The 566677-nt window shown below is 41.9% G+C and overlaps 45 protein-coding genes, 2 long non-coding RNA genes, 1 other non-coding gene and 1 pseudogene across 88 annotated transcripts; 27 read left to right on the forward strand and 22 right to left on the reverse strand.

The window, feature by feature from the left end:
- Nucleotides 1–212: 212 nt before the first annotated feature.
- Nucleotides 213–7412, forward strand: smarcd1 (SWI/SNF related BAF chromatin remodeling complex subunit D1). Its single transcript, XM_028967539.1, has 13 exons — nt 213–401; nt 1651–1823; nt 1936–1978; nt 2143–2265; nt 3470–3592; nt 3669–3785; nt 3874–3975; nt 4201–4362; nt 5344–5441; nt 5526–5661; nt 6312–6434; nt 6533–6634; nt 6768–7412. Exons 1-13 carry the CDS (start codon nt 213–215, stop codon nt 6819–6821), a joined length of 1545 nt encoding a protein of 514 aa, XP_028823372.1. The 3' UTR covers nt 6822–7412.
- Nucleotides 7413–7691: 279 nt separating this feature from the next.
- gpd1b (glycerol-3-phosphate dehydrogenase 1b) lies at nt 7692–12061 on the forward strand. The gene is made up of 8 exons (XM_028965305.1): nt 7692–7858; nt 8536–8713; nt 8821–8961; nt 9061–9199; nt 9356–9468; nt 9540–9776; nt 10437–10543; nt 11563–12061. The coding sequence occupies exons 1-8, from the start codon at nt 7818–7820 to the stop codon at nt 11657–11659; spliced, it is 1053 nt and encodes a 350-aa protein (XP_028821138.1). The 5' UTR covers nt 7692–7817; the 3' UTR covers nt 11660–12061.
- LOC114772393 (uncharacterized) lies at nt 10365–13667 on the reverse strand. Its single transcript, XR_003743937.1, has 3 exons — nt 12906–13667; nt 12172–12258; nt 10365–11877 (listed from the first exon to the last, which is right to left on the reverse strand). It is a non-coding gene; the product is annotated as an uncharacterized LOC114772393 (long non-coding RNA).
- On the forward strand, nt 13019–22314 carry cers5 (ceramide synthase 5). Of its 2 annotated transcripts, XM_028965291.1 has the most exons (11): nt 13019–13486; nt 15795–15900; nt 16100–16230; nt 16355–16412; nt 16533–16583; nt 16962–17054; nt 18020–18148; nt 18345–18451; nt 20514–20670; nt 21105–21249; nt 21528–21665. In XM_028965291.1, exons 1-10 carry the CDS (start codon nt 13314–13316, stop codon nt 21213–21215), a joined length of 1116 nt encoding a protein of 371 aa, XP_028821124.1. In that variant the 5' UTR covers nt 13019–13313; the 3' UTR covers nt 21216–21249; nt 21528–21665. The 2 variants fall into 2 exon arrangements, with proteins under 2 accessions (XP_028821124.1, XP_028821123.1); XM_028965290.1 differs by lacking the exon at nt 21105–21249 and having other exon boundaries at nt 13030–13486; nt 21528–22314.
- Nucleotides 22315–22453: 139 nt separating this feature from the next.
- Nucleotides 22454–23807, reverse strand: cox14 (cytochrome c oxidase assembly factor COX14). Its single transcript, XM_028965317.1, has 2 exons — nt 23679–23807; nt 22454–22729 (listed from the first exon to the last, which is right to left on the reverse strand). Exon 2 carries the CDS (start codon nt 22718–22720, stop codon nt 22550–22552), a length of 171 nt encoding a protein of 56 aa, XP_028821150.1. The 5' UTR covers nt 22721–22729; nt 23679–23807; the 3' UTR covers nt 22454–22549.
- Nucleotides 23808–28455: 4648 nt separating this feature from the next.
- On the forward strand, nt 28456–30759 carry bcdin3d (BCDIN3 domain containing). Its single transcript, XM_028970023.1, has 2 exons — nt 28456–28678; nt 29420–30759. The coding sequence occupies exons 1-2, from the start codon at nt 28472–28474 to the stop codon at nt 29963–29965; spliced, it is 753 nt and encodes a 250-aa protein (XP_028825856.1). The 5' UTR covers nt 28456–28471; the 3' UTR covers nt 29966–30759.
- Nucleotides 30760–31194: 435 nt separating this feature from the next.
- LOC114769724 (intermediate filament protein ON3) lies at nt 31195–36246 on the reverse strand. The gene is made up of 9 exons (XM_028963008.1): nt 35895–36246; nt 35022–35230; nt 33832–33892; nt 33415–33510; nt 32998–33162; nt 32527–32652; nt 32223–32443; nt 32071–32117; nt 31195–31516 (listed from the first exon to the last, which is right to left on the reverse strand). The coding sequence occupies exons 1-9, from the start codon at nt 36165–36167 to the stop codon at nt 31404–31406; spliced, it is 1311 nt and encodes a 436-aa protein (XP_028818841.1). The 5' UTR covers nt 36168–36246; the 3' UTR covers nt 31195–31403.
- Nucleotides 36247–41753: 5507 nt separating this feature from the next.
- Nucleotides 41754–47351, forward strand: traip (TRAF-interacting protein). Its single transcript, XM_028968383.1, has 16 exons — nt 41754–42045; nt 42257–42360; nt 42456–42513; nt 42602–42688; nt 42950–42989; nt 43076–43203; nt 43425–43519; nt 44361–44474; nt 44577–44664; nt 44773–44862; nt 45358–45446; nt 45526–45684; nt 45795–45834; nt 45923–46036; nt 46322–46372; nt 46899–47351. Exons 2-16 carry the CDS (start codon nt 42263–42265, stop codon nt 47010–47012), a joined length of 1365 nt encoding a protein of 454 aa, XP_028824216.1. The 5' UTR covers nt 41754–42045; nt 42257–42262; the 3' UTR covers nt 47013–47351.
- A 3605-nt stretch (nt 47352–50956) lies between these two features.
- On the reverse strand, nt 50957–54277 carry LOC114780193 (actin-related protein 2/3 complex subunit 4). Its single transcript, XM_028967617.1, has 6 exons — nt 53981–54277; nt 52904–53022; nt 52130–52241; nt 51945–52040; nt 51688–51858; nt 50957–51560 (listed from the first exon to the last, which is right to left on the reverse strand). The coding sequence occupies exons 1-6, from the start codon at nt 53981–53983 to the stop codon at nt 51555–51557; spliced, it is 507 nt and encodes a 168-aa protein (XP_028823450.1). The 5' UTR covers nt 53984–54277; the 3' UTR covers nt 50957–51554.
- A 1695-nt stretch (nt 54278–55972) lies between these two features.
- On the reverse strand, nt 55973–56979 carry h1-10 (H1.10 linker histone). Its single transcript, XM_028970620.1, has one exon. It carries the CDS (start codon nt 56695–56697, stop codon nt 56215–56217), a length of 483 nt encoding a protein of 160 aa, XP_028826453.1. The 5' UTR covers nt 56698–56979; the 3' UTR covers nt 55973–56214.
- ccndbp1 (cyclin D-type binding-protein 1) lies at nt 56064–66131 on the forward strand. Of its 5 annotated transcripts, none has more exons than XM_028970617.1 (12): nt 56064–57096; nt 57788–57946; nt 58149–58208; nt 58474–58553; nt 58628–58709; nt 58808–58904; nt 58975–59048; nt 59129–59205; nt 59344–59597; nt 59691–59751; nt 63507–63553; nt 65812–66131. In XM_028970617.1, exons 2-12 carry the CDS (start codon nt 57859–57861, stop codon nt 65918–65920), a joined length of 1029 nt encoding a protein of 342 aa, XP_028826450.1. In that variant the 5' UTR covers nt 56064–57096; nt 57788–57858; the 3' UTR covers nt 65921–66131. The 5 variants fall into 5 exon arrangements, with proteins under 5 accessions (XP_028826450.1, XP_028826449.1, XP_028826451.1 ...); XM_028970616.1 differs by having other exon boundaries at nt 56064–57036; XM_028970618.1 differs by having other exon boundaries at nt 56064–56795.
- A 2456-nt stretch (nt 66132–68587) lies between these two features.
- ppp4r1l (protein phosphatase 4, regulatory subunit 1-like) lies at nt 68588–87509 on the reverse strand. The gene is made up of 20 exons (XM_028970545.1): nt 87439–87509; nt 82951–82995; nt 82645–82774; nt 81634–81740; nt 81405–81547; nt 81170–81316; nt 80446–80553; nt 80254–80319; nt 79971–80129; nt 79518–79624; nt 78068–78465; nt 72319–72527; nt 72167–72244; nt 71882–72067; nt 71442–71603; nt 71129–71229; nt 70847–70967; nt 70626–70760; nt 70386–70527; nt 68588–70280 (listed from the first exon to the last, which is right to left on the reverse strand). Exons 1-20 carry the CDS (start codon nt 87443–87445, stop codon nt 70132–70134), a joined length of 2700 nt encoding a protein of 899 aa, XP_028826378.1. The 5' UTR covers nt 87446–87509; the 3' UTR covers nt 68588–70131.
- Nucleotides 87510–88053: 544 nt separating this feature from the next.
- On the forward strand, nt 88054–97531 carry rab22a (RAB22A, member RAS oncogene family). The gene is made up of 7 exons (XM_028970218.1): nt 88054–88401; nt 89644–89723; nt 90071–90152; nt 94120–94191; nt 94268–94374; nt 95489–95598; nt 95832–97531. The coding sequence occupies exons 1-7, from the start codon at nt 88366–88368 to the stop codon at nt 95924–95926; spliced, it is 582 nt and encodes a 193-aa protein (XP_028826051.1). The 5' UTR covers nt 88054–88365; the 3' UTR covers nt 95927–97531.
- A 446-nt stretch (nt 97532–97977) lies between these two features.
- On the forward strand, nt 97978–108716 carry vapb (VAMP (vesicle-associated membrane protein)-associated protein B and C). Its single transcript, XM_028970065.1, has 6 exons — nt 97978–98176; nt 99977–100129; nt 101054–101157; nt 101497–101577; nt 101931–102107; nt 107531–108716. The coding sequence occupies exons 1-6, from the start codon at nt 98119–98121 to the stop codon at nt 107696–107698; spliced, it is 741 nt and encodes a 246-aa protein (XP_028825898.1). The 5' UTR covers nt 97978–98118; the 3' UTR covers nt 107699–108716.
- Nucleotides 108717–112174: 3458 nt separating this feature from the next.
- Nucleotides 112175–148701, reverse strand: apcdd1l (adenomatosis polyposis coli down-regulated 1-like). The gene is made up of 5 exons (XM_028960777.1): nt 148651–148701; nt 126274–126579; nt 116511–116694; nt 114983–115508; nt 112175–114521 (listed from the first exon to the last, which is right to left on the reverse strand). Exons 2-5 carry the CDS (start codon nt 126374–126376, stop codon nt 113766–113768), a joined length of 1569 nt encoding a protein of 522 aa, XP_028816610.1. The 5' UTR covers nt 126377–126579; nt 148651–148701; the 3' UTR covers nt 112175–113765.
- Nucleotides 147639–196419, forward strand: LOC114768449 (sodium- and chloride-dependent GABA transporter 2-like). 3 transcript variants are annotated; one of them, XM_028960750.1, is made up of 16 exons: nt 147639–147688; nt 152532–152571; nt 153274–153421; nt 153633–153767; nt 156519–156659; nt 156772–156850; nt 176023–176155; nt 176341–176475; nt 178495–178598; nt 178690–178814; nt 178904–179016; nt 179697–179834; nt 189161–189263; nt 190839–190939; nt 191168–191338; nt 193789–196417. In XM_028960750.1, exons 3-16 carry the CDS (start codon nt 153283–153285, stop codon nt 193864–193866), a joined length of 1695 nt encoding a protein of 564 aa, XP_028816583.1. In that variant the 5' UTR covers nt 147639–147688; nt 152532–152571; nt 153274–153282; the 3' UTR covers nt 193867–196417. The 3 variants fall into 3 exon arrangements, with proteins under 3 accessions (XP_028816583.1, XP_028816596.1, XP_028816589.1); XM_028960763.1 differs by lacking the exon at nt 191168–191338 and having other exon boundaries at nt 193789–196419; XM_028960756.1 differs by lacking the exon at nt 176341–176475.
- A 43-nt stretch (nt 196420–196462) lies between these two features.
- Nucleotides 196463–211322, reverse strand: fkbp5 (FKBP prolyl isomerase 5). Of its 2 annotated transcripts, none has more exons than XM_028960809.1 (11): nt 210997–211322; nt 207501–207622; nt 206003–206147; nt 205226–205368; nt 204820–204934; nt 204516–204672; nt 204163–204253; nt 200180–200263; nt 199765–199950; nt 199236–199475; nt 196463–199057 (listed from the first exon to the last, which is right to left on the reverse strand). In XM_028960809.1, the coding sequence occupies exons 2-11, from the start codon at nt 207603–207605 to the stop codon at nt 198968–198970; spliced, it is 1356 nt and encodes a 451-aa protein (XP_028816642.1). In that variant the 5' UTR covers nt 207606–207622; nt 210997–211322; the 3' UTR covers nt 196463–198967. The 2 variants fall into 2 exon arrangements, with proteins under 2 accessions (XP_028816642.1, XP_028816650.1); XM_028960817.1 differs by lacking the exon at nt 210997–211322 and adding an exon at nt 210845–210988.
- Nucleotides 211323–217888: 6566 nt separating this feature from the next.
- On the forward strand, nt 217889–224455 carry srsf3a (serine and arginine rich splicing factor 3a). Of its 2 annotated transcripts, none has more exons than XM_028960828.1 (7): nt 217889–217955; nt 218361–218418; nt 218829–219039; nt 219322–219456; nt 220665–220703; nt 223888–223974; nt 224054–224455. In XM_028960828.1, the coding sequence occupies exons 2-7, from the start codon at nt 218412–218414 to the stop codon at nt 224079–224081; spliced, it is 507 nt and encodes a 168-aa protein (XP_028816661.1). In that variant the 5' UTR covers nt 217889–217955; nt 218361–218411; the 3' UTR covers nt 224082–224455. The 2 variants fall into 2 exon arrangements, with proteins under 2 accessions (XP_028816661.1, XP_028816670.1); XM_028960837.1 differs by having other exon boundaries at nt 217923–218058.
- Nucleotides 224456–224947: 492 nt separating this feature from the next.
- Nucleotides 224948–258749, forward strand: rab44 (RAB44, member RAS oncogene family). Of its 6 annotated transcripts, none has more exons than XM_028960738.1 (9): nt 224948–225116; nt 231506–232183; nt 256216–256324; nt 256453–256587; nt 256700–256781; nt 256985–257099; nt 257182–257280; nt 257380–257456; nt 257565–258749. In XM_028960738.1, exons 2-9 carry the CDS (start codon nt 231524–231526, stop codon nt 257650–257652), a joined length of 1365 nt encoding a protein of 454 aa, XP_028816571.1. In that variant the 5' UTR covers nt 224948–225116; nt 231506–231523; the 3' UTR covers nt 257653–258749. The 6 variants fall into 6 exon arrangements, with proteins under 6 accessions (XP_028816571.1, XP_028816526.1, XP_028816563.1 ...); XM_028960730.1 differs by lacking the exons at nt 224948–225116; nt 231506–232183 and adding exons at nt 246026–251813; nt 253626–256051; XM_028960702.1 differs by lacking the exons at nt 224948–225116; nt 231506–232183 and adding exons at nt 246028–253625; nt 254274–256051.
- entpd8 (ectonucleoside triphosphate diphosphohydrolase 8) lies at nt 257506–270492 on the reverse strand. Of its 2 annotated transcripts, XM_028960788.1 has the most exons (10): nt 270369–270492; nt 269954–270103; nt 269636–269753; nt 266558–266708; nt 266315–266474; nt 262924–263154; nt 262534–262797; nt 261797–261907; nt 261581–261715; nt 257506–258422 (listed from the first exon to the last, which is right to left on the reverse strand). In XM_028960788.1, the coding sequence occupies exons 2-10, from the start codon at nt 270080–270082 to the stop codon at nt 258231–258233; spliced, it is 1491 nt and encodes a 496-aa protein (XP_028816621.1). In that variant the 5' UTR covers nt 270083–270103; nt 270369–270492; the 3' UTR covers nt 257506–258230. The 2 variants fall into 2 exon arrangements, with proteins under 2 accessions (XP_028816621.1, XP_028816629.1); XM_028960796.1 differs by lacking the exon at nt 269954–270103 and having other exon boundaries at nt 270369–270475.
- A 4585-nt stretch (nt 270493–275077) lies between these two features.
- trub2 (TruB pseudouridine (psi) synthase family member 2) lies at nt 275078–277358 on the forward strand. Its single transcript, XM_028969905.1, has 8 exons — nt 275078–275259; nt 275477–275608; nt 275980–276054; nt 276124–276185; nt 276264–276345; nt 276441–276513; nt 276590–276726; nt 276847–277358. The coding sequence occupies exons 1-8, from the start codon at nt 275145–275147 to the stop codon at nt 277191–277193; spliced, it is 1023 nt and encodes a 340-aa protein (XP_028825738.1). The 5' UTR covers nt 275078–275144; the 3' UTR covers nt 277194–277358.
- Nucleotides 277359–277870: 512 nt separating this feature from the next.
- Nucleotides 277871–279376, forward strand: hdhd3 (haloacid dehalogenase-like hydrolase domain containing 3). Its single transcript, XM_028970004.1, has 2 exons — nt 277871–278399; nt 278814–279376. The coding sequence occupies exons 1-2, from the start codon at nt 278055–278057 to the stop codon at nt 279207–279209; spliced, it is 741 nt and encodes a 246-aa protein (XP_028825837.1). The 5' UTR covers nt 277871–278054; the 3' UTR covers nt 279210–279376.
- A 4470-nt stretch (nt 279377–283846) lies between these two features.
- tgfa (transforming growth factor, alpha) lies at nt 283847–291179 on the reverse strand. 3 transcript variants are annotated; one of them, XM_028970092.1, is made up of 7 exons: nt 290865–291179; nt 288283–288435; nt 285943–286054; nt 285458–285607; nt 285271–285380; nt 284076–284096; nt 283877–283943 (listed from the first exon to the last, which is right to left on the reverse strand). In XM_028970092.1, exons 1-7 carry the CDS (start codon nt 290902–290904, stop codon nt 283936–283938), a joined length of 594 nt encoding a protein of 197 aa, XP_028825925.1. In that variant the 5' UTR covers nt 290905–291179; the 3' UTR covers nt 283877–283935. The 3 variants fall into 3 exon arrangements, with proteins under 3 accessions (XP_028825927.1, XP_028825925.1, XP_028825926.1); XM_028970093.1 differs by having other exon boundaries at nt 283878–283943; nt 285229–285380; XM_028970094.1 differs by lacking the exon at nt 284076–284096 and having other exon boundaries at nt 283847–283943.
- A 1496-nt stretch (nt 291180–292675) lies between these two features.
- On the forward strand, nt 292676–298336 carry slc2a11a (solute carrier family 2 member 11a). 4 transcript variants are annotated; one of them, XM_028960467.1, is made up of 12 exons: nt 292676–292908; nt 293245–293343; nt 293437–293597; nt 294141–294265; nt 294377–294506; nt 294762–294910; nt 295230–295417; nt 295828–295938; nt 296898–296999; nt 297151–297226; nt 297374–297501; nt 297684–298336. In XM_028960467.1, the coding sequence occupies exons 1-12, from the start codon at nt 292885–292887 to the stop codon at nt 297900–297902; spliced, it is 1512 nt and encodes a 503-aa protein (XP_028816300.1). In that variant the 5' UTR covers nt 292676–292884; the 3' UTR covers nt 297903–298336. The 4 variants fall into 4 exon arrangements, with proteins under 4 accessions (XP_028816300.1, XP_028816307.1, XP_028816315.1 ...); XM_028960474.1 differs by having other exon boundaries at nt 295861–295938; XM_028960482.1 differs by having other exon boundaries at nt 293250–293343.
- On the reverse strand, nt 298101–308603 carry patz1 (POZ/BTB and AT hook containing zinc finger 1). 3 transcript variants are annotated; one of them, XM_028960441.1, is made up of 6 exons: nt 307306–308603; nt 306549–306612; nt 306292–306463; nt 304620–304778; nt 302302–302520; nt 298101–300504 (listed from the first exon to the last, which is right to left on the reverse strand). In XM_028960441.1, the coding sequence occupies exons 1-6, from the start codon at nt 308412–308414 to the stop codon at nt 300008–300010; spliced, it is 2220 nt and encodes a 739-aa protein (XP_028816274.1). In that variant the 5' UTR covers nt 308415–308603; the 3' UTR covers nt 298101–300007. The 3 variants fall into 3 exon arrangements, with proteins under 3 accessions (XP_028816274.1, XP_028816280.1, XP_028816288.1); XM_028960447.1 differs by lacking the exon at nt 302302–302520 and having other exon boundaries at nt 307306–308600; XM_028960455.1 differs by lacking the exons at nt 302302–302520; nt 304620–304778 and having other exon boundaries at nt 307306–308598.
- A 369-nt stretch (nt 308604–308972) lies between these two features.
- Nucleotides 308973–320268, reverse strand: eif4enif1 (eukaryotic translation initiation factor 4E nuclear import factor 1). Of its 3 annotated transcripts, none has more exons than XM_028960419.1 (19): nt 320153–320268; nt 319294–319440; nt 319110–319183; nt 318905–319029; nt 318078–318349; nt 317692–317890; nt 317379–317539; nt 316634–316772; nt 315785–315961; nt 315183–315430; nt 314770–314841; nt 314470–314644; nt 313587–313672; nt 313368–313501; nt 311522–311597; nt 311143–311263; nt 310384–310734; nt 310028–310198; nt 308973–309910 (listed from the first exon to the last, which is right to left on the reverse strand). In XM_028960419.1, exons 2-19 carry the CDS (start codon nt 319393–319395, stop codon nt 309735–309737), a joined length of 2859 nt encoding a protein of 952 aa, XP_028816252.1. In that variant the 5' UTR covers nt 319396–319440; nt 320153–320268; the 3' UTR covers nt 308973–309734. The 3 variants fall into 3 exon arrangements, with proteins under 3 accessions (XP_028816252.1, XP_028816260.1, XP_028816244.1); XM_028960427.1 differs by having other exon boundaries at nt 314770–314838; nt 320027–320250; XM_028960411.1 differs by having other exon boundaries at nt 320027–320250.
- A 192-nt stretch (nt 320269–320460) lies between these two features.
- Nucleotides 320461–339362, forward strand: sfi1 (SFI1 centrin binding protein). The gene is made up of 32 exons (XM_028966975.1): nt 320461–320522; nt 321092–321233; nt 321316–321387; nt 321473–321583; nt 321690–321784; nt 321869–321986; nt 322346–322448; nt 322669–322825; nt 322924–323085; nt 324112–324182; nt 324258–324350; nt 325612–325709; nt 325873–325939; nt 326074–326204; nt 326288–326369; nt 326533–326711; nt 329314–329389; nt 329476–329571; nt 329650–329726; nt 329963–330065; nt 330966–331062; nt 331624–331784; nt 332806–332880; nt 332954–333028; nt 333125–333301; nt 334572–334801; nt 334980–335063; nt 337080–337311; nt 337395–337440; nt 338023–338161; nt 338458–338563; nt 339085–339362. Exons 1-32 carry the CDS (start codon nt 320474–320476, stop codon nt 339241–339243), a joined length of 3663 nt encoding a protein of 1220 aa, XP_028822808.1. The 5' UTR covers nt 320461–320473; the 3' UTR covers nt 339244–339362.
- LOC114785002 (U5 spliceosomal RNA) lies at nt 323121–323233 on the forward strand. Its single transcript, XR_003748987.1, has one exon. It is a non-coding gene; the product is annotated as a U5 spliceosomal RNA (small nuclear RNA).
- Nucleotides 339363–339492: 130 nt separating the features above from the next.
- sxph (saxiphilin) lies at nt 339493–347464 on the forward strand. The gene is made up of 17 exons (XM_028966977.1): nt 339493–339839; nt 340037–340200; nt 340346–340445; nt 340632–340814; nt 340930–341092; nt 342831–342895; nt 343002–343159; nt 343269–343455; nt 343589–343737; nt 343849–343939; nt 344516–344563; nt 344643–344825; nt 345216–345363; nt 345463–345545; nt 345642–345826; nt 346155–346341; nt 346716–347464. Exons 1-17 carry the CDS (start codon nt 339788–339790, stop codon nt 346757–346759), a joined length of 2190 nt encoding a protein of 729 aa, XP_028822810.1. The 5' UTR covers nt 339493–339787; the 3' UTR covers nt 346760–347464.
- Nucleotides 347465–347659: 195 nt separating this feature from the next.
- sirt4 (sirtuin 4) lies at nt 347660–349445 on the forward strand. The gene is made up of 4 exons (XM_028970597.1): nt 347660–347787; nt 348206–348690; nt 348821–349115; nt 349195–349445. Exons 2-4 carry the CDS (start codon nt 348206–348208, stop codon nt 349345–349347), a joined length of 933 nt encoding a protein of 310 aa, XP_028826430.1. The 5' UTR covers nt 347660–347787; the 3' UTR covers nt 349348–349445.
- Nucleotides 349446–350029: 584 nt separating this feature from the next.
- Nucleotides 350030–351034, reverse strand: c2h1orf74 (chromosome 2 C1orf74 homolog). Its single transcript, XM_028970598.1, has one exon. The coding sequence runs from the start codon at nt 350945–350947 to the stop codon at nt 350147–350149; it is 801 nt and encodes a 266-aa protein (XP_028826431.1). The 5' UTR covers nt 350948–351034; the 3' UTR covers nt 350030–350146.
- Nucleotides 351035–352412: 1378 nt separating this feature from the next.
- Nucleotides 352413–353326, reverse strand: tomm6 (translocase of outer mitochondrial membrane 6 homolog (yeast)). Its single transcript, XM_028970602.1, has 3 exons — nt 353095–353326; nt 352905–353007; nt 352413–352637 (listed from the first exon to the last, which is right to left on the reverse strand). Exons 1-2 carry the CDS (start codon nt 353193–353195, stop codon nt 352911–352913), a joined length of 198 nt encoding a protein of 65 aa, XP_028826435.1. The 5' UTR covers nt 353196–353326; the 3' UTR covers nt 352413–352637; nt 352905–352910.
- Nucleotides 353256–354603, forward strand: uqcc2 (ubiquinol-cytochrome c reductase complex assembly factor 2). Of its 3 annotated transcripts, none has more exons than XM_028970601.1 (5): nt 353256–353417; nt 353521–353747; nt 353964–354038; nt 354113–354182; nt 354257–354603. In XM_028970601.1, the coding sequence occupies exons 2-5, from the start codon at nt 353610–353612 to the stop codon at nt 354352–354354; spliced, it is 381 nt and encodes a 126-aa protein (XP_028826434.1). In that variant the 5' UTR covers nt 353256–353417; nt 353521–353609; the 3' UTR covers nt 354355–354603. The 3 variants fall into 3 exon arrangements, with proteins under 3 accessions (XP_028826434.1, XP_028826432.1, XP_028826433.1); XM_028970600.1 differs by having other exon boundaries at nt 353408–353453; XM_028970599.1 differs by having other exon boundaries at nt 353256–353747.
- Nucleotides 354604–354646: 43 nt separating this feature from the next.
- On the reverse strand, nt 354647–356814 carry tspo (translocator protein). Its single transcript, XM_028967761.1, has 4 exons — nt 356603–356814; nt 355634–355807; nt 355411–355549; nt 354647–355308 (listed from the first exon to the last, which is right to left on the reverse strand). The coding sequence occupies exons 2-4, from the start codon at nt 355804–355806 to the stop codon at nt 355135–355137; spliced, it is 486 nt and encodes a 161-aa protein (XP_028823594.1). The 5' UTR covers nt 355807; nt 356603–356814; the 3' UTR covers nt 354647–355134.
- Nucleotides 356815–362506: 5692 nt separating this feature from the next.
- On the forward strand, nt 362507–372937 carry frs3 (fibroblast growth factor receptor substrate 3). Its single transcript, XM_028970792.1, has 7 exons — nt 362507–362935; nt 363848–363971; nt 364129–364217; nt 364495–364681; nt 365133–365294; nt 366271–366386; nt 366472–372937. The coding sequence occupies exons 3-7, from the start codon at nt 364152–364154 to the stop codon at nt 367885–367887; spliced, it is 1947 nt and encodes a 648-aa protein (XP_028826625.1). The 5' UTR covers nt 362507–362935; nt 363848–363971; nt 364129–364151; the 3' UTR covers nt 367888–372937.
- A 16718-nt stretch (nt 372938–389655) lies between these two features.
- slc6a11a (solute carrier family 6 member 11a) lies at nt 389656–406491 on the forward strand. 6 transcript variants are annotated; one of them, XM_028958580.1, is made up of 15 exons: nt 389656–391396; nt 391498–391632; nt 392408–392548; nt 392818–392877; nt 393206–393224; nt 394459–394591; nt 394689–394823; nt 395084–395187; nt 397082–397206; nt 398736–398848; nt 398944–399081; nt 399204–399306; nt 401123–401223; nt 401311–401336; nt 402230–406491. In XM_028958580.1, the coding sequence occupies exons 1-15, from the start codon at nt 391243–391245 to the stop codon at nt 402279–402281; spliced, it is 1539 nt and encodes a 512-aa protein (XP_028814413.1). In that variant the 5' UTR covers nt 389656–391242; the 3' UTR covers nt 402282–406491. The 6 variants fall into 6 exon arrangements, with proteins under 6 accessions (XP_028814413.1, XP_028814421.1, XP_028814432.1 ...); XM_028958563.1 differs by having other exon boundaries at nt 389657–391396; nt 401311–401478; nt 402227–406491; XM_028958572.1 differs by having other exon boundaries at nt 391294–391396; nt 391578–391632; nt 401311–401478; nt 402227–406491.
- A 251-nt stretch (nt 406492–406742) lies between these two features.
- Nucleotides 406743–408380, reverse strand: ppil1 (peptidylprolyl isomerase (cyclophilin)-like 1). Its single transcript, XM_028969748.1, has 4 exons — nt 408202–408380; nt 407778–407932; nt 407545–407613; nt 406743–407053 (listed from the first exon to the last, which is right to left on the reverse strand). Exons 1-4 carry the CDS (start codon nt 408255–408257, stop codon nt 406833–406835), a joined length of 501 nt encoding a protein of 166 aa, XP_028825581.1. The 5' UTR covers nt 408258–408380; the 3' UTR covers nt 406743–406832.
- A 5705-nt stretch (nt 408381–414085) lies between these two features.
- Nucleotides 414086–415824, forward strand: LOC114784781 (uncharacterized). The gene is made up of 3 exons (XR_003748928.1): nt 414086–414342; nt 414423–414474; nt 414886–415824. It is a non-coding gene; the product is annotated as an uncharacterized LOC114784781 (long non-coding RNA).
- A 712-nt stretch (nt 415825–416536) lies between these two features.
- eno1b (enolase 1b, (alpha)) lies at nt 416537–423321 on the forward strand. 3 transcript variants are annotated; one of them, XM_028970444.1, is made up of 12 exons: nt 416537–416687; nt 417218–417306; nt 417769–417864; nt 418367–418425; nt 418578–418647; nt 418851–418984; nt 419075–419297; nt 419427–419624; nt 421727–421928; nt 422070–422178; nt 422272–422330; nt 422459–423321. In XM_028970444.1, exons 2-12 carry the CDS (start codon nt 417222–417224, stop codon nt 422523–422525), a joined length of 1302 nt encoding a protein of 433 aa, XP_028826277.1. In that variant the 5' UTR covers nt 416537–416687; nt 417218–417221; the 3' UTR covers nt 422526–423321. The 3 variants fall into 3 exon arrangements, with proteins under 3 accessions (XP_028826277.1, XP_028826278.1, XP_028826279.1); XM_028970445.1 differs by lacking the exon at nt 416537–416687 and adding an exon at nt 417087–417135; XM_028970446.1 differs by lacking the exons at nt 416537–416687; nt 417218–417306 and having other exon boundaries at nt 417791–417926.
- A 1447-nt stretch (nt 423322–424768) lies between these two features.
- Nucleotides 424769–433403, forward strand: rereb (arginine-glutamic acid dipeptide (RE) repeats b). The gene is made up of 17 exons (XM_028970441.1): nt 424769–424968; nt 425879–425927; nt 426111–426235; nt 426320–426419; nt 426669–426767; nt 426858–426938; nt 427053–427206; nt 427338–427430; nt 427820–428016; nt 428214–428390; nt 428741–428851; nt 429264–430423; nt 430794–430980; nt 431064–431790; nt 432074–432208; nt 432320–432497; nt 432608–433403. Exons 1-17 carry the CDS (start codon nt 424943–424945, stop codon nt 432639–432641), a joined length of 3633 nt encoding a protein of 1210 aa, XP_028826274.1. The 5' UTR covers nt 424769–424942; the 3' UTR covers nt 432642–433403.
- Nucleotides 433404–434023: 620 nt separating this feature from the next.
- On the reverse strand, nt 434024–440565 carry perm1b (PPARGC1 and ESRR induced regulator, muscle 1b). Of its 2 annotated transcripts, XM_028970443.1 has the most exons (6): nt 440536–440565; nt 438946–439034; nt 436495–438336; nt 435913–436302; nt 435600–435716; nt 434024–435521 (listed from the first exon to the last, which is right to left on the reverse strand). In XM_028970443.1, exons 3-6 carry the CDS (start codon nt 438302–438304, stop codon nt 435436–435438), a joined length of 2403 nt encoding a protein of 800 aa, XP_028826276.1. In that variant the 5' UTR covers nt 438305–438336; nt 438946–439034; nt 440536–440565; the 3' UTR covers nt 434024–435435. The 2 variants fall into 2 exon arrangements, with proteins under 2 accessions (XP_028826276.1, XP_028826275.1); XM_028970442.1 differs by having other exon boundaries at nt 435913–438336.
- A 4276-nt stretch (nt 440566–444841) lies between these two features.
- Nucleotides 444842–457792, reverse strand: c2h1orf159 (chromosome 2 C1orf159 homolog). Of its 3 annotated transcripts, none has more exons than XM_028970877.1 (9): nt 457745–457792; nt 457003–457082; nt 456194–456278; nt 455527–455622; nt 454962–454994; nt 446116–446250; nt 446009–446034; nt 445881–445911; nt 444842–445655 (listed from the first exon to the last, which is right to left on the reverse strand). In XM_028970877.1, the coding sequence occupies exons 2-9, from the start codon at nt 457072–457074 to the stop codon at nt 445558–445560; spliced, it is 576 nt and encodes a 191-aa protein (XP_028826710.1). In that variant the 5' UTR covers nt 457075–457082; nt 457745–457792; the 3' UTR covers nt 444842–445557. The 3 variants fall into 3 exon arrangements, with proteins under 3 accessions (XP_028826710.1, XP_028826708.1, XP_028826709.1); XM_028970875.1 differs by having other exon boundaries at nt 457699–457792; XM_028970876.1 differs by having other exon boundaries at nt 457654–457790.
- Nucleotides 457793–460735: 2943 nt separating this feature from the next.
- ccdc36 (coiled-coil domain containing 36) lies at nt 460736–464263 on the forward strand. Its single transcript, XM_028970387.1, has 8 exons — nt 460736–460833; nt 461089–461159; nt 461251–461395; nt 461592–461746; nt 462096–462144; nt 462229–462316; nt 462624–462739; nt 462831–464263. The coding sequence occupies exons 2-8, from the start codon at nt 461104–461106 to the stop codon at nt 463809–463811; spliced, it is 1590 nt and encodes a 529-aa protein (XP_028826220.1). The 5' UTR covers nt 460736–460833; nt 461089–461103; the 3' UTR covers nt 463812–464263.
- On the reverse strand, nt 462776–468202 carry kbtbd12 (kelch repeat and BTB (POZ) domain containing 12). Of its 2 annotated transcripts, none has more exons than XM_028970386.1 (6): nt 468084–468202; nt 466649–467777; nt 466237–466507; nt 465980–466130; nt 465404–465601; nt 462776–465260 (listed from the first exon to the last, which is right to left on the reverse strand). In XM_028970386.1, exons 2-6 carry the CDS (start codon nt 467725–467727, stop codon nt 465091–465093), a joined length of 1869 nt encoding a protein of 622 aa, XP_028826219.1. In that variant the 5' UTR covers nt 467728–467777; nt 468084–468202; the 3' UTR covers nt 462776–465090. The 2 variants fall into 2 exon arrangements, with proteins under 2 accessions (XP_028826219.1, XP_028826218.1); XM_028970385.1 differs by having other exon boundaries at nt 466649–467831; nt 468084–468198.
- Nucleotides 468203–469368: 1166 nt separating this feature from the next.
- slc26a6l1 (solute carrier family 26 member 6, like 1) lies at nt 469369–476799 on the forward strand. Of its 2 annotated transcripts, none has more exons than XM_028964872.1 (19): nt 469369–469675; nt 469888–470027; nt 470265–470375; nt 470674–470849; nt 470964–471128; nt 471237–471389; nt 472489–472571; nt 472699–472846; nt 472923–473036; nt 473125–473202; nt 473272–473367; nt 473485–473591; nt 474342–474411; nt 474531–474623; nt 474704–474814; nt 474995–475396; nt 475479–475533; nt 475735–475883; nt 476017–476799. In XM_028964872.1, exons 1-19 carry the CDS (start codon nt 469536–469538, stop codon nt 476038–476040), a joined length of 2415 nt encoding a protein of 804 aa, XP_028820705.1. In that variant the 5' UTR covers nt 469369–469535; the 3' UTR covers nt 476041–476799. The 2 variants fall into 2 exon arrangements, with proteins under 2 accessions (XP_028820705.1, XP_028820706.1); XM_028964873.1 differs by having other exon boundaries at nt 470674–470810; nt 471060–471128.
- A 1811-nt stretch (nt 476800–478610) lies between these two features.
- On the reverse strand, nt 478611–491337 carry p4htmb (prolyl 4-hydroxylase, transmembrane b). Of its 3 annotated transcripts, XM_028970421.1 has the most exons (10): nt 491190–491337; nt 490391–490694; nt 490241–490322; nt 489859–490049; nt 488396–488492; nt 487768–487930; nt 483762–483947; nt 483550–483640; nt 483342–483465; nt 478611–480198 (listed from the first exon to the last, which is right to left on the reverse strand). In XM_028970421.1, the coding sequence occupies exons 1-10, from the start codon at nt 491279–491281 to the stop codon at nt 479990–479992; spliced, it is 1539 nt and encodes a 512-aa protein (XP_028826254.1). In that variant the 5' UTR covers nt 491282–491337; the 3' UTR covers nt 478611–479989. The 3 variants fall into 3 exon arrangements, with proteins under 3 accessions (XP_028826254.1, XP_028826253.1, XP_028826255.1); XM_028970420.1 differs by having other exon boundaries at nt 483342–483640; XM_028970422.1 differs by lacking the exon at nt 490391–490694 and having other exon boundaries at nt 483342–483640; nt 491190–491334.
- Nucleotides 491338–495998: 4661 nt separating this feature from the next.
- Nucleotides 495999–510311, reverse strand: LOC114768595 (myosin heavy chain, fast skeletal muscle-like). The gene is made up of 39 exons (XM_028960956.1): nt 510098–510311; nt 509275–509418; nt 509031–509187; nt 508911–508938; nt 508720–508831; nt 508559–508651; nt 508389–508452; nt 508145–508243; nt 507715–507818; nt 507462–507600; nt 506642–506760; nt 506296–506445; nt 506045–506215; nt 505674–505958; nt 505426–505512; nt 505165–505252; nt 504976–505093; nt 504737–504860; nt 504489–504625; nt 504125–504380; nt 503800–504042; nt 503549–503725; nt 503330–503475; nt 503160–503250; nt 502689–503078; nt 502490–502616; nt 502287–502405; nt 502007–502203; nt 501734–501917; nt 500322–500487; nt 500120–500244; nt 499706–500014; nt 499428–499631; nt 499221–499346; nt 498850–499020; nt 498673–498777; nt 498517–498612; nt 497551–497682; nt 495999–496280 (listed from the first exon to the last, which is right to left on the reverse strand). Exons 1-39 carry the CDS (start codon nt 510296–510298, stop codon nt 495999–496001), a joined length of 6066 nt encoding a protein of 2021 aa, XP_028816789.1. The 5' UTR covers nt 510299–510311.
- Nucleotides 510312–513303: 2992 nt separating this feature from the next.
- LOC114784337 (myosin heavy chain, fast skeletal muscle-like) lies at nt 513304–525778 on the reverse strand. The gene is made up of 41 exons (XM_028969650.1): nt 525716–525778; nt 525322–525369; nt 524941–525164; nt 524430–524573; nt 524197–524353; nt 524065–524092; nt 523875–523986; nt 523689–523781; nt 523480–523543; nt 523297–523395; nt 523119–523222; nt 522873–523011; nt 522589–522707; nt 522356–522505; nt 522106–522276; nt 521709–522015; nt 521547–521620; nt 521328–521415; nt 521119–521236; nt 520808–520931; nt 520569–520705; nt 520220–520475; nt 519893–520135; nt 519632–519808; nt 519337–519482; nt 519137–519227; nt 518658–519047; nt 518454–518580; nt 518146–518264; nt 517866–518062; nt 517592–517775; nt 517329–517494; nt 517126–517250; nt 516729–517037; nt 516431–516634; nt 516213–516338; nt 515959–516129; nt 515097–515201; nt 514927–515022; nt 513518–513649; nt 513304–513432 (listed from the first exon to the last, which is right to left on the reverse strand). Exons 3-41 carry the CDS (start codon nt 525142–525144, stop codon nt 513412–513414), a joined length of 5817 nt encoding a protein of 1938 aa, XP_028825483.1. The 5' UTR covers nt 525145–525164; nt 525322–525369; nt 525716–525778; the 3' UTR covers nt 513304–513411.
- Nucleotides 525779–559655: 33877 nt separating this feature from the next.
- The window catches only part of LOC114768604 (myosin heavy chain, fast skeletal muscle-like), a 10415-nt pseudogene continuing 3393 nt past the window's right edge, over nt 559656–566677 (forward strand).

Consider the following 566677-nt stretch of genomic DNA (forward strand, 5'->3'; position numbering starts at 1 on the left):
AAGATTTATACTACTTAGCCTACACATTTTAATGGTTTATTGGTATACTAAAGTTAAATGTATGTCAGCGTCTATCAAAAAATGTATTTCTGAATAAGGAGGTCACGTGACATATAATACCGCTCACAACATCCACGTGACCACCGCACCGTTTCTCGCGATAGTTCCTCTCCGCTGCCGCTGCTGCTGAGTCGCGTCCTGCCGAGAAGAAAATGGCGGCTCGTGGTGGTTTTCCAGCCGTGGCGACTGGAGGCGGTGGTGTTGGAGGAATGGGACCCGGGCCTCCACTTGCTGGTGGAGCACCGGGGATGGGACCTGGAACCCCCACGGGAAGAATGGGACCATCACCGGGGGCGCAGAACCACCTCTACCGCTCCCCGATGCCCGGGCCGGGGTACCCGGTAAGAACAAAGAAGCCGAGAGCTGTAGCTTTAACTGCGGAATCGCTGTTTTCCCGGGCTCCCGCTCACCGTTTGCGGTGGGTCTGCAGCTCACGGCTGCTTCATCTTTGCTGAATTAAAACCGTATGTAACTCTGGAGCAGTTCGGCTGCTAGCTTCGCTGAATGGACGCCATCCTCTCCGCCGCCGAGGCCCGCTGGACTCCCGCTGACGTCCCCTGTAACCCGGTTCAGATACCCAGCAAAACCGATCACGTCGCCGTACCACTTACGCTTTCTGCGTCGGAAACACGATGCAGACTTCGGTGTGGATTTGCTTCGATTAAATCTTTTTCATTTGGCCAATAATTTCGTCCACTTCGTTTGTAACCAGTGAAACGTATGCATGCATATTAATCGAAATTACGCACATCGTGTTATTTGCTGGATGTTGTTGAACTATAATCGGCGACATCGGCTTTTTGGAAGCAGAATATACATGAGCAACACCTGGAGTCTTAATTCAAATAATGCTTTGCACTCAAACTAAGTATATGGAAGATATTATTAAATGGTTCATTTGTAAGAGGTTTGCTAGTGCCTGCTTGGTTTTTGACATTTTCCTCTGGTGTCAACTTCTTTTATTTTTGTAAGTCTGTTGCTGATCACAGGGCAAGCATTAGACCTGCAAAATTACACCAGTACTACCAATAATAATATGTTGAAGGAAGACCTTATGAAATCTAACTCTTCTAGCTGTCCCCACATTTACAATAGATTTCTTGATTTTTTTTTTTCCATAGTTCATCCTGGCTTTCTGCAAATTGGTGTTGTATTAAAGTTCAAGCCCTTTTGCTGTCTTTCTTTAATGATCTTAATCCTGGCACAGTTCAAACCCTACTGGAATCTCTCCCTACACGACCAAAGCACCAAATGTGATGCTTGGGTGTCAACATCATGAACAGGAACTGTAAACCATGGCTTTAATTGATTCATACATTTCCAACCTGAAGGCCCATTTTCATCAAGGAGTTCTAGTATTTTGGACAACAGTTGGCATTTTTGGTCTTAGCAAAATCATGTCAATGCCAGGAATTTGTGTAATGCCACCAGTAGTGTGTATAGCAGTCTCTGTCTGTCCTGTCCCTGTGTCAGACATTGCTTACTGATTTTCAAACATTCATTTTTAGCCTAATCAAGGTCAGGTTGGAGATATGAGTTATGGGGGCTTGTTCTGTGGTTTAACTCTTTCCAATTCTCCATCTACTATAGAGGCCAGGAATGCCCCCCTCAAATCGAATGACTCCTCAAGGCCCTTCCATGGGACCTCCGGGCTATGGCACCAGCCCAGCTTCGCGCCCTGGCATGCCAGTAATGGACCCATCCCGCAAGAGACCTGCCCCCCAGCCCATCCAGCAGGTCCAGCAGCCCAACCGCAACCAGCAGTAAATCCATACGTTTATTTCACTGGGAGACCATAACTCCAGTCTGAATGCAGCTTGCATGCAATGGAACCTGAATGATTGTTTACTTTTTTTTCTCCCCCCTTTCTTTCAGTACCAAGAAAAAGAAGATGGCCGACAAGATCTTGCCACAGAGGGTGAGTGTGTGTTTTGTTTTTTTTTTTGTTGTTTTTTTCCCGCTGGATTAAAATGAGTCCTGGACCTACAGGGATACTATCAGATCTTTATTTGGATGACTGTTACTGGTCAGTACTGATATCTGAAGGTGCAGATTGACTTACGTTTCTTTCGTGGTTCACAGATCAGAGAACTGGTTCCAGAATCACAGGCCTACATGGACCTGCTGGCATTTGAACGGAAACTTGACCAGACCATAATGCGCAAGAGGTTGGACATCCAGGAGGCCCTGAAAAGACCAATCAAGGTGAGGTCACTCAAGATCCAGGAAAAGGGCAGGGGAAATCATCTCAGATCCCTCACACCCTGGTCACAGACTTTTTGACCTGCTGCCTTCTGGCAGACGTTACAGAAGCCTGCAGACCAGGACCACCCGACACAGGAATAGTTTCTTCCCCCTCGCCATCTCCCTCCTAAACAGCTGAAACTGTCTCACTGCGAATCACCTAACATTGCACACTGAACTTTATGTACTCTGTGTTTAAGGGTTGTAGTAGCCTAGTGGGTAACACACCCACCTATGAACCAGAAGACCCAGGTTCAAATCCCACTTACTACCATTGTGTCCCTGAGCAAGACACTTAACTCTGAGTCTCTCCAGGGTGACTGTCCCTGTAACTACTGATTGTAAGTCGCTCTGGATAAGGGCGTCTGATAAATGCTGTAAAGGTTATAAGATTTAGATTTATTGTACTGCACATTATAAATCTATAAACTCTTGTAGACGTATATACATTCATATATATATATATATATATATATATACACACACACACACATATTCTACAACTTGTACAAATAACACTTACACACATCCTTACACTTTGTTGTTGTTTTGTTCTACTCTACTTGAGAGACACCGCCTACCAGAATCAAGTTCCTTGTACAAACATGCTTTTGCACATACATCGTTTGTGAGACTGTTCAGAAATGCAATCCTTCTGATGTCTTAGTGTACTCCATTTTATTTACAGGCATTTACCAGACGCCCTTATCCAGAGTGACTTGCAGTCAGTAGTTACGGGGACAGTCCCCCCTGGAGACACTCAGGGTTAAGTGTCTTGCTCAGGGACACGCTGGTAGTAAGTGGGGTTTGAACCTGGGTCTTCTGGTTCATAGATGTGTGGTGTTACCCACTAGACTACTACCACCCCTCCACCATCTCTTAGCCGTGTTGGGCGCCATCGTTTATTGTAGGTGTGTTAGGAAATATCCACAAAGCAATATATCGCAATATTTTATGTGGTGATATTGTATTGATACAAGGACCTCGAATATCGATATTTTTGTATACAAGTTGGCTACCTTCTGATTATGGGGCCACTTCCTTAACCGCTAGACCACCACTGCCACATACAATACTGTACAGTATCACAATATATCATGATATAATTGTATGGTAACCAGCGTATCTTGATTTATTTATTTTTTCTCTCCCTTTAACACTGCAGCAAAAGAGGAAGCTTCGCATCTTTATATCCAACACATTTAACCCTGCCAAGCCTGATGCTGAGGATGGGGAGGGAACTGTTGCATCATGGGAGCTTCGTGTGGAAGGGCGGCTGCTGGAAGATGTGCGTTTAGGTCTGTTTGCTGGATTGATGAGTGTGTGTGGCTGTGGCTGCTGACCATTTCTTCCACTATGTGCAGACTGCTGTGTCCAAATATGAAGCCACAAAACAGAAGAGGAAGTTCTCCTCATTCTTCAAATCACTGGTCATTGAATTGGACAAAGACCTCTATGGGCCTGATAACCATTTGGTGGAGGTAGGGCTCTGATGCGCCCCAACCCTGCTAACCACATCACCTACAAATGGTTTTGTCAGAAATTAGCTAATGGCCTCCTCTTCCTCAGTGGCACAGGACTGCTACCACCCAAGAGACTGATGGGTTCCAGGTGAAGCGTCCAGGTGATGTGGGTGTGCGCTGCACTGTTCTACTCATGCTGGATTACCAGGTGAGACAATACTATCAAGTCAACACAAATTATTACACATGTTTACTGCAAGCTTATGTAACATTTGAAAAATGGCATACATTCAACATATTTCTTAGGTTGTTTTTAATATTTATGGGAACAGGAAAGGCAGAGAAGAAAAGCAGTTCAATAAATATTTAGTGGACTACATAAACCTAAAACCCTATAAACACACTGTTGCACGGTTTTGTCTTTCATTGCCAGCCTCCCCAGTTTAAACTGGACCCACGACTGGCCCGCCTGCTGGGCATTCACACGCAGACCAGACCCGTCATCATCCAGGCACTGTGGCAGTACGTTAAAACTCACAAACTGCAGGACCCCCATGAGCGCGAGTTCATCAACTGTGATAAATACCTCCATCAGGTAAAACACACCCACACTTGCAAAGTCATGAAATTGGTCTGTCATTTAGGATTAAGTATATGTTCAATGTGATCCTTTTTAGATTTTGTCCACACCACAATGGGCACGCACATAGTTTTATTGGGGATTTAAATGTGTGATTAATGTACTGTACACTTATAAATAGAAAAACATTTTCAATTCCCCCTGGTCTGAGGGAAATTTATAGCTTGAGATTTGTGCCAGTAGAAACTTAATTTGAATCTGAATTGCACAAAATGAGTTTGAATGTTTTAATTTTAATCAAATTTTCCAATGAAATTTGAATTCCCTAAAAAAATTCACTTCTCATAATTTAAGTTTGAGATAATATGGTTCCTTGAGATTCCCACAGAGCTCATTTGCACATTTTACAACCTCTCTGCAGGTTGCAGTAAAGTGGAACTTTGAAGGGTACCTCAGTGGCATCTTAACTGCTCGGGATTTGAACCTGCAACCCTTTTGATTAGCACATTTGAGCTATCATAGAGAAGCAGATGAATGTTTTTTTGTTTTGTTTTTTTTTCCTTCTTCTTTCTCTTCCTCCTCCCACAAAATTACTAAAACGTGGCACCAAAGCAAATGTGGTAGTCATGCACTTGCACAAATGTGAGCAGCTAAAGTAACTTGTATGCACTCAAAGCATTTTAGGCACATTCTGGACATATGTTTTTATAAATGAAATTTAAAACCGGAGGAGCCCCGATGTAAATCTTAAGGACTTTTATGACCTTACACCTGCAAACAAGACCCTTACTTTGAAATGCGCAAATTGCAGAATTTTGATTGGCTTTTGGACTGTAGCGCAGTCATGTTGCAGCATGGCTGATTTAAAACAGAGATTGTGAGTTGTTGCTCACTGTTATCACTGTTGCTGATCAAATACTTTAGATAGAATCTGTACATCCTAACACATGCACACAAACTTGCAACTGTAACCATACATTTTTGTTTTGTGTACAGATCTTTGAGACATCCCGCATGAAGTTCTCTGAGATTCCACAGCGATTGCATGCTTTGCTCATGCCTCCTGAACCAATCATCATCAACCACATCATCAGGTAACATGGAGGTCTAATAAACTGCTGTGTGTTTCTGTGATTAACCCCACTCTGATCCTGCATTTTGTGTGTGTCTGAGTTCAGTGTGGATCCCAATGACCAGAAGAAAACTGCATGTTATGACATTGATGTGGAGGTCGATGACACTCTGAAAACTCAGATGAATTCCTTCCTGCTGTCTACAGCTAGTCAGCAGGAAATAGCAGGTCTTGACAATAAGGTGAGCTTACTAGACCCATGTCTGCCACGCCTGCCACAAACCCCACCCCATTATGTATTCAAGCCAGAAAAATGTAGAGTGGTCTGTTTGGCATATGGCACCATTTAACAATGTTTATAAGTGTTAAAAGGGTCTATATGAAAGACTGTGATTCTGTATTATTTCTGTAACCTTTGGTTTCAGACAGTCACATATGCCATTTTTCATTCAGTCTCTGTGCTGTGTGACTAGATTTGTGCTGCTGTGCCCCTACACATGACTGCATGGCTATGTCTGAAACTCATCTTCTACTGGTGGCATCTGTGGCAAAATAAAGCGTATAAAGTACCTCCTTGTAAACGCGGTTCAAACTTTCAAAACGTTTCTCAAATAAAATTTCACTCGTTACTACCCACCTTTGGGTTGGACACTAATGGATGTTTCTGCATGGGTGTGCTGAAATTTCTAGCTGCTCTCTGTTTCTGTGGTAACGGGGCCATGGCCGTATGCTGCCCGGACTTTTAATTGCGGATTCTTTTCAGTGTCTCCCATAGGTCTGAATGCAGTTTTGTACGTCTGAAATTACTAGCATCCATTGAAGCCAAGAAGGCAGTAGAGTAGGCATCCAGCATTTCCATCAGACCACTAACTGTCCCTCCCCAACACTGCAGATCCATGAGACTATTGAGACCATCAACCAACTAAAGACTCAGAGGGAGTTCATGCTGAGCTTTGCACGAGACCCACAGGGCTTTATCAATGACTGGCTGCAGTCACAGTGCAGAGACCTCAAGGTGAGACCCACAAACTCCTTCCTCCACACTCCTTGTAGGCGTTTCAAATCATAACTGAACAAATGTCAATGGGAATATGCTATTTATTGTCTTTGTAGACAATGACTGATGTAGTGGGGAATCCAGAAGAGGAGAGGCGGGCCGAATTCTATTTCCAGCCATGGGCCCAGGAGGCTGTGTGCAGATACTTCTACTCCAAGGTAACAACTCAGCTGCTTTTTCACCAATCAGTGATTAATTACGTTTTAATTGAACGCACTGTTAGGATGTTTTGTGTCTGTGCACTTCTCTACATCCCTCTCACTGCTGATTTATGAATTCTGCTTTCTGCAGGTCCAGCAGAGACGGCAGGAATTGGAGCAGGCACTGGGCATCAGAAACACATAATGTGTTGAACACTAATCATGTGCATCACACTGAAGGGCTGAATAGCTTCAGAGCGCCTCACTGCTGCTTCAATCCCAGTGTCAGCTCCTGATGTTTCTCAGCAGGCTTCATGCAGCACCTGAGAAGACACTCCACCCACACTACGGTTGACCTGAGCGCTTTCATTTACAGCTGTAGCATTTCGAGTTCAGATTTCTTTTAGAGAATTCCTCCCTTCCCTCCCCATTTTATTCTAAATGCAGGCATGAGTGAGGACACACTGAGAGGGGGGTCAGGTGGTGCACAGCTCCATCAAGTCCCTCACAATATTAACTCTATTTACAGTAGTATGTTAGGAATAGAAGAATATAAAGGAAGTAGAAACTAAGTACCTCGCTTTTTATATTGTTGTACATACTAACAAGTAGCTTGGCATTTTTTGAATGCTGTGATCCTCATGGCTTAGGTTTCTGTTTGTGCTCAGGTAGGTAGTTCTTCACCTGAAGGCTTCTCTCACAGTCCATGTGGAAGCTACAGTGAAAACGGTCTTGTGGTGAACACTGCAGTCACAATTTTTTTTTTTTTCTTGGACCAAATTTGTTATTTTCTGTGTTTAACATGAAGTTCTAATAAATACTTACTGACAAACTTTGTTCTCTCAGTTGATTTTTCTTTTGAAAGTGCTGGACTGGTCAGTGGTGTTTACGTGTAGCTATTATTAGAATAATCTCTCCACTGTTTTACGAAATGAATCACTGTAAATGTGCACTGTGTAAAGCAGCATTTCCAGGCCTTAAAGGAACGTTTTAATGAGCCGTCCCGCGTCATTTGTAATGTAATGATGGGGCTTTCTGGAGGTCGTGCTTTTACTCGTGTGTCCGCTGGAGGCGCCACACCGCCCACCCTGACGGGGGTGTGTGTGTGTGTGCGTGTGCGTGTGCTCTCAGTCGGGACCCCGTCTCAGGGAATAAATCCAGAGGAGTCCGCAACCAGCAGAGCTACAGAGGGTCGTGCGCCATGGCCACCAGAAAAGTCTGCATCATAGGCTCCGGGAACTGGTAGGCACCGTTACGCCTTGCTGCGTTGACAGGACGAGCGGTCCTGGCCCTAAAACCCGCGATTCGGTTCTGGAATATGTGACCGATGACCTTTGGGTTGACGCACGCGCGTGTAAAAATAGTCGCCAGGTTTGCCTGCATCGCTCGTTTCGGGGCTATTTTAACGCGGGGTGCAGCAGAACATACTAATTACAATTAAATAGGAACACACGGAGTCTGTTTATGCCTAATGAGACCCATGGCTGGAAATGCGCGCTTTTTTACGCGCACTCACCTGAGTCGAGTTTTTTTTTTTTTTTTTACCCACGTGGAATCGGATTGGTTCTGTGTATTAGTGTGATCAGATGCAAAGGGATGCTCTGCTGGAGATTTGTGGCACTTTGCTAAGACTAACACAATGAACACAAAGGTTTTAAGCAAAATACCAATAAAAAGAAACTGCACTGATGTTGTGATGCTCAACGTAAATTGTTAAAACGTAAGCTTCTGTCCTTCTCTTCTAGTCATGTGATCAACAGCATATGTGAGGCAGATCGTCAGTGAGAATTTTAAATTGAACACTGTCCTCTGTATGTGCATTAACCAGACTTGCATGTTAACTGATTATGCTTTTGGCAGAATAGTTTTCTATTTGCTACACCCCCCAAGATGAGACTCTCTGCCTTTCCTTTTTAAAGGGGCTCAGCCATCGCCAAGATTGTGGGCTCCAATGCAGCAAATGTCCCCACGTTTGAAAAGACAGTGAACATGTGGGTGTTTGAGGAGATGGTGAATGGTCGCAAGCTCACAGAGATCATCAACACAGAACACGAAAATGTCAAGTACCTGCCTGGCCATAAGCTACCTCCCAATGTGGTGAGAGCATGTTTAGCACATTTACCACAATTTCAGCATAAATCATATGAGAGAGATAAAACCACTGACATATACAGACAGAGGCACGTGTTGCATATCTCCCTCAGGTTGCTGTTCCTGACTTGGTGGACGCAGTAAAGGAGGCAGACATCCTTATCTTCGTCATCCCCCATCAGTTTATTGGCAAAGTGTGTGACACCATCAAGGGCCACATTAAAGCAGATGCAGTAGGGATGTCCCTCATCAAGGTGTGTGTGTTTGGAATACCGTTTAATCTATATATATATATAAATGTTGATATATTAAAAGTATGTAGTGATTGTCATATTATATTTGCGTTTGTGTAGGGTGTAGATGAAGGTCCAGATGGACTAAAACTAATCTCTGATGTTATTCGTGAGAAGCTGGGAATAATCATGACTGTATTGATGGGTGCAAACTTGGCCAATGAGGTGGCAGAGGAGAAATTTTGTGAGACGACCATTGGTGAGGACACAAATGGAAACACTCTAATTGATCTAATGGAATAATCTAATGGAATTAATGAAATAATGTTAAAAAACTGAAAACCAGAGACAGACGTGACACACCAGCTTTACTTCCATTGGCAGATCCCACCAGCCTCCATTTCTGTCCTTGTAGGCTGCAAAAGCAAGGAGCTTGGGCCTGTGTTGAAAGAGTTGATGCAGACCGCCAACTTCCGGGTCACCGTAGTGGAGGAGGCAGATGTGGTTGAGATCTGTGGAGCACTGAAGGTGACCTGTTTGTATTATTGTATGTAACACATACTTCTTGACATAATCCCTGTGTTCTTCTCCACCTGCAGAACATAGTTGCTGTGGGAGCAGGATTTTGCGATGGTCTTGGATACGGCGACAACACGAAAGCTGCGGTTATCCGCCTTGGTCTGATGGAAATGATTGCTTTTGCTCGGATCTTCTGTACTGCTGGCTCCGTCTCCCCAACAACTTTCCTAGAAAGCTGTGGTGTTGCTGACCTCATCACAACATGTTATGGTGGCCGCAACCGCAAGATTGGAGAAGCTTTTGCCAAAACCGGGAAGGTGGGATTTAGTCAGTGGTGTGGCTACAAAAACTATTGTAACACATGAGCACTGCAAAATAACAACAGGCTGTTAAAGCCCTGGCTCGGACCTTGTGTGTATGTGTGGAGTTTGTATGCTCTCCCCATGTTGGTGCAGGTTTCTGCTGGGTTTCCTTCCAGCATCCGGAGATATGCACACTAGGTGGATTGGTGACTCTGAATTGTCCGTAGGTGTGAATGTGTAAGTGAATGGTATGTGTGTTTGTGTCCTGCATTGGGCTGGTGTCCCCACCCCATTTTATGTTCTCCGGCAGCTGCAACCCTGAGAAGGACTAAGCATTTATGTAATGTGAGTAAATGAGAGAGAGGTTACAGGTCACATTAATCATGGGGAAAGTTTTGAAATTATTTATTGTGAAACCTTCCATTTTAATAGGGGTGTATATACTTTATATATCTATTGAATGCAGAAGTCGAACATCTGTATCATGGGATGTTTCGTGTTGCCTGTACTTGGCAATACACAGTGCAAGACGGTGTCTGAAATTAGTGTTTTAATGAATGCTTGCTGGTAGTACAACAATTAGCTTCAGTCTTTATGGACCAGTCGCTTTAAATAACTGAAGTGCTTTATTTAAAAATTTCCTAATTTTCGAATATATGAATAATTAATCTGCAGTCAATCGAGCAACTGGAGAAGGAGCTTCTCAATGGGCAGAAGCTGCAAGGCCCAGCCACAGCCTCCGAGGTCAACCACATCCTCAAGTACAAAAGCCTAACGGACAAGTGAGTAGCAAAGTAGCGCGGTGGTTAATTTACTGCCCCCAATGCTTTAGATTGTACAATTCTGTGGTTGACAACAAACATGCCAAACCAAAGTGCAATAATAATGTATTTACAGTGCTATAAGTGATACCAAAACACAAATCAATGAGTGAAATATACAACACAACAGAACCATCAAACAAACATATACAAATTGTGTACAATGAGCCAACCACCATCAGGGTGAGCCCTGGCATAAAGCTGTGCAGATGAACACAGGGTAACCAACACACACACATATTCACACAGAGACAACAGAGGTCAAATATAGGAAAGAGAGCAAAACAGAAGGGAAACAACCAACACAACACTACACATAATCTCCAACACTATCTCTCTCATCCTCCAACACAAGCTCTAGGTCAGTGTCTTCCAGACTAAGGTTACTTCCTGCAGGCAAATCACAATGCAGTGGACAGTCAGCATATTAGTATCTCCTCCCATCTGGCCTAATGGAGCACACATACACAGAAGTGTCTAAGGACATAACAAAGAGCTAACATTTATTTATGTTGCATAAATGTAAAGATACAACAAATGACAAGTGGTTTGCAAAAAAAAAAGCAAATAATCAATATGGTACAACTTCAGACAGCGATATGTCCCATAATCCATAGCCACTGTGAATACACAAACCCCCAGTATCTTTCTTTTGGCCTTGGAGCAAACCAGAGAAGTTGGTCAGCACTGTACTATCTGGAAGCACTGTGCACCTATCAGATCCCCCCTTCAAAATGAAGCTCTTACGCTACTGAAGAGATCTGTGTATCAAAATATAAAAATCTGGGGATTTGCACAATGTTCCCTGAAAACACAGGTTTGTTTTAAAAAAAAAACAAAAAAACTCATATTTTATTTATGTACATTGACATTTTGTTTCTTACTAATTTTATAATTACTGTTTACTAAATAGTAAACATACTATTTTATTATTATTTGTTCTAATATAACGTTTTAATAATACCAAGTTTGTTTTACAGGTTCCCTCTCTTCACAGCTGTGCATCAGATCTGTTTCGAAGCCCACCCAGTGCAGGAGTTCATCAGCTGCCTGCAGAACCACCCTGAACATATGTAGCACTCCATCCACCAGGGGAGCCACTCAGTTATGAATTAACACACTATCAATGTGCCTATTTAACTAAGCATTATTTGCACGGGGTGGGTTTTTGTGTGTGCTACTGTTTAGAAAATGCTTGAATCTCTCAATTTTCAGCTGTCATTCGACCTCATTTGTTTCAGTGTGGGGTTATGGCCTTACTTAACAGTGAAGAGGAACTTGTAGTCCACTGCATCCTACAGATGAAAAAGAGAGACACTTACTGTTGATCTTAGAGAAGCAGGATAGGAGAAAAAGTGCCTTAAACAATACATGCGTGAGCAGGTACAATTACCCTACCATCTTTACAGATTGTAGCATGGCTAGCTTGTCATTTTAAAATAAAGGATTTAAATCCATGCTGCTGAAGTGGTAAAGGTCCTTGTGTGTTGTATCGTTTGTGTTACATACTGTAAAGGACTTGATTGGGCATTTAATCAAAGATCAGTTTCTGTCCTGCTTATGACCTTTACAAGCTACAAGCTCCTCACCTTTAACGTTTAAGTGTGATGAACTCTGACCTTATGGAGATTGTTGCTGCTCTCACACTCTCCCCCTGGATCTTAGCTTCAGGGGCTCTAGAGATGCAGTGAAACCAACAGGGTTTGTCAAATAAAGTTGTGTGGATTTGTTATAATCAGCCAAAAGTGCCTAATAGTAGAGCATTTTCCAAAATTATTGAATATTAGTTGGAAGTAGTTTTATAACGAACTGACATGAACTTTAATCAAAACAAATGTATTTCAAATTAGCATAACATTTCATTTGTTGTAATATAAGTACAAATTAATATTCAACACTATTTTATATGGATTAACACATTTTTTTTACATTCTTGAGAATAGAGGCATTTTTTCATTTTATTTCTTATTTTAATTTTAGTTTTAAAATTTACTGAGAAAATACTTATTCCAAGTCTTAGTTCTTTTTTAACTATTTAAATTATGTTTTGTAAATATAATGACAAGAACTTCGGATACAATAATAAAAAAAACAGCGTTTACTGAAAGTAGTTTTTTTTACACCTTTGTCATCAGAAAGAACTCCATTTTAAAAGACTGCATTTCTTTTAAAAGATGTATTTCTTATATGTTTGAATGTTATATATTTGAGGTGTTTTCAAGTCCAGGGAAACATATGGGATTAAAACTCAGATAAATAGATATTCTATATAAACACTATATATATGACATTGTGTATTGAATCCCAACCCCACTTATTCTACCTGTAAATCCATACGCACGTACAGGAAGTGACGATCTATCCGCGTGTCTGTTGCACGATATCGCCGCGTGATGGCGCCACATTCCATTCATTTGAAGTTCATGGTGAAGCTTCATCTTTTTATCGACATGTTCCCTCACGGTGTTTTGCAGTAAAACAGCAGCACACTGCGTGTTGCGGAGCTGCTCTCTCCGGCCTCGGTTGCCCCGGAACTCCCGCCGCTCTTCTCGAGCCCCGCCTTGGGGAGGTGCCGCCGGTCGTTTACTTCCTTGTCGCTCGGCTCCATCACGGGCGTGGAAACAGCGCGACTCGTCCGCTCCGCGCAGAGGGGCGGCGATTCCCCCCGTGTCCTCCTCACTTCCCCGCGGTCGGTTGTCCTCTTCCTCCTCGCCGCTCGCTTCTTCCTAATATGGCTGCTCTCTCAGCCTGGTTCTGGAACGAGCGGTTCTGGCTTCCTCACAACGTGACCTGGGCGGACTTGGCGGACCCGGCGCCCGGAGTGGAGTACCCCAAGGCCGGCCACTTGCTGTCCGCGCTGCCGCTGGCGCTCGGGATCTTCGCTGTCAGGATCGTGTTTGAGAGGTAAAGGCGCGCTGCCCTCCACAGCCAGGAAGTCGCGTTGCCCTGCCTCTTCCAGGTGTCTATCTATCTGTCTGACTGTGTGTGTGTGTGTGTGTGTGTGAGAGAGAGAGAGCGAGAGACCAGATTTACAGGTGAGGTCTGCATCTGTTTATTTCTGAAAATGACTGGAGTGTCAGCGCAGTGGGTAATTGAATCCCAGCCTGGCCAATGAGAGATCACTCCTCGTGACCAAGTTATAATCCAGCATTGTTGATGGCCTTTATGGCCTTGTGTTGTGAGAATTGCTTGTGGGCACCTCTGAACTGCTCACACTGGTCACACCTCGTACCCCCAAATCGGCTAGAGAGGATGGGTGCGTGCAGGAGGACAGGGACGAGCTGCGCCCTGCAGGTCTGCCTTATCGGCAGTTGTCCTTTCGCTGGATGTCAGTCCTTCCTGTGTGCATTTACCCTCATGTAGTGGCCTGTGTGTGGCAGTGTCGAATTTCTGAATGTGAGTATATCATGTCGGACACCCAACGACATCTTTACTTCGCCGTAATGCCCGTGGCTTTACTGTGTGGTATAGCTGTATAGTTGATGTGTGCCAGGCTGTTCTGTAGGTCCGGGCCTGGATGCCGCATGCAGCTCTGCTCCTCCTATTTTCCTCCTGAGGTTTTCCTGCCGCGTTCTGCAGTGCACACAACCAGAGGAACTTGTTTCTGAGTCAGTGTTCCTCTGATGCTGCCTGCATCTGGTTGCACCAGTTCTGTCTGTTGAAATGTTGGCAAGTTGAAGAAGAATGGCTCTGGAATGTGACTGGGCAAACTGGAGTGGGCTGATCATGCCTGTGGAGAAGATCTTCTAGACATTCAGGTGAGCGAGAGGATCCATATTTAGAACCTGTTCTGCCAAACAAGATGTGCAGGGTTCTCCTCCATGTTTGGCGGTGGGCGTGGCCAGTGTATCAGATTGTTGATTGGTGATGGGAGAAGCTATAGGCCATGTTTCAGAATCACAGAGCAGGATGATTACTGATGCCTACAGGTTCAGTGTGTGTCTTCAGACTCACTGGATCATTCATTTATTTATTAGCAACAAGTTACAACTTGTGTTGCCACACACATTCAGGGAAGTGACATAAGGCCCTTTTTTTTAAAGAATGTGTGTGTGTGTGTGTGTGTGGTGGGATTCGTGACAGCATTGTCACTGTGAGGCAAGATGATAACAGATGGACCCAGCTGACTAGGGAGAAGACTAGGATTGTTGTGTGTTCTGGCAGCGTTTTGAATATGTTGAAGTTTGCTCACATTTTGTTAGCATACAAATGCTATGCATTTTAATAATCTATGGATGTTATAGAGGTGTATGGAGCAGACTGAACTATAGGACCCTTAAATTACTAAAAGGTACTGCATAGGGGGCAGTGGGTAAAATATAATAAAAGGAATCAGTTCCACATGTTCTTGGGGGATAAAACATCATAGTACATATTCAGATGACAGCTGCCCATGTCACCTTTAAAAAAAACAGACAAGATTTAGTTTTAAGTCGACAAACATGGACTTGACTTTGGATTTGTCCCCATTGAAGGTCCCTTCGATGGCTAATTTATGAACAAGCCTACTGACCGGCAGTCTGTGACCATCAGATCATGAGAAATGATACATTTAATGTTTTTACGCACTGAAATGCTGAAGGAAAAGAATGTGACTTTGTTTCTCTCACTGCATGCACATACCTGCTCACACCTTCAGGGCAACATTGGAATCACTCTTTACAGCTGTCCAGAACTTTCCACAAATAACATCTGATAAACTAGTAGCATGACACGTGCACCGTGCACATTAGTGGTGGGAAAAGAAATGAGGGGAAAACACAGAGCAGAAGAAGTGGAGATCCCGACAGACCAAAATGGCTGTGAAGACAGCAGAGCTGGGTTTGCTTCTGAAAGAGATGAGTCTTGTGATCAGTCACATGCTCAGTGTTTTAAAGCTCCAGTGCTTAAATTCCCCTAGTTGGGAATTTCGAACTTTTGTTTTGCCACACATGCTCTGTGTTCCAACCACAGCGTTACGGTTAGAAAAGTGGAAGAAATGCAGTGGAATAACCTTCATCCATCCACACCCTCTCTCCAGCATTTTAACCCCTCACTTCTAATGAAGCTCCATATTCGTAGCAGAGCGGCTCATCTGAAGGGTTGCGGTTCCACCAGCATGCCAGATTCCTCACCTCACCACTGTAGACTAGTCAAGGCCTCACTTTCTGCTCACTTTCCGTGAGTATATGTACCGGCAGCATTGTCACCGTTGTTTGTTTTTTCTTATCAGGTATGTAGCAGGACCATGTGCCTCTGCGCTGCAGATCCAGGCGGAGGTGGGGAGGCGGGCGCAGCCCAGCGCTGTGCTGGAGAAAGTGTTTACATCCATCACAAAGGTAGACAGCTGGCCAAAAAGCACACACCATGGTACTGACCTGTCCAATCATATCATCAGGCTCACTTCCCCACCCAGACCGCGCTGTCCTGCTCTGGACGTCTCCGTGGTCTTTCATTCAAGGGCCAGTACTGTGTTTCTCTGTGCCTCTTCCATTCAGAGCTCCTGTCTCTAGAACGTTCCTCTGCTCTCATGTGCAGTGTCCAGATGCGCGACAGCTGGACGGCCTGTCCAAACAGCTGGACTGGGAGGTGCGGAAGGTCCAGCGGTGGTTCAGACACCGGCGGAACCAGGATAAACCCAGCACACGCACCAAGTTCTGCGAGAGCATGTGAGTCATGGTGTCCTGACCGACACACACACACACACACACACATATACAAAGACAGTGGATGAGATTTTAATTTGATTGTGAGGTGTGTGTGTGTGACCTCTCCTGTTGGCTTGGTTTGCAGGTGGAGGTTCACATTTTATCTCTGTGTGTTTACCTATGGCCTGGCCTTTCTGTGGCAGGTGAGAGGAGGCTGAGGGTGGAGGAGGGGAACTCCATTCACATTTATACACCTCTATAACTTTATTGTGTATGTGTGTGTGTGTGTGTGTGTGTGTGTGTGTACACTCACGCTTATGTAGTCTCCCTGGATGTGGGACACCCGTCAGTGCTGGTACAACTATCCATATCAGGTAAGAGATCTCACCGAATCCTGCAGGCTCGAGCTGGGTGGTGCCACTGATGAAACAGCAGTTTAAAGTAGGGTTTAGAAGAATGCAGAAATTTTACTTATGAATTGCAGTTATCGTGTCATATTGTGTCACCATCTGCACATGCCCAGTGAGAAAATGATCACAAATGAAAGTGACTATTGTAACAATGAGTGTACAGCCAATAAGCCGGTGTGGATTAGCCCACGAGTACGGTGATTAAATTATGTAAGTCTTTGTTGATGCTGTGGCTTTGTGTAAAATACTGTGTCTGTGTGTGTGTGTGTGTGTGTGTGAGAGAGAAAGAGAGACAGAGAGCACAGATCTGGTTCTGTCTCATGTTTGTCTTTAACTCGGCAGGTGCTCAGCCCTGGCCTCTATTGTTACTATGTGACTGAACTGGCTTTCTACTGGTCCCTAATGTTCTCCCAGTTCATTGACATCAAGCGGAAGGTGAGTGTGTGTGTGTGTGTGTGTGTGTGTGTATATTATATTACACACACTGTCGTCCCAAAGTCTAGTATCATTTAGAAATGTCCTCGTAAAAATAAAAGATGGGATAAAAAAAAAAAAAAAAACATTGCCCGAGTTTGAAATAATGATTTTATTGATTTTATTGCTTCTGTAATTGGTGAAAGTGTTTTCCGTTCTAAGATAAGATAATTGATAACATGTATGCAGACATTCCATAATTAACAGACATGATCAGAGTCACGTACAACATGAGCAATGTTGGTTTTATGTCTTTCAATGAACCTTTAATAAACTATAATAATATAAACTATAACAAGGACATTCTTAAAGGACCATAAACCTTTGAAGAGTAGTATGCATTTTTTTTTTCTTCTTCTTTTGTTCCACTTGCAAACATATCAGCTGAACATGATCACAAAAATCTGAAATTTCAAGCTCCTAAGCTAAACAAGCTAGATCACAGGAATGTGAGACTTCATTTTGCCAAAAAACTTCGAGTTTTGAGATCTATTGTATTCTAGACAGCATAGCCTGTACATCAGTAGCGACTGCTGCTCAGCTCTTTAATCCTCATTTTTAATATCTGAGTATGTCTTTTAAAAGGATATTCTTCTAGAGAAATAACAGAATTTTCTGTGGTTCTACTTCACTAACATGCACCAAGGACCATAGACAGTGGTCCAATATCAATGAAATATTTGTGGTTGGCGTATTTGCTACTGAAATAGGGTGTGACTGGAAGGAGACTGGATGTATTTGTGAATTTAAAGTACATCTTAAAAATGGGTTTTAAATATTCAGGGTGAATTATTTAATATTGCATAGTCACTCATCTAAAAGCAGTGGTGGCATCTCAGTTCCCTGTATTGCGCATAATCTTTACCCATATTTTGTCTATAACTCATGTTGAGTAGATGACTTTTTTTTTTTTTTTTTGACCTCAGGACTTCCTGATCATGTTCATCCACCACCTTGCCACCATTGGCCTTATCAGTTTCTCTTACGTCAACAACATGGTGCGCGTGGGCAGCCTGGTTCTGTGCGTTCACGATGCCTCCGACTTTCTTCTGGAGGTAAGGGGCCATGAACACTTGCACACATATAGCACACAATCATATTCGCATTCTCTTGCATCACATGTGTACTGTGTAAGCATGCATAAACAACCATGGGAGTAATTACATTCACAGAGAGTGGCATAAAATTGTGACCTTGCACTGCATCATGGGACTCAACATAGCATGGAATTTCTTTTTCTCCACTTCCCAGGCTGCAAAGCTGGCCAACTATGCCAAATACCAGCGCCTCTGTGACTTCCTGTTTGTGGTGTTTGGGATGATCTTTTTCACTACAAGACTCATCATTTACCCTTACTGGTTTGTACTTGTGTGTGTAGTATGTGCGTGTGTGTACGTGTTTGCCTGCATGTGTAGACATGCCTTTGGTGTTTCACTAGGGAAGTTATCCAGCTATTTATTTCAGCCTTGACTGTTCTAGTTAGATGGTGTTGCGGTTAGACTTGTTGTTGCAGGCAAATTTATGTTCTTCTTATTTTACCATTTTCTTTGTTAGGGCAGCATGATTGGTTTGTAATAGTTATTTATTAAAACCAGTCACCAGGCCACTAATGAAATTGCATGGCTGTGATGTCTGAGATTACAATTTGGTCTATCACACACAGGAGTTTGTATGTGTGTGTGTGTGTGTGTGTGTGTGTGTTCCTCGCTCACTCACTCACTCACTCACTCACACAATGTCCATCACCCGGTGTCTGTAATCTGCTGGGACTGCACTGGGGGTGATCTGTTACCTGCAGCAACTGAATCCTACACCTCAGGGGGTGTTACTGCTGACAGCAACCACAAACACACACAATGTGATACTTACATCACATTTAGAGCTGCTGGGCATTGGATGTTATTCCTTAATACCAAATGGATATTATTTTAAATGACTTGACATTAGTAATAAAAACAACAACAACAACAATAATAATAATAAACTCCAAGTACAGCTTACTGATTAGAGTGAGGACATTCCAGACAAGCTGTTATTACTTACAGTAGGTCTTTTTCATACAATGCTACAATACTGTAGCCATCTAACTCTAACTTCAGCTGATATGAACTTATTCAGAAAGATGTTCAAGGTCCTGCTGTTCCTCATTTTTAATTCCAGTCTATGTCGCTTTTCTTTTTATCAGTCCCTAGAGAACTGTCCAATCATGTGAAAGAAAATAACTCCAATTCCAAAAATTGGCTGTTAATAAAAGAAAGCATGTGCTCCAATTAAAACACAGCCTAGGGTCACCTAGCTAGAAATCTGAGCTGGCTGTGCAATTCCCAGTTTACATACGACATATGACATTATTGCAATCCCTCCCAGAACCCATTGAGAAAGCACTGGGATCTAAATGCTCTGAAAGCCTCACAACTAGTTTTGCAGAGGTTCAGTTTATGTTTACATGGAATATAATGATCATAGAATAAAATAGCTGTCTCTTTTTTCCATTTTGCTGAATGAGACCCCCCCCCCCCCCCCCCCCCCCATTACTGGGTGAGCACATCACTTGCTCACACTATCCACTTAGTGTACATGCAGAGATGCATGTACCTGGAGCAGGTCAATGCCAACCTTGGGAACTGCACATGCAAACTCCCCGCACACAGTGGATCACCTATGTTCTAAGTAAATATATTCTTAAGGTGCTATTATACCAGAGGTTCTCAAACGTTTTCCATTCAAATAAAAAAATCTTCACAGAGGACCAGATAATATCTAAAAACACAGTTTAATAGAGTTTGGGGTCAGGAATTAGGGGTTCAGTGTCCCTACAATTAATCCACTTTTTTTTTCTTTTACTTCAATAAACTGAAGTAAAAGAAGTGCAGCAACCTTCTTTAAAAAGGAATTCCATGGGTGCAGCACTCATCACTCAACCCAGCCTGGCCTTGCCTTTAAATACAATGTTACTTTGCATAGGTACATCATACAATAATATTTTGTGAATCAAGCAGGTTAACAAATGCCCATAAACTATCTCAAGCTACCAAACAATTATCTTTTTCATTCCAAATGGTCACAAAGTACCTCAAGCTGTCCAAAGATTGTGCATTGTCTACCAAGCAGTTGGTACAGTTGTGACCAGGCTACATCGGTCAAGGGCATCCTAAGCCTTCCCCATTATCTTATCTAAGGTCCATCCCCAATAAAATGTCCTTGTAGGTTTAAGTCTACAGGCTCTTTTGAGTTTACTGGACACCTATATTGTGTGCTGTGACCTCATTGCGATGGATGCGCTCCAAAGCATCACCAAGTTTGCAGGGAGTTCACCATAGAAGACCATCGCAAAATACAAACAATAAATCTCATCTATGCACCAGATTGTCAATATTGAGTGCGTTCCAATGCAGTACGTGTTTCTGTTCGATCTGTCAGGGTCCTCAACACGACTCTGTTTGAGAGCTGGGAGATCATTGGTCCCTACCCATCCTGGTGGCTTTTTAACATCCTGCTGCTGGTCCTGCAGCTGCTGCACATCATCTGGTCCTACCTCATCGCTCGCATCGCCTTCAAAGCACTGATCAGGGGGAAGGTGGGTCCGCATGCTTACACTTTCGAATACTTTTCACCACATGAAACTAAAGACTAATGAGTGACCTTTTTATACGTGCTGTAGAGGTTACAATTTTCAACACTTCACTTGTGTGTATTATCACACATTTTACATCATATCATAAAAACACGATGTGGAAGAAACCTAGAAAACTGGATTTTTTTTTCAGTGTTATGAAAAATATGTCTACAAAATCAGTAATTGATTATCTGCTCAACCCGTCCCTGCCCGACAATGAATCATTTTGTGGTGTCCATGCTTCAGAATTTTTAGTTCTGTGCTGTGTGTATGTAAGACCTTTGTAGATAAGAGTGTGATACGGCTGCTTTTGATGCCTCTCTGCTCAGTCAAGACTCTTCCTTTTTTCACACTGCTCTGTTTCTCCTTCTTTTCCTGTTCTCTTCTCTCAGCAGAAATCCCTCATGTCTTCCCTTCTCCTTCCTGATGGACAGAAGATCCTATCTTTTCAACCCTCTCTCTATTGGCCAAAAGTTGTGCTTCTCTCCTCTCTCTTGCTCTTCTAACAGAACATCTTTCTCTCCATGTCTCTCCTGGGCAGTAAGTCTGTCTGCTGTCCTCATGCTGATCTTTCTCCGAACCCCACAGCCAAACCGCGCCCAGTGACCAAATTGAAATGGCAAAGCAGTCAGAAGTGTTAAAGTTATGAAGTTCTGGAAGTTCAGAGATGAAATTCCTTTTATAAAAACGCATATTTCTGTAGAAACACCTAGACTTTAAGGATGCAGTTTAGGGCCCAGAGTGTGGACCTTAATCACAGTTTTGTCTCTTTTTAGATTATATTGAGATTTCACACCCTTCTAATTCTTTTTAATCAGGTGTCAAAGGATGATCGCAGTGATGTTGAAAGCAGCTCGGAAGACGAGTCTGACACAAGTCGGGACCACAGCTGGACAGCCAATCAGAGTCAAGTGCCCTTGCAAAAGGGTGAGAATGGCACCAATGGCCATTTCAATGCCAACACCAAAGCCTGGGCACAGAACTACAACAGCTGATTCCACCCAGATGGACATTTCTTCCAAAGCACCTTTAACATGACCACCATATCACTTCCTGACCAAAATTCTCTCGGGATATGAGAACTCCCATTTCCCAAATCTCAACCAGACTAGCTACATTCTGAGACTACAATAATAATGATCAGTGATTATAATGATAATAATGATGGACAAATGGGAAAACCAAAAAATGGAGGGCTTTTAAATTCAGCTCCATTCCTACCCCCACCATGCTGTTGTTCTGAATCTGACCTGTAGATACATGCTGGTTCCATTTTGCAGGTTTGGATTCATTTCCGCTCCTTGAGGCCTCAGCTGCTGAGTTTACAGTCAAGCACAGCTGATTTCCAGGGAATGAAGCATATGTGGTGGTCTTTCCTGTAGATTTAGAAGCCCTCGCTAATAATAATGTGATTCACAATCAGCTCCTGGCTGCCTGCTGACCAGTCGGCCACCCAGTTGCTGTCCATGGGAACCTGCAGAGTTGTTCCTGTTTGCTGCAGTCTCCTGCCTTCCACTTTCACTGTGTTTGTATGTGTGTGTGTGTGTATTTGACAGTCTTTTTTATATTATTATTATTATTATTATTAAATATATAAATATTTCAGTCTTTCCATTGAGAGTTTTTGTTCCCAATTTGCTACAATGTGCTTGTTCATTAAAGTCTGATTCTGTTATCCCCACAGTGTAGTTAAGCACCAGGTCTCATTGAAGTTGAATACAAATAAATCAGTACATCACATCACTGCAGTACGATGGAGGCTTCATTTAATCGCCAGTGGTGTTGATGGGTCACCAGCACACTACAGAGTCCATCATACATAAAAAGACAAAGAGAGAGTTCAGTCCTCCGGGTTCTTCTGCTCCTCTGCAGCAAGCTGCAGCTGCTTCTGCCGCTCCATGTAGCGCTGCGCCCGCACGACACACAGGTACCCCGCGTAGAGCGTCAGCACCATCATGGAGCCCGAGAACAGCCGGTATCCCACATCTGCCAGCCGCTTCCCGGACACCATCCCTGTACGCTGTGGACAGAGAGAGAGGTGCTGAGCAGGGATTCCTCACTTTTTCTAGTTTTAATAAATTTGCCAAAACCTTCAGTACCTTCTTTTGTGTTCTCATTATGGGGTGTTGTGTGTAGAATTCTGAGGATTTTGTTTTATTTGCTCAGTGATGTGCTGTATATTCCTCTACAGAAGTAGTGAGTATCAGAAACTACTGTTTCCAATGCAGTTCTGTGAACTGTTACAAGATGCTGCGGTTTTATTAATCTCTATATGAACATTATATATCTGAGATTTTTCTTGGCAGAAACGCTACCGTGGAGCGTCTGAAATATTGTTATAACACGTTGTAAGAGTTTAAAACACGTGACATTGCTATTGAACGTCGGATTTCACCCCTCATAAATTTCTGCTTATGGCACAACGCTGTCACCTTTTATAATCACTTCATCTAATTTACGTGACCTTAGGTTACCTTAGTTATGTACTATTACATTGCACTATTACTACTGTTCTGTTCTTTTTAAAAACTGTACTGTATATCGGTATTTCCTCTTATTGCATTGAGCAAGGTTTTAGGACAAAATAATTTCTCTCGATAAATAAAGTTTATTCTTAGCTTGTAATAAGAAATGTACGTGGATATATAAATACCAACCAATTCACTTAACAAATATCGTTTATTAACAAGCATCCGGCCAGAAATGGCGGAAATGTACATTTGCGCTGCCAAGTTTGATATTAACCCTTTTGAATGTTTTTGGTGCATTATGCTCAAATTTAAAATAATGTTCTAATTAGGTCACCACGTGTCCTGCTGTTAGTATTAAACCGCTTTCCGACGCTATAAAACAGACAGAAATCTGAGTGCATGTGGCCTTCACCACAGGTCTGGTCTCAGAAAAAGCAACGGTGGCACCTACAGCAAAACCTGGCGACATTAAATCCAGATATTTAACCTTTATTTTACCTTTATAAAGAGAGGAACCCGAGCTCCGAGGCACTTCACTTCCCTCAATGTCAATTGTTGTCAACGCTGAGAAACTACGCATGTGCAATGCGCCAGGAGAAAGGCGCCGCTGTACGGGTAACAGAGAGGGACAAACCACCGCCTGTCTAAAACTCGGATTTAACAAGGCGAATATTGTATAATTACTACATATATGATAATGTTTCAGACGGCAAAAAGTTATTTAACCCAAACTGATGCAGTGAGTGGATATAAATAATAAATGTGTAGTTTGTAGCAGCAGTATGAGCTAGATGGAGGGGCTGTGATGCTGGATGTGATGTGATGAATCTAGCTGCTGGAGCCAGATGTTCCACTGGACAAGGACCGCTTTGCTGGTGTTGACATTAGGGTGTCTGGATATGTTGCACAGATCTATGGTAAGGAGGTTCTTCAAAGGTCTGTGACCTGGTGATAGTTGTTGTAAATTGTTCATTGTAACCATTCTCTTATTATTAAAGTAAAAGTGAAGTTATTGTCATTGTGAAAAACAGCACAGCACATGGTGCACACAACAAAATGTGTCCTCTGCTTTTAACCCATCACCCTTAGCAAGCAGTGGGCAGCCATGACAGGCACCCGGGGAGCAGTGTGTGGGGACGGTGCTTTGCTCAGTGGCACCTTGGCAGATCGGGATTCAAACTGGCAACTTTATGGGGCTGTATCCTTAACCACAAGGCCACCACTGCCCCAAGTAAAGTGAAGAATGATAACAAGCTGATAAACTACATGCATCTGATCATTAAACAAGGCTAATATTGGATCTAAATGTAAGTATGTTCTAGCATTATTGGGATAAAATTTAACTTGCTGAGGTGGATTTGGATCAGTAGTGTAATGTTCTGGTGACTCTAATACACTAGTACACTAATTTGTAATTCCATGTCTTTCCAACTATTGTAAGAGCTGAATTAGAGCTGTTATCGGCCCTAAAAAGTTAGGCCCAACCTGGCTCGACAGCACAAATCTGCATCTAGATTTTATTTAGGTGAATATCTAAGTAGACAATCTTTCCAGAAGGCAGTGGTGGCCTAGCGGTTAAGGAAGCAGCCCCGTAATCCGAAGGTTGCCGGTTCAAATCCCGATCTGCCAAGGTGCCACTGAGTCATGCCGCTGGTTGTGGCTGCCCACTGCTCACTCAGGGTGATTGGTTAAATGCAGAGGACAAATTTCACCGTGTGCACCATGTGTTGTGCTGCTGTGTATCACAAGTGACAATCACTTAACTTTAAGTGCAAACAGATATTTAGCATGATCAGACTTTCCATTTGAAATGACTGAAATAGCAAGAACTATTGAGATAAAAACTGAATAAAGTTATTTCTTGTACCACTTGAGGATTTGTCTCTCTGATTAATGTTGAAATCTTCAGGATCCGATATCTGCAGCGCCTGCGCCTCTGCAAAATCAAAGTTCAAGTTCAGTTTTTTTTTTATAGGGCACCTTTAAACAACTAGTTGACCAAGGTGCTGTACAAATAAACTGATAAAGTTTACAGGGAGTGCAGAATTATTAGGCAAATTAGTATTTTGTCCACATCATCCTCTTCATGCATGTTGTCTTACTCCAAGCTGTATAGGCTCGAAAGCCTACTACCAATTAAGCATATTAGGTGATGTGCATCTCTGTAATGAGAAGGGGTGTGGTCTAATGACATCAACACCCTATATCAGGTGTGCATAATTATTAGGCAACTTCCTTTCCTTTGGCAAAATGGGTCAAAAGAAGGACTTGACAGGCTCAGAAAAGTCAAAAATAGTGAGATATCTTGCAGAGGGATGCAGCACTCTTAAAATTGCAAAGCTTCTGATGCGTGATCATCGAACAATCAAGCGTTTCATTCAAAATAGTCAACAGGGTCGCAAGAAGCGTGTGGAAAAACCAAGGCGCAAAATAACTGCCCATGAACTGAGAAAAGTCAAGCGTGCAGCTGCCAAGATGCCACTTGCCACCAGTTTGGCCATATTTCAGAGCTGCAACATCATTGGAGTGCCCAAAAGCACAAGGTGTGCAATACTCAGAGACATTGCCAAGGTAAGAAAGGCTGAAAGATGACCACCACTGAACAAGACACACAAGCTGAAACGTCAAGACTGGGCCAAGAAATATCTCAAGACTGATTTTATGGACTGATGAAATGAGAGTGAGTCTTGATGGGCCAGATGGATGGGTCCGTGGCTGTATTGGTAAAGGGCAGAGAGCTCCAGTCCGACTCAGATGCCAGCAAGGTGGAGGTGGAGTAATGGTTTGGGCTGGTATCATCAAGGATGAGCTTGTGGGGCCTTTTCGGGTTGAGGATAGTCAAGCTCAACTCCCAGTCCTACTGCCAGTTTCTGGAAGACACCTTCAAGCAGTGGTACAGGAAGAAGTCTGCATCCTTCAAGAAAAACATGATTTTCATGAAGGACAATGCTCCATCACACGCGTCCAAGTACTCCACAGCATGGCTGGCAAGAAAGGGTATAAAAGAAGAAAAACTAATGACATGGCCTCCTTGTTCACCTGATCTGAACCCCATTGAGAACCTGTGGTCCATCATCAAATGTGAGATTTACAAGGAGGGAAAACAGTACACCTCTCTGAACAGTATCTGGGAGGCTGTGGTTGCTTCTGCACGCAATGTTGATGGTGAACAGATCAAAACACTGACAGAATCCGTGGATGGCAGGCTTTTGAGTGTCCTTGCAAAGAAAGGTGGTTATATTGGTTGCTGATTTGTTTGTTTGGTTTTTGAATGTCAGAAATTGTGAATGTGGAGATGTTATATTGGTTTCACTGGTAAAAAAAAAAAAATAATTGAAATGGGTATATATTTGTTTTTTGTTGCCTAATAATTATGCACAGTAATAGTCACCTGCACACACAGATATCCCCCTAAAATAGCTAAAAATAAAAACAAACAAAAACTACTTCCAAAAACATTCAGCTTTGATATTAATGAGTTTTTTGGGTTCATTGAGAACATGGTTGTTCAATAATAAAATTATTCCTCAAAAATACAACTTGCCTAATAATTCTGCACTCCCTGTAAGATCGACGGCTAAGAACGAATACAAGTCATCACAAAACATTTAGAACATTTAGAAGTTCCAAAACTTCTAATAAACATCGTTTTAATTAAAATTTAATGAAAATGTGAGTTTTAAAAACCTCCAGGGTCTGCGTAGGCACTGCGACCCAAAAGGCTCTCTCCGCGAGTCTAGTCCCGGTGGTGATGGTCGGTGAATCTAGCCTCGCCTCCCGTGTTCACGTTGAATCTAGCCGCAATTTATTGGAGGTTTACGCTTTCCTCTGAAAGTCCAATTCTCTTTAAGGGAAACCCTGTGTTCTGGGTCGTATTTCCATATCGGACCTTGAAAAAAACGACTGTGAAAGACAATATTGAATGTAATGATGGACTACAGCAATAGTTTCCAGAACCAAACCAATCAGCTGTCATTATCTGTTCATACATAATATGGATTTTTTTTACTGTGGCATTTATGAATAACTAATTTTATTCGTCTCTACATATGTCAACTTTGACTACCTTATTTGAGATAAACCAAACCAAACCAAACCACTACAGGTCCACATTTTTGTATGAATGTATGAATAGATTCACTTTGAATACAGCACTATCACCATTTGTCTCAGAAATGTCAAATTTAACAGAGCAACACGACCTTAAATGATAACCAAACTACTACAGGTCCACTCAGCAGCTCTCATACTTTGGGCAAATCTCACATAGTTTTTACTGTGGCATCAATGAATGAATTAATTTTGACACCACATTTCAACTTTATATTAGTTACTTCCAGAACCAAACTACTACATAGTCACTCATAAGCTCTTATACTTTCTTCATACTTAATATGGATTTTTTTACTGAGACATTTAGGAAGAAATACATTTTTAAATGAATACTTTCAGCATCTGTCAACTTTGACACAGCAATACGACTTTAAATGAGATAGTTCCAGATCCACGCCAATACTTGTCCATTTATCAGCTCTCACACTTTGTTCTTACATAATCTTGAGACTTTTAACTCTGCATTTTATAATAAATGAATTTTGAAAACAGCACTTTCAGCATTCGTCTCTACATATGTTTAATTTGATACTGCATTTTACCTTTATATTAAATATTTCCAGAACAAAACCACTACAGATCCACTCATCAGCTCTCATACTTGGTTCAAACCTAATATGGTCACTTTGTACTGTGGCATTTATGAGAAATTTAATTTTGAAAATAGCAATTTCAGAGTTCATCTCTACACATGTCAAATTTGACATTGCATTTCTACTTTATATGAGATAGGTCTAGAACCAAACTACTGCAGATCCACAATGAAATACTGAGCTGAACACAAGGTTTCTTTTAAAGCGCATTGGGCTTTGAGAGGATACCGTAAATCTCCTTTAACTTGTACGCGACTTTTTAAGCACGGCTAGATTCTCACTGTCACTGTTAAAATAAACCTACCATTAATATGATACTTTTCATTTCTTTGTCATTGGACAAACTTACAAAATCAGCGAGGGGTCAAATAATTCTATATATAATCTCTGGGATGTGCTGGAGACTGTTTCATCATCTCTTGGTGAGAAACGAATATTATAAAAAAAATATTATAGCGTAGTATAAACTCACTGTACTGACGTAAATGTATAAAGCATTTTGAACTTTGGTTGCCTTTTGCGCGGTAGGAACGCTACTTTTCTGCTCAGTTTTGCTCGTCGGACGTACATCAGTGTTGAAACGGTATGGCGTCGCCCACGTTGGATGGGGAGACGGAGCTCAGCGACGAAAACAAGGAGCCGGGAGCAGCGCCGTATGGAAACTTTATCAACTATTACACGTTTAACCCTCCAGAGAACCGCCTGAATCTGATTCCTTCCTCGCTGCTCCACGATCTCGGCTACGACGGCCGGGAAACTCTGCTAATGCTGGATGTAGGATGCAATTCCGGGGTGAGATTTTATTTCCTAAAGTAAACGTTTAAGGACAGGCTGACTTCAAATGGAATACACGGGTTTGGTGTACATTTAGTTAACAAGGCAATACTGAATACACAATATTTCCTGAGCTCTCCTATTAAATGTTCTTTATTGTATTTGGGGTGGCAGTAGCCTAGTGGATCACACGCACACACCAGAATGAATCCGCTTTGCTACTTCAGGGGGACTGTACCTGGCTGTAAGGGCATCTGATAAATGCTGCAAATGTCAGGGTTCCTATGGTCATTAAAACCTGACTGACACATGAATGTATAATGAAGTACATGGTTTCCATAAGACAACTACACCGTTTAAAACTACAGTATCTTTTCTCACTTTACGTAGTGAATGATGATGCTTGGTACTGCATGCGTTGCTTTCAAATCATGTCTGAAAGCAATGCATGCAGCATGTCTCATTTTAAAAGTCATGTTGATTACAGCTGATGATCTCTGCCGGAACCCATTTTAATCGGGCTCAGGCAAACACTGTCTTTATGTTACGCTTTTCAGGGTTGTCATACGTTCAGTTTAACAATATTTTGGTAAATTTTACTTTTTTCAATTTATTTATTTATTTGTTTATTTTTCTTCGCATTTGCACAGAAATTTCAGAGAACGTATGGTTCTCTTTTTTTGCGTTAGAGTAATTGAAAAGCCATGTAAATTATTTTCTAAAATGTGTGAGAACCCTGAAATGTAAATGTGTCTCCAGGACCTCAGTGTGGCCTTGTACAAACATCTGCTGACAAGTGGATATGAAGGAGCTCTTCACCTGCTGGGCTTTGATCGGGATGAGGCTCTCGTGCTGAGAGCCCAGACGTCCAACCCTGATGCGAGACACATTTCATTCATCCCCCTGGATATCACCCAGGAGCAGGCCAGTCGCTCCCAGCTGAAGGAATACTTGGACCAGTTCGGTCATCCCCGTTTCCACCTGTGTGTATGTCTTGCAGTGACCATGTGGGTACACCTGAACCATGGGGATTCTGGCCTGACAGACCTCCTCTCGCTCCTGGCCTCTATGAGTGACCATCTGCTCCTGGAGGCTCAGCCATGGAAGTGCTACCGGTCAGCTGCACGGCGGCTGCGGAAACTTGGACGCTCAGGTTTTGATCATTTCAAGACTCTGGAGATTCAAGGCAACATGACTGAGCACATTAGGAGGTACCTAGAGGAAAAGTGTGGTATGGAGCTGTGGCAGAGCTTTGGAAGCACAGCCTGGGACAGACAACTATTACTGTTTAAAAAAGACAAATGAGGAAGTGGACACCGGGATGTTGAAGTCAAATGTAGGAAACAAAATAAAGTGTGTGTGTGAGTGATAATGCTGTTCTGTATTATCAAATAATAAGGACTTAAAGCAGAGTGAAATATGAATGTGTGCCATTTTGGCACTAAACCTAACTAAATATGGAAGTTAATTGCACTATGTTTTTCTGATAATGAGTCGGAAATATTCCAGGACTGCTTTCTGCATTGTCTGCAGTAATAAATATAAGGTAAACATTGTATCTTTTTATTTTAAATATTTCTGTTTGTCAAAATTGTTATTTTTCAATGGTCAGATGGCAAGGTGGTACTAGTCACACGCATCCCCGGTGGCTGGGTTCTAATTTATCTCTGTATTACAACCTCTGCTTAGCAACCCTCCCCCTTCATAAGAGTACCTGTAGGTGTGACGTCTAGAAAGGACCATGTACCATGACAATAAAACATCACATACAACATTCTAATTACGCCCTTACCAACACAGGTGTGTTCAGAGAACAACTGCAGCAGAGACCAGTGACAACCTTGAGCTTTGACCACCAAAACCAAAATAATGTCTTTGCGGGCTAGTCTACAGTCCCAAGCAGTACTGGAACCTTTGCTCTCTGCTGGAGAGTACAATGTTTTTGCTGGAGTCAAGAGTTAAGACAGCCCAACAATTTTACACTGAAGAGTTCTGTCTTCTTGTGTAGAGAAGAGATTTGTTCAGAAAATGCAACCTGGTTATCAGTAATTGTATAATAAATACAAAAGGAGAGTAATAAAGAGTGAATGCTACATTAATGAATCTTTCAAATTTTTCAAATGAATGTTGCAACCACCTACAGAAACCTGCTTTCACTGGCACCCTTGAATCCTGCATTACAACAAGAGAAAGAAGAATGCATGTCTCTCTGGGCCACATTTGAAGGAGTATTGTGCCACTAAACTACACTACCAATGATTCATTGTACATCTTCCACAGATTTGTTTCCTGCAACAAGTATATCTCCATTTCACCAAAGCTTGTAGTCTTTTCAAAGTGGGAAAATGAGTTGACCTCAACTTTTCAACAACTGCTGCTATTATACTTCTATATTGCATCCCTTTCATTTCAAACTTCAACTTTATGGGCTCAAGGTACTTTCATCAGTGTGCATGATGATGTGTCATATTTGATGGTGTCTGACAAATTAACCAAAAGGAAATGAAATTACAAAACAGGAAAAATCAAACAGATCTTTCATATACATTTATTTTGATCAGCATGCATGACCTAATTTCCATTACTACTATACTACATTACTTTAACTTATCATTTTGTCCAATATTTTCTAAAAAAAAAAAAAAAAAAAAAACGTCATTATTAGAGATTTGAAAAATCACTCTGGCTGTGTTTCTAGTGATCATTGGTGATCTGAGCCTCAGGGAAAGGTGAGTGACAGGGCTCAGTAGAAGTGCTCCCTGTGGGAGATGGACTTCATGTTGTCACGTGTCTCCACTGTCTTAATCAACACTTTTGGAGTGCTGGCTAAGGCACTGGCGTTGACCACTTTGGTGCCTGAATGAAACAGGAAATTAGGATTTGCACTTTCCTAAATCAACAGAGTGCAAAATAAGTGTTGAACATGTCACCGATTTTGTAAGTAGCAATATTTCTGATGTTGCTGTTAACATGAAATTCTTATCATAGGATAGTAACAATCATCCAATCCACACATGCAAAGAAATTAAACCCTAGATATCCACAAATTAAGTAATGTGTAATAAAATGGAATTACACAAGTGAGAAGGAAGATGCTAAAAGGCATGGAAAGTCATGACACCAGCTGAAAACCAAAGCTTCCCTCACAGCAGCAGTGTTATGATCATTGATCTTTACCAACCATCTGTCAGATGGTACCATGTGACATTTCCTACATGATTGGATATCTGTCTATCAGTATTGTTCATTGTTTTGTTGCTGTACAGTATGTTCTGTAGCCACTCAAATTGATCATTCACTCAAGGAAATGTTGGTGTGTCATCCTGTGAGTACTAAGACATTTTTAATCTGTGAAAATAGGGTGCAATACGCCACCTTAAATGACCGGTGTATGGTTCTGTCATACTCACAGTAGGTAGGAACGGTGTGAATATTCACAATGGAGCTCTGACCAATTCTGAAAGTGGGTATAAGGCAAAACGCATCAGAGAAAGTTTGCAAGACAGTGAGGTCATCATGAATGAAATTTTAGGTCCTTCATTAAGAAGTACCTTGAAATTACCTGCTCTCTTCCCCTTCCAGAAGCTTCCTGTAGGTAGCAATCTCGATGTCCAGTGCCAGCTTGACATTCATCAGCTCCTGGTACTCTCTCAGCTGCCGAGCCATATCTTGTTTGGCCTTCTGCAGTGCAGACTCCAGGTCTCTCTGACGGGCCTTGGCATCCTTAATGGCCAATTCTCCACGGCCCTCTGCCTCCGCAATTTGGTTCCCTAGAGTGGTGCGCTGGCCATGACAGAGCAAGTGTTTGAATAACAAGTGCTGGATTTTTAACAAGCCTGCTGTAGGTCTGATGGCTCAGTGTTTACCTGTCCTTTCACCAGTTCAATTTCACTCTGGAGACGGCTGATCATGCGGTTCAGCTCGGCCAGCTCACCTTTGGTGTTACGCAGCTCATCTCCATATTGTGAGGCTTGACTGGAAAACTGGTCAAACTGGATATAGTGGGAAGAAGAGTCATTTTAGTACCTGACTGTTCTAATCAGAAAATTCAGATTTTTGTATATTATGATTTTCACATATGCAGATGCTCGCCTATAACGAAATTAGTTGTGATGTCAGATCTATTGACATGCAAAATGTCTTAGATATCTTTAATATCTTTAAATATTTCTAAAAGATATGTATGTGAAAATATATTATTTAGTGAACAATGATGAAATATTTTTCAAATACAGAAGCATTTAGGCAGTAATTACTGAAAAAATTATAGAATTTACCTATTTTTTAATACATGTATCACATCCCTGCCTTTGTTTCTTGTAATTGAACATTCATACCTTGGTTTTGTACCAGGCCTCTGCTTCCTCACGGCTCTTTGATGCAACTAGTTCGTACTGGGTCTTCACTTCGGCCACTATCTGCTCCATGTTGAGCTGGCGGGAATTGTCCATCTGCACAATGACTGACGTATCCATAATGTTGGCCTGAAGTTCGCGCAACTCCTGAAATGTTAATGGTGGGTCATTACTGATACATAATAATTTGATTCTACCTGCTGTTGTGCAAGTATAATGACAATTTTTCATTTGTTTAACCCAGCAAATCCCAGAATCTTTGTTTTATGGAAATGTATTAGTTCCTCTTCATGCCTGTTATCTCAGTTTAGTTGTATACTCAAAGAAAGTGCAATCACTGCATGTGACTCTTAATGCATTTGAATTGTCATATACCCCAAATTGTCATTTGACCCCCACCTCTTCGTAAATAATGCGCAGAAAGTTGATCTCGTCAGACAGCCCGCCCACTTTATCCTCCATGTCAGCCTTCACCATGTATGCTGCATCTAAGTCCTGAAAGAGGAAACAAAGCATGAGGCCTTAGGGCTCATACACAGAGTGCCTTCCCTGCTCCATAACACCATCTTGTAAAATAAAACCCTCAACAGTATGATGACATGGGTCTTTGTGCATGGTGACATGATCAGGCCAATCACTGCTTTACTATGGGAGCTGGTGCTCTATTATCATCCTCAGCCTGAGGCAAGTTTTGGGAAATGTAATCACTTACATGCCTATGGTCTCCTGTCACACTGCCTCATCTGCACATCTTTCTATGGCAGCTTCCGCAGCCTTTATTGTTCTGAAAGGTAAGGGAGACCCTCCAATTCTTACCTTTTTCATGATCACAAAGTCATTTTCGAAGTTGTTTCTCCTGGTAATCTCATCCTCATACCTGGTGAAGAACAAAAAAGTTGAAAAAAAAAACCCAAAAAGCTCATTAACTATTATTTATAAAATCATTCAACTTTAAAGGTATCATCAGAAGTACATACAGGAAAAATCAATAACATTATGGCAGGGGCAGTTGATTACATTTACATTTACAGCATTTATCAGACGCCCTTATCCAGAGCGACTTACAGTCAGTAGTTACAGGGACAGTCCCCCTGGAGCAACTTAGGGTTAAGTGTCTTGCTCAGGTACACAATGGTAGTAAGTGGGATTTGAACCCGGGTCTTCTGGTTCACAGGGGAGTGTGTTACCCACTAGGCTACTACCACCCGGTAATGTATTGATAATGTATTTACACTGGATTATACAGTGGGTTTAAAGTTTAACAACAACAATTTATTTTTGTATAGCCCAATATCATAAGCACTATGTCTCAATTGGCTTTACAGCATCTACAGACAACACTCCTCAAACTTGGACCCTCTCTGGACACAAGATAGAAGTCCATGGAAGATTCACATGGAAAAAAAAAAAGAAGAAACCTTGGAAAGGAGTAAGTCAGAGAGTAGCAACCCCTGCAATTGGTACCCCTGTAGTGTTACTGTTAACACTGGGTTAACAAGAGTCATGAGTATAAGAAGTCCATTAGGGGCAGTAACTGAACATTTTGAGTTTGCTAAAGACCAAATAATGATGCCTAAACATATTTGTCATGGCATCTTTAAAACTGCTGCTATTGTGTGATGATACAGTCCTGGAGTGGTTAGAACCAAAAGTAGTGCAAGGAAGTCATGGGTGGTGGCCAAGGCTCAGTGGTATGCAGGATCTAAAATGCCTACAATGGGCACGTGAGAAACAGATCTGAACCACAGAACAATGGATGTTCTTGATGTTCTTGCCTTGGTTAGACATGCACTGGTGATGTCCTATGGGCATGTTCTGCTGGTAAACGTTGTGTCCTGTATGCATATGAGTCATACCACCTGCCTAAACATTTTTGCTGACCAGAGTTGGAGTTTTGCTAACCCAGTGACAGAAATGGTACTCCACGATTCATTGTGTTATGACTGATTGGTGTATGTGTGGTTATCAAACTGGTGTAGAAATAATACTATCTTACTAGACCGTACTTGTGTTTGAAGTCTTCCACCAGTCCCTGCATGTTTCGCAGCTCACTATCTAGTTTGCTTCGGTCACCGTTGACCACCTCCAGCTGGTGTCGCAAGTTGGAAACAAAGGAATCAAACATGGGCTCGATGTTGGAGGGGCTGGCCGTCTGACCCTGCAACAGCTCCCATTTGGTCTCCAGCATCTTATTCTGCTGCTCTAGGTAACGCACCTATGGATGAGCAGAGAGAGTTTAGCTGTTGTACCAACAAAAATAATAAAAATAAAAGCAAATCAACAGAAAATGTCTATTGCCACTCATTAATTCCTCCTTTAATTTGGACAATTTAGTTTGTCGTAGGAATAACACTGGTGCTGAATTTTGAGATCCTTTCTCCATGTCATTTCAGTCTATATATGTCAATCATCTTTAGATTACTGTACTGTGATAAGTACTCCACTATGATGAAGCTTGGAAATTTATTGTCGTTTTTTCTGGTTGCCTAGTGATGTTTATATATATATATATAGACTTTATCCAACTGTCCTCTCCTAGGACTCACTTTATTCACCTGCATTTTGGGAACTAGGTGGGAGAACTTTAACAAAGTCCCCTGTGTGCTGTATCTGTGAGATCCTGTTTCACACTGGGATTCGGGGCTTTGTGCCGCTCTCACACAAAGCTTCCCTTGATGCATTTGGGGTGGGTGCGGTCATGGATGACCTGCTTTTTTTGTGAGCTACAGATTCAAGTCAGAGAAATGGGACCTGCAGCAGCACTGCTCATGTTGCGGCTTGTTAGACATATAGATGACTTCAGTGCAGCCTGTGTAACCCCAGTATTAAAGAGTACATGAGAAAAACATGTGGTTCTAACGGATGATTAAAGTTTTTACCTTGTCGATGAAGGAGGCGAAGCGGTTGTTGAGTGATTTGATCTGCTCTTTCTCCTGGGTGCGCACCACCTGGATGCTGGGGTCAATCGCCAGGTTGAGGGGGGCCAGCAGGCTCTTGTTGACAGTCACTGAGGCAATGGAGGACCCCACATAGCTGGAAGTTCCAGAAAGAGACAGTGAGGATGTTCCCAATGAGCCAGCGCTGAAGCCCCCAACCTTCCCACTGCTGCTGCGGACAGAGCTGGTGCTGAAACGCTTGGTTCTCATGCTCATGGTGCAGCTGGAGGTCCTACTGAGATGGTGGTGTGTGGTTGAAGGCCTCTGAGGGTCAGAATGCACTTCTTCATGTGGATGCGGCAATATTTAAATCCTCTGTGAGAGGAGGGGTGGAGGCATGGGGAGGTGACAAAACCAGTTTGATGAGCCCCCCCCAACAACTAACACCGCCCACCCCAGTGCATACACACACACACTCGCAACCATGTGTGCCATTTTCTGTGTTGTTGATAGCTGTGGGATGTCTCAGGAATGCTTTCACGACAGCCCAGTTGTCTGCAGGGGGTGTCTGAAGTGGCGCGCTGGAGAGGATGTCCTTCCCAGAAACTGGGTAACTTGTGGTGTTCAATAAACCTTTCATGGAGGTTAAAACATTTTACCTGCGAGTTTTATCTTCTACTCTAATGAACAGGTTCCACAAGCATCAGGCCTTTTATGTGGTTTGAAAAACGTTGATACTGATGACATCCTCCACGCCTTGTCTTTAGCCTTTAATTCCAAACTGGCACAACAACTGATTAATTGGTACCATGCCCACATTTCTGGCTTCTTTTGGAGTACAAGGCATGTTTTAGGAAAAAACGATAGATGACAGTTGATTTCTATCAAATAATAGCCTATTTTTTTATGTATAAGAGTCGCACTGTCTATTGGTTACATCTTTTTGCTTGTTTAAATTCATTCCAATTAAAAATGCAACTGCGGAGAGTGGTGAGAGTAGTCTGCAGAGGAACTGGCCAAACAATGTTGCTTCTCGATGGATGATAGAGGACATAACTCATCCATGCCACAGTCTATTCTCTCTCCTGCTTTTAGGCAGAATATATCACTGCCTGCAGTCAGGATCCAGAACACTTTTTACCTTACTGCCATTAAAGGATACCTCAGCCCACTGTTATTTAAAGTGAAAGTAACGTGATTGTCATTGTGAAACACTGCAGAACAGCACCACAAAATGTGTCCTCTGTTTCTAACCCATCACCTTTGGTGAGCAGTGGGCAGCCATGACAGGTGCCCGGGGAGCAGTGTGTCTGGATGGTACTTTCCTCAATGGCACCTCAGTGGCACCTTGGTGGATCGGCAACCTTCTGATTACAGGGCCAGAAGTCAAAATTAGGACCACTGACCTCATTTCTATGAATTGCAGAATAGCACAGCATAACAAACAAACCATTTCCTTCATATTATACCCTCTAATGCATTTACATTATCAGACTTTAAACTGATGTTGCTTTTACTGAAAGGTGAAAAATGTTCTGCTGTGTGTTGGCAGATATTTGTATAGATAAATGGAATGTGACCTCACAGGCGGTGGGTGTAAAAAGCCAGAGGTGTGGCATTACACATACCTTCAGAGCATACTTTATAGAACACTATTGTCCCTTAATAATTGTGTCCCTTTGTGTTATTGTACAAGTTGTTAAATTCCTTGTTAACCCAGCCACTGTGGATGCAGATGACAGTGTAATTCTTGGTGCCGGTCCCAAGCCCAAATGCAGAGGGTTGCGTCAGGATAGGCATCCGGCATGAAACATCTTTCTGGGTCAATTGTGTGGACAACCAGACTGATTCATCTGCTGTGGCTTCCCCTAACAGGAGAATTTGAAGCAAGATGACAAAAAGTGTTCTTTATGTCTTTATAGACAGCAGTGAGAACCCCTTCATAGGTGTAAAGGTGTGCTGCAGAACTCATCTACAAAATTTTGTTGTCCTCATAAACCACAGTCCTACCTCATTATAAATGCTGCGCATTAGGACATAAAATAGACATGGACCTGGGACTAGCCATGGATTACATTTACATTTACATTTACAGCATTTATCAGACGCCCTTATCCAGAGTGACTTACAATCAGTAGTTTCAGGGGACAGTCCCCCTGGAGCAACTTTAGGTTTAAGTGTCTTGCTCAGGGACACAATGGTAGTAAGCGGGACTTGAACCTGGGTCTTCTGGTTCATAGGCAAGTGTGTTACCCCTAGGCTACTACCACCCCCCACTACCACCATTACGGAGGTGTTTGTTTTTCAGACTGAATTAGGTTTTATCTGCTGGGTCATTCTTTGTTCCGGGTTTTGTGCCAGCTTTGTTTCTGATGAGCAAGTGGAAGTTCTATTCAATGCAGTTCCTGATGTGCTTCAGCTTCTTTTTGGACATGTAAGCACCATCAGCATTAAAGGCACCTAACATCATGATGTTCTGAGAGGCTGATGCAGGCCACTGTATTATATAAATCCCAGCAGCATAGTGAACACAACACCTAGGCTTTAAAAACTTTACCACAGTAAGTAGCCATGCCTGCACTCTGTGCCACAGGTTCCTGGTGTTAAGTTCACAATGCTTATCCAGGCTTACTGCACCATCTGCTCTGATTCCTTTGATCACTCAAGAGATGTGGCCTTCATCCACTGCGGCCATACCTTTCACTATGAATGGTGAGTGAGTCTCTGTCCATCCTACCTGGGATGAATGTGTGTGAGCTCAGCACCAGGCAGACTAACTTTAGTACTAAAATCTTTCTTGTGTTTAGTCTGCTGCAGTGGTTTCAGACAGCCCCAAACAAGACTTGCCCACAGTGCAGGAAGCAGGTAGGTGCTGCAGACAGACCGCGTCCATTCTCATAACCCAACAAACATCTTCGTTGTGTGTGTGTGTGTGTGTGTGTGTGTGTGTGTGTGGCTCAGGTGAGCACCAGACACATCATCAACAGGTTTTTCTTTGACATCGGAGGAGAACATGACAGTGTCTCAGCTGACCCTGAGAGTCTGCAGGTAAAACGATCGAAAAATCCAGCTTTGTTTCCGATGAGTAAGTGGAAGTTCCAATGCAGTTCCTGATGTGCTTCAGCTTCTTTTTGGACATGTAAGCACCATCAGAATTAAAGTCACCTAACATCATGATGTTCTGACAGGCTGACGCAGGCCTCTGTGTTATATAAATGCCAGCAGCATAGTGAAAATACTGCTCTGACACCACACCTAGGCTTTAAAAGCTTTACCACAGTAAGTAGCCTTGGGCAACGAAGGCCACAAAATTATCAGACTGTTTTCTTTGTAAATGATTTCTTGCAGTGTTTGTTTTGTGGCATGGTGTTATATTACATTTTAATTGTCATTCCTCTTACAGACATTTAATGACAAACTCGCATACTATGATGACAGTTGTGCTATGGAGGAGAAACTAGATGCACAGTCTAGACCTTATTTTACCTTCCTCATCCAATAAGAACCAATAGTGACACAGGTATCACAATTTCCAAATTCATTAGCCTAGTACTAGATTAAAATATTATTTAAATCTTTATTTCATTCAAGAGTCAGCAGACACATTCACATAATGCTCTACATACATACAATCAAATATTTATTTTTTTGTTGTTGTTGTAAGCCAAAATGAGTTGATTAAGCAATAGCCCTGATACAATGATGATTAAATTTTGGGGTCTCCACATAAATTTTGGTCCCATAACCCTTGGGATCAAAACAGTCATGACAGTGAACACCAGGCAGAAAATGACATTCCGACATGGCTTAGTTTTGAGCAGATTATGTAGTTTTCAATAATCTCAAAGTAATGCAGTTTAAACAGCTTTTTTTGTATGGCCCTACACTGAGCCCCTGTGATGTCCTCGCATGCAGCATCCATTGCATGGAGCAGTGACCTCTGGTCTTGAGCCCTCTCCACCTCCAATTTGAAAAAACTCCCCAATCAGATTGAGGAAAAGTGAGTTGTAGTAGCTCCATGAGAATCCTTTGATGGGAAGTGAACAAGGCCCTGATGAGCAGGCCAAGGTGGAAAGTCACATTGTCCCACATGATCATGTAGAATGGTAGGTGAGGCCCTTCAAGACCTCTCATTTTCTGGATCCAAGAAAATTAGGGGCTTTTGAGTGATGTATGGGCCTAAACTGGGGAAATGTGTTTTGTGGCCACACAATTCTCAGATATTACAGCACTATAATAATTCCAATAGATTTTCTTCATCATTTTTAGTGTCATACATTCAGGTGTTACATCACATTCAGGTATGATATTACAGTATTGTAGGCCTACACACACACTGAATGAATAGTTTATACATGTCTCACTTTACATTATGCACAGTATTGTATACTAAAATGTATTCTATATGATAATTCCCTCATTGACTGAGCACAAACCTGTTTTCCCTACAAAAGGATGTTGGAGGAGACTGTAGAGCGAGGCCCATTAGGCTGCACTCGACAACTTGCCTCTGCCATTGTGAGGCAATGGTTGACAACTTGGCCTATAGTTGTGGACATGGTGTCTTTCTGCTCCTCTGCCTTTTCCCCCATTACAGCAACACACATTCTCACTCCTCCTCCTCTTCTTCTTCCTCCTCCTCTTCCTTGAGCAGGCAGTTGCCATGTTCATTTGCTTGGCCATGTTCATACTGCAAATGATACTATATATACTGTTTGGTTGGTCATTTGTGATGTGAGAAACTCATCCTTCGTTAATCAAGTTCTAATTTCACCCAACTGTCAATTACTGTCATGTATTAACTGTTCCAAAAAAATCATATATGGTGTTCACGGTATTATGTTCTTGACTAATTTTGAAAATTGAATAGATAAATAAAATCATGCTGACGTTGTTTGGAGAGAACAGACATTAAACTGAGAATCAACTAATCAGTTTAGATCAGCAAGATCTATTTATTTGAAAATGTGTTAATGTGGGCTCATTGTGCTCACTGTAGGCTACTTGTACATAACCATTTGCATAATTATAATGTTTAGACCTTTATTATCAAAAGTAACATCTTAAAATATTGATACATTTCTTAAATGCCTGAAGTTATGAATTCTTATTTGAAATGAGGGTGTTTTGTGGTCCAGGGCAAAGGCACTGTAACTTGGATAGAACACGGATTGGACAGCAGGGGAAGCAGTTTGAGGGAATTCTGTGATGATCCCAGCAAGGAATGTTGTCTGAAAATATATTTGTAAAATTAAGCAAGAGTATTTCCTGTTTTTTATCTTTAACAGGTATAGCAGCTTGCTGTGTGTTCCTTTAGTATACACAACAGAATGTCCTGCAATACATCCTTATCTGCTGGTCAGATTATCTCTCATTATCATAAGAATCTCACAGACATAAAGTATACATTCTTAATTAAAGCAGATACATTTTCTGAGTTATGTCTCATGAAATTATAAGTAATTAATAACATTTCTTGTTGTCCTGTGTGTTGACCTCATGCTTGGCAGTGTTATATCGCTCTGGATAAGGGTGTCTGCTAAATGCATGAAAGAGTTACATGAAGCTGTAAAGCATTTGCTGTTTATATGAAAATGCATAATGTTATGTATATGTACAGTAAAGGTAAAAGGTTTGGACACATTTTCTCATTCAATTTTATTTTCATGGCCATTTACATTGGTAGAGTCTCACTGAAGGCAACAAAACTATGAATGAACACGTGGAGTTATGTACTTAATAAAAAAGTAAGAGACCTGGCCTCCACAGTCACAGTCGGATTCTGACGACTGTGAAAGCTGTTTTTTGCCCTTTTGGCCACCAGATGTCAGTCGTGTAAGCGTCGAACAACGGACCATTTTCACACTTAAAAATGGCGCTTACGTTTTTCTGAAAGCTTTATTTTCACTACTGGGGAAACTACCAGCGTTATACATGCAAATACGAAAAAACCAAACTCTCACAAAAACATCTGCAACCGTGAAGTTCGCGAGCCGATTGTTGGTCGCGACCTGATGACGTATTAAGAACAGCGTCTTTATTTAAATTTAACGCGGTGTCTCCGTAGTACACTGGCGCTCATGAGGTTGGTTTTTATAAAAAAAAAAACATGTTTGAACCAATAAGAGACCAAACGCGTTAAAACACACACAAGGTGAGTTATACACGGCGTTTGCTCACTTGGCTTTACTAGGTTTTCTTTAAACGTGAAAATGCAGAGTGGCATATATGACATAACAGTTAGCATTAGCTGCACTGTTATCTTCTATAACAGATAGCATTAGCCTACCGCTGTGAGAAATACCTTTTTTTACTTTTTATTTTCTTTTTGCCTGCACTCTGTGCCACATGTTCCTGGTGTTAAGTTCACGATGCCTATCCGGGCTTACTGCACCATCTGCTCCGATTTCTTTGATCACTCAAGAGATGTGGCCGCCATCCACTGCGGCCATACGTTTCACTACGAATGGTGAGTGAGTCTCGGTCCATCCTACCTGGGATGAATGTGTGTGATCTCAGCACCAGGCAGACTAACTTTAGCACTAAAATCTTTCTTGTGTTTAGTCTGCTGCAGTGGTTTCAGACAGCCCCAAACAAGACTTGCCCACAGTGCAGGAAGCAGGTAGGTGCTGCAGACAGACCGCGTCCATTCTCATAACCCAACAAACATCTTCGTTGTGTGTGTGTGTGTGTGTGTGTGTGGGACTCAGGTGAGCACCAGACACATCATCAACAGGTTGTTCTTTGACATTGGAGGAGAACATGACGGCGCCGCAGCTGACCCTGAGAGTCTGCAGGTAAAAAAAAAAAAAAAAATCCAATTGTGTGGAGTTATCAAATCAGCATACAGGGAGTGCAGAACAATGATAACCAGGATTTTAATGCAGTGTTTAATATATGTTAAGCACATATTAAATCACCCATTTGGTTTGGTCATTAATGAGTGACATTTTAGAATTGACAGTTAAATCTAATGTTTATAATGTCTCTGATTGAATAGCTCCACAATCATAATGACTTACTATTCAGTAAATGGTCTATGTGCTTCCATCTTTCAGAATGAAGTAGACCGTTTGAAAGCTGTCATTAGTTCCAAAGGTGAGAATCTTTCACTAGACGCTCTCTGCAAATCTGTTGCAGAAGCAGTTCATTAAGTTTTGTGTGTGTGTGTTTGTCTGTATCAGACAGAGATTGTCGCGACAAGCAGAAGGTGTTGGACGGCCTGAAGGAGACAGTGGAGAGGCAGAGACAGGAGCTGGAATGTGCGAGGAGAGAAATTGGGGAAAAAGAGAAACTCTGTGCTGCTATGCGGGTAAATTTAGCTTCTTAATTAACACACTTCATTAAGTAAGTAAGTAAGTAAGTATCAGACTGATAAATGTGAATTTCTATATTCCTGGAAAAATATTACCCATCCTTGTATGTGCGTACATAGGGTTCATCTGAGGAAATCTTAATCATATATTCTTCTTGTCATCTGTGTGTAAAGTCTGTTTCATATGCCTAATATATGTATACAAATGTGTTTGTTAGAAACAGATGAAGTTTCTGGAGCACCAACATAATGAGGTAAAAGTGGCAAAAGAGGAGGCCCAGCGACTCAGAGTTAAAATGAAGACTTATGAGAGGTAAACACACACAGACACTGTGATGGACATAACTCTAGGTGAGGCCTCTACAGTAAACCTGTGGAAACAGGTGACCCTTACTTGACCTTGTCTGTAAAAGACCTCCCCAGTCTCAAATCTCTGGAAGAGGTATCCCTCAAGAATTTCTCTATTTTGTGCCATCTATTTATCCTTCAATTCGGTTCACACAAGCCACAGCGTTGTGTTTGATTGCCAAAAAGTTCTATTTTAGTCTCATCTGACCACAACACTTTCTTTCAGATGTTTGGGCAGTCTCCAGCATGGTTCGAATGGTCTGCCTTATTTTTTGAAGCCCTGAAATGTATGGCTTATAGTGGACCTAAAGACAGTTTTCCAATATCTGCAGTAGAGCCGCCCTTTAGCCCTTTTGGGTTCTACTTTGATTATTGTCCTCCTTTCCTGGGCTGAGGGGGTCGTCCACTTGTACTTCTGACTGTGACATGTCCACAAACCTGCTTTTCTGTTAATGCAGTTGTGTGTATGAATGTGAGGTAAGTAAAATGCGATGTAGTAGAAATCTTGTAGCTTGTTTCCTTCAGGTTGTATTTGGGCGAAAATGTCATGCAATTGCTCGTTAACAATCCCAAGACAATCCCTCCCACCTACCAAATTTGGCATAGGTAAGCCTTAGACTGTCCAAAATAAAAGGCCGCTCTGATTATCGCTGCAAAGGAGAAGTACTCACTACCACAGATTTAGACAGATTTGTGAACAGTGGAGCGTTCTGCTCATGAGGAATGAGAGCAAAAACAAAAGCATCAATGTTTTTGTTCAGTGTATTTTAAGCAGGGTAGTGATGGTTCTACTATGTCCCCTGCAGTTTAGATGTGGTGCTCCAGGGTCAGAGGGCGGAGGTCGAGGCTATGATCAGTGACATGGGAGTGGGGCAGTCGGCTGTGGAACAGCTGTCTATCTACTGTATCTCGCTGAAGAAGTAAGACATTCACATGCACACACATCATATTTTATGCTAAATTTGATTTAGATAACGTGCAAATTAAGCATGGAAGCTGATGTTGAGGTTTTCTGTATTTAGGGAGTATGAGAATCTGAAGGGCAACCTACGATCTTCTAGTGAGCTGTGTGACAAACTCCGCAGAGAGCTGCTTACTTCAAACAGCAAGGTAGGTGTAGTCAGTCCTCACTGCTGTAGTGGAAAAGAAATTGTTCTTTTTGTAGTCTATTGTGCAGATTTTTTAGTTCTCGATCATGACTATGTGTTTGTTTTGTAGTTGCAGAAGGCCACACTGGAGATGAATCGTACTAAAGAGGACATTAAGGCCATGCAGATCGACCTGACCAATGCTGACAAAGAGATCATTGTATGGGCAAACAGTGAAATAAACCAGACATCAGCCAAAATGAACCTTTTTAAGATTGATGCACAATTAATATCAAGCAAAAACAGTCATCAGACAGAAGTCACTTCAAATTCACAATCCTGCTAAATTCTGAACTGCAGTATGTAAATAATAAAATTTGGTCATGTTTCTGTTCAAGCTCCAGCTCAACACCCAACCAATAACTATAAATTGCTCAATATGTCAGTTTTTCCACTCTTCAGTTTTCCCTTCATTTTTTTCCCAATGACAAAAATCTTTGAACGTTGTCAGTGTGTGTCTGAATTAATCCTGGTAATTCAACAGTTGGCAAACTTTAATTTCTATATTTATATACATTCTTTTTTTTGGGTATGCTTTCTTTAATAGTTCTTTTTGCTGCTAGCATTACACACATCACAATCCACAATTCAGAACACTATTTCAGTTTACATATCAGCAGATGCGTAATAAATGTTTCTTTTTATGTGTGTACAGAGTTTAAAGAAGAATGTGGAGGTGCTCCAGAAGACCTTGACCACTCCCACCCGCACCAATGAGGCCATTAGTCGGCTGCTGTTTGAGAGGTCAGCCTACATCTGATCTTTGCCTTGCTCTGATGTCACACTACTGATGTCATCTTGGTGATCCTCTTTCTTGTTATAGTCCTGCTCCTCTGGAATTGAAGCCCCGCCTCCATCAACCTCCTAACTGTCAGGAGATCGACCTGAATCTTACATTTGATGTGCCCACCCCTGAACCTGCAGAACGTAACAAGTCACACACATCAGCTCCTAGCAAAAAGATCCGCCTGGATCCAGCAGGGTGAGGTGGATTCTAAGGTTTATGTACAACATACACACTTTACATAGTTTCATTACATTAGCATTGGTGTGTGTAATATGAAGTTGTTTCTGATATTTTTTACATTCCAGGTCCTCATCTGCTCGTTCTGAGAATACATTTGGAAGCAAGGTGTGCCTCCTCAGCCTCATGTCATTCATAGTTCTGTTTCTAATGATTCATTTTCAAGATTTCTTCTATTGTATGTTTATCTATCCAGAACACCCATGGGAAAGAGGAGGCAGGTGACATGGAGCCATTCCTCCACAATTCTCTCTTGTTTCGGAAGAAAACTTTTGGAAGCATGCTTGAACCTCACAGCAAACCTGGAGTAGTGAGTACAGTGAAAAGTGAAAGTGATACTCATTGTACTACACAGCAAGCACAGTGCACAGAATAAAATGTGTCCTCTACATTTAACCCATGTCCCTTATTGAGCAATGGGCAGCCATGAGAGGTGCCCGGGGAGCAGTGCGCGGAGACTGTATCCCCATTCCTTAGTGGCACCTTGGCAGTTTGGTTATGAGTCTGTTTCTTTACCCACTAGGCCACCACTGCCAATTGTACAGTGTGCACTTATACTGGTAAACTCAGAGAATCCTCTCACTGTGTGTTCTAGGTGAGGACTGGTTATGATGGACTTGGAGGACGGACCAAATTCATCCAACCTGTATCCTAATGAGTCTGCAGAACATTTTAACACTTAAGACTGCTGGGTGTATACTGTCATAATAGTGATTTCATTTTTTTTTTCCAGCATTAATCCAAACAAATGTCCTCCAGGTTCGGGCATAATTATTTGTGCATGGCTTAAATCAGATTTTAATGTAACTTTAATGTCTCTTATATGTCCCTTCATAGTGGTAAAAAATAGCAGTAATATCAACACTGTCATTCATTTGAAGTTATTTACACTATATTAATACTGAAGGTTCTAGCTCTGAAATTTTTAGGTTAGAATGGACTGGTTTTAGCATAATTGTACTTGGTGAGATTAAGTATCACTAGTCTTTATTAATAAGTTGTTTCATATATTACATGCCCCAAACAAGTGTATCAGTACACACAAGAGCATGAACAGTTGAAGAGCGCATATATATAAACTCGGTTACATTCATTGACTTCACATTTAGATTAAAAAAAAAAAAAAGTCTACCCACATATGTGAACACATTTCCCATAACTCCCTGCTGCAGTCTCCACTTGCAGAACTGCGTCCTCTGACTATGAAAGCAAAAAGGAAGAAGGTTTCCCGTCCACCAATGAGAAAACTCCCTGACCGTCACACTCTCGACAACTTTCTGGAGTGAGAATTTAAAGGTCTGTCTTGACATGTTTGCAGCAGTGCAGAATACCATCAGCTTTCTATCATGAGATGTCTCTGCTGGATATTGTATTTGTATGTGTGTGTGATTTTGAGTGATCTGACATTATGAGCTGAACCAGTATCATTTTTATTTAATGTAGCATAAGCTACTTCTATGGTAATGTATTAAATGGATACTGTATTTATTTCTATTTTACAAAATTGTTTTTCATGTTCTTTTTTTCTCATGCCCTGCTTTTCCTGTCATGTATGTAGCAATATGATTATTGAAATAAACAACAGTTGTTTTGTAAGGTGTAAAAAGTAAAAGTAATTTAATTTATCTGCAGTTTTTTTTTTGTATAATCAGTATAGTCAAAATGAACATTCTGCCCAAATCTCTTTTTCAATGTCTCTGACCTACCCTGGGACTTTTCCAAAAGATACTAATTTCTTAGGTTTTCAATTTACTTTTATCGTTCAAAAAGTTCCAACTCACCTGAGTTAAGACTGCTTGGGAGTCTGAACAGGAACTGGATTTAGATGATTGGTGGGATGGTGCTCTTAACAATTCATAACACTTTGTTACATGATGTGCTTGTCTCACACTAATACAATTTAAGGTAATATTTGGGGTCCATTACTCTAAATCCTGACATTGCAGAGAGCGGGTATAAATGCCATGACTCTCCTTCTAAATTAATGTTCCTCTCGTCCATTAATTTCCAGTCTTTGGAAGAATTATTTGAGTGTTTTATCTAAGGTTCTCTCTAAAATTATATCAATTTCATATTGCCATATTTGGGATCATAGAACAATACTTTTGGTACACCTCAAAGCAGCTGGAAATCCTGACTTTTTATTTTTCTTTACTTGTGAGACACCACCTTTTCTATTGGAAATCCATAAGCTCCTTGAACAACTTTCTAAAGCTCGATAAAGTTTACAGGGAGTGCAGAATTATAAGGCAAATGAGTATTTTGTCCACATCATCCTCTTCATGCATGTTGTCTTACTCCAAGCTGTATAGGCTCGAAAGCCTAATACCAATTAAGCATATTAGGTGATGTGCATCTCTGTAATGAGAAGGGGTGTGGTCTAATGACATCAGCACCCTATATCAGGTGTGCATAATTATTAAGCAACTTCCTTTCCTTTGGCAAAATGGGTCAAAAGAAGGACTTGACAGGCTCAGAAAAGTAAAAAATAGTGAGATATCTTGCAGAGGGATGCAGCACTCTTAAAATTGCAAAGCTTCTGAAGCGTGATCATCGAACAATCAAGCGTTTCATTCAAAATAGGGTCGCAAGAAGCGTGTGGAAAAACCAAGGCGCAAAATAACTGCCCATGAACTGAGAAAAGTCAAGCGTGCAGCTGCCAAGATGCCACTTGCCACCAGTTTGGCCATATTTCAGAGCTGCAACATCACTGGAGTGCCCAAAAGCACAAGGTGTGCAATACTCAGAGACATGGCCAAGGTAAGAAAGGCTGAAAGATGACCACCACTGAACAAGACACACAAGCTGAAACTTCAAGACTGGGCCAAGAAAAATCTCAAGACTGATTTTATGGACTGATGAAATGAGAGTGAGTCTTGATGTGCCAGATGGATGGGCCCGTGGCTGGATTGGTAAAGGGCAGAGAGCTCCAGTCCGACTCAGACGCCAGAAAGGTGGACGTGGAGTACTGGTTTGGGCTGGTATCATCAAAGATGAGCTTGTGGGGCCTTTTCGGGTTGAGGATGGAGTCAAGCTCAACTCCCAGTCCTACTGCCAGTTTCTGGAAGACACCTTCTTCAAGCAGTGGTACAGGAAGAAGTCTGCATCCTTCAAGAAAAACATGATTTTCATGCAGGACAATGCTCCATCACACGCGTCCAAGTACTCCACAGCATGGCTGGCAAGAAAGGGTATAAAAGAAGAAAAACTAATGACATGGCCTCCTTGTTCACCTGATCTGAACCCCATTGAGAACCTGTGGTCCATCATCAAATGTGAGATTTACAAGTAGGGAAAACAGTACACCTCTGAACAGTGTCTGGGAGGCTGTGGTTGCTGCTGCACGCAATGTTGATGGTGAACAGATCAAAACACTGACAGAATCCATGGATGGCAGGCTTTTGAGTGTCCTTGCAAAGAAAGGTGGCTATATTGGTCACTGATTTGTTTGGTTGGTTTTTGAATGTCAGAAATGTATATTTGTGAATGTGGAGAGGTTATATTGGTTTCACTGGTAAAAATAAATAATTGAAATGGGTACATATTTGTTTTTTGTTGCCTAATAATTATGCACAGTAATAGTCACCTGCACACACAGATATCCCCCTAAAATAGCTACTAAAAACTACTTCCAAGAACATTCAGCTTTGATATTAATGAGTATTTTTTGGGTTCATTGAGAACATGGTTGTTGTTCAATTATAAAATTATTCCTCAAAAATACAACTTGCCTAATAATTCTGCACTCCCTGTAATGTTCGTTGAGCGGTAACTCTGTATATGTTTTTTAACAAGTTGCAATTCTTCATTACTTTCTTCAGTTATCTTTCTTCTGTGTCAACATACTGTATTCAGTACAGTATTACAATATACATACTGTACATCAGTATTATTAGTAGTATTGTTAATTATTAATAAATTCTCTGCTAAAAAATTAAGGGAACACAAAACTAAGACATCCTAAATCTGAATGAATGAAATATTGTTATTAAATTTTTTGTTCTTAACATAGTTGAATGTGCTGACAACAAAATCACACAGACATAATCAATCAATGGAGAATAATCAAATTTATTAACCCATGGAGGTCTGGATTTGGAGTCACACTCAAAATTGTCCTGTGTTGTTCCCCTCTTACAGCCTCTTCCACGTCTTCTGATGTACTGGCCTGTCTCCTGGTAGCGGCTCTATGCTCTGGACACTACGCTGACAGACATACCAAATCTTCTTACCACAGCTCGCATTGATGTACCATCATGGATGAGCTGCACTACTTAAGGCATTTGTGTGGGTTGTAGATTCCGTCTCCTGCTACCACTAGTGTTAAAGCACCGCCAGCATTCAAAAGTGTGAGATGATGTAAGTGTAGGAGAACCTTTTTCTTTTAACAGTCTGATTAAGACCCTTCACATTCCAGATTATAATATTAATCTCTCTGTTACCTGGGACTATATTGAAGTTTACCTTTAAGTGCTTCAAATCCATCAATGTTAATTAAGTTTGAATAATCCGTAAAATCCAACAAATGCACAAAAAAGATATAAAGTACATCACAGTTTAAAACTAGTTCGGAGTAAAAATGGCATACACAAATGTTCAACGCAGAAATTACCTGTTAGGTAAGGGCATGTTCTTCTACTTTCCAGATTGGGTCTGGTGCAGTTGGCGCAAGTTGTTCAGGGACTAATAATTTTCTTTTACATTTATGAATGGTATTATGTTTATATTTGTAATGGAAGTATTGCATTTTGGGACTGTGGCAGTCAAATCTAAAGTCACAGAGTATTTTATGTACCCGGTGGTTCCAGTGTTCAAAGTCAGTAGGTAAAGCGTCATGCAACCAAGTTATATAAAAGACTGTTATGAGTTTTAATTCTGCTAGTATTAATACAGGGCCAATCTACATACCTATAATTTCAAGCAATTGGCTCCAGGGGTCACTCCATATGCATTGTGAACACAGACTTGAATAACTGATTCACACTGATTCAGCCATAACATTATAGACTTCAAATATTGGGACAATCTACAACAAAACCAGTCCGGGCATGGACTCCACTGGACCTCTGAATCTGTGGTACCTGCCAAAAAACCTTCCTTAGCAGAGGTCTATCAGAAGTATGGAATATTACTGGTCAGACATGTTAGGGTTGATCTAGGTTAAGATACTGCTGTGAGTTTGGGATTTCACATGTGAACATGTCAGATGGGGCTGATGAGCGAAATCTGGTTTGGGAGATTAATTTTTTTAATTCAGTCATTAACCTGAACAGTCAAAACACAAATTCAGTGTCAAGTGCAGAGAATGGCACTCTTGCACACATTCTACAGCAAGTTCTATAATGCTGCATGCACTGATGACAAACATACTAATGGTAAAAGCTTTAAACTGCTATTACAACATCCATCAGTCAGATATGATATGCATTGTACCAGGGATTTTTGTAATAAAAACATGTAGATGCATATATTATATTTTATACATGTATATAAACAATTTAATTCATTTAAATTACTAGGAAAATGAATTTGTTTTCATGCTCTCATAGATGATTACTTGTTTGTAAGGAACCATCCTCATTTTCTTATTATAAAAACAGAAATAAATCTGAATTATTTATTCACTATGTACACTATTATTGATGAGAGCTGGAAAAATTGTCTCATAAGAGAGTCAGTCATAGATCTACAATGTACACAATATATCTGGGTTGCTTTAATAAGCTTCAATACTGCAGATCTTGAATCTTCTCCATTCTGATTGGTTAGCTTGGTCCTCCAGCCTGCTGAACAAGGTAACATAGTTGGGGCAGAAGCACCATGTTCTTTTAAAACTGAAAGACACAAAATATAAAAAAATACTGATTATTACACATCATAATAGGACAACAATAGGACCATTTTCAGCCATTAATGTAGGTCCTTAAAGTGACACAACAGTGCTGAGGGTGAAGGACTGACATTTTTGAGGAACTCCTCAGCAACAATGCGTGCCCTGGCATTGACTGACAGCTTCATCTCACTGATTTCCTTATCAATCTCCTCCATGAAGTGGATTACAAAGTCCACCAACTTGTGCTTATACATCTGCTCTGTGTGGAAGTTTGTGATGAGAAAGCTGATGTCATAGCCCTGTGAAGAGGGGCAGGGTTACAGGGTCACTAATTATTTCAAAACAACTCCAACCACACACTCTTTGAATCCTCCCCCCCTCCCACCTCAACAGGCTTCCTCCTCAGGATGAAGAAGTTCTCTGCTCTCATCATCATGAAGCGCATGAACTTGTGACAAAGGATCTTCTCAATCTCATCAGCCTAAAAATAAATAAACAGTAAAATGTGTGTGTGTGTGTGTGAGAACAGGACAGAGCCTGGACAGTGTGTGAGTGTTTCAGAGTATGTACCTGCTTGACAGCAATGCTGACTCGTACAGAGTTGATAGATCCTTCAATCAGAACCTTCTCCTTTTCATTCCTACTGATGATCACAGGCTGTAGCAACAGTTCCTTACTGCTCCTGTACACAACACACAAGGGATTGATGTCAATGCAAACGGCATATACATGCATTCAAATTAGTTATAAATACGTTTCAGTATTAGTTACATTTACATTTAAGGCATTTGGCAGATGCCCTTATCCAGAGCGACTTACAACGTGCTTCCATGTTACAATCAATGAAGTGATCAATTCTGGTTCACTAGGACCCCCAACTTTGAATACAATCTTTTTATTCACTCTGTTGTAGTTTCTATACATAAGTAAGACAATAAGAAGGTTACAAGTTAATCTAAATAGTCTCTAAAGAGGAAGGTCTTGAGCTGCCGTTTGAAAGTACTCAGTGAGTGAGCTGTTCTGACCTCAAGGGGAAGTTCATTCCACCACCGAGGGGCCAAGACAGAGAAGAGTCTAGATGAATGTCTTCCTTTTATGTTCAGATATGGAGGGACCAAGCTAGCAGTACTGGAGGTTCCGAGAATACGAGGTGCAGTGCGGGGTGTAATAAGGGCTGTGAGGTAGGATGGTCCTACTCCATGTTTGGTTCTGTAGGCCAGCATCAGTATTTTGAATCTGATGCGTTCAGCTATTGGGAGCCAGTGGAGGGAACATAGAAGATGGGAGAATTTTGGAAGGTTGAAGATCAGTCATTTATCTTCACACACACAGACACAGACTCACCGGACTTCCACCTCAGGTTTGTTGTGGCGCTCCACCACCTGAGAGGAGAAGTTCTCCAAACACAGAGCAGCCTGCAGAGTGGCACGCACTGCATTCAGGTACGGGCGGAGCGTTGCAGTCTGGACAGACAATTCAACAATTGATCTGATTGATCAGTCTGGTAAATCAACATGCAATATCTATTTCAGTTTTAAGCAACCGACAGAATATTTGAAACATTTGATTTAAAATAATAAAAATATTAATTATTGAATTCTTCTAAAACAAACATTTCCTGTTTTACCTCAGTTAAAATTGTTAGTAGCCATAGCGTTAGAGCTGTAACTCTTTATTTCACCAACGCCGGGAACACACTGCTGCTCCTCAAATTTGTTGAGTGAGGTAAAGTAAAGTCATACTTATACTGCACAGTGGTTTTAGAGCAGCAGTTTCGGGACAAGCTATGTTCGTTGTGAAGCTCTACATGTTGTGTATGTAGATGCTGTGTACAATCTGTGTGGATCACGCCACATTAATAATTCAGCCAAACCAACATAACTCAGAACTGAATTGTGGACTCAATTTGTATACAGAAATATCGATAATTGACGTCACTGATTCAGTATCACCACGTAAATATTACGATTTATTTCTGGATGGAAATTTTCTAACACCCTAGTTTCGAATAATTTTTTGTTCATTGAAACCGGTAGCCAGCCCGTGCCAATATTAAATGAATAAATGAATGAATGAATGGATTCCGCCCATCTGTAGCTGAAGCTCGGCTCTCTGTCGCGCACACGTCCCGACCTGTAGGACATTCCTGGAACAGGGGCGTCACGCCAGCTACTCAGCTGCCTTTATACCGGTTTTACGGTCTAGTGCTTCAACATAAACCAGAACTTCTTTCGCCTTCACACCAATTCCAGGACCACATCCGCACGTTTACTGGCACACCTGCTAATTTACCACATCGGCGTGCTCGATCCCGGAATACTTCCAACGCGGCTGTAGCAGTGACGGGCCACTGGCTCATAAAGTACACGCCGCACGGCGCGGAAATAAATAATACCGATTAAACGTAGTCGTGCATCTTACCATCTCTCTCTCTCTCCGCTGCCGGACAGACACAAGGCGGAAGCGAAACAGCAGAAACGGGGGAACTTCCGTGAGCAGCGAGCCTCTTTAGGAAGGTACCACTGTAGCGGTTCCCGGGGGGGGGAGGTTGGGTCGGACTCGCCGAGATACTTCAACGACATAAATTCCAATGTACGTTTAAAAAACGCTTTCAAACGACACGACAGCGAGCGAGCGTGCTGCACGCGCATACGTGCGCGACACTTTTCACACGCGATGACATCCCGCGACAATGATCGCGCAGATTCTTCCTTATAAGGTCATTTGAGACAAAACGCGGCCGTTTGCGAAGGGCCGACCAAACCATTCCGTTCGCGCGCTTCTGATTGGTCCCACCACCCCACGGCCCGCCCCTGTGGTTCTTTTCTAAGAGAAGCTAAGACAAAATAAAATAACATAAGATGATCCTTTAGTAGTCCTATTTACATTGTCACGGCAGGAAGTGGACAGTATAAGATAAGAGCAGCAAAAAACAACACAGACACTGTATAATATAAAAGTTCACTGTACAGATAAATAGTCCTAAAATAGAAAAAATAAAACTGTGAATGTGAGTTGTATAATATTATCGCAGAAATATTATAATAGTAATGTGTTCAGCATATCTGCAGTCCCGGTTCGATTCCTGGTCAGGCATGGGTTGTGAAATATTCCCTTTTTGGGGCAGAGGTGGCTTAGCAGTTAAGGAAGCAGCCCCGTAATCAGAAGGTTGCCGAATCCCGATCCGCCAAGGTGCCACTGAGCAAAGCACCGTCCCCACGCACTGCTCCCCGGGCGCCTGTTGTGGCTGCCCACTGCTCACCAAGGGTGATGGTTAAAAGCAGAGGACACATTTTGTTGTGTGCACCATGTGCTGTGCTGCAGTGTTTCACAATGACATCACTTCGCTTTCACTAAATTACACTGTCTCAAGAAACTGCACTTTAGAATCTTTAGAATAATCTAAAGAACTAAAAATAAAACACAGGTTGCCTTATCTACTTATTTTCATGCATTTCTCTCCTTAACATAAATACTAAGTGTTATTAAAATGAGTTGAACATGGACCACATAACCTTTTGAGAATATTGTTATTGCCTATGCTCTAATTCTAATAAACAAAGTAAAAAAAAAAAAAGAACATGGACCACATTACTTAATGTAATGCATGACAATGTACGACTTCTGGTTCCAATCACTTTCTTTTTAAATGTATTATTGCCTTTTCACGGAAAATTAGTTTTTACATTTAATCTTTTAAAAGCAGTGACAGTCTGTTTCCAGTCTGCAGAAGTTGCCCCAGTTGACACGCTCTGGTCCGATGATGTTGTCCGATTCAAGCTGACAGTCCTGTAGAGCCACCAAATATCTAAACACGTCTAGATATGAAAGTTGATTTATTAGCGCTGTCTGTCTCATTGTTGTCTACATGTCTACATTTCTCTTGCTCTTCCTGTGTCCCCTTTTTGCACTTTATGTAGCCAAGTTAGTCTTTGTCGGACTTTATGTCAGTATGCAACTTTGTTTATATGTTACATAGCACCAGGTTTCAGAGAAATGTTGTTGTAGTTCCAGAGAAAGGGTGGTAGTAGCCTAGTGGGTAATGAAATTAGAAGACCCAGGTTCAAATCCCACTTACTACCATTGTGTCCCTGAGCAAGACACTTAACCCCAAATTGCTCCAGGGGGACTGTCCCTGTAACCACTGATTGTAAGTCGCTCTGGATAAAGGCGTCTCATAAATGCTGTAAATGTCGTTTCACTATGTACTGTCTAACACGTGTATAGCTGAAATGACAATAGAGCTCAACTTCAACATGATTCGCGCCCAGTCGACCAATGGCAGCGAGCTTGAGTCCATTTTGATGATCTGACATCCTGGCCAAGACCGCGGACCCGTCCCAAAACAAACAAGTCTCTGGGATTAAGTTTCGTTTAAAATCACCTCTGAGGTCATTAACACATGCGAAACAGTTGTCTGACACAGACTAAAAAGAGTTTTAATGGCACACTGGGTATAATATACGCACTCTGTAATATACACACGCCGTGCAGACGGACCGTTTTCACGATGCGAGCAGAGTTCATGAGTTCATTTCAAAGCGGAACATGCTCGCTTTTGCTCTTCGTTCTTTTACAACAATTAATTAGCAGGATGTTCCATACAGACATAAGAAGTCGCCACAACGTGGACGAAACGAAGTGAATCCAGGTGCTCAGCTGGACCTCCTGCTCTTGGCTTTTTTGGTGCCTGCTGCTGCTGCGGGCTTCTTGGCCACCTTCTTCCTCGGACTGAGCTTGGCGGCCGCCGCCTCGCTGCTGCCCTTCTTCTTCTTCTTCTTCTTGGCCTCGAACTTGCTCCTGTTGAGCTTGAAGGATCCGTTGGCGCCCATGCCCCTCACCTGCACCAGCGTGTCGTTGAGCAGCAGTGCGCGGATGGAGTAGCGCAGGTACATGCGACCGTTCTGCTGGTCGAACCAGCTCACTTTCTTGGCTTCGTTGTAGATCTTGACGAGCGACGAGCCGCTTTTCTCCGCCAGCTTGCGGATGGCATCGATCACCAGCTGGCTGTACTTGCCCGGCTGCCCCTTCTTCCCCTTCTTCTTCTTCTTCTTCTTCTTGGCCCCGGACGCCTGCGGCGCGGCTGCGGGGCCTGAAGGCGCCATTCCCGGGACAGTTTCTGGAACGGGGGTCGCCATGGTCGGTCGGTGCGCGCGCACAGCTGCTGCTGCAGCGGCGCCGGGGACGAGCCTGCAGTTATTCGCGCGACGCGGACGTGATTGAGAACAACAACACGGCAAGTCCAGGCCAGCGCGAAGCTGCGTTTGTTGGTCTCACTTTCAGGTCGTTTTGATCACCTCTGTACCGCCATCGGCCCACCAAAAGCGTCGCTTTCTCCCCTGGCGCAGCCGAAGCAGGCGGACGGAGAGGGAGGCCGGGGAAGAGAGCTGGTTCCCCGCGCAGCCCTGCTCCCGGTTCCGGCTCTGAAATTTCGGACCCTGCACTGCATCTGGCCACACGGCGAACGGGCCGCGCAAGTGAGAAATTCGTGAATGAAAATCGTTCTGGATAAAGGGTGTCTGATGAATGCAGTAAATGTAAATGTTCTGTATAAAACAGCAAGTAACAACCACTAATAATTTTCAAAAACATCCTCGCATTATTGAAAGACATTCTTCGTCACCAGGACCTCGCTGCACATGTAACCAAACATGCTTCAAGTGCCATCGAGTCTTATTTATGAGTCTTATTTAGTTCTAAAAACTGGCACAATTCTTGAAATAACTCACTCTTAAGTTTCTCCCTTGATCTGAGTGCACAACAAGAGGAAAGTCATACTGGCACACCAATTCCTCCACCTATACTTTTGATGCGGTCACCACTTGCTGATTGACCAGGGGAAAAGTCTTGGTCCACATTGAAAAGTGGTCACCGATAACCGTATTTTTTTGGATTGGATTCATAAGGACATGCTGTCACTGCTCCGACAGACACACTCATCTCATTCTGTGATGCACAATCTCTGCAGCCCTGGTATATAGGCAGGGATGCGTCAGAAATGATCCCGCCGAATTTCAAACTCTTATCTGCTGAAACCTGCTGTGGTAGCTCCGCCCTCGCCGGAAGCTCCGCCCATCAAAAATGGACCACGTGCTTTTCTACAGCCCGGTACAATCCTCTGAGCAGCGCTTCACTACAGAGGGCTTTACGACACTGACGCGTGACTCAAAGCTTCGGAGAAGGTCGTAAAAATTACTATTATATTCCCTCTCCTCTTTACCTCAATAGCAACGTCACTGCAGTTTGGACTCCCGACCGGCAGGCGACGCGGAGTCCGTCACCAGCGAAGAGGCAACAGCATGAGCAGCGACAACATCCACGCGGATCTCCTGGTTCCTTTACGGAACGTTTTTAACGCGGTGAAGTGCATCCGTGACCGCGTCAGAGGTACCGTGTGCCTACTCGGTCCTGCGTTCTTGATCTACATGTACATAAAGTACTCATCTGCTGATATTACACATTACTTGCTCCCAACGTTCCAGAGAGTTCCAGAGATGTCACATTTGAATCCGCGCGTTCATAACTTCTGATGTTTGGCATTTGGTAGAAGGTCACGTGGCGCTGTCTCATTTCTGTTTCTCTCCTGCAGATGGAGAGTCTGGCGAAGCGGGCGGGGAATTTAACTTGTCCAATTTCTGGGAGACTCTGAGTTGAGTGATGTGTCAGTATTATTCAAACAGAAGGATAGGTAAAGGGTTGACTGTTTCGCCTCTGTCGTTTTTACATGCATTTTTTTGTGTGTGATGTGTATGGAATCAATTTGAAGTAAAAATCTCTACGTACTAAAAGTAAAATTTTGGCAGAAAAACAAAGATCAAATCCAGGAATTAAAAATTTCAGGTAGGCAGTTCAGCAGCAGACAGACAGGCCCCTTCTTTGTGTCTTCCTTTAAAATGCAACTTCTCTCCCCCAAGTTGAGACCGTGAAGGCCACGTCCCAGGAGGCCACCAAGCTGAGCCTTGCCTTCTCCAAATCACCTCTGCCCTCTGCTGAGGTGAACTAGCTCCTTCCTTCACTGCTGATGGATGTGAGTGTGAGCAGCGTGACCGACACTCTCTCTTCTCTTAGGATGCTGAGAAACTGGCGGAGTCCATGCAGAAGGCGGTCCTGGTGATGTCCACAGTCTTCTACTGGCTGCCCAAGAGCCAAGGTTAGAGATGCTGAGGAGCATTACTTCTCTGGCTCATTTCTCATCCTGTGTGTTTTGGTTTTAGAAACAGCCTCAGTATTATTCAAATCTGTCTGCAGGTTTAACTCTCCGCCGAGCTGTTCGAGATGCAACAGGTGATGTGCTGGATGGTGTGGTCCAGCTTCTTGATGTCATCCTCAGCTCTCCTCTACAGAGGTACTGCACATACGGGATGCTCTGCTTTATGATTGAACTCAGTTGTGTCTTCAGCCTGCTCTGTCTGTAGTTTGTCTCAGGAACAGCTAAACTCGACGGGTGGAGTTTGGGCGTCATGTGACCATTTTGAACAGCTACCCCGAGGTGAGGAAGAGCACCAGTGCTAAAGCTTGAGGGACCATGTTGACATTTGGTAACTGTGATCATGCTGGTGTGTAACACAGATAACCAGGCTGCTGTTCTGGCACAGCTGACGTCATACACGGCAGTGGTGAAGGATGCCATTGAGGAGATGGAACAGGTGATGTGACAGAGCATCCTGGTTAAACTGAACACCATCAGCACCCGTCTGCACCCTCCTGTCCCCAAGCTCTGATTAACATCTATACACATTATTCAACGTTGTGTTTTACAGCTCTATGACCCTTGAACTTTCTAGGCTCAGGCTGAGATTCAGGACCCCTTTGCTGACATTCTGGATGAAGATGACATTGCCGCCCGTGGAAACCAAGATACGTACTGGAGTGAAGCAGACCGGCAGCTGATGGCACCGTGCCTGGGCCTGATGAAGGCATCGGGGGCGTGTCTGAGGAAAATGTCTTATGCCGTGAGGACCAGTGGTCGAGTTGACACTCCTGAAAACACTGCACAACTTGACGATCTTGCTGATGCCGCTAGAGACATCAGCCCTAGGTGTGTATCTAAGGTTGGAAGGAAGTAACTCAGCAGGAAGTATGCACTGACTCACATGACTGATTCTGAGTTTGTTTGTGTGTGTCCCTCCAGTGTTGATGACCTGGCCCTTACTCTCTACCCCCCCATGGACCACTCAGCAGTGGAACTCAATGTGAGCTTTCAGGTTATAAACTCAAATACACATGCCCTGTCAGGGTGCAGCCAGCAGCGCATCAGTGCAGGTCATCTGAACATCTGATATCTGATAACTTAATATTATACAGGGGTGATTCCAAGGAATCGGTACATTTTACGTCGCAGAGAGGTAATGTAAAAAAGAGCGTGTGGTGGGTGAGAGAACTGAGTGTAGAAAAACTCTTTCTCCCTCCTCACAAAAGCACTGTATTCAACCACTCCAACTTGATGTTACCTGGCAGAAAGAGGCATGGCACAATAGAGGTTTAAAATGAACAGTTTCTAATTTATTAACACCGGTAAATAATTATTGTAGTTACATGTGAATATTGAATGTAAAAAGGTACCAAGGTTACAGAGAAAACAAAAATGAGAAGAAAGAGTAAAGGGGGAGAGAGAAAGAGGCAGAGCCATTGGAAATAATGAGATGATAGAGCAGGCTCGAAAAGCAGAAGATCCGGTTTCGATGGAAAGACAGCTGGGAAAGAAAAGAAAAAGTCTCCTCCCCACATGTGAGCAGACCTTACCCCTGGCCTACAGGAAGTTGTCACTGGCCTACAGGAAGTTGTCACAGACCAATCAGAACCTGTTGTTTCTGATGTCACGCCCCCCGGTGCCTCCCATCTGGGGAAGACAAAGAGAATGGGCGGTCCTGAAGGCATGAAAAACAAAGGTGTTGAATCTTCATGCACAACAATTGGCACAGGAATGTCACATTTATTCTTGTAGACAGCCGCTATGCAAAACAAAAGCATTGTCCTGCGCCAGCCGCTATGCAAAACAAAAGCATGGTCCTGTGACGCCCAATCTTACAGTAATCTGCCATAAAATCAATATAATACCAGATACATTAATAATTTGAAAAGTCGACATTAGCATGTTTTCTACAATCAGTACTTCCTCAACATAAATTAAATATTATTGTCCATAGTTTGCATTTATGCTGAAAGTTAATTAACATATTTAACATTTATGCTTTGTGGAGAGTATGTAGTGCATTGTGATTTTGTGTGCATTTACAGCATTTATCAGATGCCCTTATCCAGAGGGTAAGTTAGAGGGACAGTCCTCCTGAAGCAACTTAGGGTTAAGTGTCTTGCTCAGGGACACAATGGTAGTTGGATTTGGGGATTTGAACCTGGGTCTTCTGGTTCATAGGCAAGTGTGTTACCCACTGGGCTACTACCACCCATGTACGTACAGTGGGTACAGAAAGTATGCAGACCCCCCATACATTGTGCCTGTTTTATTGCAGCCATTTGCTAAAATCATTAAAAGCATACTGACAAAAAAAACAATTGTTGACATTTTTGCAGATTTATTAACAAAGAAAAGACCCTTTTAGTAGAAACACCCTTTTGATCTAATACAGCCATGAGTCTTTTTGGGAAAGATGCAACACAACTTTTTGTTTTTTCCCACCTGAATTTGGGGATCCTCTGCCATTCCTCCATGAAGATAGTCTCCAGTTCTGGCAGGTTGGATGGTAAATGTTGGTAGACAGCCATTTTACGTCTCTCCAGATATGTTTAATTGGGCTAAAGTCAGGGCTCTGGCCACTCCATTATTTTAGCTGTGTGCTTAGGGTCATTTTCTTGTTGGAAGGTAAACCTTTGGCCCAGTCTGAGGTCCTGTGTACTCTGGAGAAGGTTCATCCAGGATATCCCTGTACTTGGCTGCATTAATCTCTCCCTTGATGGCAACCAGTCGTCCTGTCCCTTCAGCTGCAAAGCACCCCCACAGTGATCACCATGCTTCACTATTGGGACTGTATTGGACAGAAGATGGGCGGTGCCTGGTTTTCTCCACACAAACCGCTTAGAATTAAAGCCAAAAAGTTTATCTTGGTCTCATCAGACCACAGAACTTTATTTCTCACCATTTATTTCTCAGCCCTTGGATGCACAGTGATCTTTGAGTTTTTCTTTATCTCTCTTTATTAAGGCTCTTCTCCCCAATAGCTCAGGTTGCCCAGACTCAAGTTCTGGTCACCCCAAACATCTTCCATTGGCCACAATTGTGTCAGTGAGCTCTTCAGGCAGTTCCTTTGACCTCATGATTTTCGTTTGCTTTTACATGCATTGTGAGCTGTTCGGTCTTATATAGACAGGTGTGTGGCTTTCCTAATCATGTCCAATTTGACTAATCAAACACAGCTGGACTCAAATGAAGGTGTGGAACCATCTCAAGGATGATCAGAAGAAATGGACAGAACCTGAGTTAAATATATGAATGTCACAACAAAGGGTCTGAAAACTTAGGACCATGTGATATTTCAGTTTTTCTTTGTTAATAAATGTTGTGTGTTGGGTGTTGTGTGTACATTAATAAGGAATGAACTTAAATGATTTTAGCAAATGGCTGCAACATATCAAAGAGTGAAAATTTAAAAGTTTTTTTTTTTTTTTTTAGAAATGATATAGTGAGGTCATTCGTTGAAAAATAAGGGCAATAATTCGCACCTTTTTAAGGAAGGACTGCAGTAAATGTTTTGCATGCTGGTTCTAGTGCATTTTTCTCTGAGATTCTGAGGAAAATGGGTTGTTCCAGACATTTTTAATCCAATGTACCTTGATTAAAAAGTTGATTGGAGAGGGCAAACATAAAGAAGTGCAGTGCTAAATTTATCTCAGCTAAAATGATCGCAATTGCATTAAAATGGTAACTAAACCTGAAAGATGTGAAAGAAAGTGAAAAACTACCATTTGAATGGATCGAAGAATTGCCAAAACCAACAATCAGCTCCAGGAAAACCAAAGAAGGTCTATAGTTACCTGTGAGTACTATTACAATTGGAATACATCTTTGTGAAGCCAAGCTATTGGCAAGAAGTCTCCACAAGTCCCACTGTTGAAAAATGTGCTTAGAAATTTCAGTTTGCCAAAGCACACACTTTGAAGACAATTAAGAATGGTGGCACAAGCATCATGATATAGAGATGTTTCTCATACTATGGTATCAAGCCTATTTGTCGCATACCAGGGATCATGGATCAATTTGAATACATCAGAAAACTTGAAGAGATCATGCTGCCTTATGCTGAAGTGAAAATGCCCTAGAAATGGGTGTTCCAACAAGACAACAATCCCAAACAAAATATTGGTTCCAGACCAACAAGATTGATGTTATGGAGTGGCTAGCCCAATCCCTGGACCATAATCTAATATAAAACTTTTGGGGTGACATCAAACCTGATCTGAGGCAAAACCAATAAATAAAGAAGAACTGTGGAATGCAGTCCAATCATCCTGGGCTTAAATACCTGCTCACAGGTGCCAGAAGTTGGATGACTCCATACAACATATGTTCAACGGTTCTCAGAAACAGTGGTTATACAACTAAATATTAGTTCAGTGATTTCAAAGGAAAGCAAAATCGGAAAACATTTTATATAGTTTTTATATATAGTTTATATAGTGAATGAGTTTTTAAAGGAGAGACACTTAAAAAAAAAACAGTCTAATAACAATGAACAGTAACCTTTCTTCAATTTTATTTAAAGGAGTAACACATTTTATTTTTTCATGTTTTGATTTGGAATGGAATGTAGTGTTCCAAATGCATTTGTGTGTATGGAGATAAAAGCTATTATAAGAATTTTGAGCTTTATTCACTTGTTTTAAACACAATAATATTATTTTGAACACAACTGTATATATGTGTCTATAGAAATATATTTGAGTGCATACTTTTGATAAATATGTACTAACATTAGTCTTTTGATCATTTCAGGCTTGCAAACTGTCTTCTGTTTTGCAGAAAGTTCTTGACCTGGTCAGGTGAGTGTTTTGTTGATGACCATCAGTGTGTTTAATTTGGCACTGAATGCCTCCATCGTGTTCATAGACTTCACAACCCAGATAAACCCCTGCAATGAACAGAGGGACAGTGTGCATGATACAGATGGTATCAGGGTGGTAGTAGCCTAGTGGGTAACACACTCGCCTATGAACCAGAAGACCCAGGTTCAAATCCTGCTTACTACCATTGTGTCCCTGAGAAAGACACTTAACCCTAAGTTGCTCCAGGGAGACTGTCCCCTGAAACTACTGATTGTAAATAAGGGTGTCTGATAAATGCCGTAAATGTAAATGTAATCCAGCATGGACCATAAAAACAACATTCATTAGCATAGATGCATCCTTCATGGGTCATTTCCCCAATATTTAAAACAATTGATTTGTCCCAGATCATTAGTTCCTCCCTTGTTGGGCTGGCCACCAATATTCTTAGTCTGACTGATGGAGGTTGCCATCTTACTGCTTACTGCTCATGCGTACAAATACGAAATCTGACCTAAAAGAATTTAGATTTTAAAAAAAATAAGAAATACTTGCAAATCTGATTGACTTGAATTCTGCTTGTGAATGCTTATTAGTCATTTTTAAGTAGACTGCTGCAATAGCATTCCAAGCTCACCATTCTCTTATCTTAGGGTTCTTTACAATTTGTAGGACTTGTTTGGCCCTGTTCAGCCTTCAGAAAGTTGTAGGCCTGTGTGAAGTGTCAGAAGCTTAAAAATATACAAAAGTACCCAATTCTTTTAGGAATTTGAGCTCACCTCTTCAGTGAACTGGCTGTACCTTTCCAGCACAAACATCTTCATCAGTGGGGTAAATGCAGCGAACAGCTGCTCCCTCATTTCCAGCACTTGCTGGATTCTGTCATCGGCCCACATATGATGTTCCAGCCCTGCGACACACACACTCCTTGTCATCGCAGGCTTGAAGACAATCTGGGCCCAAATTAAATAAATTGTATGATATTTTGGCATGTTTTTATTATTCCTGTCATATTGAATTAATTAATTATGTTTTAATTTCCTATTTTATTGATTCATGACATTATTTAATTGTATAATCTTGATACAATGCTGCAATGTTTCTTTTAACTGGACAAGATAAACATGAGCGCATTTCCCCATTTTAACTTCACTCCACTGGCTTCCCATACGTTTTAAAATAATTTTGTTTGCTTTGAAAGCCCTCAATGGTCTTGCCCGACCCTGCCTGTCTGAGGTACCACACCCTTATACACCTTTTCAGGGCAGCTGATCAACTTCTCTGGACTGTACCTAAAAGTGTAAACTCAGAGGGGACCAGGATTTACAACTCCAAACTTTGGAATGACCTGCCTCTGCACATTCAGAGGGTCAGTGGTGGCCTAGTGTTTAAGAAGCGGCCCTGTAATTAGAGGGTTGCTTGAACTGCCAAGGTTCCATTGAGCAAAGAACTGTCCCCACACACTGCTCCCTGGGTGCCTGTCATGTCTGCCTACTGCTCAGTAAGGGTGCTGGACACATTTTGTTGTGTCCCCGTGTGCTGTCCTGCAGTGTATCACAATGACAATCACTTTTTCACCTTCAGGGTTCCTACGGTCATTTAAAACCTGGAATTTGAAAAGAGAATATTCCAGGCTTTGATAAGTTTTGAAATTTGAAATAAACATATAAAGTTATGGAAATCTGACAGATACATGAATGTATAAGATGAAGTACATTGTTCCCGTAACATTTTTCCTACGTTTACTACTACAATGTTTGAAACTAGAGCAGGTCTATAGTATCTTTACTCGCTTTACGTCATGTGATATGGCGTGTATTGCTTCCATATTCCAGCACCTCCACAGCAGCATGTCTCATTTTAAAAGTCATGTTAATTACAGCTGATGATCTCTGCCCGAACATGGTGGGGCCCATTTTAATTGGACTCGGGCATTTAGTGTTTTCATAAGATTAGTTTTTCTGGGAAATTAGACTTTTTGTGATATTTCACATTAGCACAGAAATTTCAGAGAACAAATGGTAATTTGTAAATACCTTCTTAATACCCATGTTGGTCTTTCCCATGCTATGAGATGTTGCCATTGTTGTACTCTATTTTTTATTATTTATTTTAACTTTTCTTAGTCGTTATATGTCTTGATCTATTTTTAGTATTCTGTACAGACCTGTGGGGTTGTGAAAGTGCTCTATAAGTTAAGTTGGATTGAATCAGAGCAGTGAAAATAACATCACTCTGTCGTCTTCTTCTCCCAGGGCAACTCATGTCAGTTCAGAGACAGATGTCAGCTGGGTGCAGTTTCTACAGGGTGCGGTAGAGCACAACCTGGGGAAGGTCAAGACAGCTCTGAATGGCTCTGGATGAAGCCCCTCACATGTAATCGGACACAAGGGACTTTGTTCAGTGTGTGAGAGGAAAAGGAAAAGACATCTGTGAGAATATTTATGCATTGTATATGGCTATGAATTGATGTGTGTGTGTGTGGATACAGTGTATGTAGTTTGAGATGATTTCTGCTGGAGATGGTGCTCCACAAGACCAGATCTTCTTCTGAAAATGTTCGTTTGTGGAAAAAAAAAAAAAAAAAAAAAAGTCAATAAAAATCTACTCTACTACAGCAGTGGTCGTCTCTGTCTTTATAGACTAAAATCCATCTGATTTACCATTTCAGCCTCCGTCTGGTCCCCTACCAGTTGGTCTTCCTTTCCTGCTGAAAAAATCAATATGATGGGCTGAAGACGGTTGGATAAGTGATTAAGATGGAGGTGTTTATCTTAAGACCAGCTAAAAAAATTGCTAGCATTATGTGGGTGTATGTGTTGTTTTTAAAGCAGGCTAAGTATAATCCAGATGCAATGGGCCAGTGGTTGGCCTAGCAGGTAAGGAAACTGACCTGTAATTGTACGGTTATCATCTGTAATTGAACCTACAGGCCTGATTTATTGCAGAGCAGTGAACAGCGAAGTATGAGACATTAGCACAGGCCTGGCTAAAATTGGTTAAGAGATCACAGGACAAGCTTAACACTTGGAATGGACTGTTGTCTTATTTCATTGGTCAACATGCTGCTGAGGCTACTATAGACAAATGGTTAATCCCAACTTGTGACACTAGTTGAACTAAAGAGTACGCACGATATCCATAACTTTCAACCATAACCTCCACTTTGAACCTCTTAATCCACATTGGGGGTGTGGGTGTTTGAGTCAATCCTGTTGTCAGGCACAAGGCAGGGACAAGCCATCCACTCGCACTTACGATCAATGGAATCTGATTTGAAAAAAAAATAACTTTCCTAATATCAAGCAAAAATATAACATTGAAATGTAAAATAAGAGGCTGGAATCTTGACAATATACGTTTTTTGCTTACATCTCACTATTTTTCATTTTTCGCTGCTCGTTTATACATTTTCACTGCTGACTTTTCAGTCACTCCGCCCCGTTTTACGTTTACGCTGCCTGAGGATTTGGTTGGACTTTTGGCACAATTCTCTTGTGTGGGCGGGGCTTCGCCTTATTAGCCAGAAGTTATTTGAGTTTAATGTGAACCAAGGCACATTTCCAAAACCTAAGAAGTATAGTATGATCATAGTGAGTGTGATGTAAATTTGGTTGCCTTACAATTGATGTGTAACACTTTATTTTTCCATTTATTAGAAAGTAATTAAAATTAATCAAATTTCCCAAAACTAAGTGTATATTGGTTGCGTTACACTGCAAAGCAATTGAATATTTTCTTGTAAACAAAAAACAAAACATTCTCCAAAATACAAGGTATAGTATGATCATAATGCCATATTTGTTAAGTGATTTTATTTGCAGTGGGCTGTGTATGAGTTAAGTTTTATCTTTATTGCGGATTTACTCGGTTCTCTTCATACAGGTTTATTGAACCGCAAAAGCAAATACGCCAGTTTCTTGCAAACTTTACCTAAGTAAACAAATTCACCCATGAGAGGCTGAGTCTAAATAACACAATATTTTGTGTAAAAGATTCATCTTAAGGTTTATTTTTCCAATGGTCCTTAGTAAAGTGATTTTACCATGGTCTTCACCATGTCTACCACAGTCACCAGTGCACCTTGTACATGACCAATTGCCTGCATAAATGTATTTTAATTTAGACAATGTATTATTTCACAAATTGTGAATTGCCACATTGTTACAAATTTCACTGTGTGCACCGTGTGCTGTGCATTACATGTGTCTGTAACAACTGTTCATTTTATAGGCTCACCTTGAGATTATTTACCATTAATACCAGTTCCCCTAGCCTGTCTATGGTCCTACAGTGGCTAGAAATGGCGGTATGTATAACGAGTGCTTTGGCAATTCTGCTTCACCGTTCAAAGCACGGCAGCTCAGACGGTCGGATTTGGAATGACATGGTTACCTCCCCTTTCTCTTGCTTTGTCAGCCCGGAGAATTTCCCACCCCTCCCCTAAAAAAGGGAATGCCACTGACCATCATGGATCCCAATGCTTGTAATTGGATGTGAAAATGAGAACAAATGTGTTTTTCTTTAGTTCCATCACATGAAATACTGTAGAACCAGCTGGTAATTTTTTTTCCACCTGGAAAAACGGCAACATGACTTCCTGGTTGCGCCAAACATTGTGGTTGGTGAATATGTTGATGACGTCATTCCCGCAAATGCCCCCTCAACTTCTATATGCCGCTCTCCTCCTTATTATAATTTTAAGCAACACACAGAAACCGTGCATCCTGGGGAAATCTTGTTGTGTGACTGGCTCAAAGTGACTGTAATTCAGCACCACGGCTGAATTTCAGAAAGAGACTTTAGATTTAGTAATAGGTGACTACTAAGACCTACATAAAACAAAACATTTCATAATCATTACACATTAAGGGACAAAAAGAGAAAAAGACAAAAGAAAGTATTCTGCTGAGAAATTGACCATTTGTCCAACATAAAATGTTTTGGTTGCTCATTCTAGAGGTTCATGGTAGTATGACGACAGGCCAACAGTACAAAAATACTCTAAATAATATTCCAAAATAATGTCAGTGATTCTTAAATGCATTTATGTTTCAATTTACATGATCATTTTCATTACAGAATTCTAAAAATGACAATACATAAAACAATACATAATCTTTTAAAAGGGAGACATTGAAAATTACAAAGGTTGCAAATAGCAAAGTTTGGATATAAAATCTATAAACAAGATACATAATTCCAAAAAAAGTAAATGCATATATATATATATATTAACAATTCTACCACATTAGAAAAACTAGGATAGACAAATCAGGACAACACAAAGTCCACTTCCTGTCTCCAGTCCCACAACATAGCTACATCATGTCAATAACACAAAGAGGCACAAGGTGTGTAATCAGACATGCCACAAAGTGTCCAGACATCGGTCTCCTGCTTATGTCCCATCATGCATCTCACTGGATGATGTCCTTCACGCACCCACATGATTCACCCACCGGGAATCAGACTGAAGAACAGGCCTGCTTGACAGTAGTCTACAAGCACCACATATGGACAGTCCCACATCTAAAGCTGTGCTGGTTTGGTGTAATGTGCTGAAAGCCAAAGGAACGGCAGGATCAGCTTGTGATCCTGTGACTGGGAAGAGTCAAATTGCTTTTGCACTAATCACAAGTCGAATTATCAAATTAAAACCAGTAAATGTATAAAAAAAAAATAAAAAGAGCCTTGCTGGCTGCTTCCAAAATTTTCAATGGTATGCAAACAGAAGTACTGACCTTGGCTCCAAATTAACACACAGCCATGCACAGGACCACTCCTACTCCCTCTTTTCCATTGTAATAGAGTGGCAGAGCACAGTTACTCAGGATGAGACTCACAATAAATTATCTAATTTCCTGGATGAGATCAGAGCCTCGCCCCTACACTGCTGTCTGTTGTGCTTAGTGGTGCAGCCACCTCCAGCCCTGCTAAAGCCCTTTGAGTTCATCAGCACCAGGATGATTGTGAAAACATCATGAAACAGGACCGTTGAACATGCTGACATGGCAGCTGCTACAATTTCGAGAGACAGGAAAAGATAAAGTGGCTCACAGAGCTCTCAACACCATGGAAATGCAGCCACTGAACCGCATTACATACCCATACGCAAACACACACACACAGGAGAAAAAGCAGTCAGTTGTATAGTCCAAAATACAAAAGGAGGAGAATGTGGACCACAATTCATCAGTGATCCTGAATGTAACCTGAAGAAGAAAAGAGGGTGGTGCAAACAGTGAGGCCACGCCCACTAGGATGCTGACATCAAAGTCCCCCTGAGTTTGAGACAGCTTTACATGTGAAAGGAACAGTTCATCACAAGATGTATAGCTTTGTGCATCAAGTCTGTTTCTCTATGAGAGCACAGAGTTGAGCAGTAGGGAGAGAACTGAGTGCTGGAGCTCGATGCCGCCTCCTGCTGGCCCAATCATGTACTGGTCCCACAGTCAGGCTGAAGAGACGTGCGTGTATCAGCATGATACTGTGCGATGCTGAATGCTGTTTGTGTATGTTTGTGAATGTGAACAGTGGTTTTGTGTTATTTATGCGTGTTTGTGTGTCTGAGGTTAAATGACAGAAGTTGAGTTTATGGTGTTATGCTGTGCATTGTCCAGTGTAGCAAAGAATCGAACATCTCTGTCCTTATCTGCCTGCAGTGACAACATAGCCTCATCCAGAGCATCCAAATAGGCCCCACCAGGACTCTTGAAGTAGGCTGAAACACATAATACAGAGCAGTTGAGATGGGCTACAGAGGGGTGTCATCAAATGCCTCTGCAGAAAAAAAAAAAAAAAAAACATTCAGATGCTGCTGCTTTACCATTTTCCACTACACTCTGCCGAAGTGCTTTGGCAACAAGAACGCGCACATTAGCAACAGGGTCAGAAGTCAAGCTGAGCAGGCTGGGAAGTAAGTGCTGAGCAAACTGATCCATTGGCATAGACCGGTCCTCTACGATGGCCTGCAACAGATGTGTGATTAGTGTGACATGATGTGACCATGACAGAAATATTGATGTCTGACTGGAACAGCTGTGTGACAGCTGCAGGAAATCCTTACCTGACAGACGAAGGCAAAGGCTTGGCGCCCCACCCACTTAGGGCAATGGCAGAATCGTAACACAAGCTCGTTAGCAAAGTTAAGCCCCAGATCATCAGCCCCAGAAGAGTAGAGCTTTTGTAGGATCTCCACCACCTACCACAGACACACACAGAGTAAGAACTTCTACACAGACACACATACACTCTCTCTGAGTGCAACAGGGTGTCCTGAAATCCTACCAATTTGTAGGAGATCCAGCGGACTTCTGAGACCTTATCAGAACAGAGAGACAATGCAATCTGTCTGAGGTAGTCATAAACGTCATTATGGCTGTACAGGTCGATGATCAAAATCAGCTGCCTAAAGAAAGACCAAGTATGGATGTGTGATCAGTACTTTTAAAGACAGACATAAATACACCAATTACACCCTATTATTACTGTGAGAAGGTGTATTACACATGCATCTGTGTGTGTGTGTGTGTGTGTGTGTGTGTGTTTGAAAAAGAGAGAGAGACTCACTCTGCCAGCTCGTAGCGGAAGCGCCAGTTCCTGCTGTTGTCGGTCACTAAAAACTCCTGCAGCTGGTATAGATACTCCCTCCTCTTCTCCAAATGGAGCAGCTGATGAGAAAATGTTTACTCACCACATGAGCCTCTTTCTGCTTTTTTAATCAATAGGCCGGTCTGGGAATATATTATGCCGTATGACCCATGATTAGCCTACGACAATGTCCTACTATAGATTGAACACAGTAAGCAACTGAGATTTTGCTAAGTAAAATAATTTGACATCCAGCTTCCTGTGCATAGGGCAATGTTGCGGACTTGCTCACCTTGAGAAAGTCATACAGGTGTTTCAGGACGCCAATTCGCACCTCATCCAAGTCCTTCAAGAAGCCATTGAAGATGGGAACCAGGTCAGCAGCAGTCAGCTGGTCACCCAAAATCACTGCCAACTCATGGATGGAGAAGGCCAGAGTCCGTCGCACCTTCCACTAAATCCCATGCACACACAAACACATTTAACATACATGCTAGAAGCAATGGACATATGATTTGACAACACACACTAGAATAACACTACACTAAACACCATATTAACAACATTAGAAGATGCTCTGTACAATGTCAATAACATTATCAGCTAATCCTTTTGCTATGTATATCTTGTATATCTTCATTCATGCCGTCCTCTTGTACTAACCCTTCAACTCATTTAAACGGAAAGTGGATGTACCAGGTTAGTGCTGGTTCTGAGCAGGAGCAACAGTACCTGCACATCGCTAGCCAGGGTCTCGTAAGTGTCTTTGAGGCAGTGCCAGTTTTGGCGGCCGAGTGTGAGCGCCACCCCTGGTAAGCTGAATGCACAGTGCTTGGCGATCTCTGTGTCGACTGTCTGTGCTCGAGCAGGATCAGTCATTGAGAGGTACTGATCCAGCAACTGCTGAGGAATCACGTTCTGAAAAAACAAAGTGGCAGAGGAATTAACACAAGCAAACACAATGTATGATGCAGCTAAATCTGGCTTGGAATGTAAATCTTGGAATGCTAAACTAACCTGCACTTTGGACTTCTCCTCCTCCAGGTTTGAGACACACACTTGCTCCTGCTCAACAGCCTCGATCAGTTTTGACTCCTAAAGACACAACAGGAATATATTTACATGTACACCAAATATTTGATCAGAAATTGCTGGGAGAGTACTCTTACCATGCTGTGTGTGTCAGACTCATCTACTACAGCAATTGTAGCAGGGATGTGTGCTCCACCCACACTGAGGGTCTGGGAGGTGGAAGACTCTGTGCTGGCCTCCTGTGGGCTTAAGTTACTCTCTGACAGGCTGTCTTCCTGCTCTGCCACATCTGATTGGCTCTCCAGCTGAGCAGCCTTCAGTGCAGCAGATAGAACCTGTACTTGTGCTGCAAACATACACAGACAAAAAAGAAAGATAGTCATTGAAATTCTCTGTATGGTTAACTATATTGCCATAGTGCAGAATATTATTGCATTCATGTAATGGGACAGCATATATCACTCATTCATGGGCATCAAGACAAATCATTCAACATGTAATTCCAAATATTTGAACAGTATTTGGCAGCCACGGATGGTACAAGTTATCCCACTTAAAAAGATGAGAGAGGTCTGTAATTTAAGTAATAGGTACACTTCAACGGTGAGAAAAAAATAAACAGGAAATCTCACTGTACGATTTTTAAAGAGTAACTTCTTTAAGAAGCTCTTCTATCATTCACCTGTATTAATGGATCCTGTTTGAACCTGTTTGGCGCCTTTCATGGCTGCCCACTGCTCCCTTAGGGGATGGGCTAAATGCAGAGACCACATTTCACTGTGTGCACTGGGTGCTGTGCTGTCACATGTGACAACTAATCACTTTCACCTCATTATCTGTATAAAAGACACACCGTCAACTAGTCAGTCTCTGGATCCAGGACCTGATAACTAGACTGGGATGAGCCAATCTACAATAGGCAAGCAGCTTGGTGAGAAGAGATCAACTGTTGGAGCAATTACTAGAAAATACTAGATCATTGACAATCTTGCTTGACATGGGGCTAGAGATGCTAGAGATCACCTTGTGGGGTACAAATCATCTTGAGAACAGTGAGAAAATAGCCCACAATTACACAGGGAAGAGTTGCAACCATACCCATTGTGAAACATGGGGATGTAATCACAACTGTCATGAGATTTTGGGCAAAAACCTCCTTCCATCAGTGAGACCACTGAAGATGAAACGTGGCTGGATCTTCCAGCATGATCTTGTTGTTGTGTCCAAGAATGTTACTGAAATGTGTTATAATTGTTTCGTGGATGCTGTTATATTACAAACATAATTTAATTATTTGTACATATATATATATAATTTGTATTAAATAAAGATTATAATACAATCCACATACAATTTCTGTAGATAATGTAATTTTTGTATGAAATAACATATGTTATTGTGTACCACTGAAAATCATTTATAAACCATTATGAACAAATATTTTAACTGCAACAACCAAAACAGGTTGTTTTCTGGTCCAGGGCTAGTATAGAAGTTAAGCAAATGCAGACTGAACAATCTATAACAAATTCTTATTTCATTTAGATATAAATAATTTATTTACAAAAAAAAAAAAACTAGTTTTGCTTACGAAAGCTAAATCAAAGTCTCAAGAATGGGTGATTTATAGTCATTGGGAAAAAAGTATGATTGCTTACTTGCGTTTTATGTATCAGGACAAAAATCATATGGTTCTAAAAATATAAATATAGGTTATATCTAGTGGTGGGCCGTTATCGGCGTTAACGTGAGACTCTTATCGGGCGATAAAAAAAATATTGCCGTTAATCTATTCACAAAGTTGGGTTGGGAGCTGGGTCTATACTACGCAAGCTATTGTTCCAGAGGTAAATGGTTACACTAGATTTTTAAGTATATTTCTTCTTTCTTGTGTCTTATTTTCTTATTTTCTAAAGACTTTTATTTTGTTTTTGAGACAAAAACAAAATTTGGACACAAAATTGGACATATGGCGTGAGTTGTGAGGTGCGTGGGGTTTGTGTGCAAAAAGTTATTTCTTTCATTTTAATTTATGTATATATTTTGCATGTGTGTTATTTTGTTAATATTTTTTTTATGTTCTTTTAATACTGTATATTGTAGAGAGAGGTGCAGAAAGACGCGATGTGTGACGCGATGTTCTGACGCGACCTTGCTTTTTGTACAGGAATGCAGTATTGTAAATTGTGAATGCTTTATGTTAATGTTCAGTTCTCTTGGACACATGGCGTGAGTTGTGAGAGAGAGGTGCAGAAAGACGCGATGTGTGACGCGATGTTCTGACGCTACCTTGCTTTTTGTACAGAATACACTTTGCACAGAAAATCTCTTGGGTGTCAGCTCATCATTTGTGGTTCAAGAAACGAAATCAAAAAGTTACACAACGCAGAAAAAGAACCGCTACACTATAATGACTTTCACCTTGATACTTTAGCACAGATGTATACCTAGCCGAATTGCACTGTAGGGGGCGAGAACGAGTCTTCGAACTGTGAAATTACCACATCAAACGTGACGTGGTAACATGGATGCAGCTATTTAACTGAACAAACAGTTGGTAAACACAAGTACATCTTATTGAACATAATTTATTTTCATCACCAATTATCATAGTAGAACAGCTTTCTCAAGCAGTTTGTGATGCATTTTGGAAACAGGAGATGAGCCCCTGGTCTAATGCGCCACCTGGCTTGAGAAATCCGTTCTCAAAGACTTACTTTTAGTCATTATTTGGATAGCACACATATTCTGAATGCCTTCGGCAGCATTCAAATGAGCCATTTTAATCTAGATTAATTTAGATTACTCTAGATTAATTCCAAGATTACAATGAGATTAATCTAGATTAAGAAAATTAATCTATGCCCACCTCTAGTTATATCTAACTTCAGGTTTACAAAAACACGCAAAAGACGCCACCATATATTATTAGACAAAAACAAAGTCAGACTGTGAGGAAAAAAACTACACCCTGATTCAATATCTAATAGAACCACCTTTATCAGCAATAAATTGAAATAGTAATTTTTTTGTATGATTGTATCAGTCTCTCACATCATGGAATTTTCTGCTTCAGTTAATTGAGGATAGTTAGCAGCTCCCTACTATTGATGATTTCATGGCTGTCTCAATGACTGCAAAGTGCCGAGTGTCAGGACTAGAAAATTAGCAGAAATCATCACCCTTCCACCACTGTGCTTGACTGTTGGTAATGAGGCGTTTGTGCTGATATGATGAGTTTAGTTTTTGCTTAACATTGCACTATGCATTATGGCTTTGTCTGTTCAAGACATTGTTCAACACAAACCTGTATTTACTGATTGTAAATCGCTCAGGATATGGGTGTCAGATTTACATTTATGGTATATCTCAAAGACGCATAAGTGATGGACGGGGTGGGGCTTGCTGTGTGGTAGGTCTTGTGCTTACCTGCTTGCCATCAAGCTTTGCCTGATGCACTGAACACAAGAGGAGGGTTACAAAACACTTGTTGTTTGGTCCTTTTTTTAGTTATTAGATTTTAATGGTCTCTACTAACTCCAAAAATATTTTAACAAGACATATGAATACCTTAACATTAATAACATTAGATGCAATTCTAAACAGGTAAACTTACTTATAAGCAATATTAACAGTTAATTGTATACTGATTATGGCAGTACTATATTCATTGCACTTTTACACACTGCTGCACTGAACATTTAAGGAGATCTGCTATAACATTATTATACTGTTATATTATAAATAGATATTTAATAAAATCAGTCTAAAAGCAACATTCAGTTAACAAATAGGGGCGGGGCATAAGATAAGAAACAGTGGGACAGCTGTCACTGCAAAATCTAATAATTTAGGGGCAGTGGTGGCCAAGCGGTCAAGGAAGCGGCCCCGTAATCAGAAGGTTGCCGGTTCGAATCCCGATCCGCCAAGGTGCTACTGAGGTGCCACTGAGCAAAGCACCGTCCCCACACACTGCTCCCCGGGCGCTTGTCATGGCTGCCCACTCTCACTCAGGGTGATGGGTTAAATGCAGAGGACAAATTTCACTGTGTGCACTGTGTGCTGTGCTGCTGTGTATCACATGTGACAATCACTTCACTTTAATTTAAACTTTAATAATAATAATAACAACAGTGGGACAGTTGTCACTGCATAGTAATTAATAATTCAAAATTATAAAAAAAAAAAAAAAAAAAAAAAAAAAAACCTTTTAAGGCCAGTTTCATCAATTTCTCTTGGTAGACACTCTGAGGGACATATTCTCTTCTAAAATGCTTTATAAATGCATATTATGTTATGTATTAATATATCCTTAATATATACTCAAATGTGATTATTTGATTAATTTTATAGTCATATATTAATTTTCCTTCCAAATTTCTGTTCTTTTTTAGCCTGTGTCAGATTTAATTGTCTCATATTACCTGTAATGCTTCCATCCACTGCATGATATATTTTCAGTTTGTTATTTGTGAGTCTTTTGTGGTGGTTTTTGGTATGGGTGACATGGGTTGTTACCCAGGGCAGCATCATGTAGGGCAGATCATTAAAAAGAAAATCCATGCCAATGATAAATTCTGCAGATTTTTGTGGAAATAAATGGGCAACATTCAGACATTAGATGAACAAACCCAGTATAAGCCTAAATTTTCAGTAGCATCTCTTCTTGTAGGTCTGTTCAATAAGCCATCCCTGCTTTTAACTAGTAACTTACCTGACCACCTATTGCTTCCATAGCATACTGAGATGAAGATACTAACGCTATACCAAGAAAGGTCAGTAGGTAGCAATTATGGTACTCCAAAGTAAACCAGGAATTGATTAGTAGCCATTGACTAAAGGACATTACAACACAAAGTTTATTCAAAACAATTTGCTATTAAATAAATAATAGAACGTAAATACAAAAAATAGCTTACTTTAGCGTCTGAGACAGACGTTTTTTTAAATTCTGGTGATATAGCTCACATGCAAGACTGACAGATATGCAGGTTTAAATAAGCCAAGCGATAAGTCATTGATGGTGGAATATCTGCTGTGGCTGTTGCCACTGGCGAATGTAAGGCTAACCCGGCCCAGCTTTTAAAAACCTGGCCTTCTTCGTGCACTATGAGTGCTATACTAAGAGGCTAATTTAATATAAGAGAGTTTAAAATATAAATCTTACCTCCGATGCAGCAAGTACGCATTTGCAACATTGCCATTAGAATGGGAGAAAGACCCCAGTTTTACTAGGTGGTTAAACCTTGTTAAGAGCACTGCAAGGTACAAACGGTATTCTGGGCTGTTCAGTTTACATTTACATTTACAGCATTTATCAGACGCCCTTATCCAGAGCGACTTACAATCAGTAGTTACAGGGACAGTCTCCCTGGAGCAATTTAGGGTTAAGTGTCTTGCTCAGGGACACACTAGTAGTAAGTGGGATTCGAACCCGGGTCTCCTGGTTCATAGGCGAGTGTGTTACCCACTAGGCTACTACCACCAAATGCAGTAAAATGCAGTAAATGATATCACAGAGTGAAAATACCTCTTTAGTTTAAGTTGCATTACTAACTATAATATACACAGTCTATAATAATATGTGTGATTTTCTGAGCGACGTCAGAATTGAAATTGTGTGTGTACAATCATTTTTCTCCAATTACCATTATTTTAAGCTGCTGGTACAATACTTCAAAATGTCAGATCTGGCAACACAGCTGACTGCTCATTTACCACGAAAGCCCAACCCGAGCAACCTAAGTTTAGATTTAAATCATTTTAGAACCTGGTAAGGACCAAGTGCTTATTTTATATACACACACACATACACACACACACACACACACACACACACACACACACACACACACACACACACACAAACTCAAACACACAGCCTACCCTGCACATCGGGATCATCCATGTGTAGCTGCAGACAGTCTAACACCTTCTGTATCTGGGAGCTGGTGGCTGGACCCTCAGCATCCAAAGTGAGCAGCTCCCCCTCTGGCCTCTCCACCTGCAGCAGCTCCAGCTCCAGACTGATGTCTGGTAGAGGTGGCCTCCAGTAGAGGAAGGAGTTGAAGGTGTCCAGCGACTCTTGCTCAGGCTCTGATGGGGGTGGGCTAGTCTGATAGGGGTCTACAGGGGTCTTTGTTGGAGTCATGTTCTGAGCTGGATTGTTGACATCCTCATGGCTTAGAGACTTGTGGCTTGGGTTCTGGTTCTGTTCTGTGGAGGTTGGGCTCATGTGCTCACTGCTTTGTGTGACAGAGGATTGTAGGTATAAAGACTGGCCCCTGAAGTGGCGAGAGATACAGGAAAGTCTCAAAAGACATTCTACACATTTAACATTCAAATACAGAGATCCAGCCAGATGCTTCATGTTCTTTATTTCTTATTAATGTTTCTTTGTATCTGTGCTCAGTTGTCTTGCTCTTGCTCAGGGACTTTATGTGCTTCATCTCAATGATTTGTGTACACTGTGAATAGTACTTTGCACATAAATCAATATGGAGATTTTGTCTCCAAACAAAATATTTTAGATGTGCTGAATGCTTTATTTACTGTGAATGAGATGCATGTTATGCTTGGTTATTTTCAGGAAGATTATCTCGCTGAATTAAGTGGCATACACAAAGGGTCATGTGTGGCAGAAATTTACACAAACAACTGTAAATCAGTCTGCGTTTCCTGTGCCACTTGTGTTTGTGGCAAATCTCAATGAGCTTCCTGCCATGCAGAGCAGTGGCAACAAATCATTGTTTATCAATGGAAACTCTTCAGCAGGCTTTACCTGACTATAATAATAATAATAATAATAAAGTGAAGTGATTGTCACATGTGATACACAGCAGCACAGCACACGGTGCACACAGTGAAATTTGTCCTCTGCATTTAACCCATCACCCTGAGTGAGCAGTGGGCAGCCATGACCAGCGCCCGGGGAGCAGTGTGTGGGGACGGTGCTTTGCTCAGTGGCACCTCGGGATTCGAACCGGCAACCTTCTGATTACGGGGTCGCTTCCTTAACCGCTAGGCCACCACTGACTAGCTTGCTTATAAAGAGTTTAATGTTTTTTTAAGCATGCAACAAGAAGCGACAGAGCCACAATTCAGTTTCACAGCTCATAACATAACACTGTTGACGCCGCCACAGTGTAAGCGTTGCCTGAGTTGCCAAGCAAGGTAAAGCTAGAAAAGAGCAGATTGACCAAAAACAGAGGTGAAGGAAGCAAAGCTGATGCTGGAGTTCTCCTATGAAGCTGATGGCATTGCTGACAAAAGACTGAAGCAGACGAACATATAATTCATTAAGTCGATAGGAAACTGCCTTCATATCGGAATTTACCTGATCTCCCTGAGTGACCCGTCCTCTCTAAAGTGCAGGCCTATGGAAGCAGGGTTGGCGAAGGTGGAGATGAATCGACCTAGACTCTGGAATGCAGCCTGCCGCACCTGAGCCACACACACAGGTACATATTTACACCAAACATTACTTATGCCTACACAGATGTAATTGTGTATATGTGTCAGCAAGTGCAGATATATTTAAAATAAACCATTCACTCAATCATATAATACATATAAAAAAAAAAAAAAAAAAAAAAAAAAACACTTTCACTTTCACCAGTTAAAGCAAGTATGCCACAGCCATGCGGACTGGTCTAGCTGGTTTAAGAGTTCCAAAGCTTTTCTTGAAAAAGAATGAGTGCAATAATGAAGCCATGCTGCCTGGTCTTTCTTTAGACTCATGATGTGTAAGTGTGTGTTTGTGCATTTGTGTGTGTACACATTCTTTTACCCAGCGCGACTGATCACTGATAAGGCTGATGAAAAGAGGGGAGAGCTTGGAGCGTCGGACCTCAGGGGATGTACAGTTGGACACAGTCATGAAGCACTCAGCACAGGCCTTACGAATGCCCCACAGGCTGTCTGAACACAGCTCAAAGAACTTTGGCATCTGGCAAAACAACACATGAATCAAAACCTGACTAACACAGAACCAAAAGAGAAGTCACTGAGCAGAAGATATGTGTGCGCTCACACAAACACAAAATGAGCGGTCACTGGTCATGTGTTCTCACCAACAGTTTCTCTGTGGCCTCCAGGCCCACTATAGCGCAAAACTCCCCAAAGTTGGCAGCACAGACCTGTAGAGGGAACAGCAGGCAAAAAGTGATACAGGTGATCACTTCTGCCCAAATCACACGACTGCAGTCCTTTAGCTCCATTCTGCTCATCATGGAACTCCAGGGAAAAGGTCAGAGGTCAGTTACCTTACGAACTTGAAAGAGCCGGGTGTCACAGCACAGCTCACAGAACCGCAGCAACAGGAGGTGCTCCACTGTGTCTTTACTCAACATGGTCACCAGCTTACACATGATCTGCGGACACACATGGCATACAAAACCTTAACCACAACACATCACAACACTAACAATAACCCCAGCCTAAGCTACCTGCCACTTTGACAGTCCTGTGGTCGAGTCTGACATTGGAGTCTGTTAACTACACTGATACAGAATGGAATTAACAAAGCAAATATTTTTCAGAGGATTACATTAGTAAAACTTCTGTCACTTTAAGAGAATTTAGAACATATAGTTGACACTTTTCAAGAGAAATGTTTGTTCTTGCATAATTTCGTAACAGATGTTTAATAACAAAAGTTTAAAGAATTTAGTTTTGTTTATTTTAAGATTGTTCATTCAGTATGTATTATTTGTATACTTTAGAAACTAGAGCACAAATACGACGCTATTTCACAATATAGTATCATTAATACAGAAAAAAGCAAATAATTGTGATAACAATACCCAGCACTAGTTTTAAGTGGGTCAAATATAACCACCTGATGTTTTAATTTATGTATCCAAAGTTGACAATTAATATAATTGTGGTGCATTTAAAGACATGGACACAGAATGGTTGATTAAAGCTAATCAAATGTTACTCTGTCCAACACACATAGAAAACACACACACACACACACACACTCACCGCTACAGCTTCAATCTTATAGTCGTCATCACTGCTGGGCTCAGTCAGGTCCAGAAGAATAGGACACACTCTACCCTCCATGTCAGACTTACTGACCAGACCCTGCTCCATCAGAACCAGTAGCGCTGCCTGACTTGTCTTACGCACCTGAGCAGCACACACAGACAAGCACACTTATACAGGAATGAGGAGAAAGAGACAGACAAACAGACACACACATTACAGGATAAAGTACCTGGTTGTTGGGATCTGTGAGGTAGCGCACCACAATGGGCACAAGGTATCTGGAAAATGATGCTGGAAAGTTGGGTCGGTTCTCATGTAGAAACAGGGCAATGTTCGGCACCTGCTCCATAAGTTCAGCCCGTACTGTGGGCTCTTATAAGACAAAGACACACAGCCACTGTCATTACCACATGGCAACGAAATATCATCAACTTGTGTGCTGTAGCACACAAACATACCTCCATCCTCAGACATCCTTGCCACTGTTTCCATGACACTAATGAAGTCATTCTCGTTGTCGCTGAACTCACGCAGAACATCTAAAAGCCCACGGGCCACAATCTGCCTGCAGATTACAAGGAACAGAGGCATACTTGGACTGAGACTCTTGATGTGCTGGAGTCTCCGTGATTGCAGTGATTACAAATTCTCAATCGGCTATGTGAACCATGAAAGTTGTATGGCTGGTATACAGATGACTGTTTTAGTGGCTACTAGTTCATTAACTTGCTGGTCGTAGACCTTTATAAGATACAACATTACTAAAAACAAAGGACTAAATATAGATATATTTTGACTTAACTATTAATTGATACAATGGGCCCATTTTTGCTATACAGCAGACAAGCACAAAGGTGTACAGTCCTTTGTCAACATGTATGGGAAGGCGGGGCTCAGCGCATTGCTGTGTGTGCACAAGTGAATTCATAATCTAATCAGAATGTGAAAAAATGGATTATCAGTAAATAGAGAAAGGAAAAAATAAAACAAGTAATAAAAAGATTAGATTACAAAGATTAATATAAAATTTGAAATACAAAAACTACATGTTATATATCATTTTAATACTGGGAAGAACACAGGGTAGCAAGATTACGGCCAAAATGATAATCACAATAATAATTTTTTATCAATAATGTTATTACAATTATTCATTATGTTATTACACTTTCTATTTTAAACAAACAATAAGTAAACAAGGCTTTCAGTTCAAAATTAAACTTAAAAAAAAAAAAAAAAACAATTTAAAATTCTAAAATAACATTTACCTAAGACCTAGGGTTAACAAAAAATAAAAAGCAATTTTGGAGTACAATGATTGTACAAACAACTGAAGAAAAAAAGAAAAGGCACATACTACAAAGAACAGAAATACCATCCTGTGAACAGTTTTGGCTTAAGAGATAATCAAAGACAAGTCACTATGAATTCATTCACATTTTGAAACAGTTCAGGTAGCTGCATCTAACCTGTTGAAGACGTTCTCACTGAAGGCATACTTCTCTAGCCGCCCCAGCGGCGTCAAGTCATCCTGTCCTGCATCCAGGAACGCTGTGATTCTGATCCCATCGCAATCTGAACCATAGTCATCAAATCCAACTGCACCAAGTAAAATACCAAGGTGATCCATAAAAGAGACACAATTGACACTGGTAACATCTGATATAAATGGTCAACATTTATCATGTAAACCAGACAAAGCACAGCCAGCAGGAGGGACAAAAGGTGAGAAAAGATAAATCACTAAATGTCATCATTCAAGTCCAGATACTTACAGTCATCTAAATCATCATGACCATCTTCAAAGTATAAAGACAGACCTGAAAAGAGAAATCAGGCCATATTAAATACATTTTTAGAAACTCAATCTCTTCTCTCTGTGCCCCCTTGACTATTTGCTCATTTAAATGTTTTAAGCCTTCAATTTTGCAGGGAAAACACATATTCTCTTATAGTGATTTAATTTCCAAGTGATTTCATTTTTATATATTTTTTTTTCCTGCTCGTATTTTGTTTAGTGTCAGGCACACAAAAATGTATGGTATAACAAGGCACGAAGGAAGTGTTTAATGATGTTGTATTAGAAAAAAGATTGTACTAATCAGCAAACCTTGATATTATTTTGAGTATGAATAAAATCCCATTATAAAGTTGTCCATCACAATTTCTGTGGCTAATATAATTTGTGTTTGTAATAAACATATAATGGTAATTTACAATGCAAAGAATACCCATTATGTGTACCGGTAAATCTTTATTATGGGCATTTAATGAATGACTTATTCATGAATAAAAACCAACATATTTCTGTTGAAAATGTATTTATATATGTACAATAAGAACTATATATAATATTACTATCAAATATTGCCTGGACCAATAAATATCCTTAACCCATAAAAATAATTGAATATACGGTTTCATTAATTCATGCAAGTGGGCTTTAATAACCACAACAGAGAGAGTTCATAGCTGAACAAGTTTCAATAGGATGGTAGAAGCCTTGTGGGTAGCACACTCACCAATGAACAGTCACAGGTTCACATTTGCGAAAAGATGTAAATGTTTCAACTGTATCTACATAATAGCGAGTTGGGGGTCACAGGGCCCCTGAGATTATGCACTTAAACTACAACCAGGAGTACTTGTTATATATTTACATGTTAGATTAGTGAACTAGAGGTGTGAACCTTCACTGGTCTCACGATTTGATTAGGATTATCTAGGGCCCTATGAAATCAGTTTTTTTTTTCCTAAATTCAATTCTCTCCATTTTAATTTTTCTAAATTCCATGTTTTCTGTTATAAACATATTTACTCAACTAAAAACAGTGTGATTATGGAGTGGGTGGGGGAAAAAGATAATATGCAATCTGACAAACCCCATTTAATCACTGGGGTATTACTCTTTGATTTTGTAAACAATTTACATGTAAATAATATATGCATTTCATGCAAAGAACTATTTTACACATGTGTTGTCACATATGTTTTTACAAAAGAGTTGTTTTTCAGATTAATAAAAAATATTTTGGGTATTGGTCCGCTCTAAACCGCATGCACGGAACTGAGCGGGCAAGTGGTCCAGATTCAGCACTGACAGCCTCTTCTCCATTGCTGACAGCACGCTTACATTGCGTTAGTGTGCAAAAGTCCCGCCCCAACCAGAAACACGTGTAGTGGGTTGCAGCGGCCAGAAACATGAATTATACACAATTCCGTGTCTTATAGTGGATTCAGTTATATATTTTGGATTCCCAGTTTTCTGCATCCCATAAGTTTTCTACATTACTTCTCGTTCACCCAAATGAAAGCTTTGATTTGTGGTAGTAGCCAAGTGGGTAACACACTCACCTATGGACCAGAAGACCCAGGTTCAAATCCCACTCACTACTATTGCGTACCTGCGCAAGACACTTAACCCTAAATTGATTAACTACGAAAAATAAGTTGTTTTTCTAAACTTCCAGTAAGACGATAATGTTGTGTTGTAGAACTCTGGACACTCCATTCCTCCACTCCTGCTTTGTGTGAGTGTTTCGAAGTGGCCAAAACACTGACCAAACAGAAGCCTGCTTCAAATCTATTGGTTAAGCAAAAATGTCACAGCGCTCAGAGGTAAAAGTTAAAAAAAAAATTCTACTTTGACCATGATGTGCGCACAAGGCTGCCAAGTGGTGCGAAACTCCTACCTGGAATGGAGCTGTAATCAGATCAGGCAGCCAGGGGGAGGATCCAAGATGGTGGAGTGAGTATCTACATTAAATTTTATTTTTACAATTACCTCACTTTAATGGGAGCTCAAGGTGAAAATTTGCTCAGTACAAAAGGTGAATTTGAAGTTGACTTGTCTTCCTGATAAGGACGACAAGGACACCAGAGAGTCTGTGGATAGACTGAGAGAAACAGTTGACACTGTTCATTGGCTGGGAAGAAAGGGAATCACTGCCTCTTCCAGTTTGGCAAGTAAATGATCCGAGATCACGTCTGGAGATTGCACAAGTTAGTCAAGAGAAGCACATCTGGCTCATGAGGCCAAAGGCCTCGCCGAGACCTACGATCTGACAAATCAGAATTGTTGATGCCACCAATGGGGCTCGGGAAAACCCTGAAAACCCCCCAAAAAACGTTAAAACGCAAAAAAAAAAAAAAGGCCACCACACTAAGACCTTGTAATGCACAGAACACCTCTCCGCACAATATGACATATTGGTTGCTTCGATGGGGCCTACAGATCGCTCAGAATCCAGGACGGTTGAGTGCACACACACGACTTTCATGTCAAGTTGTGTGTTTAGTATTCTACTCTGAAATGCAACTTGTGAAGACCTACGTTTTGACATATGTCGCGATCTGACGTACAGCTCACAAAATTTTGAAAAAAAAAAAAAGTCATTGGAGGGGGGGGGAAACGTTATTTATTTATTATAGTCTCTTTTTTTGTCCATTAATGTAGGATTTACTGAAGCAAGCACACCCGCAAGGTATATATAAAAAAAATTGTGTGAAGTGTGCTATTACTTTTATAAGCAATCGGAGTGGGCGTGGCGGAGCTATTAATGCTGACACAGGGTCGACTCAAATCAAATTTTAGCATTGGTAGCATTTTTAAATATCCCACAGTTTGATTCGTTTCACATTTTTACATGGATAACTTACATCCATTTGTCTATTGATAAATAGTAATTATTTTAGGTAAATATTACATACACTGTTGCAAGTGTAGAAGTCTTTTTCCAGGTTTATTAATGACTTTAAACAGTAATAACTTTCTCTTTCAAAACTGAAATCCTGTAAAAAGGCTGTATGTTTTTATTGTTCTGATCTGTATTTGCTGTGCCTTATAGCCTGTGTGCCTTACATTGCATTGTTTCTTTTACTTTTGACTTTTTTGTCTTATACTTTGTATTATTGATTCTTATCCTCTACAAGTGTTTGTATTGTGTATGTTAATTAGAAAAAAAAAAAAAGAAGAAAAAGAACAGAAAGCCAGTCACTACCAGCACTACTTTTTAACAAGAATTTTTATGCAGCCACCAGAAATCATCATCTGCAATGCACTGATGAAAATTGTTCATCTGCATCACATCTGCATCACGCTGCATCAATTATACGATTAATTTCAACACCCCTAGAGTGCACGCAACCACCCACAGTGGAGTGCTGTGGTGTGTCACTATTGAAGTTTGTGTCTTTGCTAGTGAAAAACATTTACAGACAATGAAATGCATCTGATTATATAAGGTGGACTCACTTGGGAGTTGGTTACAACTTTTTTTTTTTACTCAATTGTTCAACAAGGAGGTTCAAACTCTGTGGCTAGAACAATATCTTGGAAAGGAATTTTACTTTCTAAACCTAAAACACCCACCTGTTCTTCAGGCTGAGACACATATGTGAATATTGATTGTTTCTTCAATACATTCATTACTTTACTTTTATCCGAAGCGAAGTCATTAGTCTATTCAAGCATGTGATCAGTTGACAGAAAACCATGTTATTTAGAAAAAAGGAAAGAAAATCCTCAAATAGCAAGTTCGATTTCACCTGAGGACCACAGGGGGCCTTGAATCAGGCTTGTTCCTGCTACGGGAGGCGGCGTTTCAGTCATGCCGACACTCCCTGCGCATGTTAGGTCCGCACGGGTCGAGTAAAGGAAACAGCTGAAGCAAGCATAGGCCAGCCGGCAGCACCACAAGTCACTTTACTGTAGATTAACAACCCAGGCACGACAAAACGTCTTTATATATACCAGCATAGGTACGGAATAAAATAAAAGCCACCTAATCCAAAGAGAGAAGACTGAGGTTTCCACTGATTATAATAATAAAAATAATAATAATACGCCAGAAAGGAAAACGTTCGGAAATAAAAAAAAAAAGCCAGTAAGCCTGATCTCTGTGTCGCATTGGAACCGGGGCATGTTTTGGCAGCTTCGTTAAGCCGGAGTTCAGGTTAGTTCATGCCGCTAGACACCGATAGAGATGGGGAGATTTCAGAACACGGAGATAGTAGCTCCATAGCTCGTCAGCCCGACACACAATTACGAACAACAACAACACCCTAAGCGCACAGCTCATGGTCCTGTTAGCTTTAGCATTGCTGCCTTCAGCGAGACATCTTAGCACGGGCGTGGAAAGGTGTCACACACCGGATATAGTTATCAGAAGTACACTGCAGAATAAATGTCTGTATGTACTACAGAACAAAAACCTATATAGACAGTTTGATACGCTGAAACGAGCGAGAAGCCAGTCACTTACCTGCCATTTTGGCTGCGCTGCTAATCGGCCACACTGCGCTGTCATTCAGAGCGCTGTGAAACTGGCGACGATGGGACACAATGGTGATTTAAAGGCGTCAAAATAAAAGTCCCGGCGCAGCAGGCCTGTTTTAATGACGTTCTGGCATTTTTAACAAAATGTTTGATTGATGCCAGTATCTGTTGCTGTGTTACATCATTTAGATTTAGATCTCAGTTGTGGTTCAGCTCCAATCAATTCTCAATAATATAGAATAATTATACATGACATCATTCTAAAAATATAAAAAAGGGACATTTAGCATAGTCAGTGTGTAATTATGTGGTCTATTCTGAAACAATTATGTCCTTAAATAACAAATGCTTAAAATTTGCTTGTAAAGTGAAACAACCTCCTATCTGTTTTGCTGTATAATATAGGAGAGAGGGAACACTGGAACATTGAATCTGGGAAGGGGTAGATGTAGGTGTTGCTGAGAAAACTGCACGGAAATGGTTTATTTCGGTCTTTTTGTGTAAAGTTACAGTCCACAGTAAACTGGCGCTTTAAATCTCATGTACTGTTAATGAACATCGCAGAGAAGGGGCTCCGCCCTGTTCTTGCCAACTGGAGACCGTCGTGTCACGTGACCCTCCGTGGTTCAAAATGGCGACGCTGCCCTCAGCTGGGTGCACTTAGCGTCGTTTCACGATTGACATTTTGCCGCACGAAAATGATGTAATATTTTCATTTAGCGAACAGCTCTGTTCTCATCTGCTAACGGATTTTTTCAAAGGACGTGTTGAGTAGACGAGTCTGCCGCTCGCATGTTAATGTTTTGGGCTTAGTTAGCTGTCTGGCTAACCCTATCCTGGATGTGTTTTAATTGATCAGGCTTGTGAAAGTTTGTGTGATGTTAATGATTGCCAGCCAGTTGCTGATATCGCTATGACGCTGAGAGAGCTGAAAGTTTGCCTTCTCGGGGTAAGCTATGAACTTGATGATATGACTGCACTGTCCCGTGTTTTGATCGTAGATCAAGTTTACGTGGATTTCTTTAGCCTGTAGCCATGCTGTAGTTCTGACCACTGCTGTGTTAAGATAGTGTTCAATTACTCTTTTATATTATTAACAGTTTGAAAAAGGTCTATGCCTTGTACTTTATTTTCATCCAGTACATATTTTTATGAATGTCTGACTAAATAGGTTCTGCTGGATTTTCTAAAAATGCTTTACTGGTAGAGGGGTGCACTACTATCACTTATTTTGCTCTACACACTGTCATGACTTTAAATACAGTTCCCTTTGTTATACATACGTTTGTGGATCAACTTGTTGCTTTCTGCATATCTCTAATTTCTATAAAACACATTCTCGCTTCTGACAAAGCTGGATTTTTGAATGAATCACCTTCTCACATAAAATGTATTTTTTCCACCTAGTCTGGTTTTATTCTGTAACAGGATAGTCGGATGGACTCTTTGAGAGGGTGCTTCACATTGAATTTATCTGAATTTGTGTCTCTAAATGATCTGTGTTTACCGCGTCCAAACGATTTTCAATGTGAAACAATGTTATTGAGATAGGATCACAAAATGTTTTCCATTTATTTTTTGAGAAAAAACTAATTGGGAAAAAAAGCAACAAATCAGTTTTCCCATTTTCGCTTTGATGTTTGTAAATGGAAATTGTACCTCAACTGTATTTTCCATTTATTCCTTATGTTTTGATCTGAATGATATATAAATTATATATAAAATATATTAATATTTTACTCATTGGACAGTGATGATGTGTTTTTGTGTTTAACCAGATCTACACCCAGGTAGGCGTTGATGACATGCATATTTATTAAAAATAAAAAACATTGTGTTTTTAATTTCAGACCTAAAACATTTTTAATTTCCATGCAAAAGTAGTATTTGTCATCTTACAGTGTTAACCACAAGCGTGAAAAGTTGTGGCAGAAGGTAATATGGAAAATTTGACCATCTATAATGCATGGGCATTGTGTTTAGTTTTTGTCTTTCACTAGTTTGCCCTTTAAAAAGACACAATGTGGTAAAAATGATAAAAATGGTGTACCACTGCCAGATCACCATTTGTGCAATGAAACAGTAAATGGAAAACAACCTGTGATTTGATTTCATCATTTATTTTTTGGCTGGATGCATTAATAACCAAAAAATTTTCAAGTATTTCTTACATGGTTTATTGGTTTTGCAGGACACTGGGGTTGGGAAATCCAGTATTGTGTGGCGTTTTGTTGAGGACAGCTTTGATCCAAACATCAATCCTACAATTGGGTATGTGAGCTCAGGCTGATACTGACTTCTGTTTGGGTCACCTTGGAAAAAACAATATATTGGACTGTATAATTATTTCACTTGTCAAAATATGTAAATAACATATGAAGTGTTAGGGCCTTTTTTTGAGTTGCCTCATCAGAAAACCATGTCCTTTTAATCATTCGTCCAAGGTGGACCAATCTGAAAAATGCAACAAAAAAACAAAATGTGACTGGTGGTCTGGGCTATATTTTATTATGTAATATTGAGTTTGACTATCTTCTGCTGTTCTGAGTGCAGCTGAGAGTAATGGTGTAATGTGTGTTGTAGAGTAGTAACAGCTGTTCAATGTAATGCACTACCAGGGCATCCTTCATGACCAAGACTGTGCAGTACCAGAATGAGCTGCACAAGTTCCTCATCTGGGACACAGCAGGACAGGAGCGGGTAAGTGGACATCTTCACAATTTTATATTGCAGCCAGAAACCCTTGAGGGTGACATGAATTATTTATATATATTTATTATAGTCTCTTTTTCATTCATTAATGTGGGATATACTGAAGCAAGCACCTGCAAGGTATATATAAAAAATTGTGTGACGTGTGCTATTACTTTTATAAGCAATCGGAGTGGGCGTGGCTGAGCTATTAACACTCAAACAGGGTCAATTTAAATCAAATTTTAGCATTGGTAGCATTTTTAATATCCCACAGTTAGACCACTACCATTGTTTCCCTGAGCAAGACACTAAACCCTGACTGTCTTTCTTTGTGGGTACTAATTGTAAGTAATTCTAGATAAGGGCATATGCACAATGCCCTTATCTAGAAGCACATGAAAGGAATAGATTTTTCTTTAATGAAAAACTAATCACCATTTGATCATGTACGTATTTTTATACAGCAGGTAAAATTAGGGCTGAACGTGTCACAAGTAAGGTATTGAACAAACTTACTGAAATGTATTTAATACTTTGTATATATAGGTCTTTGTTGGGGCTGCACGATTTGGGGAAAAAGACATATTGCGATATCAATATTGTGATTTGCGATGTGATAAAGGACACTTGATTGTATATCAATGAAAAGTTGCATAATAATAGTGAAATGTTTAATTTGTAAGTGAAACATACAAACTACTTATAACAACCTGAAATGCCCAGTGCTTTCAAAATACAATATTCTACAAAATTAAATAATCAGAAAAACTCTTTTACATTACTGTCGAACGACAAACCCTGGTAAGGCTAAACAACTGTTTTGATTATATTTGGCCACGTTGTTTGGAGGCTGACTTGAACACAGGAATGCATAGCTTCGCTATCTTAGCCTAGCTTAGCTAAGGTTAAAACTTATAAAACGGGATTTTATAATGGCCAAATATATACAAAACAATTGTCCAGCCTTACGTATGAAATGTAATCCCCCGGGATCTGGTTTGGAGCGTACAGCGGTTTGTACAGCCCCAAGCAGCACAAGAGTGAGGCATTTTTATGCACGTCTCTCCATAGACATGTATATGCTTCACGCCACAGCAGAGCCTATCGCAATATGGCGGCGACGTTGACGTACGATGCAGCGCGTCATGCGCCGTCTAACCATATGTCTCAGAATCGAAAGTCATGTGACCAAACACGTCACATCCGACTGAGATGTGAGACGTGAGATGTGAGACTTCAGTCAGCTCGCAAACTTTGAGAGAATGAGAGAATGGATCGGCAACATATCCGATCCAATCCACGTACTAATCATTTAAATCGCAGCTTTTTGCGTTCATGTAATCGCACAGACTGACATCGCGATTACGATTGCGATTAGATTAATTGTGCAGCACTAGTCTTTGTTGGCAAGGACCGCTTCAAGGCTACTCCTGTGTGGGGAAAAACTAGACCCAGGAATTTTTCTCTAAAATTCAGGTTTGGTTTTATTCTAGGTATTTTTAGACCTTTTCTCTGAAATGTACTTGGCTGTGTGTTTGGATCATTGTCTTGCTGAAACATCCCCCCCTCATTTCATCTTCATCCTGGTAGATGGCAGCAGATTATCAAGAATGTCTTTGTGCATTCTTCTATTTATCCTCTCATCCTCTCATCAATTATATGAAGTTTACCAGTGCAGGCTGAAAAACAGCCCTACACCTGTTCCCATCTCTAAAATTTACAGTTGGTATGGTGTTTTTACTCAGGATTTTACATGTTTCAGCTTTGACTGACAACAGCCTCTCTTGGGTGAGTTGATTTTTCTGCGGAGTGCTTATTTAGGGGAAATTCCACAACAATGTCTGCTCCAGTGGTGAAAGGGAAGTCCACTGTTTGTCCCTGTCCTCAGGGCTGTGGCTTCTGTATTCATGATAGGGATCGCCATGAGGCATGCCTGGCCTGCCTCTGAATAGTCCACGCTAGCCTGGCACGGACGCCAGCTTGGACGGGCGATGCTGGAGCGGGGACAAGCCGTGATTGAGTTCAATGACCCTCTGCTCTCAAACTCTACTGGACCTTTCCAGGCTGAGGAGACAGGAGCGGCTGATCCGGAGGGGCATCTGGACTGGGCCAAGCACATGGAAATGTGCAATGTGGAGGCTTTTTCCCCATCTCGCCACCTTCTGCTTCGGCCTCGAACTGGACTTTGACGAGCTTGAGTCTATTGACGAGTAGGACATTTAGCCAACCCCTGGAGGTGCAGGTGTTCATCAGGTTGGTAAGGAGACATCCTTCCTTGCTCTTTTTCCGGTGGCTGCTAAACTGTAGGTGGAGTGGCCTTTCCCACCACCTGCATGAAAGCCAACAAGTTTTTTTTTATTTATTTATCCCAAGCATGAGAGAGAAAAGGCAGGAACCAATCTGCAGAGAGGTAGCTTGGCAGTCAAGAAGCAGGGAGAGAAAAGTCCCGAAAGCTGGGGGAGAAGAGCCCCCTATGGAGGTGTTTTTTTTTTTTTTTTTTTTTTTTTTTTTTTTCCTTTGATGTATCTGTCTTGTCTTTCTCGTCATGACACCTCGAGCAAATGGCTGGCCTATTTTTGCTTGGAACCTGCGACCTCTTGCCATGGACCTCTTACAGATGGCCGCTTGATCCCCTGCGTCACTTGATCCAGGTTCTATGGGGATCACAATTTGTCCATGATTGGGCATCTGATTGTGGTGACCTTTATGATCTTCAGGCGTCAGAAATCACACTTGCAGGGAACCTGCCTTCTTGACCGAGATCAAACACAGCAGCATACAGAGAATATCCAACTTGATCAAAGGCTTTAAACAGTTGTTGGGGTTTATTGTCTGGAGTCTGATGAAGTCAGAGGATTATAGATTTGCATACAGATTGTAGATGTAGTAAAACAGTATTCATTGTATATTAGAGCCAAATTAGAAAAACATACGACCATAATGATCTGATTATTGCAACACAAAGACATAAATATAGAGAGGAGAGCTTAAAGTGATATCAGGGAATTTAAATCTCTGCGAATTTGCATATACTAATCAACAACAGTGGCCGAATAATAAATAAAATGTAATTAAAACAAACTTTCCACCCTGTGGATTTGTACCGACTTAAATGGTTTTTCAAAACAGATAAAAAAAATATTCCATCTTTTAACCACTAAAGGTTACTATGTAGAAAAAAAGTTTCACACAATTGTAAATTTTTGCTGTTATAGATTGTCACAAACACTCACACAGTTAAATGTGTGGAAACACAAACAGCCTGTGAACCTATGGAGTTTCTCACAAACAGCTTACATAGCCTATGTGTTTCAATCACAATAACCTGCAACCTGGACCCTCTGTAGAGGATAACAGACATACCATTTACACCTATGATTATAAATTCCACTGTTATTGCACTGTTGAGGTGTTAAGAGAGAAAACAGTTTGACATAAATGTACATTTTGCTGTTATCCTAAAATCAGGCATGTGTAATTTCCAAGGTGAAGAGGAAGTCTTTGTCCCTGTCCCCAGAGCGGTGCTTTTTCATCCATTAGAAGGCTTGCCATGGGGTCTGCCTGGTCTGGCTCAGCGTTTTCTTGGCAGAGTTCTTTAGAAAGCTCAGGCTGGGCAGAATGGTGCATGACTTGTTGAGTGTGTGCTTGGGTGAGCTGTGGTGGCACACAATGACCCTTGAGTAGGAGGGAGGGGAAGCTGCTCCGAAGGGAAGTCTGGAATGGACACATGGAGACGTGTGCGAGAGAATCTTTAAGCACCTGCAGCCTTGGATGGACTAGCCTTGATTGTTCATCTTATTGACCATGTATCTACAGTATGTTGGTCTTATTTAATTTTGTTCCCATTTCATGGCAAAAGCTCATTATTACAGGGCAGGAAATGGAACATCTTTAAGAACTGGCATCAGATATTTTCATTTTCCCAGCCTTTTATTTCAACATTTGACCTTGGGTTCTTCCCCCATCCTCCCAGTTTCGGGCGTTGGCTCCCATGTACTACAGAGGATCAGCGGCTGCAATCATTGTGTATGACATCACTAAAGAGGTAAACTTTTTTTTTTTATGCATTCACACACTCTGTGAATGCATAAATCTTTATAATTATTCTCTCCATCCTCCAGGAATCCTTCCAGACACTGAAAAACTGGGTGAAGGAGCTTCGGCAGCACGGCCCTCCCAACATTGTTGTGGCCATTGCTGGGAACAAGTGTGACCTGTCTGATGCAAGGTGACCTCTGATTACATCTGACCCGAATGCTTACTGTCACCCCCTTGCATGTTGCCAAAGACTTTCAATGTTCTGGGGGTTAGTGTGCCTATGCCAGAATATGGCTGTTAAATTTTGCATGTATAAAATGTTTTTAAACCTCAAAAGATATTTAATCAGATGGTGAACATTGGACTAGGCCACACATTGGTCTGGCAGCCAGTGCTGTGGACTCACACCACCAAGGTTGTGTGTGTGTGTGTGTGTGTGCGTGCGCATCCAGGTTCTCCAGTTTCCTCCCAGTGTTCAAAAGCATGCAGACTAGGTGAAATGGTATGTGAATGCAATAGAGTGGATAGATATACTGCCAGATGTAAGATCTAGTCAATGGTTGAGATGAGTATTCTTTGGTGCAAATAGTGGTGTTTTTATCAATGAAATTTATGAGGAACCTTTTTGATGTGATTAAGAGACAAGACATAAGTGGTGGCCATGACTAATGAAATATATCATGCAATATTGTTGACTAATAAAAACCAGATTAAGTATGGTTTACGAGATAAAAACTAGACTAAAAATTCCATCTGCATCCTTTTGTTATATCTCTGTTTCTGTTTCCTGTATCTCCCATATGGAGGCATAGTAACGCCTCACTATGAAAGAAGCACATCCCCATTTGAATCATAGAGCCTGTCACTTACCAGCCAATCAAAAAAGAAATGGCAGCTTTGTATCTGGGTACAGTGCAACACAATCACATTGAAAAAGCATCCTGGAATTCTACCCGTTATTCTGCTAGTTTTAAAAAATATTGTTGACCAATACATAGGCACTCCGAGCATTACTTCAAAAATATTAAATCCCATAATTCCTAGGGGGCTAGGAATTATGGGACTGTAGAGTTCACCAGTTTTCCTTTTGGTAAATCCTGATCACTGTGGACCAGGAACATCCCACAAGAACAGTAGTTTGAGAAATGCTACAAACAAACCATCTACTCATCATAATTTTGTCCTTGGCATGAGCAGAGTTTTGTTTTTTTTGTCTCAAATTTTACTTTGCTGAATAAAACTGACCACACATCAGATGACTGAGCTGCAATATCATCTGACCTGTCTTTCTGTGGTTCTTTCAGAGAGGTGACAGAGAAAGATGCCAAAGACTATGCTGATTCCATTCATGCCATCTTTGTGGAAACAAGTGCCAAAAATGCAATTAACATTAATGAAGTCTTCATAGAGATCAGTGAGTAGAGTTGTGTTCAATATAAAGTTGTAGGTAGCACCAATCTGCTTTTACTAAAGTAGAATTTAGATCTGAAGATGTTTTATTCCAGGCAAATCACCAGCCATATTAATAATCCTGTACTGAGCGTTATTTGAGTGCTGGCCTGGATAATTTAGGACAAAATGCAATAACTTCTCAGTTTCAATTGTTTTATGACCAGTGTTATTTATGTGTTTGTGTTTGTGATGCAGGTCAGAGGATCCCTGTTTTGGATGCTGGGGGTTCTTCAGTAAAAGGATTTAAGATTCGTCGGCAGCCATCTGAAACACAGCGCACCTGCTGCTGATGCACACACATGCACTGAGTACTCACAGTACCTAACCGTTAAAGCAGTGATTCACTTTATATACACACATGCTGGGAACTGGAGTCACATTTTCACTCCTGCAGCAATAATGCTCATCAGTACTACTCCAGGAGCACAGCCCTCACCCATGCCCTCCAGCATGTTATGACGTTAGCATTTTGCTTACTGCGAAATTGCTTACTGTCTGTAACAAAGTTATAAATTAGCCTGGTCACCATTTTTTAAAATATATTTTACCGTTTTCACGTTTTTTGAACTGGCAGCATCTCTGAGCCTCTGGAGCCCCTGTTGTCATAAAGCTTCAGATCTTATGAAGGAGGAAAAGACTGTTACACATGAAATGGGCTTGCCTGTGAATGACTGCAGACCATGGGAAATGGGCAGAAGCCTGCTTATGGAGATTCCAAAGGTAGAGGAAGGTCTGCTGTATTCTTGGCCTGCTTTTTAATTTGTTGCCAAAAATCATAAAAGTGATTCTTCACATTGTGTCCACTGCCAACAATTATTCCACTTTTTTAAAGGTCACTTGAGAAGAGATGTCAATACACATTTGATCGTAATTTTTGAATCTCAAAAAGCTGATTCCTGCATCAAAACCACCCCCAGTTCTTTTGATTGTTTCCTGCTCCCTTCTCTGTAACTGGCCCACACTTCTTAAAGTTTATTCTGCTTTTTAATGCCATATTTACCTTTTAACACACTAGATATATTTTGAAATGGGTGATAATGAAATGTCTGGGTGTACAGACTTTCTGTCATCTATATGCAGCAAGACTGCTCTGTGCTGTTCATGGAGAACCTGTTTCCCAAAACTGGCGAGTCAGTTAGGTTAGGACTAATAACCCCAAGTAGGGGTCCAGTAATATTTGTTTTCAAATTTCTGTTAATGGAGCTAACATCTCTTTATTTAGATAGCTCTCCAAAACCATCCTAGCAGTAGAATAATTACTGTGTGTGAACAAAGTCGTGAATTGTCTGTGGAGAACAGTGCAATTACATTGGAGGAAAGGGAAGATTCTTAGGTACTTTAAATCAGCACTTTGAACTCATGCATGATCCAATATGATGTAGGGTCAGGCCTTCCCCCATTCACAGCAAACTGTATGTCATTATAACCAATCACATTATAAGTAATCACCATTGTCAATGCAGTGAAACGGGGGATGCAGAACACAGCAGCCGCCAGTAATAAGCTCTACCTAGCTGTCTGAAATCTGATTTCTCAGTGATTTTAGTGGATTGCAAGTTAAGTTTAACAACATGGTGAAAAATAATCGTCTTGGGCTGGACCTAAGACACATGCAGAGACAGGTCTGTGTACTTTTCCCTTTGTAGACAGCAGAAAAGGATCTGTATGTATGAAGATAGATGCAGTGTTGTATATTTAACCTTTTACATTTACGTTTCATTATGTATAAAATGCAGTAATTTAACCGTGAATCCTGTGCTTTTTTTTCTGTCCGGTTTTATATCTTTTCCCATGAAGGCGGCTCTTGGTTTAAAGCTTGAAATTCATTTGTTTTTGTTTGTGCAGAAAGGTTAAAGCCAAGTTGTTTGCCAATAAAGACAATGGTTTAAACTGTCTGCAGTTTGCTGTGTTTGTGCCTCTGTTCAGCTTGAGCAGTAACTGAGCACCATGTTTTGGCTTGGTCGCCCCAGTGACCGTCAACTTCTGGTTATATATATATATTCATGTGCGGGTGAATATGACACTACCGGAATGTGCGGTGGGCTAGGGCACTGTGTGATGCTCTTTAAATTGTGCTGACCACTCAGTGTTTTAAAACGTCCCCTGTTTTCTCAGCTGGGAGCAGACTACACCCGGTTGCGCCAATAAGGGAACTTAGTCCTCCTGAAGCACTATGATACATGAACTTTATTGTGTTTCTCACATGAAAATGATCCCTTCGACCCGTTACCCATATGACAGGTGTCGGGCTTATTGGCCAACTACCTGTGTACAGGTACTAACCCTGCAGCAAGCTGATTGGACAGCGTTTCGGTTGTTCGCCACACCCCCCCAGCCCTCAGTCTGGCACGTGACGTCACGCCGCGCTGCGCTCCTCCGCTGCGTCCAGCTGCAGCAGAACAGCGGCTTGCAGCTCGAGTGGCCCGGCTAGCGGATAATCGCGCCCAGTCCTCCGTACGACAGTCCAGGCGTCATCGGCGCCATGGCCAGACAGGAGCAGGTTCTGCTGCTGGAGCCGCAGCACGAGCTGAAATTTCGAGGTAGGCTCCGGGGCGGGATTCGGGGAGGAGAGCCCGGCCTCGAGCGGGAGTAGGGAGAGGGAGAGGGAGAGGGAGAGGGAGGACGTTTTTGGCCTTCCTTCCGACAGGCAGACCCGGCTGTTGTTAGCCGCTAAGTTCCGTAACAGGACCAGCAGGCTGTCACCCAACCTGATGGCCGCCAACATCGGCTTTGTTCAGGCTTCGGCCTAAATCCCTGGGCCCCTCACTGGGGCGGCGTGGAGCTCGGCCTCTGTCGTTAGCTTCTTCGCTAACGAGCTGCAAAGAGCAGCGTAACAGCAACAAAGTCAAATGTCTGTCGCGCCAACATGTCTGCTGATGTCCGTCACGTGGATGAAACGCGCAGAACACGTCTGACGTTTCGCAATGTAATGCCAGACACACTGCAGTAGCTTCTTGAGAAGGTGGCGGTTGTTGGGGTGATGACCAGTTATCCCTGTATAGCAGGCAGATGGTGCAGCCACACCCACTTTAAGTGGTGGAGGAAATATACACAGTCCAGTCATGTACACTCCCACCATGAATGAAAGTTGCGAAAAAGTGAAAGTGATGCACAGCACACCCTCAGCACATAAAGAATTTTGTCCTCTGCATTTAACCTGTCAGCCTTAGTGCGCAGCAGGCAGCCATGAAAGGCGCTTGCTGAGCAGTGTGGGGGGGACGATACCTTGCCCAAGGGGATCTCCGTAGCACTTCGCATTTCAGGATATAAACCCACAACCTTGCAGTTACGAGTCCGCTTCCTTACCCACTAGGCCAACTACTGCCCTGGTTCCCTAGGAGTTTTGGGTGATGTTGTATTTTACTCTTTAATAATACAGCATATTCCCTCAGCCATGCCACGTTCAGCCTGCTGATGATCTAACTGCAGAATGGCGTGAACAGGTTTCAGCAGACACTACACTTCCCTGTAGTCGAGCGGTTACGGTGCTCATCTCTGATGCTTATCTTTGGCACAGGCAACCTGGGTCTGAGTTTGACACGTGCTCTCTTCATTCATGACCTGAAGCAGGATCATGCACTCAGAGGCAGAAGGCAGTTCCCTATTTCAGCAGGATAACGTAACCTGGCACATTGCAGAAATTGTTTGAGAATGGTTTGAGGTTTTGACTTGATTTCCAAATTCTCAGCTTCACCCTCTCAGAGGTGAAGCTCTCTCCAACTTACAGGAATGAAAGGTCTCCTGACATGATAATACTGTATCTGAAGTCTCTTTCCAAAATTCAGCCGTGGTGCAGAATTACAGCCACTTTTAGCCACTCAGACAATGTCTGTAGCAGGACGAGGAGGAGAGCAGTCTATAGAAGTTGGAGGGGAACCAACCACAATGTTTGGCTCAAACAAGAAGTCGTATCTGCGTTTTTCCAGAATAAACTAATTCCAGATCCGACCGTCTGAGCTGCCGCTCTCTGAACAGTGAAGCAGAATGGCCAAAGCATATATCGGCATGTCTAGCTACTGCAGGACCATAGACAGGCTAGGCAAACTCATATTAATGTTAAATAATAATTTTCAGAGGTCCTTTTAAAGGACACATTTCTGATTGCTTGGTGCCAGAAACAACAGCAGATTCCTTCCGGGATCTGGTGGAGTCCATGAACAAGAGACTCAGCAGATGAACCAAACTACGAACCTCAGCAAATGTTTTGATTTCTGTCTGCCGAGTCCAAGAGAGAGACTGGATATTTGACTGCATCTTGGGGATTCAGTGAAGTGCTTCTACATGAATTTGTAATCTGTAAAACCACAACTGTTCTGGCTTGACAATTGCCCGCCTTGCAGGTCCCTTCACAGATGTGGTCACTGCGACCTTGAAACTAGCTAACCCCACAGACAGGAATGTGTGCTTTAAAGTGAAGACGACCGCTCCAAGGCGGTACTGTGTTCGACCCAATAGTGGCGTCATTGATGCAGGAACCTCAATCAACATCTCAGGTGAGCAAATCGGTGGACTTGCATTAAAAAGCATAGACACATATTGTTACTTAGTTGGGAAAGTATTTGTGAAGGAAATTACCTTGTCTATTGTAGCCACTTATCCATCTACGATGCACTTACAATTGATTGCTATTTATATAGCATGTAAGAGGAAAAAAAAAAACTGTTACCCAGGTGACAGGTGTTGGGCTTATTATTGCCCGACCCAAGAATTTATAAAAAATAAAAAATGATACATGGGCATAGAAATACTTCTGTATGCAGTAACATAAATTTCCATTATGTCAGATACTCATTGCAGCCCAGAAAGTGAAGTGCTTGTTATTATTAAGCACTTGCAGCACAGCAAATGATGCACACAAGGAAATATGTATTTTCCTTTTAACCCAGCATGTGAGGACGGTTATTTGCTCAGTGGCACATTGGCAGGTTGGGATTCGAAACCAGGAACCTTCCGATTACGGGGTCTGATCCTGTGACTGCTTTTATTTCTTTTTGGGGACTTTGTACTAAATCTTCATTCCTTGATTTGTGAAAATCAAAATTTGTGAAACTTTATCAGCAAACAATAAATAAGCACACAGTACTGTGGATGGTTTTTGGTCACTCTGCATGGGGTTGTATTAAATTCAAAATTTTTGTGATATTGCAGTTTGTTTTCTCAAATATTCTAAAATACAGAAATGTGAAGTAAATATAACTTGCTTTTAACTGTATTTGGGAGCAATTTGTACTCATGACAATGCTCATTGTCCCCTCAGACATGCACACACATTACTCTTAGGTGCACACAGTTTTGTGTAGTTAGTGGAAAAAGTGAAATGTTGTTAGCTGCATTATTAATAAATTACAAAATCTGATCCATTATGCCAGGGTCACATGACTATTGTCATTGCTCTTCTCTCTTCCCCATCCCCCCAGTAATGCTGCAGCCATTTGACTACGACCCCAATGAGAAGAGCAAACACAAGTTCATGGTGCAATCACTGCTTGCCCCACCTGACATGACTGATATGGAGGGAGTGGTGAGTGATCAGCAGCCAATCAGAGCTCAGTTCACATAAACATGTACAACCCAAATTTTGAAAAGTTGGGATGTTCTATAAATTTCAATAAAATGGAAACTAAAAGACATTCAAACAAGATGACCAATTCTTTATTCAAAACATAAGATTGATAACATCAGGAAAAGACTACCATTTGTTTCATTAACATTTACGGAGTGTCAAACTTTTCAGAAATTGGCATTGTATACGGAAGGTGCAGAACCAGGGTGAAACTATCAGATCTCTACAGCATGTGTGTGGGGTCAGAGATCGTCTTCTCCCCGTCTCTCAATTTTTCTTTTTGTCTGTCCCACGCAGTGGAAGGAGGCAAAGCCGGATGAGCTGATGGACTCGAAGCTCCGGTGTGTGTTTGAGATGCCAGTAGAGAATGAGAAAACGGTGAGTTCCTCCTCTCTATCTCATATAGATATATATGAAAAATAAATGCAAGACAAGAATGTAAACGACAGAATTTAGCATGGAAACACAAAAACACAGCAACGTCATTTGTCTCCAGTTATTCTGGAAATGTTCATTTCATATTCATTTACATGCCTGAGCAGCTGATTTTTCTATTTTGTGAGTTTAGTTCACAGTTCATTCACAAAATACAGATAACAGGAATGCTGAGCGATTATGATTTTTTTTTATGTTGAAGACTGGTCATCATGGGGAGTAGAGGAGGGAAAGTGTATCTGAATGTAAGATTAAAACTAATTTTGAATTAAAGGCTGAAATATCTGTTTGTGTAGCATGATGTGGACAACAGTAAGATGGTGACGTCTGCCATGAAGTCAGATGTGTCATCCTTGTCCATGAAGTCAGTGGCATCGACTCTGGATGATGGAGAGGTGAAGCGCATTATGGAAGAGAGTAAGCGGCTGCAGATGGAGGTCCAGAGACTACGGGAGGAAAACAGACAGATCCGGGTAAATTGAGCTGACTTCATTTACTTCATGACCAAACATTGAGTAACTTAAAATCAGAAGCCACCTGATCACACATAATTCCATTCACATGAAGCACAGTTCTTTAGAAAAGAGTAATAAGGATCATTTTAACTAAAAGTGTCATTTGATCAAAGTTAACTTGCTTATTTTGAATCAGATGCATTCTGGGTGTCCATAATTTAGACCTTGTGCACACGAGAATGCTTTTGTTCTGAAAAAAAAACTTGTCCACACAGGAGCTTTATCTGAAATGTTGTCAACCATACAGAGATGCAGAGAATGGCCGAAATGCATTTTTAACCCCAACCTCTCAACTGTTAAGTGGCACAGTACCTCCCCGGTCTCAACCAAAGTGCTCTCCTTGTTTCGTGTCTAGTTCTCCTCCATGGTGTGTTAAACATCTGAAATACTTTGTTCTTCGGCCATGTCTTTTCACTAGAAATGTGCACCGACCTGGCACTTTCTGGAGTTATTGTTTCAAGGGACACACCTGTGAGAGCTCCTTTACTAAAAAAGTGGCACATCAGAGCTTGACTTTTGCCCATGAACATTCGAAAGGTACAGATGAGTTTTGGAAGTCTGCGCTTTAGTCTGAGACTATACTGGAACTGTGTGGGCACATGGATGTAGCTTATGTCTGGCAAAGAAAAGGGAGAGGCTTTCAACCCTAGGAACACAGTTCCCACAGTAACAAGTGATGGGCGCATCATATTGTGGTGCTGTTTTGCAGCCTCGGGCACAGGGAGCCTTGTTCGGGTGCATGGAATCATGAAAAAAGAAAATTGTTTACATTTTGACGGAGAATATGCAAAAATCTGTATAAAGATCATTGCTGGGTCTTCCAACAAGAAAATGAACCAAAGCATACATTGAAATAAGTCCCTCAGTTTCTCCAAGATAGCAAAACAACATCCTAGAGTGGCCTGCACAGAGCCCAGAGCTCAATCCTATTGAGAATGAATGTGAATGCGCAGGCTCAGAAACCATGCAATTTGGACCAGCTAGAACCATTCAGGTGTGGCTCAGAAATGGAGAATTATTGTTTTAACTTGGTGTATCAATAAAATTCTAGTTCTTGTTAATGGTCAGTTTCATGGAGAAATCAAGAGTGTTGGTTAATTTCATAATGGGCCTAATGATTTTGGTCTCAACTGTATGTATGACTCATTGGGCTTATAGGTCAGTTGGAGTTTGGGCTAATATGCCCCCATTTTCACAAATATGCCACGGATACTCAAAAAAACATTCAACCTGGAACTCATTTTAGAAAATAGCTGTTCTGGGTTGAAATTTCTCTGGATGGGGCCTTAGTCTTTGCACAAATCCAGAATTATGGGAGATAAGGAGGAAGTGGAAGGTGGAAGGGTTGGGCAAGTTTGAGCAAAGTGGTAATCTGTGTTATCAATCATCAGATAATTCAGATCCAGAATCAATCATATTTTAAGAGAAATAAATCTATAAATGCATTTAGAATAAATTCATTTTTTAACATTATATTAGTGCGTCACTATATCATTCATTACCAGACAGCAAGCATTGTTTTAAATGCATTTCATGAATTGTATTGATGAACAACCAAGATGGCGGTGCAACAGAAGCTCACAGGCCTCTCCAGTTCCACAATGGTGCTTTTTTGTACTTTTCTGTATTTCAGCAGCAGAAAAAACACCTGGACATGTGTGGAAAACAATGTCTGTGTCTACAATCTGAAAAAACTCCTCCAACTTAGTCATCCTAATAACCTACAGGATGACTTAGGAAAATAACTGCGCCTGCTCAGACTGCTGCAGATAGAAGGCCTCCAGGCCCCAGTGTTGCATGATGCTGGTGTCCGACAGAAATGGAAGCGCGGGAAATGGGCAGGGGCCCATGCTAGTCTATGGGCTAATCCAAGCCGGCAGACTCCCCCGTCCATCCTATTATTTAACAACTGTTCCCTGGACAATAATCTGGACACGTCAAACTTCACCGTACTACCCAGCGAGAATCTAAAGACTGCTGCATCTTTGTTTTAACTGAGAAATGGCTTAGCGACAGAATTCCGGACACATCATTAAGCTAGACGGCTTACTGCGTTTCTTACTGACAGAAATGCAGCGCTGTGCGGAAAGACACATATGTGTTTATGTATTTACATTAACACTGAATGGTGCCAGAACTCTATGCTAGTCTCTAGCTACTGTTCATTGCTGGTGGAGTTTGTGACTAAGATACAGACCCTTTTATTTTCCATGGGAATTCACCTCCGTGTTTGTGAAGGGAGTGTACATTCTACCCAGCACTAATGCAGAGGAGGCGCTCTGAGTGCTGTACAGAAGTATTAGTGATCTGCAGAATGTACACCCTGACGGACTGTTCATTGTCGCCGGACATTTCAACCATGCAAATCTCGAGTCCATTCTCCCTAAAGTCCATCAATATGTGGACTCTATAGGTGAGAACCCTGGACAGCAAGAGCTATCTCTCTTCTTCAAGACTGTTTTGAGTGCACTGACTGGCAAATGGTCAGGGAGGCTGCAACAAATGGCAACAACACCATCAACTTGGAGGAGTGTGTGACATCGGTCAACAGCTACATCAGTAAAGGCACTGATGACATTTATAGTCTTCAAGTCCATCACCTCTGGATCGAACCAGAAACTGTTTTATGACTGCAGAGGTACGTGAACTGCTTAAAGCTTGAGACTCTGCGTTCAGAAAGGGTCTCGAGCCATTAGAGCAGCAAGGCATTCAGGCTGAGAATGTTCAGACCAGCTAGCAGATGCTCTTATCTGACATCTTTAACATCTGAATGAGCTCCACCATTGTTCCAACATGTCTTAAGGCCACCACCATTGTGTCTTCAGTGTCATGTCTTAATGACTACCGTCCTGTTGCACTTACACCCATCATGATGAAGTGCTTCTAGAGGCTGGTCATGAAACATATGCCATCTATCCTGGACCTACAGCAATTTGATTATTGATCGAATGCTCCATGGATTATTCAATCGCCACCACCCTGCATCTGACCCTCACCCACCTAGAAAATAAGGACACATATTCAGGAATGCTGTTCATAGACTTCAGGAATTCAGGTCTGGATTGGGAACAGCATCTCCAGCTGTTCACCCTGCTGACCCATGACTGTGCAACGATGCATAGCTCCAACCACATCAACTCCGTTGATGACACAACGGTGGTGGGTCTCATCAGCAAGAACGACGAGTTGACTCTCTCCTGGGATCCCAACAACAGCGAAGCAGTCTCTACTTCCTGCAAAGGCTGAGGAAAGCCCATGTCCCACCACCCATCCTCACCACCTTCTATAGAGGGACCATTGAGAGTTTTCTGACCACTTTCTGGTTTGGGAACTGCATGTTCCTGCACGGGCCGCCATGTCAAGCATTTGGGCCCTCACTGCCAGACTATGCAATAGCCATAAGACAAGGCCATAAGACATTGGAACACAAAGGGACATTCTTCTTTGGACTGACACACACACACACACACACACACACACACACACAGCAGTATGCAAAAAAAACAAACAACTCACATTTATTGTTCATTTCACTGGTTGCACTTAATGTAGCTCAGTTTGTCTGTCACAGATTTGCACTTTGTCAGTATATAACTTTGTTAAATTGTTTAAATGTTACATGTAGCACCAGGACCCAGAAAAACATTGCTTCATTTCACTATGTACTGTCTAACATGCATGTAGCTGAAATGACAAACTTAATTTACATTGATCAACCAGGACTTGATGTCCTTTTTTTTAAATAATGTCTTTCATAGCAGTCTTAACCTGAAGATATTTCAGAAATATGTTATAAACATCAAAATAGCATTAAATGTGTGTAATGTTTTGTTTTAGAAATTAATTTTATGCATTTGTCATCATTGTATTTACAATACCTTGATTTGTACATAGAGGGTTCCTACAGTCATTGAAACCTAGAAAAGTAATGGTATTTGAAAAGAGAATTTTCCAGGCCTTGAATAGTTTTGGAATATGAAATAAACCTATAAAGTTATGGAAAAGTCATTGAAATCTGATAAACATGAATGTATAACATGAAGTACATGGTTCCCGTGTACTGCATTTATCCCGTAAGACTACTTTTTTGTATGTTTACAACTACAACATTTAAAAATGTTTCATTTAAAAATGTTGTAGGGTGTAGTAGCCTAGTGGGTAGTGGTATGTAAGGTGGTAGTAGCCTAGTGGGTAACACACTTGCCTATGAACCATAAGAACCAGGTTCAAATCCCACTTACTACCATTGTGTCCCTGAGCATGACACTTAACCCTAAATTGCTCCAGGGGGACTGTCCCTGTAACTACTGATTGTAAGTCGCTCTGGATAAGGGCGTCTGATAAATGCTGTAAATGTAAATGTAAAAAATAAAGCAGTGTCTAGTATCTTCGGATCACATGGTACTGTGTGGTATGTGCGTTTTCCATTTTCCAGCACCTCTGCGGCGGCTTGTCTCCTTTTAAATTACAGCTGAAGATATATGCCAGAACATGATGGAGCCCATTTTACTCAGGCCCGGACTTGCGTGAATTTAAGTTTTTTTTTCAGGGTTGTCATAAGTTTAGATTTCTAGTAAGAACCCTGTATATAAATTTTTGTATTATTGTTTTTTATTATGGCTCACACCCTGTTTTTTGAGGTACCTTTGGGTTTGAAAGAAAAGCATAAGGATCCCTCTCACTTGCATAACACTCTTTCAGAAGTAGTCTTTCAAAGTTGATTTAAGGCAGGGATGGGCAAACTACGGCCCGTGGGCCACATCCGGCCCACTGAAGATTGGTATAGCATTTTTTAAATAGTCATGATTATGACTGCTCTCATTTGAATTTGTCTTGTACTGCCTGCCGTTCCACCAGGTGGTGCATTAGGTGCGGATGGAGCTGAAAATATTTGCCAAAACCCAACAGGTTTTTAACCCATCACCCGTTGTAAGCATGTTTTTACACTAACATGTGCAGTAAATGAGCGGTCAGGTGACAGTGGCAGTGGTGACCTAGCGGTTAAGGTAGCGGACCCGTAATCATAACCGCCCACCTACACTAAACTGTGTTTAACCTCCATGTAAAGCACATCTCAACATGCCAAAAGTGAAGGCTGATAAATAACACTGTTCCCATTAAAAGTGAAGGTAAATATTAACACTAATGCCTTTTTTATGTTTATGTCTGATATGTTTGTATCTGATGCTGGCCTGGCCCATCTCACAAATTTTAAAAGTCAATGTGCTCCAATGTGCCCACCCATGATTTAAGGGATGGTGGCCTGGTTGTCATGTCCCGGTTATGCAGGATCCTGCAGAACTATTTGAATTGGGAGGAAAACAGGAAATACAACATGGCCAGCTTTTCTCAGCATGGTTCTTTTTCTGTTTCTCATTCAGGAAGATGACAGCCTGCGGATGAGGAGGAGTGTGCCGATGTCATCTCAGCACATTGCCTCGTCTTCTTCAGCAGCAATGGTGAAAGAGGAAGGCCTCAGTGCTCGCATGGTGGCACTCATTGTGCTGTTTTTTGTTGTGGGTGTCATAGTGGGGAAACTGGTTTTGTAAGAGGCAAATTGTGGAGGCCGCGGCATGCATCGACATGCATCAACACGGGAGAGACAGAGACGGTGTTGGAAATTGTTGTGAGAACAGCCAATCCTGAGTAGTTTTCAGTCACATAAATGAAGGAGCATCTCCACCTGTTTCCTTTTTCAGAGCAGACATCCTGGACAAGAGCAGAGAAACAACCACGTTTTACTTTTTTTTTTTTTTTTTTTTTTTTTTAAGGGTAAAAGCCATGATGTATGTGCTGAATTTACACTTCCACTCATTTCTTCATCCTTTTGATCTTCAGGCCTTCGCTTGTTGCATGCACCATCACATGGTCTGGGTGTTTACATTTAGTGTCTTTCTTCACAAGAACGTTCCCTCACTGTATGTAGTTGTTTCTCTCTCTCCTGGAGCATGTTGTCCATCCCCTCCCATTTGAGTGCAAATTTTTATTTTTTTTTTCCATCTTACTGACTTGTTTCTGTGCTATATCAAAACTGCTGTGTCCACCTACTGAGGCTCTTGATAGGTTGACTGTGATGTGGCATGAGTCACTGTTGAAGTTATTATGAATGGTGCATCTCTGTTGAGTTGCGTGGTTGATGCTGGTAGACAATGGTGTTAGCATGACACAGTAGTGGTGCATTGGCAAGACACTGAGTTATCATAATAGCATACGGTTCAGTTGAGTTCAGATGGTGTGTAGCATGGCACACAAGATATGTTTTGGAGCATCCTTGAACCTCTAGAAGGGACCATCTTTCTGTTCAGCACAATGACCATGGCTCTGAGATGGTTTGTTCTTTTTTGGGTTTGTATCTTTCCCAACTTTTCTGTATGTGTGATTGATGCTCTCCAGCCTCTTTGCTAAGGCCTCAGTTCCTCTTCATGGCAACAGCAGATGGGAAATTGTTTTGTATGTAAATAAAAACATATAACAAGATGAATATTCCTAGTCTTGTAGTCTATTAGTATATATAAGATCCCTGTCGAACCATGTAGCATCTTAATAAATTCAACCAATGATACAGAAGTTGTTGTTTTTATTTGGGAGCAAGTTGGCAGTGGGTCGTGATGGGACTGTAGAGGAAAATGTACTGAATTCAGACTGATGAGTGCTATTAACAATAGCATCTTTAAGAAAAAGTGATTTTTTTGTCATTGTGATGCACTGCAAGAAATGAAAGGTGCCCAAGGAGCAGTGTGTGGGGACTTTACCTTGCTCAAGAGGACCTCAGTGGCACCTTGGTGGATCTAGTCCGGTTCCTTACACACTAGGTCACCAGTACCTTGTTATTACAGATATATTAATTCCAATACCTTACTTAAAGGTTTCCTGAGCTGGACTCTTTCTATTCTCTATGATTGTACTGCATATACCACCCACCAAATATAATGGTTTTGTGTGAGAGTAGCTAAAAACAACAATAAGAATTCAATAAAATTATGTAAATAAAATATTTGATTCATAATGTGGTCACAGAAAGGAACCACACTGTAGCCCATGCAATAAATTGTAAACACTAAACCGTTCTTTCAACTATTATAAGCTGTAACTGAATATCACTTAAACACAAATTTTGATGTGCATGCTGTCTTTGTATCCCCTGTGACCTGAAAGTAGGTAAATACTTTTTAGACCTTCAAACACTATCCAAAGAGGCCATCATTGTGTTAGGGCTTTATTTTTCCAAACTGTGTTAGGAACAAGGGACATACTATCACAAAACTTTTTATAGCAGAATGCAATATATTTCAAAATAATAAGCTGTCTACCAAAATTCCAATACCAAAATGTACAGTTATTTCACAATTTCATTTTTATATTATATACCAGGCATCTACTTACCTAATTATGTTATATTTATCATTTTGAATCTGTAGTTCCATAATTTCATGCTTTTTTAGAGTAAATAAACTCCCATCTGCCAATGTCAACAGTATCTAAAAAAATCACACTGAATCCACTAAACTCTACATGAGTTATCTAACCAGTTATGTCTTTATTCAGTCTTTTTCTCTGCTGTGTCTCATAGCAGACCTTGTTTAGTGGCTGTGTCTGACGTCTTCCACAATGTTGTCAGGCCGAAGAGTAGCTCTGAATTGTTTCCTTACCCAGGAATTAGCAAGACAAACCCAGCAAGATATTTGTGGTTTGGAAGATCTATTTTGCTGAAGGCAACATTTCCCCTTTCATTTCAGCAGTTTTTCCACAGCCTCAGAGGATCCCTTTCACAGAGAAAAAAACACCACTGCCAACCGCAGACATTTTCTCAAGATGTGCTGAGCTTTCATGCAGGTCTGTCACTGCCATGGTAACCAGGAAAGTAATAATACACCAGTTCTCTTTCTTCGTCTCTGATCAATCACTGGTGTGATCATGAGTTTTTTTTGGAACAGTCAAAAATTTTCAAGCCCTATATAATAAAAGTTTTTTAATCGTGTGCTTGTTATTATGGCATAATGTTGAGTTTCAAAGGAAATTGTATAATGATCCCCAATTGGCTTCGGCTGGAATCCATATATAAAAACATTTATTAAAAAGCTCATAAAGGTGTTCACAGTATATAAAGATTCCCCCAAGAAGGGGCATAAATTAAAACTTACACCACAGCTGCAACACTACTAAGCCAAGGGAGGGCAACAGACTCCAAATGCCCTATTTTCACTGTGAAAATCCAAGCTAATCTAAAGCAGGAACATTTAAGAGACATAACAGCGCAAAATGCTACGGACTTTTTGTACAAATTACCCCTAATTTACTCTACACTGAAAAATAATATGTCTGCTGTTTGCAGCATCCAGGGAATAAACTGTAAAAAATACTTATACATTCACCTGATGCTTGGTGCCTTGAACCAAAAAATAGAGGCCTAAGACACACTCCACTCTTGACCATGAAGAACATTAAGGGTCAACTAGAATATGACTAGGCCTGTTATTTGGAGTGATGACATGAAACTGGTCCAGTTTGGATACATGGACCTTCAAATACTGGTGGTTTCATCCTCACATCAATGACCCACATCTGTGCGTGCATGTGGAAATGTGTTATCTCATCTAGACTATTGTCTCACACTTTGAGAGACTCTCCCAGCCCATCTTTTCAAAGACAAATCTGGCAGTAGGGGAACACGAGTGTCCTGCTGGAACGTATGCGGCTTGTTACGCAATGGACAGTTGGGAGAGGTGGAGGGTCATGTGCCTGGAAGCGCTTTCCTTGAAGGCCATAGAGGATTTCTACCTATTCAGAACCATGATAACATGTCTTGTGCCGATTGGATAAAGCATTGTCCTGGTTTATCAGAGATAAAAATAAAAAACGTTGACAGACACTCAATTGATGATTGATGGAGTGGTCAGACCTTTTGGCTCTCAGACTGTGACTATTGATCGAAAATTGGACAACTACACAGTGACTATTGATTGCAAATTGGATACCATCTCAGAAACAGGCCAATTCTGCAGTTTTCTGCTCCAGGAACTATTGATCTTGATACAGTATGTAACTGGCATATGTAATATGTTACGAATTTCCAGAAATTCCAGGCCATTTTGGAGAGGGATGTGATCCTGTCAAGAAAACACTGGAACTTCCAGCAAGATAAGGACCACAATGACTTGATATTGTCAAGTCATTCAAGTTTTGTTGAGAAATGGATCCTGTAATATTCTTGAGTCACTTTCCCCAATTGAGTGGCAATCCCCAGATTTAAATTCCACTGAGAATATTTGGAAATAAAATGGCAGTTACAGTGCGAAAGAAGTCAAAAACGTTTGCTGTTGGTGTTGTGAGAAAAGTGGTAAGGCAAGTAGATATCCAGTGCCAATTTCAGGAAAATGACCATAACGGAACTGACACCTATTGCTGGCTCTATCCTGGAAAGTGGTCCCTCTCTGACTCACTCCATCCCAAGGTTTCTTCTTCTGCACAAGCACATCACAAACACATCATAAGTGGCAATACCTTTAAAAAATAAACAAACAAACAAATAAATAAAAAAAAATGTGTTTTTGTTATTTTGCACACTTTTTTGTATATTTTGTATATCTGTACATAACTGATTTTACTACCTGTGTCTTGTCTTGTCACTGTTTTTTTGTTGCAGTGTAGAGTCCTGTCACTAAAACAAATCCCTTGTATGTGTAAACATACCTGGCAATAAAGCTGATTAGCATTCTGATTATGACAACAGTAATAATTTTGTGATGTCTGAAGCTGGGTCTGACTCTAATGGTCATGTATCCACACAGTCTTGAATTATGCTGTTTCTTCACATGTAAAAGCACAAGAAATAAAATAAACCTGTTTCAATTAAATATTAAACAAAATAACAAAATCAATTTAATGATTCATTAGTGAAACAAAATGCAGAAGAAGATTAAATGGAATTACAAAATACACAAATACAGAATACAGAAAAAATACAGAAATCATAACCTATATACATGAATACAGGCAGCATCATGTGATTTTTTTTTTGTGCACGGTTTTCTATTGCCCATTGCACGGAGGAAGGGCGGTCTCCATTTGCAAGGTGCATCTGCTGCTTGCCATGGAGTGAGGAGAGGCGGCAGCGGCTGCTAAGTGGCTGGAGCGGACTGTGAATTTTTTTTCCAATTAATGCAGGCATGTTTGGTGATATGACCTCACAGCCCAAATTGGAAACACTACATTTACGGCAGGCAAAGCAAAAGGACAATGGAATATTCAAGCCATAGTCGAGAATGTTACCAACTCGTGCAAATACATCTGAGTGCCTTTTCTCGCTTGGTATAATTAATTCAAATGGGCTGGGAAGGGCTATCCATATCTAAGTCAGGCAGTATATTGTGTTGATGGCAGAGTTTTGGAGTATCCAGCATGGGCGCAGAGCTCAGGGTATCCACAGATCCTTAAAAAGTCTTAAAAAGTCTTACAAAACTCTTAAATTGTATTTAAATTGTAATTAAGGCCTTAAATATCATTTAAAATGACTAGTAGCCTAATTTCTTTAGATACTTCCAAATCAGACATTTTGTTCATAACATTTCCCTGGGTTCCTTGCCATCACTCCTTCCACTCTTACTGACAAAATCCTTAGAATCTCAAAGCTTCAGTTTTATATAACATGCTTCTTACCTCAACTTCTGACGCTCAGCGTGGTGCATGGTGTATTATATTGATAATGGTACTGACCCAAGTTGTGATAGGTGCCACTCCAGCTAGTCTTGGCCATATGTTCTGGTCCTCTCCACCCTTTCATTGTTTTGGAAGGGTGTGTTAGACACTCTCTTGGCTATTCCTTTTGTTAACATGTGTTTTTCCCCCCTATTGCCCTGTTTGGAGTTCTTCTTACTGGTCATCCTCTACCACCTAACTTCACTAATCTTGTAGCCTTTCTCACATTGTTGGCAAGACGTGCTATCTTATTATTCTGGAAGAAACCCTGCCCCCTTCTCACTCCCAATACGAGATACGAGACGTTCTTTATTTTATGATTTAACAGTCTCTTTGTGGGACTATTGCTTTGACTAAATTGCAGTCACCCTCTTCAGTACACCCTTTCTTCAGTACAGGTAATACAGGTAGTCTGGTGACATTGACAAAGAGTAAAAAAAAGAAAACTTTGGAAGGAAAATTAATATATCAAACAATAATATTTTACTTAATATACAGTTAATATTGTATTTTAGATGAAAGTGGCCTTAAAAAGCTCTTAAAATTCTTAAACCTGCAGAAACCCTGAGAGGTGGAGGATTGTGTAGTACTTATCTACAGGTCTCAATGTGGGTACACAACATGCTATAAAATATGTGGCAATGTAAACTGTGAGTAGCACGTTCCTATCTAGGGGAGGAGGCATTAACATCCTCAGTTCACGGGCCAGTTGGAAAGCTCCAGAAGTTTCATTGACCAGACAACATTTTGCAGGGTAGGCATGGCTTGTCTCTGAGGGGGCAGTGCCATTTCACCAGGTCTCTGCAATGCGCTATATTGGCTTTCAGAGTGTGTTAGCCGATTCAATTTGTCCTGTTTTTTTTGTCTTTGTGGTGAATGGTGTTAGTTTGTGAAAAGACTGTGATTGTATCACAGACTGTATCAGCAGAGTCTCAGCAGGTCCAATACTGCGGTGAGGATGAGGAGTAGAATGTACATGTGCCCATTGTCTTTTTGGGAACTGCTGACTGGTACGTGTGTGAATCTGTGGGAGTGGCGTGGGCAAGATGTGCTGCACTGCACCAGAGGGGGCTGGAAGGATGTTGGCCTCATGTGAGGCCTGTCCGGGTTGGATCCATCTGTGGGTCGCTCTCCAGTATACAGTAAAGGCCGTCGTTGGTGATCCAGCTCCATCCTGACGATCTCATACTCCTTATGTGGGAGCCGAATCCCTAATATTGTGCAGCCGCCTGTTGACGTCACCTCTTGTTCAATGCCAACCTCCCAGAATCCCTTGCTTCCACAGCTTCCATGCTTTGAGGCATTGAGTGCTGCCACCATCTCCTGATTATATGCACTTACACTCACCTCCGTCACTTTAAAAACCAGCTTGGTGGCCCCACCTACTTTTGCAGATGGCCCACCCCCAGCATAGTGGCCGGATGCACGCACTGTGAAGGTTGCCTGGCGACAGAAAGGGTCAGAATAGTGACGATAGACCCCCTCCCAGGACCGGCTGTCCTCATGAAATGCAAAGTCCCGTGTGAGGAAGAGGACAGATGGGCGTGTCTCACAACGTAGACTTAGCCAGCGGCCTCCCAGGTTGAGAGGAAGAGCAGTGCGAGGAGGCAGTATGGGGGGGCGCTGCTCTGAGGAGCGGTACACCAGAGCACACACAGGGCAAGGGTGAACATGGTGCTGCAAGAGGAGAAATGAGGAGCACATGAGATGGCAGGACATTTATGGAACCTGGTTTTGTGTAACAGCATGTTACTGTTGAACAGTGTGAGAGAACTACAGAATGAAAGGTACACTCTTCATTTAATCAGGTTCCGTATGACCATCTTTAATGTTAATGGAATATTGCCTAGATTCATGTTCATTGCACTCTTGTATACCGTATGTCTTGGAACATTTTTTACAGTCTTTATACACAATTTTATATACTTTTCTATATCCCATATTTTGAGTGCACTATCCTGTATGCTTCTATTGTACAGTGTTAAAATCCAGTTTTGCCTTTCTTGATAAATGTATAAAGTTACTTTATACATCAACAGCTGTGCAGTGCTACAGTGAAGAATGTCTGTTGTTCAGTATTAATGTCTTAATTGTGTGTTAGCATGCATTAAGTAAAGTGTCAGCATGAAGCCCATTACCATGGCATTTTGCAGTGAGGTCTGGTAACCACTAGGTCGGTGCTGGGTCCTTTGGCTCCAGTCAGTGTGAATGTCGCCCAGCAGCAGCTCTTCAATTGGCCTGGTGCTGACTGACTGCTTTGTCTCCACCCTCACCAGCTCTAGCTCCAACATTGAGAAACCTAGAGCACCTAAGCAGTCCTGCCCTTTCCGGATATTGAACAGCTCGTACATGTGGCCTGGTGTGAGCCGGTCATGCCCCAGTCCCTGGCAGAGGGATGACAGATGCTTTGAGGTGTGATTTAGGGCAAGTGTGGAATGTACCACAATGCCCACTTTGAGCAGGTGGTGGTTTGCCTCAGTGGAGCCACGGTAGATCCAGGAAGCTTGTTTCAGGCGCAGCCTACCCAGAATAAGCAACGAATAGGATGGGTGGCTGCAGGCTGAGTCGTGGTAGTAGTGCTGCAGGGCCTTAAACTTGTATCCAGGACTCCCAGAGAATGTGTAAGAGCGCACAAGGAACTCAGGACCTGGACGGACCTCACACCTGGAAAACAGTAGGCTTTGTTAGTTTTCAAGTGTGTGTGATTTAGAGGCACTGCCTCATTTTTAAATTAAAGCAGTAATGTCTACGTTAAGCATTTCAATTGAACATTAACATTTACTCTGTGATGTTACCATGTAGCCCATAACGTAATATATTTGCAGAGAATCAGCCTGTTCTGAAAGTGGCCTGATCAGCAAGATTTTATTCTATGGTGGGGGCTTCATGGAGGGCTATCTTTAATAAAATAATCATTTGACCTGGAGCTGCACATTTTCATTTTTGAAGACATGTTCCTCAGGGAAGGTTCATTGTCATTAAAACGAAAACTGTAATATATGGCCAACCACCCTCCTCCCATCCTCACAGGAGGACCATTGGATGTTCTCTGTTGTTACATCACTGTCTGTTATGGGAACTGCACTGTCGCTGAGCAGAAGGCCCAGCAGCGGATTGTGAGGACAGCAAAAGACTGTTAAACTCACACAATGCTCCATTTACAGCCCAACATAATGTTTGACATTTGCACAATTTCAACTGGTGTTTACCTCATACTAAATCTGCTCATTTTACATTTTTGACATTTTACACATGTTTGTCTTGTCTCGTCTGTGTCTTATTTAAAATATCTTGAATATACCTGAACCTGTAACAGTAATTTCCATAGCCCATTGTACAATGTTGACTGTAGTGTACAGACAACTATAGTGTCTGTAGTGTACAGACAACTAAATATAAATGCACCATGGGGGGTATTCCTGTGAAATGGTATTTCAAGACAAACTGCGTTTATTTGTATTGTATTGATATGTATCGACATACACCTCACATGAATTTTGACTATAATCAGACCTTTTCCATTCACAATGATGGTATATACCAGATTTCAGGTGTGATGATCTTCTGAACACAGATCACATATAATCAGTGATTGCATAATTTTTTTTATTTATAAATGAAATTCATGCTTTGTCTGATCATTGCTGCTCATCTGCATGTTCGTGCCTGGTAGAGACCCATGTGCCCTCCAGTCTGGGTCGTGTTGATGTTGTAATGTTTGCAGCATCCTGTAGGTGGCGAAGTTGAACCTTGCACTGTGGCTCCTCCATCAGGCAAAGTGTGTGGTTAGAGGCTGGGTCGGCAGAGGCAGTGGGCACCTCCCACAGTTTCCCCCCGGACACACACGCAGCTGCAAGCAGAGAAAACATCAAATATTGACATACCTGCTGTCTCCGCAAAACCCCCTCTGCTCACAAAGTTCCTGCTCTGATGTATTGGTGCTTTTATGGCCAGCCCTTCAAATGACAGCGTTAAAAGCCAAAAACAAGCTCCCTGACACCAGAGAAGTGATCAAAGCATTCAGATATATAGCAAGAGGCACCCTCTGTAATGTGGAAGTTCAGGAACACCAGACAAGGCCTGATTAGTGCTGCTGAGTTGTAAATCCTGTTAGACCTCAGTTTATGTGTTTTATACGCAGTTTTTGTGTTTGTATGTGGCTGGTTTGGCTGAAAAGTGGGGAGCATTTAATTTGTTTAACAATGATTTTATTCGTTTCAAGTAATACTGTTGTTTTGTGTCTGATACTGACTTGGGCGAAGCATGGAGGACCACCTGTGAGACCAGCTGTGGGATTCCCTAACACACACACACACACACACACCCAAGACACCCATTACACGACTGTTGCAGAGCATGTCATGGTGTGCACTCTTTGGGTGTGTGATCCTCTGCTTGCTAAAATCATTCTGAATGAGTTCCACATGGAGTGTGCGATGCCATGCCACCCACCCAGCCAATGAGTGACCAGCATTTGACCTCTAATCGCAGAAAGTGCAGAGGACCACAGCTGTTTCCATCTTCATTCTGTTGGGCAGTTGGAGCTTTTCAGATGAGCTCTGCTATATTCTCTATACCAACCTCCCATCTCTATAAAATAGTCACTCCTCAATAGGCAGTGGTTTGGTAAGGAAACAGACCTGTAATCAGAAGGTTGCCAGTTCTAATCCAGAACCGCCATGGTGCTCCTCAGGTACAACTGAGCAAAGCACCGTCCTCACACACCGCTCCCCAGGTGCCTATCAGGGCTGCCCACTACTCCCTCAGGTGATGGGTTAAATGCAGAGACCACATTTCCCATCTGTTTTCCCATCTGTTTCTGGCTCTGCGCTAGCCGTGACACTTTTTTCACAGGTGGGATGGTGTTAAACAAGGTCTCATCAAGATGTCTCTACAAGGGGTGGGACAAATCATACTTTCCACAGTGCTGCTGCATGAAAGTTTGTGAACCCCTTGAGCAGTTTAGATATTTTCTTATTTTATCATTACATTTTTACATTTTACATTTCATTACATTTCTACATTACATTACATTTACAGCATTTATCAGACGCCCTTGTCCAGAGCAACTTACAATCAGTAGATACAGGGACAGTCCCCCACTGAACGTAGGGTCAAGTGTCTTGCTTAGGGACACAATGGTAGTCAGTGGGATTTGAACCTGGGTCTTCTGGTTCATAGGTGAGTGTGTTACACACTAGGCTACTACCACCCCACATCATCATCAGTTTGTTTGTATGAAATGTCAGATATATGTTTATCAATTGCATATACTTAAATTCATGCAATTAGTGTATGTGCAAAAGTAAGTGAACTCCCAGCTGCATTGGTTAAGTGAAGCCAACAGACTCAGGAAAATTACATTTGGATGCTTAATTAATCATTTAAGCAGACCAATGAAATTAGGTTTGGCCAGCACTTATTAAAGGAGAAAGTAAACCAACCAAACCACTGTGGTCTCATACAAAATTAACAATGCCAATCAGTCTGGGGAGGGCTATACAATTACAGCTGCATCCATCCACTGTAAGACAGATAATTTACAAATGGAGGGCCTTCAGCATGACAGCAACTTTTCCTAGAAGTAGACACCCATCAAAAATATCACAAAGGAGTACCAGAAAATTAATAAATCAGGTAAAGGCCAACCCACACACCACCACTAGAGAGTTGTAGACTTAGTGCTCTACAAATGTCTACAATCAGATGAAAATAACATTCATGGGAGGGTTGCTAGAAGGAAGACTGTGCTCTCAAAAAATAAAACAAAGCTGCCTGTTTTAACTTTGCCAGAGAACACTTGAACAAACCAGAAGCCTTCAGGAAGTCCATTTGAACAGACAAGTCCAAAATAGAATTCTTAGGTAACAATCAAAACTGACTTGTCTTCATAAGCCAACACAGCATATGAAGAAAATAACCTCATCCCAACAGTGTAAAAAGTATGGTGGTGGAATTGTGAAGGTCTGGGCCTGCTTTTCTGCTTCTGGACCTGGATGACTCCATATGAATATGAATAACCAGGGATTCTTGACCAGAATTGCCTGCCAGGGAGTTGAAGCTGGGATGAAAATGGATTATGCAACAAGACAATGACCCAAAAAATTCCAGCAAAACTACAAAGGAATGGATTCAGATCTGAAGCCATCTGGTTTGCCCAAAGTCTGGACTTCAACTCAATTGAAATGTTGTGGAAAGACCTGAACATGCCAGATGTCCCTCCAATGTCTCTCAACTGGCTGAGTTCTACAAGGAACACCTGGCAAAAATGCCCATAAACAGATGTGAGAGATGTGTGTTGAATTAAATAATACAAATATATCTTTTATGTGTGTCAATTATTTGGAAGGTGTGCTTTACAAATAGACATTTGGATGTATGTGTAATAAGGTTATTATACAAAAACATTTTAAGCATCTGGAAAGTATTCACAGTGCATTCACAGGGCTCCCGGGGAGCAGCGTATGGGGACGGTGCTTTGCTCAGTGGCACCTTGGTGGACCGGGAACCATAGACACCAGAGATAGCTATACAGGTTATTAACTAATGAAACCAGGGCATGGCCTCCCATTTTGCTCTTTGTTAGCTTTATGCCAGTGGTTCCCAAACTTTTTCTGCAGGCCCCCCTTTTCTGGATAGGAACATTATTGTGCTCCCCCAACCCCCATTTCCATTATATGTTGAAATTTATATCAGCCTTTGAATTTCAAACACTGTTTCAATACTAAAAGAAAATCAATGCTTCTGTTTTGCCTCTACAATTTTGCAGTAAATAACTTCAATGTATAATTCCGAATTTTAATACATTCACATAAAAAAAAATTGAAGCACAAATTTTTTAAATATATTATTCAGCTTGCTCAAATTCAACTTATGAAAATCAGGCTCAGGCTCATGATGCTCCACTGTACCATTAAAAGTTATCGTTTTTTTTAAGTCTTCATCAGTAGCTCATTGGAAAAGAATGGTGGAAAGTATACTACATCATGTTCCCAGCAAGTTGCAATCACCCATAAAACATTTTTTCTATATCAGGGATGAACCTCGGAACCCATGACCCTGAAGTACCCCTGGCCAAACATCATTAATAGCGATAAATAGGGTCACATTTGCTGTAAGCCTTTTTTCTGATTCCTTTTGCCTCAAGCTGACCTTCTCAAGCTGATGTTTCCAACCGTACCCCTGACTCCCGATTCTGATTTCTGATCGTACGCCCGATTCCTGATCTCAGCCTGCAACACCCCATAGGCCTGGATAGGTATTGAGATCCTTCTCTCCCATGGCCCCGATTATTTATTTCTACACTTAAAAAAGTTGTGAAGCATTTTTTAAGTTCTCTTTTTTTCAGTGTTGAGAGGAGTGTATTTTTGTTTACATGAGTGTATTCACAAATTATGACATGGGCAGGTAAGATGATGCATGGATGAGCTGACAAATTACATTGTGATAGGGAAGTGTTCAGATGAGTTGAACCATCTCATCAACAGAAGAGAGAAAATCATATGATAAACTCAATATGAAGTTGTACCATTAGCTCTTGCTTCATGAGGAGCCTGGAATTCCGCAGGGTGTGTGTCTGTGTGTGTGTCCTCCACTGCCAGCCACAGAGAGCGTATTGATTTATAGAGACTGGCCATTTCTGCGCAAACCCCAGACATCTGTCTGTGTGTTTATGTGATTATGGTTTGGCAGCTTCTCTCATTTTGCCTCTCTCTTTTTCATTACAGTTCTGGAGTTATACCTTGACTCCAGTTAGCAGAACTTGTGCAGGTAGCTGATTATCTGGAGATGTACACATAATTGTTTTGGTACCAAATATATTTTTTAAGCATTTTGAACATTTTGCACACATTCATATTCAAAGCTCACACATATGGAGATGAAATTGAATGTTCACACCTAATTTCTCCGTAATGTATCATATTCTCACTCTTTCTTTCATCATTTCCAATTAAACTGTGAACGCTCTTTTGCTATCCACAAGTGAAACTACTTCTGTGATTTTTAAAGACTAAAGATATTATTTAAGGCACTGAATTCATTCTTTAAATGACTGAGATTAAGTCTGGAAAAGTACACATAGAAAATAAGTGGTCTATGAACCACCATGTTGTAGCTGGTGGCTAATGGACATTCCAGGTTCATGATGATCTTATCTTTCATTCCCATTGGTATTTCATAAACACAAGTCACTCAAAATCACATTGTATGATGTTTCAAAATGTCCAATCTCAGACCAGATGAACAAACTCAGTATAAGCCCACAGTGGGTACAGAAAGTATTCAGACCACCTTAATTTTTTCACTCTTTGTTATAGTGCAGTCATTTGATACAATCATTTAACTTCATTTTATTCCTCATTAATGTACACACAGCACCCAATATTGACAGAAAAACACAGAATTGTTGACATTTTTGCAGATTTATTAACAAACTATCATATCACATGAACCAGGCTGAACCCTGTCTCCGCACGTCCCCTCTGATGCTTCTTGCGTTGCTCCCTGCCCCCCGCAGGGAGGTGGTCCCGGTCTCTCCAGCAACTGTTTACTGTACCACTGGGTGGTGCCTTCTGGGCACGTGCAGCCCCTCTCGCTGCATATCCCTGATGCCTGTGTGGGGGCTTCGCCGGACCATCTGCTCAGCCCCTTCTGCATCCGTTGGGATAAGCAGACCTGCCTGTCCCAGCTGGATCCTCATGCCATCCTGGAGGCTCTGTGGCGCTCCACCCCTCTGGTGGCGGACCCATGCACCTCCGCCCCTCTGGTGGCATCCATGCACCAATGCCTGGCCCGCCCTGCTTACCGGCTACTGGAGGACCCAGCACCGTCCCACACCATGGGGTCTTCCTGTACTGCATCCTGGTTGGTTCTGGGTGTGGTGGTGGGGCAGGATTCGATCCATGGCTTCGGCTCCGTCCAATTGAACTCCGCCCTCAGCAGCTCCAGGAAGTCCCGATAACCCATTCTGTCTGTCTTTCCTCATTGTCACAAGGCTGTGCGAGTATGATGGTGATCTTCTCTGCGTCTTACAGAGAGGGAAGAGCAGCAAAGTTCACACCACAGGATGTTAAAAGGGACTGGCATGTACCAGCAAACGGGGGCGCTGGTGTTGCGCTGCAGTTCAGCTGGGGAACGTCCAGGCAGAGGGTAGGCGTGTCCACGAACAGAGTTGGAGAGGCAGAGTTGCTCCAGCTTACCCCCGTGTCGCCATCTTCCTCTTCGCTGTCTGTCTCTCCCTTGCTGTCTTCGCACCATCAAAAGTCACTTGGGTCCCCACAGACCTCTCGACGACCTCTTGTTGTCGTCCATCATCCCACTGGAAGTCACATGGGTCGTCCACCCTGCACACACCCTTGAGCCAGGGTATGATCAGCTTCCATGGGCAGAACTCTGGCCACTCCTGCTGGAGCCGGCCCATCTCCCCACTAGAGGAACGCTTCCTCATTGGGGTTCTCCTCTGCTTCTGTTGTCACTTCCAGGTTTTTTTGGATTATACCACGGCCCTCCTCGCCACGGCTCGACCCCCCTATCACCGGGAAGAAACTGCTCAACCCGTACTTGGGGGTCTTATCCCGGCACATCTCGCTGTGTCCTGGCGCGTCTCGCCGTGGAACTCCCCAACACCATGGCCGATACTCCAGTGCTCCCCGACGGGCACCCATGCTCATCAGGACTGGCTGAGTTCTTCTCTGTGGTTCTCCTCTGCCTCTTCGCACTTGCACTTCAGTTGGAAGCTGCGACATTCTGTGCAGAGGTGGGACATCCTGGGATTTTATTGATAATAATAATAATTATTTATTAATAATAACACAACAAAAGAAAAATGGCATGAGGGCCGAAAACAGGGGAAAAAGGGAAGAACAAAAACAAACCTGCAGGCGTGTGGTGATTGCCAGAACTGAAAACAACACTATGCCTACGTTGCACGGTCCACATTGTGTTCGGCCAAACTGAGCTATCGGGGGAGAAGAGATTTGGTGACTGAGGTAAAGAGCTCCAGAGATGCAGTCGGGAGATGGGAGAAAGTTGTAGAAAGTCAACCCTCCACCAGTTGGGGCTTTATGGTAGAGTGGCCTGATGGAAGCCTCTCCTCATTGACACATTTTTGCAGCTGTAGGGACAGGACAACTGGTTGCAATCAAGGAAAAGATGAACGTGACCAAGTGCAGGGATGAAAAAAACAACTCTAGAGTGCTCAGGACCTGTTGAAGGTTTACCTTCCAACAACACAATGATCCTAAGCACACAGCTAAAATAATGAAGGAGTGGCTTCACAACAAATCTGTGACTGTTCTTGAATGGCCCAGCCAGATCTTTGACTTAAACTCAATGGAGCATCTCTGGAGAGACCTAAAAATGGCTGTCCACCAACATTTACCATCCAGTCTGCTAGAACTGGAGAGGAGAGAATGCCGGAGGATTCCCCCCAAATTCATGTGTGAAAAACTTGTTGCATCTTTCCCAAAAATATTTAATAAAGGCTGTAATAGATCAAAAAGGCTGTAATAGATCAAAAAAGAGCTTCTTCTAAATACTGCACAAAGTTCTGAAATTCTGTCAATATAGGGTGCTGTGTGTACATTAATGAGGAAAAAAAAACTTTAAATAATTTTAGCAAATGACTGCAATATAACAAAGAGGGAATAATTTAAGGGGGTCTGAATACTTTTCGCACCCACAATGTATTTATAGTAGTATCTGTGTGCAGAGCACATGAACATGAATATTGCAAAATATGCCAGGGTATCTGCAGGTTTAAGGAAGCCAAATTTAAGACTTTTTAATACACCTTGTCACGGCCAATACACCTCCAGCCCACCAGAGAGTGCCAGACCAGTTGGGGAGACGGCAACCCGGAAACAGAAGTGAGAGTGGGCAGCGCCAAGTATAAAAGCCAGGTGACACTGAGGAGACACTGCCCGCTCTTTGACTAATTTATTCCCAGAGATGCCAGCCTTATTTCCCAACGCCCAACTGATTGTAATCCAGGACCACGACCTTTGCCTGTCCCTGACCTAGAACTTTGCCTGCCCCTCTTGTGACGACAATCTTAGTTAAATTTTATCATATGCGAATGCAATATGATATTGCATTCGCAATACCCATGGGTCATAACACAGAGTCATGCGTTGTGGCCCCGGCACAACGCATATTAAGCGCATCGCGCCTGATGCTGCATATGCCATCTTCTCTGCGTCCATCAGATGCCGCTCCTGCACTGCCGGAGACGCTGTCCGCTCACCTGTTCAATCCACGGCGCTGAAAGAAACTGCTCGTGTGCTGAGAGAGGAGATCACAACTCTGTTGCACAAGGGCACGATTCGTGTGACCCCAGAGCACCAAAGCTCAGAGAGCTTTTTCAGCCAATACTTTGTGGTTCCAAGAAAGGGCGATGGTATTCGGCACGTTCTGGATCTAAGAACACGGAACATGTACCTCCGGTGTTACACATTCAGAATGTTAACACAAAAAACCCTGTTATGTTGTGTTCACCTTCACAACTGGTTCACAACGATCGATTTAAAGGACTTGTATTTGTATATGTATCCCCCACACAGGAAAATCCTGACATTTGCATTTGAAAGTGTGACATACAAATTTCAGGTATTCCATTCGGGCTGGCTCTAGGGTTTTCACGAAATGTGTGGAAGCAGCGATATCTCCACTGAGGGACAGGGTAATGTGTCTGATGGTGTACATAGACAATTTGCTGATATGTGGCAACTTGCGATCGTGAGTCATGTCTCAAACAGCGCTGCTTATCTGATAGCACCACGTTGACCAGGTCACCCATAGTTGATGAAGATAACTCAGCTGCTTTATGCGCTGCCCTGGTGTCTCAGGCAAGGGGGACTTTTAATACTCTGCCGGAAGTCTGGACTTTGTGGACCAGGCCCGTGAGAAGTTTAATCTGACCTAGGCTGGCACTCGACTTAACATGATCGGCACTATTCAGGGCACTGTCCACTAGGTCACTGTATGACCTGAAGTGAAGAGTGTTTGAGAAGTGGTGTGTCAGACATCAGCTTGTGTTCAATCAGTGTTCTGCTTCTGCAGTGCAGGAGCTACAGGAGCTACTGGAGCAGGGAGGGGCTACTATCTAGTAATATATTTACTAATGCCTGCCACATAGGTGTGGGGGTGGTGTCAGTGGAGTCAGACGTCTGCGCCCGATCACCAGGCTACTTGTGCCCCCCTGGAGGTTGTCACTGGTGTTGAGCCTCTGGCAGAGGTAGAGCAGAGAGCATTGTCCTATTAGACAGCCCTGCTTCTTGCACTATTTACAGCCAATCTGGTGAGTGAGCTGCCCTCTATGTGCACCCAGCCTGCATGCAGTTTTCTGAAGGTGACACCAATGTGACTTTGCGCCCCAATACGGCGTTCGTCGCGAAAGCCTTGAATTATTTCAGCTGCCAAGCCGGAAGGTGTGATTTAATTTGGCTTCAGCAAATAGCTGCAAATTGCCCAACTCCATATCCATTCCGACCTGATCTGTTATTCTGATGTCACAACAACAGATGTGCAGGGTGCTTTAAGTAAGCAGCAACATTGTACGTGGTTAATGACAGATTGAAGGCTTGTTTCATTTGATTTAGAAAAACATTAATGTAGGAACACATTTGCACTTTTCCCTTCTCACCAGACTATTTCTGATTCAGTAATGTCAGAGGAATGACACAAGGAGTGCAGAATTTAGCTGTCTAGCTCCAAGGCCCACCTCTTCCCTATTTTTGATTGGCTTAGTGGCAAGTGGGCCTATTGTTGGTGTGGTTGTGAGTGAAAGCTGCACTCTGAGCTGCGCCTGTAGTGTCAGATCACTGAGAGATTTATTTATTTATTTTGCAGCCACGTCTGTCTTGTACTAGTCTACTGCCTCACTGCTCATAATGCCAGAAAAAAATTAAGCTAATGACCTCTGAAGGCTGAGGTAATGATGGCAGGCAGTAATTTATGCCATTACAATTCCACTACTGCAGGCCCCTATAGAGCAGTGCTATTGTTTCACCCCCACTCATACAGACACACACACACACACACACACACACACACACACACACACACATGCACACAACTGACCCTTTCAGGGCCTCACTCCCCACACACACTCTCAGATGGTAAAGAAAAGCACAGGCTGTAAACTCAGAAATGTGTGTGGAGCTGAGCGTGAGAAAATGCATTTGATCAGCTGTGAGACTGCTGCTCAGTACACTGCACTGCATCTCAGAACTTACATGCAGATCCAGGATCAGACCAGAGACCACAGCAGTCTGTGAGATGAAACTCAAAACCAATACCAACACATACACACAACCTTAGGGCAAAGTTAAGGTTTATAGTCAGTAAAGTAGTCTAATCCATTTTGTTATGTACATTAACACCAGGTCCTTATTAAATAAAATATCTAATGTGTGTTAGTTTCACTCACCTTGCCACAGACTTATTGCCCAGAGACCTTGAAACAGGTGAAGGAATGTTCTGTGGGGCATGATGAATCTCTCTCTCTTACACACACACACACACACACACATACACACACACACACACACTCCCACCAAATGTCACATTAAGGCTGGAAAATCTTCCTCAGTTGTGAGCAGCTCCTCTGTAAATGATCAGAAGATATATCTACTCCTTCCTCTGCATCCACACAGAACTGGTGGGAGCAAAAACTGCTCCTCCCCACCGTGTCTTCATGGGTGTTTTTCTGTCTGGTTATGCTCTGTGAGCTCTGCTTTAAAGAAAGAGCAGGGAGGGAGGGGAGGAGGGAGGGCAAGACGAAGAGAAAGACAGAATGAGGAGGACAAAGGGGAGGGGAAGATGGAGAAATGGGTGAGAGAGGAGGGGGCTCAGAAATTTCCTAAAGTTAACTCTATGGAGCGCACTCAGTGCAAGGTGCAACATGGAAACCACACACACATACACACACAACAACCGTTGCTATATATGACCAGCCCCCTATATGAATTTGGTGAACGAACATGTGCAGACAGTGCCCCCCATAGGACTAATACCATCTACACGGACAATATTATACAGTTTTTTTTTCAATTGTTTACACAGAAATGAAAACATTTCACACATTTAGCAAAACTCTACTTCAAGGAGCAAAACACCTCTGCAGATCAGCACAATTTTACACAAAATGTCTGCTTCCCACTTTTTGCAAAACACTACAAACAGTGATTTTCAAAAGACTACACACACTGAAACACAAACAGGAACTGGTTACTTGCTTCCCAGTGACCACACATATGAACAAATTGGATTACGTGTGGAAACGCACGTATTCTTAATTGAAGACACAGTAGTCAGGCGTGCTATATAAGGACTGCAGGTGAGTCCTCCTGTATTTTACGAAAATGGAAAGACTTAGGTGAAGAAGAGTGAGAATGAGAGGAGGAACGCAAAGAGGAGGGGAAGGAGGTAGAGGCAGAGACACAGATAGATCAAGAGGTGGCGAGGGACCTGAAGAGGCGATAGCTCCTGAAATACATAGAAAAAAAAGAGGATAAATAGCTTGATAAATCTGTGCAACTCTTATTGACCACATTATCAACCATGGACTCACACTGAGGGAAGCTGGACTAAATACAGAAATACACAAGTGACACTCCGACACTACATCAAGAAAACATACTGATCTAATACTTGCATTTCTTGAAAGATCACTCAACATCATGACAGCATTACACCAAGAGAACGAGATGCAATACAATGTCCTTTAGGACAATGTATCCTTCCACAGATCTGCTCTGGTCATTTACACCCTCCATTTTTTCCTTAACCCAATAGATCAGTTTTATTTGAAGATACACAACCTTCAGCCCTAGCACCATGTGCCCCCCATTCAGGCCATGGAGCAAAGCCTGTGACGTTTTCTACGCAGCTTCTGTGCAGGGGTGGATTCGTCACACATGTCGATTCAGGCTAATGAAAACGTGATGTGGATGAAATCTTATGTCCCGATCCAGCCGGACTTGGGTGTTCTGCAAATTGGGGGTGGTCATTTGGTTAGTGTGAGGTGTTTGGAAGAAGGAGTCCTGTTGTCAAAATTGTGTGTAAACGATTACAAATCTGTAATATAGACACAACAGCATACATTACTTGGAGATGTGAAAGAAACCTTTTATCAGACTGTGATTAATTCCAACACACAGCTGTCATGAAAAGATCTATCTTTCTATCCTTTTCACACCTCCAACCCCAAAACACTCTGACACACACATTTTACATACTAAAACATACTTCAGCTCACACACTCACAAACAAACTTCCCCACAATGTATAAGTATGTGTGTGTTTGTGTGTGTGTTTTGATTTAGCTGCAGATATGTCTGAGGTGTATGAATGTGCGATGATTAGAGCAGAGCTCTTATCAGTTTGGAAAGATTACAGTTGACCACCCACACATATACAGCCCCCCCAAATACACTCACAACATTTACAGCACAGCTTTCCAAACCAAATGAATTTTTCTGCAGTCTTTTGTACTTTTAGCTCTGTGTTTTATGAGTGAGAGACTGCCACACCCCCACCCTAATACAACACTCTCTAGCTCCACCCATTTTCACTGAGGTTCAATTTTCAACTTATATGAAATAGTTAAAACTGTATTTATTATGTCTTTGACTGGTAAATAATATTTAAAGACATTTTATGTCGTTAAATGTCATTGGATTAAACTATACAACACCATAAAATGTAATATGTAGTATTAGAGTACTGTGAAATAAGATTGATTATGTTGCTTTTGGTGTGCCTTCGGTCAATCCACTAAATGCTTGCCCTACCTAGAGACACCGGCACTCCCATAAAAATTTTGAAACTTGAATATAGCCAGTGTTGGGAAGGTTACTTTTAAAATGTATTCCATTACAGAATACATGCCAGATGTTTCTTTAGGTTGGATGTGGAGAGCAGCTTGGTTGCTGGGAAACAGAGTTTGCATTGCATGGTCAGATTTGGCCCATCCCTTTCTTTTTTAAATGTGAAGTGGTGTCGGAATTTCCAAGTAAGAAATGCATTCCTGCCCGGCCACTGCTGGTTCCGTTTGCTGGCTCCGGGTCCACCAACGTTAACAGGACACTTACATTATAGCCTCTTATTGCGTGTTTTGGTTTGGGTTTCCGGTGCTCTGACGATTTATGCAGCTTTGTCAAAAAGTGCTACCGTATAGGGTTCCATTTCAATTTCCAATACCAGTACAACTTTAACAGTATTATGATATGTTTATTTATGTTTTTTGATGACAAACGAGTATAAGCACTGTATGAGAATGGGGGGCATGGTTTGATAGGGTGTAGCATCCTTTGACAGATGAATATCCCATATAATGCTCCCAGTTCAAAATCACTTTAAATGGCACCAATACCATACCAATTTCAGGGGTAGCAAGAATTTATGGGTGCTGAATCAGAGCGCAAACTTGAGGGAATGCGCATGCGCAGATCCGCTACGTAGCACAACTCGATAGGCAGCATTTTGCAACAGAACACCTGTGTTATGCGTGGTCCATGCAGCGTGGAATTACCAAAATTAGAGAGTAGATAGAGAGGGGATAGCCTAACGTATGAAACAGGAAAATCCATTGTGTGTAATCCATTTATTTCAACAAAGTAACTGTATTCTGATTATCACTCATTTAAATGGTAACTGTAACAAAATACAGTTACTCATATTTTGTATTCTAAATACGTAACGCCGGTACATGTATTCTGTTACTCCCCAACACTGAATGTAGCTCAGCTGGGAGTTCCTTGAGGACCTCTGCTCTCTCTCTGCTCTAGCTATATGGGACCACCACTTTTGTGGCAGTGGTGGCCTAGCGGTTAAGGAAGCAGCCAAAATCTTTCAAGTTCCCATGAGGGGCACACTCAGCAGCTTTCATAGAACTTTCACAGTTTCATCAAATGGTCGTCAAACCCATTCTATAACCAGTAGTGTTACCACAATGGTGAGTTTTGTATTAAAATATAATAGATGAGGTTTAATCAGGTGAACAAAAACTGAAAATGTGGTGTATTATAACTGAAAATGAGATGTATTTTCACATATTTTCTGCCTGAGAAGATGAAGCCAGTGCCGGAACACTACAAGGCCAGGCCAGTGATACAAGATGCTGAAGGGCTTACATTCTAATACTTTTTCCCCAGGGAGGTGTAATCCTAGACAATTAACCTGACATCTCTTGGACCTTTTCCTCTATGTCAACAGGTGTGAGAACTGGACAAACGGAATTTTCTGCCATATGTGTATGTGTTATACAACACACACAGTTTATTGTAGATTACAGAAGTCTTGTGGAAATGGCGAAACTGGATCAGTACTGTGATTGCATGGCACCTTGGCACTGGATCAGTACTGTGATTGCATGGCACCTTGTCCTATTCAGTGTGCATTGATTCAACTTTAGATGAAGGATTCATGAGAGAGGCAATGAGGAGGGGAGCACAGATGAGGAATGAGTGATAATATATAGAGTCTTGAAAGCACTGTTATCATGCTCATTCCACAGATGGCTACAAGTTGTAGTCATGGTTACCAACACGTTTAGCAGATCAAAGCAATTCACTCTAACCCCCTTTCCAATGGACCTGTAGATGACTGGGAAGTGACTAGATGTGTTCCAGCGGGATTTTTTTTATAGTCTTTGCAATTCAGTTTGGTTTTGTGTAGTATCCTTTTTTTTGCTTTGATTATTATTCTACATACTTTGACTCAGTTAAACACATTTACAAAGTTAAAATTAAGCTAGTGTTAACATTCCAAATTTTGTGATACAAGAGATGACAGTACTACAAACAAAACCAGGGACAATGCCCAGTATTACAGTGTAAACAGGCAGAAAACTGTACTGCTTCTTGCCACAAGGCTTGGCAGGAGTTACACATCAGGGAGGAGCTTTTATATATAGTGGTGTTGTGGTGGTGCAGTTGTAATGCATTAGTCCAGGGGTGTGGTTTTCAGTAGATTGGCAATTCTGAACATTTTCATGATCTGTCCATATGAATAAAGGGCTAATGCACTTTTCTACGATACGATAACATTTCCAGACTACATTAATAATCTGCGTAAATTCAATGATGTGCCAAAACCCTTCACATATTGTCTAAACACTCTCATAAAAACATGAGACCGGGAGCAACACGGAGATCAGGTAACATGACTCCCATAAATTGGAAAGATGGCCATTGCCAGCCACTCAGCCATTGACTGCCATTTGTCAACTCAGCTCTTTTCTCCTCAAACTAACTAGGCTTTATCCTGTTCATCTCATCACCTCTCATCCTGTCCCTTCCCCATTTCAACATAGAACGCGAACGTCAACATCCGTGGTGTTGTGGCTCACACCGGCTCTCGTTCGCAGATTAAACCAGAGGAAACTTAACTGCCTCATTGCGTCCAATCACACCGGGGTTCCTTGTTTCATCCAACACGAGCTTAGGTCTTTTTCTACCATGCTAGTACTGTGACACACTCCTTATTGTCTTACGGTCTTTACTTTGTTTACTGCCTTAGAGACAACAGCCAGTGATATGGGAAATAAGGCATGCAGGAATAAATTTACACTCAGAATTTAGTGACCATTCAAAATAAAGGTCTCCCTTGTAGGTTAATAATTAATTGCTGCAGAGCTACCCTGTGCTGATGGCTTCAGAGAGATCATAAAAACAGCAGTGCATCTGTGTGTGTGTGTGTGTGTGTGTGTGTGAAAGAGACTGAAAGAGACCCCCCCCCAACACGAATACTTAGGACCATGTGGGGCAGTGGTGGCCTAGCGGTTAAGGAAGCAGCCCTGTAATCAGAAGGTTGAATCCCGACCCTCCAAGGTCGCCAAGGCCACTGAGATGCTACTGTAACCACACACTGCTCTGCGGGCGCCTGTCATGGCTGCCCACAGCTCACTTACGGTGATGGGTTAAAAGCAGAGGACACATTTTGTTGTGTGCACCTTGTGCTGTGTATCACAATGATAATCACTTATCTTTCTCTTCACTTTGTTAATGTACAAATATGTCAACAATTCTGTGTTTTTCTGTCAATATGGGGTGCTGTGTGTACATTAATGAGAAAAAAAGATCTTAAATTATTTTAACAAAATGAACAAAGAGTGAAAAAATGGTATGAATACTTTCTGTACCCACTGTACATTCAATCAACACAATGAAACATACTAAAATTAATCCATTAAAAGTACCATCCCACCAAGGGCCTAAACAACAATTAATCAGAACAGACCATGTTGTTACCCAACATTCAATCAGCATAAAAAGACTCCAAGGAACAGGGAGAAGGACTACTCTTACCATGCCAAAGACAAAAGAAATCATTATGGAGATAGTAGAGGCTCATGCTAAGTGGGGAAGGCTAGATACAGTAATACAACTTGAATGTTATATGGATCTAACGTTATATACATCTAACATTGAAAACACACCATACCTGTACAACAGAAAACTGTGCATAGCTGAAAGAAGATGCCTCCCTCTCTCAAAAGAATGGACCAAAATCCCTCAGGAGACCTGAACTACTGTAAGAGATTGGTATCAATTGTATAGGATATACTGTTGATTATTAACTAGCCAGGGAGCTAATAATTTTGTCTCTTCATGTTCTTGGTGTATCAATAACATATTCTAATTAAACATACTGGATGTTGTTATTTTTGTTCTTATATAACACTTGTTCTTAAAGGAGGAATCAAGAGTGTTGACTAATTTCATAATGGGGCTAATAATTTTGACCTCAACTGTATGTTTTTTACATGTTCCCCCCTTTGATGATGCACTGGCACTAGTGTTGTCAAAATTAGTACATGCTTACAAATTAACTTTGAACAGAGACAGCATGTACCAATAATAAAGTGAAAGTATTTAGAAGAATGTTGTGGTCTACGGTGTCTTAGCTGCACTAAGATCTAAAAAAACTAATAGAGAAATCCAGTCCTGATAAGCTGCCAGAAAGAAGATTTTATTATGTTCAATAATATTTACACCTAAAGAGGCTTAGTATCTTAGCAGGTGCTAGATCAAAGAAAGCTTTGGGTGGCTTAGCTGATGGGGTCAGGGAGACCAATTTGGATTAATTGGAGGGGAAGAATCAAGACACGCACTTGAATGTGCAGTTAAATCATCATACAGATCACGAAAGTAATTAGCCAAAATGTTTTCAAGTATAAAATGTTCTTCCTTATCTGAAATACTTGTTGTCAAAGGATTAAATATAGTCTTAGATGTTTGGGAAAAACATAAATGAAAAAAGAAAAAAATGTGTATGTGTGATTTAAACATGCTACAAAAACTTTTTCTCATGTCCACTGTTGAATTTGTGTCTAACACCTCTGTGGTTTGGGATTGATGGGTTGTGAAAAAACAACACCATTGGTTGCCCCAAATGCAACCCCCCACCCCCCCCCCCACCCCCATCTCTCTAAAAACACAAGGGCTTCCCTCCATTCCTTCCTCTCGCTATCCCTCACCACAGGAATCTGGCACCCTTCCCCCTTCTACACATGCCTACTTTACTGCAGAGAGAAACTCAGCTGTATGTTTCCAACCGATGTCATAATATATGGTCCAAGACAAAAACTCCATCTACCCTGATCCCCTAACAGCTCTGCAGGACTCTAAGTGACATTGAAGTAATTTATTTGAGTGTCAGCCTGTAAAGGTTAAAGTGAAAAGAGTGCTTTTGCCTTCAGAAATGTGTCAGATGATCTTCAGACTTTCACTTACAGAAACTTAAGAGCCAGTTCTGTGATTGTCTACACTGATGACGGTCATCCCATTACTGACAAGCAGATATGCCTTGTTGTCACGGCCAACGTACCACCTCCAGTCACCCAGAGGGAGCAAGATCAGCCGGGGAGACAGCGATCCGGAAGCAGAAGTGAGAGCAGGCAGCACCCAGTGTAAAAGTCCGGTGGCCAGGGGGGGGGGGGCGGTGCCCGCTCTTTGTGGAATTAAATTCCCAGAAACACTAGCCTTCTTTATAAACGCCTGATTGATCCTACCTCTTGACTATGACCTTCGTCTGCCCTCGACATTGGGGGGGGTCGACCTTGACCCTCTTTTTTTCCACACCTTTTGCTTTGACGATACGTATATATGCTACTCCACCTTCTTGCCAGCCATAGCCAAGCAGCGGTGTCCACCTGTGCCACCCAAGACACCCTCCCATCCAACCCATGCTCCCGGACCATCCTCAAGCCAGCTGTTCTCCTCTTCCTCCTCTGCCCCGCTCCACCCCAGCCTCATCCCCACTCCACACTATGTCTTTACTTCATTGCGAAGCCTTGTGAACTGCCATTCTTGTGGGCTTTAGATAGTTGTTTGTAGCAGGGTCTTGTTCCTGTGTTAAAATGCCTTTTGGGTGCTACTTCTCTGTTTTTCACAGGTACAGTGGTACAGTAAGAACTTTATGTGTCTTTGCTGTCTGCTACATATTGTATAAATGATCCGGGAATATAACCTGACACACAAAGGCAACGTAATTGTCCACATTAATGCAGCAGCCTCTGTCTGCTGCCAAAAGTTCATTTTAACAGGGCCCTAACCATGGACGCCTAATCAGTGGCACCTGTCCATGACTAGAGCCCTGCTTTCAAGTTGAGTGGTGCAGGCTGTGGCCCCACATCCATTCATGAGTAGAAGCATCTGGGTGAAATTCAAAATGTATTAACTCACTGTAAATAATTACAGTTTGTACGTGTCATGGTCACGGCTAGTTCGTTTGGCCACCAGAGGGCACCAAAACGACCCTGAAGCCAGCAAACTGGAAAGAACCCCTGACCAAAAAAAACAAACACAATAAAATGGCAATTCAAAGAACAACACACTGCTAACTCATATGCTGCCTGCCTCATATTTGTAAGCTTTATTTTCCTGACTTACCATGCTTCATGATGACTGCCTGTTTGTTTCACTATGATTCATCATCAAACTGTGAGTCCTCCATGCCAGCTACTTGTGTGCCCAACGGTACCGTTCGTGAATGAGCTTACCACCAACCAGCGCAGCGGAACATCTGACTAGGTCAGATGCTCTCGGGCGGGCATTCACTTCAACAACAATTGCTACAACAACAAAAACTACAGCAACAACAACAACAGACCGATATGCAGCAACATCAGAACCAGGTGCTGCTACAGCTGGGTGCGGCCGTCTTCACGCTCACTGCCCAGGTACAAACCATAAAAGCTGCACCCATCCCTGTACCCACGCTATACAAAAACCATGCGCCGTCACATCACACATCCTGTCTTCACTTGTGCTTCCACCAAATAGGGCACAAAAACACCAGTTGTATTGATGAAAAAATGCAAAGCAATGTAATAACAAGCGGATCTGCACCGGCGACCTGCCCTTGTTCACCTCCTGACAAAAAGCCCACACCTCACCACTCCTCCCCAGCAAATTTTTTTATTAAAAAGTAGCCTACTGTCATTCCGCGAGTTCAGGGACGCACTCCCAGACATGCTTGGAGTTGTGGGACAAGTCGTCGCACAGGGAATGGGTGCTGGAGGAGCTTGGGAGCATGACCGGAAGCGCTTGGCCTGAGGGAGGGAGCCAGAAAGTGAGTGGAAATGGGAGTGGGAAAGTGGAGCGTCGGGAAGGGAGGCAAGGGGAGTTGAGGAGGCTGTGCTGACCCGGGCAGGGTAAAACAGGAAGACGGCTGGGGGCAGTGGTGGCCTTGAAGTTAAGGAAGCGGCCCTGTAATCAGAAGGTTGCCGGTTTGAATCAATCTGCCAAGGTACCACTGAGGTGCCACTGAGCAAAGCACCTTCCCCACACACTGCTCCCCGGGCACCTGTCATGGCTGCCCACTGCTCCCTCAGGGTGATGGGTTAAATGTAGAGGACATGGTGGGCATGGGGGGCATCTTGGGTGACAGGCTGTTGCTTGGCTCTGGGTGGCAGGAAGTTGTCCCTGAGCAAGACAGTTGACCCTAAGTTGCTCCAGGGGGATTGACCCTGTAACTACTGATTGTAAGTCTCTCTGGATAAAGTCATTTGATAAATGCTGTAAATGTATATGTAAATGTTGGTTGTGACAGCTACATACTAAGCAGCGACCACACAGTTTTAGTCAGACTGAACATATTGGCCAGAACTAAAAGAGACTCTACACTACAGGGGAAACGTCACCATGGTTTTGGATCCTGAAGTCTAGCCCACTGAGAGCACGACATGGTGGTAGTGAGGAGTACATTCGAGGAGTGCCAGGGTGTGCCCGGGTCCCGGGGTGAAGCAATCTGCAGCCTCTGGGATGATGAGTGGGTGACCATGTTCGTAAAAACATTTGAGCTGAGCTCCAGAATGCCGTGGTTTGCTAACTGACTGTCCACACCACAGTATGGTAGGCTGATAAGATGGTTGCACACTAGGAATTACGGGATATGTGGACTTACCAGATGCCACTGATTTTTAACCCAGGTGCAGATGTTTGTGTCGATGAGCAACTGGTGCCATACTGATTAAGATTTAAGATTAAGGGAGATACGGAATGAAAATATGGGCAACCTGTTCAGTAATTTTTTTACACTTTTGGTGTCACGTAATGCTCTGCATCTGCGTGATGTGAAAGGGAAGGTGGTGACAGGTGATTCCGGGTGCATTTAATCAACGCTGCCCTGAGGTCAGTGCTCAGTCATTCAATTGAATTCAATTCAACTCAGTTTAAACTCGACTCTATGCTTCTCTCCTCAAATTATATTTTTACATGACTGTCAACACCAATGGACATTGCAGTGTTATGCTGACTCGCGTTCGTAGAATAAAAGCAATACTCACCAACTCATTTACATTTTACATTTACATTTACAGCATTTATCAGACGCCCTTATCCAGAGCGACTTACAATCAGTATGTCAGGATTGCCTGCAGCTGGGCTCCACACCGGAATGCAATCCTGACGCCCCATAAATGCCGGAAGTTTTCGCCCGTTCGGGGTCGCTGGCATTTTCGTGAACTTCAGTTGGTAACACTGCTTATAATTTGAGTTCTGGCAATCGCCACACGCCTACGGGTTAGTTTTAGTTCTTGATTTATGTTAAACTGTTTTCGGCCACCGCGCCATTGTTTCTTTGTATTTGTTTGTTTATGAATAATAATAAAACCCCCTTCCCAGTATGTCAGACCTCTGCGCTTCCTTCCCCCCGTAAGTCCGTAGTCGTGACAGAATGCCAGCGACCCCCCCAAAAGCGCAGAGGTAAAAAACAGAGAAGAAGAAACGGCGCGAAGGACGCAGCCCGGCGCGGCGAACGCGGACACCAGGGGAGAGACGCGCCGCCCGTTCTGGTGGAGCGTTTTCTCCCCGAGAAGCCGTGGTACGCGGCGCCGCGTGATGACGTCATCCCCGGGAAACTCCGCGAAACCCGGAAGCGACAACGTCGGCGGGTGAGTGGGCGGAGCGAGGACGTTGGCGTCGGCAGCAGCGAGGAAGTGACGTGGGCAGCGAGCGCAGAAGATGCGACCCCCACGATCTTCGCCATGTCGAGCCAAGAACTCTGCGCTCTGCTGGCAAGGCTCCCCGTGGACTGGGACGACACGGACGACGACGAGAGCACGGGAGACGAGAGTTGGGCTCCGCCCATCGCGCCAGTCTGCGATCGTCGCAAGGTCCGTGGGGACCCACGTCACTTCCAGGGGGGTGAGAAGCGACAACAACGGCGGCATCCCTCCAGCGAGGGGATGGGCAGCCTCCAGCCCGAATGGCCAGAGTACTGTCCCTGGGAGTTGATCGCACCCTGGGTCCAGGATGTCCGCAGGGTGGACGACCCTCGGAGTCACAGGTGGGAGGACACGGATGACGAAAGCGACAATGACGTGGATTTTCGTTGGGCAGTCGGGGCCGGGATGGCTCCACCCAGCGCGCGCGTCCGAGATTGTCGCGACATCCGTGAAGATCCACGTGACTTCCGAGGGTATGAGGTCGACACGGACCAACACGAGGATGACGGCGATTGGGCAGTCGGTGCCGGGATGGCTCCGCCCATCGTGCCCGTCCGTTGCGAGGTCCGTGGAAACCCACGTCAGTCCCAGAGGTGCGACAACTGTGAGGAGGAGGACAGCGATGCGGGCGTAAGCTGGTGGAACAGGGCGACAGGAGGTCGCCAACCAGCAACTGCACTGTCGGAACTGCCTCACAGGGAAGATGCCCTCCCAGTTCCAGTCGCCGACCCGCCTTCCCTCTGCTCGGACGTTCCCCAGCTGAACGGCAGCGCATCACCAGCGCCCCCGCATGCTGGAGAAGACGTCCACCACCCCCCACGCCACACGCCCACCACCATCTCCAGCGACGCTGCCTGGCAGCAGGGAGAGACCGACAGGAGTTTTCGGGACTTCCAACAGAGACTGAGGGCGGAGTTTGATCGGCCAGAGCCTGAGCCAGGGATCGAACTCTGCCCCTCCACCACATCCAGCGCCAGTCAGGATCCGGGGCAAGAAGACCAAGCACTGGCGGGCGACGAGAAGGTCGCGCCTCCCGAGATTCTGGCTGTGCCCCCTGAGGAGGTCCCGGAGAGCTCAGAGAGGGAATCAGACGACCCTCTCTTCTGTCTGTCTCTGTCTGTGTGTGTGTGCGTGGCATATGTCCGTATGTCGCCCCCACTTCCCCTCTTTGTGTCCACCAGATGGCGACCCAGCCGCGGAGCCGAACCCCAGGGAGGAGGTTCCTGACCCGAATGTGCTGGTCCAAGGCGAGGTGGACAAGCCCCAAGGTACCCCGAAGTCCAGCCGGGGGGGGTGCTCCCCCAAAGAATTTTTTGGGGGGGTGCAGTTCGGGTTGGGGACTCCTCCTGAGGGGAGGGGAGGTGGGGGAAGCGATGGAGCTGGGTCCTCCGGTAGCCAGTGAGGAGGGCGGGCCAGGCATGGGCCTGCGTCTGCCTCCAGAGGGGTGGAGCGCCATAGAGCCCCCGGGTAGGCATGAGGACCCAGCTGGGACAGGCAGGAAGAGGGCCTGCTTGTCCCAACGGACGCAGAAGGGGCTAGCCGGATGGTCTGGCAATGCCCCCCCCTTGGCACCAGGGCCGTGCAGCGAGAGGGGCTGCATAGTCCCAGAAGGCACCAGCCTGGGGTGCCTGGAACAGTCGCCGGAGGCTCTGGGACAATCTCCCTGCGCGGTGCAGGGGGTGACACTAGACGTGTCAGAGGGGACGTGTGGAGACAGGGCCCACACGTACCCAGATGGATCGGCCCTGATTATTGTGTGCAGGTACGGGAGTCCGGGGGCCGCCATGCGGGACCACGCCGGGGAGCCAGGCCGAGGGTCCGGGGCCGCCATGCGGGACCACGCCGGGGAGCCAGGCCGAGGGTCCGGGGCAGTCATGCGGGACCACGCCGGGGAGCCAGGCCGAGGGTCCGGGGCCGCCATGCGGGACCACGCCGGGGAGGCCAGGCCGAGGGTCCGGGGCCGCCAAGCGGGACCCACGCCGGGGAGCCAGAGCCGAGGGTCCGGGGCCGCCAAGCGGGACCACGCCGGGGAGCCAGGCGAGGGTCCGGGGCCCGCCAAGCGGGACCACGCCGGGGAGCCAGGCCGAGGGTCCGGGGCCGCCAAGCGGGACCACGCCGGGGAGCCAGCCCGAGGCACCGGGGCCGCCACGCCTGACCACGCCGGGGAGCCAGCCCGAGGCACCGGGGCCGCCACGCCTGACCACGCCGGGGAGCCAGCCCGAGGCACCGGGGCCGCCACGCCTGACCACGCCGGGGAGCCAGCCCGAGGGACCGGGGCCGCCACGCCTGACCACGCCGGGGAGCCAGCCCGAGGGGACCGGGGCCGCCACGCCTGACCACGCCGGGGAGCCAGCCCGAGGGACCGGGGCCGCCACGCCTGACCACGCCGGGGAGCCAGCCCGAAGGACCGGGTCCTCCAAGGGGAGGATACAGCAGGGCAGGAGCCCTGTGGTTGCCGCCGTCCGCCCCGCCGCCTCCACTGATGGTACTGTTGGGCTCCGAGGACGTAGCCCTTGGAGGGGGGGCTCTGTCAGGATTGCCTGCAGCTGGGCTCCACACCGGAATGCAATCCTGACGCCCCATAAATGCCGGAAGTTTTCGCCCGTTCGGGGTCGCTGGCATTTTCGTGAACTTCAGTTGGTAACACTGCTTATAATTTGAGTTCTGGCAATCGCCACACGCCTACGGGTTAGTTTTAGTTCTTGATTTATGTTAAACTGTTTTCGGCCACCGCGCCATTGTTTCTTTGTATTTGTTTGTTTATGAATAATAATAAAACCCCCTTCCCAGTATGTCAGACCTCTGCGCTTCCTTCCCCCGTAAGTCCGTAGTCGTGACACAGTAGTTACAGGGACAGTGTCCCTGGAGCAACTCAGGGTTAAGTGTCTTGCTCAGGGACACAATGGTAGTAAGTGGGATTCGAACCCGGGTCTTCTGGTTCATAGGCGAGTGTGTTACCCACTAGGCTACTACCACCACACCACAACTCCTTTGCGCTCTCCTGCAATTGGGTTCACCCGTATTTCTAACTTTCTCATTTCTGCTTTTCTGCTGAAGGTCCTGTATCCTGCATCAAATACTGAGGCCTCAAAATCACCATTAAAAAATGCGCTCCCTTACCACTCATCAACACTGCCTTGGATGCCCTCTCTTGTGCAACGGTTTTTACCAAACTTGACCTAACATCAACCAATCTCAAAGAGGGCATTTGGGACATTTTTTTAAGTGAAGTGATTGTCATTGTGAAACACTGCAGCACAGCACACAACAACATGTGTCCTCTGCTTTTAACCCATCACCCTTAGTGAGCAGTGGGCAGCTATGACAGGCACCTGGGGAGCAGTGTGTGGGGACGGTGCTTTGTTCAGTGGCACCTCAGTGGCATCTTGGCAGATCAGGAATCGAACCTGCAACATTCTGGGATGATGAGTGTATATACTTGGATGACATCTTAATTTACTCACCTACAATCCCATGTCCAACATGTAATTGCTGTACTGAAGAGGTTGCTGGCCCATTGATTGTACTGCAAGTTGGAAAAGTGTGCATTCCACCGGCACTCTACCACATTCCTCAGTTTTACCATCTCCTCCAGGGATGTGACCATGGATCCCAAGAATTTTTACAGACTACTCATCTGGGGCTACAGTACAATTGCAGCACCTCTCATGATGCTTATCAAATCAGCCCTTCTGACTCACACCAGCAGCCTTCTCAACCCTATGCTATTGCTTTACCTCAGCTCCCATCCCTCGTCAACTAGATCCCAGCTAACCATTCATCGTGGAGGTTGACACATTGGTCTTGGGTGCTGTCGTGATCCTGTCACAGCACACCTCCCATGCTGCTATTTTTCCAGGAAATTCTGTCCAATGCAGCAGTGTTACGAGGTAGGAGAGTGTAAGATGTTGGCGGTCAAATGGGCCCTAGAGGAGTGGCGGCACCGGTAGCAAGGCATTCAGAATCAAAGGTTTGTTTTATAAAATATGACAAAAAACAAAGAGTCATATAAGTAAATGGTGTCAGGTAATCTTTTGCATATATCAGGCTGCAGCAGTCAGTGCAGAAAAAGTCCAGTTTGCTTGAAGTTTATTGAAAATATATAATTGTTTTGTTTTTGACGGTGTTACGTCATGGTCTAGGTCTAGGAAACGCCATAAATGTTTTACCGAGGTCATTTTAATAAATCAAAAACAGTACAAGACAAGCCTTGAAACAAGACTACAGATGGGACAAGAGGAAAGAGCAGATGGAGGAGACGAACAACCTGATTGCAAAACAGCGCCAAGGGATAGGGTGAATCACCTCTGTTTGAGCAGGATACAGCTAATGCCACCACACTTACGGCACATAAAACCAACACAAAACTATGCAGTTCAGGAAACAGGATGAGGAAACAAGACAACAACAAAGATCAGGTTTACTTAATTTAACATGGAGCTGAGTCGCAGAGTGAATGAAATTCAATGACTGAGCAAAGCAGAGCTATCACCACCGGTTTAAATGGATCTGTGAACCAGGTATTGAATTCCACAGCCCTGATGGCGGGAGTCCAGAGTCCTCTCCAACGTGTAGGCAGGTCTCCTGTTGATGATCCTGGTTGGCGGCAGGGCCACGGCAGGCAGCTGATATAAAATACGGGATGGACTCAGATGGGCCGGTGTTGTCAATTGTGTTGGCCTGTGGTGCGATGAGTGGTGGACCGGATGGCAACCAGGTCTGAGGAGGTTGGGCTTTCAGAGGTTATGACCAAATGGTGGCCGGTGCAATGGGATAATCTTGTGGCTGCCAACCTGTGCTGATTCCTGGTGAGCTCCATGAGGACTGGGGGTAGTATCTGGTTGCCCCTAGAACCTGGCAATTAATTGGAGGCCTTTGTCAGACAAGAGGTCCACCGTGGGTCTGAAGCGAAGCATGTGGGCGGTCTGGGCAGCTGCTGATAAGCCAGGAAGAGACAAAGTAGGGCGCTTTGAAGAACCGGTCTACAAGAACCATGATGGTGGTCATGCCCTGAGAACATGGCAGACCTATGATGAAGTCCACGGAGTGATGTCATGTCCCCATTGCATGATGCATGGGCAGAGTGGTGGAGAGACATAAGTGCTCTTAGTGTTGGAGGAGAAGAAGGGATGTAGAAAAGAGAGATATCAAATCAGGTGAAAAGCCTGTGGCCAAGGGGGGTTGGTATGGCAGGTTTTTATGGTCGATCAACGCCGGTTGGGCTCGCCCCTCCAGCCAATGGTGACATTCCTCCAATGCCAGTTTAATCACGAAGAGCTTCCTGTTGCCCACGTCATATTTTTGGTCTACCTGGTTGAGGCGCCAGGAAAAGAAGGCACAGGGGTGGAGTTTTCATCATGCCGTTTCTGCTAAGATAGGATGGACACTACACTGAGACTGGAGGCATCAACTTTGACTGTTAAGGGCAGTTGGGGGTCTGGATGAAGCCAGATCGGGGCTGTGGTGAATAATTGCTTGACGGTGTCAAAGGCCTGCTGGACCTTGGGATTCTAGTGAAGGTGTGTCATTGTGCGAAGTCATAGGCTCTGCGATGCGACTGCAATTGTGAATAAAAAAGCAGTAGAAGTTCGCAAACGCAAGGAACTGATGGAGGTGACCAAATGTGGTGGAATTTATTAAATAATGCCCGAAAACGGTGTAAAAGGGGAAAACACAAACAAGCCCGCAGGCATGTGGCGATAGTCAGAACTCGAAACAGAACAGTTGCAAGGTCAAGTTCACAGTGTAACAGTGTAACTGAAATGATAATGAAATATGTGTATCAATATGTGAATGTCCATGATTGTGGAATAAACAGAAACTACTGGCGGAGAAGCAAAGCAATGCTGTAGCCTGATAGTCTGCTTCCAAACCTGGGACTGGTTACACCACCAGTCTTTTTTATACAGTGCTGTGGGTTAGGTATGATTGACTGATTTCCCGGAATGTGTAAGATCGAATGATTGGACAGTTAGGAAATTATATTTACCATCTCTGCAAAAAATGTGAAAATTGTGTATAATAAAATCAATAAATATGATTATTGATATCTTTAATATCAGGTATAGAATGTCCTTTTAACTAAAGTTGTTGGTTATATGGGGAAGTTTCTAATCATATGGCAACAAGCTGGAATTATGTATGATTAAAGAACTTCTTGATCCTAGAGCATGTAAGAGAAAATCTGTGAAACATAAAGAGTTCTAACTATCCTGCCTCTGGAGTACCTTTTGTAAGACGGTGCAAAGACAGTGCAGGTTAATGAGTTCTGCTATTTGTCAAATTAAATTTCATTCATATAGTCACTGTTTGTCTACAACAACAACAACAACATTTATTTCTTATATAGTCCAAAATCACATACAGTATGTCTCAATGGACTTTGACAGGCCCTACAGTTGACACCCCCTACACTTGACCCTTCTGCACACAAGGAAAAACTCCACACAAAAAACAAACTCTAGGAGAGAGAAGAAAAGAAAGGAAGAAACCTTGGAAAGGAGTGATACAGAGAGGGACCCCCTTCTAGGGTAGAGTGAGCCTGCAAGTGGTTTGACTGCAGGGTTTGTGATTGTTTGTCCAATAAGATAAAAAGTTGTAGAGTCCTACAGTTGTAGAGGTGGAGAGGTCCAAAGTGTAGTCAAGTGTCATTGTGTAAATTACATGTCCATTATGATGCTGCTGGTCCATTTAAAAATCCCTGAAGCTGTAGTTGTAACGGTGGTGGTGGCTGTGGTGACCCTCTGGTTTGTTTCATGCTAAGTCCTCGTTTAGCAGTTGCCAGGAACCAGGATTTATCTGCTGGTCTCTTCACTGGAGTCTGCCAGTAGTCTGTGCGCTTGATTCAGTGTCTCGGAGAGAACAAACAGAAGAAGCGGCAGACGATGGCATTGTACGACTGATATGTGGTTATAGTGGTATATATATATGGCCTGGTACCCTAACTAGGCCTATTTAAGGTGAGTTTAACACTGTCTGTGTTTAACACAGTGTGTCACTGTCACACTGTCACAGGGTGACTTGTGTGAAGTGGACTTAATTATTGACTGTGTCTGGGATTTTAACAGAAGGTCAGAGAAAACAGATGTGTTTTCAGTTTAGATTTGAACACTGAGACTGTATCTGAGTCCCGAACACTGACCGGCAAGCTGTTCCACAACTGCAGAGCTCTATATGAGAAGGATCTGCTCCCAGCTGTGACCTTCTGTACTTTGGGTACCAGTAGTGGCCAAATCAATGTAAATGTGCACTTTTTTTCTTTTCTCTTTTACTTTCTTCAGCGATTCATCTTCATTTTTTCTGACCCAGTTGATATATATGTGGATTCCTACACTCTGGAGTAATTTCAGGAACATTATGATTTAGAATAAAAAATTATACTCATAGATCAATCAGTTGCAGAGATATTCTTAATTTTGGGTGTGTCCATTCAAAAAAAGCGGCCCATTGTCATGTCTGCGAGCTGAGAAGGAAGCGCATTGTCATGTCCGCAAGGGAGAAGGAAGCGCAGAGTCGGGACATAATGGGAAACGTTTATTAACAATTAACAATGGCCGACAACAAGGGAAACAAAAGGGGAAAACACAAACAAACCCACAGGAGTGTGGCGATTGCCAGAACTGAAAAACTATACACATAAGTAAATCGGTCCGCAAAGAATGTCGCAGCCCCGACCGGCTGCTCCACAGTGCCTTTTAAACACTGTCCTGATTGGGCCCAGGTGAATCCCCAGACCATCCGACCAGCCCCTTCTGCGTCCATTGGGACAAGTAGAGAAGGAGACAGAAGGGACAGAAGGAGCTGCCAACCCAAACTGCAACCCCCCCAAAAAAACTTTGTGAGAGCACCCCCACTGGCTGGACTTAGGGGTATTTTGGGGCTGATCGGACTCCGCCCTCAGTCTCACCAGGACGTCCTGATAACCCATCTTATCTGTCTCTCCCTGCTGCCAAAGGGCCGCATCCCAGCCCCATGCTTACCCAGTGAGACACGTGAGGATGGTGGTGATCTTGTCCACGTCTGAGAGTGACGGAAGAGCAGCAAAGTACATGCACCTTCTGTTCCAGAGAATGGTCCAGGCACCATGAATATGTCGCACCTTGTTCTTGGTGCGTTGCTCGAGATGGTTGTGGGCGTGTGAGGTGGAGGGTAAAGGACGTCCTCTACAGCAGGTGGGGGCACAGTTGCTGCGCTGCCTTTCAGCTGGGGAATGTCCAGGCATAGGGAAGGCGTGTCCGCAACTGGAGCTGGAGAGGCAGATTCCCCGCAATGCAGTCCCAGCAGCGCAGTTGCTGGCTGGCAACTTCCCATTGCCCTCTTCCACCAGCTTACCCCCGCATCGCTGTCGATCTCCTCACTGTCCGTCTCTCCCTCGTCTTCATCTCACCCCCGGAAGTCACGGGGGTCGTCATGGACCTCGCGACAATCGCGGACGAGCACAATGGGCGGAACAACAATTTTCAGCAACATTGATGCCAAACACACTGCCTGGGCAATGAAGGAGTTCTGGAGTGGCCTAGCCACTCTCCAGACCTCAATGCAATAGAGAATTTGTGCCCAGAGATCATCCCAAAACATCACAGCTCTTGATATGATCTGCATGGAAGAATGGGCAAAAATACCTACTGCTGTGTGTGCAGACCTGGTGAAGGTCTAAAAGAACTAGCACAGAGATAAGGTCTTGGACAGAAGATAGGAGAAGGCAATTTAATACTTTCAGTAGAGCAGTTTCTGTACTATGGTTTATTCTAAATCATAGATTGTAATATGTCATTTGTGTTGAAAAAAAAAGTTGTGCTACCACCTTTTTGATGTTATTGGACAGCTCTTTAAGTAATTTAACAGGTGCTGGGTCAAGGATACAAGTTGATGATTTAGCCAAAGAGACCAAGTAAACAAGTTTGGGGAAGTGGGGAAAAGAAATTAAACATAGTTACTGGTTGACCAATTAAGTTCTCCTTGATTAACACTTTCACATGAACATTTCACTACTCCTCCAGTATGAAACACCAGAGAACAACATTTCTGACAATAAACTTAACTCTATAAAGAGTTAAATGGAGCACTCTAAAGTGATTTCCAGCACATGAAACACTTAAACATGGAGTGACTACTAAGTGACTATCCTGGGCTTTCCCTTTTTGCCTTTTCCCTGTGGCGCTCTGCCCCTCTGGAGGCGGACCCAGGCTTATGCCTGGCCCGCCCTCCTTACTGGCTACCAGAGGACCTAGCTCTTTCGCTTCCCCATCCACCCTCTCCCCAGAAGGCGCCCCCAACCCGAACTGCACCCCTCCAAATAAAACTCTGGGGGAGCACCCCCCTGGCTGGATTTAGGGGTATTTTGGGGCTCATCCACCTCATCCTGGACCAATGCATTTGAGTCAGGAACTTCCTGGGGTTCTGCTCTGCTGCTTGGTCACCATCTGGTGGACATAAAGAGGGGAATTGGGGGCGATACATGGACACAAGAGACACGCACGCACACACACAGACAGAGACTGACAAAAGAGAGGGTGGTCTGGTAATTTTACTACTCCTCCAGTATGAAACACCAGAGAACAACATTTCTGACAGTAAACTTGAACAACACAACAAATCTCATTGTGCTTTGTGATATAAAGGGTTAAATGGAGAGCTGTAAAGTGATTTCCAGCACATAAAACACTCAAACATGGAGTGACTACTAACTGACTACCCTGGGCTTTCCCTTTGCACACTTCTTGTCCACCCTTACATCCCGTCCATCCTTTCACCCATCTATCAATCTATCACCCATGATTACACTCTCGCTAATGCCACCAACATGATAATAAAATATGCCAATGATACTACCCAGATGGGCCTTATAACTGGTGCGGATGCAGCAGCTGTCAGACACTTAAAGCCAAAATGACACATTAACCAAAAGTTGGTCACAATCATAAGGAGCTACAAGGCTCTTCCTGCCGCTCTCTACATTAACAGAGACTCTTTGGCTCACACCTTTAAATTCCCTGGAACACATATATCAAAGGACCTGTCCTGGACAGCAAATACAAAAACACAAATGAGGAAGCAGCATCTGCACTTCCTGATACATCTGCAGACATACAGGATGCAAAAGGAACTTTGAGACTTTTGAGACTTTTTACCTTTCAACTCTTGAGAGCATTGGCATCCTCTGTCACCAATATAGTATGGTGGCAGTGGACAGGAAGAACATAACAAATAAAGTGCAATGCATCCATTCTGTAATAGATGATTATAACATGACTATAGGATTAAGAAATTAGTTAATGTGTGACCTAAGTGCTGACATAAGTGAGTACAGTTTAAAGTTGAAGCTTGCCTCTCAGTTATAAGTTAAAATTTGCCTAAGCGCTACATCAACAGAGGCAGCAGTGAAGGTCAGGTAAGTGAATATGTGTGACAGGTGGAAAGTTATTTGTTTATTGTTCAGAGTTGCAAATATGGCTGCTTTAGAGAAATTATGGTTTACACCACAAATTATGGTGATCACGGGGCAATGGTGGTCTAGTGGGTAAAGAAACGGACCTGTAATCAGAAGGTTGCCGGTTCAAATTCCGAACCTCCAAGGTGCCACTGAACAAAGAACCGTCCCCACATACTGCTCCCTGGGCGCCTGTCATGGCTGTCCAATGCTCACCAAGAGTATTTCACAATGACAATCACTTCACTTTCAGAAAGGGTCTGAAAATGCTAGTTGGGGATTGATTGCTTTAGCCCCCACTCACTTATCCAGTAGTGGATGTGCTTCAATGTTCCAGCAAAATAAATCAATGTCATTCCTGTGATTTATTTTTCATTTAATCAGCGAGGTTCCTATGGTCATTAAAAACCTGGAAAACTCATTGAATTTGAAGAGAATTTTCCAGGCCTTGAAAAGTTTTGGAATACAAAATAAACATATAAAGTTATGGAAAAGTCATTGAAATCTGACTGACACATGAATGTATAAGATGAAAAACTTGGTTCCCATAAGACTGGGCGAGAAACATTGCTTCACATGGTGAGCCACGTCACGTGGTACAGTGAGCGTTGTTTTCATATTCCAGCACCTCTGCAGCCCAGTATCTCTTCTTGAAAGTCATGTAAATTACAGCTGATGATCTCTGCCGAAACCCATTTTACTTGGGTTTGGGCTTTAGCTTGCATGAACTTGGAGTAAGAAACACTGTCATTTAAGTTAAGCTTTTCAGGATAGTCATAGATTTTAGTTTAAAAACATTTAATAATACATTTTTGCACACAAATTTCAGAGAATGTATGGTCATGAAAATTGAGTAATTGAAAAGTCATGGAAATTCTTTTCTAAAAATATGTAAGAACTCTGAATCAGGAATTTGTACATACTGGCTATTGCTCCCCAATAAGTTTTTGTCACGGCCAACGTACCACCTCCATCCCACCAGAGGGAGCTAGACTAGCCGGGGTGACAACGACCTGGAAGTGAAAGTGAGAGCTTTGTTGAATTTATTCCCAGAGATTCTAGCCTTCTTTACCTAACTTATAACCATGACCCTTGCCTGTCCCTGACCTATGGCTTTGCCTGCCCCTTTTGCTACGATGATCACCTGACAGATTCTACCTTGTGACCACGACCTTTGCCTGTCCTTGACCTTGAGTTTGCCTGCCCCTCGAGGAGTGTCCGCTCCTCGTATGACAACTTGTCCCCTCGCAAGCATGTCTGCAAATGTGTCCCCGAACTCACATGGTGACAGTAAGAGCGGGCCATCTCCTGACGTAGCAGACATGCAGACCATTCAGGAGACACTGGGCCAACTGATCGCGGTCCTGCAGTGGCAGCACGTCTCACTCCAGAATCACCATGACACGCAGCGCCAGCAGCAGCGTGCACTTCTCCAGATTAGCTCTACGCTCACTGATCTTTTGGCACAAGTCCACTCGCTGCAGTACCAGCCCAGCTGTCCTGGTCCTTCAGTTTCCACTCCTGCCGGGGCAGCCGCGGCTCCCACGGTAGCTCCACGCATTTCCGCCCTGGTGGGACTCGCGCCGTCACTGCTTTACAACAGTGATTCCAATAAGTGTTGCGGATTTATCACGCAGTACCGCCAGTTTCTTCGACTCCAAGCTGCCCACCTCCCCGATGAAGGAATGGTGGTTGCCTATATATTATCCGGCTGATGGGGCACGAGTTGGAGTGGGTCACTCCACTGGTGGAGCAGCGCGACAAATTGTCTGTCTCACCGCTTCTGGACCTTGTTTCAGGGCGAGACGGGTGACAGCAGCGACTCCTGGCCGCTTCTACCAAGCCTCCAGGAGCGATGAAAGACAAGATGGTGAACGGCAGGGACAACCCTGGCAGCATAATTGGCATACCAAGCCCCCGCCCATCCTGTGGCTAGACCCACCCCCCTCGTATCCACGAGCCAGCAGGTGAGTAGCCCACCCCACACTCAGAACGAAACACAGAACAGGGCTAGCATTACGTGGAACCCCCCCCCCCCCCCCCCCCCCCCCCCCCCCCCCCCCCGCTTTCACACATTGCAGTGGTGAGACTCGGCCACGCCCCTCGACCCATGTCATGCTCTTTTCCCAAGCCCAAACCCTCGGTCCAAGCCTGCAGCTAACCACGCCCATGTTCAAGCTGAAGACAATACTGACCACGCCCTGCAGAAACATACCCCTGTTCAATCCGGCCCAACGGTAAGACATCTTGACCCAGATGCCCTCATATGCCATGCCTCAATCTCCACACAACGCCACCCCCTCCTTACTGGGGGTCCCAGTTTGCTACCATGACCTTGCTTCGGTCCTCGATAAGGACAAGGCAGGGGAGCTGACCCCCCCATGGGCCCTATGACTTGTTGATCGACATGCTCCCCGGCGCCTTACCACCGCGAGGCCGTCTGTACTCACTTTCACTTCCAGAGCGAAAAGCGATGGACGAGTACATCACGGTATCCCTGGCTAGTGGCATAATCCATCCTTCCACCTCTCCAGCCGCCACCCCATTCTTTTTTTGTGGGGAAGAAGGACGAGTCTAGGGGTGGGAGCAGTCCTGTCACAACGCAATCTTCAAGACAATAAATTGCACCTGGCCACGGACGGTCAGGCATACGTCGCCGTCTGCTCTACCTGCGCCTCACACAAGACAGACACTCAAAGACCACAAAGCCTCACCCCCTGTTGCCCATTGTACAATGTCTCCATAGATTTCATCACGGGACTGCTACGATTCAGGGGTATGACCACCATCATGGTACTCATTGACCGTTTTTCTAAGATGACCGCTTTTCTTAGATGGTTCGTTGCCCTTCCGGTACTCCCTACAGCTGCCCAAACCGCCGACGTCGTCCTCCAGGATGTGGTGCGGCAGTTTGGACCCCCAGTGGGCCTCTTCTGGCATCTGGCATCACTTCTGAGGACAACTGGGGGTGTTGGTCAGTCTGTCGTCAGGGTACCACACCCAATCCAATGGCCAGACCGAGAGGATCTAGGTGGAGACATACCTCTGATGCTACTGCTTGGCCCAACCCACCTCCTGGTCCTAACACCTCCTCTTGGCGGAGTTTGCGTGGAAGCAACATTGTTTCTCGGCCACAGAGTGTTTCCCCATCGAGTTGGTCACTGGCCTCAGACCCACCTGGTTCCCCATGTCCATAGTCGTGGAACCAGTGCTGGCGGTCAACAGCCGACTCCGCCAACTCCACAAGTCCACCGGGTCCTTAACCACACTGTCGACCATATTGTCCTGCCCCCGTAAGCTTGCAAATGTCTGCAAATGCGTCCCTGAACTCGCAAGGTGACAGTTTTGTATTTTTGTGTAAGAGCACTCTGAATATACATGCAATGTTTGTACCCCATGCAACTGCACACAATAAGATTTTTTCTTCTTCTTATACACATGTAGTAACACGGTGTGCAATGCATTTCATGCAGAAAGTTTAAATGATTTATCAGTACATTTATACTGTTCTCACAGGCATGGGGAGTGTAAATTGGATAAAAAGTCATAACAAAACATAATAATATACATTGAAATTTCATAAAAACAAAGATCCACCCCCACCCGCCAAGTCACTCCACACAACACAAAACAGAAAAATACGGTGAATACGTAGTAAAAATATGTTAAGAAGCCAGAGAAGAAATGACACTGTACTTTTCTGTATTTGTTTTTTTCTACTATCACATTCACATAACATTATGCACCACAGCCTCTGTCGCCACCTATTGGCAAACATATGAACACAACATATTCCTTCCTTAAGAATTACACTCTCACAAGCTATCTAATAAAGCATTTCACTACACTCTTAAAAATAACTATAACTGTATAAGTGCATAACATCAATCAATAGGTATAATCAAAATTATTGTAAAACACACACGCACACACAGAAACATTTTCCAGAAGACGCAAATAAAAATTGCAGTAAGAACAATAAAAAACTTAACATCCTTGCATCATGGATCAGCAACAATGAACATTTGTACAAGTACATAGTAGGAAGATTGGAGTTGAACAGTGCTAAGGCAGTGTTTCATTGTAACTAAAAAAAAAACTGTGCATCCTCAGACCAACAGAACTCAGTTACTTTGTGAATGCACTTACATAATTATGCTACCTCTGTGGCGAAGTTTGGAATGAACTTGCTGTACCAAGATAACAGTCCTCAGAATAATCTTAAATTTCTTGCATCAGCTGGAGCTTGTAACGCAGCAACGATGTGATCTCCATCAAGCTGAAATCTCTGAGCAGTCACAGTATGTCCCAGGAAACACAGGCTGTATCTGTTAAAGTGAAACTTTGACACATTCGTTTGTAAAATTTCATCCCTGAAGTGTTGTAGCACAGCTTTCAGTGTAACATCATGGTCAGTTTGAATACAACCCCATAAGATCACATCATTCAAATAATTAGCAACATTTAGAAATCATTGCAAGCATTTTCTGGGAGGCAGATGGAGCAGAAGCAAGACCATATGGAACATGACAGAACCTGAACAGTCCTTCGTGGGGGGGTAATCTGGTCAAGTCACAGCTGTCCTCATGGAGTTGCAACTGGAAGTAAGCGCACAAGGATTTTACAAGGATTTACTGGACAACCACAATCGGAGAAACCAATGTTGAAGCATTTATCCTCTCAATCACACCTGTCAAGCAGGTGCTGTATTTCCACACTTACAGCATTTCTGACAGACTGGGGTAAACGGGGCATTTTCTGGTGTACAGGGTGTCACATCAGGCAATATTTTGTTTTTATGCAGGAACCCTGATGTGCAGCCAAGAGCAGTCGAGACAAGCGAAGTAAGTCACTAACTTAACTGTACGTGGCAGCTGTTCTCCTTTAAACTGCTTCTCCTGCAGGAGAATGGACACTGAGGAATATGTCAGAATGAACACTGAGGAATCCACACCCAAGCCACTTGTACCGATCAGGGAAATCCGAGACCAGGGTGCTCCTGAGGTCAGGGACACTGTCTGCGCACAAGATGCAGGGACCAAGGGATGTTCAACATTCACTAAAGAGACAGTGACAGTCACTCACTATGGCAGAGTAATTAAACCCCTAGACTAAACTGGACTCGTGATTACAGACTGAAAATAGAAAAAAAAACAGATGTGTTATGTGTTTTACAATATTTTTATATAAATAGTAACCTGGGTTGCATTTAGCAAAACCTATAGTGGAAGTTGTATTATGCATGAGCTTGCCTGTTAATAAAAGAATACCTAAGGTGAACTTGCACAGAATCGTGGTATTATTATAAATATAATGTCTAAGGAATACCCATATACATTACACTGGGAGTTTTGAAAACCACACCGACTTTTTGTGGCAAGCGTGGCGCATTAAACAAATTCTTTAAGCCTTGGATGCGGCGTTCTGTTAATTTTGCATGCAGTGTTTGCATCCTGCATAATTTTGCAACTAACTAAATGATTTACACATACAGCACAGTTAAAAATCTGTACAAGCTTAAGGTGCAGCTAAATTTAAACTTCCAGGACTAAAGCATGGTTCCTGCAGCTCCCAGTGCCCAGGGAAGGGGCCAGTGGTCCAGCAAATTAGAGTTTCTCCTGGCTGTGGCAGGTCAGATCATTGGCCTAGGAAATGTTTGGAGGTTTCCTTACCTGTGCTACAAGAATGGAGGAGGTAAGAATTGACTTGTCAATTCGAGTTATTTTTTTTATTTGGAATCCAAAACCCTTTTAAATTTGTTATAATCCAAGGCAGTATGCATAAATTGTTCAATTTTAGAATTAAATTTATATAACCATCATCATAAATGATCAATTTCTCAGTAGATCATCACTGGTTTCTGGCTTTTCCAACTTGATCTCTTTTTGCTTTGCCAATGCATAAGGGGTGTTTTTCATCCCATATGCGGTGTTCCTCTTCACATGCGGCATTCCACTTTTTCTGCTGGAGACCTCACTGGGCCAGTACACCAGTCAAGGATCCATCACCTGCTGGAGGAAAATCTGTCCTCTGTTTGAAGGTACATTCAGACTCGCTATCTGAACTCATATGTGAACAAAAACAGGTTGTTTGGCCTCCCAGGTTTTTATTGTTAAATGTTTCAAAAATAAGAAATAATAAGAATAAGAAATATGAACATTACATATTATTTACTAATTCTCATTTTATACAAATTCAAACCAATAAATATTGACCCTAACCCTAACTCTTCAATTACAATCCACAAACACTGCATGAATGGTGTTGATGAAATAGTCCCAAGTACATCATAATTAAATGTGAGGACATAGAAACGGCTGGTATTTAATGCCAATTCTGCAGCCCTCATCCAACTTCATACTAAACTTCTTAAAGAAACATAGCTTCAAACAGCTGTTATGGCAGCTTGTGCAGAAAGGTGTTTAATGTCCTCTACTCTGTTGTTGTCCGTGTTTTTTTGCTGACAACAAGCTGGAAAGCAATAAATCATGAGTGGAGCAGTGAGAATTTCCAGTCCTTTAGGATGGGCTTTGGATTGTGAGCAATAACAGCTCTAAACTGTGTTTTTTTTTTTAAGTGTAAAAAGCTATCTAATTAGCTAAACAGTGCTGCACTGTGTTTACATGTGCACAAAGCCTTATTTTGCAAAAAAGATAAATAAATATTTCCAAACCAATGTGTGAGGAAATTATTTTACTGAAAATTGTAAAAATGTTACATGAACAGTCATAATACAAATTACTCACATAAACAGTCATGGCCAAAAGTTTTGAGAATGACACAAATACTGGTTTTCACAAAGTTTGTTACTTCAGTGTTTTAGATCTTTTGTCAGTTGTTTCTGTGGTGTATTTCTGTGGTGTAATTACAAGCACTTTATAAGTTTCAAAGGCTTATATTGACAATTACAAGTTTATAGAAAGAGCCAATATTTGCAGTGTTGGACCTTGGACCTGGCATGCTGTCAATCAACAGCTAGGCCAAATCCTGACTGATGACATCCAATTCATTCATAAATCAGTGCTTGGAGTATGTCAGAAATTGAGGGTTTTTGTTTGTCCACCTGCCTCTTGAGGATTGACCAAGGTCTCAACTGGATTAAGGCCCAGGGAGATTCTAGGCCATGGAACCAAAATTTCAATGTTTTGTTCCCTGAGTCACTTGGGCTTTATGTCACGGTGCTCCATCATGATGGAAAAGGCAGTGTTTTTCACCAAACTGTTGACTGGGAGAAGCTGCTGTTGGAGAATGTTTTGGTACCATTCTGTATTCATGGCTGTGTTCTTATGCTTTCTGATTATGGGACCGCTTCCTTAACTGCTAGGCCACCACTGCCCTACATGAATGGTCTCAGGATGCTTTACTGTTGGCACGAGACAGGACTGATGGTAGTGCTCACCTTTTCTTCTCCGGACAGTCATTTTTCAGTCATGCCCCAAACAATCGGACAGGGACTTCTTCAGAGAAAATGACTTTTTGCAGAATATCAGTCTGTCTTTGATGTTTTTCTTGGAGAGAAGTGGTTTCTTTGCTGCCCTTCTTCACACCAGGCCATGAGGGATTAACTGGGCGTGCAGATCACACCTGCTTGTTGCCATTCCTGAGCAAACTCTGGTGGCATCATCTTCAGGGGATGGTCCTGGTGCTTGTTGGACTTTCTTGGCCAACCTGAAGCCTTCTTCACAACAATTCAACCTCTCTCCTTGAAGTTTTTAATGTTCAAGCATCACCCTTTAAAGCACCCAGTCTGCTATTCTAACTCAGTCAGCGGGACAGAATGATCTCCAGCATTGTGCTCTTCAACACTCCGATTTCACCTGGTCCTTTTTTGGAAGGGCTGATATGTAGTGGAAATGGGTTTTATGGGATTAAGTTCATTCTCATGGCAAAGAGGGACTTTGCAATTCATCTGATCACTCTTCATAACATTCTGGAGTATATGCAAAGCAGCAAACTTATTTATGTTATTCTCAAAACTTTTGGCCAAGACTGTACAAAAATGCAGCGCTAGTCCTCAGTCTTTTTGTCTTTTCAGCTGTTGCTCCTCCTTCCAGTCCTCCACAGTCTTTCAAAGTGTGGCACACCTGCGACGCAAGTTTGACCAGTGTCCATCCTCTTTGGTTGTTCAAACTTGCTGCAGGTGTACAATAATGGTTTTCCCAGGAAGCGGGTTCTGAATCTGGTCTGGTCTGGAAGAGGCTGAAAATAAACAAATAGAGACACAATAAACATAACATAATATAAAATAATTAAATCCAATTATGTTTTAGACCAACAATCCTAGAAATGCAGTCTTAGAGGTCATCAGCCTCCCTGACCCTGCCTGCATTTCCACATGATTCTTACTGGTGTTTACTGCAGCAGTTGCTGGGCAAATGGAAAATGGCAGGGAAAATCATCACAGATCCCTCTGCACAATGAATTTAAAGTATTTTTGAAGCATTTTAAAACACGTAAAACAGTGGGTCCGTAACTCTGTCATAGATATGTGCTACCGAAAATGTTTCCATTAATGCATGAGTTAAAAAAAATTCATGCATTTGTGCCGTCTTCAGTTCGTGACGTTGTCGTCCGACTGGCTGACACAAAATTGGAACATATCCGGGGCAGCACTTTGCACACTAAACTGTGTTTTAGTGCAGCGATTGGCCAGACACTAGATGTTTTTTTCTGATTACGATTTTATTTGTTTTGGGACCAAATTAGTTAGACCGTGTGTTTATCAAACTTAATATCACAGAGATGGTGTTCCTCTAGATGTTTTAATTGTTGCCCAATGTATTCCCTGCAGGAATGGGTTATGGACATCAGATGGTTGTTTTGTATTCCAGTATATATTACATCATCATTTTGGCCTGGGCCTTTTTCTACCTTTTCTCATCTTTCTGCTCTGAGCTTCCTTGGGCCAGCTGTGCAAACAACTGGAACACAGGTAGTTACACATTTTATAACTAATTCATGAATTTGTTTTTATACAAATTATTAAACTAAGTAAATCATTTTGGATGAAAAAAAAAACTGAATGGAACGGTTTTCATTAACAGAGACCTGTGTGGACATGAAGACTGGTCTGAACCTGACTTTTCATGAAAACTCTTCATCACCAGTGACAGAGTTCTGGGAGTGAGTTGATTGATGTTTACAGTGTAGATAGAGCTCTGCCACTTCCCACTTAACTTCTGTTTTTGTTTCTTCGGGATTTCGACTTTCTTATACCACAATTTTTAAAACTGTCTGTGGAAAAACCTCCAGAGGTTCGAACAAAAGTGAGCAACCAGAGAGCTGCTCTGAACATTTTCATTACCCCACCAGCTATACAAAGCACACATGAACCATTAACCTGGGCCATGCTATCAGAAACTCATAGAGTCTGAGCATTAGCCTGATGGAACTGCTGCAGACTTGGAATCAATCAGTGATCGACTGTGAATGCCAGAAAGCTCCTGATAACACTGGCTAATAACATTCATCCCCAAGACACAAGGATGCACCAGATGTATCTTTCACTATTTGGATTAGCATTACCTTACCACCTAATTCTACATCCAATCCTAGAACATGAGTGACAGAAAATAAATAATTTAATAATGGGTGATCCATCTCAATGTTAATTTTAAAAAGTTTCATGGGATTTTTTTACATGACTTTTTTTAAATAGTCCTATGTGTTTTATGCTCAATTATCTGTACAGCACTTTGTGGCCAACACTGTATGTTAAAGTGCTTTTAAATAAATAAAGTTTGTATGGTATGGTGGTAAAAGAAGTCCAGTTTAAACTGTAAAGAGAAGACTGCCTATTAAAGGAGTTTGGTCTTTTACCGAACTACTGGGGTGCCTGACACAAGACGTGGCCTGGCTGACGTGCTTGATTTAACAATGCTATACTCTGTTGGTTCCGTTATATGCTACACAATTAAATGAACCTCGATGTCTAATACAAAAATGTCCATTTATTCCAAAACACTTTGCAGATATCACCAGTTAACAGTTGGAGTTGGAGGTACAGCAAACAGTCCTGTAAGAGTTGGCGTAGCATTTGTACCAAACCCTGTTTATCAGGATAAACTTCAAGTACCCTCGCTAATGGCCACGAACCTCGAGGAGCTGAGGCATCCATGATAACAAACTCCTCCTCTTCTCATTCCACCTTTGCCTCTCTTGGAGTAAAGGCAGATATTCTCGTATCCATCTCTTCCAGAACAAGTCAGAGAGATATTGATCTCCATCTCTTTCTTACATTGATGTCATGAGGCTCAAACACTCCAGGTGGCAAAGCTGGTTTTCCTTTCAACAAAAGAAGATGATTAGGTGTAAGTGCTTCCAAATCATTGGGATCGTCTGACAACTTGGTAAGTGGTCGATCGTTCAATATTGCTTCTGCCTCACAGAACACTGTATGCAAACCATCATCATCCAGCGTCTGCTGACGTAGAACCGAACTAAGGACCCTTCGTATCATACGAATCATCCTCTCCCACACACCACCATGATGGGAACCCATTGGTGGGTTAAAATGCCAATGTATTCCAACTTGAGCAAGAACTCCTTCAATCTGCTGATTGTTCACTGCAGCAAGAGCTTCCTTCGGTTCTCTATTTGCGCCAACAAAGTTTGCACCATTATCAGATACCAGGTGAGTCACTTGACCTCTTCTGCTGATGAAGCACCGCAGAGCGTTGATACAGGCATCCGTCTCTAGAAAAGCTGCAACTTCTAGATGTACAGCTCTGCTAGCTAAACAGGTAAATATGATGCCATACCTTTTACATATTCCTCTTCCTTTCCGCACTTCTACAGGACTGAAATAATCCACTCCTGTTTTGGTAAAAGGTGGTAGATCAGGCTGGATTCTTGCTTCTGGAAGATCAGCCATTCTTTGCTCCAGAAGACGTCCATTGTATTGCCTACAGAAGCTGCAACCAGCAATCATTCTCCTCACTGCTGCATTTGCCTTGGTAATCCAGAATTTCTTTCTAACTGACGACAATGTGTGAGTTTGTCCTGCATGACCCAGACTTTGATGAGCTTGTTTGAGTATAAGTGTTGAGAAATGTTGTTCCTTAGAGAGAATAATGGGATGTTTAAGTTCTTCAGGCATCGCTCCTCTGCTCAGTCTGCCTCCAACCCTCAATAGGCCATCAACCAGAACTGGGTTCAACCTGTATATCGGACTCTGGCGACTCACTGCGTCCCTCTTAGAGGACAGTGCCTCAATCTCCTTCTTGAAATGCTGCTGCTGACAATAGCGAATCACTGCAGCCTCGGCATGCAACAGATCATCCACAATCAATGTTTTACACGGTGTCACCCTGAACCTTTCCACAGGACTCTTTGGTGTCTTTCTCCAGTGAACTTTCTCCAGCAACATGGTTTTAAGATGGAGAAACCACGCTACTGCTCTTTTGAGCCTTCTCCAGTCAGAAAAGTACCTGATGAGTTGGTCAGTAGGCTTGACTAAGAGGCTTGACTTTGTAGAGACCTCTCTTCTCACCTCTTGGTCATCAATCCTTAAAGAATAGTCCAGTACAGCATTGGGCCAGTCCTCCATCAAGTTCCAAAGAAAAGTGGGACCTCTACACCACCTAGAAGTTTGCTATCTTCAAACCTCTCGAAGCGTCATCTGGATTATCCTTGGAGCAAACATGCCTTCATTGCCAAGGCTTTGATGCCCCTTGGATGGTTGATATTCTATTAACTACAAATGTGTGAAATCTTTTATCCTCATTCTTGATGTATTTTAACACTGAAGTACTGTCTGTCCAAAAAATAGAATCATCCAATCTTAAATTCAGCTCCATCTTCAGCATTGAGTCTACCTTCACAACCAAGACTGCCGCAGTCAGTTCCAGTCGTGGAATGGTTATAGCCTTCAGCGGTGTAACTCTAGCCTTGCCAAGCAGAAAGGCTACATGGATGTGCCCTTGTCGATTCTCCATCCTCAAGTATGTCACATATCCATAGCCAATTTCACTGGCATCCGCAAAGTGATGTAATTGGGCCTGCACCACTTCACAGAAGTCCACGGGCTTGACACATCTGGGTAAGTCAAAGTCAGCTTTATTGTCAATTCAATGTACAGGACATGCAGAGAATTGAAATTACGTTACTCTCAGACCCATACAAGTAACATTAAATACAAAACAGTAACATTGAATACAAAGGTATAAATACAATAAAAAAAAAACACAATATACAATTTTAAAAACACCATATACAAATAAGGGCACATGGTGGAGAGTGCAAAACCATGTAGTGCAACAGAGGTAAGTTTAAAGTGACAAAGTGACAAGTGAGGTAGTTGGCAGACCAAAGCTGCACAGAGTGACTGGTGGTCAGTTTGTGTGTGTTAGGGTTCAGAAAGTTTGTGGAGCAGAAGAGGGGAGTGAGGGGAGTGGGGGCAGAGCTGGGAGGGAGTTGAGTTTCCTGACAGCCTGATGGGTGAAGCTGTCCTTCAGTCTGCTGGTCCTGGCCTGGAGACTCCGCAGTCTCCTCCCTGATGGCAGCAGGCTGAAGAAGGTTTGCATTGGGTGGGTGGGATCAGCTGCTATGCCGAGGGCTTTCTTGGTGAGGCGTGTGCTGTAGATGTCTTGGAGGGAGGGGAGAGGGACACCGATGATTCTCTCAGCTGCTCTGAGTTTTTTGGCAGGACGCATTGCAGGCTCCAAACCACACAGCTGTGAGCTGTTGTGGGATTATAGTGTTAAATGCTGAGCTGAAGTCTATGAACAGCATTCGGACATATGAGTCTTTTTTTGTCCAGATGTGTGAGTGCTGAGTGGAGTGCAGTGGAGATGGCATCATCGGTTGAGCGGTTGGGCCGATATGCAAACTGGAAGGGGTCCAGTGAGGGGGGAAGGGCAGACTTAATGTGCTTCATGACTAGCCGTTCAAAGCACTTCATGAGGATGGGGGTAAGTGCAATTGTACGGTAGTCATTAAAGCAGGAAGGAGATGAGTTTTTTGGCACCGGAATGATTGTGGTTTCTTTGAAGCAGGTGGGGACGACAGCCTGGGAGAGTGAGATGTTAAAGATGTCTGTGAAGACATCAGTGAGTTCCACTGCACAGTCCTTCAGTACATGACCAGGAATGTTGTCAGGGCCCGGAGCTTTGCGAGCGTTGATCCTGCTGAGGGATCTCCTCACACTGTCCGGGGACAGAGTCAACACCTGGTCACCAGGAGGGGGTGTGGTCTTCTGTGCTGTGGTGCTGTTTTTCCCTTCAAAGCGAGCGAAAAAGGTGTTCAGCTCGTTCAGCAGGGAGATGGTGCTATCACAGGTCTGTGGAGGGGGCTTGTAATCCGTGTTGGTTTGTATGCCCCGCCACAGGCTCTGTGTGTCCCTGCTGTCTTTGAAGCGACGAGATATTCCTCTGGAGTACTGTCTCTTAGCCTCTCTGATGCCACGGGAAAGGTTGGTCCTGGCTGTCTTCAGGCTCGCCTCGTCTCCAACTCTGAAGGCAGCGTTCCGAGCTTTCAGCAGCCTGTAGACCTCCCCTGTCATCCATGGCTTTTGGTTGGCATGGACAGTGATGGTTTTGGTGACTGTTACATCCTCAGTGCATTTGTTAATGTAGGCTGTAACAGTCTCTGTGTACTCCTGGAGGTCAATGGTGTTGTTGTAAGTGGCAGCCTGTTTGAACATATTCCAGTCTGTGGTGTTAAAGCAGTCCTGTAACACCTCTGAAGACCCTTCTGGCCACACTTTTATCTGCTTACGAACCGGTTTGTTGACTTTTACCAGCGGTCTGTAAGAGGGCATTAGCATGACAGAGATGTGATCAGAGGCGCCGAGGTGGGGGAGGGGAAAAGCTTTGTAGGCTCCTCTCTGGGTGGTGTAAACAAGATCCAGTGTGTTATTTCCCCGTGTTGGAAAGTCAATGTGTTGCTGTATTTTTGGAAACACGCTCTTTAAGTCTGCATGATTGAAATCCCCCGCCGCAATGAGAAAAGCATCAGGGTGGGCTGTTTGCTGCTCACTGATGTGCTGGTATAGTTCATGTAGTGCCTCGCTCCTGTTGTTGTTGGAGGTGGGAGGGATGTGGTATAGGGTGGTAGTAGCCTAGTGGGTAACACACTCGCCTATGAACCAGAAGACCCGGGTTCGAATTACCATTGTGTCCCTGAGCAAGACACTTAACCCTAAATTGCTCCAGGGAGACTGTCCCTGTAATACTGATTGTAAGTCGCTCTGGATAAGGGCGTCTGATAAATGCTGTAAATGTAAATGTAAATGGATGTACACCACACACAGAAGTACAGCTGCATATTCCCTCGGTAGGTAGAACAGTCGGCACTTAATAACCATAGCGTCACTGATATAAACACAAAGTCCGCCACCGCGGGTCTTACCCCCCGTGACGACGACCCTGTCGGCACGATAGCATGTCAGCTGGTCGAGCTGAATGGCGCGGTCCGGGACACTGTCGCTGAGCCATGTTTCCGTGAACACAAAAACACAACAGTCCTTTACGTTCCTTTGGGATGAACGTAGTAGTCGGATGTAGTCCAGTTTGTTTTCCAATGAGCGAACGTTGGCCAGAACGATGGAAGGGATAGCAGGTTTGTGTGGGCTAGCCGTTAGCCTAGCTCAGATACCTCCGCGCTTACCCCTCTTCTGCTTCCTCTCACACCACTTGAGGCGCCTCCATTGTGGGCGAGGTGCAGGAGTGGGGGTCGGTGATTGAGTAGGCCTCCGGAGCAGACCCAGTCCATTCAGCTCTTCAGTGTCCACAGAGTTCAACTTAAAAACTTTGTTTCTTCCGACGTCGAGCAAAAATGTTCGGCTATACGAGCGCTTGAGGGCAGATAAACGCGACGAAGACGTACAAAAACACTGCGACTTACAGGACGAAAAACACGAAAACGCTGTTTGGTCGGGAGAGAGAGAAGCCGCTGCGTGTGCACGCGCCGCCATCTTGCAAAGGAAGCTTGTTTAAATCTTCCAACCATGGTTTCCATAGGTTTAAGATGTCAGATGGCAAGGAATCGTCCCATGCACAACCTCTTCTACATAATTCCTGCTGCATCACCTTTGCAGGCAGTGTCACAGGTGCCAGTAAACCTAGAGGATCATACACTGAGCAGATGGTTGATAGCATGCCCCGTCTGGTAAGTGTCCTTTGGTTTACCTCAATCTGGAATCTGAAAGAGTCAGTTTCTATGCAACATAGGGACCCCAAAGCTGTTTCCAGTGGAAGGTTATCTCGATCCAGATCAAGTTCCTTTAAATCCTTAGCCCTTTGCTCCATTGCAATGGCCTGTAAGACAGTGCGGCTGTTGCTTATCCACTTTTGCAATGCAAAACCTCCCTTCTTGCACAATCCTGTTAGATCGTTAATCATCTGGATAGAATCCCCTTCAGTGGCTAAGCTTTTCAAAACATCGTCCATGTAAAAGTTTTCCTTGATTGCTTGACATAAACCGGCCGCAAACTCAGACTGATGATCATCAGCACTTTTCCTCAGTGCATAGCTTGCGCAACTTGGAGAAGACACAGCTCCAAACAAGTGTACGGTCATCCGGTATTCTACCAGTTCTTGAGTGATATCTCCGTTGGGCTACCACAAAAAATGGAGAAAATCACGATCCTCTTCGGCAACTTTTACCTGGTGAAACATGGCTTGTATGTCACCCATGAATGCAACAGGTTCCTTCCTAAAGTGAAGCAAGACCCCAAGCAATGAACTGGTAAAATTAGGACCCTGAAGTAACTCTTTATTTAGGGATGTGCCCTGAAACGTTGCTCCACAATCAAACACAACCCGAAGGGTTCCTTTCCTTGGGTGGCGAACTGCATGGTGAGGAATGTACCACACTTTGCCAGACTCACCTTGGAGCTTCCGCTGGGTCACAGACTCTGCATAGGTGTTAGCAATAAGATTATTCACATATGCTGCATACTCTTGCCGCAAGGTTTCATTATGCAAGAATCTTCTTCTTAATCCGTGCATCCTCTGCTTCACTACTGCCAGGTTATTGGGCAGAGAAACATCCTCCTTCCTGAAAGGTAACTTTAAACAGTATCTTCCATCCTGCAAGGCTGCTGAATTCTCCATTATCTCCATAAATCTGAGGTCATCTTGAGACATTTCCTTTTCCTCTGTAGCATTCTCAATGAAGTCCTGATTATATTGACTGGTGAGCATGTCTTCAAGCCTCTGCAGAGAGATGCGGTTCACTGTGACAGACGATAACGTTGCCTCACTGTTTCCACTCAGTGGGCCATTGACCACCCATCTCAACACTGTTCTAATTGCATATGGACCATTATGGCAACTATTGATGACCTCCCATGGTTCTAATACCTTGGGTGCGTTAGTTCCTATTAACAGGTCAACATTTGCCTTCACACTTGGGATGTGCACCTTTGACAGACATGGCCACTTACTCAGATCTTCAGATGTCATCATGTTATTCACAGTGAATGGCATTTCTTTCTGCGTAAATACAGGTAAGGAATAGAATTTATTACTGTCCAGACCAGATACCTCTAAGCTGGATAACAAATATGCTGGAACAAACCTTTCTTGTCCCATTGTTCGCAACAGGAAACTAGTTCTTTTGCCTGTTATTTTCAGCTTCTGCATCAGATGTTCCGAACAGAACGTAGCTGAGCTCCCAAGATCCAGAAAAGCATAAGTTGCAATGACACGGTCTCCCTTTGCAGACTTCACCTTCACAGAAAGGATAGATAAGCCACATTTGTCATTACCGGCCCCTGTATGTCCACACGTTTGTAAAGATGACTGCTGCTGATCAGTTGAGGCTCTTAACTGTTCCGGTTGTCTTTTAATATGTAGTACAGTAGGATGAAACCGTTCACAATTTTACATGTTAAACGCTTTTCACAATGCGTAGACACGCGAAACAAATTCCCCTTTGTTTCAAGAAAAGAATCTTCTCTTTGTGCTTCTTTACTTCAAATTGCCTGCATTCCTCCAGAAAGTGGCAATGCTTGCAACAAAGATATTTCTCTTTCACCACATCCTCCTTATCCAACAGTTCCTCCTTTTCACCTTTAGACACATCTTTAGAGGTTACAGTAGTAGCCACAATGTTAGCCCTTGCATAACTCCTAGGCTGTGGTTTAGACCCTGATGTAGGCCTTGACACAGAAACTCCCAGACGTGCATCCTGTATGTTGCCAAAGAGAGGATCAGAAAGGATTTGAACATGGCGCTCCATAAGCTGTACCAAATCACTGATGTGGGCTCTGTCTTGAGTCCTCATCATGATATCATGAGCAGTAGATATCCATTGCTCTCTCATTTTAAATGGAAGTTTTGAAGTAATCGTTCTTATATTTACAGGCATGTCCAATTCCTGTAGGTATTGAAGTTCCCCCATCGCATTAAAACAACCTCGTAAAAACAATGAGTAGGCTTGCAGTGCTTCCACATCTTCAGGCTTAATTGTTGTCCATGCCAAAGCCTTCTTCATGTAAGCTGTAGCAACTTTATATGGATTGCCAAAGTGCTCCTGCAAAAGACCCTTCGCCACAGTGTAGCCATGTTCAGGTGTCATATGTTGACAGCTACGCACCAACTCATGTGGCTGTCCTCTGGTGAACTGTTCCAAATAATATAGACAATCTTCATCTTTAGCTTTGCTTTCCACACCCTGTTCAAATGCTTTAATGAATGGTCTAAATAGAAGAGGGTCCCCGTCAAACAGTGGAATTTCCCTGGCTGGCAATGACGACTTATGGTGTTGTTTGTACCATGGCTAATGTGATATCGGTTTGTCTTTGCATTATAGCCAGTAGCTCTGGTGATTGAGCATTATTAGCAAGATCTATTAAAGGTCTTTGCCTTCCTGGCTCTTGCCTGAGTTCCAAGTTCTGCTGCTTGTAAGCTGATCCACAGATTTCCTGCAGTACATCAGAAGGAATGCAGTGATAAGTAGCATTATCCAGGCACCACATTTCTGTTCTTCTTTTGCGCACATCTTGTAACAATGGGTTGTTAGATGGTAAAGATTCTTTTGCAGAAGCATGGTGTGTTAACCTTGACCCAGGTTGGAATTCCTTTACTTTAGGGTTCAAGAGATTTGATGGAACCATTTTTCCTTTTTCCTTTTCCACATAGGAATTCATACTATCACGGGATGTTGTAGAACAACCATTTTGCTCAAAAGCTTGTAGCACAGCCAACTGCCTCTAGGTCAAGCTGCTCCCTTCTTCTTCTTAACTGCTGTTCCTGTTACTCCAGAGCATGTTTTTCCTTTAAAGCTGTAGCCTTAGCTACAAGTGCAGCTCTCTCAGCCTCAGCCTTGATTCTAGCCGAAGATGTACTGGATCTACTACTGCTAACACTTTTATGTGACCATTTGTTACCGATATTAGACACACTTTCATCATCCACATTTACACTTTTAAACCCCATATTTGATTCCTGACCATTTACATTTTGATCAACATCCAACATTTCAGGTGAACCCATAAACACATCAACTTTTTTCTTTTCAGAACACATGGAAAAAAAGACTCTTTGTTTCAGAAATAACCTCATTAATAGATATTAATTTCACATTAAACCAAGTTTCATGTTTATCCCTTTCTTCTACAGGCAATAAACATAACTCATGACTCATGAATACGCTTTGCATCATTACATGTTTCTATTAGGTCCTTCAGTGCAATTTGTAACAGTGATTTATCATTCCTTAAACCTAGCATAGATTTTTTAATAACGCTGGCTTTGTCCAACTTAAGCTTTCTGTCCGTTTGCAAAGTAACCTCTTTATCTGCAAGAGCTTCAGCACGTTTAGACTGCTGGTGTTGAACACCGCTAACCACACAGTTTGTACCAGAGTTTCTCATTACAGTCTGTCCACAAGCGTACGTGTCGCGCATCTCCATGATAAACAGTCGACAGCTCAAAGTGACGTCAGTCACGCAAAGTTCACCGATTACAGTCAGTTCACTGGCTTTACCTTGAGCTTGCTTTTCATCCCCAGGTTTGTATTCACACAATTGAAATGTCAATCAAATTATAACGCTACTAAAAACTTTTTCCGTTGGGTGCCATGCAGCTCCTTCTTACGCTGATTTCGGTATCCAAACAAAAAGGCTCCTCGTATTCCAATAATCCCACATATTTCCAAACGATAATCCACAAGAAAAGATGGCTCTCGGCTGGTCCTAATTCCATCCAGGCAAGATTCCGAAGCTTGCTTTCTAAAATCCGACTTGGTGCTGCGGCGTCAGCGTCGGCGGATTCAGCGTTGGCAGCGGAGCCGGGTTTTTTATTAAAGGAGTTTGGTCTTTTACCGAACTACTGAGGTGCCTGACACGAGACGTGGCCTGGCTGATGCGCTTGATGTAACAATGCTATACTCTGTTGGTTCCATTATATGCTACACAATTAAATGAACCTCAATGTCTAATACAAAAATGTCCATTTATTCCAAAGCACTTTGCAGATATCACCAGTTAGCAATCGGAGTTGGAGGTACAGCAAACAGTTTTGTAAGAGTTGGCGTAGCATTCGTGCAAGCGGTCAAAAAACCCTTTGCCCTTCCGGGTCAAACACCTACCAACAACATAGTTTGTGCTACCTTTATACCTGAATACCTGCATGCGCCACCCTGTGTACCCCCTAGGATATTACAACGATTAACCTTGCAACATTTGGTGGCTACACTGACATTTCTATGATGTCACTCACTCTCACTCACTCACTTTCCATAACTGCTTAATCCTGTTACTCAGGATCATGGCTGCTGGGGGCCTACCTGGGACACTGGGTTCATTGTAGAGAAAACCAGAGTTCACACGAATGTGCATATGGAATTTTTTAAAGTTTAAAGAAAATCCTCAAACACTGACTTTTCACTTGTATTCCACTGCATATAGACACATTGAAGCAACATCTTTTTCAGGTCTTCTTTGTATGTCCACTGTTGATCCTTTGAAGTAGTGTTGTGCAGTTAGTGAACGATTCATTCAAAATAATTAATCTTTTAAAAGGAACGTAATAAAATAACTTTCTCTACATGGCCATAAACATTCAAGGTTGCGAGTTCGGATCCCAGCTGTGGAGTTTACATTATCTCCTTGTGTTTGGCATGGGTTTGCCCAGGTTTTCCAAAGGAATGCACACAAACCATAGATGTGAGTGAATGGTGGGTGTGTGTACACCCTGTGTGTGTCCCCGGCCAATCAGGAAACATAATAACACAGGATGAAAATGAAACTCTGGATTGGCTCTGGATTAGCCCCTTTTGACCCCCCTGCTGTACTCTCTGTACACCTATGACTGGGCCCAACCCGAACCGGATACATGGGCTCATCCAACTGTGGACCCACCACCCACCGGAGGAACATGAAGGGTCCGGTGCAATGTTGATTAGGTGGCAGACCAAGGTGGGAGCTTTGGAGGTCCGATCCCCAGACAAGGAAACTGGCTATTAGTACATGAAAAGTCACCTCTCTGATGGGAAAGGAACTGGAGCTTGTGGAAGAGGTTGAGCGGTACCGGCTAGATATAGTCGGACTCACCTCGACACATAGCATTGGCTCTGGAACCCAAGTCCTTGAGAGAGGTTGGACACTTTCCTTTCCTGGAGTTGCTCCGGGTGAGAGGACATTGGGGCCAGTTCCGACTATCCACATGTGTTTTGTGGATTTGGAGAAGGCTTATGACCGTGTCCCCATGGGCATCCTATGGGGGGGCGCTCCAGGAGTATGGGGTTGTAAGGGCCATTCAGTCCCTGTACAAGAGGAGCGTGAGTTTGGTCTGCATAGCCGGCAGTAAGTCGGACCTGTTCCCAGTGAGGGTTGGAGTCCGCTAGGGCTGCTCTTTGTCAACGGTTCTGTTCATAACCTATATGGATAGAATTTCTACGTGCAGCTGTGGTGTGGAGGGTGTCGAGTTTGGTGGCAGGAGAATCTCGTCTCTGCTTTTTGAAGATGATGTGGTCCTCCTAGCTTCATCAGGCTCCTACTTTCAGCTCTTGCTGGGTAGGTTTGCAGCCAAGTGTGAAGTGGCTGGGATGAGGATCAGCACCTCCAAATCTGAGACCATAGTATATATCTGGTCAGGGAATGCCTTGGGGTCCTCCTGGAGGAGCTGGTGGGGGTGGCTGGGGAGAGGGCTGTCTGGAATTCCCTACTTGGGATGCTGCCCCGCGACCAGGATAAGCAGAGGAAGATGACGACGACTGTCGTGGTGGGCCTGATCTCTGACAAATGACGAGGCAGCCTACCGACAGGTTGGAAATCTGGAGAATTGGTGCCAGAGCAACAATCTCCACCTGTTTGTCAGAAAGACAAAGGAGTTAATAGTGGACTTTAGTACCAAGCAGGAGAGGACCTACCACACCCTTGTCATCAACAGGAGCCCAGTGGAGAGAGTGGAGCGCTTCCGATACCTCAGTGTTAACATCACGCAGGACCTGTCATGATCCTCTCACATCAACAGCGTGGTGAAAAAGGCCCGGCAGAATCTACCACCTCAGACACCTGAGAGACTTTAGACTGCCCTCCAAGGAACTTCTACTTCTGCACCATAGAGAGCATCCTGACGGGAAACATCTCAACCTGGCTCGGGAACAGCACCATGCACCGCTGGCTGTCCCGCGCTGATGACTTCAGACCAGGATGTCAGGCCAGGGCTAAAGCACGTGGCCTGACATCCATGGGGGACCGGCACTCCATCCACTGTTCCCAGGCACTCTGCCTCTCTGCTCCCGCTAAATTGCCCAGATCCTGACACTTTGCTAAATTGCCACTGCATTGACTCACTTACAGTAGCACACAACAGTAATAAGTAATGTATAAAATCCACAGTTTTCTGATGATTTACAAGGGAGCAGTACATGTTCAGTGTGAATCCTTCATTGAATGTACTGTGGGGTATACGTTTTATTTATAGTCGTCTTCCTGAAACACACAAATACACCATACAATCAAATATACAACACAGCAAAAATACCATGGTCAGTGGGTTGAGGTTCCTCGGGAGCTGCCATCCGGAGGCTGCGATGGAACGTGCAGCCCCTGCCACCACATGTCCCTTCTGCTGCTGTTAGCAGTCCTCCTGTATTGTGGAAGATGGTAACGGTCACTGACAACTCCACTGGCACATCAAGTGCTGTTGGTGGATGTGTGAGGGAGGTATCGGTGGATGCCTATGGATAGGCACTCAAGCAGATGTGGGTGGCCTTCATATTATATCAGACAAAGAAGAGCTGTAAAGGGTTCAAAGGGGGCTGAAAGGACTAATCGGGAATGGAAACGACAGATAGAGGATGAAGAAGGGGAAGCAGCTTCAGCACAAAAATGTGAGCCAATATGGCCTTAGAATTGGGTCACAAGGAACAAAACTGTTGGTGGGGGATATGAGGTGGCCAAATGAACTGAATAACTTCAACAGGTTTGATTAATCCAGGATGCAGTCTTCAACGTCAGATGCAGACTCCCCCCACCCCTATTGCTGTTCCACCTCAGAAAGCTCAACAACTTCAAACCTCATCCACACATCCTGCTCACTGCTCCCCACCCCCAAACACAGCATCCAGGAGGAAACTGAGGAGGATTAAATAATGAGTCTGCGTACAGAGTGGAGATCATCTGAGACTATTGAGAGCACTATGAGACTTGTGTACTTTGAGAGCACTGTAAGACTCATGTTCTTTGTTTCTACAGTGCTTTCAACACCATGCTTCCCACAATCCTGAGAGACAAGCTGGAGTACAAACAGGAGTGAATCATCACCTCACAACATGTGAAGTAAAGTGATTGTCATTGTGAAACACTGCAGCACAGCACATGGTGGACACAACAAAATGTGTCCTCTGCTATTAATTCATCACCCTTGGTGAGTAGTGGGAATCCATGACAGGCGCCCAGGGAGCAGTGTGTGGGGACGGTACTTTGCTCAGTGGCACCTTTGCGGATCAGGATTCTGACTTGTTCCTGGCCGCTTCCTGAATCACTTGGCCATCACTGCCCCTGTTGTGGGGCATGGATCCTGGACTACCTCACCAACCGACCACAGTTTGTAAGAAATTTGCATATACACTGCAGACATTATTCACAACTTCACCAACTGCTTCCTACAGATGTTATCTGATGACTCTGCAATAGTTTACCTCATTACTGTCACATGATTCCATCCATGTGACTGGGAGCAACACAGAAACAAGGTAACGTGACTCCTGTAAATTGGCAAGATGGCCACTGCCAGCCTCTTAGTCATTGATTGACATGCGTCAATGAGACTCAGCTCCACTCTACTCTCCAAGAAGTAAGACCGTTCCTGCCCTTATCGCATCCTCTCTCCTGAACTCCTTCCTCGCTTTTTGTCCCGTCCTATATCATACCCTAACGCGAATGACAACATCCGTGTGGTGTTGCGGCTTACGCTGGTTTGCGTTTGCATATTAAGTCGGAGGGAACTTACTTGCCTCCTTGCGGGACTTCTCCCCCCGCGGCTCCTGAACCCAGTCTGGCACTCCCATAGCGCTGGAACGGGACCAAGTGGAGCGTTGAGGCACTCCTAACCACTCAGTACCCCAGTTCCCGATCGCAGATTGCGCTGCTCCTCTCTGTGCTGACTGGTCCGGCCACTGAGTGGCCGGCTACGCGGCTCATTGCACCCAATTCCACATCGCTGACTTATCTCGCGTTCATGGAAAAGTTAAAAAACACATTCTGCCATCCAGACAGTGTGGAATACATCGCGTCACAGTTATATTATCTGTGCCAGGGTTCCTCGTTCGTCAGTCAATTCACCGTACTTCAAATCCTTGGTCATCCCCTTTGTACTGTGCAATGCACCCGCCGTCTTTCAGCAGTTCATTAACGACGCTCTCCCGGACCGCTGGGACGGTGGGTGTATGCTTACCTGGATGATGTTCTCATCTACTCACCCACCTTGGAATCCCACATCCAACATGTGAGACCAGTCTTCGTCGCACCAACATCCAGATCCTTCACTTCCGTTTTTGATGGAGGTGGACGCGTCAGAGGTGGGTCCAGAAATCAAAAAGCTGACGCACCGTCCCAACAGCACGCTCCAGATTCCCTATCTTCTGACCCCGAGCCCATTCTCCCACCTCATCGCATCCTGGGTCCTCTCCGGTGGTCCCTGGAGACTAAGGTCTGGGCTGCCCAGACGTCCGACCCTGGTCCGGCCAAAATCCCACAAGGGTGCCTGTACGTGCCCAACACCTGCCGGTATTATTGGGGCTACTCCTCTGTACTCTCAGGCCATCCAGGACGTCAACGGACCCTCTCCTTCATTCACCGGGCGTTTTGGTGGCCTTTGTTATGGCGGGATGTACAGGCCTACATTGACACCTGCGACATCTGTGCCCGGGCATCCTTTTCCCATTCCTCATCGTCCCTGGACCCACCTCGCCTTGGACTTCATCACCGGTCTCCCTGAAGCCAACGGAATGTCCACCATCCTGACCATAGTGGATCGCTTCTCCAAGTCTGTCCACTTGGTCGCCCTGCCTGGCCTACCATCCTCTGCCACAACTGCTGACCTCGTGCTTCAACCCGTCGTCCGCCTCCATGGGTCCCCCCTGATCGGGGACCCCAGTTTGTCTCAGCTGAGTGGAAGGCTTTCTGCCGCCTCATTGGTTCCACCTGCATTCGCTCCTCTGGCTACCACCCTCAGACCAACGGCCAGGTGGAGAGAACCAACCAACAGCCGGGATGATACCTGCGGTGCTTTGCATCAGAACATCAACACACCTGGCCCGGTGTTCTCCTTTGGGCGGAGCTGGCCGATAACCTGCAGGTCTCCTCCGCTACCGGACATAGTCCGTTCGAAATCTGTTATGGTTTTCAACCCGCCATCTTTGCCCACCAGGTGCCCGCAGGTGGGGTCCCTTTGGCCCGTCAGATGATTCGTGGCTGCCGAAACGCCTGGAGAACTGCCCTCAGTCGGCCCTCCTCAGCACCACCCGCAGGACGTCAACCCAGCATGACCACCGGCACCCGCGCCGACTGCGCTTTCTAGTGGGACAGAGAGTGTGGCCTTCCACCCAGGACCTTTGTCTCAGAACTGAGTCGCACAAACTGTCCCCTCTTTACATCGGGCCATTTCGGATCCTCAGCCAGATCAACCCCCTCGCCTACCATCTCCAGCTCTCTCCTACTATCCGTGTCCATCCGGTATTCCATGTCAGCAAGCAGAAGCCATTCATCCGATCATCGGTTCATCCGCCGGCTCCAGCATGTATCGTCGTCGGGGGACCGGCTTACACGGTTGAGCGCATGATTGACTCTCGGCACAGGGGTTGGGGGATCCAGTATTTGGTGCACTGGACCAGCAACGGATGGGAGGAGCGATCTTGGATCCTGAGTCGTTTCATCCTGGGCCCTTCCCTTTTGACTGAGTACTGGCAGCGTACCGCATCCATTCCGGGGCCATCGGGGGTCGACGCTGGAGGGGGGGTACTGTCACATGATTCCATCCATGTGACTGGGAGCAACACGGAAACAAGGTAACGTGACTCCTATAAATTGGTAAGATGGACACTGCCAGGCGCTCATGCGTCAACGAGATTCGGCTCCATTCTACTCTCCAAAGTAAGACCGTTCCTGCCCATATCGCATCCTCTCTCCTAAACTCCTTCTTCTCGTCCTGTCCCGTCCTATATCGTACCCTAACGCGAAAGACAACACCCGTGTGTTGTTGTGGCTTCCGCTGGTTCTCATTCGCATATTAAGTTGGAGGAAACTTACCTGCCTTCTTGTGTCCCACCGCACCGAGATTCCTCGTCTCCTCCTATGCGTGCTCACGTTCTGGTTCTGTGGACCATGACTATTACAAATGGGGTCAAGAAGGACTACACCCACAACTTTTTTCACTATACATTTTTACAGTGGAGGCCATCAGCTTTGTCTCATGTGTTAAACAATGTTTACACTTGTGCAAAATCTGCTGACATGACATTGTATTTTGCTTCTGTGTCAACTTTGAGTTCCATGAGCATTCCATTCAAATTTACATTATAGAATGTCAGTTTTCTGTAGGTTTTTGGAATCAACCACATGTTCCTGGTGTAACACTCACTCCTTCCACAAGGAATTGTTCCTTGTCACTGCTAGGGGTCCATACCATTTCCACATTATTCACAGATCTCTGGCACTGTGTTTGTGAGAATTTGCAGAATTTCTTGAAATGGTTCCACTTTTTGCACTAATTTCTTAGTCTTCTCTTGATTCTGCCCTCCCCCACATGTATAGCAGGTGCACATACAGTTGGTTGCAAAAGTATTCGGGTCCCTTGAACTTTTCCTCATTTTGTCACATTACAGCCACAAACATGAATCTATTTTATTGGAATTCCACATGAAAGACCAATACAAAGTGGTGTACACTTGAGAAGTGGAACAAAAATCATACATGATTCCAAAGATTTTTTACAAATTAATAACTGAAAAGTGTGGTGTGCATATTTAGTTAGCCCCCTGAGTCAATACTTTGTAGAATCACCTTTTGCTGCAATTACAGCTCTACCAGCTTTGCACATCTAGAGACTGAAATTCTTGAGCATTTTTATTAGCAAAACAGCTCCAGCTCGATCAGATTAGAGGGACTGTATTTGTGAACAGCGGTTTTCAGATCCTGCCACAGATTCTCGATTGGATTTAGATCTGGACTTTGACTGGGCCATTCTAACACATGGATATGTTTTGTTTTAAACCATTCCATTGTTGCCCTGACTTTATGTTTAGGGTCATTGTCTTCCTGGAAGGTGAACCTCCCCCCGTCTCAAGCCTTTTGCAGACTCCAAGAGGTTTTCTTCCAAGACTGCCCTGTATTTGTCTCCATCCATCTTCCCATCAACTCTGACCAGCTTCCCTGTCCCTGCTGAAGATAAGCACCCCCAGAGCATGATGCTGCCACCACCAGATTTGACATTGGGGATGGTGTGTTCAGAGTGATGTGCAGTGTTAGTTTTCCGCCACACATAGCGTTTTGCATTTTGGCCAAAAAGTTAAATTTTGGTCTCATCTGACCAGAGCACCTTCTTCCACATGTTTGCTGTGTCCTCCACATGGCTTGTGGCAAAATGCAAATGGACTTCTTATGGTTTTCTTTTAACAATGGCTTTCCTCTTGCCACTCTTCCATAAAGGCCAACTTTGTGCAGTGCACGACTAATAGTTGTCCCCCACCTGATCTGTAGATCTCTGCAGCTCGTTCAAACTCACCATGGGCCTCTTGGCTGCATTTCTGATCAGTCCTTGTTCAGCCTGTGAGTTTAGTTCTACTTCTTCCATTTCTTAATGATTGCTTGAACAGTGCTCCGTGGGCTGTTCAAGGCTTGGGAAATCTTTTTGTAGCCTAATGTCTCAATAACTTTATCCCTGACCTGTTGGTGTTGTTGCTCCCAATATAATATTCTCTTAAATAAACTCTGAGGCCATCACAGAGCAGCTGCATTTGTACTGACATTAGATTATACAAAGTTGCACTCTATTTAGTCATTAGCACTCATCAGGCAATTTCTATGGGCAACTGACTACACTCAGACCAAAGTAGGCTGAATAATTACGCACACCCATCTTTTCAGTTATTTATTTATAAAAAATGTTTTGAATCATGTATGATTTTCATTCCACTTTTCAAGTGTACACCACTTTGTATTGGTCTTTCACATGGAATTCCAATAAAATAGATTCATATTTGTGGCATGAATGTGACAAAATGTGGAAAAGTTCAAGGGGGCCGAATACTTTTGCAACCCACTGACTCAATGAAAATATCATATTCCTGCTTGAATACTCCACAGTTTTCAGCAATGTTGCCTTCAAACATCAGCGGTTCTACCAAAAAAAAAACTGCCTCACCCAACTTCTGTGAAAGCAATCCAGTTCCCATATGTGGAAGCTTCTGTGGCCTTCATTATCACCCATATGATAGAATGAGCATTTTGAGATTCATGGTCACAAGTGCAGCGTGGGAGAGCAGTCAATAATTTGTGCTGCTTTGCCACCCTGTTTGTGTGTCTTTGGATATGTCTGTGACACTCAACTCGTGTCACTTGATATTGTGTAGTTTATCTTGCCTTCTTTTTTCAATTGCCTATCTTTTAAAACTTATGGCCATTAGCACCATGAGATTTATTGAGAACAAAAATAATTGAGAGGAAGAAAAATTGTGAGCACCATCCAGGACAGATTTAACAACAGAGAAGGGTTCATTGTTAAAAGGGACTAAATAGTATTGCAATTTCTTGGAGAAGTATGCCAAGGTAGCAATAGTCCAAAGTAAATGTAAAAAGTAAATAGAATTTCTATTTACACAGATGTGGTTTGTGTGCTTCTCAGGAGACGGGTTCTGAATATCACCTACAGTGTTGAAAACCTGGGCAGTGTGAGATGGGAACTTTTGTTTTGTCTTCTTCTTGCCTGGGTCATCTGTTACTTCTGCGTGTGGAAAGGAGTGAAGTCCACTGGCAAGGTGAGGAAAACATAGTGACTATTACTTTTAATTTTCTTATATCTCTTTGTAAGCTGTTTGCTACACCTAAGAAGACATAGCCTGGGATTTAGATTCCATGTACATGGATTTAGGGTCTACATTTATGCGCAATATAAATTAATAAAATGAATTTAGAAGGACGGGAGATCTGTTTTTTTTGTCAGGTGGTCTATTACACAGCTACCTTCCCTTATGTGATGTTGCTGGTGCTGCTGCTCCGTGGAATCACTTTGCCTGGAGCAGTTGATGGAATTAAATTTTACCTCTACCCAGATCCAGCACGCCTTGCTGACCCGCAGGTAGACAAACTAACAATGAAGTATTCTTTTTTACAAGTAGACATAGGACATTGATCAAAACTTTTGTTGCCAGTGGTTTAAACTTTAATGTCTGTCTGTTGAGTTAATTTGAGGGGACAGCAAATGTACACTGTTATATAAGCTAACTACATTATATCAAAGTCTCATAACTCCAGGGTTGTCCCAAGGAGAGATCTAATAAAATTTTACCAATAAGGGGTGTACTTACTTTTATGAGACCCTGTATTTTGCTGTAGGTAACTCACTGTTGTGAGTACACAACAGTGCACTCACAACAGTCCACGAAAATGTTGTCCCTTCAGAAGGGGTGGAAATGTCTGGCTTTTAAGCGCTGTCAGGATTGGCCACCGGTGATGAGCCCAGCTGCAGTCAATCCTGACACATCAAGAACAAGGAATCTTAGAAGTTATAGAATGCATATTTATGCATGATGAGACAGAAGGTTTAAAGGAACTGTAGTGTGTGGTTATGAATCAGTATGTGAATTGATTCATAAGCACAGGACTTTTAGTAAATTATTAATAATTCCATGTTTGACAACAATGAAGTCTTATGGTAAGTTATTATGATAAAATATTATAAAATCTCATAATGACCCATGAACAAAAAGTATGTCCCCATAGGACATCCATAAATATTATAAATCAGATTAAATTAGAGCAAGTCTGATCTTTATCAGTGTAGGGACCCTTGTTTTTAATATGAAAATTCAATGGACTCAGGAGAAATGCCTTTTAAAATTTGTATTATATAAACAGTTATACATACATCATTAAAGAGAAAAGAAGAATATAATTCAGACTAGCTATCTTGATAGACGTTAGGGTTCGGAATTTTAGTAGGTTGGTTGTCTCCTAGTGCAGGGGTTCTCAACCTTTCTCAACCTTTTGCAAGCTGCCCCATTGTGATACTCATTATAAGAAGGTGATATAACACTTATATATAACATTCTCACAATTCACTCATTCCACATTCATTTGTTCTAAAATGGTGATTACATAGACATCAAACAAGACATGCATATTCATTTGTATCATGGAGTACTACATTCCTGTTAATAACAGAAAACCTGAAGTTATTGTGTGTCAGGTATTGTGTGTGAAATATGATTATAGTCCCAATAAGTGATGCCACTCCAAAAGGTGAAGCAGTACCATAGATTAAGGAAAAGGGGTTTTTCCTTTGTTCCCAAGGACTTTTGGCAAGAAGACTGCATGCCCTTTGCTCTAGTTTCTCTGGTCATCCTGGGATCATTTAGGGGATATACAGGTTTTATGGCCTGGTTGGCAGGTGGCAGGCCAGGGTTCTCTAGGTGTTACGACTCTTTTTGTTTGACTTTGTTTTGATCCAGAAGAGGTTGTTGCCTTGGTCTGGTGTGTTGTCATCTTTGGGGGAATACATTAATGGAATTTGGAATGTACTTCCAACTCTGATTCCCTACAGAAGCATACAATATTAGTGTTTCTGCTAGCCTACAACGTACTAGCATGGTTTCTTCAAAAACTGTGACAAGAATACCTGGACAAAATAAAGCATTCATGTGGCCTAACGGTTAAGGAAGCAGACTCATGATGGTGGTACATCACCCTTTCAACACTCTCCGCCTTGAAATCAACAAATCTTTAAAAAAAATCCTCCCTATGGCTCAACTCACTTAACTCACCACTGACAAAGGTTAACTAGAACTTCCAGCCAAATGCTGGAATAGTTGCCATTATCTGAGACCAGTTTCAAGGGGAATCTATGCCTGCAAAGCACTGGTGTCAGTCCAATTACAGATAGTATTGTGTGAATTATGACACATATTTCCAAACAGGAGTTCTATCAGTGTTAGTGGTGCTAGTGTCACCAGAGAAAGTGCAAATTCTGTGTGCATTCAGACAATGGTTCAGCGAATGGCCAACCATTCAGCATTCACGTAGTAATGGTGTTCTGCATTATTTATGTGCTATATAATTTTAGATCTGTTTGTTTTGCCTTTTTTCTATATATGAACAGGTGTGGATGGATGCTGGAACACAAATCTTTTACTCATATGCAATTTGTCTTGGGTGCCTGACCGCTCTAGGCAGCTATAACAAGTACAACAATGACTGCTATAAGTAAGTGTCTTCATGCCTCTTCTCTGAGCCCATGTTATGCCTAGTGGTATTTATGTGATTGTAATTTACCTGTGATAATTTTTTTTTCTAGAGATTGTATTTATCTGTGCCTGTTGAACAGCGGTACCAGTTTTGTAGCAGGTTTTGCCATTTTCTCTGTGCTTGGCTTCATGGCCTATGAACAGGGAATCAATATCTCAATGGTGGCTGAATCAGGTCAGGTCAAAAAGATCTCTTTTTAGCATGCTACTTGACTCACTTCATTTCATAGTCTAATAATATGAGAATTATGTAATTTTCAACAGGTCCTGGCTTGGCATTCATTGCTTACCCACGGGCAGTAGCCATGATGCCATTTCCTCAACTGTGGGCTGTATGTTTCTTCATCATGATAATTTTCCTGGGGCTGGACACTGAGGTATATGTTCCATGATGTTTTTTACATCTGGCCTCACATGGCTAGGTATTGTGAATCTCTGTATTGGTTTGTGTTGGATGTTTGGAATTTTGTTTGTAGTTGAAAAAGAGCTTTGGGGAATGTTTACATTTACGGCATTTATCAGACGCCTGAGCGACTTACAATCAGTAGTTACAGGGACAGTCTCCCCTGGAGCAACTTAGGGTTAGGTGTCTTGCTCAGGGACACAATGGTAGTAAGTGGGATTTGAACCTGGGTCTTCTGGTTCATATGCGAGTGTGTTACCCACTAGGCTACTACCACCCTTTTGTTACATCTGTTACAAATGTTACGTCCTGGTCTAGGTCAGAAACATAAACAATCAGGGAAGAGGGAGGGAAATGCCACAAACATATCATTTAATAAATCGAAAGTAGTACAATTCAAGCCTTGACACAAAGACAACAGAGCAGTCAAGCCACGAAGAAGCACAGGGTAGATGACAACTGTGAACAGGACATCTATCTGGCGTATCCCCCCCCTTCTCCCCTCTTCTCAGCAGACACATGCCATCTTTAACAGCCTCACTCCAACAGCAGTACTCCTCCTACAAAAAGGAAAACACAAACACCACGAGATGTAACAGGGGAAAATTGTTTAAATTGGTTAAAATAGTCCTTTTGTCTGTTCCTTTCTTTCAGTTTGTTGGCTTAGAAGCAATCATGACATCCATATCTGACATGTACCCATCATTTTACCATTCTGGCCACCGTCATAAATTCTGTCTCCTCCTCCTCAGTGCAGGCTGCTTCTTGATTGGTACAGTGATGGTCACTGAGGTAAGCAGCTACACAAGATCCACTTCACTATAATCCCAGAATAAGAAGATAAATAGGGTTTGTCTCATACAGACTTGCTTTATCAAAAATGGACACACCAATACTGTTAGTGTATAAAAAGTAGAGGTGGGCATAGATTAATTTTCTTAATCTAGATTAATCTCACTGTAATCTTGGAAGTAATCTAGATTAATGAAGAGTAAGCAAAATTAATCTAGATTAATCTAGTGTGAGAAATTTATCTAGATTAATTTTGGATTAATCTTCATTAATCTAGATTAATCTTCATTAATCTATATTAAAATGGCTCATTTGAATTCTGCCGAAGGCATTCAGAATATGTGTGCTACCCAAATAATGACTAAAAGTAAGTCTTTGAGAACGGGTTTCTCAAGCCAGGTGGCGCATTAGACCAGGGGCTCATCTGTTTCCAAAATGAATCACAAACTGCTTGAGAAAGCTGCTCTACTATGATAATTGGTGTTGAAAATAAATTATGTTCAGTAAGATGTACTTGTGTTTACCAACTGTTTATTCAGTTAAATAGCTGCATCCATGTTACCACGTCACAATTGATGTGGTAATTTCACAGTTCGAAGACTCGTTCTCGCCCCCTACACTGCAATTCGGCTAGGTATACATCCGCGCTAAAATATCAAGGTGCAAGTCATCATAGTGTAGCAGTTCTTCTTCTGCGTTGTGTAACTTTTTGATTTTGTTTCTTGAACCACAAATGATGAGCTGACACACAAGAAATTTTCTGTGCAAAGTGTATTCTGTACAAAGAGCAAGGTCGCGTCAGAACATCGCGTCACACATCGCGTCTTCCTGCACCTCTCTCTCACAACTCACGCCATGTGTCCAAGAGAACTGAACATTAACATAAAGCATTCACAATTTACAATACTGCATTCCTGTACAAAAAGCAAGGTCGCGTCAGAAAATCGCGTCACACATCGCGTCTTTCTGCACCTCTCTCTACAATATACAGTATTAAAAGAACATAAAAAATATTCACAAAATAACAGACATGCAAAATATTTCTAATATGTACATACATTAAAATGAAAAATAACTTTTTGCACACAAACCCCATGCACCTCTCACAGCTCACACCATGTGTCCAAGAGACCTGAACCGGGTCTCAAAAACAAAATAAAAGAAAATAAGAAAATAAAAGACACAAGAAAGAAGAAATATACTTATAAATCTAGTGTAACCATTTAACTCCGGCACAATAGCTTGCGTAGTATAGACCCAGCTCCCAACCCAACTTTGTGAATAGATTAACGGCAATATTTTTATCACCCGATAAGAGTCTCACGTTAACGCAGCATGTTTTAATCGCCCGATAAGTCTCACGTTAGCGCAGCACTTTAACGCCGATAACGGCCCACCACTAATGAAAAGCTGCATGAGGAAATCAATTTGTGAAAATAGGAAGGCTGTGCAAATGATAGGCGATTTGAGTTGTGTTGAGAGTCAGATATCCTATTCTCAGCAGTTGGGGGTTCTCTGATTTGAAACGGTCGATATTCCATCACAAACCAGACCAAGACCCATGCTATGCATCTACTGTTTCAGTTGCTTGCACTCATCAAGCCTCTTTTTGTGTGTGTGTGTGTGTGTGTGTCTGCAGGTTTGGGTTGATAATTTGGGTCTGTCAGTATGACAGACCCAAATTATTTACTTTTTTTCTGGGAACACGTTTTTGGAATTTGCACTGGAACGGTTGAGCGTACACACGCGACTTTCATGTCAGGTTGTGGCGCTTTTCGTTCTGCACGGATTGAGACTTTACTTGATGGGATCTATGTGTAATGTTTATTATTCTAGTCTGAAATTGAACTTTTTAAAATCTTTTGTGGCAAGCTAGACATACACATTATTTGATGTTGCCTAGTAGATCTTGCCAAGACTAACATTTGGACATATGGCATATCACGCACAATAAAAAAAATTAGGCCCTTTTTCGGCAATTAATGCAGATCATGCATGCACACTGGCAAGCTATATATCAAAAATTAGTACTGTGATCCAATATGTGACATCTTGGCCATGCCCTGTTAGCATTTTTGACGTGCTAATTTTTAAACATGGTCCAAACTACACCAAATTTTATGTGATGCATCTTGGCCAGGCCCTGTTAGCATTTTTGACATTAGCATGCTATCATTAGCATGCTAACACGTAAATTTTTCAACAGGCTACAAACATCACCAAATATCATGTGACTGCCTGCTCCATCAGCCACTTTATTATGACCGCCTGCTCCTACAGCTGACACTGCTCCAGAGGCCAACACCCACTACTGTGACCAAGGCCCATCAAAATTTGCTCTGGAAATTCTTACTATTATTTTATTCTTTTATTCATATGTGCATGCATTATGACAATGTCAATGTTTTTGGTTGATCGCAGCCAAAACCACAGAGGTGCCATTGAACAAAGTACTCTCTCCGGAAACTGCTCCTCAGGCTCTTTCATGGTTGCCAACTGCCCACTAAGGGTGATTGGTTAAATGCCGAGGTATCAGGAACTGGAACAAGGAAAGGACACACAAAGGACACACAAGGCAGTAGAAGCATCAGAGGTGGAAGAAAGATTTGGCAATATCCGTTCACAGCCTTTAAAAAGGGCATTCAGAATGCAGCATCAAAAACAAGGAAAGGTCAAAAAGGGTTTAGTCAATAGAAAACACTTGGTTTAAAAGGTGATCGTCGGTGTGGAACAAACCAACAAAGGATGGCCAGTGTTCAATAAGGCCGCCAGGTTTTTATGCCTTCTGTTAACCCTGTCTCATTCCACTTCCAGGTCATCTTCCTCTTGGTCGTCCTTTCTTCCCCTGTTAGTCTTATATGGGGACATGTCTAAGTCTAGTAATTAATTAATTCAGCAACATCCTGTCTTGTACCAAAGAAAGCCTGCATACAAACTCAAGTTTTTGTACTAATTTGAACTAATAATGTGAACTAATGTAACTAATTAGCCCTTGTAAAAATAGTAATTATATACTTAATATTTTAACTTACAAATATTAATCTATTGATAATTCTTGATTAATAAATACAAAAAAATATATTTGTACATTTTTACATATTTTATTAATTGATATCTTTCCTGATAATGGGCTGGTAGTAGTTTAGAAAATAACACACTAATAATCAATGAATCACGATAAAGACATGGATGATTTTGAATCTATGCAGTGCAGAATTAATAGATTATTTCATAAAAAAGTTGCTTGGTGATTTTCTGACAGCGGCATAAAAAGTATTACCAGTAGAAACTGGCTGCCTGATCTGTGTAGTCGTAGGCTAAATTTTTGAGAAAGACACAAATACTGGTTTTCACAAAGTTTGCTGCTTTTGTTTTTAATATGGCAATTTGCTTATACTCCAGAATGTTATGAAGAGTGATCAGATGAATTGCAAAGTCCCTCCTGCTTAGATCATTTCGGTGATCCTCTCGTTAACACAAGTGAGTGTCTCAAAGCACAAGGCTGGAGCTCATTCTTTCATGCTGATTGACTTAGAATTGTAGACTAAATGCATTGTATTAAAAGGGCTGCTACTAAGATTGCACCTAAAGAAACCATTTATCTGATCATCAGAAGGACAGAGGTTCCAGTGTTGTGAAAAAGGCTTCAGGGCGTTCAAGAAAGTTCAGCAAGTGTCAGGACCGTCTCCTAAAGATAATTCAGCTGGGATCAGGGTGCCACCAGTGCAGATCTTGCTCAGGAATGGCAGCAGGCAGGTGTGAGTGCATCTACACGCACAGTGAGGCAAAGACATTTAAAGGATGGCCTGGTGTCAAGAAGAGCAGCAAAGAAGCCACTACTTTCCGATTGTTTGAATGCATCAATAATCCAGGCACCAGTGAAGGTTCACACCTCTACACCGCACCATAACAATACTGTATTGTCAATATAGACTGGGAGATATTTGGAAAGGGGACAGACCTAGAGGGCCATATGTGGCAGAAACAAGCAGGAGCAAAGGAAAAGTTGTAGAATGACTATGCCACACAAAGGGACACTTGAGAAAAACCTTTTTACCACAAGGAAGACAAAATGACCAGGCAGGAGACGTATTTCCAATAATGGAAATAGTAAGAAGAAATAAAAAGAACACAAGAGGGGATACGACACAATATGTAAGGGTAAAGGGTAAATGTCACAATACGGTGAATAAACAAAGTGAAATGTGTCCTCTGCTTTTAACTCATCACCCTTGGTGAGCAGTGGGCAGCCATGACAGGCGCCAGGGGAGCAGTGTGTGGAGACGGTCCTTTGCTCAGTGGCACCTTAGCAGATTCTAATTACAAAAGAAAGCAAAGGAATAATCACAACAAAATAACCAGAACAATGAAAAGAAAACAAAACAATGTCATTAAGAGGAGAAATGAAACAAAACAAACACAAAATAAAGACAAAACAGTGCCTGTGGCCACAGAAGTGGCACTGTGGAAGCTAACATAACTTCCTCACACCCTGGGAGAAACTAAGTAGGCCTTGCCTCCACTACCCAGTTGGGCCCTCGATCCCACGTCTGAAGCACACATTCACTCTATGAAGGTGCTGTTTGGCCTACAAAAAAAAACGTAGGAAGGAAAATAATAACATCTACTACAGTACAAAACAAAATCACTAGCCTTCATACCTCCTTAAGAGCAGATAGACAACCCAGTCACAATTGATGGGATCCTATTCCTAAAAATGGCCAATCCCAAAGACTAAAACCAGATGAGCTGCTCCTCTAACAATCAGCTATATACATAAAAAAAAAACATACATGGCAAGGTGGTAGGTGGTAGTAGCATAGTGGGTAACACACTCGCCTATGAACCAGAATCCCACTTACTGCCATTGTGTCCCTGAGCAAGACACTTAACCCTAAGTTGCTCCAGGGGGACTGTCCCTGTAACTACTGATTGTAAGTCGCTCTGGATAAGGGCGTCTGATAAATGCCATAAATGTAAATGTAAGGATCCCACAATTTCCTACCTCCAAGCCGCTGATGACGGACATCCAGTCAAACACTACTGGGATCCTGGCTGAAACAAAGCATGCTCGTGCGCTCTACATGCCTCAACAGCAACTGCTTTAGCCGGGACGTGTGTTTAGTCATACGCCAAGCCAACCTTCTGGTAGAGGCAGGGATGTGCATCAAATGAAGCCACCTGTCTGAAGTCAGAACAGAGTGAGATGCCTGAATGATTATCACCCAGTGGCTCTAACCTCCCATCACCAAATGTTTTGAAAGCTTAATTCTATCACACATTGCATCAGATTGCATAAATGGCAAACAGGTCCATGCAATAACAGGTCAACAGTTACATCTATGCTGTTTGTAGATAAACTGGTTAAGAACCTGAGCCTCAGCCACTCACTGTGTACATAGATACTGGACTTCCTCAGCAACAAATGTCAGGATAGGAGTGCATCCTCCATCCTCTATTCGTGTTTCACACATGACTGTTCCCTTATGCACACCAGCAGAATCACTATTAAATGAGCTCACAACACAATCGATCAGCCTACAGAGAAATAGGTCTGGCACTTGAAGTGACAGCAATAACATGGATAAGAACATAGATAAGGCCAAAATCAAAGGGATGATCATGGACTTCAGTAGGTCAAAGTGCTCAGAGAACTATTTATTTAGGAAGAGGAAGTAAAGAGGGTGGAGAGCTTCCTTCCACATGCTAAGCTCACCTAGTCTACCAACATAGCACACCAGGTAGGGAAGGCACACCAGAGATTACACTTTCTCAGGAAAATATGCCAGGTCCACCTCCCCCAAACCCTGCTGACCTATTGCTGTAGTGTGGTACAACTGCTGCCTCCTCCAAAGAGGTAAAACAAACACCAGTTGTAGTGACAAAAAGGTGCTGATTTATTTACAGTGAGGGAAGTGCTGAAAAAATACTGAAAAAAAACAAAAACGGCCATCATAGGCATCAAAATATATACATATTTACAAAAGATACAGATTAACAGCCATCTTACACATCAACAAAATAAATACAGCAAACACTTACCCCCTACATCAAACACACTTTTCCCTGTCCCAAGCTGGCCTATAAAGGCAAAAACATTATCATGTATGCTCTACATCTGCCAAATAGACATCTGACTTTTTCTTTTTAATAAAGTGCCACATAGGCTGCCTGAACCATGAATAATTTTACAGGATTTGTTTGAATGTCAGAACTTGTTCTCTACACTACACTGACTCAGACACACACCCACACCCACTCTCTCTCACTCCCTTTGTTCACTTTGCAATGCAATGAAAAGAAATGTGAGCATGTTCACAAGCTCCTGGCTCAGGCTTGCTCTTTGAGGCTATGTTGCCTGCAGCAGAAAACAGACGCTCACATGGTGTTGATGTGGCAGGGATGCAGAGGTAAGAAGCAAAGTTATTGTCAATGTGAAAAACTGCAGCACATGGTGACACAACGAAATGTGTCCTCTGCTTTTAACCCATCACCCTGAGTGAGCAGTGGGCAGCCATGACAGGCGCCCGGGGAGCAGTGTGTGGGGACGCTGCTTTGCCTCGTGATTACGAGTTCACTTCCTTTACCAGCTAGGCCCCCACTGCCCCACTTGCCTAGCCTGGACAACATGGGATATCTTTCATGGTTACCCTTTCACCACAGTAATGGGTTTTCTTCCTTGGGAAGGCCCTTTTCTCCAATGTGAGACGTATGATAAAAAATTATTGAAGAATGTCTCAGCTTTAACTGGACTGTTAACATGCATTTTCAAACAGCCATGCAGTTCATTGTGCGCTGCCAAATAATATGGAGACAGCAGTGAAATACGATCTACAGGCACCTTACCTCACCTCACTTCACCGGTCCTCTCCAGCTCGCCGTACTGTTGTCACGTGGTCTGACGAGCACGCTGTTTTGTCGTGGGAGTACGGAAAGTCAAATGGGCGATAAATCATCGGCATTTTAACATGTGGTTTTAGGCTAAAAACTCACATTTTTATGACAAAAGCGCTGCTTTGAACGTGTTTATTACGCTTGTACCCTGACACTGGCAGCGGCGCTTTTTTCATAAGAACGCGTGTTTTAGTGTAAAAGGCAAATGAAGGCAAATTATGGCAAATTGAAGGAAATTGAAGGCAAATTACGGCATGTATGGCCTTGTATCTTTCCTCTGCCTCCGCCCTGTCTATCAGACACTAAACACTGCGAGAGAGACAGTTTGTTCGCTGTGCTACGTGTGCTACGTGTTCAACTAAAGTTCTTTTTTTAATGTAACACTCCCACTAAACTTGTTTTTACAATGACTAAAATTTTGAGAACCCACCACCAGATTCACCTATGTATCATACAAGGGAGGAGTTTAAGTGGAAGTTACAAAGCACATTTAATTTTGTCTAGGGTTATGATCTCGCACAGTGTGTCGAAGAGGCTCAGGCTAGCATGTTGGAATGCGCTATAGCTGTATGCAATTCACCTCCCTTGCACTCATTTATATTTCACTTCCCATGTAACTTTATATCTTTGGTCCAGGCTCCTATACCATAATTTAGAAGTGAAACTCACAGAAATCCACCACACATGTTCACACAGTCTAGGTCCCTTTTACGTTGGCGCGCTTGGTGGAGCTCAAACTAGTGGACAATGTGTGTGTTGAGTAGAGCTGTAATACTCGGATCCTTTTTAGGATTCGGCTCCCTCAGTTTAGTCACTCACTAAACTGATCCGGGTGTGTGAGTCACTTGAGTCAGTATTGGCGCTAACCTGCTCTCTAAGCGGTTCAGATTCGGTTACATGAGCCCGGTTGTAGAGGAAGTTAACCCGCGCTAACCCGCTCTCTGATCCGGGTGCTTGAGTCACTCGAGTCAGTATTAGGCTGTAAAGGAAGGTAACCGGTGGATTCACTCGTGACTCTGGTCTGTGCTACAGGAGCGCTAACCCGTCTGTGAGCGATTCAGATTCGCCTGCAGGGCTGTTTTCGGCTCTGACAAACTTTGCGGGACGTTTGTAGGTTTGTAGGATAGACCTCAGTTTTAAGTGTGGTCGTGCAAAGAAACTGGAAGTTATGAAACTTTTATGGTAGTAATTGATGTTTTAATGATTATAAGATGTATTTATGTGATGGAGTTTACAATTTAGACATGGTGTAGTTAGGATTCGAAGGATTCGGTTCAATGGAGACCTCAGATTTGTGACTCATGAGTCATTTAAAGGATCCGGGTGATTAACCCGGGTGAGTCATGAATCGCACAGCTCTAGTACTCACAACTTCCTCCAGTACTGTCCGCTGCACTTCTGCCGTCTGCAGAATAAACGTTTCGTCGGTGCAGTTCTTAATGTACCCGTAACGCTCCTCGCGTGGTCCAAGTCCTCCGCAGCACCGAGCCGTCCCGCGTCGCGCTGGTTTCCTTGTCTCTGCCACGTGCAGAGTTGCAACCGAAGTCCGTGCACTTCTGTCCTGTATAGCAATTGCTATTTTCCAGAAAGTCAGCAAACCTCAGCCGTGCACTATGCACCCTCATGCATGAAAATATTTTGACTCCAGAACTAGTACATTTACAGCATTTATCAGACGCCCTTATCCAGAGCGACTTAAAATCAGTATTTACAGGGACAGTCTCCCTGGAGCAACTTAGGGTTAAGTGTCTTGCTCAGGGACACGATGGCAGTAAGTGGGATTCGAACCCGGGTCTTCTGGTTCATAGACAAGTGTGTTACCCACTAGGCTCTCTTAACTCAAAGCATGTAACTCTAATTAAATCGCGGGGGAAAACTAAGAAAACCGGCGCCACCACGTTGTCTCCTCTCCAACTCTTCCTGTCACATGCTCTATCCCACTCTATGACAGGACAGCACAAAATAAACGCTGCATACCATTGTACAGTTTAAACAAGATATAACATATTATATTGAACATATAATGAAACGAAAATACACTTGCTGTATTAAAAAAAAAATAAAACAATTAATATCAGTGCACCTGAGAGGGTGCTACATTAATAATCAAATGTCTCCTCGTCGCGTGACACAACGAATCAATTAAGAAATTAATTGCCGACTCTTTTAGTAATAGATTTTCATCGATTTAATTGATTCGTTGATGCAGAGTTTACTGTGCATTTATTGTATTGTATAGACATTGCTATATTGTATTGTATAGAAATTGTACTGTATTGTACATTTGTACAGTCTGTTTTCTGTAATATTTACAAATAATTGTTTTAATTTTTTTTTATGTCCTTAATTATTATGTTGCAAAGAGGAAGATCAACCAAATTGTTTTTCAATGTCCCTGCAACAGTGACAATAAACGCTTTTTTTTTTGTCAGGGTGGGCTTTATATCTTCCAGCTGTTTGATTATTATGCCTGTAGTGGAATGACCCTTCTCCTGTTTGCTACTGTGCAGTCCATATGCATCGGATGGGTCTATGGTAAGAAACCATATTTTCTTCTCTCAAAGATATTTTATTGACTTTGAACAAGAGAAAAACAACAACAGCAAAAAAAGAAAAAATACACCCCATAATAATAATTAAAAAGAACAAGACTACAATATTGTTTCTGGAACTATACTGGGTAATACTAATAGTCGGATTTTGAGACTGAAGGCTTGTAAAATACTCTAGGAAGGGCCCCCACACCTTGTAAAATTATTTGTTGGTATCACTAATTGAGTAGTGTATCTTTTCGAGGCTTAGACAGGACATAGGGTTCCTCATCCATTGGTCCCATAATCACTGATGCCAAAAAGCGCAATCAACGGATTAGGTTGTATACGCTGTTTGAGGACTGAAGAAAGGGCTTGAAATATCTCCCTCCAATATTTTTCAAGGCTAGGACACAACCAATACATATGGATAAGCGAAGCATCCTCACTTCTACATTTATCAAAGCAGGGATCCACATTTGTGTAGATACGAGATAGTTTGACTTTGGACATATGAACTCTGTGCACACCTTAAATGACATGTTAAAATCCAGTTCCCAAGTAGTTTTGATTCTATTAATAGAGGGACATTTCAGTTTGTCATAAATAAAGGATATTAACCTTTACGTGTTTGGTTGCAAGGTAAGAAATATATCAGCTCTATTTATAACTGATGTCTCAGGGAAATTATGAATTTGAGATTGAAGAAAGTGTCTAATCTGCATAAAGAGGGTTGAAAGAGATGATTTGATATAATTGGACTCAAAAGAGAGAAACCATTTAAATCAAAGTGATTTCTCTTTTGAGACCATACCCAGTATGCCAAACAACTGGATTATCAATTCACTTGTTTCGCGCTACAGGAAGTTCCAAGAAGTGCCAAAAGGGAAAATTCTTTAGCTGAATTCAATTCCAATGACACCCAGGATGGACAATTGTCTTTGTTTTGGGTATAGAACCAAAATGTAATACAGCGTATATTAGCTGTCCAATAGTAATAACGGAAATTAGGCAAAGCCAGAACTCCATAATTCCTAGATTTCTGAAGATGAGCTTTATTCAAACAAGGATGTCTTCCTCTCCATAGATAAGATGATTTATCTGAATCTAAAGAATCAAAAAAAGATTTAGGGTTAAAGGTAGGGATTGACTGAAACAAATAAAAATTTTTTAGGTAGGACGTTCATTTGCAAGAATAGAATTATAAGGGCAGAGATATAATAGTTTTGTCCATGAAATAAATTTTGATCCAAAATTACATTTTTCTAAAGTTGCAAATAAATATTTCCATTCCACACAATCAAATGCCTTTTTGCATCTAGACAGAGGATACATTCAGGAGTATAGTATAAGAAAGGTAAATAGGTGTTAGAAAATTAGTGGTATTACTCAGCTGCTCTAAGGTCTACTTTCTACTTTCCTGTTCTGTCAAAATGACATGTCACAATAATAACAACATAAGTTAGAAAAAAGCCAATATTGGAAAGTAAAATAATTCTAATAATTCTAATAAACACTAATATAGAATTACTTATCAGAATTTTCAAGATTATATTTTAAACACTGATTGTCTTTACAGGTGCGGACCATCTATATGACAATATAGAGGACATGATTGGTTATCGGCCACTATTTCTGATCAAGTACTGCTGGAAATATGTTACACCTCTAATTTGTGCTGTACGTATTTGGGTTTGTCACCCACCCCAATCTATCCATCCATCCACCCACACATCCATCTCTCTGTCCATCCACCCACTCACCAATCTTTGCACCCACCCATTCATCTGCTATCAAGGTGGATAGTTAGTATATAGCCAGTAAAGGAATAATACTTATTGGATATGTGAGAACAAGAAAAGTCATGAAAGAGAACACATTTTTACACAAATTATTTTTTCCATCTAGGCCACCTTTGTTTTCTCTCTTATCAAATACACCCCACTGAAGTTCAACAACACTTTTGAATATCCTTGGTGGGGCTATGCCATTGGATGGTGGTTCACACTGTCCTCTACACTGCTGGTACCCATATGGATGGTCTATGCTGTGAGCTCCACACCTGGTACTCTACAGGAGGTATAGATGATACTGTTATCACAATATTTTGATCACGGCTGTCAGTAAAAAGACTAAGATTTGGTTAGCCACTATTATTCTTTTTGTATTTTTTTTAAATATTACACATTTTTTTCCATGGAATAACAAGGACCCTAAACATTATGAACAGTAGTGTGTGTGTTTGTATTTATGACTATACCTGTTGCTACATTATTTACATTGCAAATGGATAAAGGTAAACATACACAATATCAATACTGTGTAAATGCAGTGAGGTGAGTAAATGCAATGTTTGGCAGTCTATTAGAGGGTAGAACGAGGGGGAATTGGAAATGATGGACACCGAAGGATAGGGAGAAAGGAACACAGTTTAATAGGAATTGGCACAAACAAAGCCACCACGCATTGCGCTGAACACAGTTTCCTCTGGTTCTGCCGAATATAGGCTTGCCAGTGTTGCCTGCTTGCCAACGGTGGGTAGTAATGAGTTTCATTTACACTGTTACGTTTCCTTGAGTAGCTTTTTGAAGAGTAAAGCCATCAATATACATGATGTGAGCTACATATGCATGTCTGTACACAGTTTATGCTGATATACTTGCATCTGTTCTGTGCATCAAAATTCATAGTGTGTACTCCTTACCAGCGGGATTCAGTGTCGAGACTGCAAACCAAATAAATGAACCTGTATCTTAAAATAATCATTTGTTGATCTCGCAACACTGTCCGTATAAACATGGTATTGGTATTGCATCCAAATCCATATCCGTATACCTTCTGTTAATGTTTGAGTACATGCACAAAAAACGACGGCAAGGACACAGGATACACGTGGCTCTACATATGTACATACCTATGTAGCTAGCAAGTATTTTTCTGTCTGAAGCATACGCAACATCGCCATCAGACTTACAATAATGAATGATTAAAGCCTGTAGCTAGCATTAACATTTTCTGAGCAACTTTAGAATGGAAGTTGTATGTGTACTATAATTTGTCTCAAAAAAGTTTGTAAACATTTTCAAGATTCAACATTGGTTTGTTGTCAGTACAACAGTTTGCACAGTATACCGTGTATTGAAATAATGTTTCACACAGACCCCCCCATAGTGCAATCATGAAAGAAAGAAAAATATATATGTATATACCCACTAAACTAAACTATACTAACTAAGACTAGAACTGTAAAGATCTCTAGAAAGGAAAAGTAAAACATCATGTAGGATGCTTGTAAGTGGATATGTTTTATATTTCAAACAGGACACAAGACAAACGTGCAAAATAAGCAGAAATGTGCTAAATGAATTAAGATGTGCAAATGGGTCAATATATTATCAGGTGCATAAGGCTGGAAGTGTATTGTTGTTTTTTCTGTTTTTTGGCAATGGCAGTGCATAGAGAGCTCTGACTGTTTGTGGGAAGAAACTATTGCAATGTCTGGCAGCAGGAGGGAGAACAGGGCATGTAAGGGGTGGTGAGAGCCCTTCTTGTAGAGCTGGGAGATGGGTGGAATTGGAGCCCCGATGGAGCACTCTACTGTCTTCACTATCCGCTGCAGGGCCTTCTGCTCAGCGACAGTGCAGTTCCCGTACCAGACAGTGATATAGCAGCAGAAAACACTCTCAATGGTCCCCCAGTACAACGATGTGAGGATGGGAGGAGGGAATTTGGACATTTTCAGCTTTCTGAGAAAGTGCAGACCTTGCTGGGCTTTCTTGGTGGCAGTGGTGGTGTTGAGGCTCCAGGAGAGGTCATGTGTCATGTGTACACCCAGGAACTTCACGCTGCTGACGATCTCAACAGCAGATCCATTGATGTGTAGTGGGATTGGTGACATTGAGAGTCAGGTTGTTGCTCCGGCACCAATCCACCAGATGTTTATCTTAATCCAAAACAAACAGAGGGAGACACAGGGGACGGGGACCCTCGGGCTGTGTTTGTGTGCTATCCTGATCCCTGGCTCTACCTGGTTATATCAAAGCCCCAGTCACGGTCATCTACTCAGAAAGATCATGTCTGCTCTTAAATAATAATGTTTTACATGTAATAGTAAATAATTCTGTGGACGCCCTCTTTCTTTGTATATGGATTCCACTTCCGCATTCATGTAAACATTGGTATTTTCCCTACATGGTATAAATGCCCTTGTGGCTTTGAATAAGTGAAATATTCCTCTTTTTGTAGCAGAATAGCAGTTTGAAGCACTTGGTCTTATAGATGTACCTTTTCCAGTTAACCACCTAAGGATGATGAGTCCGTGTCACGTGGTACTGTCTGTCTTTAAACATTTTCATCTGGTCACTGATCTGCACTCAATTTGCAATTGACACAAAGTTACTCTGGTTTTTGAGCACCTCTGCAGACATGTGGCACCATTTGAAAACAATGCAAATGCATATGCCAAAGATGCATCATCTGATTTGGTTGTGTGTTTGATTACTCACAATTGTTTTGCATCTATTTTTCAGAGGCTTCAGTTCCTCTGCACAGCATCAGCAGATCTACCTGAGTATCAGGCAAGTCACCATCGGCTGAATAACCCATGAATATGTACCCATGACTGAGAGAACAGGCTGGAACAGTCTCAGAGTCACTGCTCCACTTAAACCTGTGCCATATTCTTCACAATAAGCCTATCTAGACAGAGACCATTGTAAAATGTAGCAAAGTAATAACATATCACTATCTAATCACCAGTATTGTCGTTTAAGAAATGGAAACAAGGTTGTCCAGTGGCTTGATTGAGTGGTATTGAGATATCTTTAACAAAATGTTTAATTATTTTCTTACAATGGGATGGTTGAAATATGTTATTCTTTCTGTGATGTGAGGTTCTATTATGAATAAAAATTGGTATATGAAATCTGGAAAACTTTTTAGAGTAATATTTTTGCCATGCAAATGCACATGTTCTAAGATGTTGTTATCATGTACACTGAAATCAAATGATGCCAAAATAATAGATATGTATAGAATCTAGTTCAATGTGTGGAACTCTGCTCCACACATTAGAACATAGGATGCTCCCGACCCTCTTTAGTTACAAGAAGCCAAAGTTAAATTATTGCACACATTTAAATAATAGTTCACTTCACAACAGTTCTCAAAGAGATATGTTGACAAAAACAGTTCACAAATTCATGTTATATGCTATATTTCACTTAATTCTTCATTATATACCAGACCCGCTGTGATTGCCTTCATGATTTCTAAGACATTAATTAATTACAATAAATAACTAAATAAATAAATTTGGTTAAAACACAAACTAAATTTAGCAAATAGTATACCCCTAGTATTTTAGTCTCTTAAATAACTTTTATACATTAAAATATTATATGTAATTCTATTTTATTTAACACCCACTTTCACCAACACCTGCTCCATGTAGCTCATCACCTCCACCTGCACCTGATTATCACAGTTCACCACAAAAGGACTCAGATCTGCACTTGCTAGTGTCAATCCTCATGCCATGTATGTATTCATGCTCCCCTTTTGGTCTACTTTTCCATAGATGTGTGCAGTAGGGATTTTTGATAGGGTGACATGGTTGCCCAGGGTGGCATTGTGGTGGGGGCAGCATCATGGGCGTCATCAAAACTTGCAGAGTGCTAATAATCTGTTTCACATACGGGAATGATACAAGTGGAAAAGTGCCTTCAGTACTACTTTGGGCCATTAGGAGTGTCAGGCGATGCACATCATAAAGTTTGCTGGTGGGTCTCATCAGCAAGAAGGGTGAGTCAGCATACAGAGAGGAGGTGACAGACTGGTGTAAGGTCTAAAATGTTTCTGAGCATGGACAAAACAAAAGAGATTATTGACTTCAGAATAGAATGGAGGGACCGCTCGCCACTGAATCGATCGATGGATCTTGTGTGGAGATTTCCAAGAACAGTTCCTTGGTCTCTAGATGAGAACCTCACCTGTGCTCTTGTAAGCTTGCAGGTTATTGTGTCTGTGAAACTGTTTTTCTTAAATAGTAACTTTTAGTGGTTACAAGGTGGAATTCTCTAATCATATGGCAACAAGCGGGCCTTTTTATTTGTTTTGAAGAATTCTGTAATCTTATAGCACATATGCAGGAATTTTATGAACCAAAAAGAGTTCAAACTATCTTGCCCCAGGTGCAATCGACCTGTCAGTCAATGCAAATTTGCATGGTGGAAAATTATTTTATTGATTATATTTTATTTTATTTGTTGATTAGACTCAATAAGTCAATGCAAATTTGCAGTCGATGCAAATGTGAGTTATGAATTCTCTGATATCACTTTAAGCTCTTCTTCCTATATTTACATGTCTTTGCGTTACAATATTTGATCATTGTTGACATTTGTTTTTCTGATTTGGTTTTAATGTACAATGGACACTGTTTTTCTACATGTACAATCTGTATGCAAATCTATAATCCTATGACTTAATCAAACTCCAGACAATGAGCCCTATCAAATGTCTAAGGCCTTTGATCAAGTTGGATATCCTCTGTATGCTGCATTGTTTGATATCTGTTAAGAAGGCTGATTTCCCTGCAAGTGTGATTTCAGATGCCTGAAGATCGTAAAGGACAAAGATCCACCACCATCGGCTACATTTGAATTCCCAACTGACCAGAAAGGAGCAGGACAAACAAGCAGATGCCAGAACTATTGACAAATTAAGTGTCGTAGGGGATCAAACCATCTGTAAGAAGGATGTCCCAGGTCCATGGCATTCTGTGCTTTTGTCTTGCATAGAGGCATGAAAAGCCAGCCATTTGCTTGAGGTTCCACGAAGAGAAGAAAACAAGACAGAGACATCAAAGGAAAGATCCTAATTGGTCTATGGGAACTTTTTGGGAGCAAATGTATAAAAGAATTTTCTCTTGTCGGCTCTTGACTTTTCCTTTTCCATCGGGGGGTTTCTGTTTCTGAGTGTTGCTGGCTCTCCCTGTTTTCTCAAGGTCCAAGCAGCAGTTCTACATCTTGGCTCCTGGCTTTTCTCTCTCTTCCTCTATCCCTTTCTCCTTTCTGTTATTTTGTTTTTCTGTAACATTGGTACATTTTTTACAATATTTACATGTAACTGCAAAAGTAATCTACTGGTCTTAATAAAATAGAAACTGTTCACGCTATTGTGCCATCTTTCTTTCATGCCAGGTAACATCAGATGAGTAAGTTTTTAATACAGTGCTTTGCGGTTTATTTCTTTACACTCTAAACACCAGCTCAACAGCCAAAAAAAACCCAGCAGTGTCTCATCTTCCTGTAAAGGCTAAGGAAAAGCCATCTCCAACCACCCATCCTCACCACCTTCTACAGAGGGACTACTGAGAACCTTCTGACTAGCTGCATCACTGTCACTGGGTTGCTGTGTCCGCTTGCCTGTCTTGCACTCTTTGTTTCAGGTTATGGAGCTCCTGTTCCAGCATGTGTTCAGGTATATCCAGTAGGATATCCTGCTAGAAGAATACATTTCTAATTCAGATTTGTACCTAGATCTTCATCTAACGCATGACAAAACTACACTGCAAAGAAACTTTAGAAAAGTAATGTCTCATGGTTATAATGTCTCATGTTTTGTTCTTCAAAATACAAAATTGGATGTTCATGAGAAAGAAACATGCCACACGTCTAACTCACCATGTCTGTGTAATGGATGTGTGTGCCAACCATTTAATCTGATGCAAACACTCAGATCAATGCAAAAGGAATTGTTTAATTTAAAAATATCAGTTCACAGTGCATCTGGAAAGTATTCACATTTTGTTATGTTGCAGCCTTATTCCAAAATGTATCCAATTCTTTTACCTCCAAATTCTACACACAATACCCCATAATGACATAGTGGGGAGTCTGAAACATTTTCAAATTTACTAAAAGTAAAAACATAAATAAAACACGTATGTACGTAAGTATTGAAGCATTTGCCACGATACTCAAAAGTGACCTCAGGTGTTTATTCTTTCCAATGATCATCCTTCTGATGTTTCTACAGCTTGATTGGTGTAAATTCAGTTGATAGTGACATGATCTGATACAAACATGAGTTTTTTTGTATATAAGGCCCCATAGTTGACAATGCATGTCAGAGAACAAACCAAGCCATCAACTCCAAGGAATTGTCAGTAGACTGAGACTGGATTGTATTGAGGTACAGATCTTACAGATAGAAATATCATTGAAGGTCCCTACAAGCACAGTGACCTCAATCATCCTTTACTGAAAAAAGTAACCATCAGGAGTAGGGAAGTGACCAACAATCTGACTGTGGTCCAACATTGTGAAAGGAGGATCTTCCAGAAGTACAGCCATTTCTTCAGCATTCCACCAATCAGGCATGTATTGCAGAGTGACCAGAGAAAAGCCACTCCTCATTTAAAGGCACATGAGAGTCCATCTGGAGTTTAGCCATATGGCACCTGAAGGACTCTTGGGAAACTGATGAGACTGAATGCCAAGGGTCATATCTGGTGGAAAGTAGGCACCACTTATTACCTGGCCAATACCTACTTTCTGTGGGGAGGTTTTTAGGAAGCAGGTACTGGGAGACTCCGGTCTGGAGACTCAGTACACAGCCAAGATAAAGGAGTGTGAATGTTCTTGAGTGGCCTAGTCAGAGCCCAGACCTAACATTGAAAATGGGAGAAACTTCCCAAAAACAGGTGTGCTAAGCTTGTAGAATAATTCTCAAAAATATTAATTAAACAAAGTATTAAGCAAAGGCTGTTATGATTATTATTATTATTTTACTGAATTTGCAAAAGGTTGAAGCAAACCTCTTCCACTTTGTAAAGATGGGGTATTGTGTGAAAAATGTAACAAATGACAAAAAAACTGTGAATACTTTCTGGATTCACTATGTACCATCTCAACCAGCTAGGTCACTCAAAATAATTTCACAAGATGTAAACAATCATCACCTAAGTGGTACATCCACAGGTTTGTTCATTTCATGCACTTAATTGAAACAGTGCTCAAAGGAATCTGCCCAGCATGTGTTTTTAAATGTTCATGACTAGAGATCCAGTCAGGTCTGTCAGACAGGTCCTGATCCAACAGAGAACTGTGTGGTCCACAATATTTTCTCAATTCTTCATCACCTATAAGAATAAGGACATCTGACTTCAGTCATTTGAAGTCTGCTTGTCCTCTACGGTCAGCCGTGATGTACTGTGCCATTTATTCCCACAGGGAAGATTGCATCAGTTAGCAGATGGGAAAGAACTTACAACAACTGAAACAGTGTCACAGGGAGGGCTTGTCACCACATCCACACTGTGTATTTTTATATAGTGTGCATGACCACAGAGTTCACTGCCAAACGGAACACTTGTGCTTTAAAAAAAGAAGGCAAAAACAAAATTTGTTACAAATATCGAAATTATCAATAAACAATAGAACATAACTTAAAATTATGGAGGAATTTAGAAGTGTCTAAATGAAAATCGGGATGAGCACAAAACTGTGAAACTGGTATTGGTGGTCATGTGCACCTTTTTTTTTAATGGAATGCCTTCAGCAGGTACCACTGCCCCAACCCCAGGTCCTGCTTTGAGATGGAATAATGAGATCTTATTTTTGGGTAGTCCCATCCCTGGCTTCATCCACCAGTTTTTCTGAGAGGTGCTCTGCTGTCTTCACAGACGTGGTACACAAATTGCCCTCAGGAGTACTCCTGACTCCTGTGAAGCTTCGGCTTGATGTAATGATCAAACCCATCTTCGTTCAGGTTTCTTCTTTTCAATCGGTCTACCTGCACCGCGAAAACAGAGAGATGTGGGAAAGCCAAAGAAGCAGTTGAGCTAAAGCTTGACAGTCAATGCATGAAAGTATATAATACTGTAATCTCAGTTATAAAGAAGTATAAACTAGTGGATTACTGTGGTGTGAGATGTATTTTTAATCATTATGTACAAATTGTTATCACTGACCTTGGCATCATGCTCAGCAAACCGCTGGAACATGTTTGCATAGGTCTTCTTGTCCATCTCGTGATGCTCACGGATCTTTTGCTGGCAGATGTATATTCGGCCCAGAGCAGCGCGGTTGGAGGGGTTGACATCCAGCACACGTCGAAAGTCACTCATGGCCAGGGCAAACTCATTTCGTTGGAGTTGTGCTTCTGCCCGTCGAAACAGAGCTTTCTCATTGTCTGCATCCAACTCTATTACCTACAGACAATCAAACAAGTACAAATCACTGCCCAATTAACGTTTAGCTGTTCCATAGAGAAATCAGGCAGATGGCACTAATCATCCCTGCACCACAGGCTTTATTGGTTCAAAACTACAAAAGAATCAAGTAAAAACATCATTTCAGCTTCTCATAAATTTCTATATTTGAACACCAACACCATATTTACATGGTCTTAATCTGCAGCATTCTGCTCCTGCTCCACCACACTTAACACTATACATCAACAGACATGTTTTTACATTGGGTTAAATGCCCAGGGCATACCTTATTGCAGTTGTCTACTACATGTGAGAACTCCCGCATACGCAGATAGCAGAGAGCCAGGTTGAGCTGGGCTACCATAAGGTGATGCTGGATGGTCTGCTGCTGGTCCTTCCCAACACCACACTCCATCTCCAGCCAGGAAACAATGCGCTGGTACTGAATCACTGCCTGATGGTACCGGTTTGCCTGTCAGCAGCAACACACACACATGGATCTGTCATTCAACACCCTGGTGTGATCATTACACCACTTTACAAACATGCACTTTGAGAGCGCGTTTTTGTGATGTTTCTGGAGACGCATTGCTCAATTGCTGTTCATTACTTTTAGAAGGCATATATACCACAGAAAACACCCTCAGAATTAGGTACAATGCAGATAACATTTATTATAAATTAAATAAGTGATTACTCACCTTGAAAAACTGTGTGCCTTTATGCTTGACCACCAGGGATTGTTCAAGTTTCTCATTCAGGTCCATTTCCCAAGACTCTTTGGCCTAAGTGAGTAAGTAAATAAAGCATAAATCTGTACTGCTTGTTATTTCTTCTGCAATTCCTCCTGTTCCAGTATGCCGACACGGCCCTAGTCTCTCTCACTCACACCCGCACACACTTTCTATGCCAACTTAACCCCAATTGACCAGGACTGGGACACTGGGCACAGGGAGCCAGCCGACTGCACGGCACACACTTACACACGCAGACCTACCGACAAATTCATTAAAACTCATGACCTTGTGAGTGGAGCGGTACCACGTCCTAGACCCTATTCTAAAGTCCCCAAATCTTACATCTTAGGGAGGGAACCTCTTAATGACATGCCAGTGCTACAGACTACACGTACAGTCATATGAAGAAGTTTGGGAATCACTTTTTTTGTCCATTTTAATACAAACTTTTAATACATAAACTGCCAGTAGTATTATGCAACATAACACAATTAAGACTTTCTATAGCCTTTGATGAGTGTCTGGAGTCTTTTTTCCATGCAGTTCAGTTACATTTGATGGCTACCGGGATAGCCTGCTTCAAGTCTTCCCTCTGCATGAATGCCTTAGTAGATTTGGAACTGTTCTGTGTCATTGTCTTGTTGGTATATAGGGTAGGGCAATATTGTCCCATTGTATTCACACTTCTCTCAACTCTCAACATGGTACTGTCTCGCATGAATATTCTTGCTTGCTTGCTTGCTCTAGTTTCCAGGATATTTTCTTCAATTTGCGGCCATCCCAGAAATTACAGGAGACTTTGGATGACAGCCGTGTGTCACCATTTAAAAGTAAATACACACACAAAATATGCAAATTCTGCCATTTTTATCGTGATCATGACTGATTCTTTAACATATGTTGATATGTTGATATTGTGTTGAATTCATCCAACCCTCAACTTGAACAAGAACCCCAGTCAATGAACTGGCCACACAGCACCACAGAATAATATGACAGTAGGTATCAGATGTTTTCTTGGAATGTGGTGTTCTACTTCAACCAATGCAAAGGGCCTTTTGTTATGACCAAATAACTACATTTGATACACTTTGTTCCAAAATGAATCTGGCTTATCTAAATGTATCACCTTACAATACAAATGTTCTTTGTGCAAATTGTGCTGAATTGTAGAAGAATGTACAGATGCACCAAATATTCATGCATGTCTTTGGAGGTGATCTGTGGGTTGTTTATCACCTTTCTCACATTCTTCTACCTAGGTACCACTTCTGTATTTTTTTGGCCTGACAGACCTGGGATTAACCGCAACTGAGCCTGTGGCTCCATTTCCTGATCACATTCATAGTTGAAATGTTGACATTGTCGACAAAGATTTATCACTAAAATTATCACTGACTAATCTGATTGTTCACATGTTTCACCAGACGTAGTGTGTGTTGGACTGGATGCTGATGGGGCATAAAGAGAGGCAGAGCATTTATCACCAATAACTATTTATTATTTGAGCAGGAAGGAGCACTCACACTGACCACAGCAACTCCTGCATTATACTATGAAAAGTGTGCAGCTGTGCAATCATCATTCAATGCCTTGTTTTTTTTATTATAATTTTTCTTATTTAACTTGCTACAATCATGACAGACAAGACAAGGGGACAGGGAAAGAGGAAATGGAAAAGAGAAGTTGGGGAGTATGTCAACATATAAAGAAAAGGAAAGAAAAAAACGGGTGGTGGGTAGGTGTGAAGGTTGAACTTGGGAGAAAAAGGAGGATAGAGAACAAACACAGACAATCTGCTTCGATACCTGCTTAAACAAACAAAAAAAACAGCAGTCACTCAGTTCCCCCTCCTTCCAATCATCCCCTCCCCTTTGTGATTCTAACAATGTAATGAATGATACTGCCCCCACAGCATCACCATATCCTAATACACTATTATTTTTACATTTCCAAGCATATACAGGCAGAAACTGGGGAGAAAACGATGAATGAAAGGGTCTGTAGGCAGCTCAACTGCAGAGCTTTTCTCTGCAGTTGCCAAACGGCTGAATAGGGAAAATGAACCTGCCCAATGCAGGTTCTTCAGAAATTAGTTGGTGAATTATAGTGATGCTTTCCCAAAAAGTATGCTGTCCCCCATTTACACTTACATTGCATATTTTATGGTATTTACCAGACTGCCCTATCCAGAGTGACTTACAATCAGTAGTTACAGGGTCTGTCCTCCTGGACTCAGGGTTAAGTATCTTGCTCAGGGACCCAATGGTACTAAGTAGGGTTTAAACCTGTGACTTTGTGGTCTTTTGGATCATACGCAAGTGTGTTACCCTCTAGGCTAGTACCACCCTACTATCATCACCAATATTATTCTTTTTTATTCTTTTATTTATTTGTCACTGTGATTGAAATAGCCTTATGTTGTGAATTGACTGAAAAAGGGCCGGCTCTACGCCGGGGCAATAGGGGGCAGTACCCCCTAAATATCTGGCCCCATTAAATCAAACTTTTTGAAGTTGAGAAAAAACTGAATATGGATAAGATTTACTATAGTAGCTGAAAAATCCTCTAGAAAAGGCACAAATTAGATGATTGTTTCACATTTTGTTCACTCCTTCCCTCTGCTCTGTGCGCAGAGATCCCCCCTCCCCCTCACCCAGCTAAACATCCAATCACTGTCAGTATGCACAGTTCAGGCTCATTTTCTATGATTTTAGTCGGGCTCAAGTCAGGTCGAGCTCACATGGTAAATGAGTGGTCAGCAAACACAACCTTCCGGTCTATAGTACCTATCATTTCCTTATGATTCACTGCTTGAAAATTTGTTCCGGTGATTGGTAAAAGTGTTTTTCATGTTGTAAATAAGATTAATTAAATCATAGTCCTCTTGCTCAAATGCTCATAGCGTGCACAAAGAAAGCTGTCAGGTCAGGTCGGCCTGATTCTGTCGGGATTGGGCCAGATTGGGTCCGATTACAGCTTTAGTAGGCAGCAGCAGGAGGCTTTGCTGCTGCCATCAAAATCATCAAAATCCCCGCAACTCGTGAGATAATTAACAACTAAAAATATATCTATATATCTACAGTCAGTGGGGTACTAGTATACTGTGGTGTGTGGGGTACTGTGGGTGACCGGCTGAAGACGCCTGGACTGTGATGGTGGGTGGGGGAAAACACATGGCAGCACACTAATGGTGTGCCAGGAAACCAGGATTTTATTTTTCCTCGATGTGCAAAACAAATACTTAAACAAAGGAGCAAAATAACCCAAAAGGACCAAAACTAATCATAAACAAAAACTGTAGCAAGCAAACAAAATAACAACTAAAATGACAATCACTACACAAGGTTACCGGTGTATAATGTTGACAGCATGACAGGGCAGTACACCTCTTTCCCCCTCTCTTACTGAACCAAACTGAGTCTCCCCTTTTTATCACTCCAGATTACAGGAACACCAAACCCCAAACAAGGTTCACTAAACCAGCAGGCACATAAATCACCTTGCCTGCAATAATCAAATATAACAAAGAAAACCCCCCATATCAACTCCCTTTTTACCCATTAACAGCTCAACCAATGTTCACGTTCGTTTAAATAGGAAAGGTGCGGGGAAGGCAAGGTATGAGATAAGGGTTCACGGATAAGCGGAGAAAGGATCATTTTTACTGGGAGTTGATATGAGCAAAGTTGTTTGTGATGCCACAATGACTGAGCGCTGAGTAGGCCATAGCAGATTAAATGCAGAGTGCGTTTCACCTGTCACCTGACCGGAGTCATGTGACAGAATTCCCAGATGGACTTAATAATATATATAATAATAATAATATAATGTGCTGAATTTCCACCTAACACACCCACACACGATTAATGAATCGTCATATCATCTAGCTTAACAGCTAACACATGAACTGAAATAAGCATTTCATAATTTGCCAAAATGAGTACCTTTACAAAGTCTTTGAGTGTTACTTCATACTCCAGATCTGAATTTGGTCTGATGTTGTACTCTGGTTTCCCCTCTTTTCCAAACCCATACCTGTTAAAATAGAGAAAATAATAAAAACAAAGGAAAGAAATGTTAAATAAAAACAACAAATTTAATAAACTAAAATGATAATGGCTCTTACATTATATTTACACCATTTGGTAGACGCGCTCATCCAGAGTGACTTACTGTTCCTTATTGCTTTAAGATGTCTATCACTGTAATCCCTCATTTTGTTCACTAGGACCTGATCTTCAAATCCCATTAGTTTAATAACTCAGAACCCAACCATATTATACAGAGCTGTACTTACTTAGAATTTAGGTAAAGCAGACAACACTCTCCTTTCTGCATCTTCTCCATGGCTCTGTCCACACCCAGAGGGACATTCGCATCCTCGGACTCACCCACTACAAAGTGCACATCCCGTGACTCAAAAATCCGCCCTCCACAGCGACCTTCCAAGAAAACTAGGAAAAGTGGACTCACATTAGCTACCCTGCTTTTAGCATTTCTCATTTGCACTCATTTGATGAGGGAAAAAGAGTAGTTTTTAATTCTTTCTGGAATGATGAGTAATCAAACTCCTTCCACTCTCGCATAACACAGAGTATTACCATGCACTGTTGCCCCGTCATTGGGGTTATTGTAACCTTCGCCTTTGACTTTTATTCGCCTCACAATGCCACCGTCTTCAGTCAGCTCTTCCCCAGTAAAGTCCAGCAGTTCCATCTTTAGAAAAACAGACATATTTTTCTAGCAATCCCACAAACAGAACATGCATCTTATGAATGTCAAGATAGCTTGATAATTTTTAAATCAATTTATTATAACTAATCTTCTCTGGGATGTTCTTTGAAACCTATTTTTGCATGAACAATACACTTTAGATGCTTTATATACTTTGGTAAAAATTTTATTAAAGGTTTACATGTCTCCCTATTAATAATGTTACTTGTGAGTAAATTCAAAGCAGGTAAAATATAACCATAGCGCCAGATGCACTTAGTGAAAGGTGCCTACCTCGAAAACAAGACAGCAGTTTGGGGGGATTTTTGGGGGGCTTCCTGATGTCCCATAGGCATATTCAGGTTTACAAAGAATGGTGCAGACCTCTCCTTTCAACATGGTGGCCACTCCAATGTCCCAGGCCTTGATTACCTGACCTAAGAGAACAGAGTTGCCATCACTGAATGTGAAGATATTGGATAATTGAATACAGTAACACACTTAATACACTATGTTTATGACTTAAGTGTTCAGACCGAATATTAATATACCCTTGTGTATACAGTACTTGTGCAAAGGTTTTATGCAGGTGTGGAAACGTGAAAAGTGAAAGCAATGCACACAAAGAAATGTGTCCTCTGCATTTAACCCATCACCTTGGTGAACAGTGGGCAGCCATGACAGGCAGTTTGTGGGGACGGTGCTTTGCTCAGGTTCAGGACTTGAACCAATAACCAGATTTCAAAATCAAAAGGTTGGGCAGTGGTGGCCTAGTGGTTAAGAAAGCAGCTTGCCAATCTGCCAAGGTGCCACTGAACAAAGCACCATACCCACACACTGTTCCCCGGGCGCCTGTCATGGCTGCCCACTGCTCACTAAGGCTAATGGTTAAAAGCAGAGGACACATTTCATTGTGTCACCGTGTGCTGTGCTGCAGTGTTTCGCCATGACAATCACTTCACTTCAGACTTTACAGGTTTATTAATGGTAATGGTTTATTTTCATCAATTACTGAAAATTAAGACAAATCAAGATGGATGCCATTTTAGCTAAAGAAAATAATTCTGGTACCTTTGCCCAAGTTAAATGTGAAAGGCTCCTTGCGATCAAGACTTGAGTCAAACTTCTTCCCGGTCAGAAGTTTGCCAGTATAGTGGACAAACACTTTGTCCCCAGTCATAGGTCTCTCTCCATCCCTTCCCTGTCGTTTCACAAGCTGCATTAAAAAAAGATCACATGCCTTATTATTACTCAATTAAGCTCAACTGAATCCCCATTTTGAATGGAGTTCCTCATTCTTATTGAATTGCAAATTATTCTCAACTAATATGACAAATTCTATGACCTGCACAACCAGCACATCAGAAATGTAATTATGTAAATAATATTGTGCTTTATTTAAATAAAAGTCTTGCTTTCAATACATGTGCTAATATGGTCAAACCTTTTAGATATGCTCAACTGACAATGCCTTTTGTGCAGGTACAGATTTGAGACTGTACCTGCACAGAGACACATTGTTAGTAAGTTATGTTTCAGCCACTAGGCTAATACCACCCCCTTCACATTCATCATCTGCAGATTGTAACTTACTTTTTAGGCCATTGGGTCTTGTGTTCCTGCTTGTGAATATATATTCTTCCCAGTGTCAAACATTATGGTAACATTCAGAGAAATTCAGTTATAATCTATCTGTATATGATCTCTATGTGATGTGTGTAATAAATTATGTCAATACTGAGTGCATGTAGTGCCAGTCCGACCCATGTGTCACATCAGCGAGCTGATGAGGTAAGTAAGTGCAGAGACGGGACATTCTGGGAATGGGATTTTACTAAACAGAAACAAAACCATGGCACGATGGCCGAAAATGATGGAAACAAAAAGGGGAGAACTGAAACTACCCCGCAGGCGTGTGCCGATTGCCAAAACTCAAAACACTCTAAACACAAACATTTGCAGGGTCCACTAAAGAAGGTCAAGTTCACGAAACAGAGTTCACGAAAACGCCGCCGCTACCACAGGGCTTTTTAAAAGCTGTTCTGATTGTGAACATGTGATGTCTCCAGGTGCCGTCACTCCTGACAGAGGGAGACATGGACCACGACTGGAAGGGGGGCTCTGTCAGGATTAGCGTCAGCTGGAGACATCACCTGGGGCCAATCAGGACAGCTTTTAAAAGCCCTGTGGTTCTGCCCATCAGTAGCGGCGGCATTTTTGTGAACTCTTTTTGGACCTTGCAACTGTTCGGTTTGGATGTGTTTTGAATTCTGGCAATCACCACATGCCTGCGGGTTAGTTTTTGTTCTCCCCGTTATTTCCCTGTGTTTCTTTATTGCTTAAATAAATCATTGTTTGCCATAATGTTCGGCCTCTGCGCTTACTTACCTCATCAGCTCGCCGACATGACACCATGATCCTATATTTTAAACAATTACGTCATCCAAGCAAAATACAATGTGACCCACGGAAAACACAACAGTTTAAACACACTGCAGTTTAAAATAGAAACAGCGATTTAAAAAGCAATATAGCAATTTGAACATCCTTTAGGAAAAAAAGTTTGTACCTTACACACTCCTCTGTCTTTGTTTGGAGTGATGTCAATGCCATGCTTGGCAAACACTGCTGTTATTGACTGTCCATCTATGGCCAGATCCTTGCGAGAGTTCATGTTTGTTTTGCCTCTTTCTGTGCACAAAAGGAGAGAGTGCAGTTTTGCAACCATGCATACTACAGACACCTTTAAAAGTAGAAGCATAACCAAAAACTACAGATTTGATATTTTCCTTCTTTTTTTATGAAGCTTTATTTATTTATCCAAGTGGCTATTGGTCGAAAACAGTTGGCAGCTCAGTATAGGCTGCTTGTAAAACTTTTTTTTGCAGAATTGTTCTAAAAGTATTAAAAAAAAACATATTTATGTATGTATGTGTACACACACACACACACACACACACACACACACACACACACACACACACATATATATATATATTCAGCTGAACTAAATTTTTAAAAAATCTGGAATGGTCTAAATGTCTGTACAAACGTCCAACCTTTGGAAATATATATGATATGTTTATATATGATATCATTCTATATTTTTCAGTCACAGTATTAAGAATGCTCAGTTTATTTTGTTCTTTTGAAAGTAAACTTAGTCCAATTATTTAAAGGGTAGTCAACATTTTATAGAAACAAAAACAGCACAGGCAAATTGGTAGAAGGAAACTAGTTCAATAGTTGCAGCTTGATTTTTTCAACAAATTCCAAAATATAAAACATTAGAGTTTCATCTTTGCATTGTGATGAAGTTGGATTGTCATTTTAGATGGACTCCTCCCACATTTATGCTAATTAACTGTTGTATACCACTTCAAAACAAACCTTAAATCTAATAAAGATAATAAATTTCTCCTTTTGCATCTTTTGGGTACCCAAAATATTCCCTCACAGGAGACTTCAGGTAGGTGTGGAGTAGTCCCATTGTTGGTTGCCTCTCATTGGCCATCTGCCATGATCCGTTTGGGGTATTTTGTGTGTGTTTCACTGTCACAGAGTGACGCTCAGAGTATGCAAGTGGCCTTCTGCCAGCATGATTAAATCTTGGCTGCTTGTTACTGTTTGGGTGTGACGTCCAGGTTTTTTGGGTTTGGAGCTGAATGGTATATAGGGTATACCATCACTGGGTTTTTTTTAAGGTTTTTGTATAGGTGTTTTTCTTACTTTTGTTTGTGTAATTTAGCATATGCTTGTAAATATTTTGGGGTGTGTAATTTTGTGTTTTTGTTTTCTATGGATTTGTAATGAATGTTTGACTTGTATATTGTTTTTTGGGGGTGTTGGTTTAGTCCAGGAGGAGGGCTACAGGGCTACACCCTGTATTAGGCCTAGGGGGGAAGAGAAGGAGAGAGAGGGAGAGAGAGAAAGGAAGGGGAGAAGGGGAAAATAATTTTAAAAATAAAGGAAGAGCACTTTTTGATATATTTTGGGCCTTTTTGGGCCTTATGGTTCCAAAAAATGTTTGATTTTTTTGCGATGATGGAGAAGTCTTTATGGTAGATTAACCACAACCTTTCAAACTGTGGTTCATCATAAAAACGGTTAATTCCTGCAACCCTACCCTGCACTGCATGCTCATCCTGTGGAAAACACAATCCAAACTTGAAAGCATTTAAATGCATTTTTAAGTACATTAACAGAATAGAGATTGCCTTTAGACAAGTTACACTCTCCAATGACTCAAGGTAAGTTTTTAATGACAAAAAACATTGATCAAATATTACCTAAATTTTGTTATCCTATTGTTCTCTGAGCAGCAACACAATATTGTTCTCCATTTGTAGACGTTGTTGGGAAGATAAATAACTGTTAATTTGTTTCACTACTTGATAAAAAATTTTGTACAATACTCTATACATTTTATATATTTTCTATAATAAGATATCTTATAGCACACACTTATAGAAATGAGAATTCATGAATTCAACAGCACCACCACCATGACGTCCACCAACACACAGAGCTAGAAAATTCCTTTTTTTTTTACGTGACTAATCTGCCCTTCACATTTCTGCATGTTTTGGGTTTATCAGAGGTTACGTTTGTACATTTATTTAAAATTATTCCATTGAGGAACATAACAAATAAAAGAACATAACAAATAAAAATAATGAATATTAAAAGTGTACTGGAATGAGAAATCCCAAGGTGCCCTGTGTATGACAGTTGAAACCTGAGGAGATTTGTCTAATTTGTAATACTTTTATTAAATAATTTCATATGCAGCCTTCAAGGACCAGCTGTCTGACTGTTCTCGTGTTGTGGAACATCATCCTTCTTTGACTCAGGAGTCTAATGACTCAAATCAAAATGTTCTCCCCTCACTCTATACATCCAATATGATGAATTTAGGATGGATTTAGGAAATCAAGTTCATGTTTACGTGTGTGTGTGTTTCTGGCCACTGCTAATAATTATGCGCTCAACTCAATCTGAATATGTTTGCAGTTCCACGTAAAGTGAAGAGTTGGTGGATTTGTGTGTGACTATGAGCGCACAGGAGTGTGTGTTACTGTGCGCCAAGCCTTCTGAGTGTGTGCAGGGGAACAGTATGTTCTCTCTATTCACTGTTCCTGGCACAATCGGGTGGTGTCCACCAGCTCAGCATCAACCTCCACAGTAACAATTTCCTATTATTTCAAAGCACCTCCACATTTAGACATCATGCGGACAATCTGCTGATTCAGTTGCAATCGGTTCAAATTCAGCTTGCAATGGAACAGCTTCAGCATAATGATAGCTGTATTAACAGTCATGAGTGAGAGAGATTTTCCATAAATATTAGTTTTACCGACGTCATGAGATGAAGGAACAAAGGATGCAGAGTGCGGTCTGTTTGGCCCCACACAGACGGGCCATGATTCAAGCTTCTCGGTAGCAACTGAAAGCGACAATGCTTATCTACACAGGCTCAGATTGATCAGAACACGGTCTGATCAGAGACACTGTCAAAATTCTGTTGGTCGATGAAACACCTTGACATGGTTGAGTAATGATAATGGCCGGTATTTCCAAAAAGGGTTACTACAAACCAATGAAATGATGTGATCAGATTTCTGTACAATTTTCACCCTAATATATTTGGACTCATAATCTAGTTCCCTTGTATTTGACTACTGATACCCTAAAAAAAACAACGTATAAGCCTTACGTGTTCAGATGCATATATTTGGTAAGAGGGCAGCAGAAATGAAGTGGCCTGACATAACCCGGCCTATGGAGGAGTGAGAGCGTGAAAAACTATTTACCTCCTTAAAAACGCGGCGTAAAGCACACAAACGTGTCCATACCGCAGATAAAAAAAAGAAATAATAACTTCATGACAAATATGTATCATTCAAATCTTGCCTTGTCTTTGTCATCTTTGTCCCTTTAAAAGACAGTCGTGTTCTAATTTCTACCTTGCGTTGGTTCCGTCGGACGTCGCCTTAGAACTCGCTGGAATAGCTGCCAATAAAGTGGAATGAAATGTTCTTAAAGAGAAGAGGAAGGGAACTTACGGCGCGCTCGTCGCTCGGTTCTCTCGTGCCCGGTGACCTGCGCTCATGCGCAGCCTGTACTCCGCGTTCAAACCCGCCCTCTCCCCCTCGCCACAAGGTACTTCATGTTCCACCGGCAGCGTGTAGGACCGGAGCCCCGCGACGGGAACCGCGCTCCGGACCGGACCGCACCGCACCGGACCGCCACGGGGTGAACGAGCCGCCGGGAGCGCGCGCGCGCGTGAGCGCCGCGTAAAACGGAGAGTGGGTCCAGGAAAGTATCCACGTGGTAACACAATGTTCCGGCTGTGCTGTAGCGCGCTGATGAGAACACAGTGTCCTCGCAGACACCCTGACCCGTAACCCGTTACGCGCCGGGCGGCTGGCGGCGCGGCGCGGCACGGAACACTCTGTACCGCCTGATATCCTATACCGCGCACAGCTCAGCTTTATTGTCTCGGCCATCTGGCCGCCAAATATAAAAATGGACGTCGGTTTGAAGTTGAATATAGTGAGCGGTAGAACAATGTTCGGTGTTCTTCAGGAAGGGAAGCGCGTTTACTTTCTTTTTGTAATGAGCCCGCCATATACCATTTATACACGCACACGATTCGGCGATTCTTATTTATATCTTATTTATATGTTATCGCTGAACTAAAACGTGTCCTGGTCATTGTTTTCATGAACCTAATTTAAAAGCCAAGTTCATTCATTCAGCAGATATTTCCTTTCAAACCATTAATCTATGATTCCTGCTTTTTTTTTTCTTCTTCAAACCTACATATTCATGACGCTGGAGTCATCATTTCCAATCAATACTCGGGCACAATGCCTCATGAATGCTTCTAATCAGATTTGTTCGAATGACAGAGGAACTACATTCTAGGGCTGGAAATAATGTTTGTCTATTAGAATATCCATGAAGCCCCTTCTGGCTGATCAGGAACAGTGATGCCATTTTGTAACCACCATGCAAACCTGTACCCAGTGTAAGGGAGGCAGTGTAAAGTAGATCACTGTGGTGTGGTGAAAATCCCTCACTGACTTCATTTCAAGTGGAAGGTGGCCTGAAAAGAACCGACTGATCAGACAGATAAACATGGTAACAGATCAGATGACTTACCCTGCATTAAACTAGTGTTTAATGTTCTAAAATGTGCCTAGCGCGTAACAAATGTCTTAATATTATGCTGAATATTTATTTTTATACCAAAGTCTGAATTAATGATTGATTCAATTTTGTAGGCGTTCATCTAAACCGTGTACATCACATATTTATTATGCATATTACTATTTAATTTACACCAATCAGCCAAAACATTAAAACCAACTGTCTAAAATTTTGTAAGGCCTCCCCCTGCTGCTAGACCAGCCGTGACCTGTTGAAACGTAGACATCTAAAGGCATCCAGTGTCAAGCCATTTGAATCAGTTGTGAGGTAGTGCCTCCATGTGCCTTTCCACATCAAGAATATGAATGTTAACTTAAAACCTTGAACTCTGAGCCCAAAACACAGCCTTCCCATGATGCATTGTTATGTCATGTCAAAATGCACACTGTGTTCAAATGATTTAAAAGAGAAATGTAAGTCATCAGGACACCTTCAGTTACTAATGCTGTCACTTGTGTCAGATTTATGGATCCAGATGTCATGTGCCCATTGTTGCCAGCTGGCTGTACTACCATGACTCTTCACTGGCAGTGGACAATGAGTCTTGTGCACCCATCACTGACCGTGTTTAAGGTTCTCAAGTTGTATTTCCTAGAATGACTTTTATAGACAAGCCCATGTTGTCTTTGTACTGTCAAGTCAAATCAACCATATTAATTCAGTATTCAGAAACAACAGGTCTGTTTCACTTGGTCTGTGGTTTTTTTCTCTAGTAATTATGACCTGACTGAACCTGATCTGATCCAGAAAATCATTACAAACTTTTTGTCAGGTCTCAGAATTACTCAGAAAAACATTGAAAAATGCAGTTAGTTTTGAAAAAATATGTATAATTATTGTTAATAAAATGAAGCATTTCCCTGGGACACTGGGTGCAGGGCAGGGTAGCAGCTCAACACTAGTCTCTGAAACACTTACTCTTACGGTCAATATGAACCAGAGGAGCACAACGTCACAAGTTTAAACCTCACTTACTACTAAGAGCCTTAAGCCTGAGTTGCTCCAGTGGGGCTGGCCCTGGTTGTAAGTCGCTTTCGATAAGGGCGTTTCCTAAGTGCTGTAAATGTAAATGTAGAGTCACCAGTCCACCTAGTGTGCATGCCTTTGGATGGCATGAGGAAACCTCATGTGAATGCTACATATGTTTACTACACCTTGGGGAAGGTCTATGTATGTGTTGATATTTATCTTTGACTATTTAAACTACTTAAAATTCTAGCCTATATAGGTACATTATAATTCTTATTTGTTACATAAAGGAACTGAAATGCAACTAAATTATTTTAACATCTTATTTTATTGTTATGTTTGTTTTAATCGGCATAAAATACCTTTGAACATGTTTTTATTTGTGGCCATTGGAATATTAATGTTCTCTAACATAATATCCACAAACATATGTTATATTACCATACATCCTTATCATTCTATCATTGTAGAATAACCTGCAAGTGGATCATGTCAGACATGCACAGTTATAAGAGGCCTGCTGAAAAGTATTCCACCAGGAGATCAGGAATCACCCGATTTGTGATATGATTTATGTTAGGATTGATTTTGACCCAAACAACCAAGCCACATTACAGCATTGAAAGTGCTGCCAAACTTCAAAATAACCTTATATCTTTTGTTTTAAACATCATTAATCAAGTATTCTACTTTAAATGTACAGTACTGTACTGCGTGTTGTGTATTTTAGTATTTTAGTGTGTATTTTACTATAAAAAATGACAAAAAACAGAAACTGTTCTCAGTATATAGACCACTATAAATATGCACCATTATGCATAAAATATGCATTACATTATGGCCATCTTATGTAGTATTGAGTGTGACCAGGTTTTGCGGTCCACTAGATCTCTGAAGGTATACTGTGATATCTGGATGTAGTAAGTTCTGTAAGTGCTGAGGTAGCAGATCCAGATGCTGAACTGGATTTCAAGCAGGAGAATTTAAAGGCCAAGTCAGCACATCAAACTCATAGTTGTGTTCCTTAACTCGTTCATTTTTTTAAGTATGGAAGGGTAAATTTGACTTAGTAATGTTTCCACTTGCTATCATCTCACTGAAGTGCACATCTTATGTATTCAAGTCAAGTCAAGTCAAGTCAGCTTTATTGTCAATTCTGCCACATGTACAGGACATGCAGAGAATTGAAATTACGTTACTCTCTGACCCATACAAGTAACATTAAATACAAAAACAGTAACAGTAACATTGAATACAAAGTATAAATACAATAAAAAAAAAAAAATAAACACAATAGACAATTTTAAAAACACCATATACAAATAAGGGCACATGGTGGAGAGTGCAAAACCAATAGTGCAACAGAGGTAAGTTTAAAGTGACGAAGTGACAAGTGAGGTAGTTGGCAGACCAGAGCTGCACAGAGTGACTGGTGCATGGTCAGTTTGTGTGTGTTAGAGTTCAGAACGTTTGTGGAGCTGAAGAGGGGAGTGGGGGCAGTGGGGGCATTCAAATACAGTTGCATACATATGGGTAGAAATCTCATGGTTATTCTGGGTTTTTGGTGCACAGGTTTTAGACTTTCAAAACTCAAAAATGGTTAAATGAAAACCTACCTGTATACATCGACTGAAAGTTAAATTTGGTTGAATATACCTTGACCATGTGGTTTTAGTAGCCTGCTTTTTTTAACCTTGGAAGAACTGAAAGTGAAAGTGATTGTTTTTGTCATTGTGATACACAGCAAAATTTCCTCTGCACCCAGGACAGTACCTTGCTAATCAAATGCAGTTGTTTCCAAATTATCCTTCTTTGCTTTCTTAGACGTCCCATGTTTCACTAATTGATAGAGTGCAATCAAACAAACCCAATCAATTAACTAGTCCAGCTTGCTTTTTAAGCCATGTACTGTCGTGGCAAGGGTCTGGGGGCACACGTGCAGGTGCATAGCCTGGAGGGGAGACTGGAAGTGGGGAAGACACAAAGTGTCGGCCTTTGAAATACCAGAAGGACATAGCAGGTGAGGGAGAACGGGGCCAGGCGAGAGTTTACATTGGCATTTGGGCTGTCAGAGGATGAGGCAAGAAATATCCAAAAGAATGGTCAAAGAAAATTAATTTCGAGCTGCACAGAGGGCAAAACCTAAAATGAGTGGGCGACCAAGATGACCACCAGCGTTTGGATGTCCCCTCGAGCATCTGCGTGCTTCCTAGGGTGCTGGTGGTGAGATATGTAGCTAATGTTGTCTACTTCTGACAACTGCAGAAAAATGGCATTATATGTAATAACTCATTCAAATTTGATTTAAGGTTTTTATATTTAGGCACAAAATAATATCTGAAAACAAGTCACTTATATGACAATACATTTTATTATTACAACTACAACCAGAGGGTTTTTATGCATAACATACGTGTTTAATATGAAGGTCCTAATTCTATACCTAATACCTAATTCTATTTAATTAGAGTGCAATCCAATAAGACATTAAAGCCATGCCTTTTTACAGTGATCGATTGAATAAAATAAAATATGTTTGTTATTACTGCACTTTGAGAAGTAATGTGTGTATGAATGTAATCTGTATCTAGTAGAACTGTTGGTTGTTCTGATGTCTTAAAATGTGTGATGATCCCATTTATCCCAGTAACTCTGGCAGCAGTGGCATAAAGTGGTCTATCTACCATATTAGTTCTGACATAACTCTGCCTGTGTCAGCCAGTCCACTTTCCCATCCAGCCCCTGATAGGGCAAAAGTTCAGCACAGAAAGGATTAGGCTAAAGCTGATTCTGCATTGCGTAACTCACATCTAGTACATGAACAAAGAGCATTATCCTGTTCGGCCTTATTTTCGTCCCACTGGGCAAATGTGTGTTGCCCTCTTGTCTTATTCTGAGTTTGTTTCATGTATCAGTGTTCTCATTTGACTAAAGAAATATGTATTAGTCTGCATTCTGTATCTCTTTCAGTATATGTGATGTTTTTGGCTGTCTGCTACCACGCAGAACAGTGTTTTTTTTTTTTCAGATTAGCACAGCACATGCTGTTCTTGTTCACTTCCTGATGACTGAGCAACCTAACATGAACCCACCCCTCCCCCGTCTCTTTCCACATACATTAACATATGTACTAATTCATACTGTTTGTAATTATGTACACAAGACTCTAGCATGGATACATGATGCAGTTTCCTTAGTAAAACATGTACATTAACTAAGTTTCATTTCGGAATTTTATTTAGCAGTTGGGTTCTCCAAAAAAAAAGAATGTGAAGTAGTCACAGACAATCCCTACATAAGATGGGCAATGAAGGAATTTTAGCTAAATATGTATTTAGTATATGTGGCATCCAAACCTTCTGTGCCATCCAAACACACACTCATCAAATGTAATAAACCAAAAAAAATATTTAGATCATTTGCAAAGGAAAATCTTTATTACCAGTTTATTATGTGGGTTTTTTTTATCGCAATAAAATACCTTTGAACATGTTTTTATTTGTGGTCATTGGAATATTAATGTTTTCTTAAATAATTCCCACAAACATATTTTATATGGTGCCATACCATGCATCCTTATCATTCTATCATTGTAGAATAACCTGCAAGTGGAATATTTTGGACATGCACAGTTATAAGAGGCCTGCTGAAAAGTATTCCACCAGGAGATCAAGAATCACCCAATTTGTGATATGATTTATGTAAGGATTGATTTTGTCCAAAACAACCAAGCCACATTACAGCATTGAAAGTTCTGCCAAACTTCACATTAACCTTATATCTTTGCTTTTAAATATTTGTTCCTGTGCTCTAAAAACATAATGAATCGAGTATTATACTTTAAATGTACAGTACTGTACTGTAACCATAAATCTACTTTTAATATTCATTTTACTCAATTATAACTTATCAAATTTCCACCTAGTGAATTCTTTAGAAATAAATAAAAATTGAATTTAGTTGTGAGCAGTGGCCAGCCTTGACAGGTGCCGTGGGGGACGGTTCTTTGCTCAGTGGAACCTTGGGGTTTCAAGACACGAACCGTCAACCTTGCGATTACGGGCCTGTTTCCTTACCCACTAGGCCACCTCTGCCTCAAAAGACCCTTCATCAAACAAAGCCTATATGTGGGCAAACTTTTCCATTAGAAGATGAGCTGCATACATTCAACAGATTTTCTAATATGAGATACAGACACAATCTCCTCCATCGCAGTATCTGAACTGGAGCACTAGAGGGCAGTGTAGTAGTGCTGTTCTGAGAGCTCACATTTACATTTACGGCATTTATCAGACGACTTACAATCAGTAGTTTATCCAGAGCGACTTACAATCAGTAGTTTCAGGGGACAGTCCCCCTGGAGCAACTTAGGGTTAAGTGTCTTGCTCAGGGACACAATGGTAGTAAGTGGGATTTGAACCTGGGTCTTCTGGTTCATAGGCGACTGTGTTACCCACTAGGCTACTACCACCCCACCCCAGCTTCCTGACCAAAAAAAAATCGATGCCGTTAACGCTGAGGATGGAGATGCCAGGCCTAGTACTGTGTTAATGGATGTGGCGAGAGAGGAGTAGAAGTAGAAGAAAGTTTGTAAAATAATAAAACAATATCAGACTACACTACTCATGTCAGATACATATACATTTCAATTGATGCTTCACACTCCCTATAGGTAGTAATAAATTAGTCTTTATAGTATTTTCCCTATCCAAAAATATTCTAAAACGTTTGAGGTAAATTTCTATCAAGGTCTGGCAACATGCGCCCGGCGCCTCGTGAACTGCAGGCGCATGCGCAGTAAGGCACACCTATAGCGTCGCTGTCAGTACCGGACTGCACGGTGAGGTGGTGTTGTGTATTCTGAGCAACTGGGTGCGGTTCTGTGGCGTCCATGTACAGTAATATTCTCGGAAAAATAACCTACACTGTAGCTGAGATGGCAGGTTAGCAGCGTTAGTTAGTTAGCTTTGGTCTGGATGTGTGTGCTGCTAACACGATTGTGACATGTTTAAATCATACTTCATGTAATTCATCGTAATCTGTTTTTTTTTTTTTTTTCATCAGATGGGCGTCTTTTTTAATCTTTTTTTTATCTTTTGAATCAGATATATGGTCTGCAGACTCTTACCAACAGTGGCAGCGGTTTTACTGACACTTCCTGCGAAAAGCACAGTGTCAATCAGTAAATAAATACAAGCAATGAAAGTGGAACATTTTTATTTGTATATGCTGTTTATGTGTGCAGGTGGGAGGTTGCGGTGTCAGTAGTGCACATTTGTGTGTACCCTAGAGCATCATGGGAGGTGAGTGTGTGTATGGGCTGAAGCCAGGGCCTTTAATGCAGGGTTGCCAACTTTGCTTAGTTTGCTGGAGTGCGAGACATAATGTCTACTCAGGCCCATACTCATGTGCGTTTTTAGTCGTTTGTAACCTCACTAGTCACCCCGAAACTAGCCAGCTCTTGAAAGAGATCCAAGATTTTAGCATCAGTCTCAGCAGATACATGAGACTTAGCAACTTTTATTATTATTATTATTATTATGTGCATTTTATTAACAACACTGCACATCACCTGTTTGTGTTGTGTTGGCATTTATATTGTTATTTTGGAAGCAGCTTAAGATTGTTTTGGCTTATCCTTTTCCCCAATTTTTCTGGAAATGTTAAACCTGTTCATTATGTGTGATTTTTCTTTTGTTCTTGTTTGTTCTAGATCCCACCGTGCACAGAGATTGTCCACTGGACTGCAAAGTCTATGTTGGCAATCTTGGAAACAGTGGGAATAAAACTGAGCTGGAAAGGGCATTTGGTTATTATGGCCCCCTACGCAGTGTCTGGGTGGCCCGAAACCCCCCTGGCTTTGCCTTTGTGGAGTTTGAGGACCCCAGAGATGCCACCGATGCTGTGAGGGAGCTGGATGGGAGGTGAAAATAATTTCACTATATAAAGTTATAGTTACAGTATATATAGTTATGCATTCAATTGATCTTAAGTTCATTAAATGGAAGATATTATTTTAGACTAATATCATTCCTCATATCATTTATTTCGTCACTTGTCCCTGCATGCAGCACATGTGGAGGTTTGCTCCTTTTCACCTTTTTTGTGAACGCTGTCACCGTATCCCAAAATCACAATGGAGATGTAAAGATTAAAAATGAGCTTTCGTGGGCTTGGCCTGAATTGCAGTGGGCACTTTTTTTTAGGACACTGTGTGGTTGCCGTGTAAGAGTTGAGATGTCCAATGGGGAGAAACGCTCCAGGAACAGAGGACCGCCGCCATCTTGGGGCCGGCGTCCACGGGATGACTACAGGCGCCGTAGTCCACCCCCCCGAAAACGGTAACATCTTTTGTCTTTATGTTTCTTGTCACTTCTGGGTCCATAGACTGGGCTAACATACCTGAAACAAATTAGCCAGCCAGTTCTGACCTGATATGGAACATCTTTTGAAAGTGAACTATTGGCCAGAATCAAAGTGTCCAGAAAAACTTCAGTTACTTCATCAAATTGATTGAAGTTTCCGGTTGTAACAAATTTGTCAGCGTATTTTCTGGAATGCCCCATATCATGGCCTTATCACACATTCACTGCAGTATAATCCATGATTATAGTCATTACTATTCATCGCCTGGTGTTAAGTGCAGCAGACATGGGTGTGAGATTCATCTTGTATTTGTTGTTTTCTTATTTTTTGTTTTGAATCTGTATATATTAATGAAAATACCCCCCCTTACAGAGACATCATCATGCCTCTTCACCCTCAACTAGTCTCCCATCATGTGACTGCTGACCGCTGTGTCCCGAAATCAGCTCACATGACCCAAGCATGGCCTATCGCCATCGTCTCCTGAGCATCCCTCTTCCTCCTCTTCCTTCTCCAACGTTAACCTGCAAACGGGGCGCCCTCAAATTCACAGCAGCCTCAGCCAATCAGCGTTGTAGCTTCCCCAAAATGTCTTCACAGCCTGCAGCCCTCAGCTTACCAGTCAGGCAACTTATACAGGCCTGCCCACTCATCCCAGTCAACAAAATTAACAGTAGCAGCGCTCTGACATTTCTGCCACAAATTCTACCCATCTGATGGTCAGAGCAGGCTTCTTGCATCATATCCACTATAGGTTGTTGAAAATCCCAAAACTCGTAAGTTCTGTTTTTTTTTTATTTTGATCCCATATTTTTAATCAATTTAAAACAGGTCTAACTATTTTGTGTGAAGTACTAGTTGTTTAACCAAAAGAATATTCCCCTCTAATGGAATGTCATGTTAGATTGACAGAATTGAATAATACTGGGTCTGCCCACAGTCTGGTAGTTTGTTGCACTCCTCTTTGAAACCGAACCTGTTCACAGGATTTACTGAACCTGATCACAGAAGTACTGCTTCAGGCGATGGTCTGAGGTGTAGGTGACAGGACAGATGTAGATGACATTTCTCTCTGGCAACAATAAAATGGATGTCCTGCCTCCCTCAGGTAGCAGAGAACTGAGGATTGCTTACAATGTCTGTAACATTTTCTATTTGTTTTTCAACATTACCATCACTGTAGCTCGCCAAAGAGGAGGAGTTTCAGTCGCAGCCGTAGTAGGTAAGCGACACCACCACCAGGTGTCTTGTTGAAACTTCACATAAGTTGTGGCTTTTACAGTAAATCTGGAAAGTATTCACAGTAAATCACTTTCACATTTTGTTCATGTTGTTGTATTACAGCCTTATTCCAAAATGGATTGTATGGAGTTTTTCTACACAATTCTACACACAACACCCCATAAAATGTATATGCTGTATTGTGCAGTATTCACAGCCTTTGCTTTTGTCAATGCACCTTTGGCAGCAATTACAGCCTCAAGTCTTTTTGAATATGATGCCACAAGCTTGCCACACCTATTCCAGCGTCATCAGGTTGGATGGGAACTGTTGGAGCACAGGCAGGGGCCGCTTCCTTAACCGCTAGGCCAACACTGCCCCACGAACCATCAGGTTCTTGGTCACCTGCCTGACTAAAGCCCTCCTCCCCCCCGATAGGTGGTTGGCCAGCTATCGGGGGGAACACTGCCCCAAGAACCATCAGGTTCTTGGTCACCTGCCTGACTAAAACCCTCCTCCCCCCGTAGGTAGGTAGGTAGGTAGGTAGGTGGCCGGCTAGCTATAAAAAAAATGTAAAAATTAAAAAAAGAATCCTGGTGGTTTTGAACATCTTCCACTTACAGATGGATCAAAGCAGCAGAAATATTTTCTGTAACCATCCAAAGATTTGTGCATTTATATTTACAGCATTTATCAGACGCCCTTATCCAGAGCGACTTACAATCAGTAGTTACAGGGACAGACCCCCTGGAGCAATTTAGGGTCAAGTGTCTTGCTCTGGGACACAATGGTAGTAAGTAGGATTTGAACCTGGGTCTTGTTACCCACTAGGCTACTTTCAGTGGTCTACGGACAACATTTATTTCTTATATAGCCACCCTTCTGCACACAAGGAAAAACTCCACACAAAAACAATTGGGAAGGAGTGATACAGAGAGGGACACCCTTCCAGGGTAGAGTGAGCCTGCAAATGGTGTCAGTGCAGGGTTTGGGCTTGTCCAATAAGAGAAAAAGGCCAACAGTTGTAGAGGTGGAGAAGTCTAAAATGTAGTCCAGTGTCATGGTGTACATTTCGTGTCCATGATGATGCTACTGGTCCATTTGAAAATCCCGAAGCTTTAGTTGTTATGGTGGTGGGGGCTGTGGTGACCCTCTGTAGTCCTCATTTGGCACTTGCCAGGAACCAGGATTTATCTGCTGGTCCCTTCACTGGAGTCTGTGCGCTGTGCCAGTAGTCTGTTCACTTTATTCAGTGTCTCGGAGAGAACAAACAGTGTATGGGACTTTAACAGAAGGCCAGAGAAAACAGTTGTGCTTTCAGTTTAGATTTAAACACTGAGACTGTGTCTGAGTCCCGGACGCTGTTCCACAACTTTATGAGAAGGATCTGCTTCCAGCTGTGACCTTCTGTACTTTGGGTACCAGTAGTGACCCCGCACACGTTGATTGCAGGGGACGTGGAGGGTCTTAAATCACTAAAAGTTCACTCAGGTACAGCAGGACGAGACCATTTAGAGCTTTATTGGTAAAAAGTAGGATTTTATAGTCAATCCTAAAGGTGATGGGTAGCCAGTGCAGTGATTGTAAGATGTGGGGGGATGTGGTCAAATTTCCTAGTTCTAGTTAGAACTCTGGCTGCAGCATTCTGAACTAGCTGGAGTTTACTCATGCTCCTACTAGAGCATCCTGACAGTAGTGCATTGCAGTAATCTAACCTTGATGTGATAAAGGCATGGACCAGCTTTTCTGCATTGTGCATTGTGTTGATATTTCTTATTTTTGCAATATTTCTAAGGTGAAAGAATGCTATCCTAGTATCAATGAGGATGCCTAGATCCTTTACTTCAGTACTTGGTGAGATAGAAAGGCTGTGATGTAGAAAGGTTATGATGTAGTCAGCCATCTTATTTCTGGCTTCTTGATACCCAAGTACAAGAACTTCTTTCTTATCCGGGTTTAACAGAAGAAAGTTGGTGAGCATCCACTGTCTAATGTCCTTCAGACAATTCTCCATTCTGTTCAGTTGCTGCCTCTCATCTGGCATTGCTGATAAATACAATTGGGTATCATCAGCGTAGCAATGAAAGCTAATACCGTGTTTGTGAATGACGTCACCTAAAGGTAAGATGTATAAGGAAAATAGCAATGGACCTAGGACAGAACCTTGTGGAACACCAAACTCTACTTTACTATATGAAGACAAATCACCATTCATTTCCACAAACTGATACCGATCGGTCAGATATGATCTGAACCATACAAGGGTTAGGATTCCCTTAATCCTAACAACATTCTCTAACCTGTCAAGGAGAATAGTGTGATCAATAGTGTCAAACGCTGCACTCAGGTCAGATTAATTTATCTGACATTGTTTTAGCCAGTTCAAGCATCTCTATAAAATTATCTATAATTATTTCCGACTGCCGTAGCCGGATGTCGTTAGTGCTGACATGAATCAATATACTGGAATATCTAAGGCAATTTTTTGCCAGTGCTTTTACATTTGCGTGCATGTCGGGCACTCTGGCTCCAGGAAAACACAAGATTTTATTTGCTGGTGCCGCTATCCTCATGTTTCTTACTATGGAGTCCCCTATGACTAGAGCCGGTGGTTTGTGGGACTCAGCGGATGCCTCGCTGAGGGGGTACAAGCGGTTCTGAACGTGAACCAGTGAGTGGCAGCCTGTCGGTGAGGGAAACAACTCATTTGACTTCATGCTTGGTTTGTGCTCTGACATGAACAGTCTAGTGTGGGACCTTATATAGACAGGTGTGTTCCTTTCCAAATTAGGTTAGTAAACACATTGTCATTATGAGGTGTTATGTGTGAATTCTTCTGAGGGAATAAATGATTTTAATCAATTTTGGAAAAAGGCTGTAACATAAACTATTAAAAGGTGACTCAAGAATTTTTAAATATACAAATATAGTATACTGAAGTATCAAAAATGATGACCACAAAGACTGCTACTTCTGTTTAAGAAGTCCACATCCAAGTGGATGTGGACTAAAAAATCTTATTTACCTGCTTAAGCTGTTATACATGATTTTGTATTTCTCAGCATCAGAATGGATCATAGCCTATTTTATCCTTTACAAATAAGCTCAGTCATTTATAATGCAGGTATGACCTGAGCAGAAAAATGTCTTCAGAAAAGTATGACTCATCACCCTTGCATTTGCAGATCTCCTTCCAAAGATAGGAAGAGAGAGAGATCGATCTCCAAGGACAGGAACCGCAAAACTTCAAGATCCTTCTCCAGGTCCAAGAGGTAAGAGTAAGAATAAGATTTTGTAATAAGAATTCGATTTGAGATTACCTTTTATATCCCATGTTGCTGTTGTTTTCAGTCGTTCCAGGTCCAATGAGGGGAAATGAGAAGGTTGCAGGATGAAGACAAAGTGAATGTTCTTTTCATCAGAGTCCTGTTTTGTGTGTATATTAGTAAATGAGAGAGACTGAACGATTGTGTGTGTGTGTGTGTAATGCCTTAATAGATATTCTTTCAACTTGGTATAATTTCAGCTGAATGACAGGCTTCAGTAGTATCATTATGGTTTATGTCCATCTTCTAAACAATAAACATCACCTATCAGCCAACAAGGTGCCAAGCATAATTTTAAACCTGGACACTGGGAGTTTCTTTGTCCACCTCCTTTGTCATTTAGGTTTTTTGCATCTGCTACTATAAGCTTACTATAATTCTGTCTGTGACTTTATTTCCTTAATAAATGTTTTTCTTGGACTGTAAATGTGTTTGATATATTAAAAACAAAACTCAGCACCAAATTCTTGAGAGAGGATTGAGCCTTGTCCAGTTTATGCAACAGACTGGTGTTGCCAGCAGGGTGGAAGGCTCCATTGTGCCACTGCAAAAGCTCCACATCCTACTGTTCAGACTGATGTGTGGTCTGTTTACAGTGATTGTCAAACCTGTTTTTTTTTTTTATTACAACATTTTGAGCTGCCAGCCTGGCAAAAACATTTTAAGGCTATTAACAGTCACCTGAGCTTCATTACGGGCGGCTGAAAACCCCATTCTCACAGTTGCACTCATTGAAACACATGGCTTTAGACAACAGCACTTGCTGCAATCTGCCGAAACTCTGAATGCCACGGAAGTCCTTTGCAACAGAGGAGCTGCGAGAGATGATCTAGCGGTACTGTAAAATTCAACATCCTCTAATGTTGCTGCTGCAGTAAACAGGAACAGTTTTTTTCTGACTTCACGCTTACTCACAGTTTCCGTGCAAGCAAGTAAGAGCTGTTAACAGCACAGGAAACACAAAACCAAGATGATGGTTTCTAGCCGCTCAGGGCTTAATAGATGCACATGACTGATGAGCCTGTCAGTTTGGGGACAAGGCTTTGTTAAGACACTGGGAGAAGGTTTGAAGCTTGTTGTGACTTAAGGTAAGGTACTGTATCAATGTGTGTCAAGGTTTATGTAGGGCTGTGTTGTGCTGCTTGCCTTATTTATTGTCCACTGCATCTACTATTTTCTTCGAAATAAAAAAGCATCTTTGATCAAGTACTATGACAGATACTATTTTCCTTATATTCCACATATATACATTTATGATCAGTGCAGATTATAAATTGAATTTAATGTGTGGGCTGTATTAACAGAAAATGCTTGTTGCTGTTCAAAGTTTATACACTGGTTGGAGGAAGCAGCAAATGCCTCATAACTGAATGCAGATTTTTTAACAGTTTTTTATAGTTTATTGCTGCTTAATCACAAGAGGAAGTGAGTGTATTCAGTGGTTATGGTTTTGTTTCATTTAATTCTAAATATGAAAAGTACTCATGTATTCCCACATAAACAAAGTCCTGCATTTATACAAGAATTAATTTATAATGCAGAATGACTTCTGTGAAGGCTTTTCATAAGGTTTAGCAGTTCTTTACCATTCTTCCAGAAGAGCATTTGTGGGGCCAGACAATGTTGGATAAGAAGGCTTGACTCAGGCTTATATGCTCTACTTCATACCAAAGGTGTTCTGTTGGATTGGCTCTGTACAGGCCATTCAAGTTCCTTCACACCAAACTTGAACATCCATGTCTTTATGGACATTAGAGCGCTGGTGCACAGGCCTGTTTGAACAGGAAAGGTTTATTCCCAAACTGTTTCCACAAAGTTGTGAGCATAAAATTGTTCAAAATATCTTAGTATGGTGAGGCATTCAATGTTTTTTCCTGGAACTAAGGTCAACCCCTGAAAACCAACCATACACCATACAACCTGTAAACCAAGCTTTACATTTGGCACAATGCATTTAGACACGTACAGTTTTCCAGGTCTCCACCAAATCCAGGCATAGAAACCCATTTCATTAAGCTCTCTACACACTCTTCTGAAGGCCATTTAAAGTTATGAGTTATTGCCTTTGCACATTGCATGCACTGACCTTGCTCTGTTGTTTTAAGTGACCTACCAATTCATTGCTGTTGCTGGCATCTTATCACAGCACCATGCTGAAAGTGACCCATTCTATCACAAATGCTTTTGGAAATATAATGTGTATTTAACATTCCAACCTCTTTTGATAAAGAATTGAACAGAAATTCTATAATTTTCTATTAACTATAGATTTCAGACAGATTCCTTCATTAAATCATCTTCACATTTTGATAGAAAGGTTATTGACTGCAGGCTGATTGGTGCACTGAATCCACTCTAAAGTAGCCTTGTTTCCGCAAGTATGGTTCATGGTTCTACTTCTTAAGAGCTGTATTTGGTCTCACCACAGTAATTGTACAAATTTGCTGCCATCATCAATCTTTTGTCAGTCCAAAGCACATCTTTCTAGAAAATTTGGGTATTTGGTAGTGTAGTTTTCAGATAATTAAGTCTTAAAGTATTAAGTAAGCATTAGAGAGTGATTTAGATCTTGATATGATGAGACCACACACTTCAAAAATTCAGCACTTAATATAGAACACATAATTTTATGGATTTTGAGGTATAATATGTGTATATGTGTGATTACATGCATCTTTGTTTTATTGGGATGTGACACTAAACTTTGTTTTATTGGGATGGGCCACTGGGCCGCAGGTGCTGGTGCAACTGATTAATGGGTCCTGATCACTTCAAGCTGGTGCCAATTAAGCATGAGTGATAAGGACCCATTCAAAGAGTGCATGCAGCAACAAGGAAGTGCTGCAGCATTAATAAAAAATTAATAAATTAATAAAAAAAATATTAAATTACTACTCAGCTACCAAAATAATACCTTTGTGGAAACCCTAAACCAGAGTTTTTTAACAGGGAGATCACAACTTCCTCCAACTTACTACCTGTTTTATGTTGTACTACCCCTATTTCTGCTTTAACCACTAGCCTTCAGTTTAGTCTGCCTTTTTTGGATATTGTTGTTTGTTGTTTTGGGTGCTGCCACTCTTTCTATGACTAAAAATGACTAATGCTTAATGTAAAGAATTTCCTAATACAAGTGAAGAGCAGAATGTACACATTGCAGGGTGCTTATCCTGTCTTTGTGGTGCTCTCTTTTGTTTTAGGACTTTTTACCACATAATTTTTGCTATTTTTTCTTTAATCTTTAAACAGGATTTGTAATGAGGATTTTGTACTTAGAAACCACATAGGAAATGACGACAGAATAGATTTAATAGAGTGCAATGGCTAAATCAAAATCCAGCTTTTCAAAATCAGGATAATCAGATCTCTATGCATACTTGTACATTCTGTAAACCTCAGATGTTGGCCAATAACTTGGTGCAGCACAGTTATGTGTGTCTGATCAGTGGCTGACATCTGTAAATGGTGTAAAATCATTTATACAGAGCAACTTAAAATAGTTACTACCACCCTAGTGGGTGGCACACTTGCTCATGAACCAGAAGACCATAAAGTCAAATGTTCAAACCCCACTGTTTGTAAGTCCTTCTAGATATAAAAGTCTGATATATGACACTCATCTAATTAACCCAGGCGTCTCAAACTGAAATAAACTGGGGGCCGCAGGAGACAGAGTCTGAGTGAGGTTGGGTCAGGTATACCACAATAAAAAAGCTTTGAATCTTCAATCTAAAAAAATTTAATCTTCTCGTGAGACTTTGTTAGTAACGTTATTACTAACAATTCTTTCATTTCAATAGGTTCTTCTGAACATAAACTGTCCTGAATATGAATGAAATACTGAAGAACATGAACTGTTCTTCTGAACATGGCTTCTCTTACTTCTAACTTCTTTGGGTCATTTCTGTTTTTCTCTCTCAACAACTGCATGGAGGATAATGAACTGCTTGGTAGCAATCCCAATCCTTATTTGTGCTTGCTGTTCATGTCTTTTATTATTGCATGAATACCATGACATTTATTTCTGGTAGAAAGTTCCAGAATAGTGAGCGGAAGACTAGGCGACTGCTACCGGATTGTTCCTTTTCCGATGGGACAGTGAGACACAATTATGTATTTTTTATACAAAAACCATGGTATAAAGTTCATTAGTGGCATTATTTTTAATTATGGAATTAGTGGTACATCCTAGCCAACAGCAATGTTCTGTTGACTTTTTAACCAAGGTGGGTACGCTCCAGGTTGAAACCTGACACTGAAATGGGATGGCGGATGGGAGCTATAGCTGAGTGGCCCTATTGGAGGTCCACTCCCCTTGGTGACATTGTTAATGGAACATCGGTGTTGGTCATTAATCTGATCATTTATTTGCAGATTCATCATTATAATGATGAATCAGCCTATTCAACTGATGAAAAAAATATGCTGAATCCAACATGATTTCATCCAACTGTAAGTCAATCATGCTTTTTTTCAAACACAGTAAGAAGTAGTAATTCTATGATGGTGTTACATGGGTGCTCCATTGTTGTGAAATTTTTGTCTGCTTGCACAAAAAAGGAACTAATGCAGTATCATTAGCAAGTGTCATTTGGGAAAAACAAGTGATTTTTACTCTCTTTTCAGTATTTTTTTCATCGAAAACTAATTTAAAAATCATATAAAACTCGGCAACTATATTAACATTAAACTTTTATATTGTCCGGCAGTCCACAAAATATCATCCTGCAGGCCGTGATTTTGAGACGCCTGAATTAACCCATTTGCAGAGGGTGCATATGCCTGTGCATATGCCTATATTTACCATTAATCTTAATGATGCTGCACCATCATCCCAGTCCTTAAGAAACCCAAAAGAATAACAGAATTGAAAGGCATGATGCTGTGATGGCTGTGGTCATGAAATCCTTTGAATGTCTGATGTTGGCCCATTTGAAGAATATTAAATGCCTGTTGGAGCCCCAGCAGTTAGGTTGGTATATGATGCAGTAAACAGCAAACTGTCAGTGGATCACCAGCTTCTTGGCATGTAGGGAACAGCAGCTGAGGGTGGGGGAGATCGTTTCTGATGGACTGTCAGCACGGATGCTCCTCAGGAATATGTGCGCCCCTCAATGCTTTTCACACAAAAACAGAACCTCCATGGACCCATAGTCATTGGACTCACAGTCATTGGACTCATTCAAAATGGTAACAAGTCTGTGTTTTGAGTGGCTGGTACTTTGTACAGTTAGAACAAGGGGAGGGCTTTCCTCAGCCTCTGCAGGAAGTAGAGATGCTGCTGGGGTTTTTTGGCTGTTGAGCTGGTGTTGAGAGGCCAGGAGAGGATCTCCTCTAGGTGAACAGAGTAGAGCTTCTTGACGATCTCTACACAAGTGCCATTGCTGTTCATTGGAGAGTGGTCCCTCCATTCTCTTCTGTAGTCAGCAATCATCAAATTCATACAACAAAAGAGACAGGACATGAAGGAAAATCAAAACACAACATACCATAACATAACATACAAGAACCAACAGGGACATGAGAGAACAACTGAAAGATAAAGGACTCACACTCCTGTCAACCTGCTTCACCTAGCTTATCCAGGTAAGCTGAGGCATGACATATTCCCAATGGGCTCAACCCCCAAAATGCCGCCCAAAACGGGGCGGTGGAGAATGCTCTAGTGAGCATGGGTGGTGGGAGATGGATGGTGGATGGTGGGAGCTCTTGGTGACGTAAAGTCACAGACAAACCAGGACAATGTGGACCCAGGCACTCAGGCAGCTCCACTTGGTGCGTCATGGATGGAGGGAGGCCTGGGCACCCAGGCTGTTCCCCTTCAGCAATGGAGACGGGCCCGGCCTCTCTGCACACTCCCTCCCGGGAGGTGGATCCTGGCAATCAGTGTGCTCCTGTTGTCTCTAACCTGGAGGTGTGTTGGAAGCCAGAATGCCTCCTCATCGGTGTAGTTATCGTCTTGTGCATCCTCCCAATGCTGCACCCACGGGAGTTATCACTCCCACTCCACGTGGCTCCCTCGCCGCTGCATGATCCACTTCCATGGATGGCACTCTGATAGGGGAAGTGAGGTGCCACTGAGCAAAGCTCCGTCCCCACACACTGCTCCCCGGGCGCCTGTCATGGCTGCCCACTGCTCACTCAGGGTGATGGGTTAAATGCAGAGGACAAATTTCACTGTGTGCACCATGTGCTGTGCTGCTGTGTATCACATGTGACAATCAATTCACTTCACTCACTGATCTGTGCCAGAGTCCACTCTTATTACGACCAGGGGAACACTCACCCCTGGATCTCGATGCCTACACTGATTCTGTTGGTGGCACATTTTTCTGTAGGTCGGTTCTTCTGTCATGGTACAAAAGGAGCAGGCACCAGTTCACGACATCAGGGACAGAAGGGGGTTTTAATAAATTAAAACAAAAAATGTCATGATGACCAGTAACATAGTGACAGGACATAAAGGTAAATCAAAACGCAATGTAACAGTGCCTTAGCAACATACAAGATGTTCAGTGGAGAGGGGTCCCTCCTTTCCCTTCTGAAGTCATCAAGCATCATTTGTTTTGTCCACGAGGGTCCATGAGGGTAAATCAAAATGCAACATATAAGAGAACAATTAAAAGATTAAGAGTCACACTCCTATCAGCCTGCTTCACCTGGCTAGGTAAGCTGAGGCTTGACATTCAGCATCTCAGTTGTATCTGGACAAAGATAGGAAAAGGTTTACAGGGTCTTCTCTAAATTTGACTATGTGAAACTAAAACACAATGTTCAATGTCATACAAATGTGTTTATCTCTGCACCACATTGCTTCGACAAATAATAGCATGTCTTTGAATTCCATGATTACATGTCTAAGCTATTTTTATTCATAACTGTGTTCTTCTGAAGGTATGTTGTGGCACCAAATTTTCAGTTGCAGATCTTGTGAGTTGTGAGGTGATTACTCCATGGATTTGACTTGTTTTTTTATACAATTACACCATATAGAAACCGTTCAGTAATTTGAATTGACTAAATAAAAAAACTTGCGTTTGCTGGGACAAGAACCCAGCCACTGGGAACTCATGTGACATTTCTTGGTGTCTGTCCCAAGCCTGGGTAAATGGGGAGGGTTATGTCAGGAAGAGCATCCAGTATAGAACTGGTTAATCTTTGTGGCAACCTCTAACAGGAGCATCTAATGATGATGATGAGAATGAGGATGATGATGATGTAATTTCTGTGCACCACAGATTTCCTTGTTGAAAGAATTGCATTGCTGACCATTTTCTCAACAGGTAAAGAGAAAGCGAGAGATTAGAAACTACTTCCTAGTCAAAGATCCAGCGTAAAAGATACAAGGAAGAATATGGCTTTAAATTGTGATGTTTGCATAAAAAAAATTATGTTTGCATAAAGATATGAATTAAGCAATTTCCTCCAGAATCAATAAAGTTTTCTGATTTCTGATTTATTGTGTTCCATGTTTTAGGGTTGACTGTCAAAAGTCATGTCTGGCACGAAGAAAAAAAAAAGGATTGGTTCCACTCGTCGACCTCAGCTGGGCCAACATGATGAGACAGAACAGAAGGAGAGTGAAGAAACGCTTCCATATGAGAAGATATCAGAAGGTCTATCTGATGTCAACTTAAAGGTCGTTGAACAAACCCTGAATGATCAAGTTCAAATGGAGAGTCAACAAGATCTTGAAATTCATGCACAAACAAAAGACAAAACCACAATAAAAAAAAAGAGAATGGGCTCAACTCGCAGGAATCATCAAGAAATTCTATCTGAGAAGAGCACACAAGGCATGCAAAGGATAATGGAAGAAGGTGATACCATAACAACTCAGTATGAATCACTGAAAGGAGAAATCCCACACAAAAGCTGCAGAGAGCTACAATTGTCTGACGGTGTTTGCATTGAATCTACATACGCCCAGACTAAAGAAATGGGAATTTCCTCTGAGTTGTGTGACATTCAGTCTGAGAAGGGCACAACTGACATACCACATCTTCAAAATGACACCCCTATCAGAAAATCTGACTTAAAAGAGGGGGCATGTGAAGATCAAGAAAATGCAGAGTTTGTCACTTCAGAGCATGGACATGCACAACAATTGTTTCTTCCAGAAGCTGATAAATTCAACTCTGAAGACGTTACAGAGGTGAGTTTCGGAGTCGAAAGATTCCATGAAAACTGGCTCTCCTAAATGTCACCAACACACACTTTCCAGCAATAGAGTCATTGACAGTGATATGAAAAGCATCACCAAGGTTAATGATAAATTATCAAACCCACTTCAGTTTGACCTTTAACACTGGCAGTTTGTGCACTGAAGGCACTGAATCCACGCCCTTTTCTCAACTGTTCTTAAAAAATGCATGTTCCATTCAACAATACAGGTACTTTGAAACTGCTATTTGTTATGTTATCATAAACGTAAAAGGCTTGTACTGATAAGACAGCAACATGTAGACATAACAGAAAGTACAGATGGACATAAAAAAATGTATGTTGAATTAATTGAATTAATTTACCTTGCTTTTCCAATAGTTTGTAAGAGACTGTACATATCGAACAACAACTCAGATCAAATGTATGTAAAAAAAAAGTACTGTATGTTGTTTTCACAGGAGATGCATTATTGTACAATTAATTGTAAGGGTTTCAGTTACAAGCACTTTTTTCTAATGACAATCAGCACTTCAGAAAGAAAAGGGACATGCCACATGTACAGTGAGGGTAAACCATGTTCTTTAACTGATGCTCTCCTAATTTCCCTCCTAATTTCTGAAGAACAACCCCATGGCCATGTCAGAAGGGTCAAAATACTGGGCTGAAATTGAAATATCAGAGATTGTGATTTTTTTATGTAGGTATATGTAGGCAACCTTAGATTTTTTTCAACACAGAGTACAGAGTACAAAAGTGAGTGACAATCAAACCAGGACAAAAGATTTTCACATGAAATATCCCAACAAAATCTATATGAAAAACTTTCTCAGACTGTAAACAATAATTTTTGGGTGGCAAGGTAATCAAAACATCAATCTCTAACACATTTTGAATTTCCTCAATGCCATTGTAATGTTTACTGCACGATATGAAATTTGAATCAGCATGGAATCCCAAAAACTGAAGGATGATGAAAACGATACCACAAGCTAAAAGTGACAAAAAGGAGATCAATATCAAGTACACTGCAGGAAAAAAGCAATGTCTAGTAAACCTTATCAATGAAAGGCATTGGTGTGATCATAATGATGTGATTGGCTTGATCTTGGCAAGTGAAATAGTAAGATTGCAAAAGAAAACATTGGAAAATCCATAAAGCCAAAAATGAAATCACAGAGCAGGAGCAAATTACACTGGTTCACAGGTGAACCTGAATGGAAAAGCAAGACTAAGGTAAAATAATGTTGAAGCTGCAATGGACAGGACAACTGTACAGTCTAAAACAAACAATAATATGGAATAATGCGATGAAGTAAAAAATGATGTTGGTACTGTTTTACAGGTGGAGAATACAATACATGTATCACCAGATAATTATGAACAACAGATCTCCCCTGAACTACAAGAGAAAATCTGTCTTTTTGGTGAAATTTCTTCCAGCTACAAACATGAAAAACCTGTAAAAACATCTGCCAGTCTGGATCTCATTGAATACTCAAAAGCAGAGTACATCAGAGGAGGAAGAGTTCAATCTGAACAAAATGAAATGTCTATCAATGTGGAATATCAAGAGTATGAAAGAAATTCTCAATCATGTGATCCTAGGGAGAGTAAAAAGTTGAAATCATTCTCTACAACCTTGATTGATGAATGGCAGGGAAGTAAGGAAACAGCAAGACAAGAGGAAGTCATTCTTTTATCCTCCAAACCCAAAAAGAGACCACTGCACAATCCGAACACTGAAGATAATGGTGCAACTGAGAATATGACTTCAGGTTTTCAAGTACAATCAAACTATTATCCAGTGGTCACTATTATAGAAAAAACTAGACACAGCATGGACTCGCCTGTAGCTGTATTATTAACTGATGTAGTGCACACTGAATCACTAAATAAAGAAACACATCCTGAACAAAATGAACAATCAAAGACCACGGTCAAGCCTGAAAATGTTGAGGAAGTACCTAAAACCACAGAGCCAAAGAGCAAGATCAGGACAACTCATAATTCCACTAAAGAAAAAGAAACAGAGAAAAAGAAAATGAAATCTAGGAAACTGAGCAAAGCTGTAGACCACACTGAAGAAATCAAGTCATCGACGGGAATTACAGAACAATCTACAGAGATAAATATACAGGAGAGCATTGCAGAGAAGAGAGATGAAAAAGACAGACATATACCCTCAAACTATACCAAACCTCTTCTGTCTTCTGGACACACCAATGTCATCCTGCCTTTTGGGACTACCAATCAAATGTATTCCAGTTTGGAAGTGGTTGATGCTTCACAAACAGAGCCTGTGAAAGTGTTAGGTGAAGTACTTCATGCTGAATATTCAGAAAAAGATTCATTTCAGAGTATCAGTATCCAAAAAACCCAGAAAGAGATTGTTCCAATTGTGAAGACGCCCGATGCTGCTGTACCAACAGTGGATGTAGAGAAAATACAAAAAGAAACACATCCTGAACTGAAGGAACGGATGATGGTCAAGTCTCAAATCCTAGAAGAACTGGACTGTGAAGTATCGAAGACCCCAAAGTCAAAGAGAAAGATTGGATCATCATATAATTCTTCTGGAGAAAAAGAAACAGCGAAAACAAAAGTAAAATCGAAGAATATTAACAAAATGAAAGAGCACGAACAATCAATGACTTCAGAAGTAAAATTGTGTGAAGAATTCAGGTTAATCCCAATGGTGCATAGTGATGGTGCAGACTTAAACATAAAGAATGTGGAAGGCGTACAATCACAGAATACAGAAACAAATTTATCACGTGAACTACATGAGACAATCATTCCATCTGATAAAAAGACATCCAACTATACCCCTAAAACAACAACTGAAAGGTCTATCAGTATGGACATCACTGATGCCTTGAAAAATACAGACAGCAGAATGGCAGTAAATCCTGACGATGATGGAATCCAAAATCCTACTGAGCAAAATGAAATGGTGATCGATGCAGAATATCGAAATCAAAACGATGAAAAAAACTGTCAATCATGTGATGATACCGAAAATCAAAAACTGCAATCAATGTTTACAACCTTGATGGAACCTGAAGATGAATGGCAAGAAAATAAAGAAAAAACAGCCAGAAAGGAGGAAGTAAATCTTGTATCCATGCCTAGTGACAATGAATTAATTAGTAAAGGGGAAAAAACGTCTTTGTTATCCACAATGATGGGTATTAAGGAAAGCACTAAAGAAGTCTTTGATCATGGCGCACAAAACAACGACAGAAATTCTCAACAAGAGAAATCACTGCACCATCCCAACACTGAAGATGTTGGTGGAACTGAGAAAATCCATCAACAACAGGACATTCCATTTCAAAATCAGAAGGTTTTCTTGGAGAATACACTCTTAAAGGTCGAAACAGTGACTTCAGGTTCTGAAATGCAGTCAAACTCTTATCCAGTGGTCACTAACAACTCCAACATGATCACTGAGAATCAAACTGAGGTTATTCACAGTATGGACACTCCCGAAATGGTATCTAATATGTCTGGACAGATGAAAATGCATTCTGAGCAAGGGGACCAATCACATAATGACGTCAAGTCTCAAAACCCACAGGAACAGGAAAGTGAACTTGGTAAAATCACAAAGCCAAAAAGAAAGAGTAGGCTTCCTCGAAACTCTGCAGGAGAAAAAGAAATACCAAAAAAAAAAGTGAAGTCTAAGAAAATTTGCAAGATTAAAGAGCAGGATCAGTCCATGAGTGCAGAAGTCAAATCATCTGAAGACACTAAAGTAAGCCCAAATGTGGAGGAAATTAGAGAGCAGCAAAGAATCACAGTAATAAAATGTGACAACACTGAAATAGAGAAGAAGGACAATGAAAGACACTTGTCAGGTGATGAACAAGAACAAAAAGCAAATGTGGAGTCTTTTGATAAAGAGGTGACAAGACATGTTGGTGCAGACTTAAGAATGGAGAATGTGGAGGTGGTACAATCACAGAATACTGCAACAAATGCATCACCTGAACTACATGAGACAATCGTTCCATCTGATAAGAAGACGTCCAACTACACACATGAAAAACAAACCGAAAGGTCTATCAGTATGGACATCACTGATGCCTTGAAAAATACAGACAGCAGAATGGCAGTAAATCCTGACGATGATGGAATCCAAAATCCTACTGAGCAAAATGAAATGGTGATCGATGAAGAATATCAAAATCAAACAGATGAAAAAAACTGTCAATCATGTGATGATACCGAGATTCAAAAACTGCGATCAGTATTTACAACCTTGATGGAACCTGAAGATGAATGGCAAGAAAATGAAGAAAAAACAGAAAGACAAGAGGAAGTAAATCTTGTATCCACGCCTAGTGACAATGAATTAATTAGTAAAGAGGAAAAAACGTCTTTGTTATCCACAATGATGGGTATTAAGGAAAGCACTAAAGAAGACTTTGATCATGGCGCACAAAACAACGACAGAAGTTCTCAACAAGAGAAATCACTGCACCATCCCAACACTGAAGATGTTGGTGGAACTGAGAAAATCCATCAACAACAGGATATTCCATTTCAAAATCAGAAGGTTTTCTTGGAGAATACACTCTTAAAGGTCGAAACAGTGACTTCAGGTTCTGAAATGCAGTCAAACTCTTATCCAGTGGTCACTAACAACTCCAACATGATCACTGAGAATCAAACTGAGGTTATTCACAGTATGGACACTCCCGAAATGGTTTCTAATATGTCTGGACAGATGAAAATGCATTCTGAACAAGGGGAACAATCACATAACGACGTCAAGTCTCAAAACCCACAGGAACAGGAAAGTGAACTTGGTAAAATTACAAAGCCAAAAAGAAAGAGTAGGCTTCCTCGAAATTCTGCAGGAGAAAAAGAAATACCAAAAAAAAAAGTGAAGTCTAAGAAAATTTGCAAGATTAAAGAGCAGGATCAGTCCATGAGTGCAGAAGTCAAATCATCTGAAGACACTAAAGTAAGCCCAAATGTGGAGGAAATTAGAGAGCAGCAAAGAATCACAGTAATAAAATGTGACAACACTGAAATAGAGAAGAAGGACAATGAAAGACACTTGTCAGGTGATGAAAGAGAACAACAAATACATTTGGAGTCTTTTGATAAAGAGGTGACAAGACATGTTGGTGCAGACTTAAGAATGGAAAATGTGGAGGTGGTACAATCACAGAATACTGCAACAAATGCATCACCTGAACAACATGAGACAATCGTTCCATCTGACAAGAAGACTTCCAATTACACACATGAAAAACAATCCGAAAGGTCTATCAGTATGGACATCACTGATGCCTTGAAAAATACAGACAGCAGAATGGCAGTAAATCCTGACGATGATGGAATCCAAAATCCTACTGAGCAAAATGAAATGGTGATCGATGAAGAATATCAAAATCAAACAGATGAAAAAAACTGTCAATCATGTGATGATACCGAGATTCAAAAACTGCGATCAGTATTTACAACCTTGATGGAACCTGAAGATGAATGGCAAGAAAATGAAGAAAAAGCAGAAAGACAAGAGGAAGTAAATCTTGTATCCACGCCTACTGACAATGAATTAATTAGTAAAGAGGAAAAAACGTCTTTGTTATCCACAATGATGGGTATTAAGGAAAGCACTAAAGAAGTCTTTGATCATGGCGCACAAAACAACGACAGAAATTCTCATCAAGAGAAATCACTGCACCATCCCAACACTGAAGATGTTGGTGGAACTGAGAAAATCCATCAACAACAGGATATTCCATTTCAAAATCAGAAGGTTTTCATGGAGAATACACTCTTAAAGGTCGAAATAGTGACTTCAGGTTCTGAAATGCAATCAAACTCTTATCCAGTGGTCACTAACAACTCCAACATGATCACTGAGAATCAAACTGAGGTTATTCACAGTATGGACACTCCCGAAATGGTATCTAATATATCTGGACAGATGAAAATGCATTCTGAGCAAGGGGAACAATCACATAACGACGTCAAGTCTCAAAACCCACAGGAACAGGAAAGTGAACTTGGTAAAATCACAAAGCCAAAAAGAAAGTGTAGGCTTCCTCGAAATTCTACAGGAGAAAAAGAAATACCAAAAAAAAAAGTGAAGTCTAAGAAAATTTGCAAGATTAAAGAGCAGGATCAGTCCATGAGTGCAGAAGTCAAATCATCTGAAGACACTAAAGTAAGCCCAAATGTGGAGGAAATTAGAGAGCAGCAAAGAATCACAGTAATAAAATGTGACAACACTGAAATAGAGAAGAAGGACAATGAAAGACACTTGTCAGGTGATGAAAGAGAACAACAAATACATTTGGAGTCTTTTAATAAAGAGGTGACAAGACATGTTGGTGCAGACTTAAGAATGGAGAATGTGGAGGTGGTACAATCACAGAATACTGCAACAAATGCATCACCTGAACTACATGAGACAATCGTTCCATCTGACAAGAAGACGTCCAACTACACACATGAAAAACAATCCGAAAGGTCTGTCAGTATGGACATCACTGATGCCTTGAAAAATACAGACAGCAGAATGGCAGTAAATCCTGACGATGATGGAATCCAAAATCCTACTGAGCAAAATGAAATGTTGATCGATGCGGAATGTCAAAATCAAAACGATGAAAAAAACTGTCAATCATGCGATGATACCGAGAATCAAAAACTGCGATCAGTGCTTACAACCTTGATGGAACCTGAAGATGAATGGCAAAAAAATGAAGAAAAAGCAGAAAGACAAGAGGAAGTAAATCTTGTATCCACGCCTACTGACAATGAATTAATTAGTAAAGAGGAAAAAACGTCTTTGTTATCCACACAAATGGGTATTAAGGAAAGCACTAGAGAAGTCTTTGATCATGGCGCACAAAACAACGACAGAAGTTCTCAACAAGAGAAATCACTGCACCATTACAACACTGAAGATGTTGGGGGAACTCAGAAAATACATCAACAACAGGATATTCCATTTCAAAATCAGAAGGTTTTCATGGAGAATACACTCTTAAAGGTCGAAACAGTGACTTCAGGTTCTGAAATGCAGTCAAACTCTTATCCAGTGGTCACTAACAACTCCAACATGATCACTGAGAATCAAACTGAGGTTATTCACAGTATGGACACTCCTGAAATGGTTTCTAATATGTCTGGACAGATGAAAATGCATTCTGAACAAGGGGAACAATCACATAACGACGTCAAGTCTCAAAACCCACAGGAACAGGAAAGTGAACTTGGTAAAATCACAAAGCCAAAAAGAAAGAGTAGGCTTCCTCGAAATTCTGCAGGAGAAAAAGAAATACCAAAAAAAAAAGTGAAGTCTAAGAAAATTTGCAAGATTAAAGAGCAGGATCAGTCCATGAGTGCAGAAGTCAAATCATCTGAAGACACTAAAGTAAGCCCAAATGTGGAGGAAATTAGAGAGCAGCAAAGAATCACAGTAATAAAATGTGACAACACTGAAATAGAGAAGAAGGACAATGAAAGACACTTGTCAGGTGATGAACAAGAACAAAAAACAAATGTGGAGTCTTTTGATAAAGAGGTGACAAGACATGTTGGTGCAGACTTAAGAATGGAAAATGTGGAGGAGGTACAATCACAGAATACTGCAACAAATGCATCACCTGAACTACATGAGACAATCGTTCCATCTGATAAGAAGACGTCCAACTACACACATGAAAAACAAACCGAAAGGTCTATCAGTATGGACATCACTGATGCCTTGAAAAATACAGACAGCAGAATGGCAGTAAGTCCTGAAGATGATGGAATCCAAAATCCTACTGAGCAAAATGAAATGGTGATCGATGCGGAATGTCAAAATCAAAACGATGAAAAAAACTGTCAATCATGCGATGATACCGAGAATCAAAAACTGCGATCAGTGCTTACAACCTTGATGGAACCTGAAGATGAATGGCAAAAAAATGAAGAAAAAGCAGAAAGACAAGAGGAAGTAAATCTTGTATCCACGCCTAGTGACAATGAATTAATTAGTAAAGAGGAAAAAACGTCTTTGTTATCCACACAAATGGGTATTAAGGAAAGCACTAAAGAAGTCTTTGATCATGGCACACAAAACAACGACAGAAGTTCTCAACAAGAGAAATCACTGCACCATTACAACACTGAAGATGTTGGGGGAACTCAGAAAATACATCAACAACAGGATATTCCATTTCAAAATCAGAAGGTTTTCATGGAGAATACACTCTTAAAGGTCGAAACAGTGACTTCAGGTTCTGAAATGCAGTCAAACTCTTATCCAGTGGTCACTAACATCTCCAACATGATCACTGAGAATCAAACTGAGGTTATTCACAGTATGGACACTCCCAAAATGGTTTCTAATATGTCTGGACAGATGAAAATGCATTCTGAACAAGGGGAACAATCAAATTACGATGTCAAGTCTCAAAACCCACAGGAACAGGAAAGTGAACTTGGCAAAATCACAAAGCCAAAAAGAAAGAGTAGGCTTCCTCGAAATTCTGCAGGAGAAAAAGAAATACCAAAAAAAAAAGTGAAGTCTAAGAAAATTTGCAAGATTAAAGAGCAGGATCAGTCCATGAGTGCAGAAGTCAAATCATCTGAAGACATTAAAGTAAGCCCAAATGTGGAGGAAATTAGAGAGCAGCAAAGAATCACAGTAATAAAATGTGACAACACTGAAATAGAGAAGAAGGACAATGAAAGACACTTGTCAGGTGATGAAAGAGAACAACAAATACATTTGGAGTCTTTTGATAAAGAGGTGACAAGACATGTTGGTGCAGACTTAAGAATGGAAAATGTGGAGGTGGTACAATCACAGAATACTGCAACAAATGCATCACCTGAACAACATGAGACAATCGTTCCATCTGACAAGAAGACTTCCAATTACACACATGAAAAACAATCCGAAAGGTCTATCAGTATGGACATCACTGATGCCTTGAAAAATACAGACAGCAGAATGGCAGTAAATCCTGACGATGATGGAATCCAAAATCCTACTGAGCAAAATGAAATGGTGATCGATGAAGAATATCAAAATCAAACAGATGAAAAAAACTGTCAATCATGTGATGATACCGAGATTCAAAAACTGCGATCAGTATTTACAACCTTGATGGAACCTGAAGATGAATGGCAAGAAAATGAAGAAAAAGCAGAAAGACAAGAGGAAGTAAATCTTGTATCCACGCCTACTGACAATGAATTAATTAGTAAAGAGGAAAAAACGTCTTTGTTATCCACAATGATGGGTATTAAGGAAAGCACTAAAGAAGTCTTTGATCATGGCGCACAAAACAACGACAGAAATTCTCATCAAGAGAAATCACTGCACCATCCCAACACTGAAGATGTTGGTGGAACTGAGAAAATCCATCAACAACAGGATATTCCATTTCAAAATCAGAAGGTTTTCATGGAGAATACACTCTTAAAGGTCGAAATAGTGACTTCAGGTTCTGAAATGCAATCAAACTCTTATCCAGTGGTCACTAACAACTCCAACATGATCACTGAGAATCAAACTGAGGTTATTCACAGTATGGACACTCCTGAAATGGTTTCTAATATGTCTGGACAGATGAAAATGCATTCTGAGCAAGGGGAACAATCACATAATGACGTCAAGTCTCAAAACCCACAGGAACAGGAAAGTGAACTTGGTAAAATCACAAAGCCAAAAAGAAAGAGTAGGCTTCCTCGAAATTCTGCAGGAGAAAAAGAAATACCAAAAAAAAAAGTGAAGTCTAAGAAAATTTGCAAGATTAAAGAGCAGGATCAGTCCATGAGTGCAGAAGTCAAATCATCTGAAGACACTAAAGTAAGCCCAAATGTGGAGGAAATTAGAGAGCAGCAAAGAATCACAGTAATAAAATGTGACAACACTGAAATAGAGAAGAAGGACAATGAAAGACACTTGTCAGGTGATGAACAAGAACAAAAAGCAAATGTGGAGTCTTTTGATAAAGAGGTGACAAGACATGTTGGTGCAGACTTAAGAATGGAAAATGTGGAGGTGGTACAATCACAGAATACTGCAACAAATGCATCACCTGAACTACATGAGACAATCGTTCCATCTGATAAGAAGACGTCCAACTACACACATGAAAAACAAACCGAAAGGTCTGTCAGTATGGACATCACTGATGCCTTGAAAAATACAGACAGCAGAATGGCAGTAAGTCCTGAAGATGATGGAATCCAAAATCCTACTGAGCAAAATGAAATGTTGATCGATGCGGAATGTCAAAATCAAAAAGATGAAAAAAACTGTCAATCATGTGATGATACCGAGATTCAAAAACTGCGATCAGTATTTACAACCTTGATGGAACCTGAAGATGAATGGCAAGAAAATGAAGAAAAAACAGAAAGACAAGAGGAAGTAAATCTTGTATCCACGCCTACTGACAATGAATTAATTAGTAAAGAGAAAAAAACGTCTTTGTTATCCACAATGATGGGTATTAAGGAAAGCACTAAAGAAGTCTTTGATCATGGCGCACAAAACAACGACAGAAGTTCTCAACAAGAGAAATCACTGCACCATCCCAACACTGAAGATGTTGGTGGAACTGAGAAAATACATCAACAACAGGATATTCCATTTCAAAACCAGAAGGTTTTAATGGAGAATACACTCTTGAAGGTCGAAACAGTGACTTCATTCTCTGTGGTTGCTACCATCTCCAACACAATTACTGAAAAAAATATTTATACTGATACTAGCATCAACTCTCCTGAAACATTAATAACAGTTGATTTAGAATCACAACAAAAAACTGAACAAAAGGAATGGTCAAAGACCACAGTGAAGTCTGAAAACATTGAGGAACAGGACAGTCAAATATCTAAGACCACAAAGCCAAAGAGAAAGATGAAGATGACTCATAAGTCTACTGTAGATAACGAAACAGAGAAAAAGAAAAGAAAATCTAGAAACCTGAGCAAAACTTTAGACAAACACCCATGCAAGATTACCGCAGTGGGATTATGTGAAGAGTCTGCAGACATGCAGGAAAGCATTACAGAGAGGAACAAAAACACAACAGAGGATGAACCAGGTCAGAAAACAAATATAGAGAGTTTTGATGAAAAATTATTAAAGTTATTCAGTACTTCTTTAGAGCCGGAGAGTTTTAATAATTTATGTTCAAACTACACCAAACCTTTTTTGTCCCCTGGAATTCCAGCCCAAATCTGTCTGCCTATTGCAATTTCCAATCAAATCAGTGTAAAACACAATGACACATCTTATAAAACGGATGCTGGTGACTTCTCAGAAACAGAGTCCATCAAAATATCTAGAGCTGCATTTGATTATTTTTGGAGTCCTGATGAAGATGAAACCAAAATAAGAACAATCACTCAACAGAATGAAAAATCTGTCAGCTGTGAGAACATTTTTCTGGAGGAAAATGTGGATTTTAAAGAAGGATTAGCTAGTTCAGCATCTATATTAGTTCCTTATAACACAAATTCTGTCCCCAAAATACAAAGCAATCATGAGGTCAATGTGAAGAGTGGTGTTAGGACAAAAGAAAAAATTTCCATGGATAATGAGGCAGAAGGTTCGGAAAAAGTTGAGACTATCCAGGAAAGTCAACTTCTTTGGTCATTAATACAACAGAGAAAGATTGAAATTTATGGACAAACCAAAACAGAAAACTGGGTTGGGAAGTTGGAAGACAAAAGCAGCATTATAGACCATGTGACACTTACGACTGAAGAAGAGTCTTCCCAGGTGACAGTTGAGAACTTACATCAGATTGAAGAGATAATACATGATAATAGAGAACAATATGTGGAGAATTTGATCACAAAAAATACCGTTATGAAGTCATTTGGAAGACATGAGCAGGAAGATATGAGTGTGTTCCATATGGAGCAAACAAACAATGTACCTGTAGATGATACAGAAACTGAGAATAATCTTCAACAGACAAACAGGTCAGCACAAAGCGAGGAAGATTTTAATGAGATTTCAGCCACTGAAGCTGAATTTCACAATATCCTAAAACAACATTTTGAAGAGAGCAACATTTCAGAGCAGGGCCTACCAATGCATCAAGAATTGAAGTCTTCTGGTAAGAACACAGAAGATGTTATAGGGTGGAGTGGGATTGGGGAGACAATCTACATGCAAGAAAACAACACAGTGGAAGATATTGACAATGCTGGTAAAAACAGACAACCGCAACCAGAAAGAAATGCCCAGTCAAAGGATAAACAAGAATTGGTCCCCAATCTGAACATATCAGATGTTTTGAAAACAAAACAGACGAATAGACCTCAAGTTGTTTTTGATTTAAGAGAATGTGAAGAAGATGAATCCCCAAATGAAAAATCATTCAAGATGCAATGCAAAAATATTGAGAATGACTCAAGTAAAACAAGCCAGAGAGCAAAGCTGCTATCGCCACACAGGACTGTGAATGACAGGCAAGAAAATGAAGCATCAGAACATAGGACAGAAGGTAAAGATCAGAGGGAAACAGGGCAAGATTCTACTGCTGTCCAGATAGAAAGTGCACACTTTTCTGAGCATGCTCAAAATGACGACAGAAGAACACAAGAGGAAAGGTATTTGAATAACCATAGTAAACACAATATTGGCATGACAATGTATGAACAGAACAATATTCTGGAGGAAATAGAGAATGTGCCATTACATTTAGAACATGTGATTTCAATTTCAATCAATAATCTGAGAGATACCTCATGGAGCATGGAGACCATGGATTTACTTGATGATGAACATAATGAGTCATCAGAGAAACCTGAAATGTTGAGTATCATCATGAAAACAGCCAACAAGCAAGAAATGATTTTAGAGAACATTCACAGCAAATCTGGTACAGACAGACGTGTTGAAAGTAAATCAGACAGTGGATACATACCAGTGGATGAAAATGAGCCAGTAGATGTTGGGCCCCTTAAAAAAACTGAAAAAATAAATAATGAAAAAATAAATCATGAAATCTCTGAAAACCAAATTGATATTTTTCAAAATCTGTGCGTTTGTGCTGCCTTGCAAAAATCTGAAGGTGAAATATCAGCCAGTATGGAATTGAAATGTCCAGATAATAATAAGCAAAGCATATCAAGGACTCTTGATGAACATAAACAAGACAGGCCTGAACATACAGAGGAACCAGGACATGTGATAGAAATTAGAGATCTTATAAATACAGAAAAAACATTTTCTCTGTCATCTTGCATTAATGTTACAGGTAGTATAAAACGGGTCTTGAGTGAACAGCAGAGTGATGAGAAAATAAAACTGCATCATCCAAATAATGAAACTGAGACAGATTATGAACAAATAAATATGCCGTCACAAACAGAAAAAATGTTAGTTGAGAATGAAAGGCCAGAACAGATGATTTCTACTTCTGAAGCTTATGGAGGAAACAAAACAGAAGAAAATGAAGGAGATCCAGATCCATTTAATACTGTATACAACGAAACTGATGAAATTCATGAAATATCAATCAGCAAAGAATCTACTGTTGCAGACAGGGAAATACAACCACTCCTTCACCAAAAGAAAACCTCAATTATGATAGATCTCCCACAAGAACAGGACAAAATAGTAGACATAAGCAGCTGCAAAGAAAATGAAATTGAAGTAACAGAAGGGCACTTTAAGATGACAGAAAAGTTATTTACCCAAAAGCAGATAGAGACAGAAAGTGAAGCAATAATGCTAAAGGATCAAGAACTAATTTGTCGAAATACTCAACAAGTTTATTTGTCATTACAGGTGGAGATGATATCTGCAGCAAATGTTTCGCTAGACACAACAAGAGAACATATTTCTTCCGCCTCTATAGCTTGGAAGTGCCCACAAGTCACTTCCAGTGCTTTCAGAGGGGAACAAATGTGTTCTGTTATACAGACAGAGCAGACTTTGATTCCACACTTGGAGAAAGAGAATGAAGTTTTTTGCTATCAAAGTCAAAACCCCTCCCTAAATTCAGAATCACAGAAACACCAAGATGTCCAAAATTCTAAAATAACAGGAACAAAGTTAATGTCGGGAACTACTCAAAAATATCTTAGATCTCAGTCATATGATGAAAAGTCAGAAGATTCTCATGAAGAAATTCAGATGAAATCCGAGCAATCAGACAAACACCCATCTCAAGAAAAAAACTGTGATTCAATAAATGAGCCAAGTGAAGAACAGCACAATCAAATATTTGCAGAGAATCCTCATTTTGAGATTGAGTCTTCCACTCTTCTGAGTCCTACAGCATTTGATTCAGATGTTCCGCCAGAGATTAAGACTGCACCTGGATCTTTTGGCTCTGAAAACAAAACTTTCAAGGAAAGTAGTGAAAACAGTTCAAACAAAAAACATGAAAATAAGCTGCCCATAGAGACCAAACCTGGTCCTGAAGAGTCATCAAAAGATATGTTCATTACCAAGCAAGAATCAACAGCATCTGCAATACAAGAACAACCCATATCAGCAGGCTGCAAAGTGAACAAGCATCTCATATGTGACAGTGCCACCCCATTTACCACCGCAGACAGTTCAGTAGAAACTATCATTGGTGATAAACCAGACCCATCCCAAAATCCTTACATCAATGATGCAATAACTAAGGAAAATGAACCACAACAGAATCAAATATTTGAAGAGAATCTACAATTTGGGGTAGACTCTTCCACTTTTCCTACAGCATTTCTCTCAGATGTTGCATCAGAAATGACAACTTTACATAGAAATTTGGGCTTGGACAATGAATTCTTCAAGGCAGGAAATGAAAAACAATTAAAAACTATTCGTGAAAATGTGATCGCCGAAGTGAATGCATCTGGTCCTGTAGTGTCATCAGAAGATCAGTTATTTACAGAGCAAGAAGTTTTAACTATTGCAGTACATGAACATCCAATATCAGCAGACCTGATGGGAAGTGACCATGTCTTATCTGACAGTACTAGCCTATTTTCTGCAACAGGCAATGCAATTGAAACCATTACATCAGCTGTTGGACTTGAATCACAGGACCACATAGTCAAAGAGCATGGAAACAGAGAAATGATGATATCAATCTGTGATCCTAATAAAACACAGGATAATGACAAACATCCGAAAGAAAGGCACCTAATGAAAAATATTGATGATGTTACATTATTGAATGAGCAACATGACAAAGAAACCAACTCTGCCCTCAAAAAGAAGAAGATTGGCTCTACTCGCAGAAGCCAGGGTCGAGGTCACAGAAGAGAAGCAGAAGTGACAAACTCAGATTGGGATACTGAGGACACATTGGTAGAACATGAAGAGGATGCTACAAAAAACAAAATGAATGTAGAGGTTGTAGTAGACACACAAACTTGTGAATCTCTGGAACCCCTTCATAAACAAGACCAATCAATAGTCATGGATGAAGAAGACCTTAACTCAGTTCAGATCAGTAAGAATGATAATCAGTCTGGTGAAGATATACAGAAAGAAACTCAAGACACAGACAAAAACAATAAGTGTTTCACAGATTCAGTAGAAGCAAATAAATTAGAGCAAAATCAGATTTTTGCAGAGAATCCCCACTTTGGGATTGAAAATGAGTTTTCCAAGGCACATGAAGAAAACCAATCCAACATAATCTGTGAAAATGTGCATCCCACAGAGACATCGGATCAGTTATTTAAAGACCAAGAGAATGCAGTGGCTGCCATGTTAGAAGAACCTATGTCAGCAGATACATCAGGAAGTGAACATTTGTTATATGCCAATGCTACACCAATTACAACAGACAATGCAGCAGATACCATTATCTCGACTGATAAACTATCTGCATCACAAAATTGTCCCTCATCACAGGACCACACTGACAAAGAGCATGGAATAAGTGGAATGATGCTATCAATCTGTGATACTAATAGGACAAAAGATAATGACAAACATCTAGAAGATGAACATGAAGTAGAAGCTGTGTCCACTGAAAGAACAACAGAACTTCAGGCAACAGATGAGGGAGCCTCTGAACATTTTGTAGAACCTGATGTTGATGTGAAAAAATGTGAAGAGATTGGTTCCATTGCTGTATTCACCAATCAGGTGAACATATCTTCAGCTATTCCAGATGTTGATGTCATCATGATTGAAAAGTACACTGAAGATGAGAACCCCAATGCCAAGAACTCAGAATGTCATCTAATGAAACATAGACCTGTGTATGAGGTACATTCAGTCAGTGATGTGGATGACCATGTTGCACATTCTGGTGAATCAGATTTTAGTGAGATGAAAAATATTGATGATGATGTTACATTGTTGAATGAGCAACGTCACAAAGAATCCAACTCTGCCCTCAAAAAGAAGAAGATTGGCTCAACTCGCAGAAGCCTGGGTCGAGGTCACAGAAGAGAAGCAGAAGTGACAAACTCAGATCAAGATACTGAGGACACATTGGTAGAACATGAAGAGGATGCTACTGAAAACAAAATGACTGTAGAGGTTGTGGTAGACTCACAAACTTGTGAATCTCTGGAACCCCTTCATAAACAAGACCAATCAATAGTCATGGATGAAGAAGATCTTAACTCAGTTCAGACCAGTGAGAATGATAATCAGTCTGGTGAAGATGCACAGAAAGAAACTCAAGACACAGACAAAAACAATAAGTGTTTCACAGATTCAGCAGATGCAAATAAATCAGAGCAAAATCAGATTTTTGCAGATAATCCCCACTTTGGGGTTCTTTCTTCTTATGGGATTGAAAATGAGATTTCCAAAGCACATGAAGAAAACCAATCCAACATGATCTGTGAAAATGTGCATCCCACAGAGACAGCAGATCAGTTATTTAAAGTGCAAGATGTTACATTTTCTGCAATGTTAGAAGAACCTATGTCAGCAGAAACATCAGGAAGTGAATATGTGTTATATGACAGTGCTACACCAATTACAACAGACAATGCAGCAGAAACCATTATCTCAACTGATAAACTTCCTGCATCACAAAATTGTCCCTCATCACAGGACCACACTGACAAAGAGCATGGAATAAGTGGAATGATGCTATCAATCTGTGATCCTAATAGAGCACAAAGTAATGACAAACATCTAGAAGATGAACATGAAGTAGAAGCTGTGTCCACTGAAAGAACAACAGAACTTCAGGCAACAGATGAGGGAGCCTCTGAACATTTTGTAGAACCTGATGTTGATATGAAAAAAGATAACATCTTTGATGATCTTAAGATTTTGAATGAACAACCTCACAAAGAAACAGATCCTGGTGTTAAAAACAAGAAGATTGGCTCTACTCGCAGAAGCCTGGGTCGAGGTCACAGAAGAGAAGCAGATGTGACAAATTCTGAAGGAGATACTGATGACACATTGGTAGAACATGGGGGAGATGCTAATGAAAACAAAATGACTGCACATGAAGAAAACCAATCCAACATAATATGTGAAAATGTGCATCCCACAGAGACATTGGATCAGTTATGTAAAGACCAAGAGAATGCAGTGGCTGCCATGTTAGAAGAACCTATGTCAGCAGATACATCAGGAAGTGAACATTTGTTATATGCCAATGCTACACCAATTACAACAGACAATTCAGCAGAAACCATTATCTCAACTGATAAACTTCCTGCATCACAAAATTGTCCCTCATCACAGGACCACACTGACAAAGAGCATGGAATAAGTGGAATGGTGCTATCAATCTGTGATCCTAATAGAGCACAAGATAATGACGAAAATCTAGAAGATAAACATGAAGGAGAAGCTGTGTCCATTGAAAGAACAACAGAACTTCAGGCAACAGATGCAGCAGCCTCTGAACATTTTGTAGAACCTGATGTTGATGTGAAAAAAGGTGAAGAGATTGGTTCTATTGCTGTATTCACCAATCAGGTGAACATATCTTCAGCTATTCCAGATGTTGATGTCATCATGATTGAGAAATACACTGAAGATGAGAACCCTAATGCCAAGAACTCAGAATGGCACCTACTGGAACAAAACAGACTTGTGTATGAGGTACATTCAGTCAGTGATGTGGATGACCATGCTGCACATTCTGGTGTATCAGATTTTAGTGAGATGAAAAATATTGATGATGATTTTACATTGTTGAATGAGCAACGTCACAAAGAATCCAACTCTGCCCTCAAAAAGAAGAAGATTGGCTCAACTCGCAGAAGCCTGGGTCGAGGTCACAGAAGAGAAGCAGAAGTGACAAACTCAGATCAAGATACTGAGGACACATTGGTAGAACATGAAGAGGATGCTACTGAAAACAAAATGACTGTAGAGGTTGTGGTAGACTCACAAACTTGTGAATCTCTGGAACCCCTTCATAAACAAGACCAATCAATAGTCATGGATGAAGAAGACCTTCACTCAGTTCAGATCAGTAAGAATGATAATCAGTCTGGTGAAGATGCACAGAAAGAAACTCAAGACACAGACAAAAACAATAAGTGTTTCACAGATTCAGTAGAAGCAAATAAATCAGAGCAAAATCAGATTTTTGCAGAGAATCCCCACTTTGGGATTGAAAATGAGTTTTCCAAGGCACATGAAGAAAACCAATCCAACATAATCTGTGAAAATGTGCATCCCACAGAGACATCGGATCAGTTATTTAAAGACCAAGAGAATGCAGTGGCTGCCATGTTAGAAGAACCTATGTCAGCAGATACATCAGGAAGTGAACATTTGTTATATGCCAATGCTACACCAATTACAACAGACAATGCAGCAGATACCATTATCTCGACTGATAAACTATCTGCATCACAAAATTGTCCCTCATCACAGGACCACACTGACAAAGAGCATGGAATAAGTGGAATGATGCTATCAATCTGTGATACTAATAGGACAAAAGATAATGACAAACATCTAGAAGATGAACATGAAGTAGAAGCTGTGTCCACTGAAAGAACAACAGAACTTCAGGCAACAGATGAGGGAGCCTCTGAACATTTTGTAGAACCTGATGTTGATATGAAAAAAGATAACATCTTTGATGATCTTAAGATTTTGAATGAACAACCTCACAAAGAAACAGATCCTGGTGTTAAAAACAAGAAGATTGGCTCTACTCGCAGAAGCCTGGGTCGAGGTCACAGAAGAGAAGCAGATGTGACAAATTCTGAAGGAGATACTGATGACACATTGGTAGAACATGGGGGAGATGCTAATGAAAACAAAATGACTGCACATGAAGAAAACCAATCCAACATAATATGTGAAAATGTGCATCCCACAGAGACATCGGATCAGTTATTTAAAGACCAAGAGAATGCAGTGGCTGCCATGTTAGAAGAACCTATGTCAGCAGATACATCAGGAAGTGAACATTTGTTATATGCCAATGCTACACCAATTACAACAGACAATGCAGCAGATACCATTATCTCGACTGATAAACTATCTGCATCACAAAATTGTCCCTCATCACAGGACCACACTGACAAAGAGCATGGAATAAGTGGAATGATGCTATCAATCTGTGATACTAATAGGACAAAAGATAATGACAAACATCTAGAAGATGAACATGAAGTAGAAGCTGTGTCCACTGAAAGAACAACAGAACTTCAGGCAACAGATGAGGGAGCCTCTGAACATTTTGTAGAACCTGATATTGATGTGAAAAAATGTGAAGAGAATGGTTCCATTGCTGTATTCACCAATCAGGTGAACATATCTTCAGCTATTCCAGATGTTGAAGTCATCATGATTGAAAAGTACACTGAAGATGAGAACCCCAATGCCAAGAACTCAGAATGGCACCTACTGAAACAAAACAGACTTGTGTATGAGGTACATTCAATCAGTGATGTGGATGACCATGCTGCACATTCTGGTGTATCAGATTTTAGTGAGATGAAAAATATTGATGATGATGTTACATTGTTGAATGAGCAACGTCACAAAGAATCCAACTCTGCCCTCAAAAAGAAGAAGATTGGCTCAACTCGCAGAAGCCTGGGTCGAGGTCACAGAAGAGAAGCAGAAGTGACAAACTCAGATCAAGATACTGAGGACACATTGGTAGAACATGAAGAGGATGCTACTGAAAACAAAATGACTGTAGAGGTTGTGGTAGACTCACAAACTTGTGAATCTCTGGAACCCCTTCATAAACAAGACCAATCAATAGTCATGGATGAAGAAGATCTTAACTCAGTTCAGACCAGTGAGAATGATAATCAGTCTGGTGAAGATGCACAGAAAGAAACTCAAGACACAGACAAAAACAATAAGTGTTTCACAGATTCAGCAGATGCAAATAAATCAGAGCAAAATCAGATTTTTGCAGATAATCCCCACTTTGGGGTTCTTTCTTCTTATGGGATTGAAAATGAGATTTCCAAAGCACATGAAGAAAACCAATCCAACATGATCTGTGAAAATGTGCATCCCACAGAGACAGCAGATCAGTTATTTAAAGTGCAAGATGTTACATTTTCTGCAATGTTAGAAGAACCTATGTCAGCAGATACATCAGGAAGTGAATATGTGTTATATGACAGTGCTACACCAATTACAACAGACAATGCAGCAGAAACCATTATCTCAACTGATAAACTTCCTGCATCACAAAATTGTCCCTCATCACAGGACCACACTGACAAAGAGCATGGAATAAGTGGAATGATGCTATCAATCTGTGATCCTAATAGAGCACAAAGTAATGACAAACATCTAGAAGATGAACATGAAGTAGAAGCTGTGTCCACTGAAAGAACAACAGAACTTCAGGCAACAGATGAGGGAGCCTCTGAACATTTTGTAGAACGTGATGTTGATGAGAAAAAAGATAACATCTTTGATGGTCTTAAGATTTTGAATGAACAACCTCACAAAGAAACAGATCCTGGTGTTAAAAAGAAGAAGATTGGCTCTACTCGCAGAAGCCTGGGTCGAGGTCACAGAAGAGAAGCAGATGTGACAAATTCTGAAGGAGATACTGATGACACATTGGTAGAACATGGGGGAGATGCTAATGAAAACAAAATGACTGCACATGAAGAAAACCAATCCAACATAATATGTGAAAATGTGCATCCCACAGAGACATCGGATCAGTTATTTAAAGACCAAGAGAATGCAGTGGCTGCCATGTTAGAAGAACCTATGTCAGCAGATACATCAGGAAGTGAACATTTGTTATATGCCAATGCTACACCAATTACAACAGACAATGCAGCAGATACCATTATCTCGACTGATAAACTATCTGCATCACAAAATTGTCCCTCATCACAGGACCACACTGACAAAGAGCATGGAATAAGTGGAATGATGCTATCAATCTGTGATACTAATAGGACAAAAGATAATGACAAACATCTAGAAGATGAACATGAAGTAGAAGCTGTGTCCACTGAAAGAACAACAGAACTTCAGGCAACAGATGAGGGAGCCTCTGAACATTTTGTAGAACCTGATGTTGATATGAAAAAAGATAACATCTTTGATGATCTTAAGATTTTGAATGAACAACCTCACAAAGAAACAGATCCTGGTGTTAAAAACAAGAAGATTGGCTCTACTCGCAGAAGCCTGGGTCGAGGTCACAGAAGAGAAGCAGATGTGACAAATTCTGAAGGAGATACTGATGACACATTGGTAGAACATGGGGGAGATGCTAATGAAAACAAAATGACTGCACATGAAGAAAACCAATCCAACATAATATGTGAAAATGTGCATCCCACAGAGACATCGGATCAGTTATTTAAAGACCAAGAGAATGCAGTGGCTGCCATGTTAGAAGAACCTATGTCAGCAGATACATCAGGAAGTGAACATTTGTTATATGCCAATGCTACACCAATTACAACAGACAATGCAGCAGATACCATTATCTCGACTGATAAACTATCTGCATCACAAAATTGTCCCTCATCACAGGACCACACTGACAAAGAGCATGGAATAAGTGGAATGATGCTATCAATCTGTGATACTAATAGGACAAAAGATAATGACAAACATCTAGAAGATGAACATGAAGTAGAAGCTGTGTCCACTGAAAGAACAACAGAACTTCAGGCAACAGATGAGGGAGCCTCTGAACATTTTGTAGAACCTGATATTGATGTGAAAAAATGTGAAGAGAATGGTTCCATTGCTGTATTCACCAATCAGGTGAACATATCTTCAGCTATTCCAGATGTTGAAGTCATCATGATTGAAAAGTACACTGAAGATGAGAACCCCAATGCCAAGAACTCAGAATGGCACCTACTGAAACAAAACAGACTTGTGTATGAGGTACATTCAATCAGTGATGTGGATGACCATGCTGCACATTCTGGTGTATCAGATTTTAGTGAGATGAAAAATATTGATGATGATGTTACATTGTTGAATGAGCAACGTCACAAAGAATCCAACTCTGCCCTCAAAAAGAAGAAGATTGGCTCAACTCGCAGAAGCCTGGGTCGAGGTCACAGAAGAGAAGCAGAAGTGACAAACTCAGATCAAGATACTGAGGACACATTGGTAGAACATGAAGAGGATGCTACTGAAAACAAAATGACTGTAGAGGTTGTGGTAGACTCACAAACTTGTGAATCTCTGGAACCCCTTCATAAACAAGACCAATCAATAGTCATGGATGAAGAAGATCTTAACTCAGTTCAGACCAGTGAGAATGATAATCAGTCTGGTGAAGATGCACAGAAAGAAACTCAAGACACAGACAAAAACAATAAGTGTTTCACAGATTCAGCAGATGCAAATAAATCAGAGCAAAATCAGATTTTTGCAGATAATCCCCACTTTGGGGTTCTTTCTTCTTATGGGATTGAAAATGAGATTTCCAAAGCACATGAAGAAAACCAATCCAACATGATCTGTGAAAATGTGCATCCCACAGAGACAGCAGATCAGTTATTTAAAGTGCAAGATGTTACATTTTCTGCAATGTTAGAAGAACCTATGTCAGCAGATACATCAGGAAGTGAATATGTGTTATATGACAGTGCTACACCAATTACAACAGACAATGCAGCAGAAACCATTATCTCAACTGATAAACTTCCTGCATCACAAAATTGTCCCTCATCACAGGACCACACTGACAAAGAGCATGGAATAAGTGGAATGATGCTATCAATCTGTGATCCTAATAGAGCACAAGATAATGACGAAAATCTAGAAGATGAACATGAAGTAAAAGCTGTGTCCACCAAGAAAAGAACAGATGCAGGAGGCTCTGAACATTTTGCAGAAGCTGAAGTTGATGTGAAAAAAGGTGAAATCTTTTTGAATGAACAATGTCACAAAGAAACAAATACTGACTTTAAAAAGAAGAAAATGGGCTCTTCTCGCAGAAGCCTGGGTCGAGGTCACAGAGGAGAAGCAGAAAAATCACAGAGGAATAGTGCCATTAAATTGGTCGAATATCAGCACGATGCTCCAGTAAATAAAATGGCTGAAGAAGATACTATTGAGAGGCAAGTGTCTAAATCACTGGAACTCTTAAATAAATCCCAGGCAACAGCATCAATGTTTCCAAAGGAGCCAGACCTGGACTTGACTGCGAATGATCAATGTTCTGGAAATGTTTCAGAAAAACTTCATGATATGCTCAAATATCCATCAAACTTGCCTGAGCAGCAAATTAAGACCATAAAGCTTTGTGAGGAAATTGGTATGCTGAGTGAAAGTCATAGTTTTACTACAATTGAGAAACAAATTCCTCTGTCTGGAATGAGAAAGATCGTCTGTTTTCGTGGTGGCCAGATTTACACAGAGAAAACCTCCATGGATGAAAATGAACATGCGGCAGAAAAACGTCCTGAGAATGAGGCTGTTTCACAAAACCCATGTGGACCTTTAACAGGAAAGGTGTGTATTAGTATTATGGACAAAGTGTCTGCATTCAAATCCGATTGCTGTTGATTTTAACATTTTTATCTCTGTTAAAACACTGCAGAATTATTCCAATCAGGAAACATTTGATGTACTTCACAATTGCAGTCACTGTAAATCTGCAATTTTTGTCTTTTTAGTTCTCTGCTCTGGAGGGTGCTGGAAACCAACCCCCTACTGCTGAACAGGGGCTGCCTCTCACAGTCCCTCTTGGGCAACATGGAGAAAAGAAAGAAGCAGAATCCCAGAGTAAGTCATTTTAAAACAAACTATTTTGAGTTCAACAAGGAGCATCAAATCAGGAAAAACACAGTTTCACCACAACACTGCTTTCTGTCGAACAATCCAAATCTTGTCTGTGATCCTATTTTTTTCAGGTGGCTATCTCAGTTTGACAGAGGAGCCAGTTCAGTTTAATGTTGTGATGGTTGGGAACAGCAGTGTTGGTAAAACCTCTTTTATAAGACAATTTCAAAGTGGACACTTCTGTGAGGATCTTTCGGCCACCATTGGTGAGGTTCAGCATTTACTAGACTGCATACTTTATACTGTAAGGTATTTATATATAAATGGCCATTAAACTACACTTATCTGCATATCAATGTACGCTTTGTTTTTTGACAGGCATTGATACCTGTACCCAGACCATGGTAGTCGATAACAAATTAGTCAAACTTCAGATATGGGACACTGCCGGGCAGGAGAGGTGAGACTTCATTTGAGAAAAACAGTGTTGACATTAGTATTATGATTTTTAATGTCACGTTTTATTAATGTGCATCACTGTAAATTATATGGTACCGTGCACAGGCAGTATATAGAATGTCTATAAAGTGTCTTGGGTTTGCAGTCTTGTCTTATAGATTTGAGTGTTTATTGTTGATTTTGTTGTTTTTCTGTCTTCCTCAGGTATCATAGCATCACAAAGCAGGTATTACACAAAGCTGAAGGGCTTATTCTGATGTATGACATCACATCAGATGAGTCCTTTTATGCTGTTCGCAAATGGATTTCCTGCATTGAGGTAATCATACTTTTTTAAATGTCTCAAAATCTAGAATCAACTAAATGTGCAAGCAAATGCTAAATGTGTAAACTTTCCACAGGATGGGGCTCCCACTGGTGTTGTGATGATGCTCCTTGGAAATAAGAATGACCTCTCACAAAGGAAAGTTCTTCCAACTCATGGCCAGCAGATTGCACAGGTACACTGTTGACAAGTTATGGCAGAAATGATATAAATCATATGAAACAGATGAAGGACCCTATTTGTACTTTTTATGTTGTTGTTGTTGTTGCACTAGGAGTTCAACATCAGTTTCATGGAGTGCAGTGCTGCAACTGGAAACAACGTCAGACAGTCTTTAGAAGATTTAGCACGGTGAGACACGTTAGCAAACAGAGTTTTAAAGGACGATTTGCCCACAGTATTCTTTTATGGTCTTTATTCTTGCCTGGTATGTGATCATGAAGCATTATGTTCATCCAGGTTGCTGATACCAAATGTGAAAGAGAATAAGAAGCAGCATGTAACGCTGCATCAGGAGCCCCAGCCCAAGAAGTCTGGATGCTGTTGATGCTCAAAATCCCATCACTCACTGTCTTGTTCAAAAACATGACATCAAAAATGAAAATGAATATGATTGTTTTGATTGAATACATTACTTACACATTTCTTAAATTTTCATTTATTAATCTAAGCACAAACAGATCGATAACTTTTGATAAGTGAATATAAGTGAATATGAAGCATATTATATTATGATTTCGAATATATATAAACACACACACACACACACATTTCTGTTTTGCCAATTTTTGCAATATTAACAAAAGGTTTGAAAAAAGCATTATAGCCATATTGGATTTGAATCAGACTGTCTGATGTGTCATATATGAGGTGTGTAACATTTGAATGTATTAAGAGCTTATTTTATGATTTGGAGTAATTTTACAGGAATAGGGCTCACACTTTAATTGCTTTTTTACATCTTTTTCTCTGCATCTCACTTCATACCTCTCCACTAAATTAAATCCAGGACAATTATTTGCTGATTCTAGCCTTCATTTGTCACCAAATACTTAACACAACAAAAGACAGTACATTTGTGCAGTACATTAATCCATAAATATTAAACACAGTCTGCAAGTTGCGTTAAGACAAGTCTAATGTTAAAACAACTGAGAGGAGCACAATGGTAAGAAATAGAACAAATGCAATGAAAAACACCTCTGCCACCCACTGACCACGCTGCAACCCTGTCACTGTGATGGGGCTTTCTGAAGGGATCAGATTGGTCAAGTTCAGCATGTAGCCCAGTGTCCAGCCAATATCAGTGTCTGCAACCTGAAATGAAATGGACATCAGACCAATATGAAACACAGATAGACAGATTACATTTTGACATGCAAAGGCTTGCATGTTATATGAAAAAACATCTTTTGATGGCGCTCCCTTATTGTGAATATACAGACTAATGGTCAGGCACACTTAGTATAGAGTACAAGGCTTATATATTTTTGTAGAACCAGAACCAAAATTTAATTAATTGTTATCACACTTTAATGATACTGAATTTTAATTAGTGATAAACACATTGTGATGAACACATTGTGTTCACTGTGATTGATTTATAATCCTTTATTGCTTTAAAATAAATGAACACAACACAGCTATTTTGTGTTTACTTCCTGTGTGGGGTCTGGCTTTGCTCAATAATTACAGCTTTTTGAATAATAAAAGTCTTTTTGAATATAATGCTACAAGCTTGGCACAACTATCTTTGGCCAGTTTCTCCCATTCTCTTTGCAGCACCTCTCAAGCTCCATCAGGTTGGATGGGAAGCGTTGGTGCACAGCCATTTTAAGATCTCTCCATAGATGTTCAATCGGATTCAAGTCCGGGCTCTGTCTGGGCCACTAAAGGACATTCACAGAGTCCTAAAGCCACTCATTTGATATCTTGGCTGTGTGATTAGGGTCATTGTCCTACTGATAAATGAACTGTTGCCCCAGTCTGATTTTAAGAGTGCTGTGGAGCAGGTACATCTCTGTACATGTCTGTACATTTCTGCAGTCACCTTCCCTCTATCCTGACTAGTCTCTCAGTTCCAACTGCTGAAAAACATCCCCACAGCGTGATGCTGCCACCAACATGCTTCACTGTAGGGATGGTGTTGGCCTTGTGCCTAGTTTCCTCCAAGCATGATGCCTGCCATTCATACCAAAGAATTCAATCTTTGTCTCATCAGACCTGAGAATTTTTCTTTTGTCATGTTCTGAGAGTTCTTCAGGTACCTTTTGGCAAACTCCAGGTGGGCTTTACCATACAGGCCTGAATGGTGGATTGCTGTAGAGATGGCTGTCTCTCTAGAAGGTTCTGCTTGGTCCAAAAAGGACCTCTGGAGCTTTAACAGAGTTAAAATCGGGTACTTGGTCACCTCCCTGACTTCTTCCACAATCAGTTTATGTGGTCAGCCAGCTCTAGGAAGAGTCCTGGTAGTTTTCAATTTCTTCCACTTTTGGATGATGGAGGCCATTGTGCTCATTGGAATCTTTTAAACAGCAGACATTTTACAGGTCATGATGGCTCCTGATCCATTGGAATCAGCTGATACCCATCAGGACCAGTTACATGGCACGACTGTGAGCACCCAATTGCCTGTGGGCATCACAGTACGATCTTCTATGCCCCAGCCCCTCAGGAACTTGCACACAGAAAGCAGGGCAATGCTGTTTGGGCATGTGCAGCCCCTGATACTGCACATCCCTGATGACGCATTCTGCACCCCTTGCTGCATCTGGCACGGAGGCGTTCCTGGGCCGCCTGGAGATTTTTTACTGGAGGGGTAGGTTGCCTTCTGGGCACATGCAGCCCCTGGCACAGTGTGTCATCTGAGCATGTGCAGGCCCTGCCCCTGCATGTCTCTGCTGGATGCTCCAGCACTCCTCCCTGAATCGCACACGGAGGTGGTCCCGGATCGCTATGGGGTTGATACCCATACCACAGTGTTGACGTGTCATGGTGCATGCAGTCACTGCCACTGCATGCCTTTTCTACTGCCTCCAGCACTCCTCCTTGCCTCTTGCAGGACCGGACCACTCGGACCTGCTCTTGCATGCCCCTACTGTCGGTGATGGGACTTCGGGGAACTCTCTCTGCTCATCTCTTTTTGTGTCCGTTGGTCTGAGCAGGGCCTCTTCCTGTCCATCCAGGCCAGACCCTCTTACCCCCTGGGAACTTTGTAGCACTCAGCCCTCCCTGGAGGCTACCGGAGGATCCAGACGCATTGCTTCCCTGTCAACCCGCCTTCAGGAGGTGCCCCTAACCTGCATAGCATCCCCACAAAAAACTATGGGGGCGTGCCATTTGTGCTCTAACCTGAGCTGTCTACTGTGGGACGCTGTGTTCATTTCCAAATGTCCAATCAGCTGTTGTTTCCACAGGTGGGCTCAGATTGACCTGCAGAAACATCTCAAGGATGATCAGGGGAAACAGGATGCACCTGAGCTCAATTTTGAGCTTCATGGCAAAGGCTGTGAATACTTATGTACATGTGCTTTCTCAGTTTTTTTATTTTGAATAAATTTGCCTACACCTCAAGTAAACTTTTTTCACATTGTCATTATGTAGTATTTTGTGTAGAATTCTGAGAAAAAAAGAATTTAATCCATTTTGGAATAAGGCTGTAACATAAAATGTTGAAAAGCGCTCTGAACAGTTTCTGAATGTATTGTAATTTTTAACTTAAGGGAGAGGGGAACACATCTGAGCACATCTTTTTTTCAGCTACTAAACAGTAGAAATCATATGACAAGATAAAAAAATTTAATGCACACAATAACTTAACATACATCATCTTTTTTTAAGTGAAGTGCTTGTCATTGTGATACACAGCAATTACAGCACATGGTGCACTCAAAGAAATTTGTACTCTGCTTTGAACCCATCACCCTTGGTGAGCAGTGGGCAGCTATGAACTCTCTGTTTCCTTACCCGATAGGCCAACCACAGCCCCATCAAAATCTGCCATCAGGTGGAAAGTTTTTAAATAAAAGATTGCTCCACCCATCTTTTTGGATAACCAAATTAATTTGCACCAAATGTTATTTGAGTTTAATTTACTGTGAGAGTCTGCAGGGAGGGTCATTAAAAACAAAGATCATCTTACTTTTACTCCACATTATAAAAAAATGCATTTTAGCAAGCTTTTATCTTTAGAACTAAAGAAGACCCAGGTTCAAATCCCGCTTACTACCATTGTGTCCCTGAGCAAGACACTTAACCCTAAAATTGCTCCAGGGGGACTGTCCCTGTAACTACTGATTGTAAGTAGATCTGGATAAGGGTGTTTGATAAATGCCTTAAATGTAAATGTAAATGATTAGTTCAATGCTAAATGAAATGTAATTGATTGACTGCTATAATTTTAATACACCATACATATATTTAAAACACATATGCTGATCAATAACTAACATACACAGAGAGAATAATCCACCCACCTGTTTTTGAAAGAAGATTTTATCCCAGCTCTGGTTGAATTTATAACCCTGAAGAAGTACATTCATGATATACTGTGCTGAAGCACAGTACTCTCTGAGGTATTTTTCTGGTGTCTTAGGATACTCTGTCAAGAGCTATCAAAAAATAATTAGTATCTCATATTGATTTTTTATATTATAGCGTACAGTTTAAATAGGTTCATTGTATTGACTCACAGTTTTCCAGGTTTTGTTACAGAAGGACTCTATACTTAATGTGACTTTTGGTAGTGGAGCTTGAGGTGCCAGTCCCAGAAAATCAAAAGTGTAAAAATATGCAGAAAAGGCCTGTATAAGAAATTGGGAAAAACTAATAAACATTAATATTCACAACAGTAGACAGGATCCAAACATCATCAAAAAAGTATTCTGTCGTACTGAAAAGATGGGAAGATATACCAAGAAACTTCATTTAACCATACACAGCAAACTAGTACAGGACAACATATCCCATCTTTTAGCTGGATGGATGGATGGATGAATGGATGAATGTTTAAATCATCAGTAATCAGCTTCTTAAAATTCCTGCCAATAGAGTGGTGCTTATTGGGGAAAAGCCACAATGTTTGCTCCTTGTGTGCAGAAACATTGTTTCTACCTTGTATATGAGGTTTGTCATATAACTAAATTTAAGGGGTACTGATTTATGTCTGCTGTGTCCACAGTCACAGGTTGTTGATTATGTTCATAAATTTGCACACCGTATAAAATGTCCCTTATCTTTCTATATTTCATGTTGCCTGTTTTGCAATTTTGCAACCATCAAAATCGCATTTTTTAAGGGATTATAAAGAATGGAACCAATATACCAGAGAACTAACTATTATAAAGAACATCTGCTGCCTTGTGTTATTTAAATTCAAATGACAATGAGCTGAATAAAAAATGAAGTTATTTTTACAGCTTGTACTTACAAAAAATATTCCATTGACAGGAGGCTGATAAACACCATTGAAACCACAGTCAGGACTGAGAGAGCAGGTTGATACATTAATAATGTTCAACATAAGATTAGAGCACTGATTTGGTTCTCCAGTACCAACAAATGTGAGATTGGTGGATGGGTCAAAGCCTGTCGGTTTATTCACACAAGGTGAGTTATACAGGTCTCCCATGGTCAAAGTCTGGTTGTAGCCCAAATGGTAGCAAGGATGGTTTATTGTTCCAGGTCTACCAGCCTGAAAGAGTCACAAATCATTCAGTGTAACAGTGCTTCTCCTTTGACAGTGCAATGCACCAAATAAAAAGAATGTGGCAATAGTGAGTTACTTTACACACCAGTTTCAACAAACGTTTCTACTTACTTGGACCAAATATGCTTGGGCAATCTTCAGGGCCTGGTCTTTACCATAGCACAAATAGCTGTGACTGTACAGGTCATACTTCTTCCCATAAAGCTGCAGTATTTCAGCTGTCCCTGGGTCTCGTATGGGGCCACTGGGTGTGAAGGAGATTTGAGTGGAGGCACCTCCGAGGTCCATTGAACCAATTACCCTGCTGTCTTTAGGAAGCACCCATCTGCCCTCAAAGGAGTGCTACCATCCAGAAAAGCACACTGTGATCAGGCTCTTATTTGTAATAAGACTTGAATCCTTAAACTCAGGACCTTCCAAATGGGTTAGGGTTAAGGTTAATAATTGCATACATTTTTGAATCCATGGAAATAACCTGACACCTTTACTCCTTTGTAATGCTTTGCTAGGTCCACAGCAATGAGTTGCTGTTTGTGGGTCTTTCTGTCTGAAATATGTATTCCATTGGATTGCAATAAGGTGACTAAGCCACTGAAAAACATCCCATTGTTTGTTTTATATAAATTTCTGTCATCAGTCATTTGTACTGTAAAGCGCCACCCAGGATGGCTGTAGCCTAGTGGCTATTCTTTTGGCTGCTTCTGTCCTCTGTCACCTCGTCAATAAACACTAGGGACACAATACCATGGGCAACCATACATGCCCATGCCATCAAACTGTCTCCACCATTTCTCACAGATGGTGGGACCTTTTGTCCCTTTAAAAGGACAATGGTAAATATTAAAGAACTATAATTTGAAATTTTATTTAAATATTCTGAGACGTTTTTGTTCTTTATACTGTGCTTGAGAGATACCATGAACCAGAATCAAATTCCTTGTATGTGTTCATTCACATACTTGGTCAATAATTTGTATTCTGTTTCTATATTAATGTCCATATACATTATATAATTCTAATTTGAATATGTTTCATTAAAAGGTTAAATAACCTTTTAACTAGTAGCACCATTTCTGTGAAAAAAGGATTTCCACAGAATTATTGCTGTCCCCATTCCTGTACAGGCCTGTTAAATAGGCTTTAGGAGCATTCCAGGTCACCCTGTAGCCCTGCCTGGCCTTTTGGTGCAGCATTATAAGAGAAACATATACAGAAAACAGTATTGCGAAATGGCCTTTGGCTAAATTAATTTAGCCAAATTATGTTAATCATTCTTTATACAGGGAGTGCAGAATTATTAGGCAAGTTGTATTTTTGAGGAATCATTTTATTATTGAACAACAACCATGTTCTCAATGAACCTAAAAAAACTCATTAATATCAAAGCTGAATGTTTTTGGAAGTAGTTTTTAGTTTGTTTTTATTTTTAGCTATTTTAGGTGAATATCTGTGTGTGCAGGTGACTATTACTGTGCATAATTATTAGGCAACTTAACAAAAAACAAATATATACCCATTTCAAGTATTTATTTTTACCAGTGAAACCATCTCCACATTCACAAATATACATTTCTGACATTTAAAAACAAAAAAAAAAAATCAGCGACCAGTATAGCCACCTTTCTTTACAAGGACACTTAAAAGCCTGCCATCCATGGATTCTGTCAGTGTTTTGATCTGTTCACCATCAACATTGCGTGCAGCAGCAACCACAGCCTCCCAGACACTGTTCAGAGAGGTGTACTGTTTTCCCTCCTTGTAAATCTCACATTTGATGATGGACCACAGGTTCTCAATGGGGTTCAGATCAGGTGAACAAGGAGGCAATGTCATTTGTTTTTCTTCTTTTATACCCTTTCTTCCCAGCCACGCTGTGGAGTACTTGGACACGTGTGATGGAGCATTGTCCTGCATGAAAATCATGTTTTTCTTGAAGGATGCAGACTTCTTCCTGTACCACTGCTTGAAGAAGGTGTCTTCCAGAAACTGGCGAAAAGGCCCCACAAGCTCATCTTTGATGATACCAGCCCAAACCAGTACTCCACCTCCACCTTGCTGGCGTCTGAGTCGGACTGGAGCTCTCTGCCCTTTACCAATCCAGCCACGGGCCCATCCATCTGGCCCATCAAGACTCACTCTCATTTCATCAGTCCATAAAACCATAGAAAAATCAATCTTGAGATATTTCTTGGCCCAGTCTTGACGTTTCAGCTTGTGTGTCTTGTTCAGTGGTGGATGTCTTTCAGCCTTTCTTACCTTGGCCATGTCTCTGAGTATTGCACACCTTGTGCTTTTGGGCACTCCAGTGATGTTGCAGCTCTGAAATATGGCCAAACTGGTGGCAAGTGGCATCTTGGCAGTTCATGGGCAGTTATTTTGCACCTTGGTTTTTCCACATGCTTCTTGCGACCCTGTTGACTATTTTGAATGAAACACTTGATTGTTCGATGATCACGCTTCAGAAGCTTTGCAATTTTAAGAGTGCTGCATCCCTCTGCAAGATAGCTCACTATTTTTTACTTTTCTGAGCCTGTCAAGTCCTTCTTTTGACCCATTTTGCCAAAGGAAAGGAAGCTGCCTAATAATTATGCACACCTGATATAGGGTGTTGATGTCATTAGACCACATGTCATTAGACCATTACAGAGATGCACATGGTAGTAGGCTTTCGAGCCTATACAGCTTGGAGTAAGACAACATGCATGAAGAGGATGATGTGGACAAAATACTCATTTGCCTAATAATTCTGCACTCCTTGTACGTTCACCTTATTCTCTGTATGATTGCATGTTCCAAACCATACCATGCTGATATGGTATGAACACTTGTTTATGCTGTTTATGCTGTAAAGAGAAGAGTGGTGGTAAGCATGGACACAGTTTAATAAAATTAGACAGACACAAATCACAAGCAAAGTTGGTTATACTATTTACATTGGAATAACGTTGATTATTATTTACAGTTATAAAGGTTATAATGGTCACCCATGGTCACCCAAGTCTGGTTGTAGACTAAATGATGGCAAGGATGTTTTTTTGTTCCAGATCTATCAGCCTGAAAGACTCACAAATCATTCAGTGCTTCTCATTTAGTGTGGAGTGCTTCTCAGGAAGGCATTACCCTGAGACATAGCTGTGGAACTACTGAAAGTAATGGAAAAGCGCAGGAGGACTTCAGGTTGGAGAAGAACCTGTGGGTATAATGTCCTCTGAGGACCAGTTTTTTACAACTGTCAAGAAAGAGACCTGCTAATGAGAAGCTGTGACCTGTAATTAGTGAGTGGTGTAGACTTTCCATTTTTTGCCATAAACAAATCAAAAATAATGAGCGTGGAGGGACTTAACGACTGTTGACCATCATGTGTAGTTTCAGAAATGATCAGTTATAACACATTTTCTTAAAGAAGTATTAACAAATTAGAACTTGTGAGGGATTTCATGGGAAATTTAAAAAGCATTGCCTCTTGTGATTTTCAAATATTTGTTATATTTAATATACGTACCTTAATTAACGTCTCCATTAGGTAGTTAATGGTGATCCATCCATATGCCCCCTCTTCCTTACCAGACAATATTCGTGCTCCCTGAAAATTGAAGGGATAAGCTTGTATTGCCTTTCTGACTTCCTCCAGGATCTGGTCTGATGCAGCCTGGTCCTGCAGTCTGAACAACAAAACTGTTAATTATTCACATTTTGGGAACATATGTATAACAGTGTTCTCAGCATCCAGCCAGGAAGTGTTTACTTCAGTAGTCGCATGCCAGCTGTGGCTCCCAGGTACACTGGGCTGGTCCCATGCTGCTTTGCTGGTATGGTTGCCTTGGCAACATCCAGGCATTTCCTGAGGCTCTGACCTGCAGCTAGTGGGTTTTGCTTATAGCTTGAAATTCCACCTCCTGAGGGGAGAAAATTATATGGAATAGGATGTTTTCAGCTGCAGTGTCCTTTAAGGTTGGTAAATTGCTCAAGCAATTGAGTTTCAACATTTGGACCAGTGTGGAAAATTCATGTTCACTTCTATAGACTATGATCTATATTCAGGACTAATAAAATGTCAGGTACAGGCATGATTGTGAATCTCAATGTATAAATGGAAAGGTAAAAATAGCTTCTGACTGGCTGTGACCTCTGAACCCTCTGATGTCATAAAATCTGTTATCAACCTGTAATGCATATATATGACATAAATAATTTAGAAAAAAAAAATGTGACAGTTGCACCATTCACTGCCTCATCCACAGATTCAAATTAGCCCAACACAAACATTCCTCTGGGCTCATATTCTTCAGTGATTTCACAAAAATAAAACCTGAGACCAAGAGCACACACCTTTAGTAATTGTGAATCTGTCACAGCTTTGTGTTTTAACTGCTACAACATGGTTGGGGGTTGATGGTTAGTGTCTTACGAACTCTTGTACTACACTGTTGTCCTTATTGACTGCTTTTAATTGACAAAGAAAACGTAATAATATAACAATATGTAAGTATTAACTAAAATATATATTTATTAATAAATACATTTATGTAATTCTTTTTTTAAATATAACATAATGTCTAGATGCTGCATAAAAAATCCTTACATCCTGTTCATCCTTACAGTACATCTGGAAAGCATTAATCCCTTTTTCCACATTTTGTTATGTTACAGCCTTGTTCTAAAATTGATTAAATATTTTTTCCACATAATTCTACACTGAACAAGAATTAAAAATAAAATTGTTGGACATATTTTGGAATAGCACGCACTGGTCTATATAAGGTCCCTGTCTCTGAGGTTGAGTAGGAACGGAAGCACAGAAGCAGGATGTTTGGAAAGGTAAGAATGTTTATTTAACAGAAATCAAACTGGAGCAATGGCCAAAAAGGGAACACAAAAGAAAGTTAAACAAACCCTAAGGTGTGTGTAGGTGAGACAGGAACAAAAACACTGCTTAGGCAACCACAGGGCTGTGGCACTGCAGGCATCGCTGGTCCTCAATGGCTCTGGAAGACCTGACCCCTCCATCAACCTGCACACAGGATACAGGGCTTTGCTGGAGGTATGAAGGTTTTGCGTGACCCCCTCCTGGCTCAGCCCAGTCTGCGTTCATTGGGATGAGAATGCCCTCTTCCTTCTCATCCCGTCCGCCATCTTCCTCTACCTCATTGTCATCCTCACTCTGTCCATTACACACCTGGAAGTGTGTGTGTGAAGGGCAGTGATGCAGGGCTTTACTTTACTTTACTTGGCAGACGCTTTTATCCAAAGTGACTTGTGCTCAGCCCATGCACAGTGGGGAGCACATTCCCTGCGTCATTCCACCCCTACTCATCATTGTCATCGCTGACATCATCACCAGCATCGTCCCAGTCCATGTGGGTGTCGTGGAGGATCTCGCTTGTGCACAGTGGGGGGCGCAAACTCTACGCTATCCGCCCACGAAACCTCCTCGCTGCTGACGATGTCTTCCTCCAGACAACATCTCTGCAGCAATCCACCAATCAGGCTTGTATGGCCAGACAGAAGCCAATCCTTAGTAAAATGCACATGAAATAAAATTCTCTGGTCTGATGAGACAAATAATTAACTCTTTGGTGTGATTGCCAGGCATCACGTTTGGAAGAAACCAGGCAGTGCCAGTGTGCCAGTTTGGGGATGTTTCAGCTGCAGGAACTGGGATAGAGGGAAAGCTGACTGCAGCAATTTAAAGAGACATCCTGGATGAAAACCTTCTCCAGAGCACTCTTGACTGGGGTGAGGATCATCTTTCAGCAGGACAACAGTCCTAAGCACACAGTCAAGATATCAAAGGAGCGGCTTCAGGACAACTCTGTGAATGTCATTGAGTGGTCCAGCCACTCTCTCTAGAGAGGTCTTAAAATGGTTGTGCAACGATGCTTCCCATCCAACCTGATGGGGCTTGAGAGGTGCTGCAAAGCAGAATGAGCCAAACTGGCCAAGGATAGGTGTGCCAAGGTTGTGGCATCATAGTCAAAAAGACTTGAGGTTGTAATTTCTGCCAAAGGTGCATCGACAAAGTATTGAGCAAAGACTGTGAATAGTTATGTACATGTGATTTCTCAGCTTTTTTATTTCTAATAAATTATTATGTCAAAACCTCAAGTAAACTTTTTCACATTGTCATTATGGGGTAGTGTGTGTAGAATTCTGAGGAGAAAATGCATTCAATCCATTGTGGAATAAGGCTGTAACATAACAAAATGTGTTAAAATTTCGATGCACTGAATAATCTAATAAATACCACTCCAAAATCACAAAAGTGGTAACTGAGTTTTATAAAAGAGGTAAATATTTATGTCTGTTTTTTCTGTTATATTATATTAAACAGAAACATCCAAAACATCCTTAATCAGTCCTGGTGGGGCTCCATGTTGAGCAGAAAGGGTTATTTCATTATGATTACAGCAGAGTCCATCTGTGTAATGTGTGTCAGCCAAAAGACCTGAGGCTTCATTCATCTACCTGAAGGCCCTTGTTCAGTTTTCCAAGGACTGCCATGGATCTTTGAAATTTATTTTCTGTCATCTTCTTTGTCATGTCCACACAAATACCATGCTTTGATTGTTGGTGCTTCATACTTCCTACTTATATACTTCATATATATTTTAATGCTGTTGGAGTTTTGGTGTCTATGTGTGTGCACAGCCCATAAAACTATCCTACTCTGAAACAACATTGTTTCCAAAGTTCTTTAACTGTAGGACTGTGTCTACCAACGTACTAAAATCTATTCATTTTTTTGTCTGGTTAATCATCACATAAAATCCGTAATGTTTATTAGAGCATTAAAACAAACAAATGTTAGAAAAATTACACCAACCCTCTACATCACAGAGCAGGGCCTGAGACACAATCGCGGTGTTGTTTTCTTTATTCCCTGGCCATTTGTATATGAACAGAGCTGTGTGTGATGAACCAGCATCAAACACCATCCCGTACTGCATCAGAAAACAGACAATTCAATCAGTTACTTTACATGACCTTCATTTCTAAAATTCTAATCTTGGGATATACAACTGCATTGTCTTGATGTAAATAAATATTTCTTTGTTAAGTTTCTCTGTAGGACCAAACTGAATCAGCGCAATAGAAGAAATATGTACAAAAACTTTAAAATGTCGTCCTTATTCCAATTCACCTGTGTGTTCAGAGGCAGTTCCAATGTATGGTGTTGACTCAAAGTCAGAATTAAAGCAATAATGCTCATGCATCCTATGGCTGATATAGCAATCCCTAATCCGACCCTTTTCACTCGCGCTTTCCCCATTCCAGCTCTGTCGTTTTATACCTGAGGACACACACAGACATGCAAACAAGTGTTGGGCAAACATTGGGGGGGGGATGTCATGAAATTCTGCTCACTATTTGCTCAAAGTTCTCTTTGTCTTGAGCATAGACCTTTGTGGAACATAGAGTGGCTTTAACCAAGTTTACAAGCCACAACTGTAAAGAGCGAGCCTAGAAGCAATCCATGTTCCGTCAACAATTAACCAAGAGCAAAGCGAGCAAATTCAACACATACAGACACACAAGAAAATCTTTCAAAAACATACCTGCGTCTGAACGCTCTGTGCGGTGTATTCAGCTACCCCCACTCACTTTGTCCCGGTGTTAGTCAGACATCTCAAAGGGCTAACCTCCGTGGTAAAATGGCTTTGCCTTTTATCTACCGGAGATATGCCTCTATTCCTGGGATCTACCCTCAATAACAAGAGCATGCATGGGTGCGCGCGCACACACATAGACACACACACACACACACACACACACACATACACTTTCTTTTTCAATAGTACAAAATACCAACAACAATACATTTAGAAATAGTTACAGAGCAAAACTGAAAAGACGTCATAAAAGCAGATGCAGCAGCTTGTTATTGTTCAACTAAAAGATAAGATAAGTGGGACTAATTGAATATTGAACTATTGAAATATTTTTAATGAACTCAAAAATTTGTAATGGAAAAAGTCACCTCATATAATAAACATTACGATGACTACGGACCTTATTTCTTTTAAGACAAGTTCTACTTCACTAGTTCTCAGATCACTACCATTTCTGGATGTTACCAGAATATTTTATTGAAAATGTTTTCACAACCTATTTTTTAAATGGATAGGCCAATAAACTAAATCTTCATACTAAATTAAAAAGGTTAGTCTTTTGGGCTGAGATAGTTCTGATTTACAATCATGGTCCCATGATTACTGTTATAAATAATGTAAAGAAGAGGGTGTCATTTTCCACCAAGATGACACTAGAGAATAGAAGACCCAGCTTCTCACAAGCCGAGTCCCCGCTGTTATGGGCAAAAAGCCCCATACTATTCATTCATGCAAATGAGCTTTATATCTCCACATCTCTTTTAAGTGTTTACGACTGAATTCTGTTTTTACTCATCAAAGGCTTCAAACTTCAGCATAACAAAACAAAGATTCATTTCTAATCTGTTAAATCACAATGCGTTTTGGCCCCCGTGCATCGTGGGAGCACAACACCTGAGTCCGGGCTGTTCTGCTTTCCTTAAAACCTGTGTCCAGATTAGGCTCACACAAAGAATTAGCTCCCATAGTGCTGCACCTTGCAGACAAAGCCCACAGCTCTGGTTCACTGTCACGGTTAATTATGAATTTACCTTGAATGTGTGAGGTGCCAGATCAGATCTCTTGTGAATGCTGGGAGGCATGTACAACACCTTCATGCTAATTGCTATTTATCACGCAACTTTACAGCAGAAGCAACAGTGCGGAATGTAAAACATGTTCCACTGCAGTGCCCTCCACCTTTTTCGGAAGTTTAAAGAAAATCCCACTTTTGGAGAAGGAACCTCACCTCACAGTGACAAAATGCAAACATGCAGCCTTGAATTTCTGACTCAGCTCAACAACATCTCATGGTTGAACCATCTTGTGGTTTTTGATTATCTCTATTCAAGATTCAAGATTGGTTTATTGTCAGTATACCGTGTATTGACACAATGTTTCACACAGACCCCATTCACTGTAACTTAAAACTTTTTTAAGTTACAGTAACAGTAGATAGGTGGTCAGAAATAGAGGCACACATTTGTAATTTGTAATTATATAGAATAGAATTAGAATATGGGCACTGGTGGCCTAGCGGTTAAAGAAGTGGCCCTGTAATCAGAAGGTTGCCGGTTCGTATCCCCATCCGCTAAGGTGCCACTGAGGTGCCACTGAGCAAAGCATCGTCCCCACATGCTGCTCCCTGGGCGCCTGTCATGGCTGCCCACTTCTCACTCAGGGTGATGGGTTAAATGCAGAGGACAACTTTCACTGTGTGCACCGTGTGCTGTGCAGCTGTGTATCACAAGTGACAATCAATTCACTTTCTCACTTCTCACAAGCTACAGTGAAAAAATGGAACCATTTGTGGAACCACCTTCACTGAAATAGCTGGGACGACGTCTTCATTCACCAGGCATCTGGAGAGAAAGAGCCACAAAATGTAATATTACTAACTACAAGATCGCTGACTAGCTCTGCATTTCTTAAGTCCCATGAAATGGAAAAAATGATCCTGTGCACACAAGTTATTGTGTACCACGGTCTGTAAAAAATTCTAAAGCTTCTATAAAATAGCAACCAAAAACTCTTGGGTCACTGCTTGTTTTGCTGAAATTCAGACAAATAATTTTCCAAATGAATAAATAATTCATATCAATCAATGTGCCGAATATAATTAGGTCCCTTTGAGAAGTACAGTCTCCTGTGAAGTTTACGTTTACACCTGCATGCTGACCCCTCAGATCCAACTTAAGTATTATGATTCTAACTTCCATTTTCTCTGCACTATGTGAACATCCATCTATAACCATGCCGTTCCTCGGACCTTGTAATTGTTCCTGGATGGAATCAATAACACGACTGAAGTCTGTGTAGTTCTTCCGTCGGCTGAGCCTGTTACCTTTCAGTATGAACAGAAAATTAGTCTGGCTGATTAGAATCTATTTGCAATAACTTCATGGTCTCCACACACTACCCTTTGTTAAGTGACTAGCTGAAGATCATTGAACTAGCACTGCAACATTAAGTTTAGCCAGTGTTCACTTTTTTCAGTGTATGTGTTACTGCTGCAAAGATAATGACTTCCTGAACATTTTTATGAATGAAGGAATTTTTCATTCAATTTCAAAACCTACACTACATTAGCTGGGAGAACAGATTTTATATTACACATTGTCCCTGGGCTAATCGCACCAAAAAAAGTGAACAGACGCTAAACTTGTATGGATGCACTGAAAAAAGTAAACTGTAGCTGTTGTTTGTTTATTGTGGTTTTTTTTTTACCAAACAAATTCATGCTTATGAGCAAATTTTTACTTTACTATAATGCTACTGAGAGAGATTTATTATTTTGTTTAATTCACATTACGAAAATGCTAAAATGCTAGGTACATTTTTTAGCCAGTGTTCACTTTTATCAGTTTTTTTGTCTGGTTAATCATCACATAAATCGTAAAATGTGCAGCCCTACAAACAAGTCAAATGGTCACGACCACACAGCAGATTAAGCTTTGGACTTAGCAGGAAAATACCTACTAACCTACACCTACTAATACCTACTAATACCTACTAACTCAGTAAGCCCTGTCCCATGAGGTCATGTGTGGGGACTGATGGAGACTACTACAACTACAACATGTATTTCTTATATAGCCCAAAATCACATACAGTATGTCTCACACTTGATCCTTCTGTACACAAAGAAAAACATTAGGAGAGAGAATAGACAGGTAGAAAACTTGGGAAGGAGTGGCACAGAGAGGGACCCCCTTTCCAGAGTAGAGTGAGCCTGCAATTGGTGTCAGTGCAGGGTTTGTGATGATTTGTCCAAGTAAAAAAAATAGTCCAACAGGTGTAGTGGTAGGTAAGTCAAAATTGTAGAGCATCTGTCCATGTTTGGAGGTACTGGACGGTGCAGAGTGGTTGTTTAGTCCAGTATTATAGTCTATACGGGTCCAGGGCCTTACAATAGTGGTGGCTGTGGTGACCCTCTGAGTTTTCTCGTCAGCAGTTCATTGCCAGGGACCAGGATCCCTCTGGTGGTCTCATCATGACTGAGAACATGTCATTTTAAGGGTGTAGAGCTTTTTTGTTCATGTGTGACCTCCTCTTAGCCTGCTGTAAATGACAGAAACAAATGGTTACATTCGTTTGAGAAATAGTGTGTGGAGAGGTGTCGTACTCCTTTATACACATCTGCAATGCAGAGATCAGTTAGCTCTAACGTCTTAACCAGACACATCCAACGTTGTGGAAAAAGCACATCTAAATCCCAACAGTGTCAGTTTCTAGTTCATCCTGAACAATTCTCCTCAGTGTCACTGGACAGTCCTCCCCAAGGGACATATGAGGTAAGAGCAGGCCAGGTTTCAAGGAAACAAGTCACAGCAGGTTGACAGGTTAGCCACCGTGTGGACAAATCTCATGCCACTCTATAGCAACAGGAGCAAAAGGGAATGATATTCCTCTCTTCGAAAATCTGACACTGAGAGTTGTGTATATTTTTACAACAGTGGTCTCAATATCCATGTTTCTTTATGTTTGCAAGCATGATGTCCAATGTGGGCATTCATGGTAATCGTCATGGTAGCTTTGGTTCTGCTCAAGTGCATCTTCTTAGCAGTATATGAATCTTGAAATAAAGTTCCATTTAACTTGACTGTTATTACTAAAACCATGTTTGATGGTGTGGCAAAGGCTACCTCACTTGCGAAAACCTTGCTTCCGAACCAATCCGTAGATGTGGCAAAGAATTAACTGATTTCACTTAAATACCAGGTTCACCGATCATTTTGTCCACATACTCTACATTTTTCACCGCTCACCACTAGTGTACGAGCCAGTGCACACGCACATCAAAAAATGGCCGATGAGGCTATGGCTGGAATAAGCGACTGAAGCTGAAAAAATTATTTTTTGAATAAAAAAGGTGCACAATAATTATGCAAACCTTGATATAGTGGATTGATATTAATTGGCCAAATGACTAAATGAACATAGAACCATTCAAACCTTTGTAGAGTAATTATCTTACTAATATGTTACAAGTCTTCACTTCATCGTGAATTGATTTTAAAATGAGAAATCACAAATTGTACTGGTTTAGATTAATTTTTCGTTTCCATTCCAGTGGTCCGGGAGTGGGGCCAGGCAGCGGTGCAATGTCACCTCCGCCGCTGCAGAGGGCAATAAAGAGCATTTTACTCCCTTCCCTGCCGCTTCTTCTGCTCAACGACGCTCACGTCGGCTCTTTTCCCGAAACGTTGCAATGGCATGGTGATGTTTGTGTAAATTGTGACAATGGTTACACCCCGGCGACTGCTCCGCAGTCTGGAGGGGCTGTTTGCTGTCTACAAACCGGCTGGAGTTCACTGGAAACTGGTTCGGGACACGGTGGAAGCCAGTTTATTAAAAGGTAGGAGACACAAATAAAAAGTCAAAACGCTTCACTTTCATTCATGTATTTTATCTTTCGTTGTTATTTGCATATTTCATTACTCAAAATCAAAGTTAATTGCAGACATACATTAGACCGAAACATCCTAAACATTCTGTAGGTGACAGTGTTATTTGTAGGTGACAGTGATGATGATGAGGATGATTTTTACTGATGGTTCTTGCACATTTCTCAGGTGTAAATTTGGCACCTCCTGCTCCCCCAAAGCTTGCAGTCCAGTTCCAGCTGTTGCCCAGAAGGTCAGAGGTCACTGCGGATGTCACGTTGGCTGCGACCCTGTTACCAGTTCTGGCGGGGACCCCGATGGGTGTGTTCACAACCACTAGCATTGTGTTTGATACTAGTCCTCTACCGGGAGTGGTAGTAGCCTAATGGTTTAGAAGATCACCTATGAACCAGAAGACCAGAAAGTCCCAGGTTGAAACCCCACTTACTACCATTGTGTCCCTGAGCAAGACACGTAACCCTGACTGCTCCAGATTGTAAATCATTCTGGTTAACAGTGTCTGATAAATACAGGAACAGTGTCTTTTGGTCTCCCAATTGTCCTCTGCAGTATGGAATATTTTTCATAAATTATAGATCTAAAATATTTTTGCTGAAAAAAGACTGATTACTGACCACTGTGTATGATTCTCAAATTTAGTAAATATGACCTGTTTATCTTCCTTTCATTAGTAAGAGGACCCCAGTTTCAGAGTCTTCAGGTTGGAGTGGGGCATCGCCTGGATGTGTCCTCTTCCGGAGTCCTTGGTAATCCAAAATCTCCATCTTAATCTATAGATCCTGTTTGTCATATCAGTGGATATCTCTGTTTCACAGTTCTAGGAGTTGGGCAGGGGAATAAGGCCCTCACTGATCTCTACAGGACACATGTTACCCGGGTTAGTTATGGCCATGAATTTCTAGCATTTTAACAAAATTGCTGACCGAATTTGATCATTTTTTTTCCTCTTTGTTAGTGCTACACCATTGATGGGGAATTTGGGATGGCAACAGATGATTTTTCTCCTAATGGGCGCATCCTTGAAAAAACAACATATGGTAATGTTTGACTTTGTCAATTGTCAGTGTATACTAAACTTGTAGTGTTTCGCCTCATGCCTCAACATTTTCCTTTTTTTCCTCCTTCTTTCCAGAGCACATCACTCAGGACAAATTAGAGAGGGTCTTGGCCATTATTCAGGGAGCCAATCAGAAAGCCCTGATATCGTAAGTTATGCTTAGCCTAATGGTATGTGCCTGATGATTGTGTGATTCGGACTGAAATTTGTTGTCTGCCGTGCAGCTACTCTAATGTGGACCTACAATCTCAAGAGGCATATGAGCTGGCAGTTCGTGGGATGCTGCACCCACAGGGGAAATCTCCACCCATTGTGACAGGCCTGCGTTGTATTAACTTCACACCACCGCACTTCACACTGGGTAAGAACACTACTGGGTGTTGTGTGTTTGAAGAAAACTCTCCCAGATTCCAGGGACTCTATTTTATTTATTACTAACTATCTTACCTAGCAAAAGCTAATCCCTTTATATTTTTTATAGAGGTGCAATGTTTGAATGAGACACAGCGTTACCTCCGCAAGCTTCTACATGAAGTGGGGCTTGAGCTGCGCAGCTCAGCAATTTGCACCAAAGTTCGTCGCACCAGAGATGGGCCGTTTACTCTCCAGGATGCCCTGCTCCACAAGGACTGGACCCCTGATAGCATCGCCAGGGCAGTCAAACACACCCGCCCCATAACAAAGGCTGTCCAGAAGGCTGCAGGATTGTCCAGACCTGTAATGCGCTCTACTGTAGAACTCAAACAAGACAAACAATCCTCAGATTCAACAGAGCCTCAAACTGCCACAGCTGCCACCTCAGGACACTTCCTTCCTCACAGAGCCTGAGAAAACAGCTCCAGTGGCTCCTCTACCACTTCATATTCCTGAATATGCCATTCATATTACAACTGTCTGCACAAGAATTGTTATTGTAAAATAAACATGAAAGAACACATAAACAAATGTATGATTAAATATTATTATTAAAATATGATTAAAGATTCAGAATAACTTCCTTATCTGATATTTAATATGTCAAGTTTTAATCTTGGCCCATTACAAATAGTGAGACGTTCTGTATTCCTATTTTTTCCCCATTCACTCGACCTAGCAGTAAAGGAAGCAGAGTCACATCTAAAAGGTTTTGGGTTCAAATCCCAAATTGTCAAGGTGCCACTGATCAAGGCCGGATGCCCGTCATGGCTGCACACTGCTCATTAAGGGTGATTAAATGCATTTAAATGTGTGCACCGTTTGCTGTGCTGCAGTGCATCACAATGACAAAAACTCACTATTCTGTTTAAAAATATGAGGTCCATTTGTGTGATGTTTCTAGAATAAGCATTACGAGAACTTATCTCGCTGCAGTTTTACCATTATTGGCAGTAGATATCCCATGGTACCATACTGTTTTTCTCGGTTTTATGGTTGTTATTTATATTCCTCAAATGTGAAACGTTATGGAACTGGGACTTGCTAACCGGAACCGCCGTTCCCGCACGGAATGTTTTGATGAGAGCACCGTCTCCAGGTTGTGACAATAATATGTGCCTCACGTGACTGGGTGTAAAGTATTCTTTCAATGACTGCCGTGTCCTCTGTTTAAAATCATTTTCGATGCAGATTTTCACGTCGTGACGCGAGCATGTAACTGGTTATATCCGTTTAATATTGGTCTCGGGGACACGCATCTGGGGCGAGTAGAGAATGAGTAGAGCAGCGACGGGTGAGCCTGTGCGCTGGGTGCTGTGGGACGTGAAGGACACGCTGCTGAAGGTGCGGCTCTCCGTCGGGGAGCAGTACTGCAGCGAGGCGCGTCGGGCCGGCCTCGCCCTGCACCCCGCGCAGCTCCACGCCGCCTTCCGGCAGGCCTACCGCCAGCAGGCCGCCCTGCACCCCAACTACGGCGTCGCGCAGGGCCTGGGCGGGGAGCGGTGGTGGGTGGCGGTGGTGCGTAGCACGTTCGCCCGGTGCGGGGTGCACGACGCGTCTGTGCTGGATCATTTGGCCACTCGTTTGTACCACAACTTCAAACGGCCTGAGAACTGGGAGGTGAGGACTTAACTGCATTCTCAGGCTTCCGTATTTTAACCATGGCGTCGAGCTACCATCATGTTTCACTTATGATCGCGCTTATAGTTGTATTTTTATATTGCCTGGCCCTGTCACCTTATAAAAATCTTACTCGCCATGTGCTGATAAGATGAAGTTCCTAAAAACACTATCAGTGTGTCGTGATTGTCCAGTTTTGGTTTGATCTCTGCTTCTATGTTGTTCTACCAAACAAGTAACACATTTAACATGTTTCCATTCATGTTTGTGTAAATGGTTTGAAGTGTAGGTTCATGTCTTTTCATTTATTAAGTTTATGTTTGGGTTCTATAACTTTTTAAAACTTGATTGACCTGTTTTGTTGGTCTTAGTTTGAGACCTGTGACCTGTCTGATCTTGTACCCCTTCTTACAGGTGTTTTCAGACACTCAACTGGCCCTCAGGAACTGTGCGTCAATGGGTCTACAGCTAGGTGTGGTGTCAAACTTTGACAACCGCCTGAACGGGATCTTGCAAGGCTGTGGCCTGCTACCCCACTTCAGCTTTCTGCTGACCTCAGAAGGGGCTGGAGTGGCAAAGCCAGATCCAGGCATTTTCAGGCAAGCACTGCAGATGTGTGGTGTCCCCGCCTCCAGCGTCGCCCACGTTGGGGACCACTTCGTAAACGACTACCTTGCTGCCCGATCCCTGGGCATACGTGGCTATCTGCTGGATAGACATGGCGTGGGTGCTGGCTCAGATATTCCTTCTCAGCACAGACTATGCAGCTTGGATGAATTACCAGCTCGCCTACATCAGGAAACGTACTAGTTCAAGATCAAGCCCATTCGTAAATTAAGGGAGTTCTTACTGACATTGGGGCAGTGGTGGCCTAGTGGTTAAGGAAGTGGCCCTGTAATCAGAAGGTTGCCGGTTTGAATCCCGAACCACCAAGGTGCCACTGAGCAAAGCACCCTCCCCTCACCACACACTGCTCCCCAGGCACCTGACATGGCTGCCCACTGCTCACCAAGAGTGATTAGTTCAAAGCAGAGGACACATTTTGCTCTGTGTGCTGTGCTGCGCTGCAGTGTTTCACAATGACAATCACTTCAGTTTCACTTTTATTGTCTGTATGTTTGGGGTCCTTGCCAGGCTACAGAAGAAATTGTTAGTGAATCATGCACTTACCTGTGATTGAATTGCATGAGTATCTGCCTGTATTTCTCAGACTTGAGGACATCACTACTCCTGCCTAATTCTCCAGCTTCGTTTGCAGAACCATACCCCAAGATGTGCATGGAACCTGCACCTTGCTTCTCTGCAGCGTGCAGACCCTCATTATTGTTCCACTCTCCAGGCCTTCAGTAAACCTGCTGCCATTCTTATGGACCCCAGTTCCTATATTTTTGGCCACTTTTTTTTCCCATGTCAGAAGTATGTCTTTTTGGCTGCAACTCTGGCCAGAAGTTGTCCTTGTGGAAGACATCTCTGTAAATAATATTTATTATTTAGGCAAAGGGTAGGAACACCACAATGTTTTGGTTTTCCTTTTGCATTTTCTAAATTAAACAATTATAAAGAAACACCATAAATTTGTTTTATTTATGATTTAATGAATAAAACATTGAGAAATTCAAACTAATCTTCAATTAATCGTAATTGAAACGTTGCAGTATCTTCACAAACCACCAGAGGGAAACAGCTCACAGTTCAGGAAATGCAGTGTACCATCTCATAAAGTACCTCTAGATACAAATTGTACATTTACATTTGTCACTTCAGCAAAAGCCTCAAACATAATAATGAAGTGTCATTATAAATGTATATATTAAAATGATGAAGCGTGAGGCGGGTTTAGGAGGATGTCAAGATGAAATACACCAACGTTCTGCTATTCATTCATAAATTGAATACAGCATTCATATCCAATTTATTTACTAATCAGTTCACTTTCATGTTTTTTATTTTTCTTGCAATTTTATTTTATGTTGGTGATTGAACTAAGATTTGAGGAAAGTGGAGTTAATTGACGACTGAAGTCGAGTAAATTTTATTGTTTATTATAGTTTAAACTGACACTTATATAATTACTAGCATTTTGGAACCGGTGTGAATGTGGTACGCAGTATTATGGCTACTGAGGGCTGGAAGCATGGGTCTGCTACGTTGATGGGGGCTGATTGCTTAACCCTAATACCCAAATACTCTTATTCCTTACCATCTGCTTCAGGACTGATACAGAGAAGGCCTGGGCTGAGATCAAAAAGAAGAAATGAGTTTGTGGCCAAGGGATAGACAGTGATTGAGGAGAATTGAGAACAATAATGGCAATAGAGAGAAACTCCCAGGAGACTACCCTGGCCATCTTCACGTTTGTTTGTGAGAGTTGTGTGCAAACCTAGCATCATCTCATGTGATTAGAACAGTCTCTTTGTTTCATTCACTGCTTCTTGCAGTTTCTTTCCAAGCCCTTTCTGTATCTTCAGGCAGAGTCTCCCAGCAGAGCTCCTTAAAGTGGAGAGCTTTAGCAGCTCAGCCAGTCGGCACTAAACGGCTCCCAACCAATCCAATTTCAGCATAATTAGGATTGGGGATAGGGAAACTCCGCTGTGTCCATGAGAGCTGTGTCCACGAGATGAATCACAATACAATATACAAAATCCCACAGTCAAAGCAAGAACACATTCTGAGAAGTTCAGTGAAACAACCCTAAAGTACTTTTCCAAGCTAAAAGACAAAAAAGCCACAGGCACATCTGTTGTCTCTAATGCTTCTCCTCACCATGAATGTGAGGGAGCACAGAGAGACAGATAAAAGAAAAGTGAAATAAAAAGGAACAACTTTCCTATTGCTAAAAAAAAAAAAAAAAAAAAAAAAGCACTCTGGTGCAAGAGCTCTTTGTTTTGTGGTGCCTGAGGTTTTTCACATTTCACCCAAATGGAAGAGAGAAAGAACAAAATGGAGAAATAATTAGGTGCAATGGAAGCAACATATCAGAAAGGTATAAATGAGGTCAGGAGGAAAATAAGAATTTAATAAAAACTAAAAAAAAGTGAAGTGATTGTTAGTGGATAAGGATTTGAACTAGCAATCATCTGATTTCGAGGCCTCTTCCTTAACCACTAGGCCACTACAGTGTCATAGATCAAGCAAATCATAAATAATTGCCAACAATAATTGGTTTGGCTTATTTGACTTACCAGCTATTCCACCAAATACCACAAAAATAAAGAAATACTATTTACAGTATGCATCTTTAATTGAATGCATGAACATTATACTGCAGGACACATGGCATATTATCATTGAAACGCCTTACAAATAATTAATGTGAAACAGGCCACTGAGAACTGAGGCACTAATGACTCAATGATGTCATCCAGCTGATGTTCTGTTCCATTAACTGAGGTAATGACACATAAAAGATTAGATTCCTTAGAAACACAAGTTATGATGACATTAAACACCCAACAGCTCAAAATGCCTGTTTCGACATAATAATCCTTGTAACTTTAATAATTCATATTTTGAATTGCATTACCTTAATAAATTAAGCAACTCTATAGGTACACACATTACCTACCAGCAACTCACTTTGCCCTGCTCTTAGTCTGAGGCTCTTTATTTACATTTATAGAAATGCATTCATTGCAACTTCATGCAGAAATATTTTTAAATAAACAAGAACAATACAAATAAATTAATGAAAACATTTGACCATGAACAATATTTTTCATCTCCATATACATGAGGTATTTCAGTTCATATTCATTATGTGGTACAAGCAATAATTCTTTTGCAGACCTCATTGAAGCGTTTAGCTAGATATCCAACAACTACTGACATTTCTTCCCTTCATACATTAGGTCATGTAATGAATCTTCCACAGTGTAACAAAAGAGTTGCAAACACATCTGACAATAAGATCTGATACATAAATCACTCCAACAGACACCATAAAACTGAGGAGGCTTGCATTAAATCAGATAAAACTGGTGCTAAACAGTTACATTAAACAAGTCTAAAAAGGTCCTTAATAAACCTTAAAATAGCTTGTGCTGTATTCACCACATCTGTGAGCCACACATGCATTTTAGCGTGTTCATGATTAAGTGTACGACACTTCCCAAGTGGTCAATTGTGACACCCTACAGGAGGACAGGGGGAAACTTAGTTGGTCCATGCAGAAGAGCTAGCACACACTGTAAAATGTAAATGTAAAGTGAATCGACTACTCTGTATAGAAGTGTATCTAGTGAACAGAGCTTCAGACAAATAGAGAATGGCAGTAACCACTTTCATGAAATGCTGACAATCAAAATAGTTTCAAGCATTCTAAGGCAGCTGAGGTAGACCAGTTATTCTGTTATTTAATATTACGTATACTTTTAACTGCCAACTGAGTGAGGGCAAACCCAAACATTGTATTTCTTGATGTACATTTGGTTCAAAATTTGAACTAGATTGCATGTTTTGAGGGCAAATATGGCAAGTTACCATTTCACAGTCAGAATATAAATTTTAAAAAAGGCCAAATGTAACATTTATATGGCGATAAAAAAGAAAAGAAAAATCCATTTTTATATAGATGCTAGCTACCTAGAAATAAATAAATAAATACATTTCTCATTTAGATTGTGGTTTTTTTGCCAAATACAAATCCTCACCACCCGTGAAATATTTTTGTGCTCTTTCGTGAAATTTAAATATGCAGAGGCTCTAAAGCTCTGTGGTCAATTTAGAGTATAGTAACTGTAGCAATTATACACAGTAAATGGAAGAAATGTATATAAAATAATTATGAGGATATTTCTAAGCCAGTGCATGAACATTTCATCTGGATAAAGTAAAAAAAAAAAAAAAAAAAAAAAACAATAATCATAATAAAGGTCAGTCACATAAAGAAGTACTGGTATTCTCACAACTAAGAAAATATCTCATTCAAAAAGTTGTTCAACCTGTCATGCTATATCAGGTACAACTCCAGTATGTGGTGGTCCAATCCCAGACAACATTTTTTGTCTAGCAGTAAGCAATTAAAATGTAAAAAATTGCATGTTGCTCCATAGGATGCCCCATAAACCCATATTACACTCAGCTGGGAAAGGACTATGATGCCGTGCAAAGGCAAAAATTAGGATTCTGGATATAGCTTCAAGTACAAACATCTCACTCTTGTTAAGTGCTAAAGCACTGGTAAGCTCTAAAAATCATAGGCCATTCAATGCAGTCCACAATTCATCACGTCTTGAACTTCAATCATTTAGTCATTTTGCACCAGAATTTCCATGTTGTCCTTCACAGTTGTCACTTTGCAGTGCTACAGGACAGTCATCGTGTCATGGGCATTCACACTAAGCAAGTGAAGTGTGGGAAAGTCTCCAGTGGATCAGAATCTGTTTCACATTTTCTTTCAATGGTTTAAAAAAAAAAAAAAAAAAAAAAAAAAAAAAAAAAAAAAAAACCTTCAGTACCTCCACTTAGATCCCAAACAATGGCAGGGTATAGTAGGATAGGATAAATGGAGAGTACAGCCAAATCAAAGCTTCACTCTTCAAACCACTGCAAAAATGAAAAAAAAAAAAATACAATGCTGTATTAATGCAAAGTCATTGAAAAATACATACCAATTGAAAGCTAACTATGAACCGAACTAGCTAAGATAGTAAACTGCAGATCACTGCATTATTGTACCTTGAGCATAAGGAACATGGCCTGGGAGACAAGCAAAAGCAAAAAATAAAAATTAAAAGGCTTCATTCATCAACAAATACTAACTTCCACAGAATCACATCCGTCGCCACACACCAATCAGCCATAACTAATCTGGCCACTGACTGAAGTGAATAATAGTGATTATTTGGTTACAATGCAATTCATTTAAAGTCAGACGGTTGTGAAAGCATTACAGTTACACTTCATTTGAATCACTTTTCAAACCAACCCAACATTTAAATTAAAGCATTTTCAAGCTCCTGCAGTTTAATTCAATAAAGTACACCACACCCATAGTCTGAACAGCCGTGGGAACAGACTGAGTCGGACTGGGATAACTTGCCCAAGATTCCAATACCTAATGATGGAGCAATTACCTATAGGTTTCAATTTCATCTGGCAAATAATACCTAATTTAGCCAAATATTATATATCTTACATTAGTTTTAAATTCATCATATATATATATATATATATAGAAAATTAGTCCCTGACCTTGGTCCTGTGTCTCAGTGTCTTACATTAGTTTTAAATTCACCATATATTTCCCCAGAGTTCAACTTCAACTGCATGTTTGCCAAGGACGCACGCAGATTAAGCCAGATGGACAATCAGTGAATGGGAATGCTTCAGCAGGAAGGGCACAGAATGCCATTTAAAACTCTGCACCCCTCTTCCCCCTCCCATTCACCACAGTCACAAACCCCCCCTACTGACTAGTATAATTAGTCTCCCTATGACAAATACAATGTTGAAACATAAGCAAATCACACACACCACTTAGAAACATCCCACTGACCTCTAGACATTCTGTTCTGTAATACATATTCAGTGAGAATATGAGAATTCTATTTTTATTAAAAAGCAATAGAAAAAACTGCCAACACACACACATGCACACATCTGGGGGGAAAAAAAGCCATGTACATTACAGCGATCTTGGAACTGCCGTACGGAATAGCGTACAAATCAAGGTGGGAGAAATCAAATAAAAGCTCTTGTTGAGCTCTTACTACAGCTATGGGGATTAAATAAAAATGTACCAATTCGAGCCACAATTCATTCAACAAAGGGAAGGAAAAAAAAAAAAAAAAAAAAAAAAAAAAAAAACACACTGCAGCAATATATTTACCATGCTGCTGGCCATATCACAAAAGGTGAGATGTTAAAGTACCAGTTTCAGTATGACAGCAAGAGGTCCTGCCTTTCAGCACGTTGCTGGGCTTCTCAAACCAACACGGCAGCAGCCGACCTCGCTCACATTCGCCACGCCTCCACCAGCAACTACACAGCAGAGGAAGAGAAAATATCAGAGCTCTGTAAAGACGTATGTGGTAAGAGGAAGCGGGGAAGATACTGACTGGAAGAGCATGATCAGCAGCATTAGCAGCATGCTGCCAACCACACAGAGAACCAGCAGGGTGGCTGCAGTGTGCTGGACATGATTGGTGGCGACCACAGCCAGCAAGTCTGCATGTTCACATCGCATCCCAACAAAGCCTGGGTGACACCTGGAGAGATAAAAGCACAGGAGAGAGCTTTGATCCAATCTGTTTCATCTTTAACAGCAATCAGCACTTCTCAATCTCAACAAGTCAGCAGCTTTTTCAGTAATTCCAATTAATATGCCTGATCCAATCATGACAAATCTGTGAGTGCTGGCATAATATTTGAATAGAATCATTTACCAAGTGTCCTCAAAGCAGACATTTAAATGGTTTACTTATGTTTGAGCTAAAAATAATTACTCAGCTACATTTCTCTCAACTGGAACTGTGACTAAGTAAGAGTATTGAGTAAAATGTTAATATAAAATAAGTCAAGAGGTCAAAGAATTTCCACTCACACACACGCAGGAGTTTCCTCCAGGATCAGGAAGCGGCAAGTGCCATGAAAACAGAACTGACTGTGAGAGTCTGGACAGTCGTCAAAATGGGAGTGGACAGCAGCTATAAATTCTGCAAGAGAAAAGGGGACATGCTCTCTAAACTCTTCAAGTTTCTTTGCATAGACCAAACCTTCAACAACCTGACTGTTCACAATGGAGATACAATATTGACGCACTGCACTCTGAAATTATGATTCAGGCAGAGATTCTACTTCTCAACTCATCTAAACTAAGATTTTTCAAGTGTTCCTTTATCTCAATAATACATTGTATCTACTTTCAAATATAAATTATTTAAACTTTATCAAGTGGTCTGGTCACAATGTCACCTTTCAGCTGGTGCATTAACTGGGATGCAGGTAACCAGTCAGTTGATTTATTCCTGCCATGTGGTGGTGAGGCTTGCTGGAAACTGGCATGATTGTAATGAAACCTTTACAGGTAGATTTATCCTGATTGAGAGTTATAGTAAAAATGATTAATATACACCTTAAGACAAATTAAAATGTCATTGAATAGCCATATATACACTCATTAGGATTAAGCTGTACATATTTTGAAAATTCAAAATATATTTTCCCTATTCAGGGATGTAATGACATACATTTTTTTTTTTTAAATCTGAATATTTACTTTGAATGCAAACGTGCTAAACGTACACAATTTTGCCACCGGGGTTAATATGATTCTGCCCATCTGCTGGCGTATAAAGAACATCTCAGTCATGGCAAATTGATTTCATCTTTTAAAAATGTATCACCTTCAAACCAGTCACTGAGGCACTAATACATAAAAATGGTGCGTAAATCCAGCTGCTATTCATTTAAATTCAGGCATGACAAAATGCCCTCATTGAACTGGTAGTAACATCAGGTTGGTCCCACCCCTGTTTCTTCTACAACATGATCACTTCTTATGTCTGCATTGCCTGTGCTCTGTCGCGGTCTACAGATCCGGTGGGTGACCTAATTGCTTCGATCAGTTGCTGCAACCTGCCACGCTACCAAGCCCGTTGCTCTCGCTTTCCTCTCAAGGTGACAGACGACTGGCGCTTGGGAGGCTTTAGACCACATTACTTTGTTTTGCGATTACCCAAACAAGTTTTTAGAACCACACAGCAACTTATTCCTTGTTTTATAATGTGTGGAAATGCTTTTACTTTTACGAACAGTGCTGTGAGTTCAACTGTATTGTCTATATCTTCACCAAAGATTTAAAATCATCTCCGGTTATACTCATTTAAGACCACATTTTATCTGCTGAGATCCTTCCACATTTTAACAATGCATTGGACAATTCTTAATTTTATTAAATTACAGTGATCTTAATGGTTTTATTTGCTGAATACAGGCCAATAATGTGTTTTTTTTTTTTAAATACACATTTAAGATGAAATACATGATCATTAATCGCTGTTTAATTAAATCTATTAAAAACCAGCTGGTGACCATTTTCATGCAGTGAGTGGTTTTGGCCCAATGCAACGGCAAACTGGCATCAGGAGCATATGCTCGTTTACAGACGTTTTGATTTAATATTTTAATTACAGACTACAGTATAATGTAGCCATGGACTAACTAGATAACGTTCAGATGAACCTGAAATATAGAGCCAGTGGTTCCTGGTTTGCTTGAACAGAGAGTCAGAGTGTCATGGGATAGAGGAAAATTCTCACCATGTCCCTATTGTAACATAAAAATGTTTCCTCAAAAACCACACTCCTGCCAAAAGCAGATCCAACTAAACCGCAGTGAACTCAATATTTTATATCACTCAGTCTATGGCTTACTTACAAACCCGTACCCATGTGGACAGAATGCCATTTCCTGGGATGGACTTCGGAAGAGAGGAAGAACTGCAGAGACTAGAGTGGGAATGACAAGATGAAGCAGAAATGCCATTACAGGCTTTGAATTCCAGCATTTCTGTATTGTTCCCATTTTTTTTTTCAGATCTTGTGAAAGCCCCCTGTTTTCCCCAGGGCAGATCTCCTAGCATCCTCTCTTTCCTCTCAACACTATTCTGTCACAGTACTATTCAGTACTAAATCAGGACTTATTTTCTCCAAGAATGCCTGAATGCCTCCCTTCACTGACCCGAGTCCATATTCTATTCAAAAAACGCTCGTGTTGCACTGATTCAATCTACGATTGCATGCTACCTTGCGTACGTGTTCCAAAAACACAATGGTCTGTGCTTGTTACTATGGATGCACACCGGCACACAGAGAACACTGGTCAGGCAGACCACATCTTCCCAGCATGGAAATAAAAAAATAAAAAAATAAATAAGCCATACTTCTCCTGGGGGTATGTTTGGTGGTGGACTGGATACTGGTGGTTGTAGCAGATGCGGTCATTGTTGCTGTTGCAGTCGGTGTGGTGCTAGTGAACGTGCTGCTGGCAGCAGCAGTAGAATTCTCTGGCACCTGACCACAGGTAAAGAAGGAACCTATAAAAACAATTGTATGCCGGTAAACAAATAAGTAACATTTATAAGATGCATCTTTTGCTTTTCACTGCAACTCTGCACCACCCACAGCACACCACGCACCTTAATTATACATGTCTTTACACTTAACAGTCTACTGACACCACACAAGATTTACTGGACTGACTTATACCATACAAGTTCCTCCATGTTTACATTTGTATAAGGTATGTACGATGTCTGCTCTGTCTGGTGGTAGTAGCCTAGTGGGTAACACACTCGCCGATGAACCAGAAGACCCAGGTTCAAATCCCACTTACTACCATTGTGTCCCTGAGCATAACCCTAAGTTGCTCCGGGGGGGACTGACCCAGTCACTACTGATTGTAAGGCGCTCTGGATAAGGGCGTCTGATAAATGCTGTAAATGTAAATGTATACCTCGGAATTAGGCTGATCAAGGCGGGTTTTGTATTGACAGTGAATTGGTGTGAACCAGTTTAAACTGCTATCTATCCATTCAGAACCCATACAATAGTAGCACCTAAATTCTGGGCTGGACTAATGAAAAATGTTGAAAACATTTTTTTGGTATTGTTAGTTTATTTTTTTATTCCTACCCATTCCTGATCAACAATGAGCATATTACTGGCATCCATTGTTCACGTGGGCGTAACCTAGCTGTGTTTAAAATTCTATATGTTCTGGTCATCATGGCAGAGTTTCGCAGATTTAATGTAAGTGTAATATTGTACAATCATGCACAATTTGTGCCATATCACATACACTTACTACCCATAACTGCTGAATCCAGCAATACCTTCCATTAAATTATCCCAAGCAATCTACTTTCATTTTCAAATACAAGCACAAATACAAAAAAGTACAAGTTCCTGTAAATATGTGTACAGGTTGCAGACTATGTTTGACTGTCTTTTATGCAAAGTACAACATATCCTAGACAAAAAAAAAAAAAAAGCTGTGCCTGCATGACCATATAAAGACCAATCAGGGTGCCCATGATGACCCATGTCCACCACCACCAAATGCACCTTCATACAAGTATCAGAACTGGACAACCAAGAAAACAGAATAAGGTGGACAGCTCTGATAAATCTTCTTTTACATAAAATAGGTGGCATGTGCATCTTTTACCAGGGAAAACATCGGGATGCACTATGGGCACATTAGAGGTTCTGCGCGGTCCTTGGTGACATGTAGACACCTACATAAACATTATTGCTGACCAAGCACATTTTACATAAGTTTTGTACCACTTTGTGCAAGGTGATGACAGTAAAAGTCTATGAAACATTCCTGATCACTTTTTTATTATTACTGGCAAGACCATGATATAAGCAGGATTATCCGCTCCAAGGTGGTGTGTGTGTGTGTGTGTTGTCTTGGAAGTGCTTTTCCAGAATTCTTGTCAGTGGCTCACAAAACGTGCCAAGATCATTATTTATGCAAATCTTTGTGCCATACAAAAGCAAAACACTGATGAAGGGGAAAAAAAAAAAACTAAAAAAAAAAAAAAAAACACCATAATGTTTTATAAATAGCAAAACAAACTCTGAACAGCAAAAATACATATATTTTTACATATAAATTTACACTAAAGACCATGGACCGGATTAACCTGTGACTATTAATTCCTGCGCTACACAGGCTAAGGACGATTTGTCATTAATCTGTGCTAATCTTAGAGACTACACAGCCAAACCAGAGATAAAATTAGCCTCAGATGACAAAGATATTCAAACCAGCAAAGCAAAAAGATCACAACACGCAATAATAATTCATTATTCTACACAGTTAAAAGCACATACAAATTTTAGAAACATATTTTGGCTATTGTTCACCCTTCATTTCCAGCCCCACTGCACACTAATGTTGCATTTGTTTTTAAATAAAAAAAATAAAAAAAAAATTAAGATCATATGAAACGAATCAAATCAGTAGGGCCAATTAACCCCCCCCCCCCCCCCTTCATTCTTATTTATCTGCACGGACCCTCATGTCAGACATGCTTCATATTTCTCTGAAAGCGGACTACACATCCGCAAAAACATGCCAAAAAAATATCCGCACCAAAATGAAAACGGGCCATTGTGGATTTTTAAACAGTACAATTCATAAAACTTAGACTAAACCGCATAGAAGCTGCTTTTCTTTTTAGGGAGCACATCCCAGCAGAGTTGGATAAACGGTTGCACCAATAATAAACGTATTAATGAGGTTTAAGAAGCCGGTAAACCACGGCGGATGAGCATTTTCAGAACATGTGGAACATGAACAGGGGAACCCTGGGCGCGCGTCCTGGTCATGTGGTCGAGAATCCGCGAAACGACACGAAAACTAAACACTTCCGAATGACCTGCGCATGAAAACCAATCAGGCAGTCCGCGCTACCGACCAGACTTCACTTGGGATAAAAAAAAAAAAACTCACCAGCGAGGAGGAAAATCGTGTCCCATAAAACCAGATTCATCGTCGGGACGGGACGGGACGGGACGTGCCCAGCCTTGCGCGTTCGTCAGAATGTGCGAGGTGTCCCTTTCACGTCCGCCTGCCGGAGTTCGCTCCTCCAACTTCAGCGCCGCGCTTCAGCCGGGACTGCGCGCCAGTGCGCGGCGACCTGGGCGAGATCATGTTGTGATGTCTCACTGCAGGACACTTCCATGCAGGACACTTCCATGCTGCGTCCCGCACCTTTCGTCCTCGGCGGTGAGCGCGCGCGCGCGCGCGCACGCGCGTGCGACGGAAGCGGAGCTGCGCACATGCTTGAAGAACATGAAAGGATTCACATCACTATGATTACGGTTAATCCGTCTGTAGAGACTCGTGTTTCGTATTCTCGGGGGAAATTCCACGTTTTATTTGACGTGATTGATACGTTTCACCTGTTTTCAGTTAGATCATGCACGACCAATCAATACAGCAAGAAGTGAATCGCTTCTTCACCCACGCTGTCCTCCTGACATGGCCATCACGTGGGAACTGCTGTTCTGACATGCTGTCAGCCAGCTCAACCTGCATATGTTCTCACAGTCTGGTCCTCCTGGCTTTCTGATTTACTCACTGCTTTATTCTGATGTTTGCAGCTGACATGATCCCTGTCAAAATGTGGGCAGTGTGTCACCAAGCAGGTGACATCAAACAGATTGATGTCAAGCGTGAGAATCCATGTGTCTGATTTGACTGGCTTGTCTAAAACCACCTGCAATAAAACAGATCAACGTATTTAAAACATTCAGGTGAAGTCCCAAGCCCAGATAAAGGGGTGCGCCAGGAAGCACATGTTGGTTGTGTGGACAACCAGACCAGCCGACCCACTCTGGGAGCAGCCGAAGGAAGTAGGTGAACAGTTTTGAAACATTGTCACAGTGCATTTTTATTACACAAATGTATTATACTTTTGCCATGGGTTTTGTTTACATGTTTTACATCACTTAGAATGAACAATCAATGCAATAAGATCATGTTTGATTGATAGGAATAGTTCACATGAAGCAGCACAGGCGTCTGGTCAGGAATATTGTTAAGACTTGTGTGATATTTGGATGGTTTGGAGACTTACATTGGTGAGTCAGGCTTTTGTTGCCATCTGCTGGCTTCACAGTGATACGTGATTACCAGCCACTTGCCATCCCTTTCCATGCGCATTGGCAAATACTGTAAGTACGGAGGTATGCATGATGCCATTTGGGTATGAATATGAATAACAGCTTGGAGCCAGTAGTGGGGTTGTATTTCTTGAAGTTGTGTTCCATGACATGCACTTCGCTTTTGGGTTTATTGTTTTCATTTTGATATATTATATACATTTAAACCCACTTTTTAAAGTATTTTGTGAACTTTTGTGAATTTTTCTGTGAGACTAGGTTGGAAACAGACTGAATCCATGAATCCCATGAATCAATAAAAAGACTCAAGCAATGAAATAACCACTTTTTGGAATATTGTACAATATAAACTACAATACAAATTGTGGAATTATTAACTACAAGTCATTGCTACATGAGACTGTGAGATTATTGTTGCCTAATGGCTTACAGCTTATGTAATACTGTACATGCCAAGGTCTGCAATAACTTTATACAAGGAGAGGCAAAACTTTCATCTATCCAGCCATACAAAAATATATGAAATACTCTGGTCTAGCTGGTCACCAGCAATGCTGCTTTATGCTGTGTAAATTCCATAAATAAGGCAGCATAACATCTAGGTATATGAACAGTTTATCTGGAGACAGTCTAAAGTTGAACTGTAACCAGATGAACTGTGCTGTGATCTTCATGCTGTATCCAAGACCCGAGACAAACAGTGACCTATTAAAGGTGCATGCTGAGAATCTGGGAAAGACCAGAGCTGCAGGACTTACCGCCAAGTTTATGGCACTTTCCCAAAGTCAGGAACGATCCTGTGAAGGAGTCTATGAAAAACGAATCATCTGCTGAGTCATTCAGGCATGAGTGGTGAGCAAGGAAAAAAGGTACTTGCACTTGTCTTATATTCAATTAATGCAGTGCATTTCATGAAGTACAGTTCATTGTAAAATATGTTAGATGTTGATTACGTAGGTCACAAGAAATGAATTAGAAAGATAATCCTGCTTAAAATGTTTAAATACTTTAACTGTTTTTTCTTTCCTTTTTTTTTTTATTAAGACATAAAATTGTATTAAGACCTAGTACTAGTATCTAGTAAAAATGTGATTTTACATTATACAACAGTAAATTATGTTTTTGTAATTGACTTTGTTTGAAGTTATTTGATAAAAGTCTATTTAATTCAGTGTTTTCTGTGTGTGTAACTTTTTAACTGGCAGGGCAGCTTGCGCACACTGGCTTTAATGGTGCCTTCAGCTGCTATAGGAGGCACTCTACAGTATGGCTATAATCTTTCTATAATGAACGCACCTACAACCGTAAGACTTCGTTTTCTCTTTTCATAGCTATAAGAGAGTTGTTGTGCTTTTCTCTTTTTGTTGCCAAACCTTGAATCCTGTGTACGCTTGCAGTATGTTCAGAACTTCATCAACGAGACCTTTACAGATCGCTGGGGTGTGCGGCTCAATGTGTATCAGGTCACCCTTGTCTGGTCTTTCATCGTGTCCATTTTCTCCCTCGGGGGTCTGACAGGGGCCTTGATTGCTGGACCAATGTCCATACGCTTTGGCAGGTGGGAAATATTTGACATCTTTAATCTGTGCTGTTCCCACTAGTGGTGGCACTAGTTATAAGAGTGTTTATATTTAATCAGGGTGTGGGTAGACTTGTTTGGGGAGGGAATTCTAACGGCAAGGGAATGGTTCGAAAAAGCCATTTGAAGTAGCCTGAAGTAGATTTGGGTTCGGGTTTGATTTCTACATCCTGCTGTCACTATAACAAACTTGACTAGGGTGTGACTAGCGTGTGCTACTCACGTTCACAAATAGGTCACTATTTTCAAACTGGCACTAAGTGGGCTTATGGCCTAAACATGGGGCATGTTCTCTAGTGTAAGGTAAGCACTTTACATAATTTACATATGTAGATCACCCAGAGCATGATGAGGCTTCTGTAAATACAGATTAAAATTGCACCTTTCACCTCTTTTCTGTGTTATTTATAGAAATATACAATTTATTCAAGAACATTTGCTTGAGAACTGAGAATGGTCACATCATTTGAGGTGTTTGTGGTTTTTTTCCTGTCCTACATGCATGCTGTCTCTTTCTGAAAGGAAGAAGACATTGCTGCTGAACAATGTGTTTCTAATGCTGAGTTCGCTCTTAGCTCTAACAAGCAGGGCAGCGAGGTCATTTGAGATGATCCTTCTTTCCCGGGTTCTGGTGGGAATCAATGCTGGTATGTGTTCATCATGTACTTTACATGCATCAGACACTGAGCTACAGATCTGTAAAAAAAAAAAACAACAAACAACAACAAGGTGCAATTAAAATTTCTGTTTGCTTTCAGGGATCAGTATGAATGTCCAGCCCATGTACTTTGGCGAGTGTGCACCAAAGCATCTCCGAGGGATGCTGTCTTTGTCCTCTGCCATTTTCACCTCATTTGGAGTTGTGCTTGGTCAGGTTGTTGGCCTCAGGTAGAAGCAAAACACACAAAAATGGAACAGGATGTTGGTTCAAAAGTCAAAGTGGACAATTTTGAATTTAAGCTTTAACACAAAAATTGTGTTTTGTGCAACATCCATCTGATGCAAAGGCTTGGGGTTATTTATCGACCTGGTATCTAATCTCAGGAAAAAGAAGATTTGACCCATTTATCCTGTTTGTGAACTGAATAGGTTGGCTGTCTTCTGTAAGGATGGATGTGACTGGTGGGTCTTGTATTTCTCTAGGGAGATCTTGGGCAGTGAGTCATGTTGGGAGTACCTGCTGGCCAGTAATGGCATCCCAGGCTTCATCCAGCTCCTCACCCTCCCCTGGTTCCCTGAGAGCCCTCGCTACCTGCTTATTGACCGAGGTGACAAGGAAGCCTGCTTCAAAGGTAACTGCAGTTTTTCCCAGAGTCTGAGATGAGAGAGAAATGAAGTAGACGTCCTCATACATACCAGGTCACCAAGATCTCCTGTTTGTCAGTAATGCACATCTGTGTGATTCCATCATGTCTGTGATGAGCTCATGTTCCATACAGGTCTGTCCCAGTTCAACGAAGTGCATTTTAATCATTTAAAAGTCAGTTCTCATATTTACTAGTACATTTCCTATCATATGTTGTCTTGCATCATTCATCCACTTGTATGTGCACAGCTACACACACCTGACCAGGACATTCAGATCATTCATGAATCTGCCGTGTGATGTAGCTCTCTGGCGTCTCCGAGGCTGTGAGGTATCTCAAAGCGAGGTCGACGAGATCCTGCAGGAGAAGGCTCAGTCTGAGGGCATTCGACCCCGGCAGCCATGGGAGCTCTTCAGAGATCGCAGTGTACGCTGGCAGCTCCTTTCCATTATTGTCATCAGTAGTGCCATGCAGCTCTGCGGCAATGATTCAGTAAGACGTCTCTACAAATTCACTTTAGTAGAATGTATTAATGTTATATGAGGGAGGCTGAATGTTTACATGCTCAAACACATTTTCTAGAAAACACAATACTTTTTATGGCTCTTACAGTGGAGCTTAAGAAATATGTTGAATAGCCCAATATGAGCTAACAGTTAACAGTTAATTTGGTGGTGAAATTAGTAAAATGTTTTATCAATACAATGATAATCGAGTCTTATCATAGTCTGCTCTTCAAACGTATTTGTTGTAATATTGAATGGACAAAGGATATTTAATTTACTTAGGGTCTATTCAACTTTTCAGAAAATCTGATAAGTCATATTTTTAAAGAAATCTGGGTTCGCTGGGTTCTTGTGCAGTATTAATTATTACATGCTGTCTGTTGTCTCATTTCGCAGATTTACTTTTATGCATACTACGTGTTTCATCAGGCAGGTATTCCTGCAGATATGATCCAGTATATTACAATTGGCACAGGCTCTTGTGAATTCCTTGCCTGCATAGTGTCTGTGAGTATTTTATTGTAAATCAAAATTTGAAGATTATTGTGATATTGTATTATAAGGGCAGTGGTGGCCTAGCGTGTAGGTTACCGGTTGAAATCCCGAGCCACTGATTTGCACCTTAATTTGTCACTCAGACCATATTTATATATTCTGCCGCCCCATCAGAGCTGTTATTTAGTTTATTCAATTAGAGTAGCATTTCAAAATCTGAGTTCTCTTGGGGTGAGTAAACCATTATTTCCAATATGTAGTATTTCATTATTTGCATATGTTGACTTTAAGTTTATAAGTAAGTTGTGGGGAGTTTGCATGATATGATATATGATACTATGAACTATGATATAGACAATTGTGGACAAGAGGCTCTGATGGGGAGATATTCTTTTCTGACTGTTAAATAGAAAAATGTAATTCAGATTTTCATCAATAATTCTGTCAGGTATCTTTATCTATTTAGTTTCTGCATTTAGGCCAATTCAGACGATGAGCACAAAAACACTGTGAACTGCGCCATATGATGTGTGCATTTAAATATTTGAAGTGAAAGTGAAATTGCCATTGTGATACACTGCAGCACAGCACATAGTGATACAACAAAACGCATCCTCTGCTTTTGACCATCACCCTTAGTGAGCAGTGGGCAACCATGACAGGCACCCGGAGAGCAGTGTGTGACAGTGCTTTGCCCAGTGGAACCTTGGCAGATCGGGATTCAAACCAGCAACCCTCTGATTAAGGGTCCGCTTCCTTAAACACTAGGCCACCACTGCCACCTGGTCATGTCTGATTTTCCATCTGAAAATCAGATGTCCAGATACAGCAGGTACATTGTGGACACAGACCAAGCTCTTTTTATAATCGGTTCCAGTCAGCAATGTGGTTTTTGGTTATTTTGGTTACCACATTAGTAGTCAATACATGTATGCTTTCATCAGATTTGTGTGTGTGTGTGTGAGATTTAGACATTACTGATAGAGCGCATGGGCAGAAAAGTGTTGTTGATGGGAGGCTACATCCTGATGACTGTCTGGGCAGTGGTCTTTACTGTAGCTCTTTGTTTGGAGGTAAGCTGCAGATTTGAACAGTTTTTTCAGAATGATTTCTGATGTAACCTCTTGGTATCTTGCCGTTTCAGATTTGTGCAAAGATTAAAGTAGACATTATTTGACGTAGAAGTTGCTGTGTTGCATCTGATTTGTTTGCCTCTATTTTTAGCACAAAGTGGCGTGGATGCCTTACCTGAGCATGGCCTGCCTCTTTACCTACATCCTGAGCTTTGGCATGGGGCCAGGTGGGCTTGTGTAGTTCTTTGGTTGCTAGCGTTAATTTATGATAAAAAAAAAAAAAAATGGCTATTTAAATGCTGGAAGCTTCTCAGCCCATCTTGTTATTTGGTAGCTGGAGCCATTGATGGCCTTAATCTCCTTTGTCTCCTCAGCGGGGGTAACTGGAGTTTTACCTACAGAGATCTTTACCCAGGCAGCGCGACCAGCCGCCTACATGATCGCCGGGTTCCTCATGTGGTTCTGTCTCTTCATACTTGGCATGATCTTCCCTTTCCTTGTGGTGAATATAAATCACTACAAAGCACAGGATAATGCTACATACTTCTCACAGCTATGGCAGGAAGAACATAAAATACACATAATACAAATGATGTGACCACAGGAATCACTGTGTTTAGCATTTACTTAAGATCAGCCTTTATCGCCATATTCACATGTTGTCCTGTGTCCTTTTTCATGCAGAGCAGTCTGGGTCAGTTCTGCTTCGTCCCTTTCAGCATTGTTTGCCTGCTCACAGCTCTCTACGTTGGACTAAATCTGCCTGAGACCAAAGGCAAGACTCTGACCGTCATTGCCAGCGAGTTTGACAGGATGAACTTTAAGAAAGCAGGGAGTGCAGAAACACAACCCACCCGGGCGCTGTACCAGTTAGGGGAAGTTTGCCAGACAACCTCCTTCTAGCCACAAGAGGGGGTCAGAACACCTCCAATTTCACAGTGGACGGCAAATTAACAAAGGAATATAGGAATCTCATCATATGTATAAATGACTAACGGTGGCTTAGTAAATGATCTTTTAATGATCTTGCAAATATGCATCTACCTTTAGAATAGTTTTTTTCCCAGTCCTTCTACACTCACACATCAAAACCATATCAAATTCAAGTGTCTGAAATTCATTTATTTTATTTTATCTCTGCAGCAAATGGACAGAGACACCAGACTCAAAAACAGTGTACAAAAACCAAACATCTATAGAAAAGTATGCTTATATTGAAATGTTCCAAAAAATCAACAAAAACTGGGACAGAAAGAATGACCTTTAAGGGACCAAAGATAAAATTAGAAACAGACATATACAAATGTACATCCTCATAAAAAAAGTGTCAATGCAAATCTTTCTGGGTTTTCTGTGGTCTACCCTTAAAAAGAACAGGTCCATTTCACTCACGGCTTGTTCACAATCACTGCTGTAAAGGCACTTTGCAAGACAGAAAGAATAAGACATAAAGCAAATTTTTAAATAAAAAAGGTAACAATAAAAAAAATTCCAGTGGATCACTCGTGCCAACCCTCCACCAGACACACTAAACTTAAAAAGGACCAACTGATTCTCTGATCCTCCAACTAAATGCTGAGCATGAGGGTCACTGAGGGTCATTGTTGATTGAAGCCCCTGCAGGAGGTTACTATGAGACAGGAAGTGCATATTCAGTGTGTGAGTGCTGGAACAGACCAGTGAAACGAAACAGCAACTTAGCTGACGATACAGCGGTACCTCAAAATACACACACCCAAATCTACACAAACGCTCAGCTGCATGCTTGTCCAAGCAGCACATCTACAGCAGAGTCGTGTGCAGAGAACCATACGCAGGGTGGTTTAAAACCGTAATATCTCAATCAAGGCTGAAGGAAAAAAAAAATCATATATACAATATCCTCAATTTACAAAGGTGGACTCAATAATTACACACATTTCATTTATACGTTATTTTCAGATGACATCATGACGATGAAAGCATAAATTAAGAGGGAATGTACTGAATAATATAGTAAACAATTATTTCAAAAAATTCATAACAACAATAATAAAGCCTTTTGGCTTTAATACATTCTGAAGATAAAAGCATACATTACCAGAGACCTTTCACTTGCTTGCTCGCTCTTTCTCTCTCTCACACACACACAGACACAAAAAAAATCACAATCACACACTTCCTAACACAGGTCTCCTCTGTGGCATAATTTAGAGAAAAACGGAACCTGTAAATGCAAACTGGGAAATCAATAATTTAATAAAATAGAATCTACTTCTCATTTAAGTCTTATTTAAACCTGAATTGGTCCCTGTTTGTCAATAACTGATGTCATAAGAAGAAAAAGGAGAGGGACACACGCAAAAAAAAAAAAAAAAAACCCACATAATCTGGCCTTTTACAAAATGCCATTGTATTGAAGTGAAATACCCAAGACTGCCTTCTTTAAAGGCGTCAGTCCAATGTGTGGTTTACATGAAGGACAATTCGCTAAGACGACAATTTGATGGACAGATCCTCCAGAAAATTATCACTACCAAACGTCCTCTCTGCTCCCACCCGTGCAGCTAGGCAGTGAATGGCCCATTCAAGCATAAGCAAAAAGTGCATCAATGGTGTCTGCTTTTGGGACCAGTAGAAGAGTTGTGAAGACAGGCTCAAAACTCACCACAGCCAAAGCAGACAAACAGAACAATCAAAGCAATAAAGAACATAGAACCTGCATGGATTTTGCTGTGCTGCAGAGGTCAGAGTTTTATTGTATACAATAGGCTTATTAAGCGTGAATTTTACCTGCTCACAGGGATTTTGGTAAACCCGTTTAGCTGCTTTACATATGGAAAATATAAGAATGTGCGCATATATACACACACACACACACACATACACACACATAATGCATATTGTCTGCTCTGAAATGATACAAAATATTGGTAATGGATGGACACCCAGACTGAAAAATGTACAGGAGTTGTGGGTCGTGCAGAGATGGCACTGAGGCTCTGTGTGTGACCTCTGCCGTCTACTGGTCACTTTTCGCCAAGCCCAATACCACTGCTGCCTACTTCAGAGTCCACCAATGAGGATGCAAATGCTGATTGCACAATCTGGAAGCCAAAAGACTCCAGCAGGGACATGTTCTGTTGTGGGGAGAAGGGAGAGCTGAGGGAGGCAGCCATGTCCCCCACGCCAGGCCCACCAGACACGCCCGTGCCCTTGTGTGCACTGCCTCCATGCATTCGCTGGTAGTGCTTGTTGAGGTAAGACTTGGTACGGAAGGCCTGTCCACAGTCACTGCAGGGATACTTCTTGTCCGGGTCCACTTTGTGTTTGGGGGGGCTGACCGCCACAGAGGATACATCTGTGGAAGTGCGGCTCACCCCGTTGCAAATGAAAGCAGTGGATAACTCCTCCCCCTCCACCTTGTGGGGCGACTTCAGTTCTGTGCCATTGGAGAGTTCACCAAAGGATGTGTCTGAGCCCTCAGAATCCTGGTGGGGGCACTTCCCAGAATTCTCCTGCCCCTCTGAGGTGAACATAGCATGAGACGATGGGTGGTTTGCAGGATGTTCATGAGGAGGAATGAAAAGGGGAGACAGAGAGAGAGAGAGAGACCAAGAACCTCAAATTAGAAAAGCGACAAACACAGTGAAAATTCTACAGTATGCTGGAAGACACTTTATGGAGTACATGTACCCAACTGTGCGGACTCTTTTAGTGTACATCACACACATCATTGATTATTACACTGGGGGGAAAAAGCCTTCGACTGTGTGATACCTGAAAAAAACTGCCTCAATTCTGTCAGTCATTAATGACCCTCATTAACTATTCCCTCCAGGATTTAGCAACAATTAACAAAACTCTGTAAATTCAGTTAAACCTAATGAGTACATATGCTTTTATCTATCTAAATGTTCACATTTACATGCATACTGTCACTGGTCAGGCACAGTCCATCAGAATAAACTGAACTGCCCTGTACACACACACACACACACACACACACACACACACACACACACACACACACACACACACACACACACACACACACACACACACACAGGTCAGGCAGCTACCTGTGACAAGTGTCTCACAAATTGTCTTCCAACCAAAAAGATCTAAACCATCTAAAGACAGTGCAGCTTTACTTAGGGATGCACAAAAAAGAAATTTAACCAAAAATGAAGGCCACAAGCAGAAACCAAAACTCCATGAGAAACAACTCTCCATGACAACAAACTCTCTGAATCCCACAGCAAGGTTGCATTAGTGAGAAGCAAGTGTTGTGATTTGTACTTGCTTCTTAATATCAGTCTTTTGACCAAAAAACAAAAATGCCCTGTAGGGGCATCAGTTTTTGAATTTTACAGACCAATATCCTGGAGGGATTTATTAACAGGTTCAGAAGGCAGGTATCCAAATGACACTAAACTAATTTAATAATTTAAATGCTGACAATCAGCATGTATGAGCTGGTGTGGTACATGTCTACAGCAGAGATAGGTAACCTGTTTACAAGAGAAATTAGGAATGCTGAAGTTGAAAAGTGGGGGTCACACCTTAAAAAAAAACAAAAACAAAAAAAAAACATCCAGACAACTAGCAAGCAGCACAAAGCCAAATCTGTCCGTAGGACGGTTTGATGGTATGTTCAAATGAGATGGCATTGTATATCTCCTGTATTGTCCTGTATTCTCCTCATATTCTGTATTGTGTCTGAGTTATGCAGACTAGTTTACATTCATGTGCAATGATGCTGAATAAAAAAACTGCTCTGCCAATCAAGCAACAAAAAAATAGTACACACTGTTCAGGTCAGTTTCTTAGAATCGCACCCCCTGAGGATTTGTGCCACCAGGATTTGTCCAACGCAATATCCGAACTTTAAATGCTTAACAAGCCTTGTGACCCTACAACCCTTTAAATGCGCTGCCATGTTAATTGTCCACTGGTATGTCAGATTTAAAAAGAAAAAAAAAGAAAAAGGTTTAGGATTCATCCATCTTGCTTGCTCTTTTAGTCATTTATACAATACTGCACTTATATCATAGTTTATCACGGGTTGCATTTCTCTTTAATGCAATTCAATCAATTTAACAGAATGCTCAGGCAGAATGGTGTCATAAAATTCCAGAAAGTGTTCATTGATGTTGCTTGGAGAAATGTTATAAACAGGTAGAAAGGTTCGAAATGCCATTGTCTAAGTCCTTGGTTCAACGAATTCCAGCCAATTGACAAATTCTACACAGATCCTGCTAAATGACACTTTGATGGGCCTCCTATGGCCATGTTCACTCTTCCACGGGCCGGTACTGACCTGCCAGAGGCCCATGGAGCCCGAGGAAGCCAGGACCCCCAGTTGTGCGGCACTCCCAGAAATAGGGGGTGCCGCCAGGTTTGCCCAGAAATAACTCTGGCTGCAGGCTCAAGGTGGCTGGGCCAGGCTGGGGGATCACTGGGGGTCTGGCAAGCCCATGAAAACGCCCTCCCTCTTGCTCAGGAAAGGGGACCAGCAGCCGGTGACTGGTGCAGAGGTCTACAGGGCCATCATTCCAGTTGAAGTGAAAGGGGGAAAAACAGAGAGGCCAAGGGGGCGAAAATCATACACCCAAATGCATGTGGATCAATCTACACACCACAAATGGTATAACTGTACTAAAGCATAAATTGTGCCTTACAGGCGGGCTCTACACTAATCTACAGTGTACACTAGGGGTGTTGAAATTAATCGTATGGACGACGTGGACGATTCTGCATCGATGCACTCTAGAAGATACACGATTACATCATAATGACGTTGCTTGGTGATTTTCTGGCAGCGATATAAAGATTCTCGTTATAAAGTTGTGGCAGTAGTGACTGTGTCGGTCTGATCTGAGTACAGTGCCGCTACATGTAAGAGTTTCACACTGCCTTGTTCTCGCACATCGGTCTTTTGTTAAACTTTGACCGCTGCGCGGCATGAGTTTTCTTTCTGCAGCTTCGAAACGCATGCACGAAGCGTTCTTATCTTCCTCGGAGTGTCCAGAGATCTATAACACAACGTCTCACTGGGAGTTAAGAAAAACATGCATACTTTTTACGCTGAGCCCTGCAGCACATGCAGAGCATTCGGTCTGAAAATGGCTTTAGATTTTCTCCAATGAGTAGAAAAACTGTCCAGGCTCACCTGACGCCACAGACGTCTGAACCAGCTCTTTTTCTGGCGTTTGTGGTGTCAGGGGAGTGCGGACTGAACACAGACCATTTTTCTGCTCATTGTAGCAAATCAAAGTGTCCATACAGGTGTACTGGACCTTAACTCTTGTGTTTGAAAACATCATGTGACCATGTAGAACATTTATGGGATGCATCGTGATGTATCGATATCGAAGCAGTGATAATCGTAATCGAATCAAATCGTGAGACCAGTGAAGGTTCACACCTCTAGTGTACACAAGAATGAATAATGAGCTCTAAGTATATGGTCTAATAATCTCTCAGACCAACCAGACCAGTAATGCTGTTGGTGAGATTTGCTTGTTAGCAAGCACATAGTATTTACTAATTCCTCATTTTACTTTAGACCTCATCAGAATAGAAACATAGTTATAGCAATCCATAGCTACAAACAAGCGAAACACTAGTGTGATCCTATCTGACAAAAAGGATTACAGCTTCTGATTTAAAATCCAAGTGCAGATGAGTTACTGTGGCAAAGAAATGGCAAGGGAAAATGGGTGGCAAATCTTGAGTTTGCACCAATTATAAAGGATTCACAGTCATGTGTCAGAGTACATCATTCTTCATAACAGGACTTTCACTAATCTGCCCACTATAGTAAGTTGAAATCCTGTCCAGGATTTCAGTAAATAGCCACTTGACTTCATCACAGTAACACTTAGTGCACTGAATGCTGCCCAGCTGAATGCAGACCATGCTAAACAGCAGGCTGCTGCCATGACAATAAGATGTTTGGAAAAAAAAAAGTTGCATTCCCAGGAATTACTGTGATAAACACGACACACAATGGCGAGATACATTTCAAACATGCAGCCACAGCACAGCGTTGTCCAGCATGGGATGGAGACGTGAAGATTTGAAGCAGTATGAATGTTGCCATGCCAAACACTAACAAAACTTCCATCCTGCTAACAGAACCATAAAGTATCTCCAGAGTCGATGTTGGGTGCATAAAAGGGCAGACATGCATGCAATGCACAGACACGCCCCGTTCAAACCAACCTCCTATTCTGCCCAAGCTGTCATGACCAAGCCATAATGCATAGTGTCATCGCAGCCTAATCAGGTCCAACCTGGACATGAAATACTACATATTATAAAGTCACGGTTTAAGTGACAGTACATGTGACTGGGGTGGAAGGCGTAAGCAGATTTCAAAAACTGATTTCAGAGTTATCTGTTTTTAGACTATAATTAGGGTAAAAAAAAAAAATAAAAAAAAAATAAAAAAAAAACAGATGAGAACCGGTCACACAGCAGTGTTCTAGCTGGGAGGTGTTATTAGCATGTGTGCACTGACTAAACCTGCAAGCGACATTAGCACAGCAGGGTGACACACAGAGAGAGTGACAGGAAGAGAGTGAGCGAGCGAGCGAGCGACACTGATGCGGAGGGGGGTATGGGCCCGCTTGCCTTCCACTGCGCATTGGCGTCCCATAGGGTAGGGGGCGCCGTTGTGCGTCTGCGGCTCCCCGTGGGGGTCAGGGAAGGCGTGCGTTGCCGGAGCAGAGAGCAGGGATGAGCCGTGGTGCGTTTTTATGTGCACCTTTAGGTAGGAGGCAGTGGAGAAACCTGAGGCCAGGAGAAGAACACAGGACAACACAGAGGCACAGTTGCATTTATACTGCCCCCTACAGGGCACCAAAGCTCATTTTCAGCATCCCACCGAAACTTTCTTCCAAATCACCTCCACCCACACTATGTGGCCAACAATAAATTGATAATACTACGTCTTGAAAACATATTATACATGACATCCCATGGATTAGTTATGCATCGTTTACCCTAAGAGAAACACAATTAAACCAGATACTAAGTGGAACAGAAAATTCAGAAAAGACTACGAGTGAGTTTTACAGTAATTTCAGCTCCTGAATAACAGAAGGTAAACTTAATCCTCACTTACAGCCAGTGATAAAAAATAAAAAAAACACACTGACAACTACAGAAATAGAGAAAGACAACTTCAGCTCAAACAAAACAACTTTTAACCTCTTAGGAAATTAACAGGTATCACAGGTCCATCAGTGCACACTTCACAAAAGTATGTAAACCGCCTATGAATGTTGAAGATCAGTTTTCCTCAGGAAATGTTTAATCTGATAAATTAAAATAAGAGATAATTTGATACTGACATTGTTTTTCACAGCGAACACAGTTCATCCATTCAACCTCTGACCATGTAATAAAATAGATTGTTTAATTCTATGTGAGTGAAAATGAATAATGTAGGTTTGTGAGAGACAGGTTGTTTTTTTTGGGTTGGTCATTTAAAAATGCTCAGTTTGAGTAATTTTTATTAGGAGTCTTTGGACAGGGAAGGGCTTTATAGTGAAATAATGGTGTCTTTATTTGGCAGTGTGTGCAAATTTTCAAATGACACAGCTGAACGTTCATATTTATATTTTACTATTTATATAGCAGGGCTGACATGCTCAGTCCACACTTATTCACTCACTTATTATCAAGTCCTGAGCAAGACACTTCACTCAGAGTTGATCCAGCAGGTTGTCCCTGTAACTACCAACTGTGCGTCAGATGATGTGCATATCACATTCAGTCTCTCACGAGGATCTCAGGGTTTTCACGGCACTAAGTAGGGTTTCAATCTGTGACCTTGTAAGGAAATAAATAAACAGCATTTATCAGACTCCCTTATCCAGAGCGACTTACAATCAGTAGTTACAGGGACAGTCCCCCTGGAGACACTCGGGGGTTAATTGTTTGCTCAGGTACAATGGTATTAAGCGTGATTTGAACCTGTGATTTAGTAGTCTTCTGCTTCATAGCGGGCGTGATACTCACTATTCTACCCCCCTATTCAGTTTTACTGCCATGACTAACTCTCTCTTTGTGCACATACAAATTTGTACTACTTTGATACGTACAGGATTAGGGCTGATATTGTATTTCTTCTCTACTCTACATGTATCTTGGTTGTAGATTCCACAGCATGCTGTCCAAATTTCCAAACGGCCAATGAAGAAATGAATTCAGATAAATCTGATGCATCTAATTCACCTAGTTCTCTCACACACACACACACACACACACACACACACACACACACACTGCAGAATCTTACCTTTGTTGCATATGCTACAGTAATTGTGAGGTCCCTCGCTGTGTTTCTTGAGGTGATCAGTCATGTACGCCGCTCGCAGGAACTTGCCACACACCTGACATGGGATCTTATCCTCGTGACAGGCAAGGTGCGACCTCAAGCGATCCCGCGTTGCGAAGGAGGCGTTACAAATCTGAACAGCAGCGAGAGGGGAGGAATGAGCCCAGCATGCGATCTAAAGACCCGGCGTAATGGCAGCTTCAGCGAAGCCCACTCACCTGGCACTTATGGGGTCGTTCGGTGGTGTGGACCTGCTTGATGTGTCCATTCAGATGATCTGGTCTAGGAGATTTGTCAAAGTTTATCAAATGACACGGTTTTGAAATAGGAATCTTTTAAAATGTATTTTCAGCTGCAGTCATGACATACCACCATTATTTATAAATAATAGTAATTTTATTTTAAAAAATTATATAATTATGTTAAAAAGGGGAAAAAAAGCTACAGCACTGAAACTAGAGCTGGAACCTGACATTAGTCCCAGAACTAATGGTATGAAAAGCTGACTGTACTGTAGACCGGCGTATCTAAATCGCAGCGTGTGGTACACAAAAATAATTGCAGCCTATGAGACAGCGCAGGACTTCAAAAAAAGAGCAAAGTATGAAGCGTGCTGAACTTTCAGAAAGAGTGGGGGATGTGATATTCTGTCACAGAAAAAAATAAAAAAAATTAAGAATAAAGGGCGAATGACCGATAATCATGCGAAAGATGAAGACAGGTCACACGCCGGCCCTGGCTTTTTATTTCGGAATTACCTCGTTATATTGCAACGTAATGAAATGTGTCCTCTGCGTTTCACCATCACCCTTGGTGAGCAGTGGGCAGCCATGACAGGCGCCCGGGGACCAGTGTGTGGGGACGGTGCTTTGCTCAGTGGCACCTTGGCGGTGCTGGACTCGAACCGGCAACCTTCTGATTACTGGGCCGCTTCCACCGCTGCCCGTGTAGCGCATTAAAAGGCGTGAGACTCACCGGGAGAATCCCTTCCCGCAGCTCTGGCACACGTACGGCTTCCCCACGGAGCCGTCGTGGGAGCGGACGTGGTAGGACATGCGGTCCTTGCGCTTGAAGCGGAGGCCGCACACCTGGCAGGCGTAGGGCTTCTCGCCGGAGTGCGACAGCTTGTGCCGGTTCAGGTGGTACACGTCGCGAAACACCTTGCCGCAAATGTCGCAGCCGACGTGGCGCCGGATCCGCTCGCGTTTGCGGCCGCCGTCCACCGCGCCGTCCGCGGGGACGCCGTTCTCCAGCAGCCCGGAAGGAGAGGCCATCGCCGGCGTGTCGTGCTGGGCCTCGTGGTTCCTCAACCGGACGGCTTCCGTGAAGATTTTGCCGCATATTCCACACGGGAACACGCCCGTCTCCTTCGACGCGTGGCCGCTGTGAAACAGCACGGGCTCCATGGCGGCGGGCTTCTTGGGTCGCCCTCTGCCCCGCTTTGATCCGGGCGAGCCCGCGCCAGGAAACGGGCTGCCCGTGACGTCGGGCGCGACCGCCTGAGACGCGTCCGCGTCCGCGTCGTGCGCCTGCCCGCTGCCGGGAAACACGGCGCCGTTAGCCAGCGTCCCGCCGGGGCCGTCGGAGGGAGCCGCGTACGAGAGGTCCGAGGCGGTCGCGGCCCGGGGAAAACTGACGTCGCCCGCTCGGGACGGCGGGACGAGGATCTGCACGTTGGACTGCTTGATCACCTCTTGGCAGATCTCGATGACGGAGCGCATCAGCAGGAACTTGGCGGCGGTCATCAGCTCCGGGAAACACTCCAGCCGCACCACGATCCTGGAGGTGTAGGCAAAGTCCAAAATGTCCTTAAAAACTTTGGCGCTGATCGTGTGCATCTCCAGCTCCTTGGACTCGCTGTCGGTTTCCGCCTGGCAGCTGAAGACCGACTCGAAGTACTCGCTGCACGCCGCCAACACCGCCTTGTGGGCCGGGAAGCTCTCGTCGCCGACGCGCAGGATCACGTCGCAGAACCTGCCTCCATCTTTCCTCTGCGCGTCGAGGTTGTGCAGCATCTCGGCGCTGTGCTGCCGCACCTGGTACGTATAACTCGAGCTCCACGGCTGCTCCGCGATCCGCTCCATGACGCCGCGGCACAAAGGCGCAGAAGAGACGCGCTTACATCCGGGGTTTCACCCCTAAACAAACCAGAAACGACGATCAGCGACGACCACCCCTCCCCGTCTTTCTTCCATCGACCATGTTAGCGGGGGAAAATGGCAGCCCCCCAGCTTCCTGTGAACTTTGACCTGTGTTAGAAAGGGAGGGCCGTCCTCCTTTGATTCCCTTTCCTTCTTGGTGGTTGGGAATGAATGAGACGCGCTATTCAGACTCGGGCGAGAAAGAAGAAGCGGAAAAAAAAAAAAAAAAAAAAAAAAAAAATCCCCACGAGAGCGGTGCGTTTGTGGCGGCGGCGGCAGGTCCCCGCCGCGGGCAGTCAGTCCAGTCTCCTCGCGGGGGGGAGGGATCCAGGCGAACGTCAAATGCTCGGGAGGGCAAATGATTGTGTGCGACCGACCCCTGAACTTCACGTTCCAAAACGGTGACGGCTTTAAAAGTGTTACAGCTAGTGTTCCATTGAATCGATATTTTTTTATTTGCAATTAACCCCCCCCCCCAACCCAAAAAATAAAATAGCAAAACACTTTTGTGAATAACTTTATTTATTTATTGACTTAGTGCCTTCACTTAACAGCACATTACCATATACTGAACCCCTACCACCCTAAAAACAAATAAACGTGATTAAGCAACAATTCAGTTCAGTTTCTATGGACACAGGAAACTGGTGTAGGGTAGTAAAGAGTGAGGGGGGGGGAAGGGAGAAAAAAAAAAAAAAAAAAGGCACCACCAGTGTACTTGCTAAGGAAGTTCCAGGTTTCATCCAAGGATCACCACCTTTACACCAGTGATTACAGAGGAATGTCTTCTCCTTTCCAGAAAGCTCCCAGCAGCCATACCCTTAATCCCAGAAAAGAGGAGGAAAACTGGGGAAGGAGGAGGACCAGGCTGGAAAAGTGACAGGAACATAAATGATCTTGTCTTCCCAATCCAAGATAAGCATTTATAGGGCAAGTAGCAGGGGAAGGGCTAACCAAAAGTGAAAAAAAAAAAAAAAATTCTCAGCAGTATGTACAATTTGGGCCTATACATTATTTACTTTGTTTTTTCATAACCACAGAATCCAAAAAGGAAGATAACTAGATTACCCAAAAAAAAAAAAAAAAAAAAAAATCCCTCCCTTTCTTAAACTGGTGTGGAGTTGGGCGTGGCACAGGGACCACAATCAAGATTGAGGATTGCAGACTGCACTTTGAAGCCAGTTGGTCTTCAAAAGTAAAATGTTCACCCTTCAGAAAGTAAGGTCGGCTTGGGTGCCACCTCATCTGAAACAGCTTCAAATCTCATTGTGTGCACTCCAGCTCATCCACACTAATGACTTTTGATGGCATGGAAGGGAGGGGCTGCTGCAGAACATCTGAGCCAAACCACTTGGCCAGGCCCAGAGGGGGGCTACCCCCAGTCCTCTGTGACTGACTGGTCCGGTTCAGGCCGTGACCCTGGGGAGCCGGATGCAGAGCTGAAGAGTGAGGGAAAGATATTAGACCTATATTTTGTACAATATAATAAATGATTACAATTTGTAATTGAGCCAATTTCTTCTTTTTTTTAACATATCGTAAGGAAGTCTACTTACTGGGCCTCTGCTGCTGGAGCTGTTGATGCATGACTGCCAGCTGGACGTGAGGCCCAGCCCTTGATGGCAGGAGGGGGTGACCAGAAGGGCTTAGTGGATACAGGGGTTGACCCAATAGGGCAGGAGGCAAACCCTGGATCTGTGACAGGTCTACAGTTGGTGGATACACACCTAAAGCAGGGAGAGAAAGTGGACCTGTGTTGACTACAGAAGAAACTTTACACTGCAAATATAATATTATTTCCTGAGTCAAAATGAAATCTAGTAAAGCATGTGTCCATATAAACCAGATTGACAGTCAGCATGACACTAGGACATGCATGTTGTGATCAGTATGCTGAAAGAACCTGCAATACCTGCTTGTAGTAATGTGGGGCCAAGCTGCTGGGGCCGGATGCCCTGGGCAAGCATCCTCTGTACTACGCTGGGGTGGAGCTGGGGAGGGGATGGCCGTACCATGGGCACATGTGACATTAGTGGCACTGGGTAGATTGGACAAGAGTAGGTGGAGGACGAGCCAGGTGACCCCATGGTTGGATTGTGATGGCCGGAGGACGTGACACCAGGCCGTGTCTGCTCGCAGTCCTTGGCTTGGCGGGAGTGATGGGAAGGGGCACAGGAGACTGGGGTGGAGCATGCCTTGGCAGCCCCAGGCTGAGGTGCTTCACCCTCCACTCCATCTAGACAGGAATTGGGAGAGGTGCTATCTGTGGGAGAACATGCACAGGAGATGATCATAGTTAAAACACATGGTGTAGAGCAGGAGTCACAAACTCTTATCCTAGAGAGCAGTAGTCCTGCACAGCTTAGATCTTCCCATGTGCTAAATTATTTTATTCTTTTAAAAAGTGCAGGACAAGTGCTCTCCAGGACCAGGGTTTGTGATCCCTGGTGTCAAGACAAAAGCTATGATAGGAAATAAATGGCAAAATCAAACTGAGGTGCTTAAAGTGCTTAATCTAATTTGTCCCTTTACAAAAAGTTATGAGCCACTTGCATGTCGGTCTACTTAAAAATAGCCATAGCAGCTTCCTATAATTTGATACCATCTTTGGATTTGTGAGCTATGGTAGAAACAAAATTTGTCCTGTAGCTGGATAGGAGCAAATTCCTACCTGCTTGTGAGTTTGCAGTGTCGTCTTTGTTCACTGACTGGCTGACTGATTCTTCTCGTGACCTCTCCTTTGACTCGTACATCTTGCGAATCACTGATGTAGGTGTGAAAGATGGAGAGAGCTGAGGAGAGAGAGGGAGAGAAAAATGCTACAAATCAGTTGGCAAAGCCATTTTTTCAAACAACTTCCAAGTCACAACAAATATACAGTACGCAGCTCTCAATATGGTATTATTGAAGCAAACACCTAAACACGCAAACCTTTGTTAATTAGCAACCAACATTTTTATGACAAGTGATGCTAGATCTACCCAGTAAATATTGCTTCAAGGATCAATCAGGCAAACGTGATTCAACGAGGAAAAACGTGTCAGACTCACCATACTAGTTACTCCAGTGCTAGGGGAGGTCCTGCCAGGAGGCTGTGGACCTGGAGACCGGTTCATCCTTGGCTGTCTGCAAAACAAAGACTTGTGTTGAAGCTCAAGGCAAAAACATCTGTGTACAGTTAAGCCCAATGTCATAGCCCTGGCAAACTGCGACTTCAATAAAACCAACCAAGAAGTTATTTTCTGACTTGAAATTATACAGGTATCTCCCAAAAGGAAATGAGAATTTCCCAGTTTCAGTTACATTTTGGAGAATTAAAATAAAATTTCATTCCCTACTCAGTAAAATCAATGGCAAGGCATACATTAGTCTAAAATGCCAGTGTAAACGTAATTTGTTCCCATTATAAGAAGCATTTAATTGCTGTAAGAGTCAGAGGTGTAAACCTTAACTTGTATAACAATTCGATTATCAATGCCTTGCACTTAATTTCAAATACAAGAGTTAAGGTCTCGTTCCACCACACAGACTATTTGATTTGCTACAATGAACAGAATTTGATTTGCTATATACTCCACAAACGACAGAAAAAAACCCATGGTTCAGACATCTGAGGAGTCAGGTGAGCAGACTGAACACTGACTCATTGGAGCAAAACTAAAGCAGCTTTCAGAACCAGCGAGTTGAAATCTCTGGACAGCATTTGCACCCTTCCCGCTTTGTGTTTCGAAGGGCAGACCAAACTCTTAGCCCACCTTGATTCTATTGGTCACACAAATCACAATGCCATGCAGTGCATAACCCAGATCAGGCAGCCATATACACTACCGGTACTACAACTTCATAGTGATGCATCGATAAGATTACCACTAACACACAGATTTTCACTGGAACAGCGGATGATACAAATATTAATGTCTCATGCTTGTTTGCATGTTTGTTCTAGTTTAAGATATTTTATGCATTAACTGCGGTAATCAGGGAGACTTCCAGGAGACCTGGGATATCTGGCAGTTGTGTCTCCATTTAGAAAACATACAAAACATGCTAATTTTTGCCATTTTATCGATAGTGAAAAACAATCACCATTGAGCTGAAATTAGTGATCGATCACCCAGCCCTAGTTGAAATCTTTGCCAAGTGAGGGTTCTCTCCCCCAATCAGACCACAAAAATGGAAGCCCAGAAGTATTGTCCCGATAAATTTTATTTAAAAAAAGGCCAAGCATGCATTCGTGTGCCTTCTTTGGAAAAGTGGGGTCCTGCTTTGTCTGAACCAGTGGAATCTAGCATTATGCAGTGTCCATTGGGCCATCTACCTTTAGATTTAAGAACTAGCATTGCCCAGATTCTTCAGAATGGCCTTAGTGGTGACCTCCGGATTCTTCTTTAACCACCTCTCGCAGCACCAAACTTGCCAGAGCAGGGGTTACTTTTGACTTCCTACCACGTTCCACAACATTTCGAGAGTTGTGTGCCCCTGCAGGTTCTCACTGAGCTCTTTTGTTTTTGCAATCACTTGCTCAGTGCACAGAGCTGCTCTTTTTCACCTGTTATTTAATTGGGAACTGCTGTTTGTCAACTCAGTTATCAGGATTCTTTAGACCAGCAAGGACAATTTGGAAATGTGTCAGACCTTGAATTTTCCAAGGAGGTGGACTGACAAGTGTATTAATAACTGAGGATGTGCTATTTTACATATATTTCACTGAAGTCTATAGCACATTGTAGTATTGTAATTATGTCCTTTCCTAAATCAGAAGAAACGTGTTAATCACTAGCTAGTAAAACTAACCTTGCCATATTGTAAGCTAATACTCTGATCAACTGGGGGAGAGGAGGGGGAGGAGGGGAGAGAGAAAGAAAAGGAAAAAAAAAAAAAAAAAAAAAAAGATACCTGGTCCGGTAGGTTTTATCGTGACCTTTGTTGTATCCATGCTGGTAGGGGTGCCGTCCATGGAGGGCAAGGTCCTGCTGATAAACCAGTGCTTCCAGGTCAGCTGCATCCAGCCCCATTGGAATCCCCCTGATCTGTAAACAAGCATGAGAATCAGACACAGATCTGCCAAATAAATCAGTCCAGGAGGGAATAATATTAAGCAGGTACAACACAGACCTGTTGGGGACCATGTACAGGACTGAGGGCACGATGCAGGTCGGGCATTCGATCTCCTAATAGAGACTGTGAGCCAACAGGGTACCCTGAAGAATCACATAAGAAATAAAGCAACGGTCTTGTTGTCTGTGCCAATGTGAGGAAACAAGCTAAAAGAAACAGTAGGGTTGTCAAAATGATTCACATGTTTACCTATACTAAAATCAGTATAGAGTTCAATATCAATTAGCACTGTACCACTAATACTTTAATACTTAAATTCCAGTACACTGAATTTGCTAGCAGATTAAAGCCATTTAAACAGGCACTGCAGAGGGCAGCCACCCCCCACTACCTGAAGGACCCAATGTTTACATTTGGGACACAAAGCTGGCTAGAAAATGTAAAAGGTAAAAGCACTGTCTGGAAGTATTTCTATTCCAGCAATCTTAATTTTTGTCAGGCTGGGAGGTTTTAAATCACCACAGGATGAGGAGATGAATCAGAGTATAGTGATAGTTCAGCTAGTTGAAATGCTTTACTTCTCTGCTCTGTCGGGCTTGGGCCAGATTGGGCCTTACTTTTCAGCTCTAGTAGCTTAACACGCATTAATTTCTCACTTCTGCGGAATTAGATTTTTTTATTTATCGTTTTGTTTTGGCCCAAATACCTTTCATTAAAATTCATTGCACACAACTCCCTGGGTGGAGGTCATGGATGCCCACTGCTCACTAAAGGGTGATTAGTTAAAAAGCAGAGGGTATTTTGTGTGCAGTGTGCTATGCTGCAGCACTTGCCAATCACTTCACATTCATATAAAAATAAAACGTACCGGTGTTCATTTTTCCTCCCCCTGTAGTATCGCCCAGCCATAGTCTAGTGTTTGAACAGACTCATCTCATACCAGCATTTGACTGCATGTAGAAGTCCTGCATCGGTGGTCTCTGAGAAAAGAGGGGAGGTGATTGCCCTCTGTGGTGCAGAAGTCGAGGAGCCTGGGCTGAGTGGGATTCGGTGGAACCCAGAAGGCTTGCCAGAAGGTTTTGGGAGCCTACATGTGGGGCACCTTGGATCAGTTCCTGCACAAACCAAATTGAGAAGGGGAGAGAGGATTTATTAAAATAAATAAATAATAAAAACAAATTATATTGTAATTTGAAAAAATGGTTGAACACAAGAGCACACGGGAAAGAATTAGCCTCACCCTGAAGATGTTGCTCTGTGGGACTGCAGGTAGCGGAGCCTCGGGTACACTTATCACAGCAGGGTCACCCTGCTTGTACAGAGATGAGGATTGAATAAAAATGAATGGACAGAAAGACAACCACAATAGTTTTTGTAATTACAATGTCAACCATGACTGCATTAACAAAAAAAGACATGCCAAAAGAAATGAAGTGCAAAAAAAGTACAAATTTATGCCCATCACATATATAGATACACACACAATTTATATAGTTAAGGGGAACGGGCTGATTGGAGCATACAAAGTGGATTCACTGAAGCTCACAGCAGTGGTCAAAGCAGTTACAAACCCATGCAGATACAGAGGGTACTGCGTAGGATGCCATGCACAGAGTAGGTGGGCATGCAGTCAGACGGAGGTGGAACACTTACATTGGGCTGGGTGGGCAAAGTGCCACTTGCCTTCATGCTGTTGACAAACTTATTGAAGGCAGACATGTCCCCATCACGGGGGCAGCTTGAGCTGCCAGAGGTACCAGTTAGTGCTTGCTCCAGCTGCTCCGCCATAAAAGGTGTTCCACAGCCACCCCGTGTTGGTGGAAGCTGCTGCACAGACTCAACCTTCAGTTCCTTCAGCCCCACTTCCACTTCTTCCAGGGACAACACCACCCCTGAGCTGGCTGTGAAGTGAGAGAGGGGGGAGGGAGGAAAAATTAATTCAATAAAAAAAAAAAAAAATTATTGGCAGCAGGCAAACATGCAACATCTTACCCACACCCAGAAGTCATTCTTTTATAATGTATACCTTTATTTAAATAGTCACGCATTTAACGCATTATCAGCACTGTTTTTCAATTAAATGGGCAATCATTGAGATTGTGTGAGACCTCAGATTTACTATAGAAAATGTTTTCTTAAATATGATAGCTGCACAACCTATTACATTAGGTTAAATTATTCAAAACCCATGTCACAGAGACACCTCCTCTGATCCCCAAAAAAAAAAAAAAGAAGCTTGCAATAGTGCCACTCACAACTTTCTTTAAGGCGTGCCTTGTTGACAGACAGGCTGGAGAGAAGGGGTTTCAGGTCTATCTTAGCTTTATGGAGCAGCTCCAGGATGTCTACTTTCTCCTTCTGCTCTACTGCAGTGATTGGTGTAAAGTATGAAACAGGACCCTGACCAGGGGAGCTGCAGTGAAGGTCCAACCCTATGGGAGAAGGGACAGCAGTTTGTAAAATATTGTTTGTTGACCATTTTTGGAAAGGGAATATCTATACAGGGTTATATGGGTCAATTTCTCAAGTCCCATAAACTCAAACCAAATAAATCCATACACAAAAAAAAAAAAAAAAAAAAAAAAAAAAAAAAAATTTCACTGGGGTAGGTAAAGAAACAAGGTGAGCTTGAAACCATAAATATACTAGAAGTATGAATTTTACCTTGTTTATCTATGAACCACAATTAAAACTGTCCACAGCATTTTTCCCCAAATAAAGTGAACCAAAATGTATGAGTAAAGAATTTGTTGAAAACAGACTATACTGCTGGGGGATAAAATTCACTCTGATATCTTTACAATGATCTGGAACAGTGGCTCATATGAATGCATAATTTGTGGAGAAACAATTTGGTCAATGCAATCTTTAGCCTGCATCCTACTGCATAAGTTATAAGTAATCAGCCATATGAGCAACATCTTGCCCCCTGACGTATGCAACATAAGGCAACCAACTTGACCCTGCACTTGGACTGTTGTGGGTGAAAATCAAAACAAAAAGCTGCTATACAACATTCAGACAATGTAGAGTAAACAATATTTCTAAAGATGTTTCTTAGGACTAGGAGCCAGTCATTTCGTATCAAAGAATATTTTTCATACCTGCAAGCTTCTCAAGCTCTTCATGGGGTGTGGAGCGCAGGCTGCTGGAACGGGAGCCAGAAGGACTGTGGTTAGTGGAGAACCAGCGGCTGAAACGACTAGTCGACCCAGGCCCTTCTCCCAACACGTCCTCAATCATCTGCAAGAAGAAAAAAAAAAAAAGCTGGTAAGAAGCAGGACATCCCAAGCAGGAAGAAAAGACAAGTCCCAAAATTAGAGTGAGCAGGGGGACACTTACGTGGGATAAAGCACCAGCCGCCTGATACTCTGAAGAGCTGGGGCTTTATTTGGCAGTTTGTTTTGGCATGTGGTGGACCATGGTAAAATTAAAGTAACACTAAAATAGTGCTGCTGTGTGTCCACAGACAAGCAAATCTAGGTGAAATTTTCAAGGGGCCAAAGAATCTACACAGCCAATGCCAAAGTACTGATCAACTCCAGTCAGTACAACAGCAATAACACCAGGATGGGCATAAATTTGTACAAACAAGCACACAATGGAACAGATCAATCCACAGCACTCATCCCATTTCACTCAAGAATGTGCTCATAAGAGAAGTGTGAGGCTTTCAGCCTTCCCCCTTCCTGAAGGCCTTGTTTCAAATAACACATAACTGAAGATCATTCCTTTAGATTGAGAGGTAGGCTGAAAGACCCTCAAGAATGGATACACCACAAACTGCTTTCCACTAGTGCACCGTGAACCACATTACCCACAATGCATGCAGTGCTCCCCAGGACTTACTGAGGCCAGGCCTGGCATGGTCTTCTCCAGGTTAAAGAACTCATTGAAGTCAAAATCTCCTGCGTTCTGGTCTGGAAGAACCTCTGTATGTGGGACTTCCTGGTCAGCACCTGATTCTGGCATTCCTTCAGCCTCCTCCAACAGGCCCCCATTACACTCCACTGTAGGGGCACAAACATGAACCTAAACACCCTTCCAAGGCAAACAAGCACTCAAAAGAAGCAACGTCACCACAGCATCGATAGCTGTAGTTCTGGTTTAAGAATATCTAAATGACCATACCCAAAATCACATTTGAAAAGCTCATACATGCCTTCTTTGACCGATTCAGTTCGTTTTCTTAAACGCTTAGTTTTGCGTCTGTCCTCCTCAAGGATCTTGTCATCAAATCCGATGAGTTCTATGGTCTCTGACTGGCTGGTGGGACCCCCAGAAAACCACTCTGGTTCCTCTTCTGCATACGAATCATTCCTTCTCCTCTCGCTGAACACTCTTTTATCCCCAAAATCTCGCTGACGGCCACAAAAACAAATATGTGGAATGTGAAATCCCAGATAGCAGGAAACCAAACATGTTTCATTTTCCCCACTCTTAACAGATCAAACAAGATAGGACAAATGATTACTTGTGTTCTAAATATTTTTAACAGGCAATCAGGAATATTATACAATTTCTCATTTTTTTAGCCAGTGAACACACCCTGAATCTTTTATCTTTGAAGTCTCGATCACGCTCTCGATCTTTCTCAACCCTGATATCACGCTCAAAACCACGTGCTGCAATTATCCGTCCACTCCCAATGCGGCGGGTGCCCACTAGGCGTAAGCTCTCATTCTCCTTGTTCTCCAAGGGGCTGATAGGTCGGCGGTTGACCGCAGGTGCAGCACTGCCTTGACAGCCCCCACCAAAACTCCGCCGCTGGGGGCTCAGGACCACCTCAATATCATCCTCCTTTAGCCGTTCCCTAGGATCTGTGGGTCAAGGACAGATTGTCAGACCACCAACTGCATGCACTTAATGACCAATCATAAGAAGTGCTCTGATATCACTTTCAGGGACTTCAGAGTAGTGAAAGGGTGTTGGATGCTCATAAATCCCTTTAAAGCAGGGCTGCAGTTGTATGTACTTTCATTCAGAGAATTAGTGGAGGACCGGGACCAGGAAGTGGGAATTAACAGTAAATACAATATACATTGAAATAAGTGGGGACTGACGCCACCAACACAACGGTCAGTGGTGGATAAGAATGTGTGTTTCTTCATTAAAGAATGTGCAACTGATTGAACTTGCGCAAAACCCAGAGTGCAGTTTGCAGTTTTAATAAGTGATCTAGATATTGTGATAAAGCTGAAAATGACTTGGGAGAATGTAGTATGTAACAGTATTGACAATTAACTATTTAAATAAATTTGTTTAATGAACACGGCAATACAATTTGGTTAAGCCTTCTATGTACCATTATCCCTGTAAAGCAGTGTAACGGACCATTCATTACCACTGAAATGACTTGAAATTAATATCTTTACCAGCAATTCTGCGTTTCAGGGGAACCCGGTCTTCTGAATAATCTTTCCTGTAACTCTCCACTGGGGAGTCTCTCTCTGAGGGGTAAAGTGAGGCATGCCACTTTTCAGGGTCCCATACACCATCACTGCACCAAAGAAAACAAATGGAAACCATTTAATACATTTTAGTGGATTGTATAACATTAGGTGTTCTGAAAAGCATTACCTGTCATATTTCTCCAACAGGCACTCTGGTCTTTCATTTGAACATGGTAATTCCTTAATTTGAAGAAGCTCCTCCTGTTCAGCAAAGCCATGACACGAGAGATGGGTTGAGATGTGATACATGCGCACCTTGTCCACTTTAAATTACACCTATTCTAATGGGAAAACGAGCAGTCTGTCAGTACCTTGGTGTATCTGTAAGGAGATGGTCCTGTAACTGGCTCCTTCAGCACCTCAGGAGGAGATCCACAACTCTCCTGCTCCTCCATGCAGGCATCCTTCTCCATGACTGCTTGAGGAGAGCAAAGTTAGCTTCTAAATAAGATCGAAACCTGAAAAATAAACAAAAACATGAAATTCACTTTGAGATCTGTAAATTTCACAAATAGGTAGTCTGGTGTCGGGCAGGAATTAGTCCCACAACCGCGAAAAGCAGGTCAACAGTTCAGTAGCAATTTATCGTGAAGCTAATCGGCGTACCATCCAATCACCAGCGTGTTTACTAGCATACCCGAAAGACTATAGACGAGCCGTAGGGACGCGATTAATGTAACACAGCACGTCTATAGTGTATAGATCTAAATATAAATTAAACTCACTGCACTGGCTGAGTGCGTAGACTGCGATACACCACCAAAAGAACGAATTCGCCGACCGCCACACTAGCAGAAGTAGCGGGTAACAACCTGTTAAAATAAAAACACCTGGTAACTAGCAGCCCATATGCTAGCAGTAGCCGGGAAAGAGCGCCTCGGTCAAGCAGGGGCCACCGAGGTTTTCTTTACGTCTCGATAAGGCATTAGGAGTCGCCACACTGTTCAAAAAGAGCTGGTTTCAGAAACGCCTTTAAAAAATGAGCCGAAGACAGCCTTGATATCGGAGTCCCGCTAACGTTAGCCGGTTAGCATCAGCACTTACCGCGCTGCTTCTCTAAGTTACATTGAACGAGACGCGGAACCGGCTGAGCGGCGATGGAATGAATATTTCGGTTCTTGCTTCTGAGCGTTTGAAAACCCCAAGGAAGTCCCAGTGAAATCCGAATACCTAGTGTTAGCTGACTACGCGCTCCGTTTTCGTCTCTTTGCCAGTCACACAGCGGCGATTTTCGTCGGATCACTCACTGCTGCTGGCAGAAGGCCCTCTCCGGGGTTATATAGACGTCCGATGTGCCTATTCAAAATGCATTCAATTAAATGCTCAAATAGCGTTACACGCCATGTTTAAATATGTCGTAAATTACACTTGGATGCAAGATTGGTATTCGTCAGGAAGTCATATACTTTGAGTGAGTTGTTCGTCTTAACTGTTGAAATAATTTTGAAATATACAATTCAGGCAATCTATACGGACAACAATACACCACAGATGCGTTTGAACTCTGGGGGACAAAAATGTTTAGAAAAGTTTCATAAAAGTGAGTCAAAGAACACCTCAACACAGTTAACGATTAATATAATTGTTGTTTTGACGGGGATTTGTAATCATTAAACCTTTACAACGAAAGAATCGGTTGAACGCTATTTTGAGTTGATATTTCAATAGTTCAGATCACATTTTTGTCCATCCTGTCATAGCGCTACTGTAACACGTGAAATATTTTATATACATTCTATAATTCCGCCGTTTTCGCTTTAGCAACATTGACTAGCAAAGCATAGAACATTGTAGTTTTAAATACTATTTAGTAATTCACAATTCAGTTGTGATCTCAACGACGGAATCTGATCATTACATTAGACTACTGTATATCGAGTATGCGACAGTAAAGTCAATCAATTAAAACTTAATGAAAAAGAAATTCGGGAAGATGCGCTTTGTGTTGGTGCCACCTGCGCATGCGCGACTGTGGCGGCGGCAGTTGCGTATCTAACACAACTGAGCCATGCGCGAGCTTTAGGATCGCGGTAGCGTGTAATAATACGACGTTGTTGAAACCGGAGCTTACGTGACTGACCGTTTATCATCCTAAACTCCGTGTTTAAGACGACTCATCTCAGGTCCATTCAGAGATGACAGGAACTCGAACATCAAAGTATCCCTCACGAGGGAGATCCAGACAGACCCGCACCTATAGGGTGGGTTACACGTGGAACATGGGTGGGAGACTGAAAGAACTGCGCATAAGGTGAGCGGTGCTGTGGTGCACGGGTTTGTGCTGATGTAACTATTATAGTATGTTGTTTTGTAACCTGTACCTCTTTTTCTAGACACCTTGCAAGGAAATACCTCCGTCTTTGGATGCAAAAGACATTTGGGAGGATATCTCCATCCAAAGCCAGGTTTGCTCTCTTTGACAACATTGTCCATGTTTATTAGAAGTAACTGAATTACAGTAGTCTGGAGAACATGCCATTTGTGCCTCAGAACTTACTGGCGTAAGGTGCTCCTTCAGAGGACTCTTGAACACTGGAAGAGTGAATGGTGGCAGGCAAGAAGAGAATGGAGTCTGTCAATACGAGCAGATTGTCATTACAGGTTTGATTATCCAACATTCTTTGTGTAATACATGCGTTGACATTCTGAAGCTTTTATTAACTGCAACCACAACTTGTAATTCTTGTTGCCATTTACGGGCTTGTAGGTACTTCCTGTACAACATGGTTTTCCAAAGATGGTGCAGATTTGTAGTGTTGCAGAAGGAAGAGAAAAGGAAGCTTCAGATTGCTGAGAGTTTTGGTATGGACTCCTGCCTCTTTATCCTTAGTGCGCTAAACATCTCCTAGTTTTCTAAGTTGCAGAAACTGAAGCACTTGTTTGCAGCACACAGGCGCAGCCTTCTTTGTGTGTGGGTTTGCTGGGAGGTGTACGTGGAAGTGGGGCGGATGAAGCGCAGGATGCAGCAGACGGCACTGCTGTGCAGCACACGCAGCTCCATGCGGTAAGCCTTTGTCCATACCAATGCATGTAAGACAGGTAAGACTATACTCAGTCCTCTCTTCACACAGGCAGCTATTTCAGAGTCTTGGGCTGATCCCGCACAATTGGCAACCTGGCAACATTTTTATGCCGGATGCTCGTTCTGATGCAACCCTCCCCATTTACTTGGGCTTGGGACCAGCACCAAAAAACAGACTGTCAAATGCTTCCCCGGTGGCTGGCCTGGCAGAGAAAAAATAATAAAGAAAAAAATAAAACAGTGACATCTTGTACCACAAAAAGTGGTTTGTGATTATGCTGTCCTGGCCATCTTTGTGTGTGTGTGTGTGTGTGTGTGTGTGTGTGTGTGTGTATTTTCAGGTGTGTGTGGAGCAGGTGGAGGCTGGCCCTGCAGAAGAGGAGTAAAGAGCAGAACCAGGAGGATGAAGCTCGTCAGCACTGGGCCTACACCCTGCAGAGCAGAGTATGCCCTTTGCCTCTGTGTGTCTTTCAGCCACCACGTTTTAGACCTTACACACCGTGGCTGTATGATCATTCCAGATTTAAATGCAGTATCCCTCTTCTCTTTTTTTTTTATATAGCATTTTTATTCATGATAGATGGTTAATACTGTTAATCGTTTAGTTAATGTACCTTTGTTGTCTAGTGGATGGTAGTGTTGATCTTTGTGAAACCGCTTTCAGACCTGGATGAAGTGGAGATGGATTTATGCCCATGCTAAGGAGCAGAAGTATAAAGAGTCTAGGTTTCACCTGCAGTACTGTCAGCGTGTGAGCAAAAAAGCCTTTGACCATTGGCTCATTTACACACACCACTGTGCAGAAAAGAGTGAGGCAAAAGGTAAAATTCATCTCATAGAGCTAAATCTAGGGACGCCTCAAATCGTCCACAGTTAAGGCTTTAATACATGTCTGCTCTTACACTTTTTTTTCTTAAAGTTGTAGGTTTCCATGTGTGGTATCATACTGTGCTCCAGAGGCATTGGAACAGATGGAGGGCTGAGTTACGGCACAGACAAACTGAGAAGGAATTGGTACTTGCAGCTGATCAGCAGGCAAGACATGGCACCCAGCACTGGGCACTAACGCAGTGGAAGAAATGTATCTTTTCATAAAGGTCATACTATTATGCATTGTTGCTTGGGCTTCTCTTCATCACATACAAATCTTTCGCCTTTTACTAAAGATTTCCGTGGAGAGGGGCGTCAACAAACTCACAATAATTTTGGGGTCTCTGTTTTGACAGAGCTACTTTTGGGGTAGTGGTTAAGGAAGCGGCCCCATAATCAGAAGGTTGCTGGTTCGAATCCCGATCCGCCAAGGTGCCACTGAGGTGCCACTGCACAAAGTATTGTCCCAACACACTGCTCCCCGGGCGCCTGTCATGGCTGCCCACTGCTCACTAAGGGTGATGGGTTAAAAGCAGAGGACACATTTTGTTGTGTGCACCGTGTGCTGTGCTGTGTATCACAATGACAATCACTTCACTTTTTTTAATATGTGGCATTTGGGCAAGTCACCTGCTGCCACTCAGCACTAATCTGACACCTCACACAGTGCAATGCCAACAGTGTTGCTCAATACCTAATTGTTTCTGCAAAAAATCGTCCACACACGATTCAATCTCCAAACATTTTTCTCTTCAGGAACAGAGCAGGAAGGAAGTTTAATAACGATCACAATTTTTTAAAATGTATTGCATAGTTAGTTTATGCAAAAAGTTTTTCAAAATAAGCAGGTAAATGGATGTTCATCTTTCATATTAAATCTAAAAATATTTTCATATTGACCTGCCTTTGGTCATATCTTAAGCCAGAAAATGTTGACAAGCTGTTTTTATGAATAATGAATAATCGTGATTAATAATCATGATTACAATATTGATAATCGGTGCAGCCCTATTATTAAGATGGTTATGTATCCTCAAATGAATGTATTTTTTTATTCAAATGTACATTATTATTATAACTTTCATTGAGGTTTTGGACTTTCACTAACAAATAAGTAATCTTAGCTTTATGTTTGAGGCAAGATGAAGTCATCTATATAACTCAAAATGTGCAGATTCTCTGATTAGGAATTGGTAAATAACTGTTGATTATTGATTAATCCTGAGCTAATGTTCAGATCTCAGTTTGTGCTCTAAAAAAGCTGAAAGGCAACAGGCTTCTGCAGAGCACCACCATCGCCATCTGCTGGTCAGTAAGAACTCTTACAATTTGCCTGTTGTATAGAGACCATGACTTTGACATTAAGCCCCATGTCAAACCCAGAGAAGAGGACTGGGAGGACTGGCTCTGAATGTCATGCATAAAAAATCATACCAACTCAACATAAACATGGCTCTGCAGCATCACCACCATATGGTAAGATGATTATTCATCGAATTACATTTACTGGACAATTATGTTATCAGACACATTTACAGCATTTATCAGATGCCCATATCCAGAGCGGTTTATAATCAGTAGTTAGAAGGACAGTTCCCCTGGAGGCATGTGAGTTACCTACTAGGCCCCTCCTGCTGGTCCATGGTGTGCATATGTTTGCGGCTACAGGAAAAGAAAGGGTGTGTTCAGGGTGTGAAGTGTCCAGATTCAATGACTGTGGTGTATAACTGTATTAGCAGAGGAAATTCTCTCTCCGAACATCTCAAGCATGTTCAGCGCCCCATTTACTCAACCTCACACAAACACAGAGGCACATCATCATCTTGGATGTGTCCATGGCGTCATCTACAGACTTCAGGAATTTGTACTCCATGGAGTGTATTCATTGTTTATAGGAAGAAGAGCAGTAATTGAGGACCAACGATGGACTGGCAGATTGGAGGGAATGTGTTAGGCTGTTGGAAAGTTGGAGCAGTGGAGTTCTGGAAAAACGGTGTTTGACTCTGAACATCAGTCCTTTAGTCAATTTGTTCCTGTGCTGAAGGTTTCCAGGCTGAAGGTGGAGCATTTGAAGCAGGAGCTGATCTGTTGAAGATCTGGGAGAAGACTATAGCCAGCTGGTCACAGGTTTATTTTCTGGAAGAGCCCTCTCACTTGCTCTTTGTGTAGAACGAGGGACAAGCCAAAAAGTCGATACTGGATGCCATGAGCTCCAGTCTCATTTGCTCATGGGAGCATTGGTCCAACACTTCCAGAAATCATTGTCTGTGAACAAGGTTAACTGTACCATCCACAAATGCAGGTTAAACATCTAACATGCAAATAAATTAGTGTAAGTGTTTTTTTTTTTATTTTAGAAATGTGTACAACTGTCAGACAAATGTTAAAAGTTATAGAATAGTTGTAGATCTAGAATATTTCAGCAAGATAATGCGACAACTGCTTTTCTGGCTTTATAGTAAAAGAGTCTGGGTGCTGATATTAAAAGAAAAGAGGCTGTCTCTTTACAATCTCAGTTAAAAACATTTAACATGTAAATATTTCAATATGAGATTTTCAAATAATTTCAATCTGTTTTTATTCATATACCACCCTAACGTTTTTCAGAATTGGGGTTGTACAAAGAACAATTTAAAACTATTGAATGTTTATTTCACACCTTCACGTCAACACAGGGTTAAGCATCTGATCTTTTGGGTTGTACTGTGATGTTTCCTCTTCCTGATGTTGTTTTCAGGTCACTTCAAGGCATTTCAGGCTGTGGCTGCTGCGCCTAGAAAATGCAGAAGCAAATAGGCTGTGGCCTCTGACCTCTGTTGCCATGAGTTACCGCAGGTAACCAGAGCACAGTGCAGTATTGCTGCTTCAGTAGTCAGGTTTCATCATTCTGAATTTATGAGTTTCATAATGATTTACTCTCTGTGTGCTCTTTTTATGAGGAAGGGGTGTTCTTTGAGTTGTCTTTCGTACCTTTCATTTATTTTTGTTGTTCCAACAGGACCTATGTGACCAGGACCTGCCTGAGATTGTGGCGAGAACATCTAACAGAGCGCAGCCATTTAAAGGTACTCAAATACACAGTCAAACATGTTTAAAAGCACCAGACCAGGAAATCTGAGGCCAGTATTTCATTTGATATACACACATATGCATATGTGTCTGTGTGTGTGTGTGTGTGTGTGTGTGTTGGGGATGGCAGGTTCTGGAGCTGTCTGCTGTTCGATGGTTTGCCCAGCGCATCTTGCCTTGGTGTCTGAGGACCTGGATTGAGTTCACAGCTCTGAGGAGACTAAAGAGAGAGAGGAGAGAGAGGGCTGTGATATTCCATCAGTCAGTTCTACACACACACAGAGCGAGTTACAAAATATGTTGCACTAATTTTTCATTCTGTAGCCTGACATACATTTGTTTAGTCAGCAGGTTTTCTCTCTGGTGTTCTATACTTGGTGGACACGTAAGGAGGAACACAAACAACAAAGACTGTCAGAACAAATGGTAATACCAACATACACCTTCACATAGCATGCACCGTGCATATACATTATACAATCATACCAACATTCTCTGCTCCATATATTAATATCTATATTTGGTAAAATCACACATGCTCAGATAATACCATAAGCACACAACACACTAATGTTCCTGTTGGCTGTAGGCAGTGCTACATGCACAGCATATCTGTTTATCACGAGCATGGCTACAGTGGAGCAGGAGAGTTCAGGTGGAGCAGGAGGAGCGACTGAAACTGGGTGCGGCCAACAGGCTACACACCCACACCCTACTGCACAGCATTCTGAGCCATTGGAGGAGCAACATCAGAACCATAAAGGACGGGTATGCTGATGCCACCTCCACTAACAGTGTATTCACAACATGTAACAGACATTCCAACATGTAACATTTAACTATTTACATATAAGCCACACATTTCTTCCCCATAGCACCTGTAGCGCATGCAAAACATGCCGGTCCAGTTAGCTTGGCCAGCCTCTGCTGTGACATTGCCCCCCTCTAGTTAGCTAAACAATGTCACATGCAGCCTGAAGGCCAGCATGATCGCCAGGGCACGTTTTTCCCCATGTCACAGTTTTTCATCGCTGTCATCTCCACTCGAGGCATGTGCCCTTGTCCCTGGTGAGCTGCTATGTTTTTTTATTTACTCTAATGCCTGCCCCCACAGACTAACTGATTCACAGTTCTGAACTCACTTTCCCCATGTAGTGGTGGGGCAGTAGGGGCTTAGCGGTAAGGAAACAGACCTGTAATCAGAAAGTTGCTGGTTTGAATCCCAAACCGCCAAGGTGCCACTGAGCAAAGTATTGTCCCCACATACTGCTCCCCGGGTGCCTTTCATGGCTGCCCACTGCTCACCAAGGACACATTTTGCTGTGTGCACCATGTGCTGTACTGCGTTTCACAACCACTTTCACTTTCAGCTGCTGGCCCCCTGGGGCAGTACAACAGTGAAATTGCAGTCCGTCATGGAGCTCCCGAGAGTCTTACTAGGAGCACAGTACCTTGGATTCTACATTGAGTGCTGGCACCTCCCCCCAGTCTTAATTTGGCTGTGTGCAGACCCATCTGCACATTTGCTACACCACAGGGTCTTGCTTTTGACTCTCTTGTAGCTGTGGCCAGACCAGTGTCTCAAGGTCTGCACCACTGTTTGCTACATCTTTTGCAGTGACACCCTTGACACTCCACTTGAACCCAGAAACATCACTGTGCGGCTTTGCAGGGAGGGTGTGAGAGTGCAACTGCACTGCAGTGTAGCCTTCCTGGCTGGTGCTGGATGTCAAAGTCATATTCCTGGAGGGCTTCTATCCACCATTCCAGTTGTCCCTCAGGGCAGTGGAATCCCAGGAGCCACATGAGTGAAGTGGTGGAATGAGAGTTGTGGGGTTGAGAATGAGCCCGGCACGTTGAATTGCCTGAAAAAACTCTTAATAGGTTTCTTCAAAAGTAGACAACACACATGCCCATACAGTCCACACATTTGCTCCAACAAGTGTTTGAAGGTCACAGTAAATTCCAACAGCACCTGTCCAGTGGTGAACGCTGTTTTGGGTTGGGCCTCCAGGGCTAGCTCCACCGGCCAATATTTACTCCACAGGTGAAGAGAGCTCAACCAACATGACCCAGCCACAAGTCTCATTTATGTGAGTGAGCAGGTACGGGTCTTTGTTTGTCACATTGTTTAGACGTTGATAGTCAACACAGAAACACCAGTAGTTGAACTAGCTAGTGGGTCCCAGCCCGATCTGAACCCTGCCAGACTTTTCCAGGGGGGCCAATTGAACAAGCCTTCCTTATTCTCAGGGGAGCAGGGGCATCAGAGACAGGAGAGTTCACACTAGGCACCTGCGAGAAGGATATCATGTTTTCTGCAGAGGGACGGGGGAAAAAAAGCCAGAGAGAGGCATATAAGTAAAGAGAAGCGAGAGAGGGAGAAAGGCTGAACATGGCTTTATTAAACTCAAACTTAAATTAATTTAAACAGGCACAAGGGCCAAAAACCGAACTAAAGGATATACTCTGTTATGGGTCTCAACTGAGACAAAACAGTGTAGCACACCACTACACAAGACTTTACAGGCAATGTCTGTTCATGCTGCTTGATAAATTGTAGTGGACAATTGTAAACAAACTCCTTCCCAACACCTCCCTCCCTAGTAAAGGCATCTGCTACAAGAAAAAGCGATGAGCCCTTCACAATACACATTTAACCACAATCTACTTTCACCATGATAAAACTAAATGTGTTTAAGAATTTAATGTAATAGAAGAAACAAGCTCCTCTATAGCAATAATAATGGTCAGCCAAGGGGACAATGTTATAACAGTGTGTAAAATAATCTAAATAGAAATAAAATGAATGAATTCCACTTAAACGTCAAATTGTGTAAACATCAATAACATGGATATTAAATAAAAATCTTCTTGGTTAATATGTATATTTTAAAGTAAATATATCAAATAATTATAAATAAAAAACGATGTACTGAGTACTAGGGGTTGGAAGAAATTGTGACCTGTAGCCAACATAAATTGTAAACTTTGTATAATGGACCCTGCCAATCACCAGATTCTCCCTTCATTTGAGTTTGAATTATATTCTGATTACAGGATGTGTATATTTATGTGCTCCTTCTCTAGGTCCACAACCTGCTGGCCATCATCTGCAGATCAGCCACTGTGGATGACATCTGGTCTAATCGTTAGTATAGATGTCTTGAACTCGGTAGCTAGGAAGAAATTATACTGAGATATTGCAATATTCTTGATAATAGTAGACAGGCTTCATTCATGAGACTATAGAGGGTAGATGGTAAATAGCAACAAAAAGAAACATATTACATCACAAGGACACATTGCACTCCATAATTCTAACCCACCAAATTAGAATGTATGTGTGTGTTTGTATATATGTGTACAGGCAGAGAATGGAGGTGCAGGCTGTTAATTATGACCGTCTGTGCTCCATGAGACAGACTCTGAACAAATGGCGTGAGGTAAAAGTTTCCTCAAATACCATAGCTAGAAATACTGGGTTGTTAGCAGCTGGATGCTAATGGTAGCTGTTGCGTTACTGTGTCAGTATGTCACTCAGAGAAAAGAAAAGACGTTGAAGATGGAACACATGAGACACCTTTACCACTGTAGACTACTCCGACGCTCACTGCATGCCTGGAAGGTAGGAGGACTGCTCTTAAACCCAGTGAGCAACAGTACAAGACACCTGAAATGGCCCTTATGATCTGTCATTTTACAGGAGCTCCGTCTGCAATCACAAAAAGTTCAGGGGATTGTTGAGGGACTCTACAGCGATCATCAACTGCAGACACTCCGGTACCCAAGTCTTAACCATTCAATATTTAAAATTAAATCATTGTATGCTATTTATCATGAATCATTCCTGCACACTGATTACAACACAGTGGATGGGTTTACCAATAATTTTTTGCATTGTTGATTTTGTTGCTCATTTTTGGGGACTAAGTAAACCCCTAAAAACGTCACTGAAACAGAAATGGTGTAAGTGACGCTGAGTAACAACACACAGAGAGTATTGTGTGTGTGTGCAGGAGGCTTTTCAGCATGTGGAGACATAATGCATCCTTGATGTCAGAGGAGAGGAGAGCAGACGAGAGGGCAGAAGGTCACTATAAACTGCATCTTCAGTCTAAGGTACAGCTAAGGTCTCAGCCACACAACATGTACTTGAGATGCATGAGAGGATGCATGACTACCAATCATTGTCTGGCCACGCCCCTAAGAAACAAGTATGTTTTCCCTTTATATGTAATTCATGTGACTACAATCCATAATCAAGAATCCAGCTCTCACTCAAACTGTCATCTGTGGCTTCTGTCTATTTTATGTGCCTCTACTGGCAATTGTGGCAATTTTTTTCCAAACCAAGAGAATTTTTTTTTTTCTACAGGACCATAAACCTCCAGAAAATATTCTGTTGCCTCATGAAAGTCTGATATTAAAGCAAATATTTGCTCTTTCTTACCTATCACCTTTTTGCACACAAATACACACATGCAGAATGCATGTGACTCAAAATAAGTTGCATTGTTTAGTACCAATTTGAAAATAGGCCCCCTGCATGTTTCATTAATAATTGGTTTAAAGATTTTCTTGGCAGGTTTGGGTGTTTTTTGGTCAGAAGGGGTGGTTCCCCCCAGTATGCTACAGCAACATTTTCTGTTTTAAGGCTTCGTTGCTTACTACTGATTTGTGAAATGAATATTCTCACCAAACAATTATTATTTTTTTTCTTAGTCCACTCTACTTTCTGTGTTGGGAATCTGTTCCTAAATTTTCCACAGTTAACTTTGAAGCTATACTTGACATTATTAATACAGTTACATTATTCTTAATTATTACATATGTCACTTTTTTAAATTGTCTGTTGTACAGCAACTAGTTAAAGTTCATGCATTCATTTTTAATTTCTGTAATTTCTGCCAGTTAATCTGTCTGTGTTTTATAAAGCACAATTTTCTAATAATTATCCTCTGCGGTATTTGCAAACTCTTCTCCCATCTTGCATTTGTGTTGTTGGCTATGTTTTTTCAGGTCATTTTGGCATGGCACCGGGTAACAGTTGTGAGGCAGGCCCGGCACTGGCAGGGTGAAAATACACTGAGGAAGGCAAAAAGTCACCTGCAGAGAGGTAAAGCAAAATGTATCGAAGAGATAATGCAGTCTGACCAATGAGACACAAATGTGAACTTTTTTCAAACATTAACAGAACATAATAGAAACAGACCCTGCAGTCTTTCAACATTTGACACTCTTATTCTAATTGACATTTTTTCTGTGGATAGTTTATTTTAGAAGCAACATGCAGATTTCATATTTCCTTTTATTTACTGTAGTATTGAGCCTGGCAGAGAACATATAACTTATTTTTAGGAAATTTGGTCTACATGAACAGAGAGTGCAGGGTAACAGCTTGGCAGTTGATCGAATTGATTTGCTGATGCTTGAGGAGCAGAGTGGCAACAAATTGCTGTGTTTCATTCATGACTACAAAGTTTGCTTATATCAGCATAAACCTGACTCATTGACTGGTTTTTGCATTGGTAATTTACATAAACGCTTCTGATTGGCAAGAAAATATTTCTTCCTGACAAATGGAGAAATCATTGTCTCTCTTTTGCCTTTTAAGGTTTGTTTTAAGTTCACTGTTCTTCTTTCTGCATCCCAAACTACACCCCACCCTCCCTGCCAGTTTGTCTTCAGGCAGATTTTCAGAAGTGGAGGGAGCAAGCCAGGGAGGCGAAGGAGGAAGGTCTGAATGTGGAGAAGGCAAGACTGCATCATCGCTGTGTTAACCTACAGAGAGCAGTCCGAGCCTGGAGATCACACATGCGCAAGCGCAAACACCACCAGGTGCACACAGCATCACATTCATCACAGGAGGCAATATTTTATTCACTGCAGATAATGCAACACTTGCTCAAACTATGAAATTATAAATGAGCTCATTTTGTGATCTCTGCTGCAGGTCCGAAAAAAGTAGGCATGGGGCAACTAATGGCTGAAAAAGCAGGCACATTTAAAAAAGATTCAGCTGGGAAAACATCTAGCAGAGTAATTAAGTTAATTGATATGATTAACTATAAAAGAAATGAAAGGCATGAGTCTCTCAGTAAAAAGAGGCAGAGGCTCTACAATCTGTAAAAGAATAAATAGATTGTAGAATATTTAAAAAATAAACAAAAGATTCAGAGAAACAGGATAAGATGACACTGGCTGATTGTGACAAAATGTGCCCAGGAATACTTCCAGAAGCCACTGTCTGTAAACACAATCCAGCATGCCACATGCACATGCCATCTAAAGCTATATCATGCAAAAAGGAAGCCAAATTTGAACATGGATCAGAAGAATCATCATGTCCTCTGTGCCAAGACAAAGTGGGAAAGTAGTCCATGGTCAGAAGAGGGGGGTGGGGCCATAGGTGCGTACAGTATTGGGCAGCTTGCATGATGCTGAAAAAAAGAAAGTTAAAGTGAGCGTTTTTGCAATTGTGATACACTGCAGCACAGCACACTGTGCACCACTGCCCCCAAAAAAGGTATATAAAGGTTTAAGAGCCACATATGCTCTCCTCTTAAACAGCTGGAAACCTATTTCAGGCAAGAATAGGACCCGATTCCAATAGCAAATCCTCAGCGACTCAACCTCTATTCGCCAAAGTTTTCAAACAGAGATGCTGCAGCATGGTAAACATGCCCCTGTCCCTACTATTTCAAGACCTGTAGCAAGCATCAAATTTGAAATGAGCTGATTTTGTGCATGAAATTGCAAAAGATTTAACGTTTGTTATGTTATCTATAGTTTGTCTGTTAATTTTGTTCAAATTCAAAGAATATCCCAACTTTTGTGCCTATATGTTTTTTTTTTTAAGGTAATGAAAGAAAAGGCCAGACTGCTGCTGAGCCAGAGGACATGCCAGCGTTTTTTTATCTTCTGGCAGACCCAGGTGATCTGAGAACGTCAATAACATGACAGAATTTAAATAAATCACAAACACAAACACACAGTGCGTTCTGCAGATGGAGAACCGAAGAAGAGAGGGGGATATGACAGAGCGAGCTCTTTGGCACTGGTCACTCAATCTGCAAGCAAAGGTATCGTCTACTTAATGAGTGTCCTAGCATTTCCTGGTACTGGTCTGCTCGCAGACTGTAGAAATAATCAGTCGGTGTGCATGTGTGTGTGTGAAGGTTCTGCATGCCTGGAGGCTGTGGATCTTGGACAGTCAGAGGAAACAGACCCGCCTGGCTACAGCCACAAAGTTCTACAGAGGGCAGCTCCTTCGGGACGGAGCCACATATCTGCTCATTTACTCTGAGCACATGGACCGCTTCAGAGCCAGTTTTGCACAGCACAGACAGGAACAGGTATGTGTATGTTTGGGTTCCTTCCTGAATCAGGAATTCAGAAATTTTTATTCTCTTCAAAATCCCTTTTACTCGTTAAAGCTGTGCATTTTAAACATGTATGGGGGAACAAAATTCACATTGGACATAACTGCTCCATAAATTCAACTAGGGTAGAAGGGATTCCTCAGGTCAGGCTGTGGAACCTTTTCTTAGTTGTTTATATATTCTATTCCAAATATTAATGAACCTAATGCACTTAATGTAGATTGGGGGATAAAAATATAATACATCTAACACATAAATTAAGTGCTCAGTGTCCGCAAAATACAAATGTATTCTGACAAATGGACTTAAACACATCAAATTTAAGCTCTTGGTTGCTGGAAACACACCACCATTGGTTACAACATTTACATTAATCAATTAGTCCAGCAACAACTGTTTCCTGTGGAGTTGTATGGAGGGTTATCGATAATGACATCAGGTCAACATTTAGTCCCTTTGCGATTTTGTCAGTCCTGCTGAATTGAAATATTTTGTCATGTCGTGGACATAAAATAGTTACTATCCTACATGTTTTTCACTTACATTTGTACTAGATCCAAGAGAGAAGTGAGCAGGGACCAGAGACAGGGCGGAGAAGTTGAGTGAGGGAGCAAATCATGCAATGTGATCTATCTGTCTAGACCTTGGATGGGCATTATTAAGAAGAAAAAAAATCGCTAAATTTACGGTACCAGCGTGGAACCAGAATGTGAGCGTGTGTAGGGAGAAACGAGAAACCCCCTTGCGATTGGACGCAAGGAGGCAGGTACGTTTCCTCTGGTTTAATATGTGAACGAGAGCCGGCGTGAACAACAACACCACACAGATTTGGGGAAGCGACAGGATGAGAGGGAAGAGTTGAGAGGTGAGGAGATGAACAGGATAAATCTTACGAGTTGAGATGGAGAAGGAGAAGGAGCCGAGTTGAGTTGATGAATGCCAATCAATGTCGGAGCAACTTATGGGAATCACGTTACCTCATATCTGTGTTGCTCCCGGTCACATGGATGGAATCATGTGACAAGAACAAAACCAACAAAATCTGTTTTTCAATAGCAAAAATCACCACAAAAAAATCATGAAATATAGGGGGGACTGAATATTACAATTCAAACATGAAACTGACACTTGAGGTAGAATGGACTGATTCTGCTAAAAGCTTTCAAATGCTTAAAATAATTTGTGGTTAAGTGCATATTAGATCTTGGCCAGGTTTTTCATACCTTACTGTATGTTTCTACAGAGCTGCCAGCAAATTCAGGCTGTGGTGAGGCGGTGTGCTCTGCACTGGAAGCAGATTGCACTCTCCAGGTCAGATGGCAGGGGTACTGGCAAAATAGGACACAGACAAAAAAGTGTTTCCTTCTCCCTGCCAGAAGAAAACTTCCAAATCCCCACCCAGACTTCCACAGTCCAGGAAATCAGAAGTCGTCCCACTGAGTGTGGATTCAGCAACCCAGTCACCAGTCAGCTGTGAGTTACTGTTAATATTCCTTTCTCTCTTATTTTTACAAAAATCCACATACACACAACTCTTGTCAGGTAATACACATGAACAGAATTTTATGCAGAAATGGAAGAGTTGACCTTTGGCCATTATTTGTAAATACACTTCATACATAAAATATTCATACTATATCTACTACTGTAGGTTGCAAATGCGCACATCCAGGCTTCAACCACGGCGCCAGAAAGACCTTCTGACATCTCCAATCACAGAAGAACAACAGAGCAGGTAGTCAAATTTATATTTTTTGGGTGAAATATATACAGCATAATATCGCGCATTATACATGCTGATAATATATCGCTTCAGGGACACCAAATATTGATATTTTTGTATACTTATTTAGCACATTGGGTGGTGCTGTTGGGTACTTAGTGAGATCAGTGTGAGCCTACAACCTCCACTCCTGTAGATGGCACTCTACGGCTGGGTACTGGAAATACCACTTGGCATTTTCGTGCAGAGTGAAATCGCAGAGCATGACAGAATAAAAGACTGTCATTATGACGGCCCCTTCAACATGTAAAAAATAAATCCTTAGTATGAAACGCAATTTGCAATCTGTGTCGCACTTCTATAAATTATTCAGGCAACACTGCCGATTTACGAGCAGGTGCAATCCAGATACAGCATAGCAGAAACTGCAACCTATCAACACAAAATGACAAGGTACGCTGGGGACGGCAAACTCCCATTCAACTCGTCTCACGCTCAAAAAATGACTGAATCAGTTGTGCATTTTATTTGTCAGTATTTTCCTTAGATAACTATCATCCTATCATCCAGGGTACCTTGGTGGAACATTTACAACATCCCATTTGTTATTAAATCACACATATAAACTCAGACTTGCCAAAACCTCGGTTTTCATTCTCTGAAACAAATTTTATATTTGTTAAGAATGCTTATTGTTTCCAGTGAAAAGGTTAATAAGGTCTAGCAAACTCTTGTAAAACAAGTTTTAGAGTACATGAGAAAAATGTAGTGCTTCAAAATGTGTGCTATAAATGTGTCATTACCCATTCTCCCAAATTGTTACTGAAGAGTTATCCACAAATCCTGCAGTCTTAATACAAATCAAAAATGTTGTTTTTTTGTTACTCATCTGATCTTTTTCTTTAAGTAATATCCACTTAAAGTACTACAAAACAAGACCACACAAATTATTCCAAAGAGAATTAAGATACTGCCTTCCTGTACCTCAAACATTCCTGTAGACTGGACCTCCTTTATCAGAATCCTTTAACACACAAAAATGGTGGAACACTTATTAATGAAAAATTCTCTTGTTGGTCCACCATAACCATCTTCCATTTCACTAAACAAATTCAACAGGTTGGCAAATTTTCCAGCCGTAGACTTAAAGGTCCCCTGCTATGAAAATGTTTGCTGTTCAGAGAGTGGCAGCTCAGATGGTCAGATCTGGAATGTCTCCCCTTATGTAATCATAAGGGGAAGGGTTACCTCGCCTTACCTCAACCTCATTGTTTGACTGGCTGAAAGTGACTGTAATTCTGTAACACAGCTGAATTTTGGTAAGAGAACAATAGAATTAGACCACTAAGACCTATATAAAAGCAAAAAAAATCATAATAGGGGACCTTTAACTCAATGCACATCATTCAAGCAACCACAATCAAACAAATGTTTACCCTCAGTTTCTTTATCAAAAATGGGAGGGGTGATCTTTCTTGTGAGATATTGTAATTTGTTTTATATGTTTGTAAACTGTTTCACAATATTTGAACTTAACTGATTTCTGCAGGTTTTAGTTCAGAAGCTCTCAAACTGTCAGAATCTGAAAAAAGATCTTTGATACAGATTTTTATCAGTATAGGAAAATATATCCTCATTTTTTTCCCCTTTACCCTAACACACATTATTAAGATATGCACAATGTAATATAAAAAAGACTTTCAAGGTTCCCAAGCCACTTGCACAGCCTCATTGTCACATGACAATATACATTGTTATATTGAAGAAGACCATTAGCATTACTCATGGCCATATGCCTGAAAATGAGAATCAACACTGATTAACAAATAAATACATTTTTTGATATTTCATATATTTTGTTAGTACAGCACTTTGGTCAACTGTTGTTGTTTTAAAATGTGCTTTAAAAATAACTTTGACTTGACTTCTCTAGAAACTTAAATGTGCATAAAAACAGAGTACTCAGCCTCTCATATATGCATCACATTTTATAAACAGGTTTTATAAAAAATGTTTTCTCCACCCCAGGAACCACTGGCCTTCCTCGACCTCTGATTTCACATCACTGTGCCAGTCTGACCCACAGCCTCTGACTCCAATGAAGCTCTCTGCCAAGCCTCTTATGCCTACCCCTGGATCTTCATTTCCTCCTTTAATCACTCTAAACGCTACGCCAGGTCCCAACCCACCACTGGGACACAAAGCTGATGAAGACATACTTCTTCCACCATCCTTGTTCATGACCCGCACACACACCTTGGTATGTTCAATTTATAGTAACTCATTTAACATGAAAAGTAAAATATAATGTGAACCCTCTGCATGGTTATTTTATTCCATCAGCAGGGCATCTCAAATCAGACAGGCCTCCGCCTTCCTACTCATCCAGGTACAAACCACACATTTCTCACATTTGAACTGACTTATGTTTCATTTCAGAGAATCCGAGTCAAAAATGACATACTGATAGAGACAACAGTACCTACAACTGAAAAATCCCTTTCAGTGATGCTTCTGTGCGTGCATCTTTAATTGGGTTATTTACTTATTTGATTACAGCCTTCAGTCTTCATGGCTATCAGTCTGTCAACATGGCACATATTAACTTGAGAATATTTGCCCACTGTAAGCATCTCCTGTGCAAGATAAACAGAATCAAATGAAATGGAGGTTATAGGTCATATTAAATGTGTGAATATTTAGGAAATTATTTATTGCGATCTAGTGTTTTATATCACCAAAATCTTGCATTTTAACACTCATAACTACAGTATACCAACCACAATTTTTCCAAAAACAGCAGCTCGAACAATTTATTTTAAATATCTTAAGATTTGTACAAATAGATTTTTTCATGATCTGCATCATTTATTTTGCATAGTTGTATAGTCTGCTATGAATATGAAATCTGAATAAAACCTCAGTTCTGATTTGTTACAAGTCTAGTTCTGATTAGCTACATTGTGAGCAGGTGTGCATGAAAGGTTGCCAGAAAAGGATGAGGATGATGAGGGAGCTGAGGAAGACAAACTATCTGCAGCCTTTATCAAGGAGCTGCTCAGCATCCGTTTGGACATGCAGCACTACCAGGAAGACAGGAACAAGCTGCAGTACGTAAAATCAAATAGCTTTTTACTTTGACATCATTTTTCACTAAAAAATGCATTACTGTACATTTGTCCACATTGTCAGCCCAGTATTTAATTAGGTTAAGGTCCTGCTGTTGAGGTCCTCCACCTTTGTTGCATTTGTGTTTACTTAACAGTGGTCCTAAAAAAGTGGCCCAACGTCACATTGTGACTTTCATCCAAGCTGTTGTGGTACAGTATGGTGGAATGGGGATATGATAATGAGAGGATGATTGTGTAATGAGTCTGTGTCCCTGTGTTCGGATGTGTTTGCATAGAGCCTGGCGAAGACTGAAAGGAGTGCTAAAGAACTGGCTCCTTACCACTGGAAGTAAGACAGGAGAGACCGAGGAAATCAACAGCATCAGACAAGAGATGCAGGAGGTGAGTCTCCAATCAACCCCAGTACATTCAGAACCAGAGCCTCCTTCTGCCTTTTCCCAAAATCCCATACTGTATGTCTTATCCTCTGGCCTCTGATTTCACACGCATTCTTCTGTGGACAGCAGCATGAAAATTGTAAAAGGTCACAGTGGATTAAAAAGTAATTGTAATTAATATTTGGCTAAAAATCAGTACTGCAGAGTTCACAATTTAGATTTTATGTATAAGGCTTTTTGAAACATTCCTAATTTTATCGACATTGAGGCAACCCCCCCTTTTTTTTTATTCAGTGACATTAATGATGCAAATGGAATTATATCTAAAACTAAACTAAAACTCATTTTACATTACAATAAAATATTGTGTTAATTTCTGTGTATTTACTTGGAATGCTTGTCATGATGACCCCCACCAGAGATATACTGTATGTCTTTATGTATTTGGTACCAGTTGTGCACACATCTTGATGAGTTTAAATATGACCTTATGTTCCTCATAACCCTCTTCCTGTTTCTGCTCAGCTGGAGATGAGCATCCACAAGCTCTCTGTATGTTTGGCAGTTCGGAAGCCAGTCATGTTTCAGCATGCTGCCCGGATCCACAGTATACAGACCCATCTTCAGCACATCCACAAAGGGCACAAAGAACCAGCGTATAATATCTGCACTTTGAAAAACTGACTGTTTAAAGGATGTTCTTGCAGACAATATTCTGAAGGAATGTGGAATTTCTTTATAACCTGAAAAAAAGTGTCCTGCTATTCATATTTGAAGTTGTGAAATAAACTCCTTTGTATAAATGTTTCAGTTTAATCACTCTTTGGAATGTTGGATCACCCAGAGAATATGAATCAACAATTTTGAGTACAATCTGTTATTAGAGAGACCTACCAAATACTAAGAATGTTTACATTGGTCACATATTGGCAAATTACATTTGTTTTTGTATTTGACAGATTACGTCAAATGCTGTGAGAGAGAGGGAATCTGAAGGAATTATATATCAGCACAGAGGCCAGATTTGGAATTGTCAACATGACAAATAAGGCTTGCAGTAATATCTTCCACATGTGCACAGACTCAGGGCGGAGCACCCTCCAGTCTGAAGCCCAGACTGTCTCTGGTCCACGTGTTATTCTCATTCTTCGCTACAGATTGTGTTTCATGCAGAGAAAGAGGAAATTGTTCTCAAGGCTGGAGCAGACGTTATCTGTCAGACTTGAACATGAAGACAAGTGGTATTTTAATCCTCTTCGTGTGCTTTACTCTCATCTGTGGTGAGTGCTTTTCAAACCATACCTCTGTCAAGTGTAGTTAGAGATATTTCTGTCAGCATGTTACTATTCTGAGGAATAAAGATGGTACATTTATACTGTCTTGTATTAGCTGTTGCTTTCTGCCATTTCAGTTATGTAGAATTTAGGCAGCATGCACATCTGTCCAGAAGCTGAGGAGTCTGTGTGTGCATGTTTAGGTAAGAAGATGCGCTGGTGCACTATGTCTGATAGTGAACAGCGGAAATGTGCAGATCTTGCGAAGGCACTTGTGGCCGTGCTGCCTGCCTCTGCCGTATCCGCTTTCGCTCGGCTCTCCTGTGTACGAGCCCATAGCACTGCTGACTGCATCAGCAAGATCAGGGTGGGTGCTCACATGCTGTACACACACTGTTACAACCGGTCATCACCACACGTCTGCCTCAGGCTGAAAGAGTCCTGCTCGGGATAAGCAGTCTGGTGTGGCTGATCACTGATCATGCTTAGAAAATTGCTTCTCTGCATTCCAGGCCAACCGTGCTGACCTGGTGGCTCTGGATGCTGGGGAGATTTACACAGCAGTCAAGCTTTTTGGCCTCACTGCAATAGCCAAGGAAACCTACAGTGATGGTACTTACAAGAATGCTTGCAATGCATCTGTAATGTGCTTGTTTTGGAGATGGAGAGGATGCAAACCTGTGATTTCTTATTCCTTCTGCAGTATAAAAAGGGAGCATCTCACAAAATCTGAAATCAAACTAGGTGTCCATTAACTGACTTCGGTTTAGTCCTGATGTGGTGATTACTGGTCCTCAGGGAGCTGTGTCCTGGCGGTTGCTGTGGTGAAGAATACTTCAGCGGGGATGGACTTGCGCTCCCTGAGGGGCCACCAGAGCTGTCACAGTGGCATGCGCTGGACTGCTGGCTGGAGTCTTCCAATTGGACACTTGCTCTCACGCAACTACCTGCAGTGGGCAGAGGAGCAGCCCCTCAGTCAGGGTAGGAGCTTGTGTGTTCCACAGGGCCTACAAACAAAAAAAGTCAACTTTTGACTGATTTCTGGTATACAGTTTGTTATGAGAGCTTCTGAAGGTTCTTGCCCTTGTTCTTCTAGCGGTGAGTGATTTCTTCAGTGCCAGCTGTGTGCCTGGGGCAGGTTCTCAGACTCCAAGCTTATGCTCTCTTTGTCGGGGTGAAAGATCATATGTGCGTCATCAGAACGCCTACTGTGAGACCTCTCAGAGTGAGCCCTTCTACCACAACCAGGGGGCTCTCAGGTCAGCATCTGTCAGGATTGGATGTTGGAACTAAGTGACACCATATGAATGCTGGAAGTAGCTCCACTCAGAGGCTGTATGTATAAAACTTTCCAGAAATGCATCAAGAATGATCCTACATGTGAAAAAAATTGCTTTGTCCAAAGATGCTTTAAATAAGAAATAAGTCTGACCCCAATTCTTAAGAGCTAACAGTAAATATACACTACTCACAATAAGTTTAGGATATTGTGAGAGACTTAGTGGATGTCATCCACTAACATATGGTTTTTGTTTCACTTCAGACATTTTTGGGATAGGGAGGCAATTGTATTGGGGTGATAGACACACCTCATTTTGTGTTGTCCATGTAATGGTCTCATTGTGTACAGGTGTGCCTTATATTTTTTGGGTTATACCCATTCTTTGGGTATAATATCTGGTATTGTCAGTAAGTCATTACAAGTTCGTCATTCAAACAGCCATGAACACACAAAGTCACTTAATGGATGAGCAGCGTCACCTAGCCATGATGACCACAATGATGAGCTAAGGACCTATGCACTCATCGTTATATAACATGCATAGTTGTATGCACTCATAACATTGTTATGCAACTGCCACACAGCTGCAGGCCCATTTACGAGATGCGAGTGGTGCTAGGGTTTCCAGACAAACCATTCGCAACTGACTCCACTGCTTTGGCTTGAATGCCAGGCGATTGTTGCAGGCGACTCCACTGGGTTTGCTTTGGTGGAGGAGGTGCAACAGACTGGGCAGGCATCACCAGTCAGCACAAAAAAGATTTGGTTATTGTACATGGCTCAGTCACTGCATGTTCTTACCTCAGAGACATCATACAATCCATCATCATCCCCCAATTCCGCCAGCACTGCCCCAACTTTCTATTCATGGATGATAATGCTTCACCACATCTTGGCAGAATTGTCACAGCTTGACTTCAGGTAGTTGGAGTGCCTCATATGGTATGGTCATTAATGTCCCCTGACCTGAACCCCATAGAGCACGACTGGGACCAGTTGAAGCAGCGACTGAAGGACCGTACCCCCCTGGCAGAACTGCGTGTAGTGCTTGTGGAAGAGTGGATAATAAATATTAAACTAATGAAAATTGTTTTTTCACTCATGTAAATAACAGTATCCCTTAATTATTGTGAGTAGTGTATCATAAGTATTATGAAAAAGGGACTACAAATAAATTTCCCCTTCAACTGTGTCAGGCATCAGGGTGTAATAGATTACATTCATATTAATATTTACAATAAATTAAATTCTAGTGACATTTCAGTCTGAGAGGTTTTCAGCATACCAGGCCCCAGTTTTAGTTCTCAGTATTATCTTGTCTGCAGGATCCATTACAGTGATAATGTGCCATGTCAGACTGCAAAATGCTTCAAGATTGGTTAATGTGTTTGAGGTAGTGACATGGCCTCCAAATCTCAGTCTAATTTAGCATCTGTGGGATGTCCAATCCATGGATTTAACAGCACAATTTACCGAATTTAAAAAATCTGCTACTTGGTACAAGACACCACAGAATAACTTCCAAGGTCTATGCCTGGATGGGTCATGGCTGTTTCGGAGACAAATCTCTGGTGTTACTGTTATTGCTGATTGGTGTATAATGAATTATAGTTAATTTCATTAGGTATTATGGTAATTAACATAATAAAGACTTTGAATACTTTGAAAACTGTTTAGGGTACACCTCTAAAGGTGCTGTGGTTTCTCTCTGCCAGGTGCCTGTATATGGAAGCTGGGGACGTGGCATTTGTGGACCACAAAGCCCTTGAGAGTCTTCCAGGTTTCTCTTATATTGTAACTACAGATGTCTGTGTAATTAATTGCCATGGTCCGGTTATAAAATAATACTATACTTGTTCTCTGTGCATCTTTTTTTGTCAACTCAGACCATGAGAAAGGAGAATACATGCTGCTCTGCACTGATGGCTCACAAGCTCCTCTTAGTGAATATAGGAAGTGCAACTTGGGGCGGGGCCCTGGAGGGGGCGTGGTCACTCGCACAAACCACCGCAAGATTGCTCGCAAGTTCCTGTCTGCCGCCCAGGTTTGGGCAACCACCTGTGGAAGGAGGCGTGTAAAGCCTAGGGTTGAATGTTTAAACTTGATGTGGCCTGTTTCGGTGTATATTTATATTGCATGTGTTTTTATGTAAGATGGCATTTGGACTGCGTGGACGGTGGCGGCAGCGGTTCCAGCTGTTCGATTCCAGATCGTATAGTTCCAGTGATCTACTGTTCAGGGATGTGACAGAGAAGCTGGTCATCCTTCCTGATGACCATGATGTCAGTCATGTACTCGGCCTTGACTACGTGGCACTGCTGAAAGGCCTTGGACATGAAGGTAGAACATAAGTGAAGATCTGATTGAGCCAGATTCAAAGCATCAAACCAACTATGGTTACTCTACTGATGCATTTCTGCCCGCTGTTTTATGTGCATGTTTTTTTTCTGCGTATGTGTCATTCTGCATGTAGGTAGCTCTTTAGAGGATAGTGTGGTGCGGTGGTGTTGCATCAGTCACGCTGAGCAGAAGAAGTGTGAGGCATGGGCTCTGAGCATCAAGTCTGACCCTCTGGTGTGTGTGAGAGCTTCGTCCATGAGTGACTGCATCCGGAAGATCAAGGTGCATTCATCATTCTACTCAATGTTCTGTTCTGTCTGCATGGTTCATACTTGTTGAATTTGTGTCCGGTGGCAATATCATATGGATCTGTGAAATCTGTTCTGTCAACAGAAGGACGAGGTAGATGCTGCATCTTTAGATGCAACTCATGCTTTCATCGCTGGGAAGTGTGGGCTTGTTCCTGTGGCGACGGAGCATTATGGTAGAAACATCTCGTTCCTAAATTTCAATTCCTAAAAAAAGTATTTTAGCAATTAAGAATCTATTTGATACTTACTGCTAAAGCAAATCACTGCTGAGCAAAAAGAACACTAATGCTCATCTCATTTTGGCACAAAACATCTTGACAATTCACAAAACTTTGGGGATAATACTCTGTGAACTGACAATACGAAACTTGGAGCAGGACAATGATCCAAAACACACCAGCAAATCGACCTCTTATTGGCTGAAAAAGCAGATTGAAGACTTTGGATTGTCCTAGTCAAAGTTACAAAATTTACACAGTTCAGGCTCGGAAACCCTCCAATGTGGCTGAACTACAACAATTCTTCAAAAATGAGTGGGCCAAAATTCCTCCACAATGCTGTAAAAGACAAGTTATCACAAACAATTTCACATTTTTCTTGTTTGTTTTAATAATAAAAATAATTTACTGAACTGCATTTTGTGTTTACCTGTGCTGTCTTTGACTAATATTATATTATTTGATGATCAGAGACATTTAATTGTGGCAACCACTTTTCCGTACAGCTGTATATTGGTCTTTTTTTTGCAGGGGAAAAATGTCACCCTGTTCATGGAACAGTACATTCTGATACAGGAGGTGAGATCTAGGTGAAGTTCACTAACTAACTTTGGCCAGTTTACCTTTCATTTATTGCACCATCTTGTTGCTTTTGTAGATTGGCCATCTGTGTTTGGGGTAGCGGTGGTGCGTCGCTCCAGCAAGAACGTGTTCCTTGGGAACCTTGGGGGGCGACGCTCTTGCCACGGTCACATGTACAGTCCTGCTGGCTGGCTGCTGCCTATCAGACATTCCCTCAGCCAAGAGTACCAAGGCAATTCCAGCTGCAACCCAAACAAAGGTAACTGCAGCGGAGAACATCCTCAGTGTCAACAGGATGTCAGATGTAATCTTAAGTTTTAATACACTGATGCTGTCCCATGCATCTTTTCCATCCATCTTTGATGTCAGTAGCAAACTTCAGATGTTTTTGCATCCTGTGCTACTGCAACAGACACCAATCATAAACAAAAATGGTCTACCTAATAATCAAATTAACTATCTGCAACTCTCTTGGTAATCATTTTCTCTTCTAAATCAATGGGAGGGCAAATAAAAGATTTAAATCTGCACTAGCCTTACAAACTTACTGTATTTACATCTCAGCACAACTAACAGGAGGAGTTCACTGCTCATCCTGCTGGCGCAATGTCTTGGGATGATTACAGGACATTTTTACTCTTTTCCTCAGCTTACTCTGAGGTCTTTTGGAAAGGCTGTCTCCCTGGCTCTCAGGGTAGCCTGTGCAAAGTCTGCATTGGTGGAACAGAGGAGGCTGCATCCAAACGCTGTAGTGATAACCACAATGAGCGTTACTATGGAAACATGGGGGCTTTGAGGTGAGAGTGTCTTGGAAATGGTTCTCGATGAATGACAGGACATTTCCATACTGTTCTCCTTAATGTTGGATTATTCCTGTGCCCTGTTCATTATTGCAGGTGCCTTGTTGGAGATCACAGTGGGAAGAGTTATGGAGACGTGGCCTTCCTGGAGCACCATAACCTAGAAAACAACATCCTACGTGAGGATCACACACACACACACACACACACACACACACACACACACACATTCCTCTCTGTTGAGTCAATGTTATGCCTGTGTTTTCACTGGATAGAGCTGAATTTCACTGGCTGGGCAGCAGGCTGGCGGGCCTCAGATTTGGAGCTGCTCTGTGAAGGGGGTAATCGGGAACCATTGTCTGAATGGAAGAACTGCAACCTTGGAGCAGTGCCTCCCAATGTTGTCATGACCAGACCAGTGCTTACTGCCCGCATCTATGATTTCCTGATGAAGTCTCAGGTTAAAGGACCTTTCTCTGTCATGTTCTGATGCCAACTGTCAAAGATACACCAGCTTCACATTTCTGTTTGCAATTTACACGTGTGAAATGTGGACCTTGTTTTCATTATAGCGACATGAAAAATGCCCATCCCTTGTCTCTTAGCGCACTCTAGCTTCGACATAGATGTACTGTATAGTTGATAACTCCAGTTAATCCATCTGAAGGGATGCATTTGACAATTATCTGGACTAGAGATGTCTTAATTGAGCATTATTTATTTGTCTAATTGTTTTGTAAAATAAGTATTATTGTTATTACAATTAAATGGAATGGAATTCTTCTCAGGAAACCCTTGCTGCTTACCCAGTCTCAGAATTCAGACTGTTTGATTCCAAAGAGTACGGAGAGAGTGATCTGCTCTTCAAAGATGCCACACAATGTCTACTCCACAGTAGTCACCTGGACTACCGCACCATTTTGGGAGAGGAGTTCTATGCACAAGCAGAGGCCATATTTAACTGCACACACTCAGGTGGGAGCTTCTTACAAAAAAATAATTTATTCATTCATTTTGGTTTGAATAATATGATAATATATCAATTCAAGGTTGGAAGAAATACTTGGTAAAATGTCTGAACACTGAAAACATTGCCATAAGTGTGTTCGATAGTGTATCCTGTAACAGTACATAAAACTGTTTTCAGAAAACTTTTAGAATTCATATAGAATACCATATTAATTGTGTTAATTTATTTACTTTTTGAAGTATTTCTGAGTGTTAAATTTGTAGGAAAAGGAAGAGAAGACGTGAATATACATAACAAGGAAAGAAGGCACTGTGGACTGAATGCAAAAGATTTCAATTTTATATTCACCCTCCCTTCCCCTACCTTTCTTTTTATACAGATATTGTGGAGTTTTGTAACCAGGATGTGTGCAGCATATTCTGAACATATTTTTGAGCACCTGTCCAGCACCTGCTCCATGTTCATTTTCTAAAGAACAGTAGAAATTTTGTAGCATTTTTTCTATACTGCTGATCATACATGGATGGTTCCCGTTACTAGAGGTCCCCTGAAATTGCTCTTTCAACCATTGCCTAATTAGTGAAAGAGATTAGTTGTCAATTGTGACAACTAATAACAGCACCCAGTAAACACAACGAAAGCAGTGGGCAGCCATGAAAGATGTCCAGGGAGCAGTGTGTGGGGACTGTGCTTTGCTCAGTGGGACCTCAGTGGCACTTTGGCGGTTGGGGATTCAAACCGGCAACCTTCTGACTACGGGTCCACTTCCTTATATGCCAGAGCAACCACGGGTGATTAATAACAACCTACCAGCACTGTTTTTGCAGCTGTACTGATGACTGTAATGACGCATATAAATACCATGGTATAAATGGTATAAAAACCATGAACCATCCAATATAAAATTCATAGAGTTCTTTGTAGCTTTTACATGCTTTTACTCTCCATGTATTCTATATTGTTTTCTTCAGCCTTCCCAAACTGTTTGCGTTTAAAGCCATTACTCTCCATGTATTTTACATTGTACTTCTTGTTTATATCTGTATGTCCTTTTATGTTTGTACAACACTTTGGTGCAGTGAAACTGCTGTTAAAGTTCTTTAGAAATAAATTTGACTTAAAAACTTATTTGAGATACATTGTATGATTTACTTTATTATGTCACGTAGTAAATGCTGTGCATTAAACATCCAACTTGTTCACTACGTAGTGTAATGCTTAGGAAACAGTACATGATTCGCACACAGCCCTGGACTATGTGTCGGCCAAAATGAGATCGAAGGACTACATCTCCCAGCATGCACTGCCTTGTGTAACTGGAAATCTGCGTTTCCGGTTCAGAATAGCGTGTAAACATTTAGGGCAAATGTTAACAAAAGCAATGGCGTAACCTGCTCTATGCACGGTGTTTAAGTATAGTGCTTTAGATTGAGAGTGGAATCGGTAATGTGGTAAGTTATTTTTTGAACCGCGCGTCTTAACCGGTGACATACAGTGTCGCGCTTACGGCTCTGTCTTCTGTAGCATACAGAGATGATTAATGAATGACTGTCGTCTCATTAACACCACGACCGTACAGCAGTTGTAGGCTGAATAGGTTTTTGACCCTTAAAGTCGTTATTGTCACAGAAAACCTGGAGATAACAGACCGTATATGTGGAACACGTGAAACAGAACAGTCCAAAATTACTAAGTAGGTAAAAGACCATGTAACTATGGTAAAATATAACTGGCAAAATATATTATAGTAAATTAAAATGATATTGATAAATTTGGCATCACTTGAATGAGTTGCCTTTCAGCAAGTTCACTATAAACATCTGTAAAATATATAATATGTGAGCATCTACCACTTCTACCATTTTACAGATGTTGTTGTTGTGGAGGAGGTCCCTTTTTCTGAAGACCTGCGCAGCCTCTTCGTATTCCATGCCAGCAGGTGTCGTGAGCTTCGTCCCGGCCAGTGCCTCCATTGACAGCAGTGCATTGGAGGGCCTACAGGCCTTCGTGGCACGTGCAAAACGTCTGTTTGTCATCACCGGCGCAGGTCTCTCCACTGAGTCAGGCATCCCAGACTACCGTTCTGAAGGAGTGGGGCTGTACGCACGCACTAACCGGCGCCCGATGCAGCACACAGAGTTTGTGCGGAACGCAAGATCGCGGCAGCGCTACTGGGCCCGGAATTATTTGGGTTGGCCACAGTTCTCTATGCATAAACCAAACTCTGCCCACCTTGTGCTGCGAGACTGGGAGGAGCAGGGGAAAATCCACTGGCTGGTGACTCAGAATGTGGATGCACTGCACACAAAAGCTGGCCAGCAGCGCCTGACTGAGCTCCACGGCTGCTCACACAGGTGGGACTGGTGGCATTCCAACATTCCTATACCTAACTACATAGTGTGGACCTTATTTCACGTTTATTCGTTTTATTGTAGCCCATGGTGAATCAGTTAGAACTTTTTTTTTTTTTTTTTTTTGCATCAGGGTGGTATGTTTGGGCTGTGGGGCTCTGACACTCAGAGCAGAGCTCCAGAAGCACTTTGCGAAGTTGAATCCTGGGTGGGAAGTGCAGGCCGGGGCTGTAGCCCCTGATGGTGATGTCTTCCTGGAGGATGATCAAGTGCTTCACTTCAGAGTGCCCCCCTGCCAAGCCTGCGGCGGCATCCTCAAACCTGAGGTGACGTTTTTTGGTGACACCGTGCAGCGGGGCATTGTGCAGCTTGTTCTCGACCGACTGGCAGAATCTGATGCTGTTCTGGTGGCTGGTTCTTCCTTACAAGTAAGGGCAATGCCTGGTCGTCGCAGGCAAGGAAAGCGCAGCAGTGAAATCCTGTTACATTCTTCTTTGTCTCCCCTAGGTCTACTCAGGATATCGCTTTCTGCTTGCAGCTAGTGAGCGGCGGATACCTGTGGCCATCGTAAACATCGGGCCCACCAGAGCAGACCACCTGGCAGAGGTGCGAGTGAGTGGCCGCTGTGGGGAGGTGATACCGGCTATTCAGCCCTGCTGAGCGTTTACCTCTAACCTTTTTGGGAATGATTCTTTATGGCCTTTCAGTTATGCTCTCAGTCAGAGAACCAGTGTAACTCAATAAAGGACCATATTGCACTCAGGAGTACACAAAAGGCGATTTTGTGACTAGTCATTTCTCCCTGAGTACTGTTTACTACTAAACCTCTTTTCACTAATGGGAGACAGGGATAAATTATATCTAACTACATTTGTAGTAGCTTTTCTAATGATTACCTCCCTGGTAAAGTGAACGTGATTGTCATTGTGAAACACCGCAGCACAGCATGTGGTGACATAACAAAACCCATCACCCTTGGTGAGCAGTGGGCAGCCATGACAGGTGCCCGGGGAGCAGTGTGTGGGGATGGTGCTTTGCTCAGTGGCACCTTGGGGGTTTGTGATTCGAACAGGCAACCTTCTGATTACGGGGCCTTAACTGCTAGGCCACCACTGCCGCAATTGCGGGCTAATGTTTGAAGTGAAGAGACCTACAGATCAGCTCGCTGGCCATTCTCCACACATTGTCATCAGCTATCCACAGCCTTGGCCACATCATTTAAATGAATAGCTGGCATTATCTACACAAAGTGTACAGGGAAGCAGGGCAGGGATCTGTTCAGTGTGGATAACATGAAAATATTATGTAGGATGAATAATGTGCTTGATGAAATGAGAAAGGGTCAACTGAACAGTCATTTTATATTAAATGAAATATGAAAAAATAGCAGTTGTGTTGGTTTATAATATACATAGAGTTTTAGGGGTAAAAATTCTAATCCACAGAAATGTATAGTGATTCAGAGTGCAACAGAGGGCAGGACGACTGTGGTCCTGGATATTCTGAGATCGGTAAAGGCCGTCTGGAGACTGAAGCGCTCCTGTAAACGCTGCATCCAACTGTCCACTGTGCCTTCTGCACCAGACCAGAGGACCTGAGGAATAGTGAACGAGAACAGGCAACATGGACGACTGCCATCACCGGTCTGCCATACACTCCAAACCTTGATCAACGACAGGGGCGTCATGCTGAGACAGTTGTCAAATCCCTGCTCCTGGTCAAACCAGTAGGTGGCAGGGTAGCCCAAAAGAACCCCAAAAAGCGTGCAGAGGTTCCAGCGTCCATACAGCTCTGCCCCCATCTTGGTTTCACATGCTGGCGCGTCGGCCAACATCCTGAAATAAGCCAGCACGTCGTGAACAATGTCCTGGGTGCCGCCACGGAGGAGATCGAACAGGGCAGGCTGTTCTCGGGACGGACATACATCCACGACCAGCAGGCTCCTCTGCTGAAGCACGCCCTCCAGATACGTGGGCATTAGGCGGGCGTTTACAACCAAGGTGTTGCTGCCGATCGCAACGGTGCGCAGCGCCGCAGACACCAGGCCCGAGTCCCGTAAAGCCTCCACGTACCGCTGGACCTGAGCGGGGCCGGCGCCGTTCGAGTCGTACAGCAGAGCAGCTTTCAGGCCCGAGTCCACCGCCACGAGCTGGGCGGCGAGGTCCAGACACGCGGAGGCCGGCAGCAGCTTCTTCTTCTTCTTCTCCCCGCAGCACAGCCACCGCCTCGCGGCTTCAATAAACGAGGCGGGCCGCGCCATCCCGTCTTCCGGTGCGCGTTTCTGACTCACCGCCGAACTGCTCACGTGCTCCACGCGAGTCACGTGACCACTTAATCAGCCCCTCCCCTTCAAGTGACGTATCATAAACGCCGTCACGTAAAGCAACGTTCTATAGCGAAACGTGTGACATTCTTGTCAGAATGAAAAATACATTATTCATAATCACAGTCGCCATATTTTACAACGTCGTCATAAACGACGTCACGGGACATTCGTTTACATTGGGCTTCCATTACAAATACATATCCGATATCTTGAATGAACATTCTGCTCATCTGCCATAGCATTCGTTCTAGGCAATTTGACTAGTAAAATGGTCTTTTAGATATAATAATCACACAAATATTATAATTGCTAGCAATAACTTGGATACCTGCTCACAATTACGTGAATGGAATGGTGAATGCTTGAGCCCTACGGAAATGTGTCAAATTAAATGGATTTACTCATTAAATCTAACAAAAAGAGATTACATTCCATCATGTCCAACACGGAAGCAAGATGGTTTCATTGTAGCTGCTTGCATGTTGTTCTGCTAGTATGAGACATAACCAGTGCTTCCTTCCCATGCAATTATGCATCGGAATAATACTCAGCAAGGACTTCACACAGCTGGTCAAGTGAAAGTGAAGTGTTTGTCATTGTGCAACACAGCAAAATGTGTCCTCTGCATTTAATTAATTGATTGGATTTGTGCAACAATACTGCACACAATAAAATTGAACCCATCACCACCCATGAAAGGCACCCCCCGGTGAGTGCTCAAGGTGAGCACCTCAGTGGCACCTTTCAAGATTCAACCCCACAACCTTCCAGTTATGAGTCTGCATATTTAGCCACTAGGCCACCACTTCCCCTCAAAAAGGCTCAATTACAGATCCTCAGCAACTGCATTGCAAACAGCACATTGCATGGTGAGGCAGCACTATTGCTATGGACTGGAGATGCCTGAAGAAAAAAACTGTTGCCCTCTGCCATCTACCACCACAGAGTCCAGAGGAGAAACGCCTCAATCCTCAAAAGCCCAATACATCCTCAGGGCGGAGGTACAGAAGTGTGAAATCTAGAACCTTCCAAAGAACCTCAAGAAGTCCTCCTTTCCCACTGTGGTTGTATGACCAATGGACACCACCTACCCCCTAGTGTGATTCTTGCATATTCAGCTACTCTGCACATTTTTAACTTATTATTTCTGTTATATTTAAAGGTTCAGCATTGTGTGGACCACAACATAAGAAATTTTCTGCACAGAGGAATGCTCATTTCTAACATATGACAAACGATGTCAATCTTAAAATTAACCAGTCAGTTTCATAATTCACCTAACAAGTCATTCAAAATTACTTATACAGATCTAAAAATCACCTAATTCAAAATCAAAACAAACCAAAGGGAGCACATGAAAGGAAAGAACAAATACGCATCAAATGATAAAGACTGGTTGTCAAATTTGAGCAAATGTATTACAGTTTTATAAATGATATATCAGTTGTAACTTAGATAAAGCAGTATTTTAGTTTGCGATTAAACTGTCATTTGATACCTATCTGAATAAACATTTCAAAACACATAAGAACAGGACATGTTTTAATAGACAAAGACCAATGCAGCTTTCAATCAAGCGATTTCCGCTGGACCATTTCTAGACGCTCTTCATTTCAATCAGTATCTGATGTGGGGAAAAACAGGAAAAGTAAGGTCAAACACACAAACTGCTACATAACATTTTCTATGATCTGCCAAAAATCACACAAGAAGCACTATTTCAGTCTAGATACTATTGGAAAATTGCACAAATAAAATAATTAAAAAGAGAAATGGGATTTTCATAATATTCCTTCCTTCACGCCATGATGAAACTTTTGCCAAGAAGGTAAAAAGCCTAATTACATCGACAGTCAGATGAAATCACGTGTAGAAGAAAAGATTACGGCACCTGATATTACGTTGCCGCTTGAGGAGACATCAGGTCAAAATCGGACAAGTTCCGGGCCACCCACACACCAGCAGCAAACAAGCCCACGTTGACCAGCAGATTCCTGTTAAAAAACGCGCGTCGTATGATTTGCGTGGGGTGACAAAATACAAGACGGAGCACATCCACGACCTTCTCCCACAGCTCTCACCTTCTGAAGTCATTCCTGTCTGCGGCGAAGCGGAACGCCGAGCTGATCCACTCGGAAACACCGGACGGGCCCGACGAGGCTTTCTTAGCAGCACCGCTCATTGTGGACGTTAATTATCATTAAATCCTAACGTGGACGCTTATGAACGTAGAACGTTCAACAACGAAAAAGGATTTAGTGGCGACAACAACGCTACGGCAAGCACGTGGGTCCAGACCAGGTTCCGCGTACGGAAGCCCGTTTAAACCAATGTGTTCGAAAACGCGAAATTACGTTCTGTGTGAGCATGCGCAGATTAGAGCCACTTGTCCGAACGCTCTCTTGTAATATACGTACTGTCGTTGGTTGTATTTTAAACTGTACGTACTGTACGTAAAATAAACTGTACGTGATTATCTGAATTTATGTTTTTTTCGTCTAAAACAGATGGGTATTTAACAAAACACTGCGTAGAGCGTTCGGAGTGCGCAGCGCCGGTAAAAGGCCGTGCGTGAACGCGCCCAAGGTGACTGAAGATGTCTGCCACGCGGTACCGCAGGTTCCTGAAGCTCTGCGAGGAGTGGCCCAGAGACGACAGCAAAAAGGGCCGCGATCTAGGGACGTTCTTGCGACAGCGGGTGGCTCAGGCGTTCCGCGAGGGAGAAAACACACAGGTCGGTCCCCGCGGCGTCGGGTATAGCTAGGATGGTTATTTATAGTAACAGGGGTAGTTTAGTGGGTTTAAGGTGTTTATTCGACCTTCCTGCTGGAGCTCCGTGTAGAGTTTTAATGCAATGCCAAGTGAGTGACCTGACGGCCATTCACTTCTTTAAAGGACGCACATGGTGATTAATTGCATTGACGTGTGTGTGTGTGTGTGTGGGGGGCAGATCTCAGATCCAGAGAAATGTGATCAGATGTACGAGAGTTTGGCTCGGATCAACAGTAACACATACAGAGAAAAGGTGAGCTTCAAATCTACTGGTGATGTTCTTTTTATGCGAATCAGATCCTTATAAATGAAAATATGTCCCTACAGTTCCCACGAGCCAAAGACACAAGTTTCACCGGAGTAACAGCGGAGGAGTGCCGTGTGTTGTTATCAACAGGTAAGTGGGGCCGGTGTCTAAAACGTTTATTTCACGTTGTGCAGATGTTGGATGGGCGTCTTCCTGCTCCACAGGAAACATGCAGCAGATGGATGAACAGAGGAAGGGCTTGTGGAAGAGTTTGGTCCAGCGCTTCTCCTCTAAACCTGCTGAAGACGGCCCAGAAAAGTAGCCGCCGCCCTTCCTTTTGCTGGTGTTTTTTTTTCCTCTACTGTAGGTTTTCACATTAAAGTATTTGCACAAAACCCAGTTTTCCACATTTGGTTCTAGTTGAATCTGATACGAGAGCGTGAGTTGGCAGGGAGAGAACACTCTCCTGCGATGCGAAACGTGTCCATGAAAGATAAAAAAACGACAATACGCAACGCCCATGGTCAAGCAGGTCCACCCCGGCTTAGAAATAAAATTATCTTGAAGACTATTATATTTAACTGTTTGCATTGCATGACCAAAAAGACCAAACATGTTATATCCATTACTGAATTTTATTTAGAAGTAGTACAAAAAAGTATAAATATTTATTGATTATCAACAAATGCCCACAACAGCCGTACGAGTAGATGGCTAAATTTGATCAAGCAAACAAGATTTATAAAATGAGAATGAAGGCATCTTCATGTAGTTTCAGATTGTGTCAAGTTATGAGTCTCTTATCGTGTGTTTTAAGAAACAAACACAATTTCATTGCAAAATGAACCGTGCATAGTCATAACTTTTATCCGGGTGACCATTTCTCTCCAAACTGCACACACTTACCATCTGCTATGGGATATTAGCATCTGCTTTAAAGCTAGTGTGAACGTCTAGTTGCCAGCTGCCATAATATATCTGTGATTCTTGGAAAAGGCATTTCTGATTAACAGAAAAGGCTCAGCACTTTATACCTCAGATACAAAAAAAAATTGCGTACAATTTGAGCATTTACTCTGTATTCTTGGTAAGTTCAGGTCCTTTACTCTTCCTTCTTCTCGGAGTTGTCCCTCCAAATGCAGTAGTTGAGGCTCGTGGCTAGGCACAGCCAGGCCATGTATGGTGCCATCATGAGTGCTGCCGTACGACTGATGGGGTACCAGGACGCCACGGTGGCACCCACTGTTCCTGTGAGCATCACAATCTCGATCAGGGCCTGGGCAGGAGAGCAAACGGTCAGTCAGGGTGCAATATAAAACTCTCATCGCACATATAGTAACCACTCCTGCATCTAGCTTCTGAATGAAGGTCTGCTTACCAGTTTAATCTTGTGTGCACCAAAGAAGATGGGTGTCCAAGCCCAGTTTAAGGCCAACTGAAGGCCATAAAGTCCCAAAGGCACTAAGGCGTCCTCAGTGAAGCCGCCAAGCTCTTTCCAAATCAAGTATGAACCATACCTACCACAAAAAAAACAGAAACTTTGAAGAAAACCATCAGAACCGTCAAGACAGGTGCAGGACTCAGTAAACTTTGGCACCCACCCCATCCCTGTGTAGAGACAAGTCCACACGACTGGGAACGCCGCGTTAGGTGGACGCCAGGACGGCTTATTGAGGGTAGGGTACCAGGTCTTCACCTCTCTGCGGGTGATGTACCCGCCATACAGCCCCCCCAGGTGGGGCAGGGCAGTGAGACCCAGCATCGGCATCCACATCCTGAATAAACAGATTACACACACCAAACCCACCCATCTATCAGCAGGCGCATCGGCAAACGTGCACAAATTCATCACAGTTCATTTTACTGTGGAGTTCCTACCGAAGAGGGAGACCTTTACCGATGTTCGCTGTTAGTCTCGGACTGTAGACTTAATCCAAGAATGGGAAACTGAGCCAGAAAGTCTACATTCTTACAAATAAATCCAGCAATTCCCTCTCTCAAAATAATTATTGCAATAATTCAATCATTCTGCTCACATGACATAATTCATGAAACGATACATTATACGGTTCTGTGCAAACGTTATAGGAAGTAGTGAAAGTTTAATGAATGATCTACAAAGACTGCAGAACAGCCTCTTTCTCTGCACACATCATGTTGTCTGCAATAAAAATATTTGATCGATGTTTGTCGCGTTAAAAAACGCCTGCAGTTTAGATAAACAGTGGTTTGTGTTAGTGCCCAACACCGATCTGTATACGTGACGTAAACTGTCTCCACGTGACAGAATGACTTTACACAACGTCGCGTTACACAATGTCGCGTTACACAATTCGCTTGCATTTTTATTTTATATATTCATCTTAATAAAAAATGGCGTGTAGCGCGTGTACAGCGTAATGATGGATTTGAAAATAAATTTCTCTCTGAACTTAACTAAACTTCACATAACACAGACCAGCAGTTTCCGTCACAGCCCAGACCAGGATTATAAGCTGTACAGTTTATAAACCTGTTTTAATGCATAATGACGTTTATTTCTCAAGAGAAGAATTCGCAGCGACGCTCACCTTGCTGCTTGCAGGACCAGCTACGGACGAGTCTCAGAAAAGCTGTCGCTCGGGCGCAGTTTTATAAGAGCAGCGACGTGACGTCGCCCTCATGCTGCGGAGGCTGATAACAGCGACACGGACGCGCTACCTGCCGCTGCTGCCCGACTCCAGACGCGTCTCCCCACAAACAGTCGACTGTCCTTCTCCGGCACACGTCGCAGAAGCTGCTGGAGGCGGCGTGTTCGCGACTGTCCTGCTCCTGCACTCGCAGCAGAAGCTGCTGGAGGCGGCGTGTTCGCGACTGTCCTTCTCCGGCACACGCAGCAGAAGCTGCTGGATGTGGCGTGTTCGCGACTGTCCTTCTCCGGCACACGCAGCAGAAGCTGCTGGAGGCGGCGTGTTCGCGACTGTCCTGCTCCGGCACACGCAGCAGAAGCTGCTGGAGGCGGCGTGTTCGCGACTGTCCTGCTCCGGCACACGCAGCAGAAGCTGCTGGAGGCGGCGTGTTCGCGACTGTCCTGCTCCTGCACTCGCAGCAGAAGCTGCTGGAGGCGGCGTGTTCGCGACTGTCCTTCTCCGGCACACGTCGCAGAAGCTGCTGGAGGCGGCGTGTTCGCGACTGTCCTGCTCCTGCACTCGCAGCAGAAGCTGCTGGAGGCGGCGTGTTCGCGACTGTCCTTCTCCGGCACACGCAGCAGAAGCTGCTGGATGTGGCGTGTTCGCGACTGTCCTTCTCCGGCACACGCAGCAGAAGCTGCTGGAGGCGGCGTGTTCGCGACTGTCCTGCTCCGGCACACGCAGCAGAAGCTGCTGGAGGCGGCGTGTTCGCGACTGTCCTGCTCCGGCACACGCAGCAGAAGCTGCTGGAGGCGGCGTGTTCGCGACTGTCCTGCTCCTGCACTCGCAGCAGAAGCTGCTGGAGGCGGCGTGTTCGCGACTGTCCTTCTCCGGCACACGTCGCAGAAGCTGCTGGAGGCGGCGTGTTCGCGACTGTCCTTCTCCGGCACACGCAGCAGAAGCTGCTGGAGGCGGCGTGTTCGCGACTGTCCTGCTCCTGCACTCGCAGCAGAAGCTGCTGGAGGCGGCGTGTTCGCGACTGTCCTTCTCCGGCACACGTCGCAGAAGCTGCTGGAGGCGGCGTGTTCGCGACTGTCCTTCTCCGGCACACGTCGCAGAAGCTGCTGGAGGCGGCGTGTTCGCGACTGTCCTTCTCCGGCACACGTCGCAGAAGCTGCTGGAGGCGGCGTGTTCGCGACTGTCCTGCTCCGGCACTCGCAGCAGAAGCTGCTGGAGGCGGCGTGTTCGCGACTGTCCTTCTCCGGCACACGCAGCAGAAGCTGCTGGAGGCGGCGTGTTCGCGACTGTCCTTCTCCGGCACACGTCGCAGAAGCTGCTGGAGGCGGCGTGTTCGCGACTGTCCTGCTCCGGCACTCGCAGCAGAAGCTGCTGGAGGCGGCGTGTTCGCGACTGTCCTTCTCCGGCACACGCAGCAGAAGCTGCTGGAGGCGGCGTGTTCGCGACTGTCCTGCTCCGGCACTCGCAGCAGAAGCTGCTGGAGGCGGCGTGTTCGCGACTGTCCTTCTCCGGCACACGCAGCAGAAGCTGCTGGAGGCGGCGTGTTCGCGACTGTCCTTCTCCGGCACACGCAGCAGAAGCTGCTGGAGGCGGCGTGTTCGCGACTGTCCTGCTCCGGCACACGCGGACGCTGCTGGCCGTGTTCGCGACGAGAGATTCTGCCTCAACCTCCTCCTCACAGAAGGCTTAATAGACCCCGTTATCCTATAAACACGTACTTTCTTTAGAAATATATTAATGTATACTACCATTCAAAAGTTTAGAAGTGTCCTTCATCAGATGAGAAACAATTGTTTGGTTAAAAAGACATCAAACCGTCCAAAACTCCAGTTGTTGATGTTGTAAAGGACTCTGGTATCTAAACATGGCTGTTAATGAAGGGATATCTGCATATAAGCAACAATGATTCTTGAGTTGAAAGGGAAGGCGGAGCTCATTAAACCATTTGTGATTAGAAAACCCCTTCAAATTAATTTAGTACAGCTGAGAACAGGTGCACTGATCAAAGAAGCAATAAAACTTCACAGTTCAAGATTCAAGAGAGATTTGTTGTCAGTACAACAGTATACACAGTACATACAACATACAAGTATTGTACATTACACACCTAACCTGGCCTCAACAGTCACCAGACCTGAACCCAATTGAGATGGTTTGGTGTGAGGTGGACTGCAGAGTGAAGGTAAAGAGGCCAACAAGTGCTAAACACCTCTGCGAACTCCTTCAAGACTGTTGGGAAACCATTTCAGGTGACGACCTCTTGAAGCTCATCGAGAGAATGGCAAGAGTGTGCAAAGCAGTAATCAGAGTAAAGGGTGGTTGTGTTGAAGAAACTAGAATACAAAACATGTTTTCAGTTATTTCACCTTTTTTTGTTAAGAACATAACTCCACATGTGTTCATTCATAGTTTTGATGCCTTCAGTGAGAATCTACCATTGTAGATGGTCATGAAAATAAAGAAAACACATTGAATGAGAAGGTGTCCAAACGTTTGGTCTATACTGTATATGTTGGACATTTCAAACAGGACACACAAGACAAAGATGTGCAAAATGAGCAGAAATGTGCAAAATGAGCAGAATAATATAAGGTGCTGAATATGTATTGATTGTTGGGTTTAACATTGTTTTGGTGATGGCAGTGAGTTGAGAGCTCTGACTTCCAGATGGCAGGAGGGAGAACATGGCATGTAAGGGATGGTGCGAGTCCATCACACTGTTGCGAGTTCGACGGATAAGGTGCTTGTGGGTTTGACTACATTATTATTTAATCACAGTCTTCAGAAAAAACTACACTGTAACATTGTTTCTGAAAAAAACACACACATTAAAAAGCACACATCCTCAGAAGACCAGAAATGTAACCAGATAAACTCAGATAAACCCCACATTTGACCAGCACTGACCAACCATGTTGCATTCTCTCAGTACATGCACAGGATCACATTCAGGGGTCCTTCAGTAACAATCAAAATCTGACAAGTGTCCAGGGGGGCGCTGCAACGTGCCCCTAGCAGAGTTGGCAACCAACAGTGTCTTCGGTCGACACAGCCTCAAAAAACTGTCCATTCTGATTCGAATCCAAAGATGTTGTCCCAGATGAGTCAGGAACTTGAGACACAGGAGGGCCTGAGATTTGGGGATTTGGGGTTGTTATGGAACCTCAACTGGTATAAATTCATGACAAAAATAGCTTCATCAACGAACCTATTTGACATGATGAAGACGAGACGTAAAAGCTGGTCATGGGACGATACCTATAATGAAATACATCACATAATGATATACAAGACTAAATATGGTTTACAATAATAAAAAAATACTAGAATGTTTCTTCATTTTCATTGACAAAAACAAGACACATTAAAATATCGCTGTTCCTGGTTCCTGTATCTCCCATCCATTTGCAAAGATGATGTCACTTCTGCAATACACAATCACAATATGCATTAATTAGATTTCAGGATACTTGTGAGCAGATGGCTGGTGGATAATAATGAAGCGGCCTTTTTTTACAAGACAGAACGTGTGGTTGAAAACCATAGAACAAATTATAGCATCTTACGTGTCTGGAATAGATGTAGAATATTCTTCAGTCTTCAATTATTCTTCAGGTAACAATAATATAGTAATAAGGTAACCTTGTTTTAATTATGAAATATGTTTTAGTAAAAGAAAATGTTGCGTTTATCTGTTCTACTAGGTACTTGTACTATATTGACTGGATTAAATAGAATTGCATTTGTCACTGACTAAAAATAGACTTAAATGTCATCAGTTCACATTGAGTAAAACCAGACTAAAATATTCATGGTTTCAGCAAATGTTTACCTAAAATGCTCAGACTTTTTGTCAATTAAAACGTCACTGGACTTAAATGAGTCTGGACATGATTAAGACCAATATGACTAAAATGACAGCTTGACTCAAAGACTAGACCAAATCTAAAAAAAAGTACATGCCAAAACCAACTATAAGTATAAGGCTTCTGTCTGTCATAATGTACCTGGTACCTGTAGTACCTAACTACCCAGGGATGGATTATGGGTTGTGTGGGCCCCTGGGCAGGGTTGTGACCCTGGTCACTGTGCAACTGCTCAGATACTACATGAAGCAGCACATAATCCTCGAAAAGGCACTGCGCCCCTGTTTGTGCAGTCTGATTAGGTACACCATACAAATTAACAAATTTGGTGAATGAGTCCTCAACAACAAGCACATATCTACTTCCTTTTGCAGTGACTGGCAGCTCCACAATGTCATGTTACCTCATACCCCACCCATAGGCCCTGTCGTGTCTGGCACACCTTGCACTGTAGGACTTGTATGTAGGCCTTCCGGTACAAGAACACAGGGCTCTATGATTTGAATGAGCCTGTCTCCTGTAACGGACCAACAGGACAGTCCATTGTGCATCACCAAATGGTGTAACTTTGTCCAAAGCTTCCTAAAGGTACGAGATACTATTCGCAACCATGATCTTGGTGGTCTTCAGTTGCGGAGTGCTGGTACAGTCATGCGAAAATCAGCACTAATCAGGGAAACTCTTCACCCTGAATATAGTAACATCGGGAGTAAAGTACGCTTTATTTCATTTCACCCCATCTCCTGGGTGTCTCGCCTCATAGGCCACAGGGCACAGGGCTTACTGAACTGTGTGCAGTTCTCATCATATGGGAAAGATCCTCTGGATGGTGAAGGACCCCTACTGAGTTCCTGGGATATCTGTAACTGGCACCCCATTTTTGTAGACTACAATTACTACAATATTGCAGTAAATGGGGATTGTAAATTTACTCTAAATTGTACAACTTGTAAACAGCAGTTTTGAACACTTAAAGGAATGTTGCACTTTATGCTACAATTAAAGAATTGTGATCTTGTCTTTCAGTTGACATATACCTTAGACACTTCAAGCTGTAAGCTAATGATGGTTATATCTGGCTAATTATGCTGGCACAATAAGCAGCACATTTTGCATCCAATGTACACATTATCTGATTAGTTGGCGAAAAAAACAGTGGCTGGTCGACTTGTTGCAGACTTTGTTGCAGCCCTACCTGTGAATTTGTGGTCACTGACTAGGCTACCATCACCCCTTTCAAGGGGTGATCAGTCAGTGAGATTGTATGTGCTGTGATTCTGAAATAATGAGGCTAAAGCCAGGAATAAAGTAACAATAACAGGAAACATAAAGAACATAGTTCAAACCACTGATCAAACACCAAACCAAACACCAAATCGGACTCTAGAATGGCCGCTAGGGCAAAAATGTGTCACTAGGCGAAACACCGCTCTCACGTTGGCTTATGTCCTTGAGTCATACATCAAAATTGAACTTGATAAGCTTTTGAAAACCACTGCATTTCAGCACAAGACCCCCACAACTCCAGTACAGATGGACAAAATGTGGAATGAGTAATAAGTTGAGCTGTAAATGATGAAGTAATGAATTTAGAACAGGGACACAATCAGACGGGGGCCTAAATGGCAGATCAGTCAGAATGGAAATCAGTCAATTAGCAAATCAATGACAACATGAGAATTTTGAGAATTTATGGTTAACAATATACGATATTAATACTATATTAATTCTACATTCTGTATGATAATTATTAGTAAACAATGTTGCAAAAAATGGCTTCTTGTTTTGTTACATACACTCACACACAAAACCTTTTTTAATGAAATAAGGCCACATTCAGAGCAGACAAATGTTTGACAATTTAAAAGAATAAATCGCTGGGACATTTAGCTTCATGCCAGCGAGAAACAGCCGTGGAGAACAAATCCCCCCTTTTCTTTCTGTCTCCAGCAACAGGGAGCAGGCAGGAACTGTCCGGAGATGATCGTGGTTGGATGCAGATGCGCTCGCCTCTGCCTTCCGCCCATGGCTCTAGGTGCTCGGGTACGTCATCGGCGCACGGTGCAACCTCACCCTCACCCCACATGTCTCGGTCCTCCAGCGGTTCTACCTTCTTGTCGCCACTCCAGCCCTCGTCGACTGACTGTGAACTCTAACCTCGGTGGTCGGAAAAGTCAAAGACAGGCCCGTGCTGCAGCGAGGGGGCGTTTAGGGGAGGGAAGCACAATAGCTGACATTATTTTGATTTTCCACGCTATGGATTTGGTGCGGGACGCGTGAATCGGCCGCGCTCGTCTCCTCCTCCTCCTCCTCCTCATCATCATCATCCTCCTCCTGCACCGACGGCGGCCGCGCGCCGGGACTCGCAGGCATCCTCCGTCTCGCGTTGCGAATATTGGCCAAAAAACATGTGAGTAGCAGCCGCAGCCGCAGCTAAACGCCTGTGCAATAATGGTGCGGTGTCGGCTGCGTCGGACGCACGCACGCACGCACGCACGCGCGCACGCCCGCTTATTCGATACCCGACACCGAACGCGACAGTCTGTAACGCACTTATGATGTATTTATGCCGCCGCACATCCCCCGGGACCGGCAGGCTCTGTCAGCATCCCCCGCTGCGGCTGCGTGCCCGTCGCTCGTCTTGGAACCGGGTGGCGGGCATTGTTTGAATGAACGCTGCTCCCAGCTCGAGCCTTCCCGAATGGAACCTGTGGGTTGAAGTGGGTCTGATGCGCGACGATGACACCTAGACATCCAACCTTCTTAGTGTGGAGCCAGGAGGACTTTAACCTACCAATGTGACATTTCTTCCATACTCCCTTCATAGTGTAGAATGAATAGAGAACATGGCTACTCTTCTGTAGCAAGAAACTCTAAATAATGGAAGGAATGGCTGCATGGGAAGATGCGTTCATCTAAAACAGTACTGTAGTAGAAATGAACAGCACTTAGTTTCACAAATCATGGTACAAATCATGTCAGGGTGCCCAGGCTACTTTTTTCAGTGTTGTCCCATCAAAAAATGCTGTATTATAGCAGAGCCACCACTGTGGTCCCAGCCTAGGAAGTTATCCATGGGATCGGTCAAGCTATGGAATTGGATTAATACGATGTCTGTCTGTCTGCAATTCTTTCGCTAAATAACATGTGAGTCTAAAAGTAACTACCTTTCAGACTAAAAATGAACAAAATCAATTTAACTTTCTTTAATAATTAGTCTTCCAGCCTTGATTAAGCAGAGCTCTCCCTGAAGATAGGCCAGTGCTGCCATGGGGACCCACACTGGTGAAATCAAATCTGAAACGTGTCTCTCATCTGTCAGGAGAGAGGGAATGCCTCATCTCAGGGACACACATTTCCTGCTGGAGGGTTCTTTGTTCACCATGACACCCAGTAGAGGATTCTGGGATTGACGCAAGCCTCATTCCCACTGATGGCCTGGGGTGGTAAGTCAGGTTTGACTTTCCTTGTCTAGACCGAATCCGCAGTTAGCATGTAGCAGTGCGTAACTGGACGAAGCAGGCGAAGATTTCGTGGACTGTCACCAGGCATCATGGTGTATGGTCTGCTGATGCTTGACTTGCGTTCCCTTTGCCTCGACAGGTTTCAGCTGACCTGCTGAAGCCATGGGTAGCTGCTGGAGCTGTCTGTACAGAGACTCCATTCAAAACAACCACCCCAACAAGTTCAAGGTGCGAACTTTTTTACATTTATATTCATGCCATTTATCCAGAACGATTTATAAAACCAGGGGACAGTCCCTCTGGAGACACTCGGGGTTAAGTGCTCAAGGACACAATGTAGTCAGTGCGGTTTAAACTGAGGACTTTTTGGTCTTCTGGTTTACCAGACTACTACCTTTTTATTTAAAATAAGTGTGGTTTTCTTATGGTTCATGATTAAGCATTGCCTTTTGATAATTACTGCGTTTGTGAGTATTTGTGCACATGAGTGTTTACCTACCTGCAGGTGACTAACGTAGACGATGAAGGGAATGAGTTGGGTTCGGGTATCATGGAGCTCACACAGACTGAGCTCATCTTGCACACACGCAAACGAGATGCCATCCGGTGGCCCTACCTCTGCCTGCGTCGCTACGGCTACGACTCCAACCTCTTCTCGTTCGAGAGTGGCCGCCGCTGCCAGACTGGACAGGGTGAACAACCATTTCTCTACCGAGTGATTGATATATTTATGTTCCTGGCCAGAGAGTATTGTTTGAACTATGAAATATGAAAAAAAAAACACTGACCCTGAAGAAACACACTCAGTCACCTTTGTGGCGTAACTCCCCCCTCTGGTGAAATTGAGGAGTGCAGTTCACATTTTCACCTGTGCAGCACTCTTTACAGGCAAAAATATTTTCTTCAAAAAATATACTCAAATCGTACTATATATTTATATGGGCACGGTTAGAGAGTCATTTTGAAATAATTGGGTTCATGAATAGTCTGTAAACGTTACTATCAAAAATGTACTTTTTAACATGTTTACTTATATATGACCTGCTTACTTACCATGCATTCATGGGATAGATGGATGCAGGGTTATATATGCACTGTCAAGAGGTGCTCAGTGGTAATATTCTTTGTCTGATTCTCCTTCAGGGATCTTCGCTTTCAAATGCTCCCGTGCTGAGGAGATCTTCAACCTTCTGCAGGAGCTCATGCAGTGCAACAGCATCAATGTGGTGGAGGAACCCATGATCATGACCCACCCAGCACATCCACCTGAGATGGAACTGACCCGCAACCCTCAGACACCCAACAGTGAGAATTTGAATATTTTTGTCCACAGTATGGTCTCCATCTGTGGGTATTGAAGTAGATAATACACCAAATATGTAGTTTTTTTATTTGTACCCTTCTGTTGGGGGTGTACTATGTAATATCCTGAAGTGAACCTAAACCCCTGAAGATGACAAATTGGTCAGAAATAGAATGCACATAGAATGCTATTATTATTATTTAGAAGTTGCGATTAAAGATTCAGATACAATGAAAGTGCAAACAGTACAATAAAGTGTAGAGTGTGATAAGCGGTTAGATGTAATACACATTATAATATTATATTAACACAAGATGTATGGTTTAATGTTCATACCATTATTTAACATGTAAATAATGCAGTACTTAGCATGTTTTTTTGCTTTTCTATAGGTCTTAGTGGTCATCTAATACTGTATCTGAAGTCTCTTTTCAAAATGAGACTTCATTTGGTGCAGAATTACAGCCACTTTGATCCAGTCCCACAATGAGATTTCCCCAGGACATGCCATTTAGTTTTCTGTAGCTTTAAATGTAATTCTGTAGCTTTAAATGATAATTAGGAGGAGAGAGGCAGGGTGAGGAAGAGAGTGGCCTATAGAAATTGAGGGGGCAATCGTGGAATTGGCATCACCAACACCAAAGTATGGTGCAGAGAGGAAGTCATGTCAGCGTTGTTTTAACCTTTCCCTTATGACAAATTCCAGATCTGGCCGGTTGAGCTGCCGCTCTCTGAATGGCCAAAGCACTCTTTACACCTATCGCCATTTCTAGCCACTGCTTGACAATAGACATATGGTATAGCTTAGACAAACTTGTATGCATTTCTCTGCTTTACCTACTTGTCATCTGCCAATTTGTAAAAAAGATTTTCCATTGACAGGGACAGCAGTGAAATAAAGAGATTTGCTTTGCTTGTTTGCATGTTTTCTTAAACCACCAGTGTGTAATTGAGGCATCTCTCATCTGACCCCTACAGCTCCAGGATTCCCAATGCAGGGCTTTCCTAATGGATACCCGGTCTACTCAATGAGTGCTGAGTCCTCCCAACCCTCAATCAGTGACGGCCATGGCCTCATGGCCTTGGATGATCAGGTAGTTGGCAGGGTCTAAATAAACAAATTTCATCAGCCTCTGTGTGCTCTAGGTGGGACTTAACGCAGTTGTTTTCTTCCCCTAGGCTCACACCTATGTGAATACTGTAAGCGTGGAGGGGGATCTCCCTGGGCGACACTGTGTGCACTCGTTGCCAGAGGTGCGGCCCAGTACCTTCTCTGAAAGTGCACGGGGTGGCCAGGGCCCTGGTCCTTCTGGACTCCACTGCTGTGGGCCCATTGAAGACCCACACAAGGACCCTCAGGTGTTCATGCAGCCTGGGACCCAGGAGGTGAAATTCATGCTGGGACCCACACCAGTGCAGCGCCACCTTTTGGAACAACGTGAGCATCATCCTCACCCCGCCCATGTGCTGCACGTGGCAGATGGTAGCTCGGAGACGGAAGGCGAGGGGCCCGCTCTGCACATGTGCAACACGCACCCCTATCATCACTACCATCATGTGATGCACCGGCATCAGGAGGGCTGTCAAGTTGGCAGCCAGCTAACGTATGAGAACATCAATGGGCTTCGTGGGGCTGGGGGGCGGCGGATGCGACTGAGCCCCAGTAGCGTGTCCCATTCTCTGGGCTCCAGTAGCAGCAGCAGCACCACGACTGGTGAGGTCCACCCACACTCACTGCCACTTGCACCACACCCTCAACCTTCATCTTCTTCTTCCGTATTGCCCCATCCACTGCCCACCCAGGCCTACCCATGTGAGAGGGGTGGGCACCGCAGAACTGCACTTCTTAACTACGAGAATCTGCCATCGCTTCCTCCTGTGTGGGAGTACCGCGCCCTGCAGCGTCATGAGGATGAAGAGGAACAGGAAGAGGAAGATGAGGAAGATGAGGATGAAGAAGAGTATGAGGAGGAAGAGGAGGAGGATTATGATGACTATGAGTTTTCTGAAGGTCCTGGCACTCCTAATGGCTACCATCATCAGGAGGGGGGTGCCAGTGGTGGGAGTGGCGGGAGGGGCATCCATCGCGATGCCCTGCAGAACTATGTCAACACAGAGCAGGTACAGCCGCCCCGCTTGCACCACACCTGCCCCCCTCACCCGGCCCCTCACACACAGCGGCCCTGTCAAGCTGACCGTGGGGGGCGTGTCTTCAGCTTCGACTTCCGCCGCAGATCCGGAGGCGGCGGAGCGGGTGGACGAGGGAGCGCGAGGACCTGTGAGCACGCTCACATTCCCCCGCCATCTCGGCAGCTCAACTACATCCAGGTGGACTTGGAAGGGGAGCCTCCGGTGTGCCAGGGCCACGGGGGTGGCCCCGGGGCGATGGCCTCAATGCCACAGCGCCCGCTGCCGCTAAAGCGTGGCATGACGCCGGCGTCCACGCCGGCTCCGGTCCCTGCAAGGCGGAGCGAGTTTTACGCAGTCATTGACTTGAAGAAGACGGCTGCTATGTCGAACCTGCAGAAAGCCCTGCCCCGGGATGATGGCACATCGCGAAAGACTCGCCACAACAGCACGGATCTGCCTCTGTAGGACTCGGGACAAGAGAGGGCAAGCAGAGAAAAGGGTAAAGAGCTCCAATGCCATTGGTTTCATGCTTTACACTAGAGGAATTACTTTATTTGATATCATTGTTGTTGTTTTTTTTAGTTACATATTTATTTATTTAAATAATCAGCACTTGTTCACCTTCCATGCAAGATGACAAGGTAAGATTCTATGTAGCATGAGTCTGAAATAAGATGTAAAGATATTCACAAAAATTGAAATATGTATCACAGATTGAATTTTGAAGGGTGATTATAGCTGAGGGTGCTGTGCCATTAGCCTGTGATTTAAGGTGAAATGTCACCTGCGATGCTTCAGTGTGCGAGCACACAGCCGATCATTGTGTCGTATGCTCACTTCTATGCATTTCTTAGTTTGTCTTTTTATTTATAGCAAATAAGCTAATGCTAAAGGATCATTTCTTTCTTTCTATCATATATATACATAACAAACTAAATTCTGTCACCATAATTAGGCCTTACATTTACCACAGTTTATAAATTTGGTGATCAGATTGGTTCCACCATACTTTGCTTTATAGTTGGTAAGGTATTCAGCAACATTGTGGAATATTCTTCTATTTCCTATATTTTTATACATAAAAAAAATCTAAAATGATCTTGCCCTGTGTTAAGAGCTAATAATTTTTTTTAATTGAACAATGCTTTAAAGGTGCAATGTGTACAGATTTTCCATAAAGTATACCTTAGATTCTCAACAGAGTTGTTATCATGCTTATCACCTTTAGTGGCTGTCTGTAGGCCTCAAAAGGAGATGAGAGTTGCTATTGGGTCTGGTCTGCTTGCAGTCCTGCCATAGAAGATAGGAACATAAAACACAGTCTCCCGTTCTTGGGAGGTTGCATGTTACACTTACATTAATACCATTTGGCAGACGCCCTTATACAGAGCGACTTACATTCCGCTGGGAAGTACAGACTCCCGAGGACAGGAGAATGCAGTATGACAAAAAAAATTGTGTTAAGGCCATGTTTTCCATTTCTTGTGTGAAATGCATTTTGGAATATGTCAGAACACAAATACCCAGAACACATCTGTTAGGAAGAGTTAATTGACAGTTTATTCTTCAACTAAAACTAAAATAAATATTAAGGAATTAAGTAGAAAAATCCACAGGGTACCTGTGAGGAAAATGCAGGCACAAGGAAAGTTAAAGGAATAATAAAGGAAGAACAGATTATGTAATTTTAAGACTATGATTTAATTTTGTTTTGCGCTTGCAATGAGCAAAGTGCTCTTGCAAAGTGTGGAGTAGATTTTTTTGGTTGTTTGTTACCAGGAGTGCAATGTGTATTAGGAGTCTACAGACAGAGGATTATTTCTGGTGAAAAATAATAGACAGGCTTCTGGTGAATTAAAAGAATTAGCATTTTGATGAACTTGCAAAATTTGACACGCTGCACCTTTAAGTGTGTATGTCAATATGTTTAATCTCTTTTCCTTCTGTGAAGTTTAGAGTTTTGCAGCAGATGAGTTCCACGTTCCTCATTCACTATGTATCATTCCATTCTATGGCACCTTTATATGGAATACCATATAAATAGATGGAAATGCTCAAGATTTAAGTGTAAAGGTAGTCAACGTCCTGGTAACATTTCATCAAGCACTTGCCTAATTTCCTGAGCACTTTCTTAATCAAATACTATTGATAATGTACATATATTAACGTGGCAATAATTAATAATGATTGATTATTATTGGCTCACAAAATTTCAATCTTTAATTACAATAATATAAAAGGAATTTAGTAACAATCATATAAATGTGGCTATAACTGAAGCCTAAAGTATGTTGACATTTTTATGTCTGTAATTGTGGTTCTTCATCAGAAATAAGAAGTCAGAAAATGAAATGCTCCTTTAATACAAACTCTCCTAACTCTTTTATTTGCTGTAGGCTCTGTATGTTGGGGGCCATGTTATATCCTCTTGTCTGACAAGTTCTTAAAAAATGCCAAAATGCCAGAGTGATATGTGTAGAAATATTCACCCTCAGGAACCCACATCTGTTAGCGGTTTGCACACTATCCTCTTGAATTGTAATGAAATTTCTTAACCTTTGATCAGTTCACTACCTGCTTTTAAATTACGTTCTCATGTAACAGGAACAGTTATTTTCAGCTATTATCAAGTCATTTATGTTTTGTAAACATGGGTAGACTTTTTCAAGATCATCATGGCTGAAAATGAAAGCAGCTTTCAAAACACATCACCAATGAAAGTTTATTCAAATGCTTTAGCTGCATCTACAATAAACTTAAATTCAGTTCCAAGTAAATGCTGCCATATTATGCCAGTATGAAAATCTTTTTAAGTTGCAGTAAAATAAACCTCCAGTCTCCTGCACTAATGGCCACTGACACATGGAGTCAGTCTCAGCAGTGATTCTCCAGCCTCCCTGAGGAAATGTAGCAGACCAGTGGTGTGAATGGAAACACAGGCCGCTAATGGCTCTCACAAAATTAGAATATATTTAGAACTTATCACTGCATTCTCAAGTGCTCAGGACATGTCCATGAAGACGTCAGACAGGTTACTAACCTGATGTTCCCAGATATATTGTAGTTCATGCCATTTGCAGGTAGTCTCTTTTCTGAATTATTCATTTTCTAATAATTCCTTTTGCTAGTTTGGTATTATGAGAATGGCTATAAAGTCTGGAAGCTCTTTAATCATCGTGTTTTATGTACATTATGTAATTCATGTGTGCCTGTTAATGAAATGTCATTTCATAAGCCTACAACAGGCTAATCAGATTTATTTATCTATGTATTTATTTTTTTAATAATTACCTCTTACAACCTTTTGCTCTAATGTGACCATAATCCAGAGAATTTAGAGACCAAAGTATGACCAGCTTTACTGCTGGACAGGCGAGACTTATTGTTATCATCATTAGAGCTGGACTGGAAAAGTATTACAGCAGATTCTGTAAACTCTTTCTGATTAAAGGTTTCATTTATCATGAGGGCTATTAATTAAATTCACACAAAAAAATGCAGTTCGGATTGGTTAATATTTACTGACACTGGTCATCTTGTAGTGGAAATATGATCTTGCTTGGATTAACATGGTGGCCATACTGAATAGCACTGACTGATAATGGCAGCTGAATGTGTAGAATTGGCACATTATGTTGGGTCTATATGGTCTTGTAGTTCATCAACAAAAAGAAAACCTCATTATGGTACAAACAATTTTATTATCACAGAGAATATATACAGCATATGTGCCATAAGTATAATTGCAAATGTATTCTTGCCTTCCACAAATACTTGAGTCCATTTGAGGCATTTCAAATTATACTTTTTACTTGCTCCATCCCTATAATTCATGTATACATATATATATTAAACATATATACACATTTTTAGATAGGCATATTCATTTTTACACATCTATTTTTATGGTACAGTACATTTTAAAAGAATGTTTACATATTGCAATAATGGCTAAATGGAGCTGCATCACATGGGAGCAGGTTGTCGTAGCGATGTGGATGTTACGTGGTGAAACCACTTTCGATTGTGTGACTGTCTATGAATCACTACAGGTTCAATGTTTCCACTCAGGCTGGTGTATATATGTTTGGTTTATGTGTGCTAAGAGAGAAGTAAATAGGCATTTGATTTCCTTTGTTCCTTCATACACACACACTATGTGCGCTTATACAGTAGGTTACTGAATCGTGCCATAAAGTGATTGTTGCCAAATGTTGGACAGTTATGTTGTAAGTGAATATGTTAGGGTTTGTATAATCTGAAATATATGTTTACATTTGGCCATTGGTGATTCCTTTATTTTTGCTTTATGGGGTATGTGGAAATAAGGACCCTATCAGTTGATTATGAATTGATCCATCTCCATTGTTCTTTTCAGTCAGAAGGTTCAATTTGACCTTTTCTGTTCTGACACGTACAGTTCTTACTGAGTGTTTCATTGCAACCAGCACCACAGAACAAGACTCTTACAGACTTTTAAACCTCCCTATCATCACAGCTGATTTGATTCCGAAATTCAATATGGAACTTTTTCTTTAATCAGGACTTCTGCATCAGTACTTTGTATTCGGAGAACCTCTGGCACATCTCTGACATCTCAGCAATCACTGGACTGAGAGCAGAGCAAAGTGAACTCGGACTGAGAGACGTCTGTCTTTTACAGCTGGTTCTACTGTATAAATGATCCAAGCAGATGAGAGAGAGAGACTACAACATGCAGACACCTCTCCTTTCTATATCAAAACAAGAAGAAGTGTTAACGTTGATGTTTTACAGTTTGTATGGAGTATTTACATTTCTTGTACGTATGTATTTCCGTGTATGTACATACATACATACATACATGTGGGTCCGCAGTGACCAGTCTGCTTCTCGTATGTTTATTAAGAGTGGTGAAGTTGTTGAACTGGGGCTTAGGTGAAGAGATCTTGCTCACTGTCACTCCTTACCTGAAGCTTTGTCACAATGCCACAGTACAGAGGAGACGTTCCTTTCCCGCATTCTGACACCACACAGGCATGCCATCAGGTGAATGTCCTTTTCAGTTATTTTTGAAAAAGTAAGGCTTGTACAATAAAAACGAATGTGATTCAATGTAATGTCTACATTAAAAATGTTAAGAATATATAATTTTGATGACTATTTTTAATCCAAAGTGGATTTTTACACAGTACCTTTTTTCCCTTAGAGGAAAATTTCAAATACTGCCAGTACTTCTTCTCTCATGTGGAGCTTTTGGATGGAGTAATTTTAATGAACAAAAACATGACTTCATCATGATGCCATATAAAAATAAAACAAAGGGTGTATATGAATTGAAATGCTCTAGCAGCTCTCCTGTAAAAAATGTGATATTTGTGTCTGAAGTACAGAAGAGTGGACAGTCCAGATCCTGCTGGACTGCTGTACATAATTGGCCTTTATTGTTGTCTTGTCTGTGTTTATCTGCTTTTTAACATTTTTTGAAAATGTGTTGTAGTGTCCAAAAAAGTTAAATAAAATTTCATTGTAATTATATCTTCTGTAGTTACAATCACTAGATTAGAATAAAATCATGTCAGTATTCATACTGAACATAACTGAAGCTGGTGCCAGTTCAGATTTCTGCGTGTCACTCTGTTTTTTGCACAGCATATATGACTATAAAACAATAATTTGTGTTTATTTTACCTTAATTGTTTGTGTAATGAAAATCATGTGTCTGTTAAAAGATTGAGCAAAGCTTCGAAATGGCAGACACATCAGTGAATTATCCAGAAAAGTATATAAAATCACTACCCTCACCTCAATATTAGTGACCAAACATTAAAACAGCAAGGATGGTTAACAGAGAAACAGGGTTTTATTAACCAGAATCCTCGAAATAAAATGGCTGCATGGTGGTTTGTGTCCTGACCTGATGTGTCGTGAGTTGGAATCCAGGTTCCAGCCTTGTGTGTGTTGAGATCCTCTGAATTCTTCGGCTTCCTCCTGCCATGGATTGGTGAATCTGAGTGTGTGTGAAGGGTGTGTGTGCCCTATGCTGGCAGCTGCAACCCTGGTTATGGAAAGTGAGTAAGTGAGAGTGACAAACCAATAGGTTAAATAAGAATAAGCAACCAGCTGACAGATGATCTGAACCAAAAAGAATGAGACTTAAACTGATGAACAATGCATAACTAAACTCAATCCAAAAAAACGTTCCAGTACAGCCCAGGAGAACACACATACATACAAACGGGTACATACAGCTTCCGTTTCTATTATCGGTATTTGCATTTACTTTACTTGCAGTTTCTCTTTGCCATGTAAATGAACACAACAGCCACAAAAGGACCGGCTGAGATCATTTCAGTGATCCTCTTGTGAACACAAGTGAGAGTGTTGAGGAGCACAAGGCTGGAGATCATTCTGTCATGCTGATTGAGTAAGAATAGCAGACTGGATGCCTTAAAAGGAGGGTGATGCTTGAAATCATTCTTCCTCTGTTTTTCCTCATTAGATTAGATTCAACTTTATTGTCATTACACATGTACAAGTATAAAGCAACAAAATGCACTTTAGGTTTAACCAGAAGTGCAATAAGCAGCAAGTGCAGGATAAAGGTCAAATAAGTTATGTGTATACATAAGATGATATGTACAGGAAGAGACTGGATAATATTTACAAATGGATAAATATGAACATATCAAAAAAAGTGTATAATCAGAATTCTATGGGGGGTCAGAGGAGTCCAGCAGGGAGACAGCTCTGGGAAAAAAAGCAGTTCCTAAGTCTGCTGGTTCTTGTCCATGGTAACCTAAAGGGGATGCTACCTGCAAGGAAACACGTTGTCACGTCCATGCGGGCATGACGCGGCGGGTGCACAGAGAGCAGGACGAAGAGTGACGAGGAATGAAGGACGCTATCACCTGACATCACGAAACCGGGGTTTAATAGTGCATCACAGGACAGTGGAGACATCCGAGACATTGACAGTGGTGAACACGGAACATAACGTTAAAGACCTGACGGCGAACAGGGCAGATTTATACAATTTACACAGGTGAGAACGATTAGGGAACATTACACAGGACATCAATGAAACTCTGGTCCGGAGAAACCCCTTTTCGGACCGGATCGTGACAGAATCCCCCCTCTTATGGCACGACCCCTGGCGGGCCAGACGAAGCAGTCCATGAACGAGGGAGGAAAGTCCAAACACAGAGTCTTAAATGGTCCGAGTGGACAAGAGCAATCGAATGGGATCGATTCGAGTGAACCAGGATAGAAAAGATGAGATGAGCAGAGATGGATAAATTAATGAATGAGTGGTCCGGTATTCACGATGGACGAGCAGCGGTTCTCCAGCGCAGACGGCTTCGGGCCAGTGTGGTACCGGCACCTCGTCCGCCGTACGTATGCGTTCGCCGCTCCCTGTCAGTCTCCGGCTCGCCCTGTTGAATGGCCACTCCTCACCTTCAACGCCGCCAGACACCTGACTGAGAGGCAGGGGTCGGGATCCTGCTGAACAAGAAGCCAGGGAAGGCCAGGGACAAGGAAGCTGGCGGCGTCCTCCCGGCGAGTCGCGGCTCCTCCGATCTCAGTGGGGCTGCATCAGGTGCCGTCCAAATGTACGTCAGGTCTTTCTGTCACGTCCATGCGGGCATGACGCGGCGGGTGCACAGAGAGCAGGGCGAGGAATGACGAGGAATGAAGGACGCAATCACCTGACATCACGAAACAGGGGTTTAATAGTGAAGCACAGGACAGGGGAGACATCCGAGACATTGACAGTGGTGAACACGGAACATAACGTTAAAGACCTGACAGCGAACAGAAATGAACAGGGCAGCTTTATACAATTTACACAGGTGAGAACGATTATGGAACATTACACAGGACAACAATGAAACAATGAGTAACCTCTTTTCGGACCGGATCGTGACACACGTCATGAATGATGGCAATTCTCCATTTTGGTAAACAGCAGAATTTATGGTTCAATTTATCACAGCAAGTCTTCCAGGTCCTGAAGAAGCAAAAGCAGAACATCACACTAACACCACAATTTTTAACTGTTGGTATTCTTTTTCTTACATGCAGGGTTACTTTTACACCAGATGTAATGGTATACACACCTTCCAAAAGGTGTCTCAGCAATCCACAAAGTACTTTCCTAAAAGTCTTGGGTATCATCAAGATGTTAGTAGGCAAAACCGAGACGATGTTTTTTTTGCTCAGGAATGGCGTTGGTCTTGGCACTGAGGCAGGTAAGACCTGAAGTTCTTTGTTCCATATTTTGCCATTTGTGTATAATGGCTCACATTGTGACCCCTGAGACCCAAAGCTTTACAAATGGCTTTATAACCTTTTCCAGACTGATAGGTCTCAATTACTTTCTTTCTCATTGCTTTGAATCTGGCATGATTTCTAGCTTTTGGGGATCTTTTGGTCTACATCACTTTGTCAGGCAGGTCTTATTTAAGTGATTTCTTGATTGAGAACAAGTGGAATGTAGGTTTGGATTTTTCCCTTAATAAGAAATCTTTTACTTCCACATGATGGCAGCAATGTGCTAGTGAAGAAGACACACGCACAAGCACACACACACACACACACACACACACACACACACACACACACACACACACGCCATGACACAGGAATCTGAATTCTTTATAAATGTACATCATAGAATTTGAATACATGATGTTGAAAGAGATGCATTAGACAACAGCTGGATTTGACAGATCAGAAATTTCAGAATTATTAAATTGACAGGTATCATGAGGAGGAATCAAGAAAAGGCTGCTAGTGCCCCTCAAACACAACCTTTATAGGTACCGATGCCATCATAAGAGTGTTGATATTGCTTATCTTGTGATGTTTCTTATCTTTGATCATCTCCATTGAACATAGTTCCATTGTTGCTGAGTGAATGAATGACTGGCTTTGCCTTCCTCCTGTCATGCCTGTGCACAACCTCCATGCAGTGGATAATGAGCATTTGTTGAGGGTAAGGTATCATTTGGGAACATGGCAGATCAACAAGGGTCTGCAGCTCTCAGTGGGTCTGTAGTTACATCCTGCACAACATCAGAGGCATACAGGAGCTTCATTATCTGATGACTGTAGTCTCTGAGATAACAAAATATCAAAGCATCACCTCCATCAGACTGTTCAGGAGTGTTATCCATCTGGTTGAGAAGGGGGTTGGCTTCTGGTCACTTAGGAAAGACTTATGTGGTTGTTAACACATATCAATTGCAGGCTAGGTTCTGGGAATGGGCCCAGTATATCCATTACCCCTCTCTATATATGTTTGAGGGACATTCTCAAATGCCTCAGTGGCCCTTTCTTGGCAGTGCAGGTGTCACGGCATCTGCTTGATCATTCTACATCACTCCTACTCCCATCTCAGTAATACTTCTGTGACTGCTGCTGCCAGGTCCTGGTAATGCAAAAATGGCATGTCAGTGTAGATTGAAGCTCTGGTTATTTAAAGTTGTCACGGGTGGCCTGGACATGGCATGAAGGAGGACGCATTCACACGATTTCACGTGACAGGGGTTTAATACAAACTTCACAAGACAGGGGAACATCAACACGCACAATGACCCGACGGCGAACAGATACGAACAGGATAGCTTTATACAATTATATTAATATACACCAGGTGAACACGATCAGTGAACATTACACAGGACGAACATGAAACTCCGGTCTGAACTACGGATCCGGAGTCACCCTGTCAGGATTGACTGCAGCTATGCTCAACACCAGTGGCCAATCCTGACAGCACTTAAATGCCGGATGTTTCCGCCCCTTCCAGGTCTCCGGCATTTTCGTGAACTTGACATTGTAACCGTGTGTTAGTATTTTCAGTTACTTTACTTTACTTTATTTGGCAGACGCTTTTATCCAAAGCGACTTACAATGGGAAGACACCAGCAATTCTCGTTCGATTTCTATAGAATATCAAGTATACAAACTAAGAGCCCTGATAAGGCTTAGACTTGTCATTGAAGAGCATGCTCGGAGAGTGTTGGGTGCTAGACTAAGAAAAATTATAATGTATTTATACATTTTGTATTTGTTTGTTCAATGTGTATGCATGTGTATGTGTTAAATTTGTCTGTAATATTTTTGGAATAAGAGGGTTTTCACCTTCTTCTTAAAAGTGGTGATAGTCTCGGCTAGTCGTGTGGAGGAGGGCAGGTTGTTCCACCAGCCAGGGACAACAACGGAGAACAGACATGATTGGAATCGGAGACCCCGTGAAGAAGGAATTTTTAGTCTCCTTTCGTTTGCCGATCTGAGAGAGCGTGTAGGAGTGTATCTAGGTAGTAGTGTGTTGATGTAGGAGGGCGCAGTTCCATTTACAGCCCTGTAGGCAAGCATCAAGGATTTGAACTCAATGCGAGCAGCTACCGGGAGCCAGTGGAGGGAGGTAAGAAGAGGTGTAACATGGGTGTATTTTGGCTGATTGAAAATGAGACGGGCTGCCATATTTTGGATCATCTGGAGTGGTTTTATGGTGACTGCAGAGGTTCCAGCCAGGAGAGAGTTACAGTAGTCGAGTTTGGAGATGACCATTGCCTGGACAAGGAGCTGCGTAGCCTGTTGTGAGAGAAAAGGCCGAATCTTGCGAATGTTGTAGAGAGTGAACCTGCAGGATCTGGAGATCGCAGCAACATGATGGTTCAAACTCAGTTCTGGCAATCGCCACACGCCTGCGGGTTTGTTTACGTTTATTCCCGTTTATTTCCCGTTTTGGCCACCGCGCCATTGTTTATTTGTATTTGTTTGTTTATTTAATAATAATAAAACCCTTCCCAGCATGTCAGACCTCTGCGCTTCCTTCCCCCGTAAGCCCGAAGTCGTGACAGAATGCCGGAGACCTCCCCAAAAGCGCAGAGGTGGAAAGCAGAGGAGAAAAAGCGCCGCGAAGGACGCAGCCCGGCGAACGTGGACGCCAGGGGAGAGATGCGACACCCGTTCTGGTGGAGCGTTTTCTCCCCGAGAAGCCGTGGTACGTGGCGCCGCGTGATGATGACCTTCGGAGTCACCGGTGGGAGGACACGGATGACGAGAGCGACAATGATGTGGATTTTCGTTGGGCAGTCGGGGCCGGGATGGCTCTGCCCAGCGCCTGCGTCCGAGATTGTCGCGACATCCGTGAAGACCCACGTGACCTCAGAGGGTACGAGGTCGACACGAACTACGACGAGGATGACGCCAATTGGGCAGTCGGTGCCGGGATGGCTCCGCCCATCGTGCCCGTCCATGATCGTCGCGAGGTCCGTGGAGACCCACGTCAGTCCCAGAGGTGCGACAACAGTGAGGAGGAGGACAGTGATGCGGGGGTAAGCTGGTGGAACAGGGCGACAGGAGGTCACCAGCCAGCAACTGCACTGCCGGAACTGCCTCACAGGGAAGATGCCCTTCCAGCTCCAGTCGCCAACCCGCCTTCCCTCTGCCCGGACGTTCCCCAGCTGAACGGCAGTGCATCACCAGCACCCCCGCATGCTGGAGAAGACGTCCACCACCCCCCACGCCACACGCCCACCACCATCTCCAGCGATGTGCCCAGCCCCGTGTGGGACAGCCCAATGGTCCCAGGACCCTTCAGTGGGGCAGCAGACAGGGATGAGATCACCACCATCCTCACGTGTCTGACTGGGTCAGCATGGGGCTGGAGCACAGCCCTCTGGCAGCAGGAAGAGACCGACAGGAGTTTTTGGGACTTCCAGCAGAGACTGAGGGCGGAGTTTGATCGGCCAGAGCCTGAGCCAGGATCAAACTCTGCCCCTCCACCACATCCAGCGCCAGTCAGGATCCGGGGCAAGAAGACCAAGCACTGGCGGGCGACGAGAAGGTCGCGCCTCCCGAGATCCTGGCTGTGCCCCCTGAGGAGGTCCCGGAGTGCTCAGAGAGGGAACCAGACGACCCTCTCTTCTGTCTGTCTCTGTCTGTGTGTGTGTGCGTGGTATATGTGTCCGTATGTTTCCCCCACTTCCCCTCTTTGTGTCCACCATATGGCGACCCAGCAGCGGAGCCGAACCCCAGGGAGGGAGTTCCCAACCTGACTGCACCGGTCCAAGGCGAGGTGGACTAGCCCCAAGGCACCCCTAAGTCCAGCCGGGGGGGGGTTTTTTGGGGGGGTGCAGTTCGGGTTGGGGGCTCCTCCTGAGGGGAGGGGAGGTGGGGAAGCGATTGAGCTGGGTCCTCCGGTAGCCGGTGAGGAGGGCGGGCCAGGCATGGGCCTGCGTCCGCCTCCAGAGGGGTGGAGCGGCATAGAGCCCCCGGGTAGGCATGAGGACCCAGCTGGGACAGGCAGGAAGAGGGCCTATTCCCATTTATTTCCCTTTTTGGCCACCGCGCCATTGTTTATTTGTATTTGTTTGTTTATTTAATAATAATAAAACCCTTCCCAGCATGTCAGACCTCTGCGCTTCCTTCCCCCGTAAGCCCGAAGTCGTGACACACCCCTGCCGGTCCGGATCATGACAAAAGTATTGAAGGCACTGTAGGAATGAATGATCAGTCCACAGAAGTTTTTATATAAAATTTATATCAGGTGAATGACAAGGATTATAATGAAGACAATAGAACAAACTGTATCCATATAAAATTTGACTTTATGACAGAAGTATTCCTTAAAGTATGTGAACATTTGAAACTGTTGTTGTGCTTGACCTTGGAGAATCTTAGTTTATCCAAGCCATTTCCATGAGGTCTGCATTTGACAAATTCTTTGAAATAACAATAATGTTAACATTACTGTATCAAGTACAGTGCAAAGTTATTTCATTTGATTTTTAGTAAAAGTTATGTCCACAAACTGCTTTATGAGGATGGTGACTGACCTCCCACCAGATCACATGATTTCTCAAATCCCTCTCTTCTCTTGCCACCTTGATTATTTTCAAGAGGATTTATTAGTTTTATTGCTTTACCTGCTCATGAATATAATGTGGGCATGTGGGGGGCTACATACTGATTTGTTTTCACATTGTGTTATTTGGAATATTTGAATATTGTTTTTTTTATTGTGTACTTATAATAGCCCATGCAGAATTTTAGTCAGGTTTGACTGCAGCTGGGCTCATCACCTGTGGCCAATCCTGATGGCACATAAAAGCCAGAGATTTCATTGTGAAACCCTGCAGCACAGTGAAATGTGTCCTCTGTTTTTGACCCATCACCTTGGTGAGCAGAGGGCAGCCATGAAAGGGATTACCCGCTAGGCCAACCACTGCTCCCTAATATTAATATAATTTTACAATTCACTAAAAAATCCATCAAGCTCAGTGGTCAGTAGAGACAGCTGCACAGAAAGACCACTAGGAGCATGGAATGAACATATTTGGTTTTGGATTAAACTAAAAAATAAACCCTATGTCATAATGTATCCCAAATAGACACTAGCATGAGTAAAATAAGGATTAATAGAGATAAAGGAGAACATACTTACTCCATATTGGACATTACATGTATAACTGAAGCTGATGCTTCAACTTTCAACTTTGCTAACATTTACATTTACAGAATTTATCAGACGCCCTTATCCAGAGCGATTTACAGTCAGCAGTTTTTTTTTGCCCAGGGGCCCACACGACCCATAATCCATCCCTGATTCAACCCATCACAAAACCAAACTCATCTGGTCAGAAAGGCAAAGGATTCTTATTTTTGAATAACATCCTGTATCTTAAGTTTGCTACATTAAGCTAGGATTTAAATGGATATAGGATACCCCTCAAGGAAAACATGTTGGTGTCTGAGAAGAACAGAACATATTCAAACATGTCAACTGAAATAAATTAGTAGTTATTTTGGAAATTGAATTGATTAAAATGTAAATTTTTCACACAGGACTATTAGATACTGCACTGTTAAAGGAAAATGCTTGTATGGCATTAAGAAAACATTATGAATAAAATGTATTAATTCAGCAAAGCATTAATTAGCATTGTATAAGCTTAACATTAAGTTGCAGTTTTTACAATGTGCCTCAATTTTTTTACTCTGCATAAATGCGGTATTGAAGAGGTGGTGGATGGTACAAGGTGCCATTAGATATTTTTAATTCTGTAAATTAAAAATTCTGTCTAGTAATCTCTAGCACTGACACAAGGGAACAATGTGCAGAGGTTTAAAAGTGTCTGGAGATAAATCTATTAAATGATTCTAAATGACACACACGCACCTGAGCACCTCCTCCTGAAGTCTATTCAATTAATCATCATTAGTCAGACCCACTTCACGTGAAGCACTGAGCACTACCATATCCCTCACACCACAAAGTGCCAGCACTCCCATCAGTGAGTGTCCGATCTTGCTAAACAGTGCAAATCATGTCAAAAGGTCAAACTCCCCAATGTTATTCTGTTGTTTGTGTTTTTAATAAACTGACTATTGCTGCACTTGTGTCCATTGCTTTGATCTTTTCCCATGGCATTGCACAATCTAAATGAATACAAATAAATGTAATTTCATTAAAATAATAACAAATAAATTAGATAATGAAACAAATAGTGAAATTTAATTAAATAAATAGGCAGCAGCCTGTCATGCTCTAGGCTATATTGTCTCCAATTAGGAGATGTGCTTAAGACATAATATATAGTAATAGAGTGTGTGTGTGTGTGTGTGTGTGTGTGTGTGTGTGTGTGTGTGTGTGTCTATATATATAATATATATATTAAGGACTTTAAAGTAGGGCCCTTCCTCTGCTCTGTTTAATGTGTGCAATTTCAAGGTATTATCAGTTGTTTCTCATTTATTTTCATTATAACAGAAGTCTGTTATTGTTTTTTGTGAAGTTCTGGGGCAATACTGAACTGAGGTACTTGTCTCAACAGGCCATGACTTCAGCCCATGTCTATTAGATGTATGAATACATTCACCTTGAGTGAACACAAGTTCAAAGTAATAAGTAACATAAGATTACAAGCACTAAGATAAATATCTATTAACAATTTTGTTTTTATTGATAGTTATTATTATTTAATATTTAAAATGACCTTATAATCACCTTATAATAAACCTAGAAAATATTCAAAAACTGGATGAAATATGAAGGTTTTGTTGATTGCAGCGGTTCTGTTCTCCAACCTTTTCTTGTTTGGTGAAATCTGATCATCTAATCACCTTCATGTTAAAGATGGTGTGTTGGTGTTACAATTCCACATCCAAATCCAGTGTATGTAGTTTAGATTTCAGTTACTTTTCACACAGTGGGTCAAATTTCAATTATGCTGTAGGGAAAGAAAACTTTAAATATGAAGTGACAATGATGCACATGCAGCCAGGTTAGGCATGGAACTGAAACCATTCTCACAGGGCATAATTCACTCTGCTCAATTCAGCTGGCTAATGATGCATGAAAATCTAATATATGGAGGTAGAAATGAATTTGTCCTTTGGCAGAATGGACAGGGTTGGCTGCATTATAAGCAATAAAGCCCTAAACAACTATTTTTGGTTCACAACTCAATCTTTTGATCTTGTATTGAAAAAAAAAGTAACTATGAAGTCAGTTAACATGGCTGACTACTGTGTCACATTTACAGTCTACTGTGAGAAGACATGGTTCAGGTTTCACTGAACAGTCCAACACATCTGAAATTCCCATTCTAATTATAGAAATCCAGAACATGGTAGTTAGCAGCGTGGTCTCACACCGCCAAAGTTAGGAGTTTGAATCCTGGGTGCAGACGCAGGAGGACGAGGTGGCAAGGCTGGAGAATATGGCAAGGATATTTGCCTTTGCTTTGAGCGCAGAGAACCAGCAGTAGGTGAGTGTGGTAGAGGTGAAGGACATGTGGCGGCACAGAGCTTGGTGAGGAGTGGCTCTATAGTGGGAGAAAAAGCCCACAATGAGATCAATGAGATTGATCTCATTGTGGAGAGGAGCAGACAAGGAGAAGCGAGGTCCAGAAACGGGTGGTTGTAAACATGAGTCAGGAGCAAGAATAACAAGGTAAGAAGGCTGGTAGGAGCAAGGGATAAGCCAACGATGAGCAGTCAGCGTCTAAGCGTCTGGTTTCATGGCCATCCTCCGTGGACTGATGTGAAAGTAATTTGCTCTTCGCTAGCTAATAAAGTAATAAAGTGAAGTGATTGTCACATTGTCACATGATTCCATCATGTGACCGGGAGTAACACGGAAACGAGGTAACGTGACGCCTATATATTAGGCTGGAGAGCAGCTGCCAATTGCTCAGTCATTGAATTACGCACGCCATTCGACTCGGCCCCGAAAACCTTCAACCCAGTAAGACCGTACCTGTCCTCTCTGTTCTCCTGATCCACGAACTGCTCCTCACCGCTCCTCACCGCTCTCTTGTTGATTTTCGAGCTGCAGCCTAGCCGCTACCCCAGCGCCCGGTCCCGCATCGCCTTATTACTAACCCGGCTCGGTGGTTCCGCAGCAGAGTGGGCGGCTGCCCGAATTAGTTCCCCCAGTTCTGCATCTCTCTCATATGCCGAATTCGTGGAGGAATTAAAAATCACCTTCTGTCATCCGGACGGTGTGGAAGACGTCGCGTCGCAGCTGTACCATCTGCGCCAGGGTTCCTCATCGGTCAGCCAGTTTACCGCCAGATTCCGGACCCTGGCTGCAAAGACTCCGCTGGGCGACCACGCCCTCCGGATGATGTACTATGAGGGACTGGCCCCAGATGGTCAGCCGGGAGATGCCAGCAACGTATGAGGCCCTCATACAACTCGCGATGCGGATTGATCGCCAACTGCTGGCACTCCCGAAAACTGCGGCCCCCACTCCGACCCTGCATCAGACCCCTCGACCGCCTCTATCACCACCTCAGCCCACCGTCACTCCTCCAGACCATAGGGGGGAACCCATGCAGCTGGGACGGACAACCCTCACGCCTGAAGAGAAGCAACGGCGTTTTCGGGAGGGTTTGTGTGCATACTGCGCTTCCCCCTCACACATCCGCCTGACCTGCCCTATTCGTCCGGGGAGACGGGACACCCAGCAGATCAGCACGGCGCGGCCATCTAGGCCCCTTCCTCCACATCTGATGCCACCGACCTCCCGACTCACTCTCCCGGCCGTCCTGGAATGTAATCAGCGAATCATCTCCACCACAGCCTTTGTGGATTCCGGGGTGGCTGGAAATTTCATAGACCACTCCTTCATCCGACAACATCACATTCCCCTGGAACTCCTCCCAAGTCCTCTCACAATCACCTCCGTGGATGGTCATCCTATCTCCGCAGGACCCATCATTCACCGCACGGTCCCTCTTCATCTCCGGCTCGACTCGCATGTGGAGAAGATCCAGTTTTTAGTGACCAATATTATCACCTCACCATTCCTCCTCGGGTTCCCCTGGCTGTCCCTCCATGAACCCCACCTTTCCTGGTCATCGGGCGTGGTGTTGGAGTGGGGAGCGCACTGCCATCGCCATTGCCTTCTGCCACAGCCCTCCCTGTCTGCCTCCTCGAACCCAGAACCGACCCGTCTTGTCCTAGACCATGTCCCCTCCTGCTATCACGACCTAGTCACCGTCTTCAGTCCAGCCAAAGCTGCCCAGCTGCCTCCCCACCGACCAGGCGACATGGCCATTGACCTGCTGCCAGGAACCACCCCCCCCGAAAGGACATCTCTACTCCCTCTCGAAGGCAGAGCAATTGGCCATGGAGCGGTTTGTGGCAGAGGTGCTTCAAAACGGCACCATCCGCCCATCGACTTCCCCGGCCGCGGCAGGGTTCTTCTTTGTGACAAAGAAGGATGGTGGCCTGCGACCGTGTGTGGACTATCGTGGACTCAATAAAATCACAGTCAAAAATCGAACACCTTTACCTCTAACCAACACCGCCCTTGACGCCCTCTCGGGAGCCAAATACTTCACGAAGTTGGATCTCAGGTCGGCCTACAATCTGATTCGTATCCGAGAGGGCGACGAGTGGAAAACCGCATTCATCACCCCCACTGGTCATTTTGAATCCCTTGTCATTCCATTCGGTCTATGCAACGCACCCGCCGTCTTCCAGCAGTTCATCAATGATACTCTCAAGGACATGCTGGGACGGTGGGTGTATGCCTACCTGGACGACGTACTCATTTACTCACCCACTCTGGAATCCCATATTCAACACGTGAGAGCAGTACTAAAGAGATTGCTCGCCCACCGACTGTACTGTAAGCTGGAGAAATGCACCTTCCACCAGCGCTCCACCACATTCCTGGGTTTCACCATCTTGTCCCAGGGTGTGGCCATGGAGCCCAAGAAGCTGGAAGCAGTGGCGTCGTGGCCCCTACCCATGACGCTGAAGCAACTGCAACGGTTTCTTGGGTTTGCAAATTTCTATCGTCGCTTCATCCGTGGCTACAGTACGGTCGCAGCACCCCTCACTGCTCTCACCAAACCTTCACCAGGTCCGTTTCGCCTAACCCCGGAGGCCATTCAAGCGTTTAAATCTTTGTGTCGTCATTTCACCACCGCCCCCATTCTTCAACACCCAGATCCTACCCTTCCGTTTGTTGTAGAAGTGGACGCGTCAGAGGTGGGTGCTGGCGCCGTCCTCTCTCAACGCGGTCCGGACCGGAAATTGCACCCGTGTTGCTTCTTCTCGTGGAAGTTCACCCCTGCACAGCGGCGATACGGGGTGGGGGACCGTGAGCTGCTGGCAGTCAGGTGGGCCCTCGAGGAGTGGCGGCACTGGCTACAAGGCAGTGACACCCCCTTTCTGGTCTGGACCGATCACCAAAACCTCATATCAATTAAAGCTACCAAACAACTGAATCCCCGCCAGGCGAGGTGGGCATTATTTTTCGAGCAATTCAACTTTCAACTCTCCTACCGTCCTGGGTCCAAAAATCAAAAAGCCGATGCTCTTTCCCGTCAACACGCCCCAGACTCACCATCCTCTGACCCCGAACCCGTTCTTCCTCCTTATCGCATCCTAGGCCCTCTCCGGTGGTCCCTCGAGACGAAGGTCCGGGCAGCCCAGGCATCCGACCCTGGCCCAGACAACACCCCACCCGGGTGCCTGTACGTCCCAAATACCTGCCGGCCCGATGTACTGCATTGGGGCCATTCCTCCGTCCTCTCAGGCCATCCAGGACGCCAACGGACCCTCTCCTTCATTCGCCGAGCATTCTGGTGGCCTTCAGTACGACGGGACGTACAGGCCTACGTGGATGCCTGTGATGTCTGTGCCCGGGCCAAGACTCCCAACACTCCGGCTGCTGGGCCCCTGCGTCCCCTTCCCATTCCTCATCGCCCCTGGACCCACCTCGCCTTGGACTTCATCACCGGCCTCCCTGAAGCTAGTGGTATGACCACCATCCTGACCATAGTGGATCGTTTCTCCAAAGCGGTCCACTTGGTCGCCCTGCCCGGCCTACCGTCCTCTGCCACAACCGCTGACCTCGTGCTTCAACACGTGGTCCGCCTCCATGGGTTCCCCCAGGACATCGTCTCTGATCGGGGACCCCAATTCGTCTCAGCTGTATGGAAGGCGTTTTGTCGCCTTATTGGATCAACCTGCAGCCTCTCCTCTGGCTACCATCCCCAGACCAACGGTCAGGTGGAGAGGGCCAACCAACAGCTGGGACGATACCTGCGGTGCTTTGCGTCAGAACACCAACGCACTTGGCCCGGGTTTCTCCTGTGGGCGGAGCTGGCCCACAACCTGCAAATCCACCGGCCATAGTCCCTTTGAGATCTGCCATGGATATCAGCCCCCCATCTTCACGCACCAGGTGCCTGCAGGTGGGGTCCCCTCGGCCCGTCAGATGATCCGCGGTTGCCAAAAGGCCTGGAAATCTGCGCGGTCGGCCCTCCTCATCGCCTCCCGAAGGATGTCCACCCAGCACGATCGCCGGCACCCTCGTCGACTGCACTTCCGAGTGGGACAAAGGGTGTGGCTGTCCACCAAAGACCTACGTCTCAGGACTGAGTCACACAAACTGTCCCCTCGATACATCGGACCATTCCGGATCCTCAGTCGGATCAATCCCCTCACATACCGTCTCCAACTCCCTCCTGCCATCCGTGTCCATCCAGTCTTCCATGTCAGCAAACTCAAACCCTTTGTCCGATCCTCGCTTCATCCTCCTGCTCCGGATCCGCCACCGCCACGCATCGTCGACGGGGGACCCGCCTACACTGTGGAGCGCATTATTGCCTCTCGCCGCAGAGGTCGGGGGGTCCAGTACCTTGTGCATTCGACCGGCTATGGACCAGAAGAACGGTCTTGGATCCCGAGTCGTTTCATCCTGGACCCTTCTCTGGTGGCTGAGTACCGGCAGCGTACCGCCGCCGCTCCGGGGCCGTCGGGGGTCGGGAGTAACACGGAGTAACACGGAAATGAGGTAACGTGACTCCTATATATTAGGCTGGAGAGCAGCTGCCAATTGCTCCCTGTCCTGCCCTGTCCTGCCCTGTCTTGTGTCTTAATACGCGAACGACAACATCAGTGTGGTGTTGCGGCTCGCGCCGTCCACGTTCCCACGTTCGAACTTACCTGCCTCCCTGCGTCCCGCCGCACTGAGGTTTCTCGTCTCCTCCTACACGTTCTGGTCCCGGTTCGCGTTACACACATGTGATACACAGCAGCACAGCACACGGTGCACACAGTGAAATTTGTCCTCTGCATTCAACCCATCACCCTGAGTGAGCAGTGGGCAGCCATGACCGGCGCCCGGGGAGCAGTGTGTGGGGACGGTGCTTTGCTCAGTGGCACCTCAGTGGTACCTTGGCGGATCGGGATTCGAACCGGCAACCTTCTGATTACGGGGCCGCTTCCTTAACCGCTAGGCCACCACTGCCTTGCTGCCTTGATGAACAGCCGGCTCCGGAGGTGGTACGTGTTACGTAGGTCTAACTTGGTGAAGATGTTTGCCAAAGCACACTGTGAGATTTTTAGAAAGCTGGATTTAAAGTCAAGGGAGGCGTGGGTCATGCCCACCAGTGGATTTGACATCAAAGGATGGGACATTCTCAGCAACGGGGACAGCGTGGTGGTTCGGCAACATTCAGGTCAGAGAGGAGCAGACAAAAGGAGAATTCGAGTAGTGAGGTTTAGAAACAAGAGTCAGGAAAAAGGATAGCAAGGTAAGAAGGCTAGCAGCAGCGAGGGATAAATCAACGATGATCAATCTTCCGCCTCCCCTGGGAGCTCGGTGGGGCGGTAGGTGTGGGTCTGTGAGTAAATGCTGTGCGTATTTGAATGTGTCCCCTATGGTGGGCTGGCACCCCATCCTGGGTGAGTCCACACTGCAATCAGTGTACCGGGATGGGCTCTGGCAGCCATGGCCCTGCTATGGAAAATTACATTTTAAATTAGATTAGATAACTTTATTGTCATTACACATGTACAAGCACAGGGCAACGAATTATAGAGGAGTTCAGCAAGGAGACAGCCCTGGGAAAAAAGCTGTTCCTAAGTCTGCTGGTTCTTGTCCGAAGGCAGGAGAGAAAACCATCTGTGGGCAGGGTGGGAGAAGTCCTTAAGAATACTGCGAGCTTGATGCAGACAGTGCTTCCTCTGGATGTCCTCAATGGATGGAAGTGGAGTCCCTGTGATGCGCTGGGCAGTTTTCACCACCCGCTGCATCGCCTTACGCTCAGCAACAGTGCAGCTCCCATACCACACTGTGAGACAGCTGGTTTGGATGCTCTCGACTGTAGAGAGGTAGAAGTTCACCAGGATGGTAGTGGATAGCTGGTTCTTCTTTAATGTTCTCAAAAAGAGGCACTGGTGAGCCTTGTCGTCTGCAAACTTGATAACAGAGTTATCATACACAGGTCAGCAGTCGTGGGTTTAGAGGCTTAGCACACAGCCCTGCGGTACACCAGTGCTGAGCGTGACGGTAGTGGAGCAGATGTGGCCTGACTTTACATGCTGTGGTCTGTTGGTCAGAAAGTCCATAATCCAGGTGCAAAGTGAGGTATTAATGTCCAGGGCTCTAAGTTTAGAGATTAATTTAGAGGGGATGACAGTGTTAAATGCTGAGCTGAAATCAACAAACAGCATCCGTGCATATGTGTTTTGCTTGTCCAGGTGTGTGAGCACATAGTGTAGTGCTATGTAGACTGCATCCTCTGTGCTACTGTTGCTACGGTATTCAAACTGGTGTTGGTCCATAGTTGGTGGGAGAAAGTCCCTCAGATGTGCCAGGACTAACCGTTCAAAGCACTTCATGATTATGGGTGTGAGTGCTACAGGGCGGTAGTCATTCAGTCATGTTGGGCTAGAGTGTTTCGGCACTGGCACAATGGAGGTGGATTTGAGGCATGTTGGAACAGCTGCTTGGGCGAGGGACATGTTAAAAATGCCTGTGAATACGCCAGCGAGCTGCTCTGCACATGCTCTAAGTACGTGCCCCGGGATGCCGTCTGCTCCAGCAGCCCTGCGTGCGTTGATCCGGCTCAGTGCAGTGCAAACATCTGAGGAGGTGAATGTGATGGGTGAGTGGTCAGTTGAGGAGGAGATCATGAGGAGCAGGTTGCCTGTTGTCTCTTTCAAAGCGAGCATAAAAGTCGTTAAGCTCATTCAAAAAGAGGATATTTGTGGTTGTGGGGGTTGAGTTGCTAGGTTTATAGAATGCCCTGCCACATGCGTCGAGGATCAGCTTTGGAGAAGTACTCCTTTAGCTTTAGTTTGTAGCAGTGCTTGGCCTTTTTGATGCCCCTCTTCAGATTTGCCATGGAAATGCTGTAGGCCTGTGCATCACCCAATCTGAAGGCATTGTTGCATGCCTTCAGCAGGAAACACACCTCCTTGTTCATCCAAGGCTTCTGATTTGGGTATGTGATGATCTGTTCCTGAGTAGTAACAGTGTATATGGTGGAGTTAATGTAATCCAGAACAGAGGAGGTGTAGCTGTCTATGTCTGTGTGAAAGCCGCAGGAGGCCTGTGAAGCAAACATACTCCAGTCTGTGTGTTGGAAACTTTCCTGGTGACCCCTGAACAGAATTGCACTGAAAACACTGCCCATAAAACAAAATCTACAATACTGTCGTAAAATGAATCATTCCAGCTTGACATATACATATATATTGTATAACATTATACACGTTTTAATAACCACTTAAACAGCATAACCATTTAAAGTGCAACCTCCAATTTTTCAGAATTTCAGGCATCCTGTAAATACACATGCTTTGGGTTACTTACATACACTGACAAGAAAAAGTATGTGAGCCATTTTGATCCTCACGGTTTCTTACATTAATTTGGAAAATGAGATCTGGTTTTAGACTAAGACAAGGGTATTGACAAAAATCTTTTCTCATTTTATTTTTACATTTTTATATATAAAGTGCTTTTAATGTCCCCAAAATAGTTACACAAAAACAAATTTGATCGTTCACATCTTAACTGAGAATTTCCATAAACCATTCACATGGCTTAGATCAGATCACATTTCATAGATTTCATAGAAAACTATGAAATTCAAAATCACACCAACTTACATTCAAATTTAACTGTAGTACAATATTTGGATGCTACGTTCTGTTCAAGCTGGCTTTGACTTTGGTTATTCAACAGCATCTTATAACATGGGTTACATCACAGAGACATGTTTTAACAGAATCATGTGAAAAATAAGTTGAATAACTCTTTTCAGCAAATATTTGTGATGGGTAAGGTCCTACATAAGTCAGAATGAAGAGCCAAGTATGCCTTAATTAAATCCAGATTCTTTTTAAAATACCTATAAGCCATAAGTAATAGAGTTGTTGAAAGTTGGCATCTTCCAGTCCTCCTTTAGGCTAAAGCATCTGACAACCAATGACTGCATCTCCCTATAAAAGCTGAAGTATCTCCATCAGGAAGTCTGTCAGACTTGGCTTGGCTGTGCTTCTGGCAGCATGTTCGATTCATCACAAAGCACTGCAATCGAGTCTGCACAGCAGAGGGAACGGTGGGCCAGCAAAGCAGAGTTTATTTTAACTGTAGCTGGTGCAATCGTTGGACTCGGAAATGTATGGCGATTTCCTTACCTGTGCTACAAGAATGGTGGAGGTGAGTGTTTGTTCAGTTGTTCAGAATAATGCTTTACCACAAGATCACACATATTGCAGTCTTGATTCAAAGTTGTATGGGTTCAACACTCTTGTCCTCAGGTGCATTTTTTGTGCCATATATCTTGTACTTGGTCACATGTGGAATTCCTCTTTTTGCTCTGGAAACCTCACTTGGCCAGTACACCAGTCAGGGTGGCATCACCTGTTGGAGGAAAATATGTCCTCTATTTGAGGGTGAGTTTGCTATTTATACACATGACATTTTTACTGCACAAATGCAAGAGGTGTTAATGAAATAAAAAATCTACAAGCATCAACCACCACTATTCTTCTGTCTGTTTTTTAACACAATACAATTTTGTGTGCTGCATAATGCAACCATCGAGGTTTTGAGTATTTCACATCTGAGTAAGATCATTCATAAAAAGAAGAAACAATTGAGATTATCAGAATGAATATGTTTGTCTTAAATTTGTGTGCACTAGAAAGGGGTGTTGCATCATTGTCTGGTCATGCTCTGTACTGTGTATTGGAGCCATGTTGTAATGCCACTGGGGTTGAAGGAGCATGCACAGATTAATGGTTTTAGGGGAAGTCAGGGTTTTTAATAAATACACTGGCGAGCATAAAGCAGCACTACAGCTTACAAAATAAGGTTTCATAGTGCGGTCAAATTCATGGTTTTAGGGGAAGTGAGGGTTTTTAATAAATACACTGGCAAGCATACAGCAGCACTACAGCTAACGAAATAAGGTTTCACAGTGAGTGCAAAGACCAACATGTCATGAGGAAAAACCCATTTAAAGGGTCCAAATCAGACCAAAATTGTCCACACCTGTGAGTCATCAAGACCATGCACACATGGTGGCACCGTGGAGAGATGAGATATGATGTGGAAATAAAAGTGATTTGATAATCCTTGCAGAAGCATTAATATTCTTTATTGTTGTAATAGGGTCCAACATATGATGATAATAATGATAATGCACAATAACTTTCTTTCTGATAGGTTTGGGGTATGCCAGTCAGGTCATCATTTGGTATGGTGCCATCACATATATTGTGATCTTGGCATGGGCTTGTTTTTACTTTTTCTCCTCATTTAGCTATGATTTGCCCTGGGCAAGCTGCAAAAACAGCTGGAACACAGGTATGAAAACATCCTTATATTTTGCATTTCAAAAAACAAAATAAAAATGAATTAATGTGTCATCAGTCTATTAATATTAAACTAATGATATTGCAATTTGATGTTTACAAGAGGAAAGTCACCCGTCTCTCATTAATACAACTCACTTATAAAAAATAATCAGGTAGTTTAATAAGTTTTAAATAATTTTCTTTCAAGGCATTTAAACTCACATGCGCTTATGATTCAATTATTGTACATGTTGAATTTTTATGATATCTTTGTTTCAGGGGATTGCACAGTTTTTGATGGTACATTAAACAGGTCATCCTCACTTAATGCTACCTCATCAGTGATTGTCAGGATTGCCTGCAGCTGGCCTCCACACCTGACTTTAATCCTGATGCCCCATAAATGCCGGAAGTTTCCGCCCGTTCGGGGTCGCTGGCATTTTCGTGGACTCTCTGCACGAACTTGACCTGGTTTAGTTTCATGTGTTTTTGAGTTCTGGCAATCGCCACACGCCTACGGGTTAGTTTATGTTCTTTATTTAAGTTAAATTCGTTTTCGGCCACCGCGCCAGTCTTTATTTGTATTTCTTTGTTTATTGTTAATAAAACCCCGTTCCCAACATGTCAGACCTCTGCGCTTCCTTCCCCCGTAAGTCCGTAGTCGTGACAGTGATGGAATTTTGGCAGTAAGTTTTCTAATTTTTACATTTTTAATTTTACCCTGCTCCTAATATATAAAGATACATTAATTATATATAAAGACAGACAAGCCAAAATATACTCCATCATGGGAGAAATTAGCCTAGTGGATAAGACACTCGCTTGTGAACCAAAAAACCACAAAGTCACAGGTTCAAAATCCACTTACTACCATTGTGTCCCTGAGCAAGCCACTTTACCATAGAGGTACAGTCGGAGTGACAGTTGTGTTCAAGGTGGAGGTGGGTTTTACATAATGGATCAACTCTGAGCCCTCTCATGGTTGATATGGCGATGGACAGGTTGACAGATGACATCAGACAGAAGTCCTCGTGGACTATGATGTTTGCTGATGACATTGCGATCTGTATCGAGAGTAGGGTGCAAGTGGAAGAGACCTGGAGAGGTGGAGATATTCTGAAAGCAGGATTTCAGATACTTGGGTTGAATAGTCCAGAGGAATGGGTGACAAGGATAGAGATTAAGAATTTGTGCATTAGAAGAACAATCAGGACTGAGTGTTTTGAAGACAAAGTCTGAGAGGCTGCATTGCATTGGTTTGGATTGAGTTTGTTGGGAGAAGGATGCTGAAGATGGAGCGAAGAGGCAAGAGGAAAGAAGAAAGATTGCAATTGTGATACACATTTTTTATCCCATCATCCTTAGTGGGCAGCCATGAAAGGTGCCAGGGGAGCAGTGACCTTGCTCAAGTGGCACATTGACAGTTCAAGACAGTTCAAGGAAGTCTGTTCCCTTACCGTTTGGCCACCACTGTCCACAGGCCTACTAAGAGGTTTCTAGATGTGGTGCTTTAGTGGTACCCATGCTCCTTGCCATGGAGGTTAAGTCCCTATATTAAGTCCCTATTTGTAGTACTGTGTGTCCTCTGAATTTCTATGTGCATGGTCAACACTGCTATTCTCACACACTTGACCATTCTGTAATTGGACCAGGAGTTTTTAAATTCCTTCCAGACCCATCTGAGCAGAAAAAAAAACTATAACAGGATATACAAATTTTGCTCAATAAAGGGAGAATTATGTCTCATGTCTTGAATTATGAATTATGTCATATGCCTTATGAGCCTTAATTTATGTTATGTTGTTTATATGGTTAGACAAAACTAAAACAAATACAATGCTGTGCATGGTAACATATATGCAGTAAGGTATAGGAAAACTAACATAACTGTTATATGAGACCTTTTTGTGTCTGTTCTAGTTACAGAGTGCTTCACATCTCAGATGGAATTGAAAATATTGGAACAGTGAGATGGGACCTGGCCCTTTGCCTTCTCTTGTCTTGGGTGATTGTTTATTTCTGTGTCTGGAAGGGAGTGAAGTCCACCGGCAAGGTGCCACACACATTCACAACATTCTATATGTGAATTGCAATTATATGTAAAATATACAAATAGACATAGATGAAGGGTTTCCTCTTTGTTTGAGCAGGCAGCCTACTTCACTGCAACATTTCCTTACATTATGCTAACAATTCTGTTAACTCGTGGTGTAACACTACCTGGAGCTTTTGATGGCATCTACTTCTACTTGAAACCAGAACCCTCTCGGCTAGCAGACCCACAGGTATACAAACATTGTTTATCAAACAGTACACAATTAAAATCTTCAAGCAACTGAAAATTCTTGTATTTTTATTTGTAAATTGGAGCACTATAAATGGTTGGAAACAATGATCAACAATATGTATTCCACCATACATACAGGTATTTAACATTTCTGCAATGTTCTGCTTTTCTGTGAACCCCATTGTTTGAAAGGTTATTTCAATGTTTCAGTTACTATTCCAAGAAAACAAATTCATTTTGTCCCTTTTTGCTTGTAAGGTTTGGATGGATGCAGGGACCCAGATTTTGTATTCTTATGCCATATGTCTTGGATACCTGTCTTCTTTGGGGAGCTACAACAAGTATCACAATGACTGCTACAAGTGAGTATTCATTTCTGTAACTGATGGCTGCATTTATCTTGCATGTGGTGAACCACTACTCCCCACCACCATTTGCAGAGGGTAGTGTTCAGGCCCAGCAGGCTCAGCTTCGCGACCAGGTACTGAGGAATGATGGTGTTGCTGAACTGAAGTCTACGAACAGCATTCGTGCGTATGTGTCCTTATTGTCTAGGTAGGTGAGGGTCAGATGGAGAGTGGTGGCAATGGCATCGTCCGTGGAATGGTTTCGATTCAGGGTTCAGGGTGGAGGGCAGCAGCATCTTCATATGTTACATGATGTTTTCACCTTTTTGAAGCACTTCATCATGATAGATGTAAGTGCAATGAGACAGTAGTCATTGAGACACGACACTGAAGATTTCTTGAGCATGGGCACGATGGTGGTGGCCTGAGACACATTGGAACAACAGGGGTGCTCAGTGAGATGTTAAATATGTCGGTGAGTACTTCTGCCAGCTGGTCTGCACATTCACTGAGCCCTCTCCCAGGGATGTTGTCTGGATCAGCAATACAACCTTTCGTGAGTTGACTCTACAAAGAGTTTTAGACACAGCACCTGATCACTAAAAGGAGGGTTGGATTTCCTCACAGTCATAGTGTTTCATTTACATTTACAGCATTTATCAGACGCCCTTATCCAGAGCGACTTACAATCAGTAGTTACAGGGACAGTCTCCCTGGAGCAACCTAGGGTTAAGTGTCTTGCTCAGGGACACAATGGTAGTAAGCGGGATTCGAACCCGGGTCTTCTGGTTCATAGGCGAGTGTGTTACCCACTAGGCTACTACCACTGAATCGTGCATAGAAGTCATTCAGCATATCCGGTAGGGACGGGCTTAGTGTCACAGGCAGATGTTGTAGTCCTGTAGTTTGTGATGGTCTGGATGTCCTGCCACATGCGCAGCATGTCACAGCTGTCCTGGAAGTGGCTGTGAATTTTCTGCCCGCGTACATGCTTTGCTGCTCTTCGGGTAACTAACCGTTCTTAAAGGTTTAGTAGGCTACAAAGAAAGTGCAGTGCAATTCAAAACCTGACTGCTTTGGGGGTAAATCTGAATATCTGACATGTAACATCCACATCATGCATGTTTTAGGACAGTAGAATATATTAATTTATTTTTTTGCTTAAACAACAATAAAAATGGTACACAGTTGGTCTCCCTCCACACTGCCATCAGCACAAAATATGCCACAAAATAAAATTAATCATCCCCCCTCATTTATTTTTACAGCTGAACTACTATGTGCACCTAATAAGTATAAATGTCTCCTATCTGGTCCTCCTTTGGTCATTGTGTTTTACTGTGTCTTCAGTACTGATGGGAGTTTCCATGTGCCCTGTTTGTGACAGGGTAAATGCCCTGTTTTTTGTTAGTCATGTGTCCTTTTTTACTGACATGCAATGATCCATTACAGTTTCTCACTTTTTAAGGGACCACAAGTAACAGTAATAACAAGTAATAACCAAATAACAATAATAAATCAAACTTTCTAATACTTTATGAAAAGTATTAGAATATTTTACGCCAGACTGAACAATTCCCAAATCTCCCAAGCAATGGTGCATAAAATATACAATTAGATCCAGAACTCAAGGACAGAACAAAGTTCAGACGCATTTCATCTGTCAATCAGGCAGCAGTGCTATGATATGGTATGTATGGTATGTATGGTATGTATGTGCCATTCTCTTTGTATGACAAATTTGTTAAGACAAATGTCTTAAAATGTAAGGCTCAAGAATTTTAAATTAGGGCTCATATTTTAATTCAGTAGCATGCCCTGCTTTTATGCCCCAAGTCATATAGCTCCACATTTGAAAGGATTTTGGTATTTTTGTTGACAATGTGTTACTATATATTCTTATTTGCAGAGATTCCTTCTATCTGTGCTTATTAAACAGTGGGACCAGCTTTGTATCAGGGTTTGCCATTTTCTCTGTGCTGGGGCACATGGCAAAAGAGCAAAATGTTGACATCTCTGCAGTTGCTGAATCTGGTAAGAATTGTTTTTATCAGGGCCAGACCGGGGACGCATTCGCAGACATGGCGCTTGAACTTGAGGGTGGCAGCAGGGATTTCGAACGGCTGTGGTTAGCTTTGGCCGCTGAGTGCCGGGCAGGGATGCGGGGCTGTGACAGGTGGTGGTCAGTTCTGCTTACAAGACCAACGTGTGAGGTGTAAAGAACAGTCCCATTCCAATGCAAGACAGTGGTGATGGTCCGTGGTAATGAGTATGTAGGTGTTTGAGAGTTCAATAAAGCAAAATCCTTAAAAAATGGCACAGATGCAAAAACAAATCAATCCCATTCAAGGTGTGTGTCTGATGCACTGTGCGGGTTTTGCCGAGTTTTGCTTGAACCGTGTGCAAGCTGCACAAAGGCCCATAATCAGAGCCGAAATGAATCGGATTCAGTGGAAAAAGAGGGGAAAAAGTTTGAACGCATCAAGAGTGTCTCCCGGAGGTGAGATCCAAATTTTTGTTCATTTTGGCCACGCCTACTCAGATTGCTTATTAAAGAAATGGCAAACCTCACAAAAGAGAGTAAAAATGTTAGATATATAGCTTCCCCGTGTTATAATAAACAATAATTAATTAATACTAATAATCTTTATATTTTATGCACATGTTCATTTATGTTATATATTTTTTTCTATACTACACAGGCCTGTTTCTTTGCCTAGCAAGGGCTTAGTGTGACATCCTTGTATGTAACAGGTGGTTTTTCAGACTTTCTCCTATTTTTTTTTGTTTTTTTTTTCTGGGTTTTCCTAACCCCTGTTGGCGGCACCCCTGTTGGAGGCATTTGGCCTCACCTTGACTTTCGAGTTGCTTCAATGGCTTCAATGGCAGGGGGCAAAAAATCTGTTCCCAGCACAATAATAAATGGTCTGTCATACTGGCAGGCCCAAAATAGCCTAATAAAGCAGTAACTCATAATAAAGCAGAGAACTATTGCTGTAACCTGCTGATTACCTCATATATGTCTCTGGGTTTTGTGAATACATCTCAATACATACAATTCTAAGAACAGATTAAGGTTTACAGCAAAGATAATATTAATATCATATCCAACAGGGATTGTTTGTTATTGGCCTTTTGTTTCTAGTGTAACCAAAAAATGTTTAACATTTCATTTACATTACATTTACATTTACAGCATTTATCAGACGCCTTTATCCAGAGCGACTTACAATCAGTAGTTACAGGGACAGTCTCCCTGGAGCAACTTAGGGTTAAGTGTCTTGCTCAGGGACACAATGGTAGTAAGTGGGATTTGAAGCTGGGTCTTCTGGTTCATAGGCAAGTGTGTTACCCACTAGGCTACTACCACCCACATTTCAATACAATTTTTTCAATTGTACCCACTAATTTACAATTCACAAAATTAGAATATGCATGAAAGATGCCGTGTACAGAGTGAACTGATATGAACTCTAGACATCATCATTTTGAAGCCTTGGTACCTAGCCCTACCTGACTGTCGACTGGTATGTGTGCATGCTCTACCCTGTCCTCTCCTGCAGGCCCTGGCTTAGTGTTCATAGTGTATCCACAGGCAGTCACCCTACTGCCATTGTCCCAATTCTGGTCCATTTGTTTCTTCATGATGATCATCCTATTGGGAGTGGACAGCCAGGTCAGCTCACTCTCTTCAAAACATTTTTCCTCAACTCATATACATAGATCCCCCATTCTCTATGTTAATTTGTTCCTTCTTCTCCTTTTCCACAGTTTGCTGGGCTGGAGAGTATAATGACATCTGTGACTGACATGTTCCCCTCCATACTGCAACATGGCTACCGCAGGGAGCTGTTACTCCTCTCTGTTTGTTCTTGTTGCTTCCTTTTAGGGCTCTTCATGGTCACTGAGGTGGGATGCTTGTTTTTTTTCTGTAACTGGCATTAAATAAAATTATATGTCAAAGTAATGTTTGTAGATTTTTGTAGAAGAAATCACTTTTGAAAATTCAATATGTTTTATCATTTTTGTAGGGTGGGCCCTACATCATACAGCTCTTTGATCACTATGTATGTAGTGGAGCCACACTACTCTTTCTGGCAATCTGTCAGTCTGTTGCCATTGGGTGGGTTTATGGTAAGTATCAAGGTGAATATCAAAAGCTATCAAATTCAGCAAGGTGAATATAAAAAGCTACAGGGAGTGCAGAATTATTAGGCAAGTTGTATTTTTGTGGAATAATTTTATTATTGAACAACAACCATGTTCTCAATGAACCCAAAAAACTCATTAATATCAAAGCTGAATGTTTTTGGAAGTAGTTTTTAGTTTGTTTTTATTTTTAGCTATTTTAGGGGGATATCTGTGTGTGCAGGTGACTATTTCTGTGCATAATTATTAGGCAGCTTAACAAAAAACAAATATATACCCATTTCAATTATTTATTTTTACCAGTGAAACCAATATAACATCTCCACATTCACAAATATACATTTCTGACATTCAAAAACAAAACAAAAACAAATCAGCGACCAATATAGCCACCTTTCTTTGCAAGGACACTCAAAAGCCTGCCATCCATGGATTCTGTCAGTGTTTTGATCTGTTCACCATCAACATTGCGTGCAACAGCAACCAGACATTGTTCAGAGAGGTGTACTGTTTTCCCTCCTTGTAAATCTCACATTTGATGATGGACCACAGGTTCTCAATGGGGTTCAGATCAGGTGAACAAGGAGGCCATGTCATTAGTTTTTCTTCTTTTATACCCTTTCTTCCCAGCCACGCCGTGGAGTACTTGGACGTGTGTGATGGAGCATTGTCCTGCATGAAAATCATGTTTTTCTTGAAGGATGCAGACTTCTTCCTGTACCAATGCTTGAAGAAGGTGTCTTCCAGAAACTGGCATTAGGACTGGGAGTTGAGCTTGACTCCATCCTCAACCCGAAAAGTCCCCACAAGCTCATCTTTGATGATACCAGCCCAAACCAGTACTCCACCTCCACCTTGCTGGCGTCTGAGTCGGACTGGAGCTCTCTGCCCTTTACCAATCCAGCCACGGGCCCATCTATCTGGCCCATCAAGACTCACTCTCATTTCATCAGTCCATAAAACCTTAGAAAAATCAGTCTTGAGATATTTCTTGGCCCAGTCTTGACATTTCAGCTTGTGTGTCTTGTTCAGTGGTGGTCGTCTTTCAGCCTTTCTTACCTTGGCCATGTCTCTGAGTATTGCACACCTTGTGCTTTTGGTCACTCCAGTGATGTTGCAGCTCTGAAATATGGCCAAACTGGTGGCAAGTGGCATCTTGGCAGCTGCACGCTTGACTTTTCTCAGTTCATGGGCAGTTATTTTGCGCCTTGGTTTTTCCACACGCTTCTTGCGACCCTGTTGACTATTTTGAATGAAACGCTTGATTGTTTGATGATCACGCGTCAGAAGCTTTGCAATTTTAAAGAGTGCTGCATCCCTCTGCAAGATATCTCACAATTTTTGACTTTTCTGAGCCTGTCAAGTCCTTCTCTTGACCCATTTTGCCAAAGGAAAGGAAGTTGCCTAATAATTATGCACACCTGATATAGGGTGTTGATGTCATTAGACCACACCCCTTCTCATTACAGAGATGCACATCACCTAATATGCTTAATTGGTAGTAGGCTTTCGAGCCTATACAGCTTGGAGTAAGACAACATGCATGAAGAGGATGATGTGGACATAATACTCATTTGCCTAATAATTCTGCACTCCCTGTATAACTCAGCTGACTGTTTTAGAGTGTAGAGTCAGACGTTATATAATAAAATATTTTACAGGGTGATGAAACAAATAGGGTCAGGAGAAGTTATATTTGTCATATTTGAATGGGAATCTATTAATGTTCCCTTTAGTCCAGTCCAAATCCATTAATATTTCACAATTTCCTGTGTAGTACTTAGTTCTATTTCTTACTAAGGTGCTGACCGATTCTATGAAAACATAGAGGATATGATTGGCTACAGGCCCAGACCTTTAATGAAATACTGCTGGCGCTATGTCACACCAACCATTTGCACAGTGAGTCTATCGTCTATTGGGTCTTAGCTCCTTGACAGTGTTCTAGCACAAAGATATTTATGAATATATGTTCATTTTTTCCCAAAGGGCACTTTTTTCTACTTGCTGCTGAGGTATAGCCCCCTGAAGTTCAACAATACTTACTTATACCCATGGTGGGCTTATACGCTGGGCTGGTTCTTGGCTATATCATCTCTTTCGCTTATTCCCATAACTATGATATACAAGTTGGTGATTGTAGAAGGAACCCTCTGGCAGCTAAAAGTTATTTTTTTATTATAAATAAGCATGGCCCTTAAAACATCATGCATCAATACATTATAGTGTACATTGGAACTATTGGACTACAAAACACTCATGTAGGTCAGTCTGGACAACAGCATGTGCTAAATGGTGTAAATGCAAATATCCATATCATACAAACTGAATTCCAGAAAAAAAAAAAAAAAACTTAAAGACCTTCAAATCACATGAGACAATATTTTATTCAAAACAGAATATAGATAATATAAGAAATGTTTAAACTGGGAAATGATATACTTTTATCCACTAAATTAGTGGGAAAGTGTTCTATGGTCAGGGAAAAGTGTTCTATGGTCAGACGAGACATTCTTGTTCAGAGAAGAGTCTGGATGCTGAATTGGCCTGCCTGCAGTCCAGATCTTTCACTGATTGAGAACATTTGGTGCATCATTAAACAAAAAATGTGTCAAAGACAAACTTATTTCAGGCAAGAATAGGACAAAAACTTGATACCCAGATGTTTTTAAACTGCCTTGAAATGAGGAGGAGATGCTGAAAGAAGATGAAATGTTGTGAATAAAATTCCGGCTCATGTGGTTTGAAAGTCTTTCTGTGCTTTTCTTTCAAACTCTTTTGGTCAAATTTTAAGAACATCCTACATTTTTTCCAAAATATAAGGGGCCAAAAAACTTTGCTTGGGTCTCATGAAGTAAAACCAGTATATGTGCACAGAAAACAGTAAAGTATTGCAACTTTTCTCCAGCGATTCCAGACCCTCTCAAGACCAGCACCTGACCTTCCTAGAGTGCAAATGACCATGCTTCAACCACTCCGCATTGCTGCTGATGGTGATAAGAGCAGCTGATTATAACAACTGTTATAATACTAATCAAACAATTCTGTGTTGCATATTTGCATACTTTTTACATGTAACATTTTTTCAAAAATTTTAATATACAGTTTAACTTTATACTAGTAAGAAGCATGTCATAGATTTGTGTTTTAATAAGCTCTTTTAATTCTGTAATATTTCACAATTTTTATGTTTTATGTTAATTTTTAACTATATCATGTCATAATATTAAATTAGGCAAGAAGACATTCTATGGACCATATTCATGTTGCCATGTATAGTGACATGTAATTGAATGTCTTAAACCAGTTGTCCTAAATTGTCATTATAAAAACAGGATTAGTATAATACATAACAGCACTCACCCTCTCACTAATAATCTTCATATTATATGTACATGTTCCTTTATGTTATATTTAGTCTATATGTCTGTTTTTTATTGTACATTGCACCAGGCAACTGGTGGCTGTTAACTAATACAGATTGTTGCATATAAAAGTTTCAGATGTGAAAACATTGTCCAGTATTAATTTAGCATGTTTCCTGCTTCTTTTGTCTTTTTTGCTTCTAATAACTGCAGCATGAAACAAAGTGATGTAACAAAACAATAACCCAATGGTCGCATCCATCACTTTGGTGTTCTTATGAGGTTTTGATGATGATCATTCACACACTGGAAAGGAAGCATCGAGTGTTTAGGCTCCAAGACACGTCCTTGACCAAGACACGTAACTGTCCCTGTCACTATTGAGTGATTTGGGTAAGGCCATCTGATAAATGCTGTAAATGCTGGCTTTATGCTCAAGGTAGTTCTTAATGAATAACTTGTGCGCGATAATTTTTATGTGCATTTTATAATTGCTCAAATTTCAATGTGAGGGTACAATACGCAGAAGTCCATGGCGGCTCTCAGATCTGCTTAAATAATATTAAGCAGCTAGGATTTCATGTGATGTTTGTTATGGATTATATATGACTAATGATCTGTTTTTATCAACTATCATGGGGGGCCTGTGGGGGCACATTCGCAGACATGACAGTTGAAGCAGGAGATGAAGGAGACCAAGGCAAGAAGGGGCATGGGCGCTTGGACTGACATGGCAGATGGGAGGACAGGGATTGGGTGCTCGGGTGCTGGGACATAGTACTGTGCAATAAGAGCTCATGGTGTGGTAATGAATTCTGTCCATTGAATTGGTAAGGGTGCAGGCGATTAATCTTCATACGAGAGTTGGTAACTGCGAGATCCAGAACACAAAGGGCTACAGCAGAAGTGGCATCAGGGGGCAGGCAGGAATCAAGATGGTTGCTGCATGTTTATAGTAGGCTGAATCACAAGGTGCCACTGAGCAACATATTGTCCCCACACACTGCTCCCTGGGCGCCTTTTATGGCTGCCCACTGCCCACTGCTCATTAAGGGTGATGGTTAAATGCTGAGACCATGTTTCACTCTGTGCACTGGGTGCTGTGGTGTCAAAACTTTCACTTCACTTTATTGCACATGTTAATGATTCTGTGTCATGTGTATAAATGTATCCTCATTGTTTCTATTCTTCATCTGGTCATTGTCTTTTATCATATTCTGTGTGTAGGTGTCCATGCAGCCTACTTTTATTAACCCCTCACTGTTCGTGTATCCTTCCTTCCCTGCTTAACGCATCCCTGACAGTGTACAAAATCCCTGCCTTTGGAGAGCACATCTCTGGCACCAGTAACTGGCAGAGCACTTCACAGTTGCCTGCAGACACTCATTATTGTACCGTTCTCAACACCTTCAGTGAATAAACTGTGGTGCAGTCAAATATTTCAAATTTTGAGTCATCAGTTCAAAGCACCTGCAGCAATTTTACTGCACCCCAGTTAAATGGATAAAGAAGAAAAACAGTTGACTTGAAAACACTTTAGGTTTACGGTTAATGGGATGGACAAATTAGTTTGAACCAAAGAAAGCCTGGTGAGAGAAGTTCTGGATGCTGGAAGAAGACCCATCATATGATTGCAAAGGAACAATTCACTTGGATTTGCTTAGTTTAGGTATACACCTTCACATCCTTTAATCTTTACTGTTCCTTTATAAGCAGCACCAATGTATAGTTAATTGCCTACTGCTTTTAAACATGGATTGGTCCCTGATTACTTGGGTGAAAGATGCATCTTTTTGCCAAGCATTCCATAACAGTTACACCCACATACACAATGATGATCATCTCATCTAGGCTGTCTGAAACATACCATTGTTGCACTTCACATGCAGCCAGACATTCTACCACTCTAACCAATCAGTCTGAGCCACCCAAGTTTAATCTGTCTCCCAACGAGCGTCTTCAGATCCTGGTCCTTGGCATTGAGCTGCCACTGAGACGTACCAGCATGAAATGTATCAGAAGGTCACCAGCCACCAACACCATAACTACTGAAGCTAGAGTGATCTTCAAATGGACCAGAATAATCATAATGAATATACACTGTGGACCATAAGTGGACTTGTAAAACCTACTGTTCTGTCCAGTAACCTCACACATGGACAGGTACATTCTCCAATGTCCAATATTTAACTATTTTGATACCATCCCTGCTCTGACAGCTATTGCATGCTCATCCTTCCCTGATGTTCTTTGTGTGCAGAGCAGATTGTCATGTGTATAAATGTATCCTCATTGTTTCTATTCTTCGTCTGGTCATTGTCTTTTATCATATTCTGTGTGAAGGTGTCCATGCACCCTACTTTTATTAACCCCTCACTGTTCGTGCATCCTTCCTTCCCTGCTTAACGCATCCCTGACAGTGTACAAAATCCCTGCCTTTGGAGAGCACATCTCTGGCACCAGTAACTGGCAGAGCACTTCACAGTTGCCTGCAGACACTCATTATTGTACCGTTCTCAACACCTTCAGTGAATAAACTGTGGTGCAGTCAAATATTTCAAATTTTGAGTCATCAGTTCAAAGCACCTGCAGCAATTTTACTGCACCCCAGTTAAATGGATAAAGAAGAAAAACAGTTGACTTGAAAACACTTTAGGTTTACGGTTAATGGGATGGACAAATTAGTTTGAACCAAAGAAAGCCTGGTGAGAGAAGTTCTGGATGCTGGAAGAAGACCCATCATATGATTGCAAAGGAACAATTCACTTGGATTTGCTTAGTTTAGGTATACACCTTCACATCCTTTAATCTTTACTGTTCCTTTATAAGCAGCACCAATGTATAGTTAATTGCCTACTGCTTTTAAACATGGATTGGTCCCTGATTACTTGGGTGAAAGATGCATCTTTTTGCCAAGCATTCCATAACAGTTACACCCACATACACAATGATGATCATCTCATCTAGGCTGTCTGAAACATACCATTGTTGCACTTCACATGCAGCCAGACATTCTACCACTCTAACCAATCAGTCTGAGCCACCCAAGTTTAATCTGTCTCCCAACGAGCGTCTTCAGATCCTGGTCCTTGGCATTGAGCTGCCACTGAGACGTACCAGCATGAAATGTATCAGAAGGTCACCAGCCACCAACACCATAACTACTGAAGCTAGAGTGATCTTCAAATGGACCAGAATAATCATAATGAATATACACTGTGGACCATAAGTGGACTTGTAAAACCTACTGTTCTGTCCAGTAACCTCACACATGGACAGGTACATTCTCCAATGTCCAATATTTAACTATTTTGATACCATCCCTGCTCTGACAGCTATTGCATGCTCATCCTTCCCTGATGTTCTTTGTGTGCAGAGCAGATTGTCATGTGTATAAATGTATCCTCATTGTTTCTATTCTTCGTCTGGTCATTGTCTTTTATCATATTCTGTGTGAAGGTGTCCATGCACCCTACTTTTATTAACCCCTCACTGTTCGTGCATCCTTCCTTCCCTGCTTAACGCATCCCTGACAGTGTACAAAATCCCTGCCTTTGGAGAGCACATCTCTGGCACCAGTAACTGGCAGAGCACTTCACAGTGTGAGACATGACAAATGTTGGGGCTGTCAAAGCCCCTTGAAACAAACTTGATTTTGGGCTAAATGTTGCAGTTGAATTGCTGCTCAGTGACCATAAAGGACCGTTTAATGTGCTGGTGATACAATTTACACAAATGAGTAGTGTAAATATGATTCTCATGAATATCTGATCTGTAGTAAGTAATACTTTCTATGTTTGCCATATTGCGGCATCTTGTGGTGATCAATTGCAACTACAAATTCTTTCTTTTTCCAAAAATGTTAAAGCTCCAATGCTTTGCTTTTTCAGGGTGTCAAATAATGAGGGTGTTTTTTTTTTTTTTTCTTATGACATTATTGAATGCGACAATCATTTAAACTCACAATCACATTATATTATTGAAGTATATTAATCAATAAATTATCCTAATGTATTTTAACAGGATTCTGTATTAAACAAGAAACAAATAATAGCATACTGTTTTATACAGATAGTTTATTTAAAAAAAAGGTTTCACTGTTACAAACTGTACAAACATGAATAAAAATGTGAATATGGCCAATCCTTAGATTGGCAGGTTTACCCTTAGGATTTTAATATCATCAATGGGACGGTCTTGTGAATTTGTTTCCACCATTCCCACACGGTTCAGTACCCCAATGCCTTGGGAAACCCGCCCAAAAATACTGTGCTTCCCATCCAACCACTGTGTAGGGCCTAGTGTCAGGAAAAACTGACTGCCGTTGGTGTCTGGGCCGGCATTGGCCATCGCTAATATACCAGCTCCTAGAAAGAGCAAATCAGAAATCAGAATACTAGAACATTGGAAGGTTTGGTTGCACCAGTATCAGCACTAGCCCCACAGGGTCTACAAACCACACAGATATTTCTAAATGTAACCAGACACAAAATAATAAATAAATTGAGATTATTACTGTGGTACAACACACAATAATAATTTCAAAAAATGACTTTGCCTCCATGGTATGAAAGGGGTTGTCAGATCTGCATTGGATACTGATTGGTAGATAGGAAACAGTGGCTGAGTCCACTGTTTCCTATGTACAAATCATGGAAGTTGTGATGCAAATGAAACAGACAAGGCAAACAAAAGATCTGGTGCTCTTGTGGTAACAAGCAAAGTCATTCATCAGCACAAATTTTACTGATAATGTGTCAGCTTATCATCTAATAGTAATTTAGCCCTGCGGCCAGTTTAATGCAGGGCTTCTGCATCCATCCCTGGCCTCAACAGATATAGATGATAGTGTTTTTACCAGTAAATTTCAGCTCTGGGTGAAGTTCATCCTCAAAATTTTTGCCAAATATAGATGCTCCTCCACGACCTAAAAAAAATGTAGTATTATTAGTCTGCACATGATATTAACCCACTTAAGAGGTCCACCAACATCACAAACGTTTAGCAGAGTAAAGCTAAATGAAGGAGATGTGATTAATTACAGTACAGATCATGGTGTCGTGCACGATTTAGGATGATGGTTAAACTTGCCTGTACCAGTCGGGTCTCCACCTTGAACCATGAAGTCTTTGATGATGCGGTGGAACTTCGTGTTGTTGTAATAGCCCCTTCTGGCGAGCTCAGCGAAGTTTTTGCAGGTTTGGGGGGCATGATTCCAGTACAGCTCAACCACTATAGTACCCATCCTAAAAGCGCACACACAATTTACCTCACAACTCCACACAAGACATTTATTCAGCATTCCAACAACTCGGAGACGGGAGTGCTCTGATCACATTATGCTTTAGTCGTCGGTAAAAACAAAAACGTCCTATTTCAAATGTCCACTGGTGACTTAAGCATTTTTAAAGAGTTAATGTTGAAGAATGTTAACTGAAACCCGCGACGGAAGATGCTCAGTAGCAGAACTGCCCTCTGATCTTCCCCTGACCTGGACCAGCCCGCGTGTTCTTACGTTGTTTCCAGCGCCACCGTGGGGGGCTGCCACGAGTCGGGGGGGATTCCTGACATGTCCGCACCTATATCTTAACCAGCAACAGAGAGCAGCAGTTTGAACACGCGGCTGCACTTCTGCAGCTTACACAGGAAACGTCTTCTTACTCTGATGTTTAACCATGAGCTCAGGTCACCCTCCAATCCCCCCGCAGCGCCATCTACTGGTCAGGAAGTAGCACTGAAGCGGCAGAAAAGCGTTTCGTCGGAGACCGGAAGTCCACAAACTCTCCCGTTCAGAAGACCTTCCAGGCAGGGCCGGTTCTAGACAGGCATATATGAGGGGGCAGTCAGAAATGTGAAGGAGGCACATGGTGGCGACGGAGGAGGGAAATGGGTGAGGTGGGGTGGGGGTACTCTGGATGTTCCTGGATTGCACTTTGTCAGTGTCAGGCCTCTACTCTAAGACCTGTCCAACTTGGGTGTCTAACCTGAAGATTGAGCTTAGGGTCACTGAGGCACACAAACCCTGATCACGACAAGGTGGTGATCCATCAGAAGGGGGAATAAAAACTAAACCAAAATACTCTCATCAGATTATAACTAAAAACACAACTTTACTTTGTGTCTGGATCATCCAGTCCAGCAGAGAGGCTGGCAGTGGTGCTTGTGGGATCGATGTGCTAGGTGAGACCATGTTAAAAACCGAGCCGGGATTCCATGTTCTGCTACTGGACTCAAGGAATTATTGCACAAGTGCAAATCGGCTCTAAACTCGCAGTTTATGCCTGGCTGAAAAATTTGACACCGTCTGACACCGACTGCAAAAGTGGGAAAGTTCCCTTTTTAAAATGAGCTCAAATGAATCACATGAATTCAACATAATATTTTAATGTAAATTTCCCTCTTGCGGGAATAATAAAGATTAATCTTATCTAATCTGATCTTAACAAAATGCATCACAGTTAAAAGAAACTGATTTGATCATGTAAGAATAACATGTTTGATTTAGAGTCAATGCTAAATCAACTTAGATCAACTTAATAAAAAAATTTGTCAGCAAAAAAAAAAATCTATCTGAAATAGTGGGTGAGTGGGTATCTGCACAAAAATAGCACAGAGGGAAGAAGCAAACCAGAGAGGGAACATGACATCTACTTTGAGCTGGATTTTCCAGCTAATGTACTAAATATTCAGTGTGTGGATGATTTAAGGGGGCAGGACGTTTGCTGAAGGGGCATTGCCTCCTCCTGCCCCAGTGTAGCGCCAGTGTTACGGATCAACCGGTAACTATGTTAACTGGTGACCTGCGTGTGCATGTGCTTGTGTATCCTGCAGATGCTGATGGCAGCTCATTGGTACGTTTAAGAAATTGACTCCCAAGTGAGACATGAAGGTGATGGACACTCATAGCATAAATATTTTGCTGTTAACCTGTTTTTAGATCATATTCTTGTATCCAGGCACGTGTAGACGTGACCAACGGACACCACTTGACATGAGCAAGTGGGGAAACTTTCATTTAATTTAGCACAGTTGCTGCAACAAAACACTGGATGACTTGTGTTATATCTACATTTATGACTTTTGGCAAAAAAAAGCTTACACACAGGGACATCATCTATGGGTGTGGCCAACATGCTCACAGTGAGGGAGCAAAATAAATCAAACAAACAAATAAATAAAAAGGTTTATTTAAGGCTTGATTGAATCAAGCATCCCATATCAGTAAGAGTATAATACCAAAATACATATTTAAAGATTAAAAAGGAAAAATATGAAAAGGAATTATGATTAGTTCTTCTAGCCTCTGTTTTCAACAGAAGACAATGTTAAGCAGGTTCAGAGCCACCAACAGCACAACACAACCCCTCCAAACACACACCACAAACAAACATATATCCTGGCAGCCAACAAGGATATATGATTCCCCATGTTGTCAGTTGTCCAGATGTCCTTTTTTGTCAGCAGACCGGAGGAACAACCACACTGTTGGTATTCGTTGATACAACGTCTGAAGAAATGTTTGGCACACAATAAAAATTGTACACTCAGTATGTACGTAGCAATAATTTTTACTGCTTCACAAATACCGCTTCACATTGCTTCACATTCATAACCTATGTTACTGTAATGGTGTTGAAGACCAGGTTTCCACCTCATTTCTGTACGCAGGTTGGCCCTCCCCTGTAGTTAATCCAGCTGCTGTCGTGTCATCTGGGAACTTCATGATAGAGTTTATATTATTCTAGTTTATTAACACTATCAGTTCTTGAGTGTAGGGGGAATATATAAAAAAATAAATGAGCGTCCTCCAGCTGGATTCGAGACACAATTTATCATTGAAGGAGAATACGTTTTATCATTTTAAATGTGTACATTTTATTTTTTGTGTATGTTTGTTTTTTTGCCCCATTTATTTATGAGTTATTTCTTGTAATATTTTAAAACAAGAACCTTGTCAGTAGTCTTTTTATAATTTACTTGCCACTTGCCCACCCCCTGGGCATCTTATGTAGAGTGGGTGGGTTCCAGAGTGTCTGCTGTATCAGAATAAACGTAAGTGAACCATTAATAAACTGTCTTCAATAAAATAGCTCTTGTGAATGCCTCAATGTACAGACAAATATTTAATTATAGCCTGCTCAAGAGTGCTCTGGACCTTGGAATAGGGCAAAGGTTCATCTTCCAACAGTCAACAAACCCTAAACACACATCCAGGTAAAAAAAAAAAAAAGCATTGGGAATGTCCTTGAGTGGCCCAGTCAGAGCCCAGATTGGAAAGATCTCTGGAAAGATGGTGTGCCAAGCTTGCAGCATCACACTCAAAAAAACTTGAGGCTGTACTTGCTGGTTGGCAAAGGTGCTAGATACACCAGTTGATGTGGTCACCAGTGATCAGTAACACTGATACTTGTCCAGGCATCAGTGCGTAATTTCAATAAACTTCTGCAGTCACAACAATTATTTCAGTCCAGGATTTTGTGTGGAAAATTGGAGAGTTAAACCACTGTATAAAATGTTATCCATGGATAAGCTGATGGTAACGGCCACTCAGTTTTTAATCTTTTTGTAAATTGTGTGGAAATGTTGTACCCTCACGTTTTCTGATGTGGTTGTTTAGGAAATGGGAAGCTTCATCATCCCCTAACTGCTTATTGCTAATAATAGGCACACACGCATACACATACATACTTATGGACAATTCAGAGTCTCCAATTCACCTTGTGTACATGGATGATGGGGGGTAACCAGAGAACCCGGAGGAAACCCAACACGATGAGAGCATGTAAACTCCACCCACTGGGATTTGAACTCAACCTTGGAGGTGTGAAGCCCATTCGTTACAATGTTGCCAGTTTTTTATGTATACATGATATAATCATAATTGTTTAAATCCCTTCTTTCTTGAGTAGTCTGTTTTTTACTGTTTATTTTTCTAACAAACTATTTTCCTAAAGGCATACACTTATTAATTGATATGTCATAATTTAAAGAATTAAAGCATAGACGCAATTAAGGTACATGAATGTTTATTGATAATCCAGAAATTGAGAAATTCACACACAGAAAAAAGAAAAGGACATTCAGCAGCTCGCAAGAAACACAGACGATCAGGTCCTCTGTGATGGACGGCATTACCAGACAGTATTAGACAAAATGGCCACATCTAAACATGCCTGGTAAGACGCCAATCAAAAGGTTTCTTTTGAGCAGGAGACACCAGGATGCAGTGCCTGTAAAACTAAATGGGTAAAATTATTGTGTAAACTTGGTTTAATTTTATTGTCATTCACGTTGACATGAACGTGGGTACGAGTAGAAGGTGAATGGACAATTTTGGTTGCATCATTTTGGCACTCCCAATTTACAATAATCCATGCAAACCAAAGAAAGATCTGGTCTTTAACAACTGCCCTTGACAAACACAAATTAAATAATGGGAATATTTAGTGAGTTTCTAGAATAGAATGAACTCTTCATTTTGAAGAAAATAAATGGAGTTTCATGCATTGAAAGTTGTGGTTATAGCTTTACCCCAACATACAGAATGAACCATGGAGGCTGTTGTATTTAGTTTTCTCACACAGAGCTCATGTGTCAGCCCTACAAAGTGCCACGCAGGTAAGGCCAGCTCAGCCAATCACAGGCTGCCAGAGAAGCTGCACATGCTCAGAAGCGGGGGGGCGGAACACTGCAGCTCGGGCAGGGACAGTCATCTAACTGGTATTTCAGAAGTGCAGGGTGGAGTGGCTCTCCTGACTTACGACATAACAGGGAGGGTGGAAGCTCTTAACAAAGGCCTGGTGTGGTGTGGGCTTCACCCACCCTTCTCCATTTGTCTGCTCTTCTTGCCTTTCATCACAGCCCAGTGCTTCTGAATGCATCTGACATATTTCAGCATCAGGCAAACCCAGACCTTAAAAACACACATTTGTTCAGAAATGACTCCAGTGGACAGGTGAGGCGTGTGGGGACCCCCTGTGAACATCATTACCAGACAGTGTTAGAACATTCAGGAACAGCCCAACACTGCCAGGTAAGATGAGCCCTGAGAGTCATATTTTCAGAAACAACAATAAAGGCCGAGACAAATTTGTGTGGCAATGAATCCTACACTATGAATGATTCTGTAGATTTGTTCAATATTTTAGGACTTTTGTGCTTGTATTAAACGGTACACCTTTTTTAGGACGTCCTTTTTTTAATCATATATGATTAAAAACCAAGATGCCAGCAGAAAGCCGTCGTCATCATTACCAGGCAGTATTAGAGAAAGCTATTACATCCAAAACTGCCTTGTAAGATGGAGACGACCCTCCATTCCCATGACGGTCCTGTACAGATAAAACCAAAGGTGGACTTTTACACTGTTGTTCCTGGGCACCCCTCGTAAACTTCAGTCCGCGTGAACAGGCGTGGAGTGGGCTCTGCTGAATGAAGATGTTATGAAGCGACGGCTCGTGGCTAATAATTAGCTACATCCAGGTGTGAGCGTTTTATGACTCGATAGTCAGATGTTATATAGCTGTTATCTCTTGCTGCTCGGCAGCGAGCGTAGAATGCATTTCCCTTTCTCCCGCAGCTTTACAGCCTTTACACGGCTTCTTCTCAAGCTACATCCTGGTGAGACGCTCCGAGATGAGCTCTGCGTGCAGATAACACCTGATACAAATCTCACACACTCTCACACCCCTGGCTAGAATTTGGGCATTTAAGAGAGAAACGCAAATGCTGAGATGGCAGCCATGAAACTGAAAGCCGTGTGGAGGGAATATGACAGAAGGGCTGTAATTGGACCCATGTGAATGTAGCAAGGGGGGAAACTGGCTTGGAAATTAGAGCAATATTTCTGATTTTCCCAGTTCCACCATTAGGGATCCCCAAGCCTTCTACAAATGAGGGAGAATAAAAAAAGAGAGAAACATTAAATAAAGTTAGGAAGAGGGCTAGTATGACAGTTAAATCCTGACTCGCAACAAACCACTTTGGTCTACGTGAACTAAGACTATAGGGTGTGATTTTCTCAAGTTCCTTTTGGTGTGTAGCTTAGGTGATGGTTGCTGTGTTACACAGGCTGTTCCTTTATCAGTTTAATTTTGAAGAAAAGGAAACCTTGTTCCCAAGATGACTTGCTACCCAAGCGCTTATGCTGGTTGTCAGCATTTCAGTCTCTGCTGGTTAAAAGGCACTTCTGTGTTTCACCAATATCTTCTGATGGAACGTGTTGGAGTTGAGGTGCCAGTGTGGAACTGCTGAGACGCCAGTGTTTTTTTTTCTAATGCCCGGGTAGGCCAGCTCTTCCTTGTGATATACAGGATGCGATTTTGTAAAGCGGCAGTATTTTGAAATCAGACCAAACAGAAAACACAACAGACTGCTTAGTCATACTGGACAAAATGGCTGTTCCCACCAGTCGAAGCAAAGCAGGGCTCTTCCCTGACCGCTCTCCCAAAGGCAGCAATTAAATGTGTGTTTTCCACATGACGCTGTCTGGGGAAAAGACAACCTAACCAAACAAATTAGGGTCACACCTAATCTTACAAATTACAACAATGAAAGGAGACCGAAACTTCTGAAGCCTCCCAGACAACGCTGCTCTGTAACAAATATGTGGCTTTTGCTGAGGACTGTGGCGGTGCTACAGGTGAAGCGAGGACATGTGAGCACAACAGAACATGCTGGGCTAACTCAATGGTAAAACCGGCCCATTTAACCAGCGTTTGCTTTTTTCTTTCTCAGTGGGATCAAAGGATTGTTTTTTTCTTCCATCTGAACATACCTAAAAGAACAAGTAAGAACAAGTCGTTCCTGTCTCATTGAAAATTTCTAAAAAAGCTAAAAAGAAATGTTTTTTTTCTCTGCTAAAGCAATTAAATGGCTTCCGTGGGGGTGTAAATCCATAAGGGACTATGTTTGACCTAATAGAATCCACCTTCCCAAACTGGTTTGTCTGGTTAAAGAATTGAATGTTTCACGGTAATTCTATTCTTTTGTGCCCTGAACAATCATTTTTACCCTGAAAGTGAGAGTGGCCTTTCTTTACAAAACCAGTCTTTTACCACCCATCAGTGCCAGATTAATCAAGTTCAGACAGTGTGTTTAAGTGTTGCTTTTGTTTATATTAAATTGCCAGATTCAAGTGTTTGTTAAAAATATGATAATATGAAGGAACAAGAAAAAATCTTTTACCCTCCTCTCTCAGCAGTTTGATGGAGTCAGAAGTCTGGAACAAGAGGTACCATTGTGCTGCTTGTTTTGCCAAAGGACTTCTCTTCCTCTTCTATATTCTTGTTGAAAGGCAAATTACATCTTGGAGGCCTCGGTTTCACAAGCTGGTTTTACATTTCATTTAAAATTACAAAAGAACCTAAAAATTAAGGACAAATTTCAGCAGCGCTCCTGTTGCTGGGAGCTTCCAGCGGCACAATCTGCGTAAAGTCTTCAAGCAGGTAGACTGACTTTGCGAAGGTCTTGGTTTACATGTACACCTTTGAGCTCAGGTGTCAGTCGCTCAGGCCGACCAATCCCGTTGCTTTCAGCTCTGACAGGTGTGTCTCCTGAGTTGTAATTGGCTGATCTGGAAACAAGGCCCACCTCCTCATAAGTCTTACTGTGTTCATACACATGACATTAGTTTTTACTGTTGGAAGCCTAAGCTCCACCCTCACATTCCCCCTTGTGCACACATTCCCCACCGGTTTTCCTGCAGGCTGTTGTACACGCCACACTATGTGAGTGTTTTCTTGGTTTATTGTTGTTTTCTGCCAATAGCCACAGATTTGGTCCCAAAATGGTGTTGTCAGCCTTTAAGTAAATGTGAGACACCTAAAGTCTCTATAAAAATCAACAGGACGAGACAAGCAAACATGAAACAAGACAAATCACACACACATATAAAAAGTTTATTAAACAGGTCCAATAGGCGGAACAGTTACACTTCTGTAGTGACAGATCTGTTGTCAGTATACTCTGACAATGGCGTTGACTGCTTATACAGCCATGTTTAAAATCTGCTCATATGTTGGCAGGACAAAGGAAAAAAGTGATTTTTCAAACCACACACATGTGCTCACCCCAGCAACCGGGTGCAGCATTCATTTGTTCTCCCAGTAATTAGTTCCACTGGGCCCTCAATGGGACATCAGGGAAAGCAGCATGCAGGGTTCAGGTGGCGGTCCCCAAAGTCCCTGGAGGAGAACTGAATATGGGGAGGTGAAGAGCCACCAAACAAGCTAATTGCAGCATCATCTCACGTCTACACATAACAGTACTTGAAACAACACCTTCATGGAAAGCAGCAATGAGCAATGGTTGTTTACCACAGCAATGCACAAAAAATATTTCATCATTATTTTTACTTAATCACTTTGAATCGATAAAAAGACCACAAGCAAAATAGTTTTAAACCGTTCTTCCACATGATGTATATGTTCTTTGTCCTTTAAATCGAACTCTTAATCTTATTTTAAAATGTAGGTGTCCTTTATTCCATTTAAAAATATTGATAATACATACAACAGATTATTCTTGACTAACTGTCCCATTTAATTTATTAAATAAGATTAAGATTTAAACGGAACGTCTTGCTACTCCTTAGCAAACTGTAACAGTACAGCTGCAAATCATTCAAAAATTTCCACGTAAAGTCACAAAAATATTTCTGTTAGACACGTGAATTTGACACGAAGATTATTAAGGAAACGGCGAAAAGAGGCCATGTTCTTAACCGGACGGCGCATCCGCACACCAGGACGGCGTCTTGAGCGGCTTGACACCGGTGTCGTGTCGCTGCGCCCTACCCGGCGCAGCACCCTACCCGTCTCGTGAGGGCACGGGGCCAGGACAGGGATTGGCTCCGCCCTCCTTCCGCGCGGTGTTTTGGAATGGAGTAGGATGTTCTGACAAGGAAGCACAACTGGTCGGATCACCTGTTCTCGTTCAAGCTTATTAAAGTCGGCTGCTGGTTGTGTCGTCGATCCCTCAGCTCCGTTTTTGCTATTGCAGGTAGGTTATTTTGCGCTAATGGTAATCATTGATTTAATCTGCTACTGTAGGCTTCGTACTGTTCGCTAAACTGGTAGAAACCTGATGTAAGTGGCTGATATTAGCTGCCTAGCCAAGTAAAAATCAAATCAAGTGGGCAGTTTGTTAAGATATATTCATAGTTGTAATCAAATGTTTATTTTATGTATGTAAGTGGGGGAACTTTTAGGAAGTGGCCGTCGGGACGGTGTTGCATGTGAACCTCAGCATCATACCTCACCATTACTAGTGTCATGTGAGCAACGGCGAGATAAAGGCCCTAAACTGCAGTTTATTGCTGTCACCTGCCTTGAAGAGCAGTGGCAGGTGACACTTTCCTAAACTGTGAGTTGATCAGATTGACGGACTGTAATCTTGTTATCTGCAAGGTGAGGGCTAAATCCTTCCATCCTGAGGTTGGATCTCTGTGGTATGGCAGTGTCTGTTAGAAATGCAGAATTGGTCAGGAATATTTGGCTGTAGCACATTGTAAAGTTAATGTAATTTTTCAGAATCATGTCCATCCTGAGGATCCACGCTCGTGAGATCTTTGATTCCAGAGGAAACCCCACTGTGGAAGTTGACCTCTACACTGACAAAGGTTAGGCAGGATTTTAAAGAAAGTTTTTATTGCTTGATTCAGTCTAATTGTGTGGCTTATGCAATTCTCATACAGATAGTGCTCACATAATTACTATTCAATTACCTTATTTAAAGTCAACATTGGATCCTGCGGCTTCTTCTGAATTTACAGGGCAGGCTGATTTGGAATGACTGGGAGTTTACCCAAATTGACATGCTTTCCTTGGATTCAGCCAATCCTGCTCTTAGACAGCCATCTGCCCTACTCCTAATTGTACCATGTTTGTAATGTGGAAAATGCAGCAGAAGACCCAAAACACTAGTGAGATGTTTCTCGGGCTGAAAGGCTGGGTCAGAAATGGCTGAGGGCACAGAAGTAGAATAAGACCATGTTGTTCTCTATAGACTATGGCTGGATAATATTCTGATAGTTCATGAAAAAGGCAATAATGCCTAAAATGTTTCCCCTGTCCATCCACAGGTCTGTTCAGGGCAGCTGTCCCCAGTGGAGCTTCTACTGGTATTTATGAAGCTCTGGAGCTTCGAGATGGTGATAAAAGCCGCTTCCTGGGCAAAGGTGTGTGTCTTCCTCGCCCTGCTCATTTTGGCTAATGGTTTGAGGAAACAAGTTTCAGTAAGGTATGCTCTGTGTTCGGCTTCTCCCATTAAGGGTCACCATAGCGGGTGGTTGCCCATCTAGTTGATTTGCCAAAAGATTTTTGCAGGATGCCTTCCTGACGCAACCCTCCCCATTTACCCGGGTTTGGAATTGGCACCAAAAGACACTGTCATGTGCATCACCTGTGTATGTTAACACATACTCGGTGTTATGGTGTTGAAATGCAGCGCTCTTTAGTGACTCCGGCGACTACCCGCTTCTGGAAGCCAGCTGTAGTTTTTCTTTATTTTTGAAATATCATTTATTGTAAAAAGCTCCGCCCACTTTTGCCCACTGCATGTTTTGGGCCTTTGGTTTCATGTCGTGCATGGGAGGACGAAGAAGCATGTTTATGAGTTCTCTAATCAAGTTTTAATGTGGGATTATTAAGAGTGTAAGTATGGCTCTTTGTATCTTTTAGGTGTCACAAAAGCTGTTGAGCATGTTAATCAGACTTTGGGGCCAGCCTTAATAAGTCAGGTATGGCAATGTATATTAACTTTCAAAGGACTGGTTCATTTGTCCTGAGAATTTTCCTAATTTGTAAGAATGTTTTATGTTGTCGCTTTGCCTCTTTTCTTTTTTGATGTCCCTTTAACATCTGGTTTGTATGTGTGCATGCATTTGTGCAGGGTGTATCTGTGATGGATCAGCAGAAGATTGATCAGTTGATGCTGAATATGGATGGGACAGAAAACAAGTGTAAGTTAAATCTATGGTGAGAAAGAAAGTGCTGTTTTCCAAACTTGTGCTAGATTTTGTATTTATTACTACTCTTTGGGGGGGTGTGGGGGGGGGGTTACATGTTACTGGCAGACTAACAGTAATATATTTTCTAAAATGTACTGAACGTTTGTTTAAATGATGGAATATTAGTTAACGATGACTTACTGTTTAATGATCAGCCAAGTTTGGTGCAAACGCCATTCTGGGAGTGTCACTGGCTGTGTGCAAGGCGGGAGCTGCAGAGAAAGGTGTCCCTTTGTACCGGCACATTGCCGACCTCGCTGGAAATGCAGAGGTTGTCCTTCCTGTGCCGGTGAGAACTGCACTCATCCAACATTTTCAGCAGTCAGTTTCACAGAAGAGGGGTGTGATTTCCATTGCTATCCATTTTGCTTCTTTTTAGGCCTTCAATGTGATCAATGGCGGCTCTCATGCTGGTAATAAGCTGGCCATGCAGGAGTTTATGATCCTGCCTGTGGGGGCAAGCAGCTTTAAAGAAGCCATGCGTATCGGTGCTGAGGTCTACCACAACCTGAAGAATGTTATCAAAGTGAAGTATGGCCAAGATGCCACCAATGTGGGAGATGAGGGCGGGTTTGCACCCAACATCCTGGAGAACAAAGAAGGTGAGTGTGGTCCAGAGGTAGGTAAGTGATATACTATTGTACTACTGCTACTGTAAAGGAGGATGTGTTTAAATTGTTTAAACAAATTCCTTCAGGATAAATAAAGTTATTCTGATTTACATGACTCAGCACTGGAACTGCTGAAGACTGCTATCAGTAAAGCTGGCTACACCAATGAAGTGGTGATTGGCATGGATGTGGCTGCATCTGAGTTCTACAGGGATGGAAAATACGACTTGGACTTCAAGTCACCCGATGACCCCAGCCGTTACATCAACCCTGATGAACTGGCTGACCTGTATAAGAGCTTTGTCCAGGATTATCCAGGTGCCGTTTTTCCACCTCCAAATTATCAATGCAAAATGTCCAGCTGCTGTGAAATTTTTCAAATTTTCTACATTTCACAGACACAGTGCATCCAGAAAGTATTCGCAGCGCATCACTTTTTCCACATTTTGTTATGTTACAGCCTTAATGCAAAGTGGATTTTCCCCTCAGAATTCTACACAACACACCATAATGACAATGTGAAAAAAGTTTACATACAAATTTATGAAAAAAACAACAACAACTGAGAAATCACATGTATGTAAGTACTTTACTTTATTTAGCAGACGCTTTTATCAAAACGACTTACAAGAGGAAGACACCAGCAATTCTCGTTCGATTTCTATAGAATATTGAGTTTACAAACTAAGAGCCCTGATAAGGCTTAGACTTGTCAGTGAAGAGCATGCTCGGGGATTGTTAGGTGCTAGACTAAGAAAAATTATAATGTATTTATACATTTTTGTATTGTTTGTGCAATGTGTACGCATGTGCGTGTGTAAGTGTTAGATTTGTCTGTAATATTTTTTGAATAAGAGGGTTTTCACCTGCTTCTTAAAAGTGGTGATAGTCTCGGCTAGTCGTGTGGAGGAGGGCAGGTTGTTCCACCAGTAAGTATTCACAGCCTTTGTTCAATTCTTTGTTGATGCACCTTTGGCATCAATTACAGCCTCAGGTCTTTTTGAATATGAAGCTTGGCACACCTATCCTTGGCCAGTTTTGCCCATTCCACTTTACAAAACCTATAAAGCTACATCAGGTTGGATAGGAAGTGTCTGTGCACAGCCATTTTAAGATCTCCCCAGAGATGTTCGATCGGATTCAAGTCTGGGCTCTGGCTGGGCTACTCAAGAACATTCACAGAGTTGTCCTAAAGTCACTCATTAAATATATTGGCTGTGTGCTTATGGTCATTGTCCTATATGGTCTATCCTATTCCCTCTATCCCGACTAGTCTCACAGTTCCTGCAGCATGTTCCTAGTCATCCCCACAGCAATGATGCTGCCGACACCATGCTTCACTGTAAGGATGGTATTGGCCTGGTGATGACGATGCCTGGTTTCCAAATTTCCTCCTAACATGACGCCTGGCAATGTATATTAACTTTCAAAAGACTGGTTCATTTGTCCTGAGAATTTTCCTAATTTGTAAGAAAGATTTTGTTTTATGTTGTCACTTTGCCTCTTTACTTTTTTGACGCCTGGCATTCACACCAAAGAGTTCAATCTTTGTCTCATCAGGCAGCTTGGGGGTTTGGGGTTCGAACTGGCAACCTTCCGATTACAGGGCCGCTTCCTTAACCACTAGGCAACCACTGCCTCATTTTCTTCTGTCTGACCACCCTACCATACAGGGCTTATTGGTGGATTGCTGCAGAGATAGGAAAACCTTCTAGAAGGACTACTCTGTCCACAGAAAACCTCTGGAGCGCTGAAAGAGTGACCATTGGGTTCTTGATCACCTACCTGACTAAGTCTCTTCTCCCAGTTTAGGTGGCCGGCCAGGTCTAGGAAGAGTCCTGGTGGTTTTGATCTTCTTCTGCTTACGGATGATTGAGGCTACTGTGCTCATTGGGACCTTCAAAGCAACAGAATTTTTTCTGTAACCTTCCCCAGATTAGTGCCTCAACACAATCCTGTCTAGGAGGTCTACAGAAAATTGCTTTGACATCATGCTTGGTTTGTGCTCCAACAGGATGCACTTGAGCTCATTTTTGAGCCCATGTACATGTGCTTTTAAAAACAAAATGGTAAAAGTAAATTTTCTTCATGCTGTCATTATGGGGTGTTGTGTGTAGAATTGAGGGAAAAATGTAATCCGTTTTGGAATAAGTCATTGTAAAAAATGTGGAAAAAGTGATGCGCTATGAATACTGTCCGGATGCACTGTATGTGGTAGATACATGAAATGACTGAACCTTTTTGCTTGTTTTCCAAAATTTGGTCCTGGACCTACCTGAAGGGTCTCAATGCAACTAACCTGCATGCAGTGAAATGGAGTAAAAGCTTTCTTTGTTTGGAAACAATTGCCTGAGACACGTTGGTCTGTTTACGGAGATAGACATAGGCCATCAAAGTCATCCTTCTTATCTGGTTTACAGTTGTGTCTATTGAAGATCCTTTTGACCAGGATGACTGGGCAGCCTGGACCAATTTTACTACCAGCTGTAGTATCCAAGTGGTAGGTGATGACTTAACTGTGACCAACCCCACCCGCATCTCTAAGGCAGAGGAGGAGAAAGCATGCAACTGCCTGCTCCTGAAGGTGAACCAGATCGGCACGGTCACCGAGTCGATGCAGGCGTACGTTTGTCCTATACACATCACTGAGAGCATACTGTGTGAAATGAAATTGTGGCAGTAAAATCTTTATTTATTTCTTTACAAATTTGGTAGAGCTCTGAATTTAGTTATTAAGATGTGTGTTTCATTCTCTCTCCTCAGCTGTAAGATGGCTCAGTCCAGCGGCTGGGGAGTGATGGTAAGCCACCGCTCTGGAGAGACGGAGGATACCTTCATTGCTGACCTGGTTGTTGGCTTGTGCACTGGCCAGGTGAGGAACAAATTGCACACATCACTCTTCATCAGATGGAAACCAATATATTTACTGGCATAATTAATATGTATTTCTTCCGCTGCTCACCAGATTAAAACTGGAGCTCCATGCCGTTCTGAACGTCTGGCAAAGTACAATCAGATTCTCAGGTAAGGGTCCATCTATTTCAGGTTATTAGTGTTTATTTAACTATCTTAATTCACACATTTGAACTACTTCTCAGTACAGTGATCTGTATCTTTTCTCATTTATGTCTAACATATTCATATCTATTCAGAATTGAGGAAGAACTGGGTGGAATGGCTCGCTTTGCAGGGAAGAACTTCAGAAACCCTCTGGCCTAACAACGTTGCAGCTGCACTGTCCCACGTTTAACAGCATCAGGGTTCCAACAGTCATTAAAAAACTGGAAAAGTCATGTAATTTGAAAATATAATTTTCTTGAAAAGTTTTGGAATACGGAATAAACATATAAAGTTACGGAAAAGTCATTGAAATCCCATTAACACCTGAATGTGTAACAGGAAGAGTGCACGAGAAACGTTTTTTCTACGTTTACAACTAAAACGTTTATAAGTAGAGCAGGTGTATAATATTTGCTCGCTTTATGTAGTGAACCACGTCACGTGGTACTGCTTGCTTTGCTTTCATATTCCAGCACCTCCGCTGCCATGTGTCTTCATGTAAATGACAGCTAATGATCTCAGATGAAGGCCCCTTTTTACTTGGGCTCGGGCTTGTGTGAAGTTGGAGGAAGAAACACTGTTGTTTAAGTTAAGCTTTTCAGGGTTCTCATAAATTTTATTCAACAATATTTTGGTAAAATATATTTTAAAATATTGGTAAATTTGTTTATTTGTTTTCAAATTTGCACAGAAACTTCAGAGAATATGTGTTCATGAAAATGTCATATAATTTTTTTTGCAAAAATGTTCAAGAACCCTGATCAGTATAGAACAAGCACTTCATGTGGCCAGTTGTAAAATAAGTAAATCATTTGAATGTAATCAATGACTTGTCTGTTGAATCTCTCATCTCCTAGCTTTTTATTTTAGCCATTTTGAGATAATTGTGTTTTGTTTGAAATTTGCTTTTAGTTTTAAACTAAATGTCTATATGATTAAATCTAAGAATAAAATATTTGTGTCAATCACTATTTAATTGAACAGCTGATGTTCGGTTCAGGGCCAGCCCATGGCATAGGCAATATAGGGAAAAGCCCATGGCATAGGCAATATAGTGTGCAATACATCCAGGGGGCTTCACAAATTAAGGAAGGAAAAAAAACTGTTTTACTATGACAATAACAAACCAACATGAATTTATCTGCTTAGCAAAGCTTATTCAGTAGGAGCCATATTAATAATGATACATAACTTTCCTATAAGGTAACCGCAGCAACCTCCTCCTCTGTGTACAGGGCTCTCAAGTGTCATGCATTGAGTGTGACCCTCACTCTTTTTAGTCTTTTGTTAAACACTCCCGCCACACATTGTATTTCTAATGCAGGAAAATAACTTGTGGGTTAAAATGCTGCAGTGCCCAATATTTCCCAGACCTTGGCACAGTAGCACCTCATTACGAAACAAGGGCGTCTGCGCTGGGTCTGGGTAAAATGCAGAACAACCACCAGTGAAAATACATCCTGGAATTCTTTGCGTTATTCTGTTATGTGTAATGAAATCTTCAGAAAAATTTGTTGATCCCCATACATCGAAGCACCGAGCATCATTTCAGTCATCTTCTGTTTTAATGTTCACCGAATTCACAATGACATCTAGCCTGCTGTTAGAGAATGTTACCCAGATAATTAGCTTCAGGTTTCTGTAGACTAAACTTTTACAGACATATTCTCACATTATAATTATCTCTCTCTCCAAATACGCTAAATCATTTTATTGAATTGTCTTTTCTTCCACAACTCTGCAATTAATAACAACACAAGTAATAAAATTGTTAATGAAAATGGTGGTAAGGGGTTTAGTGGAATGTCACTCTCACCCAGGGTTGGCAAATTTCTCAACCCCAAATGAGGGACACTTTGTTGCAGGTGCATGCGCAGATCAGCAGAAAGTGATGTGGCAGGGTATAATTCATAGCAACATGCTTACAGTACTCCATTATTGGCCAACAAATCTGATTGGAAAACAGGACTGGAGCTGCTCAGACGGGACAAATCTAAACCAGTCATGTTTTGGGATGCTGGCAACGCCACACTTACCCCTCTACACTAGTAGTGGAATTTATTGCTGTGCCACCTACAATCTTGCCAAGGGCTCCACATTTGTTAGGGCCAGCCCTGGTTCTGTTGCTGCTGAAAAATATTGTTGACCATTTTTATTTATCTGTCATAATTGTGTGTATTAAACCCACGTGATCTGCATGTTATGTGCACTGCTTGGGTGCATGACTGCAGATTTGTGAGGAATTTGTGTTCAGAAGTGACGCGAGGGTCGGGCGCCTACGCCACCATTCTGCTGCTGTTGTGGCGGCGCGGACAGGCCGGACGATTCGATCCCGTTCGCGGTGTCGCGCAGCTCACGTGCTCAGTCTCGCCCGTAGAGCCGGGAGCGCGCAGGCTGAGGTCACTGCGTGAGCGCGGAAACACACACACACGCACGCACACACACACACACACACACACACACACACACACACACGCTCCGCGCAGCCTCCATTTTGAGTGCGATGTAATAGTGGCGGAGCCCCGTTCCATCCAGCGCTAACCGTATCTGTCAGCCCGAGGCACGGACGCGGCGACATGGACGACCTGTTCAGTCCGCGCAGGTTTGTTTACTTCGCGATTTAACGCGCCGCGCGATTCCACGCACTTAACGAAGACTTTGGCATTTTTTATGCGCAAATGTTTGCGCTCGTGAACTTGACAGCTTGTCGCGAGAAGCTGCACAAAATGACACAAGGCCACACGAGGCGCAGGCGGCCAGTCGCGCTCATATTCCGCCTCAGTTTCAGTCGCTCGGCTCGTTTGCGGGGCGGCGGGTGGGCGCTCGAGTCGCGGCCCGATTTTCTCTCGGTTTAGGGGCTTCGGTGCTGCTCCGCTCCTCCAACACTCCATTTTGAAGGCTGGGGATTGCGTGAGCTCCGACGTCGCACTAAGACGTTCCGAGTGGACGGTGTCCTCCGGGATGGAACTTTCTGCCGCGTCTTTTCTGTTTATCGGCACGGGGCCACAATATTGATTTGTTTGAAGAAGAAGAAGCATTTATGTAACGCACAGAGGGAACGAATTCTGAAGCACGGTGATTGGTCGCATCAGATGAATGGGCGGGACTTGGACTCGCCATGCTCATTACCTAAACATACAAAAACATTTTGTGGACATTTATTAGGAACATAGAAATTCATTTTGAATGAATTTACACATTTGGATATTATTACAGTTTGACCAGTGCCATACCAACAATATTTTGTTATAAATTGATATATAATGAATATTGTACAGATGTAACATTGCATTTTAAACCAGAGCCTGGTTTTATTTAAACACTTTACATTGGCAATAGGTAAAAAGTGCAACATGACCATGCCCTGGCATCAGATGTAAATAGACTGAATAAGCACAGATATGCTGTTGATTTAATTTTCCTGTTATTTTTGCTGATTATCCTGTTTTAAGTTAAGAGAGACAAATTTGATTATATGCACAAAAATGGCCATCATCATTATGTGTTTTTAGGCAGCTCAACAGTACCCAAGGGGAGATCAGAGTTGGACCAAGTCATCAGGTATATTTTTAACAACTGAAAAAGTTGACTTTTCATCAATATTTAAGATGGGTGACAGGTGTGTGTCACTGCAAATTGAACTGCATGTTCAAATTCTCATCTTATGGTTTATAGTGAACAGGTCTTGTTATGTAACTTAACCTGCCTCATGGGATGCTGATACGGTCTGCGGTTTGTGCCCAGGCTAAGCTTCCTGAGCTCCAGCCACCGCCTGGCCCAGGTCTGGAGACGGTAACTGAGAATGAGCAGCTCGTCTGGACACCGGGGGTCAACGACTGTGACCTGCTCATGTACCTGAGGGCAGCCAGGTGAGGCAACTTTAATCGCGACGGGACGTTTTGAGCTCTGACCTCTAATGGCAGTATTGTTTCATATCCTGTGTTCACAAACAGGAGCATGGCTGCATTTGCTGGGATGTGTGATGGCGGTTCCACTGAGGATGGCTGTTTGGCTGCTTCACGAGATGATACCACTCTAAATGCACTGAACATGGTAGGTCTGGTCTATGCCAAATGCCATAAATGTACATTTAAGGCATTTGGCAGACGCCCTTATCCAGAGCAACTTACAATGTGCTTTCAAGTTACCATCGATTAACTTTTATAAACTTTTATTCTTACAGAAAGTCTGTAGTGTCTGTTTACATGGTTATTTAATAAGAATAGTATGTAGGCTTCTTCACACCACTGTGTGAAGGTTTCAGGCTGACTTACAGGAACATTTTCTAAAATTTGTCTTCAGCTTCATGAGAGTCACTATGATGCCGCAAAAGCTCTCCAGTGTTTGGTGAAGAAGCCTGTGCCCAAACTCATTGAGAAATGTTGGTCAGAAGATGAAGTGGTAAGAACATTTCCAAACACTGTTTTTAATTAACTTTCTGGATTGCTCTGTCAGGTGGACATATTCTTCTCTTTGTCATTTCCTTAACAGAAGCGCTTTATCAAAGGCCTCCGGCAATATGGCAAAAACTTTTTCAGGATTCGGAAGGAGCTGCTGCCTAATAAGAAAACAGTAAGCATGTGGTAGACTGTAGATTCTTAAATATTCTTTATAGGAACTTGTGTGTCTGACATTGATTCAACAAAATTGTTCAGTAGTTTAAAGGCAGTTGAATCCCATTTGCAGGGTGAGCTGATAACTTTTTACTACTATTGGAAGAAGACTCCTGAGGCTGCTGGCTCACGACCTTACCGCCAGCACCGCAGGCAGCCAACATCTCGAAGGGTGAAGACTCGCAACTCCACCACCGCTGCCAACATCCCATCCCGCACCCCATCCTGTGAGCCCAGCTGCATGTCTTATTTTAATGATTCAAAATTCACTGCACCAGTCAGTGTATTCAGAATATTCCCAGGTGAAGAAATGCTTGGAAACTGGATATATCTTTTTTTCTTTATTTGTTGTTTTCAGTGGAGCTCAGTTCCGCCAGTGAGGATGATTTAGACAGTGAAGACAGTGAACAGAGCCTGAAGGGTTTCTTCTGTCGACACTGTCACTCTACTAGTAAGTCCTTTAATACTCAAAGCTGCTGTGTGTTTAAATGAAGTGTAGCTATCATCCTTATTTTTTTAAGTGCAGTACAATATCTTCAGAATACTCACTTGCTGTGTTTTTTTATTATTAGCAGTGGATAGCAGTCAGTAATAAATAATATTCATATTAGTAATAATGTGTGTAAAGGTGGTACTTTTTGAGATTAATGAAATACCATAATCATTGGTAATTATGTTTCTTCATGATTAATTAGCATATATTTCAATTTACATCTGAAGCTCTGAGGCTGATGAAATATATATTCCTAAAGCCAAAAATTCGCGTTTTAGAAATTTGAAGAGAAATAGTTATTTCAAGTAGTGCTTATGTTATTTCACGTTATGTTCTGTGTTCATCAGCCTCTAAGGACTGGCAACATGGAGGTAGAGACAACATCATGCTGTGCTCGACCTGCTACACCCACTTCAGCAAGCACCGGCGGCTGCCTCCATTACCAAAACCCACTGATCCCCCCTTCATGTTCAAACCTGTTAAAGAAGACGAGGGTGGTGCCGGGGGTAGGCATGCAATGAAAACACGTCGCAGCCGAGCGCCGGTAAGCAGCTCTGGCCTTCCTTGGTGCAGCTCCACAGCAATGATTCATCAGTAGAGAAATATCTTGCTTCACGTCTCATCTAGTTATTGTTGGAACAATCATTTGCAAAACAGAACCATTAACACCCTGCAGGGATTTAAGAGAAACTTGAATTATACATAAGAATGCATGCACTCTATTCTTCTGTCAATGTACAGATGTCCTCTTTGAGAAGTGGTCGCAAGAGGCTGACAGGCAGTCCTGATGGAAGGGTCTCACCAAGTGAGGAGGTTCGATCTCGTGGGCACACTCCCAGCAGAGAAAGCTCATCAGCAATGACCACTAGAGCCTCTATTGCTGAGAATAAGTCCACTGTTCCTCCAAAACCCAATAAGGTGTGTTTTTGTAATAAGTATATACTGGCAGCAAATTTAATCAGTTGCTGCTTTACTGAGCATGAAACTGATCCCCATTCCTACTACAAGTGTGGTGAATGGAGGTGTCCCAGGTCCAAGAGAATGCAGACGGGGGTGCAGGTTAACTGGCCATGCATTATTACATCAATTGTCTTGTTCAGGGTGGTGTATTGCCAGCAGGTGTATTACTTACACTAGTGTGACCAAATATTACACTAAATAATACTGTAAAAGTATTTTTTATTTGAATCTGCTTATGCTGCTTCAGTTTTGAACCTGATTCATAGTATTCGATTCAGATGATAATGGATGCTATCTCCATAATACAGAAGAGTAAAGTGGAGGTACCACTAAACAAAGGAGCAAAGCGGCAGAGAGAGGACAGCATTCATGATGTTGATGACGCTGAGAGAAAATCCTCAAAAAGGCCAAAAACTCAGGTACTTGGAACAGTCAAGTATTGCCTTTACACTTATTATTGCACTTTTATTCACACTCTTTTCGTTTACATTCATGGAACTGGTTTACAATGGGAGTGAGTGAGTTAGTTAGTTACAAAGACAATGTCTCTGGAGCAAATCAGGGTTAATTATCTAATTAACAAAGTGTTAGTAAGTGAGGTTAAACCTATAACTTTGTGATCCTCTTGTTCATGAATAGTTGTGATACCCACTTCAGATTTAACCCGTTTAAATGTCAACAGTCACCTGCTCACCAGCAGCCTGTGTCCAGAGGCACATAGGGTTAAGGACTAGTTTGCATTTTCATGACATCATGCAGTAGTTGTCACTAGATTGTGAGTTGGGCTGTGCACTTTGCTAATATCCGTCTGTGCATGCATGTGTACAATAGGAGCCAGAGTCGCCCTCAGAGGGTGAGAGTTCTGACAGCCGCAGCGCCAATGATGAAGGAAGCAGTGACACCAAAGACATCGACCAGGACAACCGCAGCTCCTCTCCCAGTATCCCCAGTCCACTGGAGGGACACGAGAGTGACTCCGACTCTCCCACTCCTGCCTCCGCCCAACAGCAACCACCTGCTCCAGCACCCTCCCGTACTGATGCCCCGCCCAGACTGCCCATGGTTGTGCCATCCCAGGCCCCGACCCAGCTGGGCCCTTCCTCCGGGGACCCAGTTTCAACTCGGTCCATTTCACCACCACCTAGTGGGCCTCAGCGAACTTCAGCGTCCAGTCCTGCCACCCAGCCAGCGATCCACGAGCAGCCCAGAGCCTCTCACACTGGACATGCACCCTCCTCCACTCTGCCGGGACCCCCTGTCCCGTTCACCCCCCCATTCAAGGCCCATCTCCCCCCAGACCCTCAACCCAACCTTTCTACTGCCGCCCACCCCCCTGTCAGACCCCCTCACCCTGCCAGACAAGTCCCAGGACCCTCCAGCTCCTCTTCCTCCTCCACTGTTGCACAGATCAGGCCTCCGTCCACCACGCCCATCTCCCACAAACCCTCAGTGCACCTTCCAGTGGCTCAGCCCCCATTCCTGCAAATGTCTCCAAACCTGCCCCCACCACCTGCACTCAAGCCTCTGGTTTCGCTCCCCACTCCACATCCACTTGGAGCCCCACCTCCGCCCCTGCAGATCATGCCCCAGACGCAGGTGGGGTCCACACACCCGCCAGTGCTAATGCAACCGCAGAGTCAACCTGCCAAACCCGGCCCTGCCCCGTCTCAGCCTGGACTCCCTCCCATGCCTTCTCACAATCCATCTTTCCACCCTCACCGCCCCCCTCACCCAGATCTGTCTTCTCCATCTTTTTCTCTTCCCACTGTTTCACCATCTTCCTCCCTCTCCTCCCTGCACTCTACTGTTCCATCCTCATCCACACCCTCCTCTGCTACTACTGGTTCTGCAGCATCCCTGCACATGCCCATCAAAGAGGAGCCAGCGGATTACTCCTGTGAGGAATGTGACAGCCCTCCCCCTGTACGGCGAAGCCCCTCCCCTGAGCCAACAGTCGTAAACTCACCCAGTCACAGCAGCCAGTCAGGACGGTATGAGTAACACAACATCATTGAAATGGAAGTAAGGGAAACTTCACACAACAGCTCAGCTAAAAGACTGATCAGACCTGGTTCATGTTAGGGGTCCATCAGAACATCAGTTGTTATTAGTAGAGTGATGGATGAGAAATCAGTGGTTGCTCCTAATAATTTAAGAAATTTGACAGATTTACTGCTCAGTCAGTTGCCTCTGTATACGGACTACTGGGCTGAGCAGTAAATCTGTCAAATTTCCTAAACGGAATGGCCTAGAATTTTTATTTACCAGTAAAAGGAGGAAACAAGGATTTTTTGGCAAGACTGGTCACTATGTTTTAACTAGTGTGAGTATTGGATTTAACATGTTTTATTCCTCATGCAGGTTCATAAAGCTGCTTGACCGGGGCTACAACTCCTGTGCCAGGACTGACTTGTATTTCTCTCCGCTGCCCTCCTCCAAACTGGCCAAGAAGCGGGAGGAGGCGCAGGAGCGCAGCAGGAAGGAGAGTGAACAGAGCACTCGGCAGAACAAGGAGCGCGAGCGTGACAGGAACTCTGACAAGTCCTTGGTAAATACGATTCATGCACATCAGACACACACATCTGGACACATTTGTGTCATGTGAGAAAATGTTTTTTCTCTCTTTCCTAGAGAGCATCAAGCTTGTCTCATGACAGTCGTATGATTGAGCCCTCGATTCCAGGCCATATGCGTCCCTCCTTTGAGCAGCCCCCACCCACCACTGTTGCCACAGTGCCCCCTTACATCGGCCCTGACACACCTGCCTTGCGCACGCTTAGCGACTATGCCCGGCCACACGTCATGTCGCCTAGCAACCGCAACCACCCCTTCTTCATGCAGCTCGGCCCCAGCGACCCCCTGCTGGCCTATCACATGCCAGGGCTATACGGAGCCGACCCTGCCCTGCGTGAGCGTGAGCTGCGGGACCTGCGGGAAAGAGATATTCGTGAGCGCATGAAGCCTGGCTTTGAGGTGAAGCCGCCAGAGCTGGACCCCTCTCTGCATGCCCCTTCTGGCAACCCCATGGAGCACTTTGCCAGGCATGGCCCACTGGCTCTGTCAAACATGGCTGCTGTAGCTGGTGCAGCGGTTGCAGCAGGGGTGGGACCTCACCCGTTTGCACAATTCCACCCTGCCATGGGGGCAGCGTTGGAGCGAGAACGACTCCCACGACCAGAGATGAGCTACGCTGAACGCCTGACTGCAGAGAGGCTTCATGCTGAAAGAATGGCATCAGTGGCTGCAGCCACGGACCCGGTTGCTCGCCTGCAAATGCTCAACGTCACCCCACACCACCACCAGCACTCCCACATCCATTCACACCTCCATCTGCACCAGCAGGACCCCCTCAACCCAGGTCAGGACCCCCTCAGCCCAAATCACCCTAAAACAAAGCAATTAAATATATCATTCATAGCCGGTAAGTCATTAGCCAGATAATTCCCAATGTAATATGAGCACCAGCATCCAGCAAAACTTTCATTTCCAGACATAGCTGCTGATTTTTTACTGAATCTGCCTTGCTTTGACTTTTCCTGATGTTAATTGGTACATTTACAATGCATACACAGCACAGGTCCAGTAAACCTCAGTTTACTCAGTTGTAGTCATGTAAACAATTACATCTGTTGCTTTATCAGGGTCGGGACCCCATCCACTGGTTGATCCTTTGCCTCCTCCACTGGCTCGCTTTCCCTACCCTCCAGGACCCATTGCCACTCCCTTGCTAAATGAGCTGCCCCATGAGCATGAGATGCTGCGCCATCCACTGTTTGGTAAGTACCTGTGATGCTTCTGAATTAGTTTTTTTCGTTTATTCATTGGAAATATTCAGCTGTTGTTGTTCTAAAGTCAGTAGTGAATGGAATCAGTTGTGTGCTTGACAGGCATGGCATACCCACGGGAATTGGCTGGCCCTCTCCCCCCGATGTCAGCTGCCCACCAGCTGCAAGCCATGCAGGCACAGTCGGCTGAGCTGCAGCGCCTTGCACTGGAGCAGCAGTGGCTGCATGGACACCACCATCTGCATGGCACCCCACTCCCGAGTCAAGAGGACTACTACAGGTGAGGCCAGTTTCCTGCCAAGACTGATCTTCCTGTTCAGTGATAAATGGGCCAGTCGCATACAAGAAGTCTGCTACTATTTTCTAACTGTTGCTAAATAATTTTTCTAGCCGACTGAAGAAGGAGGGGGACAAGCCATCGTGAACAGAACTGTGTATGGTGCAGTGTGGTGTGATGACAGGTCAGTGTAAGAGAGATTTGGATAACATTGTGTGAAACACTGTTTTCCTCTCGCACCCATAAAAGTGTAATGTGTAATATAGGTGTAAATAAGTGTAAAAGTCTGTATTTGCGTTTTGATTCCTTCTTATGTAGCACTTGCTTTCAAAAAACACGACTTTAATCTGTTTTATTGTACAGTAGACTCTAAACTTGACCCTTTCCATTACTGACTTTGATTTCCAATGCATGAGTATAACTAGGTAAGAAATGATTATGTGTAACTTTGTTACCATGTAAAAGCACAGTAGAGATATATTTAAACCCTGAAAGGTGCTGTCTGAAAACATGTTTATTACACTAAAGACATTTATAGGGACCTACTATACATTCTGAAAAAAACTTTTGAAATTGTAAATAATATATGTATTAAATAATATATAAAGTGAGTAAATTAAAAATAACAAATAAACAGACAATAAATCTGTACACAGTCATAGCATGTCACATATTTTGTCTTCCTTGATTTATCTGCTGTCTACTATCTCTGAAAGGAAAGCCCCCACTGTAGTTTGTTCAGTCTTCTTATGTTCTTTTCACATAACTTGCTTTTGGAGGTCGATAGGAACTCATTTAGTTTATCTTTGCCAGATAAATGCATTTAAATGAAATTTATTTATGTTGTCATATAATAAATTTGTTGATTGCATCATATAGTACTCAATAAAATACTTGCTGCTGAAATAATAATGTGAAGTGCTGCTTCATTTCCCTAACAGGATATTTCAGATTCTTAACGTCAGATGTACACTGCAGATATTCTGTCAATTGCCACTGATCATTTTAATGCATAAAATGGAGACCGACACTACCTACAAAATATAATTTATGGATACAAACACAAGCAATCATCTAATTGATTGATTTACCATTTAACTTGTGTTTCACTGTTTGATTCATTGAAACTATTCTCTGGTAAAAACTTCTCTTTGGCCAGTGCATTGATAATTTATGAATACAACATAATCAGGCACAGATTTACCACCTTCATATACCCTCAAATGTGTATCCTTCATCATATAAAGTGAAGAAAGTTAAGTGATTGTCATTGTGATACACAGCACACGGTGTACACAATGACATGTGTCCTCTGCTTTTGACCCATCACCCTTGGTGAGCAGTGGGCAGCCAAGACAGGCGCCCAGGGAGCAGTGTGTGGGGACAGTACTTTGCTCAGTGGCGCCTTGGCAGATCTGGATTCGAAACAGCAACCTTCTGATTACAGGGCCACTTCCTTAACCGCTTGGCCACCACAGCCCCTTACTAGGCCACCACTGCCTGTTCACAACGGAAGAATGTGCACCAAAAACTATTTCATACTTTAATGCATTATTATCATATTAACATAAGGTCAATATTATGTTTTCATAATATATATTAATAATAATCAGCTGTTTTTATGGACCAGGGTTAGTTTCCTTCCTTGGACCAATTGAGGTAGGTCCTGAACACTGCAGTCCGTGAACATTCCACAGAGATGTTATCACCCAGTTTTCGAACTATCAATATTTGGTCCTTGTCAAATTTGCTGCCTAATAGATTCCATCCACATTCAGGTTCCATTGTCACCAGATAATCAATGTTCTTCACTTAACCTGTCAGTTTATTCAAAACTCAGTTTAAATAAAACTTCTAAAAGACACAATGCCTCTCTCAATACAAATTTTAAAGGCCACAGAGAAAGCGAGAGTCTTCAACCTTGATTAGAGCCTGGGAGCTGCAACCTCAAAGGCTTTGTCTCTGCAAATGTTTAGCCTAGTCCTAGAGATGGTTAAGAGGATGGTCATGGAAATACTGAGGCGCTGATGCCTCTAAAAACTATTAACAAGATCTTGAACTCTACCCTAAACTTCACAGGTAACTAGGAAAGTGAGGCCAGAATCAGGGTTATAAAAAATAGTCATACCTTATAGCAACCCATGATAAGAACTCAAAAAGCAAAGTCTGTGACAAAATCCTTCGCGGTTAGCTGCAGAAAGTACAATTTGGTGGAAGGAGTTCCAAGAACGGAGCATTTTCACCAGTCTGGAGCAAGGTCTCTGTCAGAAGCATGAAGTGCAGATGGTGGGAGATTAAAAAACTGTGAGAGGGAATGGCAGATGCCGCGATGCTAGTAGGATTGTTGTAGGAGGGTCGAACACAGGTCTTCCACAGTAATTGGCGGCTCATCAATCGCAGTCAGAGGATCAGCACCAGCAAGGCAAAGCCAGCTTCCCCGGCTGACCAGCGGTGGCACTGCAATAAAAGGACCATCTTCAGTGAAGGCAGTGACACCCACAGGTAGGATTGCTAGTAGGATTGTTTTAGGAGGGTCGAACACAGGTCTTCCACAGCTGTTGATTCAGGTTAACACACCACTCTGCTTTCTCAGTCTCCAACAAAAGTGCCTTTTCTGGGGAGGTCCGCAGGGGGCTAGGTGAAGGTGTACTGGAATTTTGAAGAACGCTGGAGGAGGACTGGTACCATCTTGTGACACCGGCAATGTCACACAGGAATTTCTAATGTCCAAATGAGTTTGACGATCATAGAAATTGTACACAGATATGTCCCAACAATAGACACTGAACAATGAAATAACAACAGACAAAGAAGACTGCAGGTTGTCACTGGCACCTCTTGCCTCCTCAAGCATCAGCTCCTGTCAGTGGTTTTATGGCTGATTGGTAATTAGTTGGAAACACTTTTGAAAAAGCTTGTGAAAGCATTCTGTTGATGGAGATTATAGCTCATCTTCTACTCCCCTCTTCCTCATGTAATGGCGCAAGTACTGGATGGAGGATATAGCACTAAGATTGGCCAGCAGAGCTGAAAGTCAAACCATATATGTGCTTATGTCAGTAAACCTTTATGTATTCAGATACTTCTTCTATTGTCTTCACTCACCAGCTTTCCAGGAGTCTGCCGACTGTGGTTTTGTTGACTTCAGCACCCAAGAGGCCATCGCAATACAAACTAAACACATGTCTGACTGCTTGAGTGAAAAGAGCAGGGTATTGCTACCTACATGGGATAAAACAGGGGTAATTCATTACTAGTTTTGGAGAGACCTGAACGGTGGAGATAACTGTCTAGCCATCACAGTTGACACATGCTCAAAGTCTCTCAACCTTTTAATGCTTTCCTCACAAGAACAAAATATTTCCATGCTGAATATTATATATCAGACAAGTCTAGTAGGTGAAGTAGGTGTACTTACGTAAGGCAGAGGTCTCTTCTTGGCCTGAAAGCCTTCTGGCTTGGGAAACAAATCCTGTGAGGATGGAATTACCCATGTGGACGATCTGTTGTAAAGAACTGGTGTAAAACTGTTGGGTCTTAAGAGATCTGTCTGAGCTTCCTGTCATGACTGGAAGCACCCAGGACCTGGCCTTTTCACACCAGCTGTTCCCTTTTCTTACAAATCCCATTTGTCTGAATGATAGCAGGCTTTTCCAGCCCCTTCTTTGTGTGTAGCACTCATGGTGGGAACTGACCCGGACTGGAGCCAGTTTCTCTTGATCTTCATGTTGTAAAATCACATCTACCCCAGGAAAAATTTGATCTGCCATCATAGAGCGTGAGCAAGAGAAGATCGGGACAGTGCTGTCTTTAGTTCCATGTTGTAAAGGAAAGAACATGTTCCCATCGTCAAAATCACAGAAAAAGCTGTCATATCCTTCAACCACTGTTAAATTATCTGAGTAGACAAGGGACAAATCTGAGCTTGATCTTTTGCTTAAAAACATATCACTGGTGCTGTTCTCAAAAACTGGAGGCAAGGAGTTATCCAGAAACTCACCCGTGGATACAACAGATGAAGGTACACATCCCAGCAGGTCACTGTTCGCCATAACCAAGGGATAGGACTTGAAAAGTAAGTTGCTTTCTTCCTCCTCTTGCCCAAAATTATGGAAAGGTATTTCCTCAAAAGTAGGAAGGCTCTGCAGACTTCCACAGGGACTGAGGGTGCTGGAGCTGGATTCAGCATCAGAACTGAGAAACAGAGCCATATTGTCAGACCTCAGTTGCTTTGAGATCTCAGTCTGGATCCTTGAATCCTCAGTGTAAGCTACCTTTGGAATTTCCTCAGGATCAGGGCTGGGGTTTGCACTTGTGTTGATCATTTGTAGGAACTCCTCATCAAAGTCAGAAAAAGTTGAGATCTCACAACTGGATCGCTGTTTGGAGTCATCCACATGTGTAAAGTAGTCAGAATCATTATCCAGAACATCAGGGAGAATACTCTCCTGCAGGCAGCAGGCAACTGCAGGGTCTGGATCACTACTGTCACAGCTCCAGAGCACCAGGCTGGGGTATATGTCTTCTTCAAGGACAGGCCTGTTGCGAAGATGAAGTATATCGTCTATAGTAAGCTTTTCCATCTCGTCCCAGAAAGATGAAATTGCATAGACTGGGCGAGTTGGGCCTTCTCTCTGAGCTAGAGAAGTTTCTATCTCATTGGCTTCTTCTGGGGTCAGGGGTGACTGGTCTTCAGGTCTGAAATCTACAAAGAGTTTCTTTTCAGTTAGAAGGACTATGTTGCTATTTGGAATTTCTTCTGGAAAATTTTTATTTTGCTTGTTAGGGATGGTTGTGGCAAGTTGTGATCTTGTTGTGAGGTCATTACTAGCTGTGTTGTGGAGATGTGTTGTATAGTCAGTATGTGTGGAAGCAATTGTAGATTGAGATTTTACAGAATCAGAGAGACTGGTGTCCATTTGGAGTTGTATCTGTATGGTGTTTTTTTGGGTATCATAAACTTCTGGAGTATTTGGATTTTCAGCAGTAGGACTTGATTGTCCATCATCATCATCATCATCATCATCATGTCTATTCTGCACATGTTGCTGTGAGGGCAAAACAAACTGGTTTACCTGAGGTGTTTCTGTCTGAAGGTTTCTCTGAAGTTCTTTCAGTGATGAATTTGGATTGGGATGTTCTCTTATTTTATGTTCTCCACAGCTCTCTGCTTCTGAACCAGCCTTGGAGATAAGCATCTGCTGTTCCAACCCTGCGGCCCACTGCCGTGAGCCTTTAGACATTTTTTTTTTTCGTCTTTTTTTTGAAGCAGAAGTCAGAGGTTTGGCACGGAGCCTCACTGGACTGTCGTTTACTGTAACAAACCAGCGTTCCTTCTCTTTAATGGGCAATACTGTGACGTCTGTTGGGTGACCAGCTGCTTCTATACCATCCAGTATTTCCTTCTTTTGACTTTCTTTGTGTTTTAAATTATTGTTTGCTGCAAGATTGTAGCAATCATAATCTTTCTTTGTAGGTATTGTTGCAGAAGATTCATTATGATGTTCACCACTGTCTTTCTCTTGACCAGAAAGGTCTGGGGTCTGTTGATCCACCCTACTGCTCTTTTTTTCCACGTCTATTTCACTACTGGTGACATTCAGTAACTCTGAGATGCTTGTCAAACCTCCTTCATTTCTAGCTTCTTCAACATTTGGCTGGTCCACATCCTTGGTGCTCTCATTGTCACTCAGGCCTGATTCGTCCAGCTGTGCCAGTTCAGGCTGAAGAAGGGCGCATTCCTCACTGTCTTCACAGAAGCAGTCCCAATCCTTCTCTGCAATATGCACACTGTGGTCTAAATCATCCATGATCCCCAAAACCGACCAAGACAGTCCTGCATCTGTCAAATGTAAAGATGCCACATAAGTGATTTACACAACCTTATATAAAATGTTAGGGCAATCACCACATATATATATATGTGAAACAGTTTAAAATGTTTTTATGTATTTTGCCATTAAAAAGTTTTTCTGTTCAGTTTTGGAAGCAAAACATAGAGAAATCTGGATCTTTAAAATCTAAGATTTAGGTAAAATAATCATAGTTCAAGGTCAGGTTTTCATGACCCTGTGTGTAGTGGTTATGAATAAAATAAATAGCAATATCAACAAACTAATACATTCAATAATCATTAGAGTTGGGAACCAAATTTCAGTATAGTTTTCTCTCACTGGAAAGTGTGAGTGGAATGCAGCAGAGCCACAACTTGGCCCTAAATATATACACCAGCCTAAAAAAATAAACAAGAAAAATGACACATACATGTCACACACACCAGTGTACTGGTAAATAAAACAAATCGGCAACTTCTTACCCAGAGGTTCATATGACATGAAATTGACAAAATGCAGCTGTTGTGGCACTTTTTATCCCTGCGGTAGTCCTCTGTGTGTGTGTGTGTGTGTGTGTGTGTGTGCATGGTTCGTAGTGAGTGGATTCAGAAGCCTACCTTACACTGGTCTGTGGTTGGTAGTGAAGTGAAAGTCGAGTCTGTGTCCACTGCGATGCACCTTTAGTGTGAGGGTGAAATGGTGGCTGCTGTGTTAAAAATAGAAATGTGTCACATGAAGGGGGCCACACTCTTTTCCCCAGAGGTGTACCATTTCAGGGCTTTAAATAACAACTGTGTACTGGGCAATGGCAGACTGTATTGTGCAGCTAATGTGCGCAAAATACTCTTAATAATGACAAAATCAACTTACACCTTGTTGCATTTGGGCCACATGAACACGTGTATTTAGTATGTGTGTCACTGCCAATGTGACACCTCCCAGATGTAGGCCAAATCAGTTATTAACTGTACGTAGAACTGTTAAACGCTGTGCCGGAAGGAGAAATTTTGGAGAACATTACTCCAGCTGCATGTCTTCAGATGTTCCACAAGTTAGGTGCAGTCATCCAGAAGACACATGTGCTGTTTAAACTAAGCTAGACCCTTTTTCAGTCTAAATGAATTTATTATTTGAATGTTTTTATTTAGTTGCTGCTCCATTATTTTTAGAATAAAATTGGTACAGTAATATTTTAAAATGTATTCTGAAAGCATTGTACACCCATAGTGCTAATATGAAACCTTCCTATGGAGCAAGAGGGAATGCAGCCTGTGTGTGTTACAGTTCGGTACCAGCCACTGTAATTATACATTCAGTTCATATTTATAAACATAAACAAGGCAATTGTTAACTTGGACAGAACAGAATGCATCACAGTACCATGAAAGCTGTTCTGTGCAGCTACAGTAACACACCAGGTGACTCAGTGTGGGTGATGGGCCGATGTGGGTAATGGGGTGGTGAGGGTGGGATGCCGTGGCTGCATGTAGGCGTATGAGGCAATGCACTGGCCACACAAGCATGCTAATTAGGAACATCAGGAGGAGGACGAGCAGTAATGTCCTCCATTTAACCTGCAGAATCATGTTACATAAGCAGCGCTCATCGTTGACTGCCTGATCATTACAGATTGGCCACTCAGGTTTATTGATGTTGATGCGCACACAAGTTGTCTGCAGGGGGCTGGACTGATAAAGTTGCTTCACCTCCAGCCACACCTGCTGCTCCTATCGCGGGTGAATGTGAAGTCTCTGCAGCACCTCATGGCTAGTCAGTGGGGGACAGAGGTGGGTTGGCAGCATATAGGACAGCAGATGTGGCTGCCTTCCTGACTTCACACAGACCCCCCCCATAGTGTAATAAACAAATAGATAAATTATATATATATATATATAAATATATATGAGTGTGTGTGTGTGTGTGTGTGTGTGTGTGTGTATAAATAACTAAACTATACTAACTAAAGCCTGAATACTGTCTAGGTTTCTCTACAGGAGAAAAGTAGATATTTTCTGTACAATGAACAGGTCGAACAGGACTTAAATGGACAACATCATGTAGGATGCTTGTGAGTGGATATTTTGGATATTTCAAACAGTACACAAAAGACTAGACAAACATGTACAAGATGTGCAGGAATGTGCAAAAAGAGAGAATTCATGCATACAGTTAGATTATGAGTGCATTGTTAGGCTTATCTTTCTTACCTTTAGATTTTGCTGCAAGTTGTACATTCCTCAGCAGGTTGCAACCTTTGCAATTATAAGAGTTCCAACTCTGACTTTCAATAGAACCAAAAAAAAAAAAAAAAGATTGTTCTGTCCCAGAACACTACTGTTGGTTCTCTACCTAAATCATCTTTTCATGGTGCTGAACACCTGTGACAAAATCGCCTGCACCCTCAGTTGATCAGATCGGTTGATAAATGAAATCACATGACTTTGTGACGTAAGCAATACAGGGAGTGCAGAATTGTTAGGCAAATGAGTATTTTGTCCACATCATCCTCTTCATGCATGTTGTTTTACTCCAAGCTGTATAGGCTCGAAAGCCTACTACCAATTAAGCATATTAGGTGATGTGCATCTCTGTAATGAGAAGGGGTGTGGTCTAATGACATCAACACCCTATATCAGGTGTGCATAATTATTAGGCAACTTCCTTTCCTTTGGCAAAATGGGTCAAAAGAAGGACTTGACAGGCTCAGAAAAGTCAAAAATAGTGAGATATCTTGCAGAGGGATGCAGCACTCTTTAAAATTGCAAAGCTTCTAAAGCGTGATCATCAAACAATCAAGCGTTTCATTCAAAATTGTCAACAGGGTCGCAAGAAGTGTGTGGAAAAACCAAGGCGCAAAATAACTGCCCATGAACTGAGAAAAGTCAAGCGTGCAGCTGCCAAGATGCCACTTGCCACCAGTTTGGCCATATTTCATAGCTGGAACATAAGTGCCCAAAAGCACAAGGTGTGCAATACTCAGAGACATGGCCAAGGTAAGAAAGGCTGAAAGACGACTACCACTGAACAAGACACACAAGCTGAAACGTCAAGACTGGGCCAAGAAATATCTCAGGACTGATTTTTCTAAGGTTTTATGGACTGATGAAATGAGAGTGAGTCTTGATGGGCCAGATGGATGGGCCAGGGGCTGGATTGGTAAAGGGCAGAGAGCTCCAGTCCGACAAGGTGGAGGGGGAGTACTGGCTTGGGCTGGTATCATCAAAGATGAGCTTGTGGGGCCTTTTCGGGTTGAGGATGGAGTCAAGCTCAACTCCCAGTCCTACTGCCAGTTTCTGGAAGACACCTTCAAGCAGTGGTACAGGAAGAAGTCTGCATCCTTCAAGAAAAACATGATTTTCATGCAGGACAATGCTCCATCACATGCGTCCAAGCACTCCACAGCGTGGCTGGCAAGAAAGTGTATAAAAGAAGAAAAACTAATGACATGGCCTCCTTGTTCACCTGATCTGAACCCCATTGAGAACCTGTGGTCCATCATCAAATGTGAGATTTACAAGGAGGGAATACAGTACACCTCTCTGAACAGTGTCTGGGAGGCTGTGGTTGCTGCTGCACGCAATGTTGATGGTGAACAGATCAAAACACTGACTGAATCCATGGATGGCAGGCTTTTGAGTGTCCTTGCAAAGAAAGGTGGCTATATTGGTCGCTGATTTGTTTTTGTTTTGTTTTTGAATGTCAGAAATGTATATTTGTGAATGTGAAGATGTTATATTGATTTCACTGGTAAAAATAAATAATTGAAATGGGTATATATTTGTTTTTTTGTTAAGTTGCCTAATAATTATGCACAGTAATAGTCACCTGCACACACAGATATCCCCCTAAAATAGCTAAAAATAAAAACAAACTAAAAACTACTTCCAAAAACATTTAGCTTTGATATTAATTAGTTTTTTGGGTTCATTGAGAACATGGTTGTTGTTCAATAATAAAATTATTCCTAAAAAATTCAACTTGCCTAATAATTCTGCACTCCCTGTATATCGTAGCAATAATATAAGCAATAGAACGTTTTTGTGTTTCTGAAAAACTTGTTAAAGTCTGTTGGTTCAGGAAAGATACCATGGTGAACTCCTGTCTTCCATTGCGGCTGTTTATTTAAAAAAGCAATTAAACACTATTTAAGCACCCAAGTTTACTTTTGTTTATTGAATTCTTTCAGTTGCTCTAAGAAAGTATTCTGGGTGACCTTTTTATTTTTTATTGAATGATACTTCTAACATTCATAACATGTATTGAAATGTTAAGAAATGAAGGTTTTTCTTTCATATCTAAAATAGAATGTATAAATATCGATATTAGCTAGATTAATTGTTTAAAAAAACTATCGTTTGGGACAGGCCTAGTGCACACCCTCACCTTCCTGGGCACCACAACCTCAGCCGACCTTTCCTGGAATGCCAACACCACGGCAGAAGGCACAGCAGCATCAGGAGAAATGATATCAGGGAGAAGCTGATGGTGACCTTCTGCCGCTCAACCATCGAGAGCATACTGACTTACTGCATCCCAGTATGGTTCTCCCACTGCACACAGTCAGACCAGAAAGGGGCTGCAGAACTTAATCAGACAAAAATAATCACCGGCTGCCCCCTCCCCTCACTGAAAGACATTCATCCAGCTGCCTCAACAAAGATGAGAGAATCATCAGTTCAACCTCCTACCCTCTGGGAGGCGCTACAGGTCCATCAGAACTAGGGTCAACAGACTCAGAGACAGTTTTATCTTATCTTAGTATCATATTTTATCTGAATAAAGATTAAGACAATAAAAAGTTTAAAGAACAGTACAGAACATCTGAAACCTAAAATGCTGGACGCGATAGAAAGGTGTCAGAGCCCAGTTTGGCACAGCTTTACCAGTGGAAGAGATCTCCAAACAGACATTTCAGGAAGCTCATCTTTAACAAGACAGTCCATCACAGGGTGAAATAATACACACATTTGAAGAGAAAAGTGCAGCCAATAGACCTCTGCAAAAAAACTGTACGCAATAACAGTACCAGTTAGATTGGAATGACACTGCATATAGAGACTAAAAGGAGCAACATGAAGAGTCCTCAGGAAGGTACTGTGTGGACTTGGGAAAGCTGGGTTAAGCTGGGTTAAGCGGGATAAGCAGGAACACCCGACAGCTGTCCTTGTGCTGTATAAATGGTGTCAATTGGGCGTAGGGCAGTGGTGGCCTAGCGGTTAAGGAAGCGGCCCCGTAATCAGAAGGTTGCCGGTTTGAATCCCGATCCGCCAAGCTACCACTGAGGTGCCACTGAGCAAAGCACCGTCCCCACACACTGCTCCCCGGGCGCCAGTCATGGCTGCCCACTGCTCACTCAGGGTGATGGGTTAAATGCAGAGGACAAATTTCACTGTGTGCACCGTGTGCTGTGCTGCTGTGTATCACATGTGACAATCACTTCACTTTATTATTTACTTTATTATTATTAATTGAAGAATAAAATAGACCAACTGTAAAATAACTTATAATATTCTGGTCTATACTTTGAACAATTTATGAATTGTTCTAATTTCACACACACACACACACACACACACACACACACACACACACACACACACACACACACACACACACACACACATATATGAGAGAGCGGTTTGGGAGAGTTGTTTGGGGTGCTTGCTGTGGGTTTCCCTTTTTGGCTGTTTGCTGGGTGGAGATTGGGATTGATGGTTCCGCCTACCTATACCGTCATCATCAGTCTGACAATTAACTAATCAGACAGGACCATGTAAGGACAACTCCAGCCTCCAGACGGGGCCCACGGAGCCGGAGGAGGATATGGAGAGGAGAGTTTCGTGTTGGAGAAAAGTTAGCGAATAGCCTTTGTTGTGTGTTAGAGTGGTGAGTGTTGTGGTTTTGTTGTGTAAACTGTATAGTCTCTCCTTTTATGGTGTGTTATTTCACTTTGGCCTGGTATGTGTGTATTCCCGCCTCACACATCCCTCTCCTTAATTGTCACGTTTCCCAACCCCTAGACACAAGTCCTGACCTGAATCCTATTCAGATGTTGTGCATGACCTTAAAATTGTGTTTCATTCAAAAACCCTCCAATGTGGCTAAACTACAATAATTCTACTATGATGTCGGCCATATTTCCTCCACAACACTGAAAATGACTCTGATTGCAGTTGTTGTTAATAAGGGTGACCCGACCAGTACTCAGGTTTAGGGGGGAATCACTTTATCACACAGGTCCATGTAGGTTTCTCTCCCTTACTAATTAATACTTCTTAACTGCATTTTGTGTTTACTTGTGATGATTAATATTTACATTTGATTGATGATCTGAAATATGTAAATGTGTCTTACATGAAAGAAATCAGAAATCAGGTATATACAGTCACAGCACTTTAGATGTTGAGAACTGGGGCAAAACAAAATGCAAAGTTGTTTATAACTGTTTTTGAACATGGTAGTTTCCTGGTCCAAGGAAAATGTAATAAAAAGGGCAAACATGCTTTTGTGTGAAGTTCTTTATTGTAAACAATAACCTCCATCTTCAAAAAATCTTTAATCCACCCATACAACAAAACACATCTGTCATAACCCCAAAGGGTTTATATGAAAACCTGCCACTGGAAACAACATTTACTCATCTTAACGCTGTAAAAGCGTTAGCTCACTGGGCCATGTGCAACTGTCTTCGAACTTGACACTGTACAGACTTCAGGTGTTAAGAGAAAAAATGATATCCTTAAATACAAATGAATTCTTCCGAAAGTAAAAAAATATATATATTTAAAGGCCACATATGACAATACAAAACAAAAAAACAACCCCAGCCCTTTTTAAATAATGTTCAGTTATAGTCCAATATAGTCCTCATTGGCACAATACTCAGAATCAGTCATGTTACACCATGACTTTCAGCACTTCTTTCATCATCTAAAATGTTCTGCATGAGAGCAGAACTTGAAGAATGGAAAATAGGGGTAAAGTGAATAAGGCCACTGGAGAAGAGTTGAGTGATTAATAACCAGATTCAATTTTGGCCACTTAAATACAATGCATTTGATTAAGTATGTGCAAATGTGGACAATGTGCTTCATTTGGTTCACTGCTCTAAACAATCATGCTCATATAATACAAATAAATAAAAACATTCAAAATATCTTTGGAGAACAAATCACAAGAAGTACTGAAAATACAGGAGCTTGGACTGTTTTTAATTTTACTACATATTTTCAGACACTGTACACCTTGGTAACTGGGCCAGTGGCCACAATGGCACCACTAGAGCTGGCTGATGGTCTCTCTCTCCGGACGTATCTTGGCTTCCGTACTATAGGTTAGACATTAGCAAATGACAATGAACACATTCTGAACATGAAAAATATAATATATTTTATATAAGATACAATACACACATGCAAACAAATTCAGGACGTATATATTTCCATGTTCAATATTTATCTTAAATGGTTTGCGGTGTGTTGCTCTATTGAGTTTACACAATTCCTTAAGAATGAGTGAAACTGTAAGAACAGAAATAGAACAGAATCCTTACCTGAAGATGTGGCAGAAGGTATCATGACAGCCTTAAAAGCGAGGAAATGCACATGCGTGCATTTAATTACAATTCATTAAAAATATATCTTTCAGTTGAACTGAGAGGATGAGGCATGTACTACTTACTGTCTCACTTGGCTGGAAAATGAATGCTGCAAAAAAAAAAAAAAGTATGAGTTATGTTTTTAATACGTATATCCTGTCGCATTTAAATGTTTTCATAAACGAGTCACCTTTGTTTTGCCTATAGAAAACCCCTGGAAGCTGGTTTGAGCGCTTGAGGTAGAAGAAGGAGGCAACTGACAGGATCAGGAAGAGACTGATCAATAGTGTCCCTAACAAAAGAAAGGCTGCCACACCCGGACCACCTGTCCGACAAGAAACACAGCATAAAAAAACATAGAAAGTGGGGTGTAGTTAGTGTCGTTATTCTGCTCACATGGAAAGTATGGCTTTCTACATAAACTGATTAGATGTATTAAAAGTGAATACATCACTTACTGGGTATTTTAAGGATTTTGTGATTTTTGGGCCATTCAGGAAATAAATCTTTAAAAACAATTAACCTTTTAACATGTATTGTTGATTTTTACTGGTATTTTTTATAGACATAGTTCAAAATGTGAGGGACTCATAGCAATTGTGGTAGCACGGTATTTCCATCTTCCAACAGTCTATGAACTTACACACATACGTTGTTTTTCATTTGCTACAGCCGAAAAATGGTAAATAATACAGATGCTCTTCAATTTAAGGCATCCACTGAACTATATATAATAGTAAGATATTTCAAAATAAAAGTTCCAAATGGAAAGACAGGGAATTATTTAATTTACATTAATATAGTGCTTTTCAGCTTGGGGTCAAACTACATGTGGAAATCCATATACACTTTAAAACTTGTGAAAGCTGTAGATAATAGGACTTTTGAAATGCTGCATACCGGGTGGTGCGTAAAAGGCTAGAATCTTCAAACAGATGCAGCTAAATGTGCAAAAATATTTTTTTTTACAAAAACAAGCTTGCGGGTTATAAAGTCAACTGAGGCATGTTGTTGAACTTTGCCTGTAAACCACTGTTCAAGTTAATTAATTATCAAGTCAGTGAAATGTGTGGTGTTGTGGCATATAACATAACATTATGTAATAGGGCTTCATGGTATAAACTGTATGCGATATAAATCTGGCCAACAGGATATTTTGATTGAAATTACAACACTTGTGGGAAACCACGCCTACTTGTAGCATGGACAAAACCATTAGTTTCAGGCGAGAGCAGAGTGCACGGCAGGGGTTTCGCAGATATTTAAAATGTTCTAAATTCCAGTTTCAAAAAAATTATATAATGAAAAATGTTTAAAATCTAGAGTTTAAAGTTCTTAAACATACTGCAGACACTAAAGTAAGAGAACACAACCTGCGGTGCCCGATCCGGCAAGTGGTACTGATTGAGTACTGACAGCGCGCATGGAAATGGCCAGGGCTGGTCATTATGATTTTAATTGTGACTAAATAAAATCCTGGGGTCCTGGAGGGACTGCATGGTAAAATATGTACAAGCATAGTGTTATTTATAAATTTGCTGACAATATTTTTCAATTAAACTCATCTGAATACATCTGAATACAGAAAATCCTAAAAATTTATATAATCACGCACATCATGCAAATACCTGCTATTTCACTCTTATGGGTATGACTGAAAGTCCACTTTCATTAGAATTGCTCAGATATTGTTTTATCTGATATTTGCTTATTCTATATGTTGATGTATCTGTAAAAAAATAAAATACAAGTTCCTGTTGCAGTGCCTTTGTTATGGACATGTGCATAGCAAAGGAGGTGTACAAATGACCAAAGAAGAGGAAGCAGAACAGCTATGAGGATGATGAAGAATGGAAAGGCTGTTGGAAGCATGGAGGTGTTTAATGCAATTTTGGAAAGAGAGAAGATGCCATGAATTACCACGAACAACCACGGTTTGTTGTATTGGAAACAAATAAATAACAATGTCCACTAAGTTTAATTAGGATATTTTATTTATACACCAAGTTGAAACAAGAAAGGGCAAAAATGAGACATCCAGGCCATTAATAGTCAATAGTCTGACAGCACATCAAATCTCTTAGAGTAGTTCTTTACTAGTTTGGCACAGGTCTCCTGATGGATTTTGGCCCATTCTTCCATTGCCAATTGTTCTAGCTGTTTCTGAGCATGAACATTTACTTTGACCATCCACCATAGATTCTGGGCTCTGTGCAGGTCACTCCAGGATCTTGGTTTGACCCAGTGACCTAAGCCTTGACTATGAGCAGATTTCTTTTTTCATGGAAATATGCACCTGAACAAGGTTCCCTGTGCATGATGTTGCAAAACAGCCCCACAACATGTTTAACTGTGGGAACTGTGTTCCTAGGGTTGAAAGCCTCTCCCTTTCTTTGCCAGACATAAGCTGCATCCATGTACCCAAACAGTTCCAGCTTAGATTCATCAGACCAAAGCTCAGACTTCCTAAACTCTTCTTTACAATTCAAACCTCTGTCAAACAAACCTAAATCAGGATCTGATGTGCCATTCGCCATTCTTTGAGTCTGGGACGAAGAATTCTTAAAGACCACCCTGATGAAGAGTTCTGACAACTGTGTTCCTTGAAACATTGACTCCAGAAGCAACAATCATCTTGGCAGATGTCCGGGGCTCCTTGCTGACAGCTGACTATTTTCCTCTCCAAAGTTCTTGAAATCTTCTAGACACTGTGAATTGCTTGGAGATGGCAGTGTAGCCTTCCCCACTTAGCACGAACCTCTACTATCTTCTTTCTGAGTGCCAGACAGATTTCCTCTGTCTTTGGCATGGTGAGTAACAGTTACTCAGTAGTAACAGCAGCATAAAAAGACTACTGTCATTTTATGATTGAATGTTGTTGGGAAGCCAATTGAATGCAAACATTCACATGGAGCTAATATATTTCAATGGGGTATATATTACTATATTTGATATAAAACATTTTATAAAATTGTATTTTATATTACAAAATGTACTAAAAGCTACTAGATAACAATGGTGAATGCTTGATTATGTCAGGTTTCATGAATACTTCCTGGGGGGTTAATAATTTTTTCCTCAACTGTAAAGTTGGATCAGCCACAGCATGAAATTACGGGAATCAGTGGGGGAAGTAATGCTAAGAAGTAAGCGATAATGATCAGGGAGCAGCAGTAGGGCTTCAACCCCTTTTCTCTCACAATTTGAGGTCACATATACCAGAGCAACACATGAGCAGCCTCTGACACCCACAAGCCAGGTGCTTCAGCTGATTATAGATAGCACAAAAAAATCAACCCAGGAAGATGGCCAGGCCAGACCAAAAAACATCCCAGGGAGTGTTCTGATTCACCGTGCAGAACAACTGATGGACTACCAGGACATGTATGGTTGAAACATGAGATTAGACAGGGACTACAATGTTTGCATATGGCATTGTGATCAGTAGCAAGAGTAGGTGCAAGTGGAAGTGGTTGGATGAGAAGTATATACATACACCATTCCAACACCCTATTGGTCTTTCTAGCGCAACTGCATATGACGCAAATTACGTGACACTGCATCAAGGATGCAATAAACAAGGTGTGACTCCCAACTCCCATCTCTAAACCAGGCACACCAGCAAGCAGTTTGGTATCCAGGAAGACCAGCCAACATTTTTACTTCCCTGGTTGTACCTTGAAGAATTTTTTTTAAATAGTTGGACAACAACTCCTGCATTCAAAACAACTCATTTTGAATGCACTGCAAGCTGTGCGCACTGAAGTACCACGAGCTAATGGCTTTCAAAAACTCTCCATCTAATTTAAAAAAGCATATTGAATTAAGCTGAAAGTTCCTTATTATCAGTTGCTTATTGACACAATATTGTAGTAACGTAGTGATGTACTAATGCTATTTTTGCAATGTTTAGGCTATGATTTAACATTGAAATTCGAGCTCAGCCAAATGTTATGTTATTTTTCCTTGACCAATTTTACAGCTGTTTGTGTGATATATATAATTTAATTGTGCAAAGCTATAGTCTACAAAGTTTCGAGCTCTACAGCTGGTTGATTTAAGCATGTTCTAAGGCTAGGCAACATAATTACATTGAGTAAAACTGCTCCATAATTTGTAGTCGGACCTTCATTCTTGAACTTCAAGCATGACATTTAATACAGCACAAGTCCTAGATAGTATGAGCTCGTGGTTTGAGAGAAATAATGTGACTATCTGTGCATTAATTTTCTCCATAGAACAAACACACGACTCATCTAGAGGTACACACACCTTACTTCAGCAGCCCTCAAAAGGAAGTAATCCACTGAATGTTCATTAGCCCCCACCCATCAAACAAGTCAAGCTGTGGGAGTCTCGAAGATTGTCACAGGCAAGTGTGGATACAGCAGTCCCCAAATTCATTGTCCAAGGCTTGCACCCACCACACATTTTTCAGCAACAGGGATTCATTGATCATGTCATGCCACTAGGGCTGCACGATATTGGGAAAATATGCGATATTGTTGTTGAATATTGCAATAACGATATTTCTTGCAATATAACATGTCCCTAGAGAAATGCTTTTTTAAATTCTTATTATAATTAGCTATTTAAAAAAATCATTTATATATGTAATGATAATTCTAAAATAAACATGTAATATATATTCATCTATATATTCATATATATTCATTAAATCTAATTCAGGCTAAAAAGAAACAATATGTCAAAGAAGTTGCAAATATTTAGACTTCAAAACATTATGAATGACTTAAAACCCTCAGCATATATTCTGATTTCTGGTTTGCTATTACCATAGACCTGCCAACACAATATGAATTGCTTTTTATTTACATGTAACCATACACTCATCAAGAGTGTCTTAAAACAAGAGCATCTTTTAAACAAAATATTTCCTTGCCTTGCCTTTATATATATATATATATATATATATATATATATATATATATATATATATATATATATATATATATATATATATATATATATATATATATATATATATATATATATATATATATATAAAATTATTATTATTAAACAAAAATTAAATAAGAAAATACTATTAAACAAAGTCTACAGGCTTCAAATAAAATGGTATGTAGTGGAAACTCTAATATATTGTCAACATTCACATAAATAAAAATTAATATTAACATGTAAACATTATGCCTGGTCTAGCCAATAGCATTATATCACCTACTTGGGAGCCGAGTATAAAGATAGTAAGGGCCCATCTGATTGGTCAAATTTGGACACACAAATGCTTGGCATATACATTAACGCTGCATCCGAGTAGGTACTTGAGTAGGTACTAAATTTGAATCAGAATCAGAATCGTATTTGTTGGCCAAGTAAGTGCAAGCACATACAAGGAATTTGATTCCGGTAGATGGTGTCTCTCAAGTACAATGTAAGAAAAAAACAAAACAACAACAACAAACAACAACAACAACAACAACAACAACAATGTGCAAGGATGTGGTGTTATTGTACAAGTTGTGGATTTGTTTGTGATTTATAAATAACTATATCTACTTTTCATGAATAAATAGGCAAAAAAAAAAAATAAATAAAATCTTATATACAAGTGAACATAGAGTGCATTGTGCAATGATGGAGGTGATTTACAGTATCAGCTGTTTAGGAGGGAGATGGCGAGGGGGAAGAAACTGTTCTTGTGTTGGCTGGTCCTGGTCTGCAGGCTTCTATAACATCTGCCAGAGGGCATCAGGTCAAAGAGCCTGTGACCAGGGTGTGAGGGGTCTGAGAGGTACAGGTCCCTGGATCTGGAGAGGTACAGGTCCTGAATGGAGGGCAGGTGGGCACCGACTCAATGACTCCAGTGTAGAACTGGATCAGCAGCTCCTGTGGAAGACTGTACTTCCCCAGTTGCCTCAGGAAGTACATCCTCTGCTGGGTCTTCTACTTTACTTTACTTTATTTAGCAGACGCTTTTATCCAAAGCGACTTACAAGAGGATGGAGGAGATGTTGGTCTCCTACTTCAGGTCCTGGGAAATGGTGGTGCCCAGGAACTTGAAGGTCTCCACAATAGACACCGGGTTGTCTGATATGGTGAGGGGGAGCAATGTTGAGGGATGTCTCCTGAAGTCCACCGTCATCTCCACAGTCTTGAGCGTGTTCAGCACCAGGTTGTGTTGACTGCACCAGAGTACCAGCCACTCAACTGCCTGTCGGTATGCAGACTCATCACCATCCTGGATGAGCCCAATGACAGTGGTGTCGTCTGCAAACTTCAGGAGTTTTACAGTTGAGTTTCTGGAGGTGCAGTCGTTGGTGTACAGGGAGAAGAGCAGTGGGGAGAGGACACATCCTTGAGGGGCACCAGTACTGTGTTCCAGAAGTGATCTCCCCAAGCCTCACTTGCTGCTTCCTGTCTGTCAGGAAGCTGGTGATCCACTGGCAGGTACCAGGTGACACGCTGAGCTGGGAGAGTTTGGAGGTGAGGAGTTCAGGCACAATGGTGTTGAACGCAAAGCTGAAAACCACAAAGAGGATCCTGGTGTAGGTTCCCGGGCGGTCGAGATGTTGCAGGATGTAATGCAGTCCCATATTCACTACATCATCCACCGACCTGTTTGCATGTAATTTGAATTACATTTTTACATTTTACACTTGAAAAGAGCTGTTTTCCGCTATGTTTCAAATATGACGCCACCTCTCCCGCTGCCTTATGGGATAGTGAAGTGTCCGTCGAATGCCTACTACCGAATTCGGCTGTTAGTAGTTGGTCATATGAGTACTTCTCGTCTACTGTTTTTCAATACCGCTCAGCTCATCCGGTTCCAGCCCGGTGTAGGTGTCCAGTCCGCACGCGCACGTCCGTACAGTGGAAGTACAGCACGTACTATTCGCCTCGCATAGTGTTTTTCAAATACAATATGTCGTGTGTTGGCGGAGGCCGGCCATGAGTTTGGACCAGCATGCCTTGGTGGTGAGATATGCGCCGACGGAATGGGCGTGCCCAGGGACTGCAAATAGTTAACCGTGTTACAGGAAAATGTGTTCTGTCTGTGTTATGGGGATTTTATGTAGCTTGTGCAAGGGGAGAAACTTTACACTGGGACGTAGTTGAGTAGGTCTGGAGGAGGAGAAGAGACACCTCCCTGTTATTTGGAAGCCGGAGGAGTATGTATTGGCTGTTGGCGCCACCTACTGGCTTCCGCTCAATAAAAAGTGTTATTTCTAAACCCTCATGATTGAGCCGATTTCTCCTTTTCTTGACCTCGCGGCGACGACAATAGTATATAGTATGCAATTACGGACGCAGCATAAATTTCATTTATTGCGTATACTATTATCGCGATAACGATAATTTATCGATATATCGTGCAGCCCTACATGGGGGTGAGAAACCAGTGTACAGATGGGATGGTTGGTGGCCACCATAACTCTACTCAGGACCAAGCTCCAGCAACTTCGCTTCCAAATTCTGTAAGCCTTTGATTGCTGATATTCTTTGAGGCCTTGAAAAACGCTTCGGAGAGATGCTTGCAGATCCAGAGCTGATAGCCGCAGCTATTCTAGTTCACAAATTTAAGACCTGCTGGACAAGTGACGAAGATATCCTCAAACTGAATCCCAAACCGCCAAAGTGCCACTGAGGTAGCAACCCACACACTGCTCCCCAGGCGCCTGTCATAGCTGCCCACTACTCTCCAAGGGTGATAGGTTAATACCGAGGACACATTTCACCATGTGCTGATTGCAATGACAATCACGTCACAACACTATCCAATACACAATTACATTACTGTCACATAATAATTTTTTTTTTCTTTTTTGGTTTTTGTTTTGTTAAATTTTGTGTTCTGTTCCACAGTCCTTGACTACATCAGAAGCCACTTGGACTGTCATTTTGAGAAGCTCATCAGTGAGGGCTCCCAGTCATCTGAGGAAGAGGACTTTTTTTTTCCTCCTTGAAGAAGACCGGCCCACTTGAAATAACCCAGCAGTTAGATGCTGGGACACAGTACATTTACATTTCTGGCATTTATCAGACGCCCTTATCCAGACTTACAATCAGTAGTTTCAGGGGACAGTCCCCCTGGAGCAACTTAGGGTTAAGAGTCTTGCTCAGGGACACAATGGTAGTAAGTGGGATTTGAACCTGGGTCTTCTGGTTCATAGGCGAGTGTGTTACCCACTAGGCTACTACCACAGTAGAGGTGCTAAAGTCCTTCCCAGGTGTGTGCCAGCTATCACTTAAGCTTAATACAGCACTCCCTGCCTCAGCAGCCTGTGAAAGACTGTTTAATGTTGCAGGGCTGATCTTCAGGCCAAGAACTTTGAGAACCAGATGCTTTTGAGCCTGAACAAAGCTTATTGGTAACTCTGTTATATAATCTGTACTTGACTGATGTAGATCCTGATGTTCAAAGTGTTTTTTTTTCATCTTGTAGTTAAATTTGTTTGTGTGCTATTTAGCTATAGAATTAAGCTTACCAGGAAGGTATCTATCAGGAGTTTTAGATTAATCATTTGGATAATAAACAACAATTCAAGCCTGCCCTGTTTACAGTCATTTTCTTCCATACCTTGTTCCATGAAATACATGTTAATGATGAGCAGTACACATATAAGGTTCTTTAATATATTTGCGTTGTACTAAAATGGACATGCGTGACTAAAGCAGGTTTACATTTTAATAAAACATTATAGTCATGATATAAGATCAAAACATTTGGGAGGTGGGTTAGTGCACTATAGTGCACTGTGGCACCTAGCTCTTGTCCTTAATGGCATTCTCCCCCTTTCATTACTTTTACTTTTATACTTTAAGTAGTTTTAAATCCAGTACTTTTATACTTTTACTTAATTAAAAAGCTTGAATTGAAAAAGTCTCATTAAAGTAGAATACCTCTACTATCGATATGTCTACTTGAGTAATGAATGTGAATACTTTTGACACCTCTGCCTATGACTTAATGACAACTTATGATTTTGCACCCCATTGCAAAACTAGGTAGGTATTCTAAAATTCTTTAAATTATTTTGTGAAAAAGCTTACCTATATGAATTATTGTGGTTTGAGTTGGTCTTGCTGCAAAACAAAAATACATCTATTTAAGTATCTATTAACATCAACGGAAGACATGAGCCAGTAAATAAGATCATAGTGAATTGTTATCAGAAAGTTGTTTATGGTTAAACATTACAAACAACACAAAAAGTTACAATGAAAATGATAAAAATTAATCTAAATAATAACAAAAGCTAAACTTATATACTTTATTGTATATAAATTAAGCTTTTTAGCTCAATAAACGTTATTGAGTTTCTAAATAAATGAAAAGCATTACATAAGGGGAGATATCTAATCAAAATAGAATACAATAATGTATTCCCTGTAAATGAAATAATGAATTCCAAAGTATAATGTAAAGCAAAAAAATAACCTGATTATTTCAGACTGAGTCTTATCTTTCATTGTCAATCTAGGCATTATGGTCAAATTAAAATATCTTATATTCAGCTTAACAGTCATGAGAAACTGAAGAGCTACTGATCCTCAATATGACATCACAAAAGCATTATCTGCTAAACTACTCAAGTGTTACAGGTATCAGACTCACTGTAGTTGCATGCAGTGCAGTTCTCTGGTTCTGGAAATGCTGAGTCACAGGGCACACACACAGTAGTATTGTTCTGCAGAATGTGTAGATGGCCCCCTAGGAGTCAGACGTGTCTAATGAACATTTGTGAAACTAACTGAAAAAAGGGACAGTACTAAAGTACTAACTATACTGCTTATTATTAGCAACAAATGTTGAACATATGAACTTGTCTAACTCTGCAGTTCTGAAGTGAGGATTGAGGACATGACAGATGGGGCAAAAATCATATAAGACATTCACACACAAACAACTTAGTAATTAACACATATAAATGAACACATCACAAATGTAACAGTGTTCAAAATGGAATTTATAAAGTACAGTCACCATGCCAAAAACTGACCATATCAGTCTCCTCTTGGAAACACATTTGTCCTCTGTTGTGTAAATACTGGAAATGTATGAGTTTAATATTATTCCTATTTATATACTGGATATTATTCCAATTTCTATACTATTTATTTACATATAATGAAATTGGCCTATATATCAGTGAATACTTTTGAATGGTAGGGACATGAAAATAAAGTCACACTGTAGAAACAATTCTGAACAATTACTTTTTTCTCCAATAACTGCACTTTAGAAAATATGCTCTGAATGAAAATGGGGAAAAATAGAAAACCTGAGTTGCAATGTGTGGCATTTATACAGCTTCCATTTTCTTTTTGTATCACTTCACAGCAATCCTGGGGACTTTGCACAAGAGCCTGAAACAGTCAAAGTATACAAGACAAAATTACACATTTTTATAAACAAAGTTGATCATACCAAACATTTTATATTTGATAACTGAAACAAACCATAATTGTGTAAAATAATGGCTCTTACACCTCAAATGTAATTTCAAATGTACATGTAACTGCCTTAATTGTCCCTTAATTTAAAAAGTAAGCTTTCTTATATGCTATAGTGAAAGTATTAAAAATGGAAATCCAAAGAAATAAAAACTCATAGATTTTTATTAGAATTAGAATAGGTTATTATAGAGTAACCTTGATGGACAACCCAGTTCAAGCCTGAACAGGGCTGGATAGAAGAAATCCAATTTGATCAAACTTGAACTCAACTAAATTCTGTTCAAATGATTATTCTTTATAATTAGCAGATTTCATTTACCACGGTGCCATGCTATAGAGTTGGCAGATTTTGCACAGATTTGCACACACAGTCATGGCTTGAGGAATGCACAAGGAACACTTTCATGATCAAAAATGATCTATGCTACAAAACTATTTGCTGTATGAGAGTAATGAGTTATGGGTCTAGCTGGCACAAGTTTAAATATTGTCGATCAAAGAAAGGTGAAAATGTCTGGTGTGATTTGACTTGATTTCAAATTATGTTCATCACAAGAGAACACATTCACATCATAGAGACAACACATCATAGAGACAACAAAAAAATATTAATAAAATTCACAATAAAGGCTACCTTTATTAGAGTGTTTTCAGAAACGAGAAGCAGTGCAGCTCCAGTGAAGATCTTACAGCACATATTTTCCATGATAAATCCTACAAAGAGTAAACAGCATTTTGTGTTAGAAATTAAAGCATTTTAGACCACAAGCCAAAAGGAAGCCCAAATACACCTACAGTGGGTGCACAATATCACATTATTCCAACTATTACAAATTAGAGCTGCTCTGCCAAACCCAGAACTTCACTGCGTCATCAGCATTGTCTCGTCATACACTGTCATTGTAGCAGTTCCCGTGATACAGAAAATACTTAAACACACAACACTCATGTGACTCAGCGTTCATCGTGAAATATTTCCTTTAAAGAAATAACAGCCGACCAGTTCGAATTGAAGAAATAAATACAGAATCTCCCAATCTTGTCATTTCAGTTCTCAGCTGCAACCCGCTGATTCCATTCTTCAGCTCTCCTGCAACATCCGTTTTGTCCCGACATTCCCACCACTCGTAACTTCTCCTGACTTACTAACAATGTTCGATGAACACATGTGTACAGCTCATTCCTCATCTGTTTGTTAGCTAGCTAGCTAATCAATAGCACCCCATCTGATTTAACATGATAGCAACACGTCTGACTACATGCTTAGTTGACAGCACATACTAACCTATAACCGCATACAAAGCCAACGAAAGCTGAGAATACGCCGTACCTGTTAAGTTAGTGTCTGTTGTTTTAGTACATGTTAATAAACTTACTGAGATTTACTGATTAATAAAGCCAACTTCCAGTACGGTGGGAAGATGTACCACTCGTCAAAATAAAAGCACAAAACACAGTCACTGGTACTGTTCAGGTCCTATGTACAATGTCTCCAATGTTACTGCTTTAGAGTTATTTTAAATAGTTCTACGCTATGTTACTGACATTGACATAACACTAACTTCGTTACAATTATAAAGCTTTTCACAACATCTGAGGACTCTTGCGTAAGTGGCGGGCTTGTCCAGGATGGTTGCTTAGTAACAGTTAGGCTGCTGTGCCGAGGTTGTCCCATGCTTTAGGTGTAAGTCGTTCTAGTCACAGCAAGAGTGTGTTACATTTGTCGCATTTCCAACACATTTCATACGTCTTCCCCACAAATGCAACAAATTTTGATCAATTTGAAAATTATGATATTACATCATAATGTCGGCTTCTGGTTAAGATAAATACTGCCACCTTGAGGTATTTTTAGTTGGTGACAGTCTTTATTATAATTCCAAACTCATTCAGCCACACTTCTCTGACGGTACAAGCGAAAATGCGGGACTTTGGTAGCCTAGCGAGTAAGGAAGCTGTATATGGACGTGCCCTGTTTATATTTATAAATTTTTCCAAATAAGCAGGAGAATGGATGTGTATCATTCATATTAAATCATATTAGAATTTATTGTGTACATTTCAAAAATAAAATTCTGTTATATTTTCAAAAAACAATAAATAAATTTATTCGTGGCTCGGCCGTAAATACATGTCTGACAAAATCGCTTCTCAAATTTTTCGGTTTATGATTCTTTAAAGAGCGCCACCCCGTCCCAAGATGGCGGCTCTATTGACGCATTCGCTCCCATAGACGCCCCATTCAGCGTGACATCTAGTGTTTATATCTATGCTCTGTGCATAGATATAATTGAAATCATTTCAACTAGAGGAAAGCAATTGGCTACTTGTCACACAAATATAGAACGATCAAGAGTATAATTATTGCCAACCAGTTCATCATGGGGGCAATGGTGGCCTAGTGGTTAAGGAAGCGGCCCTGTAATCGAAAGGTTGCCAATGCGAATTCCAAACCACCAAGGTGCCACTGAGCAAAGCACCGTCCCCACACACTGCTGCCTGGGCGACTGTCATGGCTGCCCACTGATAACTAAGGGATAACGATGATAAATATGGGTTAAAAGCAAATGACGCATTTAGTTGTGTGTACTCTGTGCTGTGCTGCAGTGTTTCACGACGACATCACTTCACTTTCAATTTAACTTCATCTCTGTTCTGGTGGAAACTGCATATACTCTGATGTGATATAGACCATATTTAAATGAGCAAAACAATGCCTCAAGAGCCTTTAATTTGTTAGATATTGCAGTTAGCTACATGATATTTAATCTTAAGTGATAAGAGAATATCTTCTAGTTTCTTAAGCATGTCAGCCATGCTTTACAGTCAAGGGATTTTTTTCTTTTTTGATGGCACAGGCATATGCCAAGATGACAATGCCAGGATTCTTGGAGGTCTAATTGTAAAAAGTAGTTTATTGTCATATGTGCAAGCACATATTTGTACAATGTAACGAGCACATGTAGGTTCACCTGAGGGCACCCTTTTCATTTTTGTTCAAATTTTTTTTAGTGAAGTGGTACGGCCACTGCGCTGTTTCGTCTGGGCAGCAGAACTGCCCTTGGTTATTTAATCTTTATTTCATCTTTGTGCTGTGTAGATGCATTGTGGATCATTTTAGTTTTGGTGACTGCTGGCGACCCGAGAGGAATGAGTTCCCGCCATCTCGTCAGCTTGATTTCGGTTTGGTACTGCTGAAGGTATCTTTTCCGTCTGAATATTCATATGCGTGTGTTACCTTCCTTAGGCTCTCGTTGCATGTAGTGAGGTTTTTGGGGTACATTTGAGTTTGCCATTTGATTTGTGTGTGATTTATTGTTTTTGACTTGTGACGTACAAACTTTATTTTGGTTGATTTATAATGTTATGTTTCTTTGTATATTATTAAGTTATTAATAATTATCGAACCCATGTCTGTTGCTCTCTGCCCTCTTAGGCATCACCAATGAATGATGCCCTTCCCCTCCATAGTTACAGGGACAGCTTCCCCTGGAGCAACCCAGGTTATAAGTGGGGTTTAAACTTGCTACTTTGTGGTAGCAAGTTCCCCTCTGCTACGTTCCCTCCACTGGCTCCCAGTAGCTGCACGCATCAGGTTCAAAATACTGATGCTGGCCTACAAAGCCAAACATGGAGTAGCACCATCCTACCTCACAGCCCTTATTACACCTCGCACTGCACCTCGTTTACTCCGAGCCTCCAGTACTGCTCGCCTGGTCCCTCCATCTCTGAAGGTAAAAGGAAAACATTCATCTAGACTCTTCTCTGTCTTGGCCCCTCGGTGGTGGAATGAACTTCCCCTCGAGGTCAGAACAGCTCAGTCACTGAGCACCTTCAAACGACAGCTCAAGACCTTCCTCTTTAAAGAATATTTAGATTAAATTGTAATTTTCTTGTTGTCGAACTTGTGTACAGAATCTACAACAGAGTGAATAAAATAGATGTTTTCATAGTTGGGGTCCTAGTGAACCGGAATTGATCTCTTCATCGATGGTAACTTAAGCACGTTGTAAGTTGCTCTGGATAAGGGCGTCTGCCAAATGCCATAAATGTAAATGTAAATGTAAATGGTAGTAAATGGTTCATATTCGAGGCTGTTTACACTGTAAAACGTGGACACTGGCAGGTTTAGCCAGTGTTCACTTTGTTCAGTGTACCCGCTAGGCTGTTACTACCCTAATGCATAATTTTTACCGTGAAAACTGCAATAATTAAGCAAAGGGTATGGATGCTTAAAAACCAATTATATGGTAAACGTGGAGACGAGCATTTCATGTTTGGGCCTCGCTAGAGACCACGGAGGTACGTCGCGTAGGTCGCGCGCGCATGCGCGGGGCGAACAGGCTCAGACCGCGCATGCGTCCTCGGTGCACGGAAAACCACGCAAGCTGCTGAGGTGGCGTTCTGACGGCACGTCTCAAACGTTTACCTCGTTATATACCTTATTTACCACGTTTTAGCTACGGTTGGTATATCTTCGGTTCTACTAGAACTCTAAAAAAGAAAGAACTAGGTTCCACAAGGTCTAGTATTTATGTGACGAAAAAACATTTAATGCTGCCTGTAATTTCGTCTTCTACTTAAGACCTACTATTACAATGCTAGCAAATTCTGTTTTTACATGAATATTCATTTACCCAAACTGTATTATTGAAGTAAGGCACTCACTTTTATTTATTTTTCACACGTCTTTAGCATTTGTGCATATCTTTTGTATCAGTGTTTTAAGGCAAATATGAAGACAAATGTTTGGAATATAAAGGAAATGTTTAATATCCCAACTTGGTCTGTGTAAGTATTGTGCTCTCATTTTTAAAAATCAACATGTATTATATGTTTAGAGCTATATAGAATATAGTTTAAAAATAATGACTTTATTCAGGGAGACTAAGACAGCTAGTAACGGTGGAACAGCTGGTGACTCCTTAAGCCTGACCGACTCTCAGTTTCTTGGATCTCAGAATTCACAAAGCCTGTCCCAAGATGCCTGTTTTCCTTTCAGGAACTCTCGACAAAACTCACAGGAGGTGATTTCTGACTTCTCCCTCCCAACATGGCTTATTGTTTCATTTCAATTCTGTCTGTGTTCCTTTACCTTGTCAAACATCATATTATGAACTTAATCCCTTAAACATTCATTCTGGGGAAATATATTTTTTCACGACTCCATTGTTACAGCACAGACACTCAGCACATTAATAACATAATGTTATTCTTTTTCAGGGAAGTGAGTTAAGGCTTTCAACCAACTACCACACTAAACCTTATCTGTTTGGAGGGGAATATGACAATCAAATAAACACAGGCAGCAAACCATTAATTGGAATATTGGACCGATTTGAGGAGCACAAGAATCGCGTTAAAGAAAAAATTGACAGGTAATTTTGAAAATTTTACAGGCAATATATATTATCTATTTTTTTGAAATTTTTCAAATTTTTTTTAAAGTTTATGACTTTTCACTCCCATTTCGGGGCAGTAGTGGCCTAGCGGTTAAGGAAGCGGCCCCGTAATCAGAAGGTTGCTGGTTTGAATCCCGATCCGCCAAGGTGCCCCTGAGATGCCACTGAGCAAAGCACCGTCCCCAAACACTGCTCCCCGGGGCGCCTGTCATGGCTGCCCCTGCTCACTTAGGGTGATGGGTTAAATGCAGAGGACAAATTTCACTGTGTGCTGTGCTGCTGTGTATCACAAGTGACAATGACTTCACTTTTTTTTTTTCTTCAGCGAGAAAATTATTCTGGAATTTCAACAGCTGAGTCAGACTCTCGAGAAAGTGAGTGAGTGAAGCTCATGTGCATATTTTGTCTTTGCTGTTTTGAAGATCACTATGAAGTTAAAACATTTTGTTTTGATTTAGGCAAAGATTGCACTGGACCGAGCTGATGAGAACAGAAACACCACCAATAGTCTTCTAGAGGAAGGCATCAACAGTCTTACAAAGACAAGTAAGTGATCATTTTACTGTATTTTTTATTAAAACATTTTAGTTAAAAAATTACAGTTCTCTTCTTTAAAAAAAATATATGTTTATTTATTCGTTTATTAGAAGAAGAACCATTTTGAATAATTCCTCCTTCAGACTTTACTCAGCATGTTATTCCATTTTCCGTTTAAACTGCACTGACTTTAATCTTTTATGAAGGAATTGTTTCTTCATTTAACCACACGTTGTTAAGCTTGCAGGACTTGTTACCATGCCAGCATGGAATGTCTTGAGCCTGTGGACTTTACAGCTTCTACTGTGTGTTACAGTGCAGGAAAACATGGCAGGAGTGCAAGATAGCATTATGTCTCAATTTCAGGAAATAAAGGCAAATCAAAGCAGTCAGGGTCAGAACCTGAAAGATCTGGAGGAAAGAGAGGCCAAGGTCAGAATTAGTAGTTTTCTTGTTGGATTAAGATACTTTTTTTTTTTTTTACATTTTTGTAGTCTTAACTGTCTGCTTTCAACTTGCGTAGACAGCCATAGCTGCAGAAGACCTGAGCTCACATGTACAAAGGCTGCAGCATGACCTGGAGAGTCTGAGGAAGGATCATGTTCATGAGTTCCAGCTTCTGGCTGAGATTCAGTCCATACTCACTACTTTCATTGACTCACAGGCCCACATGACCAGAACCAACCCTGCTAGAACAATAGACAACATGGTCCAGACCTCTCCTGATTTGGCAGAACGCCTCTGGGTGGTGACTGTGGACAAAGATGTCCAACTATGTGGCAGTATCACTGGTTCATGCTCAGAGATGACCACCACATCAGAAAAGCAGGGAAATTCTGTGAGGCCAGAATGCAACAACCAGGTGGTGCCAATGAGAACTGCTCTACACAAAATGTGTACAAACCAGGTGAACCATGCAGCAGAAGACAGAGGACGTTGGAGCATGTGTCAGAGTTCATACTCTAAACATGTGATTAGGTATGCCGCTGATGCTGGAGATGCGACAGTTGGTTCCCATACTCTGGATTCATCTAAGATGAAGATTCCTGCAGTGCCTGTCAGAGAGTGGCTTGGAGAAAGACCAACTCCAGCAAAAGTCCTTATGCGCAAAAATGTGAACAAGAAGCGCAAGATGTCAAACTGTAGGAAAAAGCCACTGGGACTTATAAGAGCACAACCGGTCTATAGGACTACTGAGGAGGAAAATGGCTTCTGCACGGCTTCTGCATCACCAGACATCAAAGTGGAAAAGACTGAATGGTCATCGCTCATTACACACAAGCAACAAAACACTAATGAGCTTCATCATTCTGAGAATCCCGATAAGGAGAACATTCAGAGTGCTCAGAGAGAGCCCACGTCTTGGAACATGTGTTCAAAAGATACCAGCAGATCAGAATTGGCAACAAGTTATGAGTCTGAAAAAGCACATCTTGAAATCAAGATCCCACAGAGGGCCCAGGGAGGTTTCTGGGAACTTTTCCACATGAATGACTCTGATTGATGTCTGAATCTCTGAAGTCATGAGAGAAATACACATAATTGTTGCGTGTGCTGCATTCTGTACTTTAGAATTGATTCGGCAGCATCTGGTAAGAAAGTGCCTTCATTGGGCTTATTTTGGTCGTCCACATGATGCTAGTACAAATAAATGCATAAAACAGTAATTCAAAGACTTGGGGGCCACTGATCACCTTTTTTCATTTTTTGGTTGTTTTGTGTTCAACTTGTATTTCCATGTTCAAAGCTAATTCAGTTATATGAAATTCAATTCAATTACCTACATAACTAATTGCTTCAAAGTTCATTCCTGTAATTGAATGTCTATTTGTCAGCGCCTAGTTTTACAGGAGTTAATTGTGTGCTCAGAAACTGTCTATAATTCTTCCACTATTAAATAATAAAAAGCACATCTTCAAGAACACTTAAAATCTTATTTGTCTTCTTTCTTTAGAAGAACACATATGATACATCTAGCAAACAAATTAATAAATAGATGCAAGACATAGTCTGATCTTTATGTGGTTAAGGAGTAATTTAATCCACAGTAGACAAAACACAAAATGTAGCCTACGTTGCTTTTATAAATTAAATACGAAATAGTTGCAATTTCTTCCCATTGTATCATGTAATGCTATTGCAATCAAGATTCACTACCATTATGAAAGTCCAATTATTCAGTGGTGTCTGCTGTATACACCAGTCATAGCATTATGACCACCCCATTTGCATCCCTTCTGAAGGTATGCTGTGGTATCTGGTGCCACGCAATCAGCTGCACATTCCTTTTAGCACTGTAAGTTGTGAGGTTATAACTCCATGGATCAGGCTTGTTTTTCCAGCCCTTCTGTCAAATGCTCAATGGAACAGAGATCTGGGGAATTTTAAACACCTCAAAATATTCTTGAGCCATTTATGCAGTGTTTCAGGCTGCATTATTGCCTGTTGCCATTAAGGGGTGTACATGGTCAGCAAGAATGTTTGTAGGTGACAAAGTAACATTCACAAAGTAACCCACTAATGCTGTAGCATTGGACATGCTTTGACCCAGCTGTCTTTGTCAAAATATAGTCCAAATCCTTGCAATTGCCTACTTTTTGAACTTGCAGCACATCAACTTCAAGGAAAAAAAACACTTTCTGCCAAATATATACCATTGTCCAATTGATGTACTGCTATATCAATTGATTCAGTAGCATCAATTCTGGTGTCTCAATGTTTTTTCTAAACAGTGTTTTTCAGTGTCAGTTGTCTGTGGGTTTTATCAGGGCAGGGTGGGGATGCTACTCGTCCATCAGATCAGAAGGAGGGGACATCAGGCCACGGGGGTTGAGGTTTGCCACCATACACACATCATAGTTGTCGTGCATCAGCACCTGCCTTCTCACCACTGCCCAGCGATTCTCAAATGGGTTTAGCTCCAGGATGTCTTTTGTTATGTTGTCGTGGCGATCTGAGAGATGTCACAGATTGAGAACATTGAATGATGAAGATATTCTGAAAGTTTTGAGCCTTCATAAAAACATATGTTAATTAATGATTCAATTTGTGAATTGTCTTGAGAAGATACATCTTGTGAGGGTTTTTCTTTTTTACCTGCGCCTTTATAGTACCCGCATACATATAGTTTTGCCTCCACTACCCCAGCATTGGAAGCATTTGTGCGCAAGGACAGCATAGGGCATGGCAATGAAGGACCTTCCGTCCAGAAGTCTCCATCAGGGTTGTAGATTTCTACAGCATCCAGGCAGTGCCGAGACTGTCCTCTGTCCAGACCCTCACAGCCAATCCCACCTGTGAGAACATGCAATGTACATTTTGTATAAGGTGTGGTGATAAATTATTATATATTATTTATGTGTGCCAGTGGCAATGGTGGAATGTACACAGTACACAGGATGTACTTTAATACATTTGAGGTATGGTCTTACAATCAGTAGTGGGAGGGACAGACCCCTTGGAGACACTCAGGGTTAAGCGTTAGAAACACAATGGTATTAAGGGGTTTGAACCAGTGACTTTGTGGTCATCTGGCTTATAGGTGGGTGTGTCACCCACAGGCTTACTACCACCCCTATAAACTGTACAGTACACATATCTTTCTAAATTACTGGACACATTTCTTGCTAGTCCTGTTAAAACCTAATTTGGAGAATAAAAATCTTTGCTCACCCAGCACATATATTTCTCCATTGAAAGTCACAGCACTGCAGCGGTATTTGGAATACTTCATGGGGCTGAGCTCTGCCCATTTGTTAGTGTTTGGGTTGTACTGTAGGAGGCGATTACTCAAACGGTCAGGCTCCTCATCCATCCGGTAAGACTGTTAGGAGAAGCCATTTTTTTCAATCATTTTGGCAAGGCAGCTTAATCTGAAACTGAAAACTCTTGTTGCTTTAACTGTAACAGAGTACAAAAAAACAACTAACCTGTGGAGTCCGGCCACCTAGAACATATAGGCAGTCTTTGAGTCGAACAACGCTATGATAGGCTAGTGGTAAGGGTAGAGGGGCAGCGCTGCGCCATGGCCCACCCTGCATGCACCACCGATCCACACTGTTAGTTATCAGGTACTGGTTCTTCAGCTTCATTTGCCCCCCTACAAGGTACAGTGTGTCACCTAGAGACCCCAGTCCATATGAGTCCCGGTACTCTGCAGTGCAAAGGTGTCGCCAAGTACCTTGGGCATCTAAATTATACCTAAGACAACAAGGAAGGAATCAAGTGTTTCATTAAAAGTTCAAAAGTCCATAAAATCACTGCATTAAGCATTATTTTTTGCCTTGCAGGTGTAATATGGTCATTGTTATTAAAAACTGATTAGTTTGTAGTTCCTCTTACCTGAAAATCTCCACATTCCTGTCCTTCTGCCTGGCCATCCTACGTGGTCCAGCCTCTCCTGCCACTATAATGTCATTGTTCTCAGTAACCACCCCAGCACAAACATACCCAAGCGCATCGCCATATCGTGGCGAAGTGATAAAGTAAGTCTTTGCCGTGGTGGGGGCGTAGCAGAAACTGCGGTCAGAGTAGCTCCCATGCCGAGAGCGAATGCCCCCACCATCATTGCCAATGCACAGCAGCAAGTTTGTGGTCTCCATGCCATAGCGCAACTTGAGACGGCGAGGTGCAGCTGCTGGGTGCATGGCAGCAGCCTCCAGTGCCTCCTCCATTATCTCCAGGCACTCAGCATTAGCCAGTAGGGCCGTGTTTCTCCTCATTGTTTCCTGAAGGTAGTCAGGGTTTACAAGTGGCAGACGGACCTTGCGGAGGAGCTCTGGAAGATGCTGGACCCTGTCATCATTCATGACTCTTTCTCCAACATTATGCTTCACCCAGTGCATCACTACATCCAGGATGGTTTCCTCTCTGGAGATGTTGAGGTCGTCAGAACCCAGGAGGAAGGCCAGCTGATGAGCTTCCAGCTCAAGCATCTCTTCACTCACACACACCTCTGTGAAGTGCTGGCGTATGTACCGCTGCGCGTGCTCAGCCAAATCCTCAGCACCCAGGTCACGGGCATAGTAGTATATACCCAGGCAGTTCTGGGCGTCCATGTTGTCCGTCATGTATTGCTGACATCGGCTGAATACATCATCCATTTGCAGGAGGAAGGCAGCTACTGAGATGCCCTGGACATTGTCATTGTCGAGCGACAGCTGTGAGGAGTACATGTAGTTCAAAAGGAGGGCCAGGCTCTTGGCTGGCATGTCACGGAGGAACACATCCCTATGGGCGCACTCGCGGAGGCCACATGTGAACATTACACGAAAATATGGACTGAAGGCAGACAGCACTACCCGGTGGCATGGAAAGCTGACCCCCTCGGCCACCAGCACCACGTCAGTCAGCTGCTCAGTCTCTCGCATTCTCCTTAGCTGCTCCAGTAGTGCGGTGCCATGCCTGGATTTCATATCCATTCTTGCAGCGTTGGAGGATTCACCAAATGAACTGAACCTCTGAATTATGCCTAGCCAAGTCACATTGTGAGATAAATCCAACCAGAGTTTCAAGAATGCTTTATCTGAAAGTTGTGTAAAACATTCATTAATTTTTTTTAACTTTATATAATTAATAACTGATACTATATTATTGATACTTTGAGGACATAAACATATTTCATATGGTTCTACAACATGAACATGAACCATAAAACATGAAAATCAATCTGTTGTTGATTCAGCTCATGTTACAGACTGCACATGTCTTGGACAAACAGACAGAAAGTCAAAGCATTATACATGCCAAATGCACAAATAAACTTTCTGCTTCATACCAGATAGTGCGAGTCCATTTGTGCCGTGCAAACCTTCAGCAGTGTGGAGCCGTTGTTGACGGTATACAGAGCAGGGGAGGGAGGCTGGTGCTGCCTCAGGGTCAGTGTTAGATCTGTTTACTGACATTCCATGGTGTGCTCCACAAGCAACTACCCTAAAAATAGTAGGTGATATGTCATGTAGTAAGTGGGGCAACAAGGGGGTGGATAGGTAACTGGCACAGCCACTGAAAATCATTCTACAGCATTTCTGACCAGGGTGTATTGTGTGTCTTCAGCTCATGACAAGAAAGATTATGCAGTTAGTGTACTTTTTGCATATGCATTCCTCAAATTTGTAACACTAATCAGAAGTTGGTGGATTTAAAGGGTGCAGAACTAACTTGACTGTTTATAGCTATTGTTTCATACAACATACAATCTTCACTGAAAACATTTTACATTTACATTTTACATTTACAGCATTTATCAGACGTCCTTATCCAAAGCGGCTTACAATCAGTAGTTACAGGGACAGTCCCCCCTGGAATAACTTAGGGTTAACTGTCTTGCTCAGGGACACAATGGTAGTAAGTGGGATTTGAACCTGGGTCTTCTGGTTCATGGGCGAGTGTGTTACCCACAAGGCTACTACCACCCCATGGGAAAACCACTGTTTTAATCAAAGATTAAAAAATTAATTAGAAAGGGTAATTGCAGTTCATCTTTAATGACAAAACTGCCGTAAAACAGTTTTTTTGACTGTTCTCAACATCATTGCAAGGACATCAGTGAAATATATGTGCCTCAAACAACCCACAACATATCTTGAATTAACCATGGTAAATGTTTATATCTAGTTCAAGTTTCCAATGATTTTATATAATCAGTATTTAGACTTGCAGGATGCAGAACAATATGCATTCCAGTAACTATTTCAGTGCTTTGGTTCATTGCTCCAGTTTCTGTGGTGTAAGCCATTCCAAATTCTGCTTCCTGTTACAGCCATCAGTACACTTTGGTAACATCCTGTTGTGTGGCAGTTTTTAACAATGACTATTTATTCATCCAAAATGGGCAACAGGCAGCATCCTGTTGTCTTCCGCAAGACAGACAATTATATGAAACATGAATAAGGTTTAAATGAGTTTACAGATACTAAGGTACTCATGTGCATTATGTCATTAGTCAGTAGGGTCAAACACATGACAACTCTTAATATTAAGTCCCTCCCCAGGACTTGCCCTAATGACCATGCACATCTACACTTATTAACACACGCACAAATAAATGGAAAATGCTGAGAAGAAAGGAGCTAATGAGTACTTTGTTGTAATAAGCAGCATTTTAAGTTGGCTTGAAACAACTTGAGCACCCTGCACCTGACTGGAAAGGAAGGTTTTTGTACTAATACTGCAGACTCTTACAGCATAGCCGTGGGTAAATTGTACTTTGCTGAGGTGAAACGGAGCTATGGCTGTAGTGAAGAGTAGAGGAGCATTCAATGTGCATCGTGAAGTTCTGGATGAACAGAGGTTGGAGGAAGCGTCTCAGAGGCTAGACTATGGTGAACGTCACCCTCCTCTCATCAAACGTCTCACAAAGTCCATCAGGTTAGATGCTTGTTCTCATTGATATTTATTTCTGTTTGTTAATATAGTAACATTACCAGTGAATGAATACATTTGAATATGATTTTTTTTTTAAGTTAAAGCATTATTATAGGTTAATTCTCTATTAATTGTCTCATTGTTTGACAACTATGGTGTGAATAATGCACTATGGCCTACTCAAGCACACTTCTGAGTTTTCATTGTGTATCTAGATGCTCTGTGCCAAGGCTGAAGCAGACAGTGGTGGGTTGTCTACCAGTACTCTACTGGCTGCCCCGTTATTCCATCTGGGAATATGGCATGCCAGATCTCATATCAGGCATTAGTGTGGGTATCATGCACCTTCCGCAAGGTGAGACGAAAAAAGACTATGCCCTTCTAAAAAAACTGCCAGATTATTCATGACGGTTTCTTTGGAGAAATTGCACTGCTAGTTTAGTTATTGAATGTGTAGTTTAAACTCTTAATCTCTTCAGGACTCATAGTTATTTCATTTATTTATTCAATGACATTGTTATTGAAATATAATCATTGCTATTGGCTACTCAAAATCTCAAGTTTATTTTATGTATGTGTGTGTTTTTTTCAGGAATGGCCTATGCTTTACTGGCATCTGTACCACCGGTGTTTGGCCTTTATACCTCATTTTACCCACCTCTTGTATATTTTTTCTTTGGCTCATCCCGACATATATCTATAGGTCTGTGAATTCTTAAACAGAACAATAACATGTTTAGTTTATTCTTGTTACCCTCTTTTTATTACAATTTTTATTTATCTGTACTGGGAATGATTTAATCAATATTTTGTGACCAATTGGTTGTTATGGCTCTGTCCAGACCACAAGAACCTGTTTAATAGACTTTGCTTTGCTATAATATAAAAGGGAGATAGTAAAATCCAGAATGTCTTGTAAGATAATTGTGTAAAACTTAGTGTAATTGTGTAAAATAGTTTTGCTGATTTTATAGAAATGTGGTGTGTTTATGTGTGTCTAGGTACCTTCACAGTGCTCAGCATTATGGTCGGCAGTGTGACAGAGAGACTTGCTCCAGACAGCAATTTTTTCATCATAAATGGCACCAATGTCACTGACGTGGTGGACATTTCCACTAGAGATCTTTACAGGGTTCAGGTTGCAGCTGCCACCACAGTGTTGGGAGGGTTAATACAGGTACATAGCATTCTATCACACGCACAAGCACAATGAAAAGTAGCTATATAAGAAGTCTGTAATTAAAGTGAGTAACAGAGCAGAAGAGAGAGTTTTTTGTTTGTTTCTATACAGCTGGTGCTGGGTATGGTGCAATTTGGCTTTGTGGGGACATACCTGTCAGAGCCACTGGTACGGGCCTACACTACAGCTGCATCTGCCCACGCTGTGGTGGCACAGCTCAAGTACATCTTTGGACTCTCCCCTGCTCGCTTCAGTGGGCCACTGTCTATGATTTACGTGAGAGAATTCACACATCCTGCTTTAAGCTTTGCTTTAAGTGCCTGCCCACTGCCCACTGTGATGGGGTGACATACTTGTACCTGGTGATTTTGTGTGTGTATGCAGACGCTGGTGGAAGTGTGTTCATTGCTGCCTAAGACCCACCTGCCCACACTGACAGTCAGCAGTGTGTCCATCATAGTTCTCATTGCTGCCAAAGAGATCAACGCTGCATTTGGTAAAAAGCTGCCTGTACCAATCCCTGTGGAGCTCCTCACTGTAAGCTTAGACTTTGTTTGACGTTCTTCTGAAAATAATATTATAATCATATATATATATATATATATATACAACATTATACTGTAAATCTAATAATATTTGATTAATACCAACAATGTTGTCTGATAACATTTTATCTTATATAATGCACACTCCAGACATTCTTAGACCCAGAACATGACCTTGCAGCTTATTAAACTGCACATTCAGCACTGCTGAGCTAACTATTGCTAATCATGAGGAATGACTCTGGCTTTTCATTTACTGTATTCTCACTCATGCAGTTAAACTTCAAACACTGGCGTCAGTTTTCACAGCGCAATTTAATATTCAAATTTTATTTGTCACATACATGATCATATATGGTACGACATACAGTAAAATGCTTTTTGCAATACCCGACCTAAAAAACTATATAGAAAAGAAAACATATATATATATACAAAGAAAGTATTTCATAAGGATAAAGTGCAGGTGCATTGTCAACACGACATACATGAATATATGATATATATAAACATATTAGAACTAAATGGGGAGAGTGTTATATGGATATGAGTACAATATGGATAGTCACAGTTGCAGCAATTAAGGTGAAATGCTTAATGCTTAATTATACTGGGAATGTATTTGCAGAGTCCGTATTAGAAAAACAGTACAAACAGTTTGATGGTAAGGATCAAGTGCAGACGGTAAGGGTAAAGTGCAGAGTGTAGTCACAGAGACAGAGACTTGATTCAGGGCACAAATAGCCTGAGGGCAGAAGCTGTTCCTCTGTTCTCTCTGTTTTGGCTTTGACCTTTGGTTTTTTCCCTGACCTCAAAAGAGAAAAGAGTCCATTGTTGTGATGACAGTGATCTTTAAGGATTTTCCTTGCTTTAGTTTGGCAGAAACAAATAATGACTGATGGCTAAATATCTTTATGTTGGAGAACTACCCCCACAGCCCTTTTAGTTGGTGTGTAATTATTACTGGACGTCATCTCAGGATTGATAGCCACTAACAACACATTCAGATCATCAGCACTGTCATTCAGTCATTATGTCATGTCGTAACATAACAAAATCCCCCATTGTGTCTGTGTATGTGTTTATTACAGATTGTTGTTGGAACTTTAATCTCATACTACATAACCCTGCACAGCAGCTATAACATCTCAGTGGTTGGAGAGATTCCAAGTGGGTATGTTGTCTAAACTTGCATCTACCAAAAAACGTGTCTCTCATTGTGAATCAATCTTTGTTGATCCATGGTTTATTATTATCCATTTATCATGTTCCTTTACGTACCTTTGCCCATAATTGCCCAGGTTGACGATGCCCAGTATTCCAGACAGAAAAATATTTGGAGATGTCATCAAAGATGCCTTTGCTTTGGCTGTTGTAGGCTATGCTATCTCGATTTCCTTGGGGAAGACCTTTGCTCTCAAACATGGTTACAGGGTAGACACCAACCAGGTTAGATTCATACACTGCTAATTAATGTGTTATTGGACCTGCATGTGAAACTGTGTTCCCCACCCCTGTTCTTTAGGAGCTGGTGGCACTGGGTCTCAGCAATATGGTGGGTGGGTTCTTCCAGTGTTTCTCCGTCTGCTCCTCCATGTCTCGCAGTTTGGTCCAGGATAGCACAGGAGGCAAGACACAGGTATCAGTTTTATATCTTGAATGAAAGTTTATACTCTGATACTACCATGACAATGTCTCAAGACAGGAAATACACTGTTCCCCTGCAGATGGCTGGTGTTAGTGCTGCTGTAATCGTGCTGGTGACTGTGCTCAAGCTGGGTCCGCTGTTCCAGCAACTGCCCAAGGTAAGGCCTCTATGCGTTTTTGGTTGCATGCATTGTCAAATTAAAAACACATTTCTTATTTTCCGCCAGGCTGTTCTATCAGCTATTGTCTGTGTAAACCTGAAAGGCATGTTCAAGCAATACTATGATGTTATCATGCTCTGGAGAACCAATCGTGTGGATCTGGTGAGCATAAAGAAATACCAAACTATACACACATTACATAAACTGCATAAACCTGCTGCAAACACTACATAAAATGTGAAACACAATGCTTTATATACTCTTTTTTTCTGGCCGCAGGTAATCTGGTTGGTCACCTATGTGTCCACTCTACTTTTTAATTTGGACATGGGTCTTGGGGCCTCAATAGCCTTTGCTCTTCTGACCATCGTCCTGAGAACCCAGCAGTAAGGTCTTTTCGTAGCCATTCATTTAAGTTTAGCTCTTGAATATTTTATTTTTTACATACTGTCATACCCTGTCATGACCATCGATGTAGCTTCAAAACAACCTCTTTATTGAAGTGAGAGTACAAATGTATAGGGTTTGAAACCTACTTAAAGTATAAAGTAAAACGTATGCCTGTGAAGGACAAAAAAAGCTAAATGGACCTCATGCCCGATTAATACAACAGGAAAAACGTTGTATTAATTCCAGTTGCCCATTTTACAGGTTATGTGGACTAGTTTACTTTATCACCACCGGCCTTGCCACTCTTTTGCTCTACCATAAATTTGGTTGCTTGAAAGGTGTGCCTTCATTAGGTATTGACCGTCTTTTCACAGCAGCTGAAGTGAGGTTTTAGTAAATGTCCTAATTGTCTGCCGTTTGGTATCGTTATTACAGTAGAGATTTTACTGATGTTGCAGAACGTGCTGCTGTAAGAGATCTTGTGAACCTTCTTCTCAGACAGAAACTAATTTACATTTACATTTACGGCATTTATCAGACGCCCTTATCCAGAGCGACTTACAATCAGTAGTTATGGGGAGTAGTTATGTTAGAGACCAGGCTAACCCGTAGAAATGATTTCCAATCTTAAGACACATTTTCCCAAGGAATTACTTCGAATGACTAAGGAAGAGCTTGCGATTGTTAGCCTCTTGTAACACCAGCTGTATAGATTACATCTTGCTCTTGTCTCTTTCATTGTGTAGTCCACAGTATTCTATTCTGGGTCAGGTTCCTGGGACAGAACTGTACATGGATTTGGAGACACACAAAGAGGTACCATTGCTTACCACAGTCAACATATTATGTTAGATATATAAATAAACAAGAACTTGATTTGTGTCTCAAAGATGCAAGGCCATTCCATAAATCAATAATATTCTCTATTCTGGCAGGTGAGGGGAATCCCAGGAATCACTATTTTCCGGTCATCAGCAACAGTGTATTTTGCCAATGCTGAACTCTACCTGGAGGCCCTCGAAAAGATGGTTTGTACTAAATTCACCATATTGAACTCAACAAGTCAACATGCTTTGCTTTGTGTTAATGTATTTCTGTTTGTCTGCAGAGTGGGCTTGATATCACTAAAATGATTCAGTACCAGAGAAGGCAAGAGGCCAAGCAGAAACGCAGGGAAAAGAGGGCTGAGAGGAGAGCCAGACGTGCAGCCAAGAGACAGGTGATGATGTCCAAAGTACATACTACAGGGAAACATGTCACATTGTATAATTTGTTTAATGAATGTAAATAGAAATCTTTCTTAATCCCTTTGAGAGAAATGCGTTTGACCTTACACCATCACTGTTTTACCTGAACATGTTATTCTGATAGCATCTGACAGTGGTTGAACTTCTAACAGAAACAGGCACTCAGGGAATCTACAAAGAAAGCTACTACAGTATTCTCTGTGCAAGAAGAAGTTGGCCAGCTGGAGGAGGGCAATGAGGGACAAGAACTGGAGTGGCAGCCGAGGGAGAACAGCACAGTGTTTGTCATGCCAGATAGCCCACGTTCAGCAGACGGTCAGTCTAGTTGGGTGTATCTCAAGGACCCAGACATGGCCACCCTGGGCTCAGCCTCAGAGCTCCATGATGGGGACACCACAACACTGGGCTCCAGCAGTGAGGACACCCTCAGTCATGACTTGGAAAGGGTCTCTCTGGGTTCGTTGGGCAAATGGACCTGGGACATACACTCTATCATTCTGGACCTCTCCCCCACTAACTTCATTGACACAGTGGCCATAAAGACCATGAAAAATGTGAGAAATCAGAAGAGAATATTTTGTTTGCATTGCGTTTTATGATTTGAATGAATCTCTAAACATTTTTTTTCTGGTTCAGATTTTCCATGATTTTGGTGAGATTAATATTGATGTTTACATTGCTGGATGTCAGGGTAAGTTTTTCATGTAATCTTTTATCTGTTTACTCTGCATCTATGTATAGGACATATCAATGTGGGCACAACTAAATACAAAATGGCTAAAATACAGAAACACACAAATTATGGGCTGCGAAAAAAAATGGCATGCTAGTGTGTGCTCAACATGATTTTTTTGATTATGTCACTAAAGGGCCTTTTGTGCTCCATGTTTAGCTTTAGTAGTGGAGCAGTTGGACCGTGGTGGGTTCTTCTCTGAGTCAATCACAAAAAAACACCTGTTTGCCACAGTCCACGATGCTGTACTGCACTGCCTCCACCACAGAGGGGCTTCCTCCTCTCTTCACGACCATGAATGCACACTGGTGGGTCTACATACTGGGTTTGAAAGTCATACACACATTTCTATAAGAAATCCTATAACTTATTATGGTATAAATTGTTGATTCATCCATTCATTACACTTATAATGTGTACATCTTGTATTTATTTTTGCAGGAAATGAGTAACACTAAGCTCTGAGGGGGGCAGCTGGAGTGCCATGCGTGTGCCAATGGGATTTGTCTGAAATATTTTCATGCTTTGATAACATTTAGGCTTTTTCATAACACTAGTTCTACTACACTTCTTCTCTATCGTAAAATCTCTGAATTCTCTGTAATCAGTAATTTCTTATTTAATCAAATAATTGTAATTTTTCAATAGCTTTACAAATCCAGTAGTTTATGGCAGCCCATAAAATTACTACAATACTGACATAGTATGAATTAATTATTGAATATGTGTGTGTAATAGTGAACCAAACAGAACACAGACACTTTTAACATCAAATAACATTGTTGGAGTGAACATGTGGAACTCAATTTGATATTTAAACTATATGAACACAATATTGTACTCTTTGGGCCGTTTGGAATGTTTGAATTATGCAATAATATATTTCTTAAAAATTAACCTGTAACTTTTTCAGTTGATAGAGATATTAATGTGACTCCTCATTCCATAAATGTGTCAATAATTGTCATAAACAAGTATAATTAATTGTATATACATTTATTTGTTTTTAATAGTACATTTCACTGTTGTAAGGGCTGGTCCCACAAAACTCTTAGTTCTGTAAAACGCATTTGTGCCTTTAAGAGATTGTAGAAAGATAAATATGGTTTTAGAAGGTAGAAATACAATCATGTGTTTTTACCTAATTGTGATGGTATTGGTGCTTTAATTGAACTGTAGCTCAGAAGATGCTATTTTATTTGAAAGTGCATTTTAAAACTATAAATAATCAACTCAACAAAAAGTCTACAAATATGTACATACATGCTTTATTTCCCATCCAACTGGGCAAAAAATTAAGACAGAAATATACTTGCTGTTAACTACATATATATGTACGTACATACAGAAGTCCGTATCCTGCGTTCTTTGTGTTGTGTTTTGTGCAAAAAATAATGGCATGTATACAGATGCAATACCTGCGTTATTTTATAGGGGCAATGTTGCTAGACCTGCACTCAACAGATGACTATTTTATGATACAGGTATTCATTCATTTATTTGTTTAGCGGCCTTGACACTGATGCCTGGTGGTAAGGAGCAAACACTACAGATTATGACGCACAATATGGACGCAAGTATATCAGCACAAATGTTAACAGTGGAGTCTACAACCCACACACGTGGCTCATCCAGGATGGCACATCAATCCAAGCTGTGTCAGAGTAGTGTCCAGAGAATGGAGGCACTACCAGGAGACAGGCCAGTACATCAGGAGATGTGCAGGAGGCTGTAGGAGCAGCAGGATCACTACAACACTGTGCAGGACGTTAGGCATTTGCCATCATTGGCAAATGAATGTCTGTCGCCCTGTGTTCTTAACAGATGAAAGCAAATTAACACTGAGAACATGACAGACCGTGGAGAATGTTCTGCTGCCTGCAACATCCTCCAGCATGACCGGTTTTACAGTTGGTCAGTAATGGTGTGGAAATGGCATTTCTTTAGGGGGCGCACAGCCCTCCATGTGCTCGCCAGGGGTAGCCTGACTGACATTAGGTACTGAGATGTGATCCTCAGACCACTGGTGAGGTTGTGGTTGACCCTGGGTTTCTCCTAATGCAAGACAATGCTAGACCTCATGTGGCTGGAATGTGTCCGCAGTTCCTGAAAGTGGACGGCATTGATGCTATGAACTGTCCCGCCAGTTCCCCAGACCTGAATCAGCACATCTGGGAAATCATGTCTTGCTTCATCCTCCAACGCCATGTTTCACCACAGATTGTTCAGGAGTTGGCAGATGCTTAGTCCAGATTTTCAGTGACTCCAAATCCAAACATCCATGGGTTGATACATTTGATTTCCATAATTTGTGTGATTTTGTAGATTCAATTAAAAAGAACAAAGTATTTAATAAGAATATTTAATTCATTCAGATCTAGGACACCTTATTTTGTGTCCCCCTTTTTTTAAACAGTGTATATTTCTGGCTTTAGAAGAGGGTGTCTACAAGAGGGCAGACATAACAAGCTTTTACAGAAACAGCTGGTGCAGATGGCTACCTTGGTTTGCCAAAACAAAGAATGTCACAGACTTCATGCTTGTCATTATATTCATATAAACACTTGTAAGCTGTCTACCAAGCGTAATGTATACACACAATAGAGTTGAAAACTGGGAGATTTGACACATGACCTATGTTGTGCATTCCTGTCCCAGTCCTACTGTGTCTCCAAATTTATTTACAGTACAGGCCAAAAGTTTGGACATACCTGCTCATTCAATGTGTCATGACCATTTACATTGGTAGATTCTCACTGAAGGCATCAAAACTATGAATGAACACATGTGGAGTTATGGCCTCCACAGTCACCAGACCTGAACCCAATTGAGATGGTTTGGGGTGAGCTGAACCGCAGAGTGAAGGTAAAGGGGCCAATAAGTGCTAAATACCTCTGCAAACTCCTTCAAGACTGTTGGAAAACCATTTCAGGTTACGACCTCTTCGAGAGAATCGAGAGAATGCCAAGAGTGTGCAAAGCAGTAATCAGAGCAAAGGGTGGCTATTTTGAAGAAACTAGAATATAGAACATGTTTTCTGTTATTTCACCTTTTTGAACACTCCACTTCAGTTTTGATGCCTTCGGTGAGAATCTACCAATGTAGACCAATGAATAAGAAGGTGTGTCAAAACTTTAGGCCTGTACTGTATGTCAGAAGCTTGCTTTGGCTGTCAGTAATGTACAGAAACAATTTCTCCATCTCTACTCCATCTTACTCCACCTATCTCTTAAATTAACAACGAAAGAATATCAGTGCAAATGGCATATAAATATTCACAGCAGTGAGAGTTAAATAAAACAATTAAAGCATAATTTTGCATTCTGTTTTTGCGAAGTCGCCAGTCCCTGAATTGTGAAGTGAAGAAAAATATATATTATGCAGCATAAGGCATACAATCTTTCTTAAAGGTCCACTATTATGAACATTTCACATTGTGAGATAATGTAACATTAAAGCAAGTTCCCCTAGCCTGTCTATGGTCCTGCAGTGGCTAGAAATGGCGATATGTGTAATGAGAGCTTTGGCCAATCTGCTTCGCCATTCAGAGAGCAGCAGCTCAGACGGTCTGATCTGGAATGTCTCCCCTTACGTCATCATGAGGGGAAGTTTACCTCCCCTTTCTCATGATTTGTCTGCCCAGAGAATTTCCCACCCCTCCCATAAAAAAGTAACTCCACCCCCTGTCATTCCTTCCAATTGTTCATTCCAATTTCTTGTAAAATTGAGTTTTTTAATTCTGTCAAAACATGTTTTTTTTAGTTCCATCACGCGAGATGCTGTACAAACAGTGGGTTAATTAAATTTTTTTTCTGGAAAAACGCAGACAAACTTCCTGTTTGCACCAAACATTGTGATTTGGTCTCTCCTCAGCCTAAAAGTGACACACAATGTCCCGGGGATATATCATTGTGTGAGTGGCTGTAATTCTGCACCATGACTGAATTTCGTAAAAGAGACTTCAGATATAGTATTAGGGGACCAAAAAGACTAAATTATTTCATAATAGTGGACCTTTAAGTCTCTTTGGACAACATTAGTTATTTAGTTACAACATTAAAATTTTGTATAAATAATGTTTTCAGTGCCATATCTGGTTGCCCAGACACCCTTACTCGCATAGTACCACATTCATGTGAACTATAAAACCACAGCTCACTCTCACTCTTTCACTCACTATTCATAACAGCTCAATTCAGATCTGGATTGAAGCTTCAGGAGCCCATCTCGGGACATTGGGTATAGGGGAAGAACTCCCTGAGGGCAAGACCCCAGCCCAAGGCATTGTTGTTTTGGTTGTTTTTTTTGGAATCACACCACAACCCCCTTTAAGGTGAATATTATACCTGGGTCCTTTACTTTAAGAGCCTGTGTGCATGTGTGTTTGTGATTTTGATTGAATCTCTTTGTCCTTCTACAAATCAATATGGGCATCTGAGTGTTGCATGGGCCTGGGCTCTGGACTGTCCTCTGCTTGATGCTTCTGTGACACCATTTCTTGATAATGGGCCTGCCGCTGGTAGTCTGGGTCCACATTGATCCAGTTGTTGGCAACCCACTTGGTACCACTTGCAACAACACAGCCACCATGCAGCGAGTATTCATCCAGCTCACCAACCCAGCCTGCACATGAGTCAACAAAGAAGGACAAGCACAGAGAAAGTTTAAATGATTTCACAGTAATGGAATTCATGATTCTCCTGAGCACTTGCACAAAAATTCCATACATGTCACAGGACAAAAGAATGCATAAAGTGCACTCCTGAACAAAATCTTAAAGCCCAAAGCATACCCATTTAGCACTGGTGGATCATACCCAATTGGTAAGTAAAAATAAGAGAGGAGAGACTGCAGGTGAAACCGATGAGACGACAGAACATTGTCCAAACAGCCAAGACGAATTGGGAGTCCTCGGTCGGAGAAAATGTCATAGGGGAACCCATGAAGACGGACAACATGTTGCAGGATCAGGCCAGCAGTTGTAGCAGAGGACTGGAGGTCGGGCAGGCTCGGGCATAGTGGACTGCCTTTGAGGAGCGACCGACAGCCAGTGTGGTAGGGTTTTTATGCATGGGTGCAAACCTCCAGCCATCCAGGATGGCAACAGCTTATCTCCTTTATTCGCCAGGCATTCTGCTGGTCGTTGCTGGCCAGGGAGTTTCTGGTCAGGACTGCGTTGGGACAGGATGGTGCCAGCGTCCACTTTCACAACAAAGGAGAGAGCAGGGTCCGGGTGTTGGAGGACTGGTGCAGTGGTGAAACTATGGCCACCGCTTCAAGCTTCTTGGGCTCCATGGACACACCTTGGGGCAAGATGGAGAAACCCAGGAACATGGTGGAGCGCTGGTGGATTTTCTGGCGGACTTCTCTCACATGTTGGATGTGAGCTTTGAGTGATGGTGAATATATGAGGACATCATCCAGATAGACAACTTTTCTCTGCATTGGCTTTTAGTTAAGTACTGTATTGACTTTTAAGATTCTCACCTATGAAGTTCTACATGGTCGTGCTCCTTTATACCATAGTAACATACTAGTCCCTCATAACCCACCACAATACTCTGGGAGAAGATCTACTTGCTGTCCCCCATGTACGCAAAGTCACTTTTGGAAATAGAGCATTTGCTTACAGAGACTCAAAAGAAATATTAAGGAATCAAAAAAGTTTCAATATTTAGATCCAGACTAAACCAAGCTTTTACCAATGTATTGCTAAAAAAACCAAAACTTTTACCTGATTAGTAATGTCGCTGGACATGTTTAGTCCTTAGTCACTTCCTGTCATTCTAGCTAATTTATTAATAACTCAGCCTCCTATTTTTTTACATTACCATTCACTCCCATGTTGATGGCAAATCTCTCCTGGAGAGCATCCTGGTACGGAGTGATCACATGGCATAGCTTGTCCTTAATAATGTTGAAGTATCTTTTTCAGCTAACCTTTTTGACTCGATGAAGATTAGACATAAATCCAGGTCATGTGACAATAATTATAATGAAATATGTAATATTGTTGGTGAATAAAAACTAGGGCTGCACGATTTGGGGAAAAAGACATATTGCGATTATTGAGATCAATATTGCGATATGCGATATGATAAAGGACACTTGCTTGTATACCAATGAAAAGTCGCATACTAATAGTGAAATGTTTAATTTCAAAGTGAAACATACAAAAAAATATTCTACAAATATAAAATAATCACAAAAAATATAAAATAATCACAAAAAACTCTTTATATTACTGTCGAACAACAAACCCTGGTAAGGCTAAGCAACTGTTTTGATTATATTTGGCCATTATAAAATCCCGTATTATAGTTCTTACGTTTAACCAAAATGTTGTTTGGAGGCTGACTTGAACTCAGGGATGCATAGCTTTGCTAGCTTAGCTATGGTTAAGATTTGTAAACTGAGGTGAATTTCTTTAGGAAACCTTCAAAGTTTGAGAAAAGTTAACTAAACAGCTAAGAACAGTCTAAATAGTTAATGCCTACATTTAGCCAAAACGTTGTTGGCTAAACGAGGCTGACTTGAACACAGGAATGCATAGCTTCGCTAGCTTAGCCTAGCTTAGCTAAGGTTAAGACTTATAAAACGGGATTTTATAATGGCCAAATATATTCAAAACAATTGTCCAGCCTTACGTATGAAATGTAATCCCCCGGGATCTGGTTTGGAGCGTACAGCGGTTTGTACAGCCCCAAGCAGCACAAGAGTGAGGCATTTTAATGCACTTCTCTCCATAGACATGTAAATGCTTCACGCCACAGCAGAGCCTATCGTAATATGGCGGCGACGTTGACGTCCGATGCAGTGCGTCATGCGGCGTCTAACCATATGTCTCCGAATCGAAAGTCATGTGACCAAACATGTCACATCCGAGATGTGAGAGTGTGATGTGAGACTTCAGTCAGCTCGCCAACTTTGAGAGAATGAGAGAATGGATCGGCAACATATCCGATCCAATCCATGTACTAATCATTTAAATCGCAGCTTTTTGCGTTCATGTAATCGCACAGACTGACATCGCGATTACGATTGCGATTAGATTAATCGTGCAGCACTAATAAAAACAAGACTAAATATGGTTGACTAAATAAAAACTACACTAAAATTTGTTTTTGAAAATGTGAGGAGATGTTATCTCTTGTTTAATCATTATTATTATTATCTCCCATCTGGTCACAAAGATGACATCACTTCCGCAACACGCAATCATGACATTAATTAGATTTCAGGATATTTGTTGAGGGTGAGCAGATGGCTGAAAGCATTGACAAAGTGATCTTTGGACCCACTTCCTTTACAATGAAGTGGAAAAGAAAACAGAATATGTCGTAGAAAACATCAGAACGTCTTCAGTATCTGGAATGAATGTAGTGTATTCTTGAGTCTATAAAGTACCAATAATATAATCTTTTAATTACGAAATGTTTTTTTTAGCAAGAAAATGTTATTTTTGTCTGCTCTACTAGGTGTCTGTACAATATTGACTGGGTTAAATACAATTGCATAACCAAAAAAGAGAGACAAAAATACATTGACAAAATCTGGACTAAAATGTCATCAGTTTTTGTTGACTAAAACTAGGTAAAAATGTTAAATATTTTGGAGTAAGGCTGTAACATAAAAATATGTTGAAAAAGTGAAGTGCTGTGAATACTTTTAAGTGCACTGCAAAATATAGTCAAATAAGTAATGGTGGGTGAAAGGCATGCAGTGAGTCTCAAGTCTGTGCTCAGTCAATAAATTCAGTGCTGTACCTCTGCCATCAGATAAGTAGTTGTACCAGAAGACAGCTTTGCCTCTTGTCGGCTTCACCCTCAGATTTCCCTTATCACAGTTCTTTCTTGTGTCCAGCAGATCCACATTGTTCTGGATCAAAGACTGACATAAACAGAGAGCAACTGACAATTCTGCTGTACATCTATGGAAATCTTTAAAGAAAAGACATGCAGGGCTAGCATCTACCACTTCTTCATAGGTCCGGTTGTCTGCAACAGGAAAAGTTGTTTCTCCACCGCCTTCAACTGAGTTCAAGTAGAAGAGGACTGTGATGTACCTGGTATGCAGAACACCCCCACCCCCACCACATACATACACACACACACAAGAACATTCAAATCCTATTGATATTTCTAATGACATCAATAATAATAATTTTAAACAGACACTAAACTGACCTGCAGGAGGTCTCAAACGGGGAGGAGGAGTTGGAGGCGAGGCGTGTGTGCGTGCAGACGGTTTCTGGGTAGATGGGGCCACTGTCATAGTGGGCGTGATAGTGCCCCCCCTGCTCATAATGGACTACCTGCAGAGGTTCACTCAGTTCTACCAATGCTGAGGGGAGTTTTGTCAGACGAGTGACCCTAAAGGATACAGAATATGCATTCAATTTATTATGAAATGATCTTTGGAACTGGTTGCAAATGATATCACATTCTGTTCCAACCTGCCTGGGAAGAATCCTAGGAGTGACAACATATAATAGAATCACTATGATTTAAATCATCACTATCATTTAAATATCATCTTACCTCACCTTGCGTCCTGTATTGTGTGTAAATGAAGAATCATTGTATTGTATGGTCCTGTCTATGGTTGCCCCACAACCCTTATTAACCATAACATTATGGTTAATAAGGGTTCAATTGAGCAAGCAGCAACATCTCGTCCTTCAAATCGATGTGTTGGAAGCACGTAAAAATGTCTTAACCACCTTCCAACTCTACTAGAATCCAACCCTTCATAGCAACTGAATATTAGGTGAGTGGTGTTAATGCAATGAAATGAATACACTAAGAAACTGTTATGTCTATGCCGGCTCCATCCACACTGACATGCTCCACCTCCCCTGAGTAATTGTCATGTGACCTCGGTGATGCGTCCAATATTTAATCACTGCTTAATCACTGGTAATCACTGCTCTGCTTCATGCACGAGACGTGGCTCAACTCCTTACCTCCAAGTTACTACAAAGTAAGTCCAATCCTTGTTTGTTTCGAGCATCTGTTGCAAGAGGTGAATCACCTATGGCAGTGTCTGCATGAGGTGGCTGCTGGGTGCCGTGTGCACGGCGCAGCTCCCAGTCTACTGCCTACCACACCGGAGCCAAATTGGGCCCTTCCCGAGCGCTGGAATGGAGTATATGGGAGTGCCGAGGCGCTTTTCATCAGTCTGGCTTTTATGTTTGAATTACAGTCCAGCCGTCATCCATCCTGCCGGGCCCAGATGGTTCTTCTCCTGTCACTGCTCTGTGGACAGGCCGCCGAATGGGTGGTGGCCCGGCTTTCACCACCTGCTGCCGGGGCCATCACCTACACCAAATTTTCTGAGGAGTTGAAATTCACTTTTCGGCATCTGGATGGCATGGAGGACATTTCATCTCAGCTATGCCATCTACGCCAGGTGGGTCCTCCACGGTCAGCCACTTCAACGCAAAGTTTTGAACCCTGGAAGCCAAGACCCCCATTGATCTCCACTCCCTATGGACAATGTATTATGAAGCCCTGGCACCAAGAATCCACAGTGAAATGGTTGGTCAGGAGATTCTGTCTTCTTTTGATGCACTTGTGTCGCTGGTGCTGTGTGCCCCGACACTCCAGCTCAACACCATCTGCCCACTTCGCTTCCCAGCAATCGCCCCGAAACCTGAGGGGAACCCATGCAGCTCGGGCTAACCTCCCTGATGTCCACCAAAATGGTGCAACGCTATGCGCTTACTGTGCCTCACCCAACCACCATCACACCATCCATCTGGGAAACATGTCACCCGTCCACAGTTTTAGCCTCTCCTCTGGCTATCAACCCCAATCCAATGGCCAGGCAGAGAGGGCCAACCAGCTGCTTAACCATCAGTGGACATGGCCTTGCTTCATGTGGGTGGAGTTGGCTAACAACCTGCAGGCAACCTCCTCCACCGAGGTCAGACTTTTGGAACTCTGTAACGGCTACCAACAAACCCTCTTCACCCATCACGAACCTGCAGGGGGTCACCTCTCCGCCCACCAGCTGGTCCGGTGCAGCACACAGGCACTGGCCAAGGTTGGCACTGCCCTCCACTCTCCTTACTGCCTCCCAGCACACCGTAGCCCAACACAACTGGTGACACCCAGTCAGACTGCACCTGGGTGGCAGTGGAAACACGGAACTTGGTGACACGTCTGATAATTAACTGTCTGCCAGCTGGTAATCACTGCTCTGTCTTCGTTGCTTCTTGCACGAGACCATCTTTCACTCACCACATCAGTTGTAATAGAAGGACAGCTCTCCCTTAACACCAATGGGAGGTTCCGAAAGGTTCCGAAGGGTCTCGGACGACTCTGGAGAACTTGCTGGCCATGCACCACACCCAAATGGCGTAGCTGGGGTCCAAACATCCAGTTAAAGGAAAAGCCTTTATCACGCTGGTCACGCCATCCACCATTAGTCCACCAGTCAGCCTTGTCTTCACTGATGTCTTCCGGGTGTGTGTTCTCCCATTCCATTTGGGCATTGGCAAAGGTCCATGCTGGTCAGCGCATGTGCAGTGGGGTCGCCCTCGCTGCTGACCTCATCCTCCTGGCTGTCCCTCCAACCACTCACGCACAGTGATGTATGGTATCACCGCAGAGTCAGTCACATGCTGGTATGCCCCCTGTCCACGGATGGAATTTCTCAGTCTGAAATCCTGACTGATTGCAACCCATTCCTTCATAATCAGTGCTTGGAGTCTGAAGTTCTCACAAGTTCTCAACTGAATGATGGTCCAGGGTGTTTCCTGGTCATGGACCCAAAATTTCAATGTTTTGTTCCCTGAGCCACTTAGCTATCACTTTGGCCCTATGGCATGTTTTGGTACAATTCTATATTCATGGCAAAATTGTGAGTGAGTCCACTCCCTTGGATGAGAAGCAGCCCCTACACATGAATGGTAGCATGAGACAGGACTGATGATAGTGCTCACCTTTTCTTCTCTGGACAATCCTTTTTCCAGATGCACCAAACAATCGGAAAGGGGCTTCATCAGAGAAAATGTCAGTACCCCAGTCCTCAGCAGTCCAATCCCTGTTCTTTTGCCGAATATCAGTCTGTCCTTGATAAGTAACTTCTTGGCTGCCCTTCTTGACACCAGGCCACCCTCCAAAAGACTTTGCCTCACTGCATGCAGATGCACTCACACCAGCCTGCTGCCATTCCTGAGCAAGCTCTGCACTGGTGTCACCCCGATCCCACAGCTGAACCATCTTTAGGTGTCCTGGTGCTTGTTTGACTTTCTTGGTCACCCTCAAGCCTTCTTCACAACACTTGAACGTCTCTCCTTTTGATGATCTGATAAATGGTTGATTTAGGTGCAATCTTAGTAGCAGCAATACCCTAGCCTCAGAAGACCTTTTTATGCAACACAATGATGATTGCATGTGTTTCCTAACCATGGTAAACAGAGGAAGAACAATGCATCACCCTCCTTTTCAAGCATCCAGTCTGCTATTCTAACTCAATCAGCATGACAGAATGATCTCCAGCCTTGTGCTTGTCAACACTCACTTGTGTTACCGAGAGGACTACTGAAATGATCTCAGCAGGTCCTTTTGTGGCAGGGCAACAAATCAGGTTGTAGCCCTGAGGGACTTTGAAAGAGGGACTTTGCAATTAATCGGATCCCTCTTCATAACATTCTGGAGTAAATGCAAACTGGCCTTAATAAAAATGGAAGAAGCAAACTTTGTGAAAACCAATATTTGTCTCATTCTCAAGACTTTTGACCACGACTGTACACACCCACTCTGGTTCACTGACTAGCAAGACCACGGCAGCTCATATTCTCTGGCACCGTGCAGCTGTGACGGTGCCTAAACGCCTACCTACACTAAACTTCCCATGTAAAACACATCTCAGCATGTAACACACATCTCAACATGTTCAACTTTTAACATCCAACCCTATGCACATTCACCAATTTCTCTGCACATTTACTTCCCTATTAGTCAAGCACTCACAGCATAATGGTACCACTGTAAAATCAACAGTGAAATACTCTTTGTAAACTTAAGAAAATGTTTTTTTTTATATATATATAAAGTTTTTTACCTTCAGTTTTATACAGCATTTCACCATTAAACTCACAGACATTTTTTACAGTGTATGCCTAGGGGACAGCATGAGAAAGGCAAGAAGAGGGAACTGGAGGCTTTGGTCAGAATATAGCACCTCTTTCTCAGGTCCTGCAAGATATGATGAGATCCAGGGCCTTGGTAGAGCCAGGTGTGCCTGCTATTCCGTACTAATTGGCTGCGCTTTACTCCACGCTGCTGCAGAAAACGCTGGAAAGCATCACTGCTCAGATGCCTGAATTCTTCTAGACTGAGTAGACCTACATTAGAACAGGAAGACAGAAAATCAAGTTACTGTTCCAGACAATCTGTTCTGTCTTTGCCAGCTCCTGAGGTACCCATGTACCTCAAAGTGTGAAGTGATTGTCACTTGTGATACACAGCAGCCCAGCACACGGTGCACACAGTGAAATTTGTCCTCTGCATTTAACCCATCACCCTGAGTGAGCAGTGGGCAGCCATGACAGGCGCCCGGGGAGCAGTGTGTGGGGACGGTGCTTTGCTCAGTGGCACCTCAGTGGCACCTTGGCAGATCGGGATTCGAACCGGCAACCTTCTGATTACGGGACCGCTTCCTTAACCGTTAGGCCACCACTGCCCCATGTGAAATCAACATGCACTGAAAACTGCACTGAAATTATGAGAATTGACCGCCTTGTGTGACTAACCTTACTACTTACAACAATCACAGCATAAATACACACTGCACTTTTTATCAGTCTCACCGTTTCCATCTGGATCAGCATTTAGTCCTGCATAAATCTCCCTTAAGTTCTCTGGAGTCAACCAGATACCATCTCTCACCCGAGAATGTGTGAGAATCTGCAGAGTTAAAAAGACAAAAGACAAACAGACCTGTACTCATCTATGCTATTAGGACCTTTAAACATAATCAGTAATGTATACTGATGAAGGCCCAATGATAAACTCAATTTTTCATAACTATATGAAAAATATACTGTATATAAAGACAATACAATAAAATGATTTTTTTGTTTAAAAACTCAAATCACCATTCACACACATCCTGCTACAAAATAAGCACATTCAGGCAAAGAATAACAATTTTAACCCCTATTTAACCACACTACTGAGAATAACGTAGCAGCTGTTCAGACCTGGCTGAGTAGGTTGTCCTTCAGCATGGCCCAGAACACATTTGTGCATATACATTTACATTCATGGCATTTAGCAAACGCCCTTATCGAGAGCATCTTACAATCAGAGGGGTTGACTTAATGTTAAGTGTCTTGCTCAGTGACACAAGGGTAAGTGGGGCCTGAACCTGTCACTTTGTGGTCTTCTGGTTCATAGGCAGGTGTGTTACCCACTAGACCAGGGGTCAGCAACTTACGGCTCTTTCATCCTTACATTGCGGCTCCCTGCGGCTTTAGAAAATAAGCAATAATTTAAGTGTTGTTATTGTATTTCAAAATTTAAATGTTATTATATTTTTTGTTGCTCAAAATATGCGTCACAAATGTCCTTTTAGATATCAAAAAGAATTTGCGACTCCAAGAATTTTTTCTTTTGTGCAAACCAGGTCCAAATCGCTCTTTGAGTGTTAAAGGTTGCTGACCCATGCACTAGGCTGAAACATAATTTACATTTATGCCATTTGGCAGACACCCTTTTCCAGAATGACGGACAACGTGCTTTCATGTTGCCATCAATGAAGTAATCAGTTCTGGTTCACTAGGACTCAAACCATGAATATAAACATTTCATTCACTCGGTTGTAGTTTTCTTGCATAAGTCAGACTATCAGAAAGTTACAAGTTAGTCTAAGTATTCTCTAAAGAGAAAGGTCTTAAGCCGCCATTTGAAAATACTCAGCAACTGTGCTGTTCTGACCTCAAGGGAAGCTCATTCCACCACCTAGGTGTTACGACAGAGAAATCTAGATGAGAGTTTTCTTTGTGCCTTCAGCAGAGGAGGTACCAGACGAGCAGTACTGGGGGGTCGGATATATAATAATGGCACGACATAGGGTGGTGCTACACCATGTTTGGTTTGGTAGGTCAGCATCAGCATTTCAAATCTGATGCGGGCAGCTACTGGGAACCAGTGGAGGGATTTCATTATTTTGATGTGCAAAATACTTGCTAATGTCAGATCTGAACAGGGCTAGAGACAACTGAACTGTATGAAAGTAGAGGCTGGCAGGCAAGCAGACACACACACACACCTCCTGGGGCTGCAGCTGACCATCCTGATTGAGATCCAGCAGGCTGAAGATCTCCTCTGGGCTGAGGTTAAGTTGCTCCGTTAAGTCGTCTTGCCCCTCGAGCACCATAACCTGACTTTCCATCAGGCCCTTGAGTTGAGCCAGTTGCAACACCACACGACACTCCTCCTCAGACAGGAAATCAGGAATCTCTGCAGCCACACGCACACACACAGCAGACAAGGCAGCCAGCCAGCCAGCCCGATGAACACATACAAATGGAAGGTAGAAAATGCTACGCAAACACGAGTGCACATGTGGCATGATCAAGCAGAGAGATGCAACAGTAAAAAATACGATTTCAGGTACATATATAAAACTGGTTTTGGCATAATGTATTTACCAAACAACAGAGGCTTGAGGCTGAGGGTCCTCATCTCATGGACCTTGTCAGATACCAGCGATAACTTCTGAACATGTCCAACCTGTTAAAAAGAGATATAATGATCCATTTCATCAGTGCATGCTGTAAAAGCAGGAAACTATGACGTACCCGAAGTCCTTCCAGCCTAGGCAGAAAGTGCTGGGTCGGTGCGCGGGTGTGGCCCTTGGGGACAGAACGGTGAGTGTCGCCGCTCCCAGTGAAACCCTGGCTCGAGCCCGGGAATTCTGCCTCAGAGCCGTTGTTGTAGTGGACGTAGAGAAGCAGCGCGATGACGTTGATGATGTAGACGTGGAAAAAGACCATGACCACGATGAAGTACGAGCGCGAGCACACGTTGCTCTTCTGCAGCGGGACGCGCTCACATTTATTTACACTTTCCTGAGATTCCATATCCCTGTCGCGAGCGTTGCCACTGCCACGCAAAACAAAGCAAATAGGAGCCACCATAAAATAATTGCCAAAATATATTCTTTGTCTTTAGAGCTTGTGAATAAGTACTCCGGTTGACCGGACATTTATCTGAAATGAATTAAAACCCCATGATCTTGTTGGGCTCATTTCAGTCAGTTTTATAGAGTTTTCCGCTTTGGTGTGATATGTTTCCCAGACCTGGCAACCGAGCCCGTCCCCGTGGAGACTGGCCGCTCCGCAAACGCAGTATCCAGCATATCTAATCTTCACTTGCTGAGTGCACAGCGCTGACCCTGCACGCCACACGGATTCGGACCCACAAAGTATGATCCAAACACAACGTCACAAAAACAGTAACGCTACCTTCTACAATGCGACGCAGCCACACGCCCCCTGTTTACTTTGCAGCTTAGTTTTTAGGTGCGCGGGGGGGTCAAACGGGTGGCGCACACCATCATTCCGATTTGCGTATGGTGCTCTTGGAAATCTCACGCACCTGCAATCTTCTGGACGCTTCAAATCCGCCTCGCGGATGCATGGAGGATCCTCGTCCGTTTTCTGGAAGAACTGCACTGACAACTGCGGCATGAGGCATCACCACGCAGCACAGCCGTCAGAGACGGAATCAGCACAGTGCTGCCCTCTCGGGGCTCTGATCTGCATTGCCGTCATACGCGGCTCGTCACAAAGTGGAAAAATGACCACGAGGAAACAGACCAAATCTGCGAGCAGAAGCAGGACCAGTGGCATAGGCAAATGTTTAGGGCACCATCCATCCAGGTGGGAGAAAAAAAATATTCCACTAATCTTAAAACTAGTTGGTATTAATGTGTCCTAATATGAAAAGATCAAGACAGCATCAATCTACCTGTTTAGCAAAGCCTTTTAAGCAGTGGTAGGATTAATAATTCCTTATGAAGCCGCCGCGGCGCCTCGTCCCCCGTCTACAGGGCTCCCAAGTCACGCTTTTTAGTCCTATTTCACGTTGTATTATTGTAAGGGCCCGTGTTCGTCACATACGCTGCTACCGCTGTCCCTCGGGCCGTCACTGGCAGCTCTCGTTTTTTTTTTTTTTATGTATTTTTTTTTTGCCGACACACCCTGACGTAACACGTCAGTGCAACCTGAGTAAATTTAGTTGACGGCCAGAGATCTTCGCCGGATTTTCTCTTACTCATTAATCAAAAACCCAGAAATCTTCACTATTACAAAGTCATCTATGTCTGTGAATTTACACACACGTTGGTTTTTCATTTGTTGCAGCCGATAAATTATGAAATAATACAACCGCTCTTCCAATTTAAGGAGCTCGCTGGCCTTTGTCAAAATAAAAGTTCCAAACGGAAAGACAAACTTATTTCACAAACATTAACATAATTCATTTCAGCTTGGGGTCAAACTACATGTATAAATTCATGTACATCATGTACTTGTGACACTTATGAATGCCTTAGTTAATAGGGTAAGTGGTTGGGGTTTGAGACTTTGCATACCGTCAAAAGCGCAGAGAGCTGTAGAACAGCTGTCTTTTTCAGCATTTTCACAATTTATCGGCTGCAGCAATTGAAAACCAACGTGTGTGTGTGTAGGTTTACAGACATGCATGACTTAGTTAAATCTGAGATTTCTAGGTTTTGTTACAGGAGTAAGAGAAAATTTTGTGAAGTTCTATAAGGGTCTGTCAGAATCAAAAAGAGTAAAGTTCTTGAAACAAATGCAGCTAAATGTACAAAAACTGCAAATTTTATCACAAAACGATGTTGGGAAGGAAGAACAGTGGACATTACAGGGGTGTGGGAAAATTTATTGGGGATGTAACAAATACCAGAATGACTAGAAATAATCTACCACGCATTGCGCTGACAGATGTCCCCTACGGTGTGCAAGTCTGAGTCCACGGGGCTGTGATCACTGCAATCTTCTAGACAACCGTCCCAGTTCACAGGAAGACACACAGTTCAGGACAACACTACATTAGCTCCTGTTTGGCAAAAGCACAGAGACACTTTAAACACTTTACACAGAACACAAACTGGTATAGGAAATTATGGAACACGGGGAACATCTCTGGAAATGTATTGGAGAACAGCTCTGTAGATCTCCGGATACCACAGGAGCGGATAAGACATAACAGGCCACCCCATGACACTCATTACACCATGAGGATCACTATACACAGACAACGTGAGAAGGACCCCTCAACCTTAAAGTGAGATACTAATAATCCTGATCAAATAATGATTTTAAAAATAATAGCCATGGCTTTAAGGCATAAACTCCAGTGCTGAAAATGAGTCCCAATCCAGCCCTGGACTGGATAGCGCCTCACTACAAAAGCGCGTCTACAGCCTGTCACTTAAAAAGAAATAAAAAAATAACAGTATTGTATCTGGGTAAAATGCAACACAATCCATAGACCCCATCCATAGAAGCTCAGTGCATCACTTCAAGCAAACTCATCTGCTGTTTCAATGTTACAACAAATTCACAACTTGTTTAACACAAACAATGACAACTTGTCTGCTGTTACAGAATGTTACCCAGATAATTAGCATCAGTCTATCAATGCTGAGTGTCTGTAGACTAAACTTTTACAGCCTGTTCACCAACAACACCTGTTCAGAACAAGCAGCCTCGGTTATATATCACAGGATAACTGACATATTCTCACATTAAATGCATCTCTCTTCAAATAGGCTAAATAATTTTATGTAATTGTGTGTGCCATGTATTAAAACTTTTCTTGCTTAGCAATTTATAACAACAACAACAATGCTAATAATAAACCTATTAATGAAACACATCTGCCCCTCCCATTGTCAGGGGGTCAAAGGGGGCGCAGAGCAGGGATGTGGTGGAGGTCGTGGGTTTTAGTGGAATGTCACTCTTACCTGTCTTCCATCTAATTAGCTTTTACCTGCTACCTTTGGTTTGTCAACAAGCTCAAGCTCATATTTCCATTGTATTAACTAAGTATTTTAAATGTTCTATTGGTTTATTTAAATTGTCTAAGACAAAGCTATTCAGTTTCTTATCCGTATATCTACACTAGCAGTGGATTTTATTGTGATGTAAGGGGGCAGTGCCTAAAATCTTGCCAATGCTCCAAATTTGTTAGGACTGGCCATGAGCATAATAAAACTCAGTTGTAATGTTCATCCAGTTGATATCATGTGCCCAGTTTGATCCCATATAGGACCAGCTAGGCCTTAAAATATAAATATTACAGCTTTTATACCAAAAATATGTAAAGAAAAAAAATAAACAGCACACTGTTAAGGGGCAGTAGTGGCCTAAGGAAGTGGTTTAGTAATCTGAAGGTGGACAATCACTTCACTTTCACTGTTGTAGAACAGGGCCCAATAGACTAACTCCCAAACACCAGTACACCCATTACATGTAACCAGGAAAAATTCAGATATATTATACATTTAGAAAAACTCAATGTAAAGCCACAAATTGTTTAACTAGTTGTCAGAGAAGAACTAATAAGAATTATTGCCCTGTCACATTAGCAGGGTGTGATTGCCACCTTCATGCAGCTGTAATAACCAAGGTAATGCGAACGTTATCCAAAGTATTCAGAATTCTTTACTCACATTGAATAATGTATAAGGATAGGGAATGTAAGACCACTAAGACCTATATAAAAGCAATTAAAATTTTCATGTCAGGGGACTGAAAATGATAAGTGTTTCCATTTAAGACTATAGCCTTTAGAAGGCAGAATTTGTGCAATGTATTTTATAACTATGTATTTTATAACTTTAATTTATATCATGCTTTTAAGAGACACAAATTGTATAATTGAATATGAAGCTCAAAGTAAAGTTAATAACAACAAGAACAACAACAACATTTATTTTATATATAGCCCAAAATCACATACACCCCCCACACTTGACCCTGCTGCACACAAGGAAAAACTCCACACAAAAAAAAACTCTAGGAGAGAGTAAAAAAGAAAGGAAAAAACCTTAGGAAGGAGTGATACAGAGAGGGACCCCCTTCCTGGGTAGAGTGAACCTGCAAATTGTGTCAGTGCAGGGTTTGTGATGATTTGTCTATGTTTGGAGGTACTGGACAGTGCAGAGTAGGTTTTAATCCAGTGTCATAGTGTACATTTTGTGTCCATTATGATGCTACTGGTCCATTTGAAGGTCCCTGAAGCTTTAGTTGTTGTGCTCTGGTTCATTTCATTCAAAGTCATCGTTTAGCAGTTGCCAGGAACCAGGATTTATCTGGTGGTCTGTGCGCCTGATTCCATGTCTCGGAGAGAACAAACAGATGCAGCGGCAGGCGGTGGCATTGTACGACTGATACTGAAACACTATGTCTTGGGGACAAATAATATTTTATTGTGAGTAACATTTAGAAAATGAGAGAGAACTGTGTAGTTATTGCCAGTCTCTCTTTAGTGCCTGGTCTTCATCAGCATCTTCTTTGATAAGTTTGATAAGTGTCATGCACACTCACTGACTGATCATGGTTGGTATCAGCTTGAGATTCCTACCATATCTGAAAGTGAAGTGATTGTCATTGTGAAACATTGCAGCACAGCACATGATGAACACAAGGAAATGTGTCCTCTGTGGAGTGGAATGCGTGATTAGTCTCCTCATATGTAGAATCCTTTTAACCCTTCATAAAATGTTTCTTCGGTTCTTTAGATTTGGTTGAGCACATGTCTGATGGTGCATATTTGTGTATGTTACTCTCAACAGTAGAAGATCTTGTGCTGTGCATAGAATTGATGTGCAAGAAGATTTTTTTTAGTGATTTGATACATTTTGTTTAATCCACTGAAATTCACTGAAGTGTTCAGTAGTAACACTTGCCATGATTCTTGGACATCACTTATTCCCCATTGCACTCTGCAGGCGAGGGCGCTGGTGCTGCACTGCTGTTCTTCTGGGGAACGTCCGGGTAGAGGGTAGGAGCTGGAGAGGCGGATTCCCCGTTAGGCAGTCCCGGCAGCGCATTTGCTTGCTAGCGACTTCCCGTCGCCCACTTCCACCATCTTAGCCCCACAGCGCCGTCTTCCTCCTCGCTGTCCGGCGCTCCATCACTGTCCTCATACCACCGGAAGTTACATGGGTCCCCACAGACTTCTCGACACCAAACGCCCACCAACTCACGTCAAAGTGATTCTCGCTGTTGTCCGTGTCATCCTAGTCCACGGGGAGGCAGAGTTTCTGGCCCGACATGGCGAAGATCGTGGGGGGTGCATCCTCTGTGCTTGCTGCCAACGTCACTTCGTCGCAGCTCCGCCCACTCACATGCAGACCTTGCTGGGTTTCGCGGATCACCCGGGGGTCGACGTCATACCGTGGTGCTCCTCGCCACAACTTGAACCCTGTATCACCAGGAAGAAACCGCTCAACCAGTACTTGGGGGGCGTATCTTGGTCCTGGCGCATCTCGTTGCAGAACTCCCCGACCCCACGGGCGAGCCCCGTCGTTTCTATCGCCATACCCCCCTCCGCCCTTGATGGAGCGGCGCCCTTATGGGGGGTGGGGGTGGGGAGCTGCTGGTCACAAACAACTGGTCCCAACGTGCCTGATGATGGAGTCCTGATCAGTCCAAGCTGAAAACAAGTAGGATCCGTAAGAGCAGTCAAATGGCGGCCAGCAGCGAACATTCTCCGTACCTGAGGTTCAGTTTGTGTTTATGTTTCTGGTCTTACTGTCACTTGTCTTTAGGGTTGCTTTTTGTTCCTTTTCTAATCCCTGGTTTTGCCCCCCGGTTTTTGTTGTTGTTTAATAAATGAATTTTGTTCCAAAATGTCATCTGCACCTGCGTTCTCTATCCCAAGATGTGACATACTTTAATTACTCCTGGTAAAAGTGTCACTTTAAATATGATAGCTGCTGTTATCATTAAATTAATGTATACATATATTTTTTCATTTATTTGTGTATTTCATATTTGTGATATTTTATTTTATTTATTGTTTATTTCTTTCATTTGTTTATTTACAGATTGTCTTGATTGATTATGAATTCTGTTGTATTCCTGCTAATGTTCAGAGCTCAGACACCGTTAAAATATTTGTCTAGGCTAAAGACTTTATCTTTTTAGCCAAGAATTCCCTAACAGTTAAACCCACAAACCCATGTCTCTCTGAGCAACTGTAGCTCCTTGTTCCTGACATTGAGCTGCTGCTGGGATGTACCAGCATGAAATGTACCAGATGGTCACCACAGGCACCAACACCATAGCTCAAACATGTACAGATCCTTTCTCCAATTCACACTTTTGGACAATTTACTGTTATTGTTGCTGTATTCTGTTGAATTCTGTTCTATTGGCAAAAATAAAATATCAGTCAGTTTTGTGGTCTTTTTTTTTGTGCACACACAGTGCCTTTTTGGCCAAAGTGCATCATGCGTGGTCAGACACAGCTAGCATTTTTGCGCAGGTCTATGCTTTACATCAGGGTTCACCAACCCTGGTCCTGAAGGGCACTTGTCCTGCACATTTTTGTGTTTACTGTAATTTGGCACCCTCCATAATTCAAGCTGTACTGGTTGCGTATCAAAAACAGGGCCATATTCTGTCTTTGCTGGAAGGCTGTGACCATTTGTACTCCACTGTGCCAGTGATCAACTCGTAAATCAACTTGACTCTGAGTCTTTCCTTAAGAGTTGTTTTATTTCATTTTGATAGTTGCAGGGGTTCACAAAGAAAGCACACAAGAACATCATATTGTATGAGTGTCTTTTGTTGTGTCTGTCATTGCTTATTCTTCAGCGTCCTTGCCCTTATAAATAACAAAAAAAGTATTTATTACGTATTCTGAATTTATTTTAATTTATAAAACAATGGTTATCTTTGTAATTGTAGAAAAAGCATACCCGGCCAGCCTCTCGGCTCTTGGCTCTCAGCTTGTTGACCTGGGACTCAGCAATGTCAGCACGTTCCTGAGCTTCTTCCAACTCATGCTGCACCTTCCTGAACCTGGACAGGTGAGTGTTGGCTTGTTCCTCCTTTGGGGAAAGGATCATTTTTAAAAAAAGTCTTCTACCATACCATACCATATTTATTTATAAAGCACTTTAACACAACAAAGGAGCTGACCAAAGTGCTGTACATTAAAATAAAAAATAAGTTAAATTATCAGGAAAGAGGACAGACATGGAGTGGGGGTGGAGTGTAAGAACGGAGAAGGTTTGACAAATACGCTGGAGCCGAGCCATTCAGTGATTTAAAAACTGACTCTAAAACAGACAGGGAGCCAGTGTAGTGAGGCTAAGATCGGGGTTATGTGATCTCGCCTGTTTGTACCAGTGAGAAAACGTGCAGCTGCATTTTGGATTAATTGTAGACGAGCTAGAGATGTCTGGCTGATCCCAAAAAGCAATGAATTACAGAAGTCAAGGCGGGATGTAATTAAAGTGTTAATCACTTAATCATTTAGTCAGGCACATCACCTGAAAAAAGCATGATTTTACAATATTGTTAACCTGTGCATCCATTTTCAGAGTTGGGTCCATTTTAGCACCTAGGTTTGTAATCAATAATTACAATGATTACACTTTTGGCTGGTGTAGAAATGTTTCTCATCCAGAATATGAGAATGTTTTCAAAACTTGGGTTTGTAATGGAAGGAACCGTTGTAGTTTGACATGTCTCATGCAAATGTGGTGGTGTGGGAGAGCATATGAAGGTTGAAAGGAAGTCATGCAGCCTGAATGGCACTTTAAGGCAGCATTGCTAGTATTGAATTTCACTAAATATACAACAAAACAGATTTTAGATAATAAAACAAATGGTTCAAATACCAGCTAATAATGTGTTGTTTTTTTTTAAATAATACTTACCGCATCCTCAGCTTGTCTCTTGTAGGACTTCACTTTCAGCTGTAGTTTGTCTACCAGATCCTGCAATCTGTTGATGTTCTTCTTATCCTCCTCAGTCTGTAAAACAGGGGAATTTAGATTCATGTTTTGCTCTTAAAGTATAAAACTTTGTCATACCTGGTAGGTGAGCTCCTTCACTCTCCTCTCATATTTCCGAACACCTTTGATTGCATCAGCTCCACGTTTTTGTTCAGATTCAACCTCAGCCTCCAGCTCACGAACCTGTGTAAAATACTGCATGTTAGATACATGGAATAAATATACATATATTTTTACCATGGTAAATATACTTGCCCTAGCTTCCAGTTTCTGGAGCTGTTTCTTTCCCCCCTTCATGGCAAGATTCTCAGCCTCATCCAGACGGTGCTGTAGGTCCTTCACTGTGACTTCCAGGTTCTTCTTCATCCTCTCCAGATGAGCGCTAGTGTCCTGCTCCTTCTTTAGCTCCTCAGCCATCATGGCAGCCTGGAATAAATGACCAAAATGCATATACCAAAATGCATTTAAATGCACATATAGTTAAGTCCTTGAGTGCTTAATTACTACGGTAATTAAAATGTTTTAGATGGCAACATGATGCACTCAATATATTTTTAGAGTTTTTGTCAGGGCAGAGAATGAAACTCAATTTTGTCCAGATTTAAAAAAAATTATATTTCACTAACATCAGTAATGGCCTTCTTGGCCTTCTCCTCTGCATTTCTGGCTTCCTGGATGGCATCTTCTACCTCTCCTTGTATTTGTACAAGGTCCGCTTCAAGCTTTTTCTTGGTATTTATTAAGCTTGTGTTCTGTAAATTTCAGAAGTAAAGTGCTAGTTACGGCTTTAAAACTTTTGATATTCCATGAACGTTTTGTGTAAACTTTCTTACTTGAGAGTGCAGCAGTCCCACACGCTCACTAGCATCCACCAGTTCCTGCTCAGCCACTTTGCGGCCTCTCTCTGTCTGTTCCAGAGCAGCTCTCAGCTCCTCAATCTCAGCCAGCATCAAGTTATTCCTGCGCTCCACCATGGCAACCTGCTCCTTCATGTCTTCATGTCCTCTGACAGCTTCATCAAGGTGCAGTTGGGCATCCTGATATTGAAAGTAAAAGTTTAACATTTATATTTATTTAAAATAAATGTGAAATCAGTATTGGGATTGCATACCTTGAGATGTCCCTGGACATTTCTAAGTTGTTTTTGAGTTTCAGCTGCCTGGCGGTTGGCATGGCTGAGCTGAATCTCCATCTCATTGAGATCGCCCTCCATCTTCTTCTTGACTCTGAGGGCATCATTCCTGCTTCTGACCTCAGAGTCCAGAGTGCTCTGCATGGAGTCTATCACCCTCTGGCTGTTCCTCTTGATCTGCTCCATCTCCTCGTCCTTCTCAGCCAGCCTCCTGTCAATTTCACTCTTGACTTGAGTGAGTTCAAGCTGAACACGAAGGATCTTGGATTCCTCATGTTCAAGGGTGGCCTGTATAATTTTAAAATTTGTAACTTTACTCTAACATTTTAAATATTCAGTCTACAGAAACTGCACAATATGTGTGAACATCATGGAAATTCTGATTCTGCTTACCTCAGCTTCCTCAAGGGAACACTGAAGTTCAGATTTTTCTGTGTCCAAAGTCTTCTTTCCTTTCTCTAACTCGTGAATTGTCTTTCCAGTCTCCCCAAGTTGTTCAGACAAGTCAGATATTTCCTCTTAAAAGAATGTTTTCAATTTAAAGGAATTAGATGATTATAATGTAAAACAGAAAACACTCTGCACAGATACATACGCTGCAGGTTCTTGTTCTCCCTCTTCAGTGTCTCCAACTGATCCAGAGATTCTTCATAGGAATTCTTCACCTTGAAGAGCTCAGTGCTGAGAGATCGAGCCTCTTTCTGAGCCCCTTCCAGCTCTGCCTGACTCTCCTCATACTTCTGCTTCCACTCTGCCAATACCTGAAAATATATTATTTCATTGCATTGTGTCTTTAGCAGTCTTGAAATGGATGGAACTTATTTACAATAACTTTCTCTTTAATTGGGACCTTCTCCTTAGCCTGTTGCTCCAGTGTGTGTAAAAGGACTACAATTAGAACTGTAGGCATCAGAATAAATTTACAAATTTACAGCACTCAGACTCAGATGTTAGAGCGGTTAACAAGCCAACATTTTTCTGTAGCTGATAATACGCTGCCTACTGCGTGCTGCAGGCAGTGGTGGCCTAGCAGGTAAGGAAGCTGCCCACTGCTCACTAAGGACATGAATGGCTAGGAGCAGTTTTATGTACTTAGGTTTTATTATTACTATGGACAATCAAAGTCTTTTCCAGTCAAACTTCTCTCTTATTCTTGAGCAAATTAAAACAAATTTCCTGAAATGGATTCTGGAAATGGAAGGAAAGATTAATCTGTTTGAAAATTATATATCTTCAAATATTATTTAAAAATTGGATAATAAAACTTTTATCTCATTCTTATGGAATGATAAATGTACCACAATACATACAATACTGCAGAGGACCAAGCATGATGGTGGGTTGGACCTGGCAAATTTTTGCTATTACTATTGGGTGAACATTCAGAGGTTTGTTGGCTTTGTTGGCTTTGTTGGCTTCATGTCCCGCATACAAGTTGGTGCTACTTGGAAGCCAGCTCATGTACTTCAATTAGCTAATTGTCCTTGGTCTCCACTAGTATACCCCTGTCAGTATGAAGTATTACTAATAATCCAATAGTTACAAATACTCTCAAGATATGGTTTCAATGTAGACAATTTGTGAAGTGTCTGTGATTCTGAAAGTGAAAGTGAATTAAAAGTGGAGTGATTGTCATTGTGATATACTGCAGCACAGCACACAGTGCACACAACAAAATGTGTCCTTTGTATTTAACCCATCACCCTTAATGAGCAGTGGGCAGCCATGAAAGTTGCCCAAGGAGCAGTGTTTGGGGACGGTACCGTGCTCAATGGCATCAGTGGTATTTGAAACCGCAACCTTCTGAACACTTCCTTACCCACTATGCCACCATTGCTCTCTTCTCATGTGTGTGCATGAAAACCATGCTATAATATCTAGATATCTTAGTCTTAACGCTTGAATATTGTAGGTATTGTATTAATTTCCACATTCAGTTACTCACTGCTGGTTGAAAACAAAATAGGTGTCTGGTAGAAGAGACTTTCAGATTTTGGAATCTCAAACCTTGTCAAAGTTCCTCTGCTTCTTATCAAGGTTGGCAGCCAGAGCATTGGCCCTCTCCACATCAATCATGAGGTCTTCCACTTCACCCTGCAGTCTCTGCTTAGTCTTCTCCAGAGAGGCACACTTGGAGTTCATAGCCTCAATGGACTCTTCTGCCTCCTGTAGACGCTGAGCAAGCTTTTTCCTGGCAGTAATTGGATTTAAAAATTGGTTACTACTCTAATTACTTAGGTAAAGTGTACATAAAGTCATAGATGAGAAATGTTGTGTTACTTGGCCTCTTCAAGCTCCTCAGTGCGCTGGATGGCATCAGTTTCATATTTGGTTCTCCACTGAGCCACCTCACTGTTGGCCTTGGACATTCCACGCTGCAGCTCAGCTTTGGCCTCTTGTTCCTCTTCAAACTGCTCTCTGAGCAGGTCACAGTCATGGCGAGCTGATTGGACAGCATGAGCCAGAGCATTCTTGGCCTTTTAGGAGCATTGCAAATTGAAGAGTATTTGCACAGAGAAATTCATCATGTGATATGTATAATATATTATGATGGTTTTACCTTGACTTCCTCTTCAATGTGTCTCTTGAGCTCCTCAATCTGTTGTGTATAAGCTTGTTTACCTCTGGTCAGCTGGGACACAAAAGCTTCTTTCTCTTCAAGCTGTCGACTGATTTCACCTAAATAAATTGATGGTAGTCTATGAAAATCTGAAACCACACTCAAATCTTCAACTGAATGCAACAGGGAAATATATTTCACACCATTCTCTGTTTGTAGCCTTGCTTTCTTTGCACTCAGATCATTTAGCTGTCGAACATTCTCTTCATTCTTTGTCTTGAGTTCACTCAGTTGATCCTCGAGTGTGCGGCACATCTTCTCAAGGTTAGTCTGTCAATAAAGTATGGTCAGCACATCTGATCTCACCATGGTTTAGAAAGCGTATGCTAATATTTCTGTTACCTTTGCCTTTGCAACAGCCTCCATGTTGCTGGATAGGTCATCAATTTCCATCTTGTATTCACTCTTCTCCTTCTCCAGCTTCTGCTTGACACGCTGAAGGTTGTCGATTTGCTCTCCCAGCTCTGCTACAGTGTCGGCCTGCTTCTTGCGCAGAGCTGCAGCAGTAGCTTCATGTTGTAGGGTGGATTCTTCAAGATCACGACGCAGCTTCTGGAACTCGGCCTCACGCTTCTTGTTCATCTCAATCTGAGCAGTGGTGGCTCCACCAGATTCCTCAAGCCTCTCACTGATCTCCTCAAGTTCCCTGGAGAGATCAGCTCTCTGCTTCTCGACCTTAGCCCGAGCAGCACGTTCAGCTTCAATTTCTTCTTCCAGCTCCTCAATACGAGCCTAAAATATAATTTAGACATTATATGACACAAATCAATAAAATCTAAGGTCAGTAAACATAAAGAAAATGTATAATATTACCTGAAGCTCCTTAATCTTTTTCTGAAGTTGCACCTCCAGAGATTGCTCATCTTCAATCTTACTCAGAAGCTGACTTATCTCAAAATCTTTCCTGTTTTGTCCAAAACCATATAAACATTTCTTCCTTTGTAACATAAAGATTTTGTGTGAATTATTGGCAAAACTCTTACTTTTTAATTTTCTCCTCAGATTGCAGCCTGTCATTCTCCAGGTCCATGATTGACTCTTGTGCCAATTTCAGGTCACCTTCAAGCTTTCTCTTAGCTCTCTCCAGGTCCATACGGAGCTTCTTCTCTTGCTCCAAAGATCCCTCTAGCTATTCAATGTTACAATTGTGTTCATAGTAGTCTTTGTTTCTAAGTGTAGAAAGTACACAGTACAAAACTTACATCATCCACTTGTTGTTCAAGTTTTGCCTTTGCTTTGGTCAGAGTATTGACTTTGTCTTCCTCTGCTTGGAGATCATCAAGGGTCTGCTGGTGTGCCTCTTGGAGAGCTTTCTTCTCTTTGGTTAATTTGGCAATGCTCTCATCTTGAGAGGTCATCTCCTCTGTCAGGTTTTTAACCTGAAAACACAATTGGCATCAACGCTTTTGTACATTTGGGAAACAGAAAAATGAAACAATTAAAAAACAAAAACCTTGTTTTCAGTTGCATGTTTCTCCTTCTCCACTTTAGCCAGTGTGAGCTCCAAGTCATCAATGTCTTTCTTCAGCTCAGAGCACTCGTCCTCCAGCTTCCTCTTCTTGGCTGTCAGCTCAGCATTGATTTCCTCTTCATCCTCCAGCCTCTCAGTAGTCTCTTTGAGTTTGGCTTCAAGCTGGATCTTGCTCTTAATCAGACCCTCACATCTCTCCTCAGCGTCAGCAAGGCCCTCAGATTCCTGATATTGGGATGCATGGTATTATATAAATAGTTATAAATATTCTCTAAGTGTTAGATGAAAAAGAGTTTGAAGTACTTACAGATGCCACAGCCAACTGCAGATCATTCTTCTCTTGCAATAAACCAACCATCTTCTCTTCAAGTTCTTTCTTCTTTGCTAGAGCTTTGGTCAAGTCCTCTTTCATTTTCTCATAGTTCTCCTTCATTGCTGCCATTTCTTTCTCAGTTTCAGCACTCTTCAGAAGAGGCTTGATCTTGAAGTACAGCTTCATCCATGGCCAGTGTTTCACATTCATGAATGAGCGGATGTTGTACTGAATGCTAAAGATGGACTCTCTGTTAAAAGTGCAAGTGAAACATTAGAAGAGATGAAAGAAAAGAGACGAAGATATAAAAAAACATATTTATGAAATAATTTTAGAATTTCATTAATTCTCTTTTTACCTCCTTTCCATCATCTTGACAAACTCCCTCCTCATGAGGAAGCCACGGCACAGACCCTGAGTCATTGTGACCAAGATGGCCAACTTCTCATCTCGCATCTCCTCAAGAAGACCTAAAAGTCCAGCTTTGAAGAACACCTGATTAAAAGGAACTTATGTGATGTTTTCTTAATATTATAACATGTCTACATTATTCACTACTTACTTTTGAATTTATTGTTACATAATTTCACCTTACATCCAACTTACTTTGGTGTGGCCAAATTTGTACTGAGTGTGGTCAACATCAATAGATCCCAAGAGTTTTTCTGAAGCCTTCTTGTTATCAATGAACTGTCCTTCAGGGATGACACTGGCATTTAATACTCTATATCTATACAATAAAAATGTTAATATGTTATTGCTGAATATGGATCCATATTGTTTTGTCTGAGTTAACAACAAAATGCTGCAAACAGCATTAATGAGAGTCCAAGACAACTGTTTACCTCTGCTTGAAGTCACCATAGAGGATTCTGCTGGGAAAGCCCTTTCTGCAGATTCTGATACCCTCTAGCACACCATTACACCTCAGCTGGTGAATGACCAGGGCATTTTCCATAAGACCTGGGTTACAAAAAACATACACATTCATAACGAAGTATTTTTTGCCCAAATAATTGCCAGCTGAAACTGACCTGGTGTCTTGGATTCATTAGGAATTAGGCACCGGACAAAGTGAGGATGTGTACTTCTCAAGTTGGTCATCAACTTGCCCAAGTTCTCCTGTAGGTGTTTGATTAAATTATTGAGAAACTCAGTGTATATCCTCGTACAGGACAATATTTAAAATTTTGTTTACTTTTGAAGTATTGTATATGGTACTTTGAGTAAAAATGATGAATGGTAAAAATGATGGGAAAAAAAAACGTTGACTGAAGCATTAAAGTTTTTCATACCCTGAAGAGAGCTGAAACAGTCTGGAAAGAACCACCCTTCTTCTTTCCACCTTTTTTGCCACCACCCTCAGCTGTTTGTACAGGACACTTTTATTAATGAAAGTGAAATGATTGTGATTATGGGGCCACTTCCTTAACCACTAGGCCACCAATTAATATAATCTATAAACGTTTCATTTCATGTGTATGGGTGTGTGATTTATAATTACTGGAACAAATACTTTACCGTCAGCACTTGCATGTGATGCATACAGAAAAGCCAGCAATTTATTAGCAGCCTTCTGATAGAGCTGCACAACGGAGTCATTCAGGGGGTCCTTGTTCTTGTCCAGCCAGCCCATGATGTTGTAGTCCACAGTACCAGCATAGTGCACCAGGGAGAAGTGAGCCTCTGGCTTGCCTTTTACAGGCTTAGGCTTTTGGAAACATGCACTTTTACCAAGATGCTGGTCATACAGCTTATTCTTGAAGGTAGTGTCTGAGGCCTTAGGGAACATACACTCCTCTTCAAGAATGGAGAAGATGCCCATTGGCTGTAAATGAAATCATTTATTTGTGGATTAATTTGTAACTGTCAACATTTGTCGGACTTTCAGTCACTTTAATCCATCCATTTTACCTTCTCAATAAGCTCAATGCAGGCAGCCAAGTCCATACCAAAGTCAATGAACTCCCATTCAATTCCTTCCTTCTTGTACTCCTCTTGCTCCAGAACAAACATGTGATGATTGAAGAACTGTTGCAGTTTCTCATTGGTGAAGTTGATACACAGCTGCTCCAGGCTGTTGAACTATTTTGAAAAAAGAGAATGAATGACAATTCAAAACATACTTTAGTGTATAGAAGACTGTTAATTGCTGAGACACTCACATCAAAGATCTCAAATCCAGCAATGTCCAGCACACCAATGAAGAATTGTCTGGGCTGCTTAGTGTCCAACATCTCATTGATACGGACGACCATCCACAAGAACATCTTCTCATAGACAGACTTGCAGAGAGCTGACACAGCGTTGTTGACCTAGACATAAAAAACATAGGGATCTTAATATAAGCTCTATACAAATAAATAAATAAGTTATATAATCAAATCAACACGTTAAACAACTCAAATGTTTACAATATACATTAAAGCCAAGTGTATTATTTTCAAATTAGCACATTCCATTATAGGTGCTTTATAATCTAAAAGGGCTAGTTTTAAATCCGATTCATACCTGTGGAACAGTTTGACTCTTGGTCACAAACTCATTCCCAACTTTGACTCTCGGGTAGCACAGAGCTTTTAGTAAATCAGCAGAGTTCAGGCCCATGAGGTAGGCGATTTTATCAGCCACTGGTTAAAAAAACAATGTTGAACATTTATTTTCTTGTACAGTCATGAAAAAACATCAACATTAATATAATTGCAAATTTAGATGCAATTCCAGCTGAGGAAAATGTTAGGAAACACTATAGCAATCAATAATCTACCTTAAATAGCCTCCTATAACAATGTAAAAATCTTTGACATTGATTAACAAAAGTTTTTCCCCACTATTTAATGCAGAATTCCTTGCATTTTGTGAATATTGAAAGGGTGACTGGAAATGAGCTGTACATGATTAGAATCTTTGAAAGATTTCTTTCATCATCTTGCTGACCTTGCTAGGAGAACTTGACCAGGTCAAGTGGTTTTAAATACTGTTCACTTTTCTGGACAGTGGAATGGCTGATTCCAAACTCTTTTGAGGTCTATTTTATATCCTTCCCACACTTGTTAGTGTATTTGGTCTTCTTTCTGTCTTGGAGAGTTCTGTGGATTTCATAAGGGTGATACCTCTCACTTCAACAATCAAATGCCTGTGGTTTAAATAATGTGGGTGAACCTGAATCAAATTCTTAGCTTCAAATAGTCAAGAGTGTTAAGGCATTCTAACCGTTTCCTCTGTTGGAAATTAAATTGATTTCTTTACTTTGTTTCTGCTGATTTAATGAGGTGGACTAATTTATTTTCTCAAATTTATTGTACATAATAAAACATTGCAATGCTATTACCCTCAGTGCCATCAGGCTCAGCCTGCTCCTCTCTCTGTTTCTGCTTAAACTTCATGTTCCCATGATGCATCACAGCGCCAGTGAGCTTGTATATGCCTATTTTTTCTTCAGCACTGAAGCCCAAGATATCAATGGCCATCTAGTATAAAACATAACAGGAATTTCATGGAATAAGACATTTAAAATTAAAATCAAATAACTAAACAACTTGTTTTTCCAGTTTCATTTTGTTAAATTAATTCAGTCTACTCACATCTGTAGCAACAAATTCCTCCACATCATTGATGCTTTTGACTGTAATTTCCCCTTGACTGATCATTGGGTAATCAAAAGGGTTGGTGGTGATGAGAAGAGCCTCTGTGAAGTAAAACATTTTATAAAAGAAGGTTTTATTATGACAACACTTTCTAGATTGCTATATGAAAGGCTGGCCATCCCATTTCTTAAACTCTGTTAGTACCAGAGCTGGCCTGAACCATCCATCCAACACTCAGACAGTGAGGTGCAGGGCATTTGTGGTGAGTACCACCATATAAATCTTTTGGTCAATACTGGTTACCGTTAACCAGAGGGGAGGACACTACTGTTTTATTTAGTGTTCTGGCAGCAAGTGTTTGAAGTAAATCATGCATTGGCCAGCAAATACAATAGAACTGGTGGTCGATAGTCAGAAAATAGATTACCAATCAGCTCAGGCTTGTGGCCAGTTGTCAACTGGTAGAAGATGTGGTAACTTCTCTCTGCAGAAAGCTGGAATGTCACTCTTGATTTTTCCAGCAGGTCTGTGGATAATGCAATTATTGTTTTATGTTATTATACAGTGTTTGTATTTGCCAGGTATGCTGCCATATGCCACATAAGATAAGAAATTCAATTGATCTAATCTAATTCACTTGACCCACAAAATGTTTAGTGAAAGTAACTCACAAGTTTCAATATCTGCTGAGGCCAGCTTTCCAGTGGATGCAAAATGAATTCTGATAAATTTACCCTAAAACATTAATGACATTAATGAATATACATGACTTGACATTATGGCATACGACTATGATAAGAATATAATAAAATTTAATAAAACATAATGCAATGTAACTTACAAAACGAGAAGAGTTGTCATTTCTTACAGTCTTTGCATTACCATAAGCCTCTAGCAGAGGGTTGGCAGCAATGATCTGATCCTCTAGTGACCCCTAAAATGTGTTTAGATTTTAGTATAGTATGAACCTAAATGTATATATCCACAGTCTTGTTCTCTAACCTGCATTTTGCCAGCAACTTGTTCAGCTTTCTTTTGTCCAGAGACTGCAATTGTTGCAAAATACTGGATGACACGCTTGGTGTTTACAGTCTTTCCAGCACCAGATTCTCCACTGAGGATGTAAATGCAAATAATTTCAAAATATTCTTAGTTTTAAACTGTTATATATTTTTACTGCTTACATTACTTACGTGATTAGGATTGACTGGTTCTCACGATCTGTGAGAAAAATTAACTGCATTATTTATTTTTTATTTGAATGTCCACATCAAAGTCAAATTAATCATCATTTATCTTCATTCTTATCTTACCAGTGAGCATGAACTGATAGGCATTATCAGAGATGGAGAAGATGTGAGGAGGGGCTTCAATTCTCTTCTTGCCTCTATACGCTGCAACAACCCCAGCATCGTACACTGGGAGCCACTTGTAGGGGTTCACAGTGACACAGAAGAGTCCAGAGTAGGTCTGAAATACAGAAAGAAATGGTGCACCTATTATGGAACATATGATTCATAAGATGTTCCTAGGTATTAATGGTCAGTGTTAACTTACGTAGATCATCCACGCTGCATAACGCTCTTTGAGGTTGTACAGCACAGCAGGCTCATTCAGGTGGGTCATCATGGCCATGTCCTCAATTTTATCAAACTTCGGAGGATTCATGGGATTGATATCATCCTCCTTCACTGTCACTGTCTATGAGACAGTAGTAGAATGTGCTATAAGCATTATTATATAAGCAATTTTTTTCTGGTTGTTCAAAGCCCATGGGACAGAAGTGTCAAGAGATTTGGCATGAGCCCCTGTATCCTGAGAATTTCTAGAACTGGATGTATCAGCATGTGGTATGGAAACAGTACTGCCTACAACCACAGAGCAGTGACGTGCTCTGAGAACATCACTGGAGGCACAACATCTACACGGCGCCTGACCCAAGTCAACAAGATCCCCGGGAACCCCAGTAATAAACTGTTGAGGCAGGTGCAGCATCCAGTCTCAGGTCAGCAGTTTGTTCTAGCATGACATCAGACTGTTGAACTCTGGACAAACTGATACTTATTCACTTGCTATAATTTGTATAGTATATATTCATTTATTTTGTGTTATCATATATCTTGTGATACCACTGCTGTTTCCAGGAGCTTTGAACACTAAAATATCACTCAATGTACTGTATCTGTGTATTAATGACAAATTAGGTCAGAAATTTTTTTACAGAAGTCTATGTGTTTAATCTGTTTCCATATTAATTTGACCTCATTGTCGATGCTTAATTTTGGGTTCAGTTAAATAAACACAATAACAAAGTGCAGTTCTTAATTTAGCTTAAGATGTCCTTAAGATGCTTAAATATGTACTCTTAAATATTACTCACTTTTCCAGCCAATGTTTTGACAGTGGCTTTACCACCCTCTTTGTTCTGGAGTACCCCTTTAACATACATTTCTTCTGGATCAGTCACAAAATATGCTGTTTTGGCATCAAATGGCTTGTTCTGAGACTCAAGTCTCTCCTTTTCTGGTTTGCGAAGGAAAATGGCTGCAGAGCCGAAACACTCCATCTCAGGGTCCCCCATGATGGCACTTTAACTTAGAAATTTAAGCAAAATAGAATTGGCTTGGGAATAGCAAGACATAATCTGATTGCAAACACAATTCATCACACTTTTAAAACATGTCAGAAAATAGTTTCAACATACTTTTAATGAGGGGTCTTTTGGTTTGGGCTTGTGAACTGAAAAAAAATAACCGTGCTTGACATTAAATCAAGAAGTTACTTATTTTATATTATATTAAAATCAAGTAATTATATATTTGTAATAGTAATTTGTAAATATTGAGCTATTGAAAGGATGTTAAAATTAAAAATAGTGAAGTACATCACAAATAGACCTTAAGCAAATATTAAGGCTAAAAAACAAAGACGTTCCCCACTTACCTTTGCTGGGTACCCGTCAGTTCAAGGAAGAGACTGGCAATGTTTCTTATATGAGCGCTTAAGTGCTGACTCTGCAAACCCACTTTCTCTACTTGGTCATGTACATTTGTTCCCTTTGACCACTTATGTGTCTCCTCTAAGTAGCATCTTGTGATTTCAACAGTGGTATTATTTTTATCCCATGACAAATCATCCCCAGCATCACTGTCAGAGTTTGAGGCTGACAATGCAGAGAAAAAAACTTTTACAAAATTAATATCACATTTCAATAATGGACTATTGCGCTGTCTCAATTGCAATGTTGTTGTTATTAATACATATTATAATAATAAAATAACCAGATTATTCTCTGTTTACAGGATTGGCCATCACCACATAACATATTTTCTGTAGATTAAGTTATTCTAAACTTTTTTTGCTTCATTATTAACTTGAAAGGATATGTGTGAATCATTCAAATATGTCAACAGTTTCATGCTCTGTTGAACTATTAATCAAAGTCTTGTTTGAATGACACAAGATCTCGTCATTCAGATATTTCATGTAGGGACTTATCCACTTCTTTTATGTGTGCTGGCACAACAGAGATGTCTTCTTTAGCTGTGCAGGAGCCTGCAAATGTCACTGGTATACAATTGCAAAAGTCTTACAAGTTTTAAATTTACAAAGAATTAAAGTTGCCACAATGTCATTCCATGAGTTTTGAGGAGGAACAAAATTGCAAAGGGATTAGATCTTACCACAGCAAAGACAGCTGTGCCCATTACTGCCATTCAGAGACTGGATCTAGTCTTCTTGAGTCATTGTGTGCTTTGTATGGGTCACTGAAATAGATTCCAGTTGTCTTTTCTCCCCAAAGATTAGGAACTTAAGATTTCATCCAATATAGCCTTGTGTTCCTAAACCTAATGCCTAAACCTTTGCAAAAAAGAAATTTTAGGTTTCTCTTTTGCCAAGAAAGGCAAATGTATCACACAAGGAATGATGCCCTAATCGATGAAGACTGGAAAGGAGATTTGTTGTTGGCCAACAGTGGAGAGGAGGGTTAGGAAATTCTGAAGTAGTTACATCTGTGTTATAATGGGTGTGTGTCTTCAATAAAAATGTGACACCGGATATCTCTTCCACAACAGTTCATTCTTATTTGGACAAAATACAAATATAGATCTCACTTGTGCAGCCATAGCCACCTAAATGTCAGCATGCTAGAAGGCTTATTGTGTAAATGGAACTTTGATGTTCATATGCATTGCATTTCAATAACAAACCAAGGAGCTCCATCATCTGTTGAGCAGCTGCTGCTAGCTGTGTGGTACTGAGGACTAAAGAGAAAAAGAATATTGTGTAAGTCTGATTGTGTTTCCTCTAATGCAAAAGCTTCAGTTGTTTAAATTGAACTGACCTTATTTAACTGGTAAATTGAATACCATGCAAAACAAATATATTGCTAGATTCTCAAAGATTTTGATTGTGTGATTTGAATTTACAGTATGTCTAACTGATAGCATTTGTACGTAGCATGCAGTATAGTCAGATATGATAGAGATATGAGTGTTTGACGTACATATAAAGTTTCATTATTGAGGAGAATGATGGATATCTTTATCTCAGTACTGTATTTGAACTAATGTTTATATGGTGTGTTGGTTTATTTAAAGATTCAATTAGACTGCTCAATTATTGGTGGACACAACTGAAACCTGCTCATTATAAAGCTCCCTGAATGCAAATTCATTATGGTTTTAGTTTATCTTTGAGGAAAAGTGTATGAATAAAAATTGATAGTTGATAGTTTTGAATCTGATATTTCCGTTAAAATTGCTTGTCAAGATTTGGCGAGTAAATTTCGTTTCAGCACCTCAGTTCAGTTAATCTGTTCATTGCTAAATATTGCTACATGCATGCATATAACTTTGGGTCATTCTGATCAAGCTTTAAGCTTACAGGCAGAAACTATTATCTGCAAAGCCTGTAATTAAACGATAAATAAGTAGACCAATGAGGCAAACCAGGAACCACATGACTGCACTGATGTGGAGTGTTTTTGAAGAGGTATCTGGTGATCTGGATGTGTTTAGATCAATCACAACAAACCATAGTTCTCAGTCCAGACTAAAATGACAAGAAAAGAAAGACATATGGGGACGGGGTCTTTTATAAGCAAGTACATGGCTAAAAGAAGCTAGTTGGTTAGGAGAGGCCTGCAAAACCTATGCTAGAATCCTGTTTGTGGACTTGTAAACTCTCCCAGCTCAAAATGTATCCCCTGATATTTGTCAGTGGATAAGCATCTTCTTAACATGTAGGGAACAGTAAGGTCAGACTGTCAGCACTGATGCTCCACATATATGTGACTGCACAAAAGATTGTACATCCAGCTGTTTTCAGACAAGTTCTTAGATGTGCTTTCTTCTTATTGACTTGTGAATCATAAAAGCGATATTTTATAACCCAGAGGGATTGCACATTATCGTAATCAATATTTCACATTTTATTTTCAGAAACTTATGTTAAATTTCATTTTCATTTCATGTTTCAAAGAACAAAAACCTCAGTTTATGTTTGAAGATAACTTACTCTAATTGTTCAGTCAAGATGCATGTGAAGTGGTTCTTTTAAGAAAAAAAAGACAGTGCACCACTATTACTTTACCAAGTATATTTTATTAGCTAGGTACTGTATTGGCAAAAGAGTGAAAACACAGCAGAACATCATATTATATGAGTGTGTGTTGTGCTCAGACGCCATTGATTATTCTTCTGCCTCCTTGCCCTGTAAAGTGGAAGGATATATATTTTTATTTAATTATGAAATATTCCTCATCATTGAAAATGTTTTATTACTAAAAAATATATACCCGGCCAGCCTCCCGGCTTTTGGCTCTCAGCTTGTTGACCTGGGACTCAGCAATGTCAGCACGTTCCTGAGCTTCTTCCAGCTCATGCTGCACCTTCCTGAACCTGGACAGGTGAGTGTTGGCTTGTTCCTCCTGCAGATAAAAGCATATTAAGACTCTAAAGAAGTGAACTACAATTGAGGCCAAAATTATTATTATTATGGTACATTTTTCTAAATGTCTTCTCAATGTTTGCAGCATTGATAAAACTTGATACAACAAACATTCACCATATTCAGTAGCTTTTTCCTACATTTTAAAATATTAAATAGATTTTTGATTATGTCAAATATAAAAAAAAAATTGGGTGGTCAAAAATCTTAGCCCCATGTGTATGTTTGCTTTCAACACACTAACAGTAATGAACCAATCAGCCTTGAAAACCACACCTGTGCAGTCAACTGGCTTCCTAACAACATTCAATCAGCATAAAAAGACTCCAAGGAACAGGCCACTTGAACAAAGAGAAATATTCTGTATGAAACAAAACTGGCCGTGGCCATATGCACCTGACTTCAAGACCTCAAGGAAAATAGTCAGAGATGTCAACAAGGAGCCCCTTACTGCCAAGATGATTGTTGCTGACCTGGCCTCTTCTGGAGTCAGTGTTTTAAGAAACACAGTTGTTAGGGCTCTTCATTGTTATGGGCTTCAGGGCCATCGTCCCAGAAGAATCCCTTTATGAGGAAGCTGAGGTTTCCGTGAACATTAGAAAGGTAAAGATGAGTTTTGGAAGTCTGAACTTTGGTCTGATGAAACTAAGCTGGATCTGTTTGGGTACATGGATGCAGCTGATGTCTGGCGAAGAAAGGGAGAGGCTTTCCACCCTAGGACAGTTCCCACAGTAAAACATGGTGGTGGGAGCATCATACTTTGGGGCTGTATTGCAGCCTCAGGGAGCCTTGCTCGGGTGCATGGCATCATGAAAAAAGAAAGTTATTTTTACATTTTAAGGGACAATATCTCCCAACAAGACAATAACCCAAAGAATACATCAACATTAGTCCAGCCGTTCCTCAAGGATACTAAAACCAAAATCCTGAAGTGGCCCGCACAGAGCCCAGACCTCAATTCTATTAAAAATCTGTGGCCGGTGCACAAGGTGAATGTCCATGCTCAGAAACCATGCAATTTGGACCAGCAAAAATGGCCCAAAATAATTTATAAAGTTTTTATACACTTGTTGTTAATGGTCAATTTCATGGTGAAATCAAGAGTGTTGTCTAGTTGTCTAGGCTAATATTTTTTTTTGGGGGGGGGGCTAATAATTTTGCTATTGTTTTTTGCTGCTCTTTCCCACTTGTGGAACTAATAGGATCATCTTATCTTATCTTGATGCATGTTGCTTGATGCTTGATGTTTGTACTCACAGCCTCCTCTGCTTGTCTCTTGTAGGCTTTCACTTTCAGCTGCAGCTTATCTACCAGATCCTGGAGTCTGTTGACATTCTTCTTATCTTCTTCAGTCTGCAGCAGAATGCATTTAAATGCTGATATTGAAACAAATATGAATGCATTTTTACTTTTTTAGCCCTCATTACCTGGTAGGTGAGCTCCTTCACTCTCCTCTCATATTTGCGAACACCTTTAACAGCATCAGCTCCACGTTTCTGCTCTGCTTCAACTTCAGCTTCTAACTCACGCACCTTGAAAAAAGTGGCATGCGTATTACAAAAATTGATACAAAATCTCACCTAGAATGCATTTTTAAGGCATGTGCACTCATTGTTAATGTCACACTTGCCAGACATTTCCCACCTTTAGCGTATTCACACTGCAGGGACTAGGAACAATGAAACTTCTAGGAATGTCTGTTTTGGGGAGCTAATTTAGCTTTTATTTCAAGGTAGAATGTAAAACAAAACACCAGCACCCAGAACTGGGGCGAATGATGGGTTAAATGCAGAGGACACATTTCACTAGATAAGTGTTCCTGGGTGCCACTGGTTTCTGCCAAATCTCAGCTGATAGCACTGAGAGTTGAACATCTTCCGATTTTTTAAGTGAAATATATTTTCATCTTCCTTGGCTGACCACTGTGTATACAGTTCTTAACACTAATTATTCCTTTGTGCTTCTTCAACGGAGCTTGAACGGAACATCTTGAAGCAGCAGTCTGGTTTGAAATCTTTGTCTGGCAAAGACCTTGCTGATGCAGTGTAACTACATGAAACCTGTTTCATTAAACTGCTCCTCACCCAATTAAATGTAAGTTTGATGTTTTATCGGCTTCATACACTCATTAAAAGTAACAAGGTGCTGTTTTTAATGCCTCTGTGTTTGTGTCAAATATACAGAATATTTTAAGAGTATCAATTACAGCTAGATACCCAATGTGCTATTCACCCTGCAGTAGCAGAGCTTCTTTGTAGTTAGTTTTTTTACACCTATTACTATACTTACCCTAGACTCCAGTTTCTGGAGCTGTTTCTTTCCGCCCTTCATGGCCAGATTCTCAGCCTCATCCAAACGGTGCTGTAGGTCCTTCACTGTGACCTCCAGGTTCTTCTTCATCCTCTCCAGGTGAGCACTGGTGTCCTGCTCCTTTTTTAGCTCCTCAGCCATCATGGCAGCCTAAAACAAAGTTTCACAAACATTTTAATTAAATAGTTCATTTTTAACAAATATTGCAATGAATTAAGACTTCCTGAACGCACATCAGTGATGGCCTTCTTTGCCTTGTCCTCTGCATTTCTGGCCTCTTGGATTGCATCATCCACCTCTCCCTGGATTTGAGCAAGGTCAGTTTCCAGCTTCTTCTTGGTGTTAATGAGGCTTGTATTCTGTATGTAACAAAATACAAATAGAAGAAGGAAAACATTGTGATTGTTATACTAATTAACATTTCAGATGTTTTTGCTAGAAATTTGCCAACCTGGGAGTGCAGAAGTGTCACACGCTCACTAGCATCCACCAGTTCCTGCTCAGCCACTTTGCGGCCTCTCTCTGTCTGTTCCAGAGCAGCTCTCAGCTCCTCAATCTCAGCCAGCATCAAGTTATTCCTGCGCTCCACCATGGCAACCTGCTCCTTCATGTCTTCTTGTCCTCTGATAGCTTCATCAAGGTGCAATTGGGCATCCTTACAGAAGAAAATACAGATAAACCAAAAACTTTGAAAGATATTGACATAGAAGCTATAAATGAACACTGGATGTTAGACTCTTTCTACATACCTTCAGATGTCCCTGGACATTTCTAAGTTGTTTCTGGGCTTCAGCTGCTTGGCGGTTGGCATGGCTGAGCTGAATTTCCATCTCATTGAGATCTCCCTCCATCTTCTTCTTGACTCTCAGGGCATCATTCCTGCTTCTGACCTCAGAGTCCAGAGTGCTCTGCATGGAGTCTATCACTCTCTGGCTGTTCCTCTTGATCTGCTCCATCTCCTCATCCTTCTCAGCCAGCTTCCTGTCAACTTCACCTTTGACCTGGTTCAGTTCAAGCTGAACACGAAGAATCTTGGATTCCTCATGTTCAAGGGTGCCCTGAAGATTAAACATATTAAATATTTGAAACTGAAACTGGCATTTTGACATACAATTGTGTTTTTGTGTTAAGTGATGTCTAAATTACTTCTGCTTCCTCCAACGCGGTCTGAATTTCTGATTTCTCAGTCTCCACTGTCTTCTTTGCCTTCTCCAGCTCATGAATGGTCTTTCCAGTCTCACCAATCTGCTCAGTCAGGTCTGAGATCTCCTCTAAAATGGAAAATAATAAATATAGATATTTTCTTTTCAATACACTTGAAAAAGTGTCTGTGTGTCATTGAGACATACGCTGCAGGTTCTTGTTCTCCCTCTTCAGTGTCTCCAGGTGATCCAGAGATTCTTCATAGGAATTCTTCATCTTGAAGAGCTCTGTGCTGAGAGATCTAGCCTCTTTCTGAGCCCCTTCCAGCTCTGCTTGACCTTCTTCATACTTCTGCTTCCACTCTGCCAATACCTGATATGACAGATGTAATATTGTAGATGCCATTATGTCCAGTTTAGACTTGCTCCTAACTGAATCAATATAGAATTAACTCCATCACACTGATCACCTTGTCAAAGTTCCTCTGCTTCTTATCAAGGTTGGCTGCCAGAGCATTGGCCCTCTCCACATCAATCATGAGGTCCTCCACTTCACCCTGCAGTCTCTGCTTGGTCTTCTCAAGAGAGGCACACTTGGAGTTCACAGCCTCAATGGACTCTTCAGCCTCCTGTAGACGCTGAGCAAGCTTTTTCCTGGGAGTAATTTGATTTTAAAAATTGGTTACTACTCTAATTACTTAGGTAAAGAGAAGATAAAGTCATAGATGAGAAATGTTGTGTTACTTGGACTCTTCAAGCTCCTCAGTGCGCTGGATGGCATCAGTTTCATATTTGGTTCTCCACTGAGCCACCTCACTGTTGGCCTTGGACATTCCACGCTGCAGCTCAGCCTTGGCCTCTTGTTCCTCTTCAAACTGCTCTCTGAGCAGGTCACAGTCATGGCGAGCTGATTGGACAGCATGAGCCAGAGCATTCTTGGCCTTTTAGGAGCATTGCAAATTGAAGAGTATTTGCATAGAGAAATTCATCATGTGATATGTATAATAAATTATGATGGTTTTACCTTTACTTCCTCTTCAATGTGTCTCTTGAGCTCCTCAATCTGTTGTGTGTAAGCTTGTTTACCTCTGGTCAGCTGGGACACAAGAGCTTCTTTCTCTTCAAGCTGGCGGCTAAATTCACCTTTTGAATATAAATTTGAGTGTTATCGTTGCAGTAAATGTTCAAAATGTTCAAATACAACTAAATTTAGCATGTTAGTTTGTTCAATTTCCAAATATTCAAGATCAGACATGGGATTAATTTCCATTACCTGATACAGTATTATAAAAATACAGTTAATTAACACCTACATCTGTGTTGTTTTCTCACCATTTTCCGTTTGAAGTCTTGCTTTCTGGGCATTTAAGTCATTCAGCTGGCGAATATTTTCATCGTTCTTACTCTTCAGTTCACTCAGTTGGTCCTCAAGGGTGCGGCACATTTTCTCCAGATTTGCCTAAGAATATTTTACTTTAGAATTTCTGAATTTATGTCATGTTATGTTTTATTTTGCCTATTTTGCTTAACACTAACCTTTGATTTGGCAACAGCCTCCATGTTGCTGGATAGGTCATCAATTTCCATCTTGTATTCACTCTTCTCCTTCTCCAGCTTCTGCTTGACACGCTGAAGGTTGTCGATTTGCTCTCCCAGCTCTGCTACAGTGTCGGCCTGCTTTTTGCGCAGAGCTGCAGCAGTAGCTTCATGTTGAAGGGTGGATTCTTCAAGATCACGACGCAGCTTCTGGAACTCGGCCTCACGCTTCTTGTTCATCTCAATCTGAGCAGCGGTGGCTCCACCAGCTTCCTCAAGCCTCTCACTGATCTCCTCAAGTTCCCTGGAGAGATCAGCTCTCTGCTTCTCGACCTTAGCCCGAGCAGCGCGTTCAGCTTCAATTTCTTCTTCCAGCTCCTCAATCCGGGCCTGACAGAGGTGAAATATTTCTTGATGTAAAGAGTCGTGATTGAAAAATTACAATGATTAACAAAATGCTCATAAAAGCAACAGATCACCTGGAGTTCTTTAATCTTCTTCTGAAGCTGGGCTCCCAATGTTTGCTCATCCTCAATTTTGCTAAGAAGTTGACTTATCTCAAAGTCCTTTCTGTGTGGTGGAATATGGATTTAAATGAATAATTTGGTGTTGTGTTGTGTTAGTTTAGGCTACACAATAAATGTATTCATGATTAAAAATTGTTCTTTTAAATTCTTACTTTTTGATCTTTTCCTCAGACTGTTGCTTGTCATTCTCCAGGTCCATGATTGACTCCTGGGTCAGTTTCAGGTCACCTTCAAGCTTTCTCTTGGCTCTCTCTAGGTCCATGCGGAGCTTCTTCTCTTGTTCGAGAGAGCCCTCCAGCTGTCACAGGCAAATACATTTCATGCATATTGGCTTTTGTCAGGAATTATCCACATTGTGGTAGATGGGCAAGCACCACATTGTGTGTTCATTTTCTGTGATCCCTCATCCTAGGGGTAATGTATCACATGTATCACTTTTTTACTTACATCATCAACTTGCTGCTCCAGTTTGGTCTTTGCTTTGGTCAGAGTATTGACTTTGTCTTCCTCTGCTTGGAGATCATCAAGAGTCTGCTGGTGTGCCTCTTGGAGAGCTTTCTTCTCTTTGGTTAATTTGGCAATGCTCTCATCCTGAGAGGTCATTTCCTCTGTCAGGTTTTTAACCTGTTTATATGTGTAAAGTCACAATATTCTCAAGGAAATCTATCATAGAAAAATAGAAGGTTGGTCAATAATCATTATGCAAACCTTGTTTTCAGTTGCATGTTTCTCTTTCTCCACTTTAGCCAGTGTGAGCTCCAAGTCATCAATGTCTTTCTTCAGCTCAGAGCACTCGTCCTCCAGCTTTCGCTTCTTGGCTGTCAGCTCAGCATTGATTTCCTCTTCATCCTCCAGCCTCTCAGTAGTCTCTTTAAGTTTGGCTTCAAGCTGTATTTTGCTCTTAATCAGACCCTCACATCTCTCCTCAGCGTCAGCAAGGCCCTCAGATTCCTGATATTGATGAAGATAATATCATTATTAATTTATACATTGTTCACCATATGGTTAAATTTTGAGCAACCATCTTTTACTTACAGATGCCACAGCCAACTGCAGGTCATTCTTCTCCTGCATCAAACCAACCATCTTCTCTTCAAGCTCTTTCTTTTTTGCTAGAGCCTTGGCCAAGTCCTCCTTCATTTTCTCATAGTTCTCCTTCATTGCAGCCATTTCTTTCTCAGTTTCAGCACTTTTCAGAAGAGGCTTGATCTTGAAGTACAGCTTCATCCATGGCCAGTGTTTGACGTTCATGAATGAGCGGATGTTGTACTGAATGCTAAAGATGGACTCTCTGTTCAACGAGCAATGAAACATTTATTGTCATGGCTGACAAGTGTGAAATATGATTCATGGTTCATGATTCATATGTTGTTGAGTTAAGTACCTCCTTTCCATCATCTTGACAAACTCCCTTCTCATCAGGAAGCCACGGCATAGAGCCTGAGTCATTGTGACCAGCTCAGCCAGTTTCTCATCTCGCATCTCTTCAAGGGTACCTAGCAGGCCAGCTTTGAAGAACACCTGCATTGGAATTAAAAAATATATATTTTTATTAAATCAAATAATAAAAAATTGTATTGCATGGATAGCATTTAAATTAACATTTTTACACAGTTATTTTACTTTGGTGTGCCCAAACTTGTACTGAGAGTGGTCGACATCGATAGACCCCAACAGTTTCTCAGAAGCTTTTTTGTTGTCAATGAACTGTCCTTCGGGGATGACACTGGCATTCAGTACTTTGTATCTGCAAAATGTAATAATCATTACACTGCCATACCTTCCAAAATACAAATTAATTATACTGATGAAGACAGTTTGAGTGGCGCACACCTTTATGCATCTTTTTTTACTTGTGTAAGACAATATTAATGGGCCAACAGTGGTATACATGCAAACAAAGCTTACTATTTCATGCATTATTATTTAAATACCTCTGCTTGAAGTCACCATAAAGGATTCTACTAGGGAAGCCTTTCCTACATATTCTAATCCCCTCCAGCACACCATTACACCTCAGCTGGTGAATGACCAGAAAATTCTCCATCAGACCTGAATAGTGCAAATAAACAAATATGATTGATACACATGATGTAATGTAGAAAAGTGATTTCAAAGTATTACTAAGGAAAAGTTTACACACCTGGTGTCTTGGATTCGTTAGGAATCAAGCAACGAACAAAATGAGGATGAGTGCTCCTCAAGTTGGTCATCAGCTTTCCCAAGTTTTCCTATGAGTGTTTGACATTGTATAAAGAGAAGCTCAGTGGTCTCACATATACTTATTAAGGAAAAACAATCAATAGGTTACGTAGCTGCACTTTTAACATACAACTTAGTTTAAAAAAAAAATTGTGCATACCCTGAAGAGAGCAGATACAGTCTGGAAAGAACCACCCTTCTTCTTTCCACCTTTTTTGCCACCGCCACCCTCAGCTGTTTTTTTAGTAAACAAAAAAAAATACTGCCACAAATGTACAGATGCATGTTTAATATCAAGAGAAAGAACTTCAAATAATATTACCCTCAGCACTTGCATGTGATGCATACAGAAAAGCCAGCAATTTATTTGCTGATTTTTGATAGAGCTGCACAACAGAGTCATTCAGGGGGTCCTTGTTCTTGTCCAGCCAGCCCATTATGTTGTAGTCCACAGTACCAGCATAATGCACCAGGGAGAAGTGAGCTTCTGGCTTGCCTTTTACAGGCTTGGGCTTCTGGAAAGCATTGCATTTTCCAAGGTGCTGGTCATACAGCTTATTCTTGAAGGTAGTGTCTGAGGCCTTAGGGAACATACACTCCTCTTCAAGGATGGAGAATATACCCATTGGCTGTGAATGAAAATCATTTTTGTGCATTCAGTGCAATTGCCAGTTTCAGCAGTGGTAGAACTTTATGTCACTTAAATCCATCCATCTTACCTTCTCAATAAGCTCAATGCAGGCAGCCAAGTCCATACCAAAGTCAATGAACTCCCATTCAATTCCCTCTTTCTTGTACTCCTCTTGCTCCAGCACAAACATGTGGTGGTTGAAGAACTGCTGCAGTTTCTCATTGGTGAAGTTGATACACAGCTGCTCCAGGCTGTTGAACTGTTTCAAAAAAAGAGAATTAGTAACATTTCAAACAGACTTAAGTGTATATAAGACTGTGCATTGACGAGACACTCACATCAAAGATCTCAAATCCAGCAATGTCCAGCACACCAATGAAGAATTGTCTGGGCTGCTTAGTGTCCAACATCTCATTGATACGGACGACCATCCACAAGAACATTTTCTCATAGACAGACTTGCAAAGAGCTGACACAGCGTTGTTGACCTAGTTTTGAACACACACATTTGTGATTCAAAGTTGTAAAGAAAGTTTGGTGCATTTTGTAGTGCAACTGCTGAAAATCTTACCTGTGGAACAGTTTGACCCTTGGTCACAAATTCATTTCCGACTTTCACTCTGGGGTAACACAGAGCCTTGAGCATGTCAGCAGAGTTCAGGCCCATGAGGTAGGCAATTTTATCAGCCACTGCAAATCATATGCATGAGTAGTACAGTAAAACTATCTAATCAGGTATTGTCTTTCCAAGGCATGTCCTGTCATTTTTGATATTGGATCAGATGGGACTGATCGTAGATGTGAAATTGATTTTGATCTAGATTAATGTCTTAGCAATACAAAAGCCTTATTTACCCTCAGTGCCATCAGGCTCAGCCTGCTCCTCTCTTTGCTTTTGCTTGAACTTCATGTTCCCATGATGCATTACAGCACCAGTCAGCTTGTAGATGCCTATTTTCTCTTCAGGACTGAAGCCCAGAATGTCAATGGCCGTCTATAAATGTTATTCATTAACATAATCATTAACACAATTGACAAAAGTATGTATTAACTAACAATTAACTAACAAGTATGTATTAACTAATAACAATTCCCACTCACGTCTGTCGCAATGAATTCCTCAACATCATTGATACTCTTTACAGAGATTTCGCCCTGACTGATCATGGGATAGTCATATGGGTTTGTGGTAATAAGGAGTGCCTCTGTAAGTATATAAAGTGGTAAGTAGTATTCATACCAAATCTGAGCAATTTTTGTCAATGTACCATTTCCTCACCCAGCAACTCAGGCTTGTGCCCAGTCATGAGCTGGTAGAAGATGTGGTAGCTTCTCTCAGCAGACAGCTGGAATGTTACTCTTGACTTTTCCAGTAGATCTGTAAAGTGGGATTTCAGAATTGTGGTAACACTCACTTTTAACTCATAGCAAAGAGAAACTGAAATCAAAGAATGAAACTTACATGTTTCAATGTCAGCTGAGGCCAACTTTCCAGTAGATCCAAAATGAATTCTGATGAATTTACCCTGGTCATTTGATAGCAAGAACAATGTAAAAAATAATAACAGAACACTGTATATGCATGTCCTACAAGCATGTATTTTCTATATTTTCTATAGATGTGATGAAGATATACACACTAGTCCAACCAGTTAAAACTGTACCACTTACAAAACGGGATGAGTTGTCATTCCTGATGGTCTTTGCATTACCATAAGCCTCCAATAAAGGGTTGGCAGCAATGATCTGGTCCTCCAGAGACCCCTGTGATCACCACACATTTAGTGGAGAACAGGTGCATCTTAATTAATTACTTATATAGTATATTTGATAATACTATTTGAAAATTTTTCAAACCTGCATTTTACCAGCAGCCGGCTCAGCTTTTTTTCCACCAGCCACAGCAATTGTTGCAAAGTACTGGATGACACGTTTGGTGTTTACAGTTTTTCCTGCACCGGATTCTCCCCTAGGAGTAGATGTTGAGAATGTATGTGCAACCTGTACATTTATACAATATCACAATTTATTCATTTCTCCTACTTACGTAATCAGGATAGACTGGTTTTCTCGATCTAAACAATGAACAACCATTCAAACAGGTTTTGAGTTTATAAATAGTAATGTAAATGATGTACTGTGTTAGTCTTATATTAATATATTTGTCATTACTTCTTACCTGTGAGCATGAACTGATAGGCATTATCAGAGATGGAGAAGATGTGGGGTGGAGCCTCCACTCTCTTCTTGCCTCTGTATGCAGAAACAACCACAGCATCATACACTGGGAGCCACTTGTAGGGATTCACAGTGACACAGAAGAGTCCAGAGTAAGTCTGAAATACAAAAAAATCCTGTTCATTCATACTGCCATAAATATTAATTAATTAATTTAGGTGTATTTGTTCTTACGTAGATCATCCATGCTGCATAACGCTCTTTGAGGTTGTACAGCACACCAGGCTCATGGAGATGGGTCATCATGGCCATGTCCTCAATTTTATCAAATTTAGGAGGATTCATAGGGTAGATATCATCTTCTTTTACAGTTATGGTCTGTGAAAGAAGTACAAAAAATTCACATTTACGGAAGGGTCCTAAGGATTTCCAAATAGTTTTCTTATAAATTGGTGTATTAAAAGATAAGATTACATAAGATAAGATAAGAATTTATACTCCAACAAGTGGAATATTTACATTGATGAATGGCAAATATTACATACAGTTGACACATTCAAATATCACAGTATCACAATAACCAAAATATAAATATTAATATCATTTTTTTTTTAGTATGATAAGCAAATGTAAATGAATGGTAATCCTCTTCAAATGTGGTTGCATTTTGAATAAATAGTGTTTTGGTTGAATCTGAAATATTAATTGCTGATTATTCTGTCATGAATAATAGATGTGTCCTTACTTTTCCACACAGAGTTTTGACTGTGGCTTTGCCACCTTCTTTGCTCTGGAGGACCCCTTTTAGGTACATCTCATTGGGTTCAGCTACAAAGTAGGCTGTTTTTGCATCAAATGGTGTATTCTGGGCCTCAATTCTCTCCCGTTCCGGCTTCCGAAGAAATATGGCTGCCGGGCCGAAGCACTCCATCTCCGCGTCTGTACTCATGATGAGACTTTACTAGACACCTTAATGGAATACATACATTATGTCAGTTAAATGTTTGTCAATCTATGTATCTATCCAAACTAAGCTATGAAAATCTGTTTCAGTCGGTTTACTCTAAACATTAAAATTATGATAATTAATTATTAATATTTCTAGAGCACACACAGGACAGGTTACCTCTGTTTTATCTCCCCTGGGACAACACTGTGGTATGATCTCAGTGCACTGGAAAAATAACATTTGCTCAATAAAGATTTTATGTATAACCGCTTTTGTGGATAAAAGTACAGGACAAAACTACACACTCACAGCACAGCATAAGGTCTATAGGATCCTAAAATGCAGAATTTTATACCAGAGAGTTTTGAAAAATACAAATACATTTCTATCAATTTCTATACTTTCTTACAGTTATATATGTGACTAATACATTTTCCATTCAGTTAAAAAAAAAAAAAAACAGTATCTGGAACAACAATTGTATAGCAACTGACTTGTTATTAGTTCTATTGCTGTGAAATGTACTTTTAATTGTCCAAATTAAAGTGATCAGTCCTAAAGTATCACCCACCTTTGTCAGAGGCAGCCAGGCAGTCACACCAGCAGTCAGAGAAGGAGCTCAGCAACACCCACTTTATAGAGGGATTTATGTAGACTCAGCAAAAGATGCCTGCTCTATTTGGTCAGGTTGGCTTTTGCCCTTGATTGCCATAAATTGCTAATATTATTTTTATCTCAATGACACTCTCAACGACACTCTCAATCTCAATGATAATAATCATTGATAATTGTGTACTTATACTTAAAAGTCTTCAGTGTTAAAAATTGATTATAAAAAGCAAAATGTGTCAATCTAAAGTGTAATAAAATATTTAAGCTCTGTGCATGTTTTAATTCATTTCATTTTATATAATTTGCAATTTATTGAGAGGCCAATCACTTAATTTTGTGCTAAATATAGGTCCATGTTTCTATATAAGGTAGTCAATTTATGAAAATATAAGAAGAATGACTATCCCATCTTTTTATTACACTCTGGCATCCCTGCGTGGATCGTTGTAATGAAGGGTGCGGCTGGAAATGTCTGTGAGTGTACTTTTACATGTCTACCACAAGCCCTGCATATCATGAAAGGTTATTCTTTGAATGTACATTAGACAGAGTGGATGAATGCTGGGAATACTGTTGGTAGCAAAAGACGCAGTATGTGCACAATTTACAACCATTGAGTGTTATCTGCACACTACCATGCAACAGGATACCAGGCCACATCTTTTCAATGGTAAAGGTGACCTTTCCAGAAGGATTGTCCTATACGACTTTGGTACTCTTCAAGGGAGTTTGATTATTTAAAGGCTTGATTTATTATCATAGTGTATCCTTTTGAAATACAAAATTAGATAAAATGTGGTTGTGGTTGTAGAACACAGTGATAACCCAAAGAATGAGGTCATCATTACAATAAAATACGATATCTTATTTTGTCCATTCCGGTGTGTTCTTATTAGGACTAAATACAAATATAGCTGCTTACTCAGCGATGATCCAGCTCTGGTAAATGTCAAGGAGCCTTGCTGTATGGAAAGAGCACAACAGTCTTGGGTCTAATAGTGTCTCTAATGTTTGTCTGTCTCTTGTTTAGTTGACCTTGACACAGGTAATAAGATCCAGATGGCAAGCTTATTCCTTGTCTCATCTTCTACAGAATACATGTTTAACTATATGCCATGAATTATGGGTAAATTTACCGAGTTGTATATTTACAAAATGCTTTGTTCTTGACCTTTGTACTTTGAATTAAATTTGTATTAGTGAAAAATATCAACTCAGATATGGAAAAACATGTTGCTTATTTTTGCATTTTCCTATGTTGGGTTGCATGACTACGGTCCAGACTGATTAGGGTGGAGGTAGATTCATCAGGACAAGAATATTAATCTGTTCTTCTGGCTTTCGCCTGAAGGAAGATTCATCACACTGGTTCAATCTTTCTGAGACATTATCAACTCCCACATGCGTTGCTGTAGACCCATTTCTGTACTCATTTCTGCCAGAATAGAAAAAGGAGAGCGAAAAAGTTTTAAATCTATTTTTTTACAGTTGTCTAAAAATGATTTTTTCTGAGATATGTTTACAGTAACAAAAATGTATTATGCTGATTATAGTATACACATATTTGTTAATTCCTTGATGAGACTGTATTTGTTTTGTATTGCTGGGATCATCATTGATTATGAGGCCAAAAATATAATGGGGACAAGGATGACTGGGTCCTTCATCAAGGATGAACATGGAATGCTACTGCTGCTAGTGAAGGAGCCACAATGGGTGCAAGAATGTGTTCTGGAAAAAAAAATTGTGGTCCAGCTTTTGAATACTAGTCCTGAGGCTGGTTTGTGGACACTCAATGATGTTTTGAAGGACACATGGCCCTACAACAGCATTCTGAAGGATGCTACTTTGCGAACCACTTTCAAACTGGTACTGCAGCACTCTATGTTAAACCTTTAAACAAAGTTTTTTTTATTCTTTCATTCATTCAGTTAATTCTTTAATTAATAATTAGTCATAATTTTCTTGTCTTGATCTCAACAATGTTTGCATGGTTACTATTTTTTTTCACTATGTACCTTGAATGTTTATATCTATTGTATTGAAATGTACATAGTTGTACTCTTTGTAGATCAGTCAGTCCTGTCCTATGGTCCTGGAGCTGCACGGTCAAATTTCATTAAGTTTTACTTGGCTTGAATGGATTAAAATATAGAAACTGCTTGTTTGTGAAATAAGGGCAAGTAAAAAGCTTGACTAATAAAAATATGAAATAATAACAAGCAAGCACAGACAAAAGAAACTTCACTATGAACATATTCCATTTCAATAACCTTTCTGCTAGAATTCCACTAGGGGGAAGCATTTACCAAGTTTTTGCATGTCTTCCAGTGTGTATTGAGATACAGGGTATAGAGTTAACATGTACTTAATAGTAACCTAAATAAATCAAAAGCTTTACAACCTGAATTAATTTCCTTGGTTATATTGCAAGACATTTTAAGCACAAGGAACATTTAAAAAACTATTACACACATTATGTGTAATATAGCTACAATCATATAACAAAATAAAACACTACATACTTTTGAGATTCTTACATTATTGCATTGTGAGTACATGGGGCGGTAGTATGAATAAGAAGACAACCAAGTAATAAATTTAAACCTCACTTACTTCCATTGTGTCCTTGAACAAGACACTTGCTCCAGAGGGACTGTCCCTCTAACTACTAAGAAAATCTTTTTCTTTAATAAAGTCCACAGGAAAACCAGATAATCTCAGTCTTAAATCAGACTACCATTAGCAATTAAATAAAACAAATAATCTGAAATAAAGTGCTGTTGCTATCCATGTAGTACGTAAACATGTCCGCTTTTCCACATTGTTGTACTTTTCTAATAGCGGTTTTCTAATAGGGTTAGAACCCCTTTAACATGAAATCTTATCAGTACTATACATTATCACAAGCTCAGCAATGAACATGTGAAACAGATGCTTACGATGCTTTATGGAAATACAGAAAAAAACAAAGGAAACCAACCAACTAACCAAAATAAACCCACAGGCATGAGGCACAAGGCCAGGAACATAAACCAGTCTATATCAGTCTATAATCCAATGGAAGGTTTATTTCATAAGTGAGAAACAGAACAAAAGAAATCAGAAACACAGCATTTCAAAATTATAAACTTATTTATAAAGTTGTAAATAAATGTTTGATCCCCTATCATTCAGCAAGAGTTCTGGCTTCCAGCTGCATTTTATAATGACAGCCAATCATGTTCAGTCTGGAGCTCCGCGAAAGTGTACATTATCTGTTAACCCCATCATCTCTGTGTGATTATATTAACCTTTCCCCACTACCCAATTCAATGAGCCTGAACTTTTTTCCAAATTTCGGGAGGTGAGCAGAGGTGGGGTGCTACACATATACCCTAAGATATATAAACAGCAAATATAGCTGCTTACTCAGCGATGATCCAGCTCTGGTAAATGTCAAGGAGCCTTGCTGTATGGAAAGAGCACAACAGTCTTGGGTCTAATAGTGTCTCTAATGTTTGTCTGTCTCTTGTTTAGTTGACCTTGACACAGGTAATAAGATCCAGATGGCAAGCTTATTCCTTGTCTCATCTTCTACAGAATACATGTTTAACTATATGCCATGAATTATGGGTAAATTTACCGAGTTGTATATTTACAAAATGCTTTGTTCTTGACCTTTGTACTTTGAATTAAATTTGTATTAGTGAAAAATATCAACTCAGATATGGAAAAACATGTTGCTTATTTTTGCATTTTCCTATGTTGGGTTGCATGACTACGGTCCAGACTGATTAGGGTGGAGGTAGATTCATCAGGACAAGAATATTAATCTGTTCTTCTGGCTTTCGCCTGAAGGAAGATTCATCACACTGGTTCAATCTTTCTGAGACATTATCAACTCCCACATGCGTTGCTGTAGACCCATTTCTGTACTCATTTCTGCCAGAATAGAAAAAGGAGAGCGAAAAAGTTTTAAATCTATTTTTTTACAGTTGTCTAAAAATGATTTTTTCTGAGATATGTTTACAGTAACAAAAATGTATTATGCTGATTATAGTATACACATATTTGTTAATTCCTTGATGAGACTGTATTTGTTTTGTATTGCTGGGATCATCATTGATTATGAGGCCAAAAATATAATGGGGACAAGGATGACTGGGTCCTTCATCAAGGATGAACATGGAATGCTACTGCTGCTAGTGAAGGAGCCACAATGGGTGCAAGAATGTGTTCTGGAAAAAAAAATTGTGGTCCAGCTTTTGAATACTAGTCCTGAGGCTGGTTTGTGGACACTCAATGATGTTTTGAAGGACACATGGCCCTACAACAGCATTCTGAAGGATGCTACTTTGCGAACCACTTTCAAACTGGTACTGCAGCACTCTATGTTAAACCTTTAAACAAAGTTTTTTTTATTCTTTCATTCATTCAGTTAATTCTTTAATTAATAATTAGTCATAATTTTCTTGTCTTGATCTCAACAATGTTTGCATGGTTACTATTTTTTTTCACTATGTACCTTGAATGTTTATATCTATTGTATTGAAATGTACATAGTTGTACTCTTTGTAGATCAGTCAGTCCTGTCCTATGGTCCTGGAGCTGCACGGTCAAATTTCATTAAGTTTTACTTGGCTTGAATGGATTAAAATATAGAAACTGCTTGTTTGTGAAATAAGGGCAAGTAAAAAGCTTGACTAATAAAAATATGAAATAATAACAAGCAAGCACAGACAAAAGAAACTTCACTATGAACATATTCCATTTCAATAACCTTTCTGCTAGAATTCCACTAGGGGGAAGCATTTACCAAGTTTTTGCATGTCTTCCAGTGTGTATTGAGATACAGGGTATAGAGTTAACATGTACTTAATAGTAACCTAAATAAATCAAAAGCTTTACAACCTGAATTAATTTCCTTGGTTATATTGCAAGACATTTTAAGCACAAGGAACATTTAAAAAACTATTACACACATTATGTGTAATATAGCTACAATCATATAACAAAATAAAACACTACATACTTTTGAGATTCTTACATTATTGCATTGTGAGTACATGGGGCGGTAGTATGAATAAGAAGACAACCAAGTAATAAATTTAAACCTCACTTACTTCCATTGTGTCCTTGAACAAGACACTTGCTCCAGAGGGACTGTCCCTCTAACTACTAAGAAAATCTTTTTCTTTAATAAAGTCCACAGGAAAACCAGATAATCTCAGTCTTAAATCAGACTACCATTAGCAATTAAATAAAACAAATAATCTGAAATAAAGTGCTGTTGCTATCCATGTAGTACGTAAACATGTCCGCTTTTCCACATTGTTGTACTTTTCTAATAGCGGTTTTCTAATAGGGTTAGAACCCCTTTAACATGAAATCTTATCAGTACTATACATTATCACAAGCTCAGCAATGAACATGTGAAACAGATGCTTACGATGCTTTATGGAAATACAGAAAAAAACAAAGGAAACCAACCAACTAACCAAAATAAACCCACAGGCATGAGGCACAAGGCCAGGAACATAAACCAGTCTATATCAGTCTATAATCCAATGGAAGGTTTATTTCATAAGTGAGAAACAGAACAAAAGAAATCAGAAACACAGCATTTCAAAATTATAAACTTATTTATAAAGTTGTAAATAAATGTTTGATCCCCTATCATTCAGCAAGAGTTCTGGCTTCCAGCTGCATTTTATAATGACAGCCAATCATGTTCAGTCTGGAGCTCCGCGAAAGTGTACATTATCTGTTAACCCCATCATCTCTGTGTGATTATATTAACCTTTCCCCACTACCCAATTCAATGAGCCTGAACTTTTTTCCAAATTTCGGGAGGTGAGCAGAGGTGGGGTGCTACACATATACCCTAAGATATATAAACAGCCTGTGTACAACCCATATCATGTATATTGTCTAGCGGGGTATGGGTAAGGGGTCCATGGGTATGCTCTGTACGTTTTTTAAAGTAGCTAGTGAATTTTGTTGAAATAAATGGACAATATTGAGACATGAGATGACCAATATACTGATCTTAGCAATATGTGAATAAAGAGAGCATGAACAACATATATAGGAATAGGAAATAACACGGTTTCATTCATTCATGCATTTAAACCTGGTTTGAACCAAATATCTCAAATTTGGACTCATCAGACCAAAGCAGATTTTCACAGGTCTAATGTCCATTCCTTGTGTTTCTTGGCCCAAACAAATCTCTTCTGCTTGTTGCCTCTCCTTAGCAGTGGTTTCCTGGCAGCTATTTGGCCATGAAGGCCTGATTCGCGCAGTCTCCTCTTAACAGTTGTTCTAGAGATGGGTCTGCTGCTAGAACTCTGTATGGAATTTATCTGGTCTCTGATCTGAGCTGCTGATAACTTGTGATTTCTGAGGCTGGTGACATGGATGAACTTGTCTTCAGAAGCAGAGGTTAATCTTGGTCTTACCTGGGTTGGTCCTCATGTGTGCCAGTTTTGTTGTAGTGCTTGATGGTTTTTGCAACTACACTTGGGGACACAATTAAAGTTTTTGCAATTTTCCAGACTGACTGACCTTCATTTCTTAAAGTAATGATGGCCACTCGTTTTTCTTTAGTTAGCTGATTGGTTCTTGCCATAATATGACAGTTGTCCAATAGGGCTGTTGGCTGTGTAGTAACCTGACCTCTGCACAACACAACTGATGGTCCTGTGTGTGTGTATGTGTGTGTGTGTGTGTGTGTGTGTGTGTGTGTGGAGGGGGTGGTGGTGGTGGTGGTGATGATGATTGGGGGGCGCCAGAGCAGGTGTTTGCCCAGGGCACCAAAAACAGGCTAGAATCACCCCTATCCATGCAAGTAGTTATTAAAATATACTTTATGTCAAAAATTATGGATGTCTTATAGATATAAGGTAAAAGCGTGTGATTTATGTCTTCCTTCCCTTTCCCCTTTCTCCCCCACTGGACACCAGCACATCCTCTCACATTCTCATATGTCATATAATTACTTAGACAGGCTTTAAAAAACAGATGTCTTATCACTTGTTTACAAACTATGGCTGTTGATATGTTGTTTAGTGTGGGAGATGTCATAAGCTGGTATACCTCTATATATCATCCTGCTGATCTTTACTTTTTAATACCTTATAGTATGTATCTTGATTAGGTGTGAATGTGAGTGTAAATGAAACAGTGTTACATGTATTCTTTGTCTCCCCTGATTATGGTTTCTTAGTAATATGTAGTCTGTTCAATTCTGCTCTGTTCAGAGTCTGCTCTTAATTAAGATCTTTTACGTGTAATTTTCAATAATTTAATGTTATTTGCATATTACTTTTATTATTAAATTTTACCACAAGACTAACTTGCTGGATGATTAGTCAATGGTTGTTAATTCCTTATATTTTATTGTAAGTCTGTGTTTGAGGGTCGCTTAGCCAACCATAGATAACACAAAGACAAACTTACCATCTCAAAACATTTTAAGCACTTATCATTTGTGGACTAGAAAAAATCCTTTTCATAATCGCAATCAGGTGACATTATGGTGCACAGGGACAGTACAGGATTTGGTTAGAGACAGAAGTGGGGGTTGCTTCCCACCTTGCACTGGTAAGCGTAAGATACCGTGGAGGGGCTGTATTGCAAAAATGTCAAGACTAAATCACCTTGTTCAATGTTAAAAGTGGGCTGTGAAATAGTTTATTCAGTGGCCGTTGATGTGACTATCAGACCCAAACTGCACATTAGGTCTCAGTCCAAATAATTTATGGGGCACAGGTGTATTGGGCAGGAGTTGGAGGTGTCCCGGAAACCTGAGATGGGAGGAAGTGGGGGAGACAAGTCCAGATCATAATCAACAGCATCAGTGCCTGTGTAGCAAAAGAGTGGAGAAGGGTGTGAGACCACTTTGGTATGGTAGAGGTGCTGAGGATGTTTGAGCATTATCCTGTCTGTGATCAGTATCACAAGAAGCCTCTGCAAGTATTTGCATACTTTTTTCCCCACTTTTTCCTCCCAGAGTAACAGACATTTCTTATATTGGCTCAACCATTCAACTGTGCTTGATTTAACCTTCTTGTTACTCATCAACTTTCCCAATTTCTTCTCTATTTGTTCCAAATTTTTTTGAATTTGACTCAAACCAAACTCAAACTGCTCCTTCACGAAACCCAAACTTCTCAGACATTTACGAACCTGACACTTTCATTACCATATCTCTTTTGCATGTGCCAACATATTGGTGTATCACAAAAGCTCAGTCCCCCTGAGTCCAAAACACTGTGACTGGGCAATGAGCCACAGGATGATCAGTCACTGGATCGCTGTCCTTCCCCTGGAGTCATCTGAGGCATACTGTTTGTGACACCAGATAAAATATTTCCAACTCTCAACTCAGTGATGCAGAATTTTATTGCAAGTGAACAATACCAAGTGAGATGTACAGATATCAGGAGGCAGGACCTGGAGAACAGACAGGCAAAACTGTCTGTGGGGAACCAAGTCAAAACAAGTCAGCAACAAAATAATCAGATCAAGAAACAGCTTAAAACAACGTGACATAAATCAACGATGAGTTTGTGGTTAGCTCGAATGCTAACCTCCCTTTTATTTCGGTTGTTGTCTTCTTTGTGGGTTCCTCCTGGAATAGCGGGATCGTAGAAGCTGGTTCTGGCGGGTCGACTGCAGCTGTGACAACAGCTTCTTAATACTGTTGTCTCCACCCAGCAGGATGAAGTGAAGCCGTGATAACATGTTTTCTTCATGCTGTTCACATATAGTAGAAACAAGAAGAGGAAATGTTCTTTTTAATAGAGCACATTTTAATTTTTAAAAGCACATGTTCTTTCTGTACATTCTGTCCTTCACATTTCAATCATGGGGTGTGGCGCTCAACCTGAGGTGTCCTAAGCTGATCATAGGATACCTCAGGTTGAGAACCTCCACGCAAAACAAAGGTGCAGAAACGTCAGGGCCCTGCGACGTCCCATCTTACAGCTTGCTTGTGCTTTGCTGTTTTTCTGTAGGTAAAATGGAGTTGATTCCCAATAGTCTCCGAACTTCTTGCTTCTGCCGTGAATTGAGTTCCCCGGTATGAGTTGACCTGCATCAAGAGACTTAATCAGGAGAATGATTATTGATCATTGAGTGGACCTCAATATCCCTTGCTTTCTGGACTATAAGGGTCGGTGTGGGAGTTGGTAACCATTCCGACTCTGAGATGGCTATGGAGGAAGGGGACAGGTTAGTGGCAGGTATTGATGATAACTTTTTGTGCACCAATGTAGTTGGTGAAGTGGTTGATTGCCCAGACAGTTGCAAGCAGGGCTTTCTCACAGTCTGAGTATTTGCATTCGGGTGCGAGCAAGGTTTTACTTGTTATGTTATGACACATACACTATTTCTGGTACAGACCAGCACTTAGGCAACGGTTGGAAAATCCAGCCTCCAAGTGAATTCCTTGTCAGGGTTAGGATATGCAAGGCACGGTGCTGTACTAAAGAGTTCTTTTGAGTTTTCCCTCAGCTGCGTCATGTGTCTCAGTCCATGTGAATGGAGTGTCCTTCTTGAAGAGTTCTCGATAAACTTTAAGTTAGGTTAGCTTGAGAACACCCTCTCTTCAAACTCTGTGGACAGCAGAAATAATGCTAGAGTACTCTGGCCTGGCTTGATAACCGTGACTGGCTTGGGATGGGCTGGAAATGGTTGGTATTTTTTCATGTAGGGGAGGTTTGGAGACTGCTGTCAAAGTTTTTCCATCTATGTCTATCTGGGACGTATCAGCGATGTGGCTAGCTGATTGCTGATTTGACGACCCATACTGCAAATTTGGCATTTGTGATTAGTGTATCTTCAAAGGTGCAGGTGATACAGGATGTCTGGGGGCTCGACAGTGCACTTGAACTTGGTTTAGGTGAGCAATGAGAAGAGGTTTCTGTACTTGGGCCTTTATTTTGAGTGCTTTGAAAACCACCAGTTATGTGAAGCGATTGAGTTGGTCTTGGCCGATGATGAAGGGTATTGCATTCAGTGGTGAGATGTTGACTGGGTGGATTACAGTCATGGGCCCTATGGCAAGTTTCAGCAATATCAGCTGTTCCACCTGTGTTCCTTTTGTGGAATATGCTTGAAGTTCAAGGGAACATGGATGATGGTACACTTGTTTTCTGTTCTTCCAGGTGGTGGTTTGCAGCTCGGTGAAAATAAGGGAGATGTCCGCTACGGCATCTACAAATACATCAATGAAAGAACATCTTTCAATTATATGGTTCAGTAGAATATCCAGGATATGCCACTTTCTTGGAGGTCTTCTTAGAGGTGGGTTGAGGCAGATAGCAGGAAGATCTTTGTCATCAGGCAAAGTCAAGATACAGACTTCCATGTTGCCAGAAGACCGGTTGACCGGTCTCTTGGCTTGGCTGTTCATCATACCATCCTGCTCACCCCAGTATACACACAATCATCAAAATGGCAAAGAAGATCCAAACTCTAAAAGAATGTTTTGAATCTACAGACTGGGACAACCTGCAACCTAGCAACAATCCCTGGATCACCAAAGAAGAAAAGGATTTTCTTTAAAACCACAAAGATCCTTCTCAACAGAGAATGAGAATTAACAGAGAAGTCAAGCACACAAATAAAACAGCAAAACTAAAGTATAAAAACAAAGTGGAGAAGAATTTTTCTGAATAGAGGAGCTGAAAACCATGGCATCCATGTGAAGGGCAGCAGCACCACTGCCTGATGACTTCAATTCATTTTTCTGCATATTCCAGACCTTGTTCCATGGACAGTGGCATAGTTTTTCAACTCTAGAAGCAATCCATTCCCCATTCCCAAAAACCACATAATCAGCTCCACCAACTCACATATGCACCCACTTCTGTTTGCATGTCGCTCAGACAGAGGTGTTTAAAATCATTCATCATAGACACCATGCACAAGCATCTGGAGCATTCAAACTCTTATTTGCTGACTTCTCCTCAGTTTTCCAAAACTGAGACATCTTGGCTAATAAACTTTTCTCCAATTTTCATCTAGACAACCAGACAATACTGTAAATATTGGACTTTCTGACCAACAGATCACAGAGAGTACTGGTTAAGAACACCCTCTCTGACCTCTATACCTCGACCAGGTCACCACAAGGCTGCATGCTGTCTCCTCTGCTCCTCATCTTATGCACAGGCAGCCCAACTGTCACCTGGTGAAGTACGCTGACGACACAGTCCTCCTGTCTCACACAACCATGGTCCGGTTCTGCAGGAGTTTGTGGACTGGTGTTACACCTCATATCTGGAACTGAACGTCAGTAAACCTTCACAAACAAGCAGAGGGGCATGGCTGCAGCAGGTACCACCTTCATCCACGCAAAGCCAGTGGAGCTAGTTGAGCAGTATAAATCCCTGGGCACAATCTTTGAACACCTGCTGAAAGTCTCCTCAACGCAGAGGAGATTCTCAGGAAGTGTCACCAATGGTAATACCTTCTTAGGGAGCTCAATTCAGAAAAGACATTTACCAACTTTTAACTACTCCTTCATAGAGTGTGTCATATCATTCTCCATCATCTGCTGGTTCCATTCCACCAGCATGCACCACAGAAACTGGCTACAGAGGACTGTCAGCATGTGCTCTAAGATTATTGGACTGCCTGTGACATCTTTATCACACATCTGTGACCATCAGACATGCAGGCTGTCACTCAAGGTCAGAGACCCCTCACACCCCAGGAACTCTTTGAGATGCTCCTCTCCAAATGTCAGCTCCAAAATTGACCATAATAATACCACAAGTGTACATAAGTGCAGCTGGAATGTGCCCCTTTCTGCCGTTTTTCTAGTTCTTGAGAGGGAAGGGGGACACTAAGGATCTTTTCTGTCATCCATACAGTCCATTGCAGTCTGTTCCTGTGCTATTTAGTGGCTGCTCCATAAAAGACTGTGATGGAGGAACATGGGACAGACTCAATGGCTGCAGTGTAAAAGCAGTTCCTGTGGAAGACTGGACTTTCTCAGTTGTCTCAGTATAGTCAGTGGGCAAGCAATCTCTTAAGCACTCACATACTGAATGTATGTTGCCAAGGAGGGGGAGATGAGTATATCATACATATGCCCAGCATATCCCGAAGGAAGACGGCAGGTGCATTGCATAACCTGAAGGAAATGACCAGGCTCTCTCAGTGACTGATGGGGTGATGAAGGCCGTTTTCCATTTTAAGGAAATGAGATGAAGTAAATATAAGAGGTGATAGCGAAAATAAGTACTGAGCCTAAACTTTTTTCCATGGCTTTGCCATGTATAGGCCCAGGTATATAAAAAGCTTTAGTATAACCCTGATCATCATTACTGATCCTCTTAATGATACTTTATCATATTTGTCATGATCCGGACTGGCAGGGGTTACTCCGGAGTTTCATGTTAGTCTCGTGTAATGTTCCCTGATCGTGTTCACCTGTTGTATATTTATATAATTGTATAAAGCTATCCTGTTTGTGTCTGTTTGCCGTCAGGTCATTGCGTGTTGATGTTCCCTTGTTGTGTGCAGTCTGAATTAAACCCCAGTTGTGTGAAGTCGTGCGTATGCGTCCTCCTTCATCGCCATGTCCAGCCCAACGTGACAATATTTTATCTTAAGAAATATATTTTTAATTTTCCTTCCAAATATCTGTTATTTTTCAGCATTTGTTCAGTTCCTTATTTCGGGGCTGCACGATTTTGAAAAAAAAGTCATATTGTCATAAAGTCATATTTGAAAAAAGTAATATTGCGATTACTGAGTTAAATATTGCAATATTACCGTACCATAGCATAGCATACCATATTTATTTATAAAGCACTTTAACACAACAAAATGTGACTTTTCTTATTGAATATGTTCTAGGAGACAAATGTTGTACAGCGGGGAAGGAAATGTTCATATGTTTATATTCTGTGTTAGTTAGACAGAGGTTAACATGTACACACAAAGGTGGGAACATTAATCTCTGCGTAGCAGAAGTAGAGCCAGTAGAGCCATGAAGTGGTCACAACGAAGTCATAGTAGTTACACTAAATGTTGTATTATGTGTTGCAGCCCTGAATAAACCAAACTGCCACCTGGGAAACAGTATTTCATTTAGCGTGTGTAACACTATTTGGCTTGCCAGCCAGGAGGAACTGTTATGACAGTGGAGATAAACAGTTCTTCTGTAAGAGACGAACCTAGAGACACCAAGCAGTGAGAATGGAGCAACTTTAGGAGGAGGTCAGCACACAGTTGTGGACATTGGTATGTCCACAACTGTCATCAAGGTACGTCAGCATCTTAAGTGAAGTGAGCCATGTGGTGAGGGATTCCAAGGATAGTCTCGTCGCACCCTGATCCGGCTTGCGGAAAGCACCTTGGATGAAATTGAAGAGGGTGATCGAACAATGCATCAGTGATCTCCATTCATTCATACAGGTATTACTACAACATGCTGCTGGAAAAAAAGAACTGCAGAGCATGGAATGTAGTGAAATAGAGAAAGTGAAGCAAGAGTATACACAACTTCAGCAAGCATAGGCAGAAGCATGTTGTGTTATAGAGGAGAACACTGAAGCCCTGGGGACACAGCGGAGAGCACAACAGTCTTAAGGAAGAGGGAGGTGACTTCACCTACACCGCAAATTGCATCAGAAGTTACTTTCGTATTTTCATATTTGGGGTCAGATAGGGGAGGCTGGACAGAAAGACAAACTCTCTTTCTCCAGTTTGACCAAACAGATTGAGGCGGCGCCTAAAAGGGCTACATGGAGACAGAAATCATTGAGCCTGTTATCAAAGCAACGAGTCCTGACATGCGTCTTCGAGACCTACTGGAAGTAAAATGAGACCTCACCCCTCCCACATTAAGAACAATATTAAGAGGACATTTGGACACAACTTTGCAGCCAGGCCTTCTAGAGTAAATGAGATACATACAGAGCAGCAAGCCAGTAAGAAGATGATACTCATGATGAAACACAAACAAAAGGGGGTGTAATGTGGCCTACAAAACTTATTGAGGGCTTTAGGGCGGATGTTCTCGAAGTCAAGAAAATATTCAATGAGTCTTTAGAAGCAGTAAAGGCAAGATCAAGCACAGAAACCTGCCCACTCCCAGCCACCAGATGGGTTAGAGGTTATGCAAGGAGGCGCAGGTGGATGAATGTTGTAAACACTGCTATCGCTGTGGACAAGATGGCCATGTTTCCAGAGGGTGCAGGCAGAACAGACTGTCACAAGGAAATGGGAGGGGGCTGCTGAACTGGGACACCCAGTAGCCTAGCCACTCTCCAGGTCCCAAGTAAACCTTGTTGTTGTGAATGAAACAACTGCATTTCCACCTAAGCATCAGGATGTGTGACAGGATGTGTCAAACTAAGCTCATCAGCCTCATTAGGAAATGTCAAGCTGGCTGGACATGGCAAGGAAGAAGGAGGCATATGCACGACGTCACAAAAGAGGTGTTTAATACATGGATGACAAGAGAAAGGGGAACATCACCAGACAATGACCTGACGGCGAACAGACACGAACAGGGCAGCTTTATACATTTAGACACAGGTGATAACAATCAGGAAACATTATAACACAAGACTAACATGAAACTACGGTCTGAACTCCGGACCCGGAGTAACCCCTACCGGACCGGATCATGACATTACCCCCCGGGGGAGGAAGTCCATAAAGACAGGTGGCGGTTCTCCTGCACTGGCAGCTTCAGTCCGCAGGCGCCCGCTGCTCTGTCAGTCTCCGGCACGCCCCGCTGGGCAGTCTGGCGAGGAAGCAGGACGCATGCACACAACGTCATGAAACTAGATTCATTCATAGCTGATAGGACAATGTCAGCACCGAGAACGCGTTCGTCATCACCGAGCATGATGTGAGGAGAGCCTTCAAGAGAGTGAATACCAGGAAGGCAGCAGGACCAGACGGCATCTCGGGAAGAATCCTCAGAGCCTGCGCGGACCAGCTAGCACCTGTGTTTACAGAGATATTGTGATCCCCACATGCTTCAAGGAGTCCATCATTGTTCCGGTCCCCAAGAAAACCCATCCTGCCTCCCTCAACGACTACCGCCCTGTAGCCCTCACCTCAGTAGTGATGAAGATCTTTGAACGGCTGGTCAGAGACTTCATCATTTCTTCACTACCAGATACACTCGACCCACTACAGTTTGCGTATCGTCCCAACCGGTCCACAGATGATGCCATATCACATCTCCTCCATACTGCACTCACCCACCTGGACACTCGGAAGGGAAATTATGTTAAAATGCTCTTCATTGACTACAGTTCAGCATTTAACACAATAATCCCTTCCACACTCACCACCAAGCTGGAGCACCTGGGACTCAGCTCATCTCTCTGTCAGTGGATCTCCAACTTCCTAACCGGGAGACCACAGGCAGTAAGGATGGGTGGACATGTCTCAGCCTCCATCACTCTCAGCACTGGAGCCCCCCAGGGCTGTGTTTTGAGCCCCCTGCTGTACTCCCTGTACATATACGACTGTACAGCCACTACTAACTCCACCACTATCATCAAGTTTGCTGACGACACTGTCGTGGTGGGTCTGATCTCTGACAACGATGAGACGGCCTACCTGGAGGAGGTTGGAAATCTGGCAAACTGGTGCCAGAGGAACAATCTCCACCTGAACGTCAGCATGGTGGTAGTAGCCTAGTGGGTAACACACTCGCCTATGAACCAGAAGACCCGGGTTCGAATCCCACTTACTACCATTGTGTCCCTGAGCAAGACACTTAACCCTGTCCCTGTAATACTGAATGTAAGTCGCTCTGGATAAGGGCGTCTGATAAATGCTGTAAATGTAAATGTAAGACAAAGGAGCTAATAGTGGATCTTTTGCACAAAATCACTTTGCACAAAATCACTTTGCACAAAACCACTTTGCACAAAATCACTTTGCACAAAATGACTCTGCGCTTTTTAGGTCCTTACTGCTCTTTCTTTTATGGCTCTTTCTCTCTTTCTTTAAACATTGTAAAAAAACAGTAACTCATTTGCACACCTTCACCCTACCAGTTACACATATTTTATGTTAAAGACGTAAAAGTGTAATACTTGGTTATGTTTGCAATATTTGCATATTGGTTCATTGTTTACTTGCAACATTTGCAATACTGTGGTCTGTAGCAGTTGCAGAAAGCATTTCACTGCACATCATACCGTGTATGACTGTGTATGTGACAAATAAAATTTGAATTTGAATTTGAATGTACCAGCAGAGGTGTTATGGGACACAGGGGCCCAGAAAAGTCTCATCAACAACAAGTGGTGGAAGCAGCATCTTCCACACAGCATTGTCAAACAACTCTCTGAACTATTGTCAACCAAACCATTAGTAGCATTAGCAGCAAATGGGACTGAAATACCATAAGATGGGTGGACAGAGACAGAGTTTTACTTGGACTGTGACACACACCCAAAAAATACACTCCTATGTTAGTAGTTAGTGACCCCAGTGTGGCTGAACAACCCATTATTGGCTTCAACATGATTGAGGAAGTTGTGGGGAAATATGGAGAGCGAATACCAAGTTTCCAACATGTGCAACAAATCAGCAGAATCTTTTCAGTGACAGCAAAGGCACAAAGAATAATGCTTAAAGTTATTACAGACACTAGAGTCAGGAAAGAGAAGGATACAACTGGCTGCCGAACAAATATCTGTTCGAGCACACATGGGGGCCCAGTTTGCTGTTTAATTACCAGTCTCAATTAGTGGAGGCCTAGCGGGGGGCAGTGGTGGCTTAGCGGTTAAGGACGCGGTCCTGTTCGAATTTTGGGACTTAGGGAGTCTGGGTACAGTAGAGAATCAAGGGTGGTAGTAGCCTAGTGGGTAACACACTCACCTAAGAACCAGAAGACCCAGGTTCAAATCCCACTTACTACCATTGTGTCCCTGAGCAAGACACTTAACCCTAAGTTGCTCCAGGGAGACTGTCCCTGTAACTACTGATTGTAAGTCGCTCTGGATAAGGGCGTCTGATAAATGCCGTAAATGTAAATGTAAGGTGTCTCTCTCAGACACCACCCAAAACACACCTCCTCACCGCCTCCGGTAGCAGTTACGTTCTTTCAATGCAATTCTTCTTTTTTGCAGGGCTCTGGTAGTCCTCTTCCTGATTCTCCCTGCACAAAGTCCTGCTGCTGGGTGGTTGCCCTCCTACAGCCCCCTTTTTTTAATTCAAATTGCTGCATGTTCTCATGTTTTATTTTGTTTTCTTTTTATTCTCTATTTTTTCCAACTTTTTATCCATTTCTGTCCTGTTTCTAGTAATAAAATTGTAATTTTCTTTATTGTTTACACAAATATCCAGCATGCATACACTCCTCCCTCACCTCATCTTACAGACCCATCATCAAGCAGTTCAGACCAGCCATCAGAAAGGTGAGAACGTCCTCCAGGACTGTTTTGACTGTACATAAAAGGAGATGTTTAGAGATGCAGCCACTTATGACCATTCAGTGGAGTACACAACCTATGCCACTTACAAAAGCAAGTGTGTTAAGGATGTCACCGTCTCCAATACCATCATGACCTGACCAAACCACAAACCCTGGTTCTCTGCTAAGATGCGCAACCTGGTGAAAATCAGGGACTCTGCCTTCCAGTCCAAAGACAAAGAGGCTTTTTCTACAACCAGAGCCATGTTACTGGCTATTAAGGAGGCGAATCAAGCTTATGCAGAGAAAATCAACAGCCACGTCAGGACACAGGGCGCATGTGGCAGGGGATCTAGTCCAGCATGAGGTGCAAACCAACATATCAGACATGCAGCAGTGACCCCTCCCTGCCAGATGAGCGGAAAGACTTCTTTGCACAGTTTGAGGAAGATATCAGGGAGCCACTGAGGAAGACGACTCCTTCTCCCAATGACCAGGTCCTCTGTCTTTCTACAGGAGACGTAAATATGAACTTCCACAGAGTAAACCTGCGGAAAGCAGCAGGACCAGACAACATTTCTGGTTGGGTGCTACAGGAGTGTGCTGACCAGCTTGCACAGATAACATCTTCACAGATAACTTCAACACATCGCTGAGTTCAGCCATGGCACCTACCGGCCTCAAAACCACCAAAACCATCCCAGTGCCAAAGAAGTTAACTGTGTCCTGGCCTTAATGATTACCCACCCATAGCACTCACACCCATCATTACGAAGTGCTTTGAGAGGCTAGTACTGAGGCACATGAAGAACCAACTTCCACAGAATGCAATCTCATCTACCCTTCACACAACCCTCTCCCAACTAGACAAAAAAAGACACTTAAGCCAGAATGCTGTTTATTGACTTCAGCTCAGCAATCAACAGAAGTGGGACAAAGTCATTGCTTTTCAAGTCACAAGTAAGTCTCAAGTCTTTGCCCTCAAGTCCCAAGTCAAGTGCCAAGTCAAGACAGGCAAGTGTCGAGTCAAGTCCAAAGTCAAGACTGATAAGTCTCAAGTCAAGTCCTAAGTCCTGCAGTTTGAGTTTCGAGTCCTTTCAAGTCTTTTCAACCGCACAATAATAATATATTTTCACTGATCGTGTATGCTTTTAAAATCTATTGTTTTATTAAAACAAGTGCAATTGAAACTGCAGAAATAAATAGTGCTGACATTGCACTATTAACTTCATTTTTAACATTTAACTCATATTTTTTAAGAATATTCTTCATTTTAAACCACTGCTTTACAGAATAAACGCATCTGAAAAAACAAGTGCAACTGTAATTATTCGAACAAAAAGTGGTAACATCGTATTTCCATGACATATTGCATTTCAATTAGTTCCACAGCAGTTTGTCCTGTACTGTAACAAATACATGAACATAACAGACTTAACCGCGGGAAGTGGAAAATAAGATGTACTTGTGTTTACCAACTGTTTATTCAGTTAAATAGCTGCATCCATGTTACTACGTCACGTTTGATGTGGTAATTTCACAGTTCGAAGACTGTTCTCGCCCCCTACAGTGCAATTCAGCTAGGTATACATCCGCGCAATATCAAGGTGAAAGTCATCATAGTGTAGCGGTTCTTCTTCTGCGTTGTGTAACTTTTTGATTTGAACCACAAATGATGAGCTGACACCCAAGAGATTTTCTGTGCAAAGTGTATTCTGTACAAAAAGCAAGGTCGCGTCAGAACATCGCGTCACATCGCGTCTTTCTGCACCTCTCTCTCTCACAACTCACGCCATGTGTCCAAGAGAACTGAACATTAACATAAAGCATTCACAATTTACAATACTGCATTCCTGTACAAAAAGCAAGGTCGCGTCAGAAAATTCACAAAATAACACACATGCAAAATATTCCTAATATGTACATAAATTAAAATGAAAGAAATAACTTTTTGCACACAAACCCCACGCACCTCTCACAGCTCACGCCATGTGTCCAAGAGACCTGAACCGGGTCTCAAAAACAAAATAAAAGTCTTTAGAAAATAAGAAAATAAATAACACAAGAAAGAAGAAATATACTTATAAATCTAACCATTTAACTCCGGCACAATAGCTTGCGTAGTATAGACAGAGCTCCCAACCCAACTTTGTGAATAGATTAACGGCGATATTTTTTTTATCGCCGATAAGAGTCTCACGTTAACGCAGCACGTTTTTATTGCCCGATAAGAGTCTCACGTTAACGCAGCACGTTTTTATCGCCCGATAAAGAGTCTCACGTTAACGCAGCACGTTTTTATCGCCCGATAAGAGTCTCACACAGCACGTTAACGCCGATAACGGCCCACCACGAATATGTATGTATTGTATGTCTTTGTTGGTGGCTAAAATACACGTTGCTGCTGACCGCCGTCTACTGTGTGCGATACTGTGCGACATTGACTAATGTTATGTATAAGTACATCATCCTACCAGGTTTAAAAAAATCACTTTAATAAGTGTACGAATTAAGGGAGTGAACTCGCAGTGGACCGATTACCAGTTTGCGACGTTAACAGTGAGTTTACAGCCTCACTGATTTAACTACACAGCAAAGAAAGGTTAGCAAATAAGCGTTAGCATTCACTCAGAACTTACCGTATTTGTGCAACTTCAAATGTCGAACGAAGTTGGAAGTTGTTGCATCTCCGTCTGTAATCTTCAACCCGCATGTTTTGCATACTGCTATTCGTTTTTTGTTGACCACCTCGTAGTTTTTATATCCGAACGAAACTATCTTTGGTATCATTTTGTCTAACTGGCGTGTTATTTGAGAGTTCCACTGCAGTGGTTGTCCTGTAATTTGATTGGATGGATGCTGTTGGCTCAAAACAACGTGGATCTAATTTGATTGGATGTCTTGCCGACAGCAAATACGTGCACAGACGCACATATACACAGACATTGAAAGATACAGAGCGTTCGGTAATAACATACTTTTTAATATTTGGGTTTTCTGGGAAACAGCAAGTCTTGTCAAGTCAAAAGGCTCAAGTCCAAGTGAAGTCACGAGTCAATGATGTTAAAGTCCAAGTCGAGTTGCAAGTCTCTTTACATTTTGTCAAGTCGAGTCTAAAGTCATCATTTACATTTACATTTACAGCATTTATCAGATGCCCTTATCCAGAGCGACTTACAATCAGTAGTTACAGGGACAGTCTCCCTGGAGCAACTTAGGGTTAAGTGTCTTGCTCAGGGACACAATGGCAGTAAGTGGGATTCGAACCCGGGTCTTCTGGTTCATAGGCGAGTGTGTTACCCACTAGGCTACTACCACCCTATCAAATTAATGACTCGAGTCTGACTCGAGTCCAAGTCATCTAACTCGAGTCCAAACCTCTGGCAATCAATACTGTCATCCCCCAGAAGCTGGTAAGGAAGTTGGACCTGCTGGGAATAAGCTCTCCAATCTGCATCTGGATCTTGGATTCCTAACAGACAGGCTTCAGTCTGTGTCTATAGGAAATAACCCCTCCAAGCCCACTGCTGTTCACTTTGCTGACATACGAATGTGCTGCACATTACAGTTCAAACCACATAATCACGTTTGCAGATGACACAACAGTGGGGCTCATAACCAACAATGATAAGTCTGCCTACAGAGAGGAGATAAAACATCTGGTGGATTGGTGCTAGAGCAACAACCTGACTCTCAGTGTCACCAAGACCAAAGAGATCGTTGTCAACTTCAGGAAGAAACCAACTGTCCCCACCCGACTGCACATCAACGGATCTTCAGTCGAGATTGTCAGCAGCATGAAGTTCCTGGGTGTGCATATAACAGACAACCTCTCCTGGAGCCTCAACAGCACCTCTACCACCACTAAGAAAGCCCAGCAACATCTGCACTTCCTCAGAAAGCTGAAGAAGGCTAACCTCCCTTCTCCCACCCTAACACCATTCTACCGGGGGACCATTGAGAGTGTTCTCTGCTGCTACATGACTATCTGGCACTGGAACTGCACTGTCGCTGAGCAGGCCTAGTTAAGGAAGCGGCCCCGTAATTAGAAGGTTGCCATTTCGAATCCCGATCTGCTGAGGTGCAACTGAGCAAAAGCGCCATCCCCACAAACTGCTCCTCGGGCGCCTGTCATGATTGCCCACTTCTCACCAAGGGTGTTGGGTTAAAAGCAGAGGACACATTCCATTGTGTGCACTGTGTGCTGTTTTGCATATCTCTGGTATTTTCACATTTTTGTGGTGTGTTGTGTCACATGGTGTGTTGTGTTTATTTGGGAAAGCTACACTTTTTACATCCACTAACAAGCATCTTGCATGATGTTGTCCTTTTGTCCTTGTTCAGTTTACAGAAAGTTTACATTTTCTGAACGTGAACGTTGACGTTCTCGAAAATAAATACGACGAGGGAAGGGCAACAGGAAAAATTAGGAGAAAACAGCGGGAAGAACAAGGAACTGTATTAGTTACAGAAGATTTGCTGGCTGGAGCAAAATGATGACTGAGCAGTGGAGGCATCGATCTTGGGCTTTTATTTACAGTGAGTATTGAACAACCAAACCTAAAGTGCTATATACAACAACTACAATATAAGCACATGACAATGTATCTGACAATGTATCTGCCAAAACATTGTCCAGTCCTCTTTTGTATCGGATCTCTAAGGCAAACTCCTGCAAGTACAAGGACCAGCGAAGGATGCGTTGGTTAGTGTTCCTCATCCTGGAGAGAAACACCAGAAGGTTATGATCTGTGAACACAACAACAGGGACAGTAGTGGACCTCAAAATATTGAAGTGCCAGAAGTAGTGCTAGTGCCTTCTTATCAATAGTGCTATAGTTTAGCTGATGTTTTAGAAACTTTTGCGAGAAGTAGCAGACGGGCTGATCAATTCCTTGAGTCCTCCTGCAATAGTACTGCACCAGCTCCGGTGGCACTTGCATCTACCTCAAGTTTAAAAGGTTTCTGGAAATCTGGCGCCATCATTACGGGTTCACTACATAAGAATGCCTTTGAATTTCTGAAAGCATGTTGAGAGTCCTCAGACCATATAAACTCACAGTATTTGTTTAGTAAGTTTGTAAGCAACAAGGTAACATCCGCAAAGTTTCAACAAAACACTCGATAATATCCAACCATCCCCAAAAATCTACGCAACTCCCTTTGAGTGGTAGGCGTAAGAAATTCCGAAATAGCTAAAACCTTGGCCTCAAGTGGACGAATTTGCCACTAACCCACTTGTTTTCCCAGATAGGTAACTGTAGCTTTACCGAATTCTCATTTCGCTAACGATGGATCTTGGTTCTGCTCATGTGCAGCCTCCGCTTTGTTAACTGAGAGCGTTAACTTACAGTCATTACTTTCTCCCCCATCCCCCACAGACGGACCTTCAGGAGGGTTTGCCATTAGGGACGTAGAGCTTTCAGACCTCTTATCTGGAGAGAGTCAGACAGATCCACCATATCAGGAAATTTTTGTGACTGAGCTCTCGTGACCGCACAAACAGGAAACGGTGTTCTGAGTGGTTTCACCAAGTACTGAGCCAACCAGAGTATTTCTAATCACCTCAGGAGAGGGAAACATCTTTGGAAACATCCAAATCATTACCAAGAATAAACTTTATCCCATTCATTAGTAAATGAGACGAATAGCAACGTTAGCCCAACCCAAAAATAAGTCGCTTTCAATATGGACACACACTGCCCCACACACTGCTCCCTGGGCACCTGTCATGGCTGCCCACTGCTGATGGTTAGAAGCAGGGGACACATTGTTATGTCCAAGGCAGGGAAGGGATGATTGATGCCAAAGGGCCATTAAAGCAAACAGGGTATGTTGAACATGTCACAAAAATAAGTAAACAAGCCACCGCGCTGTGGGCTGAAAAATACTACTCCCTCCTGCTTGCCACTGGTGTGCCTCTGTTACTCACTCCCAGTCCTACTGCAGAGTTTGATCAAACAGTCTAGTATGTGACATGGAGAGTTCTGGAACCTACTGCTGGTATCCCATCCACAGAACGTGTGCTGTGAATTTGACTGCAAGTCAAAGCGCTGATTCACAATAACAGATGAGCCTCTGCCATTATAAAGTAAAGAGATGTCAGAAAAAAAATTAATTAAGAAACACATTCCAATTAAAAATAAAATTACCAGCATGAAGAGATTCTGTGCACACTGTGGTCAAATATACATTTTCGCACTGTGATGCAATAGAAACAAAGCATTGAGCTCTGAAAATGGAGAACTATGGGAACTATTATAAGTTGATTATAGAGATTTAATTAAACCGTATAATCTTACCACAACACCACAAGGAGGGCAGTATGCTGGAGATGCTACAGGCAGTCCTCCAAGTAACAGACCTGCCAGGTGCCGGTTGGGACGGAGATGTAAAGTGTAGTGATTGTCACATGTGATACACAGCAGCACAGCACACGGTGCACACAGTGAAATTTGTCCTCTGCATTTAACCCATCACCCTGAGTGAGCAGTGGGCAGCCATGACAGGCGCCCGGGGAGCAGTGTGTGGGGACGGTGCTTTGCTCAGTGGCACCTCAGTGGCACCTTGGCAGATAGGGATTCGAACCGACAACCTTCTGATTGACCTTGAGGTAGCAGTTATAATATTATCTTTATAAAATTGAATGGTTACATTACTTTTAGATTCTAATTGAAATAGTTACACTATTTCATTTTAAATAATGTACCTAAAAATTGTAATGAATTACATTTCCAAAGTTTTCCTCACAGCCACCCCCTTAAAATCTATAACTCCCCTCTGGCCGCAATTTTTTTCTGCAAGCTCTTCAAATGGGTGACCTGGCTTTTGTATCCAAAAAAATTCACACATTGACTTCAAGTGCTTGAACAGGAGTAGTCCCATTATTGGGATGCTCTTCTGCCATGATTCTTTGGGTTATTCTCTGTGTGTTTCACTTTGTCCGTGCAACTCGTGCTACTCTATGTATTTGGTTTGGGCAGTATATATATATATATATATATTTTTTTTTTTGCATGTTGGGAAAGTTTTGACAATGGATCAACCACAATGTTTCACACCGAATTGACAAACCAGTTAATCCCTGCAACCCTACTATGGACACACACTACAATACAGTTTCATTAATTTATTATAATAAAAAAAAAAAAACAAGTCCAGAGCAGGTTTTCTAAGTATACATTTTTTTAATAAGAAGTATTACGAAGTATAAAAATTATTAAGAAGTATAAAAATAGATTTTTATTTTCACAGAAAACCTTGTTAAATTAGTGTTTCTATACAGTGCTGTCACAGGGGGAATACGATGACGTACTTGCAGACATACTTTCGGCGTGGGGATAAGCCGTCGTACCGGTAGAGGACGCTGGGCGAGCGGGGCAGGAGGACCGGGGGCGCCTGGCCGGCGAGGAATGAGGAAGTAATGGACGCGCTGCAACGCAGCGGGGAGTCAGTTCGGGATCTTTGGGAAGGACCGGGGCAGAGGAGAACCGGAAGACGGCGGGTTTCAGGATGGTTCGGTATCTTTGGGAGGACGGGAGTAGGTCTTGGGCGGCAGAAAGGTAGGGGAGCATGGAATCCCGTCTTAGCCGAGGGGTCAGGTAGGTTCAAGGTCAGGGGCCGGAAGAGGTTGGAGTCAGGAAGTTCCGGTCGGGGTTCCTTTCGTGGTTTCCAGGGGATCAGGCAATTCTCGAAGTCGTGGGCAGGCGAAGGTCGTATTACGGGAATCTCAATTATCGTAGGTCGTGGGTAAGAGAGCTAGCGTCTCTGGCGAGTAAACTCATTTAACTCATACAAAGAGCGGGCGTGTCTCCTTGGTGTTACCTCCCTTTTATACTTGCCACCGCCCGCTTCCATTTCCTCTTCCGGGTCGTCGTCTCCCAGGCTGGTGAGGTGCCCTCTAGCGGGCTGGAGGCGCGTTGGCCATGACAGAGCCCCCCCTCTTAGGCCCGGCTCCTGACGGGCCCGGTAGATCAGGGTGTGGGTCGGAGAGCCGTTGCATCGCTGCGGAGACGGTGGCGGAGACTGGGGAGGTTGCAGAGGGGGTGGGTGAGCCTGGCGGAGGTGGGAGACACGGAGGACTGGGCCGATGCGGCGAGGCACTCGGAAGGGTCCACGTTTTTGGGGACATGGCTTGGGTTGAGGGGTGTGGCCAAGTCGTCCCATAGCGACATTCTGGGGACAAGAATGATTCGCTGCTGTGGCATGTCGAGGGTTGTGGCGGACGCATTGGCGTCCCCACTGTTTAATGGTGCCTGTGGTCCAGTCAATGTGGGGTTCGTGGGCGGTCAGCCAGGGGTAACCCAGCACGATGGGGTCATGGGGAGTCGTGGTCAGATAAAAAGTCAGGGTTTCGATATGGTTGGGCTCAAGGCAGATTAGTAGGGGTTTGGTTTGGAACAGGACCCGACCCGAGCCCAACGGGCTTCCATCCAGCCCCCTGACTGCACGTGGTGGGTTACACCGGGTGACCGGGAGCTGGAGTTGGGTGGCCAGGTCGATATCAATTAGATTCATGGCTGCTCCAGAATCCACCAGAGCTTGTCCCTCATAACGGCCAGGTTTGGGTGTCCTCCAGCAGATGGTGATGGGAAACAAGCAGCGGGTGGTAGAGCAGGGGGAGGCTTTGGTGCTCACCAGGGGGCTCTGCGCCTGGGGTGAGCAGGGAAGACGAGCTCGGCCAAGCTGCATGGGTTCGTCGACGTCCAGGGGGGGCGGAGTCGTCGGAGCGTCCGGCCAGCGTGCTCTGGGGGCACTAGGGAAAGGGGCGTGGTTACGCCGTTCTCGGCCGCGCTCGGCGAGACGTCGATCGATGGACGTGGCCAGCGTGATTATGCTGTCAAGCGTGGTTCCCCAATCGCGATTCACCATCTCGTCTTTCACCGCCTCGCGGAGGCCGTGGTAGAACGCGACGGGGAGCGCGGCGTCCGTCCACTCACTGTCGCTCGCCAGGGTTCGGAATTCAATCGCGTAATCACTTACGCTCCGATTTCCCTGGCGCAGCGACATGAGCCGCAGCGACGCAGCGCGCCGCCCGGTTACGCCCTGAAACGCAGTCTGGAGGCGGTCCAGGAAGGCGGGGACAGAGAGGCAGACCGGGTCACGTCGTTCTACCAGCGGCGTGACCCATTCCAGCGCGCGTCCCGTTAACCGGGTAATAATATACGCGACCGCCGTCTCGTCATCGGGAAGGTGTGCGGCTTGGAGCCGAAGTATCAGACGGCACTGGGTTATAAAACCGCGACATTTCTTGGGGTTACCGTCGTAAAGCGGTGGCGGTGCGAGGCCCGCCAGTGCAGACGTAAGTGGGAGTGGCGGGGGAGCCGCGGCCGCGGAAACTAAATGACCGGGTCCACCAGGTTGAGACTGCAGCGCTTGGATCTGCGCCGACAGATCAGCGAGTGTGGAGCTAACCTGAATAAGCGCGCGCTGCTGCTGCAGTTGCATGTCGCGTTGGTCCTGGATCGTGGCTTGCTGCAGCTGCAGGGACGTGATCAGCTGGTCCAGTGTCTCCTGCATGGACCCTATGTCCGCTACGTCAGGAAATGGCCCGCTCTTACTGTCACAGGGGGAATACGATGACGTACTTGCAGACATACTTTCGGCGTGGGGATAAGCCGTCGTACCGGTAGAGGACGCTGGGCGAGCGGGGCAGGAGGACCGGGGGCGCCTGGCCGGTGAGGAATGAGGAAGTAATGGACGCGCTGCAACGCAGCGGGGAGTCAGTTCGGGATCTTTGGGAAGGACCGGGGCAGAGGAGAACCGGAAGACGGCGGGTTTCAGGATGGTTCGGTATCTTTGGGAGGACGGGAGTAGGTCTTGGGCGGCAGAAAGGTAGGGGAGCATGGAATCCCGTCTTAGCCGAGGGGTCAGGTAGGTTCAAGGTCAGGGGCCGGAAGAGGTTGGAGTCAGGAAGTTCCGGTCGGGGTTCCTTTCGTGGTTTCCAGGGGATCAGGCAATTCTCGAAGTCGTGGGCAGGCGAAGGTCGTATTACGGGAATCTCAATTATCGTAGGTCGTGGGTAAGAGAGCTAGCGTCTCTGGCGAGTAAACTCATTTAACTCATACAAAGAGCGGGCGTGTCTCCTTGGTGTTACCTCCCTTTTATACTTGCCACCGCCCGCTTCCATTTCCTCTTCCGGGTCGTCGTCTCCCAGGCTGGTGAGGTGCCCTCTAGCGGGCTGGAGGCGCGTTGGCCATGACAAGTGCATAAAGCTATAACTTGAAAGTCATAAAGAAGAACACGTGACGGTAGTATCTTTATTTAAAATAACACTTTTTTACATAAAAGTACCAGACAAAACCAGGAATAACCCAATGAGAAGTTTCAACATTCAGTTTCAGAACAGATTATATGTTGCATATATTTTTTTTAAGGATACAAGGTCAGTCACTTTACCCACAGTTATTGTATAATCCACAAGCAATTACCAACAGTTCAAGTTTTCCTGTTCCCAATCTTCTGTTTTTCCACGTAATGAATTAGTCCAATCTGAGCCTAGTCCATACAACTGAAATATCCACTCTCTACTTTAGCAGTGAGGGCCTGGGAGATAAAATTTAACATCACAATGTGCAACAGGTAAAAGAAAGCATAATGCCCATTGCTCTATATAATTGCAATCCAAAAGTTTGCAAAAAGTTCAGGGGAAATCAACCTGGCCCTGGACAAACATTAATGCTCACAGTCTTTTTTAAAATTTATTTATACTTGTCACTGCTGGAGTTCGGGGACGCATTTGCAGGCATGCTTGGAGCAAGGGGACAAGCATGTCTGCAAGCACGGGGAGCAGACATAGGACGCGCTGGGGAGGAGGACCGGAGGCGTTTGGTCGGGGAGAGGGAGGCCGGAGGTGAGTTGGGACGGGAGTATAGTCGTGGACGCGCCGCAGCGTGGAGGGAACTAGGGCTTCGTGGGGGGAGCGGGGAGATCATCTTGTCACAAGGGTCAGGCAAACTCGGTGTCAATGGCAGGCGAAGGTCGTGGTGTCGAGGTAGAATCCGTCAGGAGATCGTCGTAACAAAGGGGGCAGGCAAGGCTCGTGGTCAGGGACAGACAAAGGTCGTGGATTCTAGTCAGCGGGGCGTGGGAAAATAAGGCTAGCGTCTCTGGGAATAAATTCAACTCAAAGAGCGGGCACCGTCTCCTCGGGGTTACCTGACTTTTATACTCTACGCTGCCCGCTCTCGTTTCCTCTTCCGGGTCGCAGTCTCTCTGTCTGGTCTGGTGCTCTCTGGTGGGCTGGAGGTGTATTGGCTGTGACAATACTTTATTAATCCCAAAGGAAATAGCTTCTTTGCTTTTAATCTATCACCTTTGGTGAGCAGTGGGCAGCCATGACAGGCACCCGGGGAGCAGTGTGTGGGGACAGTGCTTTGCTCAGTGGCACCTTGGCAGATCGGGATTTGAACCGGCAACCTTCTGATTACGGGGCCGCTTCCTTAATCGCTATCAGAGATCAGATAACCCTCATAACAGTTTGCGTCAGTGTGTCAGGTGTAAATAGTTTTGGAGAGGGCAGGAAGAAAAGGTGAAATTCACCCAAAATGACTAATGAGAATGACTAGTAATTCCAGTGTGTAAAAGAGAGGTGACCACTGAACACATATGAGAAGCAAACACAGCAGAGAGTCATTATTCAGTTCATTCTTGTTGTATTGTTTTGTTTTACATTGCATTATGCTCCAATTTTTACCTTTTTGGAATTTTATGTCGTTACAACACTATAAATGATGTTTTATTATATATTATTTGACTGTAATTACTTATAATTGTTGTATTATGATCTCCACTCCAAGATGATCTCCACTCCGCTCCTTTGTATTTTAGCCAGCGTGAAGGATCAGTAATAAGATCAGATAAAATGTCTATACTCCCTTATGCAGATTGCCTTACGGGGACAGTTCCCTTGGAGCAACTCCGGGTTAAGTGTCTTGCTCAGGGACACAATGGTAGTAGGTGTGGTTTGAACCTGTGTGTTACATGTGTTACCCACTAAGCTACTACCACCTCACATATTACTCGGGTCACTTATTGAGGAAGTGATTACTTTATTGAGGTTTATTCTTAGAGGTGGTGGAGAGGTTAGGTGTTTATGAGGGAATCCCACAGTTCATTCTCATTCTCTCAGTGTAACCATCACAATTATACAATATGTAAGCGTGTTATTTTGATAAAGTAAACTAAACAGATATAGGTATATAAACCAATATTATATTGAAGTGACACTGAAGTTGGAGACATCTGGAGAGATGGGATGTCTGCTACTATCATAACCATAACTGCTTCATATTGTTTACCTTTCCTCAGTTTCATGCACCCATGGATAAAAGTTCATTTTATTACCTTCATAGATGGTTCAGAAATTATGCAGAACATTGTTACATGACATAACCTTAGCAGATGTGTATTGCTGAAAATGCAAGCAGTTTCTTCCCCCTCTTACCAGTGTTCTCGCACTGAAACATAAAAAATACACAGTACAGGCCAAAAGTTTGGACACACCTTCTCATTCAATGTGTTTTCTTTATTTTCATGAGGGCATCAAAACTATGAATGAACACAAGTGGAGTTATGTACTTAACAAAAAGTGGAGACCTGGCCTGAACCACTCTGAGCTGGACCGCAGAGTGAAGGCAAAGGGGCCAACAAGTGCTAAACACTCCTTCAAGCCTGTTGGAAAACCATTTCAGGTGATGACCTCTTGAAGCTCATTGAGAGAATGCCAAGAATTTGCAAAGCAGTAATCAGAGCAAAGGTGGTTATTTTGAAAAAACTAAAATACAAAACATGTTTTATGAATCTTCTGTTGAATTACACCACAGTCGCAGAAAATATTGCAGGAGACCTACTGGAGACCGCATGGATCTGAGATTCACCCAGAAAACAGTTAAGTTTGGTGGCGGAAAAATCATGGTCTGGGGTTATAATCAGTATGGTGGTGTGCGAGAGATCTGCAGGGTGGAAGGCAACATCAATAGTCTGAAATACCAAGAAATCTTAGCTACCTTTTATATTCCCAACCATAAAAGAGGCCAAATTCTGCAGCAGGATGGTGCTCTATCACATACTTCCATCTCCACATCAAAGTTCCTCAAGGCGAAGAAGATGCTCCAGGATTGGCCAGCCCAGTAACCAGACATGAACATCATTGAGCATGTGTGGGGTAGGATGAAAGAGGAAGCATGGAAGACGAAACCAAAGAATACTGATAAACTCTTGGAGGCATGCAAGACTGCTTTCTTTGCTATTCCTGATCATCAATAAATTGTATGAATCCTTGCCAAACCGCATGGATTCAGTCCTTCAAGCTCATGGACGTCATACAAGATAATGAATTTGGATCTCACAGCACCACTACTTCATTTGCTGACATAATCTTGTATTTGCAGTAAATTTGTTCAATTTCTGTATAGGTGACAAAACTTTTGTCTTGCCAAAATTTGACTTTTCTGTCTTGATTAAATGATAAATCTTTTTTTCAGTGAAACTAATTCCTTTCAATGCATTAAACATCATTTGTTAGGGTTTTAGCTATTTCTAACACCAACTGATTAATTAAGTCTGGTTGTTTCTACAAAATAGGGACAAGACTTTTGTCAAGAGACTGTATTAGCACATATTGCAAAATATATACATAAAATATTTGAGGCTCTTGAAAGCAGTAGTTCACATTTTTTGGCTTTTCTCAATTATCTTTAATTAAATATTTTATCATTTTTCCAACAGTTCTGAAAGAATTTGAAACAGCCTGACCTTGAGTTGTGCAGAAATTAAGAAAAGATAAGCGACTTTGAGTACTTTGTTTTGTTCTGTGAAGATAACCAACTAATTGGTGTGTCCTAACTTCTGATTTGTAACTTTATGTCATAATACAGTGACAGAGGAAGACAAGATGCAAGCAACATAAAACTGAAGTTCAGACACAAAACTGGTCAATACATCATTTCACCTATAGGTGGTGATGAAGATCTAGAAGATTAATATTGCACAACTTGTTGAAGTTGTTTTCTAGGAAAAACACATTCAAGCAATGTTTCAGTACTGTCAAAACAAATCGAAACATGTTGGGTACTTGATCAATAAATGCATAATCAATTTTTGTCTTTCTCCCCTATGAGGATAAGCCCTTACAAACTCAAGCCAATTACATTTATCTAGAGGTCTGGCCACTCTTATAGTTCAAATTCCAAACATGCTACTGCTTTTACAGGCTAAAATGCCATATGCATATAAATAAATTGTATTGCTTTTTATTGACTTTGGCTATTGAAACACTGTTTTGCATTCAGCGGTTATGCAGACTGAGCCAGTGAGACCAAATCCATTTTCAGTTGTATTGTGACTTTATGGGTGGTAGTAGCCTAGTGGGTAACACACTTGCCTATGAACCAGAAGATCCAGGTTCAAATCCCACTTACTACCATTGTGTCCCTGAGCAAGACACTTAACCCTAAATTGCTCCAGGGGGACTGTCCCTGTAACTACTGATTGTAAGTCGCTCTGTATAAGGGCATTTGATAAATACTGTAAATGTAAAATTAATGATAAGTATGCCATTCAAAATGTGATCCAGTAAAGATGGATGCTGAATAGTCTAATGAAACGTACACTGCTCGGAACTACATAACGAGATAAAACAGATCGGAAAGTATTTGTTGAAAAAACAGCATTTTTTATTTGGATGTATTTATATTATATATATTTATAATACATTTAGGTTCCTCACCAGAATCCATTTCGAATGACTGGAGTTGGAACATAGGACACAGGACCTGTGGACAAATACGGGCTGTGACAAATAATTATGTCATCACACCTTGCCCTAAGAGGGCATTGAAATTCACAGCATTTCAAAGGGTCACTTTAAGGTTAATCTTGTTTGCCTTCAAAGATTTTCTTATGTTTTTAAACAGCAACATAATTGCTTGTCTATATAATAAAATCATTTCTAAAGAGCCCTAAAAGCATGACACATATCCTGTAGTTGAACTTAAAATGTGAAACAAAAATGAGTTAGTACATTCAAGTTATTTTAAAAAGTCACACCTTCTAAAATTATTCATAAAATTGCAACGCTAGCAAGTATCTTGCAATACTACACCAGGGACATTTGAGAGCTCCTCCACAGGATCTGGAGCAGAGTCAACATACTTTGCATGCATTACTTTCTGGCAAGGTCATGGAGACCATGCAGTTAATAAAACAAGTGCAATAACCTCTTTCTAAAAATCTTTAATAGGTTAATCAGCACACTTAAAATTAGTCACATTATATTTTTATTTATATATAATCATATTAAATTGCTCATCATCATATTAAAATATATGTCCTGATATTACCATTTATGCCATAAATTTTGCCAAAGTGAAATGCAACAGATAATTTTTGTTTGTTTGTGTTTTAATTTTACCCCAAGTACCAAGTGACAATAAGATATAATGGACTTGAAGTAAGTAATTGCTGATTTGAATTGAGCACTATGATAAATATAACAACAGACATTCAGACAATCATGTGAATGTTGTGTCAGCATAAAAAACACATGGCCAAATAAAGGGTGCCACTTGTGCTGAGCTTTATTCATGTCTATATAAAAGTGCTGGCACTGGCTTCAAGTTCTGTCAGGCTCCAAGATCGGTAAGTGAGACACTTTGGCATAACTGCAGGCAGTACATGCAACACTAGTGACATCTTAGATGATCACATAATACAAATATTTGAGATTATTCCAAATTACCCAAAAGAGTATTAAGAGCACTACATGTAAATCCTATTATGAAATTAAATACTGTTTTGATAATGAAGTATATTTAATTATATCATTATTATGTATCATGTGTGTTTTGAATGCATTTACTTTCAAATGTGGGAAATAATTGTTTTCAGTGTACAGTGCCAGCACACATCTCTCCTCAACGGTAAAAGAAAATGTAAGTCATGATTTTGTATTTCTTAAAGATTTTTCTTTGAAGCAAGAAATTCAAAGATTAAAATACCAATTTAGTTGCAAGCGGCTATTAATGGGGTCCAATCAGTTTAGCGCCTTCTGCCAAGTCATAATGCCGTCAAGATAGAACCGGCCATCACTTTCATCAGTGGGAAATTTTGTTGTGTTAGGGTAAAGCAATGCCATGATATGTGTAGAGAAAGATACTCTGTGTTCCTTTTGTTCTGTGAGCAACAAAACAATATTGATTTCCATCTGTAGACTTTTACTTTCAGATCATTCAGTAGTTTACAGTGTTGGCAAAGACCAACCCCCAGTTCTTCTAGCACAAGTCTACATATCAACATGAACATTATTGTCACTTTTCCTATTTAATCGTTGTTATTTGTGTGTTTTACAGTTTTAGCTGTAGGACTTTTATAGAAGTTTATCCCAACAGATAACAACAACAATCTGCACAAATACAAAAGAGTATGACAATAGCTGCATGGATCCCTAATCAATCAGTATTGAATTTATAATCAACAGTAAGGTGTTATCATGAGTACAGATGCGGAGATGGAGTGTTTTGGCCCGGCAGCCATTTATCTCCGGAAGCCAGAAAAAGAGAGGATTGAGTCACAGACTGCACCCTTTGATGCCAAAACAGCCTACTTTGTAGCTGAACCTGCAGAGATGTATCTCAAGGGTGTTCTCCAGAGTAGAGAAGGTGGCAAAGCCACCGTCAAAACTCTGTGTGGCAAGGTGGGTGAAAGCTTTTGAATATTTGTGTTTAAATAAAGAGATAAATTCTATTAATCATTGGAATATGCATGCCTACACGTAAACTGCATCTTCATTTTTAAACATAATAAATTGTTTAACTGTATAAAATAATACTATAACCACAGAAATACTGCTACAATTGTGATGGTGAAAACATTTGTTTTCACAGACCATTTCTGTGAAGGAGGATGATATCCATCCCATGAATCCACCAAAGTTTGATAAAATTGAGGACATGGCAATGATGACCCACCTGAATGAGCCTGCTGTGCTGTACAACCTCAAAGAGCGTTATGCAGCATGGATGATCTACGTAAGTTATGGCATAAAGAACAAAAAAGAGATATTCATGTAAAACAGATAATTTATTATGTCCTTATTCTTGTTTCAGACCTACTCTGGACTCTTCTGTGTCACTGTGAACCCATACAAGTGGCTCCCAGTGTATGATGCTATAGTTGTTGCAGGGTACAGGGGCAAGAAGAGAATTGAAGCTCCTCCTCAAATCTTCTCCATCTCTGATAATGCCTATCAGTTCATGCTTACAGGTCTGTAAAACTATGTGTGTGTTAGTGTGAGAATGAATAAATACATTTTAAAAACAAGGTATTATATAACATAGAAATAAATGTAATACTCTGGCTTCCTCTTTATTTTTAGATCGTGAAAATCAGTCCGTCTTGATTACGTAAGGTTTAAAAAATAATATATACTTTAAAAAATGTATAGTAGCATACACACTTATACTGAAAAAATGCTTCTGGATGATCATGCAACAAACACATGGCACAATATCTGTGTCCCCAGTGGAGAATCTGGTGCTGGAAAGACTGTAAACACCAAGCGTGTCATTCAGTACTTTGCAACAATTGCAGTAGCTGGGGCAAAGAAATCTGAAGCAGTTCCTGGTAAAATTCAGGTAAGGACGATGAGTATAAGTGAAGAGCATGACTGAACTTTTTTCTACTAAAAATATTTTCATCACTAGGGATCTCTGGAGGACCAGATCATTGCTGCCAACCCTCTATTGGAGGCTTATGGTAATGCAAAGACCATCAGGAATGACAACTCGTCCCGTTTTGTAAGTGTTTTGTTTGCTGAATTCAAAACCAAAAATTAAGGGACAAATTGCACTAATGTGATATTTTGTTCTTTTCTCAAACGTAACATTCAGGGTAAATTCATCAGAATCCATTTTGGACAAACTGGCAAACTGGCTTCTGCTGATATTGAAACTTGTAAGTTCAGTTCCAGCAGCTCTACACGAGATGGTGGTATTTGGCAACCAATTATGTTTTATTAAAATGTGTAGATCTGCTGGAAAAGTCAAGAGTAACCACATCTTCTACCAGCTCATGACTGGACACAAGCCTGAGCTGCTTGGTATGTTGTGTGACAAATAAAAGTTCATATTATTCATTGGTACATTTAAGTGTCCAAATGTTCATTATAAATTTTTATTTTAAATTTTAGAGGCTCTTCTAATCACCACAAATCCTTATGATTTCCCTATGATCAGTCAGGGTGAAATCACAGTCAAGAGCATTGATGATGTGGAGGAGCTCATTGCTATGGATGTGAGATATCAATGTGTTACATAAAATGATTAATTACAGGGATTAGAAAGATGTAATCTAACTTCTTTGGACTATAAAATGTTATTAAATGGAAAATCAATTTTTATAGACTGCAATTGATATATTGGGCTTCACTGCTGAAGAAAAGATGGGCATATACAAACTGACTGGTGCTGTGATACATCATGGGAACATGAAGTTCAAGCAGAAGCAGAGAGAGGAGCAAGCTGAACCTGATGGCACTGAGGGTAATGAGCTACTATATATCAAATGTTATGTTGCATTGTTCAAAATGTATTCCAATGAATTGGTGGTAGTGGGTGGTAGTGGCCTAGTGGGTAAGACACTCGCCTGTGAACCAGGAGACCCAGGTTCAATTCCCACTTACTACCATTGTGTCCCTGAGCAAGACACTTAACCCTAAGTTGCTCAAGGGGGACTGTCCCTGTAACTACTGATTGTAAGTCGCTCTGGATAAGGGCATCTGATAAATGCTGTAAATGTAAATGTAAATTAATTGCATATGTGTTGTTTCTTACATTTGCTTATTTATTAGAATGGACTAAATGTGAATCCAAATTTTATTATCTTAGTGGCTGATAAAATTGCCTACCTCATGGGCCTGAACTCTGCTGACATGCTTAAGGCTCTCTGCTACCCCAGAGTGAAGGTCAGAAATGAATTTGTGACCAAGGGACAAACTGTTCCACAGGTAAGATTCAGCAGTTACTAAAAAAATGCACCAAACTTTCTTTACAACTATGAATCACAAATGTGTGTCTTCAAAACTAGGTCAACAATGCTGTGTCAGCTCTTTGCAAGCCTGTCTATGAGAAGATGTTCTTGTGGATGGTCGTCCGTATCAATGAGATGTTGGACACTAAGCAGCCCAGACAATTCTTCATTGGTGTGCTGGACATTGCTGGATTTGAGATCTTTGATGTGAGTGTCTCAGCAATTAACAGTCTTCTATACATTAAAGTCTGTTTTGAATTATCATTAATTCTCTTTTTTCAAAATAGTTCAACAGCCTGGAACAGCTGTGTATCAACTTCGCCAATGAGAAACTGCAACAGTTCTTCAACCACACCATGTTTGTTCTGGAGCAAGAGGAGTACAAGAAGGAAGGAATTGAATGGGAGTTCATTGACTTTGGAATGGACTTGGCTGCCTGCATTGAGCTTATTGAGAAGGTAAGATGGATGGAGTAGAGTGAACATTCTATATTAAAACACAGAATAAAGACAATCTATAAAGTCTGAAATTGTCCACAGCCAATGGGCATCTTCTCCATCCTTGAAGAGGAGTGTATGTTCCCTAAGGCCACAGACACCTCCTTCAAGAATAAGCTGTATGACCAGCACCTTGGAAAATGCAATGCTTTCCAGAAGCCCAAGCCAGCCAAAGGCAAGGCAGAAGCTCACTTCTCCCTGGTGCACTATGCTGGTACTGTGGACTACAACATCATGGGCTGGCTGGACAAGAACAAGGACCCCCTGAATGACTCTGTTGTGCAGCTCTATCAGAAGTCAGCAAATAAGTTGTTGGCTTTCCTGTACGCATCACAAGCAAGCACTGAGGGTAATTTAGATACATTTGTAGCTGGTCTATTATTAATATATAGCCACATGGTCAAATAACACATTTGATTAATGATTGGTTTTCTTTTAATCAGCTGAGGGCAGTGGCAAAAAGGGTGGGAAGAAAAAGGGTGGTTCATTCCAGACAGTATCTGCTCTCTTCAGGGTATGGAATTCTATTTTTTTCTTGACATGACAGCCTATTACGCAGTTGTTTATAAAACTAAGATATTTATTACTTATTTTAATGAATACAGGAGAACTTGGGAAAGCTGATGACCAACTTGAGGAGCACTCATCCTCGTTTTGTGCGCTGTTTGATTCCTAATGAATCCAAGACTCCAGGTAGGTAAATTTGGCAGGAAAAACATTAATAAATGTTAATTTGTTAAATGTTAATTGCTGAGTCACTCACATCAAAGATCTCAAATCCAGCAATGTCCAGCACACCAATGAAGAATTGTCTGGGCTGCTTAGTGTCCAACATCTCATTGATACGGACGACCATCCACAAGAACATCTTCTCATAGACAGACTTGCAAAGAGCTGACACAGCATTGTTGACCTAGTTTTGTCATTATAGGGAGTTTTGTCTAGAATTCTCAGGGGAAAAAAAACTATTTTGGAATAAGGATGTAACACAACAAAATGTGGAAAAAGTGATGGACTGGAATTCTTTCGGCATGTACTATATATGTTTTCATCATCCAGGTCTGATGGAGAACTTCCTGGTCATTCACCAGCTGAGGTGTAATGGTGTGCTAGAGTGTATCAGAATCTGCAGAAAGGGCTTTCCCAGCAGAATCCTCTATGGTGACTTCAAGCAGAGGTATAAACATATTCAATAGTGTTTCATGGAAGCTGAAAGATTTGAATATTTTAGAAAAACATGTTAGGGGCAGTGGTGGCCTAGCGGATGGAAACAGACTCGTAATCAGAAGCTTGCCATATTGAATCCCGAACCACAAACGTGCCACTGATGTGCCACTGAGCAAAGCGCCGTCCCCCCACACTGCTCACCGGGTGCCTTTCATGGTGACCCACTGCTCACTAAGGGTGATGAGCAAAGGATACATTTCATTGTGACACTGTGTGCTGTGTTTCATAATGACAATCACTTCACTTTCAATTATATATTTTTTAATGTTACAGATACAAAGTCCTGAATGCCAGTGTCATCCCTGAAGGACAGTTCATTGACAACAAGAAGGCTTCAGAAAAACTTTTGGGCTCTATTGATGTTGACCACACCCAATACAAGTTTGGACACACCAAGGTAACAGAATATATAGAAAGAACTTGTACTATACATGTAAACTTAAGCAATTGAGCTACTATGCAGGTGTTCTTCAAAGCCGGCCTGCTGGGTACTCTTGAGGAAATGCGAGATGAGAAACTGGCTACATTGGTCACAATGACTCAAGCTCTGTGCCGTGGCTTCCTGATGAGGAAAGAGTTTGTCAAGATGATGGAAAGGAGGTACTTAACTCAATAAAATATGACTCAATAACCATGATTGATATTTCACACTTCTCAGCCATGACAATAAATGCTTCATTACACGTTGAACAGAGAGTCCATCTACAGCATTCAATACAACATTCGCTCATTCATGAATGTCAAACACTGGCCATGGATGAAGCTGTACTGCAAAATCAAGCCTCTTCTGAAGAGTGCTGAAACTGAGAAGGAAATGGCTGCAATGAAGGAGAACTATGAGAAAATGAAGGAGGACTTGGCCAAAGCTCTAGCAAAGAAGAAAGAGCTTGAAGAGAAGATGGTCGGTTTGATGCATGAGAAAAATGACCTGCAGTTGGCTGTGGCATCTGTAAGTTCTTCAAACTGTTTTTCATCAAACAGTAAGTGAACTATAAAAAATTTATTACAATACCACACATCCCAATATCAGGAATCTGAGGGCCTTGCTGATGCTGAAGAGAGATGCGAGGGTCTGATTAAGAGCAAGATCCAGCTTGAAGCCAAACTCAAAGAGACTACTGACAGGCTGGAGGATGAAGAGGAAATCAATGCTGAGCTGACAGCCAAGAAGCAAAAGCTGGAAGACGAGTGCTCTGAGCTGAAGAAAGACATTGATGACTTGGAGCTCACACTGGCTAAAGTGGAGAAGGAGAAACATGCAACGGAAAACAAGGTTTTTGTTTTTTAATTGTTTTATTTTTCTGTTACCCAAATGTACAAAAGCGTTGATGCCAATTGTGTTTTCAGGTTAAAAACCCGACAGAGGAGATGGCCTCTCAGGATGAGAGCATTGCCAAATTAACCAAAGAGAAGAAAGCTCTCCAAGAGGCACACCAGCAGACTCTTGATGATCTCCAAGCAGAGGAAGACTGACCAAAAGACTCTGACCAAAGCAAAGACCAAACTGGAGCAGCAAGTTGATGATGTAAGTAAAAAAGTGAAACATGTGAATCTTCTTTACCCCTATTTGTTACTTTGAAATTATGAGATATTTGCCAGGATGAGGGATCACAGAAAACACACAATCCATGAGCTGGTTTCATGTGGTGCTTGCCCATTTATCAATATGTGGATAATTCCTGACAAAAGCCAATATGCATGAACTGTATTTGCCTGTGACAGCTGGAGGGCTCTCTCGAACAAGAGAAGAAGCTCCGCATGGACCTAGAGAGAGCCAAGAGAAAGCTTGAAGGTGACCTGAAACTGACCCAGAAGTCAATCATGGACCTGGAGAATGACAAGCAACAGTCTGAGGAAAAGATCAAGAAGTAAGGAATAGAGAGCACATTCCACAATTCTTTTATACAAATTCATCCCAACTGAATTTTGCAATTGATTTAGAGTGTATCCACCAAACATGAAGATGATTTAATTTAAACTCTCCCACACAGAAAAGACTTTGAGATAAGCCAGCTTCTCAGCAAGATTGAGGATGAGCAGTCATTAGGAGCCCAGCTGCAGAAGAAAATTAAAGAACTCCAGGTGATCTCTTGTTTCTATGAACATTTTGATATTCATTGTATTTTTAAATTACAACACTTTACATCAAGAATTATTTCATCTCTGTCAGGCTCGCATTGAGGAGCTGGAAGAGGAAATTGAAGCTGAACGTGCTGCTCGGGCTAAGGTCGAGAAGCAGATAGCTGATATCTCCAGGGAACTTGAGGAGATCAGTGAGAGTCTTGAGGAAGCTGGTGGAGCCACCGCTGCTCAGATTGAGATGAACAAGAAGCGTGAGGCCGAGTTCCAGAAGCTGCGTCGTGATCTTGAAGAATCTACCCTACAACATGAAGCTACTGCTGCAGCTCTGCGCAAGAAGCAGGCCAACACTGTAGCAGAGCTGGGAGAGCAAATCGACAACCTTCAGCATGTCAAGCAGAAGCTGGAGAAGGAGAAGAGTGAATACAAGATGGAAATTGATGACCTATCCAGCAACATAGAGGCTGTTGCCAAATCAAAGGTTAGTGTTAAGCAAAATAGGCTAAATAAAACATAACATGACATAAATTCAGAAATTCTAAAGTAAAATATTCTTAGGCAAATCTGGAGAAAATGTGCCGCACCCTTGAGGACCAACTGAGTGAACTGAAGAGTAAGAACGAGGAAAATATTCGCCAGCTGAATGACTTGAATGCACAGAAAGCAAGACTTCAAACGGAAAATGGTGAGAAAACAACAG

Source organism: Denticeps clupeoides, chromosome 2 (assembly GCF_900700375.1).
Source record: "Denticeps clupeoides chromosome 2, fDenClu1.1, whole genome shotgun sequence".
Lineage (NCBI taxonomy): Eukaryota > Metazoa > Chordata > Actinopteri > Clupeiformes > Denticipitidae > Denticeps > Denticeps clupeoides.

Coding starts and splice junctions, on each gene's coding strand:
- smarcd1 (XM_028967539.1), top strand. CDS start 213: ATGGCGGCTCGTGGTGGTTTTCCAGCCGTGGCGACTGGAGGCGGTGGT. Junction 4,363..5,343: donor GTGATAAATACCTCCATCAG/GTAAAACACACC, acceptor TTTTGTGTACAG/ATCTTTGAGACATCCCGCAT. Junction 6,635..6,767: donor GCAGATACTTCTACTCCAAG/GTAACAACTCAG, acceptor TGCTTTCTGCAG/GTCCAGCAGAGACGGCAGGA.
- gpd1b (XM_028965305.1), top strand. CDS start 7,818: ATGGCCACCAGAAAAGTCTGCATCATAGGCTCCGGGAACTG. Junction 8,962..9,060: donor TAGGGATGTCCCTCATCAAG/GTGTGTGTGTTT, acceptor GCGTTTGTGTAG/GGTGTAGATGAAGGTCCAGA. Junction 9,777..10,436: donor CTTTTGCCAAAACCGGGAAG/GTGGGATTTAGT, acceptor ATTAATCTGCAG/TCAATCGAGCAACTGGAGAA.
- cers5 (XM_028965290.1), top strand. CDS start 13,314: ATGGCTGCTCTCTCAGCCTGGTTCTGGAACGAGCGGTTCTGGCTTCCT. Junction 16,231..16,354: donor ACCAAGTTCTGCGAGAGCAT/GTGAGTCATGGT, acceptor CTTGGTTTGCAG/GTGGAGGTTCACATTTTATC. Junction 20,671..21,527: donor AAGCACTGATCAGGGGGAAG/GTGGGTCCGCAT, acceptor CTTTTTAATCAG/GTGTCAAAGGATGATCGCAG.
- cox14 (XM_028965317.1), bottom strand. CDS start 22,720: ATGGTGTCCGGGAAGCGGCTGGCAGATGTGGGATACCGGCTGTTCTCG.
- bcdin3d (XM_028970023.1), top strand. CDS start 28,472: ATGGCGTCGCCCACGTTGGATGGGGAGACGGAGCTCAGCGACGAAAAC. Junction 28,679..29,419: donor ATGTAGGATGCAATTCCGGG/GTGAGATTTTAT, acceptor ATGTGTCTCCAG/GACCTCAGTGTGGCCTTGTA.
- LOC114769724 (XM_028963008.1), bottom strand. CDS start 36,167: ATGAGCATGAGAACCAAGCGTTTCAGCACCAGCTCTGTCCGCAGCAGC. Junction 33,893..35,021: donor GTGGAAGACTTCAAACACAA/GTACGGTCTAGT, acceptor GTTCTTCACCAG/GTATGAGGATGAGATTACCA. Junction 31,517..32,070: donor TCACACCGTTCCTACCTACT/GTGAGTATGACA, acceptor TGTTTCATTCAG/GCACCAAAGTGGTCAACGCC.
- traip (XM_028968383.1), top strand. CDS start 42,263: ATGCCTATCCGGGCTTACTGCACCATCTGCTCCGATTTCTTTGATCAC. Junction 43,520..44,360: donor AAAATGAAGACTTATGAGAG/GTAAACACACAC, acceptor TGTCCCCTGCAG/TTTAGATGTGGTGCTCCAGG. Junction 44,665..44,772: donor TGCTTACTTCAAACAGCAAG/GTAGGTGTAGTC, acceptor TTTGTTTTGTAG/TTGCAGAAGGCCACACTGGA.
- LOC114780193 (XM_028967617.1), bottom strand. Junction 52,242..52,903: donor AAACCTGAGGTGGAAGTCCG/GTGAGTCTGTGT, acceptor TGTTGTGTACAG/GAGCAGTAAGGAACTGTTGC. Junction 52,041..52,129: donor TCAGCATTGCTGTCAAGCAG/GTACATACTCTG, acceptor ATTTATTTTTAG/GCTGATGAGATTGAGAAGAT.
- h1-10 (XM_028970620.1), bottom strand. CDS start 56,697: ATGGCGACCCCCGTTCCAGAAACTGTCCCGGGAATGGCGCCTTCAGGC.
- ccndbp1 (XM_028970617.1), top strand. CDS start 57,859: ATGAGCAGCGACAACATCCACGCGGATCTCCTGGTTCCTTTACGGAAC. Junction 58,554..58,627: donor CACCTCTGCCCTCTGCTGAG/GTGAACTAGCTC, acceptor CTCTTCTCTTAG/GATGCTGAGAAACTGGCGGA. Junction 58,710..58,807: donor CTGGCTGCCCAAGAGCCAAG/GTTAGAGATGCT, acceptor ATCTGTCTGCAG/GTTTAACTCTCCGCCGAGCT.
- ppp4r1l (XM_028970545.1), bottom strand. Junction 81,741..82,644: donor AGTGAGAACGTCTTCAACAG/GTTAGATGCAGC, acceptor TGTAATCTGCAG/GCAGATTGTGGCCCGTGGGC. Junction 81,548..81,633: donor AAGGATGTCTGAGGATGGAG/GTATGTTTGTGT, acceptor TTGTCTTATAAG/AGCCCACAGTACGGGCTGAA.
- rab22a (XM_028970218.1), top strand. CDS start 88,366: ATGACGCTGAGAGAGCTGAAAGTTTGCCTTCTCGGG. Junction 88,402..89,643: donor TGAAAGTTTGCCTTCTCGGG/GTAAGCTATGAA, acceptor TTGGTTTTGCAG/GACACTGGGGTTGGGAAATC. Junction 94,375..95,488: donor TGTGACCTGTCTGATGCAAG/GTGACCTCTGAT, acceptor TGGTTCTTTCAG/AGAGGTGACAGAGAAAGATG.
- vapb (XM_028970065.1), top strand. CDS start 98,119: ATGGCCAGACAGGAGCAGGTTCTGCTGCTGGAGCCGCAGCACGAGCTG. Junction 98,177..99,976: donor GCACGAGCTGAAATTTCGAG/GTAGGCTCCGGG, acceptor CCCGCCTTGCAG/GTCCCTTCACAGATGTGGTC. Junction 101,578..101,930: donor CAGTAGAGAATGAGAAAACG/GTGAGTTCCTCC, acceptor CTGTTTGTGTAG/CATGATGTGGACAACAGTAA.
- apcdd1l (XM_028960777.1), bottom strand. CDS start 126,376: ATGTGTGTGTGTGTGTGTGTGTGTAAGAGAGAGAGATTCATCATGCCC. Junction 115,509..116,510: donor GGCACATGGGTCTCTACCAG/GCACGAACATGC, acceptor ACTGTTTTCCAG/GTGTGAGGTCCGTCCAGGTC. Junction 114,522..114,982: donor CCTCACTGCAAAATGCCATG/GTAATGGGCTTC, acceptor CTCCTCTTGCAG/CACCATGTTCACCCTTGCCC.
- LOC114768449 (XM_028960750.1), top strand. CDS start 153,283: ATGGTTCCTGCAGCTCCCAGTGCCCAGGGAAGGGGCCAGTGGTCCAGC. Junction 153,422..153,632: donor GTGCTACAAGAATGGAGGAG/GTAAGAATTGAC, acceptor CCAATGCATAAG/GGGTGTTTTTCATCCCATAT. Junction 178,815..178,903: donor CTCAATGGTGGCTGAATCAG/GTCAGGTCAAAA, acceptor AATTTTCAACAG/GTCCTGGCTTGGCATTCATT.
- fkbp5 (XM_028960809.1), bottom strand. CDS start 207,605: ATGAACTCTCGCAAGGATCTGGCCATAGATGGACAGTCAATAACAGCA. Junction 204,673..204,819: donor TGACGGGGCAACAGTGCATG/GTAATACTCTGT, acceptor CACTTTTCCTAG/TTTTCTTGGAAGGTCGCTGT. Junction 199,058..199,235: donor TTGCTGAGCATGATGCCAAG/GTCAGTGATAAC, acceptor TTCGCGGTGCAG/GTAGACCGATTGAAAAGAAG.
- srsf3a (XM_028960828.1), top strand. Junction 220,704..223,887: donor TTCAGTCGCAGCCGTAGTAG/GTAAGCGACACC, acceptor TTGCATTTGCAG/ATCTCCTTCCAAAGATAGGA. Junction 223,975..224,053: donor TCCTTCTCCAGGTCCAAGAG/GTAAGAGTAAGA, acceptor TGTTGTTTTCAG/TCGTTCCAGGTCCAATGAGG.
- rab44 (XM_028960693.1), top strand. CDS start 245,861: ATGACAGAAAAGTTATTTACCCAAAAGCAGATAGAGACAGAAAGTGAA. Junction 256,052..256,215: donor GTGGACCTTTAACAGGAAAG/GTGTGTATTAGT, acceptor TTGTCTTTTTAG/TTCTCTGCTCTGGAGGGTGC. Junction 256,325..256,452: donor GAAAGAAGCAGAATCCCAGA/GTAAGTCATTTT, acceptor TATTTTTTTCAG/GTGGCTATCTCAGTTTGACA.
- entpd8 (XM_028960788.1), bottom strand. CDS start 270,082: ATGGGGAAAGCGCGAGTGAAAAGGGTCGGATTAGGGATTGCTATATCA. Junction 261,908..262,533: donor CTGTCAATGGAATATTTTTT/GTAAGTACAAGC, acceptor TTTCTTATACAG/GCCTTTTCTGCATATTTTTA. Junction 258,423..261,580: donor AAATCTTCTTTCAAAAACAG/GTGGGTGGATTA, acceptor ATTTCATTTCAG/GTTGCAGACACTGATATTGG.
- trub2 (XM_028969905.1), top strand. CDS start 275,145: ATGGTTACACCCCGGCGACTGCTCCGCAGTCTGGAGGGGCTGTTTGCT. Junction 276,346..276,440: donor CCTTGAAAAAACAACATATG/GTAATGTTTGAC, acceptor CCTTCTTTCCAG/AGCACATCACTCAGGACAAA. Junction 276,727..276,846: donor ACCACCGCACTTCACACTGG/GTAAGAACACTA, acceptor TATTTTTTATAG/AGGTGCAATGTTTGAATGAG.
- hdhd3 (XM_028970004.1), top strand. CDS start 278,055: ATGAGTAGAGCAGCGACGGGTGAGCCTGTGCGCTGGGTGCTGTGGGAC. Junction 278,400..278,813: donor AACGGCCTGAGAACTGGGAG/GTGAGGACTTAA, acceptor CCCTTCTTACAG/GTGTTTTCAGACACTCAACT.
- tgfa (XM_028970092.1), bottom strand. CDS start 290,904: ATGAATCTGGTTTTATGGGACACGATTTTCCTCCTCGCTG. Junction 288,436..290,864: donor CACGATTTTCCTCCTCGCTG/GTGAGTTTTTTT, acceptor TTGTTTTTATAG/GTTCCTTCTTTACCTGTGGT. Junction 284,097..285,270: donor TTGCTGTCATACTGAAACTG/GTACTTTAACAT, acceptor CTTGTCTCCCAG/GCCATGTTCCTTATGCTCAA.
- slc2a11a (XM_028960467.1), top strand. CDS start 292,885: ATGAGTGGTGAGCAAGGAAAAAAG. Junction 294,911..295,229: donor CAAGGAAGCCTGCTTCAAAG/GTAACTGCAGTT, acceptor CGTGTGATGTAG/CTCTCTGGCGTCTCCGAGGC. Junction 297,502..297,683: donor TGATCTTCCCTTTCCTTGTG/GTGAATATAAAT, acceptor TTTTTCATGCAG/AGCAGTCTGGGTCAGTTCTG.
- patz1 (XM_028960441.1), bottom strand. CDS start 308,414: ATGGAGCGGATCGCGGAGCAGCCGTGGAGCTCGAGTTATACGTACCAG. Junction 306,613..307,305: donor TGCGGGAAGGGATTCTCCCG/GTGAGTCTCACG, acceptor CAAATCTCCTAG/ACCAGATCATCTGAATGGAC. Junction 304,779..306,291: donor CTGTAGCATATGCAACAAAG/GTAAGATTCTGC, acceptor TCCTGGCCTCAG/GTTTCTCCACTGCCTCCTAC.
- eif4enif1 (XM_028960419.1), bottom strand. CDS start 319,395: ATGGAGAAGGATGCCTGCATGGAGGAGCAGGAGAGTTGTGGATCTCCT. Junction 313,673..314,469: donor CTACATGCAGTCAAATGCTG/GTATGAGATGAG, acceptor GTGATTCTTCAG/GGTACCCTGTTGGCTCACAG. Junction 311,598..313,367: donor GATAAAACCTACCGGACCAG/GTATCTTTTTTT, acceptor TTTGTTTTGCAG/ACAGCCAAGGATGAACCGGT.
- sfi1 (XM_028966975.1), top strand. CDS start 320,474: ATGCGTTTGAACTCTGGGGGACAAAAATGTTTAGAAAAGTTTCATAAA. Junction 326,205..326,287: donor AGGGCTGTGATATTCCATCA/GTCAGTTCTACA, acceptor ACATTTGTTTAG/TCAGCAGGTTTTCTCTCTGG. Junction 335,064..337,079: donor ACAGAAGAACAACAGAGCAG/GTAGTCAAATTT, acceptor TCTCCACCCCAG/GAACCACTGGCCTTCCTCGA.
- sxph (XM_028966977.1), top strand. CDS start 339,788: ATGAAGACAAGTGGTATTTTAATCCTCTTCGTGTGCTTTACTCTCATC. Junction 343,738..343,848: donor ACTGCATCCGGAAGATCAAG/GTGCATTCATCA, acceptor TTCTGTCAACAG/AAGGACGAGGTAGATGCTGC. Junction 345,546..345,641: donor CCTAGAAAACAACATCCTAC/GTGAGGATCACA, acceptor TTCACTGGATAG/AGCTGAATTTCACTGGCTGG.
- sirt4 (XM_028970597.1), top strand. CDS start 348,206: ATGTTGTTGTTGTGGAGGAGGTCCCTTTTTCTGAAGACCTGCGCAGCC. Junction 348,691..348,820: donor CTCCACGGCTGCTCACACAG/GTGGGACTGGTG, acceptor TTTTTGCATCAG/GGTGGTATGTTTGGGCTGTG. Junction 349,116..349,194: donor TGGCTGGTTCTTCCTTACAA/GTAAGGGCAATG, acceptor TGTCTCCCCTAG/GTCTACTCAGGATATCGCTT.
- c2h1orf74 (XM_028970598.1), bottom strand. CDS start 350,947: ATGGCGCGGCCCGCCTCGTTTATTGAAGCCGCGAGGCGGTGGCTGTGC.
- tomm6 (XM_028970602.1), bottom strand. CDS start 353,195: ATGAGCGGTGCTGCTAAGAAAGCCTCGTCGGGCCCGTCCGGTGTTTCC. Junction 353,008..353,094: donor GACAGGAATGACTTCAGAAG/GTGAGAGCTGTG, acceptor GTTTTTTAACAG/GAATCTGCTGGTCAACGTGG.
- uqcc2 (XM_028970599.1), top strand. CDS start 353,610: ATGTCTGCCACGCGGTACCGCAGGTTCCTGAAGCTCTGCGAGGAGTGG. Junction 353,748..353,963: donor GCGAGGGAGAAAACACACAG/GTCGGTCCCCGC, acceptor TGTGGGGGGCAG/ATCTCAGATCCAGAGAAATG. Junction 354,183..354,256: donor CCGTGTGTTGTTATCAACAG/GTAAGTGGGGCC, acceptor CCTGCTCCACAG/GAAACATGCAGCAGATGGAT.
- tspo (XM_028967761.1), bottom strand. CDS start 355,806: ATGTGGATGCCGATGCTGGGTCTCACTGCCCTGCCCCACCTGGGGGGG. Junction 355,550..355,633: donor TGTCTCTACACAGGGATGGG/GTGGGTGCCAAA, acceptor TTTTTGTGGTAG/GTATGGTTCATACTTGATTT. Junction 355,309..355,410: donor GTGCACACAAGATTAAACTG/GTAAGCAGACCT, acceptor TCTCCTGCCCAG/GCCCTGATCGAGATTGTGAT.
- frs3 (XM_028970792.1), top strand. CDS start 364,152: ATGGGTAGCTGCTGGAGCTGTCTGTACAGAGACTCCATTCAAAACAAC. Junction 364,682..365,132: donor CCGCTGCCAGACTGGACAGG/GTGAACAACCAT, acceptor ATTCTCCTTCAG/GGATCTTCGCTTTCAAATGC. Junction 366,387..366,471: donor TCATGGCCTTGGATGATCAG/GTAGTTGGCAGG, acceptor TTCTTCCCCTAG/GCTCACACCTATGTGAATAC.
- slc6a11a (XM_028958563.1), top strand. CDS start 391,243: ATGTTCGATTCATCACAAAGCACTGCAATCGAGTCTGCACAGCAGAGG. Junction 391,397..391,497: donor GTGCTACAAGAATGGTGGAG/GTGAGTGTTTGT, acceptor TCTTGTCCTCAG/GTGCATTTTTTGTGCCATAT. Junction 401,479..402,226: donor TTGTAGAAGGAACCCTCTGG/CAGCTAAAAGTT, acceptor GCAACTTTTCTC/CAGCGATTCCAGACCCTCTC.
- ppil1 (XM_028969748.1), bottom strand. CDS start 408,257: ATGTCAGGAATCCCCCCCGACTCGTGGCAGCCCCCCACGGTGGCGCTG. Junction 407,933..408,201: donor ACGGTGGCGCTGGAAACAAC/GTAAGAACACGC, acceptor GTGCGCTTTTAG/GATGGGTACTATAGTGGTTG. Junction 407,614..407,777: donor TGGAGACCCGACTGGTACAG/GCAAGTTTAACC, acceptor CATTTTTTTTAG/GTCGTGGAGGAGCATCTATA.
- eno1b (XM_028970444.1), top strand. CDS start 417,222: ATGTCCATCCTGAGGATCCACGCTCGTGAGATCTTTGATTCCAGAGGA. Junction 419,298..419,426: donor CATCCTGGAGAACAAAGAAG/GTGAGTGTGGTC, acceptor TACATGACTCAG/CACTGGAACTGCTGAAGACT. Junction 419,625..421,726: donor CTTTGTCCAGGATTATCCAG/GTGCCGTTTTTC, acceptor TCTGGTTTACAG/TTGTGTCTATTGAAGATCCT.
- rereb (XM_028970441.1), top strand. CDS start 424,943: ATGGACGACCTGTTCAGTCCGCGCAG. Junction 426,420..426,668: donor CTCTAAATGCACTGAACATG/GTAGGTCTGGTC, acceptor ATTTGTCTTCAG/CTTCATGAGAGTCACTATGA. Junction 426,768..426,857: donor GTTGGTCAGAAGATGAAGTG/GTAAGAACATTT, acceptor TTTCCTTAACAG/AAGCGCTTTATCAAAGGCCT.
- perm1b (XM_028970442.1), bottom strand. CDS start 438,304: ATGGATGATTTAGACCACAGTGTGCATATTGCAGAGAAGGATTGGGAC. Junction 435,717..435,912: donor AGAAGAGACCTCTGCCTTAC/GTAAGTACACCT, acceptor TATCCCATGTAG/GTAGCAATACCCTGCTCTTT. Junction 435,522..435,599: donor GGCAGACTCCTGGAAAGCTG/GTGAGTGAAGAC, acceptor TTTGACTTTCAG/CTCTGCTGGCCAATCTTAGT.
- c2h1orf159 (XM_028970877.1), bottom strand. CDS start 457,074: ATGGAAAATATGTGCTGTAAGATCTTCACTGGAGCTGCACTGCTTCTC. Junction 446,251..454,961: donor AACCACAATAATTCATATAG/GTAAGCTTTTTC, acceptor CTTGTCGGACAG/GTGGTCCGGGTGTGGCAGCC. Junction 445,912..446,008: donor TTTTCCAGCCAAGTGAGACA/GTAAGTAGTACA, acceptor CTCGCTTTTAAG/GCTGTCATGATACCTTCTGC.
- ccdc36 (XM_028970387.1), top strand. CDS start 461,104: ATGAAGACAAATGTTTGGAATATAAAGGAAATGTTTAATATCCCAACT. Junction 461,160..461,250: donor AATATCCCAACTTGGTCTGT/GTAAGTATTGTG, acceptor GACTTTATTCAG/GGAGACTAAGACAGCTAGTA. Junction 462,740..462,830: donor TGGAGGAAAGAGAGGCCAAG/GTCAGAATTAGT, acceptor CAACTTGCGTAG/ACAGCCATAGCTGCAGAAGA.
- kbtbd12 (XM_028970386.1), bottom strand. CDS start 467,727: ATGGATATGAAATCCAGGCATGGCACCGCACTACTGGAGCAGCTAAGG. Junction 465,602..465,979: donor TGGAGAAATATATGTGCTGG/GTGAGCAAAGAT, acceptor ATGTTCTCACAG/GTGGGATTGGCTGTGAGGGT. Junction 465,261..465,403: donor CGGGTACTATAAAGGCGCAG/GTAAAAAAGAAA, acceptor GACATCTCTCAG/ATCGCCACGACAACATAACA.
- slc26a6l1 (XM_028964872.1), top strand. CDS start 469,536: ATGGCTGTAGTGAAGAGTAGAGGAGCATTCAATGTGCATCGTGAAGTT. Junction 470,850..470,963: donor TGTTGGGAGGGTTAATACAG/GTACATAGCATT, acceptor GTTTCTATACAG/CTGGTGCTGGGTATGGTGCA. Junction 474,412..474,530: donor ATTTGGAGACACACAAAGAG/GTACCATTGCTT, acceptor CTATTCTGGCAG/GTGAGGGGAATCCCAGGAAT.
- p4htmb (XM_028970420.1), bottom strand. CDS start 491,281: ATGCCGCAGTTGTCAGTGCAGTTCTTCCAGAAAACGGACGAGGATCCT. Junction 490,050..490,240: donor CCTCAAGCCTCTGTTGTTTG/GTAAATACATTA, acceptor GTGTGGCTGCAG/AGATTCCTGATTTCCTGTCT. Junction 488,493..489,858: donor GTCAGCTGCAGCCCCAGGAG/GTGTGTGTGTGT, acceptor TTAACTCTGCAG/ATTCTCACACATTCTCGGGT.
- LOC114768595 (XM_028960956.1), bottom strand. CDS start 510,298: ATGGGGGACCCTGAGATGGAGTGTTTCGGCTCTGCAGCCATTTTCCTT. Junction 505,253..505,425: donor CTGTTTCAGCTCTCTTCAGG/GTATGAAAAACT, acceptor AAACACCTACAG/GAGAACTTGGGCAAGTTGAT. Junction 498,613..498,672: donor TGAAGGAGCTCACCTACCAG/GTATGACAAAGT, acceptor CCTGTTTTACAG/ACTGAGGAGGATAAGAAGAA.
- LOC114784337 (XM_028969650.1), bottom strand. CDS start 525,144: ATGAGTACAGACGCGGAGATGGAGTGCTTCGGCCCGGCAGCCATATTT. Junction 521,416..521,546: donor CTGTATCTGCTCTCTTCAGG/GTATGCACAATT, acceptor AAACACTCATAG/GAAAACTTGGGAAAGCTGAT. Junction 516,130..516,212: donor CAAAGAAGGCCATCACTGAT/GTGCGTTCAGGA, acceptor ACTTTGTTTTAG/GCTGCCATGATGGCTGAGGA.